Here is a 535,703-nt window from a genome sequence, read left to right as displayed (position 1 = left end):
TGTTGGCACTCAAACGGTTAATATAAGTTTGCCTGTGTTCAGTAGATACATGAATAACATTTTTATGTAGAATATTTTAAGGGCGATTGCGTATGTTTGTTGTTTTCTTGTAGATATGTTGTGAACTTAAAAAAAATTGTTATTTTTGTGTTGATGTTTTAAAAATAAAAACCTACTACTGTCAGTGTATTATGCAGTAAATTATGTTAAATATGTATCATGTCAATATGTACCATCAGGGCGTTTAAATTATTAAATAAATAAATATTAAATACATACTCGTAATAGGAATAGCTATAATTTGTGGCACTGCATATTAATATCTCTTATATAAACTTGTTCCACTATTAGAACGCGATAAGCGGTGCGTGCGCGGAGACCGAATAAGATAGATTTAGTTAGAGCGTTGGAAGCTTTGGAGTTCATTTGGAGGTCAAAAAGCGGAACCTATTATGTCGCTTCATGTCTTATCTAAATATACTACATCGATGGTAACACGTAGAAAACTGGGCTAACTTATTTAATGTATGGCCTCTGTTCTTAGTTTCGACTACTGAATAGTAATCTCGGACTCTATAAATAAATTAATCGTAAATCGAACAGATATTATGTTTTCCTATGAATAGTGCTTTTGACAGCTATCAAGAGGTTGGTGTAATATCCTCTTGGCATATGTATAAAGACCATTGAAAAATTATTGACGTTAATATTTTATAAATAAGAGAGCCGCCATCTTTATTAATACAGTCAATGCTATAGTTATGGGGCTGACAGATTACGCTATATGCACCATGGTTTGGCATATTTCAGCATATCGCTCGCATTAAAATCCCGATGGGAAAGGATGGCGAGCGATATGCTGAAAATGACCAAGCCATAGAATATAGCGAGGTCTGTCACAGGCTTTTTAATAGACCTGTTTTCGGACTTCCTGCACTGGGTTTAGCATATTTTAGTTTTAAACCCTGCTAAACCCAGTGCTAGAAGTCCGAAAACAGGTATCTTTAACTGTCAGTGCAGTTTTTAAATTAATAAAGATGGCGGTGATAAGACACAATAATTACATTAAGAACAAGATAAAATAGGTAAAGACTGTTTTATAACTGCCAATCAATTAAGTTTATTTATATGTAGAAAATTAAATTGTGTATTTATGAAACTAACATTATTTGCATTTTTTCTTACCTTATTAAAAGATATTATTTTCTATGTAATCAATAAAGAATTCTACTTTACGAAAATAACACAAATGTATATTTTTTTCAATAAAATATAAGAAAGCATATCAAATGATTATTACATATTTCGTAGGTTTTACATTTTTCTTTATTGAATGTTTTGATACCACATTGGAACAGTTATACAAATAAAATAACACTGTGGTGTGAAGCAAAAATAATATATTAATAATATAACTTCATTTCTAATGCACTTTAACATAAGAAACTTCTGTGGCTTGACTTCAATTAACTTGTATATTTATATTTATCACTGCATATTATGTAAAAGCTGTTTGTTTCTTACAAAATAAATAAATATTATAGTTATTATAACACTTTTATGATTTAAGAATAAAGCATAAAATTAAGGTGTACATTTTCTTTGAAGATAAAAGATGGAAATGAAGTTATATTTTAAAAAAAGATACCTGAAATGTTTCAGAAAGAAAAAGTTTAATAAAATTATGTAAATGATGTTCAATCAAAAACAGAAACAATGGCATAAATGTTAACATTGCGTAACCGATGTAAGTAACTTCATAGATGATTTATAAGAAACTGTATTTGTCTGTAATTTTGTCGTAAGTTTGGAAATTTTTTATAGTTATAATAATAATAGTAATTGTTTTATTTTTTTGTAACAAACAGATATAATGGTATCCTCACTGGGATCTACCGTGCTGAGGATTTCACTTACATATTTGTAGTATGGATAGTATAAAGTAATTATAAATAGCGTTATTTCTGAAATAATTATAAATATATTACATGGTGTTTTTTATTCAGTTGAAAGGTTTCAGTTTCATTTGTATTCGGTGTCAGTATAATATTAACTAGCAGTTAAAAACCCGCTCCGCGGGTTTTTGCTGCTAGGCCCTGCGGGCGGCACTTGGTTGGGCTGCGCCCAGTTTAAGTGATATTAACAACAGTTACATTTAATAGATAGATATTAGGTCATTCACAGAGAGAGGGTGAGTATATATTGTTAAAACACGGAACAGGAAGGAGTTAATGAATAATAACATGCTCAATTTAGGCATAATAAGAATGACAGTTGTTTGAATAAATGAAATTTTACGTATTTGTGATGGATTATTTCAAATGAAACACTATTATTGACTACATGTCTACAACTGATATTAACTGTTATGGTACCTAATATAATTTGCTCATAGGAGACTTGCAGTGCTTAAATATGTGTTACAACCGTCAATGTCTATAAGTTGAATCAATATCGTATAGTTTGTCACAACAATTAAAGATAGTTACAACAAAGTTGACTGAAATAATACATTATTACATATTGATTAATTGTACCCGTGTTTATGGATAAAAGGAGGGTAATGGTGCAATGTGATTAGCAGTCGGTTTAATTAAAAGGTGTGAATTTTACTCCAACTGGTGGTAATTCTTTTCCTAAAACTGTTACTGTATCTAATAAAGTTTAAAGTTAGATTATATATACACCTTCATCAGGAGAGTAAAAATCTATATATAAAGGTAGATTATTACAATATAGCGCCCCTGAGGTAACATCTCACAAAAGCGGCGCCATGCAAATTGTCCAATTAATAAATAAATATAATGTTTACATTTTATTATGTACGTATGCATTGATATACAATGGAAATAGATAAAATAATGTTATCCGATTAAACTTTATTTTATTAAAAAACAAATAACTTTTTTAACTTCACTTTATTATATACAACCAATACATGTTTCATGAACGAAGTATACACCGAAGTCAAAAATTAAATATAGATTACAATTGGAAAAAAGAAGTGGAAGGAGGGGGGAGGGGTAAGAGTAGGCTGGGTTTATAAGAATTATGAATTACAATATGAAAGACCAGTTAAGTGGGAAAATATTTAAAAGAGAGTTTATAAAAAAAAATTCTTGTTAATTACATCTACTTTTATAAACATGTTCTCTTATTTCTAAAATTTCGAAATTATTTATTTGTGATGCTTTATATCCTGTGTGAAGTATTTTAAGACCTGAAATTTTTTTTTGCATATAACCATAAAACAATATATTCATAAGACAAATAACATTTAATAACGGTTATTCTAATAAATTGATAGTTGAAATACTAAATAAAATAATTAAACATATTATCTTCAAACGGTATTTTTACCCTAGTTCTTAAGATATAAATAAACAATGGCGTAGAATTCTGTTTGTGGATAACGACACTTCTAAAATGATATATATAAACATTCCTGGTACTATTCAACCGGCGTTTTACACTAATAACAGAATGAATAAATATATTCTTAATAATATAGATTGCGAAAATCAAACAAAAAAATCAGGAGTTTATAAACTCAATTGGGCTGGATTTGTAATTTATTTTACAAAGGTAGAACCAATAGAAACTTTGAAGTCAGAACTAAAAAATATCTCAGGGTTCTAAATGGAAATAGTGAATATGAGTTTGCAAATCATCTTTTGAATCACACTTTCGATAAAAATTCAGGTCTTAAAATACTTCACTCAGGATTAAAGCATCGCAAATAAATAATTTAGAAATTTTAGAAATTAGAAAACATGTCAATATAAAATCAGATGTAATTAATAAGCAAAAAAAAAATTATAAATAATAATGAAAAATGCCATTGCAAAGTAGAACTAAACTTCCAGAAGAAATCTTATTATTAAATGCTTGATGTTCAAGTAATTTTGCATATTTAAATATACGCGCCAGTCATTTGATTCGTTTCTTCACCGCCAGAGGGGCGCTTTGTCGGCCACCTAGCCGCGATGCGTATCGGGAATCGGCCATATTGAATTAACGCCTGCTTTTTTCGTCAAACGTCAAACGTAATCACGTAATTGTGGATAATTTTCACTGTAATGTAATTAATCCAATGGATTATGAACTTTCTAAGACATATTTTCTTCGATATTATCCAAAAATTGTATGAGCAGAAACGATATTTTTTAAGAAATATCGTATTACATGTGGCGATTCTATTTCAGTATGAAATGGTGTCTTAATCTTTAAAGTCTTATTTAAACACAATTTGAATTTGACCAATCACAGGGCCTACACCGTCCAGACGCTGGAGTAATAATATTATCAGATTTCTGATCCCCTTATGTTTTGGATCCAGCTTTTTATTTGAAATTTAAATGTTGAAATATTATTGTGTGTTTTAAATGAGAGTGGGATTTTGTTGTAAAGTTTAGTACCACAGTATAGGAAGCTTTTTTGCCTTAAAGTTGTATTTGTAGTTACTTTTTGGATTGACAAAGTAATGTATATAAGACAAGGTTTTTTATACATAGCATATAGGATAACAAATTATTATAAACAGTAATGAGGTGGAAAAATATAATTAGCAGTAATTGTTGATTAAAGTACTTGTACCTACATAATGAATTATTTGGGATGTTGGCAATAAGCCGACGTAGCTCAGTGGTTCAGAACACCTGGCTGGATATCAGAAGGTGTGGGTTCAATTCCCGTCACCGTAACTGTTGCTCCAGCCTCATTTTCGAAAAAGTAAGGTCCAATGACTCCGCCGGACCATAAACCGCACCAAACAGTCACACGTTGAGGATAAAAAGGCTTTTCAACAATAATTCTTGGGTCTTCCGAGCCCCAGATGTGACAATTTTGCTTGTTGACGAAGCCACCGAGGTGGAAATGGGCCTCATCACTCAAGATGATTTGCATTTGATTCACTCAAGTGAATTTTAATGCGTTGTTGAAGCGTGTATCGTTCCATTTTTATTAATGGCGTAGTTTCTAATTGTCAAATATTAAAGAATGATAGCTTTAAAAGTAACATCTACCGAAATAGCAGGCTATTCAAAATAACACCTCTTATTAGAAAACCCTGTATTATAATAAAGAGGAAACGGACGACAAAAGTGAAGATGTTTTTAAAGTTGAGTTTGTAAATATTATTTAGTTTAAAATGCCGTGTCTTATTCACCGCCAAGTAAAATATCATCGTTTAAACTAAACCAAAAAAAAACATTTTATTACTTTAAATGTCTGACATCTGTGAATAACTTCAAGAATGAATTTCGCTGTCCACGCAGTTTGAAAACAAAACTGGTGAAAGAGACGGGTAGGTACAGACTTACTCGCACAATCTAATCCGCCCCATTCAGGGGCGTCGATATCGTGTACACATATTTTCTAGTATTTCCACTCTTATTGGTAAATTTATGTAGGTGGTAAATATTGCCAAACAGATTCCGTTTTTAACCACAATTATTTTTTAATGACGTGAGTTTTTTTTACCTACTTAATTTAGACACTGTAAACAAACTTTGGTACCTATTTCATTTTATAAAAATTAAACGTTAATATTTATGTAAAAAAAGGAATTAACTCTTTCAGACCTTAACTAAACTGACAGTGGTTGAACATAGGGGAGAGTATGGTATATCATACCACTTCGCACTTAACTCTCAATACTGTATGATTGAAATGGGTTAGAGAAGTGGAGTTAGGTTCAAATAAATACTTATTTTATTGGGTACGATATTTATTTAAATCATATTTTATAGGCATCTGGAATGTTTTCAAATTACACGTTTTATAAAAAAATGATTTTCGGTACGATTCAACGAACTGGTATGGTTAATCGTACCACCGGTATGGTAAATCGTACCTAGACCATTATTCCAATTTATATCGAAGAAAACATAGACATTTTTAAGGCATGCATGTGTCGCAAATGGCTGGGTTACTGGTGCAAGCTTCATGCACCCATTTATGGCAACGAACGCACTGGATCCAGTCTCTTTTGGGTCCCGCCTTTTCAAAATAATTGCCAAAGCATAGGTGGCATATGTTTTTTTCATCGTCATCATCAATATCCGTATCCGAATCATTCAAAACGACAATACTGTCAGCATCTTCACTATCACTACTACTGCAATTTTTGGCCTTCTTTCGTCGAGCACACTTTTTACTCTTAATGGGCTTTTTATCAGTTTTAATAATCTTATTTTTCTTTTTTCAATTTTTAATTTGGGCATTTTGACAGCTGAGCGTCTACCAGCAGCAACTTCTAGTCCTTTTTTATACGGACTTGCTGTTATTTCAGCAGCCTTTTGTGCCGTGCGCGTGTTCTTTTATCCTTGGTTCTTTGGTATTGGAGAAATCTCAAGAATTGATAGTTGAAAAGATGTCGACGCGTTTGAATTTGTTTGCCCCAATTCAACTTTCTGAACTGCATCTGGTGGTGAAAAGGAAGACTCTGTGGTGGTGTGACAAAGTGGTGGTGGTCGCAACAAAGGCTCTGACGAGATCTCTGGTGTTTGTTGTACTGAACTCTTTAATTTAAAACTAGAAAATAATTCACTTAAAAAACAACTAAAAAATTGCGGTAAATCGTACCTGTACGATTTACAAGAGCACTTGCGGTACGATTTAACAAACTCTGAGTTTTTATAAAAAAATGACAACAAAACATGTAAACGACGGTGAAAAATATGATTTTGCAATAGTAAATTGTAGAATACAATAATGCTAAGTGAACTTAATTTGAGAAAAAACTAACATACCTACCTGTGAACACGAAATCACCTTACGCTGGAGCCGAAAAAATTAGATGAAGATTGTGAAAAAACAAAAATACTCCACTGCCACCGCACGCATGATCCAACACTAAATAAAAATGACTGGACAACTATGACGCTTCTAACAGTTGGCAGAGTATTTCCAGGATTAAAAAATAGTGACCCGTAGCAAAAATATCGAGGTGGTACGATTTACCGACCGGTACGATATACCATACTCTCCCCTATATGTTATTTGAAAATTGTCCGTGTTTTCTTTTTTAATAGTTTAGAAGTTATCGCAACTTTTAATATTTGAAAGAACAATAGGTCTCAGAAGGCGTTTTTCATATAAAATGACAAATCTTACGCAGTATACTAAAAATATGAGATATTGTCAAATATAAAAAAAAAAAATCATTGAAAAAATCATTCTACACAAAAAATTCGGTCGAGATTAAACACCTTTCAAAAGATAAAAATGGCTACCGCCTGAATTGGTAATTGTAATTTTAAAAAAAATATTGAGCAAAGCCAGTTATATCAACAATTGAAAAAAAAACCCAATTTTTATTCGCTCTAGATAGTTAGAAGTAAGAATTTTGAATCTGCGTATTTTCAAATATACATACGGTATGAAAGGGTTAAATCTGTCGAGAGGCCCAACATTATTTTTAGTTTAGTGAATTAAAAACTTTTAAAGCCTATCATGGAGGAAATGCATGGTTTTGTTTGATCTTTTTCTGAATACTCGATAGAAATGTATGACTAGTTACGATCAGGGGGTCCAGCACGTACGATCGATAAAGACCTATGTCAATACGATATTATTATCAGTTAGCAATTGACAAATTCTAACGCAGCCTCCATAAGCTTCGTTTAACTGTCAACATAAAAATCTTTTTTAATAGTGCCATTCGTTACGCAAAATTACTGGCTTATTATTTAACGGTGTTGAACTAACAAAGCGCTTAAAATTGAAAGAATCCGTAAACGCGGCCAGTTGAATCCATTCGGACCAATGGTACTACATATGTTAGGGTTTGCAGAAACGGAATTTGTTAATTTAATTATTGAAGACAATATTAGCAATTCACTAAAATTTGAGACAATAAAAACAGAAAACGATACGATCGAATCTTTTTTTGATTTTTCTGTTTCAAATTTTCATTTAAGATTGTCTTAATAAATTAAATATTACAATTTGAGGTTTTACTCAATAAGTTTTTCCAAAAAAAAATAAATTTGTTAATATAACAGGACCTCATTATCTAATTAACTTCCCTTTTTACTGTCAAAAAGTAAATGCGGATTGCTAATGCATATTTAGGTTAGTATTTCAATTCAACATTGGCAATACATCAATATTTTGTTATTGTTTGAGAATGTCAATTCATAGATAATACTTCCAACGATGAATATTTATCGTTTATCGTTTATCGTTTGTCCAACATTCAGTGAGGATAATGATGTCAAAGTGGAGTCCAATATATTTTAATAGAATTTGCAAATCATCAAATTTTTTATTTATTCTTCTTATATTTTTATGTAAAGTTTTGAAATAATTATTTAAATTTGTTAAAACCTTTGGTTCAGAGGTAATTATTTTAGTAGGTATTCATTTTAGAAAACTAAATTCTTAGTGGATGGAAAGGTTTTTTTATTTATTTTAAATTAAATTATTCTTACAAAGTCATCTAAATCCCGAATGTAAATAATTTTTTTCATGTTGCTGTTTCCTTAGCATAATGTTGCTATCTTATGTCGATTTATGATTTATTGCGTTATCAATATCGGTCTTGCTCTAAATGGTGCTACCGGCAATCATCATCGATAGTTACACCTGTTGATCGGATAGTGTAAAGTTATCGATTTCACTATGCTAGACCCCCTGATGTTGCTTACATACCATCTTGTTCATTTTATTGTTTCAAAATAGGGGTGTATTATACTACGAGATATCTACTTACATCGTGTAATGAACATTTATCAGGTAATTCAAGTTTTTTTGCAGTTACCCATTCTTTTAACTTAGAATAAAGGGATTTGGTTTTGATAACATTAAACTAAGAGAAACATTACTTAATTGAATTATCTAATTTGATTAATACAATAAATATTATACGGCGACACAACATGAAATTTCAAAATTTTATTTGATTATTTTATAAAACTAAATTTCAGGTTTTTAGAAGAATAGGCATTGCATTTGGGAATGGTTTAAATTAATTATGAATCTAAGGATTCGTATAATTTCTGAAAATTATAATCAGTCCTATAAAAGATACACAATGTGACCTACAAATAACAGCGGGATGAAGCTGGAAACAAGACACATTAAAAAAATAATCAGAACAACTCTTTTTAGATAACAATAAAACTTATATTTTTGAATGATAGACGAAGAAATAATAACAAATTAAATTATAAAATGAAGTAATTATATCCACAGAATTGGAGGAAATCTCCTAAAAAAGTTACAGTAAGTAGATACTTTTTTTTCATTATTTCTGGCTTTCACCCTTCAAGGGTGTTCTTGGCCATCATTTAAAATTATTGAGAAATGAAAGGTGAATTTAAATATTAATTTTATTTAAATAGGCAAATTTCAAAATTATAATGAAAATTGGAGTCGAGTTCAGAATTAGAAGAGATGAGATGTTGAATGGAGGTGAGGCAATTTTAGATAAGGCTTGAGAGAAGAGAGGATATTTGTTTAGAGAGGGACAGCCAAAAAATATGTGATCTAAAGTTCCCACTTCTAGACCACAGAATGTACAATCTGGGGAGTCAACGACGTGAATTTTGAATGATGGGAAGGAACGGAACGATGTCCGATCCTCATTAGAAAGAGTGAAGAAATTTCCTTTTTGGAAAAATGAGGGAATTGCTGAAACCACGGTTTTGATGGAATAGTCCTTTGTATTGAGGCATAGCAGGCTCCCTTAGATTGACTAGCAATGTGCCAATACTCTGACCAAACATTGCGGGATCTATCTTTGATGATGGAAAAAATGTCAGATAGGGGAATGTGGTTTACGAGGGTAACGACAGGGTTGGACGCTCCTTCAAGAGTAAAAAATAAACCCGTAAAAAACCAAGTTATTTAAAATTTTAATACCTACGTGCATTTTCAATGTTTGACCTAGTTGCAATATCTTGTACCAGCTAGTAGACAATTTAAAAAAAAAATTTTTTTTGGTCTGACCGAGAATCGAACCTTCCTCCCTAGGGACTGGCTCCTAAACTGCTGTGAACTTTTAAAATGTCTTTTAAAACATTTTTTGTTTTAATGAGGATTGAACCTTCATCCCTAGGAAGGACTGGAGTCAACCGCTCTAACAACGGAGTCAAATACCGATTGGGTAAGACCGATATCAACTGCTTACATATATTTTTTTAAATATAGTGTAATCCAATTTCAGAAAAATGTGTGCGTGATAGAATGCATTGTCATCGACAACGTGACTTTGAATTTGGCTATCGGAAAGTGGGTTAATTTACACTTCCAAAATTCCATTTCATACATTCATTAATTTATTTTGAAAGGTGTACTTTTATGAGGCTAAAATTGGCCGTAATATTAATGTGGAGATGTGCGCGCTTAAAAATTTCTTCAAACAGCGGCAGTTAGCTCTTCGATTAAAAATAGCCATAATTGATTTTTCTTGGGCTGAAAGCTAGTTAGATTTACTGTCAGTTGATTGTCATTATTTATTTATTCAAAAAAGTACATTTCGATAAAATCGTAAGTTGCTCAACTCACTGGGGAATTCCTATCGAGATGTGCAACTTTACAATTTTATTAAATAATAAAATAAATACACGTTAACTTAATATAATATTGAAAATTATCTATGAAATTATTACAAAAATAATCACTACAAATATTCAAATTCAAAATGCAGCTGAGCAGTACGTTTAAAATTGGCAATAATAACATTTTGCAACATCGACTAAATAAGTATTACAAAGTAACAGTGTTGGCTTATCAGCCGAAATCATAGGGTGACCATACTGACAATGACAAGAGGGTTAGAATGAAAAAAAAATGAGAAAAATAACAACAAATAAATATAAATAAAAGTTGGTAAATACTGACCGTTAAGTAATAAAAAGTAAATAATAATACATGAAAAAAAAACACTTTTTATTCTCAATTTTTGATTAACAATAATTTAATTGTTTCAAAGCCAATGGCTAAGATACTTTTTATTATCCTGACGAAGAGGCTAGACTAGGCTTTGAAACATGTAGATTAGTATTAAGGCGATGCACTACGTCGTGTAAAATTTTAAATTGAGCCGCTATCAATAACAACCCTTACGTAAATGGCGTTAAGGTTTAAATTCCCGCTTAACACCATCCGCCTGTTTTGATTTATGCAAGAATCAAAACATGGCCAAAAAGTGCCTTTTATTTTATTTTGTGGATGTTCAGGCATAAATATTTATTTTTTCGATCATTTTATAAATAACTTAATTTTCCACATTATACAATAAAATCATAACCGAAAATGGGTTCGTAAGTAGGAGATTTCAAACTTCAAAGCAGTTTTCATAGGCCTTTACATTATTTTTTTCTGGGCTTATAAAAAAACTTATCTAAAAAATACTCGATTATTTCAAAGGCCAAGATGTATTCTACTCGCAGTATTTAATAAAAGCATCTGAAACATTTCTAGGCGACCAAATTTTCAAACCAAAAACACATGATTTTGCATTACTACGTATGGCATCGCCTTAATTAAAAGTGGTGAATACAAAGTATTTCATTTTCATATAATTAAATTGACGCCACAACGTAATTTTGCAAATATTAAAGGAAGTAAATACACAAAAGTTAAGTTAAATAATAATACGTACATAAATTAAGTAGATAATAACAGATAAATTAACAAATACTAAGTTTGGTGATCGCGCTTTCGGAGTATCTGGGCCGAAGGCTTGGAATAAACTCCCTCCGGAACTAAGATCCATAACAAGTCCAACAGAATTCAGGTCTAAATTAAAAACTTACCTTTTTAAGCTGTCGTATCCTTAAATTAAATATACCAATCCTAAGAGAAAGTCCAGTTATATTCAATTTTTCAATTAAGTCCTAAATCCTGTATCTAAATTTCGCCAATAAACAATTAGATAATGTTAATTAAGTGTTAATCTCAAGTGACCTATCAGGTAAGTATTGAACTGTATATTTTCTCCATAAATAGTTAAGTAATAACATAGACCACTGTACAAATGTATTATAAGTTTGTACAGCGCCCTTGAGGTGTTTTTGCACAAAAACGGCGCTATACAAGTCATCCAAGTATTATTATTATTATTATTAAATTAAGTACCTATATAATAATAAGTACATTGTATTTAATTATTGATTAAATTTTAATAGGTACATTAAAAACAAAGTTGTGTTTCGCATTTCGTTTGTAATGTATTTTATTATTTATATATTGTATTTGTGCGATGCTTTTCAATTCAACAGTAATCTTCCGATAATTATAGCTCATTATGAACATTGCACCACAGGTCACCACTTCAGAAAGTTGCAAAGTATAACTTAAGGTGTTGGTAACTCGATTACGTAAAAAAATGTGTGGTGCGTTTGGTAGATTCGTGTAAGGTGCTATTGAAAATACTTATTTTATACACTTGACTGATATTTATGAAAGTGGGAAGTAATTTATTTTATTTTTTATAAAATGTGTAAGTGAAGTAAGTAAACGTGTAAGTTTATTGCGTGTGAAGATTAATTTCAACACTTTTATTAAAACCAGTAGGAATATCAATTATTTTAATTTCAACACTATTTCACATAAAGCTGATCTTTGTAAGCAAGAAAACCTCTCAAACGGTGAGCTTCATAAAATTTACAGAGATTTTTTCTGTCTTTCTGTCTACATAAACTGTCAAAATGAAGTAAATTTTTCGATTGTAAAATGCATTATTTTTACGTCGCGTCGGGTGGTTGACCAGGAAATAGTTATTAATACTCTGGAAAGAGACTTCACAAATAATATTATGTCAATTTAGATATGTAAAGTTTTATTATACAGATAGGCAGCAGATTTTAACGTTTTATATTACACCTCTCATTCACATAAATAATTAAAAGGAGATATGCAGATCATATTCGTTCTCAACTTGAATACTGCACCTCCATATGGAATCCACTTTACGATATCTATAAAGAAAATATTGAAAGTATTCAAAAGAAATTTCTGCGATGCCTCAATTACAGAATGAGCGCACCCAAACGCGGGTACATAAATATGCTCTCGAGTTATAAAGTCTCCACTCTATCTAACCGGCGAACATACCTTGATCTCATGACTCTGTATAAAATCTGTAACAACGTTATTGACTGTCCCGACTTACTGAAATTAATAAACTTCAAAGTACCACCCAGAGTAACAAGGCTTAACGACTTATTCCACATTAGCAGGACGCGTACAAATGCTGGTGTCAGGGATCCAATCAGAAGAATGTGCGAATCACTTAATCAGAACCAAAACCTCAAGGACTCTGACTTATTTTTTGATACACGCACTACTTTTAGTAGAAAAATGAAGACTGTTTTCCTACAAAGTTCATAGTAAAAAACTTAGACATACTTGTTTAAATATGTATATATTTTTTAATTTCTGTTTAACATTGTTTATCTATTTATATATATATATATATATATATTTTTTTGTTTTACCCTCTAAATTTTTTCAAAAATAATTTGTAAATTCTTATAAGGATATTGCGCATTTCTTTCATATCTCTATTTGTAAAATAATATTCTTATGTATATATTTTTCCCCTATTTATAAGTCAAAATATTTGTAAATGTTTTTAACTGCTGTTTAAGTTAATTCGTGAGAAATAGTTTGGATGCAGGTAAATTCTCTAGTTGATGTTTTGTATATTCTTGTCAATTGATATCTGTATCTGTTTTTTCTCCTAAATAAAAAAAAAATAAAAAAAAAAAAAAAAATATATATAACGTAGGTTAACCAAGTTGGAGTGCCATAATATATTGGTTTCTTTGTTAATCCCAAAGAAATTTACCATTTGCCTCCAACCCTGCTGACCGGCCCAACGGGGTGTATAGCTTTGTTAAATTCCAACCACACCAGCACGGCGGGCCTGAGTTTTGTTCGTCTTAAAAACGATAAACGGACATGCAAGTGACATATGTACTTCTCTAGATAATAAAGCATTAATTTTGTAGTGTTGACAATAACACGATGGTAAAGTTTTCGCCTGAATTAAGTTTTATTAGCGATAGGTGTCATTGTTTTCAAAGTGGCGAGTTTTTTTATATTAGCTCCACACAGAAGGCCCTAAGGAAAAAAAATCCCCTAAGGGCGTATGTCATCTTTGGGAATGCTGTGTGGAGGGTCCTTTTAGGAAAGGAAGGGGAGGAAGATCTGGGAAGGAAAAATGTATGAGGGTTGGGTAGGAATCTGGGTGTCAGTTCGTCCTGGAGTGAAAGATGTGTGAATCACTGCCACTCCCACTGCGGTGCAAGGCAAAGTTCTGAGAGTCCTGCTCGAGAGCACACCAGGTCACCCTCAACCAGTCTCCCGATCCGTTCTGCCACGCAGTAGGTGGGCAGATCACGACCCACGAATCACTTGAGGTGACCTATGGCAGAGTTTTTGGTTATCCAATCAATGGTTCTCGGAGCCATGGTACCCGTGCCCGCCTCCCAATTAAGTGGTTATGGACTAGCACAATAAAAGGATGGTGGATGCTTTAAGGGCTATCATCCAAATTGAATTATTCTTTACGTATATGTAAGAAAAATATGCCAATAAGATGGATTAATGGCCAACTTTTTTGTATCTGAATAAATAAATAAAATTAAGTTACTTTTGTATAAACTTTTTATTTTTTTAGTAACTTAATCCAATACACAAGTAATTTTTTTTAAATATAACGTTTTAACTTAAATATGGTTTGAAAGTTACATTATATTTGTAACTAGTAGATTTGAACATTTTGGTACAAAATTAATTCAAAGATTAGGGCTAATGTTTTAGCTTAAAAATTCGGAGATCAATGGGTTCAAACTTTTTCTTTCACCAGATCTAAAATTTTAGCAACCATACCAAAAAAAAATTCCGCTGTCGTAAGATTATCATATATTTTTTTATAAACATCGAAAGTAATATTAATTCATTTACAAGAATTTTATGTTTCACACTAATTGATGTTTCTGAAAAAAAAAATGATAGATTTATTAGGAACAGGTCACGCATAATTTATTACCTCATTTGAATATTATTAAAGTAGCAAAGTTAACAAATTTATTCATAATGTATTACTTTTTACATTTGCATTTCGACAAGGTTTAGCAAAACTTATTATTTAACAAAAGTTATTTTACTTCATAAGGAAAATCATCCGTCAAATGTCTATTTATTGACAAATAACAGTGGAGTCGAGACGCTTGGAATGTTTGTTCTTATTTGTTTAGGTATTAGTAGAGATGTGCAAAATGGGTACCCAAAACCATTTGAAATGCAAAATGGAAATGGGTCAAAACTTTTCCATTTGAAAATGCAAAATGCAAAATGGTTTTTAGAAAAGCATTTCAAATGCAAAATGCAAAATACCCATTTTCAAAATGCATTGAAAATGCAAAATGGTTTTTCAGGTCAAACAATTAAAATAAATATAGAATTTTAAACAGTTTTGTCATTTAATAATGGACATCAATTTAGAACAAACATATTACATGATGGTAAATCAAAAAATGCCACGACTACGGATTATGAACCACAAAAAATTTGCGCGGGACAAATGTTGCCAACGTAAAAACATAGAAACTGCTATCTAACATTTAATATTACAGCGTCATGGCCCCATGTTCAGTATTTGAATCAGTATTTTTTGTAATGGTATCACTTAATTGCCAGGGCTTCTACCAGGGAGCAACTTGACAAATGTAAATTATCTCTCATAGCGAGGTTGAGGACCGACTGATATTTGGGGCTTATGATAGTAGGAAGAATGTTGCAAAAAAGCATTAAAAATGGAAAATGCATTGAGAAAAGCATTTAAAATGCAAAATGCAAAATGGTTTTTAGAAATCATTTAAAATGCAAAATGGAAAATACCCATTTTGCATTTTGAATTTCCATTTGAAATGGATTTATTTGAAATAAAGTACATCTCTGGGTATTAGGTAGTATTTATAAGGTAGGACTGAGATACGATAAAGCACGTTGCAAAACGATGTTTTTTGCAAAGGTGGTGGAAAGATTTACTTGCGTAGATATAAAAACGTTTTGCGGAAATTCTCAGAAACGCAACTACAAAACTGGTACAGTTATATTTTCTTGCTATGTCGATATGATACCGCATTATGAAGTGTCTCAACCTAACATAGTCAAACAGCGTTCCTCCATATGGTTGATCCCTAAAAGCAGTCTATTTATCGGATAAGATTAGGTAAGTTTGAGAAGAGGATCGTGTGCAATGCGATCCTGGAGATTTAGAACGTTCGATAGAAATCCCGCATATCAATTTATTTATTTATTCATTCAAAAAACAGTTTTTAACATAAAAAACATACTCTGCACATCTCACTAGGGCATTCCTGTAATAAGATGTGCAGCTTTACAATTATATAATTTACAAAAATACATATATGTAAACTTAATATAATAATAACATTAAATTTAAACCCAAAAAAGAAAAGTTTATGAGACGGTCGTTTCGAGACCGGTAGACAAAAATAAACAAATTTTAGTAACAAATGTACGAAAAATAAAAACAAAAATGTCAACAAAAGAAGCATTGGTAAGTAAGTTGGCAACAATAATATTCTTCTGTTCACTAAAGTACAAGGTACCTGTGCTGGCTTATCAGACATAAGCATAGTGTAACCATACTAACAATTACAACATGGATAGTATGAATAATAAATTATAAGAAAAAACAAAATATCAATACTATATCAAAATCTATAGTCATTTAGCGATATTTGCGAGCACGATCATAATATGATTCCGACAGTCGTTAGACAAAAGCCGCTGCTTTTAATCTGTCAATATGCACAATTTTTGGATAGTGTCGTTCATTAAGCAAAATAACAAACTAACTAACCTGATATTAATAAATGGATTTTAACTAACAAAGCTCTTAGAATTGAAAGGAATCGTATGCACAATCCATAGAATTTATTAATTCATCCAAGACTCAATTAATTTATACCGTTCCAGCCTGAGAAATAAAAGTTATTGGCTATGACTAAAGACCTCATGAATTAATTAACTATTTTTTAGTTTAAAAAAGTACATGCGGACTACCAATGTACGAGGCGTATCCAGAAAGTAAGTGTACTGAGGCTCTCACGACCGAATGAATTTTATTTTCGACATGTTGGCTACACTTACGTGTAGCCTGACTCTTCCCTTCCGAAACGAGACCGGTTCAAGGTCAGTACGTTGAGAAGTGTCGACGCAATAATACGTTTCGTGAAAAATGTCAATCCAATCTACCGCCAAGTGCGAAATACGCGGCGTCATCCGTTATCTCGTTTGGAAGGGAAAACTTCCGTTTGAGGATTATAATTTGGTGAAAACTGCATATGGTGATAAAGCTATGAATCGTACGAGTATGTACAAGTGGTATTGCGAGTTTAAAAATTGTTTTCACCTCTTCACCCTCCGCCAAAAAGTTCAAAACCACAATTTCAGCCAAGAAAATTATGGCATCCGTGTTTTGGGACTGTCAAGGCATAATTTTGATTGAATATCTGCCTCAAGGGGAGACCATCAACTCTGCAAGATACTGTGAGACCCTAAAAAAATTGCGGAATGCAATTCAAAACAAGAGGAGAGGCATGCTGACAAAGGGAGTCAGCCTGCTGAACGACAATGCCAGACCACACACGGCCAACTCAACGAAGGAACTGCTTGCTTCGTTTAAATGGGATGCCCTAAACCACCCCGCGCATTCCCCTGACCTAGCACCTTCAGATTTTTATCTCTTTACCTCCCTGAAGCTGTACATGGGTGGAAAAAGGTTTTCAACCGACGAGGAGGTAAAGGGGGAGGTGAAGAAGTGGACGAAGGGGTTGGCGGGAAACTACTTCGAGGAAGGCATCAAAAAGTTGATACCCCGCTTCACCACCTACGTTGAGAGGAATGGCGACTATGTAGAAACATAGCTTACACATGTACTACGGTAACCATGTAATTTTTATTTTTCAATAAAAAATTTTGTAACCTACAAAAATTCAGTACACTTACTTTCTGGATACGCTTCGTATATAACAGTTATTGTTTCAATTCGACATTATCAATTTATTAATATTTTAAACATTTAGTTAAGCATATCGATCCGATATCGCAAAGTTATCCATTTTACTATGCTAGACCCCCTGGAATTCTATTGGTCTACTCATGGAACATAACCTCTAGTATTGCCAGCGTATGTCGACTTCTAATGTATTGCATTATCAATATTGGTCTGGCTATTAACAGTTCGACCGTGCTCGGGAACCGGTAGTGCAAAGAAATCGATTTTACTGTGCTAAACCACCTGAGCATGTCGATACAGCCACGAATTATCAATTTTATTTGTCACGTTTTTTCAGTTATCTACCAAAAATGTTAAGAAAAATCACGGCTACTACTCTGTTTTCACACATAATTAAAAAAAATAGTTCCGTGTAAAATGTGTACACATATATAACGTTTTTTAGGATTTTTGAATGAAACCGAATATTTTGTTATTCATATGCAAAAGGAAATTTAAAAAAAGGTCGAACCATTTTTTTTGTGGCAGGAATTTATTCCAAACTCTGTTTCCCAAACTTTGTAAGAACACTACTTTGGTCATATAATATGTTGCATACAAATCACTAAGTTCAAAGTTTTTTTTCAAGTGAAAAAAAATGATACCGAAATTTGAAATTGCTGTCTCGGTAAGTTCTTCGAAGTGTTAAATTCTAAATAAGTATAATGAATTCGATGTCGAGTTGCTGAAAATTGAATTCGCGATTTAGGAAGTGAGTGTTGTACGCTTTCCTTCGAAAATTGTACTGAAAAATCAACACGCAAAAACCCGTTTTTTTGATAAAATCACTTTGGTCTGACTGAGGACTGAACTTTCCTCCCCATGGATTGGCGCTTAGCTGCAGTTAACTTTTCAAATGTCTTTTTAAAAAAAGTATTGGTTTTACTAAGGATTGAACCTTCCTCCCAAGGGACTGTAGTCAACTGCGCTAACAGCAGACCCAAATCCCGATTTGGTAGGACCGATATTTATTTCGTATATTAACTGCTGTAGTGTCATCAAATTTCAGATAAAAGCGTATATGACCGCGTGTGTATGTGTGATTACCACCAAAAGTTGATCGATTGCATTGTTATGAACAACGAGTCTATTTACTGAGTTTCTGATCTGATCGGTGAAGTGGGTTAATTTCTACTTCCAAGATCTGCATTCATTCATTCATTTACGTAAACTCGATTGACAATCGAATACGTAAATGTATTTTAAAAAAGGGTCTCAAAAAATTTAAAGTCTATATCCCTTTTACATAATATGTAATTTTGGTGTGAACAGCTTGCATATAAATCAGATTGGGAATCTCCGGCATAGACCATTATGCTACCAAGGCCATCGTCCATGATATCAGATTAAACTTTAATTCAGATGCGTAATCAACTGCGTAAATGTCACACGATGAGCAGACTCGACATTGGAGAAGGTTTATATTTATTTTGGTGGTTCATTTCCTGTTGTAGTCTTAGTTTCCAAGTATAAATGGTGCATAAATCTGTCAAAATATTGTAATATAGCAACGGCCATCGTTATTGAATTTAATTATTATTATCGCAAATTATTGAGCCAAGAGCTTTGCCCATTATTCGGGACGGACATTCTATTTTAATTGCATTCTCACAAATAGCAACATATGAAGTCACACGAGCGATGGATATTGCCTGCTAATGTATGTCAAGAAAATATGTCGACAGCCATGAAACCTACATTTCTATGAATAATGCAGGTGATCTTTAAAAATGTTTAGACCAAAAATTAATGTATCTTTTGTTGGAAAATAAAACTAGTTCATAAATAAAATAAAAACATTTTACTGTCGATGAATATTTAAAAAAACGTTGGATGCCTTTTAATAGCAGCAACGGAAAATTATTTTCAAAAGCATGGTAAAGAATGAATGTTAGTAAGTATATTTGATGTTATTTATATTTTTTGTCTGATATTAATGAGTCTAAAACTCGGGAACTAGAGATAAATCAATTTTTCATCTTTATAAATGCGTGTAACTTATTTAATAAGTTTTTTTGATGATAATATAATAGAAAGACATATTTTCGTAAAAATAGTATAAAATAAAGTCGCCATCGGCGTCTGTCTGTTTGTGCGCTTAATTCGTTTAAACTACGCAACTTTTGATAGGGTTTTCACTATCATTTAGAGAATTTCTTCCGGAAGGTTGATGTATATAATACATGCATATTATATTTTTGGGGATCAGGAGAGAGGCACGAAATGAAAGGCGTGTCGTGAAGTTCACAGTGTTTATTGGTGAGTCAGTTGCCGTGACGAGGAGATGATGTAGGACAAATGTTGAATACTCCGGTTGCTGCGATGATGTGGTGGTCGAGCGCGGGTCAGTGAGTCGACGCCGGGCGCTGGTGACCGGGACTCGATGAAGGTCAGGCACTGGCGAAGAACGTAGGTCTTCAGGCACTCCAGTGCTGACGAGACGGCTGAAGGTGCGGCGGACCTTGTAGGCGGTTGAACGGGAACGGCGTGACCAGTGAGGATGCTGCGTGTCCTCGTGATGGTCATGATGGCGTGGAAGAAGCGCTGGTCAGAGACGCTGGAACCAGGGCGCTTGTAATCCGAGTAGCGCTGGCCACGGACGTGGCCGAGGTGCTATGATGGTGTCCCGATGGAGTCCATGATGGTACGGGCGAAGCCGGGAATATTGTCCTTTGCGCTAGTAAGATTAGCGCGGGTTAACACTCGTTGATCCTTGTAGACTGACGGCGGAATGATTACTGACTGACTGACTGATTCGCTGCGTCGGGCTTATTTATACTACACGGCCGATGGCGACAGTAGGTAGTAAATTGCAATTAAATCGAGACCACTCGCTCGGACTGTGTGTTTCGGGAACCTTCGACATTGCGGCGATTATGCATAGGCCGTAGACTCGAACCTTCTGGCGAGTTCTCGTAGTATTCCAGACGGACTGCAGTATTATTGTCGTCGATAGACAGGTAGGTACTTGAAGTACGTAGATTACTTTGTTTACGATGCGATGCAGGTACATAATTCGGGATTAGGTACTAAGTAGGTCGAGCGGTTTATTATTAATTATTTAATGTAGATTTTTCTCGACGCTATATATTTATCAAAAGTAGAGAAAAGTCGATGTATTGTAATAAAAAAAATTGGGCGCTCACATTGCTAACGCTGGCTAAACTTTGTGAGATACGTACCAGGCACATTACACTTTTTCATATTGAAGCCAACAATACCAATGCAGTAAACTTCTCAGCAATTACTCGCGCAAACACAACTTACACCCACTACGAAAAATTACTACATTTAGACATCTTTCATGATTCCTTTCTAATATACAAAACTAACTTATTGAATTTCTTAGCGTGACATATTTCAAAAACAATTTCACTTCATTTTTCAAAACTTCTTTGTATTAACAGTCAATTCGTGATCATATTATATTTCTTGATTTCAATTTTTTTTTCTCCGTATACTTTCTTTCTTTTATAACTATTACCTACTCATACATAAATATAAACTTAAATTTATTGATTTTAACTTAAAATCATTAGTTTTCAGAACAATCTCAGGCGAAATTACATACATACATGATATTTTATGGACATACGTAATAGGTACAACAACTATGTAATAAAGAAAAATATCCTTAACTGTATCTTATTGTACTGTGTATGTCTTAATAAATAAATAAAAATAATTTACTACAGAATTGTACATATAAAAAAGGCCTACAGAAAAGTACACAATTTTATATGTCTATCTCCTAAGCATAAACCCCAGCAACTCAGTAATTCAAGAACATTTAAAAAATATATCTTAGTTATTTGAAAAACTTATAATTTTTTATAACATACTGCCAGTACATATTGTTGTTATTTGCAATGAATTTTTTTCAGTTGCATACCATTTGTTTTATAAAAATTTGTTCAATTTAGTTTTAGGTATATATTAGTGATTATTGCTGCTTTTAGTGTAGTGAGGATACTATGTTTTTTTTTAAATATTGTCACATATTTGTGTTCTTAATCTTATTTTATTATTTATTTACTATCAAATGTACCCAGTCTGTCTGTCTGTGCGGTTGGAAAAACAATAGCACGTGTTGCAAATGGGTAATATCTATGTTATATAGATGTCACCGGTGACATTTATATAACATAGATGTATAAAAACACACGCGTATTAATGCAACTTTGTGTCAAAATTTCGAAGCAAACGATGAAGAACTTTCGTAGATTTAAGATTTTGAAAAAACGAACATTAACATTTTTAAGTTTATAATTTTTTGAAATATTTTAGCTCACTTTAGATCGTTTTTTGTTATAATTTGATATTTATGTGAAAATGTGTCATCAGATTTTATTTGTATTGTTAGAAGTTTATTATTTATAGGCGTACAAAAATCAGTTGATTTTTCCTACGTAAATAAATAAAATGTACATTAAAACTTCAGCCTGGAGTCAGTTAAGAAGGGGCTTGTTAAATTGTAGAGTATGATTTGAGGGAGACGAATAAATAGTCAAAGAAATCAAAATAAATATATGAAGCATTTTCCGAAGAACTGTTGTACTTAAATTGAATATACTGTACACTCAATAAGATTAAGTAAGGAAAGTATGTACCTAAATAAGTATAGAAGCTCCATAGAACCCTGGGTAAACTGGCTTTCAAGAAACTGGGTGTCTTGTATTATAGAAATAGAAGATTCTTCAAAAGTGACCAGTTGCTAGTCGTCTCTGTAGCCCCGAAATCTAAAAAAACAGACTTGATTTTGTTCAAATTAGGGCGGTCGTTAGCAGACCAATTGCCATATCTAATGCACAAAGACAATGTAAGCATGCTGAGTCTATTCTACAGGTATTTTAATGGAGCTCACTCGAATGAACCAGCAGCATTGATACTTGTGCACCGGTGCAACTCTACAGGTACTAGCGGAACACCCATTCCAGTTGAAGTTAGCCTCATGAGAATTGGTCGTTTCTTCGATTCGTTTTGTCTTTCCTCCTTCATATAATCCGAGCTTCTTTAAAAGACAAATTTTACACTGTGCAGACAGGTGTTCCCTTGTGAGGTGTAACATTAAAAAAGAATTGCATTCATTTTAGTAAGAACCTTGCCTAACAACAACAAAAAACTCATAATATATTACTACATTGGACTGAAATGTGATATTTGATCGATAGAATTTTTGTTGTTTTTTAAAAATAGTTTTAAACGTGATCTGATTTAAAATTATAATGTCTTGTGCTGAAAAAATAAAATAAATGACATATTTTTTGTGATGTTTTTGAATAATTATGGTGACTAAACTCCGAACTTAAAACACAAAATTATGGTGACAAATTTTGTTTTCTAATCAGCAAATCTAATCGATTTGTTTTTTTTTTACATACTTCTATTTGAATTTCACATTTGTTTTCTTGAATGGATGTTTGAATGAAGTGGAAATTAATCCGTTTCACACAATCCGATCAATAGACGAATCACGAGTACATGATATTACAACAGTTAATATACGAAATAAATGTCGTTTCTACCCAATTTCGATTCCAGTTAATAGCAAGTTCCTGAGAGGAAGGTTCTTTCCTCAGTCAAACAAAACAAAAATATGTATATATTTTTAAATATACCTATTAATAAAAATAGATGTATCAGTGTACAAAAAACTTATTTTTAAGGTTTGATGTTATTTACTTTTTTTTAATATCATTTTGTCTGATTTTTTTTGATCTAAAAAAGAAACGTTTTGGTTTAGGTTGGTCGACTGTGCGTTTTATCAGAGAAAATTTTATAGGCAAACAATTTAACTAAATGTTAATATAACATATACCATCTGTGATTCTCACCGGATTCATTATTTTACAAATTATAATAATTATACTACGTTCACAGTTGGGGAAACAACTTTTTGTGATTTACTTCTTCGCTAATTTAATTTGCATGGCCTTCACAAGAAACTGCAAAAACTTCAACAATAACATCTATTTAATGTGCATAAATATCTTACACGTTTTTATGGGGTTTTATGAAACTAATACAATTCAAAACATACCAACATTTCTATTGTTTTGCCAAAGACAACCGCTCATAATAATAATTGCGTTTTATAATTTTCCGAAGCCAATTTGCACAACATGAAATGATACCGTTTTTCAATAAGTCATAATATCGGTTTAATTGAAGACATAATTAAACCCCCGCATTCCCAATCTCTGCCGATTTATAACAAGTTTCACGTTAACTCTTTAAGTTTTAAGTTGCAAAAAAAAAGATAATTATATGAAATTCGATAGAAAAGGATCGCAAAGTAAGCTCCGAAAATTATTAAAAAGACGTTTTGTTCTGTTATTTAATATGTTATAGGCATGAAAAAATTAAACTAAAACATCTGTCGAGAGATATTTGCTCAATTTCAATGCTCTGTTTCAAGTCATTTTACATGAAATATTTTCACCATTTTCGCTTAATTATGATCGTTTTTTAATATTAGCGCGCTCCCTCTAACATTCGTATTTACATATCTCCCTTTCAAACCATCTTTGAACGCTTAATACGGGGCCTTACGTATTTACACGAAATATTTTAATTTGAAGCATTACTGGGATAATTTTTAAATATATAATCCGGTTTTACTACGTTTGTTCGTAGTGTTGTATCCTATTACGATATTCGACTCATGACATATGAATATTTTTACATATTTATTAATTAGTCTAATATTTCTAGTGCCTTCAGAGATTCTAGCTATTTATTATGTTAAATGCTGCATTAAAAATCAATGAACAGAAAATAGTGTTAGTCAATATTGAAAACATGAAACTTTTCTGGGATATGACTCTATAAAAACTAAGAGACATAGAAAACGGGGCATTAGCCATACTGGCTGACTGACTTTCTAATGTAGAAACCGCATTTGGACTATTCGTCGATCGGGGATGCTTTAATTATGTCGTCAATTCTGTTTTATAAGGTTAAGTATTCGTGCTCCCAGCCTTTGCTTTTTTTCCTACGGCGATCCATAAATTCCAGTAGCTTTATTGCAATTTTTTATCTTAGTAATAAAAACTTTTCTACAGCACCGTTTCGTGAAAAAAATCACCTTAGAGTGCTTTTCTGTAGGTTTTATTGTTAACTGCTTGCAGGAATTTTAAAAACGAAAAAAAAAAAAAAAAAAAAAAATTTTTGTGTTCTCGGATGATATGAAAAAAAAATTGATAAATTTCTTGTCTTGTGTGATCGCACGCTGTAATATGCTATTGATCTCCTATATATTTGACCCCCATAATTCGCACATTTACGATTTTAATATTACTTTTATAAATCCTAAAAATATAGAATACACGGTAAAATATAGGTGAATTCAATGGCTATATTGAACTATAACCAGTTGATATTTCTCGGTATAAAAATTCAGAAGTATAATTTTTTTAAATGAGGGCGGGAAATTTCCAACTGAACGCCAATCACTCAACTCATATTTATACTTATAAGCAATAATTATTAGCTTGAAAAACTCATCCACATTGAAAAATCTCCTGATAAAAGATACATGACGCCAACGGGCCAACATAACCCGTTGGCGTCATGTATCTTTTATCAGGAGATTTTTCAATGTGGATGAGTGTTTCAAGCTAATAATTATTGGTTATAAAAAATATTGTTACCCTTTGTGCTATGCATAAAAAATCTTGTCTTAAAACATTAGTTTACCAAAAAATTTATTTATTTATTTTACACCTATTAAGGCTTTTACATACATATATAACAATATTTAAGAAATTATACTCGTAAATAGTGAAGGAAATGACTGTTTAAAACAAAAATATAAAAAATACTGTTTAATTTGATCCACACAGTAGGTATGTAGGTACAAAATATAAATATAAAAAATCCAAAATATTTTTTTTTATTCAGCCGGCAAAATACTGTAATACTGTCAATTTAAATAGCTTTATCAAAATATTCCCCTACTTGATGAAAAAACTTCAATAAGGTATGCTTATACAGGATTTTCCAATAAGAAGTGTTATTTTGAATAGCCCGCTATTTCGGTAGATGTTACTTTTGAATGTAATTTTTTAACATTTGACAAGTAGAAACTACACGCTTATATACATATATAGATACACGCTTCAACAACCCATTGAAATTATTAAAATTCACTTGAGTGAATCAAATGCAAATCATCTTGAGTGATGAGGCCCATTTCCACCTCGGTGGCTTCGTCAACAAGCAAAATTTTCGCATCTGGGGCTCGGAAAACGCAAGAGTTATTGTTGAAAAGCCTCTCTATCCTCAACGTGTGAATGTTTGGTGCCGTTTATGGTCTGGCGGAGTCATTGGACCTTACTTTTTCGTAAATGGGGCTGGAGCAACAGTTACGGTGAATGGATTGCGCTATCGAGAGATGATTAATGATTTTTTATGGCCGAAATTGGATGGTATTGATCTAGACAACGTTTACTTTCAACAAGACGGCGCAACGTGCCACACAACTAACGAAACCATTGATCTTTTGCGATTGAATATCAAAATAACACCTCTTATTGGAAATCCTGTATAATGAAATTGATGTATGTACTAAATATATCAACAACATCGGAGTATCTGTTTCATATTCCAGTTATTGACGCGAGCACTCGAGTGGTTAAGGGTCAATTGTATCACAGATCTTGAATAATTCGCCAAATTTCAAAGTCAATAGTCATTTTTGTGAAAGTTCTATGCAAGCTCTGTTATTATTCCACTATGAGACAGTTGACAGTAATTGAATAATAGCAGATTTGAATAGATTTTCACAGAAATTGAAAAACAGACTTTGAAATTTGATGGGTTCAAATTCTGTGAAACTGGCTTGTCAGGTATATTTAATCCAAACAAATTCGTAGACGATATAATGGTATATTGTACTTTTATCTTTTCTATATCATAGTATACTTCGTTCAGAAGTGTCTAGAAGTATTGTGGTCATCTAATCAGTTCTTAGTAAAATGTGAGAAATTTACGTCCTCGCGATTTTCCATTTTCAATTCTGATTTCAGAATAAAAGGTCATATCTGTCTTTATTCTCTTATTCGCGAAACTAAGCTTTTAGGTATGCGTTTTTTCTGTCTCAACGAACTCTGAAAAGTTGGTATTAATTCATTTCTGGAGGCACGTTGTACACATATATTTTTTTATTTAAATGTTAACCAAATCGTATTCCGTAAATATTTATATAAAACTGTTTACCGTATCAGTTTTTTTAATGTTTCGTTAATTGATAACTTTTGTAAGGATGCTTTCCAGCTCAGTCAGCAAATGAAATCAGAAACTTCCTTCTAGGTGGTGTGGAAAATGATGCATGTGTAGCATTGACTAAAATACATCAATGATGTGTAGTGTTTTAAAAGGATGAAAAAAATAAAAAAGCAGAAACTTCTAAAATCAGTTAATCATATTTTTTGTATCAAAAAATAAACAAACAATTCCAAATTGGAATAATGGTCCAACGAATGCTTTACATAAAAAATAAATGGTAAAGTTTAGGTGAAAGAAAGAAAGGTTTTTCTACGAACGCTTGTTCCTCTAGTAAATAGAAAGCATTGCCTTTTTCCTTCGCGGAGTAAGATTCGTGAACCCCTCCTCGACTGGGCCCCCTTCAACATCCATCCAGGAAAGTGTCCCTCCAAGTATTTCAGAGTCAAGTGCGTCGATATACATTCGCCTCGAAATCCGATCCAGCTACTCGTCTTCATGAGAAGATAGAATTATCTCCTGTATAGTTCACGTGGCCCCACAAGCATGCATCGCTTGTTAAACGATCAATTAAAACTATGATCAGTAGCTCCTTTCTCTTCGTCAAAGTGGAATCCATCAATACTCCATTATCATCCTTGTTTCAAAACTCAAAAAAAAAACAATTCATCTTACTTTGGTCAAAACAAAATTGATCACTTAAACTCCGAACAAAACGTATTACAAAATCTCTCCCAAAAACTACTCCTCGGTATAAAAACTTCAAAGCCCATTCGCGACCGTTGTCCCGTTTCCGTCCAGTCAGTGCCGCCAACTGCAACGTATTTGCGTAATGTAAAAGCGCATCCACACAATAAATTGCCTACGTCATACTTGGTTATAGAATGATCCATATAATAAAGAACACAATAAATGCGACGTGGGTGTGTTTCGTTATTCAAAAGGCTAACCATTATTTGCTTAAATTTCAATGGAAAATTGTGTTTTATCATCATTATGAAATTTTCATACCAATGAAATGGGATGGCGATATATGATGTCAGGTGAGAAACGAGCACGTGCTGAATGGGCTAGAACCAAAAGGTACTAAAGTAATAGCGACATTCAAATCTACATGGAAGACATATCTAGCATTTATTCAGCAGCATGATCGAAATGTTAACTAAATTAAAATACATTATATTTATTCGCTCATATTTCAATATTTCTAAGGATTCTTTAAGTATTATTGTTCATAAAGTTATCACATAATTATTATTGTTCATAAAGCATATTACATCGTCACGATTTAAAAAAAAAAAACGCATATTAGAAATACGATTGACGGCCTCCGTGGTCGAGGGGTTAAGGTACTCAAATAGAAATCCGGAGGTTGCGGGTTCAAATTCCGGCGTGCACGAGTAAATTTTATTTTATGAATTTGTGTTATTTCACAATTTGTTCATTTAAAACAATATGTAGTATATTTGCGGCACGTTGCAGAGTGGAAAATACTCACAGTATTGCCATGGTGTACAACCACCATTCAGAATTGAAACATTGCCTAAAATGGCTTTAAACGTGTTTGGTGACCAGATCTGAATAGCCAGGCACTTTCCACCACCCTCTACCACATTTTCTTCCTCTCCCGACCACCTTCAGCCTCCCAACATACCCCGATTGGGCCATAATCTCACTGGCTCCAGAAGGTTGGGAGCAGTTAGGATTCTTGGGCGGTATTGACATTGAAAAAATTATAAAATAAAAGTAATAATACTAGTAATGCCTGTTGTAGCATGAAAACCGAAAAAAATCGAACAAGTTACTTAAATAATCGCGTATTAATCTTCTGATAATTTCTTCAGAAACTCAAATGCAGTCCAATAATACAATAAAAATAATAAAAACGTTTGAGTTTCAGATGACAGGTGCAGTTACGGGAGCAATTTATTGGGCTCGTTTCGTTGCTTCACTCGCCAAAATTCAACTTATGCAAATCCCAGTCTTTGCATAACCTTTATAATGAGTATAAAACGTAGAAGAAGATCCTGATTTTTAACAGTCACAAGTTTGTCATCGAGCTACAATAGTGTGTTGGATAAAATTGGATACCAAAATGCATTTCGTAAGCAATAAAAATATGTTATTTCAACCACACGTTAAAATTACGGTATGGAGGAAAAAGCTAAGCACGTTATAGCAATCTGAACATTTGTAATAATAATTGTAGATTATTTTATATTACGCATTGTGTGAAAGTTCGCGTACGTGTGCCCAATTTATTCGTACTTTCATAAATAGTGAGTTTGATTTTCGGAGCAATTAAATAAAAAAATTAAACAGGATAAAATTTGTTGCGCGTTTACACTTTTATTTTTACTTTTTAAAAAAAATATTTTTTTATGCTTTTGAAATATTACAGAAATATCAACTAAATAATGTTTTTTGCATAAGCCTTGTAATTTTGATTCATGATTTCTGTTTCGGTCTTGAAATGTGGGAGGTGGATATGTGTACCGCCTCCACGGGAACCATTCATTGAATAACAAACACTCCTGTCATAGGTTATCACAAGTGGTTCGCTACGTTTGGTGACTTAGCAGGGGTGCCCGGGTTCGTGGGGTGAGTATTGTCTTGATCTTAGCGGCAGATGAATCTGCTCACCTAATGTTCGACGGACTGGATTTGGAGAGCCTGGTCTAGGGAAATATTGTTACCCCTCCATCAGGACTCTCTCGACCCATCGACTTGCTTCGCAGTGGGTGCGAGGAATTCAAACGTCTTGGACACCCCCAGATTCCTACCCACCCCTCAGGCTTTTTTCCTTCCCAAATCTTCCTCTGCTTTTCTCTCCTTCCTTTCCTTAAAATAAAAACTCAACGAAGCATATAAAAGATGACATCATTTCCCTAGCGGAAATTATTTTCGGGCCTTTTGTGTGGTGCTAATGAAAATTTTCCTTTCCTGTTATAAAGCACATATTCACTATTTTTTATTTACATTTATGATATTGTTTTCTTCTTGCAGATGTTTGTTCTTTTCTTCCTGGTGGCCGCTGCGTTCGCCGCCCCCCCTCAGGCTGAAATAGTTCGTTTCGAAAACGAACAAAATATCGACTCATATAATTTTGTGTAAGGAACATTATTTAATCATCTCCTACCAATTTGTATTTTCGTTATAGGTAACAGCTGAGTTTCGAAAATGCGCCTTGATTATTCGGGAACCTCAATTGGTGCGCTAGTTGTTAGTGCATCAAAATCACAATGATCATCATTAAATTTTGAAAAATTAAAAGCTGAAAAATCCTATTTTCTAAGCCAAAATCTGTTGGTCTGAAACATAAAACTGTCAAGCATTGAGTCCTAAAATCAAAAAATGGAAGTTTAGCCTTTTCTGTATGGTATTTCCACGTCAATTCAACTGTAGTTTGTAGTGTCATTTTTGCCACGTGCTTTGTGATTTTTATGGGCATTAAGACGTATGATCTCCATGCTTTTCTATTAAATGTAAAGCTATGCACATGTAAAGGGTGAAAATATCATCTCACTTTTCTTACACTATGATTTTATCTATGTCATAATATATATAGGTAGCTCCACATACCAATTCATAAAAATGTTTTCCCAAAGATCGAGCATTCCAGACCTAATTATTCGTATGTTGCGTTTTTGTATAAAATGTAACCACGTGTGTTTTGTTGCGTATTCCAGTTTCCAGACGAGCGACGGCACGTACAGGTCTGAGGTCGGGCAACTGAACAACGCCGGCACGAAGGACGAGTCTCTGGCGGTCTCCGGCAACTTTCAGTACATCGGGCCTGATGGAGTCACCTACACGGTCACCTACACCGCCGACGAGAACGGCTTCAGGCCCGAGGGAGCTCATCTGCCCAAAGCTAAATGAATAAACCCTGCCCTAACGTACAATAAACCCTATTAACTGTTCGTCTGATTTATTATTACGTATTTAAACAATGGTTTTATATTGTCAACCAACAAGCTTGAAGTTAGATAATATAAAAAAATCTTTGAACACATACTATGACAACATAAATCACCTGATAAATTTGAGTTGAAATCACTTTCTCCATTGTAAAAAATAACCTCTTTTATGTGGGCTCGAAGAAAAATGTTATTACAAACTCAGAACATTATAACATCAGCAAAAACTTAACTTTAATCCCGGGGGCAATTGTTGAACAATATTCGAAAGGTTTAGACAGTTCAAGAGATGTTATCGAAATATTAATGACTTTTACTCATTTTTTTCATTTTTAATGGTCCGTAAATATCAACAGACTCTTCAACTGAAATGGCAGAGATTCAAATCAATTAAATTAACCTGCGAACTTTGCAACAGTGTAGGTTTAATTATGTATACACAACATGTATCATTATCATTACCTGAGTATCGTTATCTTTATACTGCAGTATGAAGGCTTTTATCAATTTCTGCAACACTTCTTTTTTATGTGAATACCGCACGATAGTTCAAACTGCTCAAAACTCTCCGGAACCAGTGGGACTATGGCATCCCCAATTGGGGTATGTTGTGAGGGCAAACATGGCTAAACCCATTTTAAGCAACATTTTGATTGTGAATGGCGATCCTTTACCACGGCGATACTAGGAGTATCTACCACTCTAACCACGCCTGACTATGACTTCAGGGTTTCATCATTTCAGAGTTTGACTCATTCTCCTCAGGTTGACAAGATTTGTGTATCCGTCTTCAGAACAATATATACTATTCTTGCATTGTATTTTCAATAAAAATTGAAAATGCAATTATATCTACCTTTCGCTACTTTTCCTATGCATCTGGGAGAGGCTTTTCATCAAAGATATTAGAAGAACGAGATATGCTATGTTGGCCGCCGGACCGTAGGCGGAGTACTACCTAATTGGGGTACTTTGAATACTATCGGGACGTGTACGCACAGAAATCTGTTCTATGTATTAGTGCGGATACCTTAGCGTAAGCGAAGGTGTGCAGTAGTATTGGTGAACAAAACCGGCGACACTGGGCAAAACAATTCCACACAGTATGTACTGCTCATAGCACATCTCGTTCTTCTAATATCGTTGCTTTTCATACTTCTTCTTACGCCAAGTTGCGTTTATGTACCACTCTTCTAAAAAGGCGCAAGATGATAATGCCCCGATTTGGTTAATCATAGAAAAAAACCTCAATCGATACTCAAATCTGCTGTATTTCAGCATAACGATATCGCTACTAGAGGAGAGGCGTATTTATCGTACTCAGTAAAAGCACCGGGTATTTTATGCGGTATTTTGTACTTGTGACAAATCTACAAAATATCTGGTTCCAAAATATCCACAAGTATATTTTATACTGAGTATTTATTACTTTCTGTCTCCAGTCCCCAGATAGGTATAAAATACTTTAAGTAATAATAGAGTATTTTGTAACCGGTATTTTTGACAGGTATTTTTTCTACCTGTACTCACTGTACCTTACAACGAACCCACCTCTTCCCATGCATTTGAATAATTATCGGGAGAATCAATATTACGTAGAAAATTTGTGGAAAAATTGTTGTGGGCAAAAATGATCAGTACAGTTACAAAAAATACCGGTTACAAAATGCTGAGGAGTATTTATTACTTTCTGTCCCCAGATACAATAATCCTCAGGTCGGTATAAAATACTTTTGAGTATTTTGTAACCGGTATTTTTAACAGGTATTTTTTTGTACCTGTACTCACCGTACCCAGTAATGAAAAGTACTCACAGGACCCACCTCTAATCGCTACGCGGGGAACAACAAGTACGGGTTTTTTAAAACCAATATTCTGTTAAAAATTTGACTTCGTGACCATTTCCTAATAAAATATATCTGAACTGTTCCATGCAGGTGGCCTTGTCCGAATAAATGTAATAGAGAAGATGCGAATATATTATTATTTTTAAGAACATGTGTTCCGGACTCTATTATAACATATTCGTGTTTTACTGATAATTTGTTGTCAATTCATACACTGTAGGTATCCAGTCTTTCAAAATTTGACCAGATTTTTAATTAGTTAACGATTTTATCTGTCATTCAGTTTTTTTCCGTGTAGCTTCTTCCTAACGATTTATATCAGAAAAATTGTTCGTGGAAGTTAAACAGTTAACTAAGATGCAGGCCGGCCCTGACTCAAACGGCGCCTGGAGCTAGTAAAAACCTCAAGGGGGATAATAAACTGGACACACACGGCAAAGCTATTCGGCCCGAACCAATTAGAGGGCCACACACGACCGAGCCGAGGAGCTGTGCCCGTGATGCCATGCCGCACAAATAAAAATCGATGCCAAATGGTGGTGGCAATCGAAAACTTTCCCGGAATATTTTAGGAATGTCATCACTAACTACGCCACCATCGAGCGAACAATTCGAACTTGCGAATTAAAATCGTATAATGCTACATGAAAAAGATTTTTTTTCGTATAAATTCAATAGAGATTTATATAAAAAAAGGTATAAAAAATAATGGAAGTAAATATAAAGTTTTTTTGCCAATATTCAACAAAGGTTTTTTTAAATTGAGTAATATACCCTGTTAAAGAGTTTTTTTAAATGCATAATGCATAATAGATAATACGTTATTATGTGGTATTCCACACAGGATTGTTTAACATCGGACTAAAAAAGAAACGAAAACACCAATTGCTTACGTTATAAACGAATCCAAATGTACGAGTTCCTAGTGAAATTAAAAATATACGTGATTCACCAAAAAATAGGTATAAAAATCAAAAATAAATTTTGACGTAGTTAGGCATTAAATATAAATTTTGTATTCTTATTTAACTCACATGCATAGTAATTTGATGAATAATTTTAAATACCCATTCATATTACGGAATAAAAAAAATGAAAGTATCGGAGATGTGAGTCATCAAGTAGGACCCTCTTTTGAAAATCCTTGCTTATGGTGTACTTATTTTCTCTGTCAGGAAAAGTCTGAAAAATAAATTTAAAAAAAATTCTTATTTTGAAAGATAAACGCTAAGATGCTTCGGAGCTGATTGAAAAAAAACTCTCTAACTTTTATCGAAATTTTGAGTTCAGAAATTTTATTATTTATGAACATGGCATCTAAAAATCTCTGCTCCATCTTAGATAATATTATAACGAATATGTGTTGTAAATTTTAACAAAACCTGTTTTAAAAAGAAGTAGATCTTGAGATATCTTGTACACCAGCTTGAAAAAAGTAATTTCGAATAAAACGCAAAGAAAAAACAGTACGGCGTCAGCGTCATATATATATTTTTTAAATTACCGGACCGTACATGAGGTCATCCATTATTGCAGTGATGTCCTCCGACTCCTTTTGAGCAGATCTTTTCAATTTCCCCGCCTCTTTAGTCTCCTGTTGGACTCTCAAGTTGGCTGTAGTTCGTCCGATCGCTACATTCGATAGTTTCGGGCAAATTACTTGGGAAATAATTTTAATTTTGAAATGATTATCCGTTTAAATATTTTTAAAGTAAAGACAATTTATCTAACTACAAAAATAATTCAATTTTTTTTAAATTTCAAGTTTGTGTAACCCCTTAAGCAATTTCAAAGAAAAATGTAAAAATTATGCATTGACCTGGTTGTGTTACACAGAGTCATTATCAACTTAATTGATAGTCCTGCCATCCTTGCCACGATTAAACTATATGTGCCGACTAGGAATACAAGACAAAATATAACATTATTCTGTAATACATACTCGCCCAACTATCAGACACACTCACTGACCAATAGGATGCATGATCTGGGCAACAAGTATGGGGGTGCTATTGATTTATTTATTGACTCCATATATAGAATTAAGCAAAATCTACATCAACACTTTGTTGAATCCTACAAATTAGAGTAGCGTTGGTAAATTAGTTTTAATGTTTGTCTTATATGTAGTGTTGTTGTGATTTCTTTTTTACTTTATGTTACTCTTACGTTTTACATAAATTGCTTCATATTTTTTGATATTTTCTCATTATACTCGTACTTGTAATCACAATTTTACAAGTGTGTATTTTGTACCTTCTTTAAACTGTCAATATCTCCTGTATAATACATATTCTCCTTTGTACACTGCATCATGTATCACTTCTATGTAAAAGCCTTTTTAGGCGTATATATATATAAATAAATATTTATTAATTGGAATTGTAGATAAAAATGTACCTTCATTTATTTACATTAAAATAGACCAAGTTGGTCTACAGAATACATAATACTGAACAACTGAAGTTGGTCTATTTTAAGTGTAATAATTGATTGAAATCCAATAAATTTAATAATATATATATATATCTTTTTTTATGTCTCGACGCCAACTAGTGGGAAATTTAGCACTAAAAAAGCCTTTCCTACAAAAATAAAGTTGCTTGTTTACAGGTGAAAAAAATATAATAAATAGTAATTGATGATTGAGGTACTAGTACATATTGAATTATTTGGCGGGTTGGAAATAAGCCGACATAGCTCAGTAGTTCAGAGCACCTAACCGGACATCAGAAGGTACGGGTTCGATTCCCGTTAGCGCTATTTATTTTTACTCTGGAGATATTTTAAATTTGTATTGATTATTCTCTCGACTAATTATTGCTTATAATTATTTGTTATCCTTTATACTATGTTTATTTTTCGGAATAACTTTATTGAGTAAAACCTCAAATTGAAATATTTAATTATTGAAGACAATATAAGCAATTTCTAAACGAAAATCCGAAACAGAAAGATATTACTTAAAGAATGAAGACAATGTTGGTAGTTCTTATTCGAAGTATGATACAGTTAAAAGTGACCGAGGGGGATAGGGTCCCATTAGCTCAGTGGTAGAGCGGTGTCCCGGCAAGACAAGGGTCCTGGGTTCGAGTCCTAGATGTGACCGTATCCTTTTCTGATTTTTCTGTTTCGGATTTTCGTTTAGAAATCGCTAATATTGTCTTCAATAACTTTATATTATGCATAAAAACCTTGTCTTATAAACACGAGTTTATCATTAAAAATAAAAATGAGAAGTACCTAACTGGGAATTCAGATCTGATCAAAATGATCGCTTTTGATTACGGATCACTATTTTCAACAGTTGAAGCATTTACATGCATTTACCTGTACCACGTTGCGTTAGGTAGGTATGTTAGTTCTCGCAACTGCAGTATCCATGTGTGAGTTCAGTTTATGTCTTTTCGAAAACCACGACCATCCGTCCAAAAATACTGAACTTATTCGGAGTTAAATTCATCCGGCATTAAAATATGTTTTTGCTAGATATATTCAGGACTTAATTCAAATGTCATCAGGTAATTCAAGGTTAATTCGTACATATTTCCGGATTGAGAAGATTCTAAAACAGATTCTATCTCTATATTCTATATAAAATAAAGTTGTTTGTTTTCAGGTGGAAAAATGTAACAAGCAGTAATTGTTGAATGAAACACTAGTATATATTGAATTATTTCGCGGATAAGAGATAAGCCGCCATAGCTCAGTGGTCAGAGCTGTCGACCGGAAATCGAAAGGACACGGGTTCAAGTCCCGTTGGCGTCATGTATCTTTTATCAGGAGATTTTTCAATGGGGATGAGTGTTTCAGGCTAATAATTATTGCTTATAAAATAGATTCTATCTCATTACAGATGCTAATTACATAGATTATTATTTGTAATTTAATAAAAACGTAGTGTTCACGAAAAAATATAGTTATAGACAAATATTTTATATTTTGTGACATGAATTTATTCTAGAGGGTATGCGGGGGTAGTACAATGCGATGCCTACATTCAATATTTGACAGTAAGTAAATTGTTAAATAAATTAACAGAATACCAAATAGGGATATACAATTAACATTCGAAGGGTGTCGCGGAAGCTTCTCATTTTCCGTACTCTTAAGAAGTAAAAATTTTCAATTATTAAACAAGTGGTATAAACCACTTGTTCAATTAAACAAGTGGTATAAACCACATAGTACCTACCTACCTAACCACACCTATATTATTTGCATTCTATCTATTAACGTATCACACCAATAATACGGAGATATTCATTAGCTTACGTTGTACCCTAATGAATCTATCCACATTTCGAAGGTTTGTGTAATGTTAGTTGACAGAACAACCTCATTAAGATTGTAATATTATGTCGATTAGAGATGCATATGTACACATCGCTTAATTTATTGAGATTTGAATAAATAATATATGCAAACTATAAAATAATTCAACTGATATTAAATGTCAACGTTTTTAATCTGTAGACGATGTTTCAGTAGGTGACTATAAATGTGTGGTTGGCGTCCGTGCAAAGGACTTCGATCTAAGTTTGCCAACGGACAGGGATTTTGATTTTGGCCACATTTCATTGAAGGCTCACGATATGTGAATAACGGGAATTAATTGAATGCGAAAAAAAGCTAATAGATCTTAGTAACATAATGCAAATGAAAATAAAAATGGACAGGAATCGTGAAAATCGAATCGTGAAAAATCAATCTATCAATTTCAGTCTGAGGTGCCGAAAATTGGAAGCAACTTGAGAGGTATTCATTCAGCAGTGAATAGACAGTGGTTAATTGTGATAGTTTTGGTAGGTGTTCAGTAGGTGTTCAGTAGTTTGGTAGGTGCCTTAGACAAACATTAGGCTAAGTCCTCCAACGTGTTACAAAAGGTTTTCCGGAAACGTTGTGTACAAAATATTTGTTTAGAGATCTGTTGTTAATTTTCCTTAAAACACGAGCAAATTATGACTTGTCAACAATGCAATGCAAAAAATCCATTCATAATAGTAGCGTATTTTAGAGACCTGTTGTCATGAAACCTGGAACTTGAATTTTCACTTGATTATTTATTACCCCATAAAATAGTTTTTTTCAATTTCCACACAGCCCCTAAAAATCGTGGAAAAACTTTTTTTTAAAGTCAATACTGCACGAAAGTTCCACCCGCTCCCAGCCGACTGGAGCCAGTGAAACTCTGTCATTCACGAGATGGAGATAGGGAAGTATCTGTAAGTACCAATATATTTTTCAGGCCTGCCAGGGCAAAGTCGACCGTAGGTCGGTCCATTACACCGAACCGCGGGCCGAATATTGTTTTTACACGACTTAATTTCTTATGTAATTAATATTCCTAATTTATTTTAGGGATTTGATAGAGAAAATTCAACCGCAGGTCTGTCCAATACACCAGGGTCGCTGTTGCGCATTTATTTATTTATTATTTATTTGCGCATAAGTATGATAAATAGAGAAGCCGACGAAAATCCCGTTTATCAATTTGGATAAACTAGGTTTTGTCGCCATGTATAATATTTAGTTACTTATTCTTTATACGCCCATGGGACTTTTACAATTAGTACATAGAACTGTTTACAATTTTGTACATGAGTGTTATAAACAATGGTTGCTAAAAATAGTTTCCTACATTATAGTGATTAATAATTGGTTAAAAATAATAATGATTATGAACTGAAATTGTCAGAAATAATATCTTGACATTAAACATTGTTTAAATATTTTTTAAATATGGAATTTTTTACATAAAAAATGTCGATTTCATTGGTATATTCATTCGCTGTTTTATGTAGGCGAGGAATTGGCGAGTTTGCTACATAATAATTTGTCTGTGAATGGTGTCTTTGATATACAGTGGAACCTCTCATAACGAGCACCCAAGTAATTCGCATAACGAGCAAAACCGATGATGAAAAAATGCTACCTTAACGAGCCACATTTCGCATAACGAGTGATGCAGAAAGGGCAAGTCCCATCTTCACTTAACTCATTTGGGAGCCGGGACTTCCACGCCAGTGGGTCAGTATCTGGTTAGCACTCGTTCCGCTAGCACGTTGGTGTCGCATGTGATCACAAATTTTTCCAAACTTGTGCTCAGACATTATTTGTAATTTTTAGTGCAAAGTTTAATAACCCTTGAAAAAATGTCCATGGAGGAAATACCAAAAGCCATAAGAAAATAAAGTAAGAATAGAAATAAAACGTAGAATCATTGAAAAGCGAGAACGACGTGTGAACGTGGTTGATATAGCGAGCACATTCAATCGGCCTACATCAAAGATTTGAAATATCCTCAAAAACAAGGATAAAATTATGAAGATGGATTCTACGATAGATGCAACACCACTCCGTTACTCAAGCCAGACCAGACCAGCAGGTTATTTTAAACTTTAAGAAACTCTCCACTAAACCAATCTTCGACCGTTGTTTTGAGGCGACTGAAGGGACAAGTCTCACTCTCAGAGAGTTTTGGAAAGATCAATTTCACGTCGTTACTTGCCTCAAGATGATCGAAAAGGCGTGGGAAGGGTTTACGAAGAGTACCCACACTTTTGCGTGGAAGAAGCTTTGGCCAAAGAACGTTATCGAATGTGATTTGAGGGGTTTTAAACAGAACCTCTGGAGTTTACAGTCAATTAGATTGTAGGCCAATACCATGGGTATGGAATTGGATAACAACGACACTGATGAGCTTGTGGAAGAGCACAGTCAAGAGCTGACCACCAAAGAGCTTATGGAGTTGCACTGTGTTTCACAGCAAGAAGTTATGGGGGAGAGTTTGTTAGTGGATGAGGAGGAAGTAGCAGAGCAATAATCTTCTGGCGCAGTAAGAGAAATGCTGAAAGCATTGAAAACTGTTGCATTTTACATTGAGAAGCGTCGCCCTAGTAAGAAGGTAGCTATGCGTTCTACAAATTTATTCGATGATAATGCTGTGTCACATGTTCGCCAAAATTTTGAAGCGTCGGAAAAAACGTATGTCTCTAGACAGCTTTCTATTAAAAAAGAATGAATTATTTGTCATAAATTCATAAATAATAAATTAGTTAAACCGATTTTGTTTTCAAATTTGAAATCGCATTCCTGGTTGCTATGCTCATGAGAACGCTACAAGCCAAAAATGTGTATATTCTTTGTATAACTTATATTATAGGTAATAGGCATTAAAATCACTTAACAAACGGAGTGTAGAAACGTTCGATTTCAAGCACAAAACTGGTTATTATTTATTTTGTAAATAATTTTATAAGAAAGCAAAAAGTTAATTAAGTGAAACTGTCACAGATAATCTTAGCTATAATATTGTATTTTTTAAGTTGTTTCCTTTAGGCGTTCATACATTTATATTGAAAAAAAAAAATTGTAGTTTACATTCATATTTTTTATTGAGTAATTTTTTTTTTTTTTTTTTTACTCAAGCGAAACGATAGGAAAACCTTCAATTTATCTAAAGCATATTTTTTAGTATTCAGATTAATAAAAATAGTGATTTGGCATTAAGCTTCACCTTAAAATTTTTTAAGTATGTAATTTTATCTGAATAAACCTTAAAAATAAAAATAGTTTGTTTATGGGAAAAATGTTTTGCTTAACGAGTGTTTCCCATATAAGTAAGATTCTGGAACGAATTTAGCTCGTTATGAAAGGTTCCACTGTAGGTCCTTATGCCTAGTGTTTCGAGTAGGTACACTTAAATTGACCATACTCAAAAGTTCGCAATAGTTGAGCTCTTAATTTACAATTTGTATTTAATAAAAAAAGTTTAGTTAATTTGTTCTGGGGGTTTATTTAACTTATAAATAAATTGTTAGAACTTTCGCTGAATTCTTTCATCATTTTTATGGTGAGATGACCAAATTATAACCCACATATGTAATTTTAACGTCTATAATGTACATGACAACATTACTTCGTATTCCGGCAAAAGGTGTTTTGTAACCATTGTATGAAAAATAATCGAAAACCCGTTATTACGAAAATTGGATGACACTCTTATTTGCATCAAATTATCATTAATAAATACACTGCAACAGTTTTAAGACGCCAAACGACTTTGTAAGGCAGGGTGTTTCCATAAAACACGTCTAACAATGATCTCCTTTGCTTGAAAATAATAGAATGGTCCAGTCTGGTGAATACTTAGCTGACGTCAACAAATTATTAATGAATATTGCGTATAATCTATCAAGATGACCTCCATAGAACAACGATAAGATCCTTCGCTTTGCGCCCAGAGGTCATGGATTCAAAACCCGGCGGATTGCAAATAAAAATCGGTTGGGTTTATATATATTTTATTCATATGTAAAATTTAATATAATAAAGTTTACTGTAAATTATCTTAGTTTCAGAGCATGAAATATTCTTAGGGCCGATTTAATAAGGCTGAGCTATCGATATGTTAAAATTATCTCAAAAGTGATATATCAGTGTCATTATCACTACGTACCTTTTTTCAGGGTCAAAAAAAACGGTTTAGAGTGACAACCGTGTGGTTATTCGTGCTTCTTCTATTGGGTAGGTTCTTCAGTTTCAAATGGCCGATGAGAACTTAAAAAAAATTGAAATTGTAAATAGTATCTTAATTATATCTTCACAGAGCGAACGAGTGTAATAAATCTATTTGAATTAACTAATTGAAAGATTTACATTAATTTATATGTAGACGTCCGTTGAATTTGCGTTTGAGCAACACGTCTTCTGGGCAGCAGAACTTGATATTATTTGATAAATTGTACTTTATACATATTTATATTTTTATTTTTTAATGTTTTTATATTTATTGATGTATTTACTAAAGGAAAAGGTACATATAAGTAATAAGGTTTACAATTTATAATGACAATATTTAATACTACTCTTATGATATACAATGAAATAAATATTTGTATTTATATTATATTATATATTTGTATTTCACTTTATTTCATTGTATATCATAAGAGAAGTATATATATATGTTATGGTTATGGTTTTCACGGTTGTTTGTTTTGTTTGTTTGTTTGTTTTTTTTTTTTTTTAATCTTTATTTAGATGTACGCAAATTTTTTCATACATCTAGTAGGAAAATATAAAAAATACAAAAAATAACAATTACATTTTAAGAGAAAAAGATAAATACACAAAATTATATTATATAAGATATCTAGGTGACTAAAATAATATTGGTGAGTATGTTCAACAATCAAAAATTATTTTTTACATATAAAGCACATGTCCTACGAAAAGTGCTAAGGCTTGTGGCTTCCTTTATGACATTTGGTAGGTTATTATAAAGTTTTTGCCCTTTATAAAACGCGCTTTTTTGTGTGCATTAAATTTTAGTTTTTGGAATCCTAAAATCTCTGCGTCTTCTCGTAGGATAATTGTGAACATTTTCATGGTACATAACATTTCTTTGCAGATAATTTGGGAGCATATTATTTTGAAGCTTATACATCATTGTTAACGTATTATATATTATATGTTGTTTGGTTGTCATCATATTTAAATTTTGTAAAATAATTTTAACTCTAGTAAAAATGTTGCATTTTAAAATCATCCTCATCCCCCTATTTTGTATAACCTGGAGTTTATTATTTTGGGCTTCGTTACATAAGAATAAAACACTAGAACAATAATTTAAATGCGGAGTAAGATGTAGAATGATGTTCTCGGTTTACCCGCGTTAGTAGTCCTTAAAAGAACTTTAAAAGGACCTTAAAAGGACTTCTCCGAAACGTCAGGAATTAAAAAGTTAATAATTTTAATTCCTGAGGTTTCGGAGTCTTTTTAAAGTCCTTTTCAGGACTACGTTACGCGGGTAAACCGAAGACATCATTCTACATATAATCTTTTCATTTTGTAAATTTAACGATTTCTATTATTTCGGAGCTCTGCTATTTTTCGAAGTCAACTCTTTTTTTCAATAAATGAAATTTAATTTCAAAAGCATTTCAAAATAAATATTTTATTTCGAGAATGGTCTTAATAATATCTCTGCCCTCTTTTCGAGAACACATATTAACATATATTATTTAATCAAACCTTATTTCTATATCAATGCACAGAAGTTGACATTTAGATTTTACTGATTGATTTTTAATTATGCCCTCAAAATCATCATCGGTTTCCGCCGATAGTCGATGACATTAAAGAAGACATTTCAGATGAAACAAAAACTACTTCCACTTCTTACGTTAGATTGATAAAAATTCTCTCCCACGCATAATCAACTCTTTATAAATCGATATTTATACTAATGTGAAGTGAAACAAGGACAAAAACACATATTATGTGGGAGTATATCAAAGTATGCAAATAGTGTTTATTTTTTCAGTTTTTCACAAAACAAACTAAACTAAGGTTAACTAAACTACTTTGGTTAAAAAACGATATTTAAATTTATTAAGGCGATGCATTACGTAGTAATTTAAAATCATGTGTTTTTGGTTTGAAAATTTGGTCTGTTTGGTATGTTTTAGATGCTTTAATTAAATACTACGAGTAGAATACATCTTAGCCTTTGAAACAATCGAGTATTTTTTAGATAAGTCTTTTTATAAGCCCAGAAAAAATAATGTATAAGGCCTATGAAAACTGCTTTAAAGTTCAAAATCTCCTACTTACGAACCCATTTTCGGATATGATATTATTGTATAATGTGGCAAATTAAGTTATTTATAAAATGATCGGAAAAAAAATAAATATTTTTGCCTGAACATCCACAAAATAAAATAAAAGGCACTTTTAGGCCATGTTTTTTTCTTGCATTAATCAAAACAGGCGGATGGTGTTAAGCGGGAATTTAAACCTTATCGCCATCTATGTAAGGGGTGTTATTGATAGCGGCACGATTTAAAATATTACACTACGTAGTGCATCGCCTTAAGTCAATTTCTTTCCAATTTCCTTTCATGATTTATTCCAATCTTTATTATTTTGGTTACTTCGGCAATGTAAAAATCTGACGCAATATCGCCATCTCATCTGGCATTGTTGCATATCTGTTGTTTCTTTCACGTCGTACTTCATTTGTCAGTTTTGACGTTGACTTTCTAACTGTGAAGCACTGCTTTATAGACAACGCGGAACGAGGAAAAAATAAAAAATATATTGTAATTCATTTCCTTTACATATAGATAGATAGATACTATAGATAGGCAGATGACATTTTAGTACAAGTATTTAATTTTTTATAATTCTTGAAAAGTTTCCGCTTGAAGCCATTATCTTTGTTGTGAAATATCGATTTTATTATATCTATTGAATAAAATTTAACGAAATTGAGACAGAAGAAGTCGAGGACGTCCCAAAAAGACCGAAAAACAGAAGGAAGAAAATGAGACGATGAATGAACTTGAATAAAGCAAGAAGTGATTGTGAAGACGGATTTTCTGGCGGTCATTAGTTATTCAGACACGCTATAAATACCTCAGACACGCATAAGTATCTAGAAAAGTGATAAATACTATGTAATTTTAGAATAATATCGTTTATTTGAATGAATACGTAAATTTAATAATACAAGGATTTTTTGGAAATTAACTAAAAAACAATCTATTATTTTCGTAAGTAGGTAAGTATCGAAGAACAAAAAAACTGTCCATTGAAGTGTATTTCTTTATTATGAATATTATCGCTTGCTTTAGTATTCCAAATAAATTGAATATTATTATTATTTTTTTATGACAAACTAGTGTTTATAAGACAAGGTTTTATGCATAGCATAAAGGATAACAAATAATTAAAAGCAATAATTAGTCGCCTGAAATAGTCAATTCTCATTTTTTATTTTCTATTTTTACTCGGTGCATATTTTCAATTTGTATTGATATTTCAGACGACTAATTATTGCTTTTAATTTTTTGAATATTATTGTTTCTAATTAAAATTAGAGATGAAGTGTAATTACTTTTTTTGGATGATGATGCGGATGCGAATGCCGAAGAATGTGTATTAAAAATTCGACGACGAGGAGAATAAATATTATCTTGAACACATTACATGAACTATGAACGAATATTGATAATTGGTGGCAACCGAAATAACGCACAAAATACGACATACACTTTGGGACGTTATTTATAATTTATTAATAATCCGACAACTAAACAACCATGACGCACCCAACAATGTTGCTAAAGAAAATTTCATTAAACCTTTAATCATTTTTCAGAACCAGAAGCAAGTGAAAGCATGCAGAACTTCCGCATGTGAAGCAGAAGCAGACGTCCGTTACATCACTAATTAAAATACGTAGAAAATAGGTGTATTGTCATTAGTGATAACATTATCCACATTATTATTAGCATCCATGTTATTCATATCCACGTGTTAACACATAATGGTGGCCAGTATTTTTAGTTTGAGTATAATTTATTCCAGAACAAAAAGTAAGTAGGTACCTACGCTACTTCGAATATTAGCGCTCGCGCCTTAATTTATGATAATTTATTTTGACTCGTTCATTTTTTGATCTGTCCCAATATGTTTTATGTTTATATAAGCGTGGTCCACAATCGTAGTTTTAGGATTCGGTTCATTAGCCGGTATCTACTTTTTCTAATTTATTTTTACTCTAACAATTTATCAAGGACGGTAAAAGAAAACCTTTTATGCTAATTTACGATTAGGAAAAAAAATAACACACCGCAGAATGAAGACACAAAATGTATTTCTTCTCACAATGTCACGATTAATGAAGTATTGATTAATCGCATTGTATTCAAGCATTATGTTTTTATGAATATCTTCGCATCCCATCTCCGACGTGAAAAAGAATGTTTTGTTTTGGGGTAGGTAGTATTTTGGGAAATAAATCAGGATGGGGTGACATTTTACAAGGTTTTACTAATCTTTACTCCTTTTGATTTATAACTAACTATAATGCGTTGCTGTGGCTCCGTCTGTCTGTACATATAGAGAAATAATAGCGCGTGTTGCTTTTACGTCCAACAGATGGCGTTGTTTTTTATAAGTAATATTCTTTTTAACCATCACAGTTGACATCTATATAATAAAGATATAAAAACACACGAGAATTCGAATGCAATGTTGCATAAAAATTTCAAAACAGTCGGCGAAAACTTCCGGGTATTTAAGATTTTGAACAAAATAACATTTTTATTCAATTTTTTTGGTCACTCAGAGAAATAAATATTTTCTTCATACATAGAGTTCGATAATAGAATATGTCAAAATAAAGGTGAAAATATTTATTCAGGTGTTTTATTTAGGATATGTAATGCAGCGAAAGAAAATGAGGTAGGTAAATGTAAATTATTAAGTTTATAATAGATTATTAAGTCTATGGCATTGAAGTAATAATATTAACATAATTAAATCAAACAATTATGACAGTACCTACCGTACCCAACATAAAAATTATAACCTGTTATGAGGAAGTGGTCATTTAAAAAAAATACAGGTGTAAATAAGGTATACCTGATTTTAGTTTGCAAAAAAAGTTTTGTTTATTTCGGAAATGCATATTTTGTTGTAACGGACGTAGTTGACCATATTATTTAATTTCATAAAAATTGTTTACTTTTATAAAATGTCCCTACTCCACGCCACTGGCAAAATCACCACTCCCCGCCACTGGTCATTTTTGTCCAGTTTTCGGCCCAAGCATTTTTTTTTTTTTTTTCATTTTCTAGATTCTTATATTCCATGAAGTGGTGAATCATTTAAATTTACTGAATTTAAAGTTAATGTTCTTTATACAAATAGAACGGCGTCATATGCGCCTCACAATTTTTACCTCATATGGGTTTATTCAAATATTACCTGGCTTTTATAGACTTAGAGGCCTTGTATTTTCTCGGTAGGGAAAAAATTTGTTACCTAAAAACCCTACTAAAATTGCATGTATCATCATCCAGCATCAGCACCAGCGGCGACCTACAGCGGCCATATACTACATACGTGTCTGTTTGTGTTGTGTTGGGAATGGGAGGGAAATTTTGGCTGCGCCCTTTTGTTGGAGTCCTTCCGCATTTGCCGTTGGGAGTAAGGAAAATCGCAGAAAACCTTACCCAGGAAGGAGCGGCCGAACGTCAACTTGAAACGTTTGCGGCCTTCAGTAACATCGGTATATGATGTCCTGCATTTTTGAGATGTGTGTGTGTGTGTCTGTTTTTATGTTAATATATACTTATGGGAAGATAGAAAATAAACATACATATACATACAAATTATAAAATATTATATAAATATATAAATAGATATATAAACATTATATATTTGGGAAGAAGGTCGGGAGTTTAGGAAATACCTACTGCTCGCTATTCGTCCGCGTCTAGTTCTGGTATGTGCCATATGTGGTCATGGTCCATGAGGATGTGTTTTGGTAGTCTATGTGTGTATCTGAATGTCAGGTCGCTCGGAGCATTGTATTGTCCTATGTCTCGTATTAGTTGATTTTTACTAAGTGTGAGTGATTTGTAAAAGCGTTCAGTCAGTCTGTGTGTGAATTCGTATAGAGTTGGAATTTGTTCTCGTTCGTGTAATCTCTTCAAGTTTGTTCTGAGTCTCGTGTTGTATGTGATTTTAATGCAGAGATTTTGAAGTGTCTGTAGATTCTTGTGGTCTGTGTGTGAGATGCTGCTCCATACGGGAATCGCATAAGAGAGTACCGGACGAATGAGCGAGTAGTAGATGAGGAGTTTGGTTTTGGGAAGTAGCGGACTCCGTCTATTGAAAATTGGCTTCATCATGCCGATCGCTTGTCGCGTGCGCGCGTGCATTTTCGCTTGGTGAGATTTCCAGTTGAGGCGGGAGTCCATGGTCAGGCCGAGATATGTAACTTCATCTTTCCATTCAATGCTGTGTCCTCCCATTTCGATGTTGAAGTCAGGTTTTCTATTTATACGTTTTCTCGTAAACATGATGGCTTCGGTTTTCGCCTCGTTCAGTTTCAGGCGCCATTTCTTGTAATACTCTACGAGCGCGTCGAGCGCTCTCTGTAGGTAAATCGCGGCCATGTTCGCTTTCAGCGAAGAAACGTATAGTTTGACGTCATCTGCGTAGATAGACAGATTGCATCTCTCGTCTCGGGGGATGTCGTAGGTGAATAGAATGAAGAGAAATGGTCCCAGTAAACTTCCTTGCGGCACGCCTTTTGGAATCTCACGCATTGAAGATAGCACGTTCCTTATGAACACTCTGAACGATCTATTCTTTAGGTATTCCTGTATCAGTCTCGTTAGGTATATGGGCGTGTTAGTGCGGTGCAGCTTATGCACGAGCCCGTCAATCCATACGGTGTCGAATGCCTTCTCTAGGTCGATGAGCGCAGCGGCGGTGAAGCGATGTTCGTTAAATTTTCTTGCGATAAATTCCGCTACTCTGGTGAGTTGATGGGTCGTGGAGTGCCTCTTTCTGAAGCCGAACTGCTCGTCTGGCAAAGTCTTGTTGTCGTCGTGGTGTGGTACAAGCCTGTTGAGTATAATTTGTTCAAATACCTTGCTCAGCGTAGATAATAGGCTAATCGGCCGGTAACTTGTCGGTTGCGTTCTATCTTTATTCGGCTTTGCGAAAGGCAGCACGGTCGCCGATTTCCAAATCTGGGGGAAATGCCCGGTCATGAGGCAGGCATTGAACAATTTTGTTGTGTAGATGATGGCTTTTTGAGGAAGATGTTTGAGTAGAATGTTGTGTATTTGATCGCTTCCCGGCGCCTTGTTCGTTCTGAGTCGCTTGATTGTGACCGCAATCTCGCTCGGCGTTGTGAAATGAATATCTTCAGCGTTTGTCTGCTCCGCTTCGTTCAAATCTCGTAGAGAGTCAGCTACGATCCGGTCCGTGGCCGGGTCGGAAAGGCCGTCTGTAGCGGCGTAAGCTCTCTCGAACCCGTCGGCGAGTGTTTCAGCTTTTTCTTGTAGCGAAAGCGCCGTCCCGGGGCCGTTCAATTTCTGTAGCGGGGGAATTGTGTAATCTTTATGTCTCAGCGCGCTCGCCATTTTCCATAGGGAATTATCCTTCGGCGTGAGCGACGCAACTTTTTTGTCCCAAAGTTCGCGCTTGAGTTCTGCGATTTCGGTCTTGATTTCCCTCTGCAGGCAGTTGTACGCTGTCTTGAAGTATTCGTCACGCGTGCGGTGGTACATGCGTCGCAGGCGATTTTTGTCCTTGATGAGCGATAAAACGTGTTCGGGAAGCTTGATCGTGTATGAATGTATTTCTTTGAGAGGAATGTGTGTGTCTTGTGCTGTTTGAAGAATCTCTGTGAGAGTGCTTGTAGCTGCGTCGATTTCTTGTGGCGTGCGCAGAGTTCCCGAAGTGAGATGAATTCGTTCGTTGACTTCTTTTTTGAATCCTTCCCAGTTCGCATCCTTGTAATTGCGCTGTTTTCTGGGGGTCCTTGAAGTTGTGCCGCCTATAGTAAAGCTCACGGGCAGGTGGTCCGAAGACAGTTCGTCTAGTGTGCGCAGTGGAGATATTGTCTTGACATTTTTCTCGAGTACTATGTCCAGTGTACTCGGATATCTAGATCGTTGCGAGTAGTACGTAGGTCTGTCGGGCGCCATTATCGAATAGGTATTTGTCTGCATGTGTGTAAAGAGCGTATTTCCGTTCGCATTTCCTCTGTAGTTATTCCAATAATTGTGTTTGGCGTTCAAGTCGCCTCCCATCACAACAATCGGTCCCAGATTGAGCAATTTATTGAGATCTTCTCTCACTAGGTTACTTTGGGTGCAGTATACGGAGATGATGGTATGCGCTCTACCCTCTATGGTGACTTCGATAATCGTGGCTTCAGCGTGCTTCAACTTCGGAGTAGGTATTCTTGTGGACGTCATAGATTGCCGAACGAATATTGCGGTTCCTCCGCCTGATCTTCCTTGTCGATCGTCACGATAAATCTCGAAACCTTGCACTCTCAGCGGTACGCTTGGATTCAAGTGAGATTCTGATAGGAGAATAATGTCGGTGTGTAATTCGTTTGCCAAAGCGAGCAGTTCGTCTGTCTTGTTGCGCACGCTAAATGCGTTCCATACGAGGACTTTCACCGTCTCGGTATTAGGCATCGAGGGTGTCTAGGAGCTCAATCAGGATGACGAGCTTGTCTGCTCTTGTTGCGCAGCGGGCGAGCTGTGATCGCATCCTCAGGAGGCCTTGGAGTAGGGCCATCAAGTCCAGGTTATCTTCAGAAGAGGTGGACGCGCGCACGGGCTCCTGCTGTGGGCGGGGTTGTGGGGGCGGCGCGGTCTCGCGCTGCTCTTGGGCGGGGGCGGTGCCTCCGGCTACGTTGGCCCATGTGCGTCCATCCGTCCTCGGCTGAGGAGGTGGCCTGCTCGGGTTCTGTTCTGCCGGCGGTCGTTGGGCCCTTCTGGCAGGTCGCTGCTGTATTGAGGCGACGTACGCTACCCGCTTGGGGCAGCCTCTGTAGTTGGCGGGATGCGGGCCTGAGCAGTTGCAGCATGCGGCGGGCTCATCTCTCGTCTTCTTGGGGCATTCTGCCGAAGCATGCTCCAGTAAGCATTTTACGCACCTTGCTGTGTGCGAGCAGTTTCGGGACCCATGCCCGAAGTCTTGGCACCTGTAGCACTGGGTGCCGTGCTGTAAATGGTTGCTCCTGTGCTTCTGGAGGCGAATGCGGCAGTGGCACAGGTATTTGACGGCCGCGCGCAGCTGTCCCATGTTAACTTCCTTGTTGAAGTGTGCTAAGTATAAGGGATACTCGATTGAGGCTGTCATCTTGACCACCTTCACAGCTGGGAATCCCTGCGACTCCAGATCCGCCGCGATGTCTTCCACTTCGACGAGCGGCAGGCCCTTGATGACGGCCTTTTTCATCTTTTCTGCTTCGGCCGTGAATGTATGGAAGCCGCGAGCCTCCGCCCGCAGTCCATTGGTGAGGGCGCGATGGTCCTCCATCGTGCGCACGAAGATGTTGGCCGTGCCGCCCCTGTTATACCTGAAAGTAAAATGCTTACCAGCCCCCAGATGTCCTTGCACCGCAGCTGTGATCTGCGCGTGCGTCATGTTCCCCAGGGTCATCACAACCGGGGGAACGCGGTCTCTCCTGCCGGTACCTGCGGGAGAGAAATTATTATTAGTATTGGCACGCTTTATACGCGGCGCGCCGGCGCCTTCGCTTACCTCGGGCAACTCATTAAATCGGTTGCCACACTGGAGCGGTTGTGGTCCCCGTGGGGACATGGGCCTCTTCACGGGGTTGGACGGCCTCGTCCAGCCTCCATCCTGGGGGGCAGCTGTCTCCATCGGCTGCTGCGGTCTCGGGGGCGCCACGTAGGCCGACGCTGGGCCTATCGGGGGGCGCGTGGGGGCAGGACTGGGTCCTGCTGCCCTAGAGGGGCCTGCTACGGGCTCCGTCATCTCCGTTTCATCGGGCGTGGTGGCAGTCGTGGTGGTGGATGGTCTCCGGGTCCTTGGGTCCTCGGGGCGGGGCTGTGGTGCGGGGACCGTATAGCGCACGGTCCCGGTCTTCTTACGCAGCGCAATTTGATGGGCGCCGGGCGGTACCACGACCGGGGAGTCCTCGTGGTCAGCGGGGAGCATCCTCGTCGGGAACATCTTGATTGGTGGTAGTCGGTGCCTCCTTTTAAAAAGGGAGCACGTCTCGGGTGCTTGCGGGCGGTTTGCGGGGGCCAGCGTGGATCTGCGTTGGTTGAGTGTTTTTTGCGTGAAAAGTGTTGCCTTGAAAAAGGCAGTTGGGGGCGCGAGCGCCTGCTCGGGGGGGCCGGCGGGATTCCTCCGGCCGGCAAAAGTAGCGGGGCCTGGCTGTGAGCTCACAAGCCAGACAAAAAGACTTTCGTGGTTATGTCACAAACCACAAAAAACTCGGATCTCATCTCATCTATCTATCTCTTTCGGCCCAAGCGGCTTGAAAACTTTGACTCCGAATGGCTTCGATACCACATCGCCGGCTTACCTGCCGCGTGGATCAATGTCCAGCATTTTTTCTATGTAAAATTTACATAGAAAAATCAATTTTTAAACATTGCAAATATGTATATTTTACTTGTTCATCCCCTCGGCGGTAGTCAAATAAACACTATTTTCGATATACTACCGCTGAGGAGATATTAAAAAAGCTGTTTTTCACCCATATGTAAACCCATTTTTGAACAATATTTTTTACCTTTTTTGCGTGTACAAAAATCCAGGAACCTCGTAGCATAGTGAATCTTATCTCTTTCTGAGCGCTATGTTACGGGGGACCTCGGAAAAATACTAACTTAACATGTTTTACAAATTTGATCGCTTGAGATCATTTTTACACATTTATTTTACAAACATTTCTTATTTTTTGTCGTATCTTGGCAAACAAAAAATCTAGTTGTCAAGATACACATTCTCATAACTACTATGCCTTTAAACTATGTAATTGTCATTCATGTAAGCGCTCAAAATCTTTTCTAACTCGCAAATTTAAGCGACCACTATCACCATTGCTGCCGACAAAATGAATATGCAACAGTTTGTCGGAGGCTATAAACTCATTGTTGGCGCGGGTACAACCCCCCACCACTTTTGGGCTCCTAGCCCAATGTCGGGCGCGAGTCAGGCTAATTAAATATAAGCAGCCACATAATTCAAAATAAATCAGTTCATCTTTACCACCAAAACCAAGCGTTTTATTATCTACAAGTGACTCCTGCCCAACATCTGCCTCACCTCGCCGAGTCTTCTGCTCCAAGATCTTCTGGTGTTACCTCTTCGAGACCAGCCGGCCCTCCTTTGGAAAACCGCCAACACCAGAAGCGAGCAGAGACGAAAGCACACCCAGTGCCCACCATTCACCAAGCCTGGGTGCGGGAGGCAGATTTCATCACAATATCAACTACAATCATCATCATCGGCCGTAAAGGAGCATTCTCATCGGTTGAAGACACGGTTTGGACCCGGCGCCTAAATCTACAGTCTTGTGCGGACTCCCGTCCAGTACAAGTGGTCCTCCGAGCCGGATTCTCACACGCCTTCAACCAGGATGTCTCCAACCTTACGGTCGAGCCGGATCCAAGACGATGGATCCTCAACACCATCTGCAGATGCCCTGGACGCTGGGTCTCAGGCCACGGCTGTGGTTCACGTCACGCCTGACGTAACCCCCATGCCCACGCCCAGCACTACTCCTGACATGGCACCACCTGCACATCATGACTCACCGCCCTCCATATCTCAAGAGGATGCGATGGAGTCATTGCGACAACAGCTTCGCAGTCAAACCGAGCACATTGAGAGACTTAAAGCAGCTCTTCAATCAGCTCCAACAGCAGCAGCCCCTGCCCCTCCTGGACCTTCGAAGCTCCTGGAGAGGTCACCACCATCATGGACGCAGCCCGGCCAATCGAGCCCGGTGCCTCTGGTGGACCAGAGGTGCGAGGAACCAGCAGCAGCAGTGCCTGCCCGATCTGGACCCGTACTCCTGGAAGGGTATCCTGCCCAAGGAGGACCCTGGCGCTTCCAAGGGTACAGCCCTGGATGGGTGCAGCCCGGCCAACCGAGCCCGGTGCCTCTGGTGGACCAGAGGTACTCAGCAGCGGCGCAGCCAAGGCCAGCCGGTCCCCCGCCCTCGTCACCCTGGCCCAATGCAGGGTGGCCAAACATGATGCAGCCTGGACCCTCTGGCCCCGTACCGCCCACCCCTCTGATAGAACAGAAGCAAGCCGTACCTGAAGTGCCAGCCGGACCTGTACCTCTGGTGGACCAGAGGTACGCATCACGAGCGCAGCAAGAGCCAGCAGGCCCTGCGCAACCAGCACCCTGGACCATTCAGGGATGCCCAGTACTGGTGCAGCCTGGACCTCATGGCCCTGTGCTGCCCGTACCTCTGCCCCACCCGGGGTACCCAGCGCCGACGCCAGGATCACCTGCCGGACTGCTGGAGCAGTGGGACGTGCCATGGACACAGCCTGGACCACCTGGACCCTCTGGACCATCTGGACCATCTGGACATGTGCCGCCCGTACCACTGCGCGAACAGGAGTATGGCGTGCCGGCACGGCCAGATGGCCCGCCCACAGCCAGTACCAGCTCCATGCCGAGATTCCCGCCCCAACCTACGGCGGATGAGACGGCCCAACATACCAGAGCCTGGGTTCAGCATGATGGCAGTCCCATGGCTCAGCTGGCCTCCGCCCTGACAGAAGCCATCAGAGCTTCAAGGGCTCAGGACAGCCCCCGTCCCACAATCGAGGACGATCCACGAATGGCGGCCCTTATTGCCAGACAATCTATGGCCAAGGACCTGCCTCCATTCTCTGGAGATCCACTGGAGTGGCCCACCTGGAGGGCACAGTTTAACCAGTCTACCTCCACATGTCGGATGACCTCCAGCGAAAACTTGATCCGCCTACAGCGGGCCCTCAAGGGGAAAGCCCGAGAAGCCGTCGGCCCCCTTCTGATGGACCCTGCCCAGGTTCCGGAGATCCTGGCAGTCCTGGAGCAGAGATTTGGAGGGACTACCTCACTCGCTGCTCTGATGCTGGACAAGGTGAAGAAGCTGCCCCACCTCACAATTGAGGCCTCTCTGGAGGACATCGCAGACTTCTCTGGCACAGTTCAGAACCTGGTGGCATCACTCCGCTCCCTCAACAATGATGGCTACCTGACGAATCCAGCGCTGCTCAGTGACATCGCGGGGAAGATGCCGCCCACCTTGCGGTTGGCGTGGCTGATGGAAGTGCGGCACTACGAGGCCTCCGCTACCATCTGCCAGTTTGCCGCCTTCCTGAAAACCGTCGCGAACGCCATCCCAAAGTCCGGTTTGGTTGACCCCGCGAGGTCCCGCCCACGCCGTGAACATTCGTTCTCAATAACGGAACAGTTTTCGCGAAAAAACAGTGCTCAAAATCGTGAAACATGTGACGAAAACCGTTTAGAGAACACGTCTGCCGCGTCAGAACAGTTTTGGCGAAAAAACGGTGCTAAAAAACGTGATACCTGTAAAAGTTTCATCAATATGTCTGCCGCGTCAGAAAAGTTTTCGCGAAAAAACAATTCGAACAAAAGTGACACTTGTGACAACAGTTTAAACACGTCTGCCGCGTCAGAACGGTTTTTATCGCGGGAAAACAATGTTTACAACAACAATTCTAGTGAAAAACAACAGTTCGCGCAAAATAATCGAAAGCCCCAAAATTTGTCTGGTAATAATCGAATGCCCCAAATTTTGTCTGGTAATAATCGAGAAAATAATCGAAGCGGGGAAAAAGTGCAAAACAGTTACAATGAAGTTCGCGAGTTCGACAACCGCGCCGGGTGTGTCGAGTGTGGTGAAAATGGCCACCAACTTAGCGAATGTCGTACTTTCGCCGCGAAAGACATAAAAACCCGTTTTGTGACAGTTAAAAGTGCCGGATTGTGCCGAGTATGCCTCAATGGCAAACATTTTACCAAATTCTGCAAAGTTAGTGACTGGTGCGGAGTGGGGGAGTGCAGATACCCCCACCACCGACTTCTTCACAACCCGAACTATCGTGAAAATAACAATACAGTGGCAAACGTTCACAATATGTGACGCCACACCGAAAGTGCCGTGTTAAAAGTGGTGGGGGTCATATTGTCGGGCCCCAAGCGACAGATTAAAACCTTTGCGCTTCTGGACGAGGGCTCAACTGTCACCCTTATTGATGCCACCACAGCACAGAAAATCGGCACAACCGGACCTACCCGTGAGCTACGACTACACGGAGCAAAAAACATGTGCTCAACAGACTTGACGTCCCGCCGCGTGCCAATTACTCTACGCGGCGCCGGAATCTCTGATGAGTACGTCATCAAGGCCAACACCGTCCAGCAGCTCAGCCTTCCTGAACAGAGGGTCCACGGCCGCTACATCACCCCCACACTTCTCATCGGGCAAGACAATGTACACCTTATTGTCTCGAGGGAAGTGCGCGACGTTCGTGACTCTACGCGAATATTGTCACGGACGGCGTTGGGGTGGATCACCCATGGCGGAGGGCCCCCTGAACACGAAGCTGAGGCTACAACACTGGCCCTGCGCGAGGAGAGCCACAAAGACGACCTCATGAGTGATCTCATCAAACACAATTTTGCGATTGACTCATTGGGGATCACGTCCGCCTCTCGTGTAACTGCGCACATAGTACGTGCAAATCAGCTGATGGAAGATACAACCCATCAACTGACATCTGGCCGATGGGAAACCGGCCTTCTGTGGAAGGAGAATAATATCACACTGCCTGACAATCGGCAATGTGCATTAAAACGACTGTGGTCTCTGGAGAGAAAATTATCGAAGGAAAAGGACTTGGCAACCGCCTATGCAGCTAAAATCAACGGACTTATAACACAAGGCCACGCACGTGAACTTACGGATCGAGAGGTAGAAAAACCCTCTGCCCGCAAATGGTACCTACCGCATTTTGCCGTAGTGAACCAAAACAAACCAAACAAGATCCGTGTGGTGTTTGATGCTGCCAGCCGCTGCCGAGGGACCTCCCTCAATGATCAGTTGCTGACTGGGCCTGACCTGCTGACTTCATTGTTAGGAAACATACTCCGGTTTCGAGAGGGAAAAATAGCTCTCGCCGCCGACATCAAGGAGATGTTTTTACAAGTGAAAATCAAAAGTGAAGATCAACAGTCACAATTGTTTTTATGGAGACCAACACCTCAACAAGAACCACGTACTTACATGATGTCATCAATGATGTTTGGCGCTACCTGTTCACCAAGCAGCGCCCAGTACGTGCGAAACAAAGTGGCCCAGGAGAATTCTGCACTATTCCCTGCTGCCGCAGCCGCCATCCAAACAAAGTTTTATATGGATGACTATTTGGATGCGGTCGATACTAAAACTGAAGCGACAGCACTCATCACTACTGTTGCCAAAGTGCTGTCAACTGGAGGATTCCACCTAACAAACTGGGCCTCTAACGACACTTCAGTGATGGCTACTATCCCGCTTATAGACCGAGCCAGGTCAGCCATCACCATAAACAGCGGAGAAGCAGATACCGAGAGAATCCTCGGACTTCTGTGGGATCCTGTCACAGATCGATTTTTATATGCATTTCGCGATGCTGCCGATCCTGAACTGATCAGCAGGCCTACCAAACGCCAGCTGCTCAGCATTGTTATGAAAATCTTCGACCCTGTGGGCTTCGTCGCTTGCCTCACAGTCCGATCGAAGATACTACTACAAGCTGTTTGGCGATCCAACATCGGATGGGACGACATCATCACACCTGAACACAACGAAAGGTGGATGGACTGGCTGGGACTTCTGCAAGACTGCAAAGTTGCCATACCTCGGCGCTGCTTACAAAACAAAGAGAGCTTCGTCACCCTCCACCTCTTCTGTGATGCCTCAGAGCAGGCATGCTGTGCGGTCGCCTACCATACCGAGGAGATTGATGGGAACACCACAGCCACCTTCTTGGCCAGCAAGTGCAAAGTGGCTCCTCTGAAACCTCTATCAATACCCCGCCTTGAGCTACAATCAGCGCTCATGGCGGCCAGACTGGCAGCAACCCTGAAGAAAGAATGTCGCAGCAACATTGCGCGAACAGTGTTCTGGACAGACTCGACAACAGTGTTGTGCTGGCTGCGCACAGATCCACGCACATACTCCGCCTTTGTGGCCAACAGACTCGGCGAGATCGACGAGCTCACCCGCATTGCAGATTGGAGATGGGTCCCTACCAAACTGAACCCGGCAGACATCGGCACCCGAGACGTCAACACTCCTGACCTTTCGCACTCTGGACGATGGTTCAGTGGACCAGCCTTCCTGACCTCAGACGAGGCAGAATGGCCGCGCGAACGGTGCAAACTGCCTCAGCCTGATGATGGCACCCTAGAAGTGAGGCCTCAATACGTCGGCATCACAACAACTGTGGCAGAGACACTGCCCGAAATCAACAGATTCTCTTCATGGCGTCGACTTATTCGAACTACCTGCTGGATACACCGTTTTATTAAAAGGTGTCGTGGAAAACATCACGAACAACCTGATAAATATTTAAGAAGCGATGAAATCAAAGAAGCAGAGGCCCGATGGGCAAAAATATGTCAAGAAGAGACATTTTATCATGACATAAATGCGCTCCAGAAAGGAGATCCACTACCAAGTGACAGCCGGCTCAAAGCCTTGAGCCCCTTCCTTGGACCTGATGGCCTACTGAGGATGAATTCCAGATTACAAGCCCTCAGTAAAGTGCCTCAAGCAGTGCGGACACCGATCATATTAGATGGTGATCACGCCTATACAAGACTTCTGGTGAGACATCATCACCAGGAAGCCGATCACCCAAGTACGGAGAGAACCATGGCTGAGGTGCGAGGCAGCTACCTTGTGCTGCGACTGCGAACAAATATTCGGATGATCGCCCACAACTGCCCCACCTGCAAGATGCGCAGGAGCAAGCCAGCCCCCCCACTTATGGGGCCCTTGCCGCCATCAAGGCTAGCCCACCATGTTCCTCCATTCACAAACTGTGGACTAGATTACTTTGGGCCGATGGAAGTCACCGTATGCAGACATCGGGAGAAAAGATATGGTGCAATCTTCACATGCCTATCTACTCGTGCCATTCACCTTGAGCTGACAACTTCACTGACCACGGACTCCGCCATCATGGCTTTACAACGCATGACGGCGCGCCGAGGCCAACCAAAAGCTCTGTTCTCAGACAATGGTACGAACTTCCATGGTGCCGACAACGAGCTGAAGGATGCCATCGAATCACTCAAAAATGATACCCGGATGAGGGATCATTTGTCAACAAAGGGGATCGAATGGAACTTCATCCCTCCAATGTCTCCTCATATGGGGGGAGCTTGGGAGCGCCTGGTGCGTTCTGTAAAAACCGCCCTGAAGGCCATCTTGCTGGAACGAGCTCCACGCGAAGAGACCTTGAGGACAGCGTTTGCCGAGGCCGAGTGGACTGTAAACAACCGCCCCCTCACACACGTCTCGGTGGATCCCAGGGACGAAGAGCCCCTCACCCCCAACCACTTTTTACTGGGAAGAGCCGGAAACCGACCTCATCTGTCACTATACGACAGGCAGGATGAGGAGGTATGCCTCCGTCGCCAGTGGCGTATCAGCCAACAACTTGCTGATATGTTCTGGAGACGGTGGCTCCGCGAATATCTCCCCACCCTGGCTGCTCGCCAAAAATGGCAACAGCCAGTCATCCCCATCAAGAAGGATGACCTCGTGATCATCATGGACCCCGCTATGCCCCGCAACAGCTGGCCACGCGGTCGAGTCCTTGATGCCACCCCTGCTGCAGACGGCCAAGTGAGGACCGCCAGGATCCAGACGAGCACCGGAATTTACGTCCGCCCCGCTGTGAAGCTCGCTGTAATCCTGCCGGCCCCGCCTAACGATGCAACATCAACAGTACCACCAGCCCAGCACCATCCCAGAGGGACTGGCCGCCGCGGACTGCGCCGTACCAACAAACGTCCTATTTTTTAGTTCAGCATAGCTAAACGGGGGGAGTGTAACGGACGTAGTTGACCATATTATTTAATTTCATAAAAATTGTTTACTTTTATAAAATGTCCCTACTCCACGCCACTGGCAAAATCACCACTCCCCGCCACTGGTCATTTTTGTCCAGTTTTCGGCCCAAGCGGCTTGAAAACTTTGACTCCGAATGGCTTCGATACCACATCGCCGGCTTACCTGCCGCGTGGATCAATGTCCAGCATTTTTTCTATGTAAAATTTACATAGAAAAATCAATTTTTAAACATTGCAAATATGTATATTTTACTTGTTCATCCCCTCGGCGGTAGTCAAATAAACACTATTTTCGATATACTACCGCTGAGGAGATATTAAAAAAGCTGTTTTTCACCCATATGTAAACCCATTTTTGAACAATATTTTTTACCTTTTTTGCGTGTACAAAAATCCAGGAACCTCGTAGCATAGTGAATCTTATCTCTTTCTGAGCGCTATGTTACGGGGGACCTCGGAAAAATACTAACTTAACATGTTTTACAAATTTGATCGCTTGAGATCATTTTTACACATTTATTTTACAAACATTTCTTATTTTTTGTCGTATCTTGGCAAACAAAAAATCTAGTTGTCAAGATACACATTCTCATAACTACTATGCCTTTAAACTATGTAATTGTCATTCATGTAAGCGCTCAAAATCTTTTCTAACTCGCAAATTTAAGCGACCACTATCACCATTGCTGCCGACAAAATGAATATGCAACAGTTTGTCGGAGGCTATAAACTCATTGTTGGCGCGGGTACAACCCCCCACCACTTTTGGGCTCCTAGCCCAATGTCGGGCGCGAGTCAGGCTAATTAAATATAAGCAGCCACATAATTCAAAATAAATCAGTTCATCTTTACCACCAAAACCAAGCGTTTTATTATCTACAAGTGACTCCTGCCCAACATCTGCCTCACCTCGCCGAGTCTTCTGCTCCAAGATCTTCTGGTGTTACCTCTTCGAGACCAGCCGGCCCTCCTTTGGAAAACCGCCAACACCAGAAGCGAGCAGAGACGAAAGCACACCCAGTGCCCACCATTCACCAAGCCTGGGTGCGGGAGGCAGATTTCATCACAATATCAACTACAATCATCATCATCGGCCGTAAAGGAGCATTCTCATCGGTTGAAGACACGGTTTGGACCCGGCGCCTAAATCTACAGTCTTGTGCGGACTCCCGTCCAGTACATTTGTAATAATTACTGTTACTACCTGGGCACTTTCGTATAAATTTATGTTCCTTTTATTTTACGTCAAAGTGTAAAATAAAAGGAACATTAAAACTTAAAACAAAGTGTTTTTACCATATATCATATCTATTTTTATTAACAGACATAATAATTTATTTTTTGCTTTAAATGAGGATTAATCCTTCCTCCCTGGGGACTGGAGTCAAAATCGCTAACAATTGCGCCAAATCGCGATTGGGTAGGACCGACATGTATTTAGTAAATTACCCGCTGTACTGACATTCAATTTCAGATAAATGAGTACATGTCCGCTTGTTAATGCGTTGTTGCCACCAAAATTTGATAGAATGTATTGTCATTGACAAAAAGTCTATCTACCGAAACCGAATGTCATCTCGATCGGATGTCGGGGAGTGGTTTAATTTTCTCTTGCAAGACTTGTAGTCATTCATTCACGAAAAAAAATAAATGATGTATTTAAAAAAATAAACGATATCTATGGCTGCAGTACATTCTGAATCCCGAAATATGCCAGCTACGGACTACTAAATATAATCTGCCGTATGTACTAATAACTTAGAAGAATTACAAAGCGAAAATAGGTCACTGAGAAAAGGCATGTAGTTTCACTGAAATAAGCTTAGTTGACATACTTGAAATTTAATGCGTTTAATATCGCAATAACTGCTACAAACACGTCGCTTTAGACTCTTTTTTGTGAAAAAATATCTTCCTGTACTTTTGAGGGGTGCAAAAATCATCCCCGACCAAAAAAAAATCTCATGAAGTTTCTTTCCATTCGTAAATACACACAAGTTACCTACTTTTTCAATCCATACAAATATCCACAAGGCTGTAGCGGCAAGCTACTAGGAAGTTCTAGAAAATTAATATGAGGAACGCGCATCGCATTTGGAACTTACAAGATAAGTTGCTAAAGCGCGCCGCATCTGCCTCCTTGCGACTGCCGAAATGTTCTCGAACGAGTGTTTCATATATATAACGGCTGCGTCACAGTACCAAGTAAGTCTTTAGAACTTAGTCAGAGTCCCATTCAATCGTCCAGCCACAACTGAGCCGGGCGGCCAGGTTCAAGCGACCCCTGCTCCAACATCAAGCCATAGGTACGTACAAGTGTACCCGGCGTTGCTCCGCAGTTTGAGCCCACCACTCGCATCTGACCAGGTCCACCGTATCTTCAGCCTTATTTATTCACACTGGAGCTTCAGGAAGACCCATGGTCTTCACCAGTGCTGAACATCACCTGCAAGTCCGTCCGTAATGTCGCAGAGCCACCGACCTTATCACCACGACCACTCCACTACTGTTCATCACTCTGTGTTGACAATCGGCCTGAAGAATTTGCCGTCGACTATATCCACCGACGCGGTGTCGATATTCAGCCTGGAGAAATCGTCACCGATCACGCCCACCAACTGCGACCAACATCGGTTAGGAGTCATCACAACATCTACACTGACTTCAATAAACACTGTTATATCTACAACCTCTTTCATTCATCTAAGTAAGTATCAAAATGAAATAAAGCGAGATAGAGAACGTAGCAACTAGCAACATACAAGTATAAGAACGATAACTCACTGGCAGTAAGTCGTCGGGTATAGAATTCTTAGTGTAAGTGAGTAAGCGTCTTGTCATCTCAGTCGCACCCGTGATGTAGAATATAATAATTCGCCGCAACTTTTAAGTAAATAAACGCTGCGTGATTAAATGTCTATCTTTATCATGAATAAAGTTTGTATTAAGAATATACTAAAAAAGTAAGAGTGCGTGTTACTTGCTACATTTTAGGTTAATTTTGTTATACAATAACGTGTCTACGTAATGTCATTGACTAAAAAATGTGTTTTAAATTGTACACAACTTATAAGCAACCATTTAAGTATGGAAAACGGTTGTTCATCAGTTCTGGAAAATTTAAAACACTTTTATTGGTAGGGCTAAATATGTTTAGAAACGTCTTCGGTAAGTAAATTTAGATTAAAAAGAATAAATATTTTATTTTATTAACTACACTCACTTATTATAGGCGTGTATGTATGTAATGAGTTATAAATGTACATGGATGTATTCTAAAGTTCACTAGGTGTTGTCATACTAATATGAGTATATGATATAATTTTACTAATAGGTAAGAAATTAAACGCAAAGGTGAGTGATGACCATTAGCAATAAAAAGTGCCAAGCATTAAAAAACGTAGGTAGAATTTCCAGAACTTCATCACGTTTCTAAGTAAATATTTTCCGCACATACTCTTAAATTAATCAGGTAGGTTAATATCTAACCTTGAAGAGACTTCAATTATTTATTAATAACACGTGATTTCAGAAATAAATAACTATGGTGGTATTCGATGCGAGCAGTTAGTTACCGGTCGACATGACTCAAAGTTATCGTGAAGATCCTCGTTATTTTTTAAACCAAAATATAAGAAACGGAGATATTTATAGAAGAACAAAAGAAAAAAAAACATTGACAAAAGCTCTTAAAAGATATTTCCTTAGCAGTTTCATTAATGACTAACACAATCTTTCTCTGGTACTCCATAATAACATCTGCGTTTATTTATTTTAATGTATTTTATTTATTTGCCTTGTCCTTTCTAATGTTGTCTTTCCCGAAATGAGTTTTATAAACTCATTGGGAATAATACATTATTACTTTGTTATCATTTTGTAATGTATTATCTTGTAATAAAATAAAAATAAAAAAGATACTCAGAAATAATGAAGAATCAATGCACAAAATGGAAGAAAATATCATGATATTACACATACCAGTGCAGGACCCGTGAAAAATCACGGTTTTATCTGAATTCCTGACAAATCAGTTCCAATTCAGAAAAAAAGAATTAATATAATTTTCTTTTAAAATATGATAATGTGGGTACTTATATTATCTACTGTCTGTTCCAATTTTGAAAATGACACTTAAATCCAAATCAAATCCGATTTCACTAAACCAGCGTTACACAGACAGACACACAGACGAAATTAGTATTTTGAATTTTGTAGATCAGATATAATAAAGCAAAAAATCTGCAGTAGTGGTAATATAGACGGGAACATCGGAATTGATGAGCAGAAAAATAAGATACAGATGTTAAGAAATTCAAACTCGGGCAGAGAACTTTTAGATGGTTTATGAGAAAAATTATAAATTGTGTGTCAAGATCGAAACGTGTAGCACTTATTTATTTCTGAATCTGGGAGAAGGCAAGGTTCATGATCCATGATTGTATATATGTAAACATAGTAGGTACATACGTTAGTACGTTCTTAATTCATAGTACAGTGATGCATAGAACAGTGGCGTGCTAAACAAAGTAACGATTCTCTGTCATTAATAAAAGTCTGTCGTATTTGTCATCATAACACTTTATCTATCTCATTTTCAACTATGGTTAGACATATAATATGGAAAGATTTGGAAAGAGAGAACAACCAAGGTTTCTCTTTACATTTAAAGTTTACCATAGACGCTCCCTATAAAAAACATCCATTTGTCAATAGATTATGCATTACATATTACTAGATTATGCTTGAATTTACGGTTAAGGTTTTGCCAGTTTATTATATTTTTTTATATAAAGTATACGTGAAGTAACAACACACTTTTTAAACGTAAAATTTTTTTTAAAGTTTATAATAATAAAACCGATAATCATTGAATGTCCATTTGTAGTATTAAAATCTTAAAAGGTCCTTCTGAAATACTGCTTTCAAAAACAGTATTTCATTTTGGGATTACAAGTGGGATTATTATGATGACCTGATATTTTTTGTCTAGAAGCGACGGTTTAAAAAATCTTATCGATCTGAACAGGAATCAACATATTTTTTTTAGTATAAACATCAAAGTGTATGTAAATCCAAACAAAAACCCAACACGGATGGATAATAATAATAATCTGTAAAATTATTTTTATTTTTATAATTACAGAGTCTAAAACATTAGTCCAAAACTTTTATTCCATATACTACTGATTCTTATAGTGTTGACATATTACAAATAATATTTTCCACTTCTATGAATGTAAATATTTATAATTCTTCTTCTTAATGTCATTAATTAAGACTAAATGTTAAGGTAAAACTGGCAGTCAAATAGCCATCTGCCATTGCCGACTCTGCTGGACTACATTTTTTAAAAACTTAACACTTTATTATCTACCATGTTTTATGATAAATTTTATAAAATCTTTTACGGGATTTAAAAATTCACAGTTCAACTTGTAAAGTATGGCATAGGATACTAGCAAAATTTCTAACAATTTTTCTGGGTACTTTTCATAACTTTTCTAGAGTTTTATTTACGCATGCAAAAAATATAGAACCCTTCTCTTTTTGCTTTCAGGATCACCGATAATAATGCGTCCATCTCTTTATTGCATCCAAATTACTATTGACAAGAAACTCTAAATCAAAAAACGTTTTAAAGTACTTAGATAAAATTCTTTCATCAAATATTTCATAAACGAGTTATTAATTATCATACTGGCTGATTTCATCCTAATTTTAAACCATGGATAATTGTAAGATCTTTCTTGGTTAAGTTAATTTCTTCGTTTTGTTTTAGAAGATAATAATTTTAAACGTACATATTAGGCGGTTGAGTGGCTAAGAATGGTACGACCGCACGCCGCTGCTACAGATTATATAAATAGGTATGAACACAAACATAAAATAACACTTAGATTCACATGGAAAATCACGGAACATGAATGAGTACGAAAAAATCATAATTAATTGCAGCCGATGTATATAAACATTTGACCAGTCGCCCTATCTGCAGTTATACAAAGCAAGCCTTCCACTAAAAGAATTCGTGTTTTATCGGCAGACAAAAATAAAGTAAAAACACTGCAGTTAGCTGGAATCGAAGCATGACAGATAAACAATATTAATGGAGGCAGACGATCGCCCGAGAATATTATTTATAATTAAATCGAAGCCTCGTTTACCCCAGTTCAGCGCCAACTTTGCACACGGCTCGTTCTAAATATCTACTGTTTCTTGCACAGAGTTTTCAATTACAACATGAATAACGTGAGTTTTAAAGATTTTTTTTCAAGGGCGGATATTAAAATACTCGCAAACATTGAATCATAAATTGACGGCAGACAACTTCCAATGAACCAAGTCCACCATTTGTCAGTTTAACATAAGTGTAAACGTGCTCCAAAAATGTATTTACAGATTGTCATTAGCTGTATAATAAATATGAGAACTTTTATTTTCTAGGGAATATCAAATATCGACATTACGTGCTGGTTGATATTTGGGGTGCTAAGCCGTGTTTCGATACTACCTAATTACTAAGCCAACCCTTTGACCAATCCTAAAGTCTTTACCCTGAAAGTGAATGAACATAAGTAAACCAACTGTTTAAATTGTTTAATTTAACAAGTGTACTCCTGGAAAGTTATCATATCAGAAACTCATCAATTCACCCATTTTAGAACTAATAATATACTTACGCGTTAACATTCAAACTATTTTTTTCTATGCTTAAACCCCATCATTTTAAAAATCTATCCCGAAATCAACCGAATGATATTTGGCTTGCTTTAGTCTAGTATCTTATTTCATTGTTTGTTCACGTACCAATGAAATCAGCTTCACACCCGGTATATTTACGAGACCAGTGAAGAGAAACTTGTAACGCGGTAGTTCTGTTTATACACTTACTAAACCGTTGTTGATACATTCTTTATAAGCGCCTTCTGAGAAAATTGGCACATTTCTAAGTGCAATTTAATTTATGATTTCAGATTCTCCTAATTGTGTCGGTTGCATGCTGTATCTCAGCAGTGTTCTCGACAGATGACCCAAAAGATGCTGTCCTTACCAATTACGAATATGTAAAGGGACCTTCAAACAATTATCACTTCGGGTAAAGTTATATTTCTATCAATTGTCTGTGCTAATTTCCTTGTGCTAATATTTGCAAACATTACTGATGGCTATCATAATAGTTATCACATTTATTGATAAAGACTGTACATCTTAGTAGTGTTAACTATAAAATCTTTTATTTCATATTATCTTTTGTATTTACAAATGTATCACCATATTTTAATATTCCTACATGGTTTGAGTAAAATATGTATAAATAATGTGGTAACGTAATCGTGAGGTAGTGAGTTCATCATTACGTTAAACCACTTTTACCATAGTTTGCGTGTTAAGTAATGTGTATTTTGTAGATGGTGTATTATTCGATAGAATGCTTTCGATGACATTCTCTTTCTGCATTTACCTTTAAAAAACCCTAATGTTACACCATCATATTTCCAAGTGTTTGAAACCAGGAGGAATGTGTCATTCCCAATTAGAAATTAATCATTGGTAGTTAAAGAGATACGGGAAAGGGAGAAGGAAGAGTGGAAGAATGCTACTGCTCAGATCCGGTTACCTTCAAGCAACTTTTTAATAATTGATCTTGGACATAAACAAGTTTAACTTTTACATAAATATATTATGAAACAAGTAAATAAACAACTTTACTATATCCTACAATTACTCCTACATAAGCAGCATGGTACCGAAATGATTGTAATATATGCAATTATCGATTAGGGGCGATTCAAGTTGCTTAGAACTGAATACTTTTTAATCGAAAAAGATTAACTTTTATTATAACTAATAGTTGTGTTGCCTTAGTTAGTTAAAACAAGTAGCTTTATTAATTAGAAGACGATTGCAGTATACCTACTAATGTATTTCACATGGCCTTGTCTCCATGTGATGTTGATGATGGTTCATAACGAATTAGTACTAGTACCGAAAGACTTCCTATAATGCTTTTAGTTCTGTTCTTTCCCGTAGTATACAATATGTGATATTCGACCAATCTATTTTAGCAAAACATCTCTCATGCCGCAAGGGGATGGAAGATTAGTTAACTTGTTGTTGATTGTCACTAACATCCTACTGCAATACCTTATCTTAGCACTAGAACCGATCAAAGGAGAAGCAGAATATTTTCAGTCAGAAGATAAATTTTGTTAAGAGTTCTTAACTGATAACAATTTATTTAATAATAATGATCATGGATTTTTCTCTCCACTGACTGCGGTAACTAGCCATCGCCTCCAGATTTCAGTCAGTCACGTCCTCTCTAATTCTCTTCCAAATACATCATCTATCCACCTCTCCCTGGTTCTGCCTTTAGGTCGCTCCTACTGGTGCACCTGTATGGTCATAACTTGTGGCATCCTGTCATTTGACATTCTTTCTTTGAAAACTTTTAAAGTATTAAACCTGTTTTAATTACTTCAGATTTGACTCCAGCGATGGAACATCTCGGCAGGAAGAAGGTACTGACGATGAGGACGCCGCCTTGAAGGTCAAAGGAGCTGTCACGTGGGTAGCGCAGGATGGGTCCACCTATCAGATGTTTTTCAATGCAGGCAAGGGCGGATACAGATCCATCACTAAACGCATCTCGGGTCCAGAGTAACAAGGATTATAGAAAATAAAGTTTAAATGTGTTATAATTATTATTTTTTTATTACTTGTTGAGTTATGCTCCCGAAAGACTTAAAAGGAAATTTTTTTGCAGTATTAGAACAGCGTTTGTGTCATTAATTATTAGGTGATTGCTATCAAAAAAATTCACTATTTTTTCAGCGATGCAACATTAATATGTATGTAATCCGGTGCATTATTATTTATCAAAAGTTAAATACATTTTTATTTTATTTTAATGTTAAACAAGTAACTTTATTGTGTGAGAAACATGCGCTTGATTACTCGAGAAAAATTTATTTACTTGAATTTTGGCATCATTGAGTTGAATTTGAAATTTTATTTTAAATTTGTATACACCATCAATGACACATAAAATGTTTTATATTGACATCCAAAACTTTAGGGTTTAACACAACGTGTATTGCTCACAATCCACGATGTGATGGACCTGTTTCGTAAACCATTTTACGAGGTGCTTAACTATAAATAAACGTATCAATTAGGTGTTTTTTAATATGCCCATTATTTTGTGAAAAATATAAAATTCCAACATTACCTTATAAATTGGTCTCGACATGAACCTGACCTACCTTGTTCTTCACAAAGATGGGTAAAGAATAATATCATTCCAACATCATTATCGTTATTTTTATCGTAAACCAATCTGAATACTTCGTTCATTGGGAGTTATTTTTAAGCTATTAATATTTAATTATTAATATTTTAAAAATCAATACTTTATTATGAGATCTTTTTTATAAACAAACTAATAAACTGCACACAAATTTACCTTGCAGCGAAGAGGAATGTATGCATTGATCAATGTATGATAATCAGATGAAAAATTTAGTGTCTTATAAATTCATTCGTCCATTTATAATCTATCAATCTACGCGAAAAGTGTAAGAAGCCAGTAAAAAATGGGTGGCAAATCTTTTTTCGAGTGTTTCTGAATTTTGATTCTAGGCTCCCTTATTCTATTGTTCTTAACAATTGTTATCTCTAATTATGGAGAGAAGGAGTGCGGTTTTATATACTAATTTTAATAATAAGCAAATTTCATAATTATATGGATGATTGAAGTCGAGTTCAGACTTCAGTTCAGAAGAGCTGAGATATTAGACGGAGGGGAGGCAATTTTTGATAAGACTTGATAGAACAGAGGAAATTTGTTTAGAGAGGGATAGCAAAAAATATGTGATCTAAAGTTCCCACTTCTAGACTGCAGAAAGTACAATCGGGGGATTCAAGCACTTAAATTTTAAGAGGATGAGAGGGAACGGAGCAATGTCCATTTCTATTCTAATAATTGTTGAAATATGTATTTTTTTAAATTAGGGAATTGTTGAGACCACGGTTTCATCGAGGCAATGGCCTTAGATTGAATAGCAATGTTTTACCCAAAAGATGCGGAAACCATCTTCGACAATGGAGAAATTGGATGTCAGATTGGGGTTGTGGTTTATGAGGGAGTTTATAACAATAGCGTTGGACGATCCTTGATTAATCAAGGAATTCACAATATCACTGTCCAGAAATCAAAATTAAAGGGACGCTTTTTCCAGATCTTTGAATAAATCTTTTATGTTTTACTGAATTGTTTCCAAAATCTCGTGTTATATGAAATATAATACATTTTTTATAATATTTTTTTATCATAAATTACCATCATGCATCATAGTTGGAGGATGAATTCATGTTTTGAATATTTAAAAAATACATGTTTTAAATGCTTTTTTTGATGTGTTAATCAAGGTCAATGTATTACGGCTTTACGTAGCGGTGTCGATATATTATACTCTCTAGGAACTACGGTGCATTAAAATAATGGACGGTGAGATCATTACATCTTGAAAAGAAATACTGAAAGGTTAATTAAACCATTTGATTGTTGTACAATAAACTACGGAGATAATTTCTTTATTGGCAAAGAGATTCTAAGATCCTGCTGTGGAGATTGTGGAAAAATATTTCTGCTTCAATGTTTTCTTTTCATTAATAATCCCTATTCGTCTGAACTACTGGAACTACGGCATCCCCATTCAAAATATGGTATATTTGAGGCTGAAGGAGAGGTGAGAGGAAGGAGACGGGAAGGAGGAAGGTGGGGGAGAACCTGGCTATACAGATCTGGTCATCAAACACGACTAAAGCCATTCCACGCAACGTTTCGGTACCGAATGATGGGCTTTCATCTGGGCGACACCCTGATGATATAATTTAAAACTATATACTAAATAATAGTATAGGAAAACTAATGTGATACTAATAATTACTTTAATTATTTAAGGTAACATTGTTTATTTTTTTTAATTGATTATAATTAGGTTCTTATCTCTGCTTTGTCGCTAGTTGATTAAACCACACTACTCTAGTGTTTACTGTACGTGTAGGTATTGTGCAAAACTGGTACGCATTAATGGAGTGAACTCAACACGCACCATCGTGTGTTGCTACATTAATATTAATATGTTTTTACCCGTACGATTGAATGAAATTAAAAAAAAATCCATCAATGAGTTCACATTTTTTCATACATTCATAGATAAAAGTGAAATGCATAATCCCCTCTTGCTTCAACCTCACCACATTCCACAAATTAAATAATTTGTTAAATTTCGATTGCTAATTTAATAAGATAATTTAATTAGATAATTATGCATTTCGAAGCATCATTTCTACTACTAATAGATTTGAATCGATTATTTTGAAATGGATAGATATCTTGATTATGCCGAATGTTTTGTTTTTTTTGTCAAACCATTGACTGCCCAAAAAATACGCCTATTTAATTAAACATATTTTTAAACAAGTTTATTTTATTAATATTAATGAATGGTAAACATACGTTTACAAGACAATGTTTAATGCAAAGCACAAAGGATAATAAATTATTATAAGCAATAATTTGCAGCCTGAAACACAAATATTCTGAATTGAACCCGCACTTACTGATTGCCGGTCAGGTGCACGAAATCACTGTGCTACGTCGGCTTATTTTTAACCACCAAATAATTCAATAAATATTAGTATTTCATTAAAAAATTATTGTTCTTTTCCACTTTGTGTGAAAAGGGGAAGATTTTCAATTTATATTTGCGTTTCAGGCTAATAATTATTGCTTATAATAAGTTTTATTTTATCTTCGAAAGACGAAACTGAAATAACATATATGATAAGGTGTGTTGTGAATGAAAATTTAAATACATTTACATTTAAAAAATGTATGACATGCACGGACAAGCGACGAGAAATGCAAAACTTATTTGATTAGTATAACGTTCTTTTAGATTCATAAAAACGACCCTAAACAAATCATCCGAAAAATGTTATTATTATTTATACGTCAAGAAAAAATCAAACACACAAAAGTCCCTTGTATCCGGTCTATGTGGGGGTGAGTGGGGTAATGGCAAGTGTCTCTTATCTATTTTTGGAAGGTTCCGATACCTACACACCCATAATAAGCAGGCCATACAAAAGCCGCTACGATCGTCCGCACCAAGTTGCATTTCGCATGGGGTAATTATCATGTCAAGAACAATTATATGTTTTCAATAAAAAATATGTAATACATGCAACATTCTTAAATGGTGGGATGTCTGTAATTTTTTTAAAGTGCAGTCACTTTTAACGTATTTATTATTTGCTAACTGATTACTCACCTACAATGTAGGTCCTACATAATTACAATATATTCACACTGTGTGAAATAAAATCGGAGATTGTAGTTTGAATTTATTTTTGGTGTTTTTTTCTTAAGAAAACATTGATCACCTCGTATGCTTCGGGTAATTCTGAACGGAAAGAATATATTTTCGTTCAATTTTATTTCATTTTGTTTTCGTATTTGATACAGGTTAACGTCATTTGTGTTTCCCCTACCCAATGTATGTCTGACCTGGCCAGAGAGTGCATCGCCTCAATACTAAACTGACTAAAAATCATATGAAACCAAACCAGATGCAGATGACCGCTGGCCTTGTATCCACCAATAAAGCTGTGTAGGCCTGAACGGAGAGTGTGACCTAAAAGCAACAAGTAGTAAAAAATGATTATGTTGATCCCAAATCACCTGTCCTTACTTTTACTGAGCCTTACGTGTTTAAAAGATAATCATAAAATACTTTTTTTCTCAGACTTAAACTAATAAAATGATGTCAAGATTATGTAACTCAAAAGCAATTAATATGGCATAAACACCACGCAGTTACACCGTGTAACTTGCTTAAGTGACCTGGTGACTTCTGTCGTAAGTAAATGATTAACTAGGTGGGGTTGCGATAAATCATTGAAAATGAAAATATCCAGAGTTCAGGCAGTTTATTAAACCACGAAAGCGTAGAAAAATTATTTGGATTTGATTTAATAAATTAATCACAATACATAGTATCTACTAAATAAAACAGGTTTTGTAAATAAAAAGGTAGTCCAGCAAAGTTGCCACATGGCTGCTTGTCTGCACAGTTCTACCTTAACATTTTGTCTTAATTAATGAGAATAAGGAATGATACACATTACATTTATAGAACAGTGAAAAATACTATTTGTTCTGTGTCAACACCAGTTGTATAAATAATATCAATAGTCTGCGGAGTAAAAGTTACGGACTAACATTTTAGACTTAATTAACAAAAAAAAATATTATATGAATTTGGATTTTCTTTTATTATCCACCTTTTTAGATTTGTAGTGCGAGGTTTCTCATTTTCCTCAAGTGCAAAGTCCTTATTCGTTTTTTTTTTAAATCACTTGTACAAAGTATTTCAGCGTTCGGCCTCCATAATTATTAGATGTTAGTGGAGCTTTTACACCTTTGTTTTCCGTAAAACTCGTAGCTGTGCATTGCTGGTTTTTTATACATACTTTTTCCCGAAGTGTCTATAATAGTAAGGAACCAGAGAAGTCCTTTAATACTTACTTTCTCCACAAGTGTCCAAAATAGTAAGAAACCAAAACAGTTCTTCAATACTTACTTTTTCCACAAGTGTCCATAAAAGTAAAGAACCAGAGAAGTCCTTTAATACTTACTATCTCCACAAGTGTCCAAAATAGTAAGGAACCAAAACAGTTCTTTAATACTTACTTTCTCCCCAAGTTTCCATAAAAGTAAGAAACCAGGGAAGTCGTTTAATACTTTCTTTCTCCACAAGTGTCCATAATAGTAAAGAACCAGAGAAGTCCTTTAATACTTAGTATCTCCACAAGTGTCCAAAATAGTAAGGAACCAAAACAGTTCTCTAATACTTACTTTCTCCCCAAGTTTCCATAAAAGTAAGAAACCAGGGAAGTCGTTTAATACTTTCTTTCTCCACAAGTGTCCATAATAGTAAAGAACCAGAGAAGTCCTTTAATACTTAATATCTCCCCAAGTTTCCATAAAAGTAAGAAACCAGGGAAGTCGTTTAATACTTTCTTTCTCCACGAGTGTCCATAATAGTAAGGAACCAGAGAAGTCCTTTAATACTTACTTTCTCCACAAGTGTCCAAAATAGTAAGGAACCAAAACAGTTCTCTAATACTTACTTTCTCCCCAAGTTTCCATAAAAGTAAGAAACCAGGGAAGTCGTTTAATACTTTCTTTCTCCACAAGTGTCCATAATAGTAAAGAACCAGAGAAGTCCTTTAATACTTAATATCTCCCCAAGTTTCCATAAAAGTAAGAAACCAGGGAAGTCGTTTAATACTTTCTTTCTCCACGAGTGTCCATAATAGTAAGGAACCAGAGAAGTCCTTTAATACTTACTTTCTCCACAAGTGTCCAAAATAGTAAGGAACCAAAACAGTTCTTTAATACTTACTTTCTCCCCAAGTTTCCATAAAAGTAAGGAACCAGAGAAGTCGTTCAATACATTCTTTCTCCACAAGTGTCCATAATAGTAAGGAACTAGAGAAGTCCTTTAGTTATAAAATTTTTATTGCTCTAATGAAAAGTGTACTTAATCATTTCTCGATACACAATTTATGTTATAAATGTCTACTTAAACTCAAATAATATTTTATTTTCCTTGCAATTAAGGGAGAATTAAAACTATTAAAACGGAACTAAACTACGCCAAACATTCCCTTCTATTCTTTCTGTCACAAAATAAGCTTTTTTCGCTGTTTTTTATTCTTGAAAAAAAAAATGCAAGAATAGAGGCATTTTTGTGTGTTAATATGCAATTCTATATTTGCCGTCCAAACAACATGTTCGTTTTTTGTTCGTGAATGTGTCGTTTTTGACGTCACACCGGCTAACGTCTATAGGCCAGTGCAATTAGCGCCAAAAAGGGGGTCGCGATCGAAGTAATTCCGGTAGTCCCAATTTTTTTTATATATTATATAAACTGATTTCCTGATGTAAAATCTGAGTTTCCGACCTTGGCGCACCTGTGCTCGCGCCGCCATTTTGAAAAAACTGGCCGAAATCGGGCCAAAATCTAGTTTTTCCCAAATATCTCATTTCCAATGCAAATTTCGGCTAAAGTATTTTTACAAGTATAATAGAAAATAAAATGACCTACAACTTTTGTGAAAACAAATTTCTTCTATCTCTAATAGGTACCGAGGTAGAAAGTCGTAAAGGTGCGTATATTTTTGAAAAAACAAGTTTTTTGCGCGACTAGCTTTGGTTTTTTATAAATACCTCGTTTCCAGTGGAATTTCATGAAAATTTTATTGATGCCAATTATGTAGATAATAAAATTTTAAAAAAGGCTGTGCAGTTTTTATGTTTATATAGTTTTTTTTACCGATATAAAGAATAAACAAATCTAGGTAGGTACGCATAGAAAATCAATCACGGTTTATTATCACGTTATTAGATTTTTGTTTGCATTTTTAAATTCATACATCTATAAATTTACTAGAGGGCACTTCGGTATGGGGGGGCTACTCCCCACCCTTCTACTCCTCCACGCCAGTTCCCTTCACAGACAGTTCCATCCTTCGTTGGACTGCTGGATTCGTTTATCTGCATAACATTTGTGAGGGTATCGAGTCATTCTGTGGGATCGAATCAGAAACGTCAGAGCAACATGTAGAGATGAGGCCTACAAGAATTAGGAGGGATGATCAAGACGTTCAAACTCTCATTGATTGGTTTGCTTGCCATGAACCATTTCCTAAAACAACCGTGATTATGTCTATTAGCAGTAACACAATCGGGGATAGCAAAGTCACTTGTCACATGGCTGAAAAGATGGGGAAATTAGCTATGTCTAAAGTTATCAACCAGAACTTTGGAAACCTACACATAAAACGTAATGATGCGATAGTTTCTCTTGCGGCGGTGACCAGCAGTGTCAAAAATCAGGGTGTGACTATGGCAATAGATCCATTAAAGCTATTCCATCGTATGTGTATTGCCAAAAAGTCTGAAAGTGAACTTAAAAAATATTTTAAATATGAACTCTCTCCTGTACCATTGTCTCTTTTCTCAGAAGAAGGCATGCGCAAAGGAACGAAGTCTATATTTAATCATCATTCAACCCTCTACCAAATAATACAGAACTGGGAAGCAGTAAAATACACGTAATTGATGGAGGATATTTACTGCACAAAGTGGTATGGGGTCGTGCTCAACCTTTTTCAGTAATTTTCCAGCAATATGTCAGGTATGTACAAAATCATTATGGAGCCAATGCAGTAGTGGTATTCGATGGATACCCAGATTCTATGGAAAAGAAAAGCACTAAAGGGGTGGAAAGAGCACGGCGTGCCAGAGTTACAACTTCTGCTGAAGTTTTGTTTTTTGTTTTTTGAAAGCATGCACCCACAAGTGCCACAGGAAAATTTTCTGGGAAATGAGAAGAACAAGTCTCGTTTTATTTCACTACTCAGAACCTCATTTGCACGATCCCACGTAACGACAGTACAAGTTGAAGAGGATGCTGACGTTCTCATAGTGAACACAGCAAATTCATTGTCATTTCAACATGATGTAGTCATAATCGTTGGTCAGGATATTGATCTGCTGGTACTCCTCACAGCTCTCTCACCTCCCAACGTATATTACCAAAAAGTTGGAAAAAATAAATCACCTAACGCGTTGTACTCGAACAAATGTTTTAAACACCTTGAAATAGTTGAAAACATTTTATTCCTTCATGCCATAAGTGGTTGCGATACAACTGGAGTTCCGTTCGGTCAAGGCAAACACAAATTTTGTAATATTCTTCTCAATAAACCACTCAGTGAATGAACTTGTTCGTGTATTTCAAGACCCAAAAGCAAAGACAGAAACAATCACTTTGGCTGCCAAACAACTATTTGCACTTTTGTATGGCGGCAACGAGAAATCAAATTTGGAAAATTTAAGGTACATCATTTTTGTCAAAGGAGTAAAAAAGAACAAATTCAATTTATCCAGGCTACCACCCACCAAAGATGCAGTCCAGCAAGACGCTTCAAGAACATACTTGCAAGTGTAGACTTGGCTTGGTCACGATAAAGATTCGACTGAATGGGGGTGGAAAAAGGATGCTGTTGGGTTACTTACTCCAGTAACAATGTTGAAGGAAGCTGCACCTCAGGCCTTGCTGAACTTCATATCATGTCAATGCAAAAAAGGTTGCGCTGGAAAGTGCACCTGCAGAAAGTCGGGTTTGAAATGTTCCTTACTCTGCATTCATTGCAATGGCAACTCCTGCGAGAATGCTGTAGAAGCGTTTGTTGATGACGATGACGAGGAATATGATGACCCAGTCGCCACAAATTTGGGTGATGAGACAGATGAAGAAGCTATTCAGGGCCAGAAGTAAGAAACTATAGTCAAGTGCTCGTACTTCTGTCTAAACTGATCTACCATTAATTTTATTTTTTGTTATGCTGACAACTTAACTAATAAAGAAAAGAATGTCAATAAATGTTAATTTCACGAAAATACCAATTTTTTATCTTTTTTATGTACCTTATCATCTTAATTGTATTAATAATCTTAAATGTATGTTGTGATTACGTTGATAGGCATGTCAGACCAAGCTGCGAGCACAAATGTAGTGGCTTGGCCAATTTTAGTGGTCTTCCCATTGGGAATGTATGACGACCGATATGCTGAAATAGTCTATCTACTATATTTATATCTAGGTCTGACACAGGCATGACGATTGTTGTCAACGTATATGTTCTTAGAACAATAATTGTTAAAGAAAAATAAAATCAAGGAATGCCAAGTTTAAAACACCTAACCTCTGTTTCAATTTTTGGCCTGGTTTTGGTGGATTAGAGTTTGGATACGTAATAGAGATAAAAAATATAAATTATATACCTATTTCTTTAACGAAATTTTATTTTCTACAAAATTATTATCAATAAATTTTTCACAAAATTGTACTGGAAACGAGGTATTTATAAAAAACGAAACCTAGTCGCGCAAAAAACTTGTTTTTTCAAAAATATACGCACCTTTACGACTTTCTACCTCGGTACCTATTAGAGATAGAAGAAATTTGTTTTTACAAAAGTTGTAGGTCATTTTATGTTCTATTATACTGGTAAAAATACTTTAACCGAAATTTGCATTGGAAATGAGATATTTGGGAAAAACTAGATTTTGGCCCGATTTCGGCCAGTTTTTTCAAAATGGCGGCGCGAGCACAGGTGTGCCAAGGTCGGAAATTCAGATTTTACATCGGGAGATCAGTTTATATAACATATAAAAAAATTGGGACTACCGGAATTACTTCGATCGCGAATCGCTTAGTAGAGTTTTCTACGTTAAACTGTCGTTATAACCTCTTGTCACCATTTCGGAATATGCGTTTTTCGAATCAATAGTTTATTAAGATTGAAAATATTTAATTACGCATTTTTAGTACCATGACCAAAAACAAAAACAAAAAACTTATATCTTCAGCACTTAGTTTGGAAATACATTAGCCCATTTTGCCCCTGCGCACCAGGTACCCAAAGAATGTTGTATTATGCGCAGCGACATCTCTTCAACGCATTGCAAAGTAATTTTGATAATTTGTTAAAAGTATCGTACTCCTTACTGCGAAAAACTCGTTATTCGTTTTATAGCCATCTATTGAAAAATTCTTCAAGTTTCTTTAAAGTTTCATAATGTACCAGTGATGATTTGATTTTGCATGATTTGACATCACAGTATCTTCAGAAATCTAGAATAAACATTTTTTTCCAGATCAGGTGGGTAATAACTCCGATCGAACAACTCGGTCTTGGCACACACTCCTTGCCTCATTCACATTCATACATCGTCTCATACATACTTGTTATTATTGTCATTATTGACATTATTGACATAATTGACATTATTGTCTTGCTGAAATAAAAATACTTAACATGTAACTGAGTTTTTCATTTTCCTGTCGTTAGATACTATTTTGATATTTTTATTTTTCAAACATTTTATGCTAAAAAATAGGCTCTGTCGGATTCTGTCTGTATAATAATTAATAGAGGACTAATTTGTTTCATCCAAAAAGCCCGAAGATATCAATCTAGTGAGTGGTTTATTTATGATCCAGGTATTAAAAAGGTGACTTTGGTGATGAGGTTTTAATTTAAATCAGTTTTATCTTACCTATAGAACAGAACATACGTCGGTGTGCAAATAATACTCCCAAACAATGAACCTTGTAAAATTGCACAGTCTGGAGTTTCTAGGCCAACACAGTTTTTACATTCAGTAATATCATTTCCATCAGGAACATGGATGGACGGAAAAATGTACAAACAGAAGGGCAGACTTTAAAAATTGATTTTGTTTTTAATGGAGACTTGTTATTTTACATTCCAACAGACATCGTCATTTAAATATAATATTGTGTTCATTGTCAACACCTTTCAAAACAACAGCGTTTATTATAATGCATTGCCGTATTTCCTTTACTACGTTAAGAAGTAGTTGTTGTCAAAAATGCAGTAAGTCGTAAGATTGTGTTTGATGAACTTAAGGCCCCGTAGTAAGCATTCAAAGATGGTTTGAAAGGGAGATATGTAACTAAGAATGTTAGAAGGAGCGCGCTGCTATTAAAAGCGATAATAATTAAGCGAAAATTTTGAAAATATTTAATAAAACACGACTCGTTTTAAATCGAGCAAAAACCTCTTGCCAAATGCTTTAGTTGTATTTAAAGATACAATTTGAATTTTTTTATGACTATAACGTATTAGATAACAGAACAAAACGTGTTTTAAATAATTTTCAGAGCTTACGGAGAAGTTAAAAACTAGGGGAGTTTTTAACTTCCAACCTTTATAAATTAGTAGAAATTGGGAATGCGGGGGCTTAAATGCGTGGTTATTGACTACAGCCCTGTCAATAATAAAAAAATTCTTGTGACAACACACAAGAGTTCCGATCTCAAGAGCGAGTATGTAAGTCATCAACAATTTGTTTATTTGTAATGTGTTCTTCAGATGTTCTAACTTACGTGAGAATTAATTAGTTATAAAAACTCGATTAATATACAAATAGATACATAATAACAACAACTTACTCAATTAAGGAAAATAAAATTTGTACATAAAATTACAAAATTATATAAAAACTCACTCAACGAAAATAGATATTACCCCGGAAGCCTTCTCAATTTTTTTTCGGGGAAAAATTGGATCCTTTCGTTCTTCCGCATCTCACGCCCCTCCGCCAATATTCACTGTAAATTCTAAAGGAATTTTGTCTTCCTTCAAACCCACAACGCTGGAAGAAGTAATAAAAATTATTTCAAGCTCGCCTAATAAACAGTGCAGTCTTGATCCTATACCGACATGGTTATTAAAACAATGTTCTACTGTTTTAGCTCCATTCCTAGTTCACGTTTTCAATAAATCACTTAGCACGGGTGACTTTCCTGAACCACTCAAGTCAGCTGTAGTTACACCAATCCTGAAAAATACACAACTAGACGCTGATAACTTAGATAATTATCGACCCGTTTCAAACTTACCATTTATTTCAAAAATCCTGGAGAAAATTGCTGCCGCACAAATAACCAGTCACTTGAATTCAAATAAATTATTCGCAAAACGTCAATCTGCGTACAGAAAGTTCCACTCAACTGAAACCGGACTATTTCGTATGCTATCAGACATAACTCTGGCCGTAGAGTCAGGTACGTTATCACTTATCTCACTCCTAGACATGAGTGTAGCGTTTGACACGATTGATCATGAATTCCTCTTTAGGAGATTAGAGGAAACATTTGGTTTGAATTCCGACATAAAAAATTGGCTGGTATCCTATTTATCCAATCGCTTACAAGCCGTGAGGGTTGGAAATAAATTGTCCAACTTCGCAACACTTTCTTCAGAGGTACCCCAAGGATCCGTTTTGGGTCCACTTATCTTCATCCTTTTTACAAATGATGTCGCCAAAATTATCGAGTCATTTGATCTCTCGTCTCACTGCTACGTTGACGATCAGCAAGTTTATTTTTACTGCGCTCCAAATGAAATCAATAGTCTCAAGATCCGTATAACTGAGTGTCTAAAAGCAATAACTCGTTGGATGTCTTCAAACAAGCTGAAGCTCAATCCATCTAGGACTGAGTTTCTCTGGGTAGCCACAAACAAACGTCAAAATTTCATAGAAAATTCACCTATTACCATTTCCGGCAGCGATATCATCTCAAAAACAACAGTCAAACTTCTCGGTGTCAATTTAGATTCAGACTTTTTGTTTAAGAGTCAAATAAATATGACTGTAAGCACCGGTTTTTTTCACCTAAGACAACTCAAGTCTGTCCAAAGAAACCTTCCTACAGAAGCAACAAAACTTCTTATCAACTCTTACGTAGTTTCACGTCTCGATTACTGCAACGGCATTTATGCCAGCCTTCCAAAATATCAAATTGACAAACTTCAATCAGTGTGCACGGCTCATAACCGGGGTTTCAAAATATTCGCACATTTCAGAACACCTTCGTAACTTTCACTGGCTCAAGTGCCCTGAAAGAATCCAGTACAAACTGTTCTGGATGGTGTTTAAATCCATCAATGAAATGGCCCCACCCTACATCTCTGAACTATGCGTCCCGGAAAACACTGGTCTGAGGCAGTCAACTCTTAGATCAGCAACATCATCAGCTGTAGGCAGACTGATAGAACCTAAGCGCAAGCCAAATACTAAGTTTTCGGAGAATGTCTACTTCAGCACACTCAATGTTATTAATAGTCGACACATTTCAGTTAGCGGTCTAAAATAGTCGCTGAGTACGTTCTGTGGTGTTTTAAAAAAGAGGAATTGGGAAGATTAATTGAGAAGACAGTGTCTAAGCAATATTTATTCATATTGTTTTGTTTATTCCAGATGTCGGGGATAATGTAGTATCAAAATGACCGTGAAGTATTTTACGTAGTAAACAATAATTAGGAAATATTGCTAAGCGGGTGGTTATAAAGAAAGATGGTTGAGAAATATCTCATTGTAGGTACTGTGGTAAGAATTTGAACAATTCATCAAATGTTTAAATTAATTTTCAAATACTGTTATTGTATCAGTTCTGTGAAGCAACAAATTATATAATAACAGAGCTTGAATAGAACTTTAACAGAACAAGAAAATTATCTTCGAAATTTGTTGAATTTTTCAAATTCTGTATTGATTCTGAATCTTGGTAGAATCGAGTACAATGTTCATAATTATATTTTAAAATGTCTACATTATCTTTTGTACCTACATACATTTTAAATGTAAATATTATGATCAATACGAAAATACAATTTTTTTTAATTCCATTTTGACTGAATTTTGAACATGCAATACAGAGCCAAGGTCTCACCACTTCGCCACGGAGGCCGTCACCGTCGTTAAAGAGTGTGAACATTTTTCAGAGAATTTTATAGCACAGTTAACCTTTTTTGATGGTATCGACATTAAAATTGACTAATTACAAAATTGATTCGTTGGGTCACGGAACTCTCCGTGTCAATTAAAAATAATGTAGTTTAAACTTAGTCACCGATAGATATTTTTTTTGTAAATTTTAATCGATACCTGTAAAACAGACATTTGGACGCTAGCATTTTGATTTATGCAAAAGCTCTGAAGAAAAACGAGATTCGCACGGAGAAAAGGTGACTTATGGCCGCTGAGCAAAATACAAACAAATGGATGTCAAAAAACTTACTTAAAGTAGATACTGAAAAGGTAAGATACATTTGCAACTAATAAAGACAATAAACCCATATTTGTTAAATTTCAATGTACATTTATCCTGAAGAAGAAACTATTGATTTCGACACATGTCGATTATTTTGATTAAATTGGTGTATACAAAGTTATTTATTATCATCAAACTTAAATGACGACACAAAGTGAATTTTCGATTATTTAATAATTGATACACTCGTTAAAATAATGATTGTTTGAAATTTTAATGCGAATTTCGTGATTTTTACCCGAATTTTTCCATTTTCACGAGAATAACATGGAATCCACCATTTTCGGGCAAATAACGCATATTTTCATATTTTTCAGGTGATTTAAAAGTATTGTACGTTCTAAATATTTGTTTGTCCATGGTTTTTATAAGCTTAAATAGCCGTCAAAAGAGGTAAAATTTTTAAAAAAGACGCAATTATCCGCAAATTTAAGTTTGCGCAACGCGCAGAATACGAAAAAGATGACATAACATTACCTTTTGTTACAAAATACCAATAAAATAGCACCGTTTTTTTTCAAAAACTAATGCGAAATTTGCCAAAAATTTATGCGAAATTTTCAATAACCTATTTATGAGATATGAAATCACTGCGAACAAGACCCAATAACTCTTATGAATATTGTGATGAATTTCAGGAAATCGAGGTAATCAGGAATCTAAATTTCCAAGGTGATTTGAAATTTCCAACTACAAATCAGCTTATGTCAATATCCTTTCAATCTTCCTGATTCACGCAGCCTACTTCTTGACAATACAAACTCACTTATTACTCACTTGCTCCAAGGATCATTCACAAATAAATCGATAACATGGTGTTTTCATATTTCCAATAATTCCTTTTCAAGATTTATACTTACTCAATAATCAACAACCGCATTAATCTACAAGTGTTTGTTCTTATCAATCTCATAAACAGAAGGGGAACATCAAAGCTGTGACGCCTTTGAAATGAATTGAATGTCATCATTTTAATATAAATTTTCTCGAATCAAGGTTAATTCGTTATTTATACGAAAGTTAAATATCAGATCAGATGTAAACTGAAACGTGACATCTTCACACATAGAATTATCAAAGGCTAAACGGTTTAGCTAACCATGCAATTTTTTTGAATATATATAAAATCATTCATTTTTAAAATGCCGCAAGCGATGGTATAAAATAAACACGTTGATATTTGCATAGTAAAAAGAAACCAAATTTTAAATAGTCTTCTGATCTTGTAAACCAGACTATCCTGAGATATTATATATTATGTAGCTTCCAAACTTAGTGTTGTATTAATATCAATGATTTCCAAATAGCATTTGAGAGGATATTGACAGATCGCTAAAATCTAGATTTATTTTCTAATTGAATACTTGAAAAATATGAAATGAACTACAGTTAAAGGGATGTTTAAAAAAATCCATAGCTAACAATTGAAATAACTTTGGAAGCTGAAAATAGTTACTATTACCTATAAATCGCAGACAAACAATTAGCAGTGCAAATGACGCAAAAGCTCACCGTTTCAGAATTTATGCTACTGCTAATTAAAACAGATTTCTATTTAATAGTTACATAGAAATTTGGACACAAAAATAAAAGCATTATATTTTACAGTAAGACATTCATCTCTGTAGGACGGTGTCTCTGGTTATTGACATTTTGGGAATAATAAACTTGTTTGGTCCCAATACGATATTGGGCAATTAAAAAATATTGGATCATTAAAATCCGAAGGTCAAGTTATAAATCACAGAGAAGATTTCACACGGATAGTCAACAGCTCGCTTGCAAAATCACGAAATATTTTAATTTCGTGACCTGTTTTCAGTAATCGTTGAAAAATAAACATATGAAACAAGAGTTAGATCCTTATTATCCTGGTTCCTGATATACCTAACGCGGTATTAAACAGAAAACAAAAAGAATATTACACTGGATAAACTTTTTTATTGTGCAGATAATCTATCGGTTCTTTTTGTTATGGTGATAAGATGTTTTATAATTACAAGATAATTAATAGTAATCAGATATAAGTATAGTGACAAGATACGGTTTGTTAAGTTTCATCGTTTGGACATCTGAAACAGTTTTTGGTGGCGTTAGGATTAAGTTAAATATCATATTCTTTATACCTAAACGTCATTAATTAGGTAACTCTGTAAGCATATAACAATATTTTAGACTAGATAAGTATTCTGTAGAAGGGAATGGCCGACAGAAGTGTCGATGAGGCTCGCTATCCATTATATCGCCAGCCCTTCGGTGGCGCAAAGACGAAGAGAACGTGAACAATGTCGAATTTATTGTCACCGGAGGTCAAAATTTCGTTTCCATATTTTATTTATTTATTTATTAATCTTAAGTTAGCTCACATCTTCGTGTGTGCTAATAGTTTTATAAACATATAAACATGTACATTGTTTGGCAAACATAATCTTTCTTTAAATATTTCACTAAAGTCACAAAAAAAAGAAACATTTATAATTGAGATAGACATATTTTCTTAATTCATTTTTGAACTTATTAATATTTTCTATCACAGCAATTTCCTTCGGGATTTTGTTATAGAGTTGAACGGCCTGGTACATCAGAGATTTTCGGGTGCTTGTTTTTTTTCTTTTTTTTTTTGCTTTTCTTTTTTTTTACTCCAAATAATGTCAGGAATCACTTGTTAAAGTAAGCCAAGTACGTCCCTTAACACCCTATATACATTAAACACGTATCATTTAGTATTTTACTACCTCATGAAGGCTTTACAAATCTCCATAGCTCTTATTGTGCTGTACCTTATTTAGTGTTTTGAATGTTTTTCGGACAAATTTTCTTTAGGTTATTTTATACTACCATCGTGCATTTCGTGAATTTTAGGATTGATTCATTATTATTTATACAAATTGTGAGATTGTATTTTCTTTTAACAGCGACGAGAAATGGACCTAAACAATAGAACAAATGAAAACAACGGCTTGCAACGGAATATGTCTTGTACAAACCAACAATTTTCAATATAAAATTATAAATTCGAATTTTACATTGTCCAAAATGTCTACCTATTATGATTTCTAACAATGTATTTTCCTTCCATTCCCCTATATGAACTTCTTCCTCACAACATCCCCGGGTAGTAAGCTCTTGAGAGACATGTTTTAAATGAAATGTTGTTTTTGACGTACCAGCTTATTTAACAGCGTGGGTGAATTGTTCCGTTTACATCATAATGAAAGGTTACTCTATCGTTTGCATCAGAAAATGAAATGCATTTGTTCACTTTATTTACCAAGAGAGAGTGGGCTTAACACGTATTTGTTGTTTACATTAAAAATGTCAAATATAAATATCTAAAATGGCACTTTAATGCCGAATTAACGAAATATCGTGGCATTGACATTAATATTATTATACTGTACCATCCACATTATTTGTTAGGTGGAAAATGGACTGAACACTGTGCATAATTTTTATAAATGTGAGCTTTTTTTTGCTCTAATATCCGAAAGTTTTTAAAACTGAATCAAACGACGTAGAGAGTACTAAAAGAATACTAGTTCATTCAGGTCGAAAATTCATCATGGTTGTAATCTTTTTATTTATTTGATTAGTAGGTAGATACCTAATAGACACAAAGTGGAAAGGAAGGTGTGGCGGGTGTAGATTTTTTTGTATGCTATTACACCCGCCATGCTAGGGATGCCCCTGTGTTATGGCGAGTAAAAATTATTATTTTATGTTATTTCACCCGCCATGCCAGGGATGCCCCCGTGTTATAGTAGTTGAAAATTAATTTGTATATTATTTCACCCGCCATGATGGAAATGCCCCTTTGTTATGGCGCGTGAAAATTACTATTTTTTTATTTCATCCGCCATGTTAGGGATTATGGCGGGTGAAAATAATGCTTGATATCTTTTAAATTTAAAGAAAATAATGATTTAAAAAAATATTATTAAAAAAACAACAGATCCCAGAAAAGTATTTTATGAATATGTGTAATTCATAAGATTTTTTTTTAAATTATGCACCTACGATATTTGAAAATTATTTATCAATTTTAGCAGAAATAATGTAAAATTGAGTTAACTTCGGTCATGCGGACACATCCCCAAAACCCTTCTACCGATTTATCTCTTCAGTGTTTTGTAAACGGCATCTGGTGAAATTCATATCGATGTTGTTTACAATGAACAAAAATATATTTCTAACTCTTTGATCGTTTGCGACTACCGACTGCTTATGAAGTTTCTCAATAACCAAACATGTAGAATGCATACAAGGTTTGAGCATAGTGGATGCCTATCATGCTTAAATCTAGTCACGATATCTTCGGGTTACTATAATATTTATCCCCGTAACAATACTTAAAAATATTTTTTTATGGAATTTCATGTGTGATTCTATTTTATGTATAGGTTTTTATACGATTCCGATTTGAAAGGAAAATTATTGCCGCAAAGGCATTCTTATAAAAGATTTTTGACTCCTAAGCTTAAGACAGGCCAAAGAAATAGATTTTCTGTCCAAAAGAGAAATTCGGTATAGTTATATATGTTTGGTGAATATAACTACAAGACATTTCTATCTTTTTTTTTCTATCAAGTTTATCAAAATGGCCTGGTATATCAGTTGATTTTAAGCTCAGCTTAGTTGGAATGTCGAACTTGGCGGGGGCTGGAACATGATCCATATCTAGATATCACCTATATCACACGTATTATGTTTGATTTTAATGGAGGAACGTGTTTCTTATTTTTTTGTAAAACCAAACTGCTGTCTACGTGAGTGGTGTGTCTATGCTTTCTACCGCCATAGCGAGATCGCGATTTTTCAATGTCAAACGAGTTGATTTTTGATAAAGTTCCTCACTTTAATCATCATATTATGCGTGAGTACTAAATTTTCAATAATATTTGTTTTGCTGGAATCAGTACACTATTCATGAAATTATGACGATCTAACTGATGAAACGAACTTTCTCGACGTTGAAACTTTTAAAATCCCTTACTAGACTATTTTGGATTGATTGTCAGTTAATAAAATCGACATTTCTCATCGTTCGATGAATATAATATCCCATACTGTTAAAATAAGGCAATTTAAGCTAATTTCGGGAGATGGAAGTATCCAATTATTTGCGTAACTGTCAACTTTACATCTTACTCCTTGCGTCGAGGCGTATAAAAATGAACTATTCTGCGGCTTATCATGGCTTGAGCCTCCGATTTTTCCCGCTTAAGCGAGGAATGTACTACATAGCGAGGATACGAACTGACTGATATACCGGGCCTACATCAACTTTAATTTGTCATATTTGTGCAACACCCATGAGTTGATTCTTCACAAAAACGGCGCTATACAATTTATCCCATTTTTATTATTATTATAAATGGCACTAAGAATATAAATTATTTAACTATTATTCGTAAAGAATTTTTTTTTAAATTCACGACTGAGTTTTTTTAAATGAAGCGTTAAGGCGATGCCATAGGTAGTAATGCAAAATCATGTGTTTTTGGTTTGAAAATTTGGTCGCCTAGAAATGTTTCAGATGCTTTAATTAAATACTGCGAGTAGAAAACATCTTGGACTTTAAAATAATCGAGTATTTTCTAGATAAATCTTTTTATAAGCCCAGAAAAAAATAATGTATAAGGCCTATGAAAACTGCTTTAAAGTTCAAAATCTTCTACTTACGAACCCATTTTCGGTTATTATTTTATTGTATTATGTGGAAAATTAAGTTATTTATAAAATGATCGAAAGAAAATTAAATATTTATGCCTGAACATCCACAAAATAAAATAAAAGGCACTTTTTGGCCATGTTTTTTCTTGCATAAATCAAAACAGGCGGATGGTGTTCAGCGGGAATTTAAACCTTATCGCCATCTACGTAAGGGTTGTTATTGATAGCGGCTCAATTTAAAATATTACACGACGTAGTGCATCGCCTTAAAAAATAGTGACTTTTTTGTCATTTGTATGAACATTCACAATGATGAAATACCAAAAGGCTTTAGTAAATTTTGTTCTTTTTTAATATATTCTCGAATACGTTCAAAGCTAGAGGCTCACAGGAAACTGTTCGCAAGTCATCAATTCTAATGCGCTTAATAATATGTGTGTGTTTATATAAACATTTTCATCAGTTTTGGCATTAAAGTATTTGATTTAGGATGCAGTCAGTACGTTTTACCTGTATTTTGAATGAAATGCCACTGTAATCATTTTATTATTGATATGTTTACTTCTCGAAATAAACGTCTGTTTTGTGATGAAAAAGTATAATTGCCTATAATAACGACGATTACTACATGATCGGCACTTGAGTGTGGAGATTCATTTAATGCTGTTAATTAATTTGATTGTGAATTAATATGAATAAGATTGCTACTTCAATATTTTTATTCGACTGTCTCTATTTATTTATTTCAACATTTATAATGTTGGGAGATGTTCGTTATTTCAATATCTGACTGATTATTCGATTCACTCATTTGAAAATAAAGTATAATGCGCAGAATTCACACACGCGGACATTCGGACATTCGAGCGGCAAGCATCTCATATTACATTGATTGACTGATTGACTGATGACATAACTAGGGAAAACTCACTAGATTTAGGGAAAAAGCAAAAAAAATAGGGAAATTTTAAAAATTTTGTATTGAAATCAAAATGCCTAAGCAAAATTTGGGATTTTTTTTGCATATTCCTGAGCAATTCCGGAAAATTTTCCTCATACAAACTCATTCTTAAATCTAGAGAAATTTTGGTATGAAATGAATAAAATTGGGCATCACTGAATGACATCATGCTCATTGAATGCGAATCGGCGAGCTGATCCGTTGCTGATCGGCTCGTGACGAACAGACGGACAGGGGACCGATGGAACGAGCCGATCTGTTCGTCACCGTCCAAGAATATACAGGACGTGTGTGAATTCTGCACATACATCTTTCATTGGCGGGGAAAGGATCGTATGTCAGAAAATGGCCAAAATACCTCACAAAGTACCTATATGGTGGCGAAGTCGATTTTTTCATGCACATCTTTTTATTGAATAGATATGCAGAAATAAATACGTGATACTCATAAGTTCACTTGATTAATCAGTCCTAGAACATAGCAAATATACAAAATAGTGCTAGTCATAGAATAAAATTACATACGTCTGATAAAAATTCTGCTACCATAGACTGATCCAAAAGTCGTAAGTCGTTTTATAACATGCACTAAAGTCTGTTTTCAGATTCAAAGGACTTACAAAATTATTTTTTAATGCAATAATAAAAATTCTAAGTCAAATGCAAATGAGTATTAAAGTACATAGACAATTTGGTAAAGGTACATTATTTATTAATATTAATAGATAATTTGAATATGAAGTCAAAACGTCTCCTTTTAAAAATTGAATCAAAACATCTTCATTAAAATACTGTTATATATTATGATCCCAAAGACTTGAGCCACGAAACAATTAGGTTAAAATATAGAATAACAAAAATTAAGAAATTTTTGAATTTCTGGTATTTTGTGGACAGTTTACCTATTTGTTTTTCAGAGACAAGCCAATATTCATTTGGCTCTCCTGAACAAGTGATAAACCAGTCGACTGATTTTTGGCATATTACGACAAGTTTGTAAAAATGTTTTGATCGTTCGCTTGTCATAATGTGCCAAATTTATAGAACCTAAAAATATGAGATAAACGGAGAAATCTAGGTGGATTTATTGGTTTAAACCCGCAGTAAACCGAAATCTAGGTGGATTCATTGGTTTAAACCCACAGTAAACCGAAATCTGGGTGGATTTATCGGCTTTAAACCGCAGTTAACCGAAATAGAGGTCGATTCATTGGTTTAAACCCGCAATAAACCGAAATCTAGGTGGATTTATTGATTTAAAACCGCAGTAAACCGAAATCTAGGTGAATTCATTGGTTTAAACCCGCAGTAAACCGAAATCTGGGTGGATTCATTGGTTTAAACCCACAGTAAACCGAAATCTGGGTGGATTCATCGGCTTTAAACAGCAGTTAACCGAAATAGAGGTGGATTCATTGGTTTAAACCCGCAGTAAACCGAAATCTAGTTAGATTTATTGGTTTAAACCCGCAGTAAACCGAAATCTGGGTGGATTCATTGGTTTTAAACCGCAGTAAACTGAAATCTAGGTGGATTCATTTTTTTTAAACCGTAGTAAACTGAAAACTAGGTGGATTCATTGGCTTTTAACCATAGTAAGCAGTTCATATTTTTCCATATTAATATAATGATTAATTAAATAATATGATAGATGTATACGTACACAACCAATCACTCAAGTGGTTATTGACTAATAATCTTTTTCATGCCCACTGAAGAAATAGTCCGAAGAAGTTCTAATCTTTAATCAATTATTGAATTTAATCACATAGAAATTATGGTACGTAAGTATCGATACTTACGTACTCTCGAGAGTTAAAATATTCGATTCCCTCATTCGATTATTTTATTTATATGAAAGTAAAAATCAGATGCTTAAGAGCAACAAAAACACCCAAAATAATGAAATTTACGCATCTTTTCCTGTCAATTATTGTTTTTGATTAATGTATCTTTTTTCGGCTCTCGTCATGCCAAGTAAATTTCATTATTTCTAGATTAAGGCTATTTGTATCTATTTTCGGCTCTCGTCAAGTAAAGTAAATTTCATTGTTTCTAGATTAAGGCTATTTGTATCTATTTTCGGCTCTCGTCAAGTAAAGTAAATTTCATTGTTTCTAGATTAAGGCTATTTGTATCTATTTTCGGCTCTCGTCAAGTAAATTCAATTTAATATTAAATTTTTAAGAAGCCATTTATCTTCAAATAATGAGACGAAACGTCATGTTGTTGTTTCTTTTAATATTTTGTAATTGGTAATAGAGAAATAAAATGTTGAAACATGGGCGAAGCCGGGTGGCAACAGCTAGCAATTTTTAAGATTGTGTATTTATTTTATGACATTTATTTAAATGTCATAAAAATATCGTTTCCTCACACGAAGACAACGATGACACATTTTTAAGGAACCTGAATTAAACATCGAGAAAAAGCGCTTTCGGTGACCAATTCACTCGACCAACGCGTCTTTGTATTAAAAGTTCAAAAAGAAGAAGATGTTTTTAAAGGTAGATATGTAAAAACGAATGTTAAACGGAGAGCGCTAATATTAATAAACGATAATAATTAAGTGAAAATTTTAAATATTTAATATAACTCGTTTAAAATAATGAAAAAATAGAGATATATCTTTAAGGTAATTTAAAACTTAAAGCGTTCAAAAGAAATATGCTTTAAATCGGTAAAAATTCGGAATGTGGGGGTTTAAATATCGAAACGAATATTACGAAGGTTCTTAAAAAAGTGACGAAAATGGTGTAAACCCGATAAAATTACGAATTCAAAAATTCGAAATCAAATCTCACTCTCTACTAAAAAAAACTTTCCAAACTCAACCTTCAACGATAATAACAACTAATAACTATCATAAAAAATATTCTGTCTACAAATATTACTTATCTTCAGTCGACACTCCTGAATGCTACTTTGTGTAACTCGTTTTCGAGAATGTATGTAATAAATGATTCACACAACTGAACAAATTCTCTGTTACGGCATAAATAATAAACATTGAAAGTGTATGTATTTGTTTTTCTACACAACGCATTCTTCTTTCAGTAAGATATATTACAGTGACACACGTACTCACATAAATATCTTATTGACCTATCTACCTAGACATAATGTACCGATGTAAAATCGAACAAAAGGTCGATAGTTCACAAAGCTTATCTCATCACTATTTATGCAACAATCCTTTAGGAAAAAAATGCAACAAACTAGTACCGAAGTAGCGCGCAAGAAGTTGATTTAAGTTTTCGATCGTTAACATGTTAATGTTTTCCTATAAACAACCCGTTACCAATGTCAAACCACTATGTGGTTTTACACTAAACATAAAAACTAACAAAGAGTAAGTTTTTAATATAAGTAAACAGTCCTAATAAATATAAGGTTTAAGTCATCCATTACTAAAATGGTCTATATAGACCCCAAGGGTCGCTTTCAACGTACATGTCCATTGTCCATATCAATGAAAAAAACGTGGAGGTCCACAAGATCCCTTTAAGCCACCGCATTCCGAATTTCTACCGATTGATAACATATTTCACTTTAAGCTTTTAAGTTTCTAAAAAAATGTATGTTATTTTTTAAGATAATATGTAAAGCCAAAAAGGTAATTGTATGAAATTCTCGATAAAAAAAAATAGTAAAGTATGATCCGAAAATTATTTAAAACACGTTTTGTTCTGTCATTTAATAAGTTATTGTTATGAAAAAAAACAGAGTGTTTCTTTAAATGCAACATAATAATTTATCGAAAGATTTTTGCCCTATTTCGAACGAGTCATGTTTTATTAAATATTTTACCATTTTCGCTTAATTATTATCGTTTTTATAATATTAGCGCGCTCCCTTTAATAGTCACATTTACATATCTCCCTTTCAAACCATATTTGAACGCTTACTACGGAGCCAAGGAGGTTTCATTTAGATTAGTTTTCAAAATACAAAAATATCCTTATGAAAATGTCGAAACATTATGCGGGTTTTGAACGCTATTCCAGTTTGTCCTATTTACTCGTAATATGAAGGGAATTTAGAACTAACAGTTAACTTGGTAAACGCCTGAGTGTTCCAGTTCTTCTCTCGTCTTTATCGTTAATTAAGAGTTTGTCTAAGGAATTCACAGTATAGAATGCTGTTCTACATTTATCATTATTGGTTAGCGTTGCTATTTTTAAGATATTTCTCCAAGGTGCCAAAGATCTAAATTATTATGTATATTTATTATTTTAGGTTAGGTTGGTTTAGGTTTGATTATTATAGGTTAGGTTAGGTTAGTTTAGGTTTGATTATTATAGGTTAGGTTACTATAGTTTAGGTTAAATAAAACAATAATTATAATATTACCTAAATATAAATAATTTAAGTTTTATAAGTAACATAAAATTTTTTTTTTCGAGTTTGGCCAAAACAGTACCTAACTAGAATTTGCATTCCGAAATGATTCAAATTCTAGCTACTCGTATCAAGAATACCAACCAGAGAAAATTTCATCAACAGAAAGCATTTCAGCTGTCATCCCATACAACGAAAGTGAATTTTTGATTTACGTAATTAAAAATTAAAATGCTAAAATTAAAAATATCCCAAATGCAGTCAGATTCCTTTTTATAGTAATTAAGGTAAATCAGAAAGTTTTATTTAAAAATATTTCATATAATCCTTGTCCAGCGATTCCGAATAATTACCGTATATTTTAAATCCTTTCCGCATTCCTCTCATCAAGGTCCCAGTAATCGAAAATCAAATAAAAAAATATTTTTTTATTTGTCTTGTTCTGTTTCATGTTTCGTTTATATTTATTAGTATTATCTTCTTCTTCAATGATATATTACACTAATAATATTAATTGGATAATTTGGTTTTGTGAAAAATCGCTTCAAGGGCGCTGTACAATTTATTTCGAGTTCCTATGCTCCATCTAATTTTGTGTGATTTTTTAATTCTGCCTTTGTATAAAATTATGTTTAACGTCCGCTTAAGTATATCAATTATCTATAAAACAGGTAGATATACCTTAAAAGTTATTCCAATAAAAAGTTAAAACTTTTAGAAAACTCCATAGGTGTCCCATATACTAATTAGGACTCAGGGACTAACTAGGTTTCAAACCAATTTTTTAGAACTTTATAATCATTCAAAAAGATACCATAGAGAATATGGGAATATTGGGTAGCAAACGTGTTCCCGGTGTTGCTGGTTGCTGAGGGTTATTCTTAGGAAATAGAAATATACTATCTTTGACTTTTTTGTAGGCCTTTTTAAGATATACAATTCCGTAGTACATTATTTTGATGTATCTTATAAGGTTTAGCCAGCGTTAGCAATGTAAGACTCGATTACAAAACATCGACTTTTCTCTACTTTCTATAAATATAGTTTGTATGTAATGTATATATAAACCTTCCAGAAAAAATTCTATAAATGATAGTGAAAATTCTATCAAAATCCGTTGGGTAGTTCAGAAGAACTAAGCGCACAAACTGACATCGGCTATTTAGAGATATATTCAATTCTGGATGTGAAATATAAGATCGACAAAAATGACATATGATAATTAGGTCCCAATTGCTAAGTGGTTAAAGGTGTTGTCCCGGTAAGACAGAACCTGGGTTCGATTCCCAGCTTTCACCTTCTCACCTTCACCTTTTTTCTGTGTGTTGTTCTGTTTCATGTTTCGTTTTTATGACGAAATTATTGTGACGAAATAAAAATTAATTTTACTAGTATTATGACATGTCTGATGATTTTTTCGCATGTCTATGGACGTTAGACGTTATTAAACATCGACTTTGCCAATGTTTAAAAATATTTATGAAAAAATTGTAGGTACCTATCAACTATTATCTCTTGGTTGGGCACAATGTATTTAAAGGTTACCAGAAATTTCCTTCCATTTAGTATCTAGGCGCCTATATTCGTTACATCTTACTACGGTAAAGTGTGACATACAAAAGTAAAAGTGGTATCAGGCAACAATTCATCTTCTCTGAGTTATGTCCGGATTTATGCAATAATTCATCAAATATGAGAATAACAAACGCTGTTTGCTTTTGTAGGATAAATTATAGTAAAAAAAATGGTGATGCTTTTTTGACATTATGTAGGTACTATATATAAATATATATATACTAATATGTGTTTTAAAAGATTTATGAATAGTAGTAAAAAATGAGAGTTATGATGATTTTTTATTATTGAAAGGTCAATAGTATATTATATTATTTATTAAATCGTAGCAAAAGATCATGAATTTTAACAAAAGATCGAATGAAGAACTTAGTAGAAGAAAGGAATGATAACGCTTGGTGGGTACTTACTTAAAGTTAAAGTTGGCACTGAATGTTGGTTTGCTAATTATTTAACAAATATACATAATAAATATTGTAGTTATTGTATTGTATTGGAGAATACGAAATAGCACATAATATGATATTTTGTTAGTTATAGTCAAAAGCTGATGTAAGCGAAATGAGTAAGATCAAGAAAGGGACGTTTAGATGGTTTGGGTATGTAGAGCGAATGAGCGAGGAAAGGTGTGTAGGGCGAATATATGATGCAAATTTGAATGGTAGCAGAAGTCGGAGACGCTCGAGGAAGACATGGTACGACCAAGTTAATCAGATACTTGAAGAGTATGTATGAGACGATGTATGAATGTGAATGAGGCAAGAAGTGTGTGCAAGACCGAGGTGTTTGGCGGTCCGTCCTCTCTGCCTACCCCTGCGGGACACGGCGTGATTGTTAGTTAGTTAGTTAGTTTATTTCTGTACAGTTTGAAGATACAAGGATAATAAAGTAGATAATACAAATAATAAAGTGAATTAAATAAAAAGTGAGATTCAAATAGATGAATTTAAAAAATAAGAAGAGGTACGGAATATACGCTTTTTATGCATAAATAAAATTCCTAGGTACCTACCTATATTGTGCATTCGATCAATAAATGTTTGAAAGCGATTGCTCGTATAATTATTGCAGAAAAGTTTAACAATGTATCTACCTATAAACTACTAGAATGACTACAGAATCGTTAAAAAAAATGTTACTTTCAATAAATGTGGGTACTACGTTTGCACATTTCACTTAATATTATAAGGGCATTGGAGATATTTTTCGAGAGAAGATCCATAAATATACGCGCCGGAATGTTCTCAAGGTGGTTCGATGATATTTCAAGGCTGTACGACAAGGTATATTTTGTACTGCCCTATATGATTATTTTTATTACCAGCACGGTTATTTGGTTATGCCCGGCAAAGCCCAGTATTTGAATAAATGGAATATGGAATACTGATTTAAAATTGGAAAATGTTTGTCCCTTTGTACCGATCTGTTATTATTCGAAATCAATATTTCGCAAAAAAAATTTTTTTATCATTTTTCGAAATTTGAAATGTATCAGGTTATCCTTTTTATCTCTTTTTTGTAACAGCACAGGATGTTTTGACAACCCTATTTGTGAGATGATGTTGGAGGAATAGGGGAGAGTAGAAAGTAGGAGAACAGAAATGTGGATGGTTGTGAATTACCTTCTTACCTGGCTGAAACATATAAAGTAGTCATCGATCAATAGTATATATTAGATTGGCCCAGGGGTAAGGCTCTCGACCAGTGGCGTCGTGTGTCTTTTGGGTGTACTAGATTGATAGTATTACAAAAAATGGCATTATTGATGTTTTTTCTAGTTGAAAACGAATTATTATTATTTTTTCGAAAATTTGATTATTTGTATGATGTGGGGCGAAAATGAAATTTCTTGAAAATCTTCATACGAAAAATCGAATTTTCGAACAAAAATAAAAAAAAAACTTCTTCAGCTTCAACAACATCAATAATGCCATTTTTGTAATGTTAACACTCTAGTACACCCTAAATTCACGAGCCGACTAACAAGCTGGATGTCGTGGGTTCAAATCCCGGCATGCGCAGGTAAATTTTATTTGATTAATTCGTGTTCTTTCACAATGCACGCATTAAAAATAATATGTAGCATATTTTCGGCACTTTCCAAAGTGGTAGATACTCTCAGCATCACCCTGGTGTAAGACCACCATTAAGAATTGAAAATTTGCTTGAAAATAAATTATATAAAAAAATCCCTAAAGAATTAAATATTAAAATATGCAAAATGTCCTACATCGGTTCAATAATAACTAAATGGTTTATTGGCTCGGGGAGTGTGGAGTCTGAAAAACTATTAAATAATTTCACTTAAAATTTTACATGATTACCTATTAATGTCTCATTTATTAAATACTTAATATATATTCAATTTCAATTCTCAATTTTATAAAAAATTTTTTTTTTTTTTTTAAACACTTTAATTTTACAGAATAAATTTTTAGCGATTTTAACAGCATTCGGTTTCTTAGAACGTCAATCTGCCTAGCTAGGAACTAATATTGACAATTCATAATAACGCTTGTACTTATTTTTAATATACTTATACAGTTATTGCAATATTATTATTGTGTCATTTTTACTATATTCATGTATCTAATGTAATGTAATAAATAAATATATAATATAAAAATGCTTTGGCCGTGTTTGGTGACCAGATCTGAATAGCCAGGTATTTCCCCTTTTCCGCCCCCGCCACTACCTCCAGCCTCACAACATACCCCAATCGGGAATTTCATAGTCTCTCTGACTCCAGACGGCTGGGAGCAGTTGGGATGTAAAGTTTAAATTTAAAAATAAATTAAACAAAAAGTTCAATATTTATCGATATTTGTAGTTATCGACAATTAATATATTGAATATTATCCAGGTCATATTGGGTCCGGAGCCACTAAACCGCTACTATCATTGCTAAAGCTATTGACTACTCTCTGAACATTCGAACCAAATTCTTGAACAGACATACAAAAGAAGAGTTGAAGTTATTCCTGAGGCCATCTTTATGGAACATACTTTTATCAGCCAAAGGATTCACTTTCAATCAAGTCTACCCATTCTTTTCTTTCTGCGATATCTACCTTAAATTTCCAACAACTTAATTGCCGTTGATCAGTTAATAATAACTTAAAACTCAATTCACACTTCAGTCAATGGTCACTTCAAATACCATGAAAAAAATACATGTCTATGGTGTCAATCAGGGTATAGTGGATATAATATTGTAAGCCAAGTCGGCACATCGCTTTTAACCCGCGGGTCAGTTATTGCTATGGCGTAATATTGTGTCTGTGGTCAGCAAACACTCAACACACTTGTGCATAATAATGTATTAATTAAGGCAGCGTTTTATTTAATTCTTACATTAACATTCGCTCGATTGAAACAAATTGTTTATTTATCGTGTATTATATTCACGGAATATTGATATTTTTTTGAGTAGACAAGTAAGTATTCAATTTTATTGGAAAATTAACTAATTTCCAATCGAAAACCTTGACATTTTTTTTATTTTATCTATTTTAATATAGGCAAACATCGTAGGAAATTATGATATACGCAGTTAATTTGGTGAGATTTTGTATCTAATTGAAAAAAAATCGTTGGTTAAAATTGAGACATTTTCCCGACTTCTCTCCTACTATGATTACAAGAAAATCTATCAAGAAAAAAACTCTTAAATTGTACTAATTACATTTATATTTGGTTTATAGCAGTTACTAACTGGCTTCGTTCGTAGTCTCACTGCTCTATATTTTAGCGAATTAGTAAATCAAATAGGACTAGTATTTCTATAAACCTTAATCGGTAATAATTATTAGGAGACACTATTAACTGAATTTTTTGAGAAAAACTTGATTTAAACGTTTTTTTTAAGTTCTTCTTTAATAAGTTAAATAATATTACTATTCGAGTTACAAAAAAAACAGTTTATTTACAAACATAATAGTAGTAATTCCACAGTAGAACATGTTTATAAATAAAATGTTTTTTTTTGTAAATCGAATAGTAATATTATTTAACTTATTAAAGAAGAACTTAAAAACTGTGGAATTACTACTATGCGCGATAGCTGTTTCGCCTTCTAAAAGCAGACACAGTTTGATAATAATTTACTACACAACAGAACTATATTTAATAAACTATTTCTATGTAAATTGAATAATAATATTTTTCAATACATAAAATGTAAAATTAAGATGGAGTTTGACAAAGTTGACAAATTAAACTTGATAACAATAAAAAAAACTTTACAACTCGGTGCCCTTCAATAGCTGAAAGCGCAATAATTTTGTATGCACTTCAAACACTTTAATATTATAAGTACAATAATAACATATATGCATACCTGTTCATTACTGTTAACTGCAACTTTATTACACGTTTTATGAAGTTGACATTTGGTAGGTTTGTCCTGACGAAGCGATTGATCGATCGCAATTGACAAAGTTACTGAATTAGTTAAAACTTAGCTTTTTCAGCACGTCGCATTTTAATACCATGAAAAGATCTTACAAAATTAAAATTGAAACTTCATCAAAGCAATTCACACCAGTAAATTAAAGGCACATCACCAAAAATTAAACTTAACCGGTCAAACTGGCTAGTAATTTTTGCGTATGTTTGGAATTTTTTGATTCGGTCTCTTCTGACTGATTTGGTGATAGTACTGTTGACCCGGTGACATGTGAGGACGGCCACAGGCAGACGATATAAATGAGAGTGAAAGAAGAGGACGATCATCCGTTCCACAGCTCTCCACAGCATCACAGCATCATGAAGGGAGTGAGTTCAGTCATTATTATTTTCAAAAACATCTTAAAAGTGTACTGTTTTGAATACGAAACTAAAAAGTGCTTCGCGAATAATCTTTTGTCATTTAAACGAAAAAAAGGATAAAATATCAAAGTAAACGATTAATTTGAAAAAAAACTCGGTTCTTATAATTTTTTAACTAAATTTTCAAGCCTCGGGTTTAACCCAGTGAATTAAAAATGAAATAGGTAACTGTTTATGTTTTTGGACCAAGATTTATTTCCAATTTTACATCGTTTTTTTTTTGAATACCTACTATGTTTTTTTATTTATTTATTAGTTTTTGGGAAAAAGAGAGTTAAAATTTGATCAATTTGCACATGTTGAGTATAAAGCATAGATAAAAGTAATTATGTATTTCCTTCGTGTGACTTCTAATAAAACAATATACAAAAAAAATTAAAAACCGGTTAGTATTTTTTTAAATCATACAAAACAAAAATTCGCGCATGATAAGTTATAAAATGCTTTATTTTATGGAGCTTATTCTGGTAGTAATTGAAGATATCATAATAAGACAAGATATATCAACTGAGGGTAGGTAAAACCCTTCAAGGCACAAAATTTAAAAAAAACTTTACAGGAGGCGATGAAAAAGGGTATTAAGGGATTCGTAAAACTAATTAAAAAAATTTAATTTTATTATAAAATATTGCATTTTTATTGATCACTATGAGATATTTGTGGGATGAGAATTTCACCTTCGGTTTTTTTCGAAATAACCTACAAAATGTTTAACGCGTAAATTTAGTTTTTAGTATCAAAAATTAAATTAAATTTCGATTCCATATATTTCGTATCAATATATTTTATAAAAAGTGCTCTAGCACTTTCATGCACTTTTTATTTTTCGGTCCATCCCCAATAGACGTTTTCAATTAATAGATAAAATACAATAATCTTGAGACCCATCCAGTAAGAAAAACAAAATAATATCTTTATTTTTTTACGCGTGTCATGTGAAACAATGCTTCTTACTGTTCATCAAATTGCGTGTAACATAAATTCGATAATCATATATTTTTTTCATTCCTAAAAACTTACTATCGTGGTTTATCTGGTCCTTATGCATTTTCACCTGAAGGTAAAATGTTTGTATGCACTCGCGTGCAGACTTAATGCATGTCCTAACTTAATGTCTGTGGTAAAGGTAGTCTCTTGTGTAATGATTAGTTAATATACTACTTTGCCTTGGAAGTAGCCAGCAGATAATCTCAGTGGAGGTTCCCAGGAATTGAAGTTATGTTTACTTTCTTGGAAAGGAGTAATCAAGCGTTTTGGTTTAGAATGTCACGATACTTTGTGTAATTCGGCTCTTCAACTCTGAAAACCAAGAGACAAATGCACTTTTATCAGTAATTACAAATGGCTCTAGGTCATTTGAAAGGAAACTGAGATAAAAATGATATTTTTCTAAGAAATACTAATTTAATTAATGTTTAAACGTGATCTGATTTTGATCCAAAGTTTTCCTGGAAGGGAAGATAATTCAATTTATTAGAACGATGCGTCTAATTTTTAAATATATTTTTTTGAATTTCAATGTTGTTTTCGGTAGTGAATTAATCCAAATCTTAGAAGCGCAAATTAACCAATTTGCCAACATCCGATCGAGCTGAAACTCGGCAGATAAACTTGTTGTTGATGACAAGCATTATTTAAACTTGTAGTGTCAATCGCGTATACACGGACGATATGCCAGCAGTTAATATATGAAACAAATGCCGGTCCTACAAGGTCAGTAGCGCGGTTGACTCCGATCTCTATGAAGAAAATTTCAATCCTCTGCCAAACCAAAAACACAACAAAATAGTTTTAAAAGACATTTTAAAATAGAAGTATTATAGTAAAAAAAATTACGGTTTTTTTTATTTAATGTCTAATCTGTTGTATCATAATATACATTATGTGAGTGAGTGAGTGCTGGCATTTTCTCATGTTGTAATTGGGACACAAAAAAAATACAAAGGCATTGTTTCCACTGGGATTAAAAGTTACAACACGTAAAAAGTCTTTACAAACACTTTCCCATATTGGACCCGTCAATGTACTTGTAAAAAAACTATAATCCTTCCATAGAGTTCATTGGATTACCTCTAGAATCATCTGGCGCATATATTAAAATAAACCAAGAGATTTGATACTTGATTGATTCATGTTTCGAATGAATCTTAATTGGTTCTTCCGTTCAAACGAATAGAAACATATAAAGTTACAGAATCGAATGTCATGTCAAGAATAGTGATTGACCTACTTAAAAGATGATAAAGTTTGTATATATCATGTATTATGTAAAATAACATTGTTTTTCATGGTTAAAACTATAACTAATCGGAATGTGTTTGTTTAGATTATCATTTTCGCCGCCCTGTTCGTTCTGGCCGCCGCCGCGCCACAAGGAAACCCCAAGGACGCAGTCATCGTTAAGTACGAAAATGACAACATCGGAATCGGAGGATACAATTATGCGTAAGTCACACATTATATATAATCACACATCGTGGGGAACATACTGTATTTATTATATGGCTGCCATTGCCTTATTTCAAAAATATATTGTTATGGAAAAAATTTCAAAAATTGAACACATTCTGTACATCTTATATACTTTTCAATGTTTCTTGGTAAAAAATTCTCGTATTCTGCTTCAATCTATGCACAGATTATTAATGAATTAACGCTTTGTTTCAACTACCACTATAAAAATCAATTATTTACGTCGGGGGGAAGGAAAAACATGCATTTAAAATCATATTCTGTAAACATTTTTAAATCATCTAAGTAGAAGGTAAAATTTGCCAGAAATAGTACTAGTATCCTGATCAAACAAAACATTCGAACTAAAGTTGAAATTTATTGCATTGTTTTTCGTCTACTTTCTTGCAGTAATTAAGTTGAAACAGTGTTATTTCAATAATGTGTGCATAATCAGAATGAAGCGGAATACGTTATAAAAAGAAAAGTAACGAAAGACATGTATGGGGTTTACCATATTTTTTTGTAAAATAAAGAATGATGATTTGCGCAGAAGCAGTTGACCAACAAGAAGGCCTTAACTCAAATAAATTTTATCTTCTTTAAATAATAGTCAAACTAACCATGTAACTTAATCATACATACTATTCGTAATTTCTGAAGAATTCTGTTTTTCACACATGCTTAGTGCTTAAACACAGAAGCTTTTAACACTTTCATCAACCCAAGTATCCTTGAAGTCCATAGACATTCTTTCGTAAATTACCACCTCACCTTGATGAGAATACACCATCCCGATAAGTAATGACTCTACTGGAGTGGTCAGTACATTAACAACATTCTAGGCACCACAGCATAGGTCAGACAGGTCAGTGGTCAAATTTAGCCATAATACCAGGTAGTGATTTGGTCGTAACATACACTATTCTATATCAATTTGGCCTTAGACCGAACGCAAATTATTCAAAACAAGGTTCCTGCGAGGAAACCGGTTCAAATGTTGCATAATAATACGTTTTCTTGGATGCCCCATCTTTTGTGGTGGGTACTTACTAAGAAACACACATGGCTAGATGGTACTATGTTTGTCTCAATATTAATAGTGGCACGCTTATGTTAGCCATACGTAGTAAAAATATATTTTGTCGCTTGATCGTGTGTGAGAAAATAACCCATTTTACTTTGATTTATTGAGTTGGCAAATATTGTTCGTATGAATGGTTGCATTAGGACATATTATGTAAATATGACTTATATACTCATATGCGCTAATTAAATACGTAAATTTTGAAGACCTGAAACATGAAGGTGGGCAGATGACAGGGGCAATAGATATTAGAAAGATATTGAAGGGTATCTAAAAACGAATTTAAATAATTTTATGGAAATTTCAAATATAAGAGTTTCTCTGAGGTTGCCCAGTTACGGAAAATCACTTAAATTTAATTAAACCCAAATGATTCGAAAATATTTTTAGAAATTGCCGTGCTCATGGCGTAAACCAAACTTTGACTTGTAATTTTCTTTTTTTTCTTTACTTTCTTTGCGCGTTGACATTCAGTTTTATTATTACGACTTATGACAAACGTTTGATTAAAAAGCGGACAGTGGAACAGATATAACGGGTTAAAAATCAACATAGAAGAAAGGTTCACGAATAAATAAAAACTCTAATAAATCATTGGAGATGAGATCTGCATTTACACTTCCGTAAACACAAAGTAAACAGTCGTGTGGTTGAACGATTTTATTTAACATTGTGTGCAATGTGTGTTTTACAACTACTATTAAAATTGATTACTTTCACAATCTTCTTGGTAAACCAAGAGTTGTGAAATTCCTACATTTCGCTCTGAAACATCTTCGACTTATTTGTAAAAAGTACCTAACATACATTCATATTAACGCAATGTGTCGTAAAATATTAGCGCCTACGCGTCTCGAAGGTTTTTTTTTTCTCAGGCTCACTTCAAACTACGTCATCCAACATTCCTTGGATTGCGACAGTTTGCATAATATTTCGATATTGTATTTATGGTCATATGAAAGATTTTTGGAGAGGTTAAATGTCACTAGGCCGTTTCAGTGGCCTTCTTCTATAAAAACTTGACTTATCAAATAATGTATCCGATTAAGCTATAATCATTAATCACTCTGGTTTAAATAAAACTCTGCAATATTGAAAAGAGTTTAAAATATTGGCAATTTGTGGCGTGTTTATTTATACAAACTTGGACAAGAGTTACTAATATAAATTTACGAAAATCAATCCTTAGATTTTGCACAGTCGATAGTAAATTAATACCTCTTCAACAACTTACTTAAAGAACTTCACTTATGCAATTGAATAGTCGTACTTACGTACGTAAGTGTACTCGTAAGTGGCACTTATGTGTATTACTCATCATCTACGATGATACTATTCAAATCTTCTTCTAATGACATAATTAATATACACTTGTTAATAGTTAATTAGTGAAGTTAGCTTTGTTAACAGCTGAACAAAAACTTGATAAAATGCGCTTTTTAGAATCAGTCTGATTCTAAGTGCATTGAAATTGATTCGTTAAAAGCCAGTAATTCTACACCATTCATACTTTTACGTCACGTTCTTTGCATTCACACGAGAATATGAAGGTGTGTTCCATAATATTCGCACATCAATGTAGCACAAAGGTCTAATGCGTTGTCAATTTTCAGTTATAATCAACGTATGAATTTAGCCAATTTCTTTAGAATTTCGCAATCAAAGCTGTGTAGTGCAATGAAGATGGAAGTTGCACTCATGCATGTACATTCTAATTATTGGAATGAAAATTTGAATTGACGAGTTTCGTAATGATTTTAGATACAAAGAAAGTCGAAATGTGGCAATGTGCTAATGAAATGTCGTATTTCGTTTTCCACAAGTTGTTCTTACGCAATACACATACCTGTCTATATGATACTAAACGTAGTATTTTTATCTATCTATTCTGCCCATCGAGGTTTTCAAAACAAACGTATTTAGTTCAATCTAAATTGATTTAAATGTTGTTTAAAACCGTACGAGTACATACTTGTTTCATCTTATTTGCAATAAACATCGACTGAGTGTTATTTTATGATATCGGTGACAATACACATTTCCGATCCACATGCACCGGTGCATGATTAGGATACACTCCAAACGCGCGCCCAACATATGTACACGATTGAAATTTGTCACATCACAATGGGTCGCTTCTAATACTCGTTCTTAAGTTCAACAGCTCAGCTGTGTAAAGATTTGTCTCCTACAATAAGGATTGAGATCAAGACCCATATTTACTCCTTTCTCTCCTCAAACGGACCCTCCATACAACATCCCCAGAGATTTCATAGGTCCTGAGGGAAATTATTTTCCTCATGGTGAGTGGAATTAACGTAAAAAAGTAAATTAAAAAATGCAACAATGGATGCATTACAACCCTGGTCTGTTAAGTATATAATTTATATGAATTTTAATTTATATATTTTTTGATAAAGTTTGGGAACTATTGACGCTTAATCTTGCTTAAATTTAATTTATTTTTATCAGCTCAGCGTAACAAAGACAATGCAAAGAATCAAAGTATGCGTTATTCACAGCATCATACCCAGAAAATCCCTTATATTGATGCAAGCACTGGCAGAGTTTTTCGGCTCTGATAACCTTCTTACAAAGATTTGAGAAAGGGGCAGCTTTCATACATAGTCCCTTATGAATTTTAATTAAAACTTTTCACTTATTTATATTTGCACTGTTTTGTTACAGTTTCGAGACCAGTGACGGCACCTCCAAGCAGGAACAGGCCGAGCTGAAGAACGTCGGCACCGAGAACGAGGCTCTGGTGGTGCGTGGAACCATCTCCTGGATAGCTGATGACGGCCAGCAGTACACCCTGTCGTACATCGCCGATGAGAACGGTTTCCAGCCCACCGGTGCTCACCTGCCCCAGGCGTAGGACTCCAGCCACCCCATCACCCTAAAGCCAAATACTAACCGATTAATTTATAATCTATCGAGAGTCAAAAGTTACTAAATTGTGAAACTTACTCTAACTCTTCCTGTAAATAAAATATTTGATAATAATAAAAGTTATTTTCATTTTCAACACACCCTAAAGAAAATATTTCATACAGTAAACACGACTGCTGTAAAATTTGGTTCATTTAAAAAAAATCGTGGGTGCACTGAGAAAACTTAATATATGATATCATAAATTTATTAAAAAGTATGGGTAATTTATTCGTTTTCCTATTAAACGCGGGATCGCAGGCCTTATGAATTTTTTTTTTTTTTTTTTATATTTACTCCACACAGGAGGCCCTGAAGAAAATAATTTCCCTCAGGGCCTATGTCATCTTTGGGGATGCTGTGTGGAGGGTCTTTTTGTGGAGAGGAAGGAGTGAACATGGGTCTTGAAGAGTCCCATGTTGTAGGAGGGAGGAAACACAGAGGCCGGCAGTTCGTTCCACAGCCGAGCTGTTGAACTTAAGAACGAATCGTAGAAGCGACCCGTTCTCATGTGACAAGTGTCAACTGTGTACAAATGTTGGGCGCGCGTTTGGCGTGTATCCCGACTACGCACCGGTGCCGAAGAGATCAATGACGCTAGTTCCTCAGAGCATCTTCCATTGTAATACCGATAGAACAAGGACAGCATACCTACCTGACGCCTGTGCTCTAAAGATTGCAGTCCGTTTGTTAAGATTGGGGAATCTATCAAACGGACCGCCCGTTTCTGCACAGAGTCAAGGGTTTTTTTCAGGTATTTAGGGGCTCCAGACCAGAGATGGCTGCCAAATTCGACCGTAGGGCGCACTTGCGATTTGTACAGGGTGAGCAGTTGTGTACTATTAAAGTATCTGCGGGCCCTGTACAGTACGCCCAGCTTCTGAGAGGCCAACTTTACTCTGGCTTCGATGGAGCCCCCGTACCTGAGCTGGTCACTTATAGTTACACCAAGCATATCAATGGAAGGCCTGTTCGGAAGATTGCTTCCGTTGAAGGAGACTAGATTATCATTTGGATCCCTTTTAGACGTAATCAGACAGGATTGGGTCTTTGAAACATTAAATTCGACGAGATTATTTTTACCCCAGGAGGAAATACTCTCGAGATAACCGTCCATTCTCTGCTTCAAAGCCCTCCGAGCCGTTGGAGTTTGTGTGCCCTTTGGGGGCTTGTCAAACAAAAAGCTATCATGAACTGTACTGTCATCCGCGTAACAATGAATCGGTGCACATGTCAAAAGGTCATTGATGTGCAACAAAAACAAAGTCGGAGACAGAACCGATCCCTGTGGGACGCCAGCATTTATAGAGTGCGAGGAAGAGGTGAAACCGTCAGCAACCGCCTGAATCGACCTATCCCTTAAAAAGTCAGCAATCCACGTACACAGGGATGCGGGAAGTCCGTAAGAATGCAATTTGTTGACAAGTCCTCGGTGCCAGACCCGGTCAAAGGCCTTGGATATGTCTAGTGCGACCGTTTGGGTCTCACCGTGACGTTCCAGGCACCGCCCCCAAACATGCGTCACATACGCGAGAAGATCACCGCACGAGCGGTTCCGCCGGAATCCGTATTGACGGTCGTTGATAATTTTGTTCTTCTCGAGGTATGTGAGCAGTTTGTCGTTGATCACACGTTCCATCACTTTGGACAGAACTGATGTGATCGCTATGGGGCGGTAGTTGGCCGGGTTGGAGCGGTCACCTTTCTTGGGAATAGGGTGAATTACCGCTTTTTTCCAACCAGAGGGCACAGTGCCACACTTCAGGGACATTTTGAAGAGCTTTGTCAAAACTGGAACTATTTCCGCAGCACACCTCTGCAATACCAGGGCAGGTATTCCATCAGGTCCACTAGCTTTGTTAACATCGAGCCCCCGTATGATGTGGAGTACATCCCGATGCCGGATCCTCAGCTTTTTCATATAGAAGCCGCAGTGAGGAACCGACGGCGGAACAGCACCCCCGTCGTCGAGGGTCGAGTTTTCCGCAAACATTTTCCCTAAAAGGTTTGCCTTTTCGGTGGCAGTGTTTGCTAGTGAGCCGTCAGGTCTGGTAAGAGGTGGCAAACTGGGTTTGCAAAAATTTCGACCTATTGAGCCCGCAAGCGACCAGAATGCTCTGCTGCCATGCGGGCAGGCAGCCAGCTTTTTGCTGATCTGCAGGTCGTGTTCGAATTTTGACCTATTGATGATTCTCTTGCATTCCTTTGCCGATTTGTTGTATACTGATCTGCTTTCGGGCGTTCGAGATGTGTTGTAGGCTCGGTAAGCCGCGTTTTTTCGTCGAACTGCTTCGGAGCATTGTCGACTGAACCACGGCTTTGAGCCCACACCAGTTTCTTTAGTAGTCGATTGTATGAAGCCATCCATCGCCGAATTGATGACTTCACCAATCTCCTGGGCACATCTTGAAGGGTCCGAAGTCCGAAAACAAACAGCTGACCACGGAAAAGCATTGAAATGGGCCCGCATACCGAACCAATCTGCTGACCTATAGTGCCACACTTTTCTCCTCAGCCTCTCATTGGTTGGTCTGAGGCTAACGGGGATTGATGTCGTCACTAGGCAGTGGTCAGATGATCCCAGAGGCGCTGTGACGTCAATCTTATAACCGTGTGGCACAGTAGTTAAGAATAGGTCTAACAGATTGGAGCGGTGAGTCTGGACATCAGGAACCCTTGTAGGCTCCTGAACCAATTGCTCTAATCCGTAGCAAATGGCAAAGGATTCCGCCTGTCGGCCAGCCGAGTCCGTTGGGCCTGAGAACTTCAACCATGGTTCGTTATGAACCTTGAAGTCCCCCAGAACAACAAACTCGGCCGAAGGGTAGCGGGGCAAGAGATCATCAATAGTATCGCTCAAATGTTTGAAGAGCTCGGAAGTGTCTGATTCGCTATGGTTCGGTGAGCGGTATAGACATGCGTAGAATCTTGCCGTACTGGCAAGATTGACGCGCACCCACATTACGTCGAATCTGGAGTTTTCCAGACTCAATAGTCGCACACAGTTGACGTCAGCTCGACTATAGAGGCAGACTCCTCCTTTCAGTCGGAATTTGCTTGCGAGGGTAAAGCCCGGGCAGTCCAGATAGAAGGAGTCTGGCGGCTCGGCTATCTGAGTTTCGGATAGGAAAAGAAGGTTGGGACGTTGGGACAAAAGATGGTGATGGACGGAATTTAAATTTGTGTGCAGGCCGCGAATGTTGGCAAAATTTACCAACAGTTTTGGCCCGCACCGGGGACGCCTGCTACTCGCCGCTGTAAAGATGTTAAGTTTGTTTTTATGTATATTCATGATTTTAATTTTTGACATTTTTGACATTGACAGAGTTCCTAAAAAAGTATCAGTTAAAATCGAATGTTGCATCAGGACGATGGAACACGTGTTCATACAAATATTGATATTGATAATACAACGTACTGAATGCCCGCTCCATTCATTCCCCGGCGGGATTTATGAGGTCCACATGGCGACGCCTGAGGCCCTAGACTGGCTCGCAGACCTAGATGTCCCCCCCAGTATAATTTATAGAAAAAATTCTCTTACTTCCAGATACTTTTTTTCCCAGCTTTTGACATTTATTTTATACAAGTTTAGGTTTTGGCACATCTTGATGGAACTCGGCAAGGAATTAAACAATTTTGGGCCAATATAGTGTGTCTTTGGGCTAGCCTAGTTTTGCAGTGAGGCACTGTGTACATGCATATGTTGTGTCTCTGGCTAGAACGATTTGGATTTTTACAGAAATTATAAGGACCAGTGTATATAAATTTAAGGCATTGGACACAGTGAATCCGCCTTAGTTCCATAATGTCAGTTTCCTTAAACAATTTATCGGTGGGATATGTCTTGGTATTCTGGTGCATTATCTTAGTGATAGACTTCTGAATAATTTCTAGAGGTATTTTTTTATTTGTATAAAAATTACATGTAATGTTATTTATACCCGCTAAGCTACTGCAAGTAGCTTGTCAGCAGGATATTAGTTGCACATAAAATAATAGTACAACACATAAATGAAATAATCATCAACGCTTTAACGCGAGAAAAACAGTGTATCACAGTCTTAATACATGAGGTTACTCCTTAGTAGCCATGATTTTAATATTAAAGAGAATTTAATAATGGAGCAATTTTCTTTTAATTCATATGGCAATTTGTTAAAAATTAAAGGTATTATGTATTCAAGAGTTCTTTGACAATATTTGTTTTGGAACACAGGTACTTTCGTTCCTTTATTTTGTATGAAACGTGTATTGTTTAGATGATCCACCATTGTTTTATACGGACTGTCAGATATATGGTGTAATTCAATTTTTTGCCACATAAGGGCACGAATCGGTAATACATTTATTGATTTATACATGATACTAATGTCTCGCCTCTGGTTAAAAACGGTTTTGCTTACTAACAACTTTACCATGGCGTTTTAAATGATTTGTACATGTTTTATGTTGGTTTTGCACGATTGACCCCATGAAGTTATCCCATATCTTACGGTAGATTCTGCAAGAGACAAATAAATCAATTTCATAGTTTTTAAAGGCACATAATATTTTATTTTATACAGTCTACCTACAATAGACCGAAGGCGCTTACACAGTTTTGAAATGTGTACATCCCATGATTATTGTATGTTCCTCCCCAGGCGATTATTCCGTAGGAAATGGATGAAAGTACCAATTCATCATAAACAAGCCTCATGGTTCTAATGTTAACGATATTGCTCATGCGTTTGAATATGTAAATTAGGTGCCTCAGTTTATTGACAGTTTTTTCTATGTGATAAGTCCATTTGAGTTGACAGTCAATAGTTACATCTAGGTATTTGATACACTTTCCTAATTTTAAATTTTCGCAGTTTGAGCATGTCTCAGGGTTACAATTAACATTATGGAACTTCAGGTTAGGATTATTTTTAGGGGATGCCTTTTGGGAATTATAGAAAGGAATAAAAACGGTTTTCTCATAATTTAGGCTAAGAAGATTTCTATCTAGCCAATCTTTGACTATTGCAATGCATTTGTTGGCTTTACTTATCGTATCTTCCCATGTTTTACCTTGTAGTGTTAAAAATGATCAAATCATTTTTTACTCCGTAAGTTAGACGGATTGATGTCGTCACTAGGCAGTGGTCAGATGATCCCAGAGGCGCTGTGACGTCAATCTTATAACCGTGTGGCACAGTAGTTAAGAATAGGTCTAACAGATTGGAGCGGTGAGTCTGGACATCAGGAACCCTTGTAGGCTCCTGAACCAATTGCTCTAATCCGTAGCAAATGGCAAAGGATTCCGCCTGTCGGCCAGCCGAGTCCGTTGGGCCTGAGAACTTCAACCATGGTTCGTTATGAACCTTGAAGTCCCCCAGAACAACAAACTCGGCCGAAGGGTAGCGGGGCAAGAGATCATCAATAGTATCGCTCAAATGTTTGAAGAGCTCGGAAGTGTCTGATTCGCTATGGTTCGGTGAGCGGTATAGACATGCGTAGAATCTTGCCGTACTGGCAAGATTGACGCGCACCCACATTACGTCGAATCTGGAGTTTTCCAGACTCAATAGTCGCACACAGTTGACGTCAGCTCGACTATAGAGGCAGACTCAACATGGAGTAAGGACGGAATCTGACTTACCCCTTTGATTTTCTTCAAAAATTTTGATGGTTGGTTTCACTCACGGGAGATATGATTTATTTCACGCACAAGCTTCCATAACATCCAGGTTGGCTACGAAACACACTGAGGGAACCGAATATATTCACTGCACAGGCCTTCTACCATGAGTTGATATTAATTACAGCACTGATAACAAATAGATGCTTACCAAAAAGGCTCCATCAATAAACTGGTGTGACAGTCGATTTTATTGTTGTAAAATGTCAAACACACTCGAGGGTACAGTCAAATAATGGCAGGTACTTGTAGGTAAAATAGGATGGGAAAAATTAAAGGACAATGTTAATGGAAGATTAATAGTTACGTCAACATCATCATTATTACGGTCACGAATGCAAATTTGTTAAATTCAAGCTCAGAAGACTTGAGTTTGAATTTTGAGAGCAGTTTTCTCAGCCAGAACTTACAGAAATTTTGGAACCGGATTCGACTTTTCAAAGCCGTTTTCTCAGGCTTTATGTCGCAGAGCCGACTGATATTGCTAAATTGTGATTAGAATTATGGGCGCAAAAGGAAGACTCAAATGAACCCTTGTTTTATTATTATTTTATGTTTATTTACTTAAAAGATATTGGACAAGGAAGTGATAATAACCTTCAATTCTAGATCCACCACAAGATGCTATTTGTACAAATATCAATAAATACGTTTTATTTATCTGTATTCCAATATATTTTAAAAACATATTCCATTTTTATTTTTACGTATTTTTAGTAGGGCGACACCTGTGTATTCGTTCGCAAACAACGATTATACTTATCATATTACCTGATAAATTCGTACCGTTAATCGCAACATCCACCTGATATTCTTACTGTAAGGCAGTTTAGGCCCGAACCTAGAATAACTTAAATACGTTTATTTCTTAATTCTGAAAAATTTTCTCAGATGTCGGTAATAGTAGTATGTTAAACAAACATATCACTCACACAAATTATTGACGTTATGAACAAAGAACATTCCACCCCTTAGAGTTCATCGCGGCATGGTATGTTGTATCCTGTTGCTCCTTTCAAGTTCGTCTGAATTTTTGTTAAAGATTTAAAGTGCCTGTAGCTGATACAAAACAGGAGAGACATAAATTTTAACAAAAATATATGACAATACTAAATTCCAATAGATTATAACAAACAAACTGTGCGTTGGTTGCCTGTGTTATGCGTTAGTCCTGCGTGAAATCTGGTTCAATGAACTCAATTTTGCTTTGAATTTAAATGTCATTTTCAAAATTGGAACAATCAGTTTTTCACAATCAGTGTGAAAAATTCAGACGAGCGTTTTAACCCACCTTTTAATTATTTAATATTTTTAGCAGAAATTAATAATTCTAAATTGGAACTGTTTTGTCAAGATTTTAGGCTATCCCGTGGTTTCTCACGAGTCTGCGCTAATAATAATAAAAATTATTTAATTACAATTCGCCTGATTGAAATAGAATATATATTGCAGTAATAGAATGATATGACATAAAAATATTTTTAATAATTAACAGTATTAAGTTCCTACATACATATTTTTCAGTAGGACAGCTAAATCAAATTTACTTTAGTTTGTCAAACTTTTTTTTCTGGATTATTGTTTATATTATAATTAGGGCGTTTTTAACCATCACTTAAAAATAGTCGAAATTATATAATCATATAAGTTTATTTACATAGAAAATTTCGCATTTAGTAATGGACGTCTGGAGTCCAGTTCATACATGTGGAAATGTGGAATGTGGAAACGGAAAGAAGGCAATTTTAGGTTAGACTTGATAGAAAACAGTTTTTTTTTTTAAATTTCTACCTATCCAATGTCCAATCCTCATCCGAATGAGTGAGAAAAATTCTTTAAACTGCATTAAAGAATCATTTATATTTTCTCACAAAATATTTATTCTTTTTATAATAGGTAGTGTTTTTTTTTTAAATAATGAATTGCTGTAGAAAAAGGAGCTTACGTAATAACGGTTTATGTAAACGTAAACAATGAAAAAAGAGATGATCAAGTATTGAATTATATCCCATATCATAAAATATGTTGTAGGAAAAAAAAGAAAAGCAGGATAATGAAAGTGAAACAGGTTTCACAACAGCAAAGGTGGGAAAAACATGGTTCACCTTGTTGTGAGTTTGAGGATATGCAGAAAATACGTGTGATTTTTTTGCAATATTTTGTAACATAATTAAGGTGAAATAAATATTAAAAACTAATGACCGAAAGTTACTCGCTTTGTGTACGGAAAATTTCCGAAGGATAAAGGGTTTTTTTTTGTTTCCTCCTCATATCAATTCTACAATTCGACGCTCAAACAAAATTACACACATTGGTCGACAATATTTTTATTTTTCAGTCTCGACGAAGGTACGTAATTACATACGCCAAACGTCAAAAGTCATTCCACTCGAACAAAGAGTGGGTCGAATCACTCGTTGTTCGAGTTGAATTACTTCGTCGAGAATCGAGGCTTTTGACTTCGCTACGCTTAGTCAATAAAGAGACCGACAAATTCTAATGGTTTTAATTTTTTTTGTTTAACATTTATTTATTTATTAATTTTATATAATTACAAATAGTTCCGCTAAACTGCTATATTTCAGTTTGTCAGCTGGTCCTTATTAACAATCTACTTTGAATTTTAAATATCAATGCATATAATATTATAACACTTTTTTATTAATGTTGTCCACTAAACGGTTATGCACCAATAAGATTTCACAAATTTGAGGTACAGGTAACGTAAAAAGATAGTTAACTGTCTATAAGTGACGTTGAAAATTTTGATGGTCAAATCAGAATCAGTTGAATCGGTCTATTGATCGGCGCGTTCTTTCAATATACCTAAGTAGATTAGGTTTAGTTTTAAAAAAATGTTTACCTAAAAATATTTTTTGGCTTGCTTCTAAGGTTTTAAAATCGGGCGTTCCCGTTATGAGCAAGGATGGATACATGGATACATCGTATAGTCTTTTATATATATAGGCAACGATTAAACGTCTTTTGTACTTCTCTCATATCTAGCATATGGTTTTGTTCAAAAAGGGCCCAAATAATGGAGCTTTACTCCAAGGTACTGCGAATAAGGGCTTGAAATCACAGACGTAAGATAAAAAATAAAAGTAAACAATACATTACGTTGTTTTCGATAAAGTTAGTCAATACTGGCAAAAGTAGCTATTTTCACATGCCGGATTTCATTAAGAAACTAATCTATTTCAATTCCATCCTTGTTTTTATAGCTAGGTATAAATAATGGAGAATGTAGGTATGAGGCGAAAAGCACGACTATCATAACCCTGAAGTTTTTATATCAGTATTGTTTGAACCCAAAACATAACCTTGTAGCTTAAACTTGAACCGATAGCATACCTTTTCCGTGGTAGAAATTGTTTTTTTATGTAATAATAATTACATTGTTGGATTCAATAATTGCATGTTAGCTAAGTGTAAGCTTAATTTGATTATGATTTGATTCGATAATTTAATCTCTCTTGACCTTCTGTTACATCGTTTAATTATAATGTAGGTAAACATGTCTTTAATCATCGGATTTAAATAGATAAACATGGATAAAATATTTCTTAAAATTATTGGCCTTTGTATCCAAAGAATAATATCATATATAGACATCATCGGTGAGTTTATACCATTTCCTTTTAAAAAAAGGGTTTTGTACCATGTGAGTTTTTCAAATTAATGTATTCTACCACAAATCAAAGAAAGGGTTGCATTGCATAATATTATATTGTGTTCCTTTGCGAGAGTTTTTTTAACTAAATGGCATCATTTGGAATGCAAGTCGATTCATAACCTACATTTTTTGCACTCGTTGCTGAAAGTATTAATGCCAGTCTTATATCGACTCTTCATTCGGTGGCATGGACAGGTAAGGGGTTAATGTAGTGTAAATCTTTCTGGTGTAAAAATTATATGAAGGGGGGGGGAATATATTTCAACGTAAATCGCATTTTACATCGCTAAATACTTGCTAATCACTACGCTTGCCCATATCTTATATACTAAATAGGTCGTTTTTTTATATAAAATATCTTGATACCTTTAAATCCCCGGCGTTGCCCGGGCTTCACACAGAGTCTTAGAAGAGTAATTAGACGTAGACAGAAATTATGTTCCTCACATTTTGTATGTCCAAAAATGTGTCAAAATTCTGCATAAAGGGGTGAAAAAGAGTTGTTGGTGATTTTTATAAATCTCTAGTGGACAGTGACCTTCCTCCTATTTTGAAGTTCAAGTGTGCAAAATTTCATCAATCTCGGAATGAAACTGTAGATTTGTTTAAAAAAACAATCCCACATTGGGACACTCTTCTTTACGTATGATGCCTTAACATGTTTTAAATTTTACACAACCGATAATCAAACATTAATGTAGGAAAAATGGTATTGTGCATATAATTTTTTTTTTTCACTTGTAGCAAACATTTTGTGGGTATACATAATTATAATTATTAAAGTGAAATAACTTTGTTTGAATGTAACATATTAATATGTTTTTATTAACCCTAATGAAGGTTTGGGTTGAACTGAAACCGGTTGGTTACAAATAAATACAATAAAGTGGTATTCAAACAAAATTATTTTATTTTAATTATTATTTGTATAAATATTTATTAGTAAGGGGGTGGAAGATTAACTTACTGCTATTTGAATTTGACCTCACTCTCCTAATTCACTTTTGGGATATTCTTAACTCTGTGCGATCAAAACGATAGACCAAATTTTACAATTTACCTAGTTAGATACTAACTACATACAAAATTTTATATTTTTCTTACTGTGCAAAGCTTCTTTTAAAACTAAAATAAGTAACTAAAGGAATCTGTGATCCGTTATCATAATAGGCGAATCAAGAGTGGACTGTAAAATATTAATTGTGAACTTGGAAGTTGACACAATTATGGTTGGAGATGGTGAACATGGAGTTGGGAAGGAATGCGACATACGACATACCCCTTTGATGTTTTTCAAAGATGATGATGGTATGATTTCACGCACAAGCTTCCATAACATCCAGGTTGGATACGTAACACACTGAGGGAACCGAATATGTTCACTGCACAGGCCTTCTACCCTGAGTCGATATTAATAACACCACTGATAACAATAGATGTTCATCAAACCGGCTCCATCAATAAAACTACTGGTCTGACAGTCACTTTTATACCTTTAAAATGTCACACATACACGTGGGTATAGTCAGATAATGATAGGTACTTGTAGGTAAAAATAGGATGGGAAAAATGCAAGGACAATGTTAAAGGAAGATAAATAATTGCATCAACAATATCTTATCGAGTTTCTTCTATGGTGAAGTTAACATTAATTTAAATAATATCAAGAATTAACTGTCGGCTATCATATAAAATTCTGGTTTAATTTACGATCTTCATATTATAAAGCTTATTGCGGAAATAAATGCTTCGAATTTTCGTGCACCGCAAAATAGTAAATGGCTAATATTAATGACTTTATTATGTTTATCTTTTAACAAAATCAGATACTGCAATAAAATACAAGAACCTACTACTGTAGTTTATAATAAATATGCCGACAGTATAATAAAAAGTGTTATTTTTTAGAAAATTAGATTAGTTATAGATAATCTAAAAGATTTGCAATGTTGTTTTGTTTATAAAATTTTATATAAAATTAGATGTTTGACCAATGACCCTGTTTCTTAGAAAAAAAAGTACGGATTTAAATAACTTGTTTGTCTGGGTAAGAAATATCTAAGAAATAAAATAATTCAACAATATTAAGTGGACGCACCCACGTTGCACGTTTCTATTTAAAAATGACCTTTCTTTTGAACATAAACGACTAAACTATCGTAATTTTGCGTTTTACGCCTTGTTCAAGTGCATGCAAGATATTATTTTACGTATGACGTTTAAATCTGTAATCAATATGGTATCTATTTCCGAAACAAAATATAGTTAAAGAATACTTATTTTCAGTCTGTGCCCGGTGATAACCAGGATATCAAATTGTATAATTGTATGAATAGATGTAGACAGTTATCATGATTTTTAGAAAATATGTGATTTTAAGTCTTCTGTATAAGTCCGTGAAATTATCTCGAATCAGGGCCTCGATTCTCAACGAAGTCATTCCACTCGAACAACGAGTGGTTCGACCCACTCGTAATTTGAGTGGAATAACTTTCGAAGTTTGGCGTACGTAAGTAGGTATGTACCGTCGACGAGACTCAAAAATAATAATTTCGACCAATGTATATACTTTTGACGGCGATTTCGAGCGGCCTGAATTGGAGAATCGATGGCGGGGATATATTTTTTAAAATTTCTTCGAATTCGCAATAAAACATATTTCATCGCAAATTCAACGAAATTAACATTCTCTCTGAATTAATTAATTAATTAAGTAATTAATTTTTATATAATTTAATTAACACACACATTTCTCATTCATAAATTTTATGAAATAATAATTACACTTAATAACATTAAATTGGTCAAATTTTCTGAATTTTTTTCTTTAAAACGGATGATTTTCTATTAAAACAGTAATACTTTTTTACACAATTAAGTTGCGGATACCCGGCTTATTCGCCGGTACTAAGAGATCGGAAATTTTTTTAACAATTTAACATCTATAACTTGATGTAGTAAACACAATAATTATTTTTTAAAAGCATAATATTTTATAGAAATGCGAGCCAGAAATAATAGAATTCCATAGCCAAATGGAGCTAATAATCGTTTGCAATGCAAATATAATTCATAGATAAATGGATCTTGCAATATTGTTAAATGTCACTATTTTTGGTGTGAAAATTTAAAAAATATAGTATTTACTCATAATTAAATTTAGACAACGAAACCGGCTGCAACCATTTAAAAGGACAAATTTCCGTGTTCATTTCTTGGAATATTTAATATTCTAATGTTATCTCAAGAACTGAGATTTAAAAACGCACTAAATTAAAATTAAAACCTCTTTTTTAATCTGACACTATTGAATGCTTGAATATACGCACTCACGTACACAAAAACTTGCTATAATAATAATACGAATACAATGTTTTCTAAATATTTGTAATAAGCATTTACTTTGTGGCTCGTCATAATTTACAACAAAAGATATAAATTTGTTTTAGACCACTTTAATTTTAATTGCACTCTACAGGTTTCAGAAGCATCCTTCCTTCATCAGGAGAATATTAAAACTAACCTATGATACAAAATATTGTCAGATATATACACAAAAAATATAATTTAGGTGTTTGAGTTTGGAGGTTAACAAATGGGGACGGTCAATTCCGGCAATAACAGGGCAATACTGCCGGAATTTCCGCGATTACCCGTCCCCATTGTTACCCTCCCACTCAAACACCTAAATTATATTTTTTGTAATAGGGCAATATTGCCTGAATTTCCGCAATTACCCGTCCCCCTTTGTTAACCTCCCACTCAAATACCTAAATTATATTTTTTGTAATAGGGCAATATTGCCTGAATTTCCGCAATTACCCGTCCCCCTTTGTTAACCTCCCACTCAAATACCTAAATTATATTTTTTGTGTATATATCTGTCAATATTATTTTCCTTATGAAGGAGGGGTGCTTCTGAAACCAGTAGAGTGAAATTTAAATTAAAGTTATTGTACATTTTTTTCTGTTTAAATTTCCAAATAATGTGTTTTAGCATATTTTTTGAATTTCCCTACACGGCCTGGAAAATTAATCTATCCGTGGGGTTTATTTTAATTACTTTTGATGAACCTATTACTAAAATCTCAAATGTTTCTAGAGGAATACCTCGAGAAGTTACTTATTAATCGTATTCAAAAAGTGGTTAGCGATAATTTTATAGTTGAAAAACGTCTAATCAAAATTTAAAAACCGTTTTACAAAAAACATTTTAATGGTATGGTACTGTTTTTATTAATCTTAATAAAATCAAATATGTAGGTATATTTAAGTCCAAAAACTTAATTTAAGTCTTTTCGATTTCGTAATTTTGGATAACAAATTTACAGTGAAGGGCCACTAATGTTGATAGCATGTTCATTGTCACCCTCATAGAAAATCAATTATATCAATAAACAAATTTGCTTTCATAATTTATTCTTCCGAAGCTTTTTCTTCAATTATTATAACACAACTTAAAAGTTTCTCTATTATTTATTACAATGCTTTTCCATATTCAGTATAGAGACTCTTCACAATAAATTATTGTGATGAATGCATCTAAAACATACAGTTGAAAATGGGTTCGTTATTTGATATTGTTTATAATTTTCTTCAATTTTTTTCGAAATACAAATTGAGTACATAATTTAAGTACATAATTTTAGTAAATAAAAACATCATTAATAAAATAATGACATGGAATTTTACCAAAAATTCAACACGCAACGTTGTTTATTTCACATCCGGGGTCAACTAAGTTTTAAAAATTTGTCTCATAAATGATCATGACCGCTGTTTTTGTCTTGTTGTAATGCATGAATTAATGTTTTGCACAAATTATACAAATATTAAACATACATCATAATCAAAATCGTATTGTTTAAGATAGGATTTGTTATTATTTTATTTATTGTCCTCTTCAGGTTACACCTGAAGGTGCCTTTGGGGTTAATGCCATTTTGTCTACTGTACTAATGAGTATGAGAATTACAGTTGTTCAGACTAATAATTACTAATTACATTTGTAAAATATACCGTCACCCAACTAACAATATTTCCATTTTCTATTTTTTTGCAGTTGTAACATCGTGTTATTTGAATTTTATTGAAAAATGCGTGTTTTAAAAAGTGATATCCATTTAAAAAATTCAGCCGGCGAGTCCATGACAAACCACTTTTTGATGATCAAGCGTAAGAACAATAAAAGTGGTGAGAAAAGATAAGTAGGATAGAAGAAGTTTGTAAGTCGGTACCTGCTTTTGAAATAATAATGATTGAAATATTTATATAGCATCGTTTTCGTGAGAACATAACCTCAAGGGCGCTTTGCAACTTAATTTATTTAACCTGAGTTGAAGCTTTCAGCTATGATTTATTATTTGTGACTTACAACTAAGAATTATAGCTATCAACTAACTACTGAGTTGTGACTTACATATAAGACATAGCTAGTGACTTACTACTAAGACCTATAAGACCTATAACCTATACTTGCATCTAAGACTTACAACTAAGATTTATAACTAGTGACTTACAGCTATCAACTACTACTACTGAGACTTATAACCGGCGAATTATATCTAAGACTTATAGCTAGTTGCATAGAGCTACGATTTATAACTAGTGACTTACAACTAAGATTTTATCTATCAATATTAGACTTTGACTAGTGACTTACATCCTAAGACTTCTTAAAATTTTCTTATCTACTATCTCAAAACCAATACATATTTATGGCCAAGTAACTAAGTTAATACATAATTCTGTTATAGCACTTACAATTATGGCTTCAAACCTGAGACTTAGAACTAGCATACATATTTACATTTACAAATACATGTTATGATTACTGCCCGTGATATCTGTGCGTAAAGCATAAAAATTGATCGAAAATTTATACATATATTTTTTTAACAAGATCCGTACGAATAAATTATCAATCAATGTGTCGCATTCAAATTATATATTGTCTTTAAAGAAGCATCCCTTGTAACTCGTTATTTTAGGTTATTTGGCCCGCTTTACTTCTTATTATCGAACTTCTTTTACTTCTTGGCAAATTTATTAGAAAAATTTAAAGCAAATAATATTCAATATAACCTTGTAAAAAAATTTAAGCATTTTTTTATTATTATTGAATAGAATTCTGTCTTTAATACTGTGTATAAAATTCAAATTAATATATGAAATACCATAAATTATTTTACGAGATCAAAATTTAACGGTGATCATAATTGAGACATTCATTTCGAAACGATCCATTTTTTTTAAATGATAGATCCATTTTGTTTTATAAATCGAAATGTTAAAAATTGAATATGGATTTTTACATTAGTTAGTATTTAATTTTATTTTAACATCCAATTTTGTTTAATCTATAGTCATTAGAATTGAAATGTTTGATTTATAAAAAATCAACGAAATTTTTATAGTTCCGACATAGAATTTTCAAATACAATTTATTTATTACATAAAACGTCCCAGTTTTACCCATTATTAACCACAATAATATTTTGATTTAGTTATTTTAATTAATTCTAGTTTATTTTTTTTTATGAGTTGGGATCGTGAAAGCATAAAGCAGAATCACAATTACACTAATAATAATTTTTTATTATCTCCCTTGCATCTCTGGTGCTGAGTATTTTATTTATATATTATTAAAATTATGTAACATGGATAATATAATTATATTAAGGGAGGTTCTTTTCGGAAATAATTATAGATATATTATATTGTGTTTTTTTAGTGCAGCAGAATGATTTCGGTTTAATTCTGTATTTGGTGTCAGTTCTGATTCTGATCTCCTTATGTTTTACATCCTGCTTTTTATTTGAGAGTTAAATGTTTTAATATTGCTGTGAGTTTTGAATGAGAGTGGGATTTTTTTTTTGTTATTTGTTTTTGGGGTATTATGCCGTGTTGCGCTAACTCCTTCTTTAGCCAACGTTTCGGACAGCATTGCAGTGTCCATCATCAGGGCAGATGTCTTATTTGTCTAAATAAGACATCTGCCCTGATGATGGACACTGCAATGCTGTCCGAAACGTTGGCTAAAGAAGGAGTTAGCGCAACACGGCATAATACCCCAAAAACAAATAACAAAAATACTTTTGGCCGTGAAAATCTTAAATCATATTTGAGAGTGGGATTTTTTCAAAGAGTTTAGTACCATAGTATAGGAAGCTTTTTGTCCAAATATTGTATTAATTGTAGTTGCTTGTTGGATATGTTTCTGATCCTGAGATGTATTGTTTCTAATATACTAGTTAGTTGTTATTTCTTATGTTTTGTATTGTGTTGTATATTGTATATATTGAGTATTGTTTTAGAGTAAAGTTGTTAAATTGGCACGATGTTAAGTTTGTTGAAGATTTCGTCAGTGGTAGTTCTTACAGGGACTTTCAGAATAATTTTCATTGTGGCTTTTTGGGTGTTAATTAATGATTTTAATATATTGTAATTATCACGGCTCCATCTGATAACAAAGTACTCAAACTAATTAAAATGCTAGTGACATTTTTCTTCGGTAGTTGAATAACAGAAGATTTGTCTAGATTAACAATCAATAAAATCGCCCTTTATTTTTATTTGTGTTCGCCAATTCATTAATAAATTATTATTGTTATTAAATATTCACATTATGTGTGCTTTTGTACACTCTGCACAAACAGTAAGTGAGTAATCTCTGGTTGAACTTATGCGTATTTCAGTGGCGCCCGTAAAGATATAAAAATAGTCAATGAAAACTTAAGACTGTAATCTATAAGTGAATTGGTAAGACGAGAGACAACATCCCTTAGAGAATACGAAAAGGCAATAAATAGTATCATTTTACTTCAAATGACCTCGCGAATCCCCCGAACAGCTGCCATGAGAAGATCCATGGGATCCTTTTAGACTGAAAGCAAAACTCTGCTTCAGTCGGGACATTTTATTTATTTATTAAAAAAATTGTACATTACAATAAAATCGAAAGCCGTTCGAGATGCACAGCTATACAGTTATAGCAAATAGTATTATTTTAAAGTACATGTGAATGAAATATAATGTTAAAAGTATAAATCAACAAAATTAAACACTACACTAGTGTTGATTCGTCCTAACTTACTGCTGTTTGAATAAACGTCAGGAAAAGCGCTAACAGGAAAATTTCCTGCGATGTTAGGATATAGTTACTTAGGAGGTTACTAGTGGTTGCGAGAACGCGTTTTTCTTACAACTTGTAAAATTTTTTGGTAATTTTTTTTTCGATACCTTTAATTTCCAAGGGGTGGACTTACTTCCCAAACCTTGACCAAGTGGTAGTGGCCCTACAAGGCAAGGATTGAAATGTAATTAAATTCTTTTAGAACGCCTCTGGAGCTAATTCAATTAACAATGTAGATGGGAGGTGCTGATTTGTTACAGCCATCGATTATGCCTTTCTTTATAAATAAAGGGCGGCCTGTAAGAAATATAGCCGCTAAGCTCAAGGCTTAGGCCCTAGAGGCAGGCAGCAGTACAGGGCAAAGGTTATAAAAGAGGCCATTTATCATTCTATAAATAATTATCACGAGAAATTTCTCAGCTTCAGCGGTGTTGTTTTTTTGCATTCCTTTTGAAACTTCGAACGTTATTATGAATAAGCATTGTAGATACGCTCGGCCAGTTCTTTCACAGTATTTGAACAATTCAGCAAATTACAAAAAAAAAAAAAGTTCTGTAATTATTCCAATATTTTTTTTACATCAGCTCCATACAGGAGGTTTTGAGGAAAATAATATCCCTCAGGGCCTATTTCATATTTGAGGATGCTGTGCGAGGGGTTTTTTAAGCAGAGGAAGATCTGCGAAAGAAAGTTACGAGGGAGGGTAGGAATCTAGGGATCAGTTTGGTTAGGAATAAAGGACGTATGAATCCATCCCTGCCACTGGGGTGTAAAGCGAAAGGTCGATAGAGTCCGGTTATAGAAGTTGATAGGTCTATAGCTGATAGGCTCCCTCAACCATTAACTCCCGATCCAAGACCTAGACAAACCTCACCTCATGAACCCGGGTACCCCTGCCAAGTCACCACTTTCACTATACCACTCGGGGTGACCTATGTCGGGGGTGTTGGTTATCCATTAAATGGTTACCGGGGTGGCGGTACCAATATCGGCCACCCAAATTGACAATTATGGGCCAAAGTATATGTTAATTGTTCACACGGGCACAGAACTGAAATAATAAAAGAACTTGAATAGAACTTCACAAAACTTGAAAATTGATCAAATTCTGTGAAACAGCTGACCATTAGTATTACCCTGGTAAAAGACCACTACTAAGCCAGATATTTCCTAACCTGCCTCTACCCTATCTCCTTCCGTTCTACATCCCTTTTAGCCTCACAGCATACCCGGTTGGGGACGTCGTTGTCGCACTGATTTTGGACAGTAGTGCCATGTTCTATTCACACTAGAAAGTATACTAAACATTTTAAAATTAAAATAAAACAAGAACAAAAAGTATGCTTCTTATAAAAACTACTACTTAGTTACACGTGAATCTTTAAACAAAGTAAAAAAAAAAACTAAAAAAATATCAGGGGTAGACAGAAAGTATGAACCTCCTTACAACCCCACTTAAGTGCATACTCCTTACGTTACATTCGTACTTACAGAACATTTCACATATACCTACCTACTATTCCGTTTTACCGACTTTTGATTTAACCTGATGCATGTATAAATACTATATGCACCCATTTAAGAGGATCTTCCGTGCCTATATTAATAATACATTAATTAAACGGCTATTCCATAACTATAAATGAAACAGTTACGATTTACATTAATCTTTGTGTGACGTAATTTATAGAATTTCATGACACGGAAATATCTTGAACACAGAAGCTGAATAACTGAATACCATTTACCTGGAATATTGTTTATAATACATATTTTTCATGGCATATGTATAATATTATTTATTTATTTATTTATTTATTTATTATTTTATTTACGCCCTAATGGGCTTTTACATGAAAATATACATTTACATTGATTACAATAATTGAACATAAGAAGATAAATGGAGTTAATTGTAAGAAAGCAACACATATAATAAAATTTTGTGCAAATTAGCAAAACACTAATAAGATGGATTCAATATAAAATATACCCAAGCATGAAATAGTAAGTAAAAGAAAGTTCAACATAAAAAGTAAGTAAGTGGGTGTGTTTAAACCCAGTATTAATTGTGAGTTTAACAAATCGATAAACCAATATAAATTAGAGTGTAACTTACTCGTGAGGTAAAGAACATTATAACAGAGATTTAAAAAAAAAAAAAAAAAAAAAAAAATAACAAAATAAGAGTTGCACCTGTAAAAAGCAAAAACTAATAGAATTTAGCAATATCGACATGAATAAGAAATAATAAGATCTGAGATGGAACATAGTGTTATGTATAAAAAGTAGTTAGTAGGTATATGCATACAATTATAAGTGTATAGTAGAGCAAATAAAAAACAAACAAATATGGATATAATTTACTTGAAAGGTTTCGAATGGGAGAAGATGTAATAAAATTATTAAAGCTATAAAAGTTAATTATTAGCCGATAGAATCGAAATAAGTTGCCTTTTAAAGCTCACAAAATTGTCAAAACCAAACATATCTATAAGTTCACAGTATTTATTCGCAAGGTTGTGAATTCTAGGAATTGGTGAAAAAATAGAATAATTAGTGTTGAGGTTCTTGTTAAATTTAAAAGTATCTTTACTGCGAGTTTGCCTAGCAGGAACATTAATGCAAATAAGTTCCAACAAATTAGGGCTGTCAATTAAAGATTTAATAATTTTGAATAAAAATAGCAAATCAATTAACACTCTTCTGTCAGATAATTTAAGAAGTTTAGTTTCAGCAAGCAAGTTATTGTAATTTATAAATTCGATTGGAATTTTCATTTTAAAATTAATGTACCGAAGGAATTTATTTTGTACCTTTTCTAATGATTGAGAATGGACCTTGTAGTACGGTGACCATACGGTGGAATTGTATTCTAATTTGCTTCGTACTAACGAGCAATACAGATGTTTTAATGTTGACATACTTTTAAAATTTGCTCCCATTCTCAAAATAAAACCTAGTATTCTCATCGCATCGCTTGTTATTTCATCGATGTGTTCGTTAAACTGTAGACTCTCGTGGAATATAACACCAAGATCACGAATCTGTGATACACGAAGAAGATTAGCACCATTCATAAAATAGGAAAAATTAAGTGGATTTTTGCCTTTGTAAAAACTGATAATCTGGCATTTACCTAAATTTAGTTGCAAATCATTGACAGAACACCACGCACATAGTTTATTAAGGTTCAACTGCAAAATTGCGCGATCGTCATCGTCTTTGATTATTCTGTATATCTTCAGATCGTCGGCAAATAACAGGACTTTAACATTAGTAAAAATATTAACAATATCATTGATAAACAAACAAAATAATATTGGGCCCAAGTGAGATCCCTGTGGTACTCCGCTCGAGGCAGCAAATGTATAAGAAGTAAACGAATCTATCTTGACTGCTAAGTACCTTCCTAATAGATAACTCTTAAACCATTCCAACATGCTCCCTCTTATTCCCAACAATTTTAGTTTACGTAATAATATTTTGTGGTTTACTTTATCAAATGCCTTACTGAAGTCAGTATATATGGAATCAGTTTGATGTGATGCATTAAGGGCATTAACAATATCATTCGTGTACAATATCAAATTGGTAAGAGTAGATCTACCTTTAATGAATCCATGTTGAAGGGGAGAGATGGTTCGATTGATTCGGGATATCAACTTATCTAGTACTAGGCTTTCAAAAAGTTTGGGTAAAGTAGACATTATACATATTGGCCTATAATTTGTTACTTCGCTCTTATTACCTTTTTTGAAAATGGGCGTTAAAAGACTAAACTTCCAAAGGTCCGGGAATACACCTGATGAGAGTGACTTTGTAAATAACTTATGAATAGGATATGACAATGTATGCATACAATTTACTAAAAACCTGGGCGGAACATTATCAGGTCCTGCGGATTTTCGGGAATCAAGACTCTTCAGCTTAGATATAATATCGTCTATGGTTACATTACAGTCAGATATATCAAGAGTTTCAACCAAATCAAAGCACGAAATATTGCTGTCTTCACTTGCATTAATGTAAACGCCGCTAAAAAAATCAGCAAAAAGATTAACAGTTTCCTGAAGATTTTGGGAAAATTTAGAATCGAATGACACACTACTAGGTATGTAAGTACCATTTTCTTTTTGGGATTTAACATATTTCCAAAAGAAATTTGAGTCGTCCATGATAGAGCCTTCGACATCACTAATGTAATTTTTGTAACATTTTGCGGAGAGCTTATTGCACTCTGCCCTCAATTTTTGAAACGCAGTATAATCGATGGCCAGGCGACTTTGTTTGAATCTCTTATGAGATAATTTTTTGAGGTAAATTAAGTCTATCAGGTCTTTTGAGAACCATTTTGGGTATAGAGTTTCTCTGTAAGTCGTTAAAGGAACAAATTGTTCAATTGCAGAATTAACGATGAAGTAAAATTTTTTAAGGTGTACATTAATATCATCGTCGCTATCAAAGAATGACCAGTCAGTCTGTTTAAGGAAATTTGAAATTTTAACATAGTCAGCTTTTTTGAAATTTCGAGTTTCTACTACCTTTTTTACGATAGGAATTGGTTTAAGATTAGACATGCATATTTCTAGTGGTGGATGGTAAACATCGACAGGTAATAGAATTTCGGTACTTCTCACAACACAGATGTCAGACACATTTGACAGTGCCAAATCCAACGTACGACCTCCTATATTAAGAACATTATTACACTGTGTTAGACCTAAGAACAGTGCCATATCTCTAATAACACGAATATTAACATTAGAACAAGAATTGACAGAATTCATATTACACCAATCATAATGTGGCAGATTGTAATCACCAACTAGAAGTAGTTTAGTATTAGGGTATTTAGCACAAATTGATTCAACCTCGTCGCAGTGATTGCTGTAGCTTTGGACATCAGAATTCGGAGGTAAGTATGCACATCCCACTATTATTTTACCTCTAGAAGTGTTCACATTGACAAATAGTTGCTCGATGGATGTGTTTTTTGTGGATATTTTTGAAGAACTGAGATTTTTGAGATAGCAATGGCTACACCACCTCCTCTCGTTTTGGCACTAGTTTTAGAATTCCTATCCATACGGTAGATGTTGAAATTAGGGAAGCCTAATTCGGCGGAATTGATTCCTGAGTCGAGCCATGTTTCGGTTAAAATGAAGATATCACTGCTGATAGTTGCCGCCGAAGTCAGCAACATGGGAAGTTTAGTGCGGATCCCTCTCACATTTTGGTAGTAGCATTTTATTTTTTGTTGTTTCAGTTTTTTGGCGCACATTCAATAATTTTAGGTACAGAGTTCACATATTTGATAGTTATATTGGTTTCACCGTTGTTCTTCCTCGTCTCGAGTTGTTGGCGTAAATCTAGAAGTTGAGTCCTCTGCAATGGTGTTTGGTCGTTACTGGCCTTTATACCGTTTTTCAGTTTTGCGTTCCTGGTCAAAACCTCACGAGCCGAGACAGAGTCATTGAATTCGACCTTAATCGGTCTAATTTTGTTGGACTTTTTTACACCAAGTCTGTACGACTTAACCACACTCGGTATTAATTCATTATTTATATCACTAATCGCTGAAACTACTTTATCGCTGTCCATTTTAATAATTGTTGTTGTTGATTCTGAAATACTTTCGGGAACATTAAATAAAATAATGTTCTTTGACCGGGTTTTTCTTTCCTCGGCCTCTGCGAGCAAATCATTTATTGAAGATGAAGTATTTGTCGGGTTAGTAACAATAGACTGAGTATCCGTTACACTTTTTAATGTTGACAATTCTCCTTCCAACATTCCCATACGAACAGCCATCAATCCTGTGGTTCCTAACAGATCCGTTGTTATCGGGGTAATTTTACCCATTTGCTCCTTCGTAAATTTGTTGCCGGGGTCATTAATAATTTTTATCAGCGAACAGAGTAGATCCTTGGCCTTGGTCATATAGTTAAGAGAGTTCTCGTTTAAATCCACATTAAAATTTATTTAAAAAGAGTTAAAAATATGTTAACTTTATTCGTAATTAGTTTATACACAAACGCCTGTTTCCCGCAAACTGTTTAGCACTATTCAAAAGTGACGACACTTTCGACCAATGGCGATAGTAATGACGGACTGATAATGCGCCTGCGCGTTTGGTATGTTTACCAGTTGAAAATTGTTATTTTAATATTTTTAAAACACAGCACTGCACAGCACACACGATAATTTAAAAATCTAACTGATTGAATATTTCGAAGATGAAGTGATTTAACTACTTCGACACTTTATGTTGTGTTTACTTGCAATTTTCTAATGTTTTGGAAGTTTTAATGTGGAGCGTATTCACTATCTGTGTAATCAATGACGGTAGGTGTATTATGTGATGTATGATTATTCACTTTGATTGTTCTCCGATAAAGCTTTCGGACACCTGGTAGGTAATTCCCACCTTATTGATTGCAGGGGCTTGAATTAACACACAATGTATAATTAGTCATTATATAATACATATATGTTCTTACTATACATGTAGAATCATATTTATTTGTGTAATATTCAATACTTTATTCGGATACAATAACTAGACCAGTGATTCTCAACGTGCGCAAATCGTCCACGAGTGCGCGATTTGCACTCAGTTGCTTGTTGGGTGATATGCGAGTACTTTGATTTTGGGCTATAGACATACTTACTTTAAAAATAATACTGTAGATGCGGAAAATTTACTGAAATCTACATTTCGCACATTTAAAAGTTTCTCATTCGTAAAATTCCAAAATATTTCGTGACAAAGACTTTCTTAACGATGGCAAATTATTACAGCAATTTTTCAATAAAGGTAAAAAGAAATTATACACCCTCATAACTCATGTATTTTTTTGACCTGAGATCTGGGTTATAAAAATCCAACATACATGTATATGTTTCTGATTTTCTCCCTTAAAGTGTGTTTTAGGCCTTCTTATCAATTAATATGGAAAGGGAAAGCGAATTTACATTTTAATTTTATTTAAATTGGTAAAATTCATAAATTATATAGAAGATCGGAGTCGTGTTCAAACTTAGAAGAGATGAAATGTTAAACAGAATGAAGGCAATTTTAGACTGTAAAGCTTGATAGAAAATAGGATATTTGATAGGAAGTTCTTACACTTCTAGACCGAGAAAGTAAAATCTAGAGTCACTGACGCGAATTTTTAAAATGTTAAAGGGAACCAAAGATATTAGAAGAACTAATATCTTTGAAGGGAACGAAGCAATGTCACAGTGGGGAAATTTATTTTTTTTGAAAATGGAGAAATAGCTGAAACCATGGTTTTGAAGAATAGTAGGCTCCCTTGGATTGTATAGCAATATGCCAGAACTCTGCCCAAATATTATGGATCTGTCTTTGAGGGTGGAAGAAATGTCAGATAGAGGGGTTCGATAAGGTTGAACACTTCTTTTTATGCCAGGGAATCCGATACATCGTTAGCCAATGTGCCAAAATACAATCGAAATTAGTGTTGCGGTTTTATAAGAGCTTTGTATGGTGGCTGTCAGGACATGAATAAAGCAAACAAAGTGATCAGAAAATTAAGTTAATTATTTGCGAGGAAGTTGTAAAATATATAAGCCCATAAAATGAAACCCATGAAATCATAAAATTTACAAAACGATTAATAACACAACACAACACAGGTGAACTCCTAGCGTGGAGGACAATATACTATACCATTGTTTAACAAATATATTAAAGAATAAATAAAAAAAAAAAAAAAAAATAAAAAAAATGCTAATAATTTTTATAACAAATTTAATATTTACAAATAAATGTGTACCCACATGTGTACCTACCCAAATATACGAAGAAAACGTTCGATTTAATCAAATAATCTGATTTATTATATTTAATCGAAATGATAACACGCAAAAGACATTTGACTACTTTTACCACCTTCGTGCATTTCGTACAATTATTTTTTTTATTCTGAAAATCTATTTCACAACCTCTGTAAGTTGTTCATTAGTAGAATAATGTATTTTGTGGTGCGTTATTCCTTGAGTAGCGCTAATGAAGTATACGTTATTCTACGAGTAACGCAAACTTGGCAGCTTACTGGGAAACTTTATATAATGGGGAAAAGCACCTCTAAAGGCACTAAACATAATTTAATCATCACCGTAGGCGCAACAGCCCATGGATATTCCTATTTGCCTCTTGGAAATGCCTACACACTTGCCGGTCTCCGTGCAGTTCGTTATTCTCCACAACTAAGTTTAGGCCTATCAAAACACATTGAGAAGCCTCTTCGGCTATGACGGCTGTATTTGGCCAATCCTGAATATCCAGCGGTGCCATCTCAGTTTTATTGAACATTGGTATTGGCGGATCTTCAAATAACCATTGAAATAAATAAAAGATGGGGTTTTTTCAGAGAATTTGAACAATTCTTCAAATTTTAAAGTTAATTTTCAAGTTCTGTGAAAGTTATTTTCAAATAATGTTACTATTTCAATTTTTTCAAGTAACTGACCTATAGTTAAATAATGACAGAACTTGAATAGGACATTTATAGAACACGGAAATGAACGTTGAAATTTGATGAATTGTTCAAATTCTGTGAAACAACCCATCCTAAATGCATTGGATAATCTTTTGATTACCTCTGCCATAAGTCACTCCAAGTGGTACGCAACGTTTGGTGATTTAGCGGGAGTACCCAGGTTCATCGGGTGAGATGTTAGAGTGTTAAGTATCCACCTGCCCGCCACCTGCATAGCATGCCAGATCGGATATATTTATACTTTACTTCTGGTCACACTGATCCCTAGATTCCTACCCAGCCCTCGTACCTTTTCCTTCCCAGAACTTCTTCTGCTTAAAAAGACCTTCCACACAGCATCCCCGAAGATGAAAAAGACCCTGAGAGAAAATATTTTCCTCCGGGCCTCCTGTGTGGGGTTATTAACCAAACCAAAGTTTATTTATGAAGAAAATTTCTTTTGTAAACATTAATTAATCTTTCATATTTAGACAACCCAAGCTTCATGGTGTTAGTCGCATTGTCAGTTAATTTAAATAGCAAAGAATTATAATTGTCTTCGAAACTAAGAAATGAATTGACATTAATAGTATTAGTTGCCAACATAATAGGTACCTATACATCATTTTTTACAATCAAATCAAATCACGAGTAGTGTTTAACGTGTTCTTTGTCGACAAGTGTTTGTAGATATCGAAGAGGAAGTGTCATTTTTCCATTAAAACCACAATTAATTTAATATATTTGTATATAACATCTTGGTTCTGACGATCGAAGATGGCTTAATCCCTAGTTTACTAAAAAAATCGAAGGCTGCGAAAATAAAAATCGACCATTAACATCTAATAGATTTTAAATGGGTATCAAAATAATGAAAAAAAATCAATGAAAATCTGATTTTTGTATATTTTCTTAGTACCTAATTCATAAGTAATTCCGGGATCATGTCTATTTTAGTGTAAAATATATGACAAATAATGTTGGTAGAAGTGTGACAAAATCAATCGTGTGCAAATTTTATCTCTATAAGAGGTCGTGATGGTTGAACAACTAGTCATATCAAATATGCTATTATTTTATGAATAATTCAGTTCCATGAATGTTTACCTTTGGTTCCGTGTGGATGCATATAATATATTTTTTTATAAACTTCAACCAGCCATATAGGTTTCTCCTTTTTTAGTAGAAATATTAAATTATAAATTATTTTCTCTCCAACCTTTAAAATAAATACTTTAAAAGTTTTTTTTATTTCCTAAAAACAATTTTTAAAACAGAACTGAAGGCTAACCGAGGAGGGTGGCTGTGTCCCTTCTCTATTTCTGTAAGGAATTATACAATTAGATTTTTCTATTCTTAGGTTAATATTTAGCAATAATAAATATTATTTTATAATCATTAAATTACATTCCCCATGGCTTAATTTATAGAAAAGCACCTACGCCGGTTACGAATACACCATTTAGACTGAGTACTGAATACAGTATTTAGACTGAGACTATCGAGGCAGTAGCGTCCGCAGCACTAATTAATCAAAGGTAACCCCTCCAACGTTCGAGGGTCATATATGACCGGGCGTCCATATTTTGTAAAAGCATTTTTATATTTTTTTCTATCATGCGGAAATACTTAATTGTTTCCAGTTTGCCTCAAATATATATATTGGAATCCATGAATAAAATCCTAAAAATAGCCAAAATGAATAATTCATTTACCTTTTCCGTTATCTTAACAATCGGTTTAACTTTAAATTAAATTATTTTTTTTATTTTTTCATCATACGAACGAGATAAAAGTGAAGGTTCAGTTTTCTTACAAACTCGAGCGTGTTTTAGAAATATCAAATTCTCTCATTTTTTCTGACTGGAGTAAAAATTTAAGTAAAAATGTGGTTAGCGTTTTTGAAAACATTTTTCACGTTTGATATTAAAATTTTACTAGTAAGAATTTATTGTAATGTTTATTTTAAGGCGATGCCATACGTAGTAATGCAAAATCATGTGTTTTTGGTTTGAAAATTTGCTCGCCTAGAAATGTTTCAGATGCTTTAATTAAATACTGCGAGTAGAATACATCTTGGCCTTTGAAACAATCGAGTATTTTTAAGGTCTTTTTTTAAGTCTTTTTATAAGCCCAGAAAAAAATAATGTAAAGGCCCATGAAAACTGCTTTAAAGTTCAAAATATCCTACTTACGAATCCATTTTCGGTTATGATTTTATTGTATAATGTGGAAAATTAAATTATTTATAAAATGATCGAAAAACATTAAATATTTATGCCTGAACATCCACAAAATAAAATAATAGGCACTTTTGGCCATGTTTTTTTCATGCATAAATCAAAACAGGCGGATGGTGTTAAGCGGGAATTTAAACCTTATTGCCATCTACGTAAGGGGTGTTATTGATAGCGGCTCAATTTAAAATATTATAATATTACAATTATATAGAAAGATAATTTTATCTAATTTCTAAAATGGTATTTACTTTTACGGAAAATTAAAAAAATAAGATGTTTATAGCGCATTTGAAATACACATAAACATTGCAAACTGTACAAAAGTGATGAAAGTACCTAAGTGTTAAAATGTGAAAATATTTTATACACTTTTTTGTAGAAATAATTCGCTTCGTGGTTTGACATATTAATGAAGTAAAACAATTATAACATTATTTCCATATCAAAAGATAGATGTCAAAAAGATGAGAAAAATTAGTTGCAAGATGATATGGTTAATTCTGAATTTGAAATATGAGATAGACAAATATGACGTTTAATAAATAAGTTTCAATGGCCAAGATGGTAAGACAAGATATCCTGGGTTCGATTCCTAGTTGTGACCTTTATCTTTTATTTTTCTGTGTCTTGTTGTGTTTCATGCTTTGTTTAGATTTATTAGTATTATTGTCTTCTTCAATAATAAATCTAATTTAATAATATTTTTGTGCTAATTGATAATCTTCACAAAATGGTCACGGAAACAGATAAAATAATTTAAAAGCATCCGAAAGAAAGCCGTTAAAAAGCACAGTTGATGTTGGCTTCACGAGAACGGGCCGCTTCTTCGACTCATTTTCGTGTCTGTTTTTGTGTAAGACGGCTATGTGGAACGAGCTACCGGCATCTGTTTTTGTGTAAGACGGCTATGTGGAACGAGCTACCGGCATCTGTTTTTGTGTAAGACGGCTATGTGGAACGAGCTACCGGCATCTGTTTTTGTGTAAGACGGCTATGTGGAACGAGCTACCGGCATCTGTTTTTGTGTAAGACGGTTATGTGGAACGAGCTACCGGCATCTGTTTTTGTGTAAGACGGTTATGTGGAACGAGCTACCGGCATCTGTTTTTGTGTAAGACGGCTATGTGGAACGAGCTACCGGCATCTGTTTTTGTGTAAGACGGCTATGTGGAACGAGCTGCCGGCATCTGTTTTTGTGTAAGACGGCTATGTGGAACGAGCTACCGGCATCTGTTTTTGTGTAAGACGGTTATGTGGAACGAGCTACCGGCATCTGTTTTTGTGTAAGACGGCTATGTGGAACGAGCTACCGGCATCTGTTTTTGTGTAAGACGGCTATGTGGAACGAGCTACCGGCATCTGTTTTTGTGTAAGACGGCTATGTGGAACGAGCTGCCGGCATCTGTTTTTGTGTAAGACGGCTATGTGGAACGAGCTACCGGCATCTGTTTTTGTGTAAGACGGTTATGTGGAACGAGCTACCGGCATCTGTTTTTGTGTAAGACGGTTATGTGGAACGAGCTACCGGCATCTGTTTTTGTGTAAGACGGCTATGTGGAACGAGCTACCGGCATCTGTTTTGTGTAAGACGGCTATGTGGAACGAGCTACCGGCATCTGTTTTTGTGTAAGACGGCTATGTGGAACGAGCTACCGGCATCTGTTTTTGTGTAAGACGGCTATGTGGAACGAGCTGCCGGCATCTGTTTTTGTGTAAGACGGCTATGTGGAACGAGCTACCGGCATCTGTTTTTGTGTAAGACGGTTATGTGGAACGAGCTACCGGCATCTGTTTTTGTGTAAGACGGCTATGTGGAACGAGCTACCGGCATCTGTTTTGTGTAAGACGGCTATGTGGAACGAGCTACCGGCATCTGTTTTGTGTAAGACGGCTATGTGGAACGAGCTACCGGCATCTGTTTTTGTGTAAGACGGCTATGTGGAACGAGCTACCGGCATCTGTTTTTGTGTAAGACGGCTATGTGGAACGAGCTACCGGCATCTGTTTTTGTGTAAGACGGCTATGTGGAACGAGCTACCGGCATCTGTTTTGTGTAAGACGGCTATGTGGAACGAGCTACCGGCATCTGTTTTGTGTAAGACGGCTATGTGGAACGAGCTACCGGCATCTGTTTTGTGTAAGACGGCTATGTGGAACGAGCTACCGGCATCTGTTTTTGTGTAAGACGGCTATGTGGAACGAGCTACCGGCATCTGTTTTTGTGTAAGACGGCTATGTGGAACGAGCTACCGGCATCTGTTTTTGTGTAAGACGGCTATGTGGAACGAGCTACCGGCATCTGTTTTGTGTAAGACGGCTATGTGGAACGAGCTACCGGCATCTGTTTTTGTGTAAGACGGCTATGTGGAACGAGCTACCGGCATCTGTTTTTGTGTAAGACGGCTATGTGGAACGAGCTACCGGCATCTGTTTTGTGTAAGACGGCTATGTGGAACGAGCTACCGGCATCTGTTTTGTGTAAGACGGCTATGTGGAACGAGCTACCGGCATCTGTTTTGTGTAAGACGGCTATGTGGAACGAGCTACCGGCATCTGTTTTTGTGTAAGACGGCTATGTGGAACGAGCTACCGGCATCTGTTTTTGTGTAAGACGGCTATGTGGAACGAGCTACCGGCATCTGTTTTTGTGTAAGACGGCTATGTGGAACGAGCTACCGGCATCTGTTTTGTGTAAGACGGCTATGTGGAACGAGCTACCGGCATCTGTTTTGTGTAAGACGGCTATGTGGAACGAGCTACCGGCATCTGTTTTGTGTAAGACGGCTATGTGGAACGAGCTACCGGCATCTGTTTTTGTGTAAGACGGCTATGTGGAACGAGCTACCGGCATCTGTTTTTGTGTAAGACGGCTATGTGGAACGAGCTACCGGCATCTGTTTTTGTGTAAGACGGTTATGTGGAACGAGCTACCGGCATCTGTTTTTGTGTAAGACGGCTATGTGGAACGAGCTACCGGCATCTGTTTTTGTGTAAGACGGCTATGTGGAACGAGCTACCGGCATCTGTTTTGTGTAAGACGGCTATGTGGAACGAGCTACCGGCATCTGTTTTGTGTAAGACGGCTATGTGGAACGAGCTACCGGCATCTGTTTTTGTGTAAGACGGCTATGTGGAACGAGCTACCGGCATCTGTTTTTTCTCTTTCACACAATCTGGGCCTCTTCAAGACCATATTAACAAATCCCTTCCTACAGCCCCTACCTTAACCCACCTCGCAACGCTGCCCAACCGGGTGACTATATGGCTCCCCTGCCTTTACACTGTAAAGATAGGAGCGCTCTTGTGACGTATCACATAAATAAACAAGAAAACAAAAGTAAAATTCTTAACAAAAATTAAATGTGTAATTTAATTTTTAATGCCCAATATTATGTATATTTCCCCTAAACTAAATCGTCTTCAGTTGACGCTTTGTCTGTTTCAATATAACCCATTATGTACACATTATCTGTCTCTTTCTCTCTGTTAACATATAATGTTTTTTTGATACTTTCTCAATCTTCCTTTATTTTGTGTTAAATTTTGTCTAAATAAATTTAATTTCTAATGTATTTTTTGATTAGTTACTTTTGTACCCTGATGATGCTTGTGTTAAGCGAAACTGTCGGTCGTAATAAATTCGTGGTTATAAACAAAGTTATCATAGTTTTATTTCATATGTCAAGTAGTTCATTGGTTTGAAGTGTGGCCTTAAACCAATAAACCACTAAGCTATTTTCAAATTAATTTATACGTAATGACTACGATTTCTTAATATTGTATTTCTACGCATTTTACTTTTAATTATTTTTATAATATAAAATAATGATTTTTGCATATTTGGTAACAAAAAAATGAATCTCAAAAGTGTTTTTTTTTTATTTTATTTTCGATGTAGTTGTTCATAGCAATGTTAATAGATCATGTTGAATACAGTATTGATTGTCAATTCGTTTAATTTTTATCTGATCATTTCACTACTTCTAAACACGGTTTTGTAAAATTTTCTTAAGTTCAACAATAAACGTAAAATATTTCTTTTTAAATCTTAACACTTCTGCCATAGGTCAGCCCAATTGATTCGCAATGTTTGGTGACTTAGCAGGGGTGCCCAGGTTCATGAGGTGAGGTTTGTCTAGCGGGGCGGATCGAAAGAGTCATCTATTTGTTACAAAAAAAGAGATGATAATTTAAAAAAAACTTATTATTATTCAAATATCCATCGCTTCTGGACACACTGACCCCCAGATTCCTACTCTTCCCTACTTTTCCTTAAAAAGACCCTCCACACAGCCTCCTCTAAGGTGACATAGGCCCTGATGGAAAGGATTTTTGTCAAGACCTCCTGTGTGGAGCTTATTAAAAAAAATATGTAATTGTTTCTAACAAGCTGATTTTTAAATAGCCAAATATTAAGGTTGTTTGGAAATCAAAATCATTTTCCGTCTTTACTAAAAGCTACCGTTTCTACTTATTAAAAAAAGTTAATCACATATAAATGAACATTCTTAGTAAATCGGTTTACAAGCTCCTTTAAATATTTTATTGAACTTAAAAAAATTATAAAGGACGCTGAGAAAATGCATACTCCCATATGATTTTGGTTTCGAAAAGCTGTAAAAATAATATTTATTTTCTGTTCACTGAACCAAAAAGGACCAAGCATTGTATTCCTCATCCAACTAAGAGTAACAATTATCACGAACGTTTCGACCAGGATGCGTAAACTGCGTGCGAGAATGCTCCGTTCAAGTTTCCCCGAGAGATATGCATCTACCACAATCCACTGATATAAGTAAGGATCGGGTATTTGCTCAAATCATAATTAATTCACATCTCGAACGCGACGCTTCCAAATCGGATTTGCTCTGCGCGTTCAAAGTGTGGATTAGACAATCTAATTACCTCCTACTTTATTTAATATTACATAATTCAAAATTTAAACAGTAACGATAAAAAACAAAATATTATATAAAAGTGCACAGTGCTAGAAAAAATAAATTTGTGATTAAATAATAACAAAATAAAGTTTATTACAATGGAGTTATTAAAATTTACGGTAAGTTATGCTACTAAATAATAATTATCAGGTTGTTTTTCATTTATTTATGTATTTATATTATACGCCAATACGAGCTTTTACAAACATGTGATACGTACGTAATAATTCAGTGGAACAGAATCATCAATTAAATTTGCTATTAAAATTTTATAAAACCCATGGAGAATAATAGATTTATGCTAAACTTAATTATTATTATTTCATATGAATATATTTACTAAATTTTTTTATGAATATTTATCTCAAACTGCCACCATATTAAATATAGTGTGTCTCTGACATATCAAATTAGAAAATAAGAAATAGGTATGCAATTGGACAGCTTCAAAATAAAAAATTGCCCTTTCTCACAACTTTCATTTGAGATGGCATTTAAAATAATTAAATTGAATTTAATCCAACATTGTTCTAAAGCCAATCATATAAATCTTATTTATGATTCGTGATTTAATAAGTATTTTCTAACATGAAGATACGTTCTTGTTAAAAATCTTAATTTAGCAAGTTGCCAACAGATTAAAAGTAATCTGTAGATTTGGAGATGGTAATGAGCCATCATTCAATTTCAATAATTAGATTATTAAGTAAAATATATTTTGTCATTTTTTTATTAATTGGGTTGATAGAAAAAGGTCCGGGTTCAAGATTTGGCTACGTGACCTATTTATTTCTCTGGAAATTAATTAATACGTATTTTATGAACACCACAAGTTTATTTTATTGCAGTGTTCTTGAATTAATTGCATAATTTATTCGTTTTTTGCAACAATTTGAAATAATAGATCAAATAATGTGACGTATTATATTGCTTTGACAAATGATGTTTCTTAAATTTTGAAAGATATAATAAAGATAGTGATATAAATCACATTTACCTGATTAAAATCAGACTCGAGTACATGTGCCTGTATAACTCCTTACAAATGTACCTGTATAACTCCTTGCAAATTTACCTGTATAACTCAGTACAAATGTACCTGTATAACTCAGTACAAGTGTACCTGCATAAATATGTACTAATTTGATGACCTCTGCTCATTGCTTATTCGTGATTTTTTGTGAGGCTTAACAATTATACATTTTTTTAGCTTTATATATATTTAATTATTATTACTATATAAAAAAAAATTTGGTGTTTATGTGCAAAGCAAAAATTATTCTAGTTATTTTCACAGTTAACCCCTCGGATTAGATTTTGATCACATGCTATTAGAAAATAAACACACTTGACATTCAATGTCAAAAAAGTTCGATGTTTTGAACGTATCCTAAAATGAAATATCGTTTTTGAAAGCAGTTGTAAGATTTTTTCTAATATTAATATTGCAAACGGAAACAGACAATTTAAACTAAAAAAAATTAAAAAAAATCGTTTGTAATACAATGTTGAACTGTATATTTATTGTACAAAATACAAAATATATCGTACTAACGGTATATTAAATAATTTTAATATGATACTAATAATAATAGAAAGGGAGATAGAAAGAGTTTCATCGTTTTTGAGGACTAAAAATAATCATCACAGTTAGGGATGGTGATGGTATTCTTTTTATAATGCTATTTTCTAAGGGAGGTTGGCTATCATCAGATCAATCTTTACCCTGCAGGGTGTAGTCCGGTCAGTAGTAGTAATAATTTAAACAGTTGATACTAGAACCTATTTAAGAAAAACTCTAATATTTTGCCATCAAATGTTCCTTATCAAAATGTATTATCTTCATCTCGAAATGTTTTTTAAATCATCAAATTCCATCCTCGTCTCTAATAACTCAAGATTCGGCATTTTATTACCCTGAGTTAGTCTTCAATACATTATGATAATTGAGCAACATTTTTTTGAGTCATAAAAAATGTTCGGTGATGGAAAAAAATATTTGTTTATTTAATTACGTTACAGTAGGTTCAATCGACTACACTCAGTTAGCTACGTGACACTCGTTTTTAGATAAAATATTTTTTAACGATATTTAAATTATTATGAATTAATCTTTTCATTCAAGAAAATTACGTATGATATTATGCTATAATATCACAATAACTTCAGTCTCATTCAATGTATTAAATTTATTTTTATTCAGTTACATAATTCCATTTTGAGGACTGCTATTGTGCTTTATAAGTCATTTAAAAATTCTGTTCTGCAATTCTTTCGGAAGTCAAGACAAGTGCCAAAAAAATGTTGTTTGTTGTTGTTACAAAATAAAACCAACATAATATTAGAAACACACACCTTAAATCATTATATTAAACTTCTCATTAGTCATAAAATTAAAGCTAAAGTCGTAAATAATTCATTACCATTTTTTTTTTTTTTTTTTTTATTGTTTAACTTATAACATTGTTACATTTTACATAAAATTAGATGATCATAGGTAATAGTGAAAAACATAAGTTATTGAATTTCTACTCCAATGAAGAGTGCTAGCTCTTGAGCTTGGCGTAGGAGTTATTTGACAATTATTTCATGTTTATATCACTAATTAACATAAATACGGTACAATAAATATAAACTTAAAAGAGGATTGTGACGTTAATTTTGGTTGTAACATGAATTGAAGTTATAATATTTGATAGGTGATATTAATTTTTTTTAAAGATAAATTTGACCTTCTTTTTGAATAAAATAAAATCTGGTATTTTTTTCACTTCTTCGGGAAGACTATTAAAATATCTTATGCCTTTGTAAATGTAATTATTGTGCATTTGTTGTGTTGAAAATAGAGGAATTTGGATGTTAAAATTATGCCTTAAGGATGAGTTAAATTTAAGTTTTTTTATTACAGTTTCTTTATATATTTGTAATATTGCATCTTTTTTATAGAGGTCTTCAATTGTTGGTACTTCGAAAATTTTGAACAGTGATGCTGAAGAGAATGTTGGTTTTTTTTTCAAAATTACTTTTATAATTAGTTTTTGTACCACTTTTACAGAGCTTAAAATTTTTTCATATGCACCTCCCCACCCAATGATTCCATACTGAAGTAATGATTGGACTAGTGCGTAATAGACTTTTTTCAGGTTGTTTAGCTTGAGAACATTTCTTAATCTAATGAATATATAGATACATTTTCTAATGCGCTTAACAAGTTCACATATGTGTCTGTTCCATTTCATATGTTGGTCTACAATTACACCGAGGTACTTTACTTCAGTTGTTTGGTTTAGTATGGTACATGATTTATTACAAACATCTTTGTTACATTTTTTGTTGTGTATTATTATATGAATGTTGGGGTAAGTTTTGAATTTATTTATTGTGAATGGTATATAAACTGTTTTTTTTGCGTTAATTGTAAGTAGATTTGTATCGAACCAGTTTTTTAGGATTTGGATGTCATTATTTGCATTTTCATTTACAATTTTCCAGTCATTACCCTTAATTATGATAATTGTATCATCTGCGTAAGATATAACTGTTCCACTGAGGTTTTGTTTAAAAATGTCGTTTACGTACATGATAAAAAGTAATGGACCCAAAACAGTACCTTGTGGTATCCCAAAATCACTTGTGAGTGGTAGACTAGATGCGTGATTAATTTTTACTACTTGTGTTCTTTGGTGAAGATAACTTTTTAGCCAACTTAATGCTGTGTCATTAAAACCCACGATCTTTAATTTTTGTATTAGTTTGACATGAGATATGCTGTCGAAGGCTTTTTGGAGATCAACAAAAATACCAACACATTTTAAAGATTTGTCTAAAGCGTCTTGTATGGTACTAGATAATTTAGCAATGGCGTCTTTTGTGCTTTTGTTTTCCATGAATCCAAACTGGTTTTCGTGAATTATATTATTAATCTTTATGAACTGAGTTATTCTTTTTTTGGCAATTTTTTCAAATATTTTTGCAATGTTTGATAGTAAAGAAATAGGGCGGTAATTGGTTGGTTCTTCCGGATTGCCGGTTTTAAATATTGGTATAATTACAGATTGTTTGTACATGGATGGAAAAACTCCGCTTTGAAAACTTGTATTGATTATATGAGTTAATGGTTTTGATACTTGTGATTTTATACATTTCAGTGTTTGTATTGTGACCCCATCAAAACCAGGGGCAGAACCTCCTTTCATACCTGAAATAATTTGTTCAATTTCTTCTGGTGTTGTCGGTTGAAATAATTCAAATTTATGCTCATTATTTACTGTAGTATTTGGGTCATTTGGGGTAAGGCCTTGTTGGATTTTTTTAGCGAGGTTTTTTCCTACATTAGCAAAAAAATTGTTAAATACATTTGCGGCTTCTAGAGGTTTATCTTTACAGCAGATTTTTGAATCATTATGGTTTACATTGTTGATTGTTTTATTTTTTAAATGTTTTTTATCGACAATTTCATTTATGATGGACCAAATCCTTTTACTGTCATTTCCAGATAATTCAAGTTTTTGTTTGTAGTAGTCATCCTTTGTGTTTTTTATTAGATATGTAAGTTTTTTTTTATAAGCTTTGAAATGTTTTTGTAATGTTATATTTTCCGGTTGTTTTGTATATTGTTTGTAGAGTGTTTCTTTGTGTCTAATTGAGATGATTAATCCATGAGTTATCCATGGTTTGATTGGCTTTAGTTTTGAAGATGTTTTGTTAGATGTAATATTTCTACAAGCATTTATGTGAAAACTCAGTTTTTTATCAAATATTTTGCAGCATTCTTCTACATCGTTACATTGATATATTTCTTGCCATTCTTTTTCGTTACTTAATATTTTAGTGAGAGAATTTATATTAATATTATAGTTGTATTTATCAGTATTATTTACGGCCGTTGTGGTTGGTAATGGGAGGTTTTGATGTTTGTAGTCATATTTAAATATACATGCAAAATGATCCGTTACAGTTGTTTTAATTACCGCAGATGATATATTTTGTATATCTTTGGTGTTTGTGAATATGTGATCGATACAAGATGGTCGTTGTCCGATAATGTTTCTGGTGTATGAATTTATACATGAAATGTAATTTAATTCTGCTAACATATTTAAATAGTTATCTTTATCGTTAGAGGAGTAGTCATTAGCGATATTTACGTTAATATCTCCGATGAGTATTGTTTTTTATTTCATCTATATATAAATCTATCATTTATATATAAATCTCTTAAGACTTAGGACGGGTTGTTTCGGAGAATTTGAACAATTCATCAAATTTCAACGTTCATTTTCCAGTTCTGTGAAAGATTTTTTCAAGTTCTGTTTTAATTTCAGTTTTGTCAAGCAACTAGCCTATAATGATATAATAACAGAACTTGAATAGGACTTTCACAGAACCCGGAAATGAACGTTGAAATTTGATGAATTGTTCAAATTCTCCGAAACAACCCGTCCTTAGTATTTTTTTGTGTTGATGAAAATATTTATTGGAAGAAACGTTGCAGTAAATGCATGAATCTTCAAAAAAATGTTTATCATGCCCTAAACATTAGAATTACCGTCAACTTATGTTTTATTTGATTATTTTTTATTTATTGACATTTCGGATAAATTTTTTTCGAATACTATCCTTTTATTCACAATCATACATTTTAGTGTTAAGACAGAGCTGGAATTGAGAAAAATAACAGTCTGTGTGACTAAGGCAGAAGCGACGAAAAGTAATATTTTTTAGAATTGGTTTTATGTACTGAAATGAGGTATAATTATTTTCGAAATCAATGCGTTTTCATGCTACCAAAAATTTTTAACAGCTCATTGGAAAAATGCAACGGATGCAGATAAGGCATTAATGACCAGAATGATCCACGTACATCCTAAAAATATAAAATATTTGTGTGATTACAGATTATTGATATAAAAACACCCAATTATGTTTTATAAACATACAGACAATTATAGTACCTGGGAACTCTTTAATTGTTTATAAAATATAAAGTGTAAATTCTTTTTAAATATGAATTTTTTCCATTACGTTTCTTCAGTTCTTCCGATTAAAATCATTTTTAAATTAAATTATTTCATTTTAAGTTAATCTTTCAAATCAGTGTTACAACACCCATACCTAATAACGCCCATATCGAAGTTAACAAATATTTAAAAAGCGATATAATCTTTTCAAATACATTATTTTATTAATGCATCGTATTTAATATTAATCTTGATCTTAATGTACTCTATTTCAATCCACTCATATTCATTTAACATTGATGTTTTAATAAAATTGTCTTCAAAGATGTATTACATTACAAGCACAGTAGTTATATTAACATAAAATTGCACTTAACACTTTGATGCACTATGTCAATGGTATGTAAATGAAAAATAAATTTGAATGAAATATATTATTATGTATAATGTTCATGTAACGCTGACCCGCAAACTCCGACTAAACGCGTTTACTGCTATGCCATAGCGCAATCATCTGTGATTTTTCTTACTACCAAGATAGTCAAATTTTAGCTCAAAAATCTAATCGAGTATGAAAGCCATCGTAAGATTCTGTGGTTCTCTTTCGAAATAATGCCAGATGACAGGACACTAAAAATTTGGACACGGTTCTAATAACCTTTTTTTTAAATCCCCTTGGATGAAAATCCACTTCTTTGGCTCATTTCTATATCAAAAATAGTTTTCAGACCCATCTCTTTCCATTTTTAACGAAGTTCTACCATCAAGTTTGTAGGGATTCCATTTATTTTACAAGATTCTAACATCACTTTGAGCCTTTTGCAATTGCCATTTTGTTCGTATTTGACATTTAATCGTTTTTACGAGGCACAGTGTAGTTTTTAGTTGGATATGATTCTACCTTCGCCTTACCATGTTGTAAGGTTTCAAAGTTTGCAAAGACGAATTCTCATAATCTATTTAACAATTCAGTTTGAGGTTCAATATTTTGCATAGTATTTTAGGTGAACACATTTCAAAGGTAAATATTTAATCAGAACGTTGCCCTATCTTGGAACGGCATTAAGAAAATGTAGTTAGAAACTATAATAAAAGTAAAGATAGAACCCTATCCAACCAAAGTTATGGAGTGTGAGTTCAGAAGACGCTATTCAGCAGCAGATGGAAGAAAGGGTGAATTGTTGGATTATTGGATAGATCACGTGAAAGAGGAATAAAGTAGGACGGGAAGGACTAAGGACTAGAAGCGAATGACGATGGACCAGAGCCGGTGGACTTAGGTAGAGAACATTTGTGAAGGAGGCCAAATCCCACCCTGGGATATAGCGTCGTGCTATACTATAATATAACGGCGCTTAAAGTTTTCATGTAGATTCTGGTGACATGTCTGTAAAACATTAACACAAAATTGACGACACACTCAACTATACACGTACATAATTGCTTGAAGTTGAAATATTCGCATGGTTATAAGCCATTCACAAAAAAAGTAAAATAATTAGTTACCTAATAATTATTTAGATGAGTATCATCAGTGCAAATGCAGTAGAAAAATTCACTCGTAGACGGATAAAGTAATTAGATAATTATTGAAAGTAGAAGTTATTATTTTTATATTGCCAACTGCATTTATATGAAAGACGGTAATTTATTCTTCGTCACTCTTTAAGAAGCAAATTTACTTGGAAAAAGATTTGTAAAAATACGTTTCGGCATACTCAAAACTTCCTCCTTTCTTCTCACGTTTACCTTTGATTCCCTTAAATCGCAGGTTATCAAAGTTTTATAATATTTTAAGTACCTATAACGGATATGTCAATGGGTATTATAGAAATACGTAGTTCATATTTTGTATAGTTAAGTTTGGCTACTTGAATTCCATCAGGCTATGTGCACGCTAATTAGTCAACATTTTGAATTTACTGTTCCGTGATGATCATTCATATAAATATATATTTCTTCATATATTGTTTCATTTTTCACATACCTATTGTACAAAAAATATGTATATATATATGGGACGTGTGGGATTGCATTAACCTACCCACATCCTGGAATGTTTAACATCTCCACATCGTTGCAGCAATAACACCTTGCAGAAGGAACTGGTGCCTTAACACCCTTTTTACTTATGCGTAGGTTGAAAGGATAGTTATTTATTGTTTTTGTGTTTAATTCGTAGAACTACATTCAATTTATCTTTTTTATTTGGTGTAAATCAAATTTAATAATATTATTATTTCGACTTTCAAGGCCATTTTCAAACTGTTTGAAAATGGCGTTTTCAGTTTTAAAATGGCCATGAAAGCTGAAACAGCTGTAACAATAACAAAAACCGAAAAATATTTTGCTTAACTGAATAATAATATTATGAAATTTGATTTACATTAAATAAAATTAATAAATAAATAAAAATCAAAGGATTGCGATAAATGCTAACTAAAACACAGAGAAATGTAATAAGTGCGTCCACACGTGTAATTTGTAGTAAAGCTTGATTGTGTGCGTTTTAAAAAATCACGACAATAGCCTCTACTTACGTATAAATATCCGCGTACAGCGTGGAGCATGCTCCGAAAAATATAGAAAATGTTTTAATCCTACTAAAATTAACTAGTCAACTAAATTGCTACTTTACGGTAACTTCCTCCTCACCACTAAACAGCACTGTTCGCACGCAAACAGTGACTTAACATTAACTAAACGATTTAGTTGCTATCACTATCTTTCCTACTCCTTGCGTGTGACATTAGGCATGTAAAAATTACGATTTATTTAGTTTTTTTTTAAATTATTAAATTTATATATGTACCTATTATACGACTCCCAAACGGACTTTTACAAATATGTGATAATATGTTCACAATATTTCAGTGACACAGTAATCAAAAGTAAAATTTGCATTAATATTGAGATATAATATTATAGTCTTCTTGTAACTATATTTCGTGCAGTTGAACACATCTATAATTTCTAATCTAGGAAAAAGCGAGTATCTAAATGACGCAGTCCTGATGTTATTGTAGCAATTAAAAAGAATTTTCGCTCGCCTAGTTTTAGTTGGTATATTGACAGTGATTAGACTACCTATAATTTCATTAATAATTTAAAAAATAAAAATTCAGACGGGAAAAAGTCGAATAGTTTTAATAATTTTAATTATTTTATCAAGTGATTGTAATTTATACTGTGTATTAATAGACCGAGTTTATAGTTAATATGTTTTATGAAATGTATGCTGTTTTTTTCAATGCAGTCGGAGTAGATTTCAAAGTGAGGGGACTAGATAGAAAAATTATATTCCACTTTACTTCGAACTAACGAAGAATAAAAAAAATTTATATTGACATATTTTTAAAGTCTCGGCCATTGCGGATAATGTAACAAATCATGTTTGATTTTTTTATCATATTTAATGTAACAAAGCATTTTTATTAAATGAATTTCCAATAGAAAATAATGCCAATATCATAAATTTCATGTTAGGGAAACGTTAATTAATATTGATAGTCGTAAGGTTGATTTTATATGAAAAATCGTATTATGTGGCATTTGCTAATGCTTAGATAAAGTTTATTATCAATCTTTTAAATTATTTGAATGTGAATAGAATCATCTATGGTTTTTTTAAGTTTAAAAAGTTTTAGATCATCGATGAAAAGCAACGCTTTAAGATTATTATCATATACAAACGATATCACTTATAAAAAGTTTTAAAAAAGTATTGGACCAAAATACGACCCTTGAGGTACACCGCTTGTAGCCGTGATAGTTTAGAATTATTTGTTGCTTGAAAAATTATATTAGGTAGGTAGCTCTTTATTCGTAAATTTTGTAAATTCTATTGTTATATCGTCCATTCAGAAAATATTAAATACTCTAATATTGACATTCTATTTTGTGAGACTTTAAGACTCCCACCGAGCAGAAAGGGGTTAAAAACAATTACCAATGGAATTCTGAGTTATACGTAACTATGAAAAAAACATTCAAAATCGTAGAACATTTCCGTTGATTATTTAATTAATCCTTTAAAAATAATTAGGTACATGTTCTTCAAAGACAAAAGTGTACGTTTTTTAGAAAGTACATAGTTAACTATAATGATAATCGTGACCAAGACTATTTAACGGCCTTGACCTTTCCACTGCTATGTGCTCTTTCTCGTACTGCATTGCTTGGTTTAATTTAGCACCTGCTTTGAACGTCTAGAAGCTATTTAATGAATGCATTTAACCAATCAATTAACTCTACGACAAGTTGGATCACGAGAGATCTACTACAAAAGTATTACCGCAATTATGGTTAAAGGGTAGATTTACGATAATGTTCATATGAATCGGTATTAGCTTGAAATGTAGTACAGTTTCATGTGTAATGTAGTCAACGCAAAATTTTTTACGAAAAAAATATGATAAAGGAAAACTGTTTGTTTATTTATTTAATTATTTATTAACGCCCTTTTTCGGGGCTTTTACACATGAATATTAAGAAATATACATAATTTAATGTACATAACTGAATTGCTTCATTAGCAACATTTTATTTTCGTTTAAAGATAAATTTAAGATGTCCACTGACTTGATACAAATGTTTCCCTCCATTAGTATTTTGGGCAAAGAGGAATAAATATGATTTTAATAAAAATATATTTTTGTTGAAATGTCAATCAGTTGAAATCGCTATCTCTGAATAGTATGAATCAAAGTCGCTGTCCGCGTCGGCCTGTGTGTGAATGTTAATGTGCACTAGAGAATTTCTTCCGGGAGGTTTATGTATATATTTATAATACGTGCATATTCTATTTATAAAAAGTAGAGAAAAGTTGGTGTTTTGCAATAAAGCCGTAAAAAAATATTTCCGGGAGCTTACATTGCTAACGCTGGCTAAACCTTATGGGATAACCCCCAGCAACGCCGGGTAACGTCAGCTTAGTAATGATTAATATAATCTATAAATATTGAAGACAATATTAGTGATTTCTAAACGAAAATCTGAAACAGAAAAATCAGAAAAGGAAACGGTCACATCTGGGACTCGAACCCAGGACCCTTGTCTTTCCGGGACAGTGCTCTACCAACTGAGCTAATGGGACCCTATTCCCCTCGGTCACTTTTAACTGTATCATACTTCGAATAAGAACTACTAACATTGTCTTCATTTTTTCACCGCACATTTTTATTGGCAACTATCTTTATGTATGATCGCAAGATTCAACCCGAACTAAATGCAATCCAGACAGCGTTTCCTTTTCTGATTTTTCTGTTTCAGATTTTCGTTTAGAAATCACTAATATTGTCTTCAATATTTAAATATTACAATTTGAGGTTTTACTCAATAAAGTCATTCCGAAAAATAAATATTAATATAATCGATGGGTCAAAGTATTTATAGTGAAAAACCGCATAGTTTATTTGAAATGCGTTACGTTTTTAGATAATTTTATAGCAACCGGATTCACATCGATTTTTAGATGAATCTCCTAAAAAATTTATAATTTTTAATCCACGATTGATGAAATTTTGCACACTTGACCTTCAAAACAAGAAAAAGGTCACTGACTACATCAGATATCGAAAAACTGCATAGATCCCGGGAACGCCAGGAACGTCAGCTATTCAACGTAAATAAAAGGTATTTAGTAATACTCAATAACTACTCTACCGAATTCTCTAAAAAATTTTGTTCTTATTAGTGCCAGAAGTATTTAGATAGGGATTTTAATGGCAGAAGAAGTCGGGGGTGCCCGAGGAAGACACAACGCATTATTTCTACACTGGAATGAGATACGGAGTCAAATGAAAGTTAATATGTAGTTTCTCAACAGTAAAGGTAGTGAATGTTAAAAGAAGTAAGGAAAGCACGAGTTGCAGTTTTCAAGAACACTAGAATTCACAACGTAAAAACTGTACTCAAAATCATCCATAACCTCGGGGAACGCCAGGTACACATCAGATAGTATTAGCCATAAATGGTTTGTCCTGTGAAGCCATTGGGTTTGCTTGTCGAAATTTGTTTATCGTAAAATAATTCATTAAAGAGGGTAAATTTTTCTTTTAAAATACTAACCATTTTCTGTATCCATCTAGTCGCAACTTAGTAACACGGCGCGTAACGAAAAAAAAGTATAGTTACATTTTAAAAAAAAATCATATTCATTGTTGCAAAAAAAAATCATACTCAACATTTGACACATTATGAAATACAAACTTCAAAAAACTATAAAAAATTCGTTAAAACTGATTTTGACATATCTCTCTCTTTCGCACACAGAATTAATTAATACACGGCTTTTTTATTCTGACAAATTAAGTTTGACCAATGATGAATCTGACTAATTATCAAATTTCAACGTTCATTTTCGGATCCCATGAAAGTCCTATTCAAGTTCTGTTATAACATCACTATAGGCCAGTTACTTAGAACTAAAATAATAACAGAATATGAAAAGAACTTTCATAGAACTTGAAAATGAACTGAAATTTAAATAATTGTTCAAATTCTCTGAAACAACCCGTTCTTAGCCATGTCATAATCGTTTTTAAATATTATTAACGATTACGTGTTTTTGATTTCGGGATAAAACTAATTATCTAATAAGTATTTAAATTAATTCAAGTGCGTGGTTGCAAAAAATTCCTCTGTTGTTTAGAAACGACCTTCTATCAAACGCGTTCCATCCAAATGGTGTGTATTTTCACATCTGTGGTATCCATTTAAAATAAAAAAATACTATTGATGTTTGGGATTGAACCGGATACAAAAAAAGCAGGAAAATAATATTACACTACTCTCTAGCTTTTACAGTCTGTTTCGAGATTTTTATTTTTTTCCCTTTTTCTATTATTTTAGTGGCGGAAAACTCGTTACTTCGATATCGGTAGATGGCCTAGCGCACACATGTGTTAAGTGCAATTAGAAAATTCAATTTATCGTAATATTTCAGGTTAATTAACAGATGTAAAGCAACCAAATTTTGTGAATATCTTCTTTTTATCCATTCTAGGCAAAATAAGTAATGTGGATTGGCTATGAAACAACTATTTACAAAGTAATCTCGATAAATAAAACCTTCAAAAAACAATTGTATTTACTTAAAGCTGCCCATTACAAGCGTGTGTACGTTAGGCGAACGAATGAATCGATTCTTTGTTATAATTTCATTCCAAAATGTATAATTTAAAAATAAATCAAATTATTTTCTTAGAGCCATTATTAATTTGGCGAGTTAACTCTTCGAATGCTAATAACGTGCTGGCACGCCAATGTTGTCTATGTGTCAACGTTGTCGTTGACAATGCGTGCAGGCACGCAAATATTGTTACGAACACCATTGTTACCATATTTTTTTATTGATGTAGAGGCATTTTATAAATAGAGTTTTAATCGTTAGGATATCAAAGTTCTAAACTTACTGGTTTTATTTACAGTCGAGGAAAGAGGTAGGTATCATACGAATTGCATTATATGTATATGAGACCGGTCAATTGCTGGCATTAAGTTGGAATCGCGTTTGGGTCCCACCCAGGCTTCATGAATTCAATACCTTGAATGGCTAAGCCCTCCATCACGATACGAGCAACATTTTCCGCTGACTTTGGTAGTAGTAGGAGATTTTCAAATATTGTCAGGTTATTCGTATCTCGAGAATGTTGTATTTCTTTTAAAAACTATATATGTTCTCTGAAAAATCGGCCGAAAATAAATAATGGCCTGTAGCGATATGTAATAGAAGTTTACTTGGCCTTCAACTTCATACTTGACTAATACTTCACAACTGTTCACTATTAATGCATCAATTTTTTTCTTCGTACACTTAGATGTTGTGCAACAATTGTTTATTAATCCTTCTTAAATATATCACTTTTTAAATAGTTGCAAACTCACTTTTTGATGTCATTTATTTTTTTTATGAATCAAAATTAATTTATGACGAATTCTAACCTCGTGATACATTATTTTAATCGATAAATTCATGTCAAGTATGATGAAGATTCACTCATGATCAATGAATCGTTTATTCTTGATTTGCACGAATCGATGAGTTCGATTCAAAAATATTTGCACTCGAACATCACTAGAATGTATCTCTAAAGTGGAATACAAAGAATTATTTTGCATTCGACAAGTTTTAATATTTTCACGGCCATTGGTTTCAAAACAGACAAAATGCTTATTTTTTAAAAGTGTCGCCCTTGATTGTACTTCTTGAGACAACGTTTTAAGTGACCTCGCAATGTCCATCATCAGGGAAGATTTTTTTATGTGAAATATATATATACAATCAATTCAAGTTGACGTGGCTTACCCAAAGCAATTTTAGGATAACCTCAAAAATATGGATATTGTGGACATTGACTCAAAAGAACGAATAAATGAATTTAAACAAAACTGTAAACACAATTTATTTCAGACAGTAATAAATAGGTTTTCGACGCATGTTTAATTTGAATTGAAGAAATACTTCCTTAATAAGAACATATATTACTTTAACATTGCGATCTACCAGATAAATATATTTTAGGGACAACTAAAATAATGCCCCAATTAGCCCACACATATATATGTATATTTTTTTTATTAATAACAAAAAGATACACTTATTACAAATAAATATAATACAGTTATTAATCACATAATATTAATATTTGATTTACCCCCATTAATAACAAGGGCTTGTGTGTATGGTGGGTGTTATTATATTTGTTTAAATTTGATATGATTCAGTTCAGAATACTTTTTAAGGTGGCTTTTTAATTATTTTATATTTGTATTCAAATTTCAATTTTTTTCTTGTAATGAGTTAAAAAATTTAACTAAGATATATTCATTAATTAATTAATGACTGAACTGTCCTTTTGTTTTTTAACATTTAGGAATGGGAACTATTGACGTTTGTCTAAGATTTCTGTTATTTTTAAAAGGTGAAAATTTATTTTGAATATTATTTTTTATAAATTTGTAATGTTGCATGGCAGAAATATAGTGCACTTCATTTTCTGACCTTAAATTGTTTGAATAAAATTTCGGACGAATATGAAGAAGGTTTTTTTTTAAATTGAAAAATGATTTTTTTTAAATGACTTCAAAAGTATTCAGGATCTATATTAAATGAGTCTACGTACTTTATTTCGTAATATTTGATATTACACTATCCATAATTAAATAAAGGTGTGTTCATCGTATCAAAGTGGAAAACAGTGTTCCAATAAAACGAGCTAAATATTTCAACAAAAAAACTGATGAATCAAATATGTAGACAAATTTACATATATTTGTCACATATGGATGTAAATTTAATATGTCATCGCACTAAGCAAATACATTTGCAGTAGTTTTTACCCAAATGCAAACAGAATAAATTAACAAGAGGAAATGCAGCAAAATTTAATCTACGTAAAAAACAGCCAAAAAAATTTTGGAAACCGTTGTAAGTATACTATTAGTACTATCAACATTATCAGCATTTGTTTTTTATTTGTAATTATCCAAGTTGTTTCAGTTTTCTTCTGCATTTGTTCTAGACCAAGCATAACTCGTTAATGTCGTAGTAAACATGGATTACTGATCACCTACTACTGCTTTAGGAAGGTGCTTCTTCATCATCTGTTGCTATGCTTTTTCGACTGAATTATCAAGTATGAATTGACAGACAAAGTTGGAAACCGTATGTCATGATTTACGTAAAAATCCTATCACCAAATAGTTTTTACTTTCGAAAACTCAGAAATCTGAAAACTTAAATTCTCAAAATCCCACAGTTCAAATCATGTTTGGAGGATTTTCATCGTATTTTTGATTTTTATTACTTAAGTCTATAAAAATATTGATTTTCGCTAATTAAAAAACATATCTGGGCGTCACCAGGAGGTCTAGCACGGACGATTGATAAAGCCCCACGTCAATACGATATTGATGAAATCCGTCATCTATGGTCAGTTAGCAATATTGGCGAGCACGATCAAAACACGATTCCGACAGTCGGTTGACAAAAGCCGCTACTTATAGCGCGGCCTCCGAGGTCAATATGCACAACTGTTTGAATAATGACATACGTTATTCAAAATAACCGGTATATTAATGAATGGGGGTGATCTAACTAAGCTCTTAAAACTGACATAAATCGTATACATCATCCATAGACTTAATTTAGTTGCCAGCTTTTATCGATTTCTGATTTATTGCGTTATAAACATCGGTCTGGATACCAATAGTGTGACCGTGCTCGGGAAATCTGTATAAAATTATCGGTAGTTAAGCCTATTGATCCGATATTGTTAAGTTATTGATTTCACAGTACTAGACCCCTGGTTTGATTGGTTATGTGGCTCTAAAAAACGGCTTAATAAAAAGATGAAATTCTTTATTTTTTGCATTGTTTAACACTTCAGACTATATGCAATCAAGTAACAAAAGACAAGTTACTACCATTCCTGAGAAAATTTAATATTTGTATACTGTTCTCCATAGCATCCTATATCCTTCAGACGATTACCAGCATAACTTTTTTAATAAATCGGCAGGCTCAGAGAACAAGTTTGTAGTTATTCAAAAATCAAATTTATTCAATATTCATTATATTGAGAACGTTATAAAATACTTACATGTGATAACCAGGTACAGTAAATCTGACAGTTATTCGGATGTCGCTATTTGATTGGGAACCATGCTACGTGTTTACGACCGAATTAAACGAATCCCTGCAAACTGATTGCCATACTGGTTTTATTCTTAATCGACGTTAAAATGAAAATCGATGTTTCGTTCACCTGTTAATGTATGTTTTATAGTAATTATTAATGTAACTTTAAACTGTATAACCGTATGATAACTTTGAAAATCGTTGTTTGAATAAAGAGGCAACTTTTTATGCGATTGGGAACAAGTCACAACTACCCGAAACCAGTTGGATAAGGTAAATATGATGGGAGAAGAAGGAGATGTAAAAGTGGAAGGTTTTAAAGCAGGTATTCACATGACTCTTCAAAAGGACGTATTTTTTTTGTTATTGTACATTATTTTACATTGTATTGTACTAGATATACATAGGTACTAGCTATGGGTCATGACTCATTATATTATGAGTCGACTCAATGTTTTAAATACTTGCATGGGCTATCATCTACTTTTTTTTTCTCTTTCATCTTAACTGTATCTTTATGCACACTTCATGTAGTATTCTTTTCTTTTCACGAAACTATGTCAATATAATATGTTCAATAGTTAAATAGGTCAATAGTTGTACATTATGCTGTACAACTATTGACCTATTTTTTATACATTACTGCCGCGATGGAAGAAACTACAGTATCGCCTTAAGTACCTCAAAAACGATGAAATACTTTCCCAATACATGCTAACACCTCAGCACAGGTTCTCCTAGTGAGGTGTTAACCTAACTTGTGTAAACCGTATAAAAAAGAATAGAAATAAATATATTTTTTAAATAAATAGAACGACGACTTAATTGAACGACGGCTCAATTTAACGGGAGCCGTGAGCTCAGAGCGTATGAGCAATGAGCGTACTGTACTTGCACGATACGACTCGCCCGATATGACTCGCCCGTTACGACTCCCCCATTACGGTTCCCCGATACGGCTCCCCCGATACGACTCCCAGCTCCCCAGCGTAAGCGTATGAATGATTGTACGTACCGGTACGCCGCCTTGTACCACGAGAAAAATAAGATGATAGTTAGTTAGTAGGTTCAAATGTTGGACTCTTAGTATGATAACAATTAGTACATTTAATGGCGCTATTTTTTAGAAAATATCTCCTGATAAAAAATTAACCGTTTAATGTGGTACGGTTTACCAGGAGTCGTAGGAATAGGTCTCATCAAAAAGAACTAGCTCGATTGTACAATTTACAATTCCTTGGAAAAAAAAATATAAAATAGTATATTTTTTTAATTGACGTCATTAGAATTTTAGCCCGTGACCTCTTGGCCCAGAGACACTGATCTTACCGCTCTATAGTCGCTCTATAGACGGGTTGCGAGCTGCAAGTTACGAATCGAATTTTCTTCGAAAAATGTATGAGGAAAATCACGTTTTTATCGAAGGTATTTTCGGTAGGTAGAAAATATTCTCTAAGGAGTTCTAGGTAGCTAGTGGACATTTTTTTTTATTTTTTTATTTAATATTTGTATGTTTTTTACAATAAATATACAATTATACATATTATACAGTGTTATCAAGGTAAATAATAATAGCTTTTCCTCACCATAAAGAGACGAGGTTCTTGTGTTTGGTGAGTGAATCCTAGCTCAATTATATGGAATCATGTAAGTAAGTAAATAATATATTTGCAAAACCAAAGGGATAAGTAAGAAATAGGCAAGATTTATCAATAATACAGTTTCAAGATTTGAAGGAAATAATAATAAGAGTAAGATATGGACTTTTATAGTAGTTTTAGGTAATTTTTTAATTTTATTTTAAATTCCTGAATATCTTCAATATTTTTTAGATATAATGGAAGGATGTTAAAATATGTTATACCTAGATAGAGATAGGTATTTTGTGAGTGCTTTGTATTAAGTTTTGGGATTTTGATAGTTTTTTGATATCTTACTGATGAATTGAATTGTAAGTTATTTAACTGTATTTCTTTATAAATTTGTAGAATTGAATATTTTTTATATATATTGTCTATTGTGGGTACATTGAATATTGAAAAGAGAATCTCAGTAGAAAATTTGGATGGTTTTTTCAATATTACTTTAATTATCAATCTTTGAACTATTTTAAGTGGATTTAATATATTGTTATAAGTTCCTCCCCAGCCAATAATACCATATTGTAATATAGATTGTACAATTGCATAGTACACTCTTTTTAGGTTTTCTAGTCTAAGAATATTTCTAAGTCTTATAAATATATAAATACATTTTCTAATTCTTTTGACAAGTTCACAAATTTGTTTTTTCCATTTAAAATGTTGATCTATATATATACCAAGATATTTAATTTCAGAAGTTAGACTAAGTATAGAACATTCTTGATTGCAATTAGTTCTGTTACATTTATATGAATATTTACATTTATATGAATAAATCTCAATATACACCGTGTTTCACGCTCATACAGCGAAACTTCGGTGGTTCATGAAAAACTTTGCACAAAATGTTTGGATTTTGTTTCACCAGAGCCAAATAAACAAGTTTCCATAATTTTTTTTTTTTTTTGCGTTTTACTAAGCGTTCATATAAACAAACTTTTACAATTATTCTTTATCTGCGCTCAGTCAGCTGTTCTATAAATAATCTTGATTTCGAAATTACATTATGTTATTTGTTTGTCTTTTCAACCATAATAATGTTTCCAAGTGAAAAACTGCTGCTGCGTCTACACAAACAGGAACGAAGAAAGGAAAGAATCGCAAACCGCGCGAAACGGTTGCGCTTTATTCGTTCCTTTCTCATAATTGACTCGGTTTGCGCTTTTGTTCATTCGTGAATTCGCAGCATTATATGTTATCCGAACACGTGCATTACTACCCGCATAAATTAAAAGCTAAGATTACATTGAACAATTTTCATTTTATGTTAATTAGAACTGCATTGTCTAAAAAATTTTATTAATATTTTTTCTTAGATTATCTTAAATAATCACCCCCAAAGTATTGCGGTACGCGCGTGAAATACAGTGTATAATTCATGTTTACTTATTGATTATTAACATTTTATGATTGCTGTAAGTACGATTGATTATGAAAGTACGTAATTTCATAAGAAGAACAAGCATTCCGTTACAAAATAACACAAAAAAAATTGTTCTATCTTTCGGTTTTGTTGGGGGAGTAAAATTTACATGAAAGAATAATTACTAAAGGTGTGGGATTAATTAAAACGATAATTTTCATGCTAATAAATTTGTCAGATTTGTTTTATGCTGTCAGGATGCAAGAGCTTTCATAATGTATCATGATTTATTATAGTTTTGTGATAATATTTTATATAAATAATGCATGTTTTATTGCACTGTTAACATATTATATTCATGTGTGAAGTTTATTAGTAAACAGGTATATATATATGAGTGTTATAAAAATATGGCATAATATACCATATTTTAAGTTGTGCATAACCTGCCTCACTGGGCGAACCTGTGTTGAGGCAGATTTTTTAGTTCATTATTTCTCGAATTTTTTCTACGGTTTACTTATAAATATTTAATATAGGTTCCTATACAGCAATACATTATTTTAGGTTACATTTTTATTAGCATATACACAATACGAATACAGCAAGTTTTAGCACAGTACATACTATAATAACTATCAATGGCAAGGCGTTTAGTTAGGTTACATTATTGTTTGCATATACACAATACAAATACAGCAAGTTTTATCACCATACATACTACAATAACTGTCAGTGACAAGGCGTTTGGGTGAGGGCACCAGTGTATGCTCGATCATTTGAATAAATCCAAATTTAAATATTTTTTTAAAACTCTTTCTGTGTTTGACTCAGTTTAATGTTTTCTGGGAGCATGTTGAATATTTTTGTGAAGTATCTAAAGCTACGCTGACCAAAGGTGGAAGAAAGCGCTGGAGCTTGCAATATGTCTCTGTTCGAATTACGCGTAAATCTTAAGTTAATTTTTTTTTCCTAAAGTACGTGTTTGTTTTTAAAGAGATGAATGAGGATATTTTTTACATAGATCTGTCGAACATCAAATACTCTCATTATGTGGAAAATTAAGTTATTACTTGCAGTTTGAGGAAGTTTGAGAATAATTTTCATAATTGTTTTCTGCGCCTTTTCAACAGGATCTAGAGCTGATGAAGTAAAATAAATTGTTTTTAGAATTTGTAAGTTAAGGAAGTTCCTTATGGATCTGAAGAAATGTATTGTTTTCCTAATTTTATTTGCAATGATCTCAATGTGTAAATTCTATTTGTTATTAACTAATTTAATTTTTTTTCAGTTTTTTTAAATACAGCTGACCAATTGTTGTCTTCGACTAACAATGCTTCCCTCAATTTCTAGGTTGTAAAAGTTGTTAATATACAGTAAGAACAGAGTCGGTCCCAATACGCTTCCTTGTGGAATTTCATAGTAAGTTGAGCGCTGATTATTGAGGGTATTCTGTATTTTAACCTGTTGTTTGCGTCTATTTAGGTAGATTATAAAGAAGTTTAGCTCTTTGTCCAGAATGCCGATTTTTTCTAGTTTTTTTAATTAGTTTGCTGTGTATCAAAAGTTTTCTTGGAAAAAGGGATTAAAAATATTTCACAAAAACAACAAAAATATGAATTATGACTTGATGTTTGTAAGATTTTTATGCTGTAACCATTGAGGTCAATGTCTGTAACCGTATACTTTAATTTGATCGGTTGCATAGTTAAAAGTACATCTTGGACCCTTCAAATTATTGTATTTAATTGTAATGTTATCGCAAAAATATTTTTTTCGGCCATCTTTCTAACTCCAAAATAAAACAAAAAATCCTGTTTTTTAGGTTTTTTTCGCAGTGTATTAAAAGATAAGTTTTTCAAAGCTGATTTAAAACTACTATCATTATATTTACACGAATTGTTATTTTTCATATTTATGTGAAGGAACAAAAATTTCAACAATTTAATTAAAATGCCAAATAGATAATTTTACGGTAAATGTATAACATCTTTATTGGTTTACGTCCAATATCATAAATAAAACCTATAACCATCACCAGAATGTCGTTATTATATACTGTTTATATTTATTATTGATAACGTAACTTTTAAAATATTATTTGATAATGTGAGCCTCAATAGGTGCAACCTGCGGACCCCAAAAACACCCGGAATCATTTTCTAGACATGTACTCTCGTAGATACCTAGGTACCTACCTTGATTAAAATAATTGCTATTATTTTACAAGCATTATCAAACTTTTTTAAATTTAGAATTATATTCTATTTTCTTTCAAATTTGTCTTTTTATCATCAGTTCAATCGTGATCGGTTTATTTATGGTTTAATCTTTATTTTTATTTGTATTATGGTTTATATATGTAAGTACTCTTTTTTCCTTTATGTTATCATTTGTTTCTTGAAAAAAATATTTTTTCGGTCTTATATTAATAATTTAAATGGTGTACGACTTCTACGAAACCTAGTACGGTATGAGAATTCACAAAAAAAAATTAAAACTTATTTATAAAATGACAGCCTCAAAACAGAGTCACCCGTGGACTTTGTTGCAACGATTTTGTATTTATCTATTAAAGTACTCCGGTAGCTTCCAATATCATCGGGCAAATAAAATATTTACACGAGAACTCCAGACATTAAAGCAAAAGTTTATGACTGTTAGTTTTGATAATTCATTCAAGAGGTCAGTATCAAGTTTAAGGTTAATGATTTAGCGCTTGAGGATAGTTCATTACTCGTGTGGGCTTTGGTTCCAATCCCTGAGACGAATCAGAGATAACTTCTCGATAAAGCAAGTAAGACATACTCGCAATAAATAACGTCGTGAATTAAACTTGACGGTTAAGTGTACCTTTACGCGAGGATTATTTAAATGAATCAAAGGGAAGGTATAAGTTACATGAGAAATCGAGGTTCAAGGATATCATTATAATTAGTTACCTTCCCAGCTGCACCTGTGCCTTCCAAATATGTAAGTCGTTATGCACAAGGTATTATGTAATAAATATCTAAACAAAACATAACCTCACACCCTACCAGTGGCTTGCTGAGTTTATTGTTATTTTATTTGATTTTATTTGGTCTTTACGCCCAGCTGAGCTTTTACTTTGATTATAAGAACAGAATATACCCAGTGAGCTATCGAAAAATTGCATGCAAAGTTTATAAAACATGAATTAACGTTAAACTGATAAACTAATTATGAAGTTTTAGAAATTTCATTCCATAAAACTATTCCTCTTGTCATTCTATGCTTTGCTAGAACTTCTGTTCTGCCATATCGTATCTTGAAAAAATTGTGGTGATGATTTGTAGCAGTTTCCAAAAATATTTCATTATCAACAGATTGACCACGTGGTGGATTAATAAAATCATCGATTTTGTTAAATATCACTTCACGCTAATTTGCCGAACATAACAGGTCCCCTTCCAAGCCAGAGAGTTCTACGAACAGATTGAGTTAAATAAAGGAATTATAAAATAATGATAACAATAAATATTTTATTTTCTCCTTTTTTGTTACAAATTAAGATAATGATATCCTCACATAAATCTCCAGTGCTGAGAATTTTACTCACATATAAGAATTCAATTATTTTAATAATAATATGAATTTGCCGATTGAATTATATAATTTAATATTATATACTATTTCTTATGAATTATATAATATAATATTATGTAGTGTTTTTGATGCAATTAACCATTTCAAAATATCACAAAACGCCCTCTCTATCCCACTCTAATTTATGTTTAGATGATCCATTCATTAAGCATGTTATTTATGTAGGTATTTTGCTAAATGGAAATACTAATGTGAAGTAACGACCTCAGTAACAACAATCATAATTAATAAAATAACAATAAACACTTCAAAACTTCCAATAAATTCTCCTAATGGACCTTGAAGTTATTCGAAGTCAATCTAAGAATGAGTTTCTTCAGAGAATTTGAACAATTCATCAAATTTTATTTATTGAATTTCACGTTCAGTAAAGGTTGTATTCAAGTTCTGTTATTATATTATTATTTGCCATTTGTTTCAGAAAACTTAAATAATAACAGAACTTGGATGGAACCTTCACAGAACGTGAAAATCAACTTTGAAATTTGATGAATTGTTCAAATTCTGTGAAAAAACCCGTCCTTTCAATGGATACTCAACAATTTTGTATCAAAGATCAGCACCAAAGTTCAGCCGACAGATTTTTCCTATCCTCTTCTCATCTTCTTCACCAACATTTCCCAAATGGGGATGCATTTTAATTAGTGACGGATGATACAAATAACTTTTGGCAGGCTTCTTAAATGCTCTTAACTTATAAAAGAATTCGGTACATATGCCATTCACTTTCTTCTGAGAAGTAAATCCCAATTCGCACAATTCACAGTCACCTGTCGTCTGTGTTGTAATCTGCGTTACATCATCTTCCTAGCTGTCTTCCGTGTCTAATAGTGCTAATGACTTGACATTGACGCTCGCCACCTTCGTCACGTCATATCTACTAAACATTCTGCCTCTACCAATGCTGTAAATATCCACCGTAATTTGTGTGGTAGTTTAATGAACCGGATGACCAATATTATGTAAATCTGTGACTATCTATCTATAAGTCAGATCTCTCGACTGGAGCATCCTTTACCTTACGCCATAAGTGTTTCCAATAAACTTAAAGCCTTGAATGTTTACTTTCGGATCCTCAAGGAGGTTAAAATATATACCCTCCTTCATTTTCTTATCATTGTTTTGAAAAAAATTGATGATGAATTGAACAACGTTAAGTGTTTTATAACCCATGCGACAAATTCATTAAAATAAGCACTTCTTTCCTTCGTGTTGACCATATTAGTCATCATTGCAAAAAATAAAAATGTGGACTTATTAAAATCGTTAGAAGCTTTCTTTTGTAAGCCAACACAAAACATAGGTGAGATACTAACGGGCAGAGTCATAGATTGAAATTAGAATTTGAAAGATTTTTTTAATTAATCACTTGGTTACGAAAACAAAACCAGATTGAAAAGTGTTAAAAAAACAAAAACGACCATTTCTTATTGGTTAAAAAAATCCGTATCGCTATCTTCGATAACACTTTAAAAATTAAAACATTTCATTCTAAGAGTACTATTACTAGCTCATCTTAATAAAACCAACAAAACTTTACTTCTAACATAGAAATAAGATGATTTTTTTTAAATACTGGACACCAATGTATCATTGAAAATAATAATGTCATATGTAAGGATTGGCGTACATAAAGCCTTATTGTAACAAGATTATTAAATAAAGGCACAATTTTAACGGTGAACACAATTTTTTTATTTAAAAAAAACGTTATTATTGATGCATTAGAAGTATTTTTTTATGAAATGTCTTTTGGTAATGTGAGTCTCACTGGGTGCTTTATCCGTACTGAGACCATAGTTTAGTTAATTTGCAAGTATGACACGTATTTATAGCAGTTCAACAATAGTAAGACAGTGAATTAAACTTTAACAACTACTTTATGGGTCCACTGAGGAAACAGATTACACCTGTATCGTTCCTCCCAAAGGAACGTAATATGTTCCTTTAACTCTTTGTTTTACCAAAAGGGTGTCAATGAGTATTTTTTCTGGGCTAACTGAACTCTTAAAGTCTACGGTTTACTAAGCATCGCTTGAGTCAAACCTGCCAAAGGTGGCTGAAATAAGGTAATTTAAATTGACCAGACTTGCGCAGACATGCTATTTTATAACACCAAAAATGTATAATGCTCTCTAAAAGACTACAGAAATTGAATGTAAAAATAAATCCTCCTATGAAAATATAAAAATGTTATATAAATGTAACATCTGACCTGCTGTAACATCTGAACTGAAGTATCTTAACATTTTCTTTTCTTTTTTTATATTTTTCTAATCTTCTTAATGTATGTATGTGAGTAAAATTTTTAACTTTAACAAACGGTTGTTTTTTTTTGTTTTTTTGGTTATTTTGTTAAGTGAGTTTTACTTTACTTTTTAACTGTTTGATGAATCATATTGAGTCTTGGATAAATACCATTTATACAAAAATTTACTTGCCGTAACATCCGACCTGCTGTAACATCTGATAAAATCTGTAACTTAACTTATTATTATACTTATTTTTTTATATTTTTCAATCATGTGTTTTGAATTTTAATTCAGTAAACACTGATTTTTTATTTTTTTCAATTTTAATTTCTAATCTTCTACAAAGATAATGTATGCATGTGAGTAATATTTTAACTGTTAATAAACACAAGTATACCCACGAACTTGCGATGCCTATGTGGGATTTTTTTGGTTAATCTGCTAAATGTATTATTCTTTACTTTTTAACTGTTTATATAAAAAAGTGTTTCCTTTGTTTTGAAATTATACCAATGTATATACCAGAAAAATTATTAACAAAGATAAAATAAAATAAAATAAATAAAACTTTCTGGACCACAAACATGACCTTCTATCGGTCATCACAGCTGTGACATCCTTTCCAGGGATTACATATGTAAGTCTGAGTCGCCGGGTTAAAAAACTAACCAAAAGCACCCCTCGCCCTAATTAGAAAGAGACGAAGCGATGTGGGAATGATGAAGTATTAGGATAGAAGAACTTATCAATATTTGCTCAGAAATTTGCATTATAATTAGATGGTTCTTTTATATTATTCTATGTACCCAACAATTATTAGATTTCACGCTCACCAATCAGAGACAACTAAAACAAATGTAAATATAGCATAATTAGATAACAACAAAAATATCTGTTATATTGGGGATGATTTAAACACAAAATCTTTATCAAATATCATTTTTTTAATCAGGTTGAATTTTTACTTACAATATTGTTATCACATAATGTTTAAAATCATATTTCTTTACTATGTACAGTAAATACTATCATTTTGTTAATTTATTTACTAAAATCACTAGCTTAAGAATAATTACACAAATTTGCGTAAAATATCTTTAACAAAAAAAGTAATAAACAATTCGCAATGAAAAATACTTCGCAGGGAACAAAACAATTTTCTAAAAAATGTTACTGCTTCGATTGTTTTGCATAATAGTCCCATTAAATAATAAATTTCAATATAAATTGTCACTCAGTTTATTAATTTCAGCGCCTCTGGCTCTAACGCACGTTTCAATGTCTGGCAAGGCGAGGTCAACATTTTACTGCCTACAAATCGCATTGAAATTCAAAATGTATTCACATGGGTGTGTTTCTTACAAATTTGGTAGATTGGAAGCTCTCACACACAAAAAATATACAGTAATGTACATCTTATTATCTTATTCTCAATATTCAGAAGCATACACCATCTGCCCCGGGATCTACACGTTAAAAACGGCATCTAATAATGACACTTTTTTATTTCTGTATTTACATATATTGCATACAAAACACATTAATGCAGCTTCTATTGGAAAAAAGATTATTCGGTAATATTGTTTTTTTTTCTTTCGAGAAGAGATTTAATTTAACTTGTGAGTAGCCTCTTAGAGGTAAAACTTTTGACTACGAATCGAGAGATGGTGGGTTCAAAATCCTGCATGCTTAAATAAATTACCATAATACTTCCTTACAAGATCTTGCAGTACCTATAAATTACGAACCCTTTGGGTTTATTATGAAAAAAAATTATTATTAGTACAAATACAAAAAATTATGATAAATTTCTTATTTTTGTGTGGTTTACAAAGCGTTCGAATAAATCTACCTCTAAAATTTTTATTTCTTTCCACTCGGTCAGCTGTTATATTAAACACTGAACATGTGAGGGTGGCCATATTATGATATATTATGTGAAAATAAAGCTACGATTACACTACAAAATTTGTTTAAAGTTTCGCGATCTGAACATGGAACATGATGTATAGTATACATGTGAACGTGTATACATTGTATACACGTTCACACACAACACGTCGGTTGGAAGAAATTGCTGCCAGACAATAAATTCCATCAATAAAAATTAAAACACTTGAATACAAAGTGTTGAACGATGTTAAATTCTTTATATACAACTATTTTTTTAAAGTAAAATTTGTGTCGATTAAATTACAATATTAATTTTATATTAATGTCATATGAAAAAAAAATCTTTTTACTATGTTTAAAGCAGAAAAAACATTTCACACTAATAATAAATCCATGAATAATTTATTTTTTTCTAGTTTGGTTTATCGCTTAACAATAATAATTAGCATGACTGATAAATTAATTTATTCGTATTTAATAACATATCAATTTCAAGTGATGTTCACGTTTTATTTATGGCATCATTAACGCCATATGGTTCGAGTTGACAAACGTTTCTTAGTTAACAGCTATAACTAATTTTCTGGCCATAAATCGGTGGACATTAAAATGATTTCGCTTAAATCTCAATGCTAATCAATCGATGACTTCACAGTTTACACCGTCAATTTTGTGAGCGCCACAATCTCCTTATAAATAAACTTTTTTAAACACATAAATTCACTAAGAAAAAACTTACCCAGCGTACCAACTTACATGTTTTTCGAGAGGAAAAGTAGTAGTGATACTAAAGACATTGTTAATTTCTTTGCCGATTTCTTCAAAAGTGTATAAGATACAGATATTCCAAATGATCAAATTCCACTCTTTCATCCAAATGTTATCAATCCACATTCCCGCTTTAGATATTAATGTTCCTGATGTTATACACAAAATAAAATCACTAGATATAAAGAAAAAAGCTGGTCCTGATAAAATTAATCCAGCTTTTCTAATTAACTGTGTATCAATACTTGTCAAGGCACTATGTCAATTATTTAACCAATTAGCTAAATTCTGGTTTCTTCCTTGATATATAGAAAAAATGTTACCTTACACTTGTATTCAAAAAATGAGATATTCATGTTGTCACAAATTATCGACCCATTTGCATGCTCTCAATTATCCCCAAATTATTTGAAAAATAATTTTGTGAGCGCCACAATCTCCTTATAAATATGGTAAAATAATTTTGTGAGCGCCACAATCTCTTTATAAATAAGGTAAATCAATTTTGTAAGCGCCACAATCTCCTCATAAATAAGGTAAAATAATTTTGTGAGCGCCACAATCTCCTTATAAAGAAGGTAAAATATTTTTTTGAGCGCCGCAATCTCCTTATAAATAAGGTAAATTAATTGTGTAAGCGCCACAATCTCCTCATAAATAAGGTAAAATAATTTTGTGAGCGCCACAAACTCCTTATACCTAAATAAAGTAAAATAATTTTGTGAGCGCCACAATCTTCTTATAAATAAGGTAAAATAAATTTTAATCTAAAAATGTGGATTTTAATCACTCTTTTGATGCCCTTTGCAAAAGAACGTATATATTATGGTCCCGGACACGATATTAATCTTCAGTGAATTGATTGAACTATGCCTCTCCGTAAATATGAAGATATATAATTTGGCCTCCGTGGTCGAGGGGTAAGGCTGTCAACTAGCAAATCGCAAGTGATTTTTATTTAATCGATTTGTGTTATTTCACAATTTACTTATTTTAAATAATATACACTTTATTTGCGGCATGTTCCAAAGTGGAAGATACTTCCAGTATTGCTTTGATGTAAGACCACCATTCATAATTGAAACGTTGCTTGAAATGACTTTGGAAGTGTTTGGTGAACAGATCTGAATAGCCAGGTACTTCCCCATCTTCCGCTTCCTCACGTCCTTCTCCTCCCTACTACCTTCAGCTTTACAACATTCCCCGATGGGGGATTCCGTAGTCTCACTGGCTCCAGACGGTTTAGGACCCTTTTGCCATTTTACATAATTGAATTTTTTCAAATGGCAAAAAAAGGCTCTGATTAAATTACTCTGAAAAATAAATTCTTGTGTAAGCACGTCAAATATGGTATTTAAGTAAACCCGAGTTGTCATCGTTATTATTAAAAATAAGATAAAAGAATTTCTACTTTTATAAACAAGAGTTACTCAGTACCTACTCGAACAATACTTCCACAGTTTGAAATTGCTTTATTCGTGATAAAAAAATAACCTTAAAAAACTAAAACATATTTATTTGACAAATTTGATATTAATAAAAAAAATAATGACATCTCTAATATTTTTCTAAGAACGAAAAACGGTAATAATATAATTTCGTGTCATTAATATTCTCTATTTTAATTTACTACTGAGAATTAAAACATTGAAAAGAATTAACGATAATTCAATAACGTTTCCAGGATACATAAATCCTTTTTCAATACATACATTTAAGATTCATAATGTTCTTAAAAAGTGTTCATATAATTATCAAAGGCTTTAACTAGACTTAATTAATTACTTAATATACCAAATTATTCATAGAATAAAATTTTGACTATTTTTTTACGCAATTTTGATACCCGATGAAAGATGTTGGATTCCCATCCAAATATCCTCGGTTGCCTTGAGATGAAAGAGAAAACAAACTAAAACATATTAAATTATTTTATATACCGGATACATTGGCGAAATATAATTATGTCAGACGCATTGCCAACGTTGATTCTAGTGGATATTGAAAATAAAAATAATAGTATGTTAATCAAAAATTTAGCTCTTTATCTAGAGGTGACGATATTCTATTGTCTATAAATTATTCTCGTAGACAACATATCCTAAATAATAACATCAGATTGCAGTTTCAAGCAATCATTAAAAATCAGAATAATTCGTTGCTCGCTAGTGTAGGAAATTAAATTAATTGCAATTACGACTATCTGTTTTTCGCCGACAAACGTTTATGCTCAAGCATAATTTTGTGCAAATCCTAACACGTTTTCTTGTATAAATTGTATAATGCATCTTTCCTACAAACAGTAGTTGCTGAACTCTCGGGTTTTTTTATCTATATGATATTTTAAAGTGGAGAGCGCTCACCTTAAATTACGTTTAAAAAAACTCATCAGTCGTGCAAGTGCAATAAACTATGATTGTTTAGAAGTTAATAAATAGAAATAATGTTATTAATTCCGTGTTAGTCGATGATCAAGTTATACACAAGATAAAGAGCGGTATACTTATTAACGCATTGACAATAAATAAACCTTTATATATAAACATAAAAGGAACATTTCTACGAGAATCTGAAATGATATGTTGGAAATAGCGTGTAAATTTTACAGATGAGATGTTTACCAAGAATTTAACCGAGATTTTTTTTTCACTTATGTTACTCGTATTTTAGTTGGGGTTTGCAACGAACTCATCTTCATTAAAATTTATTCTTGAACAACAGTTGACAGCTTTTTTTATAAATATTAATTTATGTGAAACTTGTTCGTCTTCCAATTTGGGAGGTGGTTCTGGGTACCGCTGCCCCGGGAACCATTTATTGGATGATCCACACCTCTGCCATAGATGGTGTATGTTCAGAATGCGCTTGCCCACCGGCTGGGTGGCATGCCAGATCGGTACAGGCTGATTTGGGTAGACCTTTTGACCTCTCCAACTGGTCTTTCTTGACCCACCGTCCGTCACTCATGCACGGAGAAAACTTACTGACATAAAATATTGCTAATTAATTAAAAATCTCTACAAAAATCATTATATTTTCGAATTTCGTCTTTATATATTCAGGGTAAACGCAGGTGCATGAACATGTGTTTCGATATATTCGAAAAGTACTAAAATTTGAAGTAGGAAAGTACTACATAAATTACTAAGTAGGAAATGGCCTCCTGACCCGTTTTTAATAAATCAGAAACATTAATGCTAATTAATTCTTGTGGACAAACTGATCCCCAGAATACTACCCACCCCTCATACCTTTTTCCTTATCAGAACTTACTCTCCTTCCTTTCCCTAAAAAAGACCCTCCACATAGCATCCCCAAAGATGACATAGGCCCTAAGCGAAATTATTTTCTTCAGGGCCTCTTGCGTGGAGTTAAAAAAAAAAATTACTTTAAACTGCAGCTCTTCGATATTCGCTAATTACCTACCATGATAAATGATAATTTAAAAAATATATTTATCTTCCTTATGAATATTCGTAGATCAGTTAAAAAAATCTTAGGCACGTCTGCATTTTTTGCACATCATCTTGACTTTATGTACACCTTTTTTCAAAATCAATATGTTGCGGTTTGCATATTTTCCAGATAATTTAAACTGATCAAACCTAATTGAATAATTTGTTTTCGGAATTCAACAGTTTGATATGTCTTTAATTGGTACTCGTGTTGGTTATTTATTTAATTGATTCTTATCCTTGATTTTAAAGTGTATTTTCAGGCTTTAACTATGTTTACCATTTTTTCAGATGCTCAACTTAGCAGTGTTCTTTCTATTTCTACAAATTGTACCTATAACAATCGAAGCAAAATCGAAATACACCGATGAAGATAAACCGTATGAATTTGGGTTTAACATTGAAGGACAGCAACACAGAAGAGAGAAAAAAGGTGACTATGACATAATATGTATTAAATTATAAGTTGTTAACATAAATTTGAGCGATTTGATGACGACTTGCTATCAAAACATTAAAATCCTTGACTCTGTGCCCACTGAGGTTGCGGATTAAAAATCCGACTAAGTGCATATAAATATGTTAAATTCTATTTTATGCGTAGAATTTAAATAAATCGAAACATAAAAATGTATTAGTAGTAGAGCGGTTCAACTTAAAGATGGGCAAGCTTAAGAATATCAACATCATCTTTACTTCCTTCTTATTGAAGATACTCCGAATAACTGTTTTACTACTTTTACATTGTAGTGGGCCGTGACCCGTTTTTTTTTTTTAACTTTTACATTAGAATTTGGTAATTAGAGCCTCACTGAGTGCTTTACTCTTGCTGAAGCTCCCATTTTATTCTTTTTTTTATTTGACAAATTATAATTAATAGATATTCATTTATTTATTTTAAAAAGATACATTACATTATATGGAAGGAAGCTTTTGACTGTTCAGCTAGGAAGATTTCCCGTTGTAGGACAGTCAAATTAACAGGTTTCACATTATAATACAGTTACACAATTACATTACAGTAAAATTAGAAAATACATAATAGTAACACTATCTTGTTGGATAATATCACAAGCAAATTGAGTAGGTAATACACTAATGGCGAATATAAAAAATATAAAAAATTAGGTAAATTTTTAAATTTGTATCAAAATAGGTATGTAAAAGCGAAGATACAACTAGGCGTTCGTGAAAAAGAATTATCAGATTACATATTTCAATAATATTTCGGAATCAGTCCTGCCAAGATCTAATAACCATTTTGTTATTTTTGGACCGAAGGATGACAATTCACACAGTTTCCATTCATATTCAATATTCATATTTCAATATTTTAGGACCGAGATATGAGAATAGTTTTTGATAAGCCGCTATGTTGCTTGTAAGTTGGAACGGAAAGGTCATTTCTTTCCTTACTTCTGGTTTGATGTTTGTGTTCAGCTGTTTTCATTTTGCTTTTATTTTTATGAACATGGATTACTATTTTTTTTATATACAACACTGTCATGTGTTAATTCATTTTAAAAATAACAAACCACCTGCTTACGAACTCGACGGTGTTTTGTTTATAGTCATGGAATCATCATCTCTGACATAAATGTACGGATAGCCTCCACCTCAGACCATTTTAATTCAATAATCTGGAGAATCCACCCTATTGTCATCAGAATTGATTATCTTACTGTTCACAATAGGGTGGGAGTAGGGATTACACATCCTGAGTTCTTCAATCTCAAAATTCTGATTATATTCGAATGTACTAATTTAATGTATATATAAATATGTACATTAAATTAAAAATTAATAAATTTGTTTATACAAAATACAAACATAATTGATATCAGAGTAATAATTCATTAGTATATATATAATTTTCATTTAAAATTTTCCCCCATAAAAATCTGTGCTTTTGGTGTTGATTATCGAATGATTTAGAAGATTTTTTTATGGAGTTGTTTTATTTTAAATTTTTAAATATTTAAAATTTGTGGTCTTAAGACAGTGAATATTTTTAGCAAAATCTGATAATGAAATGATTACATAAATAATTTAAAATATTAAGATCTTCGTTTTATTTGATTTATAATATGATGTGTCTTTTTCCACCACACCATCGAAACTTAATATTTTCTGGAAAAACTTTTTCATATTATTTATTTTGAAGATTATACCATTAATGTAGTATATCATTGAAGAAGAAAATAATATTAATAAATCTAAACGAAACATTAAATAGAACAAGACACAGAAAAATAAAAAGTTAACGGTCACAACTGGGAATTGAACCCACGACATCTTGTCTTACCGGGACAGGTGTCTCAAACCACTCTACAATTGGGATCTATTTATGAAACGATATTTGTCGATATCATATTTCAAATTCAGTATCAATATCATCTTGCAACTAATTTTTCCCATATTTTTTGCAGCTACCTTTTTTTAACGATTGCAAAGTTTCTAATAAAATTGGTATTTAACCTAGATAGTTTCTCAAACATTTCTAATTTTATTTATACGGGATACCTATTGACATTGTTTATTTATTTATTTTTTAACGCCCTTTTTCGGGGGTTTTACATGCGAATATTAAGAAATATACATTATTTATTGTACATAACTGAATTGCTTCATTAACAACATTTTTTATTTGGTTAAAGATAAATTGAAGATGTCCACTGACTTGGTATAATTGTTTCCCTCCATTAGTATTCTGGGCAAAGAGGAATACATTATGGTAGTTAGTCCCTAAAAGTCAATGTCATATATTTTAACGGAACATTAAATAGAATGAGACACCGACACAGAAAAATAAATAAAAAAAAGAGATAAGACTAGAAATCATTTTTTATTACCTTCTTCTTCAATTAATATTTTCGATTTACTGAAAAAATTATTCAGAATATCAAACTGATCTCTTTGCACTTTGCATATTATTTTTTTTTTAATTCACAGACAGCGTGGAGACATCATACGAGTTACAAACGGCCCCTTAGAGTCAAAAAACAAAAAACGTAACTCAATTTTTTATCGATTCTGAGTTACGGATGGTAAAATGAATTACTATTTTATATTTAAAAGATGGTTCAGAAGCACAAAATCCATCCTTTAACTAAATGAGAAGAAATTATTAATATGTTTCGTTTGTTTAAAAGTATACAACACTGATTAATTGAGAACTATGTTTTCTTGCTCTCCTGTATAGTAGAGAAAAATGAGATACGTTTTTTTGACCCTAAGGGGCCGAAGATGAAGTAAAACTCGACTCTGACTTCCTATGTATAACTAAAATATTAAAAGCTACATATCTACTATCTTTCGCAGAAAAGGAAGGCCACGAGGCACTTGACCATAGAAGATTTTATCAAATTAATTGCACCTGCCAATTCTGCCATCAGAATTACACATGGTGTAATTCATATGGTATTTTGACGATACATTGCGTCATAAAATTGACCATGAGAAAATCTATTTCTGTCACATTATCCAACTCTCCTTGGACGGTATCGTATTTGCCGTTTTCATAAAAAATTTATGAAAATAGAAATGATTTCTCTAATTCAATTTTATTTTCCAAATTAACGTAATGTTTTTGTCGCTAACTGCGAAGGATCATACCGTAATAAAAAAACAACACCTTGTCCTAAAAATGTAGTATTGACCTACAAATTTAACCGAACAAAATGATCTGTAAACAAATCGTATATTAAAACATAAAAATAGATTTATTAAATTTTGGTTAGAATTTGGATTGAATCTTCTTTCAAAGGACTGGAATCGACAACTGTACCAACCTCGCCAAATACCGATCAGCCAATTTCAGTAAAATGCTTAAATGTCCGCGTGTGTATGCTTAATTAGCACTAAAAGTTGATAGAATGCATTGTCATTGACAACAGATCTATCTGCCGAGTTCTAGCTCGATCAGATGTCAGAAAGTGGTTGAATTACGTCATTCAAGCATTAATTCAAAAGTAAATAAAATAGATGCATTTAAAAATTTATATCTCTAGGCATCCATACAAATTAGTTCCCTAGTAAGCGGTGCGCGTTGATTGGATTCGGTAGTTTTAGTTAGAGCGTTGAGAGATTTGGTGGTAAGTAGGAGGTAAAAACCGGAACCTATTTTTTCGCTTCATGTCTCATCTAAAAATAATACATCAATGGATTGAAGTGATCTTTTTAGAACTATCGTGATTTAACGAGTAATTTTAGCACTTCAATTAATAACACTTTTAAAAGATCTTCAGGTTAGAAGTGGAATATTATTGTAACAAAGGCGATAATAAATAATACAACCTTATGTAATGAATCGTTCCTTGTCCATTGTGAATTAATTCTTCCTCGTACCATTAGCAATCAGAGAGACGATAGATTTAACTTCCTGTCTTCGCTTTTCTTGTTGTTGTTGATGATGATGATGTTCTTGTTGTTGATGATGATTAGCATGACAAGGTCAAATTGACTATTGCCTTTGACTCCTCTGGGGTCACAAGTAAGCAACGGTGTTGAGTTTGTAGGATTACATATATATTTTATTAATGATCACGATTAAACTGTACATTATTCACGCATACCTAATGATTACTTATCGACACGATTATATGTATTCTTTAATAACATCGATTTGTTTAAATAAGCTAAAACGACCTACCTATTCTTTTCATTGTAATTTTGACGGCAATTCGACATTTTAATCAGCCGAAACGCAAACCTTCTTTCGGCTTTGCCAAATGTAAACGTAACAACTCAACTTCGTCTAAAATCTAACATTATAAAAATTTTACAATATGGTGGCTTGTCTTTGGTTTTTTGTCAGAATTTTTTAAGTGGTCTCAAGAGTCACAAGAGTCTCAACTTCTCCCAATCAGTGAGACTACCGGCATCCTCAATTGGGGTATGTTGTGGGGTTGAAAGTAATGGGGAGTAGAAGGATGTGGGGAAGGGAAGGTGTGGAAGTAACTAGTATTTCAAGCAACGTTTTGATTTTGAATTAAGACATTTCAACAGGGCGATAATGAAAGTAACGTGCCACAATTTTACTGTGTTTTATTATTGATGAAAAAATAGTGAAATAACACATATTAATCAAATATAATTCACTTGCACAAGCCGGGAATTGTACCCGCGCCCCCGGGATTTGTACCTAACCATTCAACAACGGAGGCTATCATCATATTAATTATACCTTTATTCAAAGCTCCACATAGCTCCTGATGGAAATAATAAAACGAGTGAAACATAAATAATATGTTGACCTAGAAATCCTTTTGTAGGGAAAGCGCTAGAGACCGATTAAATGCATACCAACAAACTTAATGATTTTTATTTATTGTAACAAATTTAATTATTTTTTTATTTTAACAAATTTAATGATTTTTGTTTAATGTAACAAATTCAATGATTTTTATTTATCTTAAAAAATTTTATTGTAACAAATTTAATGATTTTTACTTATTGTAACAAATTTAATAATTATTATTTATTGTTACACATTTAATGATTATTATTTATTGTTACACATTTAATGATTTTTATTTATTGTAACAATTTAATGATTATTATTTACTGTAAAAAAATTTAATGATTTGTATTTATTGTAACCAATTTAATGATTTTTATATATTGTAATAAATTAAATGGTTTTTATTTATTATAAGAAATATAATGATTTTTATTTGTTGTAACAAATATAATGATTATTATTTGTTATAAAAAAATTAATGATTTTTATTTACTGTAACAAATTTTGTGATTATTATTTACTGTAACAAATTTAATGATTTTTATTTATTTTAACAAATTTAATGATATTTATTTATTGTTACAAATTTAATGATTTTTATTTATTGTAACAATGTTTTAATCATTCTTTTCCAGATGAAAACGGAATCATAATGGGAGAATTTGGATTCATCACAGCCGATGGGGTGTACCACGTGACGGTCTATGCAACTGATGCGGAAGGAAATTTCAAAATTCTTTCCATGAAGAACATTCGTCTGGGAGCTGGTAAGGAAAAATCCACAAATTTCTAGATTTTCAACAGTTTTATGGTAAACTTTTAGAACAGCTGGTCACACTTAGTACGAAATGTAAAAAAATGCTAGATTTAACTTATATTAATATGAAAGACACCTATTTGCATTCGGGGGGATTGAAAAATACGTTATGTTTAATTACAATTACATGAAATGAAAATTTATTTTGTATGGGTCGTCCGCTATGTTGATGTTTTACAATTATTTCAGTCCATACTTTGACATTTTGGTATGTCGGTAGTTATTACAAATAAGAAGAAAGAATATCCCGTACAAAAGCAAATTTAGTTTTACATAAATGTAATTGAAATGCATTTTTTCAATGCCCCCCAAATGCAAATGGAGATCTTTTAGATTAATTAAGCGAGGACAGATGTGCTAAAAGTTTACCATTCTTATAATAATGATTCCGTACACATAGTATTCTTTTATTTTGCGCATTATTAAAAACAAAATCTAAACATACCATATACGATTTGTGGGTGCAACTCATTCGTGGGGAGCCTATTAAAAAATGTTCCTTCTCGTTGAACGGAAAAATATTTATAACCCAATTATTTTTAATCTTGTACAATAATCTCTGGCCCTACAATGTTAAGTCTTATTGACCTTTTGGCGATAGGCAAACAATCCGATGAAAATATTCGAGTACCATAAACCATAAACCAAACAATAACAACAGCACTTTTCGTGAAATGCCAGATTGTTTTTCGCTCAAGGTAAAAAGACCTGGAGAAATGACATGTAATGAATGAACTCTGATCTTTAACAAGATTCATATATTTTAAAATATAACCAGGAAATAAGCAATTAATAATAATGAATAATATTTCCTGAATAGTGTTGATTATCAACAACAATACAAGTACGTCACGAAGAGAAAGTTCAACAGTACAACATTTTGAAAATATTTTTCTTGGTAATATAATCACTCCTTACTTTTGAGACTTCCGTAATCCTTCATAAAATTATTCTCAAGGCTAACTATAAAGTGTTTGTGGCTTTTTGTAAAGCATTGATTAGACTTCTGAAATTATAAAAATACAATAAACGTTTTAACATGCAATAAATCAAATGATATTACGTTTTAAACCCGTTTCTTTCGTCAAATATTTGCTATCAAATATCTCTAAAACAGACTTATTTAAATTTGAATCCGTGATGGACAAATATTTTGTTAGGCTGTATTTTTTTCTCACAACTCTTGACATAACTTGATTCAAGGAAATGCGTACACTGTCACACAGTGGGTGCTCCAGGGCCGTCACGTCCTTGTGTGCAATGTGTGCGGCGCACTCGGGCGGTTGAACCAAGAGGAGATCTCGTGAATTCATGCCTATGCACTGACCGACATCTTATTTGTCGGCTTAAAAGACGAATGCATTCGTTATCATTAATTATTTGTCAATTTGCATCTATAATTTTACAAATAAGCAAGCGAAAGTGAATGCTAGGTCTTTTCAAAAGATTTGTAATGTTCGTTTTACAATAATGGAAAAAAACTAAACGAATATTTGGAAATACATAAACGGGGATTTTTTTCATACATTAGGAGGCCTTGAGAAAAAAATTCCTGAAATCCTTTGTCATCTTTGGGGATGCTGTGGTTTTGTAAAAGGAAAGAAAGGATAATAAGTTCTTGAAAGGAAAAGGGTATGAGGGTGGATAGGAATCTAGGGATCGGTGTGTTCAGGAGTGACGGACGTATGAATATATTCCTCCCGCGGCGGCGCAATGCAATGAGCCAAGAGACCAGTTAGAGAGGTCAAAGGGTTGCCCAAACTAGCCTCTCCCCATCTGGCTGACAAACAGCTGGTAGGACACACCTCACCCGATGCACCCGGGCACCCCTGCTAAATTACCAAACGTAGCAAACCACTTGGGGGACCTACGACAGAGATGTTGGTCATCGAATGAATTTTTACCGGTGCGGCGGTACCCAAACCTATAATAACAATAAACGGTAAATCCGAACGGATTGAAAATCGTGTGATACAATCAAAGCTTGTTCGTCGTTTCAAAAATTTTGTGTTTTCATTTTAATCAAATTCATAACAAAGATTCTTTCCATAATATTGGGATTCATTTTACGTGATGGATTTGGCCAGTTCGATTTTTATATACGGTTTCCAGGTCTTAAAGTCCGCAATAACTGTCTCAGTATTGAATTCATACGGTGTTCTTTAAATTCATAAGAATAGCATGACAAACTCAGGTCTTTACTTCTTGCGGCGGCCCTGAGTTAGCTTTATTTATATTAATCTTAGTTGGAATTTTCGTGAGTACACGCGAAATCAAATTTATGTGTGATTAATGCGATGACAGTAGTACAAAATATCTAAGCGTATACCTCGAACATTTTTTCATACATAAATGTGTCTCGACGATTTAAGTCTCTGGGGTACAAATTATAAAGTTCCTGAGTGTTAGCGTGAAACACAGCTATTTTCGTATCGTGAATTGTATTTACTTAATTTGTTTTTAAATTTTACTTAGTAATTTTGTTAAAACCATTTCCAGCTCCTGACGTAACACCAAAACCGCTGCTAGTGCTGACGTCCACACTCCCTCCAGTTCCCAACTATCAGAGCAACAACCAATACAATTCTCAGACTACAGCGAGACCAATCGTCCTGACCACACCGGTGGCTGCTCCAGTAGCATCTTGTTCCCATTGCAGTATCCCAACGCCACCCCCACCACCACCCGCTAACCCTGTGCCAAACTACAACCAACAACAGCCGTCTATCGATCTTCAAACGCCCTTTGACAAGCCGCAAAACCCATCATACAGCAACAACCAGAACCAACCACAAAACCCAAACTACCAACAAAACCCAGACTACCAACAAAACCCAGACTACCCACAAAACCCAGACTCTCAACAAAATCCAGGAAATGCTCAATACCAGAACCAGAATCAATTCAATGACCAGCAAACGGGACCATCAACGCAAGGACCTGCATACTCTGTTGCACCAAATAATCCAGATTTTAGCCCAGTCCTCATATCAGCTGTGATGCGCCCTGTAAATCTTGAAGATATCCCGACCACAACTGGACCTGGAGAGAACCCTGGACTTCCAAATGGAATCACCGAACCAGATATGCTGGATCTTTTGTACAGATTCAACTACACGGTAGGTTTCCACGGACATCAAGAAGAAGGATACACCAATGGAGCTAAAAAGGGAGAGTACTACGTTAACAATAGAAATGGATACGCGACCAAAGTAAGTTACACAGCTGATGCGACAGGATTTCACCCCAAGATCCAGACAGTCAGGTTAGCTGATGCTGACACCCCCAGGGAAGAAACAGAAAAGAACGACGAGTATGGACTCAAGGGATACGAGTTCGAATGGTTCTACGTTCCCAAATATCACTATCTGAATCAGTAATATCTTTGTATACCACCACAATAAAATTACGTTCATTAGGTAGGAAAAAACGAATAATCATACTATCATCACCACTTATAAATATTCCTTCATAATATTATACATTTAAGTATAATTGCCGTGCTGAAAAACAAGAAAATAAAAAATATTAATTGCATGTTGTAATTATTATTTTAGTAATTTCATAATAATTCTTAGCTTTATTTAACACTTTAAACTGTATTCTCATTATTTATTAAATTAAATCAAAAATATTTGTTTTTTATTCTTTAAACTTTCGTACCCATAAATAATTAATATTATAATAATTGTCATTTATTTGGTATTCATTTTTTATTTAGGTTATAAACAGTCTTTAAATATTCATATTTTACAGGGTTAAGGATTGTTAATATAATATTTCTGATAAACTGCAACTACTTGAATATAAAGAAGGTATTTTTTGATATTTTCTAGGTTTACATTGAAACATGGGATGTTATTCAACTAAAACTGGTGTAATTCGATTGTGCTGTTTTTCTGCTATTTAACTTTTTTTTCATTTCAAACTGAAAGCTGAATAGAAAAAAAAGAAGGAATTGAGATGAAAAAAATACATTTCAATAAAATAATAAGTTTTCGGATAAATTGGATCGAATTTTATTTTTTTGAGAATGTTTCGAATTTAGTATCTACTTGATTTAATTAATACATGAACAGAATTAGACAGCCGACCGGGTTTCTCTTAGGTAAAGCTTCGTCAGGGTTATACAAGGTGTAACAGCACGTACCCAAAGGATTTTAACCAGCGATTGGTGTAAAAAAGGAGTATGTCATTTTGCTATCCAATGATTTTTTTTAAAATATTAAATACAAAAAATTCTATCACACGTCGCCACTGATCACACTGCTACGCTGACAACGGGATCAACAACGTGATACGCGTCCTCTCTCGTCTGTTACTTTGCTGCTGGAACGAAATGGGGTGCGTACCGCGTGACCTGCTAGACATTACCCAGCTACTCAGTTGCGACGTGTGATGGAAAAACCTTATTTTGTTTTGTTTTTAATATGAAAAAATCATCGGACAGCAGAACGACATCTACACTTGTTACTCCAAATGAACTCATTAAAATCCTTTCATCAACTTCTTGGGGGTAGGGTAAAAGGAACGATTTAAAATTCATGTGAACTTGGAACAAGTTACTAAATCCGGAGGTTAATACTAGAAGTGCCTCCGTCAAATGTATAAATTGTTCAGAGGAAGCAATATTTTTATTGACATGAATACAGCGCCTCGAATCATGGCATGTCTTACATACATATTAGATAGGTCAGCGGTCCGCTAACTCGGGCTCAGGACCCCAAATGGGGCTGCAAACCGTTGTAACGTAGTTGCCACAATAGTTAACAAGACCGTAATGATTAAGCATTATTAAATTGAATTTTATTAAATTTATTTTCACTGAGAAGTAATTTACTAATTTTATTTATATGTGTAAATTTATAGCAATTATTACAACTAATAATAAATAATCATTACAAGTAATTAAATAATAATAATTAAAATAAATAAATTGTTTTGTAATTAATTCATACACTATAATTAGATAATACTTAAACATTAAATGATTTTAAATGTATATAATAAGACAGGTACATAATTAACTAATAAATTTAGTATATTTTGCACTGAGGAAGGAACGTTTGTTCCAAAACCGGTTGGCGTATATAAAAAAATATAGTGGTTCAAACAAAGTAATATTGTATCATTTATTTATGACAATGGACAACCACAAAGTTATGCTACATTCAAAAGATAATAATATCGCACCTCCGGTGCTAAACTGTCACTTATGCAAATAATGTAATTTTTCAGGAGAAGCGTTTGAAAATTCGACATCCTATTATAATGTATAGTTCTTCTTGTCTAAAAAATGAACTGGTAATTATTTAAACTACAACTTTAAACTTCATATCAAAGTAAAAGCAAACGTCTCACAACTTTGTAATAAAAAATATAAACATTTTAAATTTACAACCCTCCCAGAAGTGACATTATGGCACTAGAAAACAATTTACCAGGCAATTATGTCATAACAATCAAAACACGATATCATACTTTTCTAAAGTTTTATTAATTAAAATATCAAAGCAGTATAACAAACTTTCTTAATTCTACATATAGAACTTTACTATTAATCAGACTTTTTAATCTCAGTCCATTTTACAAACGGTTTTCAGCGATGTTTCATATTAAATCAGTCATTGGTCACGTATGGTTCCTATTTAAATACTATAATTACGCAATTAACAACAGTATCAAACAAATACAATTTCTTTTACTTATTATTATTATTTTAATTAGCATTAATTTTGTACTAATTGGGTACTCTTAAAAAAACAAAAACCTTAAATTTATTGTCACATTCCCAGGAAAATCAGGGAGTTTTTAACGATGTGATTTCAATAAACTTGTTTTCCCTGCAAGTGGAAATGTGACTTTATAGAATGTTAGAAGCACAAAAAATTAAATGATATCATTATAGAAACTTTCATAGTATCTTGGTATGATATTTGCCTCCACTAATTGCAATAAATCACGCTTTTTGCGTTCTGTAATTGGTATTTTTGAAGTGTATGCTTGCTTGAAGGGAATGTCATCTATTCTTTGGGCGTTGCCTCTACTTCCGCGTAAATTTTTTCCTCTTGGTTGAATTATAGCTTTTGCTTCCTCCCAGTTTTCAGTTTTGTAAGTTGTTCGATATTGGTAATTTTCACAATGCATTTAATATCACCAGTTTTGATTACATCTCCGTTTAAATTTTTGCTATATTGAACTTCATGTTTTCCTCAAGTGACTTCAAATCAAAGAAATCATCGTAATTCATTTCTTTTACAACAAATGGTTTACCAGTCTTCTTCGCTCCACGAATCAGGAACATTGTCACAATTGTTAATCGAACAAAAACTTTATACCATAAAACATAAGGGTTGGGGAAACAATGTCACTACGTACACAAGTATCTTTATTATTTCATGTCACAACCAACTTAAGTGTTGTTATTGCTCCAAAATCATAAAAATGAATTGTCACAATTACCTTAGTGGCGTTGTAGCTCCAGGAGACTGCTATTCGTGCGGGGTGCCGCGCGCAACTAACCAATCAAACGTTGTTTCTCCCAGTGGAGGTTAGATTTGCACCAAAACCATAACGACATAACTACCCTCACGCGGAAATTATACGCACTACACAAACGACGATGACACACCAAGTAAAGAGGTACATTAGTTATTTTTTCTCATACTTAGATCAATTTTGACAAAACTTGCATAAGTGACAGTTTAGCACCGGAGGTGCGATATTTTTAAATTTTCAACGTTCTATTAAAAAAATATATTATAAATATCAGGGGGACAAATTAGTTAATGATACCAATTATAGGTTACTTCTGCATCTCGGAACAACAAAAGTCCTGTGCCTGCGAGCTCTCGTGAAGTTGTAGGCAACATAAAAGTCAATTTCATCAGGACGTTACCTATATATCAGTAATAATTACGAGGCGTTTCGGAAACCAATGCATAGTTATTAATATGTTTTAATTGAATTAAATAATAATACATGGTAGTTAATACAGTTATAATTTTTTTTAAGTAGTCCAGCAAAGCTAACATGATTGCTTGTCTCCCGGTTCTACATTAAGATTTGTCTTAATTAATAAGAATAAGGATCAGAATAGTACATATTACATTCATAGAAAAGTAAAATTATTATTCTTTCCAAGTTCTGGATCGTGACTGAAAAATAATTTCCACTCTTATTCAGAAAATCTCTGATTAATTTACCACTTGCATCTTCTCGTACATACCTGTGATGAGACAGCTTTTTCCGCAATGACGACCATTAAAAATAAGTATCGCTCCAGACCATAGATACATCTAAACATAGAACCTGATTTGAGAATGGCCGTTTCTAATATATCACCAAGAATCAATCTTTTGACAAATTGTCCAGGCACAAGGTTCTGATTTAGTTTTATTGATTAAAAATTTTAATTAATTGCTCGTTTTGCTTTCAAAAATAAATAAAATGTATGAATTCCTATCATGTGAGAAAATTGTGAATGCGATAGTGAAAACAGCTAGAACCTGCTGTTACTTTGATTTCAACTAACATTCGTGTACCCTGTAAATTTGGCGTTTTTTTTTCTTCAGGAGTCTCTGAAAAAACATAATTTGATTTTGATTCTCATCCTCCACACAGAATCCCCAATTATGACATAAGGCCTGAGGAGACTATTTCTTTTAAGTTTACGTCGCTGGCTATTAGGTCCACAACTCTTAAAACCCATCACAGCTTGTACCGGTATTCCAGTAAAGTCATAATTTATATCTGATTTTTCCGTTTAATAATTGTTAATACCTAGATTTTAGTATTTTTATAGCGAGCGCCATCTATGTGTTTATACAAAAGTTATCGGTTGGCAATATCAGGTTGTTTCTAATGGGTATAATGAGGTTATTATTTACCATGAAATAGGGACCAGATGCACAACAACCAACTGCCTCTTTTTTACATTCGCATTAACTAGTTATATTGGATTGGTGTAGATGTCGCTGCAATAGCACTATCTTTGTAAGTATTGCTTGAATAGCGACAAATATACTGTTAAAATAAAGCTCCTAAAAAGGCTTTTGCCTTTTATTTTTAATGATAGAATGTGAACAATATTATTTTAGGTTTAATTTTACAAATCCCATTTATATTCGATGCCTGATTTTTGGAAAATATTTTCTAAGAATTTAAATTCACGTTTTATGACTGTAATACGACTAATCAGGGAATTAAAAACCTTTTTATTTAGTAATAATTAGTTATACGTCGGATATGGAACAATTCTCAAAACCTGGCTCTTTTTATTTATTTATTTATTTTGTAAGAAACAAACAGCTCTTATATAATATATAATGATAGATATAAATATACAAGTTAACTGAAGTCAAGCCACAGAAGTTTCTTATGTTAAAGTGCATTCAAAATGAAGTTTTAGTTTCTTAAAATTATTTTGGTGTTAGGAAAGGGAGAGGAAGGGGAAAATAGGAAGAGGATAGGAGATGCTCCCGATACATTCCATACTCTTATATTAATAATCGATCATACGCATTACTTCATATCGATATTTCTTTAGGTTATTACCAAAAATGTCAATGCTGTAAAATTTTGTATTACATTGTGCACATATACGAGGAATTGGGGAATTTTTTCGAATGTTTGTTCTACAAGAGGGTAGATAAAATAAATCAGATTGTCGGGTTGATCTAGACGGAATATGAAGATTTATTGAATTGGTAAGTTCTGGTGAGTCCAGACCATTATTTAGGATTTTAAATAATAAGATTTGATCAAAAATTAGACGTCGTGTTTGGAGGGAGTTAAAATTATGAAATTTATATAAAGCCGTTGAAAAAAAATCCAAAATTTCAATTTAAAAGGTTAAGATGAACTAGACCTGTTAAGTTTTCTTAAACAATGAATTTGATACATTTAATTCAACTACATAATTGCATTTCTTACACAAAACGGATTAGGGTAATTATCACTTAAATAACATCGCCGTGGAACTTACCATGGTAAAAGGCTTATAAAAAAATGTTGAATCCGGTGTGTTATTTTAAAATCGCCGAAAAATTCACAGAAATTAAAAGCACGTGGGTGACGTGCTATGTTGTACTATCGATGTTTTTGAGTAGAAAATGTGTTCTGCTTCACTCCGAGGCAAGGCCGTGCCAAAACGATTTGATTTATGTCCATCCATATACATCAACTGAAAGAATAGCGTACCGAATTTCCGCTCTATTATATCCACTCAACGCGAGAAACCATATAATTGAAATATATTCTCCGATCAGTAGCGTAATCTGCCTACGTACATGTACATTTTTTATTGTTAGGAGTCGCAACTGCTTCCACCTACTCTGTCTGGAGCCAGTGGGATTATGGCATCTCGAATTGGGGTGTGTTGTGAAGCTGGGGGAGGGAAGAGGGAAAGGAGATAGGGAAGAGTATGGCTATTATTCAGATCTTGTCACTGAACAAAAAAATCCATGTCAATCAACGTTTCGATTCTGAATGGTAGTCTTTCATCAGGGCGACACTTAGATTAGGAAGTACCTACCACTCTGTAACTGGCATAAACTTTACTAAAATACTATATTATTATATTTAAATAAAAAGTTGTCGACAATTGGAAACATGTTAGATTTTTAAGAATTGATACTAACTTTATGGACAAATTTAATACCCTTCGTAGGTTTTTTTATTTTTTTTATTTATTTATTAAGTTAATAGAAAATTTACATTTCACTTTCTTAACTTAAATATTTAACATTAAATAAATAGTATTCTAATATTGTTCTAATAACTGAAGATTGAAAAATGTTTTTTTTTAAATACATTTATACTCTCCGTTTTAAGTTTATCTGGAAGGAGATTGTATATTTGTACACCCTCGTGGCCAATGCCTCTTTTGCCACTTTCAGTCCTTACAGCATGTGGTTAGATTAGGTTAGGTTAGGTAAGGTTAGATTTCCTCTTCTTCCTGTATGTATATGTGTTCGAACAGAAGAAAGCTTAACATACTATAATTTACACATTTGATAAATCAAAGATAAATCATTTAGATAATGTAAATATCGTGAGTGTGCCCTTCTGTTAGTTTGTTGACATTTTTATCTTTTTTAGAGATTTAATTAATTAAGAAACAAAAATCAACAAAAACAAAAAAAAAATACAAAAATCGTAATTTGGCTTTCCTGTTTTGGGATCCTTAGACAATATTATGTTAATCAACTGTTCTCGTAATAAAAAGGCAGAATTTATTTGAAAGGATAACATGTCATTATGTCGAAGGTGGCTAAGCTGCTGTGAACAACCTAAAGAGCTTTTGAAAGGGGGCGAAAACCTACCTGCTTACTATTCACCAAAAAGGTGAAGATTTAATAAACTTATTCCCCTTTCTTGGGAATATGGAGGAAGATAGCAGGACACCGGCAGGAGTGGAAACATTTTCTAGATACGACCAGAACCAATGCTGATTATCAAAATTTCATAATCAGCATCAGAGATGTGCTTTATTTCAAATAAATCCATTTCAAATGGAAATGCAAAATGCAAAATAGGTATTTTCCATTTTGCATTTTAAATGCTTTTCTAAAAACCATTTTGCATTTTGCATTTTAAATGCTTTTCTCAATGCATTTTCCATTTTAAATGCTTTTTTGCAACATTCTTCCTACTATCGCCACTCATGTTTTTTTCATAAGCCCCAAATATCAGTTGGTCGTCAACCTCGCTATGAGAAATAATTTACATTTGTCAAGTTGCTCCCTGGTAGGAGCCCTGGCAATTGAGAGATACCTTTACAAAAAATACTGATTCAAATACTGAACATGGGGCCCCGGCCATGATGCTGTAATATTAAATGTTAGATAGCAGTTTCTATGTTTTTACGTTGGCAACATACGTGGTGTTTTTGGATTTACCATCATGTAAATAATTTACCATCATAATATGTTTGTTCTACATTGATGTCCATTATTAAATGACAAAATTGTTTAAAAATTCTATAATTATTTTAATTGTTCGAATGAGAAACCATTTTGCATTTTCAATGCATTTTGAAAATAGGTATTTTGCATTTTGCATTTGAAATGCTTTTCTAAAAACCATTTTGCATTTTGCATTTTCAAATGGAAAAGTTTTGACCCATTTCCATTTTGCATTTCAAATGGTTTTGGGTACCCATTTTGCACATCTCTGATCAGCATCATCTGTTCTGACCATTTCCATTTGACTTTACATTTTTATGTGCATCCTAATATATAAGTTTATATTTACATGACTCAGGCTCTCCATCCTCACCTCGACAATTCCTTTCGCATAGCTTCCCTAAATATTTCATACATTAAAAGAAAACAAAAAAAAACAAATATTTAGAAGCCATCACGTATTTAGATGACAGTACCAGTATGAAACTCGTTTTCATTATTGCTTATAAGTCCTGGTCATGCGCAAGACGTGCGGTTCCATTTAAGGGTAGACGCCGGCCGTAGGCTACTCTGGTAGAATAGTTGGTATGGTACTGCTCTGCAGTCAGGCCGGAGTCACTCACTACTGAGCACGTAATCTATTGAGTTGGGCCTCCTTGGCATTGCTTACATACCTTCGTTACGTATCATAAGGAAATGCATAGCTTTCACATAATTATTCTAAAATATACATAATTATATTGTTAAGGGTGTTGATAAGACAGTCGTTTCTTTTAACAGTTAAAATTTGTGGTAAAAAAATTGATGGAACTGTTTTTTCGTCATCATCAATATAATGAATTTTAAAAATAAAATACTAAATCCGAATATTCATTTAGACTTTTAGAAAAAGTCAATTGGTGTCCCATATAAATAAAAATCGATATGTTTATCTGAGACACTATCTAGGTTACAAACCATTTTTTTTTCAATTTGTTCATTCACTGCCAAAAATATGAGAAAAATAATTGAAATAATCAACAAACATGATCAACAGACGTTTAATAATTAGGTCCCAATGGTCGAGTGGTTAAACACGTTGTCCCGTTAAGATATAAATCCCGGGCGTGACTCCCAGTTGAAACCTATTTATTTTTCTGTGTCTTGTTCTACTTCATGTTTAATTTAGAATTATTAGTATTATCTTCTTCTTCACTGAAACAATGAATTCAATTTACATGGAAAAATACAATTCCAATATTTAATTCGTTATATAAATATTTCATTATAAATGGGATTTAAACCATACCGTTAGCTATTCAATCGCTCATTGATATATCTATACTGCTGTTCAAGTCTTGGGTGGGAAATTACATTTCACAATTCGTGAATTCTGATTGCCGTTTTATTCGTAGATTGAACGTAGGTAATTTTATTTTTGTTCTGCAAAACTCCTTGTAATATCTGCTTGACCTGTTGTTAGAGCCATAATAAAAACCTTTTTAATATTATTTTGGTAAAAATGTCTAGGGTTCAAACCATGAAAACATAATATTTTGGTTTGTATATAATGTACTTACATGTCGAATACAACTTTGCGTCCACATTAAAACTGTAAAATTTATGCAAAGAACAAAGATTTTTTTCGAATGCGATTAATGACTTTGCCATAACTAAACAGCAAGGAAAACCCTTTGTTAGTTTTCATAAATTTTGGGAGTTAGTTTTTAAGAATTTTCAATTTTAAAAATATCATGTTTTTCAATTATGTGCACATTTATCCTATTTTATTTCTGTTACGATATCGTGGTCATGACTTATGCATTATTAACCAAACGTGGTGGTCTTGTTCAATTCGGCCGTTCTGTGTGTACAATTTTGCTGGTACGTTCCGTTTCCGCTTCAAGATGGTGGCTATTTTAATGAAATGGTCGTGTTTATTTAAACTTTATTATTCGCACTTTTTTGATATTATATGTACCCACAAGCCGGAAAAAGTTTCAAAAGAGAATTTGGACTAATTGTATAATTCCTTATTTGAAATGTTTTAAACGTTACATAACAAAAGTGGATGTGATTAAGTAGGTGGGTATTTAAGTATCTACTTGCAAATCTTATGATTTCAGAAAAAATTTCGGTTTTGATTTATGATATAAGAGAAAATTATAAACGTACTTTTACGTTTTTTCAGAACTACAAGTATTTTTAGGAATCATTAACATGTTTTCATTATTCAATAATGATAATCGTTATTATGACTAATATAATCTTATCGATAATCTGACTGCATGTTAAATAATGCTTTCTTTTTTATGTAAATTTGAGAGGAATTTAATGCATTACTTCAGAGTGAAGGTTATTTTGCGTTGAATATCGATTGAATTATCAAGTTGAAAAATATTTAACCTTTTAGTTGGTTCTAACATCTGTATGTTTAGTAGAAAGTTTTCGAGGATTGAAAATGATATCGACTTTATGCAAATCTTGCTCTGTGTCTAACGCTTTTTTAGGCAGTTTTTCTTTTTTAACTCCAAAGACCTTATATATGAATCCCTGAGTCATATATAAGGATGCTGTGCGGAGAGTCTTTTGGGGAGAGGAAGAAGTGAACATGAGTCTTTTGAGAGGTTTTGTATTATGCAAAAGTTTTATTTATTTATTAATTAACGCCCTTTTTGGGGGATTTAGATATGAATATTAAGAAATACACATTTTTTATTGTATATAACTGAATTGCTTCATTAACAACATTTTATATTCGTTTAAAGATAAATTGAAGATGTCCACTGACTTGGTATAATTGTTTCCCTACATTAGTATTTTGGGCTAAGAGGAATACATATGGTAGTTAGTCCCAGAATTTCTGCACTAAAATAAATCCTAACTTCTAGTATTCCGTTGTGGAATCCGGAATCATATCAATTCTAGCAATACCGGACTATCAACTAAATCATTTAGAATTTTATATAGAAATAACAAGTCAGTGAAAATTCTTCAGAAATTTAACAGAGTGTTGTATTTCAACATAATTGCTGGTACACCCATTTTAAAATTTATAAAACGTAATAATTTGTTTTCTGTTCTTTCAACAGCTTGTACTTGTATATTATAATTTTGGTTCCAGACAGGAGAATTGTACTCGAGTTGACTTCTTACATAGGCAAAATATAACAATTTAATACACTTTATATTATTAAAATTTCTGGTTAGCCTAGTTATAAATCAAAACATTTTAAAGCCCTTATTAGAGATTTCTTTTGTGGTTAACAAATGAAAGATTTGATTGAAAAGTGATGCCTAAGTGCCTAAACTTCCTCAATATTTAAAAGAGTTAAAATATGGCTTTTCGATCCAGCAGTTGAAACTTTTTTTATTTAATTTGTATCAATTTATGTTTCTCATAAAATATTCACCACTAAACACTTATACACACTAAACACTAATAACTTCACTATACACTATTGTAAACACTTTTTATACAAACCGCTTAGACAAAATGAAATCTTGTTTTTGTTTTATATGCCCAAAGTTTTTTTTATTTCTATGTACAATAATATAATAACTTAAATATATTACCCACGTACAGGCTGCGCCTTAGTGGGTTCCATTCCATCATTATTTGTATTGATTTACATAATATTGTAATAATGTAAAAATTGGGAAAAATAAAGGAATAAAAAAAAAATAATAATAATAAAAGTCTTTGATTTGTGTTAATGTCTGAAGAGCATTGTTATCAATGTTGTAATCAAATACTGGATTTTTTATTCGAGAAAATAATATATTTAAATTGAAAAAGTTATTTTACTACACTCAAAAGTTGCTCATTTGTTGCACTTAAAATTAGGGACATCAGCAATAATTACTTTACAGTTCCTTATAACTTTATTTTCAGTGCAACTTAATTGATATTGTCTTAATGAAATCACGATTACGAGTTGAATCTTATGCGGCCTGGTGTTTCTCATTGTACAATTCGCTGCAGTCACGCATCGGAGACTCGCAAACACTTCGTCCTTACTCAGTTCAAGGCCCTAAAATCATCAAGACCTAGTCTCAGTCAATAGGCAATGGGTTCCTAATATAATTATAGAATTTCTGAAAATAGCCAAATTGTATACCTTGTTTATATCAGGTAGGATTATTTAGATGCATCGATCCGTGGAAAATTAAAAATTCGATGCACTAAAATTTTATGATACCGTGAAGTTTTTTATTCATTTTTAAGACCTCTGTAGTCGTAAAAACACTTAATAATTAGGTCAAAAAGTAGATGAGTCGGCAAAATGTTGTTAATAATCTTAATTTATATTTATCGTTCGGTAAAAAGGCTAATGCAGACCCAGCCTTTAACTTATATTTTCCACTGGATACTGTTAGAAAAAATCATCTTCACGCACCGATGTGGAATATGCTGTGATGCATATGATGGTGAATGCTGAAGATCATAAACAAACATAACTACGCCGTGATGCTGTGTTGATGTGCAATGCCGAGGAATCCGTGTCCAGCCTTACAAGAAAATGTTACTTTATCTCTGAATTTAACATAAAATGACGAAAATGAGGAAAAATGACGCCACGATGTTGTGTTGACGACGAATGCTGTGGAATCCGTATCCAGCTTTACATGATATGTCACTCTTTCACTGGATTAGAACATCGAAAGAGGAAAAATGAAGCTGACATCTTATGTTGACACCGAATGCAGATAATTCACTGTAAAGTTTAATACAACGTGCAAAAAAATTATACTTTTTAACTGGACGCTACTAAGAATAGAAAAAAATCGAAGCCTATTTGTGATGTTTACGCTTAAAGTCGACCTCACGAAACGTCACACGTCTTTTGTTAATTGGCAATCGAGGTGTATGTATTAATTTTAGTAGCTCTTCAATTCCACGCAAAAATTTCTATTTTCCAGAAACACGCCAACATGCAAGACAGCTGTAAACTACATCCGGAAAACTCATTAGCCCTTACTGAAAATGTGACGTTTAATTTCACGCCGTTAATTTATCTGAAATCAATTTTCTCCAATAAATTGTGTTCATTTGTCCAAGACAAATCAAACTGCTTGCAAATGTATTGATTCAACGCTCCGTTGGACTCATTGGACACCGATAAATTAAACAAATTGGAGGCCACATTTACAGCCATAACGAGCACCAATATTTTCTAATATCGTGACTTACTAGCGGTAAAATTATTTTTTCACCTATTAGTATGGAAATTTTTACATGATGGGTGACTTAGTGACTTATCAATATAGGTACCATTTCTTAGAAGGAATTTCTCGGGAAAAGAGGATATAATGTCGAATAACGAACGTCATTATCCAAATTAATCCATTATCATTATTTCAAGAAGCTAAACTCTTAGATATAAGAAAAATTTACTTTATGCAATGTCTGAAATATATATTTTCACGAAATTTACATTTTACAAAAAACGAAAATCGTTCTAGCAGAAGAGTAAATAATGCATATGAGGTTCCACTATGCAAAACTAGGCTTGCGCAGAGACATGCTTTTTTCATTGCCCCAAAAATCTACAATGCACTCTATCAGACTATAGAAATTAGATCTAAAAATATATCGTCTTACAGCATATACAAAAATGTAATAAAGACTTGGATCACTACCATTGACACAAATACAAATACTTACCTGCTATAACATCCTACCTTTTGTAAATTTACAAATCCTTAATTTTTCTATTTTTTAACCTTTTTTTCTTAATTATAATTTTGTAAAAACGGAATTATTTGTTTTATAAACTGCACTAAACAAAATAAGTATACCCACGAACTGGCGAAGCCTATGTGGGATTTTTTTTGGTATATATGCATACTATTCTATTATATTTTTTTATTTAATTGTATCATTTTATTTTTCTTATCTTAAAGCTACCTTTTTTATTTTTTATAGTACCTTCTTTACCTGTGAATGAAATGCTTTTTGTAATACTATAATAATTTTAATAATGTAATACTTGTTTTTGTAATACTTGATTTTTGTAATTATATTTTTATGCATGTAACCAAAGAAAATTATTAATAAAAATAAATAAATAAAAAGTAGAGGACCGTGCTCGCAAATATCGCTAACTAACCAAAGATAACGGATTTTGTCAATATTGTATTGATCTAGGGTTTTATCGATCGGCCGTGCTAGAACTCCTGAAGTGGTTATTGTAATCTCAATCGTCTCAGGAATGACGCTAAAGGAAACTTTTCTATGGAAAAGAAGAAATCTCATTCAGTGGAAAAGTATTCTGTTGATCAACATGATTTTGTACATTATCTGTTATACACAGGATTTATATAAATGAGAGCCAAGCTACGAGCGACTAAGTAGGCAGATAAGAGCTAACGACTGTCATTATTAAAATTTCAACTTTTCAACACAGTCATCACGTCTTTTATCGAAGAGAAAATTATGATGAGAATGCTGATTACGAAGTAATTGATTTGAATAAGTCGATGGTAAAAAGATGATCAATGCTAATGGGGTCCATCAAATCCTCCGTGAATCTTGCTGTAAATGGATTAGCATTCCGCAACAATGAATTACAGCTTGCGCTAACAGAATAAACTGATAGCGCTCTCATTACGTTGAGAAACGTTGTTAAATTATCAGACCCATAAATCATTCATGTTTAAACTTTAAACTCTAATCAAAATAATTGCAATAAAAATTACACTCTGTGTGTGGGTACTTGCTAAACTTACAATTGCAGAATACGCCCGCTCTACAAAAATAATGGAAAGTAATATATTTGTTCTGACTGTGAATGTATTTATATATTAATATATAATATACCCACACATAGGGTGTAAATTTTTATTGCATTATATATATGTATCATTCAGGCTTTAGACATATTACGCTATTTTATGCGCGCATATATTTTGGGCAGTGGCATCTACGTACGTATTATATGTTGGAGTGACACATTACGCTATAATCTTCCTCGGGAGAGGTGGTCAGATCAATTGGGGGACTGCCGCGGAATATCATTTCTTTGTATGGGATCTGTTACTTTTTAATTACGGCGCTCCGTAAATTGTACTGACCCCTTCTCCTGCCGAATGTAGGAGAGGGAGTCGCATAATTTTCAAACATAGAATATCTACCAGATCACAGCTCATATCTTCGCCACGCCCACACTTATAAAACATCATCTTTTTGGTGTGACACGACAATATGGAGTTATATAAAACGCTTTGAACTTATAGCGTACTCTGTCATAATAAGATAATTCTATTAAATCTAAACGATACGTGAAACAGAAAAGATAGAGAAAATAAAAAGATAACGTTCATAACAAGGAATCGAACCCAGAATATCTCATCTTACCGGAGCAGCATCTTAACCACTCAACCAATGGGACCTAGTTATAAATCGTTATATTTGTCGATCTCATATTTCAAATTCAGAATTAAAAATATCATCTTACAACTGTTGTTTCCCATATTTTTGGCAGCTACCTTTTTAAATGATCACAACCTTCTAATGAAATGGTTTCCAACTTAGATAAAAGTCTCGGATAAAAATATCCGATTTTTATTTATATGGGATAATTATAGATTTTTTTTAAAAGTCTAAATGAATATTCAGGAACAACTTTGCTTTAACTTTTTTTAAGGTTTTACCATAAATGTAATATAACATAAAGAAGAATACATTACTCTAATCTATACAGAAACAATCACATCAAAGAATGGAAGTATGCTTGTCGCTATGTTTTATATTTCATACATTGCATTTAAAAGTAACAAAACATATATTTTAACTATAATGGCCCCGGTCCCCAATTTCAATCACACGAGAAATGTTTTCTTTCTTGAGTTGGGAAGTTTGTTAAATACATACATACTTTTTGTACATTTTTTAAACGTTTTTGTTCCAGATACAAGAAAATTACATTTCACTTTTACAACTAGAAATAACTAAAACATATTTTTTTTAAATAACATTACATATAAAAACATAACTTAACAATATATCGTTTTGTGTATGTATTTTTTATTTTTTTATTATTTTTTTTTCGTTTTATCAATCAATGTTTTGTTGATTGAGCATAAAAGTGAAAAATTTTTGTTTTAAATGTTCCTACACTTTTTTTCAATTTTAATGTTGTCTGGAAGGCAATTATATATGTTGCCTCCCTGGCAACCAATGGATTGCTTGCCATAGTGAATATGTTTGGTGTTTAAATGTATCGTGTTGCGGTGTAAAGTGTGTGTGTACTTGGGACGTTTTAATGGATTATATGTATGAGTGTATTATTTATTTTATATTTAAGGAGACATGTATTATATTCATATAGTTTTCTTAATGTTAACAGATTTGTTTCCATGTATAATTTTTTTTTGGTGTTCTAGGTTTGAAGTGAAATGGCTTTTTGATTACTTTGTTTGGTGGTACCTGTAGTTCTCTTATATATGTTTCAATTAGCTTCAAGAACCATCTGTATTTATAATCTGTTGTACGTAGGTATGTATATTAAATACATTCAAAAATATATAATATACTGATGTCGGTTACATTCCTTGGACACTTCTGCTATAGGTCACCACTAGTAGGGCGCTACGTTTGGTGACTTAGCAGAGGTGCTCGGGTTCATGGGGTGAGGCTTGTCTAGGTTTTGGCGGCGGATTCGTTTGCCCACTAACTGGGTGGCGGGTCGGATCGGGAGAGACTGGTTAAGGGAGACCTTTTGACCCCTCCAGCCGGACTCTCTCTCGACCCATCGCCTTGCACCATAAAATGGAAGGGATGGAATCACACGTCCGTCACACCTAGACAAATTGACCCTCCAGATTCCTACCCTTCCCTCATATCTTTATCCTTCCCAGAACTTTCTCTCCTTTTCCCTAAAAAGACCCTCCACACGGCATCTCCAAAGATGAGATAGGCCTTGTTAATTTTCTTATTCCTCGGGGCCTCCTGCGTAGAGCTAATGTATCGGTGTTTTCTTCTTTGAAAAATAATATGAAAATTAAAACAACTTATCGCTGTCTGAATACAATGTATTTGGACTTTATGTACAAATAATACAATGTTATTGCCTGGGATAAACTAAAAAGAAATGTGTCACCAACTTTATTGTTTTTTTTAAATTTTAAGCTATTTCACTCTAATAACTAATATCATTACTCCCTTCTATAAATGTATTTAGCTCGTGAATTTATTATTTTATTAGACAAGATTGGACAAGACTGCTTCTGACAAATGAATTATTTTTAACGTTTCTGAAGGCTTTAGCGCTGCCAAAGTATGACAAATTATAACATTTTGGGCTTTATTACACTTAAAATATCAAAAAAAGATGTACGTACTATCCTCTATATAATATGCCCCAGTATTCGCTCCACGAAAAATTGTGCTAGAAAACAATTTATGACAATATTTATATTTCACCTCAAATATCCTGCTTTTAACTGTCACATCCCACGTTTTCGCAATAAGCAATTTGATCACATACGAGATAAAATACCACTTACATTTATCACCTGTTATTTACGGAAATCTCTGTAAGTTTATTTAACTGGACCGTTATATAAAGATGAGTTCACAGTTGTATTGTGTTGGGTACTGTTAAGTTCGATGAACCAAGGAAAGCGTCATCGTGTTAAGAATAAGACGTAGGAAGTCGTCAAGGACCAAGACGCCACAAGCTGCCATACTAACAACTGACGACTATTTTCTTCGACTCCGCGCACCTTGTATGGAAGGACGCTAAGCCCCCATACGTGATCAAGGTGGATATACAATACATCGTTTTATACCAGTGCATTTTTTCTTTTTAACCCCTAGAGCCTCAGTATTTTGGAATATTTTCGCACTACATTCAGATACAGGGAAATTCGCTGTTTTTGAAAGTATTTCAATATAAATTACAATTTTGAACGCAAATGAAAAACTCTTTCAGATTTTAATATTTCAATCGACATATTCAATCGACATATGCAATCGACATATGCAATGGTCATATGCAATCGACATATGCAATTGACATATGCAATCGACATATGTATTGGATATAATATGCAATCGACATATGCAATCAAGAAACCCAAACACGGATGTACTTTTTAAGTCGCTTATCGATGATCTTTATCGTGTAAACTGTAGTTACCACGAAACTAAAAATATATATTTAATTAGACAAAAGTATTTTCATTTTGAATAAAAATGTATATAAAAAATTATTTTTCAAGTACCATGTTGTTTTACAGAATTATTTTTAAATTTGGATGGCGTCTATGATGAACTTTTACATTAAAATAAAAGGCGTGGTGTTCTCTCTCTCTTTTTCTAACACTGTTCTAACAATCGTTAATTAATTTATTTATTTATTAATAAAAAAAGATACACGAATTTTCTTACATAATATAAAACAGTTTTTAATTACATAATATAATATGATATAATATAAGTATTTGATGTACCCCCATAAATAAGCAATGCTTGTGTGTATGGGGGTGTTGTTATTTTGGTTTAAATTTGATATGGTTCAGTTGAAGTGTTCGGAATACTTTTTAAGGTGGCTTTTGAATTCGTTAATATTTATCTAATTTTTTCTGGTAATGAATTAAAAAATTTTACTCCGAGATATTCATGGTTGAACTGTCCTATTTTTTTTTTACATTTAGGAGAAGGAAGTATTGACGTTTGTCTAAGATTTCTGTTATTTTTAAAGGGTGCAACTTTATTTTGAAAATTGTTTTTATAAATTTGTAATGTTGCATGGTAAAAGTATAATGCACTTAATTTTCTGACCTTAAATTGTTTGAATAAAAGTTCGGACAAATATGTAATATTTTTTTAATATTTTTAATACAGTTTTTATTATTAGTTTTTGTGATATGTAAATTTTTTGCGATTGTTTTTTATATGTACCGCCCCAGCCTATAATGCCGTATTGTATAATTGATTGACAGAAAGCGATGTATGTGGTTGTAAGTAATTTTTCGTTTAAAATATCTCTTAAACATCTAAATATATATGTTAATTTCCTTATTCTGTCGTTCAGAATATTTATATGTGGGGACCATTTTAAACGCTGATCTATTGTTATACCTAGGTACTTAATATCGGTCTTGCTTTCTATGCTTGTACATAATATATTGCATTTGTGGTTTGATCGTGCATCTAAACATAATACAAAATGAGATAGAATGACTTTAATGAGTCCGTGTCAGACTGGGAGATATATCACCCAAAAAATGAGAAAAAAGTAGGTCTTTGACGTATGGGGAGAAATATCTCTCAAAATTGCTCTGCGGGTTAAATATGTTCGCAATTTCCGTGCGAAGATTAATCGGCGAATTGTCGACCCACGCGGTTTTTATCAACTATATATTTATATTTTGACCACCCATTAAAATATTTCGGAAAACGTGTCGTGACCAAAAAATTTGTTTATAGATCGAATCCGGGACAGACAACCCACATTAAAAAAGCTCTTATCACAATCATAAGAATAATTACACTGTGCTTATATTTTCTTCAGGGTGCAATTTCGCTTTAGAGCTCAGGTGGCATTTGTGAAAATAATGAAAGACACGAAAATTGCACCATATTTGTTATTTTTTTATTTGCACTTCAACGTTTTGATCCTGTTGATGTTTAGGCCCAAAAACTAAGAATTTATCTTGTCCTGGCAAATAACACTTCATTTATAAAAAAGCTAATAAACGTATTGCTATTTTCAAAGAGTTGCTTGATTTAATTAACCTTCTAACTCTAAATTATGATAAAACACTTTGAATACTTTTATAATACTTAAAAATCAGCTCCTAAAACTAACCTAAGTCTGAATTTTCAAACTGTGAAGATGTCGAACAAGGAAACCACGTAGAGTACTTAGGAGTAAACATAGATTGCCAATTGAAATGGACAAACAATATAGAAAATACAGTCAATTTAGATACTGTATATATTTAAACGAGTGAGTAACATTGTGGAAATAAATACCATGAAACTTGTCCATAGTGCACTAGTTAATTCATCCCTTTCCTATTGAATAATTGGTTGGAATGAAACGTACAATAGTCACATAAAACCCTTGAAAATTGCCCAAAACTCAATTATAAAAATCGTATATAATAAATTCAAAACTTATTCCTCCAAACAATTGTTCCAAGAAAGTAATATTTCGATACATGTAAGACAAACTTATTTCATGTAATATCTAAAATTTATTTACACGCGTCCTAAAATTTCACTAAAATGATAACCGTTGTAGCCAAAAACATGGCACTTGTGTATTTGCAGTACGCCAACTGTAAAACCGGATTAGCCCAAAGGCAATTAATTTGATTGCCTCCAAAATGTACAACACACGAATTAAAACCTTTGATGAGACATTGTTAAGACAAAATATTAAAAATTATAAAAAACCATCAAATCTTGGCTGCAATTCACCGAAATAGATGTATTTTTCTTATAAGTTAACAGTCATCTGTGGTAATACTCAGCGTTGTTGTTGATTGTACAAATAGCACAATATGTATAGGGTTTTCCAATAAGAGGTGTTATTTTATTATGTATATTAATTATTTTTTTATTTATTTTATATACATAACACACACTTGCCACAAATAACACATAATTTCTTATCACTTATCACTTTCTTATCACTTCTTTTATTTTATTATGCATATAAATTAAAAATGACAGCTTCAAAAGTAACATCTACCCAAATAGCGGGCTATTCAAAATAACACCTCTTATTGGAAAACCCTATATATAGGAGTGTGTAGTCTATTTGAAGAACAAAACTCTTATTTTTGAAAAACATTAGTAGTTACCTTACTTTTATGTGTGGTTTAAAACACCAACTAATAATGTCAAATTTAATATTTTTTTCTTCATTTGACATATTGTTTACACTTATCTTAACTTAATCTTGTATTATTTATCTTAGAAAACGTACACCTTAATTTTATGTTATATTCTTACAATTGTGACAATATATACCTACTATAATATATACATACTATAATACACACACACAGGTTTTTCCCTGTAGGATTTTATGATTGTAATTTTATTTGTATTACTGTTCATTATGTAAATATGTATCAAAACATTCAATAAAAAATAACTTGTGGAACATTTACATTTATAAATCTTTCTTTCTCCGGATTTCGGAGTAGCCAAACACTATCCACGTCAACCCACGGACACTGTCCGTCACACCCAGGAAGTCCTATATCCCATGAGAATCCTTGGGGTTTTATTTTGAAATGACGAATGAGAAAAAGTATTATTTCTTCTAACCTACGCACGCCAGAACCAAATGGCGCTGGGAAATGAACACTGGATGACATGCATTACTGTCCATAACCGCCGAAGAGATAAATCTATAGAATGGTGTTGGGTGGATGTCTACTTGCCCGAAGTTAAGTCACATTATCTTACTTCGGAAGAAACCGGCAAGAAATCTTTCTTGAATGGATAATCAATTTAAATGTTCTTCCCGTTGCCTAGGGGAGTTTAGCGATGGTAGTTTTCTTTCAAAGTGGTTAGTATAGATGTCATTTTTAAGGATTATGTGTTCAGTGATCCACGACTATCAACGACAACCCGACAGTTGATCTCCCGGACAGTTGATCGAAAAATATTTGAATAGCGGATTTCAACTCAAGACGCCTGCATATACAACTAAATCGATATTTGTTATACGGCCGTATATCATATCTGCATACCCCTTCGAGGACACTTAGTTATATTATGTATATGAAGATAGAGCGCATTTCCCTAAAGATACTGCATATATATCGCATTTTGTTATACGGCCGTATATTCTCTCTGCATATAGATGACGTACAGACGATATAAACAATTAGGGAATTAACTGTCCAAGAGAGCAGTCTGTCCTCAAGATGTCCAACAGGTAGATGGATCAACTGTCAACGGGCCAACTGTCGGGGGGCCAATTGTAGGGGGATCAGCTGTCATGGAATCACCTTAGATACTGTCCGTCACGTATATAAATAATCACGCAACAAAACGCATCACACTCAGGAAGTCCTATGAGTATTCTACATTATTTTATTTTAAAATGACGAGCAAAATTCTTCGAACCTACGCAAGTCAGAACCAAAAAGCAACGGAGAACGAACACCGAGTGACAAGCATTAAATTTTCCTTAATAGATAATACAATACCTCTTGTTGTATTACTGCAAAATTCCGGCTTGGAAAAAGTAACAATGACTTGACAAAATCTCCAGTTAACAACGATAAAGAGCATATTAAAATTAAGTCGGAAATGTACATTCCATGATTTCATCAAAATTCTGCGAAACAGGGGACTACCTAACACACTCAACTCCAATCTCAACTATAATCACATTTCCTAATTAATGATAATAATTAATTATAAATGGTGTGTTAAAAGTGAGAACATGTTTAAAATTTCATAGTAACGAGAACTTCCGTACTCACATAATTAGGAAATTATTGTTGGTAGGTACCTTCTTAGGTAATTCAAATGCATTGTTCTAAATGAACGTAGGACTGCGGCAATGAAATGTTTCCTCGTTATTTGTTCAGAAGTTTCAAGTTCAGTTGAGTTCAGATGACTGTGGGAGGACCTGATTTTTTTCGCGGACTCAATCTTTATTATTTTTTTTTTACATATTGGTACTAAAGTGAACACGCCATTAATTTTTATAGCCGCCTACTTTCCTGCATACTCCCTTGTGACTTGTGACCACAGTACACTCAGGAACGTACACGAGTAACATGTAATACGTCTATTACCTCTGAAGTGAAGTCTTTTGAAAAAAAAAGTTTTTTTTGTAATTTTGAAGAATTAACTTTTGAAGGTTATAAAATATCATTGAAGAAAAAAATAATACTAGTAAATCTAAACGAAACATGGAACAGAACAAGACAGAGAAAAATAAAAAGGTAACGGTCTCAAATTGGAATCGAACCCATGAATTGTCCCGGTAAGACACAAATCCTGAGTTCAATTCCCAGTTGAGACTGTTATCTTTTTATTAGTCTGTGTCTTGTTCTGTTTTAATTTTCGTTTAGATTTTTTAATATTATTTTCTTTTTCGGCGAAAGATCTTGGTTTAGTTTTTCAGTATTTGAACGCTAAAATTCGAGAAAATTTTCTGACAATATGAAATAATGTAATCAAAAAGCATTACCTATAACGATGTTGCGTCCACTTATTTTAGATTGTAGTACCTGTTTGTTAGTATTTTTTTCACTATGCCCTGAGTAGCTTTAGACATAGATATATTTTAAAGAAATTTGGGGAAGGTTTGGGTCAGATTTGCACAGCTTGCCTCAACACAGGCTAGCCGCTAGCCTAGTGAGGCAGATTATGAGAATCCTCAATTGTTATGTATTCTATATATTTACATGTTTATAGTTGCAAATTTATTAAATAAAGTTATTATTATAATTAGATACTGAAAGCCAAAGGGCACATGAAAGAGATATTGGTTTTTATTTGATCGTTAAATTGTGAACGTTTAGTGATTTCTAACATTATGAAATACAGGTATTATTAAAAAATTTGGTTAGATACATTGATACTTTTTTCTTTTAATTCCTGGTTTATCTATTGGGGCTTCCCGGCTTTGTAGCTAATACATGTTTTTATTGTAGTTCGTAAGTAATTAAATAATTGTGGGTAATTAGGCATCTTTAAATTGGTTGGTTATTTAAGTAATTAATTATGTTATTATAATAAAACGTCAACATTTGGGTTTAACCAAATTACCTATAAAAATAACAAAAACGTGTAGCAATACATAAACTGCATATATTTCCATTAGATGTCAGTTTCCATTTCCGTGACAAAAACTCAAGAGATGCATTAATTTCCTCATATCCATCATACATCTGTATCTTTATATAAAAAAAATACTTTTGACTGTGTTCGTACACGCTAATCTCCGAAACCGCCCAACCGATTTCAATGAAATTTTGTGAATGTGCACGGTTGGTTCCAGTTTGAAATATAGGATAGTTTTGGACCAGATAATATAAAATTGAAATTTATACTTTAATTTTTTTCAGAATACTCTTCCAAAAATACATACAACCATAAATTTTAACTTCCCTACAAAGAAGACGTCTTAAATTATAACATGCATTCCAAATGGTTGAGTTAAATTCTCTCTGACATTCTGTCTGTCGCTTAGTTCTTCTAAACTGCCTAACGGATTTTAATACGGTTTTCACTATCATTTAGAAAATTTCTTCCGGAGAGTTTATATATATTATACGAGTATATATATAGAAAGTAGAGAAAATTCGATGTTTTATAATCAAGTCGTGAAAATATGTTTTCGGACAATACATTGCTAACGCTGACTAAACCTTAGGAGATACGTCAAAATAAAGTACTACGGAATTGTATATCTTAAAAAGGCCTACGGAAAAGTCTGCTGTGGTATATGTCTACTTCCTAAGGATAACCCCGAGCAAAGCAGGGTATACGTCAGCTAGTAAAATATATAAAAATTCAGCCTGCGTATGTTTGTGCTCGCAAAACTCAAAAAGCAGTCGACCGATATCGCTGAAAATTTCCGAGTATATTGTTACTAGTGCCAGGAGAGTTTAGAGATGTTAAAATAGCAGAAGAAGTCGGGGAACCCCGAGGAATACTTAACGTAATATCTCTGCACCGTAATGAGATACGGAGTCGATGTAATGTTGTTTTGAACAGTAACTTCGTGGTATACAGTAGTGAATGGTTTAATAAGTCGGAGGCGCCCGAGAAAGACATAAGCAATAGCGAAGCATTGCAGGGGATACACTAGTTTTTTTTATAAAATTCTAAATATATATTTTTTTAAATCATCCGATTTTATGTCCGGGTTAAATCTTTCCCATAGGAAAAACTAAACCCTTCCACACACTTTTCCACAAATGATCATCTAGTCAATCAAAATTATGCAAGTGAATTATATAAGTAAAATAAATACAAAACAATACAAGAACAACACGTCAACTCACCGGAGATCAAATGGGAAAATAATTCACCGACTCCAGATATTTTCAAATCAGAGGGTTCGGCTCGGTAGAACTCCTAACATGGCCTATAAATCCTACTGATCCGTCAAAATAAATATTTAAAAAATCTTTCGTTATCCTACATGTATTTAAAATGACTGATTTTTGCATTTTTATATTTAAATTTTTTTGAAAGATCTAAAACGCCTAAATTTCGAATGAGAGAGCTAGGTATAATGCCAGTAGCCGAAACAACGAATGGTAATATTTTTATAGTCTGAGAATGCCAAATTCTTTTTATCACATTTCCTAAATCTGTGTATTTTTTTTAATAATTTAATTTAGTAGTATTATAATTTTAAAATAAGTTTATATTAATGGGTAACCTCTGACTTCCAGTAGGTATATAAACTCTTATTTTTCCGCAAACAAAATTTCCACTTCGAAAATATCGATTATTCTAACCTAACCTAGCGAAAAAAATGATTATTGATTATCGATGGCGTTATCGAGTGGAAATGGTAGCAAAATTTTGTTTTCCATTTCCCGGAGAGAGGAAAAAAAATGTTAATTTGATGGAAATGTTCGAATCAAAATTCGATAATGTTGTCACTATTTTTCACACTAGTATTTTCCTTTATGTGAAATCGGAACTCGGTATTGTCATGTCTGCGTCATCGCGGCCTAAACTTCTCGAGAACTAATAGCCGGTAATAAAAATTAAGGCGGACTACGTTTCGCTATTTACGTTTCGAAACTCGTAAATTGAAATGCGGTAGCGATTTGTCGAACCGCCCTTTTGATTGCGTTGCGAAATCGCGCCCCGAGATATTTAATTAATTCTATCACAACCTTCAAAACATACTGTCATAGTTCAACTAATATAAATATTATGTTTATATGTAATTTCTTCATGAGCAATAAAACAACATATTTATGTTTTTAACGGCTGTTGAGTTAGGAACCGAAGTCAAAATAATAAAAAACATATTTGGAATAACTTAGTGAGTAAAACTTCATATTGTAATTTATAATCAATGAAACCAATATTGACACCATAAAAAAAATGTTAAAACAAAAATTTGAAAAACATACAAAAATATTTTCTGTGTCATAATTTCGTTTGAGAATCGTTAATCTTACCTTCAATGAAAAAATATTACAATTTGAGGTTTTATCTAGATAAAAATATTCATCCAAGAAAAGTCTCATAGTTTAGGAAGTATCTTGCGTTCATATGTAAAGAAAGCAGCCAATAAAGTATGCGTTAAGAAAATGAAGACAATGTAGGTAGTAGTACTTATTCGAAGTATAACACAGTTAAATGTGATCGAAGGAAATAGGGTTGAATTCGCTCAGTGGTAGAGCAGCGCCCCGGCAAGGCTAAGATCCTGGGTTCAATTCCTAGATAATGTCTTCAATAATTGGTTTTTTTTTCTTATTGATCAACTGACAGTTTCTTATTGATCTTATTGAATCATTATGACTAATCAACTCTCTTTCTGTGAGATTTCAATTCAACAATGGATTAGTATATTATACTGTATGGGTAATGGATCTATGTGTCAATGATTAAAACAAAATTATTTTCATTGTAGAGGAAAAATGTTAGAAGGGCAATAGTTCCAATCATTCGGTCATCTTGAAAAAAATCTACGATGAAGCATGAATTGTTCCGTTAAGAACAAGAAAATGCAGTGATTCATACAACATAAAAATAACAAATACATAACTGTAATGCTAATATTTTCATTATAAATTTGTTCTTTTAAATATCCATGTACCTATTTTTATTTAAAATTATTTATTTTACAACAGGCACAACATTGTTTTAAATTGAATTTTTCTTAATTTTCGGTAGTTTTTTTATTATTTTTTTGTAATGCATTTCTTTTAATATTACAAAACATCTAAGTCATTTAGCAACTCTCACCAGTCGCCACTGCGTCCAACGAATATAGAAACTGATTTTTAAAGCTTCGAAATCAAACATTACATTATTATTTTTTATGTGAATCCCAAATTCTCCCAACCGTCTGGAGCCAGTGAGACTATGGTATCCCTAATAATTGTGGTATTTTGAGAGGCTGAAGGTAGTGTGTAGTGGAATAAAATGGGTACGGCGTACCTTACTATTCATATCTGGTCACCAAACACGGCCAAATTCATTTCAAGCTAATTTTCAATTCTGAATGATGTTATTACACGAGGGCGATACTGAGAGTATCTCTCACTCTAAATATACTATTTTAAATGATTAAATTGATAAATAACACAAATTAATCAAATAAAATTTACTTGCGCACGCCAGGATTTAAAATTGTTCTAGCCTGCTAGTCGAGAATAATTTCGAATCCGTAGCCATGGAATCCGCCCGCTCTACAACGGAAGTCATAAACTTTTGCCACCTGCTAACCGATTTAAAAATAAACTAATTAAAATCGCATCAAAAGATGCCATGTCGGACGGCAATATTCTCGGCTGAGGTAACAATGAAGTCTCACTTGTTCACTTCAATTCAATGTGGTCCAACATTCCTGCCTTCAATCTAGAACACAAAGGTTTGCTTTCACTCTCTTCCGAGACAGTTGGTCGACATCGGCAGCGGCAGTCATGGCACTGCTTTTCCAATAGGCTTTCCGTGAAGCCTTTACAAATCCTTTACTTCTCTTCTGGCTACATCACAGTGGCGTAACTAAGCTATGAATGACCTTTCTGAACTCCTTTATTCAAATTATACCTAGATGTACAAGAACCTCCCTTTTTCTATTTTTGTACCAATTTGTATGTAAAACTTATAATTTTGATGTTAAAATACCAATGTAAAATTGTACCTATTAACTCCCACCTATATATTATAAGTTCATCTCGTCATACAATGAGTTTTGTAACTTATCGGGATTTCTCTAGAAAGAAATAATAAAAATATAACTTTGATTGGAATTTTGTGGTGAATTTTTTTATTTTTTTTTATTAGTGTCTATTTAATAAGGTGTGATGAGATTTACATTATATAAAAATCTATAATATTTCATTCATATAGTTTCTTCTTAGTCCTCCTCACTAGGTAGTCCTGTGCTGAGGCGGACTGGTAGATTTTTTTGATTTTCTGTTATTTAGTTTCTATGATGTTTTTAGTACATTTTCTAGAATGTCTGCATCAATTTCTTTCACCCATGTTTTGATTTTTTCCTTAAGCTTATTTATCTTTTCTATCTTTTTCAAACTTGGAGGAAGGATATTGTAAAGTTTGGTTGCCAGATATATGTGGTTTCTTTGGCCAAAACTTGTCTTGAATTTTGGAACATCTCGTATATCCCTTTTTGAGGCTCTTGTATCATGTATCCGAGTTTCATTAGGAGATTTTCTGGTTTTAAAATGATGTATTAAAATATTCTTGGCATATATTTGTTTTAAATTTAGAATATCAAAACACTTGAAAATATCTTTTGAGGAGGTTCTGATGGGTAATTTTAGTATGGTTTTTATAATGCTCTTTTGAGCAATATCTAAGTGGTTCATATTATTAGCTGTACCAGATCCCCATACTAGAATTCCGTACTCAAGACGGGAATGAACTAAAGCATAAAATACTTTTTTGATGTCTTTCCTAGGTAGTATGTTTCTTAGGTTTTTGAAGAAATATACAAGTCTCGTAAGCTTCTACACTCCACTCCTAGATACTTAATACTTTTTGCCTTTGTTATAATAGAGCAAGAGCAATGTGACTTATTGTTTTGACACTCGTGCAATTTTAGAGTGTATTCTTTACCCGGTTGACCTCTTGAGTTTATTGAAAAGGCTAGATAATTAGTTTTAATTATATTGAGCGTAAGAGAGTTCATCCGAAGCCAATTTTGAGGTGCAGTTAGTCCATGTTCAGCCTCTATATAAGTGTCCATCCAGTCCTTTTCGTGGAATAACATAATAGTATCATCGGCAAAACTAATTATATTTCCATTGATGGGAAGTTTGGTAATTTCATTTATATAGATGAGAAATAAGATTGGTCCCAAGACACTTCCTTAAGTGATGAACGAAGAAAGAAGAAGTCGGGATGAAAGTTGAAGTTGAGAGGAGGATGAAGCCATGGCCATTAAAAACGCAGTTGTCAGGTACTGACTAGACTAGAATTCGCAACCTCAAAACATTCTTCTTCTTTATGTGCCGTATCAGGTCCCCCCGACGTTGGCGATCACTCTAGAAAATGTCTCTTTGTTTTGCGCTGCCCGGAATAGCTCCTCCACACTTCTAATGCCGGTCCACTCTCGTATATTTCGCAGCCAAGACATTTGTCTCCTACCAGGCCCTCTGCGACCCTCTATCTTGCCTTTCAATATTAACTGGAGCAAGTGATACTTCTCCCCTCGAAGTACATGACCCAGATATGAAATTTTCCTGATTTTTATTAATTTAAGCAGTTCTCTCTCTGCTCTAGCCCGCCTGAGAATAAAAAAAACTCAAAACATTACTTTTATTTATTTATTGCCTCGCCAACAGAATACATCACATAATGTTATTTATTATCACATAAAGTAATTTACATTTATACATGGTTATAATGATGTTTCTAATTATAGGTGAGCACAACATTCATCTCAATATTCCTTTGTGTAATAGTAATTGGTTAGTTACAGTAATAATAAATTTAATTACAAGAGTGTACATAAAACAAGGAGGATCGAAATCAATTATCAGGAAGAAAGATTCATACACACTTACAAATATATTATACATTTATATTTGTGTAATATTTATATTTTCTGTAATACCTGCATCAACTGTAAAGCGCCCCTGAGGTAATATCTCACAACAGCGGCGCTATACAAATTGTTTATTATTATTATAACACTGTACGCATATTTTATGCAAACATGTACACACACAAGCATACCCCAATCCATTTGTAAGTCCCCGAGCAATTCCGGGTACACCATACCTAGTATTGTATAAATTGATACATTACTTACAAATCCAAACAACTACACTGAGACACCGGCGCGGCGGCCGAATTTTTATTTGCGCGGGGCTAAAGAAATTTCCGCCACTGCTAAGCGAGCCATTTAATCATTCGCTATTCAAGTATTCACGGCCGGGCCTCCACTATTATCACTGCAGCGTTCTGACGTTCCGTTCTGGCGGTCTGGCTCTCTGACGTTCTGTTCTGGTGTTCTGTTCTGCAGCTCACCGATGGTGGAGGGGTTACCGTGGGAGTTATCTGCCTCTGATACAGTTTGGCGGGAGTTAACCGCCAGTATCACTTTGTCGCCAGTTTCATAATCAGTAGTCCGTCAGGCGCGCCGAGCGCTGCGCGTGGATAAACCAACAATATATGATCTCTATTACACTTCCGGCGCGAATTAGACAGATCGAGTGCGAAATGAAATCAACGTGATGTTAAATAAAACTGTGTTAGTTCAATCATAAAAAAAAATACATATCTTGCATTTTTACAGTTTCATCTCTCTTTACTTCTAAATTTATCTATTTGTTTTCATCTGTTGAAAATTTTTCAGGATATTCGATGTAATCTAAGTATTGTTGGTACAGACTGTCTGTCGTTTCGCTACTGGCGGCATTTTTTTGGTTTTTACGAAACTATTTTATCGAACGAATTTGTTTTGATCGGCGACCTGAAAGTACGTACCTAATTGAATAAATCCTTCTTAACACAGCTAACAATTTATTTAACAAATAAAGATTGCTTTTCGTACTAAAAATAAATAACAAATAGATGATCACTGCTGCACTATAATTAACCGCTGTTTTCGAATTACCTTAATGTAAACAGGCATCCCCACTTTACTCGGTAGGTTAAATATATGGAAAACCTGTTACCACAAATATTCACCTTAATTTTTAATAAAAATGGTAAAAATTTTAACAATCTTGTAACTAACTTTTTTTAAAGATAATTTGAGAGAGAAAATAAAATAATTTTAAAAATATGGGTATACGTCACGGTCAATCGATAAAAAAATTATCGATAATTTGCCACCGTTCCCGAGCACGATGCAGATCGCTAACGTATAAACAACAGTTCACGTCGAATAAATAAAGAACACTTGGTCGTTGTGAACTATTGTTCGTGCGTTGGCGATCTGCAGTCATGCTCGGGATCGATGACAAGTTACTAGCATCGATAAATCCCTTATCGATCTACCATGCTGTATACCCAGATCCATAAGGAGCTCCATTTCTAACTTTAGTCGAGTCCCAATTGCTCCCAACAGTCTGGAGCTAGAGTAGGTTGTAGGAGATTCCCAATATCGTGTTTACGTTAAAGTAATGTTCGAAGGAAAATAATAAAAGAAACTGAAGGATAATAATGGGGACAAAAGAGAATAATAGATAATTCATTGATCTGAACCTTGTGTTTCTATTATAAAATAGACATTTTTAACGTATTCTTCATAAGTTAATATATGAAAGAGTTAACTTACATAATACTTTTGTATCTACAAATCCCTACGAAAGCTAAAATACCTGCTAGAAACACTCAGGAATGGTATAAAAAATACATGTTAACCCCTCCAGCGTTTGAGGGTCATATATGACCGGGTGTTCATATTTTATAAAAGTATTGTTATCTTTTTTTCTCTCATGCAAAAAATTCATAATTTTTTTGAAGTCAAAAAGGGAAATATTTATCCTTCCCGGGTTGCTACATAAGTTGAGTTACTACTGGAGTTCATTAATAAAATCCTAAAAATAGCCAAAATGAATAGTAACAATTGGTTTAACTTTAAAAATTATTTCTTATTTTTTTTATTATATGAAGGTGATAAAAGTGAAGTTAGATTTTTCTTACAAATCCCCCAAACAAAACAAACGTGTTTTCGAAACACCGAGTTCTCTCATTTTTTCTATGATTGGAGTAAAAAATTAAGTATAAATGTGGTTAGCTGTTTTTGACAATATTTTTACGTTTGATGTTAAAATTTTATTATTTAGAAATAGTAATATTTATTTTAAATGCATACACCGGAAAGATAATTTTATTTAGTTTCTTAAAAAGTATTTATTTTTTACGGAAAATTGAAAAATAAGATGTTTATAGTGCATTTGAAATACATTGAATAACATTGCAAACTGAATAAATTTCATGAAAGTACTGAAGGGTTAATGTATCCCGCAACTTCCCCAATCAAAAGCTTTGCTTTGCTACGCTGAGATCGACCGACCCTACCTTTAGATCTGAACTTACGCGAGCTTTCTCAAAAGTATGTTCTTCTTGCCTTCTTAGGCAAGTTTATAAAAAAAGAAAAACTATATTGGAGCGAAACGATTTTCTTTGTTTCAGAAATTTGGTTTAGACAAAGTATGAAGACGGATTAACCCTTGTATTGTATAATTTTTGATTCTATTATTTCGAATGCAGTCTTTGTGTTGATTCTGTCTTGATTGGCTGCCAACCAATCTTGTTTTATCTCTGATGAGCTGTCAATTTCAATTTAGCATTCTGATGAGCACTCAGTCGGCTGGGAGCATAAATTAGTGTAATAAATGAACACCAGAGGCCGAGAATAATCATATTTCTCACCGAGCCGATGGTAATTGCAGTGGTGAGATATGACTGGCACGTTTGTGAATAAGGCACGACAATATTCATTCACTTTTTCCATAACTTTTTTACTGTCCTTAATCAGAGGGTGCGTATTGCTTATCTGTTTAGTTAAATTTTTATGTCAACTTTCAAATACAAATTTGCTGATTTTGTTTTTAATTTTCGTTTTATTAATTAACTTAATTCTTCCAAGTATTTTTAGAGATCCACTATATTACAATTGAACTTTACATTTTGGCTGGCGATAGGACGATTGAAGGATAAAAATTAATAAGTATTACTGTTTTAAATGTTCTGAAGCTCTCTAACAAAGCAACCGCATTGGGAGGGATGAATTCAAACCTCCACCACTCCTGGACACACTGCGCCCAGATTTTTACCCACCCTTCATACCCTTTTCCTTCCCAGACCTTCCTCTCCTTTCTTTTCTTCTTTTACTTAAAAAAACACACAGCATCCCCAAAGATGACATAGGCCCTGAGAAAAAATATTTTCTTCGGGGTCTTTCGTGTCGAGCTAATGTAAAAATATTATTTTGACAATGCTTATTTCTTAATACCGGTGGGCCTCTCGGTTGTGACAAGAATTCAATATTTATGAATATTCCCAAATTGGTGGAATTCAAATACAAATACTCGATCCGTCCAGAAAATTTACAATGATCGAGAAAATATTATAAATTCAGTTTTCAGGCTACTAGAAAATATTGCGTTACTTTTGCCAGATTATTTTAGTAGATAAGTTTTTTGAATATAGCAACTACTCTGACCAGTCTGAAACGTTGTCAAAGAATGATACAAATTATGCTTGAGACCACAATATTAATTTTTATGATTTTATATTTAGAAATTAACGTATCGTCCATTGTTCAGTTTAATAATTCTTACTATTAACATTTATGATTCCAAGTATAATTAAATTATATATACCGCTCGTTGCAACGTTTTTACTGAAATTTTAATGTTCCTGCTGTTTCATCTGACTGTGCGTTAGAAGGATTCCTTACTATATGTAAAAAATAACTTTTTTTCTAATACGATGAAACAAATCCTAACTAAATGAAACACCCATTAGATCATTGCTGAACTATTGCTTAAAATCCGTTGTTTCAGAGATTTTGATCAATTCTTCAAATTTCATTGTACATGTCCAAGGTCTGTAAAAGTTCTATTATTTTGATCTGTTATTATTCCATCATGGGCCAGTTGTTCAACTGTACTTGAATAATAACAAAACTTGAATAGAACTTTCGCATATCTTTAATATTAACTTTTAAATTTGATGAACAGTTAAACAACTGGCCCTAAGATCGAAAGCCAATTGGAGTGATAAGAGTAGTCAAACGTTTTAAAAAATTGGTGGATAAGATGAAGTGCAAAACTTTATAAACTCTAAGGCCCCTTGATAACGAGATTTGTAAAGTCGATGGTATTCGACCATCAATAAAAAGAGATATACACTTTATTATAATAAACCTATTACTAGACATATTAAATTATGAAAACTTACGAGACAAACACAAGAAACTGAAGCAACAAAGCAGAATACCGATAGAAGTTAGTACTTAAAAAAACTAAAGGTTGTGGCACCGCGATGACGATGTTGAATTTTTGTAAAGAAAAATATGATTTCTAAATAACAATACAGGTTTCAAGATCATAAATTCTCAATTTATTACATATTCTCGTAGGAGGCGCATAGCTCGCGAAAAAATGATATAGTAATGAATTAGCATTAAATTAAACTCAGTTTGACATTGAATGATATCTGGAATTACATCATGATCGGTTCCTTGTTTGCTGATTGCACAGCCTTAATATACTTTGTAGGCTTCGGCGCTGCCCCCGTCTAACCCACTTACACCTCCCACGACATGCTGAACTGTTGACTACACGGAGCTGGGCTGCTAAATCACTTCCTAACTACTTCAACTGCCTTATGTACCTACAGGGCACTTTGCAGTAGAGTGAAGTCTTGGTCTAAAAGAGGAGCAAAATATTGAAGTATTTTCTCTCCAACTTCTTGTACTCGTACTGCCTTAGGTTCTTTGCACGAACCAAGCTTTCTGAGACAAAATATTGGAAAACAATGACTGTGGTCTATATTAATATTCAAAAATATCTACCAGTACCTACTGTTGAGGTAATATTGGTCTAATATAATCGTAGAAAAAGTATTACACACCTTTTTCAGCATAGGAGTCGACGCATTATGCTTTGGGGAGGGAATATTAGAATAATTAATATACAATACCACTGTAGCATTTCACCTGAATTACTAAAAAAGTGTAAATTTTCTGAGCCATAAAACACAAGTTAAAATAATGTAAATAATTCAGAACAGATGCATGGGGTCTATTATATTGCGCTATAGCAGATATGCTAGGATAAAAACTATGCACCGCTAACTCAATATTTTGTATTAATATGAGAAGTTGCAAACATTTTAGGTTTCCTAATACAAATTTAATTTAAATTGTTCAATCAACAATTATTCGTGGGTTATGTCTCAATGTTAGTACGTATGTAATAGAATATTATTATAGTAGTTTTAGAATAGATACACATATGATATAAAATGCAAAAATTTGTAGCGTATTAAAAATTTCATTAATCGGACAATAGGAGATTTACAACTGTGAAGCAATACATTTTTATTTTTGAATAGAGATAAATATTTTCGTGTGCAAATTACCTAACCTAGGTACGAGTACCAAACAACATAATCAGAATAAGCTATGTGTGATTCCAGCTCCCTGCAATCCACCAGAAGATTTTTTGTAATCCACGCAAGTCTCTGTATAATTTAAAATTATCACAAGTCATCATTAAAATTATCAATCATCGTTCCTTTTGGAAAGCAGTAGGCAACTCAGTTAAATTAATTAAGTTAAATTGCAAACTTTTATAAGAGGTAATATGATATTCTAATTGATACATCTAATGATCACACCTTCTAGTATAGTGACACGGAGAGTACACTCAATTTTACGCTTAACAAAATTTAATATTTTACAGTATTTTTAAACAGTGAAACTAACAATTTAACGAGTCATTGAGAGACTGCAAGTTTAAGGAAGTCGGAGAGCAATCCTGCTGGTTCCTAAATTCATAACTGAGTGAGCATTGTCAATATAATTAAAAGTCAAAACATTAAGTATTATTGTCACCCAAACTACTACCGCGCGGCTGGGTCCCTAGTATCTACTTCAAATCACTCCACCTTAAATACAGGCTGACCCATCCTCCATTTTTCCAAAAAAAAACAAAAAAAAAATTTTTTAGTTAATAAAATGGATTCCCAAGGATTCATCAATCTGGCGAGAAACGCGGTTGAGGCTCTCACTGAATTAATAATTGACCCAACAAGCAAATTAAACAAAGATCAAATTGCAAAAATGGTACCAAAAACAAATGCTATTCTCGGAACCATTGCTCAAATGGCTGCCAAAATAGCAGCACTCGAGGGTGAGCTGTCAGCTTTTAAAGCATTATCCAATAAACCTAACTCAGTAGTATCTACTTGTGAAGCAGCCGACGAACTCGAAGAAAGAAAAAAAAGAGCAAATAATCTAATAATCATAAATATTCCCGAAAGCTCTAAGCTCAACCAAATAGAAAAAATACAAGATGACAAAATACAAATTACAAATATCTTGAATAAGATTGATAGTAACATTGAAATTAACTCTATCAACACTTTACGCCTTGGAGCAGTGAGGCCGGATAAACCTAGGCCCGTTAAGGTTATTCTAAAGAACTCCACTGAAGCAATAAATATCCTCAGGAGAAAGAACTTTTATCTGACCAACTCCACTGTTAAAATCTTTTCCGACCAAACACCGAACCAACGAAAATTCTTGTCGGACCTCCGCCAAGAATTGGAAACTCGGATAAAGGGAGGAGAAGTTGGGTTAACAGTAAAATATATGAATAACAAGCCCACAATAATAAGGTCAACTTCAAAAAACTCAAACACATCATCGGATACGGCCAAAATATCCGAGGCTGCCGTACCAAACTCATAGAGCTACAAACTACTCTTCCACTACTCCAACACATTAAAGTTTTTCTTCTTACCGAAACTTGGCTTGATCCTGATATTCACACCGAGGAACTTGGATTTTCATCTTACAACACCTACCGCCTTGACAGAAATCCAGCCACTAGTACTAAAACCAGAGGAGGAGGAGTTCTTATATCCGTTACAAAATTACTGCCATCTACTCGATTAATTTGTAAACATCTGGACGTGGAACAGGTATTCGTTTTACTAAAAACTAAATCAGGCAAAATTCTACTGGGATGTGTCTACATTCCTCCTGGATCCAATATCACAGTCTACAGAAACCACATAGATGACCTCGAAACCTTTAAAAATAAATACCCTGATGCCAGAACAATTTTATTTGGTGACTATAATACCCCTTGCATTGATTGGATGAAAAAGGACTCTTATAATAACTTAAGCCTACCAGAAAATGCCCGCGAAATAATAGATATGACGAACTTACTCTCTCTACATCAAGTCAATCAAGTCTACAATACCAATAATCGGTTGCTGGATTTAGTATTCTGCAGTGATACCTCAGTCCATATTGCTAAATCAGTTGACGAGCTTCTCCCCCTAGACTGCCACCACCCCGCCCTAAGCATAACCATCACTACTAATAACTCACCAGATGACACAACTGTTCTTCCTAACCTAACTTATAATTTCTCCAAAGCTGACTATTCTAACATGAATCAATATCTTGCAAATGAAGACTGGTCATTTCTTCACCATAATAATACTATTAACTATAATCTTGAATTATTTTACAAAATTATTAATAAGGCCATTGAAAGCTTTGTACCACTTTCACACTTCAAGGAAGCAAAGTTCCCAAAATGGTTCAGTGGCGAGCTAATTAACCTAGTTATCTGTAAAAAAATTGCACACAAAAACTTTAAAGAATCGAACTCTCTTATCGACTACAAGATATTTCACAACTATAGAACTCAATGTAAAAAACTATCAAGAAATTCATATTTCAATTATATAAATGGAATCGAAAACTCTATACCTTCTAATATACAAAACTTTTTCACTCACGTTAACTCTCTTAGAAAAAACAAACAAGGTTTACCCCTTTCAATGCACTTCAAAGAAAAGAGTAGTACTGACATGAATGTAAAAGTTAACTATTTTGCTGATTATTTTAAAAGCATCTATGACGAAGATATCCCAGACAATTATATACCACCTTCGTCGCTTAACGAGAGCATACATATCCCTGCCATACACATCAACTTAAACGACGTTATAAGTAAAATAAAATCCTTAGACAAAAATAAAAAAGCTGGACCTGATAATGTACATCCCAATATCCTGATAAATTGCATTACTTCACTGGCTGAGCCGATTTTTCTATTGTTTAATCAATCCCTTGACACAGGGTGCTTCCCTGATATTTGGAAACGTTGTTATCTAACTCCTATATTTAAAAAGGGTAATAAAAGTGATGTTACTAACTATAGACCAATATTTAAGCTATCTGTAATTCCTAAACTTTTCGAAAAACTATTACTTGATAAAATTTCACCATGTATTAACCATCTCATTGTTCCGAATCAACACGGATTTTTGTCAGGTAGATCAACTCTGACAAATCTCTCGTTATATGAAAACTATATATCAAACGTATTAGCTAAAAGAACTCAAGTCGATTCCATATATACGGACTTTATCAAGGCCTTTGACAAAGTATGCCATAAAATTCTCCTGATCAAACTACGTAAGCTCGGTATTGACGGAAAACTTTTAGAATGGTTTGCTAGCTATCTAACTAATAGAGTTTTACTTTTAAAAATCAATTTGTTCATTTCCAATCAATTTATAGCTACCAGTGGTGTACCACAGGGGTCTCATTTAGGCCCAATATTATTTTTACTGTTCATAAATGATATTGTAAATATATTTGATGAAGATATTAATACGTTACTTTTCGCAGATGATTTAAAAATATTTAAAATAATCAAAAGCGCTGAAGATTGTATCTGTCTACAAAATAATTTGAACAGGTTAATTAATTGGTGTTCTCTTAACAAACTTCATCTGAACATAAAAAAGTGTTATTCAATTAAATTTTACAGAATAAATCAACCAATTATTCATTCATATAAACTCAATAACTCAATCCTTACCTCTGTCGAAGAAATTAATGACCTGGGGATAACTTTCGACTCTAAATTAAACTTTATATCGCATATAAATAATATTAATAATAAAGGAATGAAAATGCTAGGCTTCATTCTTCGAAATTCCAGAGGTTTCAAGAATATTTCAACATTAAAAATTTTGTATACATCCCTGGTTCGTAGTCAAGTCGAATATAACTCCTCGATCTGGTCCCCCCACTACAAATTACATTCAGATTCAATCGAAAAAATTCAACATAAATTCCTAAGACACATTAATTTTAAACTCGGTATTCCCATTGAAAATATAAATTATAATTACTTGATGAAAAATTTAAATTTATTAAAACTCTCAGATCGAAGAATTATATCCGACTTAATATTTATGTTCAAAATTGTAAATGGTAGTATAGACAGTCCTGATTTAATTAACCTCATTGAATTTCATATACCCACGAGAGCTACTCGATCTAAAATTTTGTTTAAATGCAACAATATCAGGACTGAGTATTCCAAACACTCGCTTGTACCTAGGTTGCATGAAGTTAGTAATAGATACGCAGATGTGGCAGATCTATTTAACTGCACGCAAGGTAGGTACAAGAGGGCTATGCTATCAAATCTTTTCAATCAATATTAATTTAATCTAATTCTACCTTATTTGCACTATAGAAACTTATGTACTTGTATCTCTTGTTTACTTACTTACTTACTCTCTAATGTCATTTCACAATCAAATGCAACATATATTTGTAATTCTTTTTTTAAAATATTTCTACGATTTTCACTCCGACATGTTATCATTGTTTATGGTATATGTATACCGTTGATATTAAATAAAAAAAAAATAAAAAAAAATAATTGCCAATCATGTGATTGCGTAACGGAAACAGTGTTTAGCTACCACATGGATAGCAAAGAATGCTCTATGGGGCCCGTAACAGAACATTTAAATTATGGGTTCGAGTAAAGGGGAACCGTCTTAGAAAAACCTTCATCCTGCAGTGTATGATGATAATTACTAAACGTATGTTTTATCCCATTCGCTTTGCTCTATTAGCAAGCGTACCCGATAGATTACCCCGTAGATTAACAAAATATAAAATAAATTTCTTAGCCCGTGATGCCATCATTTAACAGAATTTATTTTCTAACTTAGATTCAGCATCCAGAAAAATATTTGCGTCGTCATTCGTGAAAATTTTAAAATTTTCTCGTAGCCGACTTCAGCCGTAAAATAAATCATTTTAATTACGTGTTAAAGGTACAGTGATCATACAAATGGATTGGTTTTGCAGAAGATTTTTAACATGCACTAAAATAAATAAACATGTCAAAATTACAAAAGAAAAAAAATATTGAAATATCATTCAAGTAATTATTTTTGTTACTTACATATTATGGGAGGATAATCTTTAAAATTAACTTTTTCTTCAAAAGTTAAACTTGGGCATGTAAAATACTTTTGCAAGAAATTTATAATGGTGCTGAAATGATTTTTAGATTGACGTTCACGATTATTCTATCATTAATCGTGTGATTACAATTATCACGAACGCTCTTATTTGAAGCAGAATAAATTAATTTGTTTTACTAATCGCATGAAATGGGCAAAATATCAATAAATAACAAGGGAATTACAAAAATTCATTTTTAAAAATAATGTCTTTGCTGGCGCAATGCTTCCGAAAGTCACTCAAATAATATTACCGATGTTCATACGCACTCAAAAGTATTTTCAAAAAAGGCAATGTATTCGAAGAATTGTGTAGATTTTTAAAATTCTAAGTCGAAAATATTCTGGTCATTCAGAAACTATAATATCGGTACAGCCCATCCTGACGTAATTTGGAAATTTACTGTTGACCAACGCTTTATGACGAACAATGACGAACTAAGACACAACAAAAAATAGATTATTCAAAGTAAACTAATTGACTAAAGCTGCACCTTATAATAATAATTGAAAAAATATCAATGAGCCGACAAAAAAACCAACTTAAAAGAATGTAGTTTTACTTTCAATTTGCTTTAGATAAAAAATAATCGAATGGTGCGTTTGTCCGTATGAAAGGTGTTCGTCATGATGCTTTTTTACTGGGAACCTTTTTAGGGGCGTTTCACTCGTAACGCTACAAGATAATGAATTCGATGCACTTAAATAATATTATTGTCACCTCTCACCATCTCTTATAAATTAATGTATTATATAATATATACTTGGTGAAAAGGTGAATACAATGTATTATAAATGGGAATCGATAGCTCATTGTTGTTCAAAGTAATAGAGTGCTTACTTTCTTTGGTGGTGTTATTTATCTTTCGTTACGTTCTCTCTTACGTTTTCTCCCTTTTATACTAGAAAATACAATAAAACCAGAATAATTTCTATTTTCATGAAACGCATTAACTTTTAGATCCGGGAAAAGGTGCCTGGGGAACCCATTTCAAAACCTACCGAGCCCTTACAATGAGGTGACTTTTTAACACCTGAAAGTCGACAAAAAAACTCAAATTTTTACGATATTTATTGTGATCTATGAATCAATAATTTGTGTACAATATTCAAAGAACTAGCAGTTATTTGTTAAAAATTAGTATTACTAATTTATTTAGAATCTCTTCCAATTATTGGTAATGCCGTTTAAAATGACGAATAACGAATAACTAATACTTAATACTTAACGAATTTATAGAATTACTGGTAAACTTTTAGTAAAAGACGAATATATTATCACGATTTCAGGACACGTGTTCATAAAATTCCTAATATTTTTGCTTTTCGTAGTTATGTATTACCAAGGCAAATGCCGATGCATGAACACATACTCCGATGTATTAGGAATTTACTAAAAGTTTATTATGAAACGGCCTGCATCCCGTTTTAATCGGATTACCTATAATTTGAAGAGATTCTTAATAGATTAGCAATACTCATTTTTCGCAGTAGAGTTAGATAAAGTGTTATTTTATATTAGGATAGTATCATTTAAAGTACATCATAATAGTATATGGATGTAGTAACAATTTAGTCAAAAGATATTACGTGAAGTCGAAAAGAATATTACGTGAAGTCAACTAAACTTATGTTAGTTTTATATTCCGTGCTAATAACCTCTTTCGTATTACGTTTGGCACCCTTTAAATATTTCATTTGTGTTTTTTAAAGTTACATGGTTATCTTAGTTCTAATGCAATCCTTATACACGTGTATTATTTTTAAAAAAAAAACACACATTTTTTTTAATAAATCAATTTAAGTTTGTATTGTTTCCGGTAATTCACCAAAAATCTTCATTGCTACGTACAACAACGACATTTTTCCTGAAGGGGAGTTTTATTTCATTTTTTTTCCTAATTTCATGGGTAAAGTCACATTTAATTCAGTTCCCACAACCATGTTTTAAAATAAGTTACTACTGCTGTGGTAAGAATAATAACAATAAATAAATAAGTGAAAATATATAGTTGTTTTTGACGACGCTTTAAAATACCCTTTTGACACGCAGTACGTTATTTTTTTTTATTGTTCTTTAAAGTATTATCCCTATTAAGTTACACTCCAATGAAAGCAGTTTGTACACGTAATGTTTAAATTTAAAGTTAGTTGGATAGTAACTTCTTAAAATAATATTTATTTATTTTTGCACATTAGTTCCACACAGGAGGCCCCCAGGAAAATAATTTCCGTCAGGGCCTATGTCATATGTTGTGTGGAGGGTTTTTTAAGGGATGAGAAGAAAAGAGGAAGATCTGGGAAGGAAAAAGGTATGAGAGAAATCTTGTGGTCAGTGTGTCCAGGAGCAACGGGCATTTGAATTCATCCCTCCCTTTGTAGTACAAGGCGATAGGTCTGGAGAGTTCTGCTGGAGAGGTAAAAACATATCCCTCACAGTATGTAGGACCTCCACACACCCTTTGACTAATCCTCACCCTTTGAACCCGGTCACCCCTCATAAGTCACCAAACGTAACCAAACGCTTGTGGTGACCTATGGCAGAGGATTGGTGAACCAATGAATGGTTGCCGGAGCGGCGGTACCCATGCCCGTCTCCCAAAATGTGTACCTTTATAACACAATCAAAACATAACGCTATTTTAAAAACAGTAATTCTAGATGATATTTTTACTTACTAAAACAAGTCAAAATCAACCTTACGTTTTCTTCAACGATTGAAATTCGATCACAATGTCTCGTGTGCTACAAGCTTAACCGAATATGTTAGGTAAGGTGTCGTGTGCTACACGCTTAACCTCCTCGGACCCAGGGATAAAAGTGTTTCGAATTTAACTTTTTTTTTGAGTATTTGTATTTCAAAAAAAATACAAATTGTTATTTTTTAGTTCATTTCATTTAAATATTTTGCATGCATAGTTTATCAAAAATCGTATGTCTCTTTGTATAAAACGCTGGGTCTCTAACATATAAAAAACATTTTTTCTTTCATACAGGTTGTAGGTAAATGTAATAAAACAATATTATTTTAGCTTTTTGCAAAGCGTTTTATTGTTTATTGTTACGTCATATGTTTCTCTACTTTAATAAGTAGAGAAACATATGACACTTCCTGGAGACATACGACTTTGGTCATTTTTCACAGACATTAATGACAAAATATCAAAATCTATCAATTTGGTGTTATAAAATGAACATATGAGAAAACTAAAAAATACACATAATAATAATTGAGCTAAAATATATTAAATACAACAAACTCAATTTCTGAACCAGCAAAAAGTATTTCTGCCATTTTGAAACTACCATAAAACCGTTTTATCAGCATTTGTTTGAAAAACAAATCATTTTTAACATACAATTGACATCTATGATCTACAGTTCAAACTCGAAACTAGTTTGCATCTAATAATAATCTTGGAATCACACCAATTTTCCAGACACTGTTTATGTCGCCCACTTGAGACAGTGGGTCTGAAGAGGTTAACCTAGAATATGCCATTAAAATTGACAATTACCTGCTGCATTATGAAATTCTTAATTTTACCATTTCATTTATATTACGTACTAATAGAACCTAATCATTATATCACTATTTGTTGAAGGTTTGGACAATTGGACTCTAAGTGAGATTTTCTCTTCAGTGCTGGGAATTATTCCATTCGCTGGAAATCACAAGTAAATCATGGCTCAACTGATCTTCATGTGTTGCGTAATGGTAAGAACTAAATTATTTTACTTGTCTTCTACTGTACATATAATATTTCAATCATTGTTACTTTAATAATCAGCTCTTTACATCTAATTCAACGCTTTAAGATGTCGTGTTCACGTAATTTGCAGGAGTGAATATAATAATTAGGATTGTGTTTGCGTATTTATTTTTTCCCACCTTAAAGATATGCACACAACATTAAAAACGCGGCGGGATTTCGGAATCATTTGCAGCCGTGTACGCCTAATGACCGTTTTCAGACAATATTTCACAGTAGGTATCCTTTGCCTCTTGACCCTTATGGTCAATAGACACACGTGGCTTGAAACGATTATGAATTTACGACATTCTGTGCGTCATTAGGTCACTACTACACGTACTATACGTCATTGGTATTTTTTATGTGAAACCGCTCAAGAGTCCCAACAGCTCCTAACTGTCAAGATCCAGCTCTAGTGAGACTATGGCATCCTGAATTGTGGTATGTTGTGAGGCTGAAGGTAGTAGGGAGGAGAAGAAATGATAAGAGGAAGATTGGGAAGTACCTGGCTATTCAGATCTGGTCACCAAACAGGGCTAAAGCCATTTCAAGCAATGTATTGATTTTGAATGGTGATATCACTCCAGAGCGATACTGAGAGTATATTCCACTCTGGAACGTGCAGCAAATATTCAATACGTTATTTTAAATGAGTAAATTGTGAAAAAACACAAATTAAACAATTACAATTTACTTGCGAATGCCGGAATTCGAACCGCCACCTACAGGTAGTCGAGAACCTCACCCTTCGACCATCTATTAAAATATTTTACTATGATAATATAAAAATTAAATAATTTGTATACACCACTTTTAACATGTTTCAAAGCCAAGAACTTCTTCGTCAAGATAATGAAAACTAACAAATTTAAAAATAGACAAGTATAGACAAATAAGTACATATAGAAGAAAATATATGGGGGGAGGTGAATAATTAGTTAGTATTATTTTTTAAACAATAAATAAAATGGTTAATTATTACAAATATGTACATGGCGAAATTTTAAATAACCTATCACAGATATTTATAAATAAATAAAATTGTATAATTAAACGTCACACTTTTTCTAATACCTAAAATTTCAAAGTTATCTAGCTGTAAACGCATTGTATTCGTATGTAAAAAATTGCACTCCTTATTTATATAAAAAGAATGATTATTTGTTTCCAAAATATGGTTGGCAAATTCATAAAATTATTATTATTCAAACACCTAAAGTGCTCCTTAACTCTAGTATTAAAATTTCTTGAAGTCTTACCTATATAAAAAGTTACAATCATTACAATTAATTTATAAACTCCAGATTTGTTTAAAATATCGTCCTTGTCCTTATCCATACCAATATTTGGATGATTTGTACCTATAGCGCCGTTTTTGTGCAAAATCACCTCAAAGGCGCTGGGTATTATTTAACATATAAATTTTAATTTGTTATTACAATAAAAAGCTAGTTGAATAGTCTTTCAGATATTTCTAATTATTAAATTTGAAGTGTGATTATTTAAAAATATTAAACATGTAGATTATTATTAATGAGAAGTGGTGTAATTAAAATGACGCCACAAATTAATTTTGCAACTATTGAAAAAAAAAATTTAAAAAGTAGAGTGTGATTTAAATACTTTTTTTTTTATAACGTAAAACCGTTTTTCATGTCAAGTTTTAAACGCGAGTCATAACTTAATAATCATGTTGATCATAAGATATAATGCCTTAATCTTGCAAATGACTCATCGCGATGATCAATACTCAAGCAATCAGTGACGCAAGAAGAAAGTAGCAGATCTTGGATTTACATTAAAATCCACCATGTGTATGAACACGTCGCCAAATCCAAACCTAACGCCATAATATTTATTTTCACTTTCATTTTCAACATAATGATATGAATCGATGTCACCTATGTTTTTTTAATGAACGTTCTTCCTTCATGTTTAACACTTTTACTTTTCGTTGACCTTAACAAAAAACCTTAAAAGGACTTGCATACCTTTATACCTTTATACGCGCAGGGCACGTCTACTGAACACTCTGATCATAAAAGGGAAAGGACTTTCTCTCGGCTCTATATGTTGAGCAATCGATTACAATAATTAAAACAGATGTGTCGATTAAAAAAAGAGCAAATAGACTCTAGGGTGCATTTAAATACGTATCATCAATCTAATTAAAGAGTTTATGAGGTGATTTCATGAGAATTGGTTGATTCTGATTAGCACGAATGTAGGTACCTTTTTGTGATAATTGGTGTTCAAATTAGAGATTGAACTAATTATTATTATTTATTATGTTATTACACGTGAACAGTGCGCGTGCGTTAAATTCTTTTCTTGAGTATGTTTTCCGCACTTAGAAATTATTGTTGCTGTTTTTTTGACATATACATAATTAATATTTATATGTATTACAACTTCTGGGTCATGCAATACAATTCTCTACTTGAAATGATTGAATAACTATATACACTACTGACATTTCCTGCATCTGGTGGCAATACTTGGAACTACTATGCAATAATTGCTTGAAAAGTACTTGAGTATATTTATATTCTCTTTTTTTCTCTTCTCTGTTTCCGTTTTCAAAATATTATCCTGAGAAAATCTGTTCAAATTATTGGTTATTCCTAACATATCAGAACTCGTGTTCGTGCACCTGCATTTGCCTTGATACAATGACAAAATGTGAAAATATAAGGATTTTTACGAACACGTGTTCCGACATAGTGATGATACATTCGATTTTTATTTTTTATATCAGGAAACCTATCAATACATTCTTTAAGGGCCTGCAAGCCCGTTTTCAACCGGATTACGAATAATTTGAAGAGATTCTTAATACTTTCAAAAGTAGCTATGTTGAACCACCATATATTTATTTTTTTAATAAACGCAAACCAGTTTCGTAACAACGGTTCTTTCCCCAGGGCAAAATATGAACTTATAAACAGATTCTTAATAAATTAGCAATTAGTAATTTTTCTCCGTTTGTATTCCTCTTTTATTGGCTTTTGTCAGAATCATGAATATATATAGTTGAATGTTTCTTTATGTATGTTCTCTGTTTTTCGCGTTTATTTTATGTATAACTTAAAGACATAATATTATACAATGTATCTCATAACATATCCAATAAATATTAACCGCCTACAAATAATTCTTCCTTATAGCTGCCGATTTCCTTCCGAGAATTTCACATTTCAATAAATGTAGTTTGGAACGTTTGCTAGCAAATAAAGTGAATTATCTATTGCTATGCTATTTATAGCTTCCTGTATGAGACAAAGTTTCTGTAATCCCGTTAAAAAGCCATTTATATACTAAGAGTGCAAATATTTTTTTATTTAATTTAAGAACCAATACTGAAAACGTGTAAAACCACAGCGTACAAACGTTGTATTGTTCTGTTAGTGACATTACGATGATGGAAAAACTATTTTAGAATAGTTGGTACAATGTTTTGTGTATTTTGTTACCTAATGCAAAGAATTGACGTAATCTATTCTTCTTTCTTTCGTACATCATGCAATACAACCTTCACGTATAATATATTGATGTCTTATTGTGTATTTTCCTAAGCACTTGTAAATATGAATCACTGCCTTTGGCTTTGTCTTGGAATAGCGAATGCATAATTTAAAGAAGTCGGTTATTTAGAACTTCAGTATAATCGTTGTACGGGACCAAGTTAGTGAAGCCCGCACAAATACTGCAAATTCAATAGGGCACCGGCACACATTGACACCTTGATCTGAGAGTTTTTGCAGGGGCAGTAGGAAAATATTAAATTAAACAAGTATTACTTTCCCGAGAACTCTCGGATGAGAAGTGACTGTTTGTACCAGTTACTTCTCTATTTATTGGACAAAATTATACATTAAATTTCACACATGTTCAATGAGAGTAATTAGCGATCACCCTTATCTCTTCACTGTGTTGAACAAAACAAAAACATTAGTTTTTAAATGTGTGGTGGCGCCGAAAATCCATTAATATTAACTATAGCAGTCGCACATTAAGGATGTGGAATAATATTATAGTATCATATTTATTTTGACGCAGATATCTAAATGGTTTTATCAAAAATATTAGGGACATCGTAAAAACTTGAGATCTTGTTATCTCATAATGACTTTGGCTCTGCACGTCCGATATACTCCCCACGGTGCAGTCTCTGCTGCGCCCAGCTACTCCGTCGGGCGTGTTCTGTTTCATCCCAGCGTCTCGTGTTTGCAGTTGATGTCATTGCAAGGGGTTTCGGCTAGGCAGGTGTTGTCGTGCTGGTGATTGGATCGGCTGGTGTTGTTGAAGCAGGTAGTATGACGGCGATTTTAATGGCCGGTCTAACATATATTCCGGAACTTGTCTGGATACGGGCTGTCCTGACTTGTCCGTCGGCGGCGGGCACGGCCTCAAGGACGCGGCCACGCGGCCAGCTGTTCCGTGGCAGCGTGGAGTCCATAATGACCACCAGGTCATCCTTCTTAATGGGTGTGACCGGGTTGTGCCATTTTTGCCGAGCTGCCATGGTGGGAAGGTATTCTAGAAGCCACCGCCTCCAGAATATGTCTGCAAGTTGCTGGCCGATACGCCACTGGCGGCGAAGGCATATTTCCTCTTCCTTTTTGCCAAACATGGACAAGAGGGGACGCTTTCCAGCCGACCCTAGAAGAAAGTGGTTGGGGGTCAAAGGCTCTTCGTCGCGTGGGTCAACTGATATGTGAGTGAGTGGTCTGTTGTTCACTGTGAATTCAGCCTCTGCCAGGGCCGTGAGTAAGGTTTCTTCTCTAGGTGCCCGTTCCTTAAGTGTGGTGCTCAGGGCTCTTTTTACTGACCGTACAAGCCTCTCCCAAGCTCCCCCCATGTGGGGCGTCATTGGAGGTATGAAATGCCACTCAATGCCCTGGGTGGCTATGGCATCAAGCATTCTGGCATCGTGGCTCAATGATACCAGAGCGTCTCTCATCTCTGCATCGGCTCCATGAAAATTTGTTCCGTTGTCGGAGTACATGGCTGCGGGTTGTCCCCTTCGCGCAGTCATCCGCTGTATGGCCATGATGGCTGAGTCTGCGGTCAGTGAGGCGGCCAGTTCTAAGTGAATGGCGCGGGTCGAGAGACAAGTGAAGATGGCTCCATATCGTTTTTCCCGATGTCTGCCAACCGTGATCTCCATAGGCCCGAAGTAGTCGAGTCCGCAATGTGTAAATGGGCGGATGTGATGCATCAGTCGAGGTGGTGGTAGCGCCCCCATTAGTGGTGGAGAGGGTTTGCTTCTCCTTATGTGGCAGGTGGGGCAGGCGTGTGCTATCTTCCTGCTTATAGTGCGCAGACGCAGTACAAAGAAATCGCCCCGCACCTCTGCGACCGTCTTCTCCGTGCTGGGATGGTCCGCCTTCTGGTGGTAGTGGCGAATCAGGAGCTGAGTGTACGGGTGGTCTCCATCCAGGATGACGGGAGTCCGTGCTACACACTTCGTTTTCGCTAGAGCTCGCAGCCGGGTACCCATCCGCAGGGCGCCGTCTTGTCCGAAGAAGGGGTTTAATGGGTTCAGACGACTACCAGTCGGCAGCATTTGGCCTTGCTTGAGGGTGGTCATGTCAGTATTGAAGGCGTCCTCCTGAGACCTTTTTATCCATCTGTCTTCCGCCTCCTTGATCTCCTCCGCTCGCAGTGGGCCCCCTACAGATTTGTTAACTTTCATCCGACATTGTTTCACAAAGCGGAGAACCCATGCTGTTGCACGAATCAGCCGTTGCCATGAGGAGAATCTCTCGATGGATGGTAAGGCTTCCCTTGCAGTTGATAGAAGGCCGACGTAGTGAGGCTTAACCTCTAGTGTCTGGTCGTCGGGCCTTTTGACAGGTGCACGCTCTTTTGGCCACGCACTCTCAGGTAAAATGATAAAGGCCGGCCCGGTAAACCACCTTCCTTTGGGTGATAGGTCGGGCACATCTGAGTCCCTTGTACCGATGTCAGCTGGATTGAGCTTGGTTGGCACCCATCTCCAGTCGAGTATGTTGGTTAACTCATCTATTTCGCCCAGTCTGTTTGCCACGAAGGCAGAGTACGTACGTGGGTCAGTTCGTAACCAGCACAATACGGTTGCAGAGTCTGTCCAGAAGTACGTTTGGGATATACGGGCCTGGCTTTCCTTGTGGATGGTCTGGGCTAGTCTTGCCGCGATGAGTCCGGCTTGTAACTCAAGGCGGGGAATGGAGAGGGGCTTCAGTGGCGCCACTTTGCATTTACTGGCCAGAAATGTCGCCTGTAGGGATCCATTTACTTCTTCGGTGTAATAGGCGACAGCGCAGCAGGCTTGTTCTGACGCATCGCAGAAGAGATGTAGGGTCACGCTGTTCTGCTTGAGATGGAGGCAGCGTCTCGGAACTGAAATGCTGTGTGTATTCAACAGGCTCAGCCATTCGGTCCACCTCTGTGTATGTTCAGGGGTAATGGGGTTGTCCCAGCCTATACTCGAGCGCCACACGGCCTGCAGCAGTATCTTCGACCGGATTGTAAGGCAGGAAATGAAGCCTACTGGGTCGAAGATTTTCATTACTATTGAGAGCAGCTGCCTTTTCGTGGGTCGCGTGGCCACTTCTGGGGTGATCGCCTCTTGGAATGAGTACAGGAAGTTATCAGTGGATGGGTCCCAAACTAGTCCGAGCACTCGTTCCGTCTCCGTACCTCCACCGCTGATCCGCACTGTGGAACTGGCCCGGTCTTCTGTGGGAACACCGGCTATGGCAGCTGGACTGTTAGATGCCCAGCTAGTTAGGTGGAATCCTCCTTTCGCGAGGAGGGTGCTCACACCGTGGACGAGTGAGGCAGCCTCCTGACAACTGTCTACCGCATCTAGGTAGTCATCCATGTAGAATTTAGAACGAATGGCTGCTGCGGCAATCGGGTTTTCATGTTCGTATTCCCCGGCTACCTTGTTCCGGACGAACTGGGCGCTGCTCGGTGAACAAGTGGCTCCGAACATCATAGATGACATCTGGTAAGTATCAGGTTCGTGTTGGTTCGGTAATCTCCAGAGGTAGAGTTGGGACAGCTGATCTTCCCGCCTTATCTTGATCTGCAGAAACATTTCCTTGATATCTGCGGCAATGGCGATGTTTCCCTCTCGAAAGCGCAGAATATTCCCTAAGAGGGAAGACAGCAGGTCAGGGCCGGTAAGCAGCTGGTCATTAAGGGAGGTCCCTCGGCATCGACTGGCGGCGTCAAACACTATTCTGATCTTCCCTGGCTTATTGGGGTTTGTCACCGCAAAGTGCGGCAGGTACCATTTTCTGGGTGCGGTTGTTGACGCTTCCAGTTTAGACAGCTTCCTGGCGTATCCTTTGTTGACCAGCTGGCTCATCTTGTCGCTGTAGGCTGCTGCCAGATTCTGATCTGCTGCCAGCTTCTTCTCAAGGGAATGAAGTCGTTTCAGCGCGCACTGCCGGTTGTCAGGCAATGTGGCTTCCGGATTACGCCACAGGAGGCCAGTTTCCCACCTCCCAGTGCGAAGAGGCCGGGTAGTCGTGTTCATTAGTGCGATGGCCCTTTGTTCGCTTGCCTGGGTTCTCACCGCGGCAGTTACGCCAAGAGAGTCGACGGCAAAGTTGCATTTTACCAATTCTCTTAGGCAGATATCTGCGGCTGATTCAATTTGTAGTGCCAGCGTCGTGGATTTATTGTCACTGCCAGTCCCGACACCCCCATGGGCGATCCACCCCAGTGCGGTTCGTGACACTATTCGCGTAGTGTCATGGTCTTCGCGCACTTCCCGTGAAACGATCAGATGAGCATTGTCTTGCCCTATCAAAAGTTTTGGGGTGACAAGGTTTCCCTGGGCCTGTTGTTCTGGCAGGTTGAGGTCGGAGATCGTGTTGGCGATGATGTAGTAGGTGTCACTGCTATCACATCCTCTTATGGTCAGCTTCACTCGGCGGGAGAGTGTGTCAGAGGTGCACATCCCTTTGGCGCCATGGATCCGTATGCCGCGGACTGGGCCGCTCACCCCGATCCGTGTCGCGATGTCAGCGTCGACAAGTGTCACAGTTGAGCCTTCGTCGAGGAGCGCGAACACCAAAACTTTGCTTCCTTGGGGGACGCCCAACATAACCTGCACAATTTTTAACAGCACGCTCCGGTCCGTCGTCTGGCGTCACAAGTTAACCTCACCGACAGCACCTTCCGGTACGAACTGTGGGTCATGAAGCAAACGGTGATGTGGTGATCTGCACCCTCCTATGCCGCACCATGCCTTGGTTTTACAGTCCCGTGAGTGGTGTCGATCCAGACACTTACGACACAGGTTCTTCTGTCGCACCATTGTCCACCGGAGGGCGAGACTTTTCTCCGCGAACTCGGTGCACTCGCGAGTTTTGTGGTTGCCACCGCACTGGCCGCAACTTTCACTAGACAGTTTGCGTTTACGCGTATTGTTCATTTTATTTTCGCGAGGCTCACTCCTCTTACGCGATGTAACAAATTCAGCGGGTCTAGAGTCTGGTTTAACTTCTTCACCGTTTACTACATGCACCTGCTCGGTCCGTCGCGGTCGAGGTCGCACTGGGTCGATCATCCCGCTGTTGGGTATAGCGTTAGCCATACTTTTCAGAAATGCTGCCAGCTGAGTTATTGTAGCTAGACTCGTAAGACCACGTGTCTCATACAGCCAGGTCATCCGTAGCGTAATCGGCATCTTTGTTGTGATGTCATTCAGTAGGGTGGGGTTGGTCAGGTATCCGTCAGTCCTAAGGATCCTAAGTGATGTCACCAAGTTCTGGACGGTTCCGGAGAAGTCTGCCAGGTCCTCAAGGGTTGCGTCTATTGTGAGATACGGCAGCTTTTTCACCTTTTCCAACATCAGCGTGGCTATTGCGCTGGCGCCACCGTATCGCTGCTCGAGGACAGAGAGGATCTCTGGAACTTGAGCGGGATCCATGAGGAGAGGGCCGACTGCATCCCGAGCCTTCCCTTTTAGTGCACGCTGCAGCCGGATGAGGTTTTCAGATGAAGTCATTCTGCAAGTGGTTGTGGATTGGGTGTACTGGGCTTTCCATGTGGGCCACTCGAGCGGGTCACCCAGGAAGAGGGGAAGATCCTTGGCCGTGGTCTGCCTTGCGATTAAGGCGGCCATCCGTGTATCGTCCTCTATCGTGCGAGGGCTTTCTTGGGCACGGGACGTGCGAAAACCCTCTGCTATTGCTGAGGTGATCTGGGACAGCTGATCAGCGCCTTTTTGCACCCACTCGTGAGTGTGCTGTGCTGTCTCATCGGCCGTAGGCAGTGGCGGAAACAGTGGTGAAAAATCCTGACTCGTAGGGAATTGCTGCGATCTGTTATGCGTAAATTCCACTTCTCCAGGTACTGCTGCTTGGAGCTGTCGCTCGGGGTACTGTGGTAGAGTATAATCGGCTATGGGAATGCTTGCCACGGGTGCCGTGTGTCCCGTAGTTTCCGACAGTATGTGCACTGAGCGTGCATTCGAGGCGGGTCCGGGTTTTATGATAGCGTGGCCAGCATTTGAGGCGGGCCGTGTTCCCGGCAGTGTACGCACCGGGCATGCATTCAAGGCTTGCCCGGGTGCTGTGATAGTGTAACCGGCTTTCGAGGCGGGCCACACTCCAGGCGCTGTTTGCACCGGGCATGCATTCGAGGCTTGCCCGGGTGCTGTGATAGCGTAGCCGGCATTCGAGGCGGGCCACGCTCCAGGCGCTGTTTGCACCGGGCATGCATTCGAGGCTTGCCCGGGTGCTGTGATAGCGTAGCCGGCATTCGAGGCGGGCCACGCTCCAGGCGCTGTTTGCACCGGGCATGCATTCGAGGCTTGCCCGGGTAGTGTGATAGCGTAGCCGGCATTCGAGGCGGGCCACGCTCCAGGCGCTGTTTGCACCGGGCATGCATTCGAGGCTTGCCCGGGTGCTGTGATAGCGTAGCCGGCATTCGAGGCGGGCCACGCTCCAGGCGCTGTTTGCACCGGGCATGCATTCGAGGCTTGCCCGGGTGCTGTGATAGCGTAGCCGGCATTCAAGGCGGGCCACGCTCCAGGCGCTGTTTGCACCGGGCATGCATTCGAGGCTTGCCCGGGTGCTGTGATAGCGTAGCCGGCATTCAAGGCGGGCCACGCTCCAGGCGCCACGGGGGCTTGGATAGTTGTGAACCTGGAATCGGCAGGTTGGTGGCCTGCTTGCAGTGCGGCGGATGTCTTTGTTGCTGCTGCCAGGGCTGCAAGTAGGTTGGCGGTGTGCTTAACGTGCTGCTTCTCTCGAGTGCGCAACTCACGGCGCAACATTTGTATTGCATCCTCAGTTGACTCTGACCGTTGGTCATCATCCTCTCCGTCAGACTCCTGGGGGGCCGGGGAACTGTGGGTCAGGATGGGACCCCAAGCTGTGGTTGATTGTTCAATGGAGTCCGAGGCAAGCATAGCTTGATCAGCTTGATCAGCTTGCTGGGGTGCATCTTGGCTAATGGGAACATCAGTCGGAGAGTTGGAAGTAGGGTCCGGGGCTCGGCGAGACATACGTTTGTCTCGGTCTGCGGGAACGCTGGTTGCTGATCGCGACGCCCCGGATGACGTAGAGATTTTATGGCCACTGCGGAGCGAAGGCATCTTTACTGAAGCACGATTAAAGGCGTAATGCGTAGATCCGGCTCGAAGGACCAATTTGTACGGGACCAAGTTAGTGAAGCCCGCATAAATACTGCAAATTCAATAGGGCACCGGCACACATTGACACCTTGATCTGAGAGTTTTTGCAGGGGCAGTAGGAAAATATTAAATTAAACAAGTATTACTTTCCCGAGAACTCTCGGATGAGAAGTGACTGTTTGTACCAGTTACTTCTCTATTTATTGGACAAAATTATACATTAAATTTCACACATGTTCAATGAGAGTAATTAGCGATCACCCTTATCTCTTCACTGTGTTGAACAAAACAAAAACATTAGTTTTTAAATGTATGGTGGCGCCGAAAATCCATTAATATTAACTATAGCAGTCGCACATTAAGGATGTGGAATAATATTATAGTATCATATTTATTTTGACGCAGATATCTAAATGGTTTTATCAAAAATATTAGGGACATCGTAAAAACTTGAGATCTTGTTATCTCATAATGACTTTGGCTCTGCACGTCCGATATAATCGTGATTATCTTTTTTGGTTACAATGCCGTTTCGCTCTTCCATCCTTCAACAGCCAACGTTTCAGACAGCGTTACAGAGTCCATCATCAAGCAATTATAGAGCACTTAATTGAAACCAATCATTACATTGGATTTGTTCCTGACGTTCGTTGAGAAGACCCAAAACGCATCAGGCACACCTAATTACGGAGGCAATTCAATAATTTTTGGTTTCCGGTAATTGTCGGGTACACCAAAACTAAACGCTGAAAACTACTTTAATTATACTAAGTATTACGGCACTAAAAGGATATCACGGTATCACTGTCCTCATCGGATCCTGATGATGGTCGCTGTAACGCTGTCTAAAACGTTGGCCAAACAAGAAGGTAGCGCAACATGGTATGATAACCCAAAAATTAATCACGACAATGCTAAGGCCGTGAAGATCTCAAAACTTCAATATGATTTTAAGTTTTTTTTTTTTTTTAAGAAAGACAAACATTCCCGGGTTACGAATAACCTGACAATATTTGAAAATCTCCTGCTACCACCACAGTAAGCTGAAAATGTTGCTTGTGTTGTGATGGAGGACTTAGCCAGCTAAGGAATTGAACACACTATGCCAAAAGTTACAAACATATGTTAAAGTCCTTAGATCTTAAGAATATCTTGATTAATACATTACGTTTCACAGCGTTTTTGCTTCATTGCGTATTAGTAAAATAGTATAAAATTGACTTAAATGTGGAAATTTACAGAATTTTATTAAAACAACGACTTTCTTGGGTTTGTGGAATTTCTTCGAGTATCATTGTGTGCCGGTACCAGTATTGATGGTATTGAAGTATTAATGATATTTAATATCTTTGCCAATCAAATTTTTGGTATTGAGCCGAAAATATATTTAATATTATTCAATTATCGAACAATGTATCATGTCGTTACTGTACATGAGTATTACATAAGTCCACTTTTAAAGAATTCGTACCAGTCTCAGAGGTCATTTTAACGGTTGGGAATTCACAATATTCACATGTAATTCGAGACGCCAACTATGTTTTTCACTTCCGTAATGCCATAAACAATACGTCATATCCATTGTTTTGTGAAAAATTAAGTCAGGTGAAGATTGACTGTGAACACTTAACACCTCTCAAGCGATTCTAACGATCTATTTTTTTATGAATGAGCTTGGGTTTACCGAAACTGCAAATTGAAATACTCCACGCGAATTGTAAAAATATGAAAAAGTTAATTTCAATTATATAATTTATAAAATCCATAAGGACTATGCATAACTTCCTGTCATGAGATTAATTATAATTATAGAAGATTGACTCGTACTCTGTGTGTGTGTTAGTTTTGTAATATTTTCGTTAGGTTTCGTATTTGACTGCTCCTTGATATATTTAAAACGAAGAATTTGAAACTTAATTATATCAAACTCAAGGTGATTAATCCCGCTTCCTCACTAAAACGGTAAGGCATATACATAAATCGGGTGCAGTAAAAATGCGGGCAGTGGAAGTACCCAACACTGCTTCCGTGCCGCACCGACCCATATACGGGTGGCAATATTTGGAACGTAGCGCACCGCTTTGGGTATTTCTTACTGCATTCGGTTTAAGTTGTTTCTTTACCGGCTCACGAGGGAGCCGCTTAATGTAAAATTTTCGTCAAAATATATACTGGTGTTAAGACGGGACAATACCCTAAAATAAATACGGAATCTTAGTATCGTATATTGGACAGACCTACTGTTGATTTTGCTCGAGCAAATCTCTAAAACAAAGTGGGAATCTTAACGACGTAAGTGAAGAAGTCGTGTCAAAAACTAGTCGACGCGCGGACCAGTGTAATGGACGGACCTACGGTCGAATTTTCTCTAGCTGGCCTAGAAAATTGATCTGTCCGTGGAGCTATTTTAAATTATTTTTGATGAACGTATTGAAACAATATCAGATGTTTCAAGAGGGATACCTTGGGAAGTTACTTATTCATCACTAATTTTATAGCTAAAAAACGTTTCATAACATTTTCAACCCGCTTTACATAAAACAATTTAATGGGTACTGTTTTTATTTATCTTCAATAAAAATAACTTATATACGGTCTATATGGTCTAAAAATATACATATTTTCGGTACGAATTCGTCGGAATTAAATAAAATATGAACCTCTAGCAAACCCCCGTTATTATAGTCTTCTGTGGCCTTAATATTAAAATAAAATTGCATTTTCGTACACCGTTTTACTGAAAATAAGCGTTAAATATGCTTCGGTAATTTATTATGATGAATAGACGAAAAGTTTTATTTTACTTGCAGCAGATGTGTGAACATATAATCCATCTAAAAACGTCATAAATCATAAGATTAGCAACACTTAGTCGTTAAGTCATAAATTCGTGTAAGTCGTTTACTATTATTGTTGTTAGATGAACTCTCGTTAAAGATAACTTATGAGAGGTAATACTTGTTTTGTAACTATGTACATGTTTGTATTAGCTAAGCAGGGCCGGCATAACCAATTACTGAGTAACGGATAACCTGACAATTTTTTTTAATTATCTCAACACCCATCATATAAACTAAAAAAAAATTGATCGTTTAATGACGAGGACTTAAGTATTATGCTTAGTTTGTGAATTATTATTCGTTGTTGCACTTCCTCCTTCTTTGGCCAATGTTTTAGACATGTTTACAGTGTCAAAAATCAGGGCAGATGGACTGGGGATGGATACAAATTAATCATGACATTTGCAGAATTCCTGGGTTAGGTTCTCTAGTTTGGATACCAATATATGAGGTTCACAGAATCTGGATGGAATCAGTTCAAAAGAGACTAACTCACTTATTTAGAACCGGAGTTTCCACACTGCATATCGACGATAAGAAACCAGAATATTTCAAATTCGAAACATTATGAACGTCGTGATAAAAATGATCAACACTTGAATTTCGAAATTATAAATAACTTTTGCAGTATCTTTCATTTTGACCTCAATCAAAATCAATACAAAAAAACCTTGAAACTTTCCATATTCCTTTCCAAGGAACCGACTTAATCTTCTCCCAACATCTTGTGCGAAAGTGACGACTATACCTATAATAGTGTAGTGGCAAGATTCCGTAGGTACATATTTAGCGATAGCCCCCAGAATTTTACCAAATTTCTTGAAAAGAAATCTCTCGTTTTTTTACACATATTTTTTAATTTTGCAAATTTTTGTACACCGTCATTGAACGTTTGAAAGTCATTATTTGTTGTTTTTTTGTATTTTGAATGCTCGTAACTGTCAGCTGTGCATACATAAATATAAACTAAAATAAAATAAAAATTGTTATATTTTTGTCCGTGAAAATCTCAAATTATATATGGAGGACTTATAACTTTCAGAGGACTAAACTACTCGACTATAAACCGGCTATTTTCCAACATTACATTTTGTTGCTTTATTCTGTTTTTGAACGAAAATGAATGGTCGTTAAGGCTCTTTTAAAGGAAGCACTTCTAATTACAATATCTTGCTGTGCCGATCCAGTTAATTTATCGAAGGATGCAGTGTTGACCTCACTCTTTTCAATAATCGAAATAAACCGAAACACTCCTTTTCTACGCAGGCTTATTCTAAGTGTCGAGTTCAAATAATTCTTCAACCATGTTGCGTTTTCGAGGTCATTTATGTAGTAGGCCGAGGTGAAAATGCTTTGTTGTAAGTTTGAACACAATATTTAAATATAATTTTTATTGTGATTGGACTAAGGCCAGCTCTGTCGACAACAAATATACAACAAGACGAGAGTAAACACGTTACTGAACTTGATCACACATCATCCTATGAATGTGGCTCGCACTTTTCACACACTTTCTCAAAGACGTAAATAGGAAACAATAAACAAGTTTTATTAGATTGATATACTATTCACCTGTGTAATTTTTTTTCATCAAATGTTGCTGAATACATTTCTTATAAACAGCGTTCAATGGCGAAACGAAGGATCCTATATAGAATTTTGGATCTTTCGTATCGCCATGAACGCTGTTAATACACTTCTTATAAAACAAAGAATTCTTATGGAACAGCTTTCACGGCGATACGAAGGATCCTATATAGAATTTGGGATCCTTCGTATCGCCGTGAACGCTGTTAATACACTTCTTATAAACAGCGTTCATGGTGAAACGATGGATCCTATATAGAATTTAGCTGATACTCATACAAAGATTTTGCGCTGTTAAATATTGGTATTATTTCCTCCTCACGACTTTCAAATTTGTTAGTATCAAAAATTGTAACACTGTATTTTAGAATATTTCATTATACCTTCCCGTTATAAGAAGGGAGTATTTTGTCTTAGGAACTCGAATTCACTATTCACAGTATCTTTTTTACGTTAGTTACACGGTGACCGGATAAATCATCACAATGTTAATTCATCACATCGTTAAAAAGTTATATAAAGTCATGGAAAGTGATGAAACAAAAACTTTATTAACTGGGTTAAGTAAGTTAGGTTAGGTTAGATTAGGTTACAAAAAAAATTTCATCGTTTCTAATGAATTTATATCACTTTTTAAAAGTGTGTTGAATTGTCACTGTGTTGATTAGGGTTGGGCAGGAATCTGGCAGTCAGTGTGTCCAGGAGTGACGGATATATGAATCCAGTTCTGAGAATCCTGCTAGAGAGATCATATGGTTCCCGGGGGTGGTACTCGTACCCGCCTCCCAAATTGAAAACCTTGGTAAAAAAAACAATCTTCTTTCTATGAGATACAAACATCGGCTCTACAACCACTTTCTTATAGGTTTATTGTAAAGAAATTTAAAAGTGATCGGTTATCTTCCTCCAATAAAAAATTCCATGCCTAAAGTATCCGTCCCAGTTTTAAGAGGAAGCTACAAGCCAAAATGGGTATATTCTTGTTATACCTTATATTGCAGGTAATAGGCATTAAAATCGCTTGACAAACGGAGTCTAGAAACGTTCGAGTTCAAGCACAAAACAGGTTTTTATTTGTTTTGTAAATAATGTTATAAGAAAGCAAAAAAATTAATCAAGTGAAACGGTCACAGAGAATCTTAGCTATTATACTGTATTTTTTAAGTTGTTTTCTTTGCGCGATCATACATTTCTATTGAAAATAAATATGTAGTTTACATTTATATTATTTTGAGTAATTTGTTTTAAATTCTATTCTACTCAAGCAAAACGATAGGAAAATCTTTAATTTATTTAAATCATATTTTTGGTATTCATATACACCAATTCGTTACAAAGATTAATCAAAATAGTGATTTAGCACTAAGCGTCGCCTTAAGATACATTTATAAGGTAAATGAATGGTGTAGATCGTTGTTATACCATCTCTGCAAAACACAATTTCTTACATGGCGTCCTCTTTTTGGATATTCTTGCAAATTATAAGGGCTTATTACTTTGTAGTACATACGAAAGAAGAAGTACAGCGGTAATATCTAGCCAGGGTGAGTATTCTATTAAGAAATATATATAATTTATTACATAATAACATGGAATTATTTTCAGGAAACGTGCTTACCACGCATGCCCTTCTCAAGTGGATCGTGTGTGTTAACTTGATATTATTGCATTGTGTAATTTAATATGATTAGATAAATAGGTACCGAGTTACAGGTATAAACGTTGTCACCTTCCACTGGTTCAAGTACAAAGTACATACATCAAGACCAATTTGTGCAGCAGATGAAGTTCATAATAGTGATGATTTATTAATATGGTTATAGCCTACAACAAGGTTATAGCTCACTAATTTCATAAAGGCTTCATAATACGAGTATTCACTAATATTGTCGTATTATAATTCGATCTTTATCTTAATTTTTAGATTAGATACCTACAGAAGTTTAAGCATAGAAATAGTGTTATTTATTTAAAAGGTGTTTCTAAAATAACTTAAAATTAGTCAAGATCATTCTGGAGGAGGCTTCCACTTTCCCTTTCCCACTTTCCACTTCCCCGCGCTGTTTTAGGTACTGATGGTACCCCTTCAGAGCTCTCGCAAGGACGCAATTTTTTTTTGATATAACGTGTCTACATTTAAAGTTTCAAAACAAGACCTCCAAAATGTCCATGCATACAATGTTATTCGCAGTATGCAAGTGCTGAGAATTAGTAACTTGTTAGAAGATCTATTTTATTTGGTTAGTTTAATAGGTCATATGTACACGGTATCAACAATAACAGGTAAAAATAATAATTTACAGCCACCTGCAAAAATGAAAAATTAGGAGATAAAAGAAAATGGTGAAATAGTCAAGATTAGTTGGTAATAGGAAATTTTCGAAAAATGATATTTTGATGTGAAATCTCCTACTACTTGATGCAAAATTTCGGACAGTCTCAGAGTGCCAAGCATCAGAACAAATCCATAAAAACATCTAACTTTGTTATAACAAGGCTTCCAAAACTTTGTTATCAAGTAAATAGACAAAGCGTTACAACATAAAAATAACAATAAATATATATTTTTTTTTTTTTATTTTTTAAAAAGAAAGACAAACATTCCCGGGTCACGAATAACCCAACAATGTTTGAAAATCTCCTACTACCACCACAGAAAGCCGAAAATGTTGCTTGTGTTGTGATGGAGGACTTAGCCAGCTGAGGAATCGAACACGCGACGCTCGGGTGAGACCCAAGCGCTATGCCCACTCAACCACTGACCGGTCATTTATTTAATTTCGAGTAGCTGCCTATCTTAAATCATATGAGACATTAAAAATCGTTTAAAAATAATATTTTCTCATTTTAAAAAGGTGCTATTGTATTTGCAATATTTTTTGTTGTTTGTTTTATTTTTCAAAATTAAAGTGCACGGTGTTTTGCTTTGTAGTTATGTGAACAAGCCAGTTGCAGTGTCGCACAATGGGCATGTTTTATATTCCATTGTTTGTGTCAGGAAGACAGCAATTAATTAGCCAACAGTATTGGCCAGTAAAACGCAACCAGATGTGATCTGATCAAGCCGACATTGTCAGGAATGAAAATCAGGGGCCAAAAACCGTCTATTAGAATTGTATTTATTTTGTAAATAAAATTTATCCTTCAGTTTCCGAATTTTCGAATGTGTTTTTGGTTTGAAAATTTGGTCGCCTAGAAATGTTTCAGATGTTTAATTAAATAATGCGAGTCGAATACATCTTGGCCTTTGAAATAATCGAGCATTTTTTAGATAAGTCTTTTTATAAGCCCAGAAAAAATATTTTTTAAGGCCTATGAAAACCGCTTTAAAGTTCAAAATCTCCTACTTACGAACCCATTTTCGATTATGATTTTATTGTATAATGTGGCAAATTAAGTTTTTTTATAAAATTAAACATTTATTCCTGAATATCCACAAAATAAAGTAAAAGGCTCTTTTTAGCCATGTTTTTTTTCTTGCATAAATCAAAACAGGCGGATGGTGTTAAGCGGGAATTTAAACCTTATCGCCATCTACGTAAGGGGTGTTATTGATAGCGGCTCGATTTAAAATATTACACTATGTAGTGCATCGCCTTAACAGATACATAATGCTTTAAGCAGATATAATATTCTGCACGGAGAAAATGAGTATTGCTAACTTATTAAGAATCTCTTCAAATTATTCGTAACGCGATTAAAAACGGGTTTGCAGGCCATAAACGATTGAATTGACAGTTTTCCTGATAAACTTTTAGTAAAAGAAGAATGTATCATCACGAAATAATATTAAAAAATTGTAATATTTTTGCATCATAACGTATTAATATCTGTTTCATGTTTGACATCATCGGAAGAAGAAGAATAAGAATTTCTTATTTGTTTATTAAAGATATTACAACTGCTGCTACATAAGATTTTATAAGATCACATCATGACGACACCTTTTACATAAGTACTGTTTTTTTTCTTGTTTCAGTGCATTCTATAAGATTACATCATAACGACACCTTTTACACACTTTTTTTCTTGTTTCAGTGCATTCTATAAGATTCCATCATAACGACACCTTTTACACACAGTTCTTTTGTTGTAGTTTCAGTGCATTCTATAAGATTACATCATAACGACACCTTTTACACACAGTTTTTGTTGTTGTATATTCAGTTCATTCTATGAGATTCCATCATAACGACACCTTTTACACACATTTTTTTTGTTGTTGTTTCAGTGCATTCGATAAGATTATATAATTATAACACCAGTTTAAAAAATGTCATAAAAAGTGCACCAATTATAATTTTTTTTAAATTGAATAAAATGATTTTCTTATCGATAAGCACGTAATTATTACTAGAGGAATGCAATTATTTCGCAATCAAAATGCTTTTGCACTAATTTATAATTATGGAATTTAATGTACATATACGAGTATTACTTAGGTAGGTACCTACTTCTTAAACAAATGCTGAGAGTAATTACTTTTTTTTTTTAGTTTATTATAAGCAGTAAGAAAGATTTTTTTATCAATTCGTCAAATAATTGAGTCCACTTGGGAGGTGCATTTAATTTGTAATTGACATATTCAAATCAGATGCATAAAACGTACGTGTATATTTTTTTAACTTTGTTGATTCGACCAAAGTGTATTAACCTCTTAATAGCAGTAAGATCTTTCCGGACTATTAACCTGAAATAATATTTTTTTGTAACAACTTCACCATTAAACAGATGTTGACAAACTTTTGGAACGATGTGAAAGTACACCAGTTGAGGTCCTCGTTACCATAAACCGGCTTTCCAGTGAATTCTTAATTATGCATTCTTAATATATTATTCGATCGAGTACATAAAACCCAAGAGTTTTTAAAGTGGGTTTATTCAATAAATTCTTCTGGTTTCGTAAATATGTTCCAAAGTAACCCTCGAGGATCAATAAACTGTTTATATTTGGATGAGCGTCAGTGGTACAATATATTTGATGTGTCACCAGCTAATGATGATGGCGTAGTCTGTGCCATAAGCTTCCTATGTGGTGGCGGAGATGCGCTCTGAAAGAGTGCACTCGTCCCTCCAGGAACATTTCCGTAGCGCTGCAGTATCTCGGTAGGCGGAATAGCATAGAATAACGAATAGGAATAGCGGAAGAATTATTGTAAGCGACTTTTAGCTTGTGCCATTGGGATGCAGATAAAGTACGGAGCAAGAGTTGTGTGGCGGTCTGTTCTCTCTGCCTATCCCAGGTAAACGGCATGATGGTTAGTTTTCTAAATGGTTTGTTAATTGACAACAGGTAAAAGTTATAATTTTTCTTTGTAAATGAATTCCCTTGGAATATTTTTTTCCATCATGAACCATAAACAGATTTTTATTTTGATTCCTGAGATATATTATATTATATGATATATTATATATTATATTATATGATATATTATATATTTCGCAAACCAATTTATTGTTTCATTACTTAGTATACTTTCGTATGGCAATTTATTTTTTCGTTACTTAGTATATTTTCGTACAGCAATTTATTGATTCATGACTTTGTATATTTTCGTAAAGCAATTTATTGCTTCATGACTGTACATTTTTGTATAGCTATTTATTGTTTCATCACTTTGTGCTGCATGGATTGATCAAAAACAGTTATAATCTGGATGCGTAACGACGCAAATTGATAAAAATAACGCTTTTATTACACCCGATACAAAAGCTTATTTTTTGGCAGCCGTGCGTAATATAACAATGAATTTGCTTTAGTTCAATAGAATATCCATTCTCTGTGATTATTCCTACTTCTATCATACTATTTAGCTAGACAGATTGAGAATAAATATAACTGCGACGTTCAACATTGACACCTTGTTCAAACGACCAAAAACAGGTCCAATAAATTATTCACTTATATAATTTACTACAATTCCTTGGTACGTAGTGAGAATAAAGAAATGCCAGTGGAGTAGCCCTGGTTCAGTGAAAGTGACCGCTCCGCACTCCTCTGCCCGGGGGCAAACCGGTTCGGGGACTACACCACTCCACATTCGCAATGCCCACTATGACGTCATTCTGCGAATTAAGCTGTGCAGAATTGCAATGAGATGTTTTTTTCTATAGAAACCACTTTTTTTTCGTTTATTGTGATTTTTTTCCGGGTTAATACCCCAAGTATTTGATCTATATTAAGAAGAGAATTTACTTTGATAACAAATTCAAGATAGTACCTATCTGGGCAAAAACTAATTTTTTTAATGTTTTTTTTATTAGTCTCAATTAAAAGGTTTTCCGATCAATTACTCTTGATAGAAATGTCATTTTTATTAAATTAAATTAAATATATTTATTTCATCAAAACGACACTAATTAAATGGGACAAAAAATTAACTTTTAAGAACCAAAATAATTCCTGCGGAGATAACAAAAATTGTAAGATACTTTCAATGCTTATAAATAATCAGCAAAAGTATGCAATATTTTCTATTGTTCGTATTTATTTAAACTGTAATCCGACTAACTGCCAAAATAGTAAAGAAAAAATACTTTTTAAAACTGAAAACCTAAGAGAATAAACTTTAAACAAATTATTTTATTTACACGAATGAGTGGTTAATTGTGAAACGATGTATGAATGTGAATGAGGCAAAAGTGTGTGCCAAGACGTAGTTGTTTGGCGATCCTCCCTCTATATGTTCCATAACGGGAAACGGCGTGATAGTTAGTAAGTTTTTTGTGTATAAAATTATAGGTAATAATATTTTTCGTTATAGTTATTCTGTATGCAAAACCTTCCGTGGGCCATAGAGCTACAATTAGGGACGCTACTGAATACTAATATATCGTCGAAACTTGTTTCACTATTAGAATGCGATAAGCGGTGCACGTAGACTAGAATCGTTAGTTAGAGCGTTGGAAGTTTTGGAGGTCAGTTGGAGGTCAAAAAGCGTATTTAAATATAAAACATCATACACTAAATATATAATAATAATACATAAATACCGTGGGCGTGTTAAAAAATAATATGTTTTTTGCGAAAGTGACAGAATTCATAAATCTTATGACAAATGCCTCCATAATTGATACCATATTTTTAAAAACACATTTTAGGTTTGCGAAATCACGCAATATATGTTCGCGAAAGTGACTGTAGTTGTCATAGAGACCCGGTATTTATGTAAGAGAAAGACATGGTATCAAGTAACAAAAATACACAACATCTATACAAATACACGGTACAATACTTAAGTTTCAATAGTTTTAAAGTTGGTATCGAGTTGATTTATTTTTGAGGTGTTATGCCTTGTTGCGCTATATCCTTCTTTAGCTAACGTTTTGGTCAGCATCACATGTCCATGTCCATCATGAAACACATCTGCCCTGATTAAGGACACTGATAAGGATGATGATCTAACTGTAATTCTGTCCAAAACGTTGACTAAAGAAGGAGGTAGCGCAACACCGCATAATACCCCAAAAATAAATCACTATAATACTTTCGTGAAAATCTGAAATCATATCTTAGTATCGAGGAATTAATTTTTCAAAACTAATTTTGTTTGAAAACCATACTGGGTTCAAAGAGGTAAGCAACAATGGCTTTTAGGTTATTTATAAAACTTCGATCAGACCCAATGGAATATTCACGTTTTTTGTCATTAAGTTTATACCCGAAGTCTTTGCTTAGAAATCAAATTATTGCAGTATTTAACGCACGAATGGACAGGATAATCCCAAGTGATTTATCGTGCTTTGACGTTTTTTGAACGTTTTTCGAACCTACACGTGGCCACAAACTTTATTTCAAAGCAATAATAGGTTTTCTGCTAAAGGAGTTCTTATCTTAAAGGTTCTATTCCATTGTTAAGCATGCACGAATCGAATAATCCGTGAATCAGGAGAGGTGTGTACTATCGTGTGAATTATTTCTTCAGATTGATTCAATTTGAAATTTGGGAGCACTTTTATATTCCCGATAGTTAACTTCGTCATCAGCAAGGACTGATAGATCCCAATTCCTGCACGACTTACCTAACAATAATCATGTCACTCTGTTATGTCTGCAGTTGTATCGAATGGCTTTGGATTTCTGATTGTTTGCCTCAGAAAGATTGCGTTTAAGAACAAATTTTATTGCTGGTGAAAAATAACTTACCTCTTTCATAGTCTGTATGTTTTAGTATATTATTCTACAAATATTTCTGAAAACTTGTATAACATAGGTACTGGTTTCACAACCCGACATCGTCCGAAATTCATCACTTATTTATCGTATTAAATAGGGAAAATGAAGATCGTCGTATATTTTTTTATAGTAAATAAGTACCTATTACAAAGCTTCGAAGTTTACGATGAAATTTTAAATAGACATAATATGTGTGGGTATCTATTTAAAAATATATATTTAAGTCAATTCCTGCATTACGAATAACCTGAAAATGTTCGAAAATCTCCTACAACCATCACAGCAAGAGGAATATATTGCTTCTGGCGTGATGGAGGATTTAACCAGCCGAATAATTGAACCCACGGCGCCTGAGTGGGGACCCAGAGGCATTGCCAACTCAGCCACTGACTTAAATAATTTAAATTTTGTATTTGAATATCGCACAAGAGTCCCAGCTGCGTCTGGAGCCAGTGAGACTATGGCATCTCCAATTGGGGTATATTGTGAGGGAAAGGAGTTGGGAAAGAGGAAGGTGCAGAAGTACATGACTGTTCAGATCTGGTTACCAAACACGGTTAAAGCCATTTCAAGCAACGTTTCAATCCTGAATTGTGGTCTTACACCAGAGCGATACTAAGAGTATATTAAATATTTTTTATTAATGTATTTGAAATAAACACAAATTAATCAAATAAAATTTACTAGCGAGAGCCTTACCCCTCAACCACGGAGGACGTCAACTCAAATAAAAGTCAAATTTTATCTTTATGAAAATATAGTTTTATAATATTGTCACAAACACGTATTAAAAAAACAGTCGTTTTAATGGGATTTGGTGAGTTAACTCGTTCTTATTTGGACAAATATTATCGACCATAAATCGATAACAATAACAGCAACAAACAGCATGATTGAATTGGCGTAACGAATTAGGACAATTTGAATTGAATATTTCATTTGAAACAACACTAATAACAATGGTTTCCCAATAAAAATGACTGTGGCTTCTATTGTATGATATTCGATAGCCGATAGCAAAGCAAAACACATCGATACCGGTCAGATACTAATAGTTAATCAGCCATTGTTAGCTAAAGCATTCCAAAACGAATGCAGTCACGCAGATAAAGGTTTTATATTGGGCTGAAGGTCGGCAAATAGACGCCCACTGACACATGGCCAGTTTAGTAATATGATATACTATTATTGTATTGATAATAAATTATTGCGTCAAATAAGTAAATATAAATCGAAAATAAATCACTTCTGAGTATCTGTTATAAAACCTATATACCAAGAAAACTAAGCAAAACGACGCCAAATAATGTAAGAAAAACACTGCAAGTATATCGTAATCAACTCTGTGAAACTAAATTACTAAAAGCTTTATATATAGTTTATATTTAATATTTACTCAGTTTAAGGCGATGCACTACGTCGTTTAATATTTTAAATTGAGCCGCTTTCAATAATAACATTTATGTAGATGGCAATAAGGTTTAAATTCCCGCTTAACACCAACCGCCTGTTTCGATTTATGCAAGAAAAAAACATGGCCAAAAATTGCCTTTTATTTTATTTTGTGGATGTTCAGGCATAAATATTTAATTTTTTTCGATCATTTTATAAATAACTTAATTTCCCACACTATACAATAAAATTATAACCGTAAATGGGTTCGTAAGTAGGATATTTTGAACTTGAAAGCAGTTTTCATAGGCCTTATGCATTATTTTTTTCTGGGCTTATAAAAAGACTTATCTAAAAAATACTCGATTATTTCAAAGGCCAAGATATATTCTACTCGCAGTATTTAATTAAAGCATCTGAACCATTCTAGGCGACCAAATTTTCAAACCAAAAACATATGATTTTGTATTATTACGTATGGCATCGCCTTAAGTATTGCCTGGTTCACAGTTTATTTACGGTGTAAACAGATCTGCGCTCATTTATTGGAATTTCTGCAAGAGTATTTTATTTTTTTTTATATTTTAATCTTGGAAATATTTTAAATGTGTAAAATGAAAGCAAATTAAAATGTTTTTGCATGAAGATAACTGATGAGAAAACATATTTCAGGAGAAAAGACGAGTAATGAAACGGTACGTACGGTTAAATACAGGACTAACATTAGATTGGAGGAAAAATATGTATAAAACGAGGGAAAAAATGGTTTTCATTACTGTAATTCACATAAATGTTTACCTGCAAAAAATGTATCTAACAATACACGGTGTTCGGAAACTTGTAGTATAACCGGGAAACTGGTGGATCTTCATCACATTTGGACTCGATTTTGTGGTATAATTTTTTTGATTTGTTTTCGTTTTCAGAAAAATCAAGTCCGAAATGGAATTTGAAAAGTCACAAGCAGTGTAATATGAGTCAAAGCGTAGACCCGGCATCAAGATTTTTTTAGCCCAGTTAGATTACGAAAAAAAAAACAAAATAGCGTATGAAAATCAAAGCACATAGATCTAAATAAAAGAGTGTTTGGGTTCTCTATGTGATGTACATGGAGGAAAATGAGGCTGGTTTATTAAAATCCTGTTAAAGTCAAGTCATTTCCTAGTAAAATATTAGTCCATTCAGAATATATCGGAACACGGATCTGCGCTTTTCCTGATAAATGTAATGACGAAATGCGATAATATTAGAATTTTTATGAACACTTTTCCGACATCCTCATAACACATTCGTGTTTTACTGTTAGTTTGTTAGAAAATCAGTCAATTCATTTGTTAAAGGCCTGCAGTCCCGTTTTTGAGAGGAATAAGAATATCTTGAATAGATTTTTAATAAATTAGCAAATTTTATATAAGTAACTTTTCTTCAGTTTATCGCTTGTGCTATAAGTTTCCAGACACCGTGTATAAACTTTATTTGTTTCTTAATATTTTATTATTTATTCTTAAAAGCAAAAAAATCATTTTTCACCCTGTATTTCTTGTATTATTCGTCATTACTTTACAATTGAAATGCTATGTTCGTTCCATTGGTAATTTAATGAAAGAGGCTTAAAAGAACTACCTCAAAGGTGACAGACCTTCCAAATAACTCCAGTGTAGGACTAATATTTATTTTAAATTATTACACTTTACAACTTTTCTATATAATATGATTTCATTTGTACTAGGTCATACAAATACAAATCTTTCCATTTTTCCACGCATTCCCCCACATCTTTCAATGCAACAGGGTCCGTTACGAAGTGAACGGTATTTGTGTAGCTTATTATAGTCGATCTGGGTCAACATATTGGAATAATTTTTAAATTTTATGACCCCCGTTGGGTGCAACGGGCAAATTCTTACTATTATCAAAATACTACAACCAAGGCTTATCTATGTATCCACTACGATACTAAATGTTATAACTAAAAGCAAATAGCACAGGCGTACCTAAATGACCAATCTAAAAAAACATTGACCTATTAGATGATTGATTACTCCCCATGCTTCACATACTATTGTAAGGTGTGTACCATAATGAAATATCATACCAGCCTTCACAGCCTCCTACTGACGAAAGGTTACATTTACTCGTGAGACGAACTACTGACTTTCTCGACTCTCAAACGATATGTTGTTATACTTATTGACCTTTCGTTATACCAATATTGTAGATAGGCATTGCTAATGGTTCCTTTTCGATTGCGAAATTCAAAAACGTTTCTGGCGATTCAATCATTTAAAACACGCTTATATTATTGGGTATGAAAAAATAACTTATTCGTGAATATTGCAAACGCACAAAATATTTTTGATTTATACACGAAGAAAAATGAGTATTGCTAATTTATCAAAAATCTCTCAAATCATTGGTAATCCGGTTAAAACGGGATTACAGGCTGTTTCCTAATAAATTTTTAGTAAATTCCTTATATGTCGGAACACGTTTTCATGCCTTGATAATATACATATATTGATGAAATTCGAAAATATATAAGGATTTTTCCAAACATATATTCTGACATCATGATCAATACATTTATTTATATTTTACTAAAAGTTTATAAGGAAACCTATCAATTCATTCGTTGAGAGCTTGAAATCGAGAATTAACCGGATTATTTGAAGAGATTCTTAAAAAATTAGAAAATTTCGTTACAAATATTTTTCTTTTTCAAGTTTTATTTATAGAACTTCAATTTAATTTAACTTTTTCTTTCATATTTAACTTCGTGCTTTTTTTTATGCAGTGTAAAACTTATTCAAAAGTGTTGAGACTCGTTTTGATATTGACAAAACAATCTGAATCTCTTGCAAAACCGAATAATATACTAATCCGTTTTCCAATAGAAATGATCCCACAGAGAGTTCTTAAACGAAAATTTGAAAAAGAAAAATCAGAAAAAGATATGGTTGCATCTAGCACTTAAACACAGGACCCTCTCCTTGCCGAAATTTTCTTCAATAATTATTTTTTTGGGCAATTTCATATTGATCTTATTCAATCATTATAACTAATCAACTCTCCTTCTGTGAGATCATTTCTATTGGACAATGGATTAGTATATTATACTGTACGGGTAATGGGTCTATCTGACCCAAATACAGCCGTTGGTCAGTATTATCGTATTGCAACAAAGTTAGATTATGTAACGGATAATTCATGAAATTGCCTTCACTAACTTACTCTCCGAGAACAACAGTGGGTTTCACATTGCGGAAAATCTGATCGTTATTAATAGTAATCGCTAAAAGAACAAACAGTTTTTATTATACGCCTCTGAAATTTGTTCATAACTATGTTATTCTTATGATTGATTTTCGTAACGCACGAATTTAATATCAAACTAAACGAACGCTTTCATTTTTAAATGTATTCGAGGAATTATCTTTCATTTAATCAACCAATAAGCATTTCTGGCGGATGGTCGGAAAACAAAGTGCCTGATGAATAAGTACAAGAGAAACAAATCAATGGAAGAACAACCGGAGACTCCCCGGGAAGACATGGTATGATCAGTCGTGTTATATAGAACGGGGTACCCCAGTAAGGACACATTATCTTATATAAAAAAATTGTTAAATAAAAAAAAAAAATATATATATATATATGGTTGTAGGTTATGCCATTATTTTTTTTTTTTTTTTCGGAATGACTTTATTGAGTAAAACCTCAAATTGTAATATTTAAATATTGAAGACAATATTAGTGATTTCTAAACGAAAATCTGAAACAGAAAAATCAGAAAAGGAAACGGTCACATCTGGGACTCTGGGTTCGAGTCCCAGATGTGACCGTTTCCTTTTCTGATTTTTTATGCCATTATTATATATAACATTATCAATAAGGCTCTTAAGACTCTTGGATTTGTTTTGAGAGTTTCAAAAGACTTCAATAATTTAGGCACATTTATCATGTTGTACAAAACCCTTGTTAGATGCCAACTAGAGTATAACTCTACGTTATGGTCTCCCTTTTACAATATTCATTCCGATAACATTGAAAAGATTCAACATAAGTTCCTGAAGTATATAAACTATAAATTGCATATTCCTGTAGAAAACATTGATTATAACTACTTACTAGATAAATTTTCCCTATTAAAACTTTCAGAAAGAAGAATAAACACATATTTAATAGTACTACATAAAATACTTAATTACAAAATTGACTGTCCTGAGTGACTCCAATTAATCAGCATCCACATACCCAAAAGATCTTGCCGAAATTTACTACCCTTTTATTTTTACAACACCAGGACATTGTCTTATCAAAATTCCCTGATTCCAAGACTTCACAGTCTTGGAAATAAATATTTTGATCTGGTAGATATATTTCATCTTAAAAATAATCAATATAAATATTGTTTATTTCAATTCTTTTATATATCGAGACACTAATAGACATTAGACATCTATTTATGTGAGACTTCTTATCATTTTTACTAATGTATCTCATTTTATTATATGCTTTTGTTGTAACATTTAATATTTTTTCTTTTTTCGTTGTATTATGTTTCCTTTATTGTTTTAATTTTGTAGAATTTATAATAACTGTGATACTCAACTATTAAACCTTGTAGTGTGTAAAAGCCCATTAGGGCGTGTAATAATAAATAAATAAAAATTCTAGAATTATTCCTACAATGATACTCCGAGATTGAGTACCTAGTTTATTGGTAGCCAAGGACAAAGCTTACGGGTGCGTGCTTACTAATTGCGAGCTGCGATGTGAGAGGGAAATTAAACTAATACATGGGCTTTTATACTACCGAATCTAAACTGCAGCCTTTCGATTGCCGGTCGGGTGCAGTAGACAGTATGCTACGTCGGTTTTTTTTAAGCCGCCAAATAATTCAATAAATACTAGTATTTTATTCAACAATTATTGCTTATTAGATTTTTAATATAGGTCTTATCGCGTTCGTCATAATCTAGAACGTACCAATATTATATCAATGTTTTACAAATTATGTGAAACCTTGTTGTCTCCCACACTGATTAGCATGTTTGCATTGGAATATATTATGTTGACTAATGTTGTCATTACTCAATCATAATATCACACTTAATAACATAATAATAATTCATGAAAAACGACAAAGCAAATATCCTTGCAAAATAATCGCCGAATTTTCATGTTGTACCTTACAACAAACCGTCAATAAATCACTGAGTACCTACCATTTTTTTTTAAATTGGTTATGTTTTTTAAATCTCACCTCAAAGATGCTTTCTAGTGTGCAATATTCTATCTGTGCTTTAGTTATAAATAATACAATAGCATTGATTTATTTCAAATTTAAAAATAATAATACTAATATTGTTTGATAGAAGTAAGGTAGATTTGTTGAATAATAATATAAATTTGTTATAATAGGGTGAATTATGATAATAAATATTTCAAAATGATGACATTTCTACTACTAAAAATGTTGATGGCAACTGTGTTTACTTTTCCAAGTCATTATTTAGCATTACACGATTAGGAATATTTAGATATTAAATATATTGATAATAATACCCATGATGTCATATTGAATAAATTGCTGAAACCGATCGTAAATAATTAGCAAACTAATCTAGTTAATTCCTACTCACGGTTGCCACGACGTAATTTTTATAGGGCCGGAATCCCATAGGTAAGGCCAAATGGTATTTACAGAAATCATGTCCAATTTAAAATCAGTAAAATAACTCAGTAAATATTATATAATAAATAGTATAATATTTTGTATTAAAGTTCAGATATTCCTGGAAATGCATGTTAAAAATATTTTTGGAAAAAATAATAATAATGAATTATGTGTATACTAATGCAGATCCGTGAAAATGTACAGGAAATTATCATAATATTGTAGGTTTGATAATTGCATGTTAGCTAAAAAATTTCAAACCTTTGAAAGAAGTGAATACTTATTCGCTTCACTCACATTATTTAGACATAATTTACCAAACTATTTATTCGACATAATTATACAAATGGGCATAAAACCAGCGACAGTGTTTCACTACATGACTCTGTTTTACATTCACATTTGACATTGTTTATCACAATGCGAAAAAACTGAAAACTTATTACCGTAATTACCTGTTTTGTCTTAATTATTCAAAATCGTCATTAGTTTTTAGTTCATATAATTCGTCATAATTTTAATGGAATGTTTCAAATTAAATGTCAAATGTATTTTACTGCAGAATTCGAGAATTCTTTAATTGTTCTCGCTAAGTTCCTTTGCAATCGAAAGCGTTCGAAAGTTCCGAAAGCGCTGACTTGTCACCAGTCTCTCTTACATACATCACGCCTTTTTTAATATTCTAATGAAAACTCACGGTGAGTACGGCAGGAGGTTGATGTAAGCAGGCACTTTCTGCGCTTGGTTCGTTGTTTTAAATTAAATGTTCTAGGTACAGCCCTATGGGTCTAACAGGTAAACCAGCAGACCAGTTGGTAACCCGGATCTTTACCTTGCGTAGGTGATTCTTGTGCTAACGACGAAATTATTGTTTTTCTATTCAGAAACAACCTTCGCCGGTGACAGTTCATATCGCAGATTAAAACCGTGAGAAGCAAATTTCATGCATTGGGAGCAAAAACGTAACATTCCGCTGTTTGCTAACCGTGTACATTGTTTCACTTAAATGAATTGCGTTGTGTTTTTGCATATCTCAGGAAGTAGATAAATAGTTTTACCACTACTAAGTACCTGATTATTTACCTACAGTTTTTTACATATCAAAAAAGGGTACACACGAAAAGCTAATTTGATTTAAATTTTTTTTTATAATGGATCGTAAAATTGAATGGGGAATTTTCACAAACCATGAATACCTTTAAAAAGGTTGTGCAATATTTAAAGTTTATTTTTCTGATTCAAATCATTGTACTCAAAATGTGTAATTTTAATACCGCACATTCCGAAACGGTTCCAACATACAAGGGTGGTCTGAAAAGTTTCCGACCTCAACGCAAAGATGGCGGTACTCGTCAATAAAAGCTAGAGAATATAGTTGTGTGTGAAAGTTACTCACGAATGTTTCGGCCATTTTAGGACGCGCAGTTTTTAGATGACAGTCGTTTGAGTAAGTCGATGTGTGTGTTTTTTTGAAGATGGAAAAATTGAGTATCGAGCTGTTATTAAATTTTTCGCAGAAACACCACTCGTCGGCTGGTAAAACAGCTGTCACCAAATTTGCCCGGCGTGACGTCAACAAACACGAACTTGTAATAATAATGTGAAGTATGTAGGTAATGTTTGTATATTGAGAAAAAAAATAAGATTGCATTGGATGATCAGTTTAAAGCCAGTTAAATTGTTGCATACAATGTAATTTTTTTAATGTGAATACCGTACAAGAGTTCGAATAGCTCCCAACTGTCTGGAACCAGTAGTGGATATCGGAGAGAGGAAGGGGATGGAGAAGAGAAAGGTGGAAAGGTATCTGGCTATTCAGATCTGTTCACCAAACACAGCTGAAGCCATTTCAAGCAACGTTTCAATTCATAATAAGGAAGTTGAGTGAAAAATATTTTGACTTATAAAAAATATGTTCATGTAGATCAAAAAATATCGATTCTAAATATATAAATATATTTCTATATTATTATTCTTACAATTAGTTAAACGTTCTTGAAAAAGCATTCAATAGCAATATACTGTATACGCTCCACGATTGGTCGAAAGAATTCTGTCGTCACATGTGTCGTGACTTGTACGTACAACGGAACACCTATGGTGCATCTCTTTCTATTACATGAGAGATGGTCGATTTAGATGAGAGAGGTGTATAGGCCAAAGGTTTATTTGGGTTTGTCAAATATATGTACGTATTTGTTATTATTATTATATGAAATGGATTTCTAAAGATACATATTCGTATAGTGCTTTATAATAATATGTTGTTTATTGCATAACTTAGATGTTTTTATTATTATACATGTCACAAAGCATGTGATACACTTCAGGCCGCCGGCCGCTCAGAAAAGTCTCACAGTGAACTGGGCTGTAAACCGTTATTTTACTTTTGGTCTTTACTTTTCTGCGCGGTGGTCCTGAATTCGCGCGGGGAACGTCAACAAGTAGCGACGGCGATACCGTACAAGTACCGTATCGGGCGTGAAAAGCAAATATTCTAACTTAAAATATTAATTTAACTATGAAATCTTAATCAATTTTTTTTTTTTTAATAACATTAATTATAATAGACGGTTAACATTGGTAAAAAAATTACTGGAATTCCTTGTTGAAGAATTAAATTTTTTTCCATACATAATGCTTAAGCGACGTGGTTTTCACAGTTCTAATGACGTCACACTACACCCCGCCTGTTACCGCTCGGATTCCGCTCGTTTTGGCGGGCTTAATAAAATTTAAACTTTGAGAATTAATTTAACTATGAAAACAAACTTTAAAAAAAAAAAAAAAAAATACCAGTATTTAAGTTTGAATGCGAACATTGATAAAAAAAAATAAAAAAAATGGACTCAACTTCCTTATTGTGGTCTTAAAATATTATCATACATTATGCGTGTTTTTCTATTATCATGTTAAATGTGTAATTTTCAAAAAATATTGTTTCATGACCAAAAAAAGAAATGCAAATATGAAATAATATTAATTTTTTAATGTGTATATTATGATCAATCGGGAAAGGACCACAATAATGACGCAATATAAAAATATAAAAAAATTTATACACGGTATATGTCTTATTTATATCAATTTAAATATTGCATCGATCAACCACGATTTACCGTAGAGTAGTCCATAAAATTTGAATAATTTACATTCCCAAAACGCTGCAGAAGATTTATTGCAGAGTTCAGGGTAACGATTCTCCAATTCAGGTCGCTCGCAATCGCCGTCGAAAGTACATACATTGGTCGACATTCTTATTCTTGAGTCTCGTCGAAGTTACCACTTACATAAATATGCCAAAAGTCATTCCACTCGAACAACGAGTGGGTCGAAACACTCGTTGTTCGATTGGAATGCAGTTCTGCATTCGTTGCCGCATCGTTGAAATGTTAAGTATTTTTCAATTAACAGTTTTCAACGGTTCCTAATTATCATCAATAATCTATTTTCAGGGGTACCTGACAAGTTTTATGAATCTTTTATCACCGTCGGTAAATATGATCCTTTTGGCTTCTCTTATAATATTCCGTGATCTTTCGCGGGGCTGTGCTAGTATTATAATAATTTCAAGAGAATTCTCGTGATGTAACTAAGCACAGTAATTGCTAGAATTACTTATGAACCTTATTTTAAATATATGCAAAGTGCTCCACGTACATATAAATGGACGTTAAATAGCTCGTAAACAAATGACCACAATATTATAAGTAATAATGTTTTAATTGAAGGCCACCACGACAACAAGATCAATGCGAGGCATCGACAGTCCTTCTTTAAATTTTATTATTTGATTTGTTACACCTGAGAAATAACTTAAAAGTCCTGACCTTTTTCAATGCCGTGAGAACCTTTTTTATCATATCATATCCGCCAAATTTTCTAACAAAGTAAAGTTATCAAGGAAACGCGTGTTAATTAATTGTCTTGTCTTCATTTAATTAAATAAACATTGTTTTTCTTAGATATCCTGATAAAACAAATAATGAAAATGTGAATTGCAACTTGCTTTAAAAAACAAGAAAACCCTGAATAAATGTGTCAAATTTGGAATCATTTTTAGTTTCTAAGAATTTACATGTAATTTTACATACGTAAAAATAGAAAAATGTATTATTTATTAACTGCATTTTAATGTGAAACCGCACAAGAGTCCCAACTGCTCCCAACCGTCTGATACCAGTGCGACTATGGCATCCCCAAAAATTGTGGTATGACGGGAAGGAAATTGGGACGAAGAAGGTGGAGTACCTGGCTACTCAGATCTGGTCATCTAATACGGCCAAACCATTTCAAGCAACGTTTCAATCCTGAATGGTAGTCTTACACCAGGGTGATACTAGGAATATCTTCCGCTTTGGAACGTTATTATTTTTAATTAATAAATTGTGAAATAACATAAATTAATCAATCAAAATTAACTTGCGCACGCCGGGATTTGAACCCGGGATCTCTGGCTTGCTAGTCAAAAGCCCTACCCCTCGACCACCGTGACCGTCAAATAACAATAAGAATTGTTATTAAATGTATACATATGTGATAATTTCTTTTTCACAATAATACCTGTATTCGAAATAATTGTCGTTATGTCTGAAGTTAATAATTTCTAGGAGTTTTTGTTACGTAAATATCAGTAACATTTTTTCATAAAATTATTTTTTTGCATTAATACCTAATTAATTACATTCTGCACTTATTTTTATATTTTTTTTGTGCTCGTATTATGTCACTTTAATTTTCAGTATACTCTGGATCCTGTGGAGGAACCATTGGTGATGAAACATTCTGAAATTTATTATTATAATAGTGGTTAAAAGAAAGTCATTTATGGAAATCGTCGTGTCTTCCTTACTGTCATGGTTAGAAATATGATCTAACCGGTGTTAGAAAGAGAAAATACCACGCTAGAAGTTAACCACAGAAGATTTAAAATGTACACCTCCATGAAACCAAAAGTTCCGACCGCAATTGGTGAAAAATGTATGGATCTTCATGCAATTTTGAGTATTTATTTTTATATGAAACAAAACTAATTTTTATAGTACAGTCTAATAAAATAATAATAATAATGTCTAATAAAATGTGTGTTTTTCAAGATCAGTAATTTTAGTTAAAAACGTAAGTTGATCCATTTATAGAACTTGTATGTGTTTGCATGGCAATTTTTTTTAATTTATGAAGATTATTTATTTCCAATAATAGAATTGGAATTCCTGTTGCATCACCTTTTAAAAAAAGTTTTTAGTTTTCAGATACGCTTAGAATTATTCTATTTATTTGTATTTTATTGCAAAGCGAAAATACTCCGACCTTCGACAGAATATGCCAGAGGAGTTATCACCTTATTGTTTTATAAAATAAATGTACTTTGAAAGAATGAATAAATATGAAATACTCGCAAATGTTTGTTTCAAAATATTGCTCAGTGATTTAATCTATATACATAAAATCTAAATCTAGATCGTCAAAATCATTCCCTTTTGTAAAACATAGATGTTTACATTAATGACAAGTTGCATCATTGCGGCTGATACATCTCACACATTCAACATCTCGTAAAGTAATAATTACGAACGTTTAAATTCAAAATGCTCTCGTATAAAAAGGTATCATGCACATTCTAACGTGAAAAGCGGCAACTGCAATCATGCACACAAACCGCACAGGTAATTATGTCGACATCGCTAATAATGGTACACCTCATAAGACAAATAATGACACATAACGACTGTGTTATACCATTCTCATTTCTGTCAAATTCAACCAAATTCCCCTAAAGACAATATTCACTAACGAAGTCAAGGATTCTCGCTTGTCTCGTGTTATGACTATTAAAATGTCGTTAGTAAACAAAGCTCTTAGCGGACATGCGACATTTCTATCGACAATACGCCCACAAACAAACTGAGCATTGTTCTCTGTTACTGAAAAATGTGTTTGCCATTTTTAGCTAGCTATGAATACTCAAGTTTACGTAATATCATTCATACTTAATCATATATAATAAGCAATCAAACATGTTTAAAAATAGTTTTCTCCGATATTTATTTATTTACTGTTAATTTGTGAAAAACAGAGATTCAAATAATATTTCACAACATTTAAAAATAATAATATACGTATGAGAACATTAATCAATTAAACAAATTTATCATAACAGTTAAGAAGCAGCATTGTGTTAAAAAAAACTTATTCTAATATTGAATTCATTGAGGTTTGACTAAAACATGTCTATCTTTGAAGCAAGTTGGTTTAAAAGCGTAGTCATTCTCCCTAGATGCATATTGGTAGGTTAGTCCTGCTTCTTGGAAAAATAAAGAAAGCCTGTACTGCCTAGCTCTGGTGAAGTTATCGAGGACTTCAACTTAATAGATTCCAGAACATCAGGATTGCAATGTGTTTCTGTTCAGCAGCTTTTGTGTTACAAACGTCTAGACGATCTAGTCCTTGCATTCCAGCGATAAAGTCACATTTAATAAAATAGTGCTTTTTTTAGAGGGAAACTCTTTCATCCTTTAAAACCTTTTATTTGTGATTTGTTAGAAATAAACAATACTCTCCCTTTTCTGTAAAAAATAATATTTCGTTATCCGACAAACTTCCGAAATCCACGAAAATCTTTAATAGGAAAATGCGTGCGCATTCTTTGCATTTATTCAAGCACTGGCAAGCTGCTATTAATAGGAAAAATGCTTGTATAGAGAAATAGTAATAATTCTTACGTTGTTGAGAAAAATCACCTCAACGGCACTGTACAAATTTTACTTACCGGTGTACAAACAGATATAGAAACATACTTATTCGAAGTTACTGAACCTGAAATTATCAATAATTTTTTTTTTAAATTCAGATGTTGCAGATTGTGCAAAGTTTCAAACATTTTGTGTAATAGTTGATCGACGCATTTGCACACTGTTACATGGAATAATATATTCTGTAAGTGGCTTTACGTAGGTACTAACCAGCTAGCTTACTTATGTAAATAAGCTTTGCAACCGTACCGTTTATGGACAAGATTTTCTAAAGAGATGAGTTTTAATCATCGCTCTGAATTCTGTAGTTTTGAATTACTAAAATAGTGTGGCAATTTATTCAAAGCTTAAGGGCTTGACCTATTACCTAGATAGTTTTTATTATGATGTATAGATTTCAAAACGAAAAACGTGTTTCAAAATAGTTCATTTTTCCTAGTTTTTGTATCGTTCTATTCAATTGTGAATCTCCACGTACATAATAGCTTAGTATGAATGGCATGCCATTGGTCGCCTACATGATGACCTTCTTGGCAGAGCGGTTAGATCCTTGGTGATGGACCCAGAGGTCACGGTACAAAACCAGGCAAGGGCAGAACATAAAATGCATTCAATGCTGGTGTTTTCCAAGTACTGAATTTAACGAAATTATTTTTAATGTCTTTATGTCTTGTAATAGAACGGAAGATTCGTTTTAATTTATATCTATCTTTTTGACATGCTTAAAAAATCTAGACACATATTTACGGCACTCCATTATCTTACAAATTTGTCTTCTCGCGACAGACAGAAACTGTTTCAGTGGATCTGGTTAAGTTACCTAATAAGTCAATCACAATGTAATGTATTTAATAACGGTAATCCATCCAATCAACCAAACAATGAGTACCGAATTAATTCGGAAGAGTTAATGTCTGGTATATTGACACCCTGACACAGTACCCTCGAGTCAACACAAAAGGCAAGAAACAGAACAAGAGACACGGCCAATGCTACTACAGCTTCTGGGTGCAAAATAAATTTGAGATCGGAATCAGCCGAAGCGTTCTGTGCAATGTTCTGGGAAAAGAGACTCGGCGCTCACCTTCCCATCCGGTGTCTAATTACATACCTTAACGCGAGGAAAGTAAACAGCTTCCGGACGTTTAGCACTGCTTTGGTCTGTTATTGTTCATTGTACTCAGTTGCAAAACGAAACTTTGCCTTGCTCTACGTAGAGCAAGTGGTATTTTTGTTTTGTTTTTATGTTCACTTTGTAAGGCGCTATTACATTATTGGTCTATTTTAATTTGATAGGAGGTTTGAGTATCCCCGCGCGGGGACTGGATGAGGGAAACCTTTTGACCTCTCCAGCCGGACTCTCTCGGCCCATCGCGTTGCACCGCTGTGGGAAAGATGGATTCAAACGTCCGTCACTCCTAGACCCACTGAACCCCAGATTCCTACCCACCCCTAATATATCTTGATCGTTCCATGAACTTCCTCGCCTTCCTTTCCTTGAAAGGACCCTCCAATAAGGAGTCTCCTACAATAAGGTTCTTATTTAATGTATCAGCCGGTAAATATAAGAACATCAGTTTGATAAATGAGTTTTACTTATAAAGCTCCGTTGCTTCATAATTTGTTTGTTGATAATATAAAAACTATAGGTTCGTTGAATCTATTCATATGGTATAAAATTCCATACCGACTGAGTGGTGATTTTGAATTGCCCATGTCGTGGCTTCGGTCATGAATCACCTTAGGAGCCCCATATTCGATCTTATCCATATGTGTATGTGATGTACTTATTTGATTGAATAAAACTGTAATTTTAGGAATTCCTTAATAAGATGAGCAGCGGAGGAAAAAATAAATATATAAAAAATAAAATAAATACCCATTTTGATTCCACATCTACCTCAATCCTTGATCACGTGGTGTACAATAGTTTTTTTTTAATATTCATTTTTTAATGCCAAAGTGATAGCTGGTAGCACTCTTAAAATTTAAATAATGCCAATAAAATTGTAAAATTCCTCCTACGATTCTTGGAAGGCCGCTGTCAATTATAATAATATTAAGTTCGAATCATAACTTTCAATACTTTTCGTAGCTATTCCACTGTTAATGTTGACGTTTCCGCATTGAATCAAAAACAATAATAATGTATAACCGCCTACAACCAATATCTATGAGAATTTTCCAAGATACAAGCCTTACTTCTGAGATACCTTCAGTAAATTGGCACATTCTCAGTTTCCTTAAAAGCAGAATGGAAAGTTAGCAAAAGGAGGTTATAAGTGATATATGACGTTGAGTTCGAGTGTCAATATCTAACGGTTTGGAAATTAAATTAATATATTTGGTTATGAATTAACATTTTGTACATTTAAATAAATAATTAATTACACTGTCAGAAATTTAGGTATCGGAAAAAATAAGGATTTTCATGACAAATATACAAATAATATTTAGGAAAGATTTTTTTTCAATATTTCTAACTTCAATAACATGCTCCCATGCCATTCCCTGTCGGTTTTTATACATAATTTGGCTCGGCAAGAGTTTCAGGATCTGTTTTTTCGAAATCATTTTTTCTTATATACTTTAACATTTAACTTGAAAAAAATGGCATCTTGTCACATTTGGAGTAGATTTTTGGTGTAACTTTTTGATTTTTTTTAAAATACGTCGAAGTGTTGACTCTGACTCCAAAAATTTTTTAAGCCTCAGGTGGCCAAAAAAAAACGTTAAATTTGTTTTTATTTTATTGTTTTGTTGAAAAAACGTTGTCTATATGATGTAGATTCACCAGTTTTCGGACACCGTGTATTTGCAATCCTTGAATAGTTGGGTTAACCAAGAAAACTAAAATATAAATAATTAAGTTTAAAAAAACCTATAGAAAAGACGGATCATTATTTGCATATGACATACATTATGACGCTGTTGCAGACCAATAAACATATTCTGCTTCATACGACGAGATAATAATTTAGATCATTGCCAAATCTTATGGTAGTGTCCTAAATAATTTTTCACTTATTAGGCCTTACGAACATTTCATCTTTACATCACAAATATTTTTTAAATGTTCCTGAAGTTTCTCCGTTGGCCTACTTTCCTGGGCTTTGAATCCACTTCCTACACGCTTTGAGATGACCGCTCTGCTCTTCGCAGCGTAATTATTTCGCGTTACCACACCGAGGCCGATTTGGTAACGGAAGAGATAATACTATTATACCATCTTACGGTCGCCAAAATGAGCCTACGCATGGCCAACGGAGACTGGCAGAGCCCAAAGTGAGGAAATACTCGCTACATGCCTTTCGCCGCGCTAAAGAAAGAAGCGTGAGAATAAGGTGTCATTTTCTCTATGAATCACAAACGATTTGGCTAAAATTATGCAGAAGAACGTGTCTCAGCAATGTCTAAAATATTATCTGGGCCTAGAAAATCAATTGTTGTTTGTCTAACTTTTTTTGAGATGTGTTATGTATGAGTAAGGTGAGCCATAGTTAAGTTAGCCTCTTAGAAACTGAGCTTACTGTACAGGGCCCGCCAATACTTTAATAGTAGACAACTGCTGATCACACTGTTTTGAATTTGGCAGCCATCTCTGGTCTGGAGCCCTAATAAAAACCCTTGACTCTCTGCAAAAACGGGCGGTTCGTTTGACAGATTCTCCTCTCTTGACAAATGTATTGTAATCTTTAGAGCACAGGCGTCAGGTAGGTATACTTTTCTTGTTCTACCGGTATTACAATGGAAGATGCTCCGGGGAACTAGCGTCATTGATCCCTTCGACACCGGTGCGTAGTCCAGAAACACGCCTTACACGCGCCCAACACATGTACTCGAGTTCAACAGCTGGGCTGTAGAATAATTATCCGGCCTCTGTGTTTCCTCCCCTCTACTACATGGGTCTTTTAATGGGACCCATGTTTACTCCTTCCTCCCCTCAAAAGGACCCTCCACACAGCATCCTCAATGACAATATAGTCCCCGAGGGAAATTATTTTCCTCAGGTCCTACAGTGTGGCGTTATTGTAAAAAAAGGTGACCAGGTTGACCAACGCAACGGGACATTGGTAAAGATGCGAGGGGAAAGTTTTTCTTGAACATATTTGCAAATATTTAATTGTCTGCCTGCGGCCTAGGAGTCGAAAGGTTTGATAGCTTATCTAATTGGTGACATCGGTTTACTCTCAAATCGATGTAAATCACTCTTCTGACACTATTCGTTGTTCTATTACGATTGTCCTCGATTTGATATGGCGAGATGATCCCGATGCTTCTCCTGGGACAACGGGACAGGGTCCCTGAAAACTGGACGTATAGTCACGTTCTAGTATGAGACCTTTTTGATGTTAACATGTCTCAGTTGAAAATACGATCTTTAGGACAATCTTTAACAAAGATAGGCAGCCATACAGAAATTACGTCCCAATTTAAATGCTTAGATTTAATGACGTACAGAAATCTAATTATTAACTAGGTAGAATTCAGAATGCAGTACTGCAGCTTAGATACATCAGACGATGGCTGTAATTAAAATTATCCAACTTTCTTATTATGTATACCATTCCTAATGATTACTTATACTGAGATGATTTTGTTTTCTTCGTTTTTAGGTCAGCAATTAGCATTTTCAATATTACAACTGGGTACATATCCAGTTATGGTTGCCAATTTGTTAAATGAATTAACGATGATTATTATTTTGTAAATACTTATTCAATGGAAACTTCATCGTCGTCAGTACATTTCTTTGGCAAATTAACACTCATTTACCAGTGATAATCACGTTTTTAATTAATTATCACGGTGCCTAATGATTTAGAAAAAATATATATAAAGTCTTCACAAATTCCAACTTATTGACTACTTGACGAGTACATCCCAGTGAAAAGAAAACAGCTTTTTAACCGTATATGGAGTTAATTAACAGGAATTTCGTCAAATAATCACCTCTTCTATTTCAAAATGTAGTTGCTAATTAATTAAAAGAAATCTTAATGAAGTAAGTGCATTGACATCTACAACGACTAACGGCAGATAAGAAAGAGTATTAAATCCCTCAATCTGTACCTTCACCAATCCACAGTCTAAAGTTAAACCACGAAAATGTTTTAATAATGTCAATTCAATTCAAATTCAATGACTGAGCCAAAACTCTTAATTCATTAATAGAGAGTTCCAAACAGAAAATAGAGCAGTTGTTCCCAAACCGTGTCCTGATCAACATGATTTTTGGAGTTCGGCAATTAAATTAGATTATCTACTTAGGTTTATAAAAAAGAGTGTCTGTGGTGGGCGACCGCGTGGTGGATCCATTTCATTGTTGTACAAATCTTGTGATTGATGAAATTTGGTATACTTGACCTTCAAAACAAGAGGAAGGTCACTGCCTACAGTGTCAACGTCTGATTTCGAAAAACTCTTTTTACAGCCCGGGCAACGATGGGACCATCAGCTAGTTATCTATAAAATAAAGTTATCTTAAAAAAAATTAAATCTCAATTATGTAAACGAATGCCCTCTTTTGGAAGCATTTTTAAAACCCACTTACTAATAAATGTCTTTTAAACTTTACATAACTATTAAACAACCATTTACCATAGATATTGGTTGTTTATCAGTTATAAAATTTAAAACACGTTTATTAGTGTAAAAAAAGTCTATAACAAGTCTAAAAACAATACTCGATGACGCATCGGTTAATTAATTGTAGTTTCTCCAAGCAAACTCCATTTGAATACCCGTAAAAAATGCCATGCCAATATGTTGCTAGTTGCATAAAGTTCATTTGATTAAACTAAAAACTTACTTTTTTAAGCTGTCATACCCTTAAATTAAATATACCATTCCTGAGAGAAAGTCCAATTATATCAAATTTTTCAATTACTCGTATGTCCTAAATCTTGTATCTAAATTTCGCTAATAAACACTTAGTTAATGTTATTTAAGTGTTAATCTAAAGTGACCACCAGGTAAGTATGGTACTGTATATTATTTCCATTTATAGTAAGTAATTAGATATATAATTTTAGAAATGTATTATATATTTGTACAGCGCCCTTGAGGTGATTTTGCACAAAAACGGCGCTGTACAAATCATCTAAATATTATTATTATTATTGATTAATTTGGCTGTTTATTAGAAGAACCGCCCTTCTCTGCATAGAGTTGCGCAGATAAACCGAGCTACCAAATTAATTTGTCGGTGTACTTGAAATCTGTACAGGTTCACCAGCTCTTGATCAATAAACTTCTGTAACAAATACTTAAAACTTAGATAATCAATGTTTCAATTACTCAACCAATTCAGGTCAGGTCAAGGTTTCATTTTATTAAATTATCAACATGAAATTGGTACATTCGACACCAAGAAAATCGCCGAACCCATATCGATTAAAATATGTTGGGTACCACTGAAATAGTGTACCTAATTGATAATTATTGCGAAAGGGTGAAAATCGTGAAGAAATGAAATGTTCCAGTTTAAGGTAAAGCTTATAGACCGGTCTTTTTACATTTAACACAAGTAATTTAAGTCCACCTAAAGAAAAAAGTATAGATTTTCACTGTATTTTTTAATGATAAACTAATACAAGGTTTTTATGCGTAGCACAAAGGATAACAAATTATTATAAGCATTAATTACTCGCCTGAAATATCCGGACAAATTGAAAATATCTCCCTAGTAAAAATAAATGCCGCCTACGGGAATTAAACCCGGACCTTCTGATGTCCGGTTTCCAACACGCCAAATAATTCAATATGTATAAGTACTTCAAACGACAATTACTGTTTTTTTTCACCTGTAAACAACCAAATTTATTTGATTTTTTTTTTTTTTTAAACTCAAAACAATAAATAAACAAATTTATTTTGTAGGAAATGCTTTGTTAGTGCTGAATTTCCCACTAGATGGCGTCGAGATACATTATATCTACATTTGTTGGTGAAATATTTTGACTTGTAAAATATTATTTTTTTTTTTAATTAACGGGTTCAATTCTCGTTAGCGGCATTTATGTTTTACTCGGGAGATATTTTCAATTTGTATCGATATTTAAGGCGAGTAATTAATGCTTATAAAAATTTGTATTTTTTACAGTTAAGATATTTATAAATATATCTATTTGAACTTCACTTTTTTTTTCTCGAATGAATTTATGGTGAAAAGTTTATCTTGGAATTGGAAATTAACCCACTTTCCGACATCTGATCGAGCTGTAACTCGGCGGATAGACTCGATATCGATGAGAATGCATTACATAAACTTTTTATCGCAACCACTCAAACACACGCGGAAATATACACATTTCTCTAAAATTGAATGACAGTACAACAGTTAAGTTAGGATTTGGCTTAAGCGATAACGGTGATCACTCATTATAGTTAGTACCTGAGGAAGTAGGTTAAATCCTCAGTCAAACCAAAAAATATATATCTATATACTTTATACGTAGGTATATTATAGTAAAAAAAATGTTTTTTGCGGGCTGTTTTTTTCTTGTTCTTTTTACAAAGTGTCTTGATATTTTGGTAGTGTTGTCCACATGGCGATATCTGCCCTAGACGTTTATGGACTGATTACATACGGCAAGAAATCGTGCAATACAATATTACATTCTTGCTCAACCAACTTTTGCAAGAGGCAGCTTCTATACTATCTACTTCTGTACTATCGCAAATTGCTTTTTAAGATTTATTATTGTTATAGTTTCTAAAGCTTGAAGGTTCAAGGCAATAATATTAGCACAGAAAAGGTTTCACGCTTTAAATATGAAAACGTTATTATTTTTATTTTAATAATATTTGGTAAATCGTATTTTGTTATTTCTTTTGTAAAGTTCTTCTACTTTTTGTAGTCTCAATATTGTGTGCGAATCAGTTAGTGATCGACTCAATATTTTTAAATTTTCAAATTGATACAACTACTTGGGATAGCTGGTTAACAGTTAGTTAGAATTTTGAAGGAATTCTGATTTCATTCTGGTCTTAAGAAAGACGTCACGTTGCGAATCGATATTCTGGTATAACATTTGGGAAGATGGGTATACAAAAAAAGGGTTATTTAAAAAGTAACATATTTACTGCTTTAGAAATTAAATTTAAAAGCACTTATCATCTTATCATGATTTGCTGCGCTAGAATATCTGTTCTGCCGTGTGGTATCTCGAACAAATCGTGGTGACGACTGTGTATCAAAATTAGTATGGCTGATTTATTTAAGACCTGTTAAAAACGTGATGATAAAATATGAGTCCATTCAGAATATAACGGAATACGTATTCATGGAGGTGTTATTTTCCTGATGAATATAATTAAAAAATGCAAGAATTAGTATTTCTATTAATAAGTATCAATATTAGCCCTCATACCACATTCGCGTTTTACTGATACTTTGCTAGGAAATCTTTCAATTCATCCGTTAAAGGTCTGCAGTCTCATTTTTACAGGAATATTAATAATTGACCAGATTTTTAATAAATTAGTAATATTTTTCATATCAGTAAGTTCTCTCAGCGTAAGCGAAATCATTACTAAATATGATTATCCTTTACGTAGGTATGTATCATCTACCCATTGCATTTTCTGCCAGAATGACAAATAACAAACTTTTCACAGCTAAAAAAAAAAAAACAATGTGTGAATCAAATGTGTATTTATAAATAAACAACTCTGCCTCGTGTGTCAGTGGGGTGTGGAGGGCAGTTATGCGTCACCAGCCGGTGGCGCTGAAATACAGGATAATGCAATAATTCTGCCTCCACCTACGGCCATGTCACTCAATACAGGCAATACCTTATAAGGCAAGTGGTTCGACCACCTCACAAATGTCCACTACAACACACGACAACTCCACAATTATTAAGTACCTACAAGTTATTAGTTTACAAAAAAAGTGGGTGTGTCAAGCCTACGCAAGACAGAAGTGAAACTTCTAGTTTCAGCTGATGCTTGGCGTGGCGCAGTTCGCTGGTGTCTGAGAGAGAGGAAAGAAGAGAAGAGAGAGAACGTTCGTGAGCGGCTCCCCCACCTCAACAAGGTTTCACTTCAAAAATGCCACAGCCGAGAATCGAACCTCGCTTAACTGATTGAAAGCCAACCACGCTGAGCACCAACTGTAAGCAAAGCCGCATAAATTGATTATATTATGTAGGTTCTGAAAATATGAGAGCTTGTTATGTTTTATAATGTTACCTACATCACACCCAAAATATAATATATTTTTAAAAATAATGTACAATGTACAGAAATAGAATCCCACACAAGATCGCGTAGTGCGCTCTAGCGAACGGATATTTTATCAGAGGGAGATAGTTTTAATTTTTTTTTCTGTAAATTATTACATATTATCAAAATAAATAAATTAATTAAATAAATGTAATACAATTATCATAATATACGGATTAGATAATAATTTTAATCCAACACAATAACGCAAAGCGCGCTCTAGCGGAGTAATGTTTTATCACAGTGAGATAAGTGTTTTTATTATTTTGCAATATTATTTTCTTTTAAAAAATGTTCTGGCCTACTAAAAAATAAGATATTGAATGAAAAAGGCGTTAAAAACAAAAAAATAATGTGCGATGGCCGAGAATCGAACTCGGATCAACTGCTTGGAAGGCAACTATGCTGACCATTACACCACCAACGCCAGTTGTCGGGATGAGCTAAGAAGCATTTATATGTTACTTCAAAACTTTGACTAGATCAAATGAACTTTAATCGGTGGTGGGGGTACCCGCATTTTCGTTTCGGTCATGAGTCGGTTTTACTCCGGTCCTCGAAATTGCATGACGCGCGTAAAGAAGTTTCACTTCAAAAAACAAAAAATATACCAATATATCTTATTAGGTTAAGTCATTTATAAGTCCAGCGACCCGTCAAAGCCTTAAATTAGCATTACGTCATGCGGTAATGTGTGCGGTATTATCAAATACAATCAAGTAACTTTTTGCAGCCTGACAAAAAGTCGTGTGTCTCGGGATGCGTGACATTAGCGAGAAAGTGACCACTTAACTTTTGGTCAATGCATGACTTATCATTTGTTAAAGAATCAAGTGGCCGATTTTTAATACCAGCACTATGACGGGTCAATGAGACACTGATACGTGATTTTTGCAGTTTGGGTGACGAATATCGCCTCATTTTTAGACACCATACCGACGTGAACAGATTTCCTATACTATAAAAATATCCATGTTGCAACATAGTGGTGTTTTTGTCGATCAAATTAACATTTTGCGAACAAAATGATCATGACAAATATAAAAGATACAAGTATGTCGTTATACATCGAAATATCGGTTAACGCTTATATTTTCAACTTATCATAGCATTTATGATACTTTAACTTAAAACTTTCTAAGAGCTAGGAAAGTCTATCACTGCTTTCGATAATCATGCATAAGTAAATAAAAATAGGCAATTTTATGTAAAAATAGTCAATTTCATGTAAAAATAGTCAACAAAGAACGGGGACATTTGTATTTATTTGAATTGATATTCCTGAAACAAAAAAACGAAATATGTTTTATGCATGCATCAAATACCCCAGAGTAGAGACAATATCTCCAATTTCTGGCATTATAGTTCAATGGCGCGAGTTCTGCTGGTTGGTTTTCTTTCATACATAAATATTTTCTTTGTTTTTTTTTCATAATAAATTATAGAAGAAGAAAACTACAAAAAATTGTATTAGGTCACCTACATGGGACCTTACAAAATTTTAATATAAATATCTCTTTATTTTTATTTTATTTTATTTATTTTATACTCGTGTTAGTGGGTCCGGGAAGACTTTTTTGTCCTGCCACAGATTTTTTTAATCAATATCAATTACAATACAAATTCGAAAGCGCAAAACACCGCCACCAAGTAGGTATTCTGCAAATAAAATATTTGCAGCCATTGTCTGGAAGCACTGTCAACATGCTACACTAGCGCCTCCAGTAGCCAGCGTGGGGTAAATACTACCAATATTTTACTGCAGTTGGAGTTGGGCGTATTAATATTATTCTAGGGTATTTGGTATTATGTATGTACTTCCTACTTATCTAATTATCTCACACAAATATCACATGTTATTCAAAACGTCGTCGATTTCTATTTTTTTATTGTCTACGAAAACTGTCGAATAGGTATTTGGTTACACTGTTGCAAAAAACATGACAGCTCTCAATAACTTTCTTAGTGTTGGGCGTATTTCAAGGATCTTTTAGAAAACTTCATACGGTTGAAGTAGGTACCTTGGTATTATGAGAATTACATCATAATAAATATTATTTCGAAACTATACATTTTCGTAGTTGGTGTCCTGCTCTATTGGTTTCTTAAAAAGTTGGTAAGGGAAATGGGTACCTACTTAGTTTTAGTCAAACTCTGGAAAAATGATGATTTCAATTATATTTATTTCAAACGTTTAATATTAGTTATTTTAGTAACAAATTGTTTTTGCAAGTTATTTAGTCAAGTCATGACGCGGAGCATAAGGGAATCCGTTTAGAAATAATCGATTTTTTTAAGAATCAAGTACGATATATGAAAACCATTATCTCGGTAGTATCCGGAATAGAAATTCGAATACTAAAACATTCATAATTATTATGTTATTTATTTTTCCCATCACTACCGTAAGCCAGTATTCAGTACTTACATTATTATTTTTTTATCAAAATCATCCCAATTTAAATGTAGAATTGGAATTATTAATAAACTAATTTTAGACACTGGCAAGATTTTGTTAATCGCCACACTGCGACGCATGCGCGTTCCAGCGAACCAGCCAGTGCTTTTTGAAAGACATCGTAGAAACTTTAAATGAACTTTATGTTTCGAGTGGCTTGAAGCGTGACACGTGACATGTGGTTCCCATAAACGCATCCTTAGTTGAAAGCATTTAACGGCTAAATACGTCCACGATAGTAGGATTATTTCAGAGTTTTGGTTTTTATCCTTCCAATGCGAATAATGTTTTAAATTTCGTAATTGATAATATTTTTGAGATCTGATGCCATAAGCCCGTTATCGTGAAAGTTAATCGCAATGATTAAAACCAAGGTTCATTGAGTCCTTTTGCCTTTCATCGAGTGAACTTTTAAATTTTTGTTTATATCCAATATTTAATAATAATCCAATATAAAATAATAAACAAGACCTTTCGGCTTACTTAAAAGTATTTTTACGAATGTGACCTTGTGCGCCTAGTAATTATAAACTTAATCTCACCACGCAATGCTGAAATGAACTGGAAATATATGTTTCGTAATATCTCAATTCGCTGACCAATGGACTCATATTCAGAAATAGATCAAATGTGTAGGAGACGCATTATTCAACTACTATTGGTCCGGGGGCAATAAATTATGTACGTTTCTCAGAAAGATTGAAAGCCTTGTAATAAACAAACTATACGATATTTATTTACTTACTGGACTCCTGTCTCCCACGAAACTTTAAAGTTTTTACACAAATGTATCGAAAACACTTATTTTACTATTTGAATTGAAAGTAAATAGTAGCCCAATATTAGTTGAACGTGACTTTTTTTTTTTTTTTTTTTTTTAATAATATTTTTTTGTTACATACATGGTTTTAAAATACAAATTATGTTTTTTACATACATATTAAAAAAAGAAAGAAACAATGCGAATTACAGAAAAGTATATGTACACATGCACATATGTATACATATATAGTGTATTACACACCATACATAACATACACACACAATACACGTACACACACACGAGTTCATAAACAGCATATACATAAAAATAATAATATGCATAAATGTATGATAGCAAAAAAATCCCACATAGGCATCGCCAGTTCGTGGGTATACTTGTGTTTCTTTAAGGCAGTTCAGTTAAAATTACTCTAAATATACATATTTTATCTTTGTAGAAAATTGAAAAGAAAAGAATGAAAATATTTATAGTAAAATCATTATTTACTGTATTTACGGGATTAAATATGAAAAATAAAAGTTTATAAGGATTTGTTAAAAGTTAATAGAGATTAAGATCAGATGTTACAGCAGGTAAATATTAATATCTATGGTATTTATCCAAGACTTTATTACATTTTTATGTTTCCTGTAGGATGATATATTTTCACATTTGATTTCTGTATTGGTATAGAGTGCATTATAAATTTTTGGTGTAATAAAATAAGCATGTCTTTGCGCAAGCCTTGTTTTGCACAGTGGAACTTTAAATACATTATTTACCCTATTACTAGACCGATTTTAATTTTTTATAAAAAGAAAATTTCGAGCAAATATATATTTTAAACATTGTGTACAGTAAATTTTTCTTATCTCTAACAATTTAGCCTCTTCGAATAATTGCAAGGAGGGGTAGGTCATATCTTTATGCAACATTATTTTTAGTATTAGTTTTTGTGTTATTTCTAGTGGCTAAATATGGGTGTTATAAATCCCCCCCCATGCAATTATTCCATAAGATACTGATGATTGCACCAATGCATGATACACCAATTTGATTCTTTTGATATCTTGTTACATTAGCGCCTGATAACGTAACTTATAGTTATATGTTGTTACATTAGCATTCAAGCCAAGTAATATTCTATAGGTGAGTACACAAGCTGAGCTTGTACTCCAATCTTCAGGGTGTGGATTTATATATAGTCAATTTCCCAAATGAAACAAGTCTCTTGATATGAGTTTTTATTGTACAGGTAATACAGGTAATACAGGTTATCAAACAGATCTACAAAAGGTACATAGCTCTTTAAGGCCTGACTTGTTTCTAGCAATCTATTGACTCTAAGGGCTCTGATGGACAAAGGTATATTATTCGCTCACGTGTAAACTAGGCTGAAGCGGTGAATGATGAGCAGGGGCCATAGGCAGGTGCCTAGGCAGGGTGCAGGACGAAGGGCGGCTATGATGGGCGGCTGCCATAGCACGGCCTAGGCTGATGCGGTAGGGCGGGAATACGACGAAGGGCGGCACAGAAGCGGCCTGAGGCGGCCAGGGCGGCTAACCTCGTGGGTGGCAGAGCGGTGGCAGCGCGAAGGGCGGGAATACGACGAAGGGCGGCACAGATGGAACCTCGTGGGCTGCGGCGGGTGCACGGCCGCGGCCCAGGGATATGACGCAATCATATCCATGATAGTGTAGTCGGCTGAAGATTGCCTGGACGTGATAACTGAGTCTAGAGACGCGGCACATTATAAAACGAATGCAGGCCGATCCATTATTATGGGCGCCTTTTGGCGGTAAAATGCTAATCACGAACTAGTCTCGAACATGTTGGCTGCTACGCGTCTCTCGGGGAACTGAAGCGTGGGCCGGCTTGCGGGGGGAAGCTTGTCCCTTCCACCTCTATTTTTGGTGCCTGTTCCGATGCCCTTATAAGGACACGTTTTGCATCTTAGCCATATGATTGGTTGTAGGTACTTATAGGCCTACGTGACCAATATCAGGCGGAGACATTGCGGATGTACGTGTATGTATTGGTGTTCACCCGATTGTAGACACGCCGAGATGCGTATATATTAGTGTGTTTACACGCTCTGGGTGCATGTTTGATTCCCGGCCTCGCGTGCTTGACATACATAACTATACAGTAAGCTCTTGCAAGCTTTGTGCAAACATAACACTACCCTCCTTGTCGATGAAACAAGATCCCAGGCAACGTGGCTGAAGCAGGGCAACGTCCTCTTGTTTGCCGTACGAGAGGTACAAAACTACCTCATTTCACAAAGATTTAAACACTCCCTAACGAGCCAAAACAAAAATTTAACTACCTGAGAGCCAAGTTGAACAATCCTAACAAGTACACTGAACAAGGGTTGCCAAACCTCTTTCAAAAATAATTGCAGAAATGGTCTCCAAGGCGCGATACAAAACACGCTATGATTTACATACACAACTTTTTTTCAAACAAAAGAATACACATGGCCTTCTTCCCAAACAGAAAAGAATACATACGATTTTTCCAAACAGAAAAGACTACACATCACCTTCTTTCCAAACAAAAAGAATACACCTGGCTTCCTTTTTTTTTCTTAAAAAAAAGACAATACCAAAACAACCAATGTAGCATACAATGTGGTATTACCGAATGGATGTACACAATTTACCACCAGGCCTACACTTTCCATCAAACCACAAAAGAAGAACAATTAACAATGTTCACAATTGTACAATGTTATACAAAATGATATTCTGGTTAGAGAATATTATACGCTTATGCGATTGACCGAAATCAACCCATATTTCGCGTTTTTTACAATGAAATTCTTAAACTAGACATGGTTTTTTATACACAATATTCCTGTTATGGAATGTGTACGCTGATTATATCATGCGATTGATCGAAATCAACCCATATTTGCGTCTTTAACAATGAAATTCTTGACACTATACAACACAAGTATCAATACACATGTTATGTTATTTCTTATTATCCATTGATAATTTTGAAAAACGGAAAATAACAAAAATTCCACTCAAGATTTTAACAATATATTCTCATTTAGTCATGGTTTGTCTGGTTGCTAATAATTCTTAGGCATATAGACCAATCCTCTCGTATCGCATATTGATTATACAGGTCAACGCTACCAAGACCTCCCATGTAATTAATTATAAGGCTAATATTATCCTATGACATTTAACGATTTATTTCCTATAAACCGTACAGCGCTGTACCAGGTGTTAACAAGAAACACCAGCACGTCGTAACGAAAACGTTCAACAAAATTTTCAGAACACTCATAAAGTGTTCTCACCAAATGACCAGACAAAACCCAAAATGACCCTAAGTGCAATTATCAACCCAATTCTTTGGTTAAGATTCAATAATGTCCCAAAATGACATAAATATGCAACCACCATTTGTCCTTAATGACCAACAATTTTAGATTTCCAAATCTAAGACATAATTACGTTATCTTTACAAAACTATTTCTTCTTATCGGGTATATATTATAATTCCTCTTCCTATGAGAACATACACACCACACTTGACATGGCGTAACACATATTACAATTACACAATTTTTATTTCGTCTCAACTTTATGAAGGACTTTACACGTTATTTCTTTTTATTGATACCGAAGCAATCAAATACGTGTTTATAATTAAAAAAAATTTACACCATAATTGACATGGCATAACATATAATACAATTACACAATTTTATTTCGTCTCAACTTTATGAAGGACTTTACACGCTATTTCTTTTTATTGATACCGAGGCAATCAAATACGTGTTTACAAAAAAAAATTCACACCATAATTGACATGGTGTAGCATATAATACAAAAACACAATTTTATTTTGTCTCAACTTTATGAAGGACTTTACACGCTGGTTTTTTACCATATTGATACCGAGGCAATCAATTACGTGTTTACAGGAAATTACAATACACAACCCATAACTAATTAATAATTAGTTAGGGAACAATTACACAATTTTTATTTACAAACATATTACATACCACTCAACAACTACTGTGTGTGATAATTCAATTTCTGTTATATAAGACTTATTCGAGTCTTTTTAATTTAAAAATCGAGAACTACATAATCCGATTTCTAGAGATTGACTTCCTTAAAAATAACGACACGTATTCACTACGCAAGAAGGAGAAGAGAAAAAAAAATTCCAGAAAAAAAACAAATAATTGGTATGTAACCAATTAAATACAAAAACATTTGACATAATTTTCTATATAAGAGAATGTCTGAACAAAAACCACATACGGGGTTTCTCATTTGAACTATACAATTTATAACACAAGATATTTGAGTTATATTTACAAAATGGGTTCCTAATCTACCACTGATAACTTTAAGTGATGAAGAACGAAATCATCACTTCAAAAGTACAGGACATTTCTTACGCCGTTTCCTGTCAACGAAAAGAAGATTATATATACAAATATAACCTTAATTTGTACTAAAAATTGGTATATATTCTTAGTACAATAATTCCACGAAATATAAATTAAGTTTATTTTTCGGTCCCGGGCAGGATATTGAATACTTAAGGCGGTTTTTTCCTTACTAACATAAAAAAAATTCCACTAAAACTTAAGGTTCTTGAATTTAACCCTCAATCAATGTAACGTGTCGTGTTTCGTAACGAAATATATACAAAAATGTATATTTTTAAATATAATTTTATATAACTTATGTAGTTACTTCATAACTACAACTTATATCTCCTATATCACAATACTCACTTACTGTGATATAAATGTCTGAGTTTTGATTTATTGTTATTATTACTTTAAAACGAGTTATAGTTATGGAAGAGAGAGATGAAAAGAGAGGAAAAAAAAAAATTATATATTGTATTTCTATAAGATGTCTGCTAGCTAGTCAGAACCTCACAGAAACACAATAAAATAAACAGAGTGGCTACTATGTCAGCCAAAATAAATGTACTCAAAGATTCATGACGTCTTTGAGTTATAAACATTGAATGACACATAGCCCCTTGTTTATTCAAATAATATTATTAAAAATGCACGAAATATGTATTATAGTTTACATATTATATCGCATTAAACTGTGTGCGAGAATAAACAAATATACGTATCAACATGAACGCGGCGACCTTGACGAATTCATATTTATTATTATTATGCGTAAATACTGTCCGTTGCGACGCGGGAATAATAATTCTTTTGTCGTATTTTAATAGTCGTGAATTATTAAGATATCTCAAGTTACTGCTTGTAGCGTGTTTTATTTTTGACCAAACATTTATTTTCTGTGTAATATTTTTCTGTTGCGAGTTTTTATTCTGATCCATGATTTATTTTTGTTATATTACTTTTGCGGCAAGTTAATAATAATAATTCCTTGTCGGTATATTATTAACCGTGAAATTGTTAACGATATTTATTCTCAGACCGGATGAGCAAAGTGATTGTAATTGTAATGACCGCCGTTGCCTTTTCAAAATTTAAAATTCTACCAATATTGGGAGGATCCATGATTTAATAATGGGAACGACCGGTAAAGTCTATGGATCTTAATTTAAAAACAACCAATACTATATTTATTAAAGAATGTGAAATAAACAATAACTGTATTTAATCCTATCGCAAATTGACACTTGGAAGTTCTTTATAGTATTTGAATTATTTCAACTTATTATAAAGAAACAGATAAGCAAAGCTTAACCTGACAAAAAGAATCATTTCTATATGAAACAATTAAATTGCATTTCAAAATTGAAATAACACCTCTATCTCTTGGAAACAACCACATTTAATGTTTATTACGCCGTAATTTCTCGTATTTGTTTATTGCGTATTTAGAAATTGGAACTGCGCATTACGTACATGCGTAACCCGGCGGACAAAGCGCGTATTACTACGTATGTGTACCGGTCGACGGAACAAACACTCCCGAATCAGAAATGAATTATAACACACAGCTGTGGATAAAAACATTAATAGACAAGAATATTACAGTAACACATTACAAGAAAAGACACATTCCATCGGGTAATTGACTATCCACGTTGGGCGCCAGTGTTACATTAGCGCCTGATAACGTAACTTATAGTTATATGTTGTTACATTAGCATTCAAGCCAAGTAATATTCTATAGGTGAGTACACAAGCTGAGCTTGTACTCCAATCTTCAGGGTGTGGATTTATATATAGTCAATTTCCCAAATGAAACAAGTCTCTTGATATGAGTTTTTATTGTACAGGTAATACAGGTAATACAGGTTATCAAACAGATCTACAAAAGGTACATAGCTCTTTAAGGCCTGACTTGTTTCTAGCAATCTATTGACTCTAAGGGCTCTGATGGACAAAGGTATATTATTCGCTCACGTGTAAACTAGGCTGAAGCGGTGAATGATGAGCAGGGGCCATAGGCAGGTGCCTAGGCAGGGTGCAGGACGAAGGGCGGCTATGATGGGCGGCTGCCATAGCACGGCCTAGGCTGATGCGGTAGGGCGGGAATACGACGAAGGGCGGCACAGAAGCGGCCTGAGGCGGCCAGGGCGGCTAACCTCGTGGGTGGCAGAGCGGTGGCAGCGCGAAGGGCGGGAATACGACGAAGGGCGGCACAGATGGAACCTCGTGGGCTGCGGCGGGTGCACGGCCGCGGCCCAGGGATATGACGCAATCATATCCATGATAGTGTAGTCGGCTGAAGATTGCCTGGACGTGATAACTGAGTCTAGAGACGCGGCACATTATAAAACGAATGCAGGCCGATCCATTATTATGGGCGCCTTTTGGCGGTAAAATGCTAATCACGAACTAGTCTCGAACATGTTGGCTGCTACGCGTCTCTCGGGGAACTGAAGCGTGGGCCGGCTTGCGGGGGGAAGCTTGTCCCTTCCACCTCTATTTTTGGTGCCTGTTCCGATGCCCTTATAAGGACACGTTTTGCATCTTAGCCATATGATTGGTTGTAGGTACTTATAGGCCTACGTGACCAATATCAGGCGGAGACATCGCGGATGTACGTGTATGTATTGGTGTTCACCCGATTGTAGACACGCCGAGATGCGTATATATTAGTGTGTTTACACGCTCTGGGTGCATGTTTGATTCCCGGCCTCGCGTGCTTGACATACATAACTATACAGTAAGCTCTTGCAAGCTTTGTGCAAACATAACACTCTACTATGTTATTTAAACGTTTAAAAATATAAGTTAAATATCTAAGTTTATTTACAAGCTTTTCTACATGATTTGTCCATTTGAGTTGGCTGTCTATTATAATTCCTAAATATTTAACTGTATTCCCCGATTTCATTTCTGTACAGTTAGTGCATAAGACAGGATTGCAAGTATTTTTGTGAAACCTTATACTTAGATGAGTTAAGGGTGCCGCTTTTTTGGTATTATAAAAAGGAATATATATAGTTTTTTCACAGTTCAGAGTTAGAAGGTTTTGATTGAGCCATTCTTTGACAATAATTGTGCACTTATTTGCATTTTTAGAGACCTCGTCCCAGGATTTACCATGAACTGTGATTGCAGTATCATCAGCATACGAGAAAAGTTTTCCCGGAATACTAATATTACATAGGTCATTAATATAAATTAGAAACAAAAGCGGACCTATAACTGTTCCTTGTGGAACCCCATGTCTCATAGATGCTGGTTTACTAATATTTACGCCAATTTTTGTGGATTGTCTGCGATCAAGTAAATAATTTGTTAAAAGTGACAGACAATTATTTTTGATTCCCATATTATTAAGTTTTCCAAGCAGTTTATTATGATTGACGGTATCAAAAGCCTTTTTTAGTTCTAAGAATATTGTTAAACTTTTCATATTCGAATCTAGATTGGTGTATAATTTTTTTGTTAGATTAAATAAAGCATCATCAGTACTAAGACCTGATCTGAAACCATATTAGTGTGGTGACAAGAGTGCATTAGATTCTAGAAACTCTAGTACTTGTATCTTTATGATTTTTTCTAATATCTTTGCAAGTTGAGATATCAGCGATATTGGTCTGTAGTTGTCAAGTTTAGAGATCGATCCAGATTTATGTATGGGTACAATAATTGAGAGTTTAAATGCATTTGGGAAAATGTTTTTTTCAAGGCAGGAATTATTATATTAACGTATGTAACGCTTTCCTACAAGACAAATGAAGTGCGATTTTCATTTGATTTAAGAATTAAGCGTAATTTAATCGTTAAATATAAATCATCATCAACCAACAAAACTAAATTCTGTTGTCTGTGTGTCCTGTGTAACTCTGGTTCAGTAAACTAGAATTTTATAGTGATTTATTTTTGGGGTATTGAGCTGTGTTGCGCTATCTCCTTCACTACCTAACTTTTTTGGACCGCATTACAGTGTCCATCTCCAATACAGATGTGTTACAAATAGTAATGCCATCCGAAACGTTAAATAAAGGAAAAGGTAGCGCAACACGGCATAATACCCCAAAAATAAATCACTATAATACTTTTGGCCGTGAAAATCTCAAAACTTATGGAACTCAAATTTGCTTTGAATTTTAGTCATTTTCAAAATTGGAACTGATTTGCCAAGAATCCAGACTATCCTGTTGTTTTCACGGGTCTAGTCTTACATACTAAAGGCTTTACTAATTTTACACAACCGATTTAGGGTAAATGGTTGATTTCTTAGTTGAGTAAAATTTAAAACACGTTTATTAGTGGGAGGTAATGATATAATGGAAATAACATGTCCAACTTTAATCTATTAAATTTCTTAGACAATATTTAATATCCAGCGTAAAATACCTCTTGGGTAATGTTCTTCAATCAATGTATTGATAAGATTTTTCCATATCGTTAAACGTTCAATGAAGAACTCCAGTAATTTGTTTTTGCAATATTTACTGTCTAACTTGTCCCAGTTTTTTTTTAATACATTTTATAAATGAACATACTACATTTATAAACGAATCAGATGACGTCACAATAATTTTCAACCTCTCTATTCTCCAATTTTAAAAATCGATTTAATCTATAATAAAACTAGTATCTTTTCAAAAACTTGTCCTTTCTTGTTATTAATATTATATTAATATTTTCACTGGAGTTTCTTAGACTGATACAAGAAAGAACGAAATGAATTCGTCGATTATATTCTTGATACAGATAAAATGTCTTCTTAGTAAACTCACAATCAAGATTTTAATTTCCCTTCCATCTCACAATACAGTTCCCAACAGATGTGTGTTGCCAGTCGATTAATCATCTGTCTATTTGTGTAATGTGCCTGTTAGCTGTATCTGCGTGACGTCATGTTGAGTGATACCTGAACAGGTACGCCCAGCGCCCAGGCGGCCTGCAGACGCGTAGGTACTGGCGCCTGGCATGTATTGTTTATACATTACTGTACATTGTGTACATATTTTGTTGCAGCAACTGATTCATTTGATATGTCTTCTGGATTCCGATTGGACGAAACAGCTGTGCCTTTATATGGTATTAATTGAATTTTCCATGTCTACGCGTCTAAATGATGCTGTTATTAGAGCTTTACACAACAAAAGTCAATAATACGTCGATTGGTGTGTAACAGCCTTATAAATCAGTTTAAAAATTAGTTTTTTTCACTATATTTTGGCCAAAACGTTTTAATTTTCCGGAGTTTGTAGCTGTACGAAGAAACACCGCCAATACGCGCACACGTTGTAAAATTAATATTTCTAATTTGTTAAGAATCTCTTCAAATTATTGGTAATTGAAAAAATAATTGGTCAAATTATTGGTAATTGGTCAAATTATTGGTAACTGTTTAAATTATTGGTAATTAGTAAAATTATTGGTAATTGGTAAAATTATTGCTAATTGGTCAAATTATTAGTAATTGGTCAAACTATTGGTAATTTTTCAAATTATTGGTAATTGGTAAAATTACTGGTAATTGATAAAATTATTAGTAATTTGTAAAGTTATTTGTAATTGGTAACTATTGGTAATTGTTCAAATTATTGGTTTTCTAATAAACTTTTAGAAATTTCCTAATATGTCGGAACACCTGTTCATATACCTGCATTTGCCATGATAATATATAATGACGAAATTCAAAAATATTATAATTTTTATGAACATTCGTATTTTATTAAAAGTTTATCAGGAAAACTATCAATTCATTCATTCAGAGCATGTAATACCATTTTTAACCGATTACAAATAATTTGAAGAGATTCTTAATAAATTAGCAATACTCATTTCTCTCCGTGCACATTTCTTGGAAAAGGTTCATTTAAACTGGGCGCTGAGTAATCGGTAAATCCAAAGATTACGGAATAGTTTTTTGACAAATTTACTGCAAAAGGAAATCGTACTAATTTCTTAAAAAGAGAGGTTTTTTGTAAAATATTTTTGAATTGCTCTTGAAGGTAATCGTTATGGGTCTTACTTAACCTCTGGAAAACCGTTCGTGCACCAGTGCCAAGAATTTTTTCCGTCCATGCGCTGCTGGCATTGGAATTTCGCCCTGGATGAAATTTTTGATATGCGATTTAAACCTGTATGCCATTAGAAAGTGCATTTTTTTCCAACAGAATTGCTTGCAATTGAAACACTTTAAAATTCATTTTTGATTCCATTATTGATTTCCCTCAAAAAAGGTCTGGTGTTCCACACTTCCCTTATCTTTGAGACTTTTCAACGAGCTGCCTAAATATTTACGGTAGTAAGATCGTTAATTTAGTGAAATTCACCAATTTGCTAAATCAATACATTAATAAACTGAAACAAAAGATGCGTTGGTGAGGTGGTATACTATGCTTAACACCCGATGAAACCTGTCCTACTGTTTTTCACACATGTTATGAGGCCAGCTATTTCCTGACTGCCAAGTATGGGCATTACTCTATGGATTATGAAGATATTACAGTGTATCACTTAGCAAAATGAAAAAAAATATTCATCTGCACACTAATTCCTTTTAATAGATTTCTAAGAACCGAAAACCAATCGAACATCGTGCGCTTTGTGAAAAAAAATGAGGATAAGTTTTTACACGGAATGTGAATAATTTATCAAATTTCATTTTCAAGTTCTATTCAAATTCTGTTATTATTTAAGTTCTGTGAAACAACCGGCCCATAATGTAAAAATAATAGAACTTGAAAATGTATTTCATAAACCTTCGAAATTTAGTTTGAAAATCGATGAAATGTTCAAATTCTGTGAAATAACTGGTCATTATTAATGTTGACAGATAATATCGAAGAATTTCATTTTATTTTATTTAAAATTATATTATTAACTATATGAGTGATATTTCACATTGAAATAAAAAAAAATAGACAACATCAACAGCGGAAAACAAATATAATGATTCCAAAAACAATATATTACCTGTTTAAACGCAATTCTTTCCATTTTATTTCAAAAACAGCGAATCTATTTGAAATTGAATGTCCAACACGAATATTTGATGACATTTTTTTGTGTTTACCCGAGGGGTTAATCAACGCTGTTGAATATTGCTAACAGAGCGCAGCTTTGTGTATTTTATTGTTATTAATTTTACTGACGATGTTCCATAAATGTTATCACAACTGTATTGTTTCTTTGAAAATTTAACAAGTAATAATTTCAATGCATAAACCATTAAAATAATTATATAATTTCCACAAATGTCCCACGCCTCATCAGATAAAACCACACGAGTCACCCTCGTCATCGTTGCAATTAGTGGAACACGAGCAAAGGAGATTGTTCATTTGTATAAATGATATATTTCGAGACAATTGAAGTGGTGCATTTTGAGGACAACTCGCTGAATATAACACCGATGATTGATTGAGTTATTGAGCTAATTAGTCGCAGAACCACCCACACATGGCATTGTTATTAGTATGACAATGACACCAAACCATGTAAAATCAATCAATGCATTTTATTTCTGCAATTTATCAAATCTGCTTAAAAGTATAAATTATTTGCTACACCGTCATTTTGTAACCGCAGTTTCCCGATAAAATCATATCCGGACACTTCATAAGCAGGTAAATCAGGTAAACTACACTGTTTCAAGCGTAAGTTTCCCCGAGCAGCTAAACCAATGCATCAAACCCAAACAATAGTGATATCATATGAAAGAACACTTAACGACCTCGTATCAGACAATTGTTCATTCCATAAACGATTCGAATTTTCCGAGTACGAGTACATACACTCTTTACAGGTGCCACAAATTGTGCCACCTTCCTGCTATATAAAAGGAGAAGTTTAAGTCAAATGACAACCCCTTAAATTGTACACCACTACTCCCAAAGCTGCTCGAGTGGTGACACTACTGCAATCAGGGATGCGATAGTGTGATGTTGCTCGGAAACTAAACATAAGGACAGGTTTTCCCACTGTTTCGAGAGACTGGTGGCTTTACCATGATGCGTGGGTCAGAGTGGCGACGCTGCATATCCCAAAGAAACGATCGCTTTATTGTCTCATAAAAGTATGCAATAGGTGCGATTTTTGTGACGGCGAGTGTATTTCTGCCTTATTTCAATATTTATCACAGGGTTAAGGTTTGATATTTTGGGGGTCAGCGTATAAAACTTGGATAAGTGATTATTAGTTCCACAACGTTGTTACTCATTTGCACTGACGTTCGAAACGTTAGCTCAATAAGGACTAGGTAACATAACACTGCTCAACACACAAAAATAATCACAGTTTTTGGACAAATTGTTGAAAGACTATTATTAAAAATCAGATGACTTGAAAACAATCTAGCTCCTCCTAGATTATACTCGATAGTTGATTTTAAAAAGACCACTCCGGTAGTATTTTCCCAAAACGTAAACACTACTTCTAATTACCTACGAATTAACGCACTACTTGAACAAAAGCTATTACCGCGGTGTGAATTTTTTAAATCGGTCATTCATAGAGAAACCGGAAATAAAACCCCTTAATTGCATAATTATGATTTAAATGGCAAAATTTTGAATTACACTGTGAAAAAACAAACATTTCGCGTAATATCGCCTGCGAGTAATCTTTGTAGGTAACTTTGAAGTAACCTACACAATCTTTGCTAAGAAATCTATCAATCGAATCTTGTTTAGCAACTCTGGGGATTGAATGTTATTGTTATAAACATTGAATAAAGCACTATGTGATGCCTCAGTACAATAAATTAATCAATTTTAAAGTTTGAGGCTGCCACTGAATAATTATTAAATCTTATAAATTACCTGTAACAAATACATACTTACTGCTCTGCGTAATGCACAGTTTTATGTATAATATTATGGAGTTATTTTTTTAATGATAAACTAATGTTTATAAATATCCTAATAATCATATTTGGCTAATTTATATAGCGCCGTTTTCGTGAGAAATCACCTCAAAGGCGCTGTACAAATATATTTCTTAAATAGTCAATACTAGAACTACTGACTAATCTCTAAGACTTATATCTAGTGACTTACGACTAAGGCCTATAACTACTATCTTAGTGACATATATACGAGTATTTACATATTTAGCAACATACAAATAATAGATAAGGTTTTATGCATAGCGTAAAGGATAACCAATAAGCAATAATTAGTCGCCTGAAAAATCAATACGATTGAAAATATCTCCCGAGTAAAAATAAATTCCGCCAACTAAAAAATTATTTGTTAATATTATAAAGTTTTCGGCTGCAAAATGCACAGTTTTATGTTTAATATGAAAAAAGCTTTTTGGTTAGAAATCAACCAATACAATCAAAGTAAATAACCAAAAACATAAAAAATTACATAATACATGGTACATATAATTTTATATTTAAATGTACATAATATAAGAAACGAGAAAAAATAAATAAACCAGTTTTAAAAGTGCAGATAGCATTAAAATAATATAACAGATTGATAATGCTTAATTTATAAGTGAATACAAGTAATTTAAAACAAGTAGTAAAAGAAAAAAGATGTAATTGCTCCTGCGCGATGCTCCTTAATTAATTAATTTGATCTTAATTTTTTTCTGTCTTATTATAATATGATTTCTTAACTTAATATGACACCATCAATTAGATCAGAATAAGCTCCATAAATTATTTTTGTTCATACTTTTCGTCAGAAAAATTTTGTTTTTATATAATCATCAATATTTTTTATTATGTTGTCTTATTAGAGGAGTCACAGTGAGAAAACCTTTAGTTGGCTTTATATTAGCTATACTAAACATGTAAAAACTGATAAATTATAAACTGTCGATTTCCCCAAAATAAATAGAAAACACTAAGTAGAGAAAATTATTGGGGTATCTATAAGAACCTAAATGAAAATTTAACGACGAATGTGAAATACTGAAATGAGAATAAAATATTAAAAATTTGCTATTCTTGTTTTTGTGAATAGATAGTTAGTCAATGGCTTCACCACAGTTACACAAAGACATCAAAAGGCATAAACATACCTATATAATAAAAAATACCTACCAGCCCTACCGCATGCCTTAAAGGGATTGACGATAATTGTTAGAACTGCATAAAGCTGATTGGTTTTCCGTACATTAATTATTTTGACCGGTAAGTTGTCAAAGTCAGCCCAAGCCTTGGTGACTAACAAAACAGATTTACAAACAATTACGTTGAATTGGTTGCACTACCTTTAAATTCCAACTGAATCATTATTTATCATCACAATGATTAATGATTTTGATACTTTTAGCTACGTAGGAACAGTAGAAGTACTTTGTTATTTTAATGTAGAATAAATATATATATCTTTATTAATTTGGAATCAGACGTATTAATTGAAAAAAACTCAAAGGTAAACAAACCTAACGTAGAGATCGCTTTAATTCTTAAATTGGGGTTTGCTTTTAGTTTAAGAACGCGAATAGCAGGTTCATTATTAGTTATTATTAGTTACTAGCATTCTATCCTCTTTTTTATCATTCACGTATATACTCTCCCCCCTAATAAGTGACGTATTAGTGAACAAACCCTAAGTTGTATTATCACTCATGTGTATACTCTCCCCCCAAATAAGTGACGTATTTATTGAACAAACCCTAACTTGTAGTTCTGTTTTACTGTTTCCTCGTGTTGAAAAATTTTCTATTTCCATTTTTTTATTTTATTTTCCCATCATGTGTGGAAGTGAAGCTTCTAATTATTACGAATAAATAAATCTAAACCCAAGTTTTCTCTGAAATCTGTACTTAAATATCTACCTTTTAATTATAAACCGTAATTATTTGAAATTACTTTATGTGTTCCAAACAAGGAATTATATAATTTGTCCAAAGATACATCATCCAAGGTTCATAAATTTCTACGAACCTTGAATTACCATTATATTGATTATTCAGATTTGTCAGCTCGTAGTAGGAACCACGATCATGCGAACTCTGGCAGGATATAAAAAGTAGTATTCAACACGGCAACCATCTTAAATCGGAACCGACACGTAACAAACAAACCAATTTACAGACCGATAAAATAATGCCAAATGGTCGTGTTGAAACAGGACAGGATATGAATTTTTTTAGACCACTTCACAAAATTTAATTCTCAAATTATAAACTGTGTTCAAAAACTGATTAAATAAACGAAATGCTTTGCCCGACCGCGACTCTGAGAAATTGACCAATTTTTACAAATGGACTTGCTCAAATTATAGAGTGTTTCGTTCGAATTTGAGATAAAACAAAAACAGCCACATACCGTCTTGGCTTAGAAAATTGTGCAGCCCTACAGAGTTGAAATTTAGTCAACCTCCGATAAGAGAATCAGAACAAGTAGAAATGGTGAGTACTGCGTTAAATAAAGACATTGTAGCGAGATTAGATTTAACTAATCTTTTTTATATTTGTTTTGAGAAAAATAGTAGAACCTGCAGACAACAGTCAACAAAATATCATTTTTTGTTAATTCTGTTCAGGAAAATGAAGAATAATGGAATATAGTTAGAATACTGATGGCAGTGGTTAATTAACTTTAAAGACTGTGTCCAAAGTGGTCTGAGAGAAAGCGTTTGTTCCTCATGATATATAAATTGGTGTAAATTTCCAGTAATGTATTCTTGAAAGTGTTTAAAACTCTTGTTTAAGAGATGTGCATGTTTCCACCGGTCTTGTATGTGGTACCTAGGCTTGCTACTTGATACTGCGGGTACGTTCGCAGGAATCGCAGAAAATTCTATTGTGATATCAAACGTCACGCGGTGGGATTAGTCCACGGCAATACTAACATTCAACAAGCAATCAAGATGCACAGGGGCACCCAACTAAACTAGACAATCCTAAAATGTGATGCATATTATGACGACTTTCGAATGAATTCCGCAAGTCTACACTTATTATTTGCGGTATAAATATTAGGCGGGGCGTCAGGCCAAAATAACGAAAAAAAAATAGCTCAACTTTTAAAGATTCTTGCTAAACGATCAGTTTACACCCGCATTGTTCAAGCGGGTTCCCCACAGAGCCTCGGATCATTCCAAAGAATGGTCCATGTTTAACGGATTGCAGCAGGAAAAATATAATTTACGGGAGTGAATAAACAGATGAATGTAACAAAAAAGTTAGATTTTAGATAGTAAATTGAATCCATGAATGCTTTAAAAGTTTACAATCTCACAATAGTTGAGGACTCCCGCAATAATTATTATTAAGTATTGTTATTGTATGCAGCTCCCACGACTCTGGCCGCCCATCTGTTCTAGCTGAGTTTACCTCCTCCGTCGGTGTAATGACAAATTATTGGTAAAAACATTGTTAATTCCTGAGCATGAGTAATATGAGTATGCTTCAATATAGCCTTCCAATTCTTACATAAACACAAAATAAATAACTGTTGTTTTAACTTACCAATTACTGTCCTCGAAGTGTTATTTATTATTAACCAGGAAAGAACCCAAAACTTAATATGTCCTCGTCTAAAAATTACACTCAACGGAAACGCTTTCGTGACACTTGGCTATTTAGATTGAGAGGTGCCATGCATCATATTCTAAAAAATATTTCATTGTGATTAATACTTATTTCAAATTGAATTGTTTAAAGTAAATAATAGAAACTTTTAAATAGCATGAAAATTGTGTTTTCTACACCAATAGATAAATTACCTAACACAATTACGTGTTATGTCACAGACTCCCTAGAACTGATAATTAGCTGTCACTCAAAATGAAACAATAGGAAATTTCCGAGTGTTTAATCTTTCACCATCTTTGGCGTCAGAGAATAGCTTGGGGGCTTCCTCAAGGTCGGCATTATAGTCCACCGTTACCTAGTGTGGTCTACATGTAAACAATCAGATTCTAGGGATATCAAGTGAGTCATTGTGTCACTGAAACACCTAAGCGTATATTATTATTCACCTTCTAGCTCTTCCATTCAGGTGAGACTCATCACTAAAATACCAAGTAGCTGTTAGCCGCATGGCCAAATTAGAAGCCACGGCCATCATTACAATTATCATTATACGGTTATACAGACCGCTATTCTTTTCTGAAATGTGAACAAAAGACTTAACCTATTGCCACGTATGAAAAACATAGTTTATTCATTAAATACTTGGCATTAGTACAAAGAACTAATTTACAATGCGAGTCACGTAAACCATCTCAGCATAATACGGCCATTTATTTTTGACCTGGTCATATTTGCTCCAGCTAAGCACGTAAGAAGATGACTCCACGCGTAGCCTGAATATTTTTTTTGGAAAAACTTACTTACGGACTTTCTTGTTAATTTGAAGAGCCTGGTATCGTGTCGTTTTGCGATGGTGTGACGCTTGTTGTTGTGCGTGATCATCGGACGTGAGTGAAATCGATTGGTCCGATACGGACATAGATATTCTAGCGGCATCCTGCATCCATATGTGTCAAGTTGAAGTTATAATAACTACGTGCCTACGCATGAGAACACATTCCACACTACACATACCGCTCCTGGCCCTTAGAAGCATCACGCAGTGAAAATAGCCTACTACCAGGGGCGTCGCTTCCACATGTGCATGCACGAAATCGATGTACACAGATACATTTTAGAGGCGGTTACAGTCAACAGATTGCTTCGGATGTCTAAAAAAAGTTTCTCCTACCCATAAAACATACAATGATCTCAGTGAAATACGTACATGATAAATCAAGTAAGCTTTGACTAATCTAATACGCGCACACCTTTTTTTCATGACGTCCCTCTAGGATGTTCTAAGCGAGATGGTGGTACTTATATGCTTTTCTCACAATTTATCCACTCGGTCAATCACTTTTAATCATTTTATTTTTTTATTCAAAAGAAATATCAAACACTGACAATCTACACCATTTTTCCGGTTAGAGATTCTTTCAAAATCCTCAATAATTGAAAGCACCCCGATGTATTGCATAAATATTGTACGTAATTGAAAACCGATTTTTAGGTGAAAGAACGTAGCCAACATCGTTCCTTCCGTACCTAAGGACGGGTTGTTTCGGAGAATTTGAACAATTCATCAAATTTCAACGTTCATTTTCAAGTTCTGTGAAAGATTTTTTCAAGTTCTGTTTTTATTTCAGTTCTGTCAAGCATCTAGCCTATAATGATATAAAAACAGAACTTGAATAAGACTTTCACAGAACCCGTAAATGAACGTTGAAATTTGATGAATTGTTCAAATTCTCCGAAACAACCCGTCCTAAGTCAACGATATTAGGTGCTTCGACAATATTAAATATTAAGGACGGCATTTTCAATATTCGGAGCACTCGTGGCGGCCCTGGTGCCTGGTTGCTGCTTCAAAGAAAATAATACGGTTTCACTTTTAATAAAAGTTTTAATTTGGCAAGCATTTTCTAGCGCCTTGCCCATAAAATGTCATTTCCGGTCACTGTCAAGGTCAAATTGATTTATGATGGTGAAATTGTTTTATCGTTTGGACACTTGCTGATGACTGATGACTGAGGAAGATTGAGGATTGAGAAATCATAAGGCGTCAAGTTCATGATTGGATGTGCAATTAATTTTATGTCATTAGGCGTGACATGTGACGGTACAGGTTAATTTTTATCGTGGATGAAGTTTGTTTTGTTTATGGGATTGTCAGGTGTATTAATTAAGCTAATTGTGTGTAAAACCTTTCGGAATAATAAGTAACCAATTATATTGGCTTTTATTTTGACTATATATTAATACGACCTTATAATTTGAATATTTATTAATACAGATAAGTAACTTCCTTGGATCTTAACCCAAATGTGGTTGGTTACAAACTCGGTGTGGGAAAATTATCGTTTACGAATACACATTGTTTTATGTAAAACGGTTTTTGTTGTATCATTGTAATCTAAAATTTGTTTAAAATGGGTTTAGATTTATTTAGTGACAAGATTATAAGTAGAAATTTAAGAACCTGCCTCTTCCCATTTTCTTTTTTTCTTCTCCGTGTTCTCAATTTCGCAACATTCCCAAATTAAAATAATTATTATATTAACAAATCTTGCGTTGAAAAAGATTATTATAATGTTCCTATCGCTGAAAGCTCCGTTGTGTCCTATCTTTAACTAATGATTTGTTTGTGTTTCTTTGCAGCTGGGCTTGGTAGGAGCTGTATTAAGCTCCTGGAGCAGCGCCCCCGGGAGCCCTAACGGACAGTACCACATCCAGACCGACGAGGGTCCAGAGAGATACTTTCGCTATCAGACCCAGAGCGGCCAGTACCGCAAGGAGAAGCGCCTTCAGGACGGGACCGTAGTAGGTAATGTATCCAAGACATGCACGCAGGGATAAAACCAATATCATGATATATCCATAATCTATGTACACATCCATAACTAGTGATAAAATCACTCACCGCGAAAGAGTGCCCAAACCGACCCATTATTTTTGTCAGACAACTTGATACATGAGGAAACAGATCTTGTAGAAGTACCATATTTTGCTCGAATATTCCCCGGGTAGAGGAAAATAAAGCAACTGATTTTTTCAATAGCAAGGTTTCGTATGGAATTCAAACATTACCAGAAACGCCTTTGCAGAAGGACATTTTTCTTGGGAACCAGTTTTTCAAGTTTCGTATTTGGTTCTGGGATCGATGTTTTAAATCAGACGAATGCGGTGCTAGATTTTCTATATAATAAGGAGATATTTTTAACACATTTATGACTGATTGCATTTTGTTGTCTTCCAGGGTCCTACGGATGGATTGATGCCGATGGATTCCTCCGTCTGAGAGACTACATAGCTGATGACCAGGGATACAGAATCTTGAAGTCCAAGACAGTATTTGTTGGACACAACCGCCCCATTGAAGTACGTACTATTTTTATAGAAATATATCATCATTATATCTCAGTTTTGTTTGGTTATCCAAAGTTTCGTCTATTCATTCGAAACCGTTTTATTTCAGGAGGCCATCAAGGCAGCCAAAAAGGTAGCCCCCCAGGCAGGAATTTTAGTGGGGGCTCACAGACCAGTTTCCGCTGGCTACCCTGCCCGAGGAACGCCCGCCTACCCGACCCGAGGAGTGTCCGCCGTGGCAGCCCCCGTGACTCCCGCCCCGACCTTCGCCTCCTACTTGCCGCCCTCCAACACTCCTCAGGTGTTGGTGTCCCATAATTCTATAGAGAGCAGCACCCAGACACCGGAATACGATTTCAGGCCGACCGTTGAACCAATTGCTGCGGTCTCCTTCACAGACAGACCACCATCCTATTACGCAACGACTCCAGCACCAGTGGAACAATCATCTTCATCATATTTACCTCCGAACGTACCTGAAACGTACTTACCTCCATCATCCACCCCATCAGCTTATCTACCTCCAGTTGAGTCATCTACTTATCTTCCACCAGTGGAGTCTTCTTCATATCTTCCGCCTGCCGTGTCTTCCACATACCTCCCACCTGTCCACTATTACTCATCCACTCCAGCTCCGGTTGTGGCAATCACTTCGAATGTGCTGGGAGACTACCATAGGAAATACCACATCGACCCAGTTGTCCAACAACAGCAAGCCTACGAACAACAACAACAACCAAACTATGGAGACCGAAATCTGTACTCCACCAAAACCTTGAACGTGGATCCATTTAGTCTGCAGAGCACTCCGATCGACCGCAAGGATCAGTATGTGTACCAACGGCCACAACAATCTTACAACAGACATCAGAGCACCAACCCCGCTGCGTATGGAGGGAATCAAATCGGGAACGGATACGATCCACAATATCCCACTTATGATGGCGTATCAGTTACAAACAATGGCTTCAGGTATTACCTGCCTAAGCAGTACCACGAGGAAGAAAACTCGGGAAGTGACACACGGTCCGGCAGCTTCGGCTACGTGGATCCATTCGGCATCCGAAGAGTGATATATTACAACACCTCTCCAGGATCTGGCTTCGTTCATAGAAAGAACAACAGGTACGTGGGTTTCGACGCCACGCCGTACGATCCTAGGCCAGTGTAAGAAAGACGATTAATATTGTGAGACAAAAGCGGGTGACAACGATATATTACGCCACTTTAATTCAGCTGTTTTGTAACAAACGCCTTCCGATCCATATACATATAAGAGGAATGTTGTTCGCAATGGCAGCCGCCTTGACATTGGGCCACCAACGCTATTTTTTTCTCATAAAGCATATTAAATTATTAATTATAAAGACATTTGCACGTTGTAATTTTGCGTCACTCTTAATAATTATTAATTATTTGCAAAGCGGAATAGTATTTGTGATCAATTACATAACTATTGTTAGGAATGACTGATCTAAAGCTTAATTTGAATGTATCATTACCTCTAGGAGCGCAGTATTTCTTTGTGTTCAACAATTTTCAATTCAACCTAAGATACTTTTATCTGCTTATGTCTATATTGTCTATGAACCAAATGAGTTGTATTTTTATGTTAGTACGAACGTTTCTTTTTCTTGTGTGAACTCTGTAGATCGTCAGGCTTCCTCTTCTTGCTCGTTTTCAAATGTATTTGTTTCATTTCCTTTGTGTATCAATGGTACTTGTATGTATATTGTTGCGTTTCCGCCCACTGTCTTCCCACATTTGGTCAGAAGGAAATACATAACAGCGCGCGCCATCAAGACGCAAAAAGTCTAGTCGTGGGAGGCAAAAGTGGACCGGCCACAATAGTAAATATACAAGTCTAGGTTATGGCAAACCCAACATAAGTAACATTGGTATGAAGCTTTGAAGTCACATCAACATGATTGTATCAATTTATTTTAACGAAAATCGATCACTCTGACTCTATCAAATTTTGATTTCTAGCCGGTGCAAATCGAGGGTGAACATTTTGCGGTTTCAACAGAAGTTAAATGATTTTTTACCCATATTCATAATAAGCGAAACGATGAGTTCAATATTCATGTCGAGTATTACAAATATAATATAACCAAATGTCAAATCTCTTAAACCAGATACGAACGAATCTGTTTTTGATATCTTTTGTTATTCGCGGAATACTGTTGTCATCCAGAGGATTTTTCCGAATATTTTCTGGATATCTAAAGTAAATTAATTGTTTATATACTTTTGCTTGCTAGCAATGTGTATGTTTGTGATATTATATATTTTTAACATACATAGCATTAGCTGCATGGTTGAAAAATGTATTTGAAGATATTTTTGTGGAAACCCCAGCGTTATGGTAATAGGATGACAATCATTTTCATTATTCGTACAAGAGTAATAAACACCAAACACGTATAAAGATTATAAAACGAAACAGGTGTATTACGTAAATCTGATTCATAATAAAACAGTGTCAAGTGTACCGGGGGGGTGACGTTCGCGTGATTAAATTAATTATTGAGCAAATTTCTTTTAACTGGTGTTATAAACAATTTGTTTAACTAGTGTTGCAAACCCTGGTCTGGCCTTAAATAGAGGTGCGACCTCCAAGTGATCGCCTTATAGGGCTCCAAGGCGTGGGGCGGGCTCCAATGAGCCCCATACAAAAAGCTAGATTTGATAGCTCTTTTATAGCCAGCCAATCTCTCTAAAATCGCCTAATTTTTATTTGTATGCAAATAAAACAATAAAATTGAAGGTTGAAAAACTCTGAGTTGAATGCACATAGCTATTATAGTTTGCAGCTACAGCGGTGAATGCTGTGACTTTATACATATATTTAGGTACAGATTTACTTTCTTTTCTATGCACGTTCCGAAAACATAACGAACTAAAGTTAATTTTGCTCTGTTTTCACATTATCTACAGCAGCAACTAGCAACTAGAAACATCTCCGACTGCACATGAAAGTAGTATGTATGTACTTATATTATAAACTAATAATAAGTTTACAAGTGCAGAAGAGAATGCAGAACAGATTAATATTACTAATTTTAATGATATTTATTGTACGTATAGGAACTCCTAATTTATTTTTAATATTATTAATACTTTCTTTCTAATTTTTTAATCAGTAAATCTTTAGTTTATTTGGTGCCATTATATTTTTATCGGCTTAAGGGAGCCTTTTCCCCTCAACTTTAAAATTTATGTCAATTAACTGAATCAGAAAAATTCTTAATAGTTTTACGTACTACCACTGCAGTTTCAGCAATTATGCCAAATTGATAGCATGAGCGTAGAATCTATAGAGAGAAGCAATTTCATAATAGATTTGTTAAATTATAATCATTATTGTTTTACGTTATGACTGTATAAAAATGTATATGGATAATATCCATGAAAACTATCTGGAACAGAAATGACTTATTTGCGAAGTTATTTTCATCAATAAAATATTGATAATTTTCCAATTAAATGTGTTAGTTAGTTGGCATTTAATTAGGATCAAAATTTCCCTTTGCATCATATCATTAAAATGAATATATTTGAATATTTCTTGATTTCAAATTTGGCGAAACAAAAAAAATCTTAAGAAGCTTCTTTGACCGATATAGTTTTGATCTTTTTCCAATTACTTATATTATTTACATTTATCTTTAAATGTAGATAAACATTGTCTTAATATCTTAGAAGATATGGTAATATCCACAACAAATTGTATTTTCTCCTATTATTTTTACTTTTTAGACGCAAATTTAATATACCCAGTTACACTGTAAAAAAAAAAAACAAATATCTATTCCGAATGCTCTCTATTTAAACTGTAGTAGAAGCCAACTGCCAATATAAATAATTGATTATTTCCTAAATCAAAATACCTTTTTTTTATTTGGAACATAGTTTTACATAACTAATAGATGTTTCTTATTTGTAGCAAAGTAAACAATGATTAAAACATTAACATACATTATCTACTGATTTTGTTAATAATTTTTCATTGCTTAATAACATGTTACCAATGAATTCTTGTTACAAAATCTCTCTTAGTCATTAAAATAAGTATCTACGCATACACAATAGTTGTTAGTTATTCATATAAACATGAACATGTATGGGTATTTAATAAGAATAAATAAAATTTAAAATATTGAGTGTGTTTTTATTTAAACAATATAATATTTGGTACATTGTTGTATGCATAAGATATATTGAAACAATCATAAGATTGTGTACGTCACAAAGACTACGGTGGACCGGCTTTGTGGAAAAATTGACAGGACACCTAAAATCATGATCCATTTGGAGAGGTGAACTGACGTGCGTTGAAGAAAATTGAAGAAGGATGGGAAGACTAAGCGTGTGGATGGCCGTGTACCGTGGAAAAAAATTATTTGTTATCTTATGATTACAATGATTTTCTGTTCAAAATATTATTTTATAGGTATGCACTTCATCGTTGTTCAAACGAACAGTTCCGATTTTGAAAATGACACTTAAATTCAAAGCCAATTCGAGTTCCGGAGTTACAGACACACAACCGAAATTAGTATTTTTAATTATGGTGACAGATATTTCGATGTTGTTTTAACTATTTAAATAAAATAAAAATGTCCTGGAACCCTGAAAGAGCTGACACAAGAATAAAAACTGAAAGACATTATTTAATTTGATTTACTTAATTTTTATTGTTCATTAATTTTAACAAAGTATACTTTAAAAATGTAATATTTCTTGAAGAGGGGCAAAATTTTACTTTGATGTTCACATGTTGGAAAGGAGCAATTCAAAAATACCTGCTACAGAGCACAGATAAGTTTGTTGATTTAAACTGGTAAGTAATATACGATTGAAGAAGAAGAAAATACTACTAAACCTAAACGAAACATGAAACAGAACAAGATGCAGAAAAATAAAAAGGTAACGGTCTCAACTGGGAATCAAACCTAGGATCTATGTCTTACCGGGAAAAGGCTTCAAACTACTCGGCCACTGGAACCTAATTATTTTTATAATATTTTTGTCGATCTCTTATTCCAAAGTCAGAATTAATAATATCATCTTTCAACTAATTTCAACTAATGATTACAAAGTTCTAAAGAATTTGTTTGCAACCTAGATAGTGTCTCGTATAAAAATAACCAATTTTTATCAATCGGGGACGCTTATTGACTTTTTCTAAAAGTCTAAATGAATATTCAATTCTATGTAATAAATCAGTAATCGCCTTTCTATTGTGAGACTTTGTAATAAGAATAAATATGTCATATATTATACAAAACTACAGTACACCATTCGAAATATTGTTAGCATCTAATACATCATTTATTTAAAAAAAAACAACCTCTTTGTGTTATTACATCTTTCTATTGACCTGTCTACAGAATATAACTCTAATAACTAATTTGAGAAAAAAATATAAAAGTAAAAGCATCCATTTTGGCCCCAGGGATCAAATAGTGCTTTCTTTTAAATTGTGTAACCATCCAACTCCAAGCAGAGCATTAAAAAACCATTTCAAACCACAAAACACTTCATAAAAAATCTCTTCAAATTATTTGAAGTGACTTAAATGAGCGAACAAAAAGCCCGAGGCAAAATATTACATGTTTTTCTGATGTGCCCAGATAATTAATTACTATAGTAAATTCGCGCCCATGAATTTATTTACATGGTGGTATTTTATTAATCATAAAAATTAATTATTTATTTATTTATTCATTCGTTAAATGGTACATTACAATAGAATCCTCCGCTGCTCATCTAATTCCTGTGTCGAGATAAGCATATTTACAATTATATTCAATCAAAAAACTAAAATACATAATACATACAGAGATGGATTATATCGAATATTGGGTTTCTATGGTGATTTTTGACAAATGCCACGATATGGGTAATCCAAAATCACCAGTACCAGTTAGTATGGAATTTTTGATAATTTTCTTGAATAGATTTGACGAACTTATAGTTTTTATATTTTCACTAAGCATATTATAAAGCGACGGAGCTTTATAAGAAAAATACCTTTGTCCAAAGAATGTTCTGATATTCACTGGCTGATACATTAAAGAAGAACCCAATCTAGTGGAGCGCACTTGTTGTGATCTTTTGGCAGAATCAAAATTACAGAGACCCTGTATTATGTACAATGCCTTGCTAACATAATTTTTGCTTTCACTGTACAACAACTGTGACTATTATTATTTTTTATTAATTTTTTAGTAACATTTAAAGGCTCTAGGGTAGTCTTGTGACAAGAACCCTAACAGAAAACATTATATGAAAGCATTGATAAGCGCATAGTATACAGTTTTTAATGTAACTATGTCCAATATATTTCTTAATGTGTTGAAGATGTAGGCTAGCTTTCTTATTTAGTTTGTTAATTTAGTCGGTTAGTTTGTTTTATGTCGCCAATATGGAGATTTATCTACTCTAGAACGCGGTTCAAATCAACAAAATAATATTAAACTACAAATAAATTGCTATATAACTTATTTAACAAACCGTAGTTATTTTGCCAATTCCGAGCGTATATTGATTAGTTCTTCGTTCGATTACTTTCTCATTCCCGCATCGCTTCGTCTCTTACTTATCAGGGTGAGGGTTAGAGTCTTCACCCAGCTGCTCTAGAAAATTAAGTTACTTAACTTCGGTTACCTCTAGCAGGACTGACTCCACGGACGCTTACGTCAGCACGGTGTTAAAACAAGGTAACTAAATCGTCATCCAGTTGGGCAGTGTTGTGAGGCGGATTAAGGGGCTGTAGGAAGGGATTTAATAATGCGGGTCTTGAAGAGGCCCGGATTATGTGAAGGAGAAAAAACAGATGCCGGTAGCTCGTTCCACATGCGAGTCGACTTACACTTACACAATGAGTAATTAAATCGACTGGCCAACTCGAAAACCAAACATCCATTCCTCGAGTGGTTGAAGAAAAATATTTGTTATAATAATATTCCTAAGTTTGAGTAATCTTCAGTCATTTAATTATGGATATTATTTTTTGGAGTTTGAGGATTTCGCTCTGAATTCTGTCCATTATTATTAATAATAATAATATTTGTCTAATTTATATAGCGCCATTTTCATGAAAAATCACTTCAAGGGCTCTGTACAAATATATTTATTAAATAATAAATACAGCTGTCTTACAACTAGGATTCATAATAACTAGTGACTTACATCTAAGACTATAATAAAAATAAAAATATTCCTTTAGAACAATCTAATGTACCTACTATATTCCCGAAAAACTTTGAATGAATTCTCAAAACAATACAATATACAAAAAAGAATTACTAACCTATTAAAAAAAGCAAAAATAGATATTAGTAAAGTTTGACATCGATACATACGACATCTCGCGCCATTTTCAGGAAGGAGTTTCCGAGTTTTCTCTTTCACGTTGCGGAATTGTTTGTCGACGGAGTACTCGGTTACGAGATGTCGCTAAATGTGGTTCGAAAGGCTCGTTGATCAAATGCACTATTCAAATACACCACATAATTCAAATTATTTGCATTTTTAAGTACATACACATTGTGAAATCTGTTTGTTTACACAATTGACATTTATACCTATGTACCATATGATACCTTTGAAAAAATATTATGATAAAAACCTTTCATTCTCTCTCTGTTTACTCCTTTTAAATTACCTTAAATCCATAGCATGGAGGGTGAAAATTCGCAGGATATGTATTTGACAAATAACGATTTTGTATAAGTACTTTCAAGTGCGTAAATAAATCCTTTGTTGGGTGAATATAATATACTTTGAAAATAGTCCGTATTATCAATGTTTGGGCTTTTAAATGGATCTAGTATCGTTTTAAAGCATCCCGTAAGATATAAGTGATTGGCACAGGAAAAAGTATACTGTTTTTTTGTATTTTTATTTAATATATTTCGTAATGATCTGAATTTTTGTTGGCAATATTTAGTTTCGTAATCAGAACTACACCAGAATTTGTTTTAACAAACTGCCTAATAATGACTGCACATACTGTGGTGGGATAGTGGTGGGACCTCCCCAAAATCCATGGCATATTGAAAAAAAAAATCATTTGTTCTTATTGGTTGAAAATACAGCCTAATTAAGAATGGAGATGATTTTTATTATTTATGGCTGGTAAATATAATGTTTTTTGCTTTTGTGTTGTTTTAAAATTAGGTGTAAAAAATTGATTTGCATTTCTCATTAGTTGGTAGATTTCTTGATATTCTGTGATATGTTGCTTTACAAATTTTGATAATGGAAGCTTGTTTAAATATGTCATTTCGGGGGTTTAAGATCACAGGGGCCCATTTACAAAAACAGAGTTTTGAGATAAACGCAAAAAATGGAAAGCTTATACGCTCAACTGCATGCTCAACTGATATTCCCAACTGTATCTCTTAAACGGCTTTCTTATAAATATGATTATAGCATTACCCAAGCCAAGCTTAATTCTTAAAACCAGTTTTAGTAGCTAGGCCCAGTGATCCTTAGCCCTCGATTTGGTACCTACTGGAAACAGTTTAAAAAGTGATTTTGTTGAAAAGGTAGGATTTAAAATTATATATATATATATATATATATATATTTACATTAACATCACACAGGAGGTCTTGAGGAAAAAAAATTCCCTCAGGGCCTATGTCATCTTTCGGGATGCTGCGTGGAGGGTATTTTTTTTAATTAAAGAAGGGAGAGGAAGTACTGGGAAGATAAAGGGTATGAGGGTTGGGTGTAATCTAGGGATCGGTGTGTCCAAGAGTGACGGACATATGAATATATCACTCCTACTGCGGCGCAAAGTGATGGGTCGAGAGATCAGTTGGAGAGTTCAAAGGGTCTCCCCAAACCAGCTTCTCCCGTTCTGGCGCGTCACAAAGCTAATGGGCGGGCGCGTTGTGAACACACCACACCCAATGAATCTGGGCACCCCAAACACCTAAATCACCAAACGTAGCGAACCACTTGGCGTGACCTATGGCAAAGGTGTTGGTTATCCAATTTTTTTTTCCAGGGTGGCGGTGCCCAAACCCTCCTACCAAATTTATAATTCTGACGTTCAAATTTCTCCTCACTACACCTGATTACGAAAACGTTTTGTACCCTATACAATTTTTTGCTATAAGCTATGAAAAAAAAAGTGTGACTGCCACTGTTAAGACAATGTTATACCGTGTTGATATTATTGTGAAATGACACATTGAATAAGAATTCAAATAAGAATATAATGGCCTTAGGGATTGAACAATAATTAATTATTGAGATGTAGGTTATTAAAACGAAATATTTCACTTAATTCAAATGACGCATTGAATTCCTGATGTCAATTAGCATAGAATAATTGATGGAATCTGTTGGAATAATGTCGTTTTCATAACTTCCCAAAACCAAATGCCGAGAAACTTTAATTTTACCTGTATCTAGTATCTTCCTACACTCTTCCTTATCTTCCCCTCAGTTAAAGGCAGGTGGAAGGGACCTGGAGAATTTCGGGGAAGACTGTTCAGCCTCTCTCGGCATGCAGGATGGGCCTGCGGTAAGGAAAAGCAAACTGCCGTGCACATTTTGTGGTACAGTCAGATCATGGTGGATGCTCGAGAAGAAATGCTTGAAGGTTTGCAAGGTATTACTACCAGACCGGTTTCGATTTCCGACCTGATATCGAAAAAGGTGAATTTTAAGTGCTTAATAAAAGTTGAGTGCGTTTAAAAACGGGACTGCAGGCCTTAAACGAATGAATTCACAAGTTTCCAAACTGTCCGTAAAACATGAATATGTTCTTAGGCTATCGGAACACGTATTCATAAAAATTGTAATATTGTAACATTTCGTCATTATATTTATCAGGAAAAGGTCACCTGCATGAGCACGTGTTCTGATGTATCCTGAATGGACTAATATTATACTAGGAAATGGGTTGTAATCACATTTTTCACAGGATTTTAATAAATCAGCCGTACTCATTTTTCTCCGAGTATGAATGTATTTATCTGCCTTGTAATATAAAATAGGTTATAACTTTAGGAACTTATTGGTTTTACTTATTTTTCATCTTGATATTATACAGGAATCGTTGGCTAGAATTGTACTGCTTCTTCGTCTGGGGGTGGCTATATGATAGCTCCGTTTTTCTGCTGGCACAGTTGGTGCCTTTATTTGTCGTCTTTTGTAAGCACTTAGTTTCTTGCACTGTCCACTGCACCACCCCTGACATAGCGGTATCAGTGAAAGGGATGGTTCCCTTCGACCGTAATCTCCAGTTTTCTTGTGGTTCTGTCGGCTGGAGTGAGTTATTAAATCCCCAGGGTTCTTCAGAAGTCTCTTCTTCACAGTCCTATTGTCTTCATTAGGGTCGCGTCTGGCCTAAATGAACCTTATTATGCCAATATCTAAATCAATGAAACTATTTTCAGCTCAGAGTGTAGTTTTATCTCGAACAATGACAACGAAAGAAACATTACGTCATCATTGTACAAAAGGCCATATTTTGCTTTTAAATTTTCATTTCCGCGCCCAAATGACATGATGAAACCCAATGCCTTTTTTATGTGATTCCCAAGGCATTTACTTGCAGACGTTAAAAGTGGAAAACACCAATGGTTGAAGGAAGACGACATAGGCCCTGAGTGAATTTATTTTCCTCACAGCCACTAATTTATAAAAGTTTCTAAGGTATTTATATTTCCGAGGCTTCGGGTATTCTCCCTTGTTATATCTATCCTTCAGCCTTCTTACCCGGAATCCTTTTTTTATATATTAACTCTACACAGGAGGCCCTGAAGAAAATAATTTCCCTCGGGGCCTGTGTCATCTTTGGGGATGCTGTGTGGAGGGTCTTTTTGTGGAGAGGAAGGAGTGAACATGGGTCTTGAAGAGTTCCATGTTGTAGGAGGGAGGAAACACAGAGGCCGGCAGTTCGTTCCACAGCCGAGCTGTTGAACTTAAGAACGAATCGTCGAAGCGACCCGTTCTCATGTGACAAATGTCAACCGTGTACAAATGTTGGGCGCGCGTTTGGCGTGTATCCCGACTACGCACCGGTGCCGAAGGGATCAAACCCTTTGCTAACAGACGTAAAGCTACTTGGTAAGAATTCCAGACATGGCAGCTTGATAATGGCCTATAACCTCTTGACCTCTTCATCATTTGACGGCCTCCGTGGACGAAGGGTAAGGCTCTCGACTAATAATTCGTAGGTTGAGTGTTCAATGCCTGGCGAATGCAATAAAAAAATATTTGCTGTGTTATGTGTTGTTTTATTTCACACATGTTTATTAAAAATAATATATAGTATAGTTGTGGCACGTTTCAGATTGGAAAATACTCTCAGTATCGCCCTGGTGCAAGACCACCATTCAGAATTGAAACGCGTCACAGATCATTCTTTGTTGCAAGATGCAGAATTAATCTACCCATTAGTAAAACCTCTCGGAAAAATTGACCATGCTCTTAAATAAACTTACGCCTGAGTCGATGTTTTTCATTTGAATATTTAAAATTCAAAATGCTAATGATTAACCTCTTTAACGCCAGCGTATCCTTAAGGATACGTTGGAAAATCAGTTCTCTAACTTTCTGTGGAAACCACATATGCTTGACAATTTACTATATTTTTAAATATATAACCACATTATCTAGTAAGACGGTACAATTTACATAAACATTACGTTATGAAGACAATAGAATCAGATGGCGCTCGGCGAAAATTTTGCGTCGGCACACCAAAAGTTAAGTAACAAGTATCAAATAATAATGTAATGTACATTTTCTTATTGGAATGCAATTCTATAAGTGTACTTGTTCAAATAAAACTGTGAAGAGGACGAAGAATCTGTGGTGCCAGCCAATGTACGAATGTTCGTTATTGGTGGAAGAAGGCTCAGATATCTTGCCATCCACATTTTGTAACCAGAAGATACCACCAAAATCCAATGATAAAACCACGTCATCTTTTGGGATGCTGTGTGGAGGGTCTTTTTAGGGAAAGGAAGGAAAAACGTATGTGGGGTGGGTAGGAATCCTTAGTGTCAATGTGTTCAGGAATGACAGACGTTTGGATCCATCCCTCCCACTACGATGCAAGGCGGTTGAGAGAATCCAGCTGGAGAGGTCAAAGGGTATCCCTCTGTCTTTCCCGATCCAGCCCGTCACACAGTGAGCAAACGCATCAGTCCCCAAGACCTATACAGGCCTCACCCCATGAATCCGAGCACCCCTGATGAGTCACCAAACGTATCAAACCACTTGAGGGAACTGTGGCAGGGACGTTGGTTATCCAATAAATCGATTGGAATTGGGTTTGACAGTAAAAGGAATAATGTAAAACACTGAGAATGATCAATAAGATAAGATGCGCTTACAGAAGCTAGAAAAGCTTAAATAAAATAAAATACTTGATTGCTGTAATCATCGCTTAGGTAATACTGATACAAATCTGTTGCCAACAGTATTAATTTACTTGCAAATACCTATCAAGTAGTTGCATCTTGCAATCAGGAATACAAGTGGGACCGGTATTGTGTACATTTTTCACAATAACTTTAGAATAATTAGTGAATATGATGAGTTTTGGGCCGGTACCAGCCCATCCCCCCGGGGTCAACTGACTTGTGTATATAACGTGCAGGTCACGTTGACAATACATCAATCAACTTCGGTTGTTCCAACAATAACAATGGTAAGTGAAACAATATTACAATCATCCAATAATTAATTTGTAAATATATATTTTTTAAATCCAGAATAGTTTCTAAATTACTCTTATTCAATTTTCGCCATGTTGTGTTACGGTTTTTTGTATTTTAAATGTCTTTCAAAATAAGTTAATTTGAAGTGCAATCTTTTCACTTACTACATGTAATTAGCAAGTTTATTGCAAAACTTGATTGCTTAAAATTTATAACACGGGAGTCATTATATTCTTTGAAACAAGTTTTTATTATAGAATACGGAATTTTATTATTACTGTGAATTGTTTTATTTTATTTGATTCAGGTAAACCAATTTCAGAGGTTTTCTCAATCTACAAATTTAACTTTGGATATGCAAAATCTGGTGGTTTGTGTTTGTTTTATGACCTACCTCGAAGATTTTTGTCGCTATTATTAAATAAGAGAAAAAAATAATGTTTTGATGCAGCACAAATATTTATTAAAAATTAAATTGTAGCACGTTATAAAAAAATCCAACGAAGGAAAAGCCTGTCGTGGGTATTATAGTGAATTATAATATTCAATTGTACATTTTCTTTGAAGATAAAAGATATAAAATGTAGTTATCATAAAATATAATGTGAAATATTAACAAAAAATAACATAAAATAAAATTAGAAACATACTTTTTTGACGCGATGTCTAATGATCACAGAAAAATTTTATTGTGTCGACCGCTTTTCCACCCTGGATATCAAGCACGATCGATTGATAAAGGATTTATTTATAATGTAGATAAATTGTCATCATTCCCGAGCACGACTGCAGATCGTTAAAGTACAAACAACAGTTCACTTCCAATAAATAAGTAGTCGTGAACTGTTGTTTGTACGATGGCGATCTGCAGTCATGCTTGGAAACGATGACAACTTACCGACATCATCGATGAAGCCTTTATCGATCGACCGTGCTAGATACAGTGGCATAAATAACAGATGGATTTTTTTGTTGTTAAAGGAGCTTTACTTTACGATGGAATTCAATTTTATAATGCGCTGCTGGAAACTATAAAGTCTGCACCAAGTAATAGATTCAAGCTGGATTATATGAGCCATATTAATCAAAAGAAAATTTAACATTTGTAAAATTGATGTACAAATGGCTAAAATAAAAATTAATTTATACACATAAAACAAAACTGTAGGTCCTTAGTGTTCCTGCATATATTCCACTGCCCCAATTAGCTGTTTATCAAGAAATTTTTTTTAATTCCACATTTTCAGAAATTACTAGTATGGTTCGCCATATTGGCTGGCGCCGCCAACGCCATACAAAAGGGATCAAACCCCCCTCCGCCCGTTCCACCCCCGCCGCCCCCAGCCATCACCTTCCGCCACAGGAGGGACGCCAGCTTCCCCGATGATCTGGTTCAGCTTCCAGTACAAAACTTCGAGACCGACCCCATCGTAGTGCTTCATCCCTACGCGCCAGCCCAGGAGTACGGACCACCACCGCCTCCACCGCCACCCCCACCACCTAAAAAACTATATCCCTATCCGCCAGCTAAATCGTACGGTCCTCCACCACCGCCACCACCTCCACCCCCACCGCCTCCACCCCCAGCACCGCTGAAGCCTTATGAGCCAGTTGTAGAAGAGTACGGACCACCACCTCCACCACCACCACCACCACCGCCGCCTCCAGCACCGCTGAAACCTTATCCCGCTCCAGTTGAAGAGTACTGTCCACCACCACCACCGCCTCCACCGCCTCCACCGCCTCCACCGCCAGCACCATTGAAACCTTATGCACCAGTTGAAGAAGAGTATGGTCCACCACCTCCGCCACCACCACCACCACCACCGCCTCCAGCACCGCTGAAACCTTATCCCGCACCAGTTGAAAAAGAGTACGGTCCACCACCTCCGCCACCACCACCACCACCGCCGCCTCCAGCGCCGCTGAAACCATATGCACCAGCTGACGAATATTACGCACCACCTCCACCACCACCACCCCCACCGCCACCACCACCAGCACCGTTGAAACCCTACAAACCAGCGGAAGAATACGGTCCACCACCACCGCCTCCACCACCACCGCCACCTCCACCACCAGCACCTCTGAAACCTTATCCCGCTCCAGTTGAAAAGTACGGTCCACCACCACCTCCACCACCCCCACCTCCTCCACCTCCTGCACCCCTGAAGCCATATGCACCAGCTAAAGAGTATGGACCACCACCGCCATCACCGCCACCACCTCCACCACCAGCACCGCTAAAACCATATGAACCAGTTGAAGAATATTGTCCACCACCACCACCACCTCCACCACCTCCACCACCAGCACCACTGAAACCGTACGCACCTGCTGAAGAGTACGGTCCACCACCCCCACCACCACCTCCACCACCACCTCCACCGCCACCACCCCCACCAGCACCACTGAAACCGTATGCACCTGCTGAAGAGTACGGTCCACCACCCCCACCACCCCCACCACCACCGCCACCACCCCCAGCACCACTGAAACCGTATGCACCTGCTAAAGAGTACGGTCCACCACCCCCACCACCACCTCCACCACCGCCTCCACCGCCACCACCCCCACCACCACCACCTCCACCGCCGCCACCACCACCGCCACCACCACCTCCTCCACCACCAGCACCACTGAAACCGTATGCACCTGCTGAAGAGTACGGTCCACCACCCCCACCACCACCTCCACCACCCCCACCACCACCACCGCCACCACCTCCACCACCGCCACCACCACCATCTTCCAAACCATACCCACCAGCTGAAGAGTATGGCCCACCACCACCACCACCAACACCTCTTTCGCCATATCCACCGGCAGAACCTCATAAGATATATGGAAATCCTGAACCACTTCCCCCAAACTATAAATTTGTTTGAATGACATAAAAATTATTGATCTACACACTGGTACAATACTTGTTGTAGCAAATATGTACGTATTGTCATGTTTAGGTATCTTATTTGAAAACTTATCAAAATAAGAGTATAATATTTATGTATTTGACTGCTTCACGAAACTCGAAACATAATGTTGTGTGTGTTAATTATTTTTTTTAAATGAAAAAATATTGTTAAAGCTATAAATAAATAAAAAAATATCATACACGAAAATTATAAATATTTATTGTTTTATTGTCTCTTCTAATCAAGTTTACAACACAATCGCAACATAATATAACAATCAAAATGAATACAAAGACGATATAAAACAATACCAAAAGCTTTGATAGACTAATGAAATGGACTCCAGGAAATAAGATTACAAACAGAGAATGGGTTGACTTGATTGAGACTTTCAAACTTAATCTAGACTTTATAGCTGCCCTGGGATCCAAAAAGTCTTCACCCCCAACCAAAATATAAATCTCCGTGGACACCCAAAAAAAATTATAAAACATATTTTGCATCCAATGCTAGGAAACACTTCTTAGCAAATAGGTAATGGATGTATTGAAAACCATGTCAATCGATGCTTACTAATATAACCAAAAGCTCGGTTGAATTCTTATCTGGAGAGAAGAAAATATTAACTTATTTTAAATATGTTTATTGATTTATTGTGAAATTAGATTTGAGTCAATCAACATCGTACTATTGGTTATTTGCAGGTACATAGTATACTGGTTTTTAAAAAACATTGATTTTTGATCTGTCTTGGCCGGTAATCCAAGATTGGATGTCCAATTTATGTTTAGAATAATTTATGTTTTGTCTAATAGCCAGTGGAAGTTCATTGTATGGCTTTTATGCAAATTACCTATTTAAAATTTATTTGGTCGAACGTTGTTTAGCGAAATGCTTTTGGCATAAAGTTGTCTAATGTCCGAAGTACAGATTCTCTTAAAGATTTCGTATATACTGCTGATGATCGGTAAATTATTGGCATTTTTGTCGATTCCAAATTTTATTTCTTTTAAACATTAATACAATAACAAATTAAGGACTTAAAAATGTCTATCTTCATTCTACGAAATTGCAGAGACTTTATGAACATTTCTACATTAAAAATCTTTTTTCATCTCAAGTTTGAAGTCAAGTTGAATATAATATCTGGTTAGCTCACATTGAAATTCACTCCGAATAAATTTCTTAGATTAATTATCTATAAACTCGGTCTAAGTAGTCCAATGACCAAATAAAATAACTTTTTTATTCTCTATTTAACGAGGTAGACTAACTTAAGGTATTGAAACCACAAATTACCCTTTTATTCTCTATTCAACGAAGTAAACTAACTTTAGGTATTGAAACCACAAATTACCTCTTTATTCTCTGTTCAACGAGGTTGATTAACTTAAGTGTTGAAACCACAAATTACAATTACTTTGAAAGAATTGAGATTATTAAAAAATTTTCAGGCTATTATTTTTTTGAATTTTTAACGGTATTTTAGATAGCCCTGATTTACTCAGTCTAAATGCCTTCTATTTACTTATAGAAACTACTGGAAAGATATATGTTTTTTTTATTTAACAATAATGTCTGTACAGACATTTAGTAGATGAGTTCAACTCCACGGAATATAGTTCCAAGAAGGCTACATATATATTTCTTATATGTAGCCTTCTTACTACATATCTTAAAAAAATACTTTTTTGTACATTAGCTCCACATAAGACTCCTTGAGGAAAATAACTTCCCTCAGGGCCTATGCTATCTTAAGGGGTGCTGTGTGGAGGGTTTTTAAGGGAGGAAGGTGGGTAGGGATCTGGGGGTCAATGTATCCAGGAGTGACAAATGAATCCATCCCTGCCACTGCGGTGCAAGACGATGGATCGAGAGTGCCCGGCTGAAGAAATCAAAGGGTCTCCCTCTCTCCTCTACAAGTCTCTCTCGATCCGGCCCGCCACGCAGTAGGCGGGCAAACGCATCCGCCGTTAAGACGATTCTGCCGCCGTTCCTTCAAATTGAAAGAATGAACAAATTTAAACATAATATAATTACGCATTCTGTATTACTCATGGGTTCTACATATTGTCATTAACTAAATTAAATCTGCATTATTATGTATTCGTATGTAAAAGACCTTACGGGCGATAATTTGTGAATAAATGTATAATTAAGAGCTGGGATCAATTTTTTTTTATTTATTTATTTATCGTTTCTTTATATTGTATCTTTTTTTTAAGTTAGAATTTTTAACCTCACTAGGACAAGCCTGTGTTGGGGTTAATAATTTTACAAAATATTAAAAAAATAGTACAAAGATTATAAGAGATTTAAAATAGTACAAATAGTAAAAAAATACAAATATTAAGATAACAATCTTGTTACATTGACGTTTCTAAGAATTTAATACCTGCATGGTACCTATCAGCCTATTCATTAGGCTACCTTTACACTTGTAAGTTTTTTCCTGTAAGTTGCTCACGTAAGCGACTTACGACAAATTTACCAATGTAAACGACACCATAAGTCACTTACCGTAATTTATACCAAGTTACGGAAGTTTTTTTTACGTAAGTTTTTGACAGGTCTAATCGCTCACGCGGGAATTTACAGCTCTCTCACAGCTTATCAAAACAGATTGATAAGTTGAGACGCTTACAGTAAGTTTTGACGTCACTGTCGGGATGGTAAAACAGAAATCTGCAACACTGACAGGTCTTTCTGCCGTTGCTCCTCGGGACTTGTTTATTTGTCGCCATGAACAGCTTTATGAAATAATACACTGCAATAATCTATGGAGACTAACATAACATTATTTATCATTAACACAATGTCATCTTTAAAAAATGCCTGCGTAAATGTGTGATAATGATTCTAGTATTCGACTTCACGAACTGACGGATCAGCTATCAAACTTCACAACAAATTAATATCTCCAATGAATGCATACAAAAATGCAATACAAGAATACATAGAAAACATTACCTGACGCCAAAAATTAGTAAGATTCAATATTAGTAATTTTTATGCCTCTGCCTATGAACATTTAAGCAACCAACTAACCATCACGCCGTTTCCCCGCAGGGGTGGGCTGAGAGGACGGACCGCCAAACAACTCGGTCTTGGCACACACTTCTTGCCTCATTCACATTCATACATCGTCTAATACATAGGTACTCTTCTATTATTCTGACTCTTGACATGGCCCGACTCGAGTATCTGATTCACTTGGTCGTGCCATGTCTTCCTCGGGCGTCCCCGACTTCTGCTACCATTCACATTTGCATCGTATATTCTCCTTACACTCCTTTCTTTGCTCATTCGCTCTACATGCCCAAACCATCTACGCGTCCCTTTCTTGATCTTACTCATTACGCTTACATCAGCCTTGTACTCTTTGCTGATCTCCGCATTTCTCACACGATCGTACATGGTGTTACACACATACGCCTCAGGAATCTCATTAATTTTTCAGCTGGTGAAATAGCATTCCGAAAACGAGTATCATTCTTTTTAATTAGCGGTCCAACCATTTCCAATATGTATTAGAAGTCAGTTTCTCTAATTTGGATAAAATTAAAGAATTTTCGTTGTTCCTCAATTATTAATTCTGCCGTTAAACGAACGAAATCCCCATCAGTACTTTTTCTTTGAAGCCAACTCCTAATCCAACGCACTCTGCGGGCCCTTACGTTTTTGTTTGACAAAATTGTGCATATTATCGCAGCGGCAATCCGTTGTGTGCGGAAATGGGTATTATATGGGGATCCATGATCTAACCGTACATAAACAAATTTAATCCCTTATCAAATATTACTAACTGACAGCTGTCAAAGTCGGCGGCAACGCGTTGTTGCATGTTGTCAGGAAGCCATCTTACGAAAAATAGAATTACTGGTGTAGCGGTCTCTGTGAGAAGTTCGTAAGTTAAACTTCCAAACAACTTCCGTGAGCATTATTTACGATAAGTTGGATGCATATGTAATCGCTCCTGTGAGTAACTTATCAAAAATTTACGAAAGTCGTAAATTTTACTTACAAGTGTAAACCCAGCCTTACAGTATAATCATAAGTATAATGTTGTAAACATGTAAGGTGACCATGATATTTAATTGCAATAAAAATGTAACAAACTATTATTTTTAAAAACAGAGAAGAAAGAAAGAGAGAAAAAAATAATTTACATTATAAAAAGAAAAGGATGAAAAAATAAACGTATTCAAAATATTATGCCTCAATTTAAAGGGACAAAGATGAAAGAATATGTTGGAAATCGTCGGATGGCAGAAATAGTTTAACATTCTTTTATATGTACACAAGGAATTTGACGATTTAATGTGATCTGGAAGGCTATTAAATAGAAGTGGAGCCTGGTACAAATAATGTCTCTGCCCAAATGAGGATTTAGGGTGAATTGCCATAAATTTCAGACCAGAGCCAATTCTTGTAGTACGAATTTGTTGCGTTCTTTTCGCAGAACTAATATTGTTAAAAAAACTGCATAGCGTTTGTGTGATAAATAGTTATTTTAAATTTATGATATTACATTCCTTATAAAGTAACTGTGTAGGATATGTAAATTTTTTCTTGTACATAACTTTGAGAATCAGTTTTTGGGCAATATTAAGTGGTTCTATTACAGTCTTCAGGCAGGAACCCCAGCACACTATATTATATGAAAGTAGACACTGAATTATAGCAAAATACACTATTTTTGCTTGGTGTAGCGTTATAGCACCTCTCCAGGCTATAATACTTGTTATTTTGTATTCCTTTCCGAGAATGATAGATTGATCGGTCCATCAGGTTTATTGATCAATACAGTTTCGATGCCCAGATCTTCTCCTTTCCAGCCAATTTCAAAGTTACGCACCAACTGGAAAAAAAATCACGTCAAATTACCACGATGATTGAATTAAATGAGGACATCATTATAAGTCTCTAATCGGCAGCTTGTTATAATACAATTCATTAGTGTGGTCTCCATACTACCAGATTCATATAAATAATATTGAACGTGTGCAGCACAAATTTTTACGATTCATTAACTTCAAATAACACATACCTATTCAACACATAAACTATACAATCTTACTAAATACATTCCCTAGAAAACAGAAGAAAAATAAATTATTTAACTTTGTTATTTAAGATTATTAACTCCAAACTAGACTGTTGTGAACTCTTGCAATTCATAGATTTCAGAGTACCTACTCGAGCAACTAGGCAAAATATATTATTCTGCAACAATAACTTTAGTACCAACTATCACATACGGTGACCGGATAAATCATCACAATGATAATTCATCACATCATTAAAAAGTTATATAAAGTCATGGAAAGTGATGAAACAAAAACTTTATTAACTGTGTTAAGTAGGTTAGGTTAGGTTAGGTTAAAAAAAATCTAGTGACTTTATATCACTTTTTAAAAGTGTGTTGAGTTATCATGGAACCATCACACACATGCACCTATTTTCTCGCTTTCACACACTTGGAAACAAATTCACCTCAAATATCGACATATTTAATATAAGTTTGCCTGTATTCAAGACATACCTGAATGACATTTTTATGTAGCATATTAAAAGAACGATTTTGTATATTTGTTGTTTTCTTGTAGATATGTCGTGAACTTAAAAAAAATGTTATTTTTGTGTTGATGTTTTAAAAATAAAAACCTTCTGTTGTCACTGCATTATGCAGTAAATTATGTAAAATATGTATAATGTAACCCATCGTATATGTAGCCCATCAGGGCGTTTAAATTAATAAATAAACAATGTAACAACATTTAGGAAGGGTTGTTTTATTGCCATCAAATTCAGGCCATTCAGAGCCATTTTGTTTTTTATTATATTTGAATCCGGTCCCTGTTATGGGCCTAATGCCTATTCTCCGTTTCATCTTTTGAACAAATTGTGATCAGCAGAAAAGGGCAACTATCATTGTCAGCTTATTACAATTCCATAGAAAGATGAAACACACCTAGAATCAGCGTTTAAACGGGACCTTTCAAATATTAAATTTTATTTAAAAAAAAAACAACAAAACTAAATGGCGCAATGGGCATTTTGATGACTTTGTCACTGGATTGGACCTTAGTTTCACGTGGCAAGTTCATATTATGCGTTTATTAGCACATTCTTTGCGGGAAACGAGAAAACTCGTCATACGCCTTTTTACAGTAAGACGCGGGAGACGAGTTTACTCGTTTTGTTGCGCAAAGCGGTAAGGAGCGGAAAACTTGTAAACAAGAGGTTCTAAATGAGTGCGGGGTCGTGTGTTTTCTATTGTCGTCGGTACCCGATCTATCTACCTGTCAATACAATGAGTTTGAAACACAATAAAAAAATAAAATCGCTGTCGGGTATGTTCCGCTCACAAACTACGCAGTGAAATGCGATACATGCGCAAGTTTTGCAATGTGCCCCTGCATAAAGGAAAGTGTTTCAAACGCTATCACACATTGAAGCACTATTAGGTTATAGTTTTTTTTATATGTATTGAAAATTTATAAATAATCTTGTAATTTTGTATGAATAAATTTTGATATGTTATTTCGATTGTGAAATACTGTTTTTTCTATGATTCCCAAGAAATTAGAAAGTTTTTGTTCATAAAAAAAAGGAATTACACATACATTGCTAAGTAAATAAATAGAGACAAAGGAAAACACTGAATCATCGAAAAATATCAAATAGATCATAAGATGTGAATATTTTGCGAAAAGTCTAATTTTGGCGCTAAAATTAAAAAAAACACCCGCGCTTCGTCCCCAATTTGGCGGTAAAATGGCCGACCATATAGTGTTAGGTAGATAAATATGAAGTTTTTTGTATTTAAAATATTATACTTTTGCTAATGTAAGTACCTACTTCCTGACTACCCTATCAAATTATAAGATAAATAAATTCCATTCTTCTCCTAATTCCTCAATATTTACAACACATGATTTATTATGATACCATTCCCCGAAGCTAAAATACGTGTAATATTGAAATAGGTAACGCTCTACCCGAATATTTGTTTAAATTTAAATGGCCACACTCACTTTAAGCAAAGTTATGTGCATATTCTGTTCGGCCAGCCTGCGAGCTATGCACATGCGCGCGCCGTGGCCGAAGGGCAGAGAGGCATACGGGTGCGCAGGCCGGGGCGCGTTTCCGTCGGCCGCGCGCAGCCACCGCGAGGGAAGGAACTTCTCCGGACTGTCGAAGTACTCGGGCAGGTTGCTTATCACCTGATTGCAGGCTGTGATTATTGTCTGAAATAATATTAATAAGATTATGACCAGGGAAGGTAGAATGTGGAAGAGGATTGCAGCAGGTTGGGAAGGACTGAAGACTGGTGAGGGACCTCAGCCAATGGAGAACGTTATTTGTGAAGGAGGTCGAATCCCAAGATATGATATTCGATAAAATTAAGAAACTATGATTATGAATTAGATTTTAAACTTCGGTGGGCAGGTTCCGGTTGCATCTTTATAAACCTGAGATTTTTTGTTTTAATTTGAAGGCGGTATTTTATCAAATCATGAAGATTATATAATATTGTTATTGGTGTAGTGTACTGAAAGAGACGTTAGGATTATCAACATAAGAACAGTTAAAAAAGATCAACACCACAAATCCTAGTAGCCGGCAAGAATCTGCTTTGGCATGCGATGGTTCTTCGTTTTAATTCTGCATTCCGGATGCTACAAGGTCGTCTAGAGTAGGTTTATACCAAGGCGGGCGACCGCCAAATAACGAAGTCAGTGCTGACGCTAAGTAAACTTCACTGTTTAAAATAGTCTAATCACTATTTTAATTAATATGCTTGCATAACATCAAGTATCAACAACAATCGCTGCCATTTGCAAACTATCGTTGTTTGATGGCACTGTACTTGGCCTTGCGGGGCATTGCCATTATTTTGATTGTCAATCTACATTATTAGGTAAAGGTTTTCCAAGAACCTTGATGTGTCCATTAGAGCAGATGTAATGTTAAGGCAAGCAACGCACTCTAGTAATCCACTGTAACCTCAAGTATGAAGAGGCAACACGGGTGCAGGGCCGGCCCTGAACCAAACGGCAAAACCAGTAGACGCCTAGGTAGGTGATCACGGTAATCAATAATATTCGGATGATTTGTATTTTTGTGTTGCACCGTTTAGATGCAAACTTTTCTCAAGGGGGATATGTTAGGGCTGTTAGGTATTCGGTTTTATCAGCGTCTTGCCGCATTGGCAACTCGGCGCGCGGAGTGGATTGCTCCAAATCCACCCGCATAGAGTCAGCCCTGCACGGGTGAATATCCAATGTAGTGACTATACTCTTTGTACCTATTAATAAAAACAGCATATAGATAAATAGGTAATCTACAAAAAACGAAACAGAAAAAAGGTAGCGCTAACCCCTTCAGGAACATGGTACCCCGACAGGACGACGTCCTTCTTGACCAGGCGGCCGATACCGACTGCGATGGGGTTCATCCTAAGCGACTCCTTGAGGCAAGCCTTCAGGAAGGTCGCACTCCCCAGCACCTGCGCGGTGACGGGATCATTGGGGCCCGGTAGCAGGCGCTCCGCCTCCTCGAACAGGAGTTGCTGCGCCTCTGGGTTCCTAGCCAGGTGGTACAGGGCAAAGCTGGTCGAAAAGGTTGTCTGAAAAAATAAAATAAAAATTACAGGGGTGCATTACCTGCTGGTCTTTATGGAAAAGTCGCAAATGATTGCTTGGATGGTTCGACTATACAGAACAGTGACAAAATACAGTAACAAAACAAAACAGTGATTAAATAAAACAATGACAAAACGTAACAATGTTTAAACAAAAACAATGACAAAACAGAACAGTAATAAAACAGTAACAAAACTAACCAAAGCTTACGTTAGTAAGCTTTGGACAAAGACACTATCAATACCATACTATAAAAGCATTCAACAGTCTAACACTTGAAAATAAAATTGAGGAAAACAAAAATAAGTTCAGACACAAAATTACAAAATGGATTAAAGAACAAAAAGGACAATATTACCAAAATTTCATAACATTAAATAATAAAACTTACACGTAACACACAAAACCAATATAAAACACACATCACTCACTAACACACCTTATAATATATAAGTTAATATAAATATACCGATTTTAACTTCATTGTATTTCTTTTTATTTTATTTTACTTTAATTTTAAGTCTATATTTTTATTTTAAATTTATCTTATCTTATGTTTTTTTTCACCCCTGCCATAGGTCAACTCAAGTGGTTCGCTACGTTAAGTGACTTAGCAGGGGTACCCAGGTTCGTGGGGTTAGGTTTTTCTGGGTCTTGGCGGCAGATACGTTTGCCCACCTACTGCGTGGCAGGTCGGATCGGGAGAGACAGGTTGAGGGAGACATCTCATTTAACAGCGCTAAGTCTTTGTATGAGTATCATCTTAATTCTATAAAGGATACTTCGTATCGCATCCCCAAAGATGACATAGGCGCTGAGGAGTTTTCTTCCTCGGGGCCTCCTATGTGGAGTTAAAAAACTAGGTTGGTTGGAAGAAATTGCCACAAAGCAAAAAGTCCACCACATACAAATATATTATGAATATAAATCAAATTAAAAATTTAATTATACCGTGTCAATGCCCGCCAGAAGCAGATCTACCGACATGCCAATAATATCCTTGATGTCCATATCAGGGTTGGTTAGGTATGTCTCTAGCAAAGAGGGTTCTTTATCTTCAACCTTGTTTGCCATCGAAGCCTCGGAGTACAGAGCCTTTTTCTGGGTGATAAAATCGATGGCCACCCTGAAATAAAGACAACAAAATGAGACCCAACACAGACACAACTAATATAGAAAAGACAAATAAAGGTAAAGTGCCAACAAAGAAAAATGATCAGTAATTCTATAAACTGAAATTCATAAATAGTTGAATGTGTAGTCAAATACTATAGGTACACTTACTTCTCCAAATAATCCTGAGCCTTGCTGAATTCCTTGTAGGCCGAAGTTTCGAAATTATCAAGGATGAATTCGGGAGTAACGTCACTCGCAAACGTATTAGCGTTAGAAGTCAGAGTACTTTCGATCAGTCTAGAAGAAAGTGAATCTGTTGCCATCTCCTCTGGGGAGAAGCTGTTCAAGTTCACGTCAAACGCGATGATGCAGATTACTGTAGGAAAGTACAATTCCAGAAGTTATCAATGTCATTAAATTCACCACTAGACTCTTGAAGTGAACATATATATGTTTTTTTTCGGTAAATAAGGTTAGTTTTTTTTGGTTATAATTGGCTAGGCGATTAAATGATGTACAAGCAGATTATGTTTCAGTAGGTTAGGTTAGTTTTTATTAATTGCGTTTGGGAATGTTGGGTTAGGTAATTGTTATAATAGTAGGTAATTAATTAATAAACCATGAAAACAAATTCTTATGTAAAGATTTTGAGACAGAAATATATCCTTATATTTCAGTTAAAGGAAACAATGTTAAAATAAACAGAGGTTATTAGTTCGAAAGACTGCGATGAGCTGGAAGTATTGAAATAATTCTCGATAACAGGACAGTGGACACCACAAAAAAAGCAACCCAGAGGCAGACCAACAAAGAGGTGAATAAAGTGGACGTCGTGGCTGATGGCGAGGGACCGCGGCTAATGGAGGAGGCTAAATCCCACCCTAGGACATGGCGTCGTGATATTGACGGCGAATAAACCAGATGCTATATATTGAATACTCACGTTGCAAATATAGGCGTGATAAGTCTTCTGAAAAGTCTATGGCGTCATTCGAACCCTTTTTGCAATACACTTCCATCGTTCTCTTGACAAAGTCACCGACCACAGAGTCTGTGATTCCGACATACAGCCCGGCTTTCCGCGGGCTCGATAACGTCTTTTGGAACATGCTGCGAATTTTCCACCACTCCTCCCCGTTTCTGGAAAAATACACTTTTTATAAAATTCTTATTTATGTACCGTCTTTGACGCTTATACTTCAACACTTGTTCATGACAATTCACGCTGTCTAAACTACTATATACAGTCTACACCAGAGGTTCCCAAACCTTTTTGCCCAGTAGACCACTTGCCAAATATTTTTTTTGTCCGTAGACCCCCCCGCCTGCCGAATATTGAATTTTCCTAAAACTTTTAACGTTTCATGTGATAATAATTTATTTTTTTATTAAAAAAGATTCCCTTCCCTTGCCTGCCCAATAACCGGGTGGCGGTATAGTTTCTCTGTCTTTACATTGTGCAGACAGGGGCACCCTTGTGAGGTATTACACTAAATGAAAATGAAGCAGGATAAGCAACGGGAATTTCTTTTTGTAGCTAGCCCTACAGAACTGCCCCTTAAGTTCTTTGTCAGTGCTTATTCCGGTCATTTCTTCTTGTCACATGTTTTCCGATTCTTCAACGTTCCATTTCGATAGTCAAAATGTCCTTAGTTTTAAAAAAACTTAGTTAAAAACTTAAACTTAGTTTTGAAGTCTGTGTACATTTAAATGTTGAACGTCATTATTACCCTGGACGTTTTTCAAAAACAAATTGGGGAACTAGGAAAATTCGCGGCTTCCAATGTTCAATGTTTTGCTTGAATATATTAATTCTGACGAGAAAAGGAACGTAGACCCTATTTATATATCTCAATTAACAACTTTATGAAATATAAAAATGCAAATATCAAATAAGTTATTTCTCAGTCTATTGTATTTGTGTTAGTTCTATTCTGTCATTTACGGAACTACTAAATGTTGACTTGAGGTAAATGGGGGTCCGCTCGTATGTACCCCCATTTGAATCTCGTGGACCTCCAAATTTTTTCTCGCTGACATAGACCCCCAGCAAGCCGATATGGACCCCTGGGGTCCATTTAGACCACTTTGGGAACCTCTGGTCTACACAATATTGCCGACAGTACTATTTTGGCCGCTAAAGAACTTTCGGGAGCGATTTTAAAATGATTTTTGGCGTAAGGCATACTAATTAATTATAAACACTGCAGATAAGTCCGCACTTTTTTTGTTGAAATCCACGATTGTGGCAATTTAAAGATAGAGTGACAAAAATTTCCTTTTGCAATCCCACTTTCCGAGCATTTATTGGTTTGTCTTTGGCCCTGGTAAAATTTTCGCCTGCGGCGCCTTCTTTGCTCTCGCTGTGGTTGATGATGAAGGCGTCGTAAATAAATATACTTTAAAAGTGGGCAATGAGCCCAAAATGGTTGGGAACCTCTGATCTGAAAAATAAAATGACTTACGAAGCGATTAGTCCTGCAGAGTTGTAAACATGAGGCTTCGCCTTCCTGTATTTGATGAGCGCCACGTGGGACCTCCTCTCGGGGAAGCGGCCGTGCAGGGACTTCATCAGCAGCTTGACGTCCTCCGGGGAGCACAGGCTCACCATGTTCACCCCCGGCATGATCTCGTCCCTGGTGATGGCGCCGTACGCCAAAAACTTCTTCGCAAATACCTTGTCCAGAGCCTTGAAGCTGTACTCTCCTGGAAATGGGATGGTATGAGCCGTGTTGCACTTTCTCTTCGTTTTGTTTTATTTAGTTCAGTCAAAATAGTACTTACCAAAATGCATTAAATTGGTGCATGCAGAAAACTTACTGATAAAACATATTACAAATTTATAATATTATCTTAGTACAATTAAAAAGATTTTTAATAAATCAGCAATACTCATTCTTCTCAGTGTTTAAATGAAGTCCGCCCAAAAAAGGTGGTAGAAATAGGAGGGGGAGGGGGGAGGTTTTTTGAAAAATACCTGTTGAAAAATAACTAGGTCGGGTGAGGTATCGTTTACTATGTTTTCATTCGTTCTTAACGAATGAGATCACTCCCAAGTCGATAGTATCAATATTTGGTGAAATAAGACAGGTTGTTTTAGCAAATAAACATGAAAATAACAAGGGTTAACCCCATAAAGATGTGGTATCACTTTATTTTAGGCGAACTCTGCAGATCTTCACTTATTCTGCCAATATGAATGCAAATCAGTATATCGCTCGCCATACAATCCCAATGGGAATTTATGGCGAGCGATATGCTGAAATAGGCCAAGCCACTAGAATATAGCGTGGTCTGTCACAGGCTCAGAAATTGACTATGATTTACGTTTCTTACGTTCAAACTTTTATGATTTCCGCTCTTTCCGATCTCATATTAGTAATGAAGACTCTGCAAAGTTCTTCGATATACAGACGTTAACTTGCCGAAGAAATATAGCAGAATCGGTAATGTTATTTAAAATTATACATAACTTAATCGATAGTCGTGATCTTCTTCAACGCCTATTATTCCATGTTCCTAATAGAAACAGCCGACAGTCGCTTACATTTAATATCCCTCTTTGTAAGACCAATTCCAAACAAAACTCATTTATTTACAGATCCACACATTCATTTAACTTAAATTATTACCATATTGACATTTTTAACTCGACTTTACGCGACATAAAACAATAACAAAAACTCACTAGTCAACATAAATCAAACTAGAAGTTAAATACCTATATATTCCCGTCCGTTGCCTCTTAAGGCGATGCAATACGTAGTAATGCAAAATCATGTGTTTTTGGTTTGAAAATTTGGTCGCCTAGAAATGTTTCAGATGCTTTAATTAAATACTGCGAGTAGAATACATTTTGGCCTTTGAAATAATCGAGTATTTTTAGATAAGTCTTTTTATAAGCCCAGAAAAAAATAATGTATAAGGCCTGTGAAAACTGCTTTAAAGTTCAAAATCTCCTACTTACGAACCCATTTTCGGTTATGATTTCGTTGTATAATGTGGCAAATTAATTAAAATTAAAAATTAAAATAAAAATATTTATACCTGAACATCCACAAAATAAAATTAAAGTCACTTTTTGGCTGTGTTTTGTTCTTGCATAAATCAAAACAGGCGAAGGTGTTAAGCGGGAATTTAAACCTTATCGCCATCTACGTAAGGGGTGTTATTGATAGCGGCTCGATTTAAAATATTACACGACGTAGTGCATCGCCTTAATCCTAATCCTATGTTTCCTCCTTCTCCCCCCCCCCTTTATTTTCATATTTTGTATCTAAACAAAAAATTAATTTAAGAAAACACTTCTATGACATATTACACTTCCATTAACTATTCATCAGTTCATAATTGGCATAATTAATTATATTATTATTGTATTGTTGTTTAATTACAAATTTGCTGTCAACTTTTCCTAAAATATATAAGAAAATAAATAAATAACCTATATAGGGCAAATATTTCCAGAGAGTGCCGAAAATCGGGAGCGAAAGAGGTCCGGGAATGGTTTCGAAAGGCTTCGCTACCACTTCTGTCCCCTCACATTGTGCCTCTACTGCGGGAGATCCCGAACTACCCCCACACTCGCTGGAATCCTCCACAATATCACACTTTGTATTCCCATCCAAATCTTTTGGAACACCCAAATTATTTCGCACGTCGCTGAATTGACGTTTAATCGATCTCACGTATACACACAAACGATTAATGGGCGTATCCATGATAAATGATTAACAACTCAAGTTTGTTTAAATCGCGTAAAAATATTTGGCACGCGGCGGACGTTAGACGACTGCCAATGGGAACATCTATCAACAATGTGTTTTGTCCGATCTTTGAATTCCCACGGAGAAGCAAATCTCGCAGCGTCAGATTACAATACGTAGGTAGGTAGATACATTTTATCAGAATTCTTATGATGCATTATGCATCGCCTAGCGTGTTGCATCGGACGACGTTATAGGGTGTTTGGAAGTCAACCTTATTCATTGTTAGTGGTGATGTTATTCAGGCTTCGCTACAAATAGTAAAGGCTTAAATATCCAATGTCATCTAACTAATAAATCAACCCGCAAAAAACAAAGTTTTTATTTTTTCTATAATACATCTGTTTTTTAATGTATTGAGTCGCAAACTCTGCCAACCTCGCCAATTGCCGATCGGGTAGGTATTGCTGTAATGTCATTCGTTCTAAGAGAAATACGTATATTTTCGCGTATGTACGTGATTGCCACCAAAAGTTGAATGCATTTTTATTTATTTTAAGGAACATAAATAGTCTTAATATTAATTTAATATACAACTGAGGATGGAAAAGAAACAGACCAATTATAAATGTTCACAGATGGTTGAATTGGTAATATACAACTAAGTATTTAGTGAATGTAGACTAAAATATAAAAGCAGTACCAAGCAACAAATTTAAAAGCCGAACTAAGTGACAAGTGTAAAAAAGTATAAAAATTGAAGTAGAACAAATTTAACAAACGTAAATAATGTTCAGTAAAGAATGTAATGTATAAGTTAATGTAAAGAATGTTGCCGCGCAAATGAAATTAAAAAAATAATAAATTAAATATTTTTCATCGACAACGAGTCTATCTGCCGAGTTTCAGCTCGATCGGATGTCGAGAAGTGGGTTAATTTCCGCTTCCATGATTTGTGTTAATTTATTCCCGAAAACAAAAGTGAAATTCAAATAGATGTACATATTTAAAAATCTTGTTTCGTTGGAATGGTTTATCGTTCTGCCACAATGTCGACCCTGTATCATTTTTCAGAAAGATAAGCATTCCTTTTTGGTACCTACTTTACTATTTTGTGAACACATTATTTAAATTAAAATAAAATAGAACACATTATTCCGTTCATTTGTTTTTTCCCCGTGTGAACAGTTTCATCGTTAAATATTACGCATTTATGTGACTGGTGCAAGAGGTGAGTGGAGTTGATTTATGGTGAGTGGTTTATTTATAGGCACGATAAACGGTGATTAAAAACAAACTTATGAAATACGTTTTTTTTCATTGTCTTTAAATGATGTGTCCATATAACTGGAAAGTTCTACATTTTCCTTTGATTATGCTTAATTCATTTTAATCAAATGTCTGTTTAAAGCAAACAACAAATAATATTACTTAGGGTTTCGTTTGAAAATACGTTAATTTATTTTACTCACCTACTTAATTTTCTCTGCATATCACGACTTTTCGTCCAAGTTCAGTGACCAACTGAAAACTGGTTTACAAGTTCATAAGCAATGTTTTCAACCGGTGCGTGTAGCGCCGGAAATTCAGTTACATTTTAAGCTCGGCTTGAGAGATGTTTACGTTCGTCAAGTTGCTCTCTAGTAGGAGCTCTAAAAAGATAAGCCGACTGATACCATTACTAAAAATTACTGAAATACCAGATCATATTTCCTGTAAAACTAATATCGACCATGTTCAATCTGTGCAAAATTCATTGGTTAAATTATTAGCTGAAAAAAATTATACAAAGAAAGGCATAGTATTCCATACTTTTATCAGAGTCTCAAAATTCTTTCATTGAGAGCAATTCTGTGGTACAAAATTATATTACAGCACATAAAAATAACCTCTTATATATAAACAGGCTAGAACACAATCATAATACTCGTTATAACTTTAATGAATGACTTATTGTACCTGAGCATACAAATAAATATGGACAAAGAACGTTAAACTATATGATTCCCAGTTGTTTTAATATGTTACCTGCTGAAATTAAAAACTGTGCCCAAAACAAACAATTGGTGAACTTACTGAAGACTTGGCATACTGAAATAATTAATTTGTATTAGCTTACAATGATATATTATTCTAAAGACTTTTAAAATTGTTATTTATGTTTTTCGTAATTTTTCTTTTGCTATATGTCTGTAAAATTATTTTTTTTGTATTATACATATAATTGTAAAAATTTAACTGTAAACTCATTATAATAAGATTTATAATGTAAAGAACCCGTTAGACAAACTGCTAAAGAGCAGTTTATCGGGACTTTTTTGCCTTATATTTGTAAAATGTATAGTATATAATTAAAAAAAATATATATATATTCAGGGTAAATCTAGGGAGAAGGTAAGTAAACAGATTGCTTTTATTTATTGGCCAAATCAGAAAATCGGACAAATGTTCGTGTATTTCTTTCCGTATAAATAAATATCTACAAAAATAGAAGTCTTCGTACACCGGGTTTCATAGGTATCGCAGCAAATGTCGAACACGGTACTTACACAGATGCGTTGCTTGCATACATAATGTTTCAATTTTTTTTTTTTACTTTATAAAAGAAAATTTCAGTGATATTGAGAAAAAAAACATTTTAATGTAAAACGTAAAACTTTTTTAATAACTGTAAAAACTTTTCGAATATTTGAATTGATCCAAAGTGTGGATACACGTTGTCCCTCTTTGCCTAAAAACAATAAGCAGGCGTAAGCAAGATAAAAGACCGTTTCTCAGTTATGTTTGGCGATTATCGCGCAACACTTTCACAAGAATTTCGCCGCTGGAAGGGTTATAGTAAAACGTTCTAATAGTAAACTCTAGCTTCATGAAATTTGCATTTAAAAAATCTGGAATTTCTAGGTTAACGCTTTTATTTTCAGCTCGCAGCGTCATTTCCACCATAAGCTATGGAGATTTTTCAAAACTGTAAAAAATGAGTAAGTAACCTGAAATTAGTCTGTCGTTACTTATTGGTTATTTGTCCAAAAATAATGTTCTGCTTTCCTTTACTTTTTTCGGCAAATAAAAAAATTGTAGCCTTCGCTTTCAACGACGCATTTTAATAGACATAATAATGACTTATCATTAATATCGTATTCAGGGACAGCCCTGACAAAATGGCGCCTGGCTCAGATGAAAACCTAAAGAGCGCTGTGTTAGGTGTTGGGTATTACCAGCGACTCGGCTCCTTGGTTTCTTGGCGCCTTGGCAACCCGGATGGCAGGATTAAGGGTCGGGATACACGATTCCGGAAATACTATGGAATCCCGCCAGAGTTCAGATTCCAGCATCGAAGAACGCTGGAGAAAATTTGGTCCCATTAATCTCGAATAATGCTACCATTAACATGTTTTATGTTTTTTGCTTTTATTTTTTACTGCTTAGTGCTTATACTTATGAGATGTGAGGGTTCCATGTGGGATCGAACTAAACTCCCCACACTCCGGAATGAAACAAATTATTATTTTTATTTAAAAGAATATTTACACCTCATTCCAGAGTAGTAGAAAATCTCCATATCGCCCTGGTGAGACATCCTCATTTAGGAACCAAGCGTTTGTTTGAAATGACTTTAGTCGTGTTTGGTTACCAGATATGACTAACCAGGTACTTCTCAACCTTCTTCTTCCCATCTCCTTCCCCTCCTCACATCCTTCAGCCTCCACGTGGCCTAACAGACATATTGGCTTAAAACGGGGTATGGTACTGTTAAACGAGTCACTTTATATCTTCAACATAAAACTTGAAGATTTCAATAAACATGCAACTAACGTCTCTTAATTGAGTTTTATAGTTCCTATATGTACCTATAGGTGTTTTAGTGGTAAGTTCTTAGCCTAATATGTAAAAAGTAAGTCACAAATTTTATTGAATTTATTTTGCTTTTAGGGGTGATAAACATGGAAGGGGTTGTATTCCGAAAAATGTAGGGTAAGGTTACTCTTGTTTTGAAGGTCAAGTGAGCAAAATTTAAAATTGTAGATTTGTATTAAAAAAAACCAACAGACACTCTTCTTTCTATATATAGATATAAGATAGACAAAGCATCATTATATTTTGTACTCAGAGGCGGATTTGCAGTCTTGGCCGCCCTAGGCCCCAGACCATGTAGCCGCCCCTTTCTCAGTACCCATCATATTGACCAGGAGTATCCAAACGATTTCGGTCGAAAAATGGACAACGGACCACTTTTATTTTATGAGTTTGGATACTCCTGGTCAATATGATGGGTACTGAGAAAGGGGCGGCTACATGGTCTGGGGCCTAGGGCGGCCAAGACTGAAAATCCGCCTATGGGTACGGGGCATCTACCTACTGGATTTATCTCGATGCACACGCGCCTATATAAAACGGTAAGTGTCGAGAGGTACTTAGTCAGTCAGTTACAAGAAAGCAACCTGCGAGACCTGCAAGCGCCAACCAGGCCAATTATACCTTCGGCTATCCTGCTTCACACCGGAGTACCCGGAAGACTCAACGTCTTCGCCAGTGCTGAACACACCCGCAAGCCCGGTCTCCACCAACGTGGTGTTGAGCCACCGACTTTATGGCCTCGACCCCTCCACCAACGTCATCGCCGCTTACACCTGGTGTGATCTTCGACATGGAGGATTCGCCGCTTCCAATATCCACCGACGCGGTGTCGATCTTCGACCCGGGGAATTCACCGCAGTCCTGGATTTGTCAATAGGCCTTATAGGCCGCGGCCTAGGGGCGGCAGAGTTCAGGGGGCGGCACTCGCTCGCTTTGGTAAGCCGTGTATGCGATTATCAAAAATATCAATACCTATCAAAAACTGTCTGCGACGAGTTCATTTGCTTAATGGCTGAGAAAGTACTGAAATGCATTAGTGATGAGATAAAAGAAGCTAAATACTTTTCTTTAATTGTAGACTCTACACCGGATGCAGCACACGTTGATCAACTGACACTTGTGATTAGATATGTTTTAAATAATGGAGAGTCATGTGAGAGATTTCTTAAATTCTTACCTTCTGTAGGACACAAGGCTCAAGATATGTTTGATGCCATTACTTTAGAGCTAGAAAAGTTGAACATAAATCTAGAAAACTGCCGGGGTCAGTCAAATGATAATGCCTCGAATGTGTCAGGAATTTATAGTGGTTTACAAGCCAAAATTCAAGAACAAGCACCACTTGCCATGTTCGTCCCTTGTGCAGCTCATTCATTAAATTTGGTGAGAACCTCGGCCGCTGAGTCTTGTACGCCTGTCACTTCTTCGTGTTGCTGGAAGAGGTATATACTTTCTTTGTGAAGTCAACCGATCATTGGAAAAAATTGGCTAATGAAATAGGAAAACGAAAGACGCTGAAGAGAGTAAACCTCACACGTTGGTCAGCAAGAGCAGATGCCTGTCAAATTGTAAGAGATTCCTTGGATGAAGTATTTACGGTTTTAAAAATGATTGAAAATGACGCTACACAGAAACCCATCCCACGAATTGAAGCAAAGGGAATTCGCATTAAATTGAAAAAACTAGAAATGGCATTTATGATCGTATTTTGGAATGCTATTTTGGACAGATTAAATAAAGTGAGTGCTCAGATTCAGAACTCATCTGTTGATGTACTGACGGTATCTGATCTTTATGGATCTCTTCTCGAATTTACAATAGCAGAGCGAGAAAACTTAGATTTTTTCGAAAAAAGTGCGATTGAAATGAGCGCACTTAAGCAATATCAGGGCAACATTAAGAGTAAGAGGAACCCTAAGAGAAAAAACTTCATAGACGAAGCATCAAATGAGGAAATTGAAACAGCTTCCAGAGACTCTTTCAGAGTCAACACCTTTTTGGTAATTCTGGACAAACTGAGAGCTGAGTTAGAGAGAAGACATGTTGCATATATAATCTTTTAAGTAAAATTTTCATTTTTAACAAGAATGAGTGAATTTTCAACACAAAGAGTCTCAGAAAAAGCTCAGTCTCTTGTGCAATATTACTGTAATGATTTAGAAGACGATTTAGTTCAGCAATGTGTACACTTTTGTAGTCACATTTCCTCTAATAAGACGGCAGAGAAACCTGAATCGACATCATTACTGATTCTTTTTAAGTTTTTGAGGAAACAATCTCTGTGTAATGTTTATCCAAACTTGGATAAACATTACATGACTCCGCATCGCACTTTGCACCCCGGCCACAAATTGTTCTGGAGAAAGAGTTTTTCCTGTTTATAGCGTGTGAAAAATTACCAAAGGTCTTCACTGTCGCAAGAAAAACTTAACTCTTTGGCTCTTCTGAGCATTGAAGCAGACTTAATGAATACTATAAGCTATGAAGATATTATAGATGATTTTGTAAATAAAAAATTGTAATTCTTGTTATTAAATTTTACCAATTAAATTAAATTTTAAGTTTAAAGTTTATTTTATTTTTGAATACCTACTTCCTACATTTGAATATTTATTTTGAAAATTGTGTGTCACCTAATGGCAGCCTAAAAGTGAGTGATTATGTTTTATTTTTTTTATTTTATTTTTTTTATGATAGATATTATCGGTGACAATTTCCAAGAAGGGGGTAGGGGGCGGCGCAAACGAAGTGGCCTATACTTGTGAAAAGTACAAATACGGCCCTGATTCACCGTCGATCTACATCCACCAACTAGGTGAGCATTGGTCCGGAGTTATCTCACACAACTGCGCTACTGACTCAAATAAACGCTGTGACTTCACAACCTACCTATTTTCATTGTCTCCTTACCACATCCCCAAAGACTTTAAGGCGATGCACTACGTCGTGTAATATTTTAAATTGAGCCGCTATCAATAACAACCCTTACGTAGATGGCGATAAGGTTTAAATTCCCGCATAACACCATCCGCCTGTTTTGATTTATGCAAGAAAAAAACATGGCCAAAAAGTGCCTTTTATTTTATTTTGTGGATGTTCAGGCATAAATTACTAATTTTTTTTCGATCATTTTATAAATAACTTAATTTGCCACATTATACAATAAAATCACAACCGAAAATGGGTTCGTAAGTAGAAGATTTTGAACTTTAAAGCAGTTTTCATAGGCCTTTACATAATTTTTTTCTGGGCTTATAAAAATATATATCATAAAAATACTCGATTATTTCAAAGGTCAAGATGTATCCTACTCGCAGTATTTAATTAAAGCATCTGAAACATTTCTAGGCGACCTAATTTTCAAACCAAAAACACATGATTTTGAATTACTACGTATGGCATCGCCTTAAGTTTAAAACTTTAGATTCCACTTTTGAATTTTATGAATGCCCTCTCTGAAGCGCCATTCATAATTTACAAAAATGTTAAAAATATTTTTCTGTTTTATTCCCCGGCCTTCAACAGGTTAGGTAATACTGAAAATTAGATTTGAAATAATAGTCGGAATTCCACAAAATCTTTTTTTTAAATTTGGAATTTATATTTATTCAAAACTTCTAAAACCTAGCTCAACACTGCACACTGCAGTGCACCCCACGGTAGTCATAATTTTACTGGACTGCAAATGTAGCCATCCACACAATAGGGGTTAAAAAAAAATAATCCAAAACTTCCCTAAATCAGGTACACCATAGTTCCACTGGCCCCATGCAGTTGAGACCCTTGTGGGGTAATCACATAAAAAATTATTATTATCTTTTAAAATGTTTTTTTTTTTTTTTATCAATTTTATCCCTGTAGAACACAGTCAACAATCACCACTTATTACAAAAAAATTGTTGACAATTTTCTCATATGGGAATGGAACCCTTCATGTTGCAGACCTTGAGACCAGTTTTTTCCAATCTTACATACAGCCTTACTAAAAACGTGGTGTAAATATTACGCGGCGCGTAAGGTCGTAACACTGAACAATTTAACTAAATACCATGGCGTTTGTTTGGTTAAAACGGTCTTAAACCAGGCTTTACGACACCAACATTGAACGGGCGTGTAATGATCCAGTTAGTAACAGTTAGTTACGCATTGTGTATCCAATGACATAGTTGTTGTGAGCTTCTGGTCTATGAACTAACTAACTAACCATCACGCCGTTTTTTCCGCAGGGGTAGGCAGAGAGGACAGACCGTCAAACAACTCGGTCTTGGCACACACTTCTTGCCTCATTCACATTCACACATCGTTTCATACATACTCTTTTATTATTCTGACTATTTAGTATCTGATTCAATTGATCGTGCGATGTCTTCCTTGGGTGTCCCCGAGTAGACTTCTGCTACCATTCACATTTGCTTCATATATCCTCCTTACACTCCTATCTTCGCTTATTGGCTCTACACGCCCAAACCATCTAAGCGTCCCTTTCTTAATCTTATTACGCTTACATCAGCCTTGCACTCTTTGCGGATCTCCACATTCCTCACACGATCAAACATGGTTTTACTACACATACGCCTTAGGAATCTCATTTCAAAAGCATTCAATCTACTTTCATTCTTTCTTTGGCAGTTCCATGCCTCACTTCCAGACATCAGGGTAGGTACCAGCACTCCATTGTGGGCTGCTAACTTCGCTTCTTTGTACATTTTTTTGTTAGCGCCTACTGCTGGTCTATGAAGATCTTTATAATAAGGCAACTAAGGAGATTGTTGAGAGATTACTACTTCAGCTAGTAGCACAACACGCTTTGGTTCATAACAATGTGGCAGAAAGGGTAAATTATTGATAAATAAAACAAACAAATTTTATAAATAGTCAGTTCAGTTTATATTTTAAATCATTTTGATGTTTTAAAAATAAAAAATAACATTGTAAAAAATTCATTGATATAAACAAAAAAGAAAACAATTATTTACAAACAAAAAAAAACTGATTATTATATTTTGTTTAGAATAGGCCTAATTTGTTGCAATGAATATGAAAATATAATTTGAATAAAATTCCTAGCAAATAGCGTACTCATATAATATGCGTAATATCACTTTAACCAAATGCACCAATGTGTAAAATCAGCATATTATATCATGATTGGTGGCTAGGCCATGCGATTTAATACTAATTCTATAGAAAGTGATGGCGTTAATTAGGTGAAGTTCTTAAATCTTTATGAAAACATACGATGAAGAGGCAAGACATGTAACAGTTCTTTACGGCTAGCGTACTTCCAAAACACCATCTCCACAGGCATCAAGCTTTTACGTCAAAGGATCATAATTATTATTAATGTGTCTTTTATAATCATAAAGAGACATGACTCGAGTCATTCACACGTGTCTCGGCAAACCTCCCCGAATCTACGGCGAGTTGCACATCATGCTACCAAGTCTTCAGATGTTTACTTACACTAAAAGTTTATTAAATAATTGCGTGCAATGAATCATAATTAATTAAAAGGCAGGTTTGAGCTTTGACTTTATAAGAATAAAGGGACGCAGGACTGCGGGCGGCAGAGCAGCCAGCGGCCGGCAGTTTTATAAGCTTTACGGTACGCCATCATTCCATCACAAAAGCTCTTATTCACTGCATTTGATATGATCGTATGAAAAGTGATTCACAATCAAAGCTAATGTCAAATGAAACATTTATTATGTATATGTTATAGCAATGACAGACTAAAATAGAATGCATTTAATGTATCTTGTCATCATTTCAAAATGCATTCTTAACTCACAATTTGCCAGCTACGCTAGAAGCATTGTATTTGAGCACAGTATGCAACTATGATTGTTAAATAAACAAAAAAAATCTTTATTTCATCGTTAGCATTTGTCAATCGTCTGTAATCTGACAGTGAAAAGGCTATATATAATACTGATGAATTTGTTAATACTTTAAAATAAATACAAATCAATTTTAAGAGTCGTAATGATGATAAATTCAATTTTTGTAAAATTTAAGAAATTTAGAAATATGAATGATGCGAAGGCTTCTGCCCTGCCTCCCTTAACCGTCAATATGAAAACATTCCGCTCATTCCGCTGTCGCCTGTTCACTTGCGATGAGATCTTCCGATGGTGATAAATCCTTATTGATATTTGCTGAGTCTAAGACTTCAGCTTGGCTGGTCTTGACCTCTTCCTCTTTGACTTCAGCCCCTGCAGTCTCCGATGCCGGTGGTGCATCTCCATTAAGCTTGGCATCCTCGGCTGCGGCCTCCGGAGCCAGAGCATCCCCCGCCTCCACGGAAGGCTCCCGTGAACTCGCTATGCCGTTGCTGGCGATTTGCTCCACGAGATCTTCCACTGCATCGGCAATGGAGTTGGCTGTTTCCACTTCCTAAGGACAAGTTATTACTTTCTCAAATAAATCAGCAAGAACAATACATTTGCATCATTGCATTACGATACGAGAAAAAAAAATCTAATTCTAGTAAAAATAATTATAAATAACTAGCTGACGAGTATCCGGCATTGCTCGGGGTTGTGAATAACTAGCTGAAGTGTACCCGGCATTGCTCGGGGTTGTGAATAACTAGCTGAAGTGTACCCGGCATTGCTCGGGGTTGTGAATAACTAGCTGAAGTGTACCCGGCATTGCTCGGGGTTGTGAATAACTAGCTGAAGTGTACCCGGCATTGCTCGGGGTTGTGAATAACTAGCTGAAGTGTACCCGGCATTGCTCGGGGTTGTGAATAACTAGCTGAAGTGTACCCGGCATTGCTCGGGGTTGTGAATAACTAGCTGACGAGTATCCGGCATTGATTGCTAGGGGTTGTGAATAACTAGCTGACGAGTATCCGGCATTGCTAGGGGTTGTGAATAACTAGCTGAAGTGTACCCGGCATTGCTCGGGGTTGTGAATAACTAGCTGAAGTGTACCCGGCATTGCTCGGGGTTGTGAATAACTAGCTGAAGTGTACCCGGCATTGCTCGGGGTTGTGAATAACTAGCTGACGAGTATCCGGCATTGCTAGGGGTTGTGAATAACTAGCTGACGAGTATCCGGCATTGCTAGGGGTTGTGAATAACTAGCTGAAGTGTACCCGGCATTGCTCGGGGTTGTGAATAACTAGCTGACGTGTACCCGGCATTGATCGGGGTTGTGAATAACTAGCTGACGAGTATCCGGCATTGCTCGGGGTTGTGAATAACTAGATGACGTGTACCCGACATTGCTCGGGGTTGTGAATAACTAGATGAAGTGTATCCGGCATTGCTAGGGGTTGTGAATAACTAGCTGAAGTGTACCCGGCATTGCTCGGGGTTGTGAATAACTAGCTGACGTGTACCCGGCATTGATCGGGGTTGTGAATAACTAGCTGACGAGTATCCGGCATTGCTCGGGGTTGTGAATAACTAGATGACGTGTACCCGACATTGCTCGGGGTTGTGAATAACTAGCTGAAGTGTACCCGGCATTACTCAGGGTTGTGAATGATTTGAAGTAAAGTTTGATGTTTTGAATTCTATGATAAACATCAACTCTTCTCTTTCAATAAATACAATATACGTGTATTATATATGTAAACCTTCCGGAAGAAATTCTATAAATCAGAAGTTCCCAAAGTGGTCTATATGGACCCCCAGGGGTCGATATCGGCATGCTGGGGGTCTATGTCAGCGAGAAAGAAACTTGGGGGTCCACGAGATTCAAATGGGGTTACATACGAGCGGAACTCCATTACCTCAAGTCAACATTTAGGATTTCCGTAAATGACACAATAGACCTAACACAAATATAATAGACTGAGTAAATACTTATTTGATATTTGTATTTTTATATTTCGTAAAGTTGTTAATTGAGGTATATAAGTAGAGTCTACGTTCCTTTTCTCGTCAGAATTAATTAGAATCATCAAGCAAAACATTGCACATTGGAAGCCGTAATGACGACGTGAATAATGACGTTCACCATTTAAATGCACTTCACACAGAATTCAAAACTAAGTTTGAGGATATTTTGACTATGGAAATGCAACGTTGAAGAATCAGATATCATGTGACAAGAAAAACTGACCGCAATAAGCACTGACAAAGAACTTAAGGGGCAGTTCTGTAGGGCTAGCTACAGAAAGAAATTCCCGTTGCTTATCCTGCTTCATTTTCATTTGGTGTAATACCTCACAAGGTTGCCCCTGTCTGCACAATGTAAAGACAGAGCAACTATACCGCCGCCCGGTTGTAGGGCAGGCAAGGGAGGGGTATATTTTTACTAAAAAAATAAATTATTATCACATGGGACGTTAATAGTTTTAGGAAAATTTAATATTCAGCAGGCAAAAGACGGAAAAAAAAAATTTGGCAAGTGGTCTACGGGGCAAAAAAGTTTGGGAACCTCTGCTCTAAATGATGGTAATAACCCTATAACAACCCGTTGCGTAGTTTAGAAGAACTAAGCGCATAAACAGACAGATGCGGATAGCGACTTTATTTCAAACTATGTATTTAGAGATAGATATTTTGCACACAGTGTTTGATTTCTACGAAAATTTAATCTTCGTTTTATTTGATACCACAAGGGCCACTTTCTTAAAAATAGATGAATTGACCATGACATTATTATTTGATTATAATGCTTCTTCCAATGATAAATAAAAATATAACAAAACATGATAAGAAATTAAGAATAATATAGGTACCTTTTGTTGGTTCTCAGCCAAATCTGGTTGTGTCGGTGGCTCTACTTTTAAGAACTGTTCCAATGTATCCACTTCATTCGCTAAGTCAAATAGGTCGTAATCCTAAAAAAAAAAAAAACAACATTAATATCAAATATTTATTATTGTGACCTTTCTGGACGTTATTATGTGCTTACATTATGAAAAAAAAAAAATATCTATGTATCTGATTGCTTAGTGTCTCAATGAAAATTGATAAGAAAGATTTAACAAAGATTGTAGAAGATGACGGTGTATGGTGGTGATTTCAATGAAAAGAAGAATAATTATTTTTAGGAAGACAAAATAAAGGGCAGAATCATTTTAGTCATTTATTTGTGGGGTTTTATTCCGTGTTACCTGTACGTGAACTTCTTTCTTTAGCCAACATTTCGTGCATCATATCAGCAGAATCAAGAATTTTTAACAAAGTGATGTTAAAAAAAATAAGAATTTTTAAAAAAGTGATTTTAAAAAGAATAAGAATTTTCAACAAAGTGATGTTAAAAACAATGTACAAGTAATATAAGTATGCCATTGAATGGAAAAATGAACAGATGAGTAAACGACACAATTTTTGATGGTATATAAATCCATTTTTTAACAAAATATCATTTCCAGTCTCCGTTCCAAAGCACAAAAAATTTAAAGAAATAAGAAAGAACAATGCAAAAAAATAATCTGACATTGGCATTTTTTCAAAAGTACTGTCCTGCAAGAACAAAAGCAAGAACTTAAAAACATTTTTTATGTTCTTGCTTTTGTTTGTACAAATTATTATATTTTAAAAAATATGCGTTTATTTCTAATAATAAAATATGAGAGTGTATTTCACCACCTTTAAAAATCAGTTTTTAGTTTTCAGGTACGTTCTAAAATATTCCATCTATTTGGTCTTTATTGCAAAGCGGAAATACTCCAACCGTCTGACAGAATATGGCTGAGGCCTGAATTTGTTGTTCATTTATTGCAATGATAGACATTCCAAAAATATATGTATATAATTGAAATAAACAATAGGACCGGGCAGCGTTTTCATATTCAAAAGTTGTGTCGAAAACTACCTCAAGGTTGACTAGAGTTACAAAGCTGGGCGCCTGAAGGATTTTTAGGTGTCAAGTAATCGTCAGTGCCGTGTCATAATAGAGCAACAACAGTTTCCAAATGGTGGAGATTGTTGAGGATACTCGTTGTCACTGTGTGTTGTTTTACCGTAAGTATATAAATAAACAGTGATTAGACTATTTTTAACAGCGGAGTTTAGTTGAGGACAGCACTGACTTCGTAATTTGGCTGTTGCGCGCCCAGACCTCTACTCTAGTAGGCTTTTTCTCTATGGCAAATAAAATATTCCGGCGGGAAACAACTGTATTATTTATAATAATTGAAAAAATAAGTTATTTGCGTATTTTTACAAATGAAATGTTATTCCGAAGTAGCACACAACAGTGGCAGTCGGTGACTTTTTGTAGAAGGGATGTTGGACATCATATAATATATATATATACTCGTACTTATTACGTGCTTGATATCAAATATGGGCATCTAGATGCTAGCCCACGAGCAATACAATTATCTCCATAAATGCATTAAGCTCCATAACTCAATAATTAACAAAATATCTTAAATGTGTTATTCGTATAAAAGAATTTAAAAAACCATGACGTACATAAGTTTTCATTCTTATTCCACACATTTGTATTGTCTTCATTACAAAATATAACACACGGCTAGCAAAATAATTTTGAGAATTTAGCACATCCACAAATCCAAAAAACTTGAGAGTAAACTGAGTTTTGAAAATGTCTTAGAAATGATTTATTTCTTGATGTTATGTTCAGAATGGGAGTCGGTTTTCTAGTATCCAGAATAAGTTTTTTTTCCGCAAATGGCCAAGACACAAAACTTTTACGCATTAATGATTCAATTATACAACCACACAATTCATTATCATCATTTACAGCGTAAGAACATGTTGGCGAAGTATCCATCTTAAGAATTCAACTTCAGTGTTCAAGCTCAAAGCAAACTGTGAAAGCAGCGCGCGCATACACATGCACTAAGAACATTCCAATGGATTAGTAATAGAGTATGCGATTCTTTGTGCATTATAGACATTTTTTGTACGTTGGATGCTGTCATTAATTTTGTACAGGGTTTTCCAATAAGAGGTGTTATTTTGATATTCAATCGTAAAAGATCAATGGTTTCGTTGCTTGTGTGGCACGTAGCGCCGTCTTGTTGAAAGTAAACGTTGTCCAGATCAATACCATCCAATTCCGGCCATAAAAAAGCATTAATCATCTCTCGATAGCGCAATCCATTCACCGTTACTGTTGCTCCAGCCTCATTTTTGAAAAAGTAAGGTCCAATGACTCCGCCGGACCATAAACCGCACCAAACAGTCACACTTTGAGGATAGAGAGGCTTTTCAACAATAACTCTTGGGTTTTCCGAGCCCCAGATACGACAATTTTGCTTGTTGACGAAGCCACCGAGGTGGAAATGGGCCTCATCACTCAAGATGATTTGGATTTGATTCACTCAAATGAATTTGAATAATTTCAATACGTTGTTCAAGCGTGTATTGTTCCATTTTTATTAATGGCGTAGTTTCTACTTGTCAAATGTCAAAAAATGACAGCTTCAAAAATAACATCTACCGAAATAGTGGGCTATTCAAAATAACACCTCTTATTGGAAAACCCTGTTGACGATATTGTATTTAAAGATATTGGCTTGCGGATCCCGAGTGCACATGCGCGGAAAGAACGTATGTTCTAGCATTTTGGAAGCAGTTTACAGATCGCAGTATAGTGTTTCACAGTATTTGAGAATGTATTTGTATTTAGACTCGCCCGCACTCTTTGTATCGTGTCCTTCGTTGTGCATACACAGAAACGGGACGATAATATGCACGAAGTCTTATAATAATAATATTTGTATGATTTTTTACAGCGCCTTTTTGGTAAAATAATCACATTAAAGTCGCTGTAGAAATATTAAAATATTTACATTGCAGCTGTTTACGGCTAGAAGTCCAAATCTTTTTACTCTAAAACGCAAGGGATGCGGAGCATCCACAGCATGAATGGACGAACTTTTAGAGATTGCTACAGCGCGTCTATATACATTGTAATTTCATTGGGCATTCCGTATATTATAGCTTTGTTGTAGGTTTTCTCTCTTTCTGATAAGGATGAAAGAGTAGCAGAAAAGGTAACAGAAAAGATGAAATATTGACAAAATAACAAAATGATGACAAAAAAACAAAAGAGTAACAGAAGGGTGGCAGAAAAGACTGCTGAAGAGTGACAGAAAAGACAAAAGAGTGACAAAAAAGATTGGATGGGGTAAAACAGAGGCGTCAGCCGCAATACCGTAATTATGTAAATTCAATATTTACCCCGCAGTATTCCTGGTCATTGAAGAGCTGTGGCGGCAAGGGGTGGCGAGGGTTGGCATCTCCGACGGTTGCTCCAGGGGCGGTGGAGTGGACTTGCATGAAATCTTTCTCGGGTTCTTTTCCAGGCTCAGTTATGTCCACTACTTCGTATTTAATAAGCTTTGAATCCAGAATCATCAAGATCTTCTGCTGTCGTTTTTTCACCTGGAAACAAAAAAAAAACATTGTTACATAAATTTATAAATGCTTACTGTTCTTATTGATCATTTTAAGAAACATGAAATGTGTTTAAACATATCAAAGTTTAAAGTTTTATTTTGGCTAGTAGCCGCTAGCTGCCAATTCAATGAAAATGTTACTCTTATTTTATTTCAAGTTGAAAAGGCTCAAAAAATTATTTAGTTCCTGATTCAAAAATATTTATAATTCCATTCACGCAAATGGCTGCCACACTTCAACATGATAAAATAGCATAGCTAAGCAATAACATGAGTGAATAAATTCCAAAAAATATTATTAAAGTATTTTCTGTTTTTTTTAGTCCTTGTTCATGAATAAAATAAAGTATTTTAATCTCATAAACATAAATGTTCTATGATATATATTTTAACGTCATTCCTGTGATACTAATGTGAAAAGTTCACCAAGAAAGGTGATTGGACTGCATAATATTATTGTAAGTTCAGTGACTCTTTTAATGTCGTGATTTAATTTTATACTAATAAAAACTGCTGGAGTTGCCAGTTATGTTTGTAATTATCATTGTATAAGGGCGAAAGTGAATAAATACGATATTATCGATAAAATTGTAATACAAAAAGTGAGCCAAAGGTAAGGGAAAAAAACATTTGCAAGCGAGCTTCTGGTGGCTTCTGATTTGTTATGTCACATAAAATAATAGACGCAAATCGAACGATAATTAATATTTCATATTTTAGTGTAAACAAAACGCGGGACATTTGTTTAATCTTTATAATATTACGATAAGGCCAATTAGACAAGTTTTTACAAATGAACATTGTTTCTAACAAACAATTCGAATACTGCCAACCTATGAGCATAATACACATTAGAGAATAAATCTTAAGCTGATTGAATGCATATCCACAAAGGGGTGAAACATGAATCAATTTGCACAAAATATTAAATTTGCTGACGTTTAGCTTCGGAACAAGGAAGGAGGAAGATAGCCCGGCCAGAAGAAACGTCATTCAAGGAAATCACAATAATAATCATCAATATACCACATTACCTCCTTATTGCCCGATATTCCACTAATATACACTTTTACAACCATTTTTATATATCTTTCGATTCGCTAAGTTATAATCTTCAAAAAACAAGTAAAAAATAAACTTTTATTTTAGTCACATACAAGGCTTGGCTCAGAAATATACTAAAAGTCTGATGAGCTTCCGGAGACAACACACTAAATATTTGCATCTCTTTCTTGTCGACAAAATTTCACTCTGGAAGAGAAGACAAGTATACCAATTATTTCGTCTTTGAAAAGATAACTGTACAGTGGTTACACCTTTCTTCCGGCATGTTCGAAAACTGAACAATAAAAAATAAATATGTGAAAACTAAACCCACCAACTTATTTAAAAAAAAAGTAAAGTCGACGATGGGCTGATATATAATATATACAATAATAGTCTCACCCACATATATTTTATTAAATTATAACAGAAGGCGAAATGGTTGCATATATTTAAAAAATATTATAATAAATAAATTTATTTACCCAAAGAAGAGTGTCTGTGTCTTACTAGGCGAAAAATCACAATACCATACAAATCATTACTTTTATTCCGAGACTGATGAAATTTCGCACACTTGGCCTTCAAACCAAAATAGGAAGATCACTTTCTACGTCTGATTTTAAAAAACTGGGTAATGCTCGGGTAACTCTGGGAACTTTATCTAGTGTAATGTAAATACGGATTGGTAAGATATTTTTGTAATTATTAATTTGCCTTGTAGCGCACTACTATTTTACAAGAGCGCCTCGGTTGGTCAAATTAAAAAAATATTACAGCCGAAATATGTATGCATAATATAAAGACATTTCAAAGTCAACCATTTCTAAATAGGTAAATAGTAAAAATTATACTACCTCATTTAAAGCACTGCATCAGATATACCGTAAAATAATACATTTAAGAAAATTATCATTTTTATAAAAAAAAATTGTTCAACTTTTTTTTTTCGATAGCCGAAAATTCATACACTAATCGTAAATGGAATGGAATTTGCTGAAGTCTATGACATTGATTGTGATCTTGACTTCTAGCTGACAGATGGTCAGACTGGTTTATTTATGGTTAGATGCATAGATTCACATAGATTATAGATGGTTGGGATGGTTGACAGCTGTGACCAGCTATGACAGCTATTTTCGACTTTCATAGTAGATTATGGTAGATGTGGTTTGTCCCTTTATTCACTACTGTCCTACTGTGAAACTTTTCTGTAAACGTTTTGCTGGTTTACATACTGGTCAACTGGTCTTCTGACCTACTACCACCTTCAAAATGTACCAGACCGCATTTGAAATTAAACACTTTTTTGATTTGAAAGCATGTATCATAAACTACCTCAACAGCAGTGCCAAACGAGAACAGATCATGAAATATTTGATTGAAGAGTATCCGACATTCTTTCTCACGAAAAGAAAACTTGAAAAAATGAAATCTCCCGTAGATGTTGTGTTTTATTTGGATAAGCACCATCTTGTAAACGTCAAGGATGTTTCTATCTTTCGCCAGATTGCGGATATGTTGCAAATCTCGGACTTGTCTGATATGGTCACGAAACACGAACGCCTAATTGCAACTAGTACCCTGAGGAGCCCCAAGTATTGGGGTAAGAATACTGTTCTATTATTTTAATGTCTTGATATTTTGTAGAATTCACTAGACTTTCAACCTTCCTCTGCCATTTCCATGACTCATTGCCATACATCAGAGTAGGTACCAGCACTCCATTGTGGACTGCTAGCTTCGCTTCTTTAGACTATTCTTTGTTAGCGCCAACCACTTTCAGTCCTCCATTAATGGAGTTTCCTGCATTTACCCTTCTTTCAATATCTCTATCGGCCTTTCCATTTCCCGTAAACATACTTCCCAAAATAAACTGAATGCTGTAGAAATGAGATCCCAAAAAATAACACTTGGTTTCAACTTAATTATTACAAGAAACAACTATTTATGTCAGGGGAGTCGGTAAAAGATGCATTCAAGTTTTAATTTTTTAAAATTCTCAAAGTTAAGTTTGAAGGTTAGGAAATACTCATAAATTATTAAAATAACCCAAACCAACCACCTAAAATCCTATTTTGTGCATGTTATACATCTACCCAAACCTAAATAGTTGTTTCCAGTAGTAATTGAGTTGAAATAATATCTTTTTTTTAAATTACTTCAAGCGTGAGGCTGAATTTGACAAGTTTACCAAACCATGTATGATTGTGTGAGAAATGTGGAGATTTGCAAAGAAGGCGCAATTGGAGCTCCGGGCTCCGAATTGCCAATGCGCTGATAATACCTTACACCCTCTTAGGGTATTTTCTTTATTTATTGCTAACACCTAACAGTCCTAACACATCACCATTGAGATTATTTAAATTTCATATTTGCTTAGTAAATAGAGCAAAATTATTTTTTTTATTATCACTAACTCACAAATAATTGTCAAAGTTCCCTCCAAAAGTATGTAAAATTGAATTCTTTAATGGTCTAAATTGTATAATTTAAAACACGAATAAATTAATAAAGTAGCACAAATTCATACTAGAGATTTGCTACACTTTTACATTTAAAAAAAATCATTTTCAGTTTTTTTTGGGTATTTTGTCCTCAAATCCAAATTAAAGTTTTGTTTGAAAAAGGCCGCGCAGTCATTCCCTTATTAATTGCTCTATGCTTCGCCCACTTTCAATAAAATATGATTTAACTCGAGAACGATTGCTTTGGGTCGCCATGATTTGTGCATTCCTAATTTCAAGAGTGTCGTGAGTCCAACAATAAATAGATATGCAAAATTTTCCCTTTCAGTTCCTTCCTATATATATATATATATATATCATTCTAATATACTTCTCTTTAGCTATTTAATTCAAAAGTTTATTTTGTGTTTTGCACCCAGCAGTGGACAGTAAAGTTGTCTAATGCTATATATGTATTAGGATCTAGTTGTGTTTTGCAGTGAGACAGTAAAGTTGTTTAAAGCTAAATACATATTAGGATCCAGTTGTGCGTTGCACCCGGCAGTGATTCATTGTAATTACATAGACACGAACGGCGTCCGACATCGGGACTTGGACATACGTTCCTAAACCTAATAACTACCCAACATTTTATTTTCTTGTGGCACTCGTGGATTATGGATCATTCATACGCTGGGAGTTGGGAGAAATATCGAGGGAGCCGTACCGGGGGAGGGGCATTATATCGGGCGAGCACAGTATTCTCATTGCTCACACGCTCAGAGCTCACGGCTACCGTTCAATTGAATATACACTTTGAGCTGTACGATAATATTGAGCTGGTACCGTGGCTCCTGCTCTTAATAAAATGAGTATGCTATTTGGCAGTATTTTAATCTTTCCATACCTTTTTCTCTCTAGAATTATTAAATATAATAACATCAAAACATTGTTTTTTTTAGATGATACACCATCACCGCCTGCTGAAGTTCGACAAAATATAGAGCAGCCTGATAAAAAATCTAAAATATATGAAATTGTATCTTTGGAAATTGGACAGAGCTGGCGAGACTTGGCAAGAAATCTATCCATTCGAGAAGGTGAAATTGATATTTTGCATCACAAATATCCGGCTGATTTAAAAACTAAAGTTTATACAATATTGGACATATTTTCAACGAGGGAACCCGAGCGATGGTCTACGAAGTTGGCGCAAGCTTTGAGCAAAACGCGAAGAGTCGATCTTCAAAACAAAGTGTTAGATATCATGGCTAGTTGATACACCCTTCATGGTTTACCACTTCACGTTTGTTTTGCTAAAAATGTACTATATAAAATGAAAAAAAAAAAGTTCAATACATATTTCTGCACAGAAGCAAGTGTTAAACAGTTAATCTATTTCCTCCCTACGACAAAAAACAATTTATTTTTATACTCAATATACAGGGTGTATCAGGACGTACTTGACAGACTTTATACATCGATTCAGGAATTAAGCTCAGGAGCTTATTTGGAGTAAATGTAGATGTGATTTTGAGTATGAGGATTTTACTAAACGGCAAAATGATGAAGTCTGGCTGGATGAGGTCTCAACGGCGAAGTCTGTCAGGCACATCCTGATACCCCTGTATACAAATTTTCGGTTTATGATATTTGATGTCCATGACACCTTTGGCTCGCACAAATATGTATTTAAAAAAAAAATTATAACTGTTATCGTCTTTATAAAAATATTATAATAAAATAATTCTTAAAGAATTGGACTTTTTCTTTACCCGAAACACCTACTGTTTATTTAAAAAATATGACAATAAATTAAAGAGAATATCGATACTTCTTTATTTTTGTTTTCTAAAGAAAGTACATACAAAAGTACATTAAATTGATTTTGGTATTATAACAATATGCATCATTGTTTTCTTCGTACATAATATATTAATTTAAAGTCTTTATTTACACATTTAATATAACTTTGTACAAAATAAATAGGTGAATAAATAAATATAAATTTGTCTAAAATGTTCTAGTTTTCTTTTAAGTGAACAGCGTCACTGGAACGAGATAAGATTACGTCGTGTGTGCACATGGCCCCTATGCAGTGCTGCAACTGACAGAGACCTCCATCATTGGACATAGAAGCCTGGACATTCTTGTCTGATAATGCGGCTATGTTCTTTCTGGAGCCGGTGGTGTTGATATTCCGCTTGATGTTGTCCATTAATCGGGTGACGGAGAAGTCGGCCATGGCGGCCTGCTGGCTGATGGAGTTGCCCGCCTTCTTCGCCATAGAAGACTCGCTGATGTCGTGGAAAAGCTGCGAAACCCACGACTTCAGTACGGAGAAGATCACAAAAGGGGTCTCGTACTCGTTTGGTACAATGCCATCCACTTCGCTCTCAAAGAAAGAGAGCAAAGGAAACCATATGCGAGTTCTAAAAAAAAAAAAATATATATATATAGTTACTGTGATGTGTGAAAGAGAGAGGGGGGATAGGTTAGTGTGGACGTGATATTGATGTTAGCAGTTGGATACTTTAAGAAGGATTCTTACTATGCAGTATTCTGCATTCATAAAGTAAAAAACAGCATCCTCCTTGAGAGTCTCAAGGACAATATTGTGCTTTTACTTATGACTGCAGTATTGATACCCATACGAAACACTTTTTACTTTTATGCAGATTTCATAAGAATTATAATCTACTCAAGTACATGGGAGGAGTTTTAGCAGCCTCAATATGCCGATGCGAAAGAAATGCAGCCCCCTCCAATCTTGGGTGGATATACCAATAATCCTAAGAATTTTATTTACTACATTTTATAGCGTAATATAAAATATTTCAAAGCTGCTTAATTTTTCATTAAACTTTTATTAACAGACAATTCAAACAATTTGTGAGCATATAATTCTTGATTTCAAAATTTCTCTTTATCTCTCCACACACTTTCTTCTTCTAGTTCAAGATCCGGTTCGTTGAACGATGGTTCTTTCGAATCCATGGGGAGAGGGTGGGTAGAGAATTTCGGAGAAAAATAATTCCCCACAATAATTTGTGGTGAGGGGGGGGGATAGGAATTTCGAGAAAAATAATGCATCCTTTAAGAATTTGACTTCATCACATCACCGAGACCTCGCATCCAAAAAACGTACATTTCTGATTTTAAATCAATACAAAAATTTCCTCTGAAATCATAAGATTTGTGTGTAGGTAGTTAAGTACATACCTACCTACTTTATTAATAAACACAACACCATAGTATGCGTGCGACTGAAGTGTATAGCATGCTATGAATCCCTATACAGTAGAACCCCGTTAATTCGAACCCCGATAATTCGAAAAAACGCGTAATTCGAAATTTTCGCCAAAAAAATTTCCGCAGAAAATTTTTTTCATACAAAATGGTTTTTAATTCGAAATTTATTATTGTCCGCGCACGAAAATTTGTTCGTGTAATTCGAAAAAATTTGATTTTTGCGAAAATAAATCATAATATTTCGTAAATCTGATTCTAAAAGTCAGCCGTGGCGGTAAAACGCCGAAAAATTTATTTTTACGTGGTTATACATCGTCCTAAATAGTATTATTATTTTGTAAATCTGAATCGATTTACACTGGAATGTCGTATTTTTTCAAATTTATTTAGAATATCCGAGTTTGAAGGGCTGAGAAAATACGTTTTACTAGGATATGTCGCAGTTTTACGAGTTTACACCATATTTCTGAATTAAAAGGGTCGGCCGCGACGAAACTCGACCGTGAAATTTCGATTTACGCGTAAATGTATCGTATATTTACGAATTTATTTCGAATATTTGAATTTCAAATGGCCCACCGCGACGGAAATCGGCCGCGAAATTGCGATTTACGCGTATTATATTGTATTTTTACGAATTTATTTCGAATATCTGAATTTTAAAGGGCCCGCCGCGACGGAAATCGGGCGCGAAATTTCAATTTACGAGGAAATATATCTTATTTTTATTAACTTTACTTCGAATATCCGAGTTAAAAAATACGACGCGACGGAAATCGGCCGAAAAATTTCGATTCTCGCCGAAATATGACATATTTTTACCAAATTACTTAAAATATCTGAACTTAAAAGGCCGGCCGCGACAAAAAACTGCCGATAAAATTCGATTTACTCGGAAATATATCATATTTTTACGAATTTACATCAAATATCTGAATTTAAAGGGTCGGCCGCGATGGGAATCGGCCGCGCATTCTCGATTTACACGGAAATATATCGTATTTTTGCGAATTTATTTCGAATATCTGAATTTAAAGGGCCGGCCGCGACGGAATACGGTCGCGAATTCTCAATTTACGCGGAAATATATCGTATTTCTACAAATATATATTAATTTAAAGGGTAGGCCGCGACCGAAATCGGCCGCGAAATCTCGATTTACGCGTAAATACATAGCATTTTTACGAATTTATTGCGAATATCTGAATTTAAAGGGCCGGCCGCTACGGTAATCGGCCGCGAAAATAAAGAAATAATTGGTATTAATACGAATTTACTCCTAAAATACCTAAATACCCGGATTTGAAGAGGCGGCCGAGAAAATCGATTTTCGGCGTTTTTTTCTTCATAAAATTTCGAATTACGTGGGAATTCGTTAATTCGAAATTTGATTTTTGATGTCCCGTGGATTTCGAATTAACGAGGTTCTACAGTATTATCAATCCGGATCAGTATTGAGCCGTGAGAACCGTTAAACAATCACCGGTCTGCTGGGGGTCACCAGTTCACTGGCTCACTTATTCGTGAACGACTCGGCTCACCAGCTCACTTATTCGCAAAGATCCGCGAACCGTGAAGAGCGGTCTTTGCGAACCGGATCTGTATGAAGAGGCGGTTCACTGAGCCGAGTCGTTCGCGAACGACTGCTACTAATGGTACTGTGTGTGTCTACATAAATAAATAAAATATGTGAGTATGTAAAAGCAACTCTTTTCATTACTGAATACCGAGTGAAGTGACTAAACTAGTCCCAGCGAGAGATTGTACATGACGTTATCGTTGTAGTTAATTTACTTATTTTTCTATTCACTTATACATACAGTTTATAGGTATACATATTGCCATTGGGTGCAAGTAATACAGATAGATGTTCTATATATAAAACATGGTAGTAGAACGAAATGTGATATGCAATTGTATATACATGATTGAAGCTTAGGTAGTAATTTTCTGTGAACACCTCACTAGGAGAACCTGTGCCGAGGTGTTCGCATGGGTGTTATTCTGCCGTAATAGGTGGAAACAAAATATCCTCCTTGGGAGTCTCCACCGTAGTTCCACCCATGGTGGCAGTATTTTACATTATTAGGTTAGAAGCTCTGTTGACATGTTCATCATAATATTATATAGACACAATGTTCTGTAGACACACTGTAGTACAAGAGTACAGATACATTGTACAAATGTAGAACATGATTTAAACTTCATAATATTATAAATGAGAAAAGAAAAGTAAGAAATATACATGAAGTGAACTTAATGAGCAGTTAAGCTGAAAAGGGAAAAAAAGCAAAACAGAAGTTATATTACAATTAATTGTATTATTTAAATACTAAATTAATTATTATGTTATACAGTCTGTGATCAGTTTTTTAAGTTGATGTCTTGGTGAATTATCAGCAGGTTGTTTCAAGGAAGGTGGCATGCAGTTATACAGTTTAATGAAGTAGTAGTTAAAGGATCTTTATCCGTGGGTCGTGTGCTTTAGCGGGATGTTAATTGTTAGGTTTGTTGAAGACCGGTTTATTCTCTAGTATCTTCTGTCTTTTTCATTTTCAAACCAGACACGTGAGAAGGAAGAGGATGAACGTCGATGACATCCATACAAGCTCTCGCTGGGACTAGTTTAATCTTACGTTCAGTGGCGGCTTGTGACTTTTGAGCGTGATAGAGTGCCAAGTTCGTAAAATTCGGCATTATTGTTGATGTTTTTTAAAATTTTCGTTTTTTGTATGAAGATTTTCAGGAAATTTCAGTTTGACAGTGCAATGCACCGATATCCTGAAAATCTTAACAAAATCCGAAATTTAAAAAAAAAAACAAAAACATTTTCGGCTACTAATTATTAGTAATTATGCTATTTTTTTTAAATATTAAAACTAAAACACACCCAAAAGTCACGAGCCGCCACTGCTTACATTACGCTGGTAACAAATTAACCTATGCTATCATAGGGAATATGATTTCTCGGTATACAATGGGTTAATATGAATTGAATATGCATCAGAAAAATGATGACACCTGTAGATCAATGTCATTGAAATAAGCAATTACTATTGTATTGATTGTGATTGAAATTATTATCATTATGGTATAATATGTAACACTAATATAATATGTTTGAAATAAACGATAATGACAGAATAATAGGGGTATGCTACTGTAGTGAGATTGATATAAATAATTAGTTTTTATCATAAGAATCGATAATAATACATTCAATTTATTGTAACACAAGTGTATGGCTGACTAGCTGTTTCTTACAAGTGATAAAAGCATAATTCTAGAACAGACGTGAACCGGTCAAAATTAAAGTTAAAATTGTAGGTAGTGAATGAAATTTGTATTGAAATCAGACAAGACTGTTTATTGTTGTCCTAAGCATGAGTTAGTTAGATAATCGTTAAATTATCTTCAAATTGGGGCTTAATTATTCATGAGTTGAATTAACCGTGGTCTGCTGCAGCGCATACCATTTTATGTTTACCTGATAAAAATCTAATTAAGATTAAATGTGTATTCCCACAATCCGGTCTCGAGTGTCGCAGAGATTTACCTTGTATAAAGGGGTAACGCTGACAGCTCTGTTGTTGTTACCAGAAGCGGCCCGTGACTGTAATTACCAGCAGTGCATTTCACTTTTAAAATGTACCTAGTCTGTAATTTAGGTGGAGCAAATTAATGAATGGGAACACCTACTGCAATTCATTCTATCTTCTAAGTTATATTTGTAAAATAACTGATTAAATACAAAATTATCTCGAAAATAAAGGACACTCAATTCATCGTTGAAAATATAGCGAAACCGTTTGATTTCACCGCGAACGAGTTCCAATGTGTTAATGTTGTTGCGTTAACATTGAACATTAGTATTTCTAAGCGAATCCATTCCAAACGCATTGGATTACGCATGATCAAAGTGATGCAAAATTCACTCGCCGTCAAAGCACTTCGATAATGCACGGATGGGTTATGTATCTGCACTGCTCTAACACGTAATTTGACGTTAAGAGTGTAATCTGTCTCGCTCGTGTCACCGTTTCGGCTACTTCGGGCTGTCTCGATACTGCCCGATGCTGTTTTAGTAGTATGGTAGAAGTTGGTTTTGTGCATATCTGGGTATGCACGACCGCTTGCTCTTGCGCGGGATTTTTTTACTAGAAGATAGCTCAAATAATGACCTGACGGGAATTACGAATTTCTTACATCGATCACTGGGGCACAGATGTCGTTGTAATTTGTTATGTGGAGATTGAAGACAAGCAGTGCAATGCACAAATGCACGTACCAAGGAACCGCCTCTGGTTGTTACATCTCTGTTTGTCTCATAAACGGTGCATGAAACAGAAAGAGTGGTTACAGCAAACAAGCCTAAAAGGTGTTCAACCTTTTCAATGAAATCTGACGCAACACATGGCATATTTGGCGATGAGTCTTTCAAGATTGAGCCGCACAATTGACCTAGCCCTTTTTGATGAGCCGTATTCATACGACTACCGATAATCTGTACCAAAAAACCCGTTACAATTATTCAAGTATTAATTGTTGTTACATACTCAAGAGATGTGAACAGTGTCAGACTGTCCGACATCTGGACTTGGACAAATGTATCTACACCTACTAACTACCTAGCATCTTAATTTTCTCGTGGCACGACGCGGTGTACCTGTACCGAGAGTCATACGATCATTCATACACTGGGAGCCGTACCGGGAGAGCCATATCGTTGTATCAGCAAGCACAGTATTCTCATTGCTCTTACGCCCTGAACTCACGGCTCCCATTTAATTGACTCGTTTTTCAATTGAGTTGATTCTTTCAGCCATTTCAGTCACTATCATAATATTGAGTTGATACCGTGGCTCGCGCTCTTAATTAATTGCATCCCTAATTTGGACACCATCTATAATATGTTTTAGTGAAACTTCGTGGATCACATATGCAGTGTTTGTATAACGGGGTAGCGACCAATTGATCACATATAGGCAACAGTCGCATAGATCAGGTTAACTGCATTACACTCGGAGAAGTGATAACATACCTCATGGAGTCACCTTGCATAAGAGCCTGGTTGTTAGACAGGGTGTGGTAGTAGAGGAACAGACGGGAAGTGATGTAGAAGGCGATGAAGACGTCGATGGAGTAATGCTCGTGGGCAGCTAGGATGAAGAAGATGCCAAACATGTTCATCAGCCACGTCACTATGTGGAGCAGGTACAGGCTTCGGGAGGTATCTACAAGGGCAAATAATCATGATGGTAATACAACATTTTTTTTATATTTTGGGTTAACTTCCAAGTATTTAAATAAAATTTGCAGTAAAAGCGACATATATATTATTGTTTGTTACTGTGGTACCACAAGGTCAAAAAGGAGACTATGTAAAATAGGTTAGAATATTTTAATAGCCTAAACCGATGAGACAAATTGATAAACAATATTGTTTGTACAAATGAATTGAAAATACAGTTTTAATTAAATACAAGATAAAACATAGTTATTAAATAAATATTTTTATGTTTCCTATTTCCTGTTTATTACGAATACATTATATAGAAGGGCAGTAACACAATTTAATTGTAAATATTGAAATAATGGTAAGTTTTGTTTTTATTTTTATATTTTACTGCAGAAGTGTTTCAACCGTCTGGAGCCAGTGAGACTATGGCTTCCCAAATAGGTTATTTTGCGAGGCTGAAAGTAGTCGGGAGGAGAAAAGGATGGCGGGGAATTACCGGGCCATCAGATCTGGTCACCAAACATGGCTAAGTCCATTTCAAGCAACTTTTCAATTAATCTTAACCCATCCCATCCGAAGTTATTTTGACTGAAATTGACCACAGCAACTGAATTAATTATTGTGTAAACTTGTGCTGAATCTATTGATGAAAAAAAATATTATGTAAGATGGCAATTCACACTACAATTTACGTAAAAAATAAACATTTTGTCAAGAGGCTTAAATTATGACAGTTCGGAGCCACCCTTATGACAACCACCAAATTGTGACGACTCGGAAATAATTGATGGTGATAAAAAATGGGTTAATGGTGGTCTTTCACCAGGGTTTCACTTAGGACGGGTTGTTTCGGAGAATTTGAACAATTCTTCAAATTTCAAAGTTAATTTTCAGGTTCTGTGAAAGATTTTTTCAACTTCTGTTTTTATTTCAGTTTTGTCAAGCAACTACCCTATGCTGATATAATAACAGAACTTGAATAGGACTTTCACAGAACCCGGAAATCAACATTGAAATTTGATGAATTGTTCAAATCCTCCGAAACAACCCGTCCTTAATGTATTTATTCTGTAATTTTTTATTGATACATGATTTAGAGAGTACATGTGGTTTTTTGTGATATTTCACCCTCCATGCTAGGGATGACCCTGTGTTATGGCGGGTGAATTTTACAGTTTGCGGACATAGAATCTATACATTACTATAATATGAATAAGAAAAATGACGTATATAGCTAGTTTGGTTTGCAAGAAGAGGATTACTTAATGTATTTATTCTATATTACTTAGTATTTATTAACCCTTCAGTATTTTAAATATATTCTTATATAAGTCCCTAGCGACATTGAAATTGTCATTAATTAAAGGAATATTTTTCTGAAACATTGCATGCATACACAACACTTCAGAAAGCTATCATAACTCAAAACTATATTAAAAGCACCTTGAACATACCCGATAACAGCAATAATCTAACTACTAATCTCTATAACCCTTATCATATTATGTAAATAACAAAACTTGCTCAACCACTTGTGACGGTAAATAAGTCCTATAATTTCTAAATTCCCCATATCCATTTTTTGATAAATAATGATCTAAATTTTATCTTGTTTTTATATGTTTCTAAACCTCTCATAATGATCAAAAATTAAGATGAGTTTCAAAAGTCTATCCGTCTTACTAATTAGATTGTGTTAAAGGCAGCTTTGAGCCTGGTTTAAGGCCATTTGAACCAATAAACACCATGGTGTAAGTCAAGTTTTTCACTGTTCTGACGTTACGCGCTGCGTAATTTTCACAACACATTTTTCAGTAAGGCTGTATAATATTTATTATCACAAAAGTACATATCAAAATCTGCTTTATCTTGTTTATTTTTTCTAAATAACTGTTTTATTAAAATTTTACCAAATTCGTAATGTATACACGGTGTCCGTGAACTCGTATTACAAGCGGGAAACTGGTGAATCTAGATCACATTTGGAATAGATTCTGTAGTATGTATAACTTTTTTTTATTTGTAATATTTATTTTCGAGTAAATCAAGTCCGAGGTCAAACAAAACCTCTTCCTGACATCTGTAAAAAATTTTAGTCACTCTCAGATCTTCAAATTATCCAAAATGATCTTCTTCCCTTATACAAATTAAAATATAGTCACATCACCCTATCCCCAACAATTTTAGATGGGATCGGCAATCTCCCTGCTCGTACTGTCCCCTCTATTATTTACTGACGGCTCCAAATCTCCAGACTCTCCTAACTGTGATATAGTTGTTAACATTTACCACAATAATTCTAATGACAGAATATTTCATTCAATTTCAAACAATTTTCAGCCGAGTGCATTGAGTCTCTCAAAAATAAAATCAACAAATAATTCCCTTGTTCTCTGATTCCCTCCTCAGTTCCCTTCAAATAACTTAAATCCAGCCCTATTCTTCATCCTAATGATCACTTTGTATGCCTTATTCGAGTGCTGATAGCCTCCATTCAAAGTTCTGGAAAAACCGAAACTCTGATTTGGATTCCTGAATATGTTGGCATTGTGGGTAACGATATTGCAGATTCCTTAGCAAAACAAGGAGCATCTAACCCTATTGTTACCCTCGTAAACCACATTCCTCTCTCTGAATTTTTTTTCCATCCTCAAAGATAGATCCCGCAATGGTTTTTTTTTGTTTATTTTTTTATTTATTTATTAAATTGAATATAATTACATTTAATACAATATAAGATATGGGTAGTCCCACAAAGCTGTGACAATCAGCTTGTCTGTAGGTTCTACCATTTAATGTTATAACATAATACACATTAGCTTAAGTAAAAATATTAATACCAAATATAATGTTTAGGATAGATAAATGTTTTGTTCATTTATTAACCACTTTTTTGTCAGTTTAGGGCAGGGTTCCTCATTATTTTTTAAGTTAAAGTTTTCGTTAAATTTGTTATAAATCACAGATATCAAATAGTTCTGCTACCATACTTATTTGATATTAGTGGAATTTTGTTATGAAGCGGTGTTAAGTCTTATTTAAAAGTAATTATTTAAAACACCTCTTCAGAACAAGTACCATTCATAGCATTAATTTTGATTAAAATTATAGAGAGCACGGTCTGGCAACAAATAGACCGCCGGGCAGTCTATTGTTTGTTTCCGTTTCCTTTGGCTGGGTACTCTGGAATTGTTACACGAGCGGGACGGCCGTGTAATGATCGCACAGTCAATTAGATTATAATTCATTTTTACCCTGGATGGGCGATCGTATTAAAAAAGTGTACATCAGTATTCCTGATGCGGGTTATTCGGTTCTTTTTTACAAAAACCAAGTCGGTGCAGGCTCTATTAAATAAACGTCCGTATAATGGATGACCGTGTGTGTGTTCGTGAAGATCACAAATAATGTTCTACTGAAGTTTATATACGCGATCCCTTGCAAATCGTTATTCCGCGGACTCCGGGAAATGAAGCATTCACCTCAAGTGGCGCGATACAAGCCGTATTTTTCTTAATAAGATACGGATAATAAAATCACAAGCCCGGACGGCACCCGCTCAAGTAATCTGCCGATCAGCTCAATGGATGGATTCGCTCCATTAATGTTACATAAACGATAGACCCGATACGCTCCAGAACCGCTTATCAGCCACCTTGTCGGAGACGCTGGACCCGTCTCCTGGACCAAAGCCCTGATGGTGCCAGCTCGATCTGTCTGGGACAGACCACCGCCGGCCGTATGGAAGCTCCCCGCTCACTTTCCGTAATTAAGTGGTTAATCAGTTTTAGATAGAATTAAGAACCAATTTTTGATCCCTGGGGGTAAGTGCCGAGTCATAATATGTAACATGTTTACTTAAATATATTCTCCATGTTTTATAATGTGCAAAAACAAAACTACTGCTTTCATTTCACTACAATCAGTAGAACCTGTAATCCTTTGTGTGCCCATGCCTTGGCGACAGTTTCATGCTCTGCCCATCCCGAACATTACTCGAGGACCGAGTATTGGCGCGCAGAAAATCTGCAAAGTTCGGGATGGCATTTAATATAAAATATGGCCGGTAACAATTGGCGCCTCAACGTGTTTTGGCTCGTGGTGATTGCATGTTGTGCTGATTTTGGTGAAATGTTTCATGATTAATTGACATAATATTGTATCACATATGTCAAGTGATTTGAATATTGTTTCATAACCTCAAATACACTCAGTATTCTTGTAACGATAATTCATAATTTGCGTTATTCTATGGTAAAATCTTGCGTAAACTTTCATCTTTCATGAAATCTATGATTTATCTATGCTTTTGTAGCTGTCAAATTTTATGTCAACACTAATTGGTAAACAAGATGATTATATGGGAGGTTATGTCAAACTGTCTAATTCATAATTATTTACGATTATTTTACGATGTCATTCACTTGTTTGATCAAGGCATATTTGCGTTTTATAATATTATTAGATTTTTACGCTAATATACATAATATTAAAAACATTTATGTCGGCGTTCTACAATACAAATTGTAAGTCCACATTACAATCGATATGCGTTTTAATTACTCGTAAGTCAACAAACACTCAATATTATTTATATACATACCTACGTCATTTTTTTTCGCCCAAATTAAATGATATCTTTGATTGACAATTACATTAGGCCGACGTTTAATAACGTTTCACAATATAATAGGGTGGTCCATTTTTCGCAATTCTCATTAGGGTGGAGCATATTTTTTTTAACAATTTTTTTTTTGTTTTTTTTCACAATTGTACAATAGAAGTTGAGCTAATATTACGTCTAATGATACTACAGCCGTCAATGAAGAGTTTCTTTTGTTTTATAAACAAAAAAAATTAAATATTTATTTTTCTCTTCTTTTACTTCTTTCTTTCTATCTGAACATCAAAGAACGTAATCATGTCTTCACCAATACCAATACCAAATATCAATGGGGCTTCGAAGGAGGTTCTCATTAAAGAACTTAAAGACAGGAATATTGATCCATCGTCGACTTCTCATGAGTTACGTTTACAGGCGCGCGCTTATAATAAAGAGATTAAAATACCTGCTATAAGTGAAGTGAATTCTGAATCATCGGATTCTGAATTAGACGACACAACCATTAAGAAAGCCCACATAATTAAACAAACGAAGATTATTTATAGAGACTCACATTCAAATAACGTAGACGGTTGGAAACTGAAATATGACGGAAAAAGTAGTGTAAGGGAATTCTTACTATTAATTGAGGAGAAATGTAGGACAAAAAATTTTAACCAGGATCATCTTGTACGCGTTTTTCCTGATCTTTTAGAAGATTTAGCACTCCTGTGGTTCAGGTCTATTTACACTCAGGATTTGAAATGGGACGATCTTTCAAAACTTTTGATAAGACAATTTGAAGCAAACGACCTTCAAACAGATCTTAAGGTAAAACTATTTAACATGACACAACCTAAAGGTATGTCAGTGCTAGAATTCACTCTCAGAATGAAATCATTAAACAATATGCTTGAAGCTAAACTACCGGAATTAGAACTTTTGCGGTTGGCAAAAAAAGCTTTATTGCCTATGTATACAAATTTACTAGTCTCAAGAGATATATCGACATTCGAGCAATTGACTACTCATGCAGGCAACTTGGAATCTTATGCATCACTGTCGGATGATTTCGTATCTTTCAACGTTTCTCAACCAAAAGTAGACTTACCTGTCACTAATAAACCGGAGAAATTTGATAGTACTGCTAGACAAACACCTAATTTTAATAATAATAATATGCATAGACACCAAGGTTATAACCAAAATCAGTACAGAAAACCAAATAACAACAATTATTCCAACAACTATACTAAAGTTAGTCTTGGAAACAGAGATAATAATTATAAATACAATAAACCGTCTTCTTCTACTTCTAACACATATACAAAAACTGAACACGAAAATTCTAGAACGTTTTACAATAAACCATTCTGTTCATATTGTAAACTATCGGGACACGTTATAGAAGATTGCAGGAAGAAAATATCAAGGTCTAACAATCCTAAAGTGGGAGCTATCAATGACAAAGCTCATAAAAAGTCAAAAAACTAGGTCGGAGTCTCTCTTGCTACAAGCCGTCCTTGGCGCAGAGGAAAAGCGAGTGGGAGAGTTGGCTCCGAATAGTTGATAAATTTCTTTCATCCCCATCAACCGGAACAGTGGGCCCGCTGCCACGGGAGATGGCTATTGAAAATGATAACCGTCCTTATACTTATGTACATATTATAAATAATTTCTACAGTGGAATGCTAGACAGCGGCGCTTCATTGTCATGTCTAGGAGGCAATAGTTATAAAATTTTTAAGGAATTAGGTATTAAGTTAATTAAAGTTAAGTTTAGTGTTTATACAGCGGACGGTTCAAACCAACCAGTCTTAGGGACAATGTCATTGCCGGTCACGTATAAATCATCCACAAAGGAAATTCTTTTCTACGTCATCCCGACATTGTCGCCTTCAATTATTCTAGGAGTTAACTTTTGGAAGGAGTTCCACATCGCACCGGAACTGTTTTCGAAAGCTACTCTTCCTGTTTCGGAAGGAAATATTAGTGGGTTGCGGGCTATTCGGCCAGCCTCATCCCTAACTATTGAAGAGAACAGGGAACTCTCTAAAATAGTTAAAAAATTCGAGTCAATTTCTTTTGAAAAAAAGGGGTTAGGTCTAACACACTTAGTTAAACACAAAATAATTACAACAGGACCACCCATCAAACAGCGGTATTACCCTCTTTCACCCGCACGGCAGAAACAATTAGAAACAGAAGTTGATGAAATGCTAAAATTAGGGGTTATTCAACCTTCTCGTTCACCATGGTCCAGTCCAGTAATAATTGTAACAAAAAAAGACGGAACAGCTAGATTCTGCCTTGATTCTCGAAAAATTAATAACGTCACGGTACGTGATAGTTACCCTCTTCCCTATATTGCGCGTATCCTAGATAAACTGGGCGATGCCAGATATGTTTCCTCGATTGACCTCTCCAAGGCATTTTGGCAAATAGCCTTGGACAAAAAATCATGTGAAAAGACAGCATTTGTTGTTCCTGGGCGGGGCCTCTTTGAGTTCACTCGCATGCCGTTTGGTTTGAAAAATGCTCCTAGCGAATTACAAAGACTAGCGGATGCATTGTTTGGACCTGATTTCGATGATAATGTTTTTTGCTATTTAGATGACCTTATATTAGTATCGGAAGACTTGAAATCACATTTAAACTTGTTAAATCGGGTGTACGAACGTCTACGAGACGCGGGTCTCACCATTAACTTAAAAAAGTCAGAATTTTGTAAAGCCGAGCTTAAATACTTGGGCTATATGGTGGATTCCCAGGGACTTCGCACTGATCCAAGTAAGATAGATAGTATTAAAGATTTTCCTATACCGAAAAATGCTAAACAAATTCGGGCATTTGTTGGCCTGTGCGGTTACTTTAGACGGTTTATCAAGGGATTTTCAAGCATTGCAGCTCCTTTAACAAGTATTACTGGTTCAAATAAGGGAATTAGTAATTTTAAATGGTCACCGGAAGCTGAATCCGCATTTATTGCACTAAAGCAAGCACTTACTTCTGCCCCAGTCTTAAGTTGTCCAGATTTTTCGAAACCCTTCGCTATACACTGTGACGCAAGCTCCGTAGGCATTGGGGGGGTATTAATTCAAACTATAGATGGACAGGAGCACCCTATTGCTTATTTTTCGAGATGCTTAAACGTTCACGAACGTAATTATGGAATAACTGAGCGCGAACTTTTAGCCGTACTAGACTCCGTTACACACTTTAGACCATACATTGAAGGAACTCATTTTACAGTTGTAACCGACCACTCAAGCCTAAAATGGTTAGGTTCTCTGTCCAACCCCAGCGGTCGTCTCGCGCGTTGGAGTTCACGCCTATCCCAATTCTCGTTTGACGTAATCCATCGTAAAGGTACTCAACACATAGTCCCAGATGTCCTTTCGCGAATGGATCTTGCCGAAATCTCCATTATAGATTCAGGAAATATTCAAGATGAGTGGTATCAAAATATTTGGAAGGGTTGTCAAGAATTTCCCCAACGTTTTCAGAACTTCCAAATTCGGGAAAACGAACTATTTCGTCACACGAAAACTCGTTTAGCACTGTGTGAAGACACTGCGTGGAAAAAAGTAATTCCTCAAGGAAAAAGATTAGACATTTTAAGTAGTGTTCACGAGTCTATTCGATCTTGTCACCCCGGCGTTTTTAAAACTTATAAAAAAGCACAATTACGGTATTTTTGGCCAAATATGTACAGAGACATTAAACAATTTGTAAATCGCTGTACGGTCTGTAAGGCCCACAAAATCAGTACGGCCTCACCTAACGGTATTTCATCACATCCAAAAAAAGTTACACGTCCAATGCAAATGTTATCGTTGGATTTGGTAGGTCCATTACCGAGAAGTTACTCTGGTTTTACCGTTATTTTATCCTGTGTCGATGTTTTTTCAAAGTTTACCTGGCTGTTCCCGTTGCGCAAAGGTACCGCGCGAAGCATTGTGAAGAGTTTAGAAGAAAGTATCTTTCTTGTACATGGCGTACCGCGCACCATTGTTTGTGATAACGGCCGTCAGTTTGTATCCAAAGAATTTAAGGACTTATTAAATAATTATAATATACCTCCTCCGTTTTATAACTCTTATTATACCCCTCAAAATAATGTGGTAGAGAGATATAACCAAACTTTGGGCACCGCATTATCGATATTAGTTGAATCAGACCACCGTAATTGGTCAAAATTTTTACCACAAATACAATCAGCTATGAACAATTCCGTAAATTGCGCTACGGGTTTTACACCTTATTTTCTAATGCATGGTCGGGAGCAAATATTAGACGGTGATTTGCATCGTAACCCTATAGCTGATACGGAATCTAATTCACAAAATTGTACTAGTCAGAGAATCTACGCACAAAAATTAGAAGAACTGTCATCAGTTTATGAGCAAGTCTCAGATGCTTTACTAAAAGCTTATCAAAAAGGAGCAAACCATTATAACCTGCGGAGAAAACATGTTAGTTTTCAAGTCGGAGACAGGGTTTGGCGTAGAAATTTCGTCCAATCAAACGCTTTAAATTACTTTGCACAGAAACTAGCTCCACGCTTTGTGCAAAATATAGTCGTGAAGAAAAAATCAGACTTAATCTATACATTAGCAGACCTCAAAGGTAAGGAAACTGGTAACTTTCACGTGAAAGACATCGTCAAGTCAGAAAATATACCGGATTAATATGTTTCTGATAGTGCTTTGGTGGGTCTGGCCACCCTACCAAGTACTCTCAATTAATTAATATTTCAAATATTTTTCAATGCACGGGAGCACAAAGCGGCTTGATCACCCGAGTTGGAGCGACCCAGCATTATGACAGTCCTTAGTCCTGTCCTAGTTAATTTTCTTTTAGAAAATATAGAAATTTCGTAAAATGGTTAGTATAATCGGTAAATAATAGAAAGAAACATAATAAATTTAGTATAATACTCTAGTATCCTACTCGAGTTTGTTACACGACAATGATGTTGTTCAGATAAGCTTATAGGAAAATAATTTAAAAAAAAAAAAAAAAAAAAAACGACTTGAAATATGGCTTTGACTAAACAAGTGAAAGTTAGGTAGCATGGGATATATAAACTGCCCAAATCTTGGAATGCACGGTGATACTTTCCCACTATCCCCGTATATTCTAGGTTTCTTAATATATACTTATGTGCATATTGTATACGTTCGCCCGTTACTTAGAAAGTGAAGATGTACCGGTCCAGTACATCTTTGTTTTCTAAGCAGTTTTAAAAATTTTATTATTAAGAATTGAATTTTACCAAATATATTTTTGTTTACTTTATTATAATTATCTTGTCATGTTTGGAAATGGTATACTTATGTTAGTACTCTTGATATTTTGTTTAATAATTTCATAGTAATTAATGATACAATTATAAGAGCTGGTTCAGCATATGTCTTTTCCTTAAATTCCTTCTATAACTTTAGTTATATTTAGTAAAAGTAAGTTTTATCTATAAATTAGTACAATAATACAATTTTCTACCAATTGCACCATTTACAACAATGGATGTGTACAATTTTCGACCAATGACGCCATTTACAACAATGGATGTATACAATCTTCGACCAATGACTCCATTTACAACAATGGATGTATACTACTACTAATTGCACCACATCTATAAGATTGGTTGTTGACAGTTCCACTCGATTAAACCACCTTACACACCTGCGTGTGTGTAAAGGTTAAAAGTTTTTTCTACTATTACGAAATAATGCTTTCCAAGGATGATTATTTTGTCTTATTGTATAAATTCTCTTCGAAAGACTTACCCAATAACCAGGTCAGGTAGAGTAGATAGAATTTCTTCGAAGTGTGTTTTATCTCCAACGGAGAAGTAGACTCAGTGAAAAGTGAGGGTTGGTTTACCTCCCTAAAAAAAAAGTGTTGCCTGAGTGGCTTATCGCCCTATTAAAGGGCCAGTGAAGCTTTAACGCTTAAGTTGTTTAGATGTGTTGAGAAGAACAATAATATTTTTTTATATACCTACAGGTTTACCTACAATTTTGTTTAAGAATATTTTCCGTCACAGATGTAACGCTAACGGCAGTCTTCGACAATCGTCAATTTATCATCACCCGGTATTCCGATACTGTGGGTGCTTGCAGACTCCGTTCACGTAATATCTTCTAAAATTTGTAATTAAGTTACATTAATCTTAAGTTATCTTTAAGTTCTAGAATGGATGAATCGCAGGCTCAACCATCCGGCTGCACGCTCGATGGGTGCGATTGAAGCTGCGGCACACCCATTCATCATAAGTTTTGCTATCCAAATCGTAGATTTTGTCTTATTCCTTACTTATCTTACAAATTATGATGCTCATGTATAATTGTTGATTGTTTTTTTTAGAAACCCAGAGGATCTTTTCAAGCTTAGTTATTGCAGTTGTAGTTTTTTTTAGAGTTGTATTAATGTTTGGGGACAAACATTTGTGTGGCGCGGGGGGTAATGTTATGAAGCGGTGTTAAGTCTTATTTAAAAGTAATTATTTAAAACACCTCTTCAGAACAAGTACCATTCATAGCATTAATTTTGATTAAAATTATAGAGAGCACGGTCTGGCAACAAATAGACCGCCGGGCAGTCTATTGTTTGTTTCCGTTTCCTTTGGCTGGGTACTCTGGAATTGTTACACGAGCGGGACGGCCGTGTAATGATCGCACAGTCAATTAGATTATAATTCATTTTTACCCTGGATGGGCGATCGTATTAAAAAAGTGTACATCAGTATTCCTGATGCGGGTTATTCGGTTCTTTTTTACAAAAACCAAGTCGGTGCAGGCTCTATTAAATAAACGTCCGTATAATGGATGACCGTGTGTGTGTTCGTGAAGATCACAAATAATGTTCTACTGAAGTTTATATACGCGATCCCTTGCAAATCGTTATTCCGCGGACTCCGGGAAATGAAGCATTCACCTCAAGTGGCGCGATACAAGCCGTATTTTTCTTAATAAGATACGGATAATAAAATCACAAGCCCGGACGGCACCCGCTCAAGTAATCTGCCGATCAGCTCAATGGATGGATTCGCTCCATTAATGTTACATAAACGATAGACCCGATACGCTCCAGAACCGCTTATCAGCCACCTTGTCGGAGACGCTGGACCCGTCTCCTGGACCAAAGCCCTGATGGTGCCAGCTCGATCTGTCTGGGACAGACCACCGCCGGCCGTATGGAAGCTCCCCGCTCACTTTCCGTAATTAAGTGGTTAATCAGTTTTAGATAGAATTAAGAACCAATTTTTGATCCCTGGGGGTAAGTGCCGAGTCATAATATGTAACATGTTTACTTAAATATATTCTCCATGTTTTATAATGTGCAAAAACAAAACTACTGCTTTCATTTCACTACAATCAGTAGAACCTGTAATCCTTTGTGTGCCCATGCCTTGGCGACAGTTTCATGCTCTGCCCATCCCGAACATTACTCGAGGACCGAGTATTGGCGCGCAGAAAATCTGCAAAGTTCGGGATGGCATTTAATATAAAATATGGCCGGTAACAATTTTTAGGCCTTTTTTTTCAGTAAATCTTGTTTTGTGACTATGCACCAATGACTTTTGCACGCATTTTCTCCCGCATTATCCATAATTATAATAAACCAGAGAAGCCCTTTAATTGGAAGTAGGCCCTCAGAGCCATACAGTAATTTTAAGTTGTTTCTTTGTTTGTAAATGCTGGGTTTAACAATTTTTTTAATTATAGCAGTTTGTAAATTTTGAATGTATTTAATATTAATATTACTCGAGTGTCCCCAAGTTCGAATTCCATATCTAAGTATTGATTCGACCATAGAATGATATATAAGTTTGAGAGTGCATCGAGGCAATACAAATTTTAATTTATAAAAATTACTCGCCAAACATCGGAGCTGGTTACAAATTTTGGTCACACTTTTGTCCCATTTAAAGTTATTGTCTAAGATTATGCCAAGGTAAGTATATTAGTTTGTAAAATCAATTTTTTCACAGCAGCAAATATTATCCATTTTTTATGTATACATTCAAAATTATGTGCAGTTATTTTAGGTGAGTTCCACATTTTCAAGCTCGGTGATCTTATATATATGCATTTAGTTTGTTTGACATTAATAATTAGTCCTACATCATGAGACCATTTAAGTAGCTCGTTAAAGTCTATTTGTAATTCTTGAATAGCTATTTCAGGGTTTTGGCCCAGGTCAACCCAAGGCAGCCTGCTATGCCTCAATACAAAAGACTATCCCATCAAAACCGTGGTTTCAACAACTCCCACATTTCTCCAAAAAGAAATCTCCTCACTTACTCGAATGAGGATTGGACATTGTTACGTTACTTCTCACCTTTTTAAAATTCACGTGCGGGTCAATCCGCACCAAATCATCCAGAAAATTTTGGATTTGTCACCCACCATCTCAGATTTTGATGAAACTTTAAATTTTTAATCCTTCCATATAGATAAGAAAATATACCAAATTTTACCTTCCTACCTCAACTCGTTTTTTTTTTATGGGCAGTTGAAATTTGGGCAAAATAAGCGTTTTTACATATTCCGAGCACTCCGGAAGAGCTTGTACCTTCAATGAAAAAAAATTGTATCTTTGTCATTTATAGTGCAAATGCAATGAAAATTTTCAATATTATCAAGAAAACTATGCTGATTGCAGAAAAAAATAAATAAACCCTTTACATTTATCTACTTGACTTTAAAAAATTACCAAAAGTAATTTTTTAAGTAATTTTTGGGACGGAAAAGGTACTTTACAAAAAAGCAATATCTCGGGAAGGTACAGTGTTAATGAAGTAATTTTTTTTTTTATTCATATCTACAAATAGCATAGAATCACATACAAAAATAAAATTCATGGCATTTTACTTGCTTCAATAAATAAAATCCATTTTAAACTTTTTTCAAACTTTTTGTAATTTTTTTTTATTCTTATCTACAATAAACATAGTACAACCTAAAAAAATAAAACTCCTGGTATTTTGTGTGCTTCACAGTGTAGAAACGTTTTTAAAATAAGAAATCTTTATCATACAGAATTGTTCTAGGTTTTTTTAAATTTAGATACAAAAATAAATAAAATCCATTTTAAACTTTTTTCAAACTTTTTGTGATTTTTTTTATATCTATTTTTAGTTTGTAAACGTCTTCTAACTAGAAAAAGTTTGCAACTTGGCCCTGGCAACACTATCACAACTGTAGACAAAACTTTTAAGTTTTGTCAGTCGAGAGTAGAAAATATATATTTTTACTTGCTGAGAAAAGAAAGCTTATTCACTTGCAGGCAACAATTACAGCAGCGTTTTTCACAAGCTAAAACAATACCAGGCACTCGAGGTTTCCACTGCTTTGTTCCTCTGTCTGAAAATGAAGTTGGCACAAAAAGGATAAGTTCAGATTCAGATTATGCTTTGATTTTTAACTTCAGTGGGGAACGAAATCGCTCTGAGCAACTAAGTATGGTACAAATTTGTACAAACTCTTATGTAGCTTGCGTATATGACAACCATTGGTTTTTTGGACTTGTGGTTTCCAAAGATGAAGACGAGTGTGATGTATCAATCAAGTTTATGCATCCTTTTGGCCCAGCTCCATCCTTTTACTGGCCACATCAAAAAGAAGATATTTGTTTTGTTCCACTACAAAATATTTTTAATATCGTTGACCCTCCCACAACAAAAGGTTCAGGAAGAGCTTACTACTTTCTTGAAAAAGACGTTCATCATGCTGATCAAAAGTTCAACCATCTTATGGGTCAGATCAAGAATAAAAGTCAAAAATGAACTTGAACATTTATTTGTAAACAATATTATTGTAATGTACTTTCATTTAACCTAATCCTACATTGCCTGTTTTATTTTTATTGTATTTGTTTTTTAAAGAGTTAACTTTGTATTGAAAAGAGTTAAAAAGTTGATCTTGTTATAAAATATTGCTATGGTGTATGCATTCAGGGTAAGGAACAAGGTACATTATTTTGTTGGTGCCTTAAGCTTACATTGCAAGCTTACCAGCATGTTGTAAAGGACCGAATAAGTTTGACTTTTTTTATTTGCAAATACAGTATCTAGATTTTAAAAAACTTGGAACAATAGGGTCTTTTCACAGTTTTTTTTTATTGTCTAAAAAAAATAAGTAAAAAATTACGATAATAATGGAATTTTTATTTTATTTTTACGACGATGAATAAATTTTTTATAACACTTTAAAATGTGCTATTTTTAAAATGCCGCCGAAACGATCATTTCGCGCCGAATAGCTCTGTGACGTCAGCGCCGTCGATTCTGGTCATAAGTGATAGGTTTTAGTTAGTAAATGGTCCGTAAGTTACAATAGGGTCTTTTTACAGTTTTTTTTATTGTCTAAAAAAATTAAGTAAAAAATTACGAAAGTAATGTAATTTTTATTTTATTTTTACGACGATGAATAAAATTTTTATAACACTTTAAAATGTGCTATTTTTAAAAAGCCGCCAAAGCGACGTTTTCGCTCCGAATAGCTCTATAAGGTCAGCTTCGTCGATTCCCGCCAGTGTTACCATGTGCATGGTTTTTACCATGTTTTCATGGTATTTTGGGTCATTTCTAACTCCATGGTTCTTTCAATAAAACAATGTCGAACAAGACACCAAAAACCTGTACTTTCGAATGAGATACGAATTTTCAGCATGGGTCGCGTGGGGAAAATCCCAAACTTTAGGAATGTAGTTCAAACTTCAGTAGGTACCTATGGGTTCACATGATAACAATGTATATTTATCTACTTATTGTCTTTGTCAATAAATAATATGAATACATATTAAAAGAAATATTATATATCATGACTTTATGTAGGTACCAAAACTAACTGGCAGTGGAGTGCAGTGAATTTTCAGTGAGCAGATTGCTAAGATTGAAAAATACGACATTAATGATGTTATTATAGCTGAATTTTTTTTTTGTATGACGATTTTTTATCAAAGGTAGGCAATTTTTAATTATACTACCATGGCTAAAAAATCTTCACACAATAAATTGACATTTCGAAAACAAAAAAATCATTTTCAGCTACAACAACATCATTAATGTCGTATTTTTCAATCTTAGCACTCTAGCTCACAAAAAAATCACTGCACGCCACTGCTAACTAGGTACTGTAAAATGTAGGAAAAAAATTATTGGAGTTCTGGGAGAATTTTTTCTCCCTCGTCTCATGGACCTGAAAAAGTTATTTAATTTTCATTATTATTTAATAAAGTTCTACAAATTTTTCTTGACAACAGCAAAAAATTAAATATAAACTTTTGTTATTGTCCTATTATTGAAAATCCGTTACTGTTGTTTTCGTATTTAAATTCTCAATAAAAAAAACTTTAAAAAAGACATGTTTTTTTTTTCTTCAAAATTTGGTAAAACATGGTTTTTTGTTTTTGGGACATGGTAACACTGATTCCCGCCATAGGTGATATCTGTCAGTTTGTAAATGATTCGTAAGTCACAGTTGGTGTTGTTTGTTGTCTTCCAGTTTGTTTGATTTATATCGTTATATTTTTTCCGATGTCTTCTCACTTGCGATACAAGTATTGTTTGGTTCCTATGTGTGGAAATACTACAGTAAAAACGCCAAATAAGGTGTTTTTAAGCTTTCCCAAGAACGAGAAAATGAGGAAAAAATGGTGTAATGCAATGAAACGGGATCAAAGAAGAAATCCAAGCATTTCTTTGAAAAGTCATCTTCATTGTTGCGAAGACCATTTTAATGTAAGTTCCTATGGGTTGAAAATATTCTATATTTATTTATCATAATTTAACCTTTCCGGGAGTAAGTTTCGTGATACTGGCCGTGCTCCCGGGAGTGAGTTTTTTTTTTTTAAATAAAAAAAATATTTTTTTGATTAAATGTATGCATAATGATAGTATCAATGACCCAAAAATGGTTAAAAAAATCTTACTCACCATTTTCAGATTTTATAGCAAAAAAACCGGGATTGTTTTTTAGGAGTCACAAACCATTGGCACAGGAACAAAACGGTAAAAAAATCTATGCAACACAATTATTTTCACTTAGCACTATTATTGGAAAGTATATGGAGAAAATTTTAAACTATCTACATAAATTAGTATTTAATTAATACTGTTTTTTTTGTATGGAAATCCATGAAACACGGATGTACACAAAGAGCAACGTCACACTCATAGCACATGTATCTTGTCTCTTTTCTTTGAGGTTTCCTTATTGATGTGTGCTTGCACATAAAACAACGACGTTGTGCTTTGCTGCCTTTGCACTCTGTTTGTGGAACTGGCTGTGGAAAATGCCTTTCTGTAAGTATTTGTTTCAGAAACAATTGTGTTCATAATGTCTTTGGTAAAAAACAGTTGGAAAAGTTGCATTTCGAGATAACTGTCCTCCAAATTAACGTGCGTTTTTATACCGGACTGAAAATCATCGAAGTTGTGCAGTGTTGGAATGAAATTTGTATCATTCCATATCCTGGCTTCTTCTCGTCTCCGTTTAGCACTTGATTGGGATTCTACGGCAACGGGTTCCTCGTCATCAGAAGAGGAATCATCGGAGAATAATGTCAGGTCATCGATGGTTTCGATATTTTCGTCTTCATTGTCACTATTCATCAAAATATCAATGATTTCATCATCTCGTAAATCCAACTTGAGTAGGTTTTTGAAGATTTTGATAGTATGATTTCGTTAGAAAAATCACCACAAATTAATATAACTTCTCGCTGAGAAACACAAATAACAATGAATAAAGATTAAACACGTCGATCAAAATGCTTGAAAATTCACAAAACCACAAAAAAGTTATTTTAATACTGTTTTACACGAGGATACGTCACAAGAAAGGTTAGAGGTTGTAGGTTTTTGAAGATTTAAATAGTATGATTTCGTTAAGAAAAATCACCACAAATTAATATAATTTCTCGCTGACAAATACAAATAACAAGGAAAAAAGGTTAAACACGTCGATCAGAATGCTTAAAAATTCACAAAACACAAAAAAAGTTATTTTCATACTGTTTTACACAAGGATACGTCACAAGAAAGGTTAGAAGTTTCAAAACTATAAAAATTATGTGTTGACACAATGCCATGCACTTCGCTATGAACTCATAATCTCACTAAAAACAAAAAACACATTAAATTTAAACTGTTTTGCCTAGATATACCAACAAACTATTAAAAATCCGCGAGCAAATCATCAAAACACGTGCGCGCCGAAATCAACGGTTGCAGATTTCTGTTTACGTTCGAATTTGTATGTGTGACGTCATCAAAAATGAATAACTGCCTATATCTCTGTCGTTAATGAAGTTAAAGTGTTTTAAAATGGTGTAAAGTTGTAGGAATAGGTCCACAGATGGCAGTACGATGCACATTTACAGCAAAGTGGCGCCAAATTTTAGTTTGCGATGCTTGACGTGAATGGCCGTCCATACTCCTTTGGCGAAAGCGCACGTTGACATTCAATTCCGTCCATACTCCCGGACAGGTTAAGATAAATTCAGTATAACAACGATATTCTAATTTTGCGAGCATAAGCATGTTTTTTTTCAAATCTTACGATTGTTTTGCAAACTACTGAACATCTCTGCTGTAGTCATTGAGGTTTATATAGGTACTTAATGGCATTTATAATGTACATACATACATTTAATGTTAATTTATTTATATTTTAGCTTGAAGAAGACATTGAAAATTATATGAGATGCAGATTAATGGGTGGTATCATGCACTTGAAAAAGAATGTTATTCCACATGAATTCGAGTGCCAAAAAAAAAAATAGCCACTTCTCGGCAGACGGGATTGAAGCGTTTGCACATGGAAGTTATCAAAAGCGCTCTACAAGCAACCAACAACCAACCAGAAGAGCCAGAGCCACAGCCTTCCACCTCGGCACTGCCAGAAGAGCAAGCTGTAGCTGAAGCAGGACCTCTTCATGTTGCTACCCAAACTTGGTCACTTGCAACACAGGACAAGGCTGTTCAAGCTAACGTCAAATGTCATGTTCGTAGTAAAGCAACATCCACATCAAGGCGACAAACCGATATAGCTTGCTCACCAATGAAGTTTGATGTCAGTTTGACGGCGGAGAGGATACGACCTACACGAGCTGGTGCGACACATGTTGAACCCATAAATAAACCACTGGAACCTCAGGAAACAGGCTCATCGGATTCAGATATCATACTGGAGGATATTACGTATCGTCCAACTTCACCAGACTTTGCAGGTGACGACTTTGAGAGTCAAATTTTCAATGCTCAGATGCGCAAGTCAAGCCTGATGGCCCTTGAACGGAGTCCTAGGTTATGCCTAGGAATCCCAAAAAACATGTACCATCTGATATCCATTTTGGCAAACAAAATACCCACACCGGTAACAAATATTTTAGTAAGTTTAAAGAAAATCCGCTTGGATGACTCATTTGCCATACTGTCTCTGCAGTTTGGAATTTCTATACCATCTGTAAGCCGGATTTTTATGAAAACGGTCTTGTTAATGGACAGATTTTTAAAAAGCCTTATTATATGGCCATCTGCAAGCACAATTAGGTATAATTTACCCATAAGTTTTAGATCAAGATATTCCAAGGTACAATCTATTATTGACTGTTTGGAAATTCAAATTAACAAACCCAATAATCCAATCACTAACCTGGTCAGAATACAAGAGTTGTAACACGCTTAAGTACCTCGTGTCTTGTACTCCGGACGGATTGGTGAATTACATTTCTTGTGGTTATGGTGGACGCGCTTCAGACGCTACCATAGTCGAGGATTGCGGATACCTGGATGCTCTGCGGCCGGGCATGTCCATAATGGCTGACAGGGGATTTAAGAATATAAGTAATCTTCTTCAAATTCGACAGTGCGAGCTAATACGTCCCCCTAGCGTATTTACTAATGTGCTCTGTACTGCGGAAGAAGTAAAGCAAGCAAAGAGGATAGCTGCATTAAGAATCCACGTAGAACGTGTCATCAGCAGGATACGGGAATTCGATATGTGCAAAATGCACGCTTCTACACACCACAATCATATCCCCATCATGGATCAGATCGTAAGAATAGTTTGCGCTCTAATTAATCTACAAGATGTGTTAATTAAAGTGTAGAAAGTATGTGTATTATAAATGTTGACCAGATAACTCAGACAAGTGGCATTTTAGACTCCCTTTTAAAAGTTATTAAAAATTAAAAGTGATGAAAAAAAACTAGCTTATATAGGTTAAGTTAGATTATGGTTTATTTATTTTTATTTTTCATCACTTTTAAAGACTTCAAAGGGTTTCTGAAATTTCACTTTTCCATGTTGCCATGGAACCATTATAATTATATTTGTGTCATAGTATGATAGGAATAAATGATGATTGTGGTGTTTGAACGCATAATATGTGTATATACATTATATTTTTTAGTAAATAATTACTTTTAATTTATTATGTATCAACATTGTGTAATAAATAATACAACCTACGTTACTGTATTAAGTATTAAAATAATGTTTTCTACTGAAATATAGTTTTTCTTTTACTCACCTAAATAAAAGTACTTAGATTTTTACTATACATATAGTATATCCACATACTATACGTTGAAAAATGTTCCACTATATTCAATTGAAAGGTTATATCAGTAATGAGAAGGAATCCAAGGAAGGTAATAAAAACACTTTATATGTACATGTCACACATCTACCCATTTATATTTAAGTTTTTTAAATATAGCATTGGACCAAAATTGGGTACATTTAATAATAAGTTCTTTGCATAATGCTTCATCATACATCACATTACACTGTATGACTTTCTTAGAAGTCTCAAAGTCATAGTTAGCAACACAATAAAGTGCAGCTGGCTTCCGGGCAAAATGCATTTGTAGTTGCATCTGTGCCATGACTTTGGGAGTAGGTTCCATGGAATCGGTTAGGTAGTTTTTCATTGTCGACTCCTTCGCTGGGCATTTCACTTCAACAATGAAATCTTCTCCCAAAGCATCTGGAGAAGCACCAAAAATTGGATACTCCTTACTCAAAATGAGACCACACTTTTTTAATTTTATTTTATTAGTAGCCTCAATTACTTTTAAGACTTGTTCTTCGAGGATTCTACCACGCTGAATAGCTTTAGTCTCAAAGACTTTAGCACCGAGAATACTTTCAACTAGTGACCCGTCTAGTGTGCAGCAGTGAGCCGCTTCATAAAACTTTGATGCCGTCACCCTACCGTAACGTAAGTTATGCCATAGTATATTGTCAGACTGGCCGATGGTTTTATAGGCTGCCTTCTGACAGGCCTCAACAGTCATTGCCTGTTTACAATATTCAATAAAGTCCCCGGGTGTGGAGCCCATATTATTTCCAAAAAAATTACATTCCATGATGTGGATTGACAGATTTTCAAGAGGTGTTGGGTTTGCATAAAACTTAGTTAACTGTGTATTTATGTGAATGCTAGCATCTATCAGCTCTCTTGCGAAACTCCCATCATCCTCTGGCAAATCCTTATGTCCCATGGTCCCCATGTCTTTTGCTTTTATAAACTTCAGGCTTGTACCTATTCCCGCCATCTTGGAGCGTTTCCAATAACATTGGATTGAAGTTTTTGGAGGTTCCTCACTGCGTCTGTGGAGCCATGATAAGAAGGCAAGTGCGTGCTTACAGCCACCTGGAACAATGAGAAGATGCAAAAATTAAGTTACTTTTATTTTGAATGTATGCTTATTTGGCGCCATTGCAGATTGAGGATCAGACATTTTTAAACATTAACTGCATACTTGGATCCATGTTGTCGGAGGGAAGAAACATAGAAACCGGCAAATCATTCTTCAGCCGAGCTGTTGAACTTAAGAATGCGTTTTAGAAACGACCCCTTCTCTTGTGACAAATGTTAACCGTGTAAAAATGTGGGGCGCCTGTTTGGCATGTTTCTCGACTATGAACCAATGCCGAAGGGATCAGTAACACTAGGTCCATCGGACTATCTTTCATTAAAATAACAGTAGAACAAGGATAGCATTCCCACCTAACACATGTGCTCTAAAGATTGCAATATAACAGGGTCAGCAGTTGTGTACTATCTGCAGTATCTATGGGTCCTGTACCGTACGCACAGCTTCTGAGAGGCTAACTTGACTCTGTCTTCGATGGCGCCCCAGTACCTGGGCTGGTCACACCGAGTTACACCGAGCATATCAATGGAAATAATATCGGGAAGATTGCTTCCATTGAAGGAGACTAGTAGATATAAAAATGAGAGTAGAATAGAATACACAAATTAGGAACTAACCTTGGGACGCAGGACAATCTTCACACTTGCATGAATCTACAACCTCCAGTACTTCATTGCAAATCAGTGTTACTGTGTAAGCCTTTGTTCTGATTTTGTGCTCCGGAGTGACTCGAGCTTTCACAGTGCAAATATTGTCAATTCGTTTCACTTGGACATATCCCACTGCACTGTCTCCATAATTTTCCCGTGCTGATCTGTAATATACATAATATTGTTTATCAAAACATTAATCTACCAAACCATAGCATTATCAGCAGGCAGGAGGGAATGTTTTTTTGCAGATTTGACATTTAACATTACAATGAGAACAAATTTATTAATCTACAACCTTTGTATGCGGTTGTAATGTTCAATGTTCTACAGAGCATCTTCTGTCACGGAGGTTAGGAGGCTTGCTGTCTTGTTTCAATTTCATGAAAAGGGGCCAAAATAAACACTATTTGTTAGCATGTTTTTGAAATATTGAAATACATATAGGATTAGTGTGTATACAATATGTTATTCTTACCTTGTCGCTTTAAAACCTCTGAATTCAGCACTTAAAAAATCACTATTCCCAGCTATAAAAGATGCCATCATTATAGCGTCTATTTTAGGCAAATTGTCCGACTGAGCACGTAAAAAACCGCTGTCAGTCATTATAACTACACAATATTATTAAATTACTATAAGAAAATAACACAAGCGTCTTGAATAAATCAATATATCCGGTAAAAACTACAAAATGTTTTGCCTTCTGACAGCGACTCGGCGTTCATAGAAATGAATGATGTTGACAGTCGGCGGGCGTGACGTCATGATTCGGTCAACCAATCATGGTCCGTTCGGATTTGCCCAATTTTAGGCTGCTTTTAAAATCATTAATTATGAATGAAAATATTAAAATTGGAAGTTTTTAGTGCGATAATCATAATCAGAAAATTAAACTTTAAATCTTCCACATATTTTTAACGGTATCCCTAGTTTGTGAAAATACCCTATTCTGTATGATTAAGATTTCTCATTTTAAAAACGTTTCTACACTGTGAAGCACACAAAATACCAGGAGTTTTATTTTTTTAGGTTGTACTATGTTTATTGTAGATAAGAATAAAAAAAAAATTACAAAAAGTTTGAAAAAAGTTTAAAATGGATTTTATTTATTGAAGCAAGTAAAATGCCATGAATTTTATTTTTGTTAGTGATTCTATGCTATTTGTAGATATGAATAAAAATAAAAATTACTTCATTAACACTGTACCTTCCCGAGATATTGCTTTTTTGTAAAGTACCTTTTCCGTCCCAAAAATTACTTAAAAAATTACTTTTGGTAATTTTTTAAAGTCAAGTAGATAAATGTAAAGGGTTTATTTATTTTTTTCTGCAATCAGCATAGTTTTCTTGATAATATTGAAAATTTTCATTGCATTTGCACTATAAATGACAAAGATACAATTTTTTTTCATTGAAGGTACAAGCTCTTCCGGAGTGCTCGGAATATGTAAAAACGCTTATTTTGCCCAAACTTCAACTGCCCATAAAAAAAAAACGAGTTGAGGTAGGAAGGTAAAATTTGGTATATTTTCTTATCTATATGGAAGGATTAAAAATTTAAAGTTTCATCAAAATCTGAGATGGTGGGTGACATGGCCTGGATGATTTGGTGCGGATTGACCCGTGCTTGATTCCTCAGATTGTACATTCTATGTTCTAGAAATGGGAACTTTAGATCACTTATTTTTTGGCTGTCCTTCTCGAAACAAATATCTCTCTTCTATCAAGCCTAAAATTACCTCTCGTCCATTTAACATCTCATCTCTTCTCTGTTTGTATTCGACTTTAATCTTCCAATTGAAGTCGAATAAAAGAAAGTTGCCAATTTAAACAAAATTAATAAATGAATTCACCTTGCCTCTCTACGTAATTTGAAATGATGGTCTTGAAGGGTGAAACCCAGAAACATTTTTTTTTTTTAAATTCCAAAGTTGGAATCAATTTATGTCAAATTTGAAATTTGCTAAGGCGTTAACATCACCAATACCCGGCTCTAAAAGTTTTTTTGACCCTTTAGGTGTCAAAAAACAGAGAAAAAAAAATTTAAATCAAGTGGGAACTCACATTCTGTGATGAAGAAGTTGAGCAGGGTCAAGGCGACGGTATGCCCAGAGAACATGTAGTCCCCGCAGGTGCGCACGCCCCGCACCGACATGCCGGCGCCCGTCCAGATGGCGTACGCCTGGCCGAGGCGCCGGCTCCAGTTGGAGAAGGACTCCGAGTCCGAGTCGGGATAGTGGCGCGGCGCACACTTGAGGTGCCCCCCCGGCACGCTCAGCGACGTGATCAACATCGTGATGCAGCGCAGCAGGAACACGGTACCCGACAAGGCGAAGAATCGACGCAGCAATATGAACCTAAAAATTTAAACATGCCTGTATTTTAACTTTTACTCTGAAAAACTGATAACTTTGGGGGATATGATTTTAAATTCTCAAAGTCAAGTATTATTGTGATTAATTTTTGCAGCATTGTCGTGTTGCGCTTCCTCCTCCTTTAGCAACATTGCAGTATCCATCTACAGAGCAGTTTGAAGATTGTGGTGTAAAGAGCATTTATTTATGTATAGGTGAAACCGCGTTTCCTGCGTTATTCCTCTAAATTTGGTTTTCGGCACATAGTTTTGGAATAACCATTAAATATTTCACTCTGCTCGCATGATCGACTCTGTAAGGCTGTCTAAAATGTTGGCTTAGGGAGGAAGCATAACAAGGCACAATACCCTAAAAATCAGTCGTGATAACTGATTACTTTGCTCAATGCAAAGTTGAGTTATATATTATTTTACCATATTACTACAATTTTTTTTTTTAAAGAAAGACAAACAATTTTGGGTTAAGAATAACCTGACAATATCTTATCAGGTTATTCTTAACCTCTTCCTACATCCATCAAGTAATAAGGCAGGCCGCACGTGAGAAACTTTAGTTGCGGCAACAGTTGCATGCATCAAAATCCATTACGACTTTTTTTGAATTTGCATGGATTTTGGAATATTGAACTGTTACTGCAACTAAAGCCTCTCGTGAACGGGCTGCCTAAGTGTTACTTGGTGGAAGTAGTAAGAATTTATAAGTGGAAAATCTTGCTTATACAATGATGGAGGACTTAGCTAGCAGACGATTAAACCTGGAACGCCTGCGTAGGAACCTGACGCTATGGACTACTCAGCTACTAAACTGTCAATTTCAAATTGGCATCAATACTTTTATTTGTCAACTTGTAACTTTGTATCAATGACGAGTTGGGTTATATTGGTCAAAAAGGAAAAATAATATGACAAATTTAATACATTTGGTTGGACTTCATCCAAAAGTGTTAATGTTCTTTAAGAGAGAAATTTAATCTACAGTGTTCGATTCCAAAGTCAGATAAGCTCAAGGGCGCATTACAAAGAAATAAATTAAAGTAAAACTAGAGTTAAAATACCATTCCAATAGTGATTCACGTAAAATAATACTGGCAATTACAGATATCGCAGCCATGGAAAGTTTCAGATTTATGATAAAGTAGTAAAACAAAAAATATATAAAAACAATATTGCATTAAGCCCGTGACAGACCACGCTATACTCTCGCGGCTTGGCCTATTTCAGTATATCGCTAGCCATATATGTATTTCCATTGGGATTATATAGTGTAATCTGTCAGCAACATTAAGAAAATACAAATACAGATTTTTTTATATCAGGATTTGAGGCCAAAATACCTAACCAAAATATGGATAAATATATATTTTGTCTAGTACGGGTGTGAGCTATTAATATAGGCCATTAAATAATTCAATTTATCATGATTTTAGAGGCAACTTTGGCAAGTTTTTTGTGAGTTTAGTAATTATAAAAAATAATCTTATCCAACCTACTGTGTCAATAAAATAATGGCACATAATTTAAAAAAAATTAAACATAGTAAAAAAAAAAAACGGTTTGTTTGGGTCGAACATTTAATTTATAAACAAATTTTGTGTTTGAAAATAAATAAGTCCCTTGTTAAAAAAATTTAAGCCCATTGAAAAGGCTTTTATTTTTTACGAGCTGTACCCCGCCACGCGTTGCCGTGGCTCAGTATGTCTGTACAGATAGAGAAACAATAGCACGTGTTGCTTTTACGCCCGACAGATGCATGTTTTTACCTGTCACAGGTGACATCTATATAATACAGGTATCTAAAAACACACAAGAATTCGAAGGCAACGTTGTGACAAAATTTCAAAGAAATCGATAAAGAACTTTCAGACAATAAAGATTTTCGACAAACGAACATTCACATCTTTAATTATATAGATTTCATCATATGTACATAATAGGTACAGCAAAATAATTCTTTAAAATTATTATCATTGACTCACAAATAATTGCCAAAGTTGCCTCGAAAGAATGAAATATCGAATTCTTAAATGGACTATACAAGGTGTCCAGGTTTAGTGCATAAACTACAGGAGGTGATTCTACATGAGAGTACTAGTAAAAAATAGTAAAAACTTTTTTAGAAATTCCAACGCTTTAAGGTAGTTTTCAGGTTAAAAAGTTTAATTGTTTGAATAAAAAAAATAATATTATTTTGTGGAAAAATACTCTTGTATGGGAAAAACAGTGGGAATTTTTTTTTAACCTTTTTTATCTATCATCATTTAGAATCACTTCCCGAAGTTAGTGCACTTTATCACCGGACACCCGTATTTAACACAAATAAATAAAATACCTCACATCTGTACTCTTTATTCCTCCTTGGCCGTAATAGATATTTTCTATATCTTTTGATTTAAACAATATATATTCATCGTGTTTGGGTATTTTGGTCTAAAATCCAAAATTAAGTATTGTATGGAAAGACGGTGAAGTCGTTCCTCTTAAGACTTCATAATCTGAAAATACTATCTTTGAACTTGGTATCTGGACTGAAATTCAATACCTTCAACCTTCGATTGTTTGATTATTGTGAATTGGCATTTTTAAGAAAGCACAGCAGTTTTTCTTTTGATAGGATTAAAACGGTAACCGGATAAAATAATATGTTAGGTTTGTTTCTTTTTATTTATTTCTTTTTTTTCCGACTTTATGTCCAGGTTAAATCTTACCCACAGGAAAAACTAAACCCTTTCACACACCTTTTCACAAATGATCCATCTAGTCAATCCACATTATGCAAGTGCATTATATAAGCATAATAAATACAAAACAATACAAGAACAACACGTCAACTCACCAGATATCAAATGGGAAAATAATTCACCGACTCCAGATATTTTTATATCATAGGGTTCGGCTCGGTAGAACTCCTAACTGGACCTATAAATCCTACTGATCCCTCAAAATAAATATTTAAAAAATCTTTCGTAATCTTACATGTATTTAAAATGACTGATTTTTGGATTTTTATTTATAAATTCTTAGACAGATCTAATACGCCTAAATTTTGAATGAGAGAGCTAGGTATAATGCCAAGATAAAAATAATAATTATAAATAAATATGTATATATATTATTTATTATGCATTCTATTCATATCTGATTTCACAATGAGTTCAACACTAATTGAGTTGCTTTTAAATAGTATAAAATAAATTTGCTATCCACGAATGTCTGTGCGCTTACTTCTTCTAAACTACGCAACGGATTTTGGTAAGGTTTTCGCTATCATTTAGAGAATTTCTTCCGGAAGGTTTATATGTATAATCGAAGCATTTTATATTTAAAGAAAGTAGAGAAAAGTCTTGGAGCAACGCCAGGTACATGTCATCTAGTTTAAAATAAGTTAATCCTTTTTTGTCTCCAAATAAGAATCTAATTGAGCTTTAAACTGGTTTATATTAGTAGAATCGATGACATGTTGTGGAAGTTTGTTCCATGCTTCCACTACTCTATTTGCAAGTAAGTGTTTCCTAGGATGCGATGCAAAGATTAGATTTATATTTTTGTTGGTGATGAAGATTTCTCGGTGCTAGACCAGATAAAATTTTGAAAGTCTCAATCAAGTCACCCTTTTTTTAAGGTTGGCAATCTTAGTTTCTCGAGTCTATCTTCATATTGCCTGTAGTATATATAAATATATTACCTGTGTTTATGGAACAGCAGAACGCCGATCCAAATGGCCATGAGAACGGAGCCCGTGATCTCGCACATATCGAAGGCCCAGGGGATGTGTGGGACGTTGTCGAGGAAGAGATCAGGCAGCGGTGGGTACTTCTTCATGTCGGGCACCTTGTCGTGGACTATCACCATTACCACGGCGGTCACCCATGTCACCAGGAACACATAACCTAAACAAATCAACAATAAAAATTATCATTTAGTTATTTTTATCCTTTGTAATCGCGCTAAACATGATTGCACTTTTTCCGGGAGAAATAAAATATTAATATTCAAAGAAAGCATTTTGTGGATTGATAACCCAACCTAACATAACCTAACCTATCCTATCATAACCTATAATAACCCAACCTAACCTATAATAACCTGTAGTAACCTAATCTAACCTTTTTCTTAAAAAATATTTCTTTATTTATAAAACATACCTTTATTTTATTTTTCGAGTTTGGCCAAAAAAATTCTATCCAATCATATTGTATCAGGAATACCAACAAAAGAAAATGTCATCAACAGAAATTATTCCAGCTGTCATCCGATACAACGAAAGCAAATTTTCACATTTTTTACGTAATTAAAAATTAAAATGCTAAAATTAAAAATTTCACAAATGCAGTCCTTTTATAGTAATTAAGGTAAATCACAAGGTTTTATTTTAAAATATTTCGTATTATCCGTGGCCAGCGATTCCGAATAATTACCAAGACATCTTCTACATAACAGCTTATTTTAACGTAATATTTAAGTCGTTCTAGATTCTAGATGCATACACACACGCCCGAGTAAAACTGAATGTGATCCGGCAAATCAGGAACGCAGGTTTTGGCCGAGCCAAAGTTTCAACAAAATTTTGGTTGAAACAGAAACCATGGCCAAGATGCATTTATTGGCCAAAAGAAAAATCGAAACTTCGGTCGGTCACAGTAATATTATTACATTTCATAAAAACATTTATTTCATAATGTATAAAACATAAAAAAGCTGTTACAAAAAGAACAATAAGCTGTTCCAAAAGAACAGTTATGTGATCATGACTGGGCCATTAATCTTTATAAAACAGGAAGACACTTTGTCTGCAATCAATTCAATAATGTACAATAACAGCAGAATAAAAAATAATACAGTACAGTCATACAATCTGAGCATCTGTGATAAATCTGTTCCAGGTGTCAGTGTACTGTACGCACTCTTTTGTGACCTCTGCTTATTATTGAGCTATACCTGGGACCACGTAACGTTTTTGGAATTTTCACCAAATGTATTAGTTACAAAGATATTACGATAGTAAGATAAAAAAACATTTTAAAATTGATTTTTACACTTTTGTTTTACGCATTTTTTCTACAATTATTATATATAACTCTGAAAAAAAGAGCATTCAAATTTAAAAAGTATGTCGAATCCGTTTGTATATGGAGAATGCAGACAAACGAGCTTAAAATTTCTTTGTATTACAATAAAATAGAAGAAGATTTTGTGAAAACTATAGGTTAGTTTGCAACATACATAATAATAATAATAATTTTATTCCAGAATGTGGGGAGGTTAGTGCAATCCCACACGTCCCATATAGATATACGTTTTTTTTTTTTGTATAATAGAAATAAAAAATTAACAAATAAGGACAACTATGCAGGGTGTGGTCTTGAGTGCGCTTGGGCCCAGCGCTCACTCAAGAGTGGCGCTTGGTGCTGGTAGGCTGCGGTCACCAACGTGTTGGCGGAGGCCATTAGCCGCATCCTGGCTCCAGTGACCCGGTGTTTCATCAGGCCGGCAAATCCATTCAGTCCTAGTTCCGTGAACATTGTCGACGCGCTGCTGTATCTTCGGTATCCAAATATGATTCTACAGGCGTCATTATATTGAATTCGGAGTCGTTCCATCAAGCAAGTTCGGTAGTGACACCATGTCTCACACGTATACAGGCCAGTACAGAATGCGTTGAACAGTAATTTTTTAACGGTATTGCTGCATTCGCAAAATCTACGGGCAATCATATTAGACACTATGCTTAGTAAAGTTTGGTCACATCATGTGATCCATTGGTGACCATCCAAATACGAGGATATCACATATTATGTAATACTTTAAGTTTCACTAAAAAGACGCACCGCCCTTACTTATAAACACAGTGTAAATATAACGGGGTGCGTAATGTCGGTACAGTGAAAAATTTGATTTATTACCACAACTTTTTTTTGTTAAAACGACCTTAAACCAAGCTTAAGGCCAGCTTTACCATATCAACTTTTAACATGCGTTTAACAATATTTTTTGACATATTATGGCAAATTTGCACAAACATCTTGAGCGATCGCTTGCCATAATGTGCCAAATCTATAGAACCTAAAAATGTTGGATAAACGATGAAGTGGATTCATTGCCTTCAAACCGCAGTAGATAGTGTTCATATGTTTCCATATTTTGAGGAATGACGTAGATTAAATAGTATGATAAATACATGTATATATATATTGTACACCAATTGCTCGAGTGGATAAAAATCTAATTAGTAAGGCACAACATAATGATGGGATAGATTGCGTTGAAAAGGTCAGCTGTAGAGTTTAAATAATATTTTAATCATGTGTTGATTGAGTGTTACCCTTGATATTTTAATTTTTAATCCATTTTGAATAATTTTTCATAGTTCCCCAACCCCTGACCTATAGGTCATATAATTACATACTATTTAATATTTTTAATTTGTGGCCTCCAAACATTTCTTTGCATTTTGATATTTTCGCCAAAGTCTCTCAAAGATATATTAATATATACAATGAATTAGCATAGCTTTATTTATTTTCTTAATTCAAAGGGTTATTTTTTTCGCTTGCGTTTGGAACAAGATTCAGAGCTGTAGCTCAGCAAAGTTATTTTTTCTGTGAACGGAGGTTTCTTCAATTTTCAATTGATATTATCATATTATGGAATTTATTCAAAACATATGCTATTTTAGCTATTCGCAAATGATATTCATAAAACGTGCAAATATTGACGTCCGATCTTGCAGAAGCAGATGCAGATAGCGTATTAATAGCTGAAATGCATTTAGATATGAGATAAAAAGCAATTGAAACAATAGGTCAAGCAAGGTTGTATTAATAAAGAAAGATTATTTCTAAAGTCAGAGGGATTTCCATATTAAACCTCTCCTGAATGATACGAAATATTTTAACATCATACAAAGAGATAATCTTTTTTTATCTCACGACATTCCTTAAATTAGGGGAATATTGTGAGCCTGTTGGATAAGGGGTAAGAGAAGAGAGGAAGAGAGGGTTTGGGAACTGCATGGATATTCAAATATGGTCGCCAAATATAGCTAAAGCCATTTCAAGCAATGATTCGATTCTAAATAAGTCCATCCTGAAGGGTCATGACTTTGCAGCATGGTGAAAAATGAATTATTTTTTACATCTCCCGAAGGCAAAGCATCTACAACTGGCAATAGGCTATTGATGGGCTGGTTCTACAGGAAAATCTAGTTGTGCAATGGTTTTGCTGGTGGAAGACCTAGTTGTGCAATGGTTCTACAGGAGGAAGATCTAGTTGTGCAATGGTTTTACAGGAGGAAGACCTAATTGTGCAATGGTTCTACAGGAGGAAGATATAGTTGTGCAATAGTTATACAGGAGGAAGATCTAGTTGTGCAATGGTTTTACAGGAGGAAGACCTAATTGTGCAATGGTTCTACAGGAGGAAGATCTAGTTGTGCAATAGTTATACAGGAGGAAGATCTAGTTGTGCAATGGTTTTACAGGAGGAAGACCTAATTGTGCAATGGTTCTACAGGAGGAAGATCTAGTTGTGCAATAGTTATACAGGAGGAAGATCTAGTTGTGCAATGGTTTTACAGGAGGAAGACCTAATTGTGCAATGGTTCTACAGGAGGAAGATCTAGTTGTGCAATAGTTATACAGGAGGAAGATCTAGTTGTTCAATGGTTTCCACAACACGTAATTCAAATATTATCATTTAATTTTAGTGATTCAGATTCATGATAAACAATAATAACAAAGAATCAATGGATAAATATATTAAAATGGGGCAGTGTGTTTTGCAAACAATACAGTTGCACAAATCCAAGTCACATTAAATAAGATTGGAATAAAATACGAGTTAGAGTTGCGAAATTGAATGATTTAGAAATTAAAATATTAAAGCCAAAGATTAGCAGAAAATTCACAATAACTAAATCCCAATAAGCCAACACACTGTCATTGTTTGATAATAAAATAACTGTTTAAGTACTTACAATATTATTCATCACAATAGAAAATTCATAATGCCAATAATATTATGATTGTGGTATCAAGCATTAAACTTTGACCAGAACAACCCATTTATCAATCCATGACATCAACAAAAATGTTGTTAGGAATCTTATCATTTGGCAAACCTACGCAGTGTTAAAATGTATGCGTGTATTGACCTTAACCCTTTGTTAATCAATTGATCTCCACGAGTTCTGCATGGAACGCGTTCATTAGAAAAGTATTACGTGAACATGCTTATGAATAAGTACGCACTTAAATGGTATTAATTGTTATTTTTCAATTTTTTGTCACTTAACACTTCAAAAGACAATAAGAGCCAAGAAGAGAGAAGATGAACCAGTAAGAGCCAAAATTAATCTGTTATAACTGCATTAACAACACACAAATAAAATTACTATAATAGTTCATTATGCACCACTCTGCATACAAATTATTTGAAAAGTTTGTCATAAAATATGGCTGCCAGGCAATTTCCCCCGCACACTAGATTTGGCTTCAATGCAATTCATACAAAATCACACTAATGTTCTGTCCAGGGCGTTTTAGGTCCACGGTAAAAACTGTAATAACACTATTTAGCCGCTCTACAATAACATTGTAATGGAATGCTACGAGATCATTGTAGTACGTTCTAGGACATTCTCGATTTTCTGTTTACCCAGCGAAGATCGCCTCTTGTACCTATGAAAATTATTTCAAAAACATATCGATCTACTTGAAACACTCGAGAACGTACTACGCAGGCAGACAGAAAATTCCTGGCTGTAGTTGACGGGAACCGTATATAAGTGCGGCCGCATCGCTACTGAGTCAGTCGATAGTCGAAACTCGTTTCAAATAGCCGTACACCGCACCAGCATACTGCAATGGGTCAGCACCCCGCTCTTACCTCAACGCGCCGCCATGGGCCACGGACCCACTACGCCTGGCGTTGCACGACCTTAAAGGACAGGCTACAATTAATCATAGACTCAGCGGGAAATTACAACTGTCTCCAGGTCTTGCGACATCTTCCCTGACCTGCGCCACCACTGCGAGCCCATCGTGCTTGCATCATCTGCCGACCAGGTCCATCGCACTTTCGGATTTCTTCACACGGGAGCATCAGGAAGACCCATTGTCTTCACCAGTGCTGAACATCATCTACAAGTCCGGTCTTCGCCCGCAATGACGTAGAGCCACCGACTTTGACCATGATCACTCCACCACCGTTCATCTCCGCTTCTTCGATGTGACCATCGGTCTGGAGGATTTGCCGTCGACTATGTCCACCGACGCGGTGTCGATCTTCGGCCTGGGTAATTTGCCACTGATAATGTCCACCAACTGCGTCGAGCGTCGGTCAAGAGTCATCGCAACATCTACACTGACTTCAATAAATGCTGCGATATAGACAAAATCTTTCATTCGTCTCACCTTACCATCCCCAAACCATCATACTTAGTCTATTGTCGGAAATAAAATAAAAAATTAGGGTATTTAATGGATTAGAATAAAATATTATTTAAATTAAGAATCAGTGCATAACATCATGTGACATACTTATGGACATACAACAGTTTGGGTTCTTATTAACAGCTTCCTGTCCACCACTTTAGATCTGGCAATTATGCAAAATTTTAAGTAGGTATGTTGTGCTGGCACAGAATTGTTCAACTTCATGAACCACTGTTGACATAATAAACTGGGTTAGGATAGGATATATTTGGGTACCACTATGTTCATGCCTGCTTATTGCCACGGAAACGAAGCCGATCAGCTTTTGAATGTGTGGTTTTGATTTGATAGAAGCGAAACTAAAAACAAAAATTTTAACATGCAAGCAATAGTCATTGTTCAATAATGGTCATTTCGACTTCTTTTGGTGTAAGTCTTACATTGAATGAGCTACTGGCTTACTTTTACCTCCTTCATATAATCCAGGCCTCTTCAAGAACCGCATTAATAAATCCCTTCGTACGGCCCTTACCTTAACCTGCCTCACAATGCTGCCCAACCAGGTGGCGATATAGTTAACCTGCTTTACACTGTACAGACAGGGGGGCTCTTGTAAGGTATCCCGAAAAAAATAGAGATTTCCTTTCACATTAAAATTTGATTCAATCATAAAAAATGCCATATATTATTTTAGAGCCATGCCAGGCTGAAAGAACTGTTCTTCGGTCTATATTAGAGAATCATAAATTAAATGCATTCTACTAACTAATTCTACTACTAATGCATGCATAGGGAAAACATCATATGATAATGGAAATCATGATTTCTTCAATCAGAAGCAAATGTAACAGGATACTTACATAGACTAAGGAATGCTTTCCACACCTCCGGTTTGAGCCTGGAGGCCCTGCCATCTTCAGAAGCAGGTCTCGATTGTGCATCGTGTTCAAACTCATTATTATTCAATTGTTCTCTGCAATCATTCACTCCTCTTACAACATCGTAACCTAGATTTGATAAATTAGATCCCATGAAATTGACATTGGCGGAGGTATAATGTTTTATTAAGGGCTCTGCTAAGCCCAATTGGACCATAGCAGTTTGATTTTGTTTCTGAAGACATTTCACTGATAAAAACAGACGTTTTCGGTCCCCTAATTGAAGAGCATTTATAGGATTTTCACTGAAGTCTCTTTCGTTCAAACTTAAAATACAAGGTCCGTCTAAAACATTATTCGTTATAACACTTATGACGTCTACGGACATTTTCTCTTTTATTAACCAATCTTTGACGTCTAAGTTGGTCCAATTTATAACTGACATTTTGGTAGATTTGTATCACAATGTAAAATATTAGAATCCTTTTGATTTTGTACGCACGTTCATTATTAACTCTCAAACAAACGCAACAAATGTTATGCAAATAAAGGAACCAATCGCGCACTCAATGACGAATTTTAGAAGAATAACAGTGAATATTGAATAACATTCTGAACAAACGTCAACAGACTCGAAGTTGCCATTTGAAAGGCAAACGGCGAATAGCAGATCTAACATTCAACTAGTGTACGAAGTAGTAGTGTAGTTACGAACAGGCAAGGGACACAAGACACGTCATATAACGCGTTTCCGAACGCTTAAGATCGAAGCTAATTGGATAATGGGCGTTTTGGCTATTTCCTGGTTTTGACATAAGTCTTGATTAGTAGTGTTGTTTTTGATAAGTTGCTTTTTATCGCGTCGGCTTTTATTGTATCAATGAATACTTACTTTGAAACTCAATTGCCCAATTTGTGTTTTCATATCGTGCTAATAAGTTTCATGTACTTGTGGAAATGTTGATAGTGAGTGCATCAAGTTAACCATTAAAATGCTAAGGTTTTTAAGTAGAAGGGGTCGTTCCAACCATGTTCGCGGTAATAAACAATCGGCGCAAAAAAATTTACAGAACAAACATATTATACAATGCAGGGTGATTCTATTGGACGATACGGACTTGACTATAAACTTGTCCAAAAAAGCGAGTGCAGCTGACCTGTACGAGCAGGTATTTTATTCATTAGATCTAATCGAAAAGGATTATTTCGGCCTGCAATACACCGACACAAACAATGTCAAGCATTGGCTCGATCCCACTAAAGCTATAAAGAAACAAGTCAAAATTGGCCCCCCATTCACTCTTCGGCTCAGGGTCAAGTTTTATTCTTCAGAACCGAATACTCTTCGCGAAGAGCTTACTCGCTACCAGTTCTTTCTGCAGCTAAAGAAAGATATCTTGGAAGGGAGACTAGAATGTACCCAGAGTACGGCCATAGAGTTGTGCGCCCTGGCTCTGCAGTCCGAGCTAGGGGACTTTGATGAGTCGTCTCACACGCCTGCCACTGTCTCGGAGTTCAGATTCATTCCCAATCAGACTGAAGAGACAGAGATATGTATTCTTGATGAATTCAAGAAATGCAAAGGCCTAACACCCGCACAAGCAGAGGTTAATTACTTAAATAAGGCCAAATGGCTAGAGATGTACGGTGTTGATATGCACATTGTTTTGGGAAAAGATGGCTGTGAATATCACCTAGGACTTACTCCTACCGGAATTCTGGTGTTCGAAGGTCCTCAAAAGATTGGATTATTCTTTTGGCCAAAAATCAGTAAGCTGGATTTTAAGCGAAAAAAATTAACTTTGGTGGTGGTGGAGGATGATGACCAAGGGCGCGAGCAGGAGCACACCTTCGTGTTCCGTCTGCACAATGAGAAGGCTTGCAAACATCTGTGGAAGTGCGCCGTAGAGCATCACACTTTCTTCAGGCTGCGAGCTCCCATCAAGGGACCGTCGGCCCGCCAGAACTTCTTCCGCATGGGCTCCAGGTTTCAGTATTCGGGGAAAACTGAATACCAAACTACTCAACAGAATAAGGCGAGACGCACTGTTCAGTTTGAGAGAAGACCCAGTCAAAGGTTTGCTCGGAGACAATCTCATGTCTTGAGAGAACGAGAAAAACAAACTTCGACCAAAGTAGAAACCAGCGTTCCCTCCGGCAGTGCAGAAACCAGCACCATTCTCATCAATACCTCTCTGCCTGTGCCCGAAGCTGGAATAAGCAAACCTCTTTCTCGGAACTGCAGTGAACGTTCCCAACAATCGACATCGGAACCTGTCGACATTCCCAATGCTATTAAATTGGAGCACACTAAATCTATCGAAGTACCGGAAGCTTCCCAGGTTGAAGATATATCTAAAGAAGAATCTATTTCCAACAAAGTGCTGTTCAAAAAAGATTCGATGAAGAAAGACAGTTTCTTACAAAACATCTCCATCAATCAGGGATCGTCTTGTAGTTGTTCTTCTCCGGCAGACACCCACGTCACCAATCCGTTGAATGATTTACTCAAAAGTCTGGTTAAAGAAAAACTTCACACTGACGACTCTAGAAATGAGGTGCGTAACGAATTACTCGTGGACACATCCCTCTCTATGGAAGTCCCCAACAACCAGGCTAAATACTTTGGCTCTTGCGGAAAGCCCTTGCCCCCGGGTCAGCTAAAATGCAACATACTGAAGGCCAAGGATAGTGAATTAAAGTTCTTTAACGATTCATGCAACGTGAACCTTCCTTCACCTTCCTCCCCATCCCCCAAAGTATTGAATGAGCCCCAGTTGACGATGGAGCGCCCCAAGACCCCCAATTCCTCGCAGTACGTGTCCATCGTGGTGGTGGAGCCTCCAAGCAGCGTGCCGGCACCTCCCTCCCCAGCCGAGGTGACCAGCCCCTCCATCACGCAGCTCTCCCCATGGCTGGTGACCTCGGAACCCAGCTCGCCTACCACCACAACTGATAAAGACATAACAATCATTCACAGGAAAACTGTAATCACCACCCAACTTTGAGATATGTATAAACCATTTTAGGTGCCGTATTTTGTTATTATTTTTATCATATTGTGATCAGAGTAATTTATGTTTTCAACTTATTTTGATGTAAGTACTTAAACATCTAAAAGTGTCATTTTGGTTTGAATTTTCGACATTTGAATGTTTTAACGAAGAATAGAAGTGCCTTGGTTCACATTTATTATGAACCAAAATATCTTATTCCCACAAATTTACAGTATAACACTATAGTTATTCCTTGTGATATGTGATAATAATGAGCTATTTATATTGAACAATATAATGTATATTTATGTGTACATAATGTTATAAAAAATTTCCTTGCGATTTAAACCATATAAAGACTTTTAAAAAGACTTGAAAATATACAAATTACCTAAACACTTAACAATATTATAAAAATCATTATACATATTAATAAACCTGCATGCAAATTTTTATTAAACATTTATAATATTAAAACTTTACTGCAGGAATCAGTATTGCTTTGTATTATACATTTTATGTTATTAATTAAGACAAGGTTTTATTAGGTTGATTGTTAAATTGTATTGTTTGAAAGAAATAATCAATTTGTGAAAGGGAACAGAAATAGAGCTGACAAAACTATGTTTTAAAATAGGCTTCAGTAACAAACAGTGTGTTCTATAATCTGTGTAATTGAGATTTATGTTGACCATTTGCTAATCTAGTTAGTGTGGTATATTTTATGTAACAGAACTGTGTAAATGTAATTTATCATTGGCATATCAGCAATAATTAGCAACACCCATGTTTGTTTCATACATTTCAGAAAGTTTCAATTCTCATCAGGTCATACAAAGTGTGACAGTGTTCTTTTAGAAATAAACACACTTGTAATATTGTAATCTTTTGTCTTGATTTTATTAGAAGAATAATGATCAATTAGATTTAAGTATTCCGTCCAAACAGAAAAAATAAATTTTACATATTGATCTTGCCTCGAATTTATTGCCTTTGGTCAATCTGATAAGACTACATATTCCATCAGCATTCCTTGAAGATTTCTGATGTATGTTTAAGGCTAGTTTTACATTGGCGACTTAGCAGTGCGAATCAGCCGCGTACATCGTTTTGAATGTAAATTGATGACGTGGCTAATTCGCTATTGTGTATAGCCCTGCGATTTACATACAAAACGATATACGCGACTGAATCGCACTGCTAAGTTGCTAATGTGCTAGCCGAAATGTTATGTTATATCGATGATTAATATTCTGCAATTTTAAAGTTTGTGAAATATTTATGTTTTATAATAAATAAAGATTGTCCTTGTTGCAATATATTTTATAACTTTTTAAGGATGATGAAGAAGCGGCACGTATATGTGCATATTTGCAGCTAATTATTGTAGCTCAAAGAGATTTATATACAAAAAGAAGTCTGTTTATTTGTAAAGCAAATCAATGTACAAGCAATTTAGAGTGAGTACTTAATGCTACTCAATATAACTGTATTTATCCTTTATCTGTTGGTAAATCACCATCACAAGTAGATTTAAGAATAGAAATTGTATCCTATTTACAAATGATGTCATATTCTGTGTTATTTTATACCTACCATTACGTATTGACCATTCCATTCAAAGGACGTAAATATGATCTGGATAAACGCAGTTGGCTGATAAAAACTGTAACAATACACATGCACTGCAGTTAAAGTGTTATGCTGATCCTTAATTTTGGTGTTCAATGTCAATTAGTTTGAATTATCTATAGAATGCATTCCTTATGAGACCTTTCCACTAAAATAAATATGCTAAATCGAATATAATATGCAAATCTCATTATTAATTTTTAATGATATCATTTCGAAATATTGTTCACTTCTGCATTTATTATAATATAAAATTCAGCAGTCAAATTACAAAAATAAAGTATGAATCATGAAATGAATTAGCACTAACAATAAATTTAAAGACAGCATTTTTTATGAGCCATTTTAGAAGACATTAGTAAATCTGTGTCATGTTTACCTAAGGTCTGGTATATCAGTTGATTTTAAGCTCGGCTTGGTTGGAATGTCGAGCTTAGCGCGGCTTGGAACATAATCCATACAAAGATATTAGCAACATTACACGTATTGTCTATGATTTTAATAGGGGGATGTGTTTGCTTTTTCTTTGTAAAATCAAACTATTGTCTATGTAACCACCCGGTTTATTAAGCTTTTTAATGTCACCGCGAGATCCTGAACTTTCAAAATGCCAACGAAGCTGTTTTTTTTTGAAGGGTGTAATTTACGAGTTGATTTTTGATAAAGTTCCCCACTTCAATCAAAACGGTGCCATATGCTGGGATACTAATTTTAAATAGTATTTGTTTTGCTGGAGTCAATGCACTATGCATGAAATTATAAAATACTGTCGTGGCATTGAAAGATTCCTCTTATAATACCTTACCATACCATTTGTCTATTTTAGATTGATTATCAATTAAATAACATGAAAACAACAGTCCATATTGATAAAATTTGGCAATTTACATATATTTCGATGGGATGTTAGTACATAATTAATCACGTAAACGTCATATTTGACATTTGTTACTGCTAGCACCGCGTTGTCTAAAAATGTAACCATTCTGCAGCTTACCAAGTGTGAAGCGGCCGATTTAGCCTCCTTAAATTTTTCGAGGAATATCACACGTAGCGATGATACGGACTGACTGATATACCGGGCCTTAGTAATATAAAAAATGTAACAGTAATTCTTTTCATATTTTTTCACAATACAGATGGGTTTGTTAGACCAGGTGCACACAAGCAACTTGTGTCGCAGCGACAGTTGGGGTGACTACATTTTTCAAACTCAATACAATCCAAAAAAAGTCTGCCTAATGTCACGTCGCCACCTCCATATATACCGCAGTGGATTTTAAAATAGTCACCGTGACATTGTTTTAGTGACAGCATTGTTGCTTGCGTGCGGCCTTAGTTACATGGAATCTTAAAAGGAAAACTGAAAAATATTCTGACTGTTAAAGTTATTTCTAGTAATAATTGAAGAAATGATTATGTAATAGAGTCGGGCGTATGAGAAAATGCTCTAATTGACAATAATTTTACAGATTGTACAAATTGGGTATAATGGCTTAAAATCTGTGACTTTTTTATTAGCTAGTCTGTACATTAGAGTCATAGAATAACACACAAAGTGCCTTGTGGGCATGTTTCGTGATCCAAATATTTGCCTAATGGAGGCTGGAATTTCCAATACAAATGTGTTTACAAAATTCAAATTGGATGGAGATCTACGATGTCAGGCGAGTATAAGTGAGATGGAGCGTTGGGCTATTGAGCTAAATGGAACATTTCTTTCCATTAAAATTTGTATGGAAGGCACTTCTAGTGTTATTCTATGATTAGGGTGGACGAATTTTGTATTTGAATCGAATCAATATTAATTGTTACACTGATGTGTGACCATACAGAAAATCATTGATCTATTCCTCTCCCTTAAAATAGTTTTGTGTAGAAATGATCCCATTATTGACTGCCATGCATTGTTTGTTGGTATTAAAAATCCATGATGAGCTGCTAGTCTCCATTAATTTGGCAACTTATTAATGACTACTGCGTTTAGTCATCCATTTCTTGTATTGTCTGTATTCAACCTTCGTTAGCTGAGTAATTAATTGTTCTAACGGCACTTTCCTAACTTCACAGCACAGGGTTTTAAAAAATCTGGGTATATCCATGTATATTTGGAAGGAATTGTTATAATTTAGTCAATTTATGTTTTTAATTAATCTTTCTTTCTAATTAAAAATTAAAACAAAATTTCTAATAGAACAGGGTGCTTAATTATAAATCTCGTTTTTTTATTCACCATAGAAACATTGTTTGTTCCATCAGATGACATCAAACTAAATCAAAAATAAACATTAAAAAAGGCCATTAAAAAAAAATATATATATAACTATATATGTAGTCATGTTTGTAGTTTTATTTTAAAAACGTTTTTTAACAAAATGTCATGGCAATTTTAAACAAATTTGATTATTATTATATTCATAATAGTGCAAATATTAGAACAATCTAAAATATCTTTTATGTTTACGGTTTTCATGGTATTTAAAAATATTTGCTCACTTTTAAAAGCTCTTATGAATCCCAATAGCAAGTCATTGGTTAAAATTCTGATAGAACAAATAAGCACTGACAATTGTTTTGAAATCTGAAAATTACCCTTTTTGCTTCCTGCTTCATGATTTAGACAAAAGTAAGAATACAGATAGATCAAATGGACACCTGATCGTCTAAAAAGTTTAAAGAGTCAATTTACCAAAAGTCTGCTGTTAAAAAAATTTAATATTACTCAGCTGACGCCTTGTCAATTACATTACCAGCCTTAGTACAAAATCACTCACTTGCTCCAAGGATTCCATTGTAAGAATTTATTGGTTTGGTTATGCTACATTTTAATTTTTTTAACTGTAAATCAAAACATGTAAGGGGGCATATAAACACTCGAGGCGAACTGCCGAGTTGAACCACGACTTGTGGGGAATGAACGCTTGCGATTACTTCGTTCCTTTTCTGTAATTCGTGGCTGGGCTTGTGTGTTTTTTCTCGTGTATATGCAGGATAATGCAGTGAACCTCTCTTATAAGGATTTCCAATGTACTGGGAAAAAACCTTAAATTTCAGTCTTGTAGGAACCGAAAAAACTTCTTTTGCGGGTTTCACTGCGTAGACAATAGATAATCGACATTACATTTCATGTGAATTTCACTTCATACTGCAAAGCTATATTATATACATACACGAGTATATCCCACTTGTTAAATTGTGCCCCATTGCACTTAAAAAAATATGTAAGTCCAGCCACAGATAACTTATTTACTCCTGAAAAAATTTATTTTTATTTTAGTATTTAGTAAACAAACTGGAAAAACTTTTAGACTTTTGTGCCATTTTTTCAAGGAAACATTTTCCATTTTAAAAAGAAAACCTGGAATATTTTAATATTTTTGTGTACCCATTCTGAATGAATAAATAATACTTAAAAAGATTAACTTTTTATTTAACCCTACCGTATGGGGCAGTAAACCGGCCTGAAAAAGTGACATATTATATGAGTTTATATAAAGTATAGGCACATCCCTCCAAAAATGGCAGTTCTTGTTACTTTTCCCCCCCTACAATGTGAAATGTTCGGTTGAGGTTCAAATGTATGAAAAAAAACATCTACTGAATAGCACATTCGAAATTTGGGTTTAGATTCAAATGCCTCTCCCATTTGTTAGAACAAGATTGGCATGTCCTAAAACAGCTTTTTCCTATATGTAGTGCTTTTGGAGTAACCTTTGCTCTTAACAACTCATATCTACAATATTGAAGTCATACAGAGGCGTGCCACCTATACATGCACATAAGCACTGCCTACATACCTGCCCTGCCTTACTTGCAAAAAAAATTTAAACCAGTAGTTCTGTAAACAGTAGACCTCGCATTCAAAAAAGTTTGTTTAGAATTTTACCTTATTAAATAAATTTCCTACACTTTTATTATCTTGGATGTGGGGGAGGGGAAGGCACCAAAATATTGTAAGCTTACATTTAAAAAATGTCTAGAGCCGGCCCTGTGTAGAAATGACACGCACCAGTTTCAGGGGGAAACGATGAACATTCCATAACCTCAATTGGAACCAAGAACACACCACTAACAAGATATTAGTTCATAAGGTGACTTTATTTAATTATTGACACAACTACATACAAACGGTTCAAGACAAAATAAAAGTAACACGTGAGAGAATAGTTAGTTCCACAGTGGAAACTACTTGAGACTGAAGACTACTCGGAGGTGGACTGGCTGGCCTGGCGCTTCATGGACTTCAGTGCCCTCTCACGCAGCTTCTTCTCCAAGTCTTCATTGTTAGCCTTACCACTCTCTTCCGGCTCACTCTCAGAGCTGGATTTCTTGGATTTGGATGTCTTCTTGTGTTTCTTATGCTTCTTGTGTTTTTTAGAATGTTTCTTGTGCTTCTTTGCGTGTTTCTTCGACTTTTTTGGCTCATCGCTGTCCGAGTCAGAAGAACCGGATTCTTTTTTATCCTTTTTGGATTTCTTCTTGGATAATTTATCACTGTCTGATGAGGATTCATCCTTTTCACGCTTTTTGGACTTCTTCTCACCGTCACCCTTTTTTGGTGTTTCTTCTGCTGGGGAATCTTTGGGAGCGGGGGAAGATGTTTTTGCCTTAACATTTTTTCCATCACTCTCTAGGGGTTTGCCTTTTGAGGCTTTAACTTTCTCAGGAGCAGGAGACCTGTCTTTTGTCCTAGAAACACTTCGCAAGTCTTTAGACTTTCTTGCTTTCTTAACTTCCGGCTCAGAGCTGTCACTGGATCTGGAGCGGGAAACTTTGCTCTTGTCAGTTTTGGAGGATTTTTCAACTTCACTGTTGGAACTAGGCAGAGAATAAATTTTGGGAACAACTTCAACATCGGGACTAGATTCCACCTTTTTGGATCTAGAGCTTTCTTTCCCTTTCTTGCCTTTGAGCCGATCTGGAGAGCTGCTCTTCAACTTAGACTTCTTGGAATCCTTAACAGCTTTATTTTCATCCGAACTATGGGAGTCATCTTGTTTAGATTTATTCTTTGATTTGCTTTGCTTAGATTTAACTTCTTCGTCAGAACTGCTATCATCAGAGCTAGATGAACGACTTCTTTTCACTTTTTTGATTTTTTTAATGGTTTTTTTACGCGCAACTTTCTTTGTCTTTTTCTTTTTATCGTCATTAGAATCACTAGTGGAAGAGAGTTCCGAATCACTTTCACTGGATGAGGATGATTTCTTAGGTTTCTTGGATCGTTTGATGTGAGCTCGATCTTTTCGTTTGGGTTTGGTTTTAGCCTTCGATTTTGCCACTCCACTTTCATCTTCTGAACTTCCCGAATCAGAACCGGACTCAGTTTTTTTCTTACCTTTAGGAATACCGGACTTTTCATCGGAATGCTTAGACTCATCATTTTTATCCGACTCTGATTTTTCAACATTATCTTTGAGTGCCTCTATTTCGTGCTTCTTGAGAAACGGGGAAGGAGTTCGAGAGAGACTGCGAGAATACCGTTTGGAACCTTCTGATTTGTCTCCATCCCCTTTAGGTTTCAACTCATCGTCCGAATACAGAGAAGTGGGTTTAGAAATGGATTTGTTGACCTCAACTTTTGAAGTGTTAACTCTATCCTTGGAAGAACTCGGACTCGAGCTCCTGGAGTGGCGGCTCTTCTTGGGTCGACTGTCTCTATCCTTGGAAACTTTACGATCTTCAGAATTACGTAAATCTCGCGATCCGCGAACGTCTCGAGAACCTGCAAATTTGAACATTAATAAATAAAATATGTTTGGAAAGAAAGGGTATTAGGGTAATGTGTATGGCAGTACAAATAATTACTTTTCCTGTCCCGGCTAAGGCGACGATCCCGACTGGCGCGACGGTCTCGACTGGGCCGCTGGTCCCGGCTGCCGCGGCGTTCCCTCTCGCGTTCCCTCTCACGATCTCGGTCTCGTGAACGCCGGTCCTTGGACCTGCAAACACACCACATATATTATATAACCAACAATCACAACCACACAACTTTACAATGGATCAAAGGCAAATAGATACCTATCCGGTGATCTTCTTGTTCCTCTTGATCTACTCCTAGATTTGCGTCGCTCGCGTTCCCTCCTCTCCAATGATCTTCTTCTCTCTCTGGACCTGTAACGTGGAAAACTAATAAAAAACCTTTCCGTTTAACAGTAGTCTCTAGTTTATTGTTAAGTATATACAAATGCAATGAGAGTTTAGTTCACCTTCTTTCCCGATCGCGTCGTCTCCTCTCCCTCTCCCTGTCTCGCTCGCGCTCCTTCTCGCGTTCCCTCTCAATCTCCCGGCGCCTGCGGTCGCGGTCCCTCTCCCGCTCTCTCTCACGTTCTCTCTCTCGCTCGCGCTCCCTCTCTCGCTCCCGGTCCCGATCCACCGAGCGCCTACTTCCCCTTCGGCTGCTGCAACAGTTAATATACCAATTATAAGAATTTGTATAGCTGCTATTGTGAGAAATTACCTCAAGGGTGCTTAAAAGGCAATCAAAGTAAAATATTGGTACGTAATGACCGGTAACCGGATAAATCATCACATCTTTAAAAAGTTATATAAAGTCATGGAAAGTGATGAAACAAAAACTTTATTAACTGGGTTATGTAGGTTAGGTTAAAAAAAATTTTTTTTTCATAGTATCTAATGACTTTATATCACTTTTTAAAAGTGTGTTGAATTGTCACTGTGTTGAGTTATCATAGAACGGTAATGACCACAGCCAGATATCACGCAGGAAAACAGGGTTGATACAGAATTACCACAGCTAGACATCATGCAGGAAGACAGGTTGGTCTAGAGTGAGCACAGCCAGACATTGTGCAGGAAGACGGGGTTGGTTCAGAATGAACACAGCCAGATATCATGCAAGAAGACGGGGTTTGTACAGAATGACCAAAAGCTGTAATAGTGACACCCCGCAAGAAGACTGTTGGTACGCAATGGATTAAGAACATAGATAAAAAGAGAAGCATTAGTTACCTCTCCCGGCGTGATCGGCGGTGAGGACTGGGGCTGGCGGAGGAATCCTTGTTGTTACGGTAGTGCCTCTTCTTCTGGATGGACGTTGAGGACTTTCGTATTTCTGAACCGTCCTTGCGGCTTCGTCCTAATCATGATTAATAATAAAATGAGAAGGTTAAAGTTTAGCAAATGGGGACTTTTGATTGTGACATATAAAACAAGTGGTAGAAATGTTTTGAGGGTGTCTGTATTCCCGAAGTACTGTCTTTTCTTACTTTCTTATGATGAAAATGTTCATATATCAACTAAGGGTAGAAAGGTCTTATGTAAATTGGCGGTTAACAGTTATTATTTGATCACTTTTAAGGAATTACTTATGTAGCTGATGAATAGATTGCACCAATACTGGTTATCTTTGGACACCTGTAGGGATAACTAGTAGTAAATAGGGTTTGTACCGCTCTTGCTGGAATCCGAGCTGGAAGCGCGGCGCGGGGGGCGGCGCGGCGAGGCAGCTCGGGAAGATGAGGAAGAGCTGGAGCTACTGGAGCCGCGCTTCTCTTTGCCATTCTTGGCTTTTACCACTTCCGGAGATACAGTTTTATCTTTGCCGGCCCTGCGGTGGAACATTTATATAAATTCAGTGAGTATTGAAAAATGGACTAATATTCTGGAAGATATAGGGACCCTTGTCCGGGAGAGCCCTGTCAAATCTCTTTCTGTTCTATGCTTCAGTTTATGAGAAAGAAAGAGAAATAATTACCGCAGTGCTCTTGCTGCACGGGAATAATTAAGACCGTCTTGTATTTAACGAAGCAAAAATTAAATGATAATTTTACTATGGAAACAAAATTACATTTGGGCATTACCAGTTTATTATTTAAATGACAAGCAATTATGTGACCTATTAAAAGAATCACCTGGGATTGGGAAGAATGTCTCAGATAGTTTCTGTCTTGGGCGTTTAAACAAATAATAAATAAGTATGAACTTGTATAACATACCTTGATGGGGATTTATCGGGGGACTTATCTTTAGTGGACGATTCGGTACCATCTTTGGCAACACCGGCCATGTTGAGCAACTTGTTCTGCAGCCGTGACAAGGAGCCCCCCTTATCATCACCACTCTTGTCTCCGTTATTTTTTTCAGCTTTGTCACCATCACCGTTCTTGCCTTCGCCTGATTCTTCCGGAGTTTTATTTCCATTTTCTATAAAACAAATTAAACATTAATTTTATGTACAAATGGAAGCAAGGGCAATAATATGTACATAATAATGAAAGTAAATAAAGATGACATACTCATTGGCTTCTCACCTTTCTTAGAGGGTTTGTCCTTGATTAGATGCTTTGGTAATTCAGTGACCAGCCCGGGTGGGCTGAGCTGACCGTCCTTCTTCTCTGCTTTGGAAGGACTCTTGCTCCGGGAATCTCTGCGACCTCGAGACCTAGATCTGGAGGGAAAACGGTTTAAGAATGGACCTAGGCAGACAGAAGGTATGTCAGTTTATTCCGATGAAGAAAAGGACTAACCTGCGGTGAGTGGAGCGATGGTCTCGAGATCGGGAGCGGCTGCGGTGGTGACGGCGACTACCCCCTCCCCCTCCTCCACCCCCTTTGCTGCGGCTCTCTTCCTCTTCCTGTATACATTATACGTGACGATTATTTACGAAAATGATCACCTCAAAAAAAGTACTTTTTGAGATATTGGCAAAAAAATTCATGTTTTCTGGTTGTTTTACATACATACATTTTTAAAGCATTTTTCTCTCTAGATTTGGATTTTTTGGCCAGTTTTGAAAGTAGCGTCATGTAGATATTTTAATTAAGAATAAATTGCCAGTGTTAGTTAAAAATGTGTTATTTTCGATTTGAATATATATATTTTTTTTAATTATTACATATTATCACTAACTTCTTAAGGGTAAAGTGACGTATGTTATAATCTACGCATTTTCACCATAATACGGGCCAATATGAATAATTAGTGTAGTCCATATAAAAACTCAATTCTTTCAAGAAAGGCATACAAATACAATATTGTATAGTAATCCAACCCAATTCTTGAGAGAATTGTGTTTTTATATGTACAAAACTATTTATTTATAATGGGTATGTACGGGGCAAAAACAAATAATTTGTACAGTACATTCATCCCTAACATGAAAACATTTATGACATAAACAAATTTGAAGATGAATTTATTATTTACTATTTACTATACAGTACACAAAATAAGCTTTTAAATGAATTTATATGGTATTTGTTATATAACTGCTCCAACTAAATTGGTTTAAATTCATAGCACAATTTGTTTCCATGTATTTTTTGTGACCATCAAGAACGGACTGGTCTTTACAACTGTATTACCACTAGGATGGACAACATTGTAAAGCAGGTCAAGGAAGGATTAAATTAATGAAGGTTTGGCTAATTGAGTAGTACGAGTGTCTTCTTACAATTCTTTTCTTGATTTCGTCCTTCTTCTGTTGCATGAAGGACTCAGGTATGCCGTTCTCCGAAGCCTGCGCGCTGAGGAGGTGCTCCCACAACTCACCCATAAACAGGCGAGCATTTTTCCCATTTAAAAATCCTGTTAGGTTTATCTGCATTTTCTTCGGGCAAGGGAACTGAAGATTTGTAGAAGAAATTGTCTTGGTTATTATAATAAGAATACAAGTTGGGATCATTGAAAATTGCGGGCAGGAACGGTGAAGCATATTTAGACAAAAATCAACAGTTAATTATCAGATGTACTTCAGAATCAACTGAATGTAAGAAAGATTCACGGCTATGTCAATATCGCTGATAATTCAATGGCCAAGATATTATCTTATAATTAAGAGTCAACTTGTCATGTAAACAATACATTATTTAATTTCAAAGCAAGAAATTATTATTTAAATGTGGATGAACACAATATTGATATTTTGGGGAACAGCGAGATTTTTTTCCATTTGGTGAACATAGTTAGTCAAAATTTTTAATAATAGTATTACATGGATTAGGCCTGTTACAGATGTAACTACATTATATTTAATGTTGATTAATAAAATCCTTGCTACATTCTTCATTTATACTTGAGACTTGATTGTTTTATGTCCTATAAACGAAATAAAATAATAATGTTCTACAATTCACCTTCAATAAATAATGATGAGAATGCTAGTTTATATTTTGCCATAAATTTATAAATGGTTGGAACGGTAATGACGGAGTATTTTTATAACAAGAAGTTTTGGAGCCACAGATTAATTGATTGAAGCAATTGATTGATTGAGACAGTAAAGCAGTGAAGACAGTCGCACCGGAAGTGCTGCCGTGGTGCCGCAGTGTGGCAGTGGAGCAGAAGAGCAGCAACGGCAGTCGGTGTTCAGGAAACAGCGGACTATGGCAGCAGTCAGCAGCCACAGCAGCAGCGGGAGGCAGCGTGCTCCTGGCCGAGGAGTGAGGAGTGGAGATCCCGCGGAGGAAGTGAAGCAAGCCGCCTGAGACAAGCGGTCACCGGCTGTCCCATCTGTAAGGTTGTCATTATCTACCCGAGTTATACGAAACTTCTTACGGAACCTGGCTCCAAAACTCTTTGTCGCGCGTATGGCAAATATAAACTGTGTCTAACAAACATTAAAGGTGAAGTCCTATCGTTACAAGTCCTCAATGCTCAATTCTGAATGTGGATTTGTCAATGTCAATATCAATGATAAAGAAAAGGGAGTTTTACTCTAATCCTTAAAAGAAATACTTCCGGAAAGTTCTTAATATAAGTCCCCGAAATACCATTGTCAGAAATGCAGTCGTGTGGAGGGCGGCTCACGGGGCGGTGGGGTGGCGCGGGGCAGGGTGGCTCGGCTGTGGTGGCAGACCAAATAGCAAACAGAGCTAATCGGGGTATAAAAACAATTTTCACACTCAATCAATACATATACACTTTTTTTCCACGTCGACATTTCTTAACATCGTTTTGTTTTTTCTTTCTGGTTAATCATTCCAAACGGGAAATCATAAGAATTCCTACATTGGCTTAGATTGAATTTGAAATATAAATCATGTGGTTATAATGAATGTGAATATACCTTCTCCTCCAGCTGATTATTGACGTAATCTACAACTACATCGTCTTCCATCTTCAGAATCTCCGTGATCTTCTGAGTGATCCAGGGTTTCAGGACATCCAGTTTTACTTTGGACATATCCACCTATAAACATTATAATACATAATGACTTCATTCCCAGGATAACAGTTACATATAGAGTTCAAGTTAACACGGATTTTACAACTTATATTAAATTCATGTCTACCAAGCCCAAATTGTATGTGAAATTAAATATTTGCATGGAACTCCCATCAATTGTTATGTTATTAAAATTGCAGGTAGCTAACACAACGACACTTATTTAAAACTAATCTATTATTATTGTAACGAGTGTTGGTGAAATTCAACAATTCCAAATTATGTGTGCAATATTGATGAAAAGAAAACTGATAATTTCGTTTGGAAATATTAGTTAAGTTAGTAGAGAAGCTACGATAAAACTGTAAAGAAACATAATATTTACCGAATTAGAATGGCTTGGTTCGTCATCCCATTAAGTCGGTAAGGGCAAATACCGTAGAAAAGTTATAATACCTCCAACTTCTGACATTTCCCATACATTCTGTTGGAAGTATGCTCCACTAGCGGCAGGAGTTATGAGACTTTCCTTGCATACATTTTAATGCATGACGGGAACAGAGTTGCCAGCCAATACAAGTAAATACTGCCAATATTTTGCTGGAGTTGGATATATTATTAATGTTCTAGGGTATTTGGTAAGGGTAAGGAATCTAAATAAACCGATGACCCGGTGCAGAAAAGTAAAATTTACTACGGTTTACAGAGCAGCAATTGTGGGACTTTTTTGCGCAGGGCCCTCGGTTAATGTCGATTCCTTAACCTTACCGACCCAATGAGACGACTGACTTAATTTACAAATCTTTCAATTACTGATGGACAAATATATATTTATTTATTTATTTATTTATTTATTTATTTTATTTACGCCCTAATGGGCTTTTACATGAAAATATACATTTACATTGATTACAATAATTGAACATAAGAAGATAAATGGAGTTAATTGTAAGAAAGCAACACATATAATAAAATTTTGTGCAAATTAGCAAAACACTAATAAGATGGATTCAATATAAAATATACCCAAGCATGAAATAGTAGTAAAAGAAAGTTCAACATAAAAAGTAAGTAAGTGGGTGTGTTTAAACCCAGTATTAATTGTGAGTTTAACAAATCGATAAACCAATATAAATTAGAGTGTAACTTACTCGTGAGGTAAAGAACATTATAACAGAGATTTAAAAAAAAAAAAAAAAAATAACAAAATAAGAGTTGCACCTGTAAAAAGCAAAAACTAATAGAATTTAGCAATATCGACATGAATAAGAAATAATAAGATCTGAGATGGAACATAGTGTTATGTATAAAAAGTAGTTAGTAGGTATATGCATACAATTATAAGTGTATAGTAGAGCAAATAAAAAACAAACAAATATGGATATAATTTACTTGAAAGGTTTCGAATGGGAGAAGATGTAATAAAATTATTAAAGCTATAAAAGTTAATTATTAGCCGATAGAATCGAAATAAGTTGCCTTTTAAAGCTCACGAAATTGTCAAAACCAAACATATCTATAAGTTCACAGTATTTATTCGCAAGGTTGTGAATTCTAGGAATTGGTGAAAAAATAGAATAATTAGTGTTGAGGTTCTTGTTAAATTTAAAAGTATCTTTACTGCGAGTTTGCCTAGCAGGAACATTAATGCAAATAAGTTCCAACAAATTAGGGCTGTCAATTAAAGATTTAATAATTTTGAATAAAAATAGCAAATCAATTAACACTCTTCTATCAGATAATTTAAGAAGTTTAGTTTCAGCAAGCAAGTTATTGTAATTTATAAATTCGATTGGAATTTTCATTTTAAAATTAATGTACCGAAGGAATTTATTTTGTACTTTTTCTAATGATTGAGAATGGACCTTGTAGTACGGTGACCATACGGTGGAATTGTATTCTAATTTGCTTCGTACTAACGAGCAATACAGATGTTTTAATGTTGACATACTTTTAAAATTTGCTCCCATTCTCAAAATAAAACCTAGTATTCTCATCGCATCGCTTGTTATTTCATCGATGTGTTCGTTAAACTGTAGACTCTCGTGGAATATAACACCAAGATCACGAATCTGTGATACACGAAGAAGATTAGCACCATTCATAAAATAGGAAAAATTAAGTGGATTTTTGCCTTTGTAAAAACTGATAATCTGGCATTTACCTAAATTTAGTTGCAAATCATTGACAGAACACCACGCACATAGTTTATTAAGGTTCAACTGCAAAATTGCGCGATCGTCATCGTCTTTGATTATTCTGTATATCTTCAGATCGTCGACAAATAACAGGACTTTAACATTAGTAAAAATATTAACAATATCATTGATAAACAAACAAAATAATATTGGGCCCAAGTGAGATCCCTGTGGTACTCCGCTCGAGGCAGCAAATGTATAAGAAGTAAACGAATCTATCTTGACTGCTAAGTACCTTCCTAATAGATAACTCTTAAACCATTCCAACATGCTCCCTCTTATTCCCAACAATTTTAGTTTACGTAATAATATTTTGTGGTTTACTTTATCAAATGCCTTACTGAAGTCAGTATATATGGAATCAGTTTGATGTGATGCATTAAGGGCATTAACAATATCATTCGTGTACAATATCAAATTGGTAAGAGTAGATCTACCTTTAATGAATCCATGTTGAAGGGGAGAGATGGTTCGATTGATTCGGGATATCAACTTATCTAGTACTAGGCTTTCAAAAAGTTTGGGTAAAGTAGACATTATACATATTGGCCTATAATTTGTTACTTCGCTCTTATTACCTTTTTTGAAAATGGGCGTTAAAAGACTGAACTTCCAAAGGTCCGGGAATACACCTGATGAGAGTGACTTTGTAAATAACTTATGAATAGGATATGACAATGTATGCATACAATTTACTAAAAACCTGGGCGGAACATTATCAGGTCCTGCGGATTTTCGGGAATCAAGACTCTTCAGCTTAGATATAATATCGTCTATGGTTACATTACAGTCAGATATATCAAGAGTTTCAACCAAATCAAAGCACGAAATATTGCTGTCTTCACTTGCATTAATGTAAACGCCGCTAAAAAAATCAGCAAAAAGATTAACAGTTTCCTGAAGATTTTGGGATAATTTAGAATCGAATGACACACTACTAGGTATGTAAGTACCATTTTCTTTTTGGGATTTAACATATTTCCAAAAGAAATTTGAGTCGTCCATGATAGAGCCTTCGACATCACTAATGTAATTTTTGTAACATTTTGCGGAGAGCTTATTGCACTCTGCCCTCAATTTTTGAAACGCAGTATAATCGATGGCCAGGCGACTTTGTTTGAATCTCTTATGAGATAATTTTTTGAGGTAAATTAAGTCTATCAGGTCTTTTGAGAACCATTTTGGGTATAGAGTTTCTCTGTAAGTCGTTAAAGGAACAAATTGTTCAATTGCAGAATTAACGATGAAGTAAAATTTTTTAAGGTGTACATTAATATCATCGTCGCTATCAAAGAATGACCAGTCAGTCTGTTTAAGGAAATATGAAATTTTAACATAGTCAGCTTTTTTGAAATTTCGAGTTTCTACTACCTTTTTTACGATAGGAATTGGTTTAAGATTGGACATGCATATTTCTAGTGGTGGATGGTAAACATCGACAGGTAATAGAATTTCGGTACTTCTCACAACACAGATGTCAGACACATTTGACAGTGCCAAATCCAACGTACGACCTCCTATATTAAGAACATTATTACACTGTGTTAGACCTAAGAACAGTGCCATATCTCTAATAACACGAATATTAACATTAGAACAAGAATTGACAGAATTCATATTACACCAATCATAATGTGGCAGATTGTAATCACCAACTAGAAGTAGTTTAGTATTAGGATATTTAGCACAAATTGATTCAACCTCGTCGCAGTGATTGCTGTAGCTTTGGACATCAGAATATTAATATTAGGTAAACATGCCTCATCCTTGGGCCCTTCTTACACAGAGATACTTATAAGCTACATGACTGACGCAACCTCAAGTAGCCTATAGAAATGCTAATCTTTAAAGCTGGTTTCCGAACTATACTTAACTCTTTTCAAGTGCATCTGTGGAATTGATAAAATGTCAAGGGACTCGAGCTACGAAGATAATAATATTGTTTTTTTATATTTATAAGCATAAATAACGTTCTAACGGGTTAACCTGTACGAGGAAATAAATGTCAATTGTAGGGCATTCGTCGCCACCAAGGAACTACATGAGAAAGAAGTAAAATTGACTTTTCTTTCCAACCTCAATCCACGTCTTCTCCGCTAAATCGTTTCTAACGGATTCCGGTATATTAGAGTTAAAAAAAAGTATAAAAACTATATTTTCTCGCCTCCAGAACAAATTTAACATTCAAATCAAAAGAGCAGTAGACGCGAATCCAAGCAGCACTGTCAGTAGCGTGTTGTATTTGTCACACTTCACAGCGTATTTTCAAATATTTGACAAACTCTTGGTTTTCTCTTTGAGGTCATAATGACAAGTGGTTTTTGGTTACTTTTTTCGTTATTTTTTAATTACCCAAACGGAGAACCTATTTTGAAAAATGATTTCTTATTTTGAGTGGGAAAAAAAATTATCCTGAAAACTATTATAGAGTTTATTTATAAACAATTTGTGCATATTGGAAGAGGCGCGCCTCTGCATATTTACCATATATTATCATCAGGATTGTAAATCTGATGCATAACTAACCTGTTGTGCCAGAGCGTCTCCAAACTTCATCTGTTTCAACAGCTTTTTCTCCTTGTCGCTGAAGCGATTATCTTGCTCCGCGGAAGTGCCCTAAATTTGGAAGCAATACCTTTGATATTCTGTGAGATATTATAATTTGCAATAGGAGATGTATTAGTTGTATGACATAAAAATATCGATTACTTCGGTTGTAACGAACTTACCGTGTACATCTTGGATGGGTTGTGTTTATTCACCTATAATACAAACACAAGCGTGCAAGCACTGATTTAGCTTATCTGCGTGTCACCAATGCATATAGTATTCCATCGCGAATATTAATTACGGTTGAAATTTAATATTAACACCGATATCAGAGAAAAACGCACGCGCCGGGGTCTAATACAACATGGCGGACATTTTATGAATTTGTCGTTCAGTTTGTCAGTGGTGCCAGCTGCTGGAATTAAAGTGTTGCCAACATAAGCAATCCTTTACAATTCAAATCTAAACAAATTACTTTATTAATTTTATGTTGCTTTCTTGTTTCCTCGACTTACCTAACGAATCATCGAGCCAGCGATTTTTGGCAAAATCTACCGTAACTTGTGAAAATTTATGAAAATCTACTTAAGTCAACTGTTATAACAATACTTAAGGGAAGTTAATAATTAATATTATTCATGTAAAAGATAAGGAGGAACGAGTACAAAAAAAAAGAAGTTACTTAAGTTCGAACACGATTAAAATTTATTTTAAAAAAAATGTATAAAGAAGGGTTAGTCTTAATCTAGCTTAATGATAGTTTTAAATTGTAATTCTTAAAATTAATTGTCCTTTTTCTTAATCCTAAATTATTGTTCATTCAATGTCTTAAAAGTTGGGTCACGTTACGAGATAAATATGCAAAGATTGTTCAGGCACTTCCCTTTACGATGATTCTGGAACCGCGTACTCCACGTTCGCACTTATCACTAATACACAAAAAGCGGCAACTTGGGCTGGTTCCGATGGGCGGAATCAGTTCAGACTGGGCCAAGGCTCCGGAGGGCGGAGTCGGCAGGCAGCGATTTCTGAGAGGGCAGCTTCCTGGGCGGAAGTCTGGCGACCACTCTGGCTTCCTGGGCGGAAGTTCGCGGGGTTACGGGAGGAGCCTCGGTGACCGCTCCAAGGGGGAGGGCAAGAGGTTTCTCGGCGGACGCGAGATGGTGACTCCTGAGAGGCGAGAGCGTGACTGTCAGAGCTGAATCAGTTGTATCCACCCGCGCGATCCGGCGACTGTGGCACGCCTGTGGTGCGGTGCTGGAACTATAGTGGTTCCGCTTTACACCACTTCGGTGCGTTGGTTGAGTCCGTGGCGCTGGCATCGCCATTCTCACCGCTAGATTGCGCTGTCTGGCTGATTCGTACCAACTTACGGTTCAAAATCTTAATATACTATATTTAAGTATCTTAACATTATGCATGCATACACTTAATTAATATCTGGTTGCAATTAAATTTCTAATCTTAGTTGACAATTACTCTTACATCTAGATTTATACTTAATGTTCAATATTTTAAAATTACGTTTTTAAATATGACCTTCAAACAATTACAATTTAGCCTAGCCTTGGGCGAAGGTTTGTTTTATTGCCGGGTCGCTGGCTTAACGTTCCCATTTCAGAATTACTACTTAATGAGGGTCTAGAGATAAATCTGCCGACTAATGGGTGTATTGCTTGAGTTGGCTTTCTAAATTTTTATTGCGATTTCCGGCCGGGCCCTTTACTAAATACTTAAGGTCTAATAATATCCGACTGCCGCCTCCATCTGCGTGTAAAATCACAGAGACAGATGCAGGCGCACGTGGTTGCTTTGGCCTTTCTGTGAATTCAAGTCACATGGATACCTAGGGACATATCAATCGCCCCCGGTTTGTTTGACTTGAATTCACAGGGAGATTATAATTAACTTATTAGCTATCATTAACTTTACTATTGCTACGCTATTAACCTAACAACCTAAATTTAACATTACTATTACGATATTGATATTGGTATAAGTTATATAAGAACTAGGTATCGCTTGGCGTCTGTCCTTCTGGCCTGGGTGCTGGACGCAGTTGGTCCGCGTGTACTTTACATGGTTTCCCTCTGCGTTCGATCCAGTAGATATTGCCTCGGCCTGTAGGTATTAGAATTTTATGAGGTCCACTCCACGTGGGAGCAAAACCCGCGTGGAATCCCGCTGCCAGGTCTGATTGAGGGTGTTCCCTCATAAAGACCTTTTGACCCGTCTCGTAATTAGATCTCTCTTCAACCGGCGGGGCATAGCCCTCACTGTACTTTCGTTGGGAGTCCCTGATTGCTTGGTCTTGTTCTGCGCGCTGGCGTGCGGTACTTGCCGGGTTCGTAAATTCATCAGACGTGTGCACCATCCACTCGCCGGGTCGGGGGAGGTCGTAACCTAGAAGAGCTTGGCTAGGTGTTATCCCTGTGGCGGCGTTCTGGCGGCCACGCAGGGCCCCGAGGAGCGTGGGTATATGGGTATCCCATTGCGCGTGAGCCTGTCCTTGAAGGTAGATTCGTAATCCTTTTTTTATTTCTTGATTGCGCCGTTCCGTAACGTTTGCTCGGGCGTGGTATATGGCTGTAGTCCAATGCAGGCATTGCCAACGCTCGATGGCTTGGCTCCACAAGGCGTTTCTGAACTGGGGACCGTTGTCGGTGAGCAAGGCTCGAGGGTAACCGAATCGGTTGAAAACCTCTGTCTCTAACAGCGTTACTAACTGCGGGGCTTTACTCGAACGAATCGGGAAGGCTTCAACCCATCTAGTGAAGAGATCTGTAACCACTAAGATGAATCGTTTCCCTCTGGCGGTCGTGGGATATGGTCCCATCAAGTCGATGGCCACGAGTTCGAACGGATTTGAAGCTTGGGTACTGCCAAAAGGAGCTGCGGGGCGTATTGGCCGGGCTCGTGTAGTTAAGCACACCATGCATGCTTGAACATGTTTTTCTACATCAGTGCGCATGTTAGGCCAGAAATAGTGGGCTTGAGCCGCCCTAAGGGTCTCCTTTGCTCCCGGGTGTCCGGCCACAGAACTATTATGGTAGGCGGTGATAACTTTGCTAATCATACTGGTTGGTACTACCAACTGGGGCTCGTTGTGGTTCCTTCTTCTCCAGAGGTAATCGCCCATTCGCTCGTAACTTCGCATGTAGCGACGATCTTGTGCACTGGGAGCTTGTCGCGCGCTAATTTGGCGTAGCCGCCTAAGTTTCTGTTGAGTTTCTGGGTCCGTTCTCTGCCGTTCTCTGATTTCTTCTGTTAATGCTAAGTTAATCGGCGTGTCATTGCTCTCCCGGTTCTGGCCTTCCACCTCCTGGAGTGGGGAATCGCTCTCCTGAGCGACTTCCACGTGCATCACCTGAGCACCGGATACTTCAGTGCCGCTGTCGTGCGTGGGGTACATCATTCGGTCCAATTCCTCTATGTCGGGATTTATGTACGTATCGCTGGGCTGGCGAGATAAGGCATCGGGTAATTCATTATTCCTCCCTGGGCAATGTTCCAGCGTGAAGTCGAACTCCTGAAGAAGCAACGCCCAGCGCATCAGTTTGGCTCGTTGGTCCTTAGCGTTATGCAGCCACGTTAGAGCCTGGTTATCAGTCCGAAGTCTGAAGTGTCTACCTTCGATATATGGCCTATATCGCTTGATCGCCCATACAGCTGCCAACGCTTCTTGTTCGTTTGAGTGTAGACGTTGTTAGGCTTCAGTAAACTTTGCACTAGCGTAGGAAATAACGTCTCTCCCTCCATCTGGGCGGGAATGGTACATCACAGCCGATATTCCAAACTTACTCGCATCCGTTTGAATAATAAATTCTCGGCTAAAATCCGGTCGAGCCAGCGTGAGCGGGCCACTAAGCGCTTTTTGGATCCTCGTCATGGCATCCTGGGCGGCTGGGGTCCAACGGAAGTTCCTACGTGTGTTAAGCAGGTCTGTCATTGGGGATGCTAGCTCCGAAAATCGAGGGACGTACTCCCGCAGCCAGTTGCATAATCCTAAAAATCCTCTTAGCTCTTTTCGTGTCCGGGGAGGCGTGGCGGCAGCTATCGCTTGCTCATGAATAGGTTGTGGTTGGTTACCCCTGGCGCTGACCGTATGGCCTAAATAATCGATTTTTTCAGCGATTAGGTTGCATTTTTTTGGGGCACAACGGAGCCCAAAGTGTTGGAGTCGTTCGAAGACCAGCCTCAGGTGGTACAGGTGACTTTGTAAGTCGGGAGAGAATATCACAACATCGTCAATATAAACCATGCAAAATTCTCTAAGGTAGCCGGCAAGTACCTCTTGACTCATTTGACGTTGAAACGTTCCTGGGGCGCCCTTGAGCCCGAAAGGCATAACTCTAAATTGGTAACATGCACCATCAGGGGTAGCAAACGCAGTCAGGTGCTTCGATTCTGGGTCCATCGGCACCTGCCAATAACCCTTCGTTAAATCTAAGGTGGTGAACACCTTGGCTGTCCCGAGATCCTTTAGTGTTTCGTGGATAATAGGTAGTGGTGATATTTCTCCTTCAGTAACGTCGTTCAAACGACGATAATCAATGCAAAATCGGAATCCATTCCGTCCCTTCCGGGGAGCCATCACGACGGGGAAGCAATATGGCGATCTACTGGCTTCTATCACTCCATCCGCCAGCATTCCTTCTAGCTGATCGTATAACGCTTTCTTCTTTGCATCGGACAACCGGTGCGGGGCAATGCGAATTGGGTTTTTATCCTTTAGGTGAATGACATGTGGTTGCAGAGGCGCTGGCCCTGCATATGGCCGGAAAAGCTCTTCGAATTCAGTCAATAAATTGGTAACTGCCCGTTTCTGGGCGTCGGGGAGGTTAGGTATCTCCGGCAGTTCAGCATTCCCTTGACTGGTTGGCTGGCGTCGTGGGATTAGGTGAGTACTCAGCCGTTCGCCACGGCCAAAGTGCAAACATCCCCTGTAGAAGTCCACCACGGCTCTCTGAGCGGTAAGCCAAGCGTTTCCTAAGATTAGGGCTTCCCGTAATCCGTCTATAACCAAGAAATTATCTTCGAGCTCCCTTTCCTGTATGGTCCAGTGCAGTGTTGTCTTCGCTAAAATAGCCATTGACGCGGATGCGTGGGCCAAGTTTATTGTGTTAAGCGATGATTTCTCGCATTTATCGACTGAAACTAGTTCGGCCCTTACGAGGTTATGGGAGGCTGCCGAATCGATGAGTGCTTCGAAATCTCGCCCTTGAATCTTAACTCGAATACGAGGCATGAGGGTAACACTTTCGGCTGTTGCTGTGTTGCACGTTGGATATGTGGAATGTGTTTCCATCTCGGGCATATTTGATACTATGACCGCTTGGTTAGGTATATCTGGGCTGTACGTACTTATTAGCGGCGGCACGTGGTTAAACTCATGTTGCGTAATATTCGTCAGAAGTGCGCGTTGGGTGTTTTCTTGCAATATATCGGGTGCTCCGTCTAACGTAGTAGAGACTGAGTACATATCCAGGCCACTTGGCCCGGCCAGCGGCTCTTGAGGTGTGAAATTAAATTGCGCAATAGTAAAGGCATTATCCGGTGTAATGGGCGCGCGCGTGTGAGGTGGGGGTTCCCTGACTGGAACGTAGGCAAAGGAACATTGAGGAGACTCTTGAGTGGTTTGTGGTCCAGTTCGCCCTTCTCGTGGGGTACGCTGGTAAACATCTGGGGGCCCTAGGCGCGACGTTGTCCGACCTGTTCGGCGCCCGGGCTCTGCCAGTTTCCCGCCCTGCGGGGCAGACGTTCTGGGCAATCTCTATTCCAATGTCTCCCTGGACAAAATTGACACCAGGGGTCTAGCGGTTCTCTTCTATCGCGGTCGTTACCGCGTCTATCTCCCCTTTCCTGAGGTTGGGGTGGCGGCGTACGGAATAGTGGCTCCTTTGGAAAATCTATGAGGTTAACACGCGAGGTAAGAGTCTCCATCGTGTAAGCCCCGAAGATAAGGCCCGCCTCCAGCAGTTCCCTGTAGCGGGGCGTCATCAGCCCTATCAGCTCTGGGCACAACTCGTCCATGCCCGCTTGTCCGAAAACGCGTTCGTAAACGGCTCGCTTCCGTCGTAAGAAGCATACGCCACTCTCGTTGCTCCGTTGTTGATCCCCATACAACGTGACAATGAGCGATGTTCTGGCTCCATCTACGCCGTAGCGCCTGCGTAGCTGGGCCGTAAAATCTTCCCAACTCCACCGTCCGCGTGAATGTGGCAGCCACCATTTTTGCGCTTCCCCTTGCAACCTGGTAACTGCCTTCTCGACCTTCGTTGCAGGTGAGCAGCTTGTATAATTAAAATAATCCTCGCACGCGGAAATGAATACTTCCGGGTCCTCTTCCGCTAGACCTCCGAATCGGTCTTCCAGAAGTCTTGATTGGCACGTGGTCTGACCCTTGTTCTCCATTCTTGGGGGAGGCTGTGGGAGAGTTTCTACCGCTCCTGTCGCCTGACTAACTTCTGCTGTGGCCGCTCGCGTAGTCCGGGTGCTAGCTGACGCCATTTTTCAAAATATTCTAAATTGTCTAAAAGTAAAATCTATTCCTAAATTTAAAAAAAAATATATATACCTAATTTAATTTTTTAAAAATCTATACCTAAATTAATAAAAAAAATCAATACCTAAATTAATTAAAACTACACCTAAATAAAAAAAGCAATACCTAAATTAAAAACAAATCTGTACCTAAACTATTACTAAGATTTTTGGGCGCCAAATACTCTTTTGATATGGGAAGTATTAAACCCGGATGTACATATTATAGAGACGAAAAAATACTTTAAAACATAAATCAAAATTGCCACTTAAAATTAAACAAAATTATAAATAACCTGAAAATCTTATCCTAGATTCTAACGAGGCTGTGGGCGAATAAATTATTTTACAAATTATGAAAATCGTTCCTCCTTTTGAATTAATTGCTCTAATCTCAGGGTCGGGAATCGGAAGTATGCATTTATACTTCTACCAGCCTAAAAGCCGGTAAGCCCCACGTTCAGGGCCGCCAATTGTTACAACTCTACTCAAGGGAAGTTAATAATTAATATTATTCATGTAAAAGATAAGGAGGAACGAGTACAAAAAAAAAGAAGTTACTTAAGTTCGAACACGATTAAAATTTATTTTAAAAAAAATGTATAAAGAAGGGTTAGTCTTAATCTAGCTTAATGATAGTTTTAAATTGTAATTCTTAAAATTAATTGTCCTTTTTCTTAATCCTAAATTATTGTTCATTCAATGTCTTAAAAGTTGGGTCACGTTACGAGATAAATATGCAAAGATTGTTCAGGCACTTCCCCTTACGATGATTCTGGAACCGCGTACTCCACGTTCGCACTTATCACTAATACACAAAAAGCGGCAACTTGGGCTGGTTCCGATGGGCGGAATCAGTTCAGACTGGGCCAAGGCTCCGGAGGGCGGAGTCGGCAGGCAGCGATTTCTGAGAGGGCAGCTTCCTGGGCGGAAGTCTGGCGACCACTCTGGCTTCCTGGGCGGAAGTTCGCGGGGTTACGGGAGGAGCCTCGGTGACCGCTCCAAGGGGGAGGGCAAGAGGTTTCTCGGCGGACGCGAGATGGTGACTCCTGAGAGGCGAGAGCGTGACTGTCAGAGCTGAATCAGTTGTATCCACCCGCGCGATCCGGCGACTGTGGCACGCCTGTGGTGCGGTGCTGGAACTATAGTGGTTCCGCTTTACACCACTTCGGTGCGTTGGTTGAGTCCGTGGCGCTGGCATCGCCATTCTCACCGCTAGATTGCGCTGTCTGGCTGATTCGTACCAACTTACGGTTCAAAATCTTAATATACTATATTTAAGTATCTTAACATTATGCATGCATACACTTAATTAATATCTGGTTGCAATTAAATTTCTAATCTTAGTTGACAATTACTCTTACATCTAGATTTATACTTAATGTTCAATATTTTAAAATTACGTTTTTAAATATGACCTTCAAACAATTACAATTTAGCCTAGCCTTGGGCGAAGGTTTGTTTTATTGCCGGGTCGCTGGCTTAACGTTCCCATTTCAGAATTACTACTTAATGAGGGTCTAGAGATAAATCTGCCGACTAATGGGTGTATTGCTTGAGTTGGCTTTCTAAATTTTTATTGCGATTTCCGGCCGGGCCCTTTACTAAATACTTAAGGTCTAATAATATCCGACTGCCGCCTCCATCTGCGTGTAAAATCACAGAGACAGATGCAGGCGCACGTGGTTGCTTTGGCCTTTCTGTGAATTCAAGTCACATGGATACCTAGGGACATATCACAACGAAAAGATTCTGAATTATGGGCAATTTATTCGGAAAATAACATTTTTTTCCGAAAATCACAATTTTTTATTTTCGAAATTCTCTACCCATGAAAAAGTATTGTGACTGTGAGGAATCATATTCTATTTAGAAATTTTGTAGGGAATTATTCTAAGAAATTCTCTAGCAACCCATACTAATCTCCAACCTATCTCTCTATATTCTCTAGCAACCCTATATCCCTATATTCTCTAGCAACCCATACTAATCTCCAGAATTTGGCTGAATTTAAACGAGCTTTAAAAACAAAATTATTTAAAAAATCTTACCATTTATAAATTTTAACTTTTTTTTCAATATTTTATAATAAGCCATATTCTAAAACTTCCGGTAATTGTTTGGTTTCGGTTGTCTCCTTATTGTACCTTTTTAAAGTGTCTGCTCAGAAAATTCTCATTTCTGAGCACAAACTGCCTCCTGTTTTATGTTATGTTTTAGTTTTAATATTCGTGTTTTGTCCTGTCCTACTGTTATTGTTATTCTAAGTTTTGTCATCACTTTGTATAAACAGTGTATTTAGTGTTATAATATTAGATCTGTATTGGGTAAGGCACACTGTAGAAATAATTTTAAGAACCATTAATACTGAATTACCATTTTTTTTAAAGTTTGTTATACGAGTAGTTAAGCGCACTTGAAATGAAATGACACTAAACTGCGCTATATAAATTCCATGTTATTATTATTATGGATTCGAAAAAAATCCAATTCGAAACAAATTGTAAACCCTGCTAAACAAAGTCATTAACACAAAATTATTTATGATACAAACATTCCTCTGTTAAAGGAATTAATTGTTTCACACTCGAAAATTGAAAATCATGTAAATACCCAAATGAAAATCAATGGGAATATTGATGGTAGGAGAGTCGAAGGAAGAAGCCTCAGAAAATAGCTTCAAAGTGTTGTGATTGTTGGCACTTCTACTTGTTGCAATTGTTTGTTTGAGTAAATATTGCGTTTGATGTTAGCCAACCTAAACCAAATATATTCTTCTTTCACTTGGCAACCTCTACGTAAGCTTATCCAAATTTTAAATAAGAAATATTCAAGCTGGATAACTATTTACATAGATGATGCATAGATGTTTCCAAGCCTCCCTCATCAAACAATGTGGAAACGGGGTCCCGCTGCCCATCAGACCAAGTTAAAAAAATAAAACTTTTGAAAGAGGCTTCAGTTTTTACTTCTGCATATGCATAATGCATAGCCATTTTTGTATCCCTAAAAACATTGACGATAATGATATTGGAAATTTCAGATACCCTGAGTGCATTTCAAAAATTAAACTCCACTCACTGTTCCTTTATTTTATATGTAGGTATGTTTATTTTTATTTGAGTTTTTAATCCAGCAGGACTAGGAGGGTAGTGCAATCCCAGTCTGCCATATTACATGATACATATATACAAGAGAGTGTGGGACTACTTTAACTCATCCCACATATGATAACACTAAAATAATTACTCCGCCGCCTGAAGCCCCGGAGGAGCTAGGCGCGGACGGGAAGACGGCTCTCCGTCATTCTAGTTTCAACTTTCGACCAGACCACCACTCTCCACTACCACCGTCTCTGCGTTCGCATAACTTGTAAATTCATTTTCGCAAATAAATTCAACAAAGATCGCAGACCTTTATCTTTCAATCATCCGAATTCCTTGAACACAGATTTACGATACCGGCAGCCATCGTAAATTACACTCCACACATCGCTATCATACTGGCGACTCCACGCTGCCATAAGAGAAATAAGAACAATGACAAATAAAAATAAGATGAAAACTAAATAACATAATAGGCAGGTACCTAATGATGACATAAAAAGCATTAAATGAATAAGATAAATTAAAGTTAAATTAAATGATCGTCCATTAGGAAGGTCGCCGCATCGTCTGGATCCATCGCTCATTAAGTGGAGAGCTGAGCTACTCGGGAACAGCCATGATGTTGATGTTTGTTGATTTCATGTCCTGCCGCAGAAGCTGGCTAGTCGGTGGCGTGTGGCATACTGTGAACATTGTGGAGGCATTGCAGAACCTTGGTAATTGCATAAGTTCCTGTATGCGTTGTTGTAGCACACCTCGGCTTATCCCATTGCGCTACTGGATATTGTGTCCACAGGGTGTCATTAGGCTTTCCGGCTTGAACCCAGCAAAGGAATGCATGCCTTGAATGACGATACAAAGTTGAAACTTGATCATTGCATCCAGGAACAGTGTCATACTTTTTTTTGGATTCTTAATTTTTTTTATTTGGAGGTGTTATTATTGACAATAATTTATTTGGCGGGATGTTGTTAATTTTTTTTGGGATGAGTTTGCCTCCCATTTTCCAAAATCTCTTGGTCGATTTTGTATGTTGGATATAATGGGGATAAGATCCAGATCTATTTCCACAATTAGTGGGAGATGATTTGACCAAGTCGCATTGGAAGTGATGTTCACACTCCTCGCTGCACTATTCAGGCCCTGTGTAATAATGCATTTATCAAGACATCTAGTGCTTCTGTGGGCATCACTTACATAAGTGAATGTATCAGAGCTTAAATGCACAATGTCTGTACATGTATAGTTATTCTCTCTATAGAACTGAGCAAGTTCACATGCAAAAAGAGAGTTTATAAAATAAAGTATATATGTATAAACACACACAATGATTAGTTTAATTTTGAACCCTGAAGATGCTTGTGCTAAGCGAAAACAGTCAGTCATGGCAAATTAAATAAATAAAATTTCCTGGTTATAAACAAAGTAATTGTTTAATTTTCATCAATCCGTCAAACCACAAAGTGACTGCTTTATACCAAAATATTAAACTCCTCCAGTTTCCACTACCCGGAGGACAATTTCCCATAATTTTATTTTCGATACTTGAAAATGTTTTATCAATTTCACTATAAGGACAAAGTGAATCAGTTCTCCTCAGTGATTTCTGTACACAAAATAATAAACAGTAAAAATATCTCTCTCTCTCTCTGGTTTCAATCCTGGGATTGGTTTGCAGCAATTTTATCTAATCTCCTCTTCCATTCTTCCCTGTCTTGTGCGGCTTTTTTGACTTCTGCATATGATGAGCAGCGCACGTCCACCAGCAGGTCCTCCAGGTACTCTCGGTGTGGGCGTCCCCTAGAGTTGGTCCCCTCGGTCATACCCTCTATTATGACATGCAAGAGGCCTTCTTGTCGTATAACATGGCTGATCCATCTTGCACGCCTTTCGGACAAGGTCCTGAGCAGGTGCCTTCCTCCTTCGATTCTTTGGAGAATATCCTCATTTGTAACATGGTCTCTCCAGGAAATTCCGTTCAAATTGAAATAAAAATATGTTGAGGTAAAAAAATGTATTTTCTTGCTATAGGGGAATGGATCATGTGCTACAGCAGACTGTCTGGACTAATAAGTTTCTGACAGTCTGCTGTAGCACATGATCCATTCCCTTTTCTTGCTACATATAAGGGAATGGATCATGTGCTATTAAGTATCTATGTACAAAGCACTCTTTTTAGGGTGATTGTCTTATACAAAAGTATGTATGTATCTTCAGAAACGTATTAGTCCAGACAGTCTGCTGTAGCACATGATCCATTCCCTTATATGTAGCAAGAAAAGGGAATGGATCATGTGCTACAGCAGACTGTCAGAAACTTATTAGTCCAGACAGTCTGCTGTAGCACATGATCCATTCCCCTTTCTTGCTATAAGGGAATGGATCATGTGCTACAGCAGACTGTCTGGACTAATAAGTTTCTGACAGTCTGCTGTAGCACATGATCCATTCCCTTTTCTTGCTATAAGGGAATGGATCATGTGCTACAGCAGACTGTCTGGACTAATAAGTTTCTGAAGATACATACATACTTTTGTATAAGACAATCACCCTAAAAAGAGTGCTTTGTACATAGATACTTAATAAAATAAAAACTCAGTTTCAAGAGTAGTTACATATCTTTAATATTCATAAATATATTGTAAACAAACAACAGTACATAAATAATTATTAAATTGACATCAGTCATTCTCATCTCTTCTTCAACAAAAATTCATTATCGATATTATGCTGTAATTAAGAAATGTGTGATTATATTATGAGATGCTTATCCATTGGGATGCTCAGTAACCTAAAGTTGGCATTTTTGCCAACATAAAATACTATAATAATGAAGAAATTTTTACAAAGAAAAGATCCTGCATCTTTGAATATTTAATTTGAAATGAAACCCTGTTCATTTGTGTGCATCACTTTATTTAAATGAAACCCTGTTCATTTGTGTGCATCACTTTATTACTTAACCTTCGAAAAATTCCTTCTGCTCCTGAGATGACACGCCAGTGTTACCCACAAATTTTACTTTAATTTAACAACAGGTTTCCGGAAACTTTGAATTATTAACAAAGGGTTTCGATACGGCACTGAATGTAGGTAGTGAAGCATGTGGTAAATTATTTATTTTACTGTGGTAGGAATTCAACGTTTTAATATGCTATAAGCTTCTGAAGTAAATAACAACGGTTTCTTATGCATCTAATGAGGTTGCCATGTCACTACATACAACATTCATGTGTTGATAATTTGCCTATTTATTATACATAATAAACATAACATTTATTAAATAAACTCCTTATGCTAAAACATCACAAATAATATTGGTTAAGTCAAACAATTTTGCTACACGTCTTGTGCATATTTTTTCGTAACATGGTAATGTCTCAGATTCTGCGTATTAATAATATGTTTGCTATCAATCATAATGACATTAACAAAGAATAAAATGAAATTATTAGAATGATGATGAATGTGCGATTCATAAACAATATTTTGTGGGGATGTGTTAAGCACAGTATGCGCTCAATGTCGATGTGAAAGAAAGCCAGTGTCACCAATAACACTTTTTACTAGCCTCGGGAGAGACAATGAAAATGCCTGACATTTGTCGCCATTCCATTTGATTCACGTCAATTAAATAAGTAGTTTTTACAATAAAGCTATCGATATTTTAAGTTTGGCGGAGTATCCACAGAGTGCATTTCTGTAGTTGAAATTTAATAAAAGATTTTTAGTTTTGGCATGCCTACATCTTCTTCTGTGATTGTGGGTTGTGGCCAAAATTTGGTTTGAGAGATTATAGAGAATATCAGACATTTAAAAAATGATGACTTTATGATATATCTATGGCCTACCATCTTTTGCAAACAACCCAACAATATGTTGATACCCATGAAAAGAGTGGTTATAACGGAGCTCTCAGGGGCAGGACCTTAATATACACAGATTTTATAAACAACAAATTTTGCAACAACATCTATATGTACACTATGTTTATGAATTCCCTATGACAACGTCATTACTTGCTGTTAGGAGTATAAGGCTGGGAATAAGCTGATTGCTACAGGCAGTCGATATTCGAAATACACAGACTGCCGTATTTTTTCATAATGTTTATTTCTATGAGAAGTCTAAATCACTGCCTGAAGCTGCCTATATCGACTGCTTGTAGCAGTCCATGTATGGGTAGGGAGAGAGTTGAAAGATGCTGAAAACTCGGAACCCTGACATTTTAAATAACATTATTGGTGATCATTTTTATGTTCTTATTATGTAAAAATAATTTATTTATTTATACCAATCACATAACATGGCATTTTTTTTATTATGTAAAGATTTATTTTATATTAGCAGCATTTTGTGATTACGTTTGTCCAGTAAAGTTTTGATGGAAAAGCAGAGAATCTAAAAATATTAAGAAAAAATTATATAATTTTTTTTGCCTTTTAACTGTAGAAACAGAATGTTTCAATTGTATTTATTAAGATATGACCAGTCAAAAATGCCACGACACTGAAATATTGTATCTGTACAGTTGATCGACCATATTCGATCTACAGGTGGATAAAAGCTTTGTTCAGCATGGTGGATTTGGGTGGAAAAGACAATATTGCCTAGGCGAGTTGATGTGTGTTACCATCACGCTACCCATATCAAAATTCTTAGATATTTACATAATTTTTATTACTAATTAAATACATACTCGTATTTGTGATTTAAATAAATACAAATCACAAACTTGTGATACTTCGTCTAAAATAAAAAATCACATAGAATCACAACAGTTTTTGATTAATAAAAAAAATATAATCATGGAATTCTATAAACCTATCAATAGTGATGCAACAGTGGGTAAATACTAAGGACGGGTTGTTTCGGAGAATCTGAACAATTCATCAAATTTCAACGATCATTTTCAAGTTCTGTGAAAGATTTTTTCAAGTTCTGTTTTTATTTCAGTTTTGTCAAGCAACTAGCCTACAATGATATAAAAACAGAAATTGAATAAGGACGGGTTGTTTCGGAGAATCTGAACAATTCATCAAATTTCAACGTTCATTTTCAAGTTCTGTGAAAGACTTTTTCAAGTTCTGTTTTTATTTCAGTTTTGTCAAGCAACTAGCCTACAATGATATAAAAACAGAACTTGAATAAGTCTTTCACAGATCCCGAAAATGAACGTTGAAATTTGATGAATTGTTCAGATTCTCCGAAACAACCCGTCCTTAGTCTTTCACAGAACCCGAAAATGAACGTTGAAATTTGATGAATTGTTCAAATTTTCCGAAACAACCCGTCCTAAAAGAACGACTTTGGTTTTGTGCGTTATGATTCTATTGATGAGAGAAGTTGTTTTCTGTAAATATGAAATATTCGTTACAACTAATTATTATAACATACAATAAAACATATTAACATTAGATAAAAATTTGAAAGGAAGACCAAAATTTAAATACATATTATACATAAATGATGAAATATACATAATCACAGATCAAAATTAAGGATATAATCTTTAAGAGTTAGGGGCAGATTGAGTTTGCTGACGTTGACCGCTGGCCTTCTCTGAATGCACTGGTAAATCTTTAACCTCGCCATCTGCTTGAGGGAGCGCGGGGTTTTGTACAGTTCTTTGATGAGATTCACGAGATTCTCTGTGCTCTTGGCAGGTACTTGAGATATATATTGGGTATGCAGGCTTTTGAGGCAGGCATACAGAAATTCGTGTTCCATCGTAAAATAAAAGAGATAAATTACTTTAGCAAAATTAGAGTTAGGATCCATCAGAATGCTGTCTTTCTTCATGATTAAAGTTACGTAATAATAGAGGATATAGTTTTTGGAACCGTTTTTAAACGAGTTGCGGTTCTCGATGGCTTCGGGGGTGGGATAAATATGGCTGGCGTCTTGCGTGTCATTTTCGTTGACGAAAATAGAAACGAGGCTTTTGTTGGAAAGGTGCGTGTCAGGATCTGCTCCATGTTGTATGAGCGTGAGGCTGAGCTGATGTATGCACAGCAGATCCTCCACGGAGCGAATGTTCTGTACCATATCGGCGCAGCTCTGCAGGATGTGCTGCGTATTGACGGAGACACGCACGTTACAGTCCAGTCCGTGGTGCAATAGCAACACCAGCAGGTTCTGGATGAACTCGAAGTTCAGCTTCTTCTCGGGGGCGCCGCAGTTAAGGGTGATGTTCTCACTGATGGTGAAGATCAAGACATGGAGGGGGGTGAGATTGCAGCGGTAGGAGCAGTTGGGGTTGGCTCCGTATTCCAGCAGGATCCGGATGCAATTCAAGTAACAAACCTGTAACATACGCTATTTGTAATGTTAGCCCAGTCAACGGGTCACAAAAAGGGGGGTTACCGGTAAAAAGTGATGTAGTTCTGTATGTTGTATGTACCTACATCATTATGATCTAGATTTGCATCACTATTTTAGATTTTCACTAAATAACTCTAAAATAGTGCCCTACAAAAAAAAAATCATTACTTTTTTGTAGTCTTAAATTTGCGACAATTTATAAGATTTTCGGGTTCAGACGAAACAGACAAGAAGTGACTGTACAGTTAAGTCACAGATTTTGGGTTCAAACACAGACAAATGAATGTATGATTAAGTCATAGATCTTGGGTTTAGAGAAAAAACAAAAAAATATTTGCAGAACTTAATAATTATACAGGGTTTTCCAATAAGAGGTGTTATTTTGAATAGCCCGCTATTTTTTTTTTTTTTTTTTTTTTTTTTTTATATTTACTCCACACAGGAGGCCCTGAAGAAAATAATTTCCCTCAGGGCCTATGTCATCTTTGGGGATGCTGTGTGGAGGGTCTTTTTGTGGAGAGGAAGGAGTGAACATGGGTCTTGAAGAGTCCCATGTTGTAGGAGGGAGGAAACACAGAGGCCGGCAGTTCGTTCCACAGCCGAGCTGTTGAACTTAAGAACGAATCGTAGAAGCGACCCGTTCTCATGTGACAAGTGTCAACTGTGTACAAATGTTGGGCGCGCGTTTGGCGTGTATCCCGACTACGCACCGGTGCCGAAGGGATCAATGACGCTAGTTCTTCAGAGCATCTTCCATTGTAATACCGATAGAACAATGACAGATTTCGGTAGATGTTACTTATGAAGCTGTCATTTTTTGACATTTGACAAGTAGAAACTACGCCATTAATAAAAATGGAACGATACACGCTTCAACAATGCATTGAAATTATTAAAATTCACTTGAGTGAATCAAATGCAAATCATCTTGAGTGACGAGGCCCATTTCCACCTCGGTGGCTTCGTCAACAAACAAAATTGTCGCGTATGGGGCTCGGAAAACCAAAGAGTTATTGTTGAAAAGCCTCTCTATCCTCAACGTGTGACTGTTTGGTGCGGTTTATGGTCTGGCGGAGTCATTGGACCTTACTTTTTCGAAAATGAGGCTGGAGCAATAGTTAAGGTGAATGGATCGCTATCGAGAGATGATTAATGATTTTTTATGGCCGGAATTGGATGGTATTGATCTGGACAACGTTTGCTTTCAACAAGACGGCGCTACGTGCCACACAAGCAACGAAACCATTGATCTTTTACGATTGAATATCAAAATAACACCTCTTATTGGAAAACCAAGTATTATTAAATTTGATTTTAATAAAATTTTATCTACAAAATAGAAACAAATAAACAACCTTCATGGAATGCGTGAAATGATGTAGAGGATCCTTGTTGATAAGAGGCACGAGACAAACCATGATGGGGACGGAACCATCCCGCCCTACCATGTTAGGTTCCCCTGTAAAAAAAACAAATCCAATAATTCATTTCAATTGAAAATACAAAATGAATAAAAGGGTGTAAAGTTTTAAACATAGCTTGTAGCTATTATTACCACCTGACTTCATTTGACAACTCTTTATTCTTCAAACAGTTGAACTATATGGGGTCTTGTAATCTCTGCAGGGCGTAGCTACTAACTAGTGTCTGTTTACCTCCATGGGCTAGCATCATATTGAGCAGCTCGTAGCAGACATCCCAGTCGCGCACATGCCGCAACGTACTGGCCAGCGCACTGTTGCCAGACCGGTTAATGGAGGGATGTGCCCCCGCCGATAGAAGGTGGCGCGCAAGGTTCAGCGCGCCCCACTTGTTCCAGCGGTCGTAGCCGTAGCGCGCCTCCTCCAGAGCGTACCTAAAAACATCAACATATGCCTGCTTAGTTACAAATCTTTAAATGTACGTATTTAAAAATTACAAATGACATTTATTGGCAATGCCAACTGAAAATAAATCATCAATAAAAGAACTTTAATTTAAAATTAAACAGTAACTTTGTAAACATCACTTATGGGTAAATACTTAATGCCGACCGGGTTTCGCTACAACCGTAGCCTCATCAGGGCAGTATAATACTATAATATAGTATAATACTATAATACTATTACTATAGTATTATACTGCCCTGATGAGGCTACGGTTGTAGCGAAACCCGGTCGGCATTAAGTATTTACCCATAAGTGATGTTTACAAAGTTACTGTTTAATTTTAAATTATAATGTCACATCACAAAGTAACCGCTTCATATGAAGAAAAAAGAACTTTAATTTTGATGAATTGTTGATTCAAATTTTGTGAAACAACCCGTCCTAACTGTTACGGTAGCATGAAACATATTAAAAAGACAAATTACCTGACAATGAGAGCATGCAGCGGAGTATTGCCAAGACTGTCCGGAGCATTAATAACTTCCTTACAGCCGTGTTCCAACAGAAGTCTTACAGTACTCAGAGTGTCTTCAGCACTTTTTCTGGCCGCTAACAAAACTAAAAATATCATAATTATTTGAAACAATATATTTTTATTTCTTATTCATCCATGTGAAAGAAAGATTTGTTTGATATAGATAGTAGAAAATTAGTGTATTGTAAAATGTAAGATTACATACCAACATGTAAAAGAGTCATTTGTTGCGTACAAGTTCTAACAGAAGTGTCGGCACCGTGGTTTATTAATAACTCCAGGAATTTCAGATCGTGTAATACTGCTTGATGGATTGGATAGTATTCATCTTTGATCATGTGTAATTCTTCAGATCTAACGTTTACCTGTACAAAGATAAAAACCATATAGATTGGTATAAATGATTTCTTTTGAACGGAAACTATAACTTTAATTTTAATCAAAAATAATTACCAGGTGCTGTACGCAATTCCAAGCAGCTCTTTCGCAGGCTATATGCAGCAAAGGTTTTCTAACCCGGAAAGGAACCTGGAAATTGAAATTAATCATACTAATATGTAGTCATAATTAAAAGATGGCGTATTGACTGTTTGATTTATTTATGTGTTGATGGAAAAATGGTTTTCCAAAACTCATTGACAGTTAAAATGAAAATGTCGTTGTTTATTTCAATAAATAATCTAATTATGACAAACGACAAACATAAAAGGAAAAATAGTTGTCATATTATAGTTAGCAGAGATAAAATAAACATGTTACAAATGTAGGTTGTTTGTTTGTTTTTTTATAGTATTACATAATCACAAGTGGCTTAGATTTAAAATCAGGGATGTCGGTAAAATGGTACTAGCACAATTAAATCATAAAACATATATGTATTGACAAAGTCTTACCCATGGCTCTTCCATCTTCTGCATCAAGATATTGAGGATACCAATCTGGTCTCCGTCGATGGTGTAATAAATGGCATTTTGTATTTTTCCCAACTGCCTTCCAGGAATACCTCCATCGGACAGTGCTGTGTAAAAATTACATTTTCGTAAATTGATAAGTAAATATGATACAAGATATATTATTTTTGTATTGACACTGAAAAAAGATAGTTTTGATTGAAACAAAGTGAGAAATATTCATAAAAAAAAACAGCAACTCATTTTGTGTAGAAAAATGCAGAGTATGTAAAGGTATAATAAGAGTGCAATATTTCAAGGTTATAATGTATACATTTGGGGATTATGTATAAAACAATGTGGAGGTATTTCGTTAACAGAGTCGAAAAGTCCAAAGGTGTTAAATCCAATTCTGGTAACCAAACCGGGTGATGACACGACCAGGAGCAAACTAGTGGAATTAACTAATTCATTACGAATTGTGCCAATCAAACATTCATCATTTTGATAGCAATGTTTAACAATCAGGACGCATTGTTTTATTGTTACTCCCATCTGTCTCCAGTCATGTCATAATCATGTCATATCATGACTGCCAAACCGGCGCGCAATTCAAATATTGCGTTCTTATTGAAACAGCTTTATTTTTATTTAATATTCCGAGGTCACTAAGAGGGTTATTCAAATAATTTATAATTAATAAAAAACTTACAAAATTTGCCACTTTCTTCACAGTTGTGTGGGTGCGTACCCGGAAAGCACATGCGGGCCTCTGCATCAATACGTGCTCCATAACGTAATAACAATTCCACGCACTCTTCATACCTGTACACAAATATAATATATTTAAGAACTATCACTAAATTGTATGTACATGTTTGGGAGTCACACAATTCATAAATAGTAGTCTCTTAGACAAAAACTTGGCAATTTTAAATACAAAATTAACAATGGTCCTATCTGACAGAGCACTGTTACAGATAATGAGCTCTGAAGTAGTTTTCTCTTGAGCACAATATTGCATAATATTGGTGTTTCAGATTGAACCTTGTTGTTATAGTTAGCACTAGGCCAGAATAGGAGGAATACGGTACCCTTTGAGACAAGCGATGTGAAGTGGGAGGGAGCAGGGACACCTGTTGACGTCCAGGTTGTGCCTCGTGAGGAGCCATCGCACCAGCTCAATGTGGTTCAGCCCCACGCACTTCTGCAGAAGGTTGTAGCCGGCCTCATCGTGGACTGATAGAATATTTTCATGCTGTAAAACATTAGTATTTGTAGTAATGACAACCAATTGACAAAACATGTATAGTTTGAGATGAAGGCATCGAGGAGTGTTTTTGGTAAAATCAAAGACAACTGTATCACGAAGAAGTTAAAGAATGGAATGCAAGGGTTTGGATGATGAAAGGAGTGTAAGGTATGACTTGTAAGTAGATGGATAAAGAAGTTGGGGACGCTTCAGGAAAACATTGCATGATCAAGTGGATCAAATACTAGAGTTGGAATAAAAGAAAATTATGTGGCATTCTACCTTTTTTATCTACCACTGCGGTGAATTGGCATGATAACGCGTATTTTGTATATTATTCTGAAGTGCAGAAGTACAAAAGGTCTCATGCTATACATATGTTGTATGTGTCATACAGAGTGTTATCTACATAGTATTATACGTTTTAAATGCATCAATACTAAAATTATTTCAATAATTATGTGAGTAGCTTTTGCAAATTTCTGTAATACACAATCACAGAAGGTAAACATATCCTTACTGAATTTATCCCATATGTAGAAGGTACTGAAGAAATGTTATATAAGTAGGTAAAGTGCAACGAATTCACCCAGGTAAAAAAATAAGTTTGATAATGAGAGCAAGTAGGGGATTTTACAGGTAAACAAGCTTACCTTGGGGATTTGAACTAATAATGCCTCCAGTCTTTGTAGTGACACTTTGGGATTGGCAACCAAGGCGTTAATAATGATCTGGACTTTGGAAGCTGTCGCTTCTGATATTCTGTGCCCATGACTATGGGATAATAAAGCGCTGCCGTTCTGGAAAACTTGGCTCAAACAACCGCCCATTTCTATACCAGAAATATTATCATTTCATTAGTTACAGCCATGTTTGAAGAGGTCCTAGTATTGCAAATTAATGGTTTATTCTGTATATTCAACGCAAATGTAAGTCAGTAACAGCAGAAATAGAATTCGCGAATGTTATTTATTGTTTGACGTTAATCTCGACACAATTCGACAAAATTTGACATATGAGTAAAACGATGGGGTTGCCATTGGTTGCCTTGATAGATAATAATTTATATTGATAACAGTATTAATTTACAATATTTATTATTTTTTTACGAAGGATCAAAAATTTACTAGTCACATAAAAAAGTTATGATAAATTATTTGATATGCTTTAGACTAGAATGGCTTTATAATCACTTAAAATAAGATTTAATCAGAGTTGTATTTCGAATCGAGTATTTTTCATGCCGAACTAAATTCCAGTTAAATTACTAGTTGTTTAGAAAATATTTCGATTTGTCTTTAGTTTAGCTTTAGACAAAAAAATAATAAATCTCAGATCTTCAGCTTATAACAACAAAATATTATATTTAAGGATTCTACAAACTGTTATTCGTGAAGAGCCATGCACCAGCTCAATGTGGTTCAGCTCTTACACTTTTACAGAAGGTTATAAAAAATCTTTTGAAACAACTAAATCATATCAGGTGCAGTTTTTATTGTTTGACAAAAGAAAAATATCCATTAAATGATTTAAAAAAATATGATGATTTATAAAATATATATATATATTACAGACACCACTGTTTTCATAGGTCGGGTAACCCTTCAACCGTAGACGAAAAAACTGACAATACCAAAGCGAGTGGTATATTTATGACCAAAGCCAACCAAAGCTAAGATAACATTGTTTAGTTGTTTACTGCGAATCTGACTCAGAATTCAGAATATTTTTCCTGTCACTGTCACATTTTGATAACGAATTTCATCAACTGGAGGGATTATTTGCGTTAACCTGTGTTGAAAGCTAGATCTGTGCAATCAACTTTCTCAAGATATTTTAGTGTTGTGAAATCTATCAAAACGGGGAACGAGATGTCTACTTCTGTGATGGAAAGTATCCTTTTAACGATGACTCATAATATGTCAACATTTACACCAAGGTTTGATTTAAAATTATTCAATTATTTTTACTCCGTTCGTATTTTCGATTTGACAATCAAAAGTAAATGTGAACCAACAATATTATTAGCTGCAGACAGTATGATACAATTGGAATCTTTGATGGCGAGTGTCGGTATCTTTCACCTTGACTTAATGACTGAATAACCAAGTAGATTAATTAGTTTGACGGAAGACGGAAATATGTGTTCATGAGTGGAATGTGGAATTTATGTTTTGGCAAAGTTGGTTATTGGATTTTCAATGTTAATATGCATCCATAATGGTAGGTACTCTTTTCTGCTAACAAAACCAATCCTAATGTAAACTAGTTTATTATAATTGCAGTTATCTGTAAATTAGACGTATTTGCGCAACCATCTGTGGGAATATGGGGTTTGATTTGAAGTCAATAATAGGCTTTTTCTTCCACTATGTTCATATTTTATCATTATTATGTTTTCTATGCAATACATTTCTTAACCAACCTTCACAGAGCATATGTTTAATTTAAAATTTGCCGTAAAAGAATTAGAACGAAATTCAAAAAAATGTGAAAAGGAGGAACGGATCGAGAAGACCAAAACGAAGAAAGCCATCCAGAAGGGCAACATGGAGGGGGCACGGATACATGCAGAGAATGCCATACGACAGAAGAACCAGGCACTCAACTATCTCCGGATGTCCGCAAGAGTGGATGCGGTGGCCAGTAGAGTTCAGACTGCTCTTACTACAAGAAAGGTAAAATTACTACTTGCAAATTGTTTAAATTAAAACCGGGATCACACCGGATCTATTCCATGATCTATTTCATAGAACCTTTGAAATAGATCAGTGAGAACAGGCTTTTCTATGGAATTGAAACCCAAAGTCGAATCGAATTCAACTTTCGTTCTATAAATTGACCACAGATTATCGTAGAATATAGTGGGAACGCAGCATAATGTAATCTTTTAGTTTGAAATTGGAATGTCTGTAAATTGAATCGCTAGTTTGTTTTGTTTATGTTTGTTGAACTTTAAGTTACCTAAAGTTAGTTTCGAACTTTTGAGCATGTTTCTTTTTTGTACAGCTTGACATGGTTAACTTTGCAGTACCGACGTATTTTACTTTGAACAAATGCCCCAGAATATTAAAAACACGTCCAACTCCGGTAAAATATTGGCAGTATTTGCTTGCATTCATTGAAATTTCAGCGCCCTTCCTGTGGAACACCAGTTTCCTTTGGAACACCAGACGCTTTTTGAGGGAAATCAAAAATGAACTCTAAAGTGTTTCAAGTGCAAGCGATTCTGTTAAACATTTGTATGCACTTTCTCATGGCATACAGGTTTAAATCGTATATCAAAAAATTCCAGCTAGGGTGAAATTCCAATCCCAGCAGCGCATGAATGGTTTGTCGGCGGGAAAAAACTCTTGTCACTGGTGCACAAACGGTTTTCCAGAGGTGAAGGTGATTTTTTAATTAAACGAAACTTTACAAATCATCCAATTATTATTATCATTATTTATACCTCTGTCCTTAGAGTCACTAGTGTAGCGTGGCATAATCACGCATAAAATCCATTAACCACTCGAGTGATGGGTGTTCGGTTTTTGATTTAATTAATATAATTCCTCAAAATATTAATACAAATGCATGAAAGAAACGAACCTCACAATTCGTGCCGCTAGGAGGCGCTAGTGGCGCTAGACTGTGTGTAGCATACTGCCATAGAATGTGTAGAAGATGTCAGAGGTTGGTGGTATTATAAATATTCTACAGTATTTGCTTTGAGGTACTAAAGAAAAAGCTATTTTTTGTATCTATTGTTCTTTTGTATCTACACTAGCTATGCTGCTGATATTGAAAAACATGTGAGAGTGAAGTTTTTTGAATTATTACAAAACAATTACAAAAAAAAGGCTTGTAACAAATTGGTTTCTTAGGACGGGTTGTTTCGGAGTATTTGAACAATTCATCAAATTTCAACATTCATTTTCAAGTTCTGTGAAAGATTTTTTCAAGTTCTGTTTTTATTTCAGTTTTGTCAAGCAACTAGCCTATAATGATATAATAACAGAACTTGAATTGGACTTTCACAGATCCCAGAAATGAACGTTGAAATTTGATGAATTGTTCAAATACTCCGAAACAACCTGTCCTTAATTTCATATACAGAATGTAATCAACATAATATTTTGATTTTAAGGTCACAAATTCCATGGCGGGAGTTGTGAAGGCTATGGATGCAGCCATGAAGTCCATGAATCTGGAAAAGATATCTGGGCTCATGGATAAGTTCGAAAGCCAGTTTGAAGATTTGGACGTCCAGTCGTCCTACATGGAGAACGCCATGTCCCAGACCACCACTACCTCTGTCCCACAGGGAGATGTAGACAATCTCCTGCAGCAAGTGGCCGATGAAGCTGGGTAAGATATTAAACAACATTAGAGTAAAGGACACGCAAATCATCATCACGAGTGCCAATCTGTGAATATTGTAGCGCCATCATTGTAAATTAGTTTAACGAATTCATTCCCAACGCATTGGATTACGTGTGATTAAAGTGGTGCCAAATACGCTTTGCGCATAATGCACGGGATGAGTTATATATCTGCACTGCTCTAACAGGTTATTTACCATTATAATCTTGTCTCACTCATGTCACCGTTTCGGCCGGCCGAGATGTCTCGATATGCACGACTCGTTTGCGCGGTAGTCTCATACTAGAAGATAGCTCAAATAGTAACCTCTAATGATGGCTGGGGCACATATGTCGTAAGTGATGAATGTGAAACCTGAAGACAAGCAGTGCAATGCACAAATGCACAAAACCAAAAAACTGCCTCTGATGTCAATGCCTTGTTGAATTTTGGATCGTACATTACTATATAACTAATATTATTGTTTTTATTTTTATTTTAAATATTAAATTAGAGATATAAATTGGCCAAAATATAGGTAGGGTATAGCCCAAGGTGTCTTGTGGAATAAGCGCACCGGATATTGTGCCGTATTAAACTCCCCCCTTATTTATCCAAAGCTAGAGTCTTGTGGTGTTGATTTTAATATTTGCAAATAAAGTTTCGATTTTGAAATTAGCCCTTTATTCAAATTGATTAAATGCACATCTTTGAATATATTTACGACTGATGAAAATGTTTGCTCAGATTTCCAAAGTAATACAAAATTACGCAAATCAAGATGCAATGCACGCCCCTGTCTACCCTGCTGGTGTGTGAAAGATACAAAAAAGTCAATCAAATTGGAATGATTTGAATTACGACATATCAATGAAATTATAGCGTATTAATATGAAGATTATTGCTTACGTTTTATGATTTTTTCAGATTGGAATTAAACATGGAGCTGCCCCAGGGTGTTGCCGGCAGTACTATCGGTACCAGCACGGCAGTTTCACAGGAACAAGACGAGCTCACACAAAGACTGGCGAGACTTCGGCAAGCAGAATAAAACTTATTCACCTACCACTTTCCAAAGGCGAAAACCATTCGTCGACATCTATTTATAATTATTATATATATCCACATACTATGTTGTTGATACGTGGTATAGAATATTTTAATTATAACACCATTTAGTTTAATAATGCAGTATACTCTAAGCAACATTTTCAAATATCGATGTAATTTTTTTTCCGTGGAAAAAATATTGAAAGTGTGATCATTCCCTAGAAGCGTCTAGGGATTTTTGTAGGGACAGAGGGTGACCCATATAATATTTTACAAGGGGTTTTAAAACAAAAGTATTTGTATGTTAACTTCTCAAGCACCAAAGGTACATATTGGATACAAAAAAATTATATTCGTATACATAGTAATCTGACAGGTACTAACAGTACTCTGTTTGTGGAATTTTTACCTTTGACACACTACAAAGGTAGGTCACGGGAGCTCATCATTTCAAAGGTTAAAATCTGTACCTGAGAAGCTAATGGATCTACTATACACAAAAATATTAATTATTTTAAATGTCATTTCGTTTAGATATTTTGACATTAATGTTAAATTTAATAATGAAAAAGAATTTTACAAACTTTGGTAAAATGTTTTAAAAGCGGGCCATACCTTTTTATTTGTATTGTTTTAGGAATTGGTTATATGTACATATTTGTATTATTTCCACAATGTTAAACATTGCTAATGCAGCCTTAAAAAAAGAGAATAATAATTGCATATTTTTTTTATCGGAAATCGAAATAATATAATAATACTTAGGACCCCTAGGCACGAGCAACTTTAGACAACTATTTCAAAATCCATACAAATTCAAAAGTTTCGCTAGTGTCGCATTGCCTCGTGTGCACTCCTCCATGTACCGTAATGTGTTTGATACATTCAACTGTTGCCGCAATTAAAGTTGCTTCTGTGCGCCTGGGCATAATGTTTAAGTCAGTGGATCCTTTGCGTTTTTTATAATAAATATAAGATATTCTATGCAAATGATATATAATTCCTAGAGCTTCTTAGCAATTGCGCCCTGGTTGCACGTTTCATAAGTACCTATGGTATCGCTGGTGTTGGGAGTATACCCAATATTAACAGTAATTTCTCAGCTTTTAAAAACCACTCATTTAAACGCTTAATCCTGAAAGGACCTTATTTAGAAGATAGGTGCAGTAGATACAGAATAGGCATGAATGTGGATATTTTATTATTATGATGATTAATAAAAATGAGAAAAATTTGAAAATAAAACTATTTCTCAATATGTATTATAATATTATAAAAAAATTGCTTTTAAAATGAACAGCAAGCTTTAAAATACACAAAAAAAAATGTGCTGTACTTTTTTGTAAGTTATAAAATTTCATCAAGCAATGCAAATAAATATGATGTTACGTTTTATAATTGCGTTTTTTATTTACGTAGACCAGGGGTCTCCAAACTTTTCAGCCGGAGGGCCACATTGACTACTCCAGTGAGTTCGGAGGGCCAAAACCGTTTTAATTTCTAGACACCCATATTTTCTGTCCTAGGGGGGGGGGGGTAGACAATAGAATTTTCAGGGATGAAAATATAGCTTTAGATAACGTAGCTTTGAAGATAATTTTTGATACTCGTTTCTCAGACCTTGATATCATTGCGAATCAAATAAAGATTTTTCAAAAAAATCCTCTTGATATATTCGCGCGATACTTGTTGACGCAATGTATTGGTGCCAAGTACCTCGCCAACGAGCATATTTATTTATTCGCACGAAAAAATTCGCAGAGTTTTCGCCCCTTCTGAGCAAGGTCTTAGCCATTAGCTGTCGCGGGTCCTTGATGACACTGGTCATAAGATGTCGCGGGCCGGATGGAAGCCACTGGCGGGCCGGATACGGCCCGCGGGCCGTAGTTTGGAGACCCCTGACGTAGACCAAAAGTAAAAGGGTATAAGTAACATAAAGATTAATAAAAACTATGTATTGCAAATGTTTCAACCTTTTTAATTTTTATGTGACTCTTGTTTGGTGAACATTATCAGGCTTGCGGAAGCAGTCGAGGGCACCCACCACTTCTCCGAACCGTTTTAAGGACCAGATGAATCCCGCCATCAGTTCTCACATCTACTTATAAAATAAGACTCTACTTTTGTTAAAACGAAGTTACAATCAAATGATTCTATAAGCCCACAACTGTACCTACACGGCACAACATTCATTTATACATACCAAAAAGCTCATGGAAGCGGAGAGGAGAAGACGTGGAAGAGAGAGATTGAGAGTGAAAACTACCTGGTTATTTAGTTTTGGTCACAGAAGCAATTTGGGAGGCGAGTTTGAGTGCCGCGTCCCGTGAAGCATTTATTGGATAACCAAAACCTCAGCCATAGGTCAGCCCAAATGTCATCATGTTCATTAGGTGAGGTTCAGGATGTGCCTGCCCACCAGCTGCGTGGCGTGCCAGATCGGGAGAAGCTGGTTTGGGGAGACCCTTTGACCTCTCCAACTGGTCTCTCGACTCATAGCCTTGCGCCGCAGCGGGAGGTATATATTCAAACGTCACTCTGATGATGGACACACTGATCCCTAGATTCCTACCTACAACCTCATCTTTTTCTTTCCCCGAACTTCTACTATCTACACCTATAAGAAAACAGTTTCCAAATGCAATTTGAGAAATATTTATGATTATTTTTTATATGAAATGACAAAAAACCGAGATAACTCTAACCTTTATAATACATTTTTCTAATAAAATGTGTATGGCCTGGTTCCCACTATGCCGGACCGGCAGATCTGCCAGGCCGGTAAAACTGCCGGAAGGGCTAGTGGCTGTACAATTTATATGTAGCTATTCACATTATCCCGGGTCCGGCATTTTTGCCGAGCCCGGCATTTTTACCGAGCGTTTTGTCACTGCGAAAGTGCCGGTAGAACCACCGGACCGGAGTAATGTGAACGAGTTTGTGCCGGTATCCGGCTGTCCCCGCTCGCCGCGCCCGTGCTCCGGGCTCCCCTCTCGTCATCGGCTCGCATTTTTTGAAGAAAGTAGACGTGTTCGCCCTGCTCGTTTAAATCTTTTTATCAGTATTCAAATGTGTACCTCCATACGGACGTAGGAGATTAAAGCCTTCAGACACTCATTTTCATAAATCCGTCATTCTATCCAAATATTTCTTTTTTTCATTTTTTTTATACTGTAATTGTTATATTATCTAGCGATTCCGTTCATTCAATTTTTCTATTGACTTGCCTACCAATGGATAATGGACAATATCAGCGGGAACATAACAAGTCAATCGGTTTAATTGTTGGCAGATGAATCATCTAAATGCGTTTAAGATTGACGATTGATTTTATTCATTAATTTCATTCATTTAACATATATATCCAGCTAACAATAAAAAACACCCTAATATAATAGAACTTCCTTCTTCTTCTGGCGTTAGTAAGATTAGATTGTTAATATTAATTTTAGTTGTAAGTTGCTAAATATGTAAATACTCGTATATATGTCGTTAATATAGTAGTTATAGGCCTTAGTCGTAAGTCACTAGATATAAGTCTTAGAGATAAGTCAGTAGTTCTAGTATTAACTATTTAAGAAATATATTTGTACAGCGTCCTTGAGGTGATTTCTCACGAAAACGGCGCTATATAAATCAGCCAAATATTATTATTATTAGTTTAAACGGTAATTCCTCGTGCAAGTTTTCATGAAGCGGTCTAGGCTTTGGTACATTTAAAGTACCATCATTGATCTTTTGGCAAAATTTACTATCCTTTAATATAGTAGAATCGCATTCCTTGCCATATGAGCCCACACTAATAAAAATAAAACGGTACTCTGAATCAACAACTTCCATTAATACAAAAGAATAATATTCCTTGTAATTAAAGAACATAGAACCACTCTCGGCTGGTTTCAAAATTCTAATATGTTTGCCATCTACTGCTCCAACACAGTGAGGAAAGTTGGCTTTTCTTTCGAATCCTGAAGCGATGTCCTCCCATTATCTTTCCGGCTCCGGTGTGATGTGAACACTCTTGTCCGGTGTCCGGTTTCCGGCAGATCTGCCGGTCCGGCATAGTGGGAACCCGGCCTATGTGTTTTTTATTTTGTACGTTATCAGTAATTTTAGTTAGAAAAAACGTAAGGTGAGCTTTTTTTAAAAACTTTTTTTTGTTTGCATTCAAAATTTGTAAATTAAAAAAATTATATGTTGATTTCTAGTAATAAAATTGGAAAGCTTATTTCATCACCTTTCAACAACAGTATATTAAATTTATTTAGATTTTATTGCACAGCAAAAATACTCTGACCTTCAGACAGAATATGTCATAAGGCCTGAGTGTTAAAAACAATCTAAAACCTACCGCACATTCCGAAACGTTTCCAATTGACTACAACATTATGACATGGAAAACGCCACTGGCTGGTTAGAAGGCTAGCACCAATGTTGCCTGGCGTGACATCAACGCCGCAATATTCACAAATAGAAATGAACATGTCTTGGCAACAAATCGAAAAATGTACATTTTAAATCAAAGAAAATTTATTGGTCAACTTTTTTTTTGTGTGACACTTTACAAGAGCACTATATATCTATATAGTATCATCATCATCATCACTTTTGGCTCTACAACCCCTGGTGGGTCTTGGCCTCCTCAAGAGTCTTCCTCCACTCATCTCGGTCCCGCGCCAGCTCTCTCCAGTTTCGAAGCTCCAAGGCAGACAAATCTTTGAGGACGTTGTCGCTCCATCTTAACCCTTAAATGCATACTGTTGCAAAACTGCAACATACCGTTCAAACCACCTTTAACTCTTTGGTGTATACTTAATGCATGCCGTTTTAGAATTATTAAGTTCACGGTAATATATTTTATTGAGTGGCATCACCTTTTTTTTCTTTCGCGAATGTCAAATGTCACTTTTTCTTTAACAAAGTGAAGATTCTCGAAAATTGGTTGGAGGTTAGAATTACAGTTTGGTTTTGCTGTTATTATTTTGATTTTCTTAGGTAAGTAGATACAATACTTATATGTAATAACACGTATTTTTCCGGTACACTTATTAGTTTTGAGATTTTTTTTTAGGTTTTTTATTTTTTTTTCATACGTAAATTGTTCATATTATTTTTTATTAAATACATGGTGTTGTAAATTTGCAACAATTTTTTTTTTTATCAAATATCATTAAAAAATTACAAAAAAAATAAATTCTTTATATTTCCTTGCATATGCATGTAAATCTACAAAATATTTTTTTTTCCACAAAAATTAATAAATCATGCATTAACCTTGGCCTTCCCAGGCTCCTTCTCCCTATCGGTCTTGAGCTCAGCAGGGACTTTGGTTCTTGATGCTCGGTCATTCTCTCACTATCTATATAGTATATATATCTGTACAGTGTAAAGGCAGGGGAACTATGTCGCAACCCGGTTGGGCAGCGTTGTGAGGCGGAGGTTGCAGGAAGGGATTTATTATTGCGGGTTGTTCGGGCATAGCCAATTATTATTAGGAGAAGAAAAGAGTGCCCAGGCAGTATATTTTCTACCGTGTAAATAACAAGTTCAAATCAACGTGGCGCACAAAGTGAAGCAATTCACCGTGGAGTTTTTTGTGCATCTGAAGGAACAAAGAGGATACCATGATCAAAGTAGACCTATTCTATATTGTTGGCATCCTTACTGCAGTACCATTTTCAAGAAAAACACTTGTGGCCCTAGATTGCAATTCCAAGAGCTATCGAAACACGGATCTTGAATAGAAAGACAGATGCCGGTAGCTTGTTCCACATACGAGCTGACAATACCCTATTGTTAATCAATATGCAGTAAATAAAGGAAAAATAATCTCATAGTGAAGAAAACAAAACTCAAAGCAATCCTGAATTTGATTATATTTTCATTATATTCTGTCTCGTTAATACAGTTTTTTTTTTAATAAAATTTACATTGTTTAGAATATTTTTACGCTCACCATGCTAGGAATGTCCGTGCTAAAGCAGACGACCGGATATGCATTTTTTTGTTTGTTTGAGTTTTATTTTCTTCACTATTTCTGTGTCAGTTGTTTTGTAATACATTTATTAAGGAAAACCTTTTACGGCTCCAACTAATATTGGATATCTAACATTGTTGACTAGTGGTGAGGTGATTAAAAATTACAAACTTAACACTCAAATTATAATAATGTAAGTACATACAATATACTTATTAGGTACTGGTAAGTTAGCTTAGGAGGTGAATAAAAAATAGCACTGGAATATCTTTACCTCGCATTAAAAGCAATAAACACGCAAAAAAAACAATCATTCACAAATATAATATTATTTATAATAATAAATGCTGGATGGAAGTCTTTGGCCATTTAATAATACAACAGCTAAAAGTGAAACCTATAATACGAGAGTCTAGTCCTTAATTTAAAAATTGGAACTATTTAATAATTGGAGTAATTTATTGCTCTATTGGTGCTATGCCTTGAAGGATATCTGGTAGAACAGCCAGTCTTCGAGGAAGGAAGGCACAAAGGCGCTGCTTTTTGTGAAGGTCACAGGTTTATTTAGCTTCGACAATTGGTCTTCAAACATTTGCAGTGACGCCGGGCAGCTAGCTCCGTTGGCCTGAAAAGATAAAACAATATATACCACACACTGCAACAAAAACATGTCAGCAAACTAGTCAGCTTTATGTGCTTCTGCAATGGTACAGGACATGCAATGAGCTAGTTGAGGATTGAACCCGCGACGCCAATATTTTAAAACCTACTACATACCATCATTATAGTAAGTGAATCTTGTTTATGCGATGAAACAAGACTTGGCAGTGCCAGGGACTACCTGACTTTTTGGACCGATCGACTAACTAATCGATCTTTAGATTAATCTATCAATTTTCACAGGTATTTAATAGTTTATTATTAAATAAGGTCTTACATGTGTCATGAATTTTCCATTAGGTTTGAGAACTTTGAAGGAAGTGTCTAGAATGAGCATGATGAAGTCCCAAATCTCTCCGTTGGGAGTATCGGATATCGGTATATCAGTCAAATCGCCAAACACATAGTCAACTTTTTTCCCTTGTTTTATAAATTTTTTTAAAGTCACCATACAATCGTCCACAATTATCTGAAAAACAAAAGACAAATATTTGGTGAGTTCCTAAACATGTTCTTAAAGTTATTATTTCCAGGGAACTTAACAAAACAAAAATTTATAAAAGATATATTACAATATATACTGACATTAACTTGACTTGAACTTACTCCAACAATGTGAACCGACATTAATTTAATAACCCGCACCTTCTGATGTCGGAAAATGGAAATAAGCCGACGTGGCTCAGTGGTCCAGAGCATCTGACCGGACATCAGAAGGCGCGGGTTCAATTCCCGTCGGCGGCATTTATTTTTACTCGGGAGATATTTTCAATTTGTATTGATATTTCAGGCGACTAATTATTGCTAAAATAATTTGTTATGAGAGATAAACATATATTTTTTGAAATGTTAAAATTTTAAATGCAACTCTACGTTTTTTGTAACTAAAATTACTGATAGTAAAAAGTATATAAAAGCACACTTATTTTATTAGACAAATGTATTATAAACGTTACGTTCACTAAGTCTCATAGATTTTTTTTTGTTAAATACTAAATTTGAAAATCAAGCGTGGTGTTTTCTCTTTCTAATACCGTTTAGATTATATTTCTCACCACAACGATTTCTGTAAGATCATATGAGATAAAGGTAAAGATAAGATGGGCGATGTTCGGTGAAAATTGTAGGTATAAAAAAAAATTGTTACTAATATCTGAGTGTTACTGGAAAGAGCAAAGAGTATCAAGAGAGACAATCGATTGCCGGTATATGGGGGACCTTAGTATTCCCCCTTTGGGTGACAGGTTATTAGGTTAATACCTCATAATTATCGCCCTTTCTGGTTTCTAGAACATCTCCGCAAATTGACTTCATATGTTTGTTGCAAGCTTTCATCACATCTTCGTCTATCTCCAACATCCACACGTGCTTTGGTTTCTCCTTCAACAGTTCGTAAAGCAGTGCTCCATCCCCACCACCTACCAAACAAAGATCATTATGTCATGAAATTATTACGAATATTGAAGCAATAAAGAAAAACAAAAAGTCATAATGAATAACTTTGAATGATCTCAAGATTGAACCATACCCAATATAACAATTTCAGATCCTTCATAATTTACTTTTCCCCTTTGCATCAACGTCTCTGTATAGATGAGATCAGCTTCCGCAATGTCTGAAATAACGAAAATACATTTTAATCAATAAATACCGTCATAGATTTACTAACATATAAGCGTTAATGTTTAACCCTTAAAGCGTCATATACTTACTTTGTAACTCGTCCAGAACAAGCATATTGCCTAGGGTTTTAGAATGCACTATCTGGATTTTCTGAAAGGGTGAAGTATTCTCGTAGACCACAGAATCAATGTCATATTCCAATAATCTTTCATCTGTAAAGAAATCAAATTTAGTACAGATAAAACCTAAAATGAAATTTAATAAACTTATAATAAATACATATCGAGATTTTAATTTATATAACAATTCACCAATAGATAATATATCATTCCGTAAATCATTAGTTCCAGCACCCAAAAATATATATTGCTCAGATGTTTGATTTCATTTAGGCTAAATACAATAAAATATATATTGCTCAGATATTTGATTTCATTTAGGCTAAATACAATAAAATATATATTGCACAGATGTTTGATTTCATTTAGGCCGAATACAATAAAATATATATTGCTCAGATATTTGATTTCATTTAGGCTGAATACAATAAAAATATATTGCTCAGATGTTTGATTTCATTTAGGCTGAATACAATAAAATATATATTTTATAGATTTTATTTTCCTAGAGAAACAGTTTAAACCAAGTTAAACAAATTTCTGCCAGTCGCTGGTCTATGTTTTACAGATAAGGTTGTTGATTTATCTTTTATAAACTTACCAGAACTGGGGAAATATCTCCGGAATAAGGCCCTCTTGAGAGGAGGGTAGGCCTGGCCTTTGAGAGCACTCAAGTGCTTTCGCAACTTAGTCTCCAGCACTCTCGCTGTCTATGGTAAGAATGAAACAAAAAAAGAAAAAATTGGGGAGGGAAGTTACTAAATTAATAGTCATGCCAAAATGCAAAGCTTTTACTGATGCATTTAGTAAGTGAAGTATTATATTAAGAAATACTATTAATTAATACCAACCACTTTGGTTTGGCGAATGGTGAGATTCTAATATTAGGAAATACTATTAATTAATACAAACCATTTTGGTTTGGCGAACGGTGAGATTCTAATATTAAGAAATACTATTAATTAATACCAACCACTTTGGTTTGGTGAACGGTAGGATTCTACAATTTAAAATGATTATTAAACTAGTCTATTAGCAGATTTAATGAATTTTTCGAAACTGTTGCTAGTTTGAAATAATGCTGAATGATGTATAAATGAATGAAATATTAACAATCAAGTGTGTAAATTTGAAGAGGTTAATTTATCAGATTATTAGTTATTTGATAGTTTGTGTAGTGTGGGGAGAGATTGAGCTCGAGGACATCAAAATAATGAAAAAAATAGCACACTTTCAAAGCAATGAGCCTGATCCTACTGGGAACAGGTGAACAAAATATTATGATGGTAGCGTTAGCAATTATGTAACGGGTAACAAATTAATTTCAACTTCACAAAACAGAAATATTTCATTTTAACACATGACACTTATTATATTATGATTATTTTATTAGACATTAAGTCAAAATCAATTTGATTGAAAAGTTATTTATTGCGTAAACAAATTGATTTCGAACTGTGGTTTTACAATTCGCTTAAGTTTAATGGCATATTCTCAATTTATTATCAAGTACAAATCCAATTTGCAGATTCAGAATCTTGTACAATCCATCAAAATATGAAATTACCTCAGTATTTCTGATCTTATTAAATATTTTATTTCACAAAATTAACAAGAAAATTCCAATCAAACGCAAAATCATGTCATATTTTATGAAAAATACCAAGCAACATACATGAAACGTCTCATTCTGAAACAAAATATTCATTAATTTTTTAAGTACAGCACTCCTTCAGTAATCTGCCAACCCTAAAATATGACACTTGTAACGTACGTTACAATCTACGCGTTCATAGATGACGTTAATTTAATTATTTTATGAAAATACACTTTTTGCAAGTTACTCTTTAAAATATTAAGACAAATTATTTGTTTGCCCCCATAAACAGGGTGTATCGGCACATACCCGACAAACTTTAACCAGCTATTCCTTAGCACATTTGGAGTAAAAAATGTTATGGGCACTTTGCTGTCCGGTAGCATTTTTTTTTAATAAAAAATTTATCATTCATACTTTCACCACATGTCACCACTGTTTTATCCTTTGTCACCATAGACTAAATTACATCAATGTTTGTCACAGTTTGAAAACCCATCTGGCAATATTTTATTCGAGTTTCGTTGAATAATACCTATACGTACGTACCTACATTGGCGCGCTTTTACAATCACAACGAAATGGCATGGCACCATTCGTCTCATTTTTAACTATTATTATTTAGTGTGTACGAAAGAGCGAAGACGCTTTTTGACACACTTGCTAATAACAGCTGTTGAACACGAGAAACAATGCCAATGACACTGACGGAGTGTGAATTTTTTTTATAATTTTTTGTTTTTAATTGAAAAAAAATGTTAACGGACAGCAAAGTGCCCATAACATTTTTTACTCCAAATGTGCTAAGAAAAAGCTGGTTAAAGTTTGTCGGGTACGTGCCGATACACCCTGTATACACAATATGAACATGAATAAATAGTTTTGTTCTTATAAAAACTCAATCATTTCAAGAAACACATACAAATACAATATTGTAGCAATGATTCAATCCAATATTGTTTTTGATGTCTTTCTTGAAAGAATTGAGTTTTTCAAAACTATACATTCATATTTCATATGTACGGGTTGCTATGTTATAAAGGCCCCATCATGGGTGACAGTTGCTATGTTATAACATGGGAGCCCTCAAGGGAAGGCACGTGCCTACTGGTATCGAACCAAGGGCACTTGTGTAGCTCAGTAACGGAGGCGATGAGATCCTTGTCTGCAGGGAATGGGGGACTTCTTTGTTCTCCTCGAGCTCTCCAAGGTCAGCACAGATAAGGTTTCATATATCACAAGTCAGGGGTGCGGTAAAAAAAAAGGGTTTATTTTGATAGTTTCCAACGGGGTGTACATCCTAGCCATAAAAACGGTATCAATCTCTCTCTTTCACTCAACTGGGTGTATGGAACTACTGAATTTACGAAGTGAACACAACATAAGGGTGTTTTAGGTTGAAGATGGCTTACGAAATCGTCAAGTCATGATGCAGGCAGAGGCGCTTGCTGTCCACAGCCGGGAGTTGAGTCGGTACACATGCGGATTCAACACTAGGTTGACTCCCAGGACCCGATTACGGCGGTCCTGGTCCATGGTCTGAGGAGACACAGGAAGTATTATCGTTTCCAAACAATAGATATACGATGCGGATTTGACCGCGTTGTTCGTGGTTTCGGCGCGAATGCCACGTGTTTGCTAGCGCGGTGTCTGGTTTCAACTGGCGAAGCGGCCGCCTGCTTCCCAGTGCATAGGTATGCGGGGAACTTATGAAGCTTTTAATATTTAGGGTGGCTTGAATTTGTATTGCGTTAATGTCTATTAGAGTGGACGGTGTTTCGTAACAGGGTGCATACTTTCGAACGGGGTACCCCAGTAAGGTGACATTCTTTTTAACAGTTATAAAAAATTATAAAACTAATAAATAAATATAAATATATAAACCAATAATTTATAATGTATTTTCATAAAATAATTAAAGTAACGCCATCTATGAACTTGTAGATTGTAACATATGTTACATTTACCCTTAAAGTGTTATGTTTATGCTTGCGAGAAGACTCCATTTTGTAAACTTATTCAACCAAAAACGTGACAGAACTAAATTAACAGAAACACTCAGTTGCTGGACTATATAAAGGACTACCGGAAATGTCCTAAAACAAAAATAATAAACCCTGTTGACTGGTAAAATGGTTATCTCTAGCAAACTAAACAGCGGTATAGTAACTGAGTGTGTAATAGAAGTCCATCACGTTGGTATACAAAGCTCGGCGCTCGAGTCTAGGCACGCGGCGGAATACTGACTTATAGAGCTTGATTTTGTGCTTTCAAATAGTTAAAATAACGGCGGATTTAGTAGTTATCGGATAAACAAGTGACGGATTACTGAGAGAGAACTGTATTTTAATTTTTAGAATAATCGATAATTTCAAAATGTATAACTCCATAAACTATGTACCGGATGTTTTGTAAGTTTTATAAATCTCAGAATAAAACTGATATTTTCGACTTGTTGATGTTTTGTAAGTTTTACAAATCTCAGAATAAACCTGATATTTTCGACTTGTTAATGTTTTGTAAGTTTTACAAATCTAAGAAAAAAATTATAATTAATAAAAATAAAAGTGATATTTTTGACTGATAATAAAACAATAAATTTAATAACGATTTTAATTTGTAAATAAGATATTAAATTCATTTATTTTACTGATACGCCAGGGGCGCTTAATCCATAGAGGCTGTAAACATAACAGTAATGCTATAAGTAAAGGAAGAAAACAAATTTAAAAAAAAAATAATTGAAGAGGGTGTCTGTAAGTTTTATGCTTTTGTATGATAAATTGAAAAAACTTTATTTGCCTTTATTGTTTTTTATGGCAAAAACAGATTTTCAGCCTGTATGGACTGCAGAATTTGATTCTGGCATCAGATGTCTTTCTAAAAAGGTCATACATACAATGGTAATTAATGCTCATGTAAGTTGTTCGGAAGTTTAACTTATGTAAGTGCTCACAGCGAACAATACAATTGTAAGCTTATTTGCGGTAAGGTGGCTTCCTATCAACAACTTGCGCGTGAAATATGTTGCTGTCATAATTTACACAGTTTGGTGAATAAAGACGAAAGGGTTCAAAGAAAGCTTTGGAATAGAAGTTGGCTTGAGAATCTCCATGCGGGTGGGGTTCAAACCCCCTCAGAAATTCAAAATATCATGTTCATATATTGAATTTGCCACGCTGCCGCCCACTGCCGATTACACTACAATCGGTAATCTTCGAAACATAATAATTATCACCGTGATCAGATTGCAATTAATTCTTAACTGTAACTAAGCTTGCCTTAATAACACAGGAAGGAGTATCCTTATCATAATCAGATTTTACTTCAAATTATAAAAATAATAGTTTTTACAGGAAAAAAAAATCCTACAAAAACCTGTCTTTTCATTTTTAGTATCTTGCATCAGCGAGTTTAGGTATCATTTCTTACGGTAAGCGTCTCAACTTATCACATTGATGAATGATTTCATTAGCTGTGAGAAGACTGTAAGTTCGCGCAGACGTGATTAGACCTGTCAATAACTTTTGTTACTTACAAATTTTGTAACTCAAATAAATTAAAGTAAGTAACTTACAATGTTGTTTACATTTACTCATGAGAAAAAACTTATGTGTGGAGGGAAACGTACCCTCTAATTTTTTCACTGTGTGCGTGGCACATCAACTTATCTGCGCAAGATTTAAAAAAGAAAGAGGCTAATGTGCGTAACCACAAAATAATCGATCACATTTTTATAAAATATATTTACTATTTTTTTTAAACCTATCCTAAAACATTGGTTATTTTTGTACTTGCGTAAAACAAAAATCTGGTGACACATTCCTTTCTTCGAGATATGTGCGGAAGATGAAAACATGTGTGCGGACAATTTTTAAAAAATGTGCGGCCACACTGGCACACACCTTAGAGGGAACATTGGTGTAGGGGCCGCCATGTAGGTACTATTCTTGTTGATTGACAGAATATTTTTAATTAAAGCGCATCAGAAAAAAATAACTATTGAAGGAAAAAATCTAGTAAAGTATTATCGTAGTATAAATTATTTAGCAGTGTATAAATTAAGAAGCATAATATTTTTAATAAAAAGCGTAGTGTATTATTTTGTTAGTAATAATTGAATTAGTCTTGATTAGTTCAAACAATAACAAGATGTCTATAAAATGAATGTTAGTATTAGAGGAGGTTTTAGTGCGCAAATAACTAAACCAATAATTACATAATACATATGTAGCTAGGCTGGAAAACACAAATTATAATATGAAATATTAAAGACTGTTAATGAACTGAGCTGATGAATAAGTGCGTGAAAGTCACAAAAGATTGAAATGAAAAAAAAATGAAGAATTAGAGCTACAATAATTATTATTCTAACTCAGATATGCCCCATGTAAACATACGGACAAATCTTACTAAAGCGCATCACTTAAAGGTTAGATTGAACACATTAAAGAAAGGGATACTTTATATAGTTTATAATGATGAATTAGTGTGAAATAATGGCTAATAATGAATCTAAGTTTATTTGACTTAATTTTGTGTTAATTTGATTAGAAACACCGCATGCACCAACAGTTAAGTGAAGAATGGCTACAGGAAATGAAAACAACATTTAGGTAACAATGGTTACCAGGACATGGTTGTACCCTGACCTGAACTAGTGAGGTAAACATCGTATTTGTATCCTCTTTTAATCGTAGGGAATAATTTTGCCCGCTCACATCCCAAAGTCAATCTCATAGAATTTTCCAGTAGTTTACAAGACTAGAAATAAAATGTTTAACCCAACAGGTTAAAAAAAAAATCTCATGAAATTTATCAATATGTTGTTAATTCTTACAAGCGTGTGTTTGTGAATAGAAGAGAATTTGCTTCACATCATATTGTCCTTGTTAACAATCCTAAAAAGCTTTAACTCTTTACAAGTTGACGCTTTTGACAGAACAAGGGACAATAGCATGCTGTCATAAATGGCAGAAGAGAATATGGTAAATATACAGAAAATATGAAAACGGTTATTACGCACTTGTAATAGAAAAAAAACACTTTGTATCAGATAGATAATACTGAGAACTACGCAGTTCAGCTTCTGCAAAATGGAAAATAATGCATTTTGATCGTTAGTTAGTTGAAATTTAACCGTTTGAGTGCCAAAAAAATTCATACAGTTGCTTGTAAAATGCCACCAAAAAAACATTATTTTGTTATGAAACTATATATTTTAGTAAAACCCCATAAATTCTTTGAATTTTCAAGGATTTCGATGATTTTTTCGGTGTTTTATTAAAGAATATTGGTTTAGAATCAGGCCGAGGTGGATCCCGAAGTCCAGGCGTTTCGAAAAAATGAGAATTTTAAGTACAGACGTACGCGCGAATCAGAACACGACTGACGCAATCGACGGAAATCGACGGAAATCGACGATCGGCAATCTTCGTTAAAACACGAATCGACGAAAATCGACGATTGGCACCCAAACGGTTAAATAGATATTTTAATTGGCGGCCATTGTTATTTATGTTAAAATAAAAATATGAATCTCTGATCCTAAAATAAGTTCTTAGATTGGGTTTAAATAAAAACTATTTTAATATAACTAACTAACCATTACGCCGTTTCCCCGCAGGCGTAGGCAGAGAGGACGGACCGCCAAACAACTCGGTCTTGACACACACTCCTTGCCTCATTCACATTCACACATCGTCTCATACATACTCTTTTATTATTCTGACTCTTGACATGGTCCGACTCAAGTATCTGATTCACTTGATCGTGCGATGTCTTCCTAGCGCGTCCCCGACTTCTGCTACCATTCAAATTTGAGTCATATATTGTCCTTACACTTCTTTCTTCGCTCATTCACTCTACATACATGCCCAAAACCATCTAAGCATCCATTTCTTAATCTTACTCATTATGATTACATCAGCCTTGCATTCTTTGCGGATCTCCACATTTCTCACATCATGGTTTTACCACAAATACGCCTCAGGGATCTCATTTCTACAGCATTTAGTCCAGTTTCATCCATTCTCTCCCAGTTTCATGCTTCACTGCCATACATCAGGGTAGGTACCAGCACTCCATTGTGGACTGCTAGCTTCGCTTCTTTGGACATTTTTTTGGTAGCACCAACTGCATTCCGTCCTCCATTAATGGAGTTACCTGCATTTACCCTTCTTTCAATATCTCTGTCAGCCTACCCATCCCTCGTAAACTATACAAACATATCCACCTGCTCCAAGTATTCCTCATTCACAACTATATTGCACACTATTTTCGTACTCTCTCTTTCAAACACCATTACTTTAGACTTACTTACATTCATCATTAACTCATTCTTAATACATACTTAGTTCATCCTAGACACGAGAAACTGTAGATCTTCCATACTGTTAGCAATGAGCACCGTATCATCAACATGGTGTGAAGAAAAGACTGATTATATTAAAGTACTTATCTATTTTTTTTTAAACAAAATGGCTATTAAAATGCATTATTCTCCATTTTCGGACACTGAAATCATTATCTAACTGATAAAACGTGTTTTTAAAATAAAATTTGCGTATTTGCCCCCCCGGGAACCATTTATTGGATAACCAACACCTCTGCCATAAGTCACCCCAAGAGGTTCGCTACGTTTGGTGACTTAGCAGGGGTGCCCGGGTTCATGGGGCGAGGTTTGTCTGGGCCTTGGCGGCGGATGCGTCTGCCCACCAACTGCGTGACGGGCCGCATCGAGGAAACTGGTTTAAAGAGACTTTTGACTTCTCCAGCAGGACTCTCTCGGAACATTGCCTTGCACCAAAGTGGGAGGGACGGATTCATACATATTTTCTGTATATTTACTAAGAATATTATTGTGATATATTATCAGTCAAAAACATCAATTTATTATGAGTCTCAAACAAAAATATTTTAAAGGAAGTAATTATCAACTAAATAATTGCCATATTTATGAAGATTTCGTAGTTAGGTACTTATAGAACATATAAACATGTTTTAGTTCAATTTTATTTGTCAAAGCAAATAATCATAATAAACAGTGTTAAATTAATGAAGTAGATTCTAATAGATTAGTCAAATGAATAAAAGCAATTAATATAGCGTACATTGCATTTTATTGATATTGAGAGTTAACTAGTAACTACATAGTTCTAAGTATGAAGTGCTTTGTATTCATTGAAACAATGGATAAAATTATCAGTTGGATTCTTGAAAGTTACCAAGAATTCAAACAATCACTTGCATAAAAACCACTATGAATATCAACTATGTCCCCTAAATAACATTTTTAGATTGGATAATATTATTAATAGGTGACCTAATTAAATGAATTGAGAATTAAGATGGTTCGTTGAAGTCCTGGCAGTGTTCTGATAAGACTCGATTATACGATTTAATTCATAAAAAAATAAGGAAGCACATAAAATGCCTTCCAGGATTCAAAAGTTATTACATACCTCATAATTAATAATTGGCTCTGCATCATCGTGTTTATAGTATTCTAAGTTAATGGTAATGAGACCTTGATCGAAAAACCTGACAGAAATTGTAAATCCGTTTTTTCCTGTTAAAATTTTCAACGATCCACCTTCCACTTTTATGTCTGCTACCAGAATCAGATGAGAGACATGCTCTTTCAAAAGAAATTCGATTTTATCGAAAACCGCTTTCTGACCAAGATCATCCTCGATTTGGTGTGAGTCAAGTGAAAAGTCGAGCAAAACGGTTTGAACAGACATTTTTGAAAATTATTATATAATCTATGTTTTCCGGATGATGTGAAAAACCAATATGATATTGATTTCGCGCACAATACCAGAGAATAGAGAAAATGGATCAAATGCATAGATAAATACTACTTCCTCTTGTATCAACGGCAACTGTCACTTTAATCCACAGAACAAGAATTGCAAACGTCAGTCAACAGTTTAACACCGTACATCTTCTCAAACAATGAATTAAATAGGCACTTAGATAAAAAAAATAAGTGTTGTGTTAAAAAATGACTGCCTTTGCGGTCGAGCGGTAAGGCTCTCGACTTGCGAGCCAGAGGTCACGGGTTCAAATTACGGCGTACGCAAATAATTTTTATTTTATTAACTTGTGTAATTCACAATTTACTCATTTAAAAAAACACATAGTATATTTGCGGCATATTTCAGAGCGCAAGATACTATCAGTATTACTCTGATGTAAGACCACAATTCAGAATTAAAACGTTGTTGGAAATTGATTTGGCCGTGTATAGTGACTAGATCTGAATAGCCAGGTACTTTCCCACCGTCCCCTTACCATATTCTTCCCCTCCCCACTACCTTCAGTCTCACAACATATCCCAATTGGGAATGCCATTTTCTCACTGGCTACAGACGGTTGGAAGCAATTGGAACTCTTGTTGGTGCGGTTTCACATATAAAATATTATATAATACATTTAAAATTTGACAGAATTATATATTATAATTTGATAGTATTATTAAATTATTGTAGCAGTCAAATCCAAATATAATTTACAAGTTAACCAATTATTGTAATTGTTATTACTGTAATTCTGTTGTTGATATAAAGTTGTACGGAGCGAGCGCAAAAAACTATCAATAAGATTTATAAAATTTTTAAGGTGTGTCAAAGCAAAAATAAAACTGATTTTTGTTCTGCATAAAATTACAGTTCCCAACACAATATTTGCAAAGCCTTTTACTAGGAAATCCGTTTAATTTCTTTAAAAAATCAATAAGATTATATTGAATTTGAAATATTACGTTGATCGAAGAGCGACATCGCGCTTTTCAATAAAAGTGATTTAGTACAAATTATCAATTAATCGTTAGCATATCTCGCGAAAACAAATTTAACCATTACCATTTTTTTTTAAATATTTTCAGTAATTATGTATTTTGACAGACGATGACGTTATTTTGTTTTCATTTTCTGGTTTATTTATAAACTTCTATGGCTTATGTTTGAAAAATTGACAACCGCTTACAGGTTCCGCAAGGCTTTCGCATTGTTTAAAAAAGTTTTTGATTAGTTTATGACCTTTAAAACCATTTAAAACGATTACGAAAATGGAGTCTGAATATCCAGATTTGAATCTCATTCTTGCGAAACTTAATAATCTGCCGAAAGACACGAAATCAGCTATTGAATTTTTTACTGTGAGATTTACATATTTTTCTTTATGATAAATTTGCGTGACTCATTTTGCTTGCAAAAAATCCCAATTCATCGAATACGTATTGATTATTCCTTGTATATCTTCTATTATTTTTTGCGTAAAGTTGCCGAATTCCGCTGCACGCACGCGATTTTTTAAAACAAACTTGGTGTAAAATTTTGCTTAAGTCGGATATGTAAAACAAGCAAAAAATAGCTTAGTTTGGATTATTTAAATAATTTTGCATGTTTCCTAACCTTCAAACTTAACTTTGATTGAGTAAAATGTAACTTTAATGCACGTTTATTTACGTAGATTATATAATTCTTTAAAATAATTTACAGAAAATTTTAATGGAGAACATGCCACAAGTCCTGACTTTCTTGAAGATGAAATCAGTGGAGAGAAACGGTTGTGAATCATCAAGCCAATACGTTACCCGTGACAGTGAAGCTGAAGCTTATTTTTTATGTCATAATCTGATTTTAAAATACACAAATATGATGGTAGATATTTTCAAAGAAGAAACCGAGAACTCCTGTATTTTACAGGTAAGATAATTAACTATTGATTTCTAGCAACAACAAAAAATCGCTAAATCCATAGCATAACATCGGGCGGTCTTTAAATTCATGTCTCTTAGCTTTCTGCTGATAGTTCCTTTTTAACATATTCCTATTTCTCATTATAAATTACATATTATGTTAAAGTGAGAGATATTACAACGGTGCTTTTAGCGGTAGGACCATACCATTGTGAATCTGGCAACCTTGCAAAACGTACAACACCTTTTCTATGAGGAGAGTTGTTACATTTTGTCACTATGTATTTATATTTTACGTCTCTTGATAATACAACGTAGACTATTTCTAGTATAAGACGAGCGGCTCAGTTTTATTTGATGATTGAAATGCATGAAGCACGGGAAATACCAGTGGGGAAAACATTATGAAATCAAATTCTGTTAAAAAAAAATTAAATAAAATAAAAAAAAGAAATAGGCGTTTGTCGTTTGCCATAATAACAGCAATTTCAACTTTCTAGAGACTGAACAGACTAGCCGTTTGCCGTTTGGTTCATTTGTGTTCAAGACTGGTTTTTTTAAAAATATATAGACCAGGTGAAGTTTCAATTTGTATCCATTCATCAAGGTTGACTTCTCTCTTTTTTTGTCGTAATGGGCCTTAACACATCAGGCTAATTTGTTCGCTTTTGGAAACAACTCATAGAAATCGTTGTGTCTTCCGTAAGGACGACAAGTAATTAAAGGTGAAAAATATGATCTAAACGGTGTTAGAAAGAGAAAATACCATGCTTTATATTCAAATCTAGATGTTAACTACAGACAAATTAAAATGTACTACTCTATGAAACCAAAGGTTCCGACCGCAGTTTGAGAAAAATTTATGAAACTTTGTGAGTTTTTGTGAGAACGACAAAAAAGTTAGGTGACAGTAATGTTTATAAATCATTTGTCTAGTAAAATGTGTGTGTTTTCTTTTGTTTTCATTAATTTTAGTTAGAAAAAAGTCTTTTATGTTGGCATTAAAATATTAATATTTCTAAAATTATGTTTCTTTTCTAATAAAAAAAATTAGAATGCATATTTCATCAACTTTCAAAAACAGTTTTTAGTTTTCAGATACATTCAGAAATATTTGGATTTTATTGCAAAGCCAATGAAAGTGTGTAATACTCTTATGTATGTCTTCTTAAGTTATAGTGATTTATTTTTGGAGTATTATGCCGTGTTACGCTGCCTCCTTATTTAGCCAACGTTTCGGACAGTATAATAGTGTCCATCATCAGGACAGATGTTTTTAGTGTGACAGGTTAAGCTGCTGATGGACACTGTAATGCTGTCCGAAACGTTGGCTAAAGAAGGAGGTAGCGCAACACGGCATAATACCCCAAAATTAAATACTGTAATACTTTTGGCCGTGAAAATCTCAAATCATGTCTACTTAAGTTGTTTTTTTCTCATAGGATAGCAGAACTTGGGCCCTACTAAGAATCATTTGGTGTTTGGAAAAATTTAACATTCATAACCAAAAATGTTTGGGAAATTCCGAAGATCTGACAGAGACTTCTGCTCCTAACTTTTTGGAGACCTGTGATGGTGATGAGTTCATAACTTGGGTGGACGATGCCTTGGATTTGCAAGATCTATTCACAAAGTTATTTCAAGATGACACCGAGAAATACAACCTTCAAAATGGCGAAGCTAATAAACTCTTATCTTGGAAGAATGAGGTATTTAAAAAAAAATATCCATGCGATTTTTCGAATCAACAAACCAAAGTTTAATTTATAAAGGGGGTGACAGATTACGCTAAAAGTTCAAAGCGTTTTATAAAACTCCATATTGCTCGCCATACAATCCCATACAGACCTGTCACACCTAAAAAGATGATGTTTTATAAAGGTTGGCGTTGTGAAGATATGCGTTGTGATCTGCTATCCAGATGATATTTTATAAAGGTTGGCGTTGTGAAGATATGCGTTGTGATCTGCTATCCAGATGATATTTACTCCTGCCGTAAGTCAGAACAATTACGGAGCGCGGTAATTACGCGGCTGTCATCTGTCAAAGTGATAGATCCCATACAAAGGAATGATATTCCACGGCGGTCCCCAATTGATCTGACCCCCCTCTCCTGAGGAAGATTAAGTTGATACACAACCCTCAACATATAATACGTTTATGCCACGCCCAAATTATGCGCACATATATAGCGTAATGTGTCTAAGGCTTTATGCTCTAGCTATACATTTTTGGTACCTGGGTAAAACAGAACAGCGACCAATCAGAACATGGTTAAAGAATAGGTTAGGTTCAGAGGCGGCCTGTGACTGAATTTGCCAGTAGTGCAAATAGTAACATGTGATAACGTAAATTGAATGATTTACTTGTAGCTACATACATGTAGCTCCCATTTTTTCAGTAAAATGAGCAATCGCCTCCAAAAATTGTATACGGGAAACAAAAATACGAATACAAACAATAACATTCACAAAGTCCAATGAAGTTCGCTTTTAAATACCCCTTTCACAGTTTTTGCCTTAACCTTACAAACTTGGATTATATTATTCAACAATGGTTTTGGCGAGTCATTATTTTTCAAAAACAATTTATTTTCAAATGTACTTGGGTCACTTTTGATGTTTATTGCAAAATTTTGATTACCACACATTTTTTATATTGCAAAACTATCAAAATGCCGCAGTGTCAATACTGAATACGGTCACTCTTTGAATCTTTTTAACATATTATAAACATTTTTTATTTTTGGAATAACTTAATGGGTCACGTGTTGTCATCGGTCAATCATGTGCTGCGAATGCATGGGGCTTCATACGTGCTAAACTACTCTAACGCATTATTTTTTGTTATGCGTGTAATCTGTTTCGCTTATCCCCAATTATTGAGACATCATGTGACATCACGTCTTCCGTTTGTCGAAATATGTATGACGCTTTTGATCATGCGTGGGAGTCTATACAAGAGTTAGTAGGTAGGGGTATTATAATAAGGTTTAAATGATCTGGCAGGAATTCATCACGAGTGGAACGTAATTTCATATATCGATGTTTGGCGCACAAAAGTGCATTCTATAAATGCACTAAGGCAGAGACGGCCTCTTGTTGGGTTAGGTTTGTTATTTGCTTCTTTCCTTCAATGTTGGGTTTTATCTTAGAAATTTTTTTTTTATATATGTATTTTTTACATCTTTCCATTCTTTAGTAATGTATAAAGTATATAATGGTGGGTACGGATTTCAACTAATATCATAAATATTTACTGTTTATTTGTTATTTTTCCAGTGCACATCGGGTATATTGAAGCTGCACGGAGTAATAAGAGAGTTAGTATCCTCAGCCATGAAGATCTGCCAGAATTGTCTTCCTCCAGATCAAAGTATTATCATTGCCAGGTGTCACGTTGTAAGTATTTGTTCAATATCGTCTAAGGGAGACATTTCAAACCAACGATAATACAGATTCATTCAACTTCAGTCTTTTGAATATTTTATTTATTATAATTTGGGATTCCGTTCTGAAATCACTTTTCATTTAAATACCCACTGATCCACTAAAATGAATGAAAATTATATGATGATTAGATTTATGTTTATGAATCTTTTAAAAATTTCTTTGAATCAGAGTCAACAATCTTCAAAAATGTAATAGGAAATTCTCTTGTGCTAATTAATTTTTTTTTTATATACAACCGTGAAAAATCATGGGATAGTCTGAATTTTTGACACATCAGTTCCAATTTTGAAAATATAAAAAATAATTTTATGTTAATACAGTCAAACTTGGTTATAACGATCACGGAAATAGCGAGGTCATGGTTATAATGAGCAATTATAAAATGATATTTTAATTCGTGCTTGTTTTCATACAATCGTATGCTGTTATAACGAGGTTTCATAATTGATGTAACGTCCAAATATTTTTGTCAACACGATTTCTAAATAGGTAAATACATAATTGAGTTTGAAAAAAAAACCCGATTCTCGAAACCAGTCATAAACAAGACAAAAGGATGCCGCCCGGCGGCTCGGACTTCCCTTAAAATACCATTAGGGACGGATTATCCCAAGCTTTTATGACATTTAGCCTGAGTTGCCGCTCTACGAAACATTTCTATTCGGTAGGTACTATCGCGAACTATGTAAAAAGGGTCATATAAAACCTAAGTCATACGAATATTGGGGCTTCCAATTTGGTTCCCTTTTTACAACTTCTTTCGTTTTGCTACTCATTTTAAATTTGTGTCCGGTTTTCCCAATTTCGTTCGAAAATCAATAAATTTAATGTTATGTAGGATGAGTAGGTACCTACGTACACAGTTTATTAAAATCATATCTTTAGTGATTAGTCAGTCAGAAGTAAACCCTTCGATTACAACCATGTCTAACAAGAGGAAATGTCTCTCAATTCGCGATAAAGTCCATATTATTCGGGAATTGGAACGCGGCGCAAAAAATGTCGAAGTGTGTAAAAAATTTTCTTTGTCATCTTCAACGGTTTCAACATTGTGGAAAAATAAGGACGTTTATTTATCTGCGTTGGAGAATAACATCACAGAAACTAAAAAAATTAGAAAGTGCGTGGTTCCTGACGTTGACGAAGCGTTACTAAAGTGGTTTAGTGTGCAAAGAAGTGCTGGATTTGCTATTGATGGGCCGATTTTGAAGGCGCAAGCGGAAAAATTCGCGAACCAATTCGGAAATGACAATTTTAAATGTAATAACGGTTGGCTTGATCGTTTTAAAAATCGGCATAACATTGTTTATTCAAAAATTAACGGTGAAGCTGCATCTGTGGATCCTGTAATATCAAGTGCGTGGGTTCAGAGTGTTTGGCCAGAGTTGAGAAAGGATTTCCGTGACCAGGACATTTATAATGCGGATGAGACAGGATTTTTTTATAACTTAACACCCACTAACACCTTTAAATTTAAAGGTGATAAATGCATTGGCGGGAAAAAGTCAAAAGTTCGTTTGACAGTGCTTGTGTGCGCCAATATGACCGGAACGGATAAACGAAAACTGTTTGTTATTGGGAAATCACTAAAACCGCGATGTTTTAAGAACAAAAAATTGCCTGTTGAGTACACAGCTAATAACAAAGCATGGATGACTTCTGAGATTTTCCGCAAATATATTTCCGACTGGAACAGGGAGCTTTTTAAGAAGAAGAGAAGCATTCTTCTTGTAGTGGATAACTGTCCTGCGCATCCAAAAATAGAAAATTTATCCAATATAAAACTTGTTTTTCTGCCGCCGAATACAACATCCATATTACAGCCAATGGACATGGGTGTAATAAACAGTCTGAAAAAATTTTATCAGAGGTTTGCGGTACTTCATCTTATTGGCCAGAGGGAGAAAAAGTTGAATGAGAATTTAACAATATTGGATGCGATCATTCTTTTAAATGATGCGTGGACTAATGTATCACTGAGTACAGTTGCCAATTGCTTTATAAAATCTTCATTGAAAACTAGAATTGATGATGTGCATGAAGAATACGACGAAGAAGACAACATGCCATTATCAGAGTGGCTAAGAACGAATAATATTAATGATTTTAATAATGACAATATCGCAGACTTTGTGCGTGTTGATGAGGGTTTATCGACATGTGGACTTCCAACGGATAGTGATATCGTAGAGTCTGTGTTGCATAAAGACAATGAAGGTGATGAAAGCAGCGACGATGATAATATGAGTACAGAACCGGAACAAATTACAATAGGGGAAGCTAGTGATATGATGGATAAATTAGTGAGTTTTTTCGGTAGCAGTGAACCAGATGATGAAACTTTTAATGCGTTAAGTGTTTTGAGGGGGAAAATAAGAAACATTAAAGTGAAAACATTAAAACAATCCTCGATAGTGAATTTTTTTAATACGATTTAGAGTAAAATAAAAACTTTTGTTTAATGTTAAGTGTTTGTACAATTTATTACATATAATAATTAGTGTAGTTGTAAGTTTAATCGTTGTATATTAGGGTAAGTACCTATATTACATATATTTAAAAAAAATTAACGCGTTTGATTTATAATGCATATGTATGTTTTGTGAGAGCTTTATACTATGTAGGTTTATGTATATAAATTCTTATAAACCTATTTTGGATATAACGAGTAATGGCTATAAGGAGCAAATTTAGTCGGTCCCCTCGTGCTCGTTATAACCAAGTTTGACTGTATATTAAATTATAGGAATTCTCGACAAAATCAGTTCCAATTTTGAGAATGACACAAGTCAAAAAAATTCAAGTTCATTGAACCAGAGTTATAATCAGACCGAAAGACAGACAGACATACTCAAAGCCGAAATTAGAATTTTTGGTTGTAATATTACAAATGAAATGTTATCGCTTCTAATTTTTTAAGTATCTTTTCTGACATTTTTGAAAAAACTGACCAAGAAATTTAATTTACAGTCTGCAAAAAATAAACTATATTCAACTGAGTCAGCTTAAAATGTTATTGCGCTTAGTATAGCACTACTCAATGCATACTGTGCGGCATTAACTTATTAATGTGTTTTTACGTTTTACATAACTATGTGCAAGGCAATTTTTTTTCAGTTCCTCATCAAAAAAAATCCCTATTATTTATACTTCATTTATTTCTCGAGGTATTTCGAGAATCAAAAATGCTGATGGCCGAGATTCTGACGACGGATTTATCCATGGAAGACGGGATAGATCCTGGCAAGATGAAGCTGAAGGAGGACTTGCACTACCCCACGGTGCGGCTGCTGAATGAGGTGCTGCGTGACGCCATCTACAACGCGGAGGCCAGCATCAACCGGGCGGTGCTGGCCCTCGTGCTGGGCTGCATGGTGTACCCGGTGGAGCCCCTGCGAAGAGCCGTGCAGGAGCAGGTTGATAACAGATGTGGGAAATCCACAATTGAAGAATTGCCTTTACGGGATAATAATATTCAAGGTATTGCCAAATTGTGTCTTTTTTTCATTTTGTTTTCTTTGTTTTGATTTATTTAATTTTCACAATGTTTTTTTATATTACTCTTTTTATTTATGTTCTAATAATACACTTATTTGATATACATTTCTTTCTATTTTTTAATGATAAATTAATGTTTATAAGACGGTTTTTTTTTATGCATGGCACAAAGGATAACAAATTATCAAAAGCAATAATTACTCGCTTGAAATATCCATACAAATTGAAAATATCTCTCGAGTAAAAATAAATGCCGCCGACGGGAATTGAACCTCCACCTTCTGATTGCTGGTCAGGTGCTCTGAACCACTAAGCTACGTCGGCTTATTCCCAACCCACCAAATAACTCAATATGTACTAGTATTTCAATCAACAATTATTGCTTATTATAATTTACTTATATTCTTTAAAATAATTTTTTTATTCTTGATATATTTCTACTTATGTGGCATTTTTAAACCAAAGTTGTTTTCATTTATTTGAATGATTGAAAAAAATGATGATTGGAGATAATTTATGAATATTATATTTTTTTTCTTCAACAGAAACTGACCTAGACGAGAATGACAATTTCATTGAAGAGTTTGATGTTCATAATGAGCGACTATTACAAATCGGTCTTTTCGCTGTGTCCTGCTCAGCCGATCAGCAAAGTAATTACATAAAACCTTATTATTTATTATATTTTATAAAGACTGATGCTTTATTTTTATGAGAATGAATCCACCATGGATTGTTTACATGGTAAAGGAATACGATACAGATAGAAAAACCCTTAAATAAAACTAATTACTCAATATATTTTAATTTGTGCTTGTGAAGAAACCATTTGACACTGCTGTTTAAATAAGAAACAGGCCGGAAATCTAAGAATATATTTATTTATAAGAGCTTTTACAAACATTTGATAATATGAACATAACAATTCAGTGAAACAGTAATCAATATTAAAATTTGCATTTAAAATTATACAGAACCCATACAGAAGAATGGTATTATGCTAAACTTAATTGTTATTATTACTGAGATACGTTATTATAGCCTTCTTGTAACTATATTCCGTGCAGTTGAACACATCTACAATTTCTGAGAAAACATTGCCAGTTGCATGCAATCTAGTTTTTTTTTTACAGTGAATACCTCACAAGAGTCCCAACTGCTCCCGTCTGGAGCCAGTGAGACTATGGCATCCCCAATTGGGGGATGTTGTGAGGCTGAAGGTAAGTGGGGAAGGGAAAGAGGAAGGTGGGGAAGTACCTGGCTATTCAGATCTAGTCACTAAACACGGCTAAAGCCATTTGGAGCAACGTTTCAATTCTGAATGGTGGTCTTACACCAGGGCGATACTGGTAGTATCTTCCACTCTGGAACGTGCCGCAAATATGCTATATATTATTTTAATTAATTAATTGTGAAATAACACAAATTAATCAAATAAAATTTATTTGCGCACGCCGGGTTCGAACCCGCGACCTTCGGAATGGCAGTCCAATGCGTTACCACTGGACTATGCCGGCCGTCAAAAGCGAGTATCTAAATGACTCAGTCCTTATATTTTTATTGCAATTAAAAAGAGTTTTGGATCAACTAGTTCTTATAGGTATATGGAAGGTAATTAAACTTAATAAATCAGGGCTGTCTGTTATACCATTGATAATTTTATAAATAAAAATCAAGTCGGAAACAAGTCTTCTATCTGAGAATTATAATAAGTTTAGTTCCTTCTTCAAGTGATTGTAGTTTATTGTTTCAATTGGTAGACCGAGTTTATAGATAATGAATCTAAGGAATTTATGCTGAATTTTTTCAATGGAGTCAGAGTGGATTTTGAAGTTAGGGGACCAGATAGAAGAATTATATTCGACTTGACTACGAACTAAAAAAGAATATAAGATTTTTAGTCCGGCTGCTCTACTAGTACGTCTACTCTAGTGGGCGATCACACATTTAATGATAGAATGATTATAAAGATATTTTTGATTTGTTTTCCAGGGATTTCTATGCTGAAGAGCTGTTTAGCAAGCTTGGAGGCCCTGGAGCCCCACCTCGTGCCCTCAATCCTTTCAGACCCGAGGAGTTTGCATTCACAAATACTCTCAAACCACTGGTCCAATGAGATTAATTCTTTGAGAGCCCTCGTCTTCCTTATTATTGATCCGGTTGCATTCATAGAAGTAAGTAACCAAGTTTTTACTGTCAAGGTTCACTCAAACCATTACATAGTATTACATATTCATTACATATTATTGCAAATTTATTACATATTGTTGCAAATTGTTTCATATTTATTATATATATATTATTACATACTAGCTGTAACCCGCCATGTGATGTTTTGGCTTAGTCTGTCTGTGCAGATAGAGAAACAATAGCGCGTGTTGCTTTTACGTCCAACAGATAGCGCTGTTTTAAAAAAAAGTATGTTTTTACCTATCACAGGTGACAAAAAGCATGTTTTTACGTGCCACAGGTGATATGTATACAATATAGGTATATAAAAACACACGTGTATTCCAATTCAACGTAGTGTCAAAATTTCAAAACAATCGGTGAAGTATTTTGGGGGAATCAAGATTTTGAACAATCAAACATTAACATTTTTATTTATCTAAATTATTTATTCATTACTTGTTGTTACATTTTTATTACAATTTATTTAAATCTTTTTCATATTTTGTAAATATGTTTCGAAATCGTAATAATTGTTTTTTGATGTGAGCAAATAAATACTCGCTAAAAGCTAATCATTTTATATTTTCCTATTTTTGAAGTTGGTCTTGGAGAAGTATCGGCATCAGTTGATGCAGATGAAAGAAGATGCATTTCTACAATGGGATTCAGTTCAGCATTTAATAGGCCTGGGAAAATCTGTGTTAGATTTCATACAGATATACACAATTCACGAACCCAAATCCTTCCCACAACTTGAAAAGCTATCAATTTATACTGTTGATTTAAGAAAAGGTGAGATTTAATCCTACTTAAGTATATACATTTTTATTTGATGAAAAAAAATAACTGTATCACATATAATAATGTATGTGTAAATATAATTTATACATATTTTTCTTTTAATTTTTTTATTTGCATGTAAAAATGTATTTTTTTTAATAGTGTTAAAAGAATGCAGAGCTATCACCACTCTGTTTTTGACAAATCCATCCCTGTCTGCTGTTAAAAACCCCAATGGGACATTTGTAACTGAGCCCGCTCAGTCAAATGATCAAAGACAAAAAGAAGTTAGGATTTTGAAGCGTCTAAAGTTACTGTATGCCCTGCTACTCAACATCTCAAAGGAAATCATCGGGGAACAGTCAATAGATGACGATGAAGCATCAGGGGAAGAAGATCAGTCAGAGCAAGTCAATAATAATTTAGAAAATGACTTGAAGAATCAAGAAACCTACATTAAAGCAAATACGGGAACTATTCCTGTTAAGGCTAGGAGTGATAAAACTACTCCCAAAGTACCTCACAGAAGCAAGGGCATATTGGGAATTTTACAAAACTTTAAAGGTAACATCCGTCAAGGCACTCTCTTCGGCTGTGATATATTGAAAAAAGGTAGTGCACCTCCTAGTAATGCTTGCACAACCAATAAAACATTCTCTCGATCATACATGGCAAGGAAAACGCCAAACTACAAGAAGCGAAACACCTCTCACCAGAGAATATCCAATTTATTGGATTATCAACGGAAACGTTCAGCTAGTACACTAGTTCTTAATACAGAAGAGTTCTTGCTGGCTGATATATCTATCCAAGATCAACAATCTGTCATACAGCATGTCACCGGGTTGACACAAAATTCATCATTTTCAGATGAAAGTTCTAAAAGAGTGATGTCTTTACTAAATGAAAACTCAAAGAATACAAGAAGACATAGGAGGTCTTTACGCAAACAGCTGCTCAAAAATCGAACAATAACCAATAATCTCGGAAGTCCAATTTCAAAGAATTGTTCTCGGTCAAAGCCAATGAGGAGTTTATCCAAATCAATGAAAAGTAACAATGCATCCTTAGAATACTCCTTGAAGGCTTCTGACAGTACAACTATTGATTGGCACATAACTGGTAATATTTTACTTTCGTCACTTTTTGTTTTTCTTTCACATTCACAATCAAAATACTTTTAAATCTGTTGTAAGTTGTAACTCACTCATTCGAATAACTTATTTTATTTATGTTTCAGAAATTTTAGAACAACTTACAGGCTTATCTGATACATTGTCTTTGCTAAGAATTGATCCATGTGAAGATGGCAATCTGTCTGAAAATAGTCAGACTGTGAACAAAGAGACAGAGGTACAAACACCGGTAGAAAACGACATCAGCGTGAACCAGCAAAAGCACATAGTAACTCTTAAGATCAATGATGTCCAACTGTGTTCTCCCAAGAAAGTGTGGAATATCAGGGTCGATGATAACACTTCCTACACCCCAAATGGTTCCGGTTCACGCAAAATGCCATCCAACGAGGAGCGTGCTCCGTTATCTAACACCATCAACTGCGAAATTGATGTCAGTTTTGGAAGTAACATCCCAACTCCTGAAAGAATGAATGACATAAATCTGTTGGAACAAAAATTAGCAGACTTGAGAGATTTTTGGAAATAATTGTATTTTTTAACCAATTTCGGTGCCAGTTACATAATAATTTAATATTAACTTAGTCATCCCTCTAACCTTGTGTACACAAGGTAAAATGCATGTAAAAAGAGTATCCAATATGCCCTTTACGCAATGTCCATAATATTATTAAATGTGGTACAAAGGTTCGGTATATGTATTATTTATAAGAAAAAATCTATTTTTATCATAATTTTAATGTTTTATTTTTTAATGGTTAACAAAAATGATCTGAAAAGACAATTCATAGTTTTGTATACATATTGTGTAGTAAGAAATAATTTCTCTTCACTACTTCTAAACATTCAGCCTGTGAAATAATGAATTGTTGTTCAAATTAGTACTTATTATATTTTTTCACTTGTAGTAGCAAACACTTTGTGGGTATACATAATTATAATAATTAAAATAAAATAACTTTGTTTGAATACCACTTTATTGTATATATTATTTATAACCAACCGGTTTCAGTTCAACCCGAACGTTCATCAGGGTTAATAAAAACATATAAACATAAATATGTTTTTATTAACCCTGATGAAGGTTCAGGTTGAACTGAAACCGGTTGTTTATAAATATATACAATAAAGTGGTATTCAAACAAAGTTATTTTATTTTAATTATTATACTTATTATATATTCAACAACGTAGAACAGCTGCTGATCTAGTGATGTGATATTGAATTGTAAGAATTTTCTGCAGATATAAAGAAACATTATTATTTTGTGACGAATTTTAAATTCAACATATTAATAATTTTAATAAAAGTGATATTTTATAAACGTGAATTTTTATCATTGACCAATTCTTATAATTGCTGATATTTTTGTGGGGAGGATAAAAAACTTTACAGGACTTTATTGGACACAAAATGAATTGTTTTACCAGGCTGTGCAATTTTATAAGTACAGTGCTCACAGTAATTCGCCGCTTGTTTATCCGACAACTGCATACTATAATCCGCCGTTGTTTTTACTAGTTGAAAGCACAAATTCAAGCTCTGTAATTGGCCAGTATTTGTATGTAAAATTCATTAATCTGCCGCATGTCTCGACTCGAGGGCCAAGTTTTGTACACCGACGGGATGGGTTTTACTGTTACCTACTCAGTTACTACGCCACCATCTAGCTTCCTAGAGCTGACTATTTTACCAGTCACCATGGTTCATTATTATTGTTTTAGGACATTTTGGTTAGTCTATTTAATTATTTTTTTTATTATTGTGTGACAAATTATTAATCCATTTACAGTACAATCTTCTCATTCTGACACTCTTAAACATCTGGGAAGATAAGTACAGAAAAATATCTTAGTGATATTTAAAGAAGAATTAAATACATCCACTGTTTCGGAAATGTATGTTGTTCGGTGTATTCTAGCAATAACTGTTGCATGTATTTCTTTATTGCATTATCCGGTTTCCGTTTCTGTTAGTTTCTTCTGCCACGTTTTTTGCTTGAATAAGCTTACAAAATTGAGTCTTCTCGCAAGCATAAACGTGACACCATAACTTTAAACCAAAAAATGCAAATTTTTCGAAAGATCGATCGAAAACGTTGGTTTTTACGAAGTACCTGATTTTAATTTTAGCATGTTATGTATGTGTGCACTATCATCTGCCGTTTTCACTAATTGGACACTTGCGTGGTTTTCGAGATGGCAGTTTACTGAGAGAGTAATGTATGAAATTCCACTAGACTGTATTATTTATAGATAAAAGAAGGAAGGACAGAGTTTGCAATCAATAATGTAGATTCATATTTTAACTAGTGGTGGGCGTTTTTGTTCTTTTTAAAAAACGAAAACGAACTGTTATTTGTAAAACGTCAACTGTTTGCCCAAACTGTTGAAAAAAATGAGCCGTTTTCGAGGTAATTTGTGTGAATTAGTAATGGGTTAGTAGCGTAACCAAAGATATTAGAAGAACGAGATATGCTATGTTGGCCGCCGGACCGTAGGCGGAGTACTACCTAATTAGGGTACTTTGAATACTATCGGGACGTGTACGCACAGAAATCTGTTCTATGTATTAGTGCTGATACCTTAGCATAAGCGAAGGTGTGCAGTAGTATTGGTGAACAAAACCGGCGACACTGGGCACAACAATTCCACACAGTATGAACTGCTCATAGCACATCTCGTTCTTCTAATATCTTTGAGCGTAACTGTAAGTTACCGTCCATAACAATAAAAGTAATAAAACCCTGCTATCAATAGGGGCGAGATAGCTAGGTATCATTAAAATTAAGTTATATTCGCAAAACCAAGAATTCGTCGTTCAGAAAATAAACAACTTTACACTATCAACACTCAGTATACGAGCCGTTTGGTGAGGTCTGTTCGTTTTTCTCGTTACTCTCGTTCTCGTTTTGTAATAATAAACAACTGAATGGAAAACGGAAAACAGCCCCTTATTTATGTGATTTCAATTTCAACCCGTTTTAAAAATAACAGGATTGCCTTCTCACTCTTTGCCCGTAATGGGTGTTAAGTGTGAAACGTTAAGATAGTGTTTTTTCCCGGAAAAAACAGCTAAACAGGGTGCCTTACAGAAAACAACCCTTACCTGTTATGGATTGCCTTCTCGCTCTTTACCCGTAATGGGCCTTAAGTGTGAAACGTTAAGATAAGTTCGCCTGCAACAGACCTATCTCACTTTTACATATTATTACGACGTTAGTGCGAGAGAGTAAGATAATGTTATTCGTTTGGAATAGTTCTTTTTCATTCACACTCGTGCTTTCTTGATATAAGTTAGAAGAGTCGACAAAACGGACAAACTGTGCGGATTATAAGTAACAGTTTGGGCATTTTTTAACTCCAAACATGTTGTGCAAACGTGTTTGTCGTTTTTGGACTCACCACTAATTGATTGCAATAAAATATATTAGACCTCTAATGATGTGGTGTACCTAATGCTAAATTTACTTTACAACTTGAAATAATAATGTATTAGACTAGCAGTTAAAAACCCGCTCCGCGAATTTTTGCTGCTAGGCCCTGCGGGCGGCACTTCTTGCACGGCACTGATATTAACTGTTATGGTACCTAATATAATTTGCTCATAGGAGACTTGCAGTGCTTAAATATGTGTTACAACCGTCAATGTCTATAAGTTGAATCAATATCGTATAGTTTGTCACAACAATTAAAGATAGTTATAACAAAGTTGACTGAAATAATAGATTATTACATATTGATTAATTGTACCCGTGTTTATGGATAAAAGGAGGGTAATTGTGCGATGAGATTAACAGTCGGTTTAATTAAAAGGTGTAAATTTTACTCCAACTGGTGGTAATTCTTTACCTAAAACTGTTACTGTATCTAATAAAGTTTAAAGTTAGAATATATATACACCTTCATCACGAGAGTAAAAATCTATATATAAAGGTAGATTATTACAATATAGCGCCCCTGAGGTGATATCTCACAAAAGCGGCGCTATGCAAATTGTCCAATTAATAAATAAATATAATGTTTACATTTTATTATGTACGTATGCATTGATATACAATGGAAATAGATAAAATAATGTTATCCTATTAAACTTTATTTTATTAAAAAACAAATAACTTTTTTAACATCACTTTATTATATACAAACAATACATGTTTCATGAACGAAGTATACACCGAAGTCAAAAATTAAATATAGATCACAATTGGAAAAAAGAAGTGGAAGGAGGGGGGAGGGGTAAGAGTAGGCTGGGTTTATAAGAATTAGGAATTACAATATGAAAGACCAGTTAAGCGGGAAAATATTTAAAAGAGAGTTTATAAAAAAAAATCTTGTTAATTATATCTACTTTTATAAACATGTTCTCTTATTTCTAAAATTTCGAAATTATTTATTTGTGATGCTTTATATCCTGTGTGAAGTATTTTAAGACCTGAACAAAAAAATTGCATAAAACCATAAAACAATATATTCATAAGACAAATAACATTTAATAACGGTTATTCTAATAAATTGAAAGTTGAAATACTAAATAAAAAAATTAAACATATTCTCTTCAAACGGTATTTTTACCCTATTTCTTAAGATATAAATAAACAATCAGGATTAAAGCATCGCAAATAAATAATTTTTAAATTTTAGAAATTATAAAACATGTCAATAGAAAATCAGATATAATTAATAAGCAAAAAAAATTATAAATAATAATGAAAAATGCCATTGCAAAGTTTAAATAAACTTCCAGAAGAAATCTTCTTATGAAACGCTTATGGTCAAGTAATTTTGCATATTTAAATATTCGCGCCAGTTATTTGGTTAGTTTTTACACCGCCAGAGGTGCGCTCTGTGTCGGCCAGCTATTGCCGGCCATATTGAATGAACGCGTGCTTTTTTCGTCAAACGTAATCACGTAATTGTGGATAATTTTCACTGTAATTTAATTAATCCAATGGATTATAAACTTTCTAAAACATATTTTCTTCGATATTATCCAAAAATTATATGAGGAGAAACGATATTTTTGAAGAAATATCGTATTACATGTGGCGATTCTTTTTCAGTATCAAATCGTGTCTTAATTTTTAATGTCTTATTTTTTTTGTATCCAGTCGCCTGCAAACCGAAATGAACCTTACGGTTGCTTAAAATTGAGGGGCAGATTGGTATTTTTTGCCTGCAGACCCCCAATGCAGAATTTATCCGAATCACATAATATGAATTTGACCAATCAGAGGGCCTACATCGTCCAGACGCTGGGACAATAATACTATCAGAAAATTCCTATTAGAACGCCGAATACAGCTGAGTTTCTTTATGATTGTTTAAAATTATTTGATTTGAAAGGATTTCAAAACATAATAATAATAATAATGCTGCTCCAGGGTATTTTCTTTAGTCATTGACTACTCCAGTTTCCATTCGGCTCAGCATCGGGTTTTACGGATGATTTGGGGGCGTACTGTTTCTTTTGGGCTTGGAAATTTAATTTTTTTTTTAATTGACTCCACGAAAGAGGCTCGGAGGAGCATTGTGAAGGGTCTTTTTAAGTAAAGGAAAGAGAGGACAAAGTTCTCGGAAGGAAAAAGGTATGAGGGGTAGGTAGGAGTGACGGACATATGAATCATCCCTTCTTCGAGTCGAGAGAGTGCGGACATCACTGAATGGCGAAATGTAGGTACCTTAATATTTGGTGATCAAGGTACAAATATTAACATCGGGAACATCTGCATGATTCTTGCTAGAAATTTCTTGCTTCTTTTTAAATTTATTTTTTTACTCTTGAAAATATGTGTCAAATTAGTTGGTTTCTAGTTATATTCATACAGACATTGATGGTTGAATTATTGTGAAGTTGTTTTTTTTTTAAGAAGATTTTTATTAGAATTAAATTTTCTAAATTTTTTCTTATCTTTTTTATTGCAATATGTTGACATAGTTATTGTTTAGCTTTGATAGGTAATTGGGTTCCGTCTTTGATCACTGTTTTTATTTTTAACTCCCGAAACACAAATCAGGTAGGTACCTACATAAAAAAATATATATATATATATATATATTTCGCTAGTAAACACGTCCAATAAATATGACATAATTTTCTGACACCAATGATTTTATAAAAAAGTTATTTAGTTTCAAAGATGGAAATTGATCGAAGTGACGCTATTTTACAGTATCCATGATTGATTTTGTACCCCGATCTTGTGTGTGTCTTCCCGTATCACGTTATATCGCCAGAGTACCTAAATATATAGATTATTAGGTCACTTATCTGTAAAAAAAGTCTGGTTGGAATCTAACGAACCGGTTGAAATATTTTCACGTTGCCTTGTGTCTTAAAACGACGATCATTGCTGAGCTACACGGGGGTAAAAAAGAATCTGGGAGTTATTGGCCAATGACTGCAAATAAAAGTAGACACCATTTTATTTATGACACCATTGTTGCCGTGGTGCCAATGGTCAATGGCGATGTTTGTTTTTGGCGGCTGTCATCAAGTTTCTCAGATCTAAGAACCGGCTGCAATTTTCCCCAGGAAAAGTTTTTTTCCCGCCTGTTGGTGACGTACCTACTTGTGTAATATTTGTCGATAAGTAGGTAGGTAGGTACTTACAGGGCCGGCCCTGATCCAAGCGGCGCCTGGTGCGAGTAAAATTGTGGCACCCCTTGTCAAAACCAGTAGACGCCTAGATTTGTATTTTTGTGTAGCGCTGTTTTCATAAAAAATAATTTCAAGGGTGATGTGTTAGTGGGTGATGGACTATTAAGGTATTATCAGCGCCTTGACAATTCGGCGCCCGGAGCGGAGGGCTCCAATTGCGCCCACATAGGTCGGCCCTGTACCTACCCACATATTACTGTATTACACCAACCTTAAAAAAAATTCTTACGTTCTTACAGGAATCTTTAAAGCTCTGGTAACCCAGCAAGTTTTACAGATTACAACGCGATTACAGATTTCAGGATTTTGCTTACAAATTTACAAGTTTGGTGGAGTTAAATTACGGCAATATTGACGGGACCCGGAAATATCGACGAACATCTTGCCCGGCAAGAGTATTGAATTATTGTTCGGCAATAGGCAATAATATACGTTATTTATCTTGCTAGTTTACTAACTTCACACCTCAATTTTTCTGACCAGATTCATTGATTTCACATGAAATCGAACTGTATTTTAAATATATTTACAATGGCAAGTATGCTACATCTATCTATAGAAAAATCTATTTTTATTATTGGTCGGAAGTTGTTACTCACAATCCAACTTACCTATAACCTACTACGGGTAAGAAGGTAGCTACCAAAGCAATCAATATAAATCTTAAAAAAAAACAAACAACTAAAAAACTGTAGGGCAGCTGTTTTTTTTTGTCAGAACGATACATTCATGGGTGGCTTTTTTGTGTGAGGGGAAAGTCAAAATTTTGCGTACAAACATTGAGGTAACAATTTTTTCCCTACCGGGAAAATACATGGCCTCTAATAGCCATGTGAAATTTTAAACACCCATATGAGTTAAAAATTGTGAGGCGCAATGACGCGGTACTATTTGTATAAAGAACATTAACTTTAAATTCAGTAAATTTAAATAATTCACCACTTCATGGCAATTAAGAATCAAGAAAAAAATGTCTCGAAGATCATATTTACTGTTTTGTCTCCACGGGGTTTTTTTCACAAACTGTCTGATTAAATAAAAAAATTATATTGTTATAGATAGACAATCCACGTGATATCTTAATTAGCAAGAGGTTGGAATGACCTGGACTCACCTTGTTTTATTATAATAATAATAATAATAATTGGATAATTTGTAGAGCGCCGTTTTTGTGAAAAATCACCCCAAGGGCGCTATCCTATTATTCTCAACAGCTAATGTCATCTGTGCAGGGCCGCGGCCCTGAGTCAAACAGCGCCGGGCACGAGTAAAATTTTGGCGCCCCTCGTCAAAACCAGTAGACGCCCACGTTTTTATGAAAAATAACAGGTATTATCAGCGCCTTTGCGCCTTGGCAATTATACGATAGAACAGTCTATGATGTCGGTGACGGAGATACCCATCGGGAAGTTCTCCATGATAGCCGAGTTTTTAAACCATCCACGAATCAGTCTGAAGAGTTGTGATGCAATGTGTCACCATTTCTCATAGCTCTTCTCTTGCGTTTGGAAGGGTGGTGAGGTTATTTTGGCGTCAAATTTGGAATGAAATATATCTGTGATGACAGCAGTCGTGTATATATTATTATATTCCTGTTGAATTTTCATGAATTTGGTATATCCAGGTAATAGGTAAGCACCTACCTTGATACTTTGTGGAGTTTGTCGAACTAATTGTGGCTATGATAATAAATAAATTTTGCAAAACATTTTGTTGATCTTTGGATGAATCAAATTTTAAAGTATTACGGACTCAGACTGTGGTATCCCTAATTGTGTTATGTTGTGAGGCTGAAGGTAGTGGGGAGGAGAAATGGATTGGGAAGAGGTTGATGGAAAAGTACCTGACTATTGACCGTTGGTCACCAAACATGGATAAAGCCATTTCAAGCAACGTTTTTCAATTCTGCATTATGGTCTCTCACCGGGGGGATACTGAGCGTAGACATCTTCCACTCGGGAACGTGCTGCAAAAATATATAATTTTTAATGAATTACTTGTGAAACAACACGTAATATCAATATTGTATTTGCACTATGAGGCACTATGCATTATTTTTCATCGCAGAAGTTGGTTATAAGTATTTTCTACATACCATAGATATGTGCCAACATGTTACAATGGATTTCTGTTGCATTCGATTTAAAAAAAAACCTTAATGACATTTATTCAAATAAATCAGTAAAAGTACCTGCTTAACCGGAATTTTCGTTGTGTTTTTAGGTTAAAAAAATCGTCTGAGTAGGCGTGTCTGCTCGTGCAATTAATTACAGTATCACAATGCTGCCGAATTCGATATTTAAAATTTTCGAATTTTTATTGTACATGCGCCCGGAATTATTTTCAGTTCACATTCATCGGCTTATATAATATATAGCAAATCCAAAGGGTTAGAAGTTGCCAGCTAGTTACAGAGCATATACATATTATTAGTCATATTCCCACTTCTTTTTAACCCCTTTTGAAAATGTCGAATGTCACGTTATTGCTCCCTGTCGACCCATGAATACTTCTGTAATAAGACATCTAGGCGCGATTTATTGCTTTCAAATAACAGATATCGTTGCTCATTAAATGCGAATAATAAATATCTACACTTCTTCTCAAGCGGAAGACGTGTTGGTAAAAGGATAATATTATTTTATAATTTATTCATCTTGATGGCAAAATTTTACCATGTTTTTTTAATGTCTGTCTTACGGAGAGAATAAAAATTTGATTTGATCATCACCAATTCAAGAGCTAACCAAAACGAAGAATCTCATAGGAATAATAAAAAACCGACAAATTCGATTCTCGTAAGATTCAGTTCTATAATAAACAAGTCTGATTTTTACCATTGCCAATAGAAAAAGATAAACACAAGAAAAAATGCGAAGCGAGCGTTTTTCGTGATTCTGATTCGGAAAATAAAATTTCAAAATCGGTCTATCGGTACAAATTCAAAATCAAATAGAATGGAATAATTTACTATGTCAGGAAGCGTACGAAAACGCTGTATTTTTATTGGCTCTATCGAAGCTAGAACCAAAAAGTACTAAGTCGTTGGCTAAATCGTTTCCATTCTAATCTACATGGAAGGCACTAACGATTTGGCACTAATGGTTTGTGTGGATTTTCTATTTAGCGACCTTTACGAAATGCTTTAGGATGGTTATCAACAACTGTTCTCTGGATATTGAGTAATTAGATGTCATTTTGCATATTTAATTCACTTTCGTAAACATAATCATACAAATAGAAAAATTAATCAAAAAGTGCAAAATGCAAGGGATGTTTTCTTCTCTTCCAAGTAATTTTTGATTAGGTACCAATTGGAAGAAAAAAATTTAACCCCTCAATGTGATGAAACACGCTTTGAAAATTTTATCATTAGAAATAAACATATAATTTTTGAAATGTTAAAATTTAGAAAGGAGAAAAGATGTTTTAAAAATGGATCAGTTTTTTCGTCTTGACACTGAACTAAAATTACAGTAACGAAAAAAAACACACGCACATTTTATTAAATGAATGTATTATTAAACATTATTGCCAACTCACTTTTTTGTAAATTTTAATTATTCTGGGGTTAACTTTTATATTGAATATAAAGCGTGGTGTTTTCTCTTTCTAACACTGTTTAGATAATATTTCTCACCATGAGAGTAAGGGAGACGCTACAATTTATATGAGCTATTCCCAAAAGCGAACAAATTAGCGTGAGGGGTTAAAACGAACACTGTACGGTATTGCCATAATATAAACAAAAGTAAATACTTTCTTTATCCATTTAACTTGTCGTTGTTCACTATTGTGCTACAATTAGAGGCCCTATTCCGTAGGCACTAATATCTTGTTAATAACTTGTTCGTTTTCAGTACTTTTAGTTAGGGCGTTGTGTAAAAAAGCGGAACCTATATTTTCGTTTCATGTCTGATCTAAATATAATACATCAATGTTGTTCAGTGGTGTACTGTGGTGCAGTTGTGCAACGAGTCCTTAAATTTTATAATGACTGTTTGTCAATCAAGGGTCATGGGTATATCTGTATTTAGTAAGCTCGGACTCAAAAATGTATCGCAGTTGGTGCACTCTTGTAATCTAATAATTGTTATCAATAAAATTGGTCAAATGTGTAATTTTCCACGTAGGTAGTTTCTAGGTTTGAGAAGAAGTGATTTGAGCCAACTTTCCGAGTGACGTGTCAGATGACGGAAGCGCATGCGTAGCTTTCCTAATCTCTAGGGATGGTAAGATTCTACTGATAAGGGGTAAGGCGGGTATAAAAGCTGCCGCATTTCTCCACATGGACCATGAAGCGCTCATCTTCCACTTGTTGCTTCTGATTCATCGGAATAGTGCGTTCTGGTTTAACTTTGTATAAGGTACCTATCTACTTTAATAGATACTAATAATTATTCCTTCTTACAAATAATCTTTACTTAAATGATCTAATATCAAAACCGTGCCAGTTGGAATCTACTTAGATTCCCATATTATCTAAATTTCTTTTTGTAACTGTTAATTCGTGATAGATTATAACCATTGTAATGTTATATATTTAAAAACCTTGTTCCTCATGTTTCTGTTAGTATTTATTTGATATAGATAGTTTAACAGTTACAATAAAATAATTGTTTCTTCTGCAGGTGAATTTCTTAACATCGACACGATGAGGGCACTGAATCCTCAACGCGAATCTTCCTCGCGGACTTCGATAGCTCTGATGTTGTTTATCATGGCCATCTCCATAAATAAGGTTTGTTAATAGAAAAAATCTATCTAAATTTTTCTATAAATTATCTAATGAATGTTAAATTACAGTTGATAAAAAAGACATGTACTTACACGAAGAAAACTTACTGATAAAAATACGTTTGTCAATTTATTAAGAATCTCTTCAAATTATTCGTTTTCCGGATAAAAATGGGATTGCAGGAACTTAACGAATGAATTGGTAGGATTCCTGATAAACTTTGATTAACTATCACGATATCGGAACACGTGTTCATAAAAATCCTAAAATTTTCGCCTTTCGTCATTATATATTATTAAGACAAACGCAGGTGCGTGAACACGTGTTTCGATAATTTAACGAATTTACTAAAAGTTTACCAGGAAGCAGCGGCCTGCAGTCCCGTTTTTAACCGGATTACCAATAATTTGAATAAATCGGCAATACTCATTTTTATCCGTGTAACAACCCCAACTTACTTAGTACAGGTACCTACCTACCTGCCTACAGTGCCTACGTAGGTTGTTATAATATTTTTTGTCTGCGATTATTTTCTTGATTCTTTATTGGCAGGTGCGCTCGGAAGAATTTACTTATGACACGGAATCACAGACAAACCATGTCCTCCAAAATCTCGACAATGTCCTACAAAGTTTTCTCACCCCAGAAAATATTGGAGCAGGGAGTATGCATGTAAGTTGATTGATTTAAAACTGGCATCTGATATCAATGCAGGTCCATACTGTACCCACGCCATATTTTATAAAATATTTTTATTTATTTATTTCTAGATGCAAGCATTGAGACATAAATTATGGCGCATTTTAACTTCTCCGGCACTAAACGAAAATCTGATTCTTCCCAATTACGACTTGCTATCGGACGGAAAACTTTTGTACGAACAGCCTTCGTACGAGAGCAAACGCTCCTCCCAAACGGTCTTCGAGCGCATGATGAGCACCTCACCCTACTTCAAGAAATATATCGCCACCATGGTGAAGGCCAACGCTATACAAAGTAAGCCATCCATGATGGGCAAGAAGAGTATAGCAACCCTGGCCAAGAATGGTCAACTGCCTACGTTCCAGTCACCCGAAGAAAACTCAGAAACGGAGCAAGAGAAACGAAATTTGGAGTCTCTAGCTCGTCTAGGTGGGATTCATCAGTACATTAAGAAGAGTCTGGAATCTCTGGCACGCCACGGTTATATTACCAGCAGGCCCAGCGATGAGAACGAAGCGTATCAAAACGGAAAACGAAATCTTGGATCCTTGGCAAGAAATGGCGAACTCCTTAACAAAAATCAACAAGACAACAATTATTACTTATCGAGATACAACCGAAACATACAAAACTTGATGAAAACAGGAGGACTATCCAATGGGAAGAGAAATATTGTTTCTCTGATTCGCAGCCACAATATGCCATACGAAGATAACGAAGAACACAAGCGTAACATTGGGACTATCGCTAGGGACTGGGCCCTCCCAAACCACGGCAGCTCGTGGCAGAGAAACGAGGAACAGAAGAGAAACGTTGCAGCATTACTGCGGCAAGATTCTTATTTACACTCCGTCAACCAGGACCCTGCCTTCGAAGCCTTCCCCACCCCGGAGGCTGATGAAGCCAGTCAGTCTGAAATCAAACGAAACGTGCCTTCCATAAAGACAGGACCCTTCAAATACGGAAAAGTATTTGTCAAACGCTCAGTAAATAACAAAGCTGCCAAACCGGGAAATAAATCTGCCATTAGACAGAAAAGGCAGGCGGATGAATACTTCTCGGAGATTTCCAATGACTTCCCTCTACCAGATGTTCCTAAATCCGATGCGTTTGATTATGACGAATTCGTCAAGGCACTGACTGGCGACTACCTGAGCAACAAAAAGAGATTTTTGGGTATGCAATTCAGTATTAAAAAATAATCCTCTAGCATCAAGTAACTACCATTTATAGATATCTGAATCCTTCTATTTATAGAAAATATGATTTTATGTTTGTTTCAGGGAACATTCCTCTTTCAAGGATGACTGAATTAGGTAAGCAAATATAACATGTTATTAGTTATTATCGAACGACTTTATTCAATACGTTCACCTCACGGGGAAAACTTTAATGTTCTTATTTCAAAAAATTAAATTTGATATGAATTTATGATGTATTTGGGTTGATACCCAAAAACATTACAATATATATATATTTTTAATTTAAAAGAAAGACAAACATTCCCAGGTTACGAATAACCCAACAATGTTTGAAAATCTCCTACTACCACCACAGAAAGCCGAAAATGTTGCTTGTGTTGTGATGGAGGACTTAGCCAGCCGAGGAATCGAACACGCGACGCTCGGGTGAGACCCAAGCGCTATGCCCACTCAACCACTGACCGGTCGAAATATATAATACGATGTGCTTTTCGTACTCTAGGCATAACTTTAGCAGCTCTCTGTATGCAGGGCCGGCCCTGAACCAAACGGCGCCAGGGGCTGAAAACTTCAAGGGCCTTGTGTTAGATATTATCGCAATCAGCTCCTTGACTCCTTGGCTCCTTGGAGTCTTGGTCAGTCGGCGCCAAGTTGGCACTGTCTGCGTGAGATTTTGATACACGAAATTCGCGCAGCTTTTCTATGAGAATGTATGGATTAACGCAACAGTTTTTAGTGTCTAATTTTAAAATATCTAACATAAGAAGTCATATTGATTGTTACATTATTTACTTCGTATGGTACTCGCTATTACCGGTGGTTGGCTATCATTAGAAATCTTTACCCTACAGGCTGCAGAACTTCTCTTACAGATCGCGTGAATTAGCCACGAGGGTCGGTGTCAACGTCATTATAATCTCTAGTACCTACCTACAAAATATGACATCATTAGATGAATAAAATGGGTAGGTACTTACTGGTAATATAGTGATTAATTTTTGGCTTATTATGCCGTATTGCGCTTCCTCCTTCTTTAGCCAACGTTTCGGAGAGCGTTACAGTATCTATCATCAGAGCAGATGTGTGGATTGTGGTAAAATTTGTGTTTACTTATGTAGAAGTGATATCTTGTTGCAAGCATTAATTCTTTTCTGGTTCGGTATTTCAGAATAATATTTTTTGAAAATAATCTGCTTGCCGGCGTTTAGTTTCGGTGTTACCGTCAAGTACCTACCGGATATCAAAATGGTTAGCCCGTTGTCTCTATTATTAATTATATTAATGACTTTTTGTTAATTTCAATTGCCTCCATAAATAGGCATGCTCAATGCGTTTCGGGTGTTCCCAGTATTTCACGAACAAAAAGTTCAAATCATATCTGGTACTGGTAATGCATTTATGATTTTATTTTATTTAGGCAAGTTCTCCCTAATGGGCCAGCCTCCCCCCGTGTCCAATGCCACCCCCACCAGCCCTACCTACCGCAGGAGGCAGTACCTGCTCTCCAGGACCATCCCGGAGGAAACTGAGTGAACCCGACTACCCTCAACCCCCTTGCACTGTACTCTCTTTACACACCTAACTAGATCTAAAGCTAGGTGACGTGTGAAAGGAGGCTTTAGTCTTAGTAACAATACTAATGTTAGTATATTTTAATGATTATTTCATGTTTCATGATGAAAATTATTTGTTTTGTTCTTAAAAAGTAAGGCTGTTTATGTGTTAAATATACACCCTTTCTTTGTTATTAAAATTATTATTATTATTGTCAACAACTATATACAACAATTGTATATGGAAAGAAAAACTATTTTTTGGTCTAAATTACTGTGGCTGGTAAATAATTTGTTTATGTGTTTGTGTATTTTTCGCCTATGTTCTTAGAATAATAGTAAAGCTGTGGATTGACAATTTATAATTTTTTATTAAAAAGATAATAAACCATTGTAATATTTTGACAAGTGACATTTATTTTATGAGATGTCAAACAGTTTTTTGTATTTAGGTTATGTATTAGAAAATACTATGTAGATTAAAGAATAATACTATTATCGTGTTTTTCATTCCTAACATCAAACGCTAACATCTGCTTTAGTATTTTAAATTTAATTTTTATGTGGAGTCCTACCTTTTTTAAATGTGAAAACCGTACATGAGTTCCAACTGCTCCAAGCCGTCTGGAGCTAGTGAAACTATGGCATCCACAGTTGGGGTTTGTTGTGAGGCTGAAGGTCGTTTGGAGGGGAAGGAGATGGGAAGAGGAGGGTGGGAAAGTATATGGCTATTCATATCTGGTCACCAAACAGGGCTAAAGCCAATTCAAGTAATGTTTCAATTCTGAATTATGGTCTAACACCAGGGCGATACTGAAAGTATCTTCTACTCTAGAACGATTTGAAACTCCGGTTTGCTAGTCGAGAGCCTTATACCCCCCGACCATGGAATTAAGTTACCTACCCCTAATTTAAGGGGTTCAATGATAACTCCTCAAAATGACAATTCAACACACCTTTAAAGGGTGATATAGTCATTAAAAGTGATGAAACAAAACGAGGTTAAATAGTTACATATTTAACCTATTTAACCTGGATGACTTTTCATAACTTTATAAAACTTTTTAATTATTCATACAATTGGTTATATTGAAGATATGAAATAATAAACTTGAATATTTTTATGATATTTTATTTTTGTATTTAATATAAAATAATACATTTTTATACATCAATGGTTAATAATGTATACGTATGTAATATATTTTTTCTTTTCCTTTGAGACACCTTTAAAATTTAAAGCTTTTTCAACCCTTTGCGACATTCTAATAAAATTGTCAGTTCTTCTTAATATGTACACAAACCCAGCAAAAGTTATCTAATCGGTTAATATTTAATTGTCTCAATAATTTCAAGTTCAAACAAAAAATTGGGTAAATCATAAATTTAATAATATTTGAAATAGGGATATTAAAAGTTATGTAGGATTATGGTGTTTTTTAGAATATTTTATGAGATCACAGCAAACAATTTATCTCTACAATCTGTTTCGTACTTACTTTAACTTTACAAAATTAAGGTGTTTCAAATCGTCAATTCTCTCTAACCTCTTCAATTAAATGGTCTTTATTTTAGACAGTACAGCTTCCCGAAATCTTGTACGGGAACTAGACAAAAAACTGTCCTAATTAGTAGGTAGGTATATCAAAATATCTGTAAAATTTAATGAAACATTGCACAAAAGTTAAATAAATTATTGAATAAGAAGAATCAAGATTTACTCAATCACATATTGCAAAGCAATCCTGAACAGTGTTCATAGTTAATGATTGCACACTTTTGTTTATTTTTGGCAAATGCGGAATCACTTGTGTTCAAGCAGTAGTTGCTTTCTTTAACTGTCACAAATCAAAAGTGCGTACAATCATTTTTCATTCACGAAATTGGACTAACACAAAAGAAATAGTTTTCTAAAGTTTTATTTGGTCAATTTAAAAACAGTTCACTTAAATCTTACAGTGTAAATTAAAATCGTCACGTGCATGTCGCCTGTCGGGGACTACTTAATGGTAAAGATTTTCTGTGTGTGTGTGCTTATAAACATATATTTCAACAAGTTCTTTGAACAGTGCATTTGCAACACCTATGAAATAAAATTATATTCGCCTACGATCTAATATGCTCTGGGTGCTGCTTAGAAGAGAATAAAACATAAGTAGTTAGGGAAAGTGGTAGCTTAGAAAGGTAAAATTATTACTACTTAAAGGAATACGACTCTTCGAAATGTCAACAAAAACATCAGTCAACCAAATACTTAATTTAGAAGTCTAAAGCCAGTCAGCACTTCAATACGTTTTTACACTAACACTGTACAGACCCTGACTCATGACTCATGAGCCCCAATACTTGTTGACACTGGTCGTGGCATGGCCATAGTTCTGTTGACCGAAACCATCGCCGATATTCGGGAAGGAATACCCGTCACTGTGATGTATACCAACTGGAGCCAAGCCTCCAAAACCCATGTTGATTCCTATATGGGTTTGATTCCAATTCAAATTAGTTTCAGACGTTAATTTTGAATAATCAGCAGCCATCTTTGAGAAGTTTTCAGCTGCCACTATTTTGTTATAGTCTTCGATGATGCTCTTTGGAAAGTTTTCCGTTTTGGCTTCTTCCGCTTCTGTCGTGGGTGACTTCAAAGCTTCAGAACTGCCTTGGTTCTTAGGAAGATAGAGTGATGGATGCTTTGGATACGGATCGCACGGGTTCACGCAACGCGATGCAAATTCATGTCTCGGCATTCCGTTTTCTAGTAATTGAGGATGGGTCTCGCTGCTCGTGGTAGGAGGAGGGTGATTGAATCCTGATGAGGTTCCGGGGAAATTGTTTTGGAAGGCTTGGTTCAGCTGCTGGGAATGTGCCATGAGCTGGTTATAATTGGAGAACTGGGCTTTCTGGTGGTGCCAGGCATCTGCGTGGTTGGGGTGGTGCGGCAGTCCGGAGAAGTCCGGCGCGGGGTACTGGCAAGGGATGCCCGACAACGGTAGAGACCCGTAGCCAGACAGACCGCCTGAAGTGCTTGAAGTGTTGTGTTTCCGGAGGCGGGCGCGTCTATTGGAGAACCACACCTGAAAACGGATACAATTCACATGAAAATTCATTGTTTTCAATTACCTACTGCTTATTTTTAAATTTGGCATATCTATGACAAGATTTTCAACTTCCTGGAGTCAGTAGAACATTTCCATTTTGGGATTTTTTTTTTGTTACACTAAAACATTATTTATAATACATGTTCGTAAATACAATATAAATAAATGCTTTTCATGTTTATATTTAACTAGCTGAATTCCCCGGCGGTGCCCGGGCTTTCACAGATTTTTTCGAAATCAGATGGAGACAGTAATTTTCCTCTTATTTTGAACGTCAATTGTGAAAAGTTTCAAATTCTGCTATAATGGATAGGAAATGGGGCTGTTTAAAAAAATATTATTTAGACAGTGTCCTATTATTAAAAAAAAAATATTTTCAAATCTACAAATTTATTAACTACCATACTAAGCTCCTGCCAGAATTATGGTGGTTGTACATGATTTAAATTATAATCCAAGAACTAGAAAAATTATATTTTGTAGAAACTACTTATAAATCACAAGGAAAAAATACATATATATTTATAAAGAAAAACATACTAAAAAAGGTTAAACTGAATGATGAATACAATCATGAAATTTCATCTATCTCCGAATAACATTGTAAATTTGTATGAAAATCAAAACGATACCTCCGCCAGGGAGACACTCTTCTTTTTATATACCTATAGAAGTTTCACCAATATCGAAACATACCCAAAAAAACAAAGTTGGTTTACAATTGTTCTTTTTATTTATTTTTTGGAATAACTTTATTGAGTAAAACTTCAAATTGTTATATTTAATTATTGAAGACAATATTAGCGATTTCTAAACGAAAATCTGAAACAGAAAAATCAGAAAAGGATACGGTCACATCTAGGACTCGAACCCAGGTTGAGGTTTTACTCAATAAAGTTATTCCAAAAAATAAATATTCATCCTAGACTTGCAGAAAAGTCAATAGATGTCGCACATTAAAATAAAAAAATAAAATAGGTTTATCTAAAAGATACTGTCTAGATAGCATTTAGTTCGGATTGAATCTTGCGATCATACGATATCATTGCGATAATGTTGGTAGTTCTTATTCGAAGTATGATACAGTTAAATGTGACCGAATGGGATAGGGTTCCATTAGCTCAGTGGTATAATAGAGCAGTGCACCGGCAAGGCAAGGGTCCTTGGTTCGATTCCCAGATGTGACCGTTTCCTTTTCTGATTTTTCTGTTTCAGATTTTCGTTTAGAAATCGCTAATATTGTCTTCAATAATTAAATTTTCCAACTATTCTACCTATCACTCTCTGTACCTAAACATTTTTATTTTTCACATAACTAACTGCTAAATCTATTGCTTTTATCACTTTCTTGCTTTTGACTTTGCAAATGTATAAATATAAAATCATAACAATCTGTAACAACTAGCAATATACAAGAGTAATGAAAACGTGACAGATATTTTACCTGAATTCTAGCTTCCGTCAGCCCAGTCTGCTGCGCCAGCTCCTCCCTGGTGTATACGTCAGGGTACTGGGTCCTGGTGAAGGCCCTCTCCAGGGCATCGAGCTGGTCTCCACTGAAGGTAGTCCTGGACCGGCGCTGCTTCCTCTTCAGGGTGATTCCTGGCTCAGACTCCGTATCTGAAGAATCTGATCCTCGACCTGAAATGTCAAGTTTTCATTAGTAATTCATAAATATTATGTTGTAAGTTAAAGCTTTTGCTGCTTAACACTGTTTATATGTATAATATACACGTATACAGAATGTACGTAGCTGAAGGATTTTTACCAGCGATTTATGAGCATATTTGGACTTAAAAACGTAGATGTCATTTTGTCAATATGTTTTAAATTAAAAATTGATACACACTGCGTTTCGTTTCAGCAGCACCGAAAAAGACGAGGCAGAGAGCGTATCACACGATCCGTCGGCAAGTGCAGTTGACAGCAAAATTACGTCTACAATTTTACTCTAAATATGCTCAAGAATCGCTGGCCAAAATCCTTTTTGGTACGTGTGGTACTCCCTATATATTTTGTTTCCATACAGGAGGACACGAAGGAAACCTTTTTCAATGTCATCTTTGGGGATGCTAGGCGGTAATGAAAATAAGGCCTTTGAAATGTGGATACTAGCGCCATTCCGCTATTTACACCTAATGTGTTGTTGTCCAAATAATTAGTAATAATTATTAATTTCCCAATCCAACAGCTGGTCTCTCGCGGAACTACATATCCAGGTAAATACATCTCAAAGAATACAATGTTACGAGATAAAGATGAACCGTTTACATGATAACCGTAGTCTCTTCTTTCACACAGGATACATAAGTATCCAATCCCTAATGTAGTTTCAACTATATGGAGTCAGTGAGACTACGCCATCCCAATTTTTTTAGTGTGTTCTGAGGCCGAAGGTAGTGTGGAGAGGAAGGAGATGGGATAGGAAGATCGGCAAGTACCTGGTTATTCAGGTCTGGTCCCCAAACACGGATAAAGCCATTTCGGTCTTTCAAATTGTGGTCTTTCACCTTGGCGATATTGAGATTATCTTCACTCTGGAATATTCCGCTTATATACTTATAGAAATAATTATATAAAATTGGCATGTGCTCGCTGGGATTAGAATCAATAAACAACTATATAGGTAGATACACACACAATATGAGTACCAGAGTCCAACATCTAAACAACTTGGTAGATACACACAGAATATGAGTTCATTAAGTGTAGGTAATTAAAATCAATTTTTCTAGGTAACAATGTTTAGACAAGTATTGTCACCTATATTAAGGATAATTGTAATCTATTCGCTGAATCCCAGCAAACCGTAGATAACTTTGATTTTGCTTTTGAAGTTTTGAAAGGTTTTTGATATTATAAAACGTTTTATTTTTATGCGATTACCCGACCATTCAATGGGACTATGCACCCCCAATTTGAGGTACTAGAAGTCGAATTAATTCTTGAGAAGTCGAATTAATTCTTTCTGCACGCTGTCAGGTTATTCTTTACTCTAGAATGAGTTGTCATTATTTCTAAATAAAATTCGATTGCTTCCACAGATGCACATTCGTTACAGTAGGCAGGTGCTCCATATTAATAGGCCACTTGCAAGGATTTTCTAATGACTTGGAAAAAAATGAGTGGATAGATTTCTCTACTAAGATTACGAAAATGTTACTCAAAAAATTTTGAAATGTATAGTTTTTTTTAAATAAAATAAATAAATCTGTTATTTTTGGCTTGTGACGTCACCACTTGAAAATGTTCCGTCTCCAATATTATTGAATTAATTTTTGTAAAATTCCACACTGATTATTTTTTTTATATGGCAACACCTTGATTTCCGGCGACTTGTGAATTTGAATATTGACACTTGTTTGGGGTTTGGCTGTTTGTATTGTAGTCCGCTAACTTTGTTGAGAAATTAAGCATATATTATTTGGAAATGATTGAAGTAGGTTTTGTTCAGGGTCAGTCTGACAATTTGCCGAACATAGATTCATTTATGATGGCTACTTTTCTAAGTAATAATATGAATTTCATTGGAAGCGAAATTAGAAATGTCAAAACAAAAAGGTTAGTATTTTTTCTGTATCTTCTAATATACGAATATTATGTTATATATTTTGACAACATTTAATATGTACTTATATATTATGTTTCCATCAATTATTATTATTAAGACAATTGTTAACATTCAGTTATATGCAACTGTCTTTTGTTTTCAACGTGTTATTATTATATATTTTAAAGGTCTGCACGTGAAAGTTATGGTGATAATGCTATCGGGTATGTGCAGGTAAAAAGAGAAGGTCCTATCTGCACAGTGAAAGCAAAAATAACCCCCGAGCACCGTGTCCGCCAAAAAGCATACTCTGTTGTACTTTTGTGTGATGAGATGGAAGATGAAATACAAGTCTTAGAATGTCAAGACTGTGCAGCTTCTAGAGGTTAGTTGAACTGTATGTCGCTATATTGTAAAATATGTTTCTCTCCTCTAACCTCTACACTCTTCTACCCTATGGAGATGTGGGGAAGAGCAAACTCTTGTGTGATGTAACAAACACAGAATCATTGCGAGGGTCTCTGCCAGCTACCTGTTGACAAATAATTTATATTTGGAACATTTTGCTTTCAGGTGGCTGTAAACATGCACTGGCATTTCTAACATGGCTCCATAGGAGAAGTGAAGAACCAGCGTCGACATCTGTCGACTGTTATTGGAGAAAATCAAAGTTATCGTGTGTTGGAACCTCCCAAAAGTTCATTCTGGCATCCCAAGTTGGCAAGAACGCAGTAAAAAGCGTGGAAAAAGGTAATGGAGATTTCCTGGCAGCAGTACTCCAAAGGAGTCTTAAGGAGGGGCTTCGATGCCAACTGACTCAACTTTACATGGATCCGAAGCCCACCGACTGTTTGTCCATGCACAGGATGATTTCTGCTTTTAAGAAAACACGAAACCTGCACAATACAAGAGCTACAGATTTCATCAATTTTATTACATGTGATCTAAATATTCCTCCAAATATCTTCGAGGAAGTTTTTTCATTAACAAGAAAGCAGGCTAACTGCCCGTTATGGTACGAAATGCGATATGGCAGAATTACTGCATCCAAACTATACGAGGCAGCTAACTGCAAAACATTGGATGGAACATTGACTGAAGTCATCTTAGGGGCAGCCAAGATTCCAGACACAAAGGCTATGCAACGAGGTCGGCTTTTAGAACCTTTGGTGTTAAAGGTACTAGCAAACCAACTGGGACACAAATATAAAGAATGTGGTTTCAAAATCAGTTGCAAATTACCAATTATCGGTGGCTCCCCGGATGCAGTCACTGATGATTATATTGTTGAGGTCAAGTGTCCAGTCAAACATAGTACAATGAAAAATTACTTTTTTGAGGGTGTTGTTGCCAGAAAGTATTATGCACAAATGCAAATACAAATGTTTGTACTGAACAAATTCAAGGGAGTGTTTTGTGTTGCTGAACCCAACTTTGAATCATCTGGCAAAATAAATGTTTTCCACATCGATTACGATGAAGAATTCTGTGTCGAAGCTATTAATAAAGCCATGCTGTTTTGGTCCAGAGCTATATTTCCTGTACTTAAAAAAAATGTATAGGTATACATTATTTGAAATAAATCACGTATTTACTGCACTACACTCGCTTCTTTATTCATAATAATACATGATTATATTGATTATGTACAATAGCATCATATTATTTTCATCCCATCCACCATAGTATAATATGTATTTGTATAAAGTGACAGAAAAACAAAAACAAAAAGTTTACATAAGACATATTTTTACATTTATACCTAGTATTTATTTGATAATACGTACACATGTTATTGTATTATCGCATAGATTTTTTTTGTATTTATTATTGGAAGTAAGAAAATGATTACAAAGTGGAAATTCTAACACAAATAGAAATGTATTAAAAAGTGGAACATGATCACTTTGCTACAACACAACTGTATTTATATAAACTTGATGTAAAAGTAAGGCGTAATGAATGAATAGCAATCAATCCACTCTCAGTAAAATATTGGAAGCATTATTATAGTCAGTACTTGCACTGACTGGTAACGCTGGCCGCTAGATGGCGCTAGTGTAGCATGTTGCATTTCTTCGGGACAATACAAACCTAATGGCGGGCTTTAATATTCTTTTTACGTGTGAGCATAAGAACAGTAAGGTCGTATGTAGGTTACTAAATATTTTATTTTCGACTTATATAATTTATTAACGTAAAATAAAGAAAACATTTCAAATAACATGCATTAAAAAAAACCAACCCACAGAAGTCACGGGGCTAGGAGGCGCTAGTATAGCATAATCAGAATGTATGGTAAATGTAAGAAGTTGAAGGTGTTATACATAAATTATTCTACAGTATTTGATATTATCCCTTTTGGTGGCTTCATTGCCTATAAACTCTAAGTAAAAGCTCCAACATATGTTTTTATAAAAAACACATACTGGCGCTATAATTACATAATATTATACACTTTAGACTTATTCTATATACATTACATGAAGGATAAACAAAATTACACTGGTACATATTATGAATATTTATATTCAAGTTAAAGTTTATATGATAATGAAGCGCACATAACATTTTAAACTAAACATTAGCGTAGAGCACAAAACACTAAAAGACTAATAATATTAATAAGACTAATATGATCAAATTATTGGTTTTTGTAGATTTATGAGTCCACATGCAATCATAACAATATGGTCAACTTGTTGAGTCAAATGGAAGTCTATACAAGAATGTGGCTTTAGAATATTATACTCTCTGAGCCGGCTTATTACACGTTCAACGTGTATACGCAGGGCTGCTATTTGCTTGGATAACTTCACCTCTCTTTTAGTGCTATTTACACCTGTAACAACACTTGGTGGACGCACAAGTTGACAATGTTTGCCTTCTAAAATAGTAGCTAGTTGCTTAAAACCTCTATCTGCCATTACCGACATGCCTTCAGACAAGTTGTCCAAGAAGCCGCACTTTTCCACAATCATCATATCTGTAGTACGTCCACCAAAGCCCTTTGAAATGAAGTTAATAAAGCCATCAGGAGTGATTGATATTAGGTACTTGAGTGTATTGCATTTTTTATATTCTGACCAAGTTAGTGCCTGCTGCAGTGGATTTGATGGCTTCTCTATCTGAATTTCAAAACAGTCTATGATTGATACGACATGTTTGTATCTTGCTCTGAATGGAATTGGTAGTAAGGCTTCTATTGCTTCTGACTTAGGCCAAAATACCAGTTCTGCAAGATGACGAGATAACTTCGGTAAACTTTGCTTAAAGATTCTTGAAGCTTGAGCCTCAGAAAGGCCAAATTCATCACCTAAAATGCTGAAACTAGAGTTTAATTTAATTTTTTTTAAAACGATTAAAACATTTAAAATGTTTATATTTTCAAGGAGTGCTAGGGTTTTAACAATCCAATAAAAATCTTTAAGGATTCCTAAATACAGCTTTGGTTTGTTTTCAATATGCTGCAGAGTTAATTTCAATGACAGACTTTTGAAATCACTATTTGAACTACTATCAACGTACGAATCTGACGTAGCTTGTTGGGAGTATTCTGAACCAGATGCCGATTCCGAGGCAGAACTGTCTGGCTGAAGAGTGACATGCTTTAGTTGTACATTCTTGGTATTTTTATTATGCTTCACAGGAGAAGTACTTACGTCACGAGTAGTTAAACACTCGATTGGACCCCTACTGTGTTCTTTTCCTGTATTTGTCAATTTACTTTTGAATTTCTTTTTCAAATTGCATTGAATGGCTTTCGAATCAGTTGCGTTCTCAACTATCAACATGTGAAAGTTTTCTTCGGAGCTTGATGTATCTTGTGGTCCATCCACATGTTGTTGAAGTATTTGGAGTCCAGAGCATTGAGGCTTCTCGAGAGGAAACGACACTTCCAGTTCAACGTAGTCTTGAGGTTGATTGATGATCTGTTGTGGCACAGACTCATCCACATCAGACAGGCAAGGAGACATTGGCTCGAGACTTGCAACAAACACTTCACCGCCTTTAGATGAGCTTGGATGCTGATCCACCACATTGAGTAGATCTCGCCCATCAGCTCCAATTTGACATTCAAATTTATGAGGAATGGTTCCTTTTTTTAAAAGCACCCTTTTACTTAGATGTTGGGGCCATTTCCGAGCATCCACGCTTAACTGAAAATAAAAATACAACTTATCAAGAGACATTGTATTTATTCAATACAAACTTAACAATGCAAATATAATAAGTATCTTCATTTGAGAATAGCCTGCAAAAGTGTAACAATATTGTAATGTGTGTAGGCTTGTTGTCACTAGGTAATAGACCCACCTACTCAACCTACTGTACTGTACAGCAAACTATTCGTGAAGCATGCAACAAAGAAAAATATGTATTTTTTAAATATTGTGTTCAAACAATAATATTGTAAAAAATATACTTACATTAAAATGATCTTCACAGACATATCGTACGGTTTTATTTGACAGTTCACCCAATTGACTGGACCTATGAATTGCAATACGCCATTGTTTTCTAATTGCTGAAATTCGCGGTACAACGAAAAATCTTTTTTCCTTAGTAGTCGCCGAAGTATTTGGGCACAAAGGAACCATACAATATTTATAATTATTTTTACGATCTCGGATCCTACGGTTACTACACGAATCCATGTTTAATTAAATAACAAAACAGTAACAAAACGCAGCGTTAGAATTGGAAGTACTTCGTTTTGACATGACAGATATTATTCAGAAGTGACAGATGTTATGATGTGAAAATCGCACAGATTATCCTTCCGTGGCGGCTGTCTTAGAAGTATAATGGTGATGGTCCTGATTTTAACAAAATCAAATTTAATAATATATTATTATGAGTTTATGAGTACAAGAATAATTTAAATCGCAACATTTGGATAGTATCAAACAAGAGGTACAATATCAAGTTATATGTTATATAACTAGAATGTGCAGCTGTTAAAAATAGTCTCATTGCAAAAACAAAAACCAACCTTGGTACATATAGAATATATAGGTACTTCGACCAACTAAATATATTTTATGAGAACCTTCTTTATACTTGTTTATATATTTCATATTGTTGATAAACCTTCCCCTTTAATTCATTTAATTTTATGTACATTAGGTTTTATTGTAAAATATTTGGATTAAGTGACTGAACATTATAATCGTATATATTCATCAATCCTATAATATTGTGTATAAGTATATTTATATTATATGTCATCTCATTTAATATGGCAGACTGAGATTGCAATATCCTCCCAGTACTGCTGGAATAAAACTTTAAATAAATTAATAAGGATTAATGATCAATAAGAAGGTTCAAGGAAAAAAATATTTATGAGATGTAATATTTTTGGTATGCCTCGTTATTCTCCTCTGCCATTCGTGTGAAATGCGTCGTTTTTTTTTTAAATGTTTTTGGGCTATGTAATTATTTTGTTTTCGCACCCATAAATTATGTTCCGTCTTTCCGGTTTATGAAAAAATGGTCCGATTTTTCGGATTAAAATTTTCAAAAAATCGCCATGGTTTCAAAAATACGATTAAAAAAAAAAAAAAAATACAGAATGTCTTAGAATATTTGCCTAAACCGGAAAATAAAATAAAAAAATGGGATGCAAGAGGCCTATTATTTAAACCAGGCTCAAATAATAGTGACTTTTATTCGGCGATTTAAGGAGGAGATTATAGTTAAACCTAATATGAAATAAGCCGACAGCAAAAATCGTCTCATTTCCGAATTATTTGTACCACGGCAATCTACAATGGCAACACCACCGCCTAGAAATTTGTTAATCCCGCCTTTGAGGCGATTCGCCGCCAAACACACCGGGAGTCGGGCATATCCCAGTCAATGGGCGTTAAGTGTTGCGGAAAAAGTCACAATCGTTTGTCATCCCACCAGAAAGTAGTAAATATTATTTTTAAACACGGCTTTCCATTCACTGTACACGCTTACTACAAGTTTAGTATTAATTGCGTATGTTTGTGATGTATTCCTGGGGGTTGTGTATTGTGGTCCCACCATAATGGGACTAGGTGCTTCTTTTTGAAGTTATTGTGTACTACACGTATTAGTGCTAAATCAATCAAATTTAAAGATTTTACGAAGTCAACTCAAATATTTAGAGTATATTATTTGCATAGCTAACATACCTCATTCCTCTTGGAATTTTGGCTTGTAATATGTTTTTGTACGCGTCGAGGATGCCCGAGGAAGATATGGCATGAATAAGTGCCTAACGCCAATACAACAACGTCAACAAACATGAAGACGAGGAAATCAACAAACACGAAGGCGAGGTCTACAAACATGAAGATGATGAAATCAACAAACATGAAGATTGAGTCTATGAACATAAAGATGGGGAAACGAACAAACATGAAGATGAGGAAACCAATAAACATGAATATGAGTTTTAAAAACACGAAGATGAAAAAATCATAAAAAGGAGGATTGTGAATTTACTAGATGAGTCTGTAGTAGTGTTTTTAACATTTTTTGAAATATTTATATCACAAGTATATTTTTGAATCCAGCCATGTCGAAAGTCAGAATAACGGAAGGGTATGATTGACACGATGTATATGTGAAGACCGATTTTTTTGGCGGTCCATTCCTTCTGCCTATTCATAATTTAAATGAAATTATGCACCAATGCGCTGCCTAACCTAACCTAACTTAACCTAACCTAACCTAACATTAATTTGTACACGGTTAACATAATATGTCTCATAAGAACGGGTCGCTTCTAAAACTCGTTCTCGTGTTCAACAGTTCGGCTGTGAAATTTCCCCCTTCCAACATCATCATCCGGGACTTATGTTCACCCTATTCTTTCCTAACAAAGACCCTCCACACAGCATCCCCTAAGATGTCACAGAGACATAGATGACAAAACCTTGTGCGGAGTTAATAATTAAATAGAATTGTTATTGATACATTCATCTAATCTAATCTAGAATCTAGATATTTCAGATATATTAAATTACATACACATATAAAATATATACTCGTATGTGTATAAACAATTAATTCGGAAGGGTTTGGGGTTCAATTAGCATACATATTTTTTCTTCACAAATTTCAGAAAATTGTCCTTACAACTGAAAAAGTATTTTTAAGAGATATTTAAGTGAATTTTCAAAAAAAACCCTTTTAACTACCTACCATAAGTAAATAATATATTTCAAATTTGAAAAAAATAATGAAAAATTTAAAAAATCAACTCGAAAAAAAACAGATTTAAAAAAAAAATAATCATTACATATATTTTAAAATTGGTATGACTGAGTAGTGAACTATCCTACCCAGGAACTAGAGTCGACAACTCTATCAAACTCGTCAAATTTTAATCAGGTAGGACCGACATTTATTTCGTATATTAACTGTTGTGAGTCATACAATTTTAAATAAAATAAAATTTCCACGTGTGTAAGGGATTGCTACCAAAAGTTGTATGAATGAGATGTCATCGATAACGAGTCTACCTGCTGAGTTTCAGCTCGATCGAATGTCAGGAAGTGGGTTAATTTCCGCTTCAAAGATTTGCATTAATTCATTACCGAAAACAAAATTGAAATTGAAACAGATGTATTTAAAAACAGTAAATTCTTGCCGATATAATGTTGTCAAATTCCTTTAAAAAAACAATTGACTAACATCTACTCTATTTTCGTTCAGCATTCCAATACAACTTCAAAGAATCGAAAGAATTCCGGATCATGAATAACGACCGCACACCTGAAACACCTAATTTGTTGATAATACGAAAATGAGGAGTTATGAATGTGGGCCATGAGATTACGGTCCCGGCTGCGTGGTGCGGTGTGGTTTGGTGTGGTTCGGCGTGGTTCGGCGTGGTTCGTGTGGTAGGTGGCCGCGGCCCCCCGGGGCGGCGCCCCTTTGGCGGCCCCTTTGAGCCCCGAGTGGGTGACATTTGGCACCATTCATCGCATTCACCGCATTCAGAGCTCTGATCGAATAGGGGCTGCCATTTTTTAATAATGTGTACGCAAAACAGGAATGTGTTATTCGGTGTAAAATGTGTCGGATAAATAAAATACATGTTCTGTCGTAAAAGGTGGCAAGCAGGTACATTTATGTTATTTATTATTATTTTTATTCGTAATTATTGTGTTAGGCCAACAAAGCAAACGAAGGTGAAATGATATTTTTATTTTTGGAATAAAAATCGGTGACCGGATAAATCATCAAAGTGATAATTCATCACATCTTTAAAAAGTTATTTAAAGTCATGGAAAGTGATTAACAAAAACTTTATTAACTGGGTTAAGTAGGTTAGGTTAGGTTTAAATTTTTTTTTCATCGTTTCTTATCATGGAACCAAAAAACATATATATTCATACTAGACTTGTTAAAAAGTCAATAGATGTCGCATATTAAAATAAAAATTTAAATATTTATCCAAGACACTCTCTAGATTGCATTTAGTTCGGGAAGAATAGTGCAATCTTCTTGTGGGAGTAGTTTATTTATGTTTCTCGTATTTGTTTGCGCTCACAAAACACGAAAAATAGTAGATCTATATCGCTGAAATATTTCAAGTTTGTTCTTATTGGTGTGAAGAAGGAGTGTTAAGAGTGGTTTGAGTGATAGAAGTCGGGGGCGGCCGAGGAATACTTAACGCAATATATCTGCACCGGAATGAGATGCGGAGTAAAATAAAAGTCGATGTAATGGAGTTTTTTAACATTGTGGTATACAGTAGTTAATGGTGGAAGAAGTCGGAGACGCCCGAGAAAGACATTAGCAATAGCGAAGCATTAGGGGGTCCACTAGTCACATATAAAGATAGCTGCCAATAAAAATATGCTTGAAGAAAACATGGATAATGTTTTCAGTTCTTAGTAGAAGTATGTAAGAGTAAAGTAAAGCAAAGCCCCGGCAAGGCTGAGTCGCTAATATTGTCTTTAATGATTTAATATATTTATGTCGCTAGAGGGAATATATTTTTAAATGATGGTATACTACGATATATGGCTTTGATACTATGGACCGTTATTATCGTGAAAACAGAAAACAAAATTCAATCAGAATATATATTTTTTGAATTAGGAAAGTGCAGAGTGTGATGTGATCGAAGGATAACCTGTAACGGTATTGTCGTATACCTATAATTATCTAGAAACAAATTAAATAAAACAATCAGCATAACTACATATATTTTTTGAAAGGTCAGCTTTACACAAAAAAACAGACCTACCATTGACATTCAAATTGATATACCAGCGAATAAGGGAAAGGGAAACAAACCGAAAAATCTATTTCAATATTTATGAGGGTTATAACTATCAATTATTTGCAATTCTTGCAGTGTAATGCCAGAATTACACGCGGACCAAATTACATATGGAGAGAATTACACCTACCTGAATTACACATATCAAAAAACCTAATTTAATTTAAAGTAACCTAACTTAGAGTATTTTTCAAATACACATGTTATTTATTTATTATATTATCATAAAGCAAATTATTTGACAGGAGTAATTCTCTACTTTTGTAAATTCTGACACACGTCCACTATGCCTGCCGACTGCGCTGGACTGACGAATGTTTGAAATGGTCTTATGTAAATCAGAATGTTAGAGAGAGCGCGCTAATATTTAACGCGATTGAAATGAACAGACGTAAGCGACTGCTGAGAAAATATTTAATAAAACATGACACATTTAAAATAGAAAAAAAATCTCTCGTTATAGTTTTATTTGCATTTAAACATACACTCTAAATTTTTTAATTCCTTTATCATATTAAATAACAGAACAAAACGTGTTTTTAATAAGTTTCGGAGCTTACTTTGCGATTTTTTTCTATGAAGGGAATTTCATATAGTTAACATTTCGGCAAAACAAATGTATAGATATAATCTTAAAAAATAACATTTATTTTTTTTGGAACTTCAAGACTTAAGGAGTTAGCGAGAAACTGCTTATAAATCGGTAGAAATTGAAAATGCCGGGTCTTAAGGTACACGGAGAAAAATGTGTATTGCTGATTTATTAAGAATCTTTTCAGATTATTGGTAATCCTTTTAAAAATGGGACTGCAGGCCGCTTCCTGATAAACTTTTAATAAATTCGTAATAATATCGGAACACGCGTTCACGCGCCTGAGTTTGTCTTAATAATATATAATGACGAAATTTGAAAATATTAGGTTTTTTATGAACGCGTGTTCCGACATCGTTACAAAACATTGGTCCTTTCGTACAGCCACAGTAACATCATTACATTTATGGACTGTCCTGGAAATTAATTTGGAACGTCCTGACTGTAATTAATATATTTGCAAATTCGCGGTAGGATCCTAAAATATATTTTGTAAATTTATTGAAAGAATTTAATGCGTGAAAGAGATAATTTTAATTAGCTAATGTTGAAAATCTTCAAATGAACAACATTAATTCATAAAATGATTTTAGTACCTGCCGGAATCCCACCTACCGGAGCAACGCTGTGATTGCATCCCGTCTGAAATAAATCTCAATAAGAATTTGCAAACTAATTATCTAATGGCCTGAAATGACTAATAAAATGGGCAGTCTTTAATTCCCGCTGCGAGAGGATCTTACTCGGGACGAAGGTGAACCCTCGGCAAAATACAAAGGAGAGGGATGCAGGACCGCGCTCGTTAGTTTATTAAATCATAGATTTGTAGGATAAGTAAATGAATCACAACCACAAATTTACCATGTAAGTAGATGTACCGCATAAGTAAAATTCGGATATACTCGTACCTATGTATATTCGAGACATTATCTAGGTTACAAGTAAATTCGCGTAGAACTTATCAGAATAATCAGAATAGAAGAATCATACAAAACGATAGCAGCCAAAAAATACGTACAAAATAGTTGAGGATAATATTGTTTATTCAGAGTTTGAATATGAGATCGATAAAAATAAATTTAAAAAAATAGTTTACAATGGCTGAGTGATTAGAGGCGTTGTTACGGTAAGACAGAAATTCTGGTTTCGATTCCCAGTTGCGACCGTTACCTTTTTTTAATTTTCTTTCTCTTGTTCTGTGTCATGTTTCGTTTCGATTTATTAGTATTTTCTTCTTCTTCGATGATTAAATTAATCTATTTCTTTGTTCTCTGTGGAGACCTACTTTAACACAAATGCTTGCTTTCGTGCGAACCGGAAAAATCTTAACTGGACAAATAAAAAGTTAGAATGAACTAAGTATTATTGCAGTTTGGAAGTCCAGTCCGCTCCTAGCAGGCCGTGGGAGCGTGTATCGGTGTATCATGTTGTGTCTCTGCATATGAAGTGTATTTGTAGCAATATATTCAAAGCTCTTGCGGACACGGCGGCTGCTTTATGTGGGTCCTTTACCATTCAACCTGATCCTTAGTCCTTAGTCCATAGTCCTTACCATTCAACCTGTTGTAATCCCAAGGCAGGATTTATTTACTCCCCATTCGTCAAAGGCCACCTCAATTTAATTTCTTTACTTCGTTATGTAATATTTCATCCTAGACCCGGCACATGATTTTTTCTTCTTTTTTAAAATTTAATGGGTGTTTTTTTGGTGACCGTATTGTGGAGCTTTCAATTCCGCGGCGTCACTGTATTTCCGGTACATCGATCAATGTCAACGTGACAAATAAAATTTCCAACAGAAAAAGAGCATGTTATTAAATTTTAGTACCGACTTACCTGTTTTTTATGGCTTTTTTACATGACGGTAATTGGTTTTAGAATGCATGGGCCACTCGATTAAAATGAAGGCAAAAGTATATTCTGTCAAAGTGCCTACTGTACGCACTTGTTTGTAAGCATAGATTAAAACAGATACCCCTTTCCTTCGGTGAATATACGTATATTATGTCGTATTGATAATGTCAATCAGATGATGTTGGATTGCCAAAGATCATCGTTCCCAGCATACTCCCAATTGAGTTCGGAGATTGTGACGGTAATGTCTGTCTATCTATCTCGCTAAGATATATCAGGATAACTCTGTGGTGTCCATTTTGTCACAAAGTTCTTGTGACCGGTGAGAATAATTCATATTTTGAGGATTTGGTTTCGTAAAAAGGCCGTCTGTATCCAAATTTTCTCTTTGTTAAATTATTCAAAATAAACATTAATTGATCACATTTTAAATTAATATTTAAATACACTGACTAGCAACTAAGCGGTCGAAGCACCTTTTGGTAAGATGGCTTTTGCGAAACTTTGTGGTCTAAGCCACGGGCACCGTTCCTAATTATTATTATTATCGAACATCTGTGCTAAGCGATATGTTTTACGATCGGTCGTGCCTTAGTTCCTCTGAGGCTTTTTGTCCTGCTTCATGTTATACCTACGCTCTTTTCGCCTGACGGACTGTGTAAAATTCGCTAACAAATATCGCAAATGAATAAAAAATTTAAAATTATTGTTCCTTGGCCTGAAATATCGCTGAACGCGGATGCCCATTCTTATCTTACTAATTAGCCGATTCTAAAATTTCTCACTTGAAGGTGACTTAGTAAATAAATTATATTGCCTAGACTCAACCTATCGCTGGACACGGATGTTTTCTTATCTTTCTAATAAGCCGATACTAATCGTTCACACTTGAGTTGGCTAAGTAAATAGAGCATGTATGCCCAGGTCTGACCTATCGTTGGACATGCCTGTTTATTCTTATCTTTCTAATAAGCCGATACCACTTTATTGTTTGCACTTGAGTAGGGGACGTAAATTAGAATTCCTAAGCCTGACATATCGCTAAATATTGATATTCATTCAAAATAATTCTTATTTTTGTAAGAAACATATATGCACCTCTCGCCGAATGTGGATGTTATTTTCCGACTTTATGTCCGGGTTAAATCTTCCCCTCAGGAAAAACTAAACCCTTCTACACACTTTTCCACAAATGATCATCTAGTAAATTCACATTATGCAAGTGCATTATATAAGCATAATAAATACAAAAACAACACGTCAAATCACCAGAGATCAAATGGGAAAATAATTCACCGACTCCCGATATTTTCATATCAGAGGGTTCAGCTTGGTAGAACTTCTAATTGGACCTATAAATCCTACTGATCCCTCAATGTATTTGTATTTAAAATGAATGATTTTTGCATTTTTATGTATAAATTCTTTGACAGATCTAATACGCCTACATTTTGAATGAGAGAGCTAGGTATAATACCAGTAGCCGAAATAACAAATGGTAATATTTTTATAGTCGGAGAATGCAAAATTCTTTCAATTTCATTTCCTAAATATGTGTATTTTCTTATTTTTTCACAAACAAATTTTTGAATATTACAGGAATTTGGAATAGCAACATCAATTATATAAGTTTTTTTTTTTAAATTTTGTCATGTAAAACAATATTCTTATCGTTCTAATTGGCCGATACTAATTTATTGTTTACCCTTGTATTTATCTGATAAGCCAAACAAATATTTGTTTACATTTGAGTAGGCTAGGCAAATTATTTTCCAATGTCCAACGGATGACTGAATACGGATATTCATTCTAATAAGTCGATACTAATTGTTTGCACTTAAGATGGACTGGTAAATAAATTGCACTTCCCAGGCCTGACCTATTAGTCCAGTCAAGTTAAACATGAAAAGGGGGTTGTGCTTGCAAAAGGTCCAGTCATTCTGAATTTTTTATATGTTGTTAGGACCTAAACCAGTATTAAAAAAAAAATTTTGCAACTTCGAAAGTGCTGTGCGAGCGGCGGTGGACCTAAAAAACCAGGAAATTTTCGGATTTTTTTCAGTTTTTGCTCAATATCTCAGTAAAGGAAGGGTCTGACCGGTGTAGTCGGCAAACATACTTTTAAAGAAGACTAAATTTTCTATAATTTGAAACCAAAGCAAGCTATATAAAGCTATTGGTTTTCAAGATACAGTTCTTCAAAAATAGGCAATTTTTTCCAAAAAGTGAAATTTTTTCGAAATTGTCACTTATTTTGTAAAATAATTTCTAAAATACGCATCTCACGTCAAATATTGTATGAAATAAAGTTGTTGTAAATTTAATAAGCTTTTATTTAATACTAGATTGATATCTGTACACTAAACGGTTCTCTCAAAATTGGCAGATAACCAAAAACATAAGTGGGTTTTGGGTGAAATGCAAATAAACTGTTCTCGCGTCTTTTTATGGTTTTATTGTGCTGTGAAGTAAATCCATTAATCATAGTGGGTTTATCCTAGGGTTATAATATAATTACGACTATTTCAAATTTCAAGTACCCATTAGTACCTATACCCATGGGTACCCATATGAATGGGCACGCATATTCACGAGCTGTTCGAGCCCACATTTGGGCAAACCTCACACTGGCCAGCATTGTTTTTTATGAGGTTGACATAACTCCTGAGGAGCGAGACGAGACTGAAAAATTGCTGCGAGACACTGAAAGGTCTCTCACTATATCAGCAGAAGAAATTGATACCTACCAAATACTAAGGGCAAAATTTAAAAGTGCCTTGGAGAAAATTGAAGCGAATGGTCCAACATCACAGTTGTCAGTCCAATACTTTCGTATGACCACTTTGATAAAACTATTCATCCAGGCAGAGCGTGCTGGTGATTGGAACCTTCATTTTTACACTGTCCACAAGATGCTCCATTTTTTCCACACAGCTGGACATTTTTTGTATGCTAAGAGCGCGGACCTCTATCTTCAGGATATGATGGCTCTATAAGATCGGATGGATAAAAGTGAATACGACATGTTCACAAAAGGATCCTTCACCATTTGCCGGTCTGACAAGTTTTGGTCTGGGTTGTGGTCAGACCTAACAATTGAGCAGAAGCTGATGCGATCCATGAAAACCTACGGTGGGTTGACCCAAGGAAGAGGAATCTCCGAAAGTGTTCTGGCACAGGAATGGTGTTTATGTTGAACATTTGTGAAGAACTGGAAAGTTTTTGCAGCTTATCATGTCATACTGGAGAGCAGCATGTAGACATGAGACCTAACGTCTATCTTCAGAAGAGACAAACGTCTATCTTCAGAAGAGCACGAAGGGTGAAGCTGGTTGCTGTCACTACTCTACGACCTCCTACAACAACCAGGACTCCCGACAATTACCAGGAACGGTACTATTTACCCACGCGTTTGCCGGGTGCGATACCACCTCAGCACCGTTTGGCCAAGGAAAGACCGAAATCAGCACACTTCTGAGCAAGAGTGAACCACTTGCTGAGCAAGTGGAGGTCTTCCTTCGGCCAGACTCTACCCCACAAGCCGTGAGTGAAGCAGGCATCAAGTGCTTCGTGGCTCTATATGGGGGTGACATCGCGAGGGATACTTTGGATTTCCTGAGGTATAAGACGTTTGTCACTTCAACAAACATAAACCTTGCCCGTTTGCCACCGACGGAAGATGCTGCAGGCCACCATGCAGCAAGGTGCTAGCTACCTCCAATTGCAGAGGTGGCGGGGAGTCAACTTGAATCCCACTGAATGGGGGTGGAAGCTGTCTTCTCAAGGACTCACCCCCATCCCCACGACGATGGATCCCGCACCTCCTGCCCTTTTGCAAAAAATTTCGTGTAAATGCAATAAAGGATGCTCTGGGAGCTGCTCGTGTAGAAAGGCTGGGCTCCACTGCTCAGTCCTCTGTCAGTCATGCGGTGGCAAATTTTGCATTAACGTGACGGATGTGGAGCTGAAATGCTCGGACGATGAATATGACCCGACTACAGACTGGGCGCCTCTCCCAGCTAAGATAAAAAGAAAGACATGATTTGGCAACCAAGACACAATACCTACATGATTTATATTAGTTTTATTTTTTTGTGTACATGTAATTTGTCCTTATAGTAGATACCATGATGTTTGTACAAGCATTTTGGTATGTAGGTATATAAAACAATGTTTGGAGATGACGTAATTCCCGATAGATGTAATATCTTTTCTTTTTTTCATCAAAAATCTGTTAACTGTTTGATAAATAAAACCATAAAAGGACGTGAGAACAGTTTATTTGCATTTCACCCAAAATCCACTTATGACTGTTTTTGGTTATCTGCCATTTTTGATAGAACCGTTTAGTCTACATTCATATGGGTACCCATGGGTAAAGGTACTAATGGGTACTTGAAATTTGAAATAGTTGTAATTATATTATAACCCTAGGATAAACCCACGATGATTAATGGATTTACTTCACAGCACAATAAAACCATAAAAATACGCGAGAACAGTTTATTTGCATTTCACCCAAAACCCACTTATGACTGTTTTTGGTTATCTGCCAATTTTGAGAGAACCGTTTAGTGTACAGATATCAATCTAGTATCAAATAAAAGCTTATTAAATTTACAACAACTTTATTTCATACAATATTTGACGTGAGATGCGTATTTTAGAAATTATTTTACAAAATAAGTGACCATTTCGAAAAAATTTCACTTTTTGGAAAAAATTGCCTATTTTTGAAGAACTGTATCTTGAAAACCAATAGCTTTATATAGCTTGCTTTGGTTTCAAATTATAGAAAATTTAGTTTTCTTTAAAAGTATGTTTACCAACTACACCGGTCAGACCCTTCCTTTACTGAGATATTGAGCAAAAACTGAAAAAAATCCGAAAATTTTCTGGTTTTTTAGGTCCACCGCCGCTCGCACAGCACTTTCGAAGTTGCAAAATTTTTTTTTTAATACTGGTTTAGGTCCTAACAACATGTAAAAAATTCAGAATGACTGGACCTTTTGCAAGCACGGATGTACATCTTGACTGGACTATATCGCTGGATGTAAATTATGTTCATTCTTATCTTTCTAATGAGCCGGTACTAATATTTTTCACACTTGAACGGGATAGATGAATTATAACAGGTACCTTAGACGGACCTAGCGCTGGACATGAATGTTTTCTTATCTTTCTAATAAGCCGATGCTAATTGTTTGTACTTGAGCAGGTAAGCAAGTAGTAAAATAAGGTGGCTAAGTTCCTCGGTTGTAAAATTAAGGGAGAGATAATCTTAGATAAGTTCCAACCTATTGTGCTAGCGCAATTACCTCGAATTGTTCGACTACAAAATGGAAATAGAATTGGAGGTGCAGAATTTTAATGCTAACTTCTTTCATGTAGTCTTTCAAGCGCCTAAGCGTGAAAATACTCTTACCTCAAGAGTGCTTGAACACAAATAAAAGGAAAAAGCATTTACGTCGACAATTTTCATAAAATATTTAGAAGTTTTTTATAGAATCTCTTAGAAAGTGGCGGCTCGAGACTTTTGAGTGTAATAGAGTGCTAATATTACAAAAATGGCACTATTGATGTTGTTGTAGCTGAAAACTTTTTTTTATTTCGAAAATTCCATTTTTCAAATTAAATAAAAATAGTCTTCAGCTACAACATCAATAGTGCTAATATTACAAAAATAGCATAAAATAGATTTTTAATTTTTTTTTTTTCGAATGTTCGATTTTTTGTATGAAAATTTTCAGGAAAACTGAAATTTCCTGAAAATCTTCATTCAAAAAGTCGAATTTTCAGAAAAAAAAAGTTTTCAGCTACAACAACATCAATAATGCCATTTTTGTAATATTAGCACTCAAGTACACCCAAAAGTCTCGAGCCGCCACTGCTCTTAGGGATTTATCGAATTCCCGCAAACGTTATCCTTTTTTTTCGATGATTTTATAGTCACTCCCAAAATACAGAAATAGATTTTCTCCCTACGCACGCACGGAGTCTTATTATATTATTAATCTGTATATTATAATGTCGCTATTTTATTTAGGTTTCCAACAAAAAAATTACTAGGCTTGACCCGAGTTTCAAAACACATTTTTTGTCGATCAATAAATAAAATATGGAATAAACAATATGTATTTTTATATTGATTTCTTTTTGGGGTATTATGCCGTGTTGCGCTACCTCCTTCTTCTCGATTACACATCTAATCGATTAGACATCTGCCCTGATGATGGACACTGCAATGCTGTCCGAAACGTTGGCTTAAGAAGGAGGTAGCGCAACACGGCATAATACCCCAAAAACAAATCACTATAATACTTTTGGCCGTAAAAATCTCAAATCAATATGTATTTTGTCTTATTTTTACACTTTTAGACGGATTTTCGAAGTTTCATAGTAGTCCAGTCAAGATGTACATCCGTGCTTGCAAAAGGTCCAGTCATTCTGAATTTTTTATATGTTGTTAGGACCTAAACCAGTATTAAAAAAAAAAATTTGCAACTTCGAAAGTGCTGTGCGAGCGGCGGTGGACCTAAAAAACTAGGAAATTTTCGGATTTTTTTCAGTTTTTGCTCAATATCTCAGTAAAGGAAGGGTCTTACCGGTGTAGTCGGTATAGATACTTTTAAAGTAGACTAAATTTGCTATAATTTGAGACCAAAGCAAGCTATATAAAGCCATTGGTTTGCAAGATACAGTTCTTCAAAAATAGGCTATTTTTTCCAAAAAGTGAAATTTTTTCGAAATGGTCTCTTATTTTGTAAAATAATTTCTAAAATACGCATTTCACGTCAAATATTGTTTGAAATAAAGTTGTTGTAAATTTAATAAGCTTTTATTTGAGACTAGATTGATATCTGTAGACTAAACGGTTCTCTCAAAAATGGCAGATAACCAAAAACAGTCGTGGGTTTTGGGTGAAATGCAAAAAAACTGTTCTCGCGTCTTTTTATGGTTTTATTGTGCTGTGAAGTAAATCCATTAATCATCGTGGGTTTATCCTAGGGTTATAATATAATTACGACTATTTCAAATTTCAAGTACCCATTAGTACCTTTACCCATGGGTACCCATATGAATGGGCACGCATATTCACTAGCTGTTCGAGCCCACATTTTGGCAAACCTCACACTGGCCAGCATTGTTTTTTATGAGGTTGACATAACTCCTGAGGAGCGAGACGAGACTCAAAAATTGCTGCGAGACACTGAAAGGTCTCTCACTATATCAGCAGAAGAAATTGATACCTACCAAATACTAAAGGCAAAATTTAAAAGTGCCTTGGAGAAAATTAAAGCGAATGGTCCAACATCACAGTTGTGCAATACTTTCGTATGACCACTTTGATAAAACTATTCATCCAGGCAGAGCGTGCTGGTGATTGGAACCTTCATTTGTACACTGTCCACAAGATGCTCCCTTTTTTTCACGCAGCTGGACATTTTTTGAATGCTAAGAGCGCGCACCTCTACCTGCAGGATATGATGGATCTACAAGATCGGATGGATAAAAGCGAATACGACATGTTTACAAAAGGATCCTTCACCATTTGCCGGTCTGACAAGTTTTGGTCTGGGTTGTGGTCAGACCTAACAATTGAGCAGAAGCTGATGCGATCCATGAAAACCTACGGTGGGTTGACCCAAGGAAGAGGAATCTCCGAAAGTGTTCTGGCAAGGTGGACAACAGGAATGGTGTTTATGTTGAACATTTGTGAAGAACTGGAAAGTTTTTGCAGCTTATCATGTCATACTGGAGAGCAGCATGTAGACATGAGATCTTCTCGAATCATCCGAGATAATAGTGATGTGGAAAAACTAAAAAATTGGTTTGCTCTCCACCCTCCATTTCCCAAAACTGACAGTTTAATTTCTATCAGTGGTGGTTTACTGGCAGGTCCTGAAATTAATTGCCACACAGCCCAGAGAGTTGGAACGGAAGGAGTAATGAAAATTGTGGGGAAAATGTACGACAAGGTAGTAATAAAACGGAAAAAATAAAGTTACCACGCTGGCATCGATCACCTCAACCGTTAAACTGCCGGACAAAAACAGAAGAGTGGCTGTGGATCCGCTCACAATTTTTCAGCGAGTGTGTATTGCAAAGAAATCTGAACAGGATTTACAGGATGACTTCAAGTATGAGTTGGCCCCGTTCCCGATGTCTCTGTTCAATGAACAAGGGATGCGCAAGGGCACAAAATCTACTCTGTACTCTGCCTTCACTCCTCTTTCCAGCCACACGCCGATAGATGCCAGCACTCACGTCATTTTGGATGTTGGCTACCTCTTGCACAAGGTCGTGTGGCAGAGGAAAAGCACGGTTCGAGCACTTTTGGCGCGTTATATCACCTACGTCCGAAACCACTTTGGGAAGAACGTCTCCATCGTTTTTGACGGCTACCCCGAAGATGCTACCAAAAAAAACACCAAAAACAGCGGAACGACTCCGGCGCTACGCAGCTCATTCCAGCTACGAATTGACTTTCGATGAATCCACAGTAATTCAAATTGCTCAAGAGCATATTTGGGGAATGAAAACAATAAGAGACGCCTTATAACTCTTCTCTGTGACGCCTTTCAGAAGGAGGGAGTAGAAGTGGCTGTTGCCGAAGAAGATGCTGATCGAGAGATCGTCATGATGGCGTTATCAAAAAGAGCAGATGCCGATCGGGTCGTCATAGTGGGAGAAGATGTCGACCTGCTCGTTCTTCTCAATGGTTTAGGCGCTGAAGAGACAAACGTCTATCTTCAGAAGAGCACGAAGGGTGAAGCTGGTTGCTGTCACTACTCTACGACCTCCTACAACAACCAGGACTCCCGACAATTACCAGGAACGGTACTATTTACCCACGCGTTTGCCGGGTGCGATACCACCTCAGCACCGTTTGGCCAAGGAAAGACCAAAATCAGCACACTTCTGAGCAAGATTGAACCACTTGCTGAGCAAGTGGAGGTCTTCCTTCGGCCAGACTCTACCCCACAAACCGTGAGTGAAGCAGGCATCAAGTGCTTCGTGGCTCTATATGGGGGTGACATCGCGAGGGATACTTTGGATTTCCTGAGGTATAAGACGTTTGTCACTTCAACAAACATAAACCTCGCCCGTTTGCCACCGACGGAAGATGCTGCAGGCCACCATGCAGCAAGGTGCTACCACCAAGTGCAGAAGTGGCGGGGAGTCAACTTGAATCCCACTGAATGGGGGTGGAAGCTGTCTTCTCAAGGACTCACCCCCATCCCCACCACGGTGGATCCCGCACCTCCTGCCCTTTTGCGAAAAATTTCGTGTAAATGCAATAAAGGATGCTCTGGGAGCTGCTCGTGTAGAAAGGCTGGGCTCCACTGCTCAGTCCTCTGTCAGTCATGCGGTGGAAAATTTTGCATTAACGTCCCGGATGTGGAGCTGAAATGCTCGGACGATGAAGATGACCCGACTACAGACTGGGCGCCTCTCCCAGCTAAGATAAAAAGAAAGACATGATTTGGCAACCAAGACACAATACCTACATGATTTATATTAGTTTTATTTTTTGTGTACATGTAATTTGTCCTTATAGTAGGTACCATGATGTTTGTACAAGCATTTTGGTATGTAGGTATATAAAACAATGTTTGAAGATGACGTAATTCCCGATAGATGTAATATCTTTTCTTTTTTTCATCAAAAATCTGTTAACTGTTTGATAAATAAAACCATAAAAAGACGTGAGAACAGTTTATTTGCATTTCACCCAAAATCCACTTATGACTGTTTTTGGTTATCTGCCATTTTTGAGAGAACCGTTTAGTCTACAGATATTAATCTAATTTCAAATGAAAGCTAATTAAATTTACAACAACTTTATTTCCCATAATATTTGACGTGGGATGCGTATTTTAGAAGTTATTTTACAAAATAAGTGACCATTTCGAAAAAATTTCATTTTTTGGAAAAAATTGCCTATTTTTGAAGAACTGTATCTTGAAAACCAATGGCTTTATATAGCTTGCTTTGGTCTCAAATTATAGAAAATTTAGTCTACTTTAAAAGTATCTATACCGACTACACCGGTAAGACCCTTCCTTTACTGAGATATTGAGAAAAAACTGAAAAAAATCCGAAAATTTCCTAGTTTTTTAGGTCCACCGCCGCTCGCACAGCACTTTCGAAGTTGCAAAATTTTTTTTTTAATACTGGTTTAGGTCCTAACAACATATAAAAAAATCAGAATGACTGGACCTTTTGCAAGCACAACCCCCTTTTCATGTTTAACTTGACTGGACTATAGCTCAAGATGTAAATTATGATACCAGGTGAAATTAGTTGCGCTGATCTATACATTATTACTATTAGTACTATTGTATATAGACAACTGTGCAATTTTCATGACGCCAGAGCTCAAGTCAACGGGTTCAATCCCGGCGTGCGCAAGTAAATTTTATTTAATGAATTTGTGTTATTTCACAATTTATTAATTTAAAATAATGTATAATATACTAGCGACACTTTGCAAAGTGGAAGATACTCTCAGTATCGCCCTGGTGTAAGACCACCATTGAGAATTGAAACCATACAGATGACCAGAGCTGAATAATCAGCTACTCTACCACATTACTCTTCCCCATCTCCTTCCCCTTCCCACTACCTTCAGCCTCACAACATGCTCCACTTATTGGGGATGTCATAGCCTTACTGGCCCCAGAAGGTTGGGAGCAGTTTGGAATCTTGTGCGGTATTCACATAAAAAAGATTAGTATCTAGTTAGTTTAAATTGTTTTAAACAAAAATAAAAACAGGCATAACCGCAATTTAGATGAATTCACACGGACAATATATGTGAGGTGAAATCATTCAGATAACATACAACAGAAAACCGACAGACCCGAATGACAATCGTTCAAAGGTTTGATATAATAGGCGGTGGAATCCCGCATTATGAACGTACTAGCGCTAGCGCATAGCTTATCAGCCCACGGCTAACTGCAACACGCTCGGCGCTATACGAGGGAAGTCATTCTAAAGCGGGACACACACTGCGGATCCTGGCCCGGAGCCATTTGAACAGGGTCCAAATTAGGAGAACACACAAGACCGAGTCGAGCCAGTTTTATCTATGTCACCATCGAGTGAACTACTCGAACTTGTGAACAATCGTGCATGGATACATAAATTAGATTACTTTCTAAGCAATATTTAATAAATGTTTATTTTAAAATAAGTAGTTAAAAAAATAACATGTTTTAATAAAATGTTTTTAAAATCCGGTACCTACCCAGTAAGAAATACCCAATATAGGTAGGTATATTAATAAACTAATCTCTGGAACTTAATCTACCTCTATTGAAAATGATTCTTTTTTCCGTGCCTAACAAGAATGCTCGTTGGAGATCCAATGCATTTTTTAAAATTCTGAAAGCGACTTCTGCCTATCAGAACGCGACCTGGGACTCGATTCTCGCAAAGTCATTGCATTCGAATAACGAGTTGTTCGAGTAGAATGACTTTTCACGTTTGGCGCATGTAATTATGTACCTTCGACGAGACTCAAGAATAAGAATGTCGACCAATGTATGTACTTTACATTGTGATTGTGAACGGCCTGGATTTGAGAATCCATACCCAGAGCGATTGAACTGCGTAACGATTCTGCATTGACCATCGACATTTTCAACCCCTTTTATTGACAGTTCAGCAACCATATGTTGACGTATGTGACACAATAGTAAAACTGCCCGCATGACCTTTTATACTTACATGTACTTCACATTTGTAATTTTCTCCCGTAATATATTTGCATAACGGTTTTACGGAGAACATGCATAAATAAATAAAATAATTGATCAAATAAAATAATTCATCAGAATTTTCTATAACATCCAGAACAAAATCGTGTCAACTAGAAGGTGCATACTACGAGGGAATTTTTCCAACTACTGTCTTTTACTGTCCGACTTGAATTCTGAGTTCATACTATATTTTGGACTCGCCGAAAATCACGCCGAGCCTGTTTCCCCACACTATGAGTTTTGGGTCGGCGCGGGGCCATTTGGCTCGCTGTCGTGTGTGCCCACATTAACATCCAACATTGAGCCACACAGCTCGCCGCCACACAACTTGCCGCCAAAGTGCCCATCCCCGACACTACAAGGATCAATAGCCCTGACAATGGACCTTTTGACTTTTTATTGTCCGCGAGAGTGAGACAAGTGAGGAGAGAGGGGCAGCAACCAGCAACCAGCGACTAGCGGCCTCGGCCCCCTCTGTCGAGCGACAATAATGCATTTTGACATTTGAATCTTTATGTGCCCCTAACGCACACGTAGAAGGCATTCTTGAATTATGCTTTGTGTTGTAATTTTGATTGTGAAAAATGTGAACGCCTTTCTGATGCGGCTCCATTGATCGTCTCTTTAGAGGTGTAACAATATCTCCCGGTGTCATATTAACCTTTAAAAGGTGACGTGTTATTAAATCATACAGAAACAATTGAGGATTATTTTTGACGTAAATTTTGGCCCTCCGCACTAGCAAACAAAGATAAACTTGTCGAATTCCACTGCACGCTTAATACGCAAATAAATATAAATAGCATATGGTTTCAACTTAATTACTACAACAAATAACTATTTAGGTCGTGAGAGATGGTAAAAGATACATTAAATTTCCATATTTTCTCAATTAAAGTTAAATACGTATAGATTATTTAAAAAACCCATACTAAAACTCTAAAAACCTATTTTGTGCACGTTTACTTAAACCCACGACTTAAATCACGACCGCAAATCCCTAGACATTAATCTTAGTTATAAGCCACTAGTAATAAGTTATAAGTCTAAGTGATAGGAATAGATTCAATGCATAAATTAAGTTGTTAAGTTGTTTAGCGCCCTTTTGTTTTTTTTTTTTTATGTGACACCTCACAAGAGTGTCCCTGCCTGTGCAGTGCACAGACAGGGGAACTATGTCACCACCCGGTTGGGCGGCGTTGTGAGGCGGAGTAAGGTAGGGGCTGTAGGAAGGGATTTGTTAATGCGGGCCTTGAAGAGGCTCGGATTATAGGAGGGAGGAAAAACAGATGCCGGTAGCTCGTTCCACATACGAGCCGACTTACACAAAAACGAGTCGTAAAAACGGCCCGTTCTCATGAAGCCAACGTCAACCGTGAACGGGTGTTCAGTTCGTGTCCGTCGAGTTTCGCGCACGTGCACCGGTGCATCAGGAATCAATGCTGCTAGCTCCTTGGAGCAGGCTCCATTGAACTACCTGTAGAACAGACACAGCATGCCTACATTGCGTCTATGCATCAGAGAAGGCAATCGGTCTGTTAACAACGGATTGTCAATCAGACGGATCGCTCTCCTTTGCACAGACTCAAGCAGGTGATTTTCTCACGAAAACGGCGCTATACAAATAATCCAATAATAATAATAATTATTATTTTTTAAATATTTGTCTCCATTAGATATTTAAGTTTAAATCAAATATTGTTTTTTAAAGAGACTTTGCATACAGCGGAGTCGATAAGTTTACGCAAGCAAATTCTAGTAGAGTGTTACGGTTTCTATGATTTAATCGAAGATTTGCGTTTTAAAAAATAAAATAAATAAATAATTGTTCTGCTATGTAGCCTAACCTAAAATTATTATTTAGAAGTACCTACTGTGAACTGTTTGTTAAAAAGTATGCTTCTAATTTTCAAAATTTCCTCTCAAATCATATGATTTGTAAGTAGGTATTTAAATACCAACCTACTTAATTATAAAATATAATTATTTGTCGAAACATTTTTATAAATTTGAATAAGGAATTATGTAATTTGACTAAAGAAATGTCACAATTCTTTTTTCAAAATTTCATTATTCATTTTCAAACTTTTGTGGTAGGAACCACGATCATGCAAACTTTGCCGGGATAAAAGGGTAGTAGAATCGTGAGTGGTATATTTATGGTAGTATCCGACAATAAATAATCAGAATAAATTTACAGACAAATGAAATGCCAAATGGTCGAGTTAAAAAACGACTTTGCCACTCTCAGTGAATCATGAATACCTTCATTCAGTCAGCTCTGCGAGTTAGCCGGGAAATGTAAAATTTTCTTCGTTTATGTCTAACTTCTCTAAATAGTATAAAATTAAGTCGCTATCCGCGTCTGTCTGTTTGTGCGCTTAGTTCTTCTTAACAACACAACGAGTTTTCACTATCATTTAGAAACTTTCTTCCGGAAGGTTTAAATATATGATACATACATATTATACTAATAGAAAGTATAGAAAAGTTGATGTTTTATAATCAAGTCATAAAAATATATTTTCGGGCACTACATTGGTAACGCTGGCTAAACCTCATGAGATAAATAAATATAATGTACCAAGGAATTGTATATCTTAAAAAGGCCTACAGAAAAGTCTGCGATGGTATATGTCTATCTCCTAAGAATAACCCCCAGCAACGCTGGTTAAAAGTCAGCTAGTTTTTGATAATTTAACATTTTTAATTACTGAAGCACTTAAAAATGTGAATTACTATTGTTTGATAAACTTTAGACGTATAAGTTTAGCGTTTAATTTATGGAAAAGTATTACGTAGGTACTAATTTTCGAACTGGCGAAGGCAGCCGATCTTTCCTGCGGATTTATTAAGTTCTGATAGAATCCGTAAAACTTTTAGAAGAATCTGGTTGTTAGTGTGGCTGACTGATAGTGTATGGTATGTCGATAAGCTTCACTGCGTTATAAACCAATTAAAAAAATGAACACTAATAGCAACAAATAACATAACTAATAACGAATGGATTTTTGAAATTGAAAAATTACATAACTCTGCATATTTAAGTACTAACGAAGGCATAGACATACCGCTGATAGCTTTTCCCTCTTTCTCGCGTACTGTTAACTGTACGTGTAACAGAAAGAGAGGTTACAACGTAGCTCTCAGCGGCAGTACCATATTCATTTAATCATATTTCTTTTCGGCGGTTTGTGTCTACTCGATCACCTTCCAAACGTTCCATTAGTATTTAAATATTATTCCGTTTCATACCCTCGGCTGTATTCGTCATCTCTAACTGGGACTTGCATATTATTAAGCCTGGCGTGAAGTCCATCGCATTCCACCTCTTCACGTGCCACGTTTCTGGTTGTTCCATCCATCACAGATCGCATATTTTATCTCTTTGCCTTATATATGATACTTTCACTAGACAAACAATATACTATTCTTGAACACATACCTAAACCCTAAACCTAACACACTGTAGGTAAAAATAAGTGATTTTTTAACCCTTTCTATACCAGTGTTCCTCTTAAGGCGATGCACTACGTAGTCATTTAAAATCATGTGTTTTTGGTTTGAAAATTTGGTCGCCTAGAAATGTTTCAGATGTTTTAATTAAATACTGCGAGTAGAATACATCTTGGCCTTTGAAATAATCGAGTTTTTTTTTAGATAAGTCTTTTTATAAGCCCAGAAAAAAATAATGTATCGGCCTATGAAAACTGCTTTAATGTTCAAAATCTCTTACTTACGAACCAATTTTCGGTTATGGTTTTATTTTATAATGTGGAAAATTAAGTTATTTATAAAATAATCGAAAATTTTTTAAATATTTGTGCCTGAAAATCCACATAATAAAATAAAAGGCTCTTTTTGGCCATGTTTTTTTCATGCATAAATCAAAACAAGTGGATGGTGTGAAGCGGGAATTTAAGCCTTATCGCCATCTACGTAAGGTGTGTTATTGATAGCGGCTCGATTCAAAATATTACACGACGTAGTGCATCGCCTTAAGGAACATAAGAAAAAAAAATTGGTCTTGTGAAGCAAATAGTCTCGTATTTTGCGTATCGCTTGTGAAGGATATTCCTCACGGCGTCTATTTCTGCTAGGTTGCAATTCTTATTCCAGAGACAAATAACTTTAATATAACGACGTGACGGCTGTTTTGCTTGGAATGGGAACCATTATTTAAAAAAAATATTTTTTCTTTATATTTAAGAATGCTACACTGTCATTGAATAAGATTTTTATTTAAGCACCTTTGAGACCTAAAAATAATAAAAATCATATTAGAAAAAAATCTAAATTACTAAGCAAAAAAATACACCTAAAATAATTATCTAGTGTAAGCATAAAATATGCACTGTATGTGGAAACAAACGTGCGATGCTAAAAGGGTTAACCCCTCAAGTCTAGACAAAAAAAAAATCATGTCATAAGTTCGCTGTTTTTAACGTTTCCCAAATTTAAATACTATTTTTGATGCTATTAAATACACGCAATTTGATATATTACATTTCTTATGCAATCATAGCCCAAGTTTTGCAGTTTTTCTGCCTTTTAATTTATGTAAAAAATATTAAAAAAGGTTAGTTTATCTGCTGATTTTTTGAAAAGAAAGACTCTCATCTTTTACTACCATCACCATCAGTAAGCAGAAAATGCTTCTTGTGTCGTATTGCAGGACTTATCCAGCCGAAGAATTAAACTCGCGAACTTTGCCAACTCAGTCACTGAGTTTATGGAATATGACTATTTATACATATTATATATGAGTATACGGCTAGTTTATATATTATGAGTAAGTATTTATTTTTTTTGTTTTAAAATTCAATTCTTTCAAGAAACGAACACAAATACAATATTTGATTGAATTTCCGATACAATATTGTATTTGTATTAGTTTCATAAATGAATTGAGTTTTTATACAAAGACAAATAATACATCTTCTGAATGTAGGTACCTACAATGTAGGCACAGTGTAAAAATATTGTTCTCTCAATATATTATCTTTGAGTTGGTCAGGCTTTTCCTAATGAGGTTAAAGATTCTAATGTAAAAAATATAAAATAAAGAAACAATGAACAAACGAAAACCCGCTTAGAATAAATTAATCTTAATATTTTAAAGCATTAATCAGCGAAAAGTGTTTTTTTCAAAAATAATTAAATTAGCGCCATCTACAATCGCGAAGATTACAATTTATGTTACATTTAACCTTATATAAAAGAAATATATTTATTTGCTAGTTGTGATGGCTCCCGTGCATTTTGTGGAGAGTCTGGACGAAGCTATTGGTAAGTACTTATAGTGTTGTAGTAAAATGACATAGTAATTGTATAGTATATTTTTCTCCACATTTACGAGGAGATTAACCTGAATTAAACTCAAGGTGTGTAATTAAATTAACAAAGATTGATTAGGTTTTCTATGATTGCTTTATAACCAACAAAGTGAATAAACTCAAGAGTAGCTCATATATGACAAATATAATAATTGAATTGGAAAAATAACTGGAACCATAACAATTTTTTAAGAAAGTACACTAGTGTAAATGTACCCACCTAAATTTCATTCTATAAGATAAAGTGTTTACTAATTAATTAAACACCCTATAAAACAACTAATAACAAGAAACGCAAGCTAAAAACGCCGATTTTCCATTTTGACCCGAATAACGAGAAATTCGCAACCCGTAAAAAACGCGAGTTTTCGTATTTTTTACCCGATAATCTGGTATTTTAAATAAGATAGTAATATTATATGTTCTAAATATTTCTTGTTCTACGGTTTTAACCATTTAAAATTTAGAGTTTTTTTTGTGTAAAATAAAAAAAGTCTACTAAAATAATAAAAAGGAACCAACCGACTTTTGCTGTAAAATGTTTTTTCAAAAACGTTGTATTCATTAGCGTAAATTATTATATTCGTCCTCACTTTCCGATATTTTAGCCTGTTGGTCCAGTCCAGAGCCAAGAAGCTTTACCGCTTTGCCACGCGGGTTGTCTAGGCAATAAACATTCAAATTAATCAGGATGTTCCAAAATATCCTAACAATAATTCTCACGGCTTCGCGGCTTTGAAAAAAAAGAGGCAAATTGTCGGGAGTCCATTGTGCGTAAGATCGGCCCAATTGTACTTTACATGTTTTCAAGTCAACACTCGAGTTGGGTTAGTATAATATTTTTCCACACGCCGATACGACTTATTGTGATTGTTGCCGCTCTAACAAAGAACGACGAATGAAGCACACAATGCCCTGGACTCACCCCCGACGCCCTACAAAGCCGGTGTGTGCGGAAATAGCCCATTGACGATTGTTTGTGTTCGGTGTCGGTACAAATGTACCGCCAATTTTATTGCGAGATATTTTCACATGGCCGCTCTCGCCTTGGCTTCAACTTTGGGAGATTTCTATACAAAATCTAGAAAGTTTGTTTGGCGTCATTATTTTAGAATCCTTCAAGCGTGTGAAAGAAATTTCAGAGGCTTTGTTCCTAATTTTTTTTCATTGTTCTGGATTTCATAAAAAATGTTTAAAGACGTCTAATTGTTTTTTAGTCTGTAGATTTACATTAAACTATTACTACCTCACATATAGCTAATCACTTCTCCAATTAATTTAAAATTATATTTTGGCTCCATTTTAACATGTTTATAAGATAAAGTATTGACTAATCAATTAAACACCCTTATTATTACTCATCTATCTATATAAATAAAACTGCATAATCTTAAATCTAGAAAAACCGATTTTTTTGTAATTTGGATACAACGTTGCATTCGAATATGCGTGTGTTTTTATATACATAGAATATTTAAATGTCACCTGTGACAGGTTCAAAATATGTTTTTCTTAAAAAAGTGCCATCTGTTGGATAAACATGCGTTTTTATAAAAACAGCGCCATCTGTTGGACGTAAAAACCACTAACCACTATATTATTTCTCTATCTGCACAGACAGACTGAGCCAAAGCAAGGCGTTGCAGTTACTAATAAAATTGTAAAAAAAGTTATTTAATTATCACGTAATATAGATGAACCTTTGAGAGTAGGATTATAACCGCGACTTCACTTCTGCGTCTACTTTAATAAATACATAGCACCTACGAACCTGTTTCGAAATCGGTACAAACTTAAGGCCACTAGACTCTAATAACGGGGGTTCACATTTTATTTTTTTCTAATTAACGTGTTACTAAAATCTCAAATGTTTTAGAGGAATCCCCACGGTTGCAAGTTATTTATATTTAAGATTAATAAAAACAGGATTTTACAAAAAAAATATTTGATGTAAAATTATATAAAAGGTTTTTTAACTTTTTAATTAGCGGTAAGTACCAGATTTTATTTTTATAGACGATGAATTAGTAACATCTCGAGGGATCCCTCTAGAAACATTTGAGATTTTAGTAATACGGTAAAATAAACCCCACGGAAAGATCGATTTTCTAGGACTGATAAGGCGAAATCGATCCTAGGTCCCGTCCATTACAACGGACCGTGCGCCGAATATTGTTTTTACACGACTTTATCACTTATGTCGTTAAGAATCACACATTATTTTAGAGATTTGATAGGGCAAATTCAACCGCAGGTCTGTCCAATACACAAAGGTCGCGCGTCGCATATTTTTGTGCACGGCTACTTCACTTATGTCGTTAAGATTCTGGCTTTATTTTAGGGTATTTTCTCGTCTTAATCTATTTTATCTACATTATATTATTTAATATTTACTACAAGGCGTAAGTCGAAATGTGAAGCCGCTCACTGAGCTCTGGTGTAATGGATATTGCACATTTTGGGACTGAAATTCTTGGATATTATTTTTTTTATTTATTAAAGGAAAAAGTACATGTAAGTAATAAGGTTTACAATTTACAATGACAATCTTTAATACTACTCTTCCAGAGAAGCATTCGCTTGTGTTTGGAAGAGGTGTGTACATTATGTTGTTGTAGATATACATATAGAATCAAGAGAAGTAGGAAAAAAATATTGTAAGTAAAATGTACTACTAGTAGCTATAATCTATAAATTAAAATATGTTGTTAATAGTTTCTGCTATTTTTATATCAACAGCTTAAAAAACCTAATAGTACGTAACTACTAGTAAGAAAGATAATTTGTACTTTTAAATGTATAAATAATAATTAATGTTATGTACGAATAAGGATTTAATTACTTTGAACTTGTTGAACACGATAAAGACCATCCATTCTAACCCCACAAGTTACATTCCTATTGTTACCAGCTACACTATTTAAGGTTATTGATTTTCCATTAAATTTCCATAGAAAAAGAAAGCTTTTCTACATGGCGTCAAATTCGTCGTTATAGATACCTACCAATCAAGATACAAATTCGGTATGGTATATCATTACGGTATAATTTTACAAAACTACACAGCGAAAAATTAGTGTTGTTGATTTATTAAAAATCTTTTCAAATTATTGGTAATCTGGTTAAAAATGGGACTGCAGGCTCTTCCTAATATATTTTTAGCAAATTCGTAATATTATCGGAATACGTGTTCATGCACCTGCGTTTGTCTTAATAATATAAAATAACGAAATGCCAAATGTTTTTATGAACATGTGTTCCGAAATCTTGACAATACATTGGTATGTTTTTAAATTTATCAGGAAACCTATCAATTCATTTGTTAAGGACTTGCAATCCAGTTTTTAACCAGATTAAGAATAATTTGATGAAATTCATAATAAATTTGCTTTATTTTTTATCAGTAAGTTTTCTCTGTGTAACGCCAAAATGTCTCGAATTTCTTAAAGAATTTATATTATTAATTAATTTGAAGAAGTTCACACATATTATTGTCCACAATTAATCTTAATAATGTCATCACGATGGTTCCATTGTGACGGTTTTTTGCATTCACGATTTTTCTTTGTGACAAAAACGACTTTTTTGTGGTAAATTATACCTAACGTGACTAACGCTAGACTATACGTTTTTGACTTTTATTCTTATTTCCAGAGATATATATGTTTTTGTATGTCATTTATATATTGACGGCCTCTGTGGTTGAGAGGTGAGGCTTTTGACAACAATCCAGAGGTTGCGGATTTAAATCTCAGCAAATAAATATACCGTGAATGAGTTGTGGTAGTTAACAATGTTTTCATTGAAGAAGAAGATAATACTAATATATCTAAACAAAACATGAAACAGAACAAGATATACAAAATTTAAAAAAGGTTACAGTCTCAACTGGGAATCGAAAACAGGATCTGTGTCTTTAAGGCCCCGTAGTAAACGTTCAAAGATGGTTTGAAAATGATGTAAATACGAACGTTAGAGGGAGCGCGCCAATATTAAAAAAAACGCGAAAAGTGTGAAAATATTTAATAAAATGCGACTCGTTTGCAATAGAACAATAATATGTGGATAAATGCTTTAGTTGAATTTAAAGATACACTGAATTTTTTCATACCCATAACATATTAAATAACAGAACAAAACGTGTTTTTAATAATTTTCAGAGTTTACTTTTCGATTTTTTTCTATTGAGGGAATTACATATAATTACCGTTTCGGTATAACAAATGTAGAGATATTATCTTCAAAATAATATATGTATTTATATTTTTTGGAACTTTGAACTTTTTTGGAAAGAGTTAAAGAGAAACATGTTATAGATTGTGAAAATTGGGAATGCGGGGTCTAAGGATGTAAGATATTTAGGAACCAATGGACGTGTGGTTGTAGGCGTGGTCCAGATAATTAAATTAAATAAATTAATTTTTATTAAATTGATTTATTCCTATTAAACTATTATTTATCAACTATGTTAAATTAAATAAAAAAAAAATTAAATTAATTATAATTTAAATTAAAATTACCCGGCATATTTTGTAAGAAGGTCGTAGTATTTTAGCTTGGCGCTAAAATCCAAATAATGGAATATACGAAAACTAAAAACTTTTTTGAAAGGTCATGAAATACGTCTTCAAATTTCATGATTAGAAATAAAGATGTTATTTTTGGAATACACCTTTTTTAATGCAACATAAAAAAACGTTTTACAAACGGTTCACCTCACATTTTTTTCTAACTAAAATAACTGAAAACGTTATTGTAACCTCACTTTTTTGTCATTTCCTATAAAGAAAATAATAATAAAAAATTCACAAAGCTTCATATTTTTTTCTCAAATTGTGGTCGGAACCTTTGGTTTCGTAGAGGTGTACAATTTAATTATTCTGTGCTTAACTTATGGATTTGAATATAAAGAGTGGTGTTTTCCCTTTATCACAGTTTAGATCATATTTTTTACCATGACTATAAAGAAGAGACAATGATTTCCGCGAGACCGCATGAGTTGTTCCCAAAAGCGAACAAATTAGTCTGAGGGGTTAAATGAATGTATTAGTTCAGGTTGTATTTACCCCCGAGGATGCCGTCGATAGTGTAGTCTTTCTTCCCTTCCGAGTCAGAGCGCCCCCCTCCCCGTAGCAGCCGCGAGATGGAGGACACGCTGGGCGGGTCTGCGATCCCCTCCTGAAACAATAACAAATACTTGTTCATTACTCCTGCAAATCACATCTACTGCTGACATGCATGTAGGGCCAGCTATTCATATTCTGTGAAACAACTAGCCGTTAGGTAATTATCCCACAGTAATTATTGGGGATTAGCGGTTCCGTAAATAAACAGAACATTAGTTTAAGTGAAGAAAACATACATATCTTATCTAAATCAGTGGCGTAGCTAAAGCATTCATATGTGGGGGAGGGGGATTCCAAGATTTCGGAGGGCCAAGGGGAGGAGGGGATTGGGACACTTTTCATAAAGTTTTTGGTACCTCTTCTCACTGCAACATATTATTTACGTCACGTTGCTGAATGTTGCTAAGGTCCAAATAATGTTATTCCATTTTCCAGGAATGTAATCTGTTAGAAATATATATTTTTTCCCAGCGGAATACCTATTAGGACTGGCAGGGGGGAGGGGATTTTGGGAGATAAAACCCCTCCCCACAGGCTGAGAAAAATCACGGAGAAAATTCTGGTTAAATTATTCATATTCCTCTTGAAAACGGGACTGCAGGCCTGTAGCGAATGAATTGAAAATGTATCAGTAAAACGTGAATGTGTCATGAGGACAACGGAACCCGTGTTCGTAAAAAATCTAATATTGTGGCATTTCGTCATTATATTTATCAGGAAAAGATAAAAACATTATTATTTGCACCATCTCTTTATCAATGTGATGTACATGTGAGCTGTGGTAAGTAGAGGTCCCAACAACTTTTTAATAAATTTTCCAACCCCTTCCCCCATCCCCAATGGAAATGCTGCAGCTACGCCACTGATAATAATTGTATACCCCCGAGCCTTAGATGGAAAATAATAGTCTCGAAACGAAATATCACTTTTACATCGTTCTTATCGAAATATATATTTCTACTTATTTATTTAATATATATACTATGATTTGTATTGACTTAATTTTATTTCATTATGTTTTCCTCACCGGGACTTCCCGTGATGGGGAATAAATTTTCCATATTCCGTTTTTTATTTAATTTACAATATAATAGAATCTATTTCACTACTTAGAATGTGTAGAACATTTTTTATATTTCTTAAATCTTAACGTTTACAATGTAAATCCAAAGCTAATACATATTGTTTTAATTATACTTATACTTGTAATATTACCGTGAGTTATAGAAAATATATTATCACTTGGAAATCATCAGTCTGTGTTTGGTTGCAATATTCTATCAATTTCATGTCTCCCTGTGTCGCAGATCCATTTTTTATGAATGCTTTGAATATATTGACATTTCTTCGTTTTTTGTAGGAGAGTGGTAATTTTTTGTAAAGTTTTATGCCGTAGTAAATTAATTTTCTCTGTCCAAATTTTGTCTTAGTTTTTGCTTGTTGGATGTATTTTTGATTGAAGTCATTAGTGATATCACTAGCGCTAAAACTATTTTATTCGATATATTTCACATTTGTATTTTATTATGTGAATTTAAGTATTTAATTTCCTTTAATGTTTTAAGTAGGCAGGTATCACAGGCTGGCAGACTGAATGCCATGGCGTAATGTACCTATAATGCGTATAAGAATACGTATTCATTAGCCATCTCATCCCACAAATATTTTACAGATCGTAAAATGCAGGGCTTTAGTCTTTAATTGCCGATTATATCATTCCTTTCTTACGTTAATATCATTTGCAGGAAAATGTGTAATACTGACATTAAATATATTTTACGTTCAGTATACTCTATTATTCCGTAATGGTTTTATACGAGTGCCTACTGCTAAACGTACACCTTGTGTAATATATATTATGATTCACTTATTAGTGATGTTCCATAAGCCAATAAATGGCAATTAATATAGGATTCACTAGACTTATAACAACATCACAAAACCTAAATTGCTAGTTCTCTGATAAACACAGAAAATCGCAACGAAAATGTTGTATTTTTGGTAAACATGCACGGAGAAAACTTCCTGATAACAAGTATTGCTAATCTATTAAAAATCTCATCATCGATTATCAATGAATAGGATGGCACGCCCTTCACGAATGAATTAATAGGTTTCCTGATAAACTTTTAAAAATACATAGGTATGTTGGAAAACGTGTTCATACAAATCGTAATATTTTCGCATTTCATCATTATTTATTTTCAAGGCAAAGCATGGACATGAACACGTGTTCAGATATATTAGGAATTTTCTAAAAGTTTATCAGAGAACGGCCTGCAATCCCTTTTAAATCAGATTACCAATAATTTAATGATTCTTTTAATAAATTAGCAATACTCATTTTTCTCCGTTTACTATTAAAAACGAAGCATTTAAAAAAAATTGTTTTGGGAAAGCATAATGTTTATATTAATATTTGATAAACTGGCATTAAGATTTAAAAAAATCAGATTACGCCATTTTGCAAAACTTCAGTTATTATTTTTGGGAAATGTACGTGAAATTCTTGCAAGGAAAAACAATTTATTATTATTACTAGTGCAGATCCTTGATATGTTATGGGATGTTGTAATTTCAATTTTTCAAAGACAATTAAAGTAAAAATATTAGGTTGTAGGTAAATATCTACTTAATGGCTTATTCGAATTTTTGACACAAATTTCAATTCCAAATTTTAAAATGACTCAAATCCTAGTTCCAGATACTTTTGAACCATCGTTAGGCAGGACAGTCAAACAACCGAAACTAGTATTTTTGATCAATATAACCTTGCTTTTATTTAGAGTATTAAGTATAACGCATTATAAATTCTGAAAACAATTGTTTTTTCTGAAGAAACAAAATTCTACAAAAATGTAACAAAAAATATAAAAAAAATCACGGATTTGTATGTTGAGTTAATTTTAGTTCAAAAGTTTTCTACTTTGTCTTTACAACCCATGTGATTTTTAATTCTTTACTTCGAATAATCGAAATTGAAAAATGAACGCCCATAATCGAAACCGCAAATAAAAAAAATAATTCGCGAATATGAAAAATGAACATTACCTTGATAAGTTTATCCCTTATTTCCCAGGAAAAGATGCCCGGATTCTGCCTCTTCAGGTCCTCAATTCTGGTCTCCACCTCGGGGGTGGCGACGCGCGGTTTGGACCCTCCGATGACCCCGGGTCGAATGGAACCGGTTTCCTGTTCGACAAAAAGAAACGATTTCGGTTTTAATGGGTTATTAGAAAAAAAACAGTAATTTACTTTACTGGAGATTAAAGATATCATGCAAACAATTTGATGGGCCTAAATGTCATCGAAACTAATTATTATCTCATCATTCTACTATTGGTAGCTAAATTTCAGGCATGCTTTCGGCGAAAATATATATTTATGGGTGAATGTAATTTTTGTGATTTGGTGAAGTTTTGTACGAGGTATAGATACCTACCAATGATACGGTAGACACAAATATTGCGTAATTATGTAATGATGTTGAAAGTATGGAAGACATTTGGTAAGTTATTTAAAGACCACCGGTTCGTACCGCTTTATTTACTTACTGATTTGGATTTAGGTAATAAGTAAGTCAGGAATCTCCGCTCCTAATATTAAGGCGGATATCAATGTGACAGATTACGCTATGCACATTATGGTTTAACTTATCTCAGCATATCGCTCGCTATACAATCTCAATGGGAATGTACGGCGAGCGATGCGTTAAAATAGGCCAAGCCACGAGAATATAGCGCGCTTATAGCGTGGTCTGTTACAGGCTCAAACCGCTATGATTCGCGAAGTCATTGTAATATTAGTACGCTATATGATAAAAATTGTATTTTTGCGAAATACATTTTATTTCTTTTCATACTTTTTTCCAAATGCAAATCAGAATATCACCTTCTTTGGTTTCGCTGTATACCCACATATCCACTTTAGTAAAACCCTTCAAGCCACACTTTTTGGGAATGTTGGTTTTCAATAGTTAATAATATTGGTTTTTATCGTTTCCTGTAAAGTTTTCAATTTGTGGCTTGAAGGATTTTACCAAACTACAGTAGGAAAGATTACTCTGCTTTTTAGCTGTTGATTTGCTCAAAAAACAAATTGTTTTAAGAAGAACGTTATTTATTTACAAAAATAAATTAAGAAGGTGAGAAATTTCCTGATTTAATAAACACTACTCTTATTGTCTTCTAGCTGATCGATTGTGAAAATATTTGTTGAAAAAAAAATTACCAATTATAACAAAATGCATTTATTTTTCTGTTGTTATTATTTTATTTTCATATTTTTAAATGGTTTCGTTTTGAAACTGTAGGGGTTTAATGAAAATCCGTGCCGCATTAAACATTTATTTATGATTTTTTTTCACCTTTTAGTTATTTTTATGTTTTCATCAATCACTTAGAGTTTGGAGGTTCAATTCCGGAAGCGACGTGGTGCTGTGATGTTGATTGCAAAATTTGACGAACGTTATAAAAAATTAGTACAGCTGTTGCAAGGAATTCTATCATTATTTTTTTTAAATGTCTCGGATATTGGACCTTCGAGACAAAAGGGCTTTTTTCTATTATACTATTTATTAACATCAGTGCTAATGAAATTTTCTAAATTCTTTAAAGGTCTGGATTATTTTGGTATGATTTGTCTATCATTGATAGGAGTACCTACATTCATTCTCCCATGGGATTGGTTCGCATTGTGTGCCATTCGAGTGGTAAGGAATAACACGAATATCTTCCAGATAAACAAATACAATTTACTTATCACGATGATGAGTTGATATTATGTGCAAATCTAACAGCTGAAATAACGTTTTTTTTAACATGCATCCACAACAGCATGGAATCTTTGATGAGAATATTTATTACATGGCCACGACTTAAAGCTAAGTGCCAATGACGAATTGGTTTAATACCAAATTATTAATGGTACCTAAATGCACCGATAAAAATATTTGAATTCCCTAGAATTTCTAGTAACCTTTAAAATTTTATTTTCTCGTCCAAGTGGAAATGGAACCGCTGAGTGAAAATTGACAATAAAGACTGTTTCGTTGCAGTTTAAAAAATTTGCAACAAGAGAAAAACCTTTAGTTTTTATGTATATAAAAATAATAGAAATAAATATATTAAATAAACATTTACATATTTTACCTGATTACTGCTATCTTCATTTGGTTGTGGTTCGCAAGGCGTTGTTTAATTATTTCCACTAACTTTCTGATGAAATTTTGCTAGAGAATTAGCATTATGAGGGAGTTCTGGTCATAGAAGGTAGAAACAAAGGAGACATGGCATAAAAGCGTGCAGACTATCGCTTAGCTACGGTAAAATTGCGCGGATTATAAAAGAGGCTGAGTCATGAAAATTATGCGTTTGGGGTGCAAGTAGAATGAAAGTAGCTGTGATTTACAGTAGTTTGGGTGAACGTTGTTGGCGACACTTTTGGGCGGTCATGCACTCATAATGCTACATGGCCCATCTCCATTGTTTCTATTATTTACTGACTTGGTAACTGTTAAGGATCTTGGAGAGCAGCCGTGGGAGACGCGCAGCTGCCGGCTGATGACGCAGGGACGCACTCCCATCTCCACTATCTACAGCTTGATGTGGTTGAACCGCGGCCGCCCGTTAATGAACACGCCTCGTCTCCCTTGTTTCTATTATCTATGGGTCTAGTACTGACCTGGTAGCGGTTGAGGATCTTGGAGACGCAGCCGTGGGAGACGCGCAGCTGCCTGCTGATGACGCAGGGACGCACTCCCGCAGCGGCCATCTCCACTATCTTCAGCCTGATGTGGTTTGACAGCGGCCGCCCGTTGATGAACACGCCTCGTCTCCCTTGTTTCTATTATCTATGGGTCTAGTACTGACCTGGTAGCGGTTGAGGATCTTGGAGACGCAGCCGTGGGAGACGCGCAGCTGCCTGCTGATGACGCAGGGACGCACTCCCGCCGCGGCCATCTCCACTATCTTCAGCCTGATGTGGTTTGGCAGCGGCCGCCCGTTGATGAACACGCCTCGTCTCCCTTGTTTCTATTATCTATGGGTCTAGTACTGACCTGGTATCGGTTGAGGATCTTGGAGACGCAGCCGTGGGAGACGCGCAGCTGCCTGCTGATGACGCAGGGACGCACTCCCGCCGCGGCCATCTCGACTATCTTCAGCCTGATGTGGTTTGGCAGCGGCCGCCCGTTGATGAACACACCTCCCAATTGGTTGACACGCCCCTGCCCTGATGAAACAATGAACAGGGTATTCAGATGTGGAAACAATGGACTGTTGATAGCGATCTTCCGCCTCCGTATAATAAACAACTCTCCAATTTCATGATTCGATTCTGTCCCGCCCCCTTTACATAAAGCTCACGACCGCAATTTATGGTATTGACACTACACTACACTACACACCAACAAATGCACTTCTTGCCTTCCATTTTTATTATTAAAAGGTTTCTGAGAATGCTTTAATAATATAATTTTAGATTTTAAAAGATTCTGGTAGGTAGGTACCTTTATTTTATTTACCAGTACATAAAAAGCGCAAACCTTGAAAAATTTTGTTGTATCGAAGTTGTTTCGGAGAATTTGAACAGTTCATATAAATTTCAGCGTCCGTTTTTGGGTTCTGTGAATATTCTGTTCAAGTTCTGTTATTATATCATTATTGGCCATTTACTTGACAGAGCTGAAATAATAACAGAACTAGAAAAAATCTGTCATAGAAATTGAAAAAATATTCAAATTCTCCGAAACAACCCGTCCTAAGATATTTAAACAAAAGAAATACAAAAATAAAATCTTTTCTTGTAAAAAAATATTACGTTATATTTTAGTACTTTGACGCTTATCTGAATTCTTGACTCATCAGTACCAATTTTGAAAATGACAATTAAAATATTTAATTGATTGATGGATACTTTATGGCTTGTCTGAATTGTCTGTTACAATTTTAAAAGTAGCTATTTCATTCAAAACAAATCCAAGTTCATTGATCCAGAGTTAACATCACAGACAGTCCAAAATTTTGAATTAGTATTTTTAATGATTGAACGCCCATAGAGCTTTTACAAATATAATACATATTGAAAAATAATAATGTAAAATAGGAGTAGGATTCATCATTCAGACTTTCAGGTATTTCATCATACACCTTTAGTACTTTATACATAAAGCAATTCTGTGACTCGACTTTTCTCTACTTTTCATCTACTTCTATTTACATTTATAGTTTTATAATTACGTATATTTTGACCAAATAATATTTAATTCTGAAACACCATTTTTTTAAAGTTAACACATCATGTAGCAGTCTCTCTTTTATTGGAATCGTCTTCTCTCATTTGATTATTTTTTGCATATTTGACTTTCTTTAGTGTACATCACATAGCTCTTTTTGAATAATTTCTAGTTTGTTTAGGTTTCCTTCATTGGTCGAATATAATATCGCGGAGCAGTAATCTAAACGTGGATCAAAAGTAATTCTAAAAATTAGCTCTTTAGTGCTGTTATTTAGCTTTTTTTTTAATCTTCTAAGAAAATTAACTTTTCTTGATACCGTATTTAGTACATACTCAAAATTTGCTGCGAAAGTTAGTTCTGAATTCAATAGTAGACCTAGGTATACTTGGTCTACTATTGGATTCAGAACTAACTTTCACAAAATTTGCTGTGAAAGTTAGTTCTGAATTCAGGTATTTGAATTCGTTTACTTTTCTATTGTTTCATCATTAATTTTCAAATTTAATCCTACATTAAAGTTACATGCATTTTGAACTAATTATTTTAACTTTGATGCAGGATGGATTTTTTTGGAATATGTTGGAAATATCTTCTTATTTACTGTCAGTTCGGTGAAAACTCCTAGTGTCGCGTTATATCAATAGTTTGCGTTATGGTTATAACGGTGGAAAAGGTGATGGAGTCAAATAGATTAAACAGGGTCAAGGATATTAATGACACTAAAGACTGGTTATTTCGGAGAATTTGAACAATTCTTCAGTTAATAAGTTAAGTTAATTTTCAAGTTCTGTTATTATTTCAGTTCTGTCAAGCAACTAGCCTATAGCGATATAATAACAGAACCTTAATAGACCTTTCACAGACCCCGAAAATGAACGTTGAAATTCGATGAACTGTTCAAATTCTGTGAAACAACCCATCCTTAGGACGGGTAGTTTCAGAGAATTTTAACAATTCTTCAAATTTAAAAGTTAATTTTGCATTCTGTGAAAGTTCTGTTATTATTTCAGATATGTCAAGTAACTGGCCTATAATGATATAATAACAGAAATTGAACACGACATTCACAAAACCCGAAAATAAACTTTGAAATTTTATAAATTGTTTAAATTCTATAAAATAGCCTATCTTTAACACTTGACGGCAGTCTATGAAGTGAATCAGGAATTAAAGTATTAAACATAAATTATGAATGAAGTGTAGTAGTTTTATGATTTTTAAACTGTTTAAGCGTTAATTGATTATGGAACAACGTGAAATTTTATCTCATTTGTCTATTTTTTACCGAACTTTTAGGATGTTTATAACATTTTATTCAGTGGTAATAAATAGATCTTGATTCATTGTGATATTCAAAAGTTGGTTTATTTGGTTTTCATTTTATTGCTAGCATGGATTAACTATTTGTTACTTAAATTGCACTTTATATAGTTGACTATTTATGGTTAAATTCCACCTTAATTAATGAGTTTTTAACGTGGTATAATATAATATTTGTACTACCCATAAATAACCCATATTACCCATTTTCTGTATAAAGTATATTACTTATCTACTTTAACTACTTACACTTATGTATATCACATCTACCAAACATATAATGTAACTATTTTTTGCTTCCTCACTGGAATGTACATACTACAACACGTTATACCTATCATATTATTAATTACTAATAAATAACTACAATAATTACCGTGCACTCCTCTTCCAAACACAAGCTTCTATGAAAGAGTAGTTTTCAAATCTCTTAAGTGTAAAAACCCAATGTTAATATTTTTTTATATGTAGTTGCTTTATTTAATGAATAAAAAAATAAAAAAAAATAATTTCTGATTTTATATAGGTATGTAGAGCCAACCTAAAATGGTGTTTTAAGTATTAAAGGTTGAGGTTACCTTCATTTTGATATGTTTGATCCGTTAGATGTATTGGGGAGTAATTAAATATCTTACATAATTATATAATATAATAAATTTATAAATAAAGATGCAAATGTCGGTAATCAAATGTAGGCGCATTAGATCTGTCAAAAAATTTATACATAAAAATGCAAAAATCAGTCATTTTAAATACATGTAGGATAACGAAAGATTTTTTAAATATTGAAGACAATATTAGTGATTTTTAAACGAAAATCTGAAACAGAAAAATCAGAAAAGGAAACGGTCACATCTGGGACTCGAACCCAGGTCCTGGGTTCGAGTCCCAGATGTGACCGTTTCCTTTTCTGATTTTTCTGTTTCAGATTTTCGTTTAAAAATCACTAATATTGTCTTCAATATTTAAATATTACAATTTGAGGTTTTACTCAATAAAGTTATTCCGAAAAACTTAATATTCATTCTAGACTTGCAGAAAAGTCAACAGATGTCGCACATTAAAAATAAAAAATAAGATAGGTTTATCTAAAAGACGCTGTCTGGATTGCATTTAGTTCGGGTTGAATCTTGCGATCATACATAAAGATAGTTGCCAATAAAAATGTGCGGTGAAAAAATGAAGACAATGTTGGTAGTTCTTATTCGAAGTATGATACAGTTAAAAGTGACCGAGTAGGATAGGGTCCCATTAGCGCAGTTGGTAGAGCATTGTCCCGGAAAGACAAGGGTCCTGGGTTCGAGTCCCAGATGTGACCGTTTCCTTTTCTGATTTTTCTGTTTCAGATTTTCGTTTAAAAATCACTAATATTGTCTTCAATATTTAAATATTACAATTTGAGGTTTTACTCAATAAAGTTATTCCGAAAAACTTAATATTCATTCTAGACTTGCAGAAAAGTCAACAGATGTCGCACATTAAAAATAAAAAATAAGATAGGTTTATCTAAAAGACGCTGTCTGGATTGCATTTAGTTCGGGTTGAATCTTGCGATCATACATAAAGATAGTTGCCAATAAAAATGTGCGGTGAAAAAATGAAGACAATGTTGGTAGTTCTTATTCGAAGTATGATACAGTTAAAAGTGACCGAGTAGGATAGGGTCCCATTAGCGCAGTTGGTAGAGCATTGTCCCGGAAAGACAAGGGTCCTGGGTTCGAGTCCCAGATGTGACCGTTTCCTTTTCTGATTTTTCTGTTTCAGATTTTCGTTTAAAAATCACTAATATTGTCTTCAATATTTAAATATTACAATTTGAGGTTTTACTCAATAAAGTTATTCCGAAAAACTTAATATTCATTCTAGACTTGCAGAAAAGTCAACAGATGTCGCACATTAAAAATAAAAAATAAGATAGGTTTATCTAAAAGACGCTGTCTGGATTGCATTTAGTTCGGGTTGAATCTTGCGATCATACATAAAGATAGTTGCCAATAAAAATGTGCGGTGAAAAAATGAAGACAATGTTGGTAGTTCTTATTCGAAGTATGATACAGTTAAAAGTGACCGAGTAGGATAGGGTCCCATTAGCGCAGTTGGTAGAGCATTGTCCCGGAAAGACAAGGGTCCTGGGTTCGAGTCCCAGATGTGACCGTTTCCTTTTCTGATTTTTCTGTTTCAGATTTTCGTTTAAAAATCACTAATATTGTCTTCAATATTTAAATATTACAATTTGAGGTTTTACTCAATAAAGTTATTCCGAAAAACTTGATTTTTTAAATATTTATGTTGAGGGATCAGTAGAATTTATAGGCCCTGTTAGGAGTTCTACCGAGCCGAACCCTCTTATATGAAAATATCTGGAGTCGGTGAATTATTTTCCCATTTGATCTCTGGTGATTTGACGTGTTGTTTTTGTATTTATTTTGCTTATATAATGCACTTGCATAATGTTGATTGACTAGATGATCATTTGTGGAAAAGTGTGTGGAAGGGTTTTGTTTTTCCTATGAGGAAGATTTTACCCGGACATAAAATCGGAAAAGAAATAAAAAAGGTACATAATATTTTTTTTAATAAATATAGAAAAGCAATTTGATTTAGTGATTTCTATTAATTTTTCAGTCACATAAATTTGTTATTTTTTGTTAAAATGAACATTCAATAATCTCTCACCCATTGGCTTAAAGATAAAACCCATAAACAAGCCAGGTCACCTATGACGTCTAAAGGTATAAAATAACAAATTGGGATCGAGTCAGTTTTTGATGCAGCCATCAATTATGTTTATCAGGTATGAATATCCATATAAGGTATCTATTTACATTTACAAGACAGACCGGTCAAAATAAAACATGGCTTATTTTTTTCAACACGTTGTTACTAAACCTGTTTTGATTTGGTTTGCTTAATAAATTATAATTCAGAGTTTTAATACACCTACCGTAGTTACTACGTATAAGTTATCTGTTTGCACGATATGCTCGATTTAGAAGATAACAGAGATTGTTTTGATTTATCGTATTATCATTTATTAAAGTGCATTATTTCGTACACATACCATATGTCTTATGGACATGGTAAACGGTGTGGCTATTCGAACCTAAAATCAAAATAAAGATCGAATAGACCGAAAATACACAGCCTCTGGGCGTGAATTTAAATTAATGGGGTTTCAATATTCGTACCGCCAGAGACGTAGAAGATAAGTGTTATTGATATTAATTAAAGAAAGGAGGTTAAACGAAGTATGGTTTGTAAATATAATTGTATTCTATTGTTTTTAGTTCTATTTTATTTTACGTAGATTTGTTATTTTGTGAAGTTCTATTTCTTGCTATCCGGGCCTAAGGCTTCGAATAAACTCCCCCGCAAGTAAGATGCATAACAGAATATCCATCTAAACTAAAAACTTACCTTTTCAGACTTTCAAGCCAGTACCATTCTTGTATTGTCTATTCTATATCCTAATCATACTTTTATCTTATTGGATTAACACTATTTGAAGCCTTACACCTCAATATGTTTATTATCGAGGGACGAATCACATTTAGGAAGATACATTTCAATCATATCCTTGAATTGTACCGCCCATCATACAAATTATACTTTTAAAAAATATTAGTCATTCAGAATATATCGAAAAAACGTGTTCTTTTCATAATAAATAACATGACGGAATGCGACAATATCAGTATGTTAGTACCAATATCAATATTTGTAGGAACACGTGTTCCGCCGCCATCATAAAACATTTGCTTTTAACTGATACTTTATTAGGAACTATATCAATTCATTCGTTAAAGGCCTGCAGTCCCATTTTTAACTGGATAACCGAATAATTTGACAATATTTTTAATAAATTAATAGTATTTTATATAACTACGTTTTCTCCGTATAAAATTTGTTTTTCCTTCTCTACAAATATACATTAAAGAACCTTAATTACTAAATTAAAATCCAGAATTAAAAGACGGCATCTACGTATATATTATATGTATGTAAAACTGTATTTAAATTTCTCAAATAAAAAATCTTAAAATCAAGTAACATACCAAGTAAGTATTGTCCTGTATATTATCTGCATGTACAAAATATAAATAGGTACCACGTTTTAATGCAGCATCACGTTGGTCAAATGAATTCTACATATAGTTTTGTATAATTGATCGATTAACTAGTGGATGCAATCTATTAGGCATATTAATGGCTATAATTAGCAATAAGACAGAAAATTTTAACACAAAGTGTACAGCGCCCTATAGGAGATCACAAAAATGGTGCTATGGAAATTATCCAAATAATTGGAAGAATCATTTTTTACAACTAGTATAATAAAAATGTTGTATTGTTCTTAATATAAAGCATACATGAGAACTTCCTCCTCTTCGGTTTATAACGGTTAATAACTTTTGTTTGTTACACTTTCTTAAAATGTTGCATGATTTTTGATTTATATATCTAAAACAACATCAATATATTCATTACTTACCTACTAATACGTAGGTACATATATTTTCTACCAGAATAAAATTTATAAATTTTCCTACATTCATTTTATAGCTTATATAAATGTCAATATGTACCTATAGATTTGAGTAAAGCACACTTTGGGTGAAATTTCACGTAATTACACATAGATACTACATACGTGATGTAGTTATTATAATTTAATAATTCAGTTACACCCAATCTTCTTGAAAATAAGAATGAAAGAAGAAATCTAATCAAAATTTTAAATGCCTATAATAAACAGAGCGATAAATTAATGCTTCCGACGGCTTTATGATTGACTAACCAAGATATTTTATTTATGGGGCTATTTACATTATAATAACAATCTTTACACCCAGGAGTACTTTTCACATTTATTTAATTTGTAAATTGTTAGAGAACAAGTTCGGAGCAACAAACAAAAACAGCAACACGTATTATATTGCAACTGCCCCCGGGCGCTGGTAAAAGCGGTACGCCTCTGCCTTTACCCAACTTCCGCTTTATGGGTCTATTTCAGATAAATTATTATGTAGATCTGTGAATAATATTACTTTGAGATTATTCATAATCATAGTCATGACTCACCTTAAGAATAATATCAACGTTTGTGTTAAAGTTTTTATTGCCAAATAAATAAATAAATAGTCATTTAGGAGGATAAGGAAAAATCACTAATGAAAATAATGAAAATGATTACATTTTTGATTAAAATTTGGTTATAAATTTGAAAGACAATTATATAACTCTGCACGAACCAGGTTATATTCACACTAAACGTGTTCTTCCAATGATATGGTGTGGTTGAATATTTAGTTATTAATATTATTGCAAGTTTTTTAAGCTAAAAGCATCAAGTTTAAGTTTAGACTTACGGAATTCAATACTTCGTTTGTGTGAAAGCACTATGAAACAATACTTATTTATTGTAAGATATCTGTAATGTAAGTTACCAAGAAGTTATTAGATTTTGTGTGCCAAAAACATACATACCCTAAGATATAAGTTACACGTTTTGCAATTATTAAAAAAAGAATACTTCGTGGAGTTACTTTCAACTTTATTTTTGGTTTTTTGAGAAACGATGATTTTAATGTTTATATATTATAATCTATATCTGCAATAAATTTGGGTCCATTCTTATGCCGTTAAGTAAGTTTTTAGCTACTGCTTTTTTATAAAACTTTTTAGTTTAATTTTTTTACAATTAATAGACAAGAAAAATATTGTAAAAGCACTTACAAAAATATCAAAATATCACTCCCCAAAATTCTGATTTCGTAATGAAGATCAAACTTATTGTACGTTACCAATTTTTGGCAACCCCACGATTTATTAATAATAAAAAGAGCTGTAAAATGATTTTTCGGAAAACATAAAGGCACTAGAATTGAATTTGCACATTAGAGTTTATTTACAAAAAACAAATAGACAAAATAGAGGAAGACTTTTAAATTTGTTTTCAATATACAATACAGATACAACCTTAAATTAAGTAAGTTGAAATATTAAAAGAAGTGGTAGGTAAATTATGAATGTATTCACTTGAATGTATTGACACTCATTTTATATCGGTAAATTTATTATTCACTTGAACTTTTTATGTGAATACCGCACAGAAATACCAACCGCCTGAAGCCACTGAAAATATGGCATCTCCAATCGGGATATGTTGTGTAGCTGACAGTAGTACGGAGGGGAAAGAGGTGAGGAAAATCAGGTGGGAAAGTACCTGGATATTCAGATATTTATAGTGTGAAGTTCTGATTTATAAATAGTATTTTCCTGCAGGTTTAAAATTAAAAAGTCTTTTTAGGTGGAAAGATTACATTATTGTAAATCTTCAATAATGCTTAGAATATTGAATCGATGGGTGGTAGATAAAGTGTTTTATTGAACCCGGATCTCGTCACCGTTATTGTTCTTGATTACGCAAGATGGTAAAAGGATCGATATTGGTTATTGGCGTGAATAATAACTCCTATAAATCCGCCGCGGGCTCTAAACTACCTTCAGGGTAGGCCATTAACATTAATTTCTATTAAAAGTCTCGTAAAATAAGGCTGTCGATAAATATTATATTATAATGTAAATCTAATATGTACAGCCTTCTTACATAGTTCTTGGATATCTTCCCTAATAATGTTCTCATTTGACTGAGTGTTGAATAAGTATTTAGCAGGTAAGGTTGTAAGAAATTCAAAATATTGACCACATATATGACAAATTAAAGAACTTAAAACCATGAAGGTTTTTTAAATGTGTAATATTTAGTAGACATCGGGGCGTTTTTGGGGATTTTGTATCAAATATATACAAATTTAATTATTGCAATCACAACACCTTTACGTAATATTTTATTTGTTAGTATGAAAATGCGGTATTGATGTCTAGCGGGTCTTTACGGAAATCAGTTGTTAAAAAAATATATATATGTATGTAAATCTTTTTATCGTACTAAATGTTTTAAGCTTTCGCGTACCATCAATTCGTGCAATTTACCTCGATTAATAAATACTGTACTGTACTGTATCGTACAAAAATAAAATCCTTTAAAATATAACAGTATATTCCTTACCTACCCACACATCAACACCATTCTGTTGATGCTCCATTTATCACTTGACAACAAACTACGCGATCACAAGTCACAAATAAACTTTCAAAAACTATGAAAAAAAAATCAACAACAAAAGACATCAACGCACGAACACTAGCGAAACCTGACTCTTTCCATTGAAAAACTTCTGTTCATTCACAAGATTAAAAAAATATATGTTTTTAAATTTTATATATCACATTATTTTATTCACTGATTAATAATTCTTTATAACTGTTGTTTTTGCTTAAGTTTTGTTTGATTGGAATGCATCGTATTGATTGAGTATGTGTAATTATAAATAATTACAGAGTATTTATTGCGATTAACGTCAGTCAGTGCGGTTAGTTTGACGAGTGGTGTGTCGGGTAATTGCGTTGTGTAGGTTGGTTGGTTGGTAGTTTGGTCGATGTTGCCTGTTACAGTGTCGGCGCAGTTTCCTCGCGCGGCGCTAGTTAGGACGGGCGGACTATCTCGCGGCGAGTGCTGGTCGGGAATCCCTGTAGTGGGCGGCTGCTGCCCTCCGCTGCTCCGACACGGGGGGGGAGAGGGGAGGACAGACCAAAGCGCCGATGGTGTTCATAGATTTGTAGCGTTCTCTTGAATAATTTAGTCATTTAGTATAAACAAATAAAATAGGTAGGAACTGTTTGATTCCAATTTTCAAAAAAATAAATTTACACAGATAAATCAAGGTTTTTTTATAAAATATCAAATTGCGTACTGAATGTGAACTTTCTCCCACAAGATTTTTATCTGCAGATGTTCTATTTTTTCTATAAATATAGTTTATGTGTTACTATAATTAGCCTATTTTTGATAAAACCCTATTTTGTAAAGTGCCCTAACTTCGGGAGGTGATTCTACATGATGGTAGAAGTAAAAAAGAAAAAATAACTTTTTTCGAATTTCCGAATTTTTTTCAGTACAAAATTTTTTTTCCATAGAAGAATATTTATTTTCACATACAAACAACCTTACCGGT

General features: G+C 34.8%; 18 protein-coding genes and 1 pseudogene across 23 annotated transcripts; 11 read left to right on the top strand and 8 right to left on the bottom strand.

Annotated features, from left to right (window-relative positions):
* Positions 1–29,280: 29,280 nt before the first annotated feature.
* On the top strand, positions 29,281–31,194 carry LOC149426940 (flexible cuticle protein 12-like). The gene is made up of 3 exons (XM_089639165.1): positions 29,281–29,375; positions 30,278–30,381; positions 30,961–31,194. Exons 1-3 carry the CDS (start codon positions 29,367–29,369, stop codon positions 31,151–31,153), a joined length of 306 nt encoding a protein of 101 aa, XP_089495291.1. The 5' UTR covers positions 29,281–29,366; the 3' UTR covers positions 31,154–31,194.
* Positions 31,195–65,599: 34,405 nt separating this feature from the next.
* On the top strand, positions 65,600–68,212 carry LOC149426939 (endocuticle structural protein SgAbd-6-like). Its single transcript, XM_089639164.1, has 3 exons — positions 65,600–65,756; positions 66,482–66,603; positions 67,992–68,212. The coding sequence occupies exons 1-3, from the start codon at positions 65,748–65,750 to the stop codon at positions 68,170–68,172; spliced, it is 312 nt and encodes a 103-aa protein (XP_089495290.1). The 5' UTR covers positions 65,600–65,747; the 3' UTR covers positions 68,173–68,212.
* Positions 68,213–99,532: 31,320 nt separating this feature from the next.
* On the top strand, positions 99,533–106,223 carry LOC149426938 (endocuticle structural protein SgAbd-6-like). The gene is made up of 3 exons (XM_089639163.1): positions 99,533–99,620; positions 102,001–102,119; positions 105,901–106,223. Exons 1-3 carry the CDS (start codon positions 99,552–99,554, stop codon positions 106,088–106,090), a joined length of 378 nt encoding a protein of 125 aa, XP_089495289.1. The 5' UTR covers positions 99,533–99,551; the 3' UTR covers positions 106,091–106,223.
* Positions 106,224–139,210: 32,987 nt separating this feature from the next.
* l(3)mbn (lethal (3) malignant blood neoplasm) lies at positions 139,211–180,572 on the top strand. Its single transcript, XM_089639162.1, has 4 exons — positions 139,211–139,427; positions 171,203–171,344; positions 176,789–176,920; positions 179,470–180,572. Exons 1-4 carry the CDS (start codon positions 139,407–139,409, stop codon positions 180,348–180,350), a joined length of 1,176 nt encoding a protein of 391 aa, XP_089495288.1. The 5' UTR covers positions 139,211–139,406; the 3' UTR covers positions 180,351–180,572.
* Positions 180,573–210,127: 29,555 nt separating this feature from the next.
* On the top strand, positions 210,128–297,748 carry LOC149426936 (uncharacterized). 2 transcript variants are annotated; one of them, XM_089634282.1, is made up of 6 exons: positions 210,132–210,265; positions 210,371–210,493; positions 223,662–223,774; positions 292,879–293,044; positions 293,477–293,598; positions 293,696–297,748. In XM_089634282.1, exons 3-6 carry the CDS (start codon positions 223,742–223,744, stop codon positions 294,755–294,757), a joined length of 1,383 nt encoding a protein of 460 aa, XP_089490408.1. In that variant the 5' UTR covers positions 210,132–210,265; positions 210,371–210,493; positions 223,662–223,741; the 3' UTR covers positions 294,758–297,748. The 2 variants fall into 2 exon arrangements, with proteins under 2 accessions (XP_089490399.1, XP_089490408.1); XM_089634273.1 differs by having other exon boundaries at positions 210,128–210,493.
* Positions 297,749–313,844: 16,096 nt separating this feature from the next.
* Positions 313,845–323,769, bottom strand: dib (Cytochrome P450 302a1, mitochondrial). Its single transcript, XM_089639161.1, has 8 exons — positions 323,414–323,769; positions 321,435–321,675; positions 319,913–320,109; positions 319,138–319,345; positions 318,805–318,979; positions 317,589–317,837; positions 316,243–316,455; positions 313,845–314,063 (listed from the first exon to the last, which is right to left on the bottom strand). Exons 1-8 carry the CDS (start codon positions 323,688–323,690, stop codon positions 313,947–313,949), a joined length of 1,677 nt encoding a protein of 558 aa, XP_089495287.1. The 5' UTR covers positions 323,691–323,769; the 3' UTR covers positions 313,845–313,946.
* An 8,627-nt stretch (positions 323,770–332,396) lies between these two features.
* On the bottom strand, positions 332,397–341,072 carry Sh3beta (SH3 domain binding glutamate rich protein Sh3beta). The gene is made up of 4 exons (XM_089634248.1): positions 340,908–341,072; positions 339,656–339,859; positions 336,232–336,333; positions 332,397–333,929 (listed from the first exon to the last, which is right to left on the bottom strand). The coding sequence occupies exons 1-4, from the start codon at positions 340,950–340,952 to the stop codon at positions 333,624–333,626; spliced, it is 657 nt and encodes a 218-aa protein (XP_089490374.1). The 5' UTR covers positions 340,953–341,072; the 3' UTR covers positions 332,397–333,623.
* A 921-nt stretch (positions 341,073–341,993) lies between these two features.
* On the top strand, positions 341,994–345,122 carry Fadd (fas-associated death domain protein). The gene is made up of 2 exons (XM_089634261.1): positions 341,994–342,523; positions 344,327–345,122. Exons 1-2 carry the CDS (start codon positions 342,193–342,195, stop codon positions 344,641–344,643), a joined length of 648 nt encoding a protein of 215 aa, XP_089490387.1. The 5' UTR covers positions 341,994–342,192; the 3' UTR covers positions 344,644–345,122.
* Positions 345,123–345,147: 25 nt separating this feature from the next.
* Positions 345,148–387,109, bottom strand: LOC149426930 (sphingomyelin synthase-related protein 1-like). Its single transcript, XM_089634236.1, has 5 exons — positions 386,461–387,109; positions 379,852–380,056; positions 375,860–376,152; positions 351,658–351,850; positions 345,148–345,796 (listed from the first exon to the last, which is right to left on the bottom strand). Exons 1-5 carry the CDS (start codon positions 386,921–386,923, stop codon positions 345,388–345,390), a joined length of 1,563 nt encoding a protein of 520 aa, XP_089490362.1. The 5' UTR covers positions 386,924–387,109; the 3' UTR covers positions 345,148–345,387.
* On the top strand, positions 370,096–371,851 carry LOC149426932 (uncharacterized; annotated as a pseudogene).
* On the bottom strand, positions 372,159–374,458 carry LOC149426931 (uncharacterized). The gene is made up of 3 exons (XM_089635144.1): positions 374,271–374,458; positions 373,760–373,956; positions 372,159–373,138 (listed from the first exon to the last, which is right to left on the bottom strand). Exons 1-3 carry the CDS (start codon positions 374,399–374,401, stop codon positions 372,159–372,161), a joined length of 1,308 nt encoding a protein of 435 aa, XP_089491270.1. The 5' UTR covers positions 374,402–374,458.
* Positions 387,110–387,269: 160 nt separating the features above from the next.
* On the top strand, positions 387,270–389,728 carry yrt (erythrocyte membrane protein band 4.1-like yurt). The gene has a single exon (XM_089639160.1). The coding sequence runs from the start codon at positions 387,471–387,473 to the stop codon at positions 389,484–389,486; it is 2,016 nt and encodes a 671-aa protein (XP_089495286.1). The 5' UTR covers positions 387,270–387,470; the 3' UTR covers positions 389,487–389,728.
* A 5,457-nt stretch (positions 389,729–395,185) lies between these two features.
* Positions 395,186–407,383, bottom strand: Srrm1 (Serine-arginine repetitive matrix 1). 4 transcript variants are annotated; one of them, XM_089634195.1, is made up of 13 exons: positions 407,162–407,383; positions 406,959–407,048; positions 402,136–402,258; positions 400,522–400,692; positions 399,596–399,702; positions 399,365–399,516; positions 399,065–399,272; positions 398,519–398,676; positions 398,079–398,205; positions 397,316–397,507; positions 397,128–397,235; positions 396,915–397,048; positions 395,186–396,831 (listed from the first exon to the last, which is right to left on the bottom strand). In XM_089634195.1, the coding sequence occupies exons 1-13, from the start codon at positions 407,168–407,170 to the stop codon at positions 395,309–395,311; spliced, it is 3,102 nt and encodes a 1,033-aa protein (XP_089490321.1). In that variant the 5' UTR covers positions 407,171–407,383; the 3' UTR covers positions 395,186–395,308. The 4 variants fall into 4 exon arrangements, with proteins under 4 accessions (XP_089490321.1, XP_089490330.1, XP_089490339.1 ...); XM_089634204.1 differs by having other exon boundaries at positions 397,128–397,220; XM_089634213.1 differs by having other exon boundaries at positions 399,380–399,516.
* Positions 407,384–421,933: 14,550 nt separating this feature from the next.
* Positions 421,934–428,506, bottom strand: LOC149426927 (uncharacterized). Its single transcript, XM_089639159.1, has 10 exons — positions 428,155–428,506; positions 427,344–427,507; positions 426,962–427,074; positions 426,253–426,377; positions 425,813–425,887; positions 425,565–425,724; positions 425,310–425,442; positions 424,612–424,811; positions 424,312–424,415; positions 421,934–422,938 (listed from the first exon to the last, which is right to left on the bottom strand). Exons 1-10 carry the CDS (start codon positions 428,329–428,331, stop codon positions 422,117–422,119), a joined length of 2,073 nt encoding a protein of 690 aa, XP_089495285.1. The 5' UTR covers positions 428,332–428,506; the 3' UTR covers positions 421,934–422,116.
* A 639-nt stretch (positions 428,507–429,145) lies between these two features.
* On the top strand, positions 429,146–434,283 carry Chmp1 (charged multivesicular body protein 1). Its single transcript, XM_089639158.1, has 4 exons — positions 429,146–429,394; positions 429,935–430,179; positions 431,631–431,851; positions 432,773–434,283. Exons 1-4 carry the CDS (start codon positions 429,373–429,375, stop codon positions 432,894–432,896), a joined length of 612 nt encoding a protein of 203 aa, XP_089495284.1. The 5' UTR covers positions 429,146–429,372; the 3' UTR covers positions 432,897–434,283.
* A 4,702-nt stretch (positions 434,284–438,985) lies between these two features.
* On the bottom strand, positions 438,986–450,697 carry Sms (spermine synthase). The gene is made up of 7 exons (XM_089639157.1): positions 450,335–450,697; positions 441,876–441,984; positions 441,245–441,367; positions 441,061–441,147; positions 440,793–440,950; positions 439,810–440,001; positions 438,986–439,497 (listed from the first exon to the last, which is right to left on the bottom strand). The coding sequence occupies exons 1-7, from the start codon at positions 450,614–450,616 to the stop codon at positions 439,348–439,350; spliced, it is 1,101 nt and encodes a 366-aa protein (XP_089495283.1). The 5' UTR covers positions 450,617–450,697; the 3' UTR covers positions 438,986–439,347.
* A 1,160-nt stretch (positions 450,698–451,857) lies between these two features.
* LOC149426924 (uncharacterized) lies at positions 451,858–464,883 on the top strand. Its single transcript, XM_089639155.1, has 10 exons — positions 451,858–452,034; positions 452,378–452,584; positions 454,020–454,286; positions 455,859–455,978; positions 459,197–459,509; positions 460,073–460,180; positions 461,520–461,701; positions 462,299–462,491; positions 462,642–463,601; positions 463,720–464,883. The coding sequence occupies exons 1-10, from the start codon at positions 451,945–451,947 to the stop codon at positions 464,142–464,144; spliced, it is 2,865 nt and encodes a 954-aa protein (XP_089495281.1). The 5' UTR covers positions 451,858–451,944; the 3' UTR covers positions 464,145–464,883.
* A 9,678-nt stretch (positions 464,884–474,561) lies between these two features.
* Positions 474,562–478,873, top strand: Nplp1 (Neuropeptide-like precursor 1). 2 transcript variants are annotated; one of them, XM_089639145.1, is made up of 6 exons: positions 474,562–474,642; positions 474,907–475,016; positions 475,566–475,685; positions 475,784–476,891; positions 476,999–477,031; positions 478,335–478,873. In XM_089639145.1, exons 2-6 carry the CDS (start codon positions 474,930–474,932, stop codon positions 478,448–478,450), a joined length of 1,464 nt encoding a protein of 487 aa, XP_089495271.1. In that variant the 5' UTR covers positions 474,562–474,642; positions 474,907–474,929; the 3' UTR covers positions 478,451–478,873. The 2 variants fall into 2 exon arrangements, with proteins under 2 accessions (XP_089495271.1, XP_089495277.1); XM_089639151.1 differs by having other exon boundaries at positions 476,973–477,031; positions 478,335–478,471.
* A 1,927-nt stretch (positions 478,874–480,800) lies between these two features.
* Positions 480,801–534,768, bottom strand: LOC149426922 (segmentation protein paired-like). Its single transcript, XM_089631640.1, has 6 exons — positions 534,698–534,768; positions 525,127–525,299; positions 522,120–522,260; positions 519,009–519,120; positions 483,010–483,206; positions 480,801–481,541 (listed from the first exon to the last, which is right to left on the bottom strand). The coding sequence occupies exons 1-6, from the start codon at positions 534,732–534,734 to the stop codon at positions 480,801–480,803; spliced, it is 1,401 nt and encodes a 466-aa protein (XP_089487766.1). The 5' UTR covers positions 534,735–534,768.
* Between the last annotated feature and the right edge of the window lie 935 nt (positions 534,769–535,703).

Source organism: Hesperophylax consimilis, chromosome 1 (assembly GCF_061612785.1).
Source record: "Hesperophylax consimilis isolate HC1 chromosome 1, BYU_Hcon_1.0, whole genome shotgun sequence".
NCBI lineage: Eukaryota > Metazoa > Arthropoda > Insecta > Trichoptera > Limnephilidae > Hesperophylax > Hesperophylax consimilis.
Note: the sequence above shows the minus strand (reverse complement) of the source record. Positions and strands in the feature narration are given on the sequence as shown.

Excerpts from the sequence above, each read along its gene's own strand:
- LOC149426936 (XM_089634273.1), top strand. The coding sequence starts at position 223,742 with ATGGCTCAACTGATCTTCATGTGTTGCGTAATG. Across the intron at positions 293,045-293,476 it reads TCAGGACGGGACCGTAGTAG|GGTCCTACGGATGGATTGAT; the intron begins GTAATGTATCCA and ends GTTGTCTTCCAG. Across the intron at positions 293,599-293,695 it reads GACACAACCGCCCCATTGAA|GAGGCCATCAAGGCAGCCAA; the intron begins GTACGTACTATT and ends GTTTTATTTCAG.
- LOC149426939 (XM_089639164.1), top strand. Across the intron at positions 66,604-67,991 it reads TCAAACAATTATCACTTCGG|ATTTGACTCCAGCGATGGAA; the intron begins GTAAAGTTATAT and ends TAATTACTTCAG.
- Sh3beta (XM_089634248.1), bottom strand. The coding sequence starts at position 340,952 with ATGGTTGTAAAAGTGTATATTAGTGGAATATCGGGCAATAAGGAG. Across the intron at positions 336,334-339,655 it reads ATGACCAGGAATACTGCGGG|GATTACGACCTATTTGACTT; the intron begins GTAAATATTGAA and ends TTTTTTTTTTAG. Across the intron at positions 333,930-336,231 it reads TGGCTGAGAACCAACAAAAG|GAAGTGGAAACAGCCAACTC; the intron begins GTACCTATATTA and ends ACTTGTCCTTAG.
- Chmp1 (XM_089639158.1), top strand. The coding sequence starts at position 429,373 with ATGTCTACTTCTGTGATGGAAA. Across the intron at positions 429,395-429,934 it reads GTCTACTTCTGTGATGGAAA|AGCATATGTTTAATTTAAAA; the intron begins GTATCCTTTTAA and ends CAACCTTCACAG. Across the intron at positions 430,180-431,630 it reads CTGCTCTTACTACAAGAAAG|GTCACAAATTCCATGGCGGG; the intron begins GTAAAATTACTA and ends TTTGATTTTAAG.
- yrt (XM_089639160.1), top strand. The coding sequence starts at position 387,471 with ATGCTAAGGTTTTTAAGTAGAAGGGGTCGTTCCAACCATGTTCGCGGT.
- LOC149426924 (XM_089639155.1), top strand. The coding sequence starts at position 451,945 with ATGGAGTCTGAATATCCAGATTTGAATCTCATTCTTGCGAAACTTAAT. Across the intron at positions 455,979-459,196 it reads TCATTGCCAGGTGTCACGTT|GTATTTCGAGAATCAAAAAT; the intron begins GTAAGTATTTGT and ends TTATTTCTCGAG. Across the intron at positions 461,702-462,298 it reads ATCCGGTTGCATTCATAGAA|TTGGTCTTGGAGAAGTATCG; the intron begins GTAAGTAACCAA and ends CTATTTTTGAAG.
- LOC149426930 (XM_089634236.1), bottom strand. The coding sequence starts at position 386,923 with ATGTCAGTTATAAATTGGACCAACTTAGACGTCAAAGATTGGTTAATA. Across the intron at positions 376,153-379,851 it reads CTGCTGTTCCATAAACACAG|GTTCATATTGCTGCGTCGAT; the intron begins GTAATATATTTA and ends TTAAATTTTTAG. Across the intron at positions 351,851-375,859 it reads CAACTTCTTCATCACAGAAT|ATACCTCCCGAAGCCTGTAC; the intron begins GTGAGTTCCCAC and ends TTGCCCTTGTAG.
- LOC149426927 (XM_089639159.1), bottom strand. The coding sequence starts at position 428,331 with ATGGGCGGTTGTTTGAGCCAAGTTTTCCAGAACGGCAGCGCTTTATTA. Across the intron at positions 426,378-426,961 it reads TGAAGAAAGTGGCAAATTTT|CACTGTCCGATGGAGGTATT; the intron begins GTAAGTTTTTTA and ends ATTTTTACACAG. Across the intron at positions 424,812-425,309 it reads CTGCATGCTCTCATTGTCAG|GTACGCTCTGGAGGAGGCGC; the intron begins GTAATTTGTCTT and ends TGATGTTTTTAG.
- dib (XM_089639161.1), bottom strand. The coding sequence starts at position 323,690 with ATGGATACGCCCATTAATCGTTTGTGTGTATACGTGAGATCGATTAAA. Across the intron at positions 320,110-321,434 it reads TCTGCAGGACTAATCGCTTC|AAACGGGGAGGAGTGGTGGA; the intron begins GTAAGTCATTTT and ends GTATTTTTCCAG. Across the intron at positions 316,456-317,588 it reads GGTACCATGTTCCTGAAGGG|ACAATAATCACAGCCTGCAA; the intron begins GTTAGCGCTACC and ends ATATTATTTCAG.
- LOC149426938 (XM_089639163.1), top strand. The coding sequence starts at position 99,552 with ATGAGAGTGAAAGAAGAGGACGATCATCCGTTCCACAGCTCTCCACAG. Across the intron at positions 99,621-102,000 it reads ATCACAGCATCATGAAGGGA|ATTATCATTTTCGCCGCCCT; the intron begins GTGAGTTCAGTC and ends GTGTTTGTTTAG. Across the intron at positions 102,120-105,900 it reads ATCGGAGGATACAATTATGC|TTTCGAGACCAGTGACGGCA; the intron begins GTAAGTCACACA and ends GTTTTGTTACAG.
- LOC149426922 (XM_089631640.1), bottom strand. The coding sequence starts at position 534,734 with ATGGAGCATCAACAGAATGGTGTTGATGTGTGGGTAG. Across the intron at positions 519,121-522,119 it reads TAAGGGATAAACTTATCAAG|GAGGGGATCGCAGACCCGCC; the intron begins GTAATGTTCATT and ends TTATTGTTTCAG. Across the intron at positions 481,542-483,009 it reads TGACGGAAGCTAGAATTCAG|GTGTGGTTCTCCAATAGACG; the intron begins GTAAAATATCTG and ends ATCCGTTTTCAG.
- LOC149426940 (XM_089639165.1), top strand. Across the intron at positions 30,382-30,960 it reads ATCGACTCATATAATTTTGT|TTTCCAGACGAGCGACGGCA; the intron begins GTAAGGAACATT and ends TGCGTATTCCAG.
- LOC149426931 (XM_089635144.1), bottom strand. The coding sequence starts at position 374,401 with ATGACTGACAGCGGTTTTTTACGTGCTCAGTCGGACAATTTGCCTAAA. Across the intron at positions 373,957-374,270 it reads AGAGGTTTTAAAGCGACAAG|ATCAGCACGGGAAAATTATG; the intron begins GTAAGAATAACA and ends TGTATATTACAG. Across the intron at positions 373,139-373,759 it reads AGATTGTCCTGCGTCCCAAG|GTGGCTGTAAGCACGCACTT; the intron begins GTTAGTTCCTAA and ends TCATTGTTCCAG.
- Fadd (XM_089634261.1), top strand. The coding sequence starts at position 342,193 with ATGTACCAGACCGCATTTGAAATTAAACACTTTTTTGATTTGAAAGCA. Across the intron at positions 342,524-344,326 it reads GAGGAGCCCCAAGTATTGGG|ATGATACACCATCACCGCCT; the intron begins GTAAGAATACTG and ends TGTTTTTTTTAG.
- Sms (XM_089639157.1), bottom strand. The coding sequence starts at position 450,616 with ATGTCTGTTCAAACCGTTTTGCTCGACTTTTCACTTGACTCACACCAA. Across the intron at positions 441,985-450,334 it reads AGCCAATTATTAATTATGAG|ACAGCGAGAGTGCTGGAGAC; the intron begins GTATGTAATAAC and ends TTCTTACCATAG. Across the intron at positions 441,148-441,244 it reads TGTTCTGGACGAGTTACAAA|ACATTGCGGAAGCTGATCTC; the intron begins GTAAGTATATGA and ends TCGTTATTTCAG.
- Nplp1 (XM_089639145.1), top strand. The coding sequence starts at position 474,930 with ATGAGGGCACTGAATCCTCAACGCGAATCTTCCTCGCGGACTTCGATA. Across the intron at positions 475,017-475,565 it reads TGGCCATCTCCATAAATAAG|GTGCGCTCGGAAGAATTTAC; the intron begins GTTTGTTAATAG and ends CTTTATTGGCAG. Across the intron at positions 477,032-478,334 it reads TTCAAGGATGACTGAATTAG|GCAAGTTCTCCCTAATGGGC; the intron begins GTAAGCAAATAT and ends TATTTTATTTAG.
- Srrm1 (XM_089634195.1), bottom strand. Across the intron at positions 399,517-399,595 it reads CATCGCTCCACTCACCGCAG|ATCTAGGTCTCGAGGTCGCA; the intron begins GTTAGTCCTTTT and ends TTTTCCCTCCAG. Across the intron at positions 397,049-397,127 it reads ACAAGAAGATCACCGGATAG|GTCCAAGGACCGGCGTTCAC; the intron begins GTATCTATTTGC and ends GTGTGTTTGCAG.